Source organism: Narcine bancroftii, chromosome 14, assembly GCF_036971445.1.
Source record: "Narcine bancroftii isolate sNarBan1 chromosome 14, sNarBan1.hap1, whole genome shotgun sequence".
In the NCBI taxonomy this organism is placed as follows: Eukaryota; Metazoa; Chordata; class Chondrichthyes; order Torpediniformes; family Narcinidae; genus Narcine; species Narcine bancroftii.
The window spans coordinates 46,688,729-47,265,444 of record NC_091482.1 but is presented as its reverse complement, the minus strand read 5'-3'; the positions used below and the strand labels follow the sequence as shown (position 1 = coordinate 47,265,444).

General features: G+C 43.4%; 9 protein-coding genes across 32 annotated transcripts in view; 3 read left to right on the top strand and 6 right to left on the bottom strand.

Moving 5' to 3' along the window:
• Positions 1-92,269, top strand: part of LOC138749617 (cell surface hyaluronidase CEMIP2-like) — a 97,424-nt gene extending 5,155 nt beyond the window's left edge. Inside the window, exons 3-19 of one of the 2 annotated variants that reach the window (XR_011348775.1) lie at positions 3,636-3,845; positions 5,804-6,009; positions 13,383-13,452; positions 18,469-18,597; positions 19,463-19,548; positions 25,855-25,986; positions 26,283-26,318; positions 31,136-31,288; positions 31,396-31,573; positions 34,468-34,683; positions 36,566-36,774; positions 58,567-58,749; positions 62,889-63,111; positions 65,459-65,560; positions 79,709-79,857; positions 80,218-80,271; positions 87,905-87,942. Coding sequence is in view for 1 of the 2 variants with exons in the window: in XM_069911253.1 (XP_069767354.1) it covers positions 3,636-3,845; positions 5,804-6,009; positions 13,383-13,452; positions 18,469-18,597; positions 19,463-19,548; positions 25,855-25,986; positions 26,283-26,318; positions 31,136-31,288; positions 31,396-31,573; positions 34,468-34,683; positions 36,566-36,774; positions 58,567-58,749; positions 62,889-63,111; positions 65,459-65,560; positions 79,709-79,857; positions 87,905-88,014; positions 91,908-92,107 (2,592 nt within the window). In the remaining variant the exon portion in view is untranslated. Of the gene's footprint in view, positions 1-3,635; positions 3,846-5,803; positions 6,010-13,382; positions 13,453-18,468; positions 18,598-19,462; positions 19,549-25,854; positions 25,987-26,282; positions 26,319-31,135; positions 31,289-31,395; positions 31,574-34,467; positions 34,684-36,565; positions 36,775-58,566; positions 58,750-62,888; positions 63,112-65,458; positions 65,561-79,708; positions 79,858-80,217; positions 80,272-87,904; positions 88,015-91,907 lie in introns of those variants that run through there. The other variant, XM_069911253.1, reaches the window with a different exon arrangement.
• Positions 92,270-98,158: 5,889 nt separating this feature from the next.
• LOC138749907 (cell migration-inducing and hyaluronan-binding protein-like) lies at positions 98,159-213,365 on the top strand. The gene is made up of 28 exons (XM_069911947.1): positions 98,159-98,298; positions 106,305-106,442; positions 108,113-108,254; positions 110,602-110,838; positions 111,089-111,268; positions 113,637-113,707; positions 116,877-116,972; positions 120,708-120,829; positions 123,138-123,285; positions 127,414-127,605; positions 151,498-151,667; positions 151,943-152,152; positions 168,300-168,505; positions 171,404-171,473; positions 171,598-171,726; positions 172,809-172,894; positions 173,730-173,861; positions 178,278-178,313; positions 179,341-179,496; positions 183,034-183,214; positions 186,827-187,042; positions 193,309-193,520; positions 195,261-195,446; positions 199,575-199,779; positions 201,191-201,277; positions 204,255-204,412; positions 206,162-206,259; positions 212,630-213,365. The coding sequence occupies exons 1-28, from the start codon at positions 98,181-98,183 to the stop codon at positions 212,755-212,757; spliced, it is 4,110 nt and encodes a 1,369-aa protein (XP_069768048.1). The 5' UTR covers positions 98,159-98,180; the 3' UTR covers positions 212,758-213,365.
• Positions 149,308-150,089, bottom strand: LOC138749994 (mediator of RNA polymerase II transcription subunit 30-like). Its single transcript, XM_069912130.1, has one exon. It carries the CDS (start codon positions 150,028-150,030, stop codon positions 149,494-149,496), a length of 537 nt encoding a protein of 178 aa, XP_069768231.1. The 5' UTR covers positions 150,031-150,089; the 3' UTR covers positions 149,308-149,493.
• Positions 213,366-220,823: 7,458 nt separating the features above from the next.
• Positions 220,824-233,214, bottom strand: mesd (mesoderm development LRP chaperone). The gene is made up of 3 exons (XM_069911832.1): positions 233,022-233,214; positions 223,284-223,516; positions 220,824-221,779 (listed from the first exon to the last, which is right to left on the bottom strand). The coding sequence occupies exons 1-3, from the start codon at positions 233,181-233,183 to the stop codon at positions 221,551-221,553; spliced, it is 624 nt and encodes a 207-aa protein (XP_069767933.1). The 5' UTR covers positions 233,184-233,214; the 3' UTR covers positions 220,824-221,550.
• Positions 233,215-240,218: 7,004 nt separating this feature from the next.
• On the bottom strand, positions 240,219-301,987 carry LOC138749865 (protein FAM81A-like). Of its 10 annotated transcripts, XM_069911823.1 has the most exons (11): positions 301,702-301,987; positions 292,660-292,846; positions 286,026-286,130; positions 273,980-274,098; positions 266,770-266,914; positions 254,932-255,038; positions 251,386-251,581; positions 246,482-246,677; positions 242,357-242,419; positions 241,823-241,945; positions 240,219-241,462 (listed from the first exon to the last, which is right to left on the bottom strand). In XM_069911823.1, exons 3-10 carry the CDS (start codon positions 286,128-286,130, stop codon positions 241,839-241,841), a joined length of 1,038 nt encoding a protein of 345 aa, XP_069767924.1. In that variant the 5' UTR covers positions 292,660-292,846; positions 301,702-301,987; the 3' UTR covers positions 240,219-241,462; positions 241,823-241,838. The 10 variants fall into 10 exon arrangements, with proteins under 10 accessions (XP_069767924.1, XP_069767922.1, XP_069767928.1 ...); XM_069911821.1 differs by lacking the exon at positions 240,219-241,462 and having other exon boundaries at positions 241,521-241,945; positions 301,702-301,985; XM_069911827.1 differs by lacking the exon at positions 240,219-241,462 and having other exon boundaries at positions 241,521-241,945; positions 251,446-251,581; positions 301,702-301,983.
• A 14,264-nt stretch (positions 301,988-316,251) lies between these two features.
• On the bottom strand, positions 316,252-327,734 carry LOC138749621 (PE-PGRS family protein PE_PGRS61-like). 2 transcript variants are annotated; one of them, XM_069911262.1, is made up of 4 exons: positions 327,555-327,734; positions 321,982-322,318; positions 319,140-319,287; positions 316,252-316,618 (listed from the first exon to the last, which is right to left on the bottom strand). In XM_069911262.1, exons 2-4 carry the CDS (start codon positions 322,012-322,014, stop codon positions 316,476-316,478), a joined length of 324 nt encoding a protein of 107 aa, XP_069767363.1. In that variant the 5' UTR covers positions 322,015-322,318; positions 327,555-327,734; the 3' UTR covers positions 316,252-316,475. The 2 variants fall into 2 exon arrangements, with proteins under 2 accessions (XP_069767363.1, XP_069767362.1); XM_069911261.1 differs by lacking the exon at positions 316,252-316,618 and having other exon boundaries at positions 317,920-319,287.
• On the top strand, positions 319,044-481,905 carry myo1ea (myosin IEa). Of its 5 annotated transcripts, XR_011348776.1 has the most exons (31): positions 319,044-319,307; positions 374,472-374,648; positions 378,035-378,178; positions 386,035-386,124; positions 390,297-390,391; positions 394,426-394,513; positions 396,820-396,909; positions 405,846-405,977; positions 408,322-408,456; positions 408,929-409,061; positions 414,828-415,024; positions 418,185-418,265; positions 420,569-420,655; positions 421,581-421,667; positions 428,962-429,129; positions 434,526-434,611; positions 434,721-434,802; positions 437,639-437,745; positions 449,906-450,004; positions 455,280-455,424; positions 457,504-457,618; positions 459,118-459,287; positions 465,850-465,995; positions 467,378-467,524; positions 468,117-468,274; positions 469,530-469,619; positions 472,871-473,078; positions 474,084-474,119; positions 476,952-477,121; positions 477,231-477,457; positions 481,040-481,128. XR_011348776.1 is itself a non-coding variant. In XM_069911257.1 (30 exons), the coding sequence occupies exons 2-30, from the start codon at positions 374,580-374,582 to the stop codon at positions 481,114-481,116; spliced, it is 3,432 nt and encodes a 1,143-aa protein (XP_069767358.1). In that variant the 5' UTR covers positions 319,045-319,307; positions 374,472-374,579; the 3' UTR covers positions 481,117-481,905. The 5 variants fall into 5 exon arrangements, 4 of the variants coding, with proteins under 4 accessions (XP_069767358.1, XP_069767360.1, XP_069767359.1 ...); XM_069911257.1 differs by lacking the exon at positions 477,231-477,457 and having other exon boundaries at positions 319,045-319,307; positions 481,040-481,905; XM_069911259.1 differs by lacking the exons at positions 374,472-374,648; positions 477,231-477,457 and having other exon boundaries at positions 319,045-319,307; positions 481,040-481,905.
• A 3,979-nt stretch (positions 481,906-485,884) lies between these two features.
• On the bottom strand, positions 485,885-498,377 carry ccnb2 (cyclin B2). Of its 3 annotated transcripts, none has more exons than XM_069910255.1 (9): positions 498,191-498,377; positions 493,940-494,050; positions 493,706-493,855; positions 493,458-493,628; positions 490,845-491,003; positions 488,684-488,920; positions 488,208-488,348; positions 487,088-487,198; positions 485,885-487,011 (listed from the first exon to the last, which is right to left on the bottom strand). In XM_069910255.1, the coding sequence occupies exons 2-9, from the start codon at positions 494,027-494,029 to the stop codon at positions 486,910-486,912; spliced, it is 1,161 nt and encodes a 386-aa protein (XP_069766356.1). In that variant the 5' UTR covers positions 494,030-494,050; positions 498,191-498,377; the 3' UTR covers positions 485,885-486,909. The 3 variants fall into 3 exon arrangements, with proteins under 3 accessions (XP_069766356.1, XP_069766355.1, XP_069766357.1); XM_069910254.1 differs by lacking the exon at positions 498,191-498,377 and adding an exon at positions 496,451-496,725; XM_069910256.1 differs by lacking the exon at positions 498,191-498,377 and adding an exon at positions 496,451-496,725 and having other exon boundaries at positions 486,943-487,031.
• Positions 498,378-516,390: 18,013 nt separating this feature from the next.
• rnf111 (ring finger protein 111) overlaps positions 516,391-576,716 on the bottom strand; it is a 94,415-nt gene continuing 34,089 nt past the window's right edge. For 3 of the 7 annotated variants that reach the window (XM_069911965.1, XM_069911964.1, XM_069911966.1), the window contains 14 exons: positions 573,835-574,741; positions 552,050-552,176; positions 535,043-535,206; positions 530,504-530,677; positions 527,558-527,862; positions 525,794-526,040; positions 524,237-524,558; positions 521,132-521,257; positions 519,581-519,713; positions 518,667-518,747; positions 518,471-518,566; positions 518,193-518,314; positions 517,411-517,520; positions 516,391-516,996 (listed from right to left, as the gene is read on the bottom strand). In XM_069911965.1, coding sequence (XP_069768066.1) covers positions 516,980-516,996; positions 517,411-517,520; positions 518,193-518,314; positions 518,471-518,566; positions 518,667-518,747; positions 519,581-519,713; positions 521,132-521,257; positions 524,237-524,558; positions 525,794-526,040; positions 527,558-527,862; positions 530,504-530,677; positions 535,043-535,206; positions 552,050-552,176; positions 573,835-574,660 — 2,850 coding nt within the window. In that variant the 5' untranslated portion in view covers positions 574,661-574,741 and the 3' untranslated portion in view covers positions 516,391-516,979. Of the gene's footprint in view, positions 517,521-518,192; positions 518,315-518,470; positions 518,567-518,666; positions 518,748-519,580; positions 519,714-521,131; positions 521,258-524,236; positions 524,559-525,793; positions 526,041-527,557; positions 527,863-530,503; positions 530,678-535,042; positions 535,207-552,049; positions 552,177-573,834; positions 574,742-576,716 lie in introns of all 7 variants that reach the window. The other 4 variants (XM_069911969.1, XM_069911971.1, XM_069911967.1 and 1 more) reach the window with 4 other exon arrangements.

The following is a 576,716-nucleotide window of genomic DNA, read 5'->3' as shown; positions in this document are numbered from 1 at the left end:
TTCAATTTACATGAGACTGTAACATGAGGTCATGGTCAAACCTGTCAGCGTGGCATGGGGTATGGAATTCAAATGGCTGCCTTCTGGGAGTTCCTTGCACTTGTAGCAGACAGAACATATTGTTTTTCAGGCATGTAGAAGGAGGCCAACCTGGGAGCACTGAGTTTAGTAAATGACTCCTGCAGATACACAAGTAAGGTGTGGCTTCATTCAGAAGGACTATTTGAGGCCTCGAATTGTGGTGAAGGAGGATGTGTAGGTGCAAGAAGGGCACCTTGTAATAGGTACAATGGGGGGCAGGGGGGTGTCTGGCAGGAAGGGAGGAGGGAATGGTGGAGGCTGCAATGCCATTGGTGAGCAAAGAGGGGAAGGGAAGCACACACACACACACACACACACACACACACACACACACACACACACACACACACACACACACACACACACACACACACACACACACACACACACACACACACACACACACACACACACACACACACACACACACACACACACACACACACACACACACACACACACACACACACAATGATTCCCCACTGCCCCCTCGACTCTGTTCAGGCACGACTCTATGCTACAAGGGACACTGGAGATGGACAAAGGGTGGAAGTTGGTGATAAAGTTGACAGGCTTATTATGGGTGCAGGAGGCATTTAATTGTCAATGTAATGGAGGAAGTGTTTAGCAGCCTTGCCTGTATAGATTTACAGCATGGATACTCCACATATCCAATGAAAAGATGGCATGGCTGGGAACATCACATGTCCATGGCTACAGCTTTGACTTGGAGAAAGTGGGATGAGCCAAAGGAGAAGATTTTGAGGGCAAGTAAAAGTTCTGTCAGGCAGCAGAGGGTGATGGGGGAGGTGGACTGGTTAGGTCTGCTATCCAGAGAGCCATAAGGTCTTGTGCGAGAGGGAGGGGGCAGGTTGGAGGTGTAAAGAGATTGGGCGTCCATGGTGAAAATCAGATGGTTCAGGGCAGGGAACTGAAAGATGTCAAAGTGATGGAGAGTATGAGGTGCCCCAGAGGATGGTGGGAGGGACATGGATTAAGGGGTGAAGTTCCAGTTGATGAAGTAGACAAAGACAATGTGGTCAAACAATTATCAAGGCTTTTATTAGCAGAATCTCATGGTACCATAATGAAAGACAATAGATGCATATCCAGTTATATCCAAGGGGAGTGTCCTTAACAGTAGAGATAATGCACAGCCAATGTTAGTTCAGCAAGGCTCGCCAGAGGGGAGACAAGCAGCTTGGCAGACATTCACCACAAGGGGGACAAATGGAGACGAGGTATGATGATCCCAGTACCAAGTTTCACCTCTTGTATAGAATCCCTTCTGATCTATGTTTCACCTTCAGTCCTAGTATTTGAAGAGGTTACACTGAAGATGTCACAAGGCAAGGCTTGATGCACTGGGCACCAATTTTTTTTTCCCTATAAGCTTTGCTTCCTGAATGAAAATTAGGGACTATGACAGACAATTTTAAAGTGAACACAAAGATAATTTCAGATTTGCTGTAAATTGTAGGAAGGAACATGCTAAATTCATTAGAAGATCATTTAATAGCATAAAGATCCTGACACAGGCTCTCAGGTTAATTGCACATGTTGCATAACAAATCTGAGGAGCCCAGGGTTTGTCTTGATCACCAATTTTGCAGCCAAAGTAGAGCTTATAGGCATTCTTATTAAGTGCAGTCATGCTGCATCTTTGGGCCTTAAATGTGTACTCACCACAAATGTAACAATGTATCTCAGCTGTTGCAACATTGAGATTTTTCTGCTGTATTGAATCTTCCTGAATACAATAAACACTGTTAAGTACACTCACTGTTATTACCTGAAGAGAGTGCATCGACATGTGTTCAACCTACGTCAATGTAATGCACAGCATCTGTATATGTGCACTGCTTTGATAGCCTGTCTCCATCTATCCTGACTAAGCATGCCCAGGCCTAAGACAACATTTGCATAGCATCTGCACTGAGTGCATGGCCAGACATGGTTGGACTGACTAAAACAACATGCTTTGAAGTCAATATACTAGTAGACTTAAAACATGACAGTAAATCACAAAATAGGTTACATTTATTTTTTAAAAATGGGTAGGAAATTTTTATGGTGATTTTCATGATCAGTATCCCAAAATCCATAAAATACACCCTTAAGTGTTCAGGAAGCAAAATCTTCATTGTCCAGTGTTATCCACGTCAGCGATGACCTTTTCCATCTCTTGGGAATGATTCAGTTTCTGAATTTGTACCGAATGGAAAAACAAAACACAACTAAACACTGGAAAATCTGCAAGGCACAATATATAGTGTGTGTTTTGATTGGGGGGGGGGGGCTCATTTTATAATATAATTATCTTGCTGTGTCACTGATAACCAACAGTGATTAATAACCAGAGATCTGTGCTGTAGACCCAAAGAGTTCAATTTCTAACATGCCATTTGGGTCATTCAAATTTAAATAATTAAATATTGACATTTATTAAGGGGGAAAATCTGGTAAAAGTAACTTTTAAATTATTTAACATAGCTAATTTGTTCATGATGGTCGTGGTGTGAGTCTGATTGGAACCCTTGCTTTGTACTGTCTGGGAGGAGAGGAAAAGAGTGGGAAATGAAGGAAATGCAGATCAAAGGTCCATCAACAACAAGAGAGGGAATGCCATAGTTGAGGAAAGGATCTTCAACTCAGACGAGGAGTATCTTGTTATAAGACTAGATCTGCAGGAGATGGAGAAATTTGGAGGATGGAATAAAGTCTTTGTGGTTAGCTGGGTGGGAGAGGTGTAGTTGCTGGGTATGGTCTGCCAGACCATCCCTGAAATGAGATGGTTGCAAGGAAGTGACGAATCACACAATGGGCTAAAATTGGCAGCAAAGTAATGAAGGGTTTGAGTTGTGGGTGAATGTCATCAGTGCAATAGAGAAAAAAAAAATTTAAATTTAGTCATACAGCTTAGTAACAGACCATTTCGGCCCACGAGTCTGTGCCGCCCAATTACACCCAATTGATGTACATCCGCGGCACTTTTTGAACTGGAGCACCCGGAAGATACCCATGTGGACACGGGGAGAATGTACAAACTTCTCCATACAGCACCCGATTTGAACCCTGGTCGCTGGCTCTGTAATAGTGTTGCCAAACCCCTAGCCTAACTGTGCTGCCCTACATGCCACCCCCGTTTAGTGGCAAGTGTCTCTGGAGGGCATGGAAATTCCTGGGATGCTAGAATGGTTTAACACGTGGACTGTACTTTGCTTGGAGTTGAAGTTGAAATGCAGTAAAACCCCTGATACCTGAAACTCCAACAATCTGCAGCCTTAAGCAAATGGCAAAAAAAAAAGAAATCTGTATATTAGACGTCTGGTAATGAGGCAGCGGATAAGTTTTAGATTGGCATTGTAAAACCAGAAAATATTCTTGTCCAAAATCTACCAATCCCCATAGATGCTGGATACCAGGGGTTTTGCTGTCATTAATTACAATCTGCCTTTGTCACCGCTAAAGTAAAGTATATTTTCAAGTATTTGTTGCTCAGATCTAGCCCTGGTACACGTAGAAATACTAAATTCTTAACCTTGCCTTGGTAGATCCTGAGAAATTTTGCCTCTGTTCACTTGTCCAGCGTAGAGTTGACTAACATGGGTCAGCAGGTCCTTGGGAGTTACCCTATACATTTTCATCTTGCTGGAGATGTGGATCGGAAAGGCGGTTACAATCCACCAACTTATGTGGACAATGTCGCCATTCATCACTGTTTCTCTCGATGTGTTGCCATACACGGGACTAATGGTTTGTTGGTAAGTGGGCTTCATAATTCCACCTGCATCTTTGATTTTCACCAATGTCATTTGCCAGGCACATGGAGCAAGTTTGCTCATACACCCAACTGACAGATTTAGTGGCTCTGACACCCAGTTTCTCTCTCCTTCAACTCTATCCTGCTTAAGGTGCTAGGTAAAGGAAATGTTTTAAATTTTTTTTGTTAAATCTTTGCCTTCCATCCTGCTCCATTGTTCAAAATTACTATGTTTGCAGTAGAGTTCACTTAAAGTGCATTAATTTTCAAACCTAACCAAAACTGTGTTTCAGGGATAATTTTTTGAAAGGTTCTGCATCAGATATTTTAACAGTAGCTCCTCTTCTTTCCTCCCATCGGCTTCTTAACTTAAAAATGACCTTTTACCAAAAAAAATCTCTTTTGCACTTTCGACAAATGATCTCAGTCCGGAAATCTCCGTCTTTTTGCAGATGCTCCCTCGTCTGAGGGCATTTTATCCCCCTCCCCCCAAAAAAAGAAAGAGTAAAGAAAAAGAAAGAAGAAATATATCATTCATTATATTTATATTTTCTAACATATTAATTCTATCTTTAACCTATTGATTAGGAGGAGCGGGTGTAATGGACGATATAGATGGACTTTTATCAATGAAATCCATAAAGGTTTCCAGATCATAGAAAATTTTTCTGGTTGATTCCTTAAATTATAAATAATTTTTTTCCAATGGTATACAGTTTTATATTTCCACATGCCATCTACAATATTGTCGGACTTCCACGTTACTGCCGTACACTTCATTGCCACGCTCAAAAATTTTTGTTGATATTTATCTCACTTCAACCAAGCATAAAACTGTGCCCCCTCGTGTTGGTTAATTCAGCCCTGGGAAAAAGCCTCTGGGCCATCCACATGATTAATGCCTCTTATCATCTTGCACACCTCTATCGTCAACATCCCCAACCACCAACCTCTGTCACTACAAGGAGAAAAGACCAAGTTCACTCTTCTTATCCTGGCTTCTGTCCAAACAGTGCTTTCCTTAGTTCATGGGCCCTGACATGCAACAGGTTTGTTCACAGCTATGAACAGGGCCAGCTTTATGCCAATTGGACCAATTGATCCCCAGGCCTAAAGAGGCCCCTTGGCAGGGTAATATCTACCCTAGTCTTGTCAAATACACACAACATATTGCAGCGTACGCCTAACACACATGGCAGATTTTGTAGAGAACAGCAATGATTTTAATTTTCCTCTGAATTCTTTAAAAGTCAGTGGTGTTTGTTTATCCTATTTATAGTTTGAATATGTTTTAACTGCACGGTAGATGTTCAATATAATGACCTCCAAAATACTGGATCACCTGAGATAACAAACTCTTTAAAACTTGGACAAAATTTAGATTTAGCACCACTGATGGTCAAGTTTTGAACAAGTGTCCGCAAATGAACAATGCTATTCACTTGCTCTTGATCTTTTTTCTATAAACAAAAGTTAAAATTAATATTTTTACTAAATCATTTTACAGTCAATAATACGAATGGTTTTGTAACTATTCACTTTTCAAAGGTAATCTACACATTTTGTTTGTTTACTTGTAGACTTGCATGTATGTAATTTTATATTAAAATATCCTTAGATCTATTTGGTCCATTAACTCCCATGCACTTTTTAATTGCACATTTTGATTCCTTTCCATTTCTACCATAGAGATATAAAGTCTATAATAAACTTTATTTGTATCTCTAAGATTCTACAGATCTTGGCTGTGAATTTGGGGCCCCGCAAAAAAATGTTTCCAAGTGGGCCCCACAGCTCCTAAGGCCGGCCCTGGCTATGAAATGTACAGAAGGTCAGAGGATAAGTCGACCATTTGGGCCCCTCAGCCCTGCTGTGCCATTAAAGGAGTTGCATCTTTCACTTGATTTCTTTTACTTTTTAAAAATCTGTCTAATTCAATCTAATCTTTTAATTCTATAGGTCAAAGATACAATAGGGTACGACACTCTAGGTCATTGTTTCTTCCTGGAGGATGGCGTGGAGCAAAGAAATATACTATATCACAACCTGGGTCTCCTTACTAAGCCAGGCACCATCCTCCCTTCAGACCGCAATGAAATCATGTGCGTTTCAATCCGTGATCAAGTGTGTGGAAATTATATTCCTGTACCAAGTTCTGACTGCATGTAAGTTGAACTGGAATTTTTACCCATTGGTTGCGACTAGAGATCTAATGTCAAATTGTACTCAAATGTTTGCCATACCTGATTATAACAAGATTAAATATAAAATGGGGATTTATCACAGTTTTCTTTACGGAAAGTGGCAAACTTGGTGCATCTTTTTCTTCAAGGAAGATTTTGACCATCATTCACACAGTGATATTGGGACAAGGCCTCACATTAGACACTGAACCCATGTTTGCGTGTAAGCCAATTGCATTAAATACAATCCCAAGGCTGTTGCTTTGTGATTCAGCAACTCCAGGCACATGTAACATACAATAGAACATAGAACAAAGAACAATATGGAATAGAACAGACCCTTCAGCCCACCATGTCTATGCTGACCTCAAGCCCAAACTAAACTAATCCCATCTGACTCCATATTGTTTTTATCCCTTTGTTCTCTGGCTATCGGCGGGTCCTTCTAAATGCCTCTTAAACACTGCCATTATATCTACTTTCATCACCTCCCCTGCAGCTTATTCCAGGAATTAACTATTCTGTGTGATTTCTTTTAACTCCCAAATCTCTCGTGAAATTTCCCTTCATCTTAAATCCAGTATTGATACTTCCAACCTCAGGAAAAGACTTTCAGGAGCTATGAACTTTCACTATAAGACCTCCTGTATAACATAGCTCCTTAGGGTCCTGACGTTAACTGTGTAATTTCTTCATGCATTTGACTTCTCATCATGCAACACAGCACACATGCCTCCATCTGCCATTTTTACACTCCAATTTTCAACTAAATATTTATTGTGCTGTATCCTTTGACCACATTCCTCTCTCCACGGTACTATCAATTTGTGTGTTGTCTACAAACTTAAAATTAGACTGCTTATGTTGTCTTCCAAATCCTTAAATAGTTACAAATTTCAGTACCGATCCTTGCGGAACATCACTGGTTTCAAATCTCAGTCAGGTCCCCAGTTCCACTCGTCTGTCTTCCATGACCAAGCCACTTTACGGTTCAGTTTGCAAACTTGCTATGGATCCCATGTGACTTAATCTTCTAGGCTAGTCTACTATGAGGGACCTTTACAAATGCCTCACCAAAGTTCATGTCGGCAACATCACTGCCGAATTCCTCAAAAAACTTAATTAAATTTGCCACAGGGCCTCTCCTACATCATGGTGAATGTCCAAAACAAGTTTATGCTTTTCCAAATGCACGCAAGTAATTTCCTTAATAATCTTCTCTGTAATTTCCCTACACTGATGTAAAGCTTACTGTTTTATAATTTTATATGTGGTCCCCACTGCCTTTTTTAAATGATGGAACACATTACATATACTCCAGTCTTTTGGATCTTGTACGTGGCTAAAAGGGATACAAGGTTCTTGGACAAGTTCCCTTGCTTTATTCTGTATCCTGGGATATATCCCATCAGTGTCTTGAGACATTTTTTTCAAGACTACACCTCCTTAATATATACTTGAGAATACCAACTCACCCCTCCCTGATTACACCATCATTGATATCCTTGGTGAGACTTGAAGTTTTCATAAAGTATCTCACTCCCTCTCTGGATCTACACAAAAATATCTTCTTTTGTCCTTGAGTGGACCCACCCTTTCCATGGCTATCTCTTAATGTATGGATTATATTAATTGCCAAGAACTTTTTATTTCCCCCCCCCCCACCCTTTTCTTCATTTCTTCTTTCCTTTCTACTCCTCAAGGACCTTGTCTGATTTGAAAACTTACACTGACTTCCTTTCTCTCTTAGACTAAACTTGCAATACTAATAACCTTTCATCTTCACAGGAGAATGAACTCTAATCAACTGGCCTTCCAAAGATTCCCCCATATTTAATGTAGATTTACCCTCAAACAATTGCTCCCAATCCACATAATTCAGTCCCTGCTGAGTATTTTCAGAATTAGACTTCCCTCTTTATGCACTTTCACCTAAGGATTAGTCTAATTCTTGTCTATCTTGAAATAGATAGAATTATGATTATAGTTCCACAAAAAAAACACTCCCCCACTAACGTTTCACCTGGCTCGTTCCCCAATATATATTCTAGTACAACACCATCTCTGGTTGGACTATGTACATGTCGTTTCAAGAAATCCTGGATGCACCTTCCAAATTCTGCCCCATCTCCGCCTCTGGCACGAAGGCTATTTTGGTGAAGTTAAAACTCCCCATAACATCTCCCTGTATGTCTGTTCCACAAGTTCCTGCTGGTTATTGGGTGGCCTATAACTCCATTATAGTTGAGGGGTTCTAGAGTTCTACTGCTGGATGAGCCCTCCAAGATGTCTCTCTCAGTGCAGTAGTAATATTCTCCTTCATCATTCATGTAATTCCCCTCGCCTTTTTTGCATCCCTCTCTATCACATCTCAGACATCCATGTCCCTCCTCAGTGGCAGACATATTGCAGTGGTTAGGAGACAGCTGACCGCTACCTGCTCAGGGGTGATTGTGGAACAACAATGAACAGAATTGCATGTAATATGCAGATCCAAAATCCAAACATTTTTATGAATGTTTCCATTTGATGTGTGGCAGGTCGGCAACTGTTTTGTATGAAAGAGCACTGCTGCAAAATGCATTGCACGAGGCCCAGGTCCTTAGATAATTGATGCATGCCAGGGTATGCTGTTCTGCTCATCTCGTCATTACAGTGGAAGTAAATGATGGAAAATGGGTTTAGGAAAGGTTGGCAGAAAGAATGGGGGCAAGCAGGATGATGATGTCCATTGTCAATGCATTAGGGTGGCGGTGTGTGTATAGAATCATGAGGTTGCAGTTGGATTGGAGGGTCAAGGATGAACTGTTATGATTGGAGGAGGTGATGGCGTCATTGCAGGGTTTGGAGATGAGGGGGTTCAAAGGAACCCTAGAATTAGGGTTAGATTTCTAACTTGAATGCAATCGGCCTGCAGCAGATTCCCTGCACGAGATTTTTTTTTCGGCTGAATCCTTTGAGCACTGTTGAAGCAAGTTTTGTATTTTTAGTGAGAGCTCTTGCACGAATGGCTTTCACGGTCTACAGTACCAGTGATTTGCTTGATTTGGGGTGCAGACAGAGTTCACAAACTAGCCATGTTGTCATGCACAGAAAATATCCTGAAGCAAAATTTTGAAATGAGTGTAGAGAGTTCCAGTTCAAAATTATATTTGGTACAGAATTGTTGGAAGCGTAGCGGCAGCTAACTGAAATAACACGCAACCAGACGGGTTGAGCTCAGTGAGCAGAACTGATTTATTGCAGACTGCCTGGCTGGCCTTATACTCCCAGCCCGCATCTGGGTCCCCAAGCGTGGGCTTCTGAGCCCGGTGCTGAGGTCGAAGGGGGAAACCTCCGACAGTGTCATTTTGGCTGGCTGCCCCACTGTGTGTGTTACAAGCAGGGCCAGTTCACCTGCCTAATGTCGTGCCGCCACACAGCCCCCCCCAGAAACAGCACCGATGTCTTTTTTAGTCGGGCGGCCTCGCTTCTTGGGCTGGGCCACAACTACTGGTTCGGTGGGGTCGAGGCATGCTGGCTTCAGCCTGTCCACTGTAAACAGTTCCCTCCTACCACTGATGTCCAGCGTGAACATGGACCCTGAACACTGGACGACTTTGCACTGCCCTTTGTAAGGCCTCTGCAGAGGTGCCTTGGATGAGCCTCGCCAAATAAAAACGTACGCCGCGGAGTGCAGCTTGCTGGGGACGTAAGAAGCCCATGTGCCATGTCTGGATGGCGGTGGATGTGAGAAGGAGCCCAATTGGACCTGGAGGTGGGGGAGTAGCTAATGTGGTGGCCGCTGCGGATTGTGAGATGCATTGACGAACTCATCGGGTAGCGCTAGCGGTGCGCCGTAGACCAGCTCGGCTGATGACGCCTGTAGATCTTCTTTGAGCGTCGGGCGGATGCCCAGGAGCACCCAAGGCAGTTCGCCCACCCAGTTGGGACTGGTGAGGTGAGCCATAAGTGCTGACTTAAGGTGGCGGTGTAGTTGCTCGACCAGCCCATTGGCCTGTGGATGATAGGCTGTGGTGCAGTGTAGCTCGATCCCCAGCTTGTTGGCGAGCTGTGCCCAGAGCGCAGAGGTGAAATGGGCGCCTCGATCACTGGTGAAGTGATTCAGGACTCCAAACCGGGTGACCCAGCCGTGCAACAGCGCTCAGGAGCAGGAGTCTGTGGAGACGTCTGGTATCGGGGTCGCCTCAAGCCAATGAGTGGTGCGGTCCACCACTGTGAAACAGGTAAGGGGCCAACGATGTACTCGTGAATGTGGATGAACTGTTCCTGGACATGCTCGGACATGGGAACTCCTTGATTGCGGCGACCTTCGTAGCAGCAGGTGTGGCTCCTTTGGCCATGATGGTATAGCCCAGGACTCTTTCCCAAACTGGCACTTGGCTGGGATGATCGTGGGGCTGAAGTCGGCCAGTTGGGAGAAGAGGGTACGCAGGTGGGCGTTGTGTTGCACCCGATCCCTGCTGGCGACAAGGATGTCATTCAAATAAATGAAGATGAAATCCAAATCCCTGCCCACTGAGTCCATAAGGCGCTAGAAGGTCTGGGCGCCGTTCTTGATGGCATGCGAAAGAATTTGAACAAGCCAAAGGGGGTAATGATGGCCGTCTTGGGTATATCCTCGGGTGCACAGGGATTTGACGATACCCGCACACCAAGTCGACCTTGGAGAATGCCCTCGCACCATGCAGGTTGGCCGTAAAGTCCTGGATGTGAGGGATCAGGTAACAGTCAAGAACTGTCACCTCGTTGAGCTGCCGGTAGTCTCCGCAGTGGCGCCAGCTGCTGGAGACTTTCGGGACCAGGTGGAGCGGTGAGGCCCATGGGGTGTTGGAGTGCTGAATGATCCCCAAAAAAGATCCGACAGGAGCCGGCGTGCCTTGGCATGGACCGGTGGGCCATGGGTGGGGATGTGATGGAACACTCCGTGGCGTGGTGAGGCAGTGGAGAACTGAGGCTTGAGGAAGGCCGGAAACTCATCCAGAATACGCTGGAACTTGTCCTTGGGCATGCAGATCATGGCCACCTGCAGATGCTCTGTGCGGGAGGCATTGAGGCAAATGGCCTCGAAGATACAGGCATCTACCAGGCATCTAGCTTGAATGTCAACCAGGCGAGGAGGAAGTCAGCACCCAGGATGGCAGTTGGAAGGGATGAAATGGTGAACCTCCATGAGAACTTTTGCTGGCCAATCTGGAAGTGGACGGTCTTGTCTCCATATGTCAGGATCTCCGTTGCATTGGCTGCACGGAGGGGAGGTCCTCAAGGCCAGTTCCAGGACACGATGGCCATGGCTGGAATGATGCTGATCTGTGCCCCAGTGTCAATGAGGAAACATCGGCTGCTGACTGAGTCCCGCAGGTAGAGAAGGCTGCGGTGGCCTGGAGCAGTTGTCTTGCCTCTGGTTATGCTCTGTGGCCCCTGTAAGGACCAGGTGTTCTATCGCAGTGCTAGAGGAAGGATTAGAGTGGTCATGCCAGTGACTTGCAACCTGCTGGACTGCTGAGCCCTCCGGGAATCGCTTGAGCCATAGCTCGAGCCTTCTGAGCAACCTTCCTCAGGTCAGCAAAGCTCTCTTGGGCCAGTAGTGGCTGGATGTCCTCAGGCAGATGGTCAAGAAAGATGCGCTCAAAAAGTGGGCAGTTGGTGTGATCGCCCATGAGTGCAAGCATCTCGTCCATTAGCTCAATCAGGGACCTGTCCCCCAAGATGTTGAGGTGCAGCATCCAAGCGGCACGCTGGCACCTGGATAGTCCGAGGGAGCCGGTGAGCACCCGCTTGATGGTCCCGCGTGTGGGTGTTGAACGAGGTGCAGCATACGTTTGGCAGTGGCCTGGTCCAGGGTGGCGACCACATGGCAGAACCTGGTCGTGTCTGATGAAATCTGATGGAGGTGAAACTGAGCCTCTGCGTGGCTGAACCAGGTCTCCGTCTCCTGAACCCAGAAGTCAGGGTGCTTGACGGCTATAGCACTGATCGAAGGATCGCTCATGTTGGGTTCAAAGTCATTTAAACTCTCGGGGTCACCAATTGTAGCGGCAGCTACACTGTTAACTGAACTAACACACAACCAGATGGGTTGAGCTCAGTGAGCAGAACTGAACTGATTTATTGCAGACTGCCTGGCTGGCCTTATGCTCCCAGTCCAAACCTGGCTGAGAACCGTGCTGGGGGCACTGATGTCACCAGGGCGTCACGTGTGTCCCCAAGTGTGGGCTTCTGAGCCCGGTGCCGAGGTCAAAGGTGAAACCCCCGATGGCACCATTTTGGCCAGCTGCCCTGCCACGTGTGTAACAAGCGGAGCCGATTCGCCTGCCTAATGACGTGCCACCACAAAAGTGACATTTTAATTTATTCTGCAGAAGGTCTCCAAGGCAACATATTACAGGGACAGAATTCCCTAGTCCAGACAGTGTTCGAAACGGTTCAGAATTTACTCATCTTGGCCACATATTTTCACTTCCCCATGTTTTATGGAGTCACAATAGATTTTTTTGAAGATCCCTGCTAAAATGAATAAAAGAAGCAGCTGTTTGCCTTTTCATTCTACAATGTAAAATAATAAATATTACAAGTACTTTTATTTAAATATGACACATTTTATTTTCATATCTTCTCACAACATAAAAGGAAGTCTGTTCACTTCTCCAAGGAAATTCCAGTTGTCAGAACAGCCCCAGTAATTTCCCCATGTAACCAATTCTCTCTATATCTCGGATGAATATCCCACCTCTTTCCTTTCTTTCTCTCCACTGCACCCCCCCCCCCTCCACCTTCACCCATATGCTTCAAATACCACCTGTACTGTTGGGTTAAAAAGGTAATGATATTCATTTAAATGCATTGTCAACTTTCTGAAATATTTGAGGTAGTTGGCATACATATCTAATGAAATTTAGTATTCTAATATGCATTGGACCAGCCAGAATTTGGGTCTGGCCAAAACCTGTGGGCGTAAGTTTGAGCTCAAATATTAGAGGGTACAACTTTAGGAATGAAGGGCTTCTGCTTAGAACAGAGATGCATAGGAATATCCACAGCCAGAGGGTGGTGAAACTGTGGAATTTGTTGCCACAGGCGGATATGGAGCCTAGGTCAATGGGTGTATTTAAGGCAGAGATTGATAGGTCTTGATTAGCCAGGGCATCAAAGGTTATGGGGAGAAGGTCTAGCAGTAGGGCTGAGTGAATGGTGGGGCAGGCTCGATGGGTTGAAGAGCCTATTTCTGCTCCTATATCTTATGGTCTTGTGGTTTTAAATTTCCTTCAATAAATTTACTGTTGCATTCCTTGTTTTAAGTTGAAATTGACTGTATTGGATGCTGTGTCCCCACTAAAGTGGATGTTAATTTACAGGGCTGTCACAACATTTTGGATCTCCAATCCAAACAACCACCTCATCAACAATGCAGCAGCTGGCGCTCAGGTAATAAGATTCCTAGTTGACTTTTAAAGCTAGTTTTTGGAAGGCCATTTTTAAAAGATGGATGAATTTTATGAAATTTCTCAAGATATTCTTTTTCAACCATTTCCACAGCACTATCCCACAGTCCAATAAATAATTTCTTTACTAAATTAATCAAGGACTTTCATCACCCTGGTCACAACCACCTCTTACTGCCTCTTTCGAGCAGAATGTAGAAAAGCCAAAAGTCCAGCACCTCAATATCAAGAACAGTTGTTATCCCATAATTATTGGGTTCTTGACCCTCCTATAACTACCTTGACCATAAACTACTCCGAGACCACCAAAAGAACCGCTAGTTCTATTGAAATGTCACTTCCTTTTTAATCTTGCACTAACTGCAACTGTGAATACTTGTCTATTGTTCACAGAATCTTGCAGATTCTTGCTGCTAACTTCAGAAGGAAGGTACAGAAGCTTGAAGACCGGCACTTCCAAGTTCAAGAGCAGTTTTTTTTCCCCCAATGGCTCCTGAACCTCCTCTTTCTACCCTAACCATAAACTGATCTGGGATGACCAACTCATTCTATCCTAACCATAAAACTGCTCTGGGACAACCAACACATTCTATCCTAACCATAAAACTGCTTTGGGACAACCAACACGTTCTATCCTAACCATAAAACTGCTTTGGGACAACCAACACATTCTATCCTAACCATAAAACTGCTTTGGGACAACCAACACGTTCTATCCTAACCATAAAACTGCACTGGGACAACCAACTCGTTCTATCCTAACCATAAAACTGTTTTGGGACAACCAACACGTTCTATCCTAACCATAAAACTGCTCTGGGTCAACCAACACGTTCTATCCTAACCATAAAACTGCTCTGGGACAACCAACTCATTCTATCCTAACCATAAAACTGCTTTGGGACAACCAACACGTTCTATCCTAACCATAAAACTGCTTTGGGACAACCAACACGTTCTATCCTAACCATAAAACTGCTTTGGGACAACCCATGTTCTATCCTAACCATAAAACTGCTTTGGGACAACCAACACATTCTATCCTAACCATAAAACTGTTCTGGGACAACCAACACGTTCTATCCTAACCATAAAACTGTTCTGGGACAACCAACTCGTTCTATCCTAACCATAAAACTGCTTTAGGACAACCAACACATTCTATCCTAACCATAAAACTGCTTTGGGACAACCAACACGTTCTATCCTAACCATAAAACTGCTTTGGGACAACCAACACGTTCTATCCTAACCATAAAACTGCTCTGCGACAACCAACACGTTCTATCCTAACCATAAAACTGCTCTGGGACAACCAACTCGTTCTATCCTAACCTTAAAACTACTCTGGGACAACCAACTCGTTCTATCCTAACCATAAAACTGCTTTGGGACAACCAACACATTCTATCCTAACCATAAAACTGCTTTGGGACAACCAACACGTTCTATCCTAACCATAAAACTGCTCTGGGACAACCAACACGTTCTATCCTAACCATAAAGCTACTCTGGGTCAACCAACTACTTGTCTGCTTAATTGAAACACCACTTTTCTTCTTATACGACTGAAACTGTATCTATTAATTATCTATCTTTTATGTTTATTATCTCATTAATGTATACTATTGAAGCATTGATTTTACAAAGCACCTGTTTGGCTGCAGCAAGTGAGAATTTTGGTGCATATGTACATTGTGTAATGTGTGTAATAATAAACTTGTTATCATTATCAAGTTTGAATTTTCCCACAGCAGTTTGGCATCAGACATGGTTTTTAGACCCCTGGCCAAGGAAAATGTCTTCTCTCCATTCAGCCTGTTGAGCCCTGAGATCTTCACTGGGGCTTCTCTCACCCTTTTAAACCCCAGTGCCCGCAGCACGAACCTGTTCTCATACGGAAGTTTTGCTATTGCCAGGAATGTTTATTTTGTTTCTCCCCCCCCCCCCCCCCCCACCCAGGCAAATATTTACTTGGGTAAGATAGCTAAAATGACACTCCCTGCTCCAAGTCTGGTTGCAGCAAGGCCCTGTATTCTTGCTGTTGATGTTTGGATGTGGATTGGCCAATGGATAACTCTTCTGTTCATCCATCTGGCCATACAAGAAGGCTAGTTAGGGCTTCCACTCAATGCCTTGCACCAAAGACAGCTCCCGATCAGTTCTGCAGTTTGGTATCAACTTGAGATTTTCCTGCTCAAAGCCCTGAATTTTCTGGCTCCAAAGTGTAAAAACTATTTCACTAAAACTGCAGCTGATTTAGAATGAGGATTTACTTGACCCATATATTTCATTCATATCTGACTTGCCGGTTTATATATATATATATATATATATATATATATATATATGAGGCTGGCCCGCCCACTAATGGCATCCCTAAATCTCCTCCCCTTTTGCCCTGGCCATAAAGGTCACGTTACCTCCCCCTTTCCGGCAGTCCTGTACCTGGATCTGGGCCAACCAAATTCTTGAGTACATTAAAGACTATTGTTCCTGCAGCCTGATTCTGTGATTATTGATCAACACCATTTGCTGATTATACCACTGTAGTGGGTTGAATAAAATGTGGTGAAGAATCCGCTATAGGAGGGAGATTGAAAACTTGGCCGAATGGGGCACCCACAGCAACCTCTCACTCAATGTCACCAATAGCAAGGAGCTGATTATAACCTTTAGGAAAGGAAAACCAGAGGTGTATGGCCCAATGATCAATGATTGAGAGGATGAGCACTGGGAATCACTATCTTGGCAGACCTTTCCTGGACCCATCGTCATGAGGAAAGTGCGTCATCACCTTTACTTCCTCATCAGAAACCATGGCAAACTCTGACAGGTGTGCAATGGAAATTGTGTTGATCAGCTGCCACAGAGCTTGGTATGGGGGAACGGACAGCTCTGCCAACAGCAATGGGCACAGCCAGGACATAGCAGGGAAACCTATTCCCAGACATACCTAAAATATTTATTTGACTTCGAGACTTGAAGCAGTTTTGTCAAGGCAGGTTTTGAAATGGGATTTGTAGGCTGCCATCTGATAAATTACCCTAAAAGAGTTTAAGTTCATCTTTTTTTTTATGGCAATGTTTTTATAGGAGAGTTTTGAAGGGCAAAAGGAGAATGTCTGCACATTTTTGAAGTAAACACCAAAAATGATGGAACATTCAGTCAGAGAAACAGTTAATGTTTCAGCTTGGAGATCTTTCAACAGAATTGGAAAAGTAAAAAAAGAACAACATAGCCTGCAGAGATGTATGGGAGAGGTGGGACAAAGGAAATGTGTCCGATATGCTGCTTGCAATGCTGGCTGATCGCTTCATGCCGGGGAGAAAGGAGGCAAAGGGACAAGTAAATGCTATAAAACGGAGCTGCGGAAGATAATTGAAACCAGCGTAAAAATGTCGATAATTGGGCGACGACCCTGGAAAGAGACAAATTGAGCTAATATTGCAGATTATATGAAATTGTAAGATTTGATGTGGAGTCCCGAGGCTACAATAACCCTTTAGACTCTGGTCATTTTTAACCTTTCATAATGTATACTGGGTCCATGGGTAAACTACAGAATGAACACCAGTACGAACCAGCTGGTGGTTGGGTTCAAAACCAGTCTCAGAAAACCGGGACATGGAGTATATGCACTTGGTGTTAATTCCTGAAAACAGGAGCATGTAATCCAAAGGGTTAAGGATTACTGTAGGCACTTTTAAGCTGCGGCCCCTGGGTAGCCCTCCTGTGACCCAGGTGCAGTTAGTGGGGCTCCCAGCACCTTTTAAGCTGCAGGGGGATCGACCCATTAAATCGCCAACATGGGGAATTAAGGGGGAACTCGACACGTGATTATGTGGTAGGTGACGCGTCACTCACTCGGGAATTATCGGTCAGTCACCCTCTTATTACCCCTCCAATCAGTCGTGAACCCCACCTTCAATCAACACCCACCCTGTCAATTGCACCCCTCCTCCTAGTAATGTCCCACTGCCACAAACATTGAGCTGTCACAACAGGAGTGGCTTTCGCAGCAGCAATTTGCGGCCCCTCACTCTTCTCCCCCCCCCCCATAGCAACTCCTCTCTCCCGCCAACCCCACACAGCAGCAACCCCTCTCTTTTCCCCCAATTGTGGCCCACCTCTCTCTCCACCCTGGCCCCTCAGCAGCGACCCCTCTCTTTCCAACCCCCCCCCCCCACCTATCGCGGCAGGCACTTCAACCAGGGGTTTCCCTTTGACCTCAGCGTGCAACAGGGTCAAGCTGTTTGCTGAGCTGTTCATTCCCCCATGCCGAGCTCTGTTGCAGCTGTTCAAGCCACCGGTGGATGCGACCTAGGTAAGTTTAACTGGGTTCCCTGATTTCCTCTGAGGTAGGTCAGGGACCCGGTTGGATTAGGACCACACTGACCGGGTCGGACCCTTTCAAGCTGCCGCGTGAATGGGGCGCTAACCGGGCATATTAACCCCATTTTACATGGCAGCTTGAAAGGGCCTGGTGCTTTGGGGGCGACTCAGGCCCACGACCTTCTCAATGACAATTATAGAACAGTGTTAAATGGAGTTGCAAGAAATCCCCAGATCCCATATTATGGTAGGATAGCAGCTGCAAAATATTTGGGACCCAGCTACATGCCTTATATAATGCAAGGGCATTAAAAATACAGCACAGTAATAGGCCCTTCAGCCCACAAGCCCTTGCTGCCCAACAACCCCCGGTTGACCTACAACCCCCGGTTTGATTTTAGTTCTGAATTTCAACGTCTGCTGTTTTTTTTTAATTTCAATTCCAACATGCACAAAGTCAAGCCTACATACATCAATACGTACCCTTAAACCCAGTTTTAAACTCCTGGCTTGTATGAACAGTTCATTTAAATATATAGGCCAGGTTTGTAAACATACTTGTGAAACAAAATGTGCTCAAAGAGTTGGGTTTTTTTTTGCTTAAAAACCATTTTGTACATTGTCTGGCGTTAACATTTCTTGTTTATTTTTCTTTTCCCTTCAGGATGTGGGGATATGGTATATTTTCCATCGTACCCCGACTGGTGAATCTGTGGGTCAATTTCCAGATGGTCAGTCAGAGTTTACTCCCTTGGGAATATTTTATAACAACAGGGTACATTCCAACTTCAAGGTGTGTATACTTCGTTGGAATACGATTATGTAGCACTGATTTATTTTAGATGAACATTTTTTTTATTGGAAACAATGCTACTGATTATTCAGGGCTATTTGAAATATAGATTGTATTCTATGCCTATGTTTAGACTTCAACCCAAAATTTCTTCTAAGGCAATCCCTGTTCTGAGGTAACTGACAAGGTCAATATTGGCCTTGGTGTGACAAGAGGTCTTTGATGAGGTGGATGGGTGGGAGGAGGCAACTTCTACCATTTGGGCTGAATTTCTCTGTGCTCCTACTAAATGCTATTGATGTTGTGCCTCTATTCTGGGTAATCATGGGTCAGAAATTCCTGTGTGTCATTGGGGATGTTATGCATTTCTCAAGGAGGCTTGAGAACATTGTTGAGCCGTTTCCATCATTGATGATCTCTTGCGATGGGAGTCCAATGTGTGATTAAAAATATAAGGAGCAGGAGAGTAGGCCCCTTAACCCTGTCCCATGTTCAATGATTATTGCTGGCTTCAACTCCTGTTTCAATTTCTCCAACCTGATCATAACCATCAGACCCCCATGCTGGACCTATTTAGCTTGGAAGAGGGCCATAGCATTGCTTCACTTATCCTGTAAATGGTCTGAGGATTTTGTGGAGATAGTTTTGCTGATACCTCTCCAATGCTTTGAGATCGTTCCCGTATCAGATGTGTGTGGGAGAGGGGTGATTACTATGAAGTGTAGATGATGAGATTAATGCTGGGTTTAAGGTCTCCAAACGTTCTTCCTGAGGTGGCTTCATTTGCTGGTTGTCATGGTAATTTTCAATCTGTTGGGATTACTATCTCCGGTGATTAATTGATTGGTGCTCTTCTCTTCCCCAGGCTGGACTTTTTATTGACAATGGAGTGAAGACGACCAAATGCAATGACAAAGATCCCAGAGAAGTTCTTGCAATAGACTTTGCAAGGTATAGTAGAATTAAATATTTCAGGAAATTGTGGGGTTTTTTTTCCACTTTTTCCCCCACTTAGGACTGGTATTTTCGGTGAAATTATCCGCGCTAATTCAGTTCATGTTCAAATGTAAACCCGATTTATTTTTATGAGAAGATTTTAAAATTTTCTTGTGTCATAGAAGGAGTCATTTGACCCTTTGGTTACAGAAGAGAATTACTAGGGTTCTGCCTGGAACAGAGGGTATGAGCTACGAGGAGAGGTTGGACACATTAGGGTTGTTTTCTCTGGGGTATCAGAGGCTGAGGGAAGACCCGGAGGCTGTTTATGTTCGACAATGAGAATCCTTTTAACAGGGTTAAAAGTGTAACATGCAGATATTCTCAATCTTTTTCTTTCCACTCACATCCCACTTTAAGTATTCCCTATTGCCTTTGGTACTCTGTGACTAGTAAGGAATTGCTTAAGGTGGGATGTGAGAGGGAAGAAAAAGTTTGAAACCCACTGTTTTAATCATCCCTAATTGACTCATTCTGTGCACGGTTTCATAACTCCAAAGGAAATGGGCCAATGACAATTTTTCTCAAGCAAAATACTTAAGTAATAATTGGGTCTAGAGCAGTCCCACTCACATCCCACCTTAAGCAATCCCTTACTAATCACAGAGCACTAATGGCATAGGGATTACTTAAAGTGGGATGTGAGTGGAAAGGTTGAGAACCACTGCACTAGAGGGTATGTATTTATAGGGAGGGGGGAAAAAGTTTAGAGGAGAAATGTGGGGAAAACTTTGGCACAGAGAGTGGAGGGTGACTGGAATGGGCTGCCATGGACACAGACATGATTGGGATGTTTAAGAGGCTATATGCATTTACAGAGAATAGAGGGATGCAGATTACATGGAAATGAAGTTTTAATTTAATTTGAGCGTCGTGTTTGGTATGCATCGGAGGCTGAAGGGCCTTTTCCTGTGTGATACAGTTCATAAATCTTCGTCCGCGAAGCCAAGCCAAAGAGAGAGAGAGAAGAGACAGTTCTGTGTTCTATCCCATCTGTCCGAGCAATCCTTTAAATTCTATCCTCCCACTTATTTTCTGGGGGTAACCTATGGTCACTTGTGCGCCCATCAACACCTAACCCACAGGTATCTTCTATCAGTGCATCTTTGAGACGCTAGAGAAAGAAAAAGCAAATGGTCAGAGAGTCATGGGGAGAGCGTGCAAACTCCACACCATCAGAACCAGATGTCAAGACTGAGGCGAGGTCTCTGGACCTGTGAGACAGTCTGCTGTGCCACATTCATCTCCTACTTTTCTCCTGTGTTATAGTCCATGTGTATGTGCGAAATAGGTTCTTGAAAGGAATGCAGCTGTTTGTCATCAATCCTGGTGTTGTTTCTTTGTGATTTCTGGGACCCTGTCATAATTACCTACTTGGGGTTGAGTTCATCAATCTTGCTTCGTCTGTCTTGCAACCCCATGCTGGCTATAAGAGCAATCCTGTTGACCCCACTCCCACATTTATTTCCCTGCCACCTATTCTCTATTCTCTCTCACAAGCCCATCCTCCCATCTGATTCTCTTATCGCCCACCTACAAAAATGATGATCTACAGTAGCCCATCACCACATTGATGGAATGTAGACGGAAACCGGCTGCCTGGTGGCACCACACGCAGTGACAGGGAGATGGCACCAGATGTCCTGATTGAACCCAGGTCATTGGTACTGTGAGGCCACAGCGTCAGCTCCAGCACCACTCTGCTGCCTGAATCTTGCCAAAAAAAATCATTCCCCGTTTTTAATCCTTGTTTCATCAAATTCTAAATCTGGTGAATGATGATGGAATTTACAAAGGTGGTTTCATTCTTTTCACAAGAAGCTTGAAGATCATTTGTAGTTCCATCTTGAGTCTTAAGATGCAACTACTTGGGGATCGATAATATTCAGAAATGAAAAGCTCCAGAATTTTCTCTGTCAGAGTTCGGGGTGGCACAGTTCACATCATAGAGGTTCGCACTAGGCCTTTACAGCGATCGGGACCAGGGTTTGAATCCCATGCTGTCCGCAAGGAGTTTGCATGTTCTTCTCGGGCCTGCGTGGGTTTCCTCCAGGTGCTCTGGTATCCTCCTACCATTCAAAATGTACCGGGGGTGTAAATTGGGCAGCATGGACTCGTGGGCCGAAGCGGCCTGTTACCGGGATGTATGTCTAAATTTAAGTTTTAAAAAAAGATCCATTTGTAAGCATAGGATCTGCTGGAGGAACCCAGCAGTGGGAGAGAAAGAATGCTTATGTTTCTGGGCCGGAGCCCTTTATTAATCTTAGTGAAAGGCTCCAGACCAAAATATCGACTTTTCTTTTTCACCCACTGATGCTGCTCAGGTTCCTCAGTGTTTAGTCTCAGGTTCCAGCATCTGTAGTCTCCTGCGTGCCTCACATTTGCAGACATGATTGAATCTGAGGAAATTATGTCCTTGGACAATAACATTTACGGCAAAGAATTTTCAGGTTTTTGCGAGGTTGGTTGCCATTCTGAATAATAAACTTTTCTGTTCTGCCCCATCCTTTTCTAAAATCATTATCAAGACTTTGAACCTCTTGTGAGACACCAAATAGCTACTGTCTACAAGATCATGTCCACTTGCATCTCCTAAAAGATTTGTAAAATTAGACAGATAGTAATTTGTCATTTAGGAAAGAGAATCTTGCCCTAAAACTAAATCTAACTGCTTCCTGTTGGGAGCTGCAGGTAGAGCTCTTGGCTATTGCGTCATGACTGTGTTGACCATCTGGGAAGGGAAGTTGATGCTGAAGGAACCTCTTGAGACGGCCAAGGTAGAGGAGCAGTGAGCAGCTGCCGTGATGGGGTGGAGGGACACTGAGCTCTCGTTTACTTGGCACAATGTGGAATGAACTGAGGCACCAGCTGTAGAAAGAATTAATAATCACAGGATGAAACCCGGGGTTTTTTTCCCCCAGTGAAGGGCTATTGATTACTTCTCCATTCTTGTAGACCAAAGGATACAGAAGCTGGGAAATCCAATGACTAATATTGCCACCTCATTTCTCTGTTCAACTCCTAATTTTGTTTGTGGATGAACAACAAAGGTCATTGACTTCCACGAAAGCTCTACTTTCTGGCAGTAGTGGATGAAAGGCATGTCATGAGGCCCCTGTCATAAATGGCATTCACCTCAACTTCTCCATTTTCCATTAACCCCTTCCCCTGTGCTCTCTTTTTCTCTCACTCCTCTGTCTCCTTTCCTCCAGTTTCCCACCCCTTTCCTACCCTCCATCCCTGTTACTTATCAGCTCTTTCTCTACTACCCTTCCACCTGTATCCACCTGTTGACCTGTGCTCTTCCCCTTCCTCCCTCCTCTCCTCCTTCCTTCACTTTTTTTATTCTCACATCTGCCTGTGTTTCTTCATTATACCTGGTGAAGGGCCCAGGCCTGAAGCGTTGGTTACCTTTTACTTCCTCTGGATGCTGCATGACCTGCTGAGTTTCTCCAGCACGTTTGTGTGTTGCCCTCGGCCCCAGGTTCTGCAGACTTTCTCGTTTGAGCAAATGTCAACTCTTAAGTTCAATCATGGACAGAAATGCTCGGGCTACTTTTTTGTTGGGCATGACTTAATTTAGAAATGATGGTCAGCATGGTCCAATCGGGAGAAAATTATACGTAGAAATGCAATGCAAATCGATTCAATTTATAAACACTGATACTTCCAATGCTTGAAGCAATTTAAATTGAATAATGCAGATTTCAAGTCATCAGCATTTTGTGTGAACTCATGCAGGTTGTGTTCACTGGTGGGTTTTGATGCTAACTCCTGGTCTCTTCCTTCTGGGAAGGAGTGGGGGGGACTCATTGCTACCCCGCAATAAGGTTTGTGGTGGGTTTGGTTCTTCATAATTGCTGGAGAGTGATTTCCCTCGGCTCAATTTTTTGCTTCCTTCACCAATTATACACCTCCCTTGCTTTATCCAAGCGAGGTCAACTGCTGCACCAGGCATAAGATTGGGATGAAAAACGTTGATGTCAGGGATGTCTAGCAGATTGATGCTGAAAATATGAAGTACGAAAGGAGAGGTCGATGGCTGAGATCAAGAGCGAGTTGCCAACTGGGAGTCAGTAATGAAGATGAGCAGCGTTAAGATGTTTTTGGAAATAGCTTCTGGGGAATTTGATGGTTGGGGTGGCGGAGGCATTGCCACTGGTACTCGAGCAGGGATAAATCAGTAGTCAAGGACAGGTGAGGCTCTTGAGTGGCAGCCCGAGGGAGAGCCTTGGCAAGATGATTATTCCCGGGGACCTATTTGGTTCACTTCCAGAGAGTAGCTCGTGCTAATAAAAATCCTGGATGTGACATCCAGACACTTGTGGCACCTTCTCAGATGCTCCAGACATCTCTGTGTATCACTACATCAGATGAATGGAAGATCTAAAAGGGACGCAGTAAATTCCTGCTTTTTTTTTTCTTTTGTTTTTCTTCATATTGAAGTTGAATTGTGCATTCCACAATGTATGTGCTTTGCGTTCCAACTTCAACAAACACACAACCTTCTAATTCTAAACTGTTTCCATAAGAGCAGGGCTGATGCCAATAAGAGGAAATTATTTTGCTTTAAAATTCTTCCTGAATTATAAGGATATGTTGCATGAATATTAGTAAAATTGCATTGTTATAGTTCCATGCAGTTACATGCGCTGAAGTCCAGGCTTGTATATACTGTAGATATAGAGAAAAAATAGTGTAAATTGTGGGTTGTAAAATATTGACCTGTAAAATTTTATTGCAATACTGGAATCTATCTCTAGTAGGCATTTGGATATTATTGTGCAGTAGAGAGAGCCTATCTGTCTCCAATTCAACTGTCATTTTTAATATTTATAATAATCCAATTTCCTTAAATGGATTCCCATTTGTGATAAAGTACACTAAAATTAAATAATTCACAAGATCGCAAGATAAAGGAACAGAAGCAGGCCACTAGGCCCATCAAGTCTGTTCTATGACTACACTAAGCTGAACTATGCTCATACCTAGTTCCAATTTCCAGCCTTTTCCCCCATATCCCTTGATACCCTTACAAATGAGATACTTATCCATTTCCTGCTTAAATACTCCCAGTGATCTGGCCTCCATTGCTTTGTGCGGCAGTGAGTTCCACAGATCCACGACCCTCTGACTAAAGAAGTTCTTCCTCACATCTGTTTGAAACGGATAACTTCTAATTTTAAGACTGGCATGTCATGAGGCCCCTGTCAAAAATGGCATTCACCTCGACTTCTCCATTTTCCATTAACCCCTTCCCCCGTGCTCTCTTTTTCTCTCACTCCTCTGTCTCCTTTCCTCCAGTATTCCACCCCTTTCCTACCCTCCAGCAGGTCATGCAGCATCCAGAGGAAGTAAAAGGTAACCAACGCTTCGGGCCTGGGCTCTTCACCAGGTATAAGGAAGAAACACAGGCAGATGTGAGAATAAAAAAAGGTGAAGGAAGGAGGAGAGGAGGGAGGAAGGGGAAGAGCACAGGTCAACAGGTGGATACAGGTGGAAGGGTAGTAGAGAAAGAGCTGATAAGTAATAGGGAGACCCCTTGTCCTTGATTCACCCACCAAGGAAAACATCTACATCCACTCTGTCAAAACCTTTCAAAGTGCAAAATGTCTCTCGGAGTTCCCCTCTCATTCTTCTATACTCCAGTGAATACAATCCAAGAGCTGCCAAACGTTAGCCCTTGCATTCCAGGAATCATCCTAGTAAATCTCCTCTACACCCTCTCCAACAACATCACATCCTTCCAAAGATAGGGGGCCCAAAACTGCAGTCAGGACTCCAAATGAGGCCTCACCAGTACCCCAGAGAGCCTCATCAACTCTGATACACTATTCCTCTTGAACTGCATGCCAAACACAGCATTTGTTTTCTTCTCTACCAATCCCACCCAGTCATTAACTTTTAGGTTTCCCTACACAAGGACGCCCAGGTCCCTTTGCACTTCCGAGGTTTGAACTTTCTCCCCGTCCAAGTAGTACTTTGGGTTAATTTGGTGAAATCTTGCAACAAGAAAATGTTTGTTCTTAAGTGCTTTATTTGTGACTTAAATATTTTTTCTTTTGTGCTCTACTGAAAATGAAAGATTAATCATTCATTAGCACTGAAAACTGTCATATTTAATCTTCTGTTCCTACCGAGTTTTGACTTCTGATGTCTGTTAAATTCTTGGGCCTAATTGCCTGATGTCTGTTTGCTAGACTTGCTGTCTCATTGGACCGTGACAAAATCAACATTTCTGTTTTCTATCTTTGACTGTAGGTTTCGCCCACATCAAAATGCAGATCCAAGGCAGCCACGTGTTCCAGCTGTTATTGATGGCCTTATCACGTTTAAAAACAATGACCACGGAGCATGGGCTCGAGGGGGAGATATTATATTCCGCAACTCTGGGTAAGTTCTGTCGAACAATGGAAAATCTCTTTGTCAAAGGGAACATTCTTGATGTACAGAAGAGCTGAACGAATTACTAAACTGGATACCAGCCACTGAGGTGAAGGGTCTACTGTTGTTTACTGTGTTGTGGAACTGAAAGCATGATAGACAGCCAGTTAGTGTGGCTAGGCAAAACTATACACTGATCACTACTGGACATGCACTTCACAAAGGATTTGAAATTGTTTTTCTTGCTGTAAAATGTGATCTTTGTGGAATTCTGGAATGTGACCGCATCTTTTTGCTCCCTACAGGTTCTCTGATAACGGGATAGGTCTGACTCTTGCAAGGTAACTTTGCTTTTCTGAATGCCAGTGCCTAGTTCTCCAGATCAAATGATCTTGGGCTAAAATCAAAACCTCCACTTGCAAAAACAATGCTTCCCATACCGATAGCGTTGAAAGTATGGTACTTTCAATTCGGTTCATTAAATTTAAAGCGCGATAACAGGCCCTTCTGGCCCATTAGCCCAAATATCCCATTTAACCTACAACTTCCGAATGCTTTGAAGGGCAGGAGGAAACCCGTGTAGACACATGGAGAGACAGCACAGGATTCTAACCTGGGTCACTGGCGCTATAATAGCATTGGGCTAACCGTGGTGCCCTGAACTGGTTCTTCCTCCCTCCACAGCTGCTGCCCAACCAGCTGGATATTTCCAACATTTTCTGGTTTTTAGGTGGTCTTTGTTTGAAGTTAATTTAGAAGCCAGGGATCAAGATCACTAAGAATCATTCAATCCCATTATAAAACCTTCTGCGTTTTTATGCTTGTACAAATGTGTTCTTGTTCAGGGTGACCCAAAGTGTGACAGCTAATCTGATAAAACATCTGGTACTGTAAATGTTTTAGTAATTTCCGAAAGAAAAAGTTGGCAAGTGCACAGTGTAAAATTTATAATGTTTTGTAAATATGTTTATACAATTGCTGAACCTCATTGAAAACTGTCAAGTCTTGGATTGTTGTAGAAGAAAATTAGGCAGCTGAGGAACTTCGAGACCATAATCCAAGCAGAAATTTTGCAGTTATTTTTGATGGGTATACAAACATAAATATGAATAACTCCCACTGGGTTTGGCTTTGTCGGTTCGATTTTGCCTGCCTGATCAATTGGCAAATACTCATAAAATATCAAATGTGACTTTCATGTCAGAGTTAGCTCAAACTATACACATTCTCCAAATTATTGTTCATCTCCAATTTGATAAACTAAAGAATTAGCATAACAATGACTCCAGCCCAGCCACATAAATTTAGACATACAGCACGGTAACATGTCCTTCCATCCCAATGATACCATGCTCCCCAATTAGGCCTGCCAAGGTCATCGCCTCACTAATTATCATATGTTTGTCACATGTAGCTCACATCTTGCAAGTGCTTTGCTGGGGTCTCTTGCTTTTCTTCCATTTCAGTAATTTTCAAAACATTGCCTCATACATCACAGTGTCCATAAGTACAAAGGATTAATTTACAAGGTCATGTATATCATGTGCTACTGATTGAGAGAGCGCATTGTTGACCAAAACAGCTGTACATGGTGTAATCTAATTCAGCCAACAGACCATGTCTGTTGTATTATCTTGTTGATGGTGCGGCAGTGTGATGTGCATCAGGACCTTATAAACCAGCAGAGTAGGCCATGTTCAACCAAACAATGAACAAATTTATGATTGATTTTTTTTTAACCTCAGTCAGTTCTCTTCACTAACCCCATGTCCCTTAATATTTTAACAAGCTATTGATCTCTGCCATGAATATATCAAGCGACAGAGCCTCCATAATCATCCTCTTGGCTGGAAATTCCAAAGATTCACCATCCTTTGAGTGAAAACCTATCTATTCAATTTCTGCTTAGAATAGCTGACCCCTTATCTGGTAGTAGACATGCAACCAGAGCAAACATTAATTTATCATCTCTCCTGTCAAAACTTTTGTATGTTTTAATGAGACCAGCTCTCTTCCCCTCAACATGAGTATCGTCTGTTTAACCATTCTGCTTAATCCATTCCTCTCTGGTCAACCAGGAATCAATACGATAATCAATGCTGCACCCTTTCCGTTAAATGTATTTCCCTCTGTATGCAATATTTTAGGGTGCAGTCCATGATTTGGTGATCAATCCCTTAGCTTCAGTTGGAAATATCTTTCCAGGAATGGAGTATGCCATGTAACGTCAATATTTGCTAGATGATAGTCGATGAGGCGGCATGGTTAATGTTGAGGCAACACCGTTAGCGTAGCGGTTAGCTCAGCACTGCTACAACAGCAGGGGTTCTAATCCGCCGATGTCTGTAAGGAGTTTGTACGTCCGCCCCATGTCTATGTGGGTTTCCTCTGGGTGCTCCGGTTTCCTCCCACCCTTCAAAACCTACCGGGGGTTGTAGGTCAATTGGGTGTCATTGGGGAGCATGGTATCATTGGGATGGAAGGGCATGCTGTATGTCTAAATTTATGTGGCTGGGCTGGAGTCATTGTTATGTTAATTCTTTAGATTATCAAATTGGAGATGAACAATAATTTGGAGAATGTGTATAGTTTGAGCTAACTGACATGAAAGTCACATTTGATATTTCATGAGTATTTGCCAATTGATCATGTTAGATCTGAAATCTAAGTGATTGTGATGCCACATACTAATCTAATTTTTTTTCAATATTTTATTTGTTTTTCCAAACTCTAACTCGGTTATCAACATTGTCAATGTTGACAGTATTAGCAATGATGACAATTTACAAATGTTCACTTTACACAGTTTTTCTGCAGAGTTTGAGCTCTTTTTATCTCCCTTCCTCCCCAACCCCCATATTTAACACTAACTGCAATTACAAAGGACATTCACAACAAAAGGGTGAAACGTATATTGGGGTTTTGTGGGTTTGTCATGGCATGGCGGTCAGAGCCCAGCCTGCTTTCTTTTCTTGACTTTACCCAGTTGGAATGAGATGGACCCCCCCCCCCCCCTCACCAAGTGGTTGAGGAGTAGACAGGGAAGGCAGGTCAGCGAGACATGGCGGTCCACCTGTAGTCGTGCTCTTATGGAATTAGAATTTGGTTGCCAAATTTTTTTGTAAGTATTGTATATTTTCCTCAAGTTGTTAGTGATCTTCTCCAGGTGAACACAATTTCCTTGTTCGAGCGAGTAATGCTCAGGCAGGAGTTGGAATTCCAGGTAACAGCTATGCACTCCCTGGCCACTGCCAATCCAATTGAATTTGGACAGATTCATTACAAGTCTCATGTCCATTATATTTCCCAACAGGAACAACTCAGGGTCCTGCGGGAATTCTTTGCTTATAATTTTCCCCAGGACTTGATCTCGCTGCACCCAAAAGGGCCTCACCTTAGTACGTGTCCAGGTTGCACACACAAAGGTTCCTGTCTCAACGCTGCATCTGAAACATTGATCTGATCATTCTGGTTTAGATCTGTTCAATTTTTGCAGCGTCGCACTGATCCAAATTAATCCTTAGTTAAATTATTATCATTTTAAAGAGGATCCACTGAGAACATTGGAGTTTATTTTTCAAGATTGATGGGACTTTCTTGAGTGTAAAGCACAAAAAGCAATGGTGGCTTTGGTTTCGCTACTCCGCAACTTAAGATATTAAATTTACCAGGAAGTACAATAATGTTCACAATGCAAAGACCGAAAGACACAGGATATTAGTTGGTACTCAATGTGAAGTGCTGCTTGATTGAATTGAGGTGATGTTAATAGTCCTTTAACTAATTTCCAAATTAAATTTGCAGAAATTGCTTTGTGTGGCAGCGACATGGAAATCTGATTCCCCTCCCCTCACTGATAGATGTTCTTTGGAAATGAACAGCTGTATTCCTCTTGGAAAGATCACATATAATCTTAGAAAAGGATAGAACACCTTCCTGAAAAGTTGGCAGCCTGATCTAGAACATGTAGACAGTTCACTGATGCCACTGTAGGGATGTGATTATTTCTGGTTAGACAGGATACAACACTGTGGTAATACTGTGTCTTTATATGTTTCACTGTATGCACTGACGATGGGGGCATCTCTTTTTTATCTTTGTTTAGTTGGGTTTACATAGAAAGGGTAGGGAAGTGGGATTTTCTCAGTGTTTTGTGTTCTGTATAATTGTTAAATATACTTAAAAATGAAAATAATTTTTAAAAAAATATTGCTGGATTCAAACCTGGGTCACTGGCAGTGCAACAGCATTGTTCTAACCGGTAGACTAACTATGCCATTCTATGGCAGAATGCAAAGTTTTGCTACTAATTGCATGACAGTAGCAATATACTGCAGTTAAACAGGAAGTCTGCAGGCATTATGGTACAATACGCAGAACTGCTGGAGAAACTCAGCAGGTCACGCAGCATGTATCGGAAGGAAAGGGAATGTTTCGGACCTGAGCCCTCAGGGCCCGGAGCGTTGGTTTCCCTTTGCTTCCCGCAGAGGTCGCGTGACCTGCTTCTCCAGCACTTTTGTGTCTTGCAATATAGAAAACCACTTGCAATTTCTGTTTCCATACTGAAATGGAAAGGTTTAATGGAGGAAGCGTACAGCTCTAGAGCCAATGCTCTTTGCACATGGCAGCAGCCCCCTCTTATTAGAATTAAGGGCTGAAAAGAATTGCGGGCTCCTCTGCGTGAATTGCCATTGGCGTGGCTCGGATAGTCAGCCTCGATACCGGGAGGATTCTGTGGGCCTCGCCGTCTTTTACAAAAGGTGCTTGGAATTTCCGTATTCTAACGTTAACAGATCTCTGAGCTGGAGCCCCAGTTCCCACTGCATGAGATTTGGCAACCACATTGCTACGTCAGTATTCTCTAAGCCAAACGAATTTGGTCTACAGGAATGTAAATATTTAAATTTTGTAATGTTCAACATTTTATTCAGTGTATCTAATTTTAGAATATTTAATTTCAGTGCAGAAATGCATTGATAGTTCTTCTTGACTCCTTCAATTCATTAACAAGGAGATTTAAAAAAAACCTCATTTTCAAACATACAAAGAATCCTTGTAAATAATTCTGTACAAAAGAATTTGTGGTTGATGTAATCTTTCAAGGAAAACAAATAGTGGAAAAGATTTTTGATGACCCTTTGCGCTTATGCTTCCATAGTGATGGAACATTTCCAACTGATGAAGGATCAAGCTTGGAGGTATCAAAATCAATCTTTGTTGGTGAAAGCATTAACGTGGGCTGCAATGGAGGACAAAACAGATACTGGGGGAAGGGTGCTCATGGAGAGTATAGAACACTGCCAAGAAACAGGTACAAAATATGCCAGAACATTTTAAAGCACATTATGATTCCACTTTTTAAATCCAGGAGCTGCAGGGTATGTTCGATTGAAATGTTTATTTTTTGTTGCTTTCCAGAACATTTCCCATTCGTGGGTTCCAGATCTATGATGGTCCAGTTCGGCTGACACAATGCACTTTTAAGAAATACTCACCTGCTCATGAAAGGTACTGCAGTGCACTTGGATTCTTTATGAGGAACCCCTGGCAAATCAGCCCCCAAAATAATGTATCTCGAGTCAAGTTGGAGAGGAGTGTAAGTTTTGATAATTTTACTACATATTTTGCTGCTTATCAGGAAACACCATTCTTGGTTTAAAAAAAAATGTAACATTTTAGATCGGGAAAATATTTTGCCACAAGAATAAAGATGTCTTACTGCAATTACAGGTACACAATCCTTTATCCGGAACCCTTGGGGACAGTGTGTTCCAAATTTCGGAAAGCCAGATTTTAAACCCACCTGAATTGTGCTGCCATATCCACCCCCACCCCCTCCAGTCGTGCTGCCATCTCTCCAGTCCTCGCCCGCCCGACTCGCACTGCTGTCTCTCTCCCCACTTGCCGGATTTTAGATGTCCTGATAAAGGATAGTGTACCTGTATCTCGAGCCTTGGTGAGACCAGGACTGGACTCTTGTGTACAATTTAACGTCTAGAAGTGAAGCACAAAAGTCTGAAGAAGCCGTGATTGTAGTCAAAACACAGAAATAATGCTGGAGGAGCTCAGCCAGTCTCGCAGCACCCCACCGATGTTTCAGGCCTGAACCCTTCCTCAAGATACGAGTGAAAGTAGATGAATGTCTGAATTAAAGACTGGGGAAAGAAAGGGCGAGAGTTGGAGGGGGAGGAGTTGAGACCAACAAAAGGTGTTAATTGGATATGATGAGAGGAAAGGTGAGAATTGATTATGGCTTAGTGAAAGGAGACAGGGAAAAGGGAAGAGAGAGAGAGAGAGTCAGAGCAAGAAGAAAGAAGACCGGGTGGAAGAAAACTGGAGAAGTTAATGCTAATGCCACTCATACATATTCTCTCCAGCGATCTAAATGGATGCAATGATATTGAGCATTGATAATTCAGTGCTATTGATCTCAACAGGAGATCTTAAAACAGGCTACTAACCAAAAAGAAATTTCTATCCAGCTGGGTGAAACAAGGGGTCGAGCTGCTAAGTCACAGCTCAAGTGACCTGAATTTGGTCCTGACCTCCAGTGCTGTCTGCGTGGAGTTTGCAGTCTTCTTCTAGTCTTGATGAAGGGTTTATATGCTATCCAAGTAAAAGAAACAAAAGGCCAGAAATTCTAAATTTTAAATGTTAATTTTATATTTAAATTAAAATTAAATTTAGACATAGAGCAGGCCCTTCCAGCCCATGATCCCGTGCCCCCCAAATACCCCAGTCAACCTACAACCGCGGTATGTTTTGAAGGGTGGGAGGAAACTGGGGTATCCAGAGGAAACCCCACGCAGACACAGGGAGAATGTACAAACTCTGTGGCACCTTGGCTTAAGATGACAGGAGTAACCTTCCCATTAGATCATAACTTTGCTTACTGGGGAATTTCACAAGTGTTAGTGAATATTTAAGTAATTTCCAAATTAAATTTACAGAAATTGCTTTATGTGTGGCCAGCAAATGTATAACAGTGACGTGGAAATCTGATTCCCTCTCCTCATTGATAAATGGTCTTTGGAAAGGAACAGCTGTATTCCTCTTGAAAAGATCGCATATAATCTTAGAAAAGGATAGTCTTGAAAAATTGGCAGCCTGATCTAGGACATATAGACAGTTCACTGATGCCACTGTAGGGATATGATTATTTCTGGTTAGCCAGAAGGATACAACACTGTAGTAATACTGTGTCTCACTGTATGCACTGACGATGGGGTTTTTTTTCTTTTTCTTTGTTTAGTTGGGTTTACATAGAAAGGGTAGGGAACTGGAGTTTTCTCAGTGTTTGTGTTCTGTATAATTGTTAAATATACTTAAAAATGAAAATAAAATCTTTTTAAAAAGACAGTGCTGGATTCGAACCTGGATCGCTGGCAATGAAACAGTGTTGCTCTAACCCAGTAGCTTTCAAACTGCCCCCTTAAACTCACATTCCACCTTAAGCAACCCCTAATGCCATAAGTGCTCTGTGATTAGCAAGGGATTATTTAAGGTGGTAAGTGAGTGGAAAGAAAAAATTTGAACACCACTGTCCCTAATTGACTCGTTATGTGCACGGTTTCAAACTCCAAAGGAAATGGGCCAATGACAATTTTTCTCAAGCAAAATATTTCAGTAACAATTGGGTCTCGGGCAGTGGTCTCAACCTTCCCTTCCCACCCACATCCCACCTTAAGCAATCCCTTACTAATCGCAGAGCACCAATGGCAGAGGGATTACTTAAGGTTGAATGTGAGTTTAGGGGAGCAGTTTGAAGACCACTGGTCTAACCACGCTATTCTATGGCAGAATGCCAAGTTTTGCTGCAAATTGTATTTCAGTAGAGATCTACACAATAGTTGAGAAATAACATGAGTCTTGAACATTGGAGCAGTCCTTTCCCAGCTTGATATAAAAAGCCTAGTTTGCAACACCCCCAGTACCAACACCCACAGTTACTTGATTCAGAGGACAACTTGTTTTGTTCTGGAAAGCGTCAACATTATGCATCTTGTTTTCAAAGAAGGTCAATGATATGGAGGCCTGGCCTCGCTGCTGGTTTCTGGTTGCAGAATATTCTGTCTGTTCTCAAAGGTTCCTTGTGCCCACCCCTACTGGTTATTCACCACTTGTGGACAAGTGCATCTTTTACTACTGGAAGACCCCAAGACCTCAAGTTGAACATTTAGCAGGTCTTTGGCGCTACAAAGTTTGTGCAGAGGAGTCAATTCTCAATGTTAGTTTGCATTCCACACAGTGTGTGAGAACATTGGTTCTCCATTATATTAAATGAAACCGGCAGAGGTCTACTGCAAAACTCTGCTTCAATGCACGTTGTTGTGCAGAATAATTTCCCAAGCATTTCTCTCCAATGATTTATCAGCTCCTTAATAATGTTTGATCTCTTTTCGTTTGGCTTTTCTGTGTAAGAAACATGAGGGTGGTTTTCTTTCGTGTACCTCTGCTAATTTCTTTCCTTTTTTTTCTCTTCCCCATCAGGTTAACCTTGAGGTATTTTTTGGCAGGCCAGGGCAATGGTTTGGAAGCAACAGTCTTGATGGTGACTGGACTTCTATTTTCCATGATTTGGATGGTTCAGTGACTGGATTTCCCAATACGTTTGTAGCCAGGGCTGACAACTACCTGGTCCGTCATCCAGGCTGCCTGAGTGTCCCCAGGTGGAATGGTGTCATCTGCACCGGCAAGTATGCTCAGGTGAATTTCAGTTCAGTTAAACTTGTAAATGTGGCATTTATTTTGTCTAGTAGCAATTCAGAAGTTTTGTTTGACGGCCATCTCATTTGTGGAATGATGGGTGATGCGGCCGCTGGAAATGTTCAAACTGATCAACAACATGTTATGAGAACTGAACTAACATTGAACTCAGCAACAAAGAAGCACACAATGAAGAAATTGCAAACCATGGGCTGGATGTTTAATTCTGACAAAGTTTTTAAAAAATATATTTTGTAAGATTCCTAACAGCAAGTTAGATCTTGTGTGATTGAGGTAATGGGTTTGCATGGATTGAAAATTTGATTCCATAATATAGTTATTTAACATTATGTAATTGGAAACGTTTCTTTTCAAGGAAGTGAAACCAGGAGCTCCTGTTTCTAGATTTTTTTAGACATTTGAAAAATTCAACCAGGGAGATGGTCTCAGTCACATTTGGAATCAAAGTTCAGATTTATTGTCAGAGTCCATAACATGACATCACATCAACCCTGAGGTTCTTTATGCTGCAGGCCAGGCAAAATTTCTACTTGGTGTGAAACATAAATCTCTGCAGATGCTGTGAGTGTGGTCAAGATAACAGAAATACTAGAGCAACGTTGGTAATCTATCTTTACCGCCTCTGGATGCTGTGAGATTTGGCTGAGTTTTTCCAGCACAATTTGTACGTCAGTGGAACCATCAAACCTAACATTCCTTCCGGAGTGTTGTTGGGAAGCTTGTACCGTTTTGCCTCAATACCACTTGTTGATGGGCACGACCTGCCTGGACATTAAGGTCTTAAAGCCCACACCACCATATTGGAAGACCTGCAATTATGCATAGATGTCATTGCCTCAATTTCTGATCTTCTGCCCTCACTGAAATAACTAGCAACTCCTGCAAGGCCTATCCCTGCACCTTAAGACACTCCCACAATCCTATCAGTCCCACCCTCCCTCCCCACAACAATCTGACACTCCAGTGCTCCCCGCCACTCATTAACAGCAAACACCAAGGTTCCTTTTCCCCCCTCCCATATCATTCCAGTGACCACTCTCAATCCCAGGTCACATTTTTGTGTGAAGTCATGGTTGTAATGTTATGCTGTGGTTCAATATCAAGGCAGTCATTCATCCAGGCTACCTGCACCATTTTCTACTGTTCCCTATACCTTCTTCTATCCCTGCTCAATGCAGTTAATGAGGCATCTAGGTTCTATAATGGCATTCCTGTCTGTATCAATGAAGTGGGTAAGGTGAGAAACTCAGCAGGTCAGACAGCATCCAGGGTAGAAACGGTCAGTTGCTATTTCGGGTTTGAACCCTTCATTAAAACGAGATAAGTATCTTGAGAAAGTTGAGAATCTTGGGAAAGCCCCTTACCTGGAAAGTTGACCTGCTCATTTCTACCCATGGATGCTCCTGTGACCTGCCGAATTCCTCCAGCAACCCCATGTCTGCTCAAGATTGAGCATCCGGTAGCTTTTGGGTATGCTGCTTGTTCTAAAGGCCATTTGTTGCCCTAATCCCCTCCTGTACCTGCAGGTTGGTCTCTAATTTGTGTGTTCCTTTTGAACCTCAGAATTACCCAGATTCTCACCATTTAACAATTGCTGAGGGGAAAGGGGGCAGGTAAGAGTGACTCTTAAACATTTATAGATTCAATATTTTGTCATGAATAGAAGACCCCAGCTGACAACTTTATTTAAGGGGCTGGGCCATTATTTCTGGGACTCACTCTTGTGGAAACATCATCTCCCCTAAATTCTTGTGCTCCCGGGAGCACAAGAATCAGCACACCCGGGAAAGGACAAATATCACATTTTAATCATAACCTGCTGTCTCCTGAAAGCGTAATGCATAGTCTTTCTTTTCCACAGCTCTACGTTCAAGCCTGGCATCCAGAGAATCCATCTCTCCTGATTGCAAAGGATTTGTACCCAAACCACCCATTGAAGCTGCAGGGTGTAAATCGGAGGGCCCCCTATCAGCAATACCAGCCTGTTGTCATGCTCGAACAAGCCTACACGTTGTCATGGAAAGGCAGAACACCTGAGCAGATTGTCCTCTACCCAATTAATTTTAACAGGTAACTTAAAAATGCATTACTGAGAATGCTCAGCTGGTCAGGCAGTATCTTGAGAGAGAGAAATTGGATTAATATTTCTGGTTGATCACTGTTCATTTATTCCTCTATTCATTATTTTCCTTCTGAGTTCTGTCCAACCTGTTTTTGACGCCATGGAATATGTGGTGTAAGTCTACTCTTTCCTGCACTGAGAACACAAGAAATAGGAGCAGGAGTTGCCCATTTGGGCCGTTGAACCTGCTTCATCATTTAATGAGATCACGGCTGATCTGATGATCGTCCCGTCTCCACCAACCTGCCTTTTCCCCATATCCCTTAATTTCCCTACTAGGTTAAAAATCTATCTAACCTTGTTTTAAATACAACATATTTACTGAGGTTTCAATGGGCAGGGAATTGACCCTATGGTAAATTGGATCAGCAGGTTTACAGATGACACTAAGATAGGCATTGTGGAGAGCAAGGAATGTTTTCAAAGCTTGCAGAGGGATCTGGAAAAATGGGCTGAAAAATGGCAAATTGAATTTTTTGAAAAGACAAACCAAAGAAAGGATATGCATGGTAAATGGTCGGGCACTGAAGAGTGCAGTAGAACAGATGGGTCTGGAAATACAGATACATAATTCCCTGACAGTGGTATCACAGGTAGATGGGGTGGTAAAGAGAGCTTTTGGCATATTGGCCTTCATAAATCAAAGTCCTCAGTTTCGGAGTTGGGATGTTGTGGTAAAGTTTTATAAGACATTGGTGAGGCCATATTTGGAGTATTATGTCAGTTTGTTCACCTAACTGCAGGAAGGAGAAGAAAAACTGGCAAGAAGATTTATTGGGATGTTGCCTGGACTTCAGGAACTGGAGCTTATAAATAAATAAATGAGGGGAAACTTGATAGAGGCATTTAAAATTGAGGGCGTAGTGGCACTATGACAGCATTTCAACTCCCAGGAGGCATCGAACCGGCCATGTGATGTCAGTGCATGATGACGTCAGCACGTATTGAGTGTGTGATTCAGGCTTTTAAGAGATTGCACAGGTGATGAAGAGTAAACCCGGTTGATTCACTCCAGAAATGCCTTGTGTGGTTATTTCGTCGTGTCCACTACGATTCCAGTGGCCACAATTGGTGACTGCCAACGAGTCCAAAAATGTATTTTTGGACAAACGTGGACTCTGCAGCCATTGCCGTGAAGCAAAGAAGAAATGCAGTGCTTTTGATAAGGAGCTTTTGGCCATTTACTTGTCTATTTGACACTTCTATCATTTTTTGGAGGACAGAGATTTTACTTTGTTCACTGACCATAAGACCTTAACATTTGCATTTTCCAAATTTCCAGAGCCCTGGTCAGCTCGACAACAGCAGCAATTATCATTCATTTCAGAATTCTCCACAAAAATACTACATATTTCCGGAAAAGACAATGTTGTAGCTGATGCACTTTCCCACTCTGCTCCACTTGAGGTTTTGTTTGTAGATTAAAGTATTGACTACACAGCTTTGTCCATGCCCCAAGAACATGACCATGACCAATGCTTATTGGACTGCAATCACGAACCTGCTATTGAAGGATATCAGTTTGGTTGTGATATATCAATGGGACACCCATGCCCAGTGGTTCCAGCATCATGGAAATGTCGAGTATTCGACTCTGTGCATGGTCGCTCACATCCATTAATTAGATCGACCACTAGTATGGTTTCGGACAGGTTCATGTGGCATGGTCTTTTAAAAAGTTACACAAATGGCGAGGTCCCGCATTGCTTGCCAAAAAGCAAAAGTTCAGGGACATACTAAGGCACCACTGCAGTCCTTCCCAGAAGTTACTCGGTGTTTTGCTCATGTCCATGTAGACATCGTTGGTCCACTTCCTGTTTCAAGAGGATGCCATTATCTTTTTACAGTAATAGACTGGTTTACATGGTGGCCCAAGGGTGTGCTACAACAGACACTTGTGCTTGGGCATTCCTCATTTTGGTTTACCAGTGCATGTTACTTTGGATAGAGGACCACAATTTGCTTCCTCTTAGTGGACGGCCTTGTCTCGCTTGCTCAGTATAACAATTCATCCCTAGGCCAATGGAATAGTGGAAAGATTTCATCGACATCTCAAGTTGGCCTTGATGGCTCAGTTAGACAGCCCAAACTGGACTGATGAGATGACCTGGGTATTACTGGGCATTAGAACAACTCCAAAGGAGGACCACCAAGCTTCATCTGCTAAACATATGTATGGCGCACCGTTGGTGGTTCCAGAAGAGTTCGTCCCCTACCATTCCAACTCCAGCAATAATCCTAAGGAACTGTTGAGCAGGCTAAGGGAGACTGTAGGAAAATTGTCCCCTGTACGACCTTCATCACATGGAGAACACTCTTCTTTTCTGCCGGAAGACCTCAAAAACTGCAACTTGTCTGAAGGTGCCCTACGAAGGACCTTATAGGATACTCAGGCAAACTAGGTTGACCTGTATGGAGGGGATGCCCAGACTTTCACTATTGACAGGCTTAGACCAGCTCATGTGGATAAGTCTTCCCCACTGCAGCAACCAAAAGTCCATTGCAGAGGTCGACAACCTAAAAGACGGGCAAACCTTTCTGCCAGTTCTGGGGGTGAGAGGGAGAGGGAGGGGGTGGGGGAGACCGTGTTGTGGTGCTATGGCACTACTACATCTTCCAGAAGGCATCGAAGTGGTCATGTGACGTCAATGCGTGATGACATCAGCATGTGTCGAGCGCGTGATTCTGTCTTTTAAAAGGTTGTGCAGGTGATGAAAAGTAAATCTGTTTGATTCACTCTAGAAACACCTTGTGTGATTATTTCGTTGTGTCCACTGCAGTTCCAGTGGCCACAAGGGGTTTAGACGGAATAAATGTCAGTCGGCTTTTTCCACGGAGGATGGATGAACTGCAAACAAGAGGATGGAGGTTAAGGGGGAAATGTTTAGGGGGATCATCTTCACACAGAGAGTGGTGGGAGTGTAGAACGAGCTGACGTGGTTAATTTGGGCTCCATATTAACATTTAAGAAGAAATTAGACAGGTAAATGGAGGCCTATGGACTGGGTGCAGGTCAGAGGGACGAGGCAGAAAAATGGTTCAGCATAGACTAGAAGGGCAGAAGGGGCTTGTTTCTGTGCTGTAAATGTTCTATGGTTCGAAAAGCAGTTCCTCCTCATCTCCATCCTAAGTTTACTACCCTGTATCGTGAGGCTCTGTCCGCTCATTCTAGGAACAACTTTATACATTTCTATAAGATCCTCTCTCATTCTTCTAAATTCCAGCGAGTACAGTCCCAGACAACGTAATCTGTCATGCAGATAGAATTATTTTGCACCATGGCACCCTCTCAAACCAAACAATATTGACTACTGGGCTCTATGTGGAAAATAGCTACATGTTCTAATTGGATAAAAGGTCACCCACTCCCTTCACCATTCCTGTTAGTGTCAGTGCCTTCAGCTTAACAAACCAATTGTTTACCCTAATATTTAAAACAAAAAAAAATTCCATGCTCTCCACAGCAGCAGTTGGGAAATCAAATTTGACGTCAGAATGTTTTTCTCGTATGATTTCACATTTCCAGCTGTTACCGATGTTTATTTTCCACAGATTCACAGAGTGTTTACAGGAGGGAGTATATTCAGTCTGTTGAGCCGGTACTGGATCTATATAAAAATAGGCCAGCTAATCCCATTCTACTACCCGATTTCCCCATAGCTTTGCAAATTCTTTCCTTAAGATACTAGCCCACCTCACTTTTGAACACCATGATAAACTCTGCCTTCACGAATACTTTGCTGAAGCATTCCCAGCCCTAATCATTTACCACATCTTCAAAACAAAACTAAGTTTCCATGTGTAATTTTTGGGGTTGTTTTAATTGCCAAAGCCTTTATTTTACATTTCTGAATCCTTAACTGCACAAGCAATATCTTACTTAAATTTCCTTTCTGATTGGAAGGAGATCAGCCTCCCCATTATTTCCACAAACTAAAATACCCTCCATTCCAGAATAATTTTGATCAAACTCTTTATAGTTGATAAATTATAAATTTAGACATTCAGCACAGCCCATGAGCCTGTGCCACCCAAATGCACCAATTAACCTACAAACCCCGTAAATTTTTGGAACGTGGGAGGAAACCAGAACGTCCGGAGGAAACCCACGCAGACACAAGGAGAGCGTACAAACTCCTTACAGACAGCGCTGGATTTGAACCCTGGTCATAATGCAGCTATGCTAACTGTGCAGTTTTTGCATCTTTCTCAAAGTGTGGTGTTCAGAATGGACAACGATACTTTGGTTATGGAGAGCCCCGGATCCTGTCTGCATTTGGTCCATGCTCTTAATGCAGTCTGTTATTTTCAATGGTGTGCGCTTCTCTCTCCACAGATATTGCCTTCCTTGTGATTGTTTTAGAATTTTGCCCCATAATTCAACTTCCTACCAAACAGCATCATCTTTCAGCACTGAGTTTCATCTGCTGCCCACCTGTCCTTTCCATCAGCCCTTCAAGATCTCTGTGAAGTCTATAGCTATCTTTAGCTGCTTTCAGGTGGCCAGAATACCCAAATGTAAAGCCGCCTAAAATACCAGAATGCAGCTGTCGGGAGGCCACCTGAAAGCAGAGAACCCATCCCCGAGGAGCACTTACTCAACTCACCTCAGGGAGGTATATTCTCTGCTTCCAAGTGCTCCCTCTAGGCACCTGAAAGCAGCATGGCAAAGTGGCTAGCAGCTTTCAGATGCCTAGCAGGAGGCAGGCTGATGGCAATCAGCTGGCGATCCAACTCCCCGTGCCTGACAGCCCCTCCACCCTGTGTCCGACAGCCCCTCCCCGCTGCCTGACACCCACCCGGCATGGGACGTCGGAGCAGGGGCGGCCAGCGCCGGCCATTCCAGCCCTGACGTCCTGCACCAGGGTGGGGGGGGCAGAGGCTGTCAGGCAGCGGGAAGGGGGCTGTCAGCCATCTGCCCCTGCCCCGACTCAGGATCTGGCATTTGCTCCGCGGCACCTCACCCCGCTGCGGATCTTTCAGGTGGCAAAACAGTGCCTTCAGTGCAGCCACCTGAACGTTGCTTCGCAGATACCCACAGCTGGTTCCAGAGCCACATTCACCCAGCGATTCCACCTGAAAGCGGCTTTTTAATCTCTTGTTCTATGCGATGAGTACATTTGGCAATTGTGCTCTGTGTAACCAGTTAAAATGATCAAACATTTACTGAAAGCAGCACCAGAGACGTAAATGTTGGAGGAATTCAGCGAAGTCAGACAGCATCTGTGGAGGGGAGTCGGGCAGCATCTGTGGAGGGGAGTCGGGCAGCATCTGTGGAGGGGAGTCGGGCAGCATCTGTGGAGGGGAGTCGGGCAGCATCTGTGGAGGGGAGTCGGGCAGCATCTGTGGAGGGGAGTCGGGCAGCATCTGTGGAGGGGAGTCGGGCAGCATCTGTGGAGGGGAGTCGGGCAGCATCTGTGGAGGGGAGTCGGGCAGCATCTGTGGAGGGGAGTCGGGCAGCATCTGTGGAGGGGAGTCGGGCAGCATCTGTGGAGGGGAGTCGGGCAGCATCTGTGGAGGGGAGTCGGGCAGCATCTGTGGAGGGGAGTCGGGCAGCATCTGTGGAGGGGAGTCGGGCAGCATCTGTGGAGGGGAGTCGGGCAGCATCTGTGGAGGGGAGTCGGGCAGCATCTGTGGAGGGGAGTCGGGCAGCATCTGTGGAGGGGAGTCGGGCAGCATCTGTGGAGGGGAGTCGGGCAGCATCTGTGGAGGGGAGTCGGGCAGCATCTGTGGAGGGGAGTCGGGCAGCATCTGTGGAGGGGAGTCGGGCAGCATCTGTGGAGGGGAGTCGGGCAGCATCTGTGGAGGGGAGTCGGGCAGCATCTGTGGAGGGGAGTCGGGCAGCATCTGTGGAGGGGAGTCGGGCAGCATCTGTGGAGGGGAGTCGGGCAGCATCTGTGGAGGGGAGTCGGGCAGCATCTGTGGAGGGGAGTCGGGCAGCATCTGTGGAGGGGAGTCGGGCAGCATCTGTGGAGGGGAGTCGGGCAGCATCTGTGGAGGGGAGTCGGGCAGCATCTGTGGAGGGGAGTCGGGCAGCATCTGTGGAGGGGAGTCGGGCAGCATCTGTGGAGGGGAGTCGGGCAGTCGTCATATCAAAACTGCTTTCAGGCTTACAATTAGTGGCTCAGGGTCCTGAGGGTATTGAGTGAGAGGGCAAGCACAAGGAGGTTGGAGAGGGTGCTTTAGAAGGATTGAACCTGTGGATGTGTAATCAATAATCACGAAAGGCTTTAATCTGCACATGGACTAGGCAAATTACATTGACAAAGCAGAAATAAATTTACAAAATGTATCTGGGATGCTTTTTGATATCAATATGTTGAGGAACCAGATGGAATCTTGTTTAGCAAAACAAGAATGGATTGATAAATAATCCTACTGTCAAGGGATCTTTAGAGAATAGTGACCCTTAGGGTGGCATGGTTTGCGAAGCGGTAAAACGCTACTACAGCCCCAGTGACCGTGGGTTAGAATCCGGCCCTGTCTGTAAGGACTTTGTACATTCTCCCTGTGTCCGTGTGGCTCCAGTTTCCTCCCACCCTCCGAAGACATAGGCTCATTGGTCACATGGGTGTATTGGGGCAGCACGGGCTCGTGGGGCAGAGGACCTGTATCTTTAAATTAAATATGATGGAATTTGAAATGTTTTCAAATTCAATGTGAAGCTTGTATCTGAAATTTAAATAATGATTGTATGAGAGATGAATCAGGTAACGGATTGGGAGAACTTATCGAAAAGTATGGTAATAGACAGGCAATGATTAGCACTTAAAGAAAATTTGCAGAAGTAGTGAAAACTCTGTATTCTTTTTATGCCACCAATTCATATTCTCTCCAACTAGATGGCATCAACTTCTCTGGTTTCTGTGAAGCCACTCTCTCTTCCCTATCCCTCTTTTCCCTTCTTTCCTTCAACTCCAACTCATTCCCTCCACTTGACCACCACAGCTTTTTTTCTACCATATCCATCTATGTGGCCAGCCTTTTAATTTTTAATTTAGACATACAGCTCAGGGGCAGACCATTTCGGCCCACGAGCACGTACCGGTTGTGGGGGGGGGTGGAGTGCAGGTTCATTGGGTGGCACGGACTCGTGGGCCAAAATGGCCTGTGTTCGTGCTGTATGTCTAAATTAAAAATTAAAAGGTTGGCCGCCCCTGATCTATGACCTCTTGCCTGTGTGCCTTCCTGCTTTTGGGTCACACCTTGATGACGGGCTCAGGCCAGAAGTGTTGGCTTTGTGTCTTAATCTACATAAAGATTAAGTGGTGTGACTTGCTGAGTTTCTCCAGCATTTTTTTGCACCAGACAAGATCTTGGCTTGTGAAAACCTGTACTCCAGAACTAATTCCTCTTCAAACCAAATTATTCCAGTTTAGCCAAAACAGTAGGATCCATGTGACTGTGTGGTGGATAGTTCGGGTATTTTGTGTTTACCCAAAGCAGGATAAATCTGATCTATCAGTTCTCAATCAATTCCAAAGTGATGACAGATGTTGAAATTGTATCAAGTTGCCCTTACTCACCAATAACCTGTTTACCAATGCCCAATTTCCGTTTTGCCAGGATTTATCACCACTTTGAATCAAACATGGAATAAAAAGGTGATGCCAAGAGGCAAAATTAGAGTATCTTGATAAAATTTAACCTGATGAACATTGATGGTTGGAAGGTCATCCAATTTCGGGCAGGTCAATCATCCAAGCTCTTGTATTTCGCTGCGGGTGTCGAGGAATACTTTTAACGAATATACTTAACAGAGTTAATGAATTAGGTTAGAAGATACAGTAGTTGCCTTGTAACATAGTGGGAATGTAATTGCCTCCTCACATGACCTTCCCTGTGCCATAGTAACTAACATCGCAGAGAATGCAGTAAAAGTAAATGCACCAAGAGGAAAGGCCCCCCTGACATTTCCCAGCCATCTGCAGACACCACAAGGGAGCATCTTGCGTAGAAACAAACATCACCAGCTGCATGAAACTTGTAGGGTCTCGTGCAGACCCCTGCCCAAAGGTGTATAAAGGAGGGATGAACACTGTATGCTTTGAGTGGGGCTCAGCATAGAGAACGAGTTATTGAATTCTTTCTTTGTGCCCCTCACTCCCGCTAGCGTTATCAAGGCTGAATAAAGAAACTGTTGTGCGCTTCATTGGTTCTGCTGTTTGTTTTATTACAGCGTAGGCTGACTTTAACACAGTGCTTCTAACAGCTGTGTCCTCAGTATCACTGTTTTTAAATCTTCATTGATTTTCCTTCCATTGTAAGGTCGGAAATTAGGATTTTTGTTGATGTTTGAATGATAGTTGATTACATTTTTCATGTCCTCCACTGTTGTCATTTTTTCTCCTTTTCACAAGATATAGGAGTAGAAGTTGGCCTATTGAGTGTGCTCTGCCATTTTAAGCATGAACTGATCCAGCCTTACTCCTTGGCTTTGTCCCCATAACCTTTGATGCCCTGACTAATCAAATACATGCCAATATCTGCCTTAAATACATCCACCTGTGGTAGCAAGTTCGTCATACTAAAGAAATTTTTCCATCTCCATTGAAATTGTGCCCTCTTGTCCTAGACTCTCCCCCCCGCCCCCACCATGGGGAAACATCCTTGCCACCTCTACACCATCCAGGCCTTTCAGCCTTCAAAATTCCTCCAACAGGTCCCCTCTCATCCTTCTGTGCTCCAACAAGTGCAGTCCAAGAGCTGACCGTCCTTGTATTTTGCTAACCCTTTCATTCCTGGTATCATTCTAGTAAATTTTCTTAGAACTCTCTCCTAAGCCAACACATCTTTTCCCAAAACTATACACAATACTCCAATAAACTCTTCAAAGGAGATTTTTCCTTGAGTATTCAAATCTGTCTACCCCTGAATGAACGAATGAAGGTTTGGGGGAAATGTCTGTCCCTCAGAATTAATGTGAAACACAATTGCTTGTGACGACTAAGTTTCTTCCCTTCCTTCCTTCCTCCCTGATGTTCTGAACAATAGTGCACATTCACATTCCACCAACTTGGAAATATATATCTTAACAAAAGCACCATCCATGTGCTGGATCTCCCCTCCCAACAGCACAGTGAGAGCAACTTCACCAAAGGGACTTGGGTGGTTCACGAAGAAAGCTCATCGCCACCTTCTCAAGGGCAATTGGGGATGGGAAATAAATGCTGGCCTTTCTGGCAACACTCAGATTCTGAAAAAGTATCAAAAGTTTCAAAGGTAACTTCTCAGGCCCATTTTGATCAACTCCTTAAGCACTGTTGACTTGCTGTTGCACCTTACCTTTCAGGCACTGACTGCCTGGTACTCAGGCTAGATATGGGAGAGGTCAGTTGGGTAAGGGGGTATCCATTCCATGTCTAGTGTCCAAACTGGCGGTGGCATGGGAGATGGCGGTGTTTTTATAATAGGACATACCTCAGGTTTGGAAACCAAACCTAGCTGTTCTGGGAATGATTCCTTGCATTACTTCAAAAAGTGATGTACATGCATTGACAAACCATACTGATTGTATTTTTGGAGTGAATTAATCTATATGCTTTCCATATGCAATTAGTTTAAAGTTTATAAATGGAAAATTTAAATGATTCAAATCAAAGGACAGACAAATATGTTTACACATTATTCCATCAATTATATTGCTTAGATATTTTGCCAAATTTCTGTTGTGCTTTAATCGTGCCTGGAAGGCAGAAAGAGGTTTTGTAGTAAAACATGAAAATCTGCCAACACAATGGTTGAAGTAAAAACACAAAGCTGGAGAAACTCAGCAGGTCAAATTGTGTTCATAATATGGCAAATGTAAAGATGCACAACCAACATTTCAGGCATGAGCCCTTCATCAAGATCTACATAGAGGTTTAGTGAGATTGGCTGAGAAGCCGATGGGCTTTTTTGTTTAAAGAGGCTGGAAACTCTTAAGATAGCTTTTCTTACAATATACTACAGTACTTGAAATGAGTTGAATAGTCTTAACTAGAGTCCTAGAGGATCTGATCGATGAACTGAACTAATATTAGCGTAGCGGTTCATGCAACAATATTGCAGCACCAGTGACCAGGGTTCGAAACCTTCCCTGTCTGTAAGGAGTTTGTACATTCTCCCTGTGTCTATGTGGGTTTCCTCCAGGTGCTCCGGCTTCCTCCCACATACCACATTTTGGTAGGTGATTTGGTCACGAATATATTTCGATGGAAGAGCCTGTGACTAGGTCATTAAACAAATATTCTATTAATATATCCAAAATTTGTAATTTCAGTTAGAACAGCTGTAAGGAAAGCTGCTGTGAGAACTCGAAATGATATAGATGAAGTGTGTTTGTAATTGTGAAATCCCATTTTTGGCAATCCAAGGACATTTTACCCTGGAGCTAAGTTGGGTTACGTTAGTGCCTCACCTGCATCAGGATCTGACCACCAGAAAAATCTCTCAGTCAAAAGTAGTACTGAATCAAGCTGCCAGATGACTTCTATAAATCAAAACCTATTCAATTCTCCTGCTTTCTAACTCTCAAACAATTGCTTATTCTCTCTGGTGAATTGGAGACAATTTTTTTTAAAACCTGGAAATAAAAACAGAAAAATCTGGAACTTTAACAAATCAGCTAATATCTGAAGGAAGAGACAGTCAATTGTTTAGGTCTAGGACCCCCCCCCCCCCGCCCCCACTGTTTTTTCCCTTTCCCAGTTCCATAGTATAAAATGAGGGAGAGGGTAGGATTAACCAAGGGTAAGACATGATGAGCGAGTGTTTCTTTGTGTAATATGTTGCTAATAGTGTGGCTGTCAAATATTACCAGCAACCAGACTAAACCAATAGAAAATGGAACCAAGATAATGATGGGGAGAAAGGGATAGTTCTGGAGCAGACAGAGCAAAGGAGGCAAGTTGCCTACTATTAGAGAATCCATTGCTGAGTCCTAAAGGCTCCATTATGCCCAGATGAAAAATGAGCTACTTTTCATCAAACCAGCAATGGAAAGGTCAAAGTGAATTAAATTAGCAGGTTACTAGAAGCTCTGAGAAGCCCCTGTGTGGCGGCAAAGCGATCATCTAATTTGCATTTGGTTTCTCCAATATAGAGGAGACCACGTTGAGAAAACCGAATGCAGTGCACTAGATTGGAAGAAGTGTGAGTGATTAGTTGCTCCACCAGGAAAGATGGTTGGGTTCCCTGGATGATGGTAAGGGAAGAGGCGAGAAGATGGGCATTGCATTTCACAAAGTTGGGGAACACATCTTCATTGCAAAGGAACTCTGTTCCCTATGGTTACGGGAAAATCTGGAACACTGAAGGTGCTGAGTGAGGAAGAGCCGGTCAGGGAGTCAAAATACTGCAAAGGGAGGGATGGAAATGTGTTTGGCCGTGGAATCTTGGAGATGGCAGAAATTGTTTCTTGTGGCACATTCCCATGCTCCACAAGAAAAAATTCTTGAAAAAATGTAACCTAACTTCATTCTCATAAAGACTGGCTCTAATTTTTAAGATAAAAGTAACTTAGCAGGTCAATCTGTGTATTTTATATAGCAAAGATAAAGCTGCATAACCAATGTGTCTGACTTGAGCCTTTCATCGAGGAAGGAGCAAAATGTAGGCAGTTGCCTGGACAAAACGGTAGGGAGTGGGGGAGAGGGGCAGGGGCAGGGGAAGGAACATGGTCCTAAAGGCAGGAGGTAATGGGTGGATAAGGGAGGAAAGCAAGCAGGGGAAGAGGGAGGAAAGAAGAGAAAAGGGATGGGGAAGTAAGGTTGAATAGGCTAGCGGAAACCAGAGAAGTTGAGGTAAGTGCGGGTGAAGAGGGCCCAGATGGAAAATGAGGTGTGACCCCTCCAAATTATGGGTGGCCTTGGTTTGAAAGTACATGAGGCCATGAACAAACATGTCAGCGTTTAAGATGTTGCCCTCAAATCCAAGATCTCTAATGAGTAGAACAGTTTTATTCATCTATTCCCTTAATAAAAAAAAAACTTCCTAATCTTAATTCCAGAAAATCTAATCCCATTTTCTACAATTCCTCATTGGATTCCAGGCACTATTCTTGCAAATCTTTGTTCTCTTTCAAAGGATCCTTGTCTTCATAGATTCCTATGGCTCTCATTAAATAAGTTTCTCATTAAATTTTAAAATTTGAAAGGTACAGGGCGGTAGAAGACCCTTCTGGCCATGAAACCCTACTTATGCCCAATAAACCTACCCATCCTGTCTGTTTTGGACAGTGGGAGGAAACCCACACAGGTCATGGGAATAATGTTCAAATCCCTAACACCCAGCACTGGATTTGAACCTGGGAAACTGGTGCTAACCACTAGGCTAACTGTGCCACCCCAAGAGTTGCATTCTCCAAGAGAACGCTTTGTTAATTCAAGCATAACCAGTGTCTTTGGAAGGATGTGACAGTCTCTAGTATAGTTTGAAGCTGCCAAAAGACCTGAGTGGCCTTTTAAATGGAGTTATACAGAGTGATTTTTGTGTGTGTGTATGCAACAGCCATTTTCTGGACTTGCAAACATTCTATTATCTTGCGAAGCCATCAAATATTTATCACACAAAGATTGACATGAATAGATAAATGGCAGTGTTGATCACAACTGGAAGTGATGGGTCCATTGTCAGAATTAGTGTGATTTCAGTCAACAATGATCATTTCCATTGTTTACTCTGCATTCTGTGGATTATGTTCACCATAGTGCTGAGAATAATTGTGCTTGCGATCTAATATCTAGCTGCTTTAGACTGTTACCCTGACTACCTTTTCATAACTTGCTAAGTACTCTTTCTTGCCCTCTATACCAAAATAGCCTTGCTGCAGTTTTGCCAATTTGCTAAATCTATTCACGTCTTGTAATTTAATACTGTTGGCATGGAGGATTAATAATGCAAATTAGATTTGTTGAGGGGCAGGACATCACTGGAGTTTGACGAAGTAGACCATGATGGTTTTGTGGGCCTAATGTAGGTATGTCGTAGAGAGTTTTGTGCAGAAGAGTCCTTGGGAACTGGCCGGCAGACAATATTGCAAGAAATCACAAAGGTCCTCCTGGAAACTCGTGTGAAAGATTCTCTGATTGTAATAAAAGCACAGAGATGCTGGAGGAGCTCAGTAGGTCTTGCAGCATCCTCAAGGAAGGGCTCAGGCCTGAAACATTGGTGTTGAGTTCCTCCTGTTGAGTTCCTGAAATTCATGCACGGGTCTTGTCTCCATAATGAAGGAAGGATATCTTTGGGAGCAAAGCAAAGGTCTAGATTGATTCAAAGGACGGATGAAAGAGAGGGGATAGCCCCATGCAAAGTCATTGAGCAGACCCAGCCTATATTCTGAAATACTCAACAGGTCAGGCAGCATCTGTGGTGAGAGAAGGAGCGCTAACATGTCATTGGCCTAAAATGGTTATAACACCACACAAGCGGAATTGTTCCAATATGGTTTTTAGATTAGATTTCCAAATTCTGGAATTTTTCAATTTTCATTTATGTTCTTAATTTAAAAGAATGAGAAATTATATGATCAAAATGTACAAAATTCTTCCAAAGGTTAACTGCTCAGTGATATTTTCCCTGCATGGTCATGTTCTCAGGGTTTGATTTAACAGAACCAAAATGGGTTGAGATTTTTTCATCTGTGGAAACCTAGTGGCTGTGTACATTCAAGACTGAGATCAATGGATGTTTGGCTATCAAGGGAAGGGAGGGATGTGGGATTAATGAAAGAAGATCAGTCTTAACATATTATTGAATGGTAGAGCTAGCATGAGGGGCTGGATGGACTCATCCTTCCATTTCCTATGTTTTTATCGGTGTGGCAGTGTATATAGATACGTTTTTGGGAGATAAATTTGGAAAGGTTTGTTAGAGTAGGTTACATACAAACGCTTTAAAACAAATCTTATTTAAAATATTGGAGCTCTGCCCCATGGTAGATGCATCGGCTCCAGGACTTTTGCAAGAGCTTTTGAAGAGTGCTCAAGAGACTTCACTAATGGATTGTTGTTTGCAAAAGGCAACAGATGAAAGAGCTTGTTGAAGCCGCTGCTGTCTGGAGGAGAGCTTGCTGTTCTAAGAGGGTCATGAGGTTTTGCAAGCAGAGAGAGTCAAACAGACTTTCTCTCATAGAGCAAGAGAGAGACACACACACAGAGATCACTTGCATGGTGTTACAGACAGCAGCTTAGACTAGAACAGGACAAGCTAGTAAGCTTTTGAAAAGCCCAGTTGTAAGATGGCCTGGTAAAAGCCCTTGTGATTCCTACAAGAGGAGAGGACTGGCTTTATAATGTTTCACTTGGAATAAGTGAAACAAAAAGGAACTCTGTGATGACCTGAAAGAAAGAGGTTATCATTTGGAGAACCCTGAAGGGGAAAGTTTCACCAGCAAGATACTGAAGTGGCTGATTAAAAGGGAACAACAAATCTTTCTCTGAAAAACGACAAGAACCTTCCTTAGCGGTAACCATTTACCTATCAAGCACCAAAGCCTGGTGAACATTATAAATGTGAAATTCTGTGCACAGTATAAGGATTGCCTGCAACCAGTGAACTCGGAGGAATGAGAGGTGAGATTGGACTGTGAACTAAAGAACTTTTCTGAATTTAAACACACATGATGTACCTGTATGGTTAGAATTAGAAGGCTGTTAGGTTAGGTGAAATAAGTCAATAGAGGTTAGTTAAAGTGTGATTCTATTTTCATGTTTAAAGATAATTAAAAACAACTTTTGTTTAAGTAACCATTTGTCTTGGTGAATATCTATTGCTGCTGAGTTTTAGGGTCCTCTGGGCTAGTAACATCAGGTTTAGTGAAGGAAATTCCCACCTTCTGAGTGATGCCAGAGAAGATATCCTGAGGACCCGGTCAGAGAAGATGTGGCAGGTGCATTTCAGGGTTCCTTTTATTGTCAAGTAATAATACATTTAAAAATGTAATATACCTGATGTACTTCAACTTTTGTCTGCCATAAGGAAAACAAAGATCCACCATGAGCATTGCCCCTAACAATGAGAGAAAGAGAAGCAAATCAGAGTCGGTCTTTGGAGATGCTGAGCGTCCATGGATTTGCCACCAGCACCCCTGCAGGCTCAGCCGCCTCGCATATTCCTGTTCAATCCATTGGCAACCTGAACTCCAGGTCAAAATCTCCAATATGATCAGGAAGCCTTCAGTGCCTGAGGCCCTTCTTACCCCCAGCACCCTCTCGAATCCCGGCTTCACATGAGCCAGTCGCCAGCAGTCTGCAGCCTCTCTGAGTCTTTGAGCCCCTCGCTGGTCTGCTGCTCTCGTCATCATTCTATAGGGTCATCTCCCAGGCTTCACCTTGACAATAGGAGTATTCTCCATTTTCTGATGCCTTGCACTAATCCAATGCTCCCCCAGAGTTTGCAACCCCTCATGGTTAGCTGCCCAAGACGCACACTGCCATCTTGGGCACGGACCTGCATGGTAGCAGGATTTTTAAAAAAAACACCATCGGCTCCTTTAACAGGCTGATAAACCCTGTATGGAGCTGTCAGCATCAACTCCAGGCAGTAGGACCCCGCATAGCAGGGCGGTGCCTCTGCTCTCCCCTCTCCCTGGTTCACACCAGTGGCAGCGGTGCCATTATGGTACATCTGGCAGCATCGCCATTTTATTTTTTGATGACCTGTGGCTTGTTAAATAAATTGATTTCCAGGATTCTCTTGGAGAGGTTGTTGGGAGTGAATTCTGAAGATAGGGCCTTTGCTAGCGATAATGGTGCACCAGTTAACTTCAGTGAAGATGGAAGATCAGAACTTAAGGTAGATTTCTCAGAAGGTGGCAGAATTGAATGGTAATTTTCTCCAGTTTAATGAACAAACTCCATTCATCAATCTCCGTACCAAGCATCAGATCTGACTGAACAAGGCCTTTGGACCTAAATCCATTCCAGCAAGAAATTGTGTTTACATTGTGGTTTTAACATAGGTACCCGGATTACATGAGCAGTCCTATGGAATAGGGGATAAAATAGTTTTGAAACAGTAATGACTGTCATACATGGAGAGTAAGAATGTAATTCTCTTTTTAAAAATTCTAAATTGTACATTGAGAATTACAAAAGAATTGGAATTGCATCAGTTAATAAGGAGAGGCTAGCAATCCATTTTTTTTAAACCATTTGGCCCATTGTCTCCAATCCGTTCCCTTACTTAACTGCCTCAAATTATTAACTAACTCTGTTTAAATTGTGCTTTGCTCAGCCCCCATCCCAGCCACCTGGTCTGTCAAAAATATTCCTCTGATCACAGTCTTTTTTATTCTAACGCAAATTCTTCCAGCTATTTCTAGAACTGGTGAAATAAGCTTCTTCGTAATTTGGAATCCATTTTGACTCCACTCAAAGTTGCCTCGCGGAAGGTCTCAGGCTCGAAATGTCGGTTATATCTCATTATCTCCTATGGACGCTGCGAGACTGGCCGAGCTCCTCCAGCATTTGCTCGGCTTATCCAACAATTGCAGGCTTTTGCGTTTTTCCCTTTAACTCCACTTAACCATTTCTTCTTAACAGTGCAGCTTGAGTTTTTAATTTGTCTTTTGATAAGAGTAGGAATATAAGGTGGTCCTCCAGGTCAGTTCTGCCATTTCCGTAAAGTTCCTGTTGATCTGATCTTGGCTCAAATCACCCTTTTCTGCTCATAGAAACATAGAAGATAGGAGCAGGAGTAGGTCATTCAGTACTTCGAGCCTGCTCCGCCATTCAACAAGATCATGGCTGATCTTAAAGTTCAGTACCCCGTCCCCGCCTTCTCTCTGTAACCTTTAATACCCTTATACTGAAGAAATAGATCTAATTCCCTCTTCAATAGATTTAATGAACCTGCCTCTACTGCCCTCTGTGGCAATGAATTCCACAGATTCACCACCCTCTGGGTCAAGAAATTCCTCCTCATCTCAGTCCTAAATGGTTTGCCTATTATCCTTAAACCATGGCCCCGGGTTCTGGATTTTCCCATCAATGGAAACACCCCATCTGCATCCATTCTATCCAGTCCTGCCAGAATTTTATATGTCTCTATGAGATCCCCTCTCAATCTTCTAAACTCCAGCGAGTACAATCCCAATTTGCGCAATCTTTCCTCATAAGTCATTCCTGCCATTCCAGGTATCAGCCTGGTGAATCGCCTCTGCACTCCCTCCATTGCAAGAACATCCTTCCTTAGATAAGGTGACCAAAACTGCACACAATACTCCAGGTGGGGTCTCACCAAGGCCCTGTACAGCTGCAGTAAGGTATCCTTGTTCCTATACTCAAACCCTCTTGATATGAAGGCCAACATTCTCCATAATCCTTGACTAACCAGAAATATTTTGTTACATTGCAGGACTAGAAAGCTATAGGCCTAGTTTATTAATTAAAGAGAAACAGGTTTATATTTCAGCGTCGCATATTAAGAATGTTAGAACATTTTATTTTAAAGTTAAGAGATCTTAAGCAGAATAGCACAATGCTGTGAGATAATAATGTTTCACAGTGGAGTCGATAGCTCGCAGTAAGTAGTTCTGTATCCGCCCATCCTGTGCTCTACTTCCACATGTTCAATGTTTATCCCAACGCTAAAATGATATGCAGTCTAAACACCATTGCCTGAGGAATTCAGCAGGTCGACAGCATAGTGGGTGTTTTTTTAAAAAGCCAGTTGAAACCCTATATCAAGTTTAGCTATTGATTTTAGCAACTGCAGTCTCCCTTGTGTCTCCTAATATGCAGGCCTACTCCTCTATCACTTGAAGCCAAATTCAGTGTTTATAATCCAGAATGTTTCTGAAGCCTTCCCACCCTGACGTCAGCATTAATGCACGACCCAGTCTCCAGCACTGGTCCACCTCAGAGACCGTGAAGATGCTGGCTGCCCCAGTGGACTCCCTGTGGAAACCCAACGGGGTAGTGCAACCTCCTGCAGGATTCTTAGCCATCACACTCTGTAAAGTGTGTGTTGCGCTGAGTGATGTTTGCCCACCAATGTGTCAGTATTAACATAGGAGCATCCCCTGGACCTTTTTTGCCACTGGATCAAAGCCACACTCCATAACAATGTGTGAAGCCACCATGTTTAAGAAATTGTGCACAGGAAACATTAATCCTTTAATAAGAATATTGACAGTTGCAACAATAATGAGCTTGATTTATTACTCTGCTATCAGAGCTGAAGAACAAGGATGTTTTGACATTGGTAACTGTGGGAAAGATCTCAGTGGGATTGATATAGCTTTACTGATATTGCCCAGACTTCAGGAACTGAGTTACAAGGAAAAGTTAAACAGGTTAGGACTTTATTCCTCGGAGTGTAGAAGAATGGGAGATAGAAGTATTTCAAATTATGAAGGGGAGAGACAGATTAAATGTAGGTCGGCTTTTTTCCACTGAGGGTAGGTGAGATACAAACCAGAGGACATGGGTTAAGGGTGAAAGGGGAAAAGTTTAAGGGAATATGAGGGGGGAACTTCTTTGCATAGAGAGTGGTGGGAGTGTGGAAGGAGCTGAAGTGGTGAATGTGGGCTCAATTTTAACATTGAAGATGATTTTGGACAAATGTGTGGATAGAAGAGGTATGGAGGGGTATGGACAGGGTGGAGGCCAGTGGGACTAGACAAAAAAAGGTTCAGCACAGACTTGAAGGGCCAGTTTCTTTGCTGAATCTTCTATGATTCTATCACCATTGGAGTGCAGAAAAATGACAAGTAAGAGGTAACCATGTCAATTACTCAGGTGTTGGGTACATTGGCAAACTCCACAGAGAGGTTTTCACCAAGAACAAACTAGTATGGCATCTGTGGAATTAGTAAAGCTTCATGACTTACCAACGTACACTAGCCAGGAACCATCGCACAATTGTTGCTAACATTGAACACTACCGATTAGTCTGATAACTTCTACTTTAAGCTTAAACACCAGTGGCCCCATAACAGTAACAGTCCATGCATTTACCTTTCTCTCAAATTATTCCTCATTAATAACTAATTGACTGTAAAATTCACGATGGGCCTATCAGAGGCTCCCTTCGTCCAATTACTCCTTTCTCCATCCTCTCTGTGATTTGAACCTAAATTGTTTCTTTCTCGCTTCTCGTGAAGATCCTACACCACAAAAAGTTAACTATTTTGCCTGACCCATTTCCAGTAGCTGATTTTTTTTCAGATTTCCAGCATCTGCAGTTGTCTGATCATCATTTACTAGCTTCACACCTGGAATAGGTGGGTTACCTTGCCAGGAAAGGTTGAGCAAACTAGGTTGGCATCAGCTAAAAAAGAGTGGGGATTTGACTAAAACATGTGTAACATTTAGAAGTCTTGATAGGATAGATGTGGAGAGGAAGTTTGTAATGTGAAGAGCATTCTGGCTGGTTGCCTTGTACAGAGGTGCAAAAGCTCAGGGCAAGAAAAACCTCCAGAGGGTTGTTAACTCAGCCTGCGACATCACAGGTACCAGACTTCATCGAGGACATCTACAAGACATGGTGTCTTAAGGTAGCAGCTTCTATCCTCAAGGACCCCTACCTCCCAGCATGAAAATACCTCGCAGTAAGGAACGGTGATGCAAAAACGTGCAATCTTGCTTGATGACAAAAGAGAAAGCGGGCAAGTGCCCACACTGCCACACCTGCATCATTATCCTTTCAGAAAACTGATAAGATCAGCATGTTAGTCTCCTTGATCTGCCCTGTGAGTGTAAATTATTGTAAATTTGATTATGATATGCACTCCCTCTTCTGTGAAACACAATGTTACCTATTTCTGGTGTTAAATTCTTTGCTTAAAGGAGGAACATGTTACTGCAGTACCCTTCATGGTCCCACTCTATGCTTAACTCACTGTAACGCATATCAAAAGTAAAAGGGTGGCGAAGGATAGAATCATCCCATTAAAGATGCATTTGGCCATCTTTGTGTGGAGCTACAGGATATGAGTGAGATTTTAACTGAACATTTCTCATCCGTCTCTACTGCGGAGAAGATCATGGAATCCAAGGAACTGAATCAAATTAGTTCCAATATCTTGGACCATGTACCAAGGAGGAGATGTTGGCAGCCTTGGAGGGCATTAAAGTGAACAAATGCCTCTGGTCTAATCGGGCATTCTCTGCCCTCTGGGGAAGGAATTCAAGAGGCTCTTGCAGAAATATATGCATCATCTTCAGCCTCAGATGAAGTAGTGGACAGCAAGGACAAGCCAGAGAGCTTCAGGCCAGCAAACCTGGCATTAGTAGTAGGAAGGTTGTGGGAGAGCATCCCAAGGGACACGACCAACTGGATATGGATGGGCAGGGACTTATTGGAGGTAGTCAGCATGGCTTTGTGCATGGGTGATCAGGTGACCAAGAGAATTGATAAGGGCAGAGTAGTGGACATTGTATAGATGGACTTTAGCAAGGCCTTTGATAGGGGTCCATGCAGAAGGACAATGTGAAACATTGGCTAGATGGGATGCAAGGTGAGCTAGCCAGTTCGGTTCAAAACTATCTTACTGCAAGGAGGCAAAGAGTAGTAGCAGGGTGTTGCTTTTCTGATTGGAGGCTAGCAACCAGTGGTGACCAGATACTCGCTTTGATGTTGATTAAGGAATAAATGTGAACTAGGATGTGGGAAAAATCCTATTTATATCTACGTGTGACAGTCGATAGTTTCTACTTAATATCTTCCCTGCATTCCTACGTTGATGTTGATCCAAGGCTATGTATCTGTTAGGATTTGAACTCAAGTCTTCCATCTCTGAGACACAAATCTTAACCAGTGACCCAAGGTTGATAACGATCCTGTGATGTTGCACGCAGAGCAGATGGGAAGGCAAATTAGCATGAGCCTTGACCCAGTTTGTGATCTTTTCCAGCTTCAATCTTGTTTCTGGAAGGAGCAATGTTTGGTAAATTTCCCTGCACTATACCTGTTTTATTGTGAATTAGCAGGCTTCATCCACCAAAAAGGAATTGTAAAAATAATATGATTTATTAATTTCTAGACTTGTGTATTTCCAGACAAAGCTATGGGTTGATTCATTCTTTGAACACCAAACAAAAATTAAAGTTATTAATCATCTGATAACCTGGAATCTGACCCTTTGCAGATCCCATTTCCCCAGACTGACCGAGGCCCCAGTTTCCACTCTCCCTTTTGATTTATCAGGGCTTCCAGTTCATCATGTCCCCATTTCTTGGCTTCTTGCAAATTTGCCAGTGCACCACATCCCATACTTTCTTTCAAGTGACGATGATTCCATTTCTCATACTGCATTAAACCTCACCTAGATGATTGGGAAATTTATTATAATGCAGCACACAAAAAGAATTAAATGTGTTAGGGCTTTAATATGAATACATTAAATAATGTATTAGCCCAGTAGTGAGAAAATTTAACGGAGATGTGCGGTAAACAGTGGCAGATATTGTGACACAGTGGGGAGAAGATTTAACAGTGATATACGGTAATCTGTGGCAGATACTGTGACATGGAGTTCACAGTGGGGAGAAGGTGTAACAGTGATGTACGGTAAACTGTGGCAGATACTGTGACACGGAGTTCACAGTGGGGAGAAGGTTTAACAGTGATGTAACTGTGGCAGATACTGTGACACCGAGTTCACAGTGGGGAGAAGGTTTAACAGTGATGTACAGTAAACTATGGATTATTGACGTATTAATTTATCAGGATATAAATCTGTTTTAGAGTTAAACCATAAATCCCGGTTTTGTAATGTGGAGGAAGTAACTATATTTCTGTTACTGATATTACAGAGGGGACTGGATCCAGGTTGGCCTTTGTTATCCCAGAGGAACAGTGTTTAAAGTCATGTCCGATATAAACCAACGACCTCATGGAAGAGTGCACAGTGTGAGACGCTACAAAGCAGCATCCTCTTTACACGTTCTTCGAAAAAACCGAAGCAAGAACCAGTATTTTTTTGACACCAACTCTGGGTAGGTCCTTACTTTGTGGCGCTCCTAATTTTAGCCAAAGTAGGTGCTGCTGGGTCGGCTTCCTCGATGAGCACCCGATGATTGGGGTTTGGAATTTGGCAGATGCTGGTATTGTTTAGAACCAGTTGGTCAAAGGCTCAGAATTCCAATGTCCCCAGAAGTTAGAAATCTCGGCCATGGGAGCGAAGGGAAGCCAGCGATCTAGTAGCTGATGCCTTGGAGGGAGGGAGTGCAGATGGACTGACTCTTTCATTGTGGCATTTGAGAGGAATACGTTGGCTGCAGCTGATGAGTTAGCGGCAATGAGCTAACTGAGCTGGGTTTAGGCGGCACAGGGTGGATGAAGATGGCCAAGTTATCCCCAGAATGCAGGAGTAGGCCACTGGCCTCTCCAATCTGCCCACCTTCTAATATGATTGTGTCTGATCCCCTCTCCTGTGCCATTCCTCCATGCCTGCTGTTCCTAAATCTATCAAATATTTATCCTTTTCTTTAAATACTTCCTAATGATCCAGCTTCCACCTTCCTCCAGGGAAGAGAGTTTCGGAGATTTGCCGCCCTCTGTGAGAAGTAATCTCTATGTACCTCGGGGTTGAATGGTCACCCATTAACTTGTTGTTTGTTCCCTTGTTCAAGGTACTCCCACTCGGAGATACTTCTTGACATCTACCCTGCCAAGCCCCCTTAGGATCTTGTAAATTTAAAACATCCCTTATTATTCTAAGCTCCAAGAATATTTCTCTCTCTTGGTAGGACAACTCATCCCAAGAATTAGCCTGGAGAAGCTCTAATTCATTTTTGTTAGATAAAAGAACAAATTTGTCCACGTCATTTCAGGTGAGGCCTCGCCTACTCCTCTACAATTCCAACGAAACCTCCCTATTTTTAATCTCCACCCCTTTGCAATGAAAGCCAAAATGCTGTTTACCTTCTTAACTACCTATCGGGCTTGCCTGCTAACATTACAATTCATACTGTACAACACCTTCGTCCTTCAGTACTTCACTCACTTGCCGTGTCTTTCCATTCGGGTAATCTACCTTTCACTTTCTCTGACTGAAACACAAGACCACGTTAGACTCCATTTTACCCACCCGATCTGCCTATCTGTCCATTGCAGCCTTATTACAATGTGCTTTGCTTCCCATTCCATATGATGGGGGAAAATTTGGAAATCTAGTACACTGACCATTCTTCCGTCATTAATGTAAATCATGGGCTAATCTCTGTGGTAATCCACTAGTTACCTCCTCGGGGTGGGGGTGGGAGGGGGGAATCATTTATTCCAACACCCTGGTTCCAATGAGACATTCAGTTTTGAATCCATTTCTAACATGTTTCTTCCAATATTAAATTTATGCACAAGCCCCTTATGTGGCATCTTGGAAATCTAAATACACTCCATCCCCTAGGATCTCCTCGATCAACTCTGATACATCCTCAAAGAATTTTGAGTGAATTTGTCAAACATGATTTAATTTTCATTAAACCATGTCTAGGTTTGATTATGTTCAGCTTTCCTAAATGATTAACTGTTGACGTGAGCATCTTGTTAATACGAGCTGTTAACTCATTGGCTTGTATTTTCCTGCCTTCTGAATTTTCCATTTCGATCAATCACATTGGCTGTTTTCCAATCTTCTGGTACCAATGAGTCCACTATCTCCGCAGTCCCTGGGGTCCTGGTCATGTGCACCTTTAGCCTCTTGAGTTTCTCCAATACTTAAAACGTAGCAGGAAGTTCTACCCATTAGAGATTGTTTTTGGTATCTTATGGCCGATATGTGAAGACTGTTGCAAAATTTTCTTCAGTGTGTCTGTTTACTGTTCTGGCACAATAATTTCCTCTCAAAGTTCATGTCCTCTCTTCTGATCAGTCCTCTACTGATCATTGGTCACCCATGTACCCAATTTTCCTATTTCATGTTTTCCCCGCAGAAGGGCCCAGACCCGGACGTTGGGTTTTCTTTAGTCCCTATGAACACTGCGTGACCTGCAGAGTTTTCTCCAGTATTTTCTTTTTGCATTGCACTCGACCCCAGCATCAGCAGACTCACCACTCAACTCAACTCACCACCCCAGCCTTTGGAACAAGAAAGCAGAATATTGAGCACCCACTTCTGCTCACCCCAGCGACCACGTCTCAGTCATACTTATTACATTGTACTCGTACCTGTGGTGTCAAGGAGATGTGCATTTAAATAAGGAACATTAGGCTTTGCCCTGTAGCTCTGAATTTGCTTTGTTTAGCATACTTTCCTTGGCGTCTGCCCTGGCTTGACGCACCATGGCTGTCAGCTTCCCTTCACTATCTGACACAGCTGCTCTTTCATTTCCTTGTGATTTCTTCACCCATCCCTCTTTGATGTCCTCCCCGCTACTTTCAGAAACTATCATATTGATTGTATCACCTACGTGGGGGGGAGGCGCTCAGAGAAAGATCAAAGAAAGGATGATATTTGTTCAAAAATTCAGACCCCTCCCAATGTACTTTCTAACCATCAAGGTACTTCTACAACACAGTTACTGCTGGGTTGTAGGAAGTCTAGCAGGTAAATTTAGATTTCAATTTGGTCACGGTAATAGGCCCTTTCAGCCCACGAGCCCATGCTGCCCAATTAACCTACATATGTTTGAACGGTGGGAGGAAATTAGAGCACCCAGACGAAGCCCACTCAGACACTGGGAGAGTGTACAAACTCCTTACAGAGAGTGCCGCCCCGGTCACTGGCGCCGTAACAGTGCTGCGTTACCCACGTTGCTCGCTGTGCTGCCTGTAATTTGCATGTAGCAAGTTTCCACAACTGTCAGGTGGTAAGTGACCAGACAGGAGCCTCTCATTGTTGCTGATGTATCAAGTGGGTCTTTGTGGTCAAGTCTTGAACCCAAGGATCTTCTGGTCAAGCCAAAAGACCTGCCAATTGAGAGAGAGTTAACAGGGTGCAAGTCGAGTGGAGATGTGAACCTTTAGTAATGTGCTAGCATGTACCGTGAATATTTGAATATAATGCGGAAAATTTTGTCCCAAAATTTGAGCTCAAAGTAGGGGGGGGAGGTCGCATTATACACGAGGTTATAATTTTAAAAAGATTTTCTGCCAGGTTTAATAATGTAGTCAGCTGATGATAGATTCTATACAACTTGAAGATGCAACCATTGCGATGTTCGCTGGTTCATTTTGAAGCACTCATTATCAGCAGTTGACTGCATGGATGGCAGTGCAACGAGGTTGGGGGGGGGGGGGGGAGAGGAGAGACACCAGCACGAATCGGGGGGAGAGACACCAGCGCAACCTGGGTGGGAGAGGGGGGGAGGGACGCCAGCATGACTCAGGCGCGAGAGTGGGGAGAGACGGCAGCGCGACGAGGTTGGGAGGGGAGAGAGATGGCAGTGCAACTCGAGCGGGCGAGGGGGGAGAGATGCCAGCACGAATTGGGTGGGTGACGGGAGGGGGAGGTCGTATTATACACGGGGGGCAAAATTTTTCTCCTCAAAAATGGGGGGGAGGGGAGTTCACATTATATATGAAACGCATTACACGAATATTTACAGTAAGCTGCAGATGTTATTTGGGTAGTTGCCAAGAATGCCTGAAAAAAATGCATCAATCCAAAACTGCAGAAGTAAAAAAAAACGAATGTCTGTAGCCATGTGATTGAAGTTAAAATGCAATCCTGGGAAATTCAGCAGATCAAATAGTGTACTTCAAAAAGCAAAAATAAAGATACACACCAACATTTCAGGCTTGAGCCCTTCATCAAGGTCTGAGCAAACTGTCGGCAGAAGCCTCCCTTGATGAAGGGTTCAAGTCCAAAACGATGGTTATGTATCTTTATCTTTTCTCCTGCCGACATTTTGCTCATAAAGTGCACTGTTTGACCTGCTGAATCTTCGGTGTTGTGGATTTATTTAATCTAAAATGCTGTGTGATCACTTTTTCTTGAAATTCAGCTCCATACACCCACTTTATGTGCAAGAAGTTCATTTCATTACCACCTTCCCACCTATTGTCTCTCCCCACCCCGTGCCCCATCCTGCTTCCCGCACCCATACCTCTCACTACCCATTTATCTGCTTCACATTGTTGAGTCCAGTCCAGTCTGGTGATTATTCATTTCAATTTCTTTGGCTCCTGTTAGGATTCTTTATATTATCCTCCAAGCAAAACATCCCCGGAAAGGTCACAGTTACTGCTCCAAACACGGGTGTGAGCGGGTGAGAATCCTGGCACATATCAACTCTTGGGAGACCAACTCCTGCTTGCAAACAGGTTATTCCAAGAGAGACACAAGTGTTCTGGATCATCTCTCGCCTCTCACTGGGCGCGTAGCTGCTCCCTGCAGTCAGTGTGGTGCACCACAGGTAGGCTCTCTCCATTGAGTGCACTGAACATGAAATGCGGGGGGAGGGGGAGAAGGGGAAGTCCTGGGGCACCAAAGCTCAGGAAGGCATTGAATCTTGGAGAAGCTAAAGCGCTAATGATCGAAATAGCAACAAGGCTTAAACAAACAAATTACAAGTGGCAGATTTATCGAGCTTGCCCTTGGCCCTGGAAGCTTTCACAAATCATCATTAACTTGTGGGGAAAAAAACACAATCACAAAGAAACTTTTTTCTGTGGTTGAGGTCTCAAGCAAGGCAGATAGATCCCACAATTCAAACTGGAGTGTGATGTAGAAGCACCACATCCCGAAAAGGGGTCGTGGAAATTTGGGGCAGTCACCTCCTAAAGGCCCTGAGTCTGTTGCATTGTTGGAAGCTGAGATCAATAGAAAATGAAGCAGCTCAGGGTAAATGGAATTTAGATGCAGGTCTAACTAAATAATGGAGCAGAATGAAGGATCTGGGTGGCCTCCGTCTGTTCACGTTTCTGCAGATGTTGAAAATTGGATGAAGACTAATGCAAACCCGGAGAAGATCTGCCCTGAGAAGAATTTTTCCCTCTTGGGTTTTCTATAATTCGTATTCCAAATGCATCTTAAAAACCAATGAATGTGAGATGTGTTTTGCGTTTCCCATTCTGTCTGTTTTAAGGTCAGAATCAGGTTTACAAACACGTCATGAAGTTTGTTTTCGTGGCAACAGCATTGTGCATTGCAGATGCAAAATTGCTATAAATTACGGTTCTGTTTTTAAAAAAATAATTAAAAATAAATAGGGCAGAAAGAGAAAAAAGTGAGGCATTACTTTCCATTCAGAAATCTGATGGCAGAGGGGAAGAAGCTTTTTTTTTGTGACCTTGGGTGTATATCTTCAGGCTCCTGTACCTCATTTCCAATGGTAGAAGAGGGCATAGAACATTACAGCACAGAAACAGGCCCTTCAGCCCTTCTAGTATATGCCAAACTATTTTTTCACCTAGACCCACTGACCTACACCAAGTCCATACCCCTCTCATCCATGGCCCTGTCCAAATTCTTCTCAAATGTTAAAATTGAGCCCGCATTCACCACTTCAGCTGTCAGCTCGTTCCACACTCCCACCACTCTCTGGGTGAAGAAGTTCCACCTAAACTTTTCCCCTTAACCCATGTCCTTTGGTTTGTATCTCATCTACCCTCAGTGGAAAAAGCCGACCTACATTTACTCTGTATATATCTCTTCTAATTTTAAATTCCTCTCTTATAGCCTGGGTGATGAGGCTCCTTGATGATAGAGGCTGTTTTCTTGAGACATCACCTCTTAAAAATCTCCTTAATGAATTGAAGATTAATGGCCATAATGACGCTGGCCAAAATTCACAACTCTCTGTAGCCTTTCCCTGTCCTGCGCATTGGCATCTCCATACCAGACAATGATGTGACCAGTCAGAATGCTCTCCGTGGTACACCTGTAGAAATATGCGAGAGTCTTGTGTGACATACAAAATCTCAAACTCCTCGTGGAATACAGCCGCTGGAGAACCTTCATGATTGCATCAACATGGAGACCCCAGGATAGATCTTCAGAGATGTTGACACCCAGGAATTTGAAGTTCTTTTCCAGCACGAATCGGGGGGAGAGACACCAGCGCAACCCCCCCCCCCCCGCCCTCCATAAAGACTGGTGTGTGTTCTCCTGGTTTTCCCCTTCCTGAAGCGGTTGTGCTAATGTTGAGTTGTTGTGACTCCACTCTACCAGCTGATCTATCTCACTCCTGCTCGCTTCCTCATTGCTGACGGTGATTCCGCCGATGACCATGGTGTCATCGGCAAATTTGTCGCTGGCATCTCTCTTCTCCGTTGATACCGGAGATCCATTATCTCAGTCTTCTTCATTTCCACCACTTGTTTTTGAGTTTATCAACTGCCACGTGACTTCACTTATCTTGTGTCCATTAGCTTTTAAACAGGATGAAATACCATACTGTCACACGCCGCCCAGAACATAGGCCTTTACTTCTACACCTCAGTTCCAAACTACTGCCAGAGTCTTCACTATTTTAGCAGCTTACACTCAGAAGCCAAATCCCTGCAAACCCAGTCTCCCACCTAAGAACCAAAGCCAAAGGAGATCTGAATCTGCATAATGACTGACTTAACATGAGTCCTGTCAAGAGTCGGAGAGTTCCTCCTCAAAGAATAGAACATTTTGTTAGCGTTGCATATTATATCAATCTGTGAAAATGCCAGTGATCATTTTATCAGGTACTGATAAAATAGCTTTTCACTTTTTCCTCATAACAGGATGTTCTTCGTGACATTAATTAAGTGCATGTCTGTGTCTGCCAGATTGCTATTACCAGTGATCCACACAGAACCTACATCAGACTCCAGGTTCAATCGCAGAGCAGAAGAGACCTACAAGATAGCCACAAATTTGCTTTCATTCAGGTAATGGCAATAAATTAATTACTTTGAATTTGTGTTAAAATATTGGAGTTTTATGCTTGTCAGATAACACAGTTATTTGACTTGTTTTTTTTAAAAGTTATGTTATCCAAAATGTTGTAAACATTGAAAAGTAAAGGTCTACTTACGTGTTGTTTATAATTTTAATTTATTTCACTGTGGAAGCTGGTCTTTAATTTGATATCCAACAGAAAGTGGGTCTGAGCGATAATTAATGTTTTATGCTGGGGGATTCAGAAGAGGGGGAGGTGGTATTGGATCAAAAGTCCACAGCTCCTCAATTGGAATCCTATGATAGGAAGCTGGAGAACCTGGAATAATAAATAAGGTTTCTAAAAGTCAAAAGGGGGTTATCCAAACAATTCTTAATCAATAAACACTGTTGATTTTTTTATCTGTAATACTGGTATGAAAATTATGTAGATATCTCTTGAAAGGGAGGGCAAATGGCTTAGAAGTTCCAGGCATTGTTTCTGCAAACCGAGGAAATGTCATCTAATATGAGCCCAGCTTGATTGATCTTCCAACTGCCCCAGGAAGAATATAATTTTATCAGATGACCATAAGGGTAGGATCACAAGCACAGTCCATGTCAGTGAATGCTTTTCTGTCCATGGTAGTTCAGCATAGATCTTGGTAAATTGTTGTCTGCTCGAAGTCCTACAGAGCTAATTTTTGACTTCAGGAAAGGAAAGCTGGAGGTGTTTGATCCAGTGACCATTGGGGGATCAGAGGTGGAGAGAGTGTGCAAATTTTAGTTCTTGGGATTAATTATATCAGAGGAGTTTTCCTAGATCCAACACACCAATGGCATCATGAAGAAAGCTCCTCAGGAGTTTGCGGAGGTTTGGTACGACATCAGAAACACTGGCAAATTTCTATAGATGTGTGGTGGAAAGTGTTCATTGGCTGCATCATGGTCTGGTATGGAAACACTAATACGCCTGAGCGTAAAGCCCTCCAAAAGGTAGTGGACACAGCCCAGGACATCACAGGCAAAACCCTCCCCACTGTTGGGTACATCTACAGGGAACGCTGCCATCGGAGAGCAGCAGCAATCATCAAGGATCCACACCACCCAGCGCACGCTCTGTTCTCACTGCTGCCATCAGGAAAGAGGTGTAGGTGCCAAAAGACTTGCACCATCAGGTTCAGAAATAGCTGATCCCTCTCCACCAATGATAAATCAATCAGGAACTCCTTTAAGGATTCTTACTTGTGCTCTCTATTGATTTTTGTTTTGTCTTTGCTCTTCCTGTATGGCACAGTCAGTTTGTTTGTATTGCTTATCTGTTTACAGTTCTTTTGATAGTTTACATATTCACGCTGTGTGCAGTTTATTTTTTGCACTACCAATTAGTGGTGATTCTGCCTGGCCCGCAGGAAAATGGAATCTCAGTTGTATGTGATGTCATGTATGTACTCTGACAATAAATCTGAATCTAAATGACCGAGGTGAAGAAACGGAAGGATGGGGTCAGTAAGTTTGCAGATGATATGAAGGTTGGAGGAGTTGTGGATGGGGCTGAAGGTTGGTGTAGATTATAAAAGCTTATAGACAGGATGCAGAGATGGGCGCAAAGGTGGAAGATGGTGTTCAATCCAGAAGGTGTGAGGTGATGCATTTTGGAAGGTCAAACCAGTAGGCTGAGTTAATGGTCAGATACTTAACAGTGTGGAGGAACAGGGGGACCTTGGGCTCAAATCCATGCATCTCTCAAGGTTGCCGCACACGGAAATAGGATAGTTAAGAAGGCCTAAGGGGCGCTGGGCTTCATTAATAGGGGGACTGAGTTCAAGAGTCGAGAGATAATGTTGCAACTCTATAAAGCTCTGGTGAGACCACACTTGGAATATTGTGTTCAGTTCTGGACACCTCGTTATAGGAAGAGGGTGCAGAGGAGATTTACCAAGATGTTACCCGGATTGAAAAGCAAGTCTCATGAAGCAAAGTGAGCAGAGCTGGGACTTCTCTTTGGAGCACAGAAGGATGAGAGGAATCCTAATAGAGGTCTACTGGAGAGTCAGCGCCTTTTTTACCCCAGGGTAGGAGTCGCAAACACCAGGGAACGTCCCTACAAAGAGAGGGGAGAAAAGTTTAGGGGAGACATCAGGGGTAAGTTTTTTTTTACAGAGTTGAGGGTGCCTGGACTGCCTTGACGGGGGTGGTGATGGAGGAAGCTGAAATATTAGGGGCATTTAAAAGACTCTTCAGCACATGGATGAAAGAGGGTTATGAGGTAGGGAGGGTTTGGTATTTTTTTTTGGTAGGAATATTTTGGTTGGCATAACATCAATGGCCGAAGGGTTTGTACTGTGTTGTAATGTTCTATGTTGTTGCTGGATCCATTCCCTTGGCACAAAGTAATGGTTCATAGCCACGGTGCTCCCGTGTTGAACCAATCAAAGGACTCTCCATTCACAGTGGAATCCGATGTAGGAACATTGCAACTCTTCAAAAATGCAGCAAAACAAACCTTTGTGATCAACAGAGTTGAAAAAGCCGACAAGGGCGTTTACCAAAGAGGATGAATTTCTGTGTATTGCGTGGACTCTGATGGTAGCTGGGAACAATTTCAAAGGTGATAGAATTTCAAAGCTGTGCATTGAATAAGTGCACAGAAACACTTAGAAAAATCAGAGCTGCAAAGCAAAGTGCTGGGTTTTCATCATGAAAGGCACACAGCGAGTAATTCAAGGCCATTTTAAAACCTGGGCTTTTAATGCATGCACAGGTAAAGAACATAAAAATCACAAATTCAATGAGATAGCGATCTGGTTGAAGCAAGAACCTTGAAATCTGTAGGAGAAGAGAGAACAAAAAGAAGAAAAAACACTGCTCAATTCCCAGTTCCTTTTATTCTACTGAAGTGGCTGAATGTCCACGCTGGCTGTTTCAAACTAGCACAAGACTTCTGTGGTGAGTGTTCCTGATTTGTCCGCAGACCATTTCTGTCAGAAACCAGAACAAAAGATTGCGTGATTGATAATCGATGGAGGATCTTGTGTGCCAGTGAGAATATGGGTTTCTTAGACTTAAAAAGAGTAAACGGAGAGGTGAAATCCTCAAAGAATCTGTTCAAGAAACCACAAGGAAAGCACTGTGCTGGTAATGAGAGCATTGGGACCGAGGTGGTAAAGGGGAGCTGGATGTCTGTAGCCACCAGAACTGTGGTTGTCCTCCAGACCTCTGGAAGCAGTTATGCTACAGCAGTCAGTTCTGCAACTCAAGTGAACATCATCATCTCTTCACCCAGAGGAGAATGGAAAACATAGCCTCTGAATCACTTTTGCAACCACATTTTCTCCAAGTCTCCAGAGAGCCACCTTGCCAGTGATGACCCCTGGAATTAAAATGGAAAAATGTTGGAAAAGCACAGCGGGTATGAAAGCATCTGTGGAATGAGAAATGGGGATGATATTTCAGCTTGAAGGGTGGCTGAAGGAAAGTGTCTGCTTTAAGTTGCAGGGAAGGCTGGAAATAGATAAATTCAGTAAATTTCTGATTTGAAGAGCTCAAGCTTGTTCCAGTGATTAGTGTTTCAAAAGCCACTGGTTAATAAATTAAGTGTATGCCCCCTTGTATTTGATAACCTACCATGGGGCAAAAAATACTTTAACATTCACCCTTTCTATGCCTCCCGTAATTTTATATACGTCTATCAGGTCACTCCTCAGAGAAAACCAGTCTACCCAATCCATCCCCATTTCCAGTCCGTTCACCATTCTAGTGTTTTTGTTTGTGTACTGACAATAACCACACCAGCAGTGCGAGTATAAGAGAGCTTTAATAAACTAATATGTACACTAAGGGGTCTTGTCTCTCTGCAAGATGAACCTGGAAGGCGAGTCTGTAGCTCTGGACTTTATACACAAGGTCACCGGGATGACCCCTGGTGACCTAGTGGTGTAATTACATATCACCACATTCACCCCCCCTTAAAAAATTGTTATTTCCCCCCCATCCTCCTTCCCTTGTTTGTAAATTCATAAGTCCAATATTTTTCGTGGCTTCCGTTGCCTTCTGGACCTCCTCAATAGTGGTATAGGGGTGGAGAGTGTAGTCTGCCTTTCGGTCTTTCTTGGTGGAGGTGTGGGAATGGGAAGTACTCGATGGCCGTGTGGGCTGGGGATCCTCTTGTATGGGATTAGGTCCTGCCATCAAGTCTAGAGTGGTGATATTTTGTGGGGCGGGTGTACCCAGGGTCCTGATTTCTGGGGTGGATCATATGGTCCTCTGGGGTGACTCGATGTTCCAGTGACTGCTGTTGCGCTCCTTGTTGATCCGTAGACATCTGTGTTTCCTCCGCGTTGTTTGCACATCCGGCCGGCGTGAGATCTCTGGTGGCCACCAAGTCTTCTCTTCCATCTGGGAATGTGACGAAGGCATACTGAGGGTTCACGTGCCTCAACTCCACTTGATCCACCAGCGGGTCCGATTTGTGGGGTCTGCAGTGCTTCCGGAGGAGAACAGGTCCCGGTGTCATCATCCATTTAGTCAGCACTGTGCCCGTCGTGGCTTTCCTTGTGAAAGAAAAGATACGGTCATGTGGGGTCATGTTAGTGGCAGTACACAACAAAGAACGTATAGAGTGTAGGGCTTCTGGCAACACTTCTTGCCATCTAGTAACAGCCAGGTGTTTTGCTGTGCCGTTTTCCAGAGAGTGGCATTTTCCCTTTCGACTTGTCCATTCCCCCTGGGATTGTAACTTGTAGTGTGGCTGGTAGCAATCCCTCTCTCATGCAGATACTGCTGTAACTTCTACGCTCATGAATGCAGCACCCCTGTCTGTATGTATGTAGTTCGGGTACCCAAATATGCTGAAGATGGGTTGGAGGGATTTTATAACAGTGGCTGCTGATCCATCAGAACACGGGATTGCGAAGAGGAAACGGGAATATTCATCTATTATGTTTAGAAAATAGACATTTCTATTATTGGACGGGAGCAGGCCTTTAAAATCGAGGCTGATGCGCTCAAAAGATTTGGTAGCTTTTATCAGGGTGGCTTTGTCTGGCCGGTAAAATTGTGGTTTGCATTCCGCACAGATGGGGCAGCTCTTGTTCACTGACCTCACTTCCTCTACCGAAAATGGGAGGTTTTGGGTTTCAATGAAGTGAAACAGTCTAGCGACCCCCGGGTAGCCAAGCTCATTGTGCAAGCTCTGCAACTGGGACGTGTGGTTAAGGATGGCACAAGTGCCTCTGGACCGCGTCTGGTGGCTGGTTGAGTCTCCTGGGGCGGTATAGAATATCGTAGTTAAATATAGACAATTCTATCTGCCAGTGCAGGATTTTGTCATTCTTAATTCTCCCCCTGTTCTGGTTATCGAACATAAAAGCCACAGACCGTTGGTCTGTGACAAGGGTGAAGTGTTTGCATGCCAGATAATGTCACCAGTGCCTTACTGCTTTCACAATGGCTAGGGCCTCCTTCTCTACTGCTGAATGTCTTACCTCTGACCCTTTTCGGGTTCACGAGAAAAAGGCCACTGGTCGTCCGTCTTGGTTTAGGGTGGCTGCCAGAGCCACATCGGATGCACCCGTTTCTTCTTGAAACAGGATCGACTCATCTATGGACCACATGGTAACTTTAGCGATATGGTCCCTAATGTCCCTGAATGCTCTGGTGGCTGCTGGGCACAGTGGGAAAACTGAGGCTTTTATAAGTGGGCAGGCCCTGTCGGCGTAGTTGGGGACCCATTGGGCATAGTGAGTGAACAGTCCCAAACATCTTTTTAGTGCTTTCAGCGTGTGTGGCACTGGGAGGTCTAGCACATATAGGCTGGGTCTTGGCTGATTTCCCTGTTCTGCACTATGTAGCCCAGGATTGGCAACTTCCTGGTGCTAAAGACGCATTTTTCCCTGTTGTATGTTAGGTTCCTTTCCTCGGCTGCCTGGAAGAAGCGTTTTAAATTCGTGTCATGATCCTCCTGAGTGTCGCCACAGATTGTCACGTTGTCTAAGTAGGGGAACACCGCTTTCAGTTGGAACTCATCTACTATTCAGTCCATTTCTCTCTGGAACAGGGACACTCCATTGGTGACCCCGAAGGGGAGTCGCAGAAATTGATACAGCCTGCCGTCTGCCTCAAATGCTGTGTAAATGCGATCGCTGTTTCTAATGGGCAGTTGGTGGTATGCTGCCTTCAGGTCTATGGTGGAGAACATCTTGTACTGCACAATGTTGTTGACCGTGTCTGCTATGCGTGGCAAGGGGGGTAGACATCTAGTTGTGTAAATTTGATTGTCTGTCTGTAATCCACTACCATGCGCAGTTTTTCTCCTGACCTTACTACAGCCACCCTGGGCTCTCCAGGGGCTGGTGCTCTGCTCTATGATGTCCTTCTGTAGTAGCCTGCGGACCTCTGTCCTAATGAAGGTTCTGTCCCTTGGGCTGTACCTCCTGCTCTTTGTGGCGATTGGTGTGCACTCTGGGGTCAGGTGTGCGAACAGAGGAGGGGGGTTCTATGTTCAGGACAGACAGGCTGCAGTGTTGTTTCTTTGTAAGGCGTAGTGGGGGGTGAGGCCCGTTGTGCACTATTGTAATGCTTTCTAGTGGGCACTGAAAATCTAACCCCAATAGTACTGGGGCACAGAGGTGAGGGAGTACTAGTCATTTGAAGCCTTTGTGTTTTGTACTCTGGATTTCTAGTAACCCTGCAAAACTGTTTTACCTCAGCCGCAAGGCTGTTGGCTGCCAACAGGATCCATTGTTCACTCGGGCGTGTGGGGAGGGCAAGGCAATTGACTAACCCCTGGTCAATAAAACTTTCAATGCTTCCATTATCTATTAACCAATTTACCCTCACATCATTAATTTTGATGCACACAGTGGCATCAGATAAATTGTGTGGACTCACCTGATTCATGCATAGGGAAGTGAGTCTGGCATGTCCTTCCATCCGATAGTACTTGCCGTCATATTCGTCTCCTGAAGAAGGTGTCCTCTGCTCCGTAGCATTTGTCCAAGGTGGCTGGCTGCCCATGGCATTCTTCTTCCATTTGTGGAGAACGAAGAGCTTTCCCGCCTCTCTTTAGCATGAGAATGGGCCTTGGCTGTGGCCTTGGGGCTTCTACAGACTTTTGCATGACTTTCTACATTTTCCACAATTGGAACAGGCATTTTCTTTGGCAGGGCAGAGGGCTCTGGGGTGCTTTCTTTGTCCACAGGAAAAGCACTTGGGACCTTTAAGGTGCTGCTGCTGTGAATTCCTGTGAGCCAGCAAACTTTTCTTCTCATGGGGCTAGAGAGTCCAACAGCGTGACATTTGTCCCAGCCCCAGGGTCCTGTGAATACTCCTCCAATTCTTTCCTGGTGCTTTCTAAACCTTCTGCAACAATCTCTGCCTCATCTAGCCCCACCATTCCTTTCTCCAGCAATCGCTGTCTCTTCTCAGTGGATCATTTGCCCGCTACAATTCTATCCCTAATAAGGTCCTCCGCATACTCCTGAGCTGATACTGCTTTAAAGTTGCAGCCTCTCGCCAGGTCTTTCAGAGAGAGTATAAAGTCTCTGGCAGACTCCCCTACTTGTTGTGACCTGGTCATGAGCCTGTACCGGGAGTGGAGTTCACTTTCCCCCTCACTGTAATGCCTCTGTAAAGTGCTCATTGTCTCTTGGTAGGACCTGGCATCCTGTATGGGAGTAAGGGCGGTCTCCCAGCTGGGGTAACAGCAGCATTAATAGCTCTTTATCCGATATCTCAGCACCCTCCACGTAATTCAGAAAGCATCTCTGCCAGCGGTCAAAGTGCGTGCCGGCTCCGGGATTTCTGTGGTCAAGCTCCAGCCTGTCTGGTCACAGCACATGGCTAAGCCGCAGTCTCTGGTCCCTTAAGTAATGTGGGGGAATCCCAGGAGTCGTTCCCGGTCTCCACGTGTTCTCTGGGTCTAGCAAGGGCAAACCCTGGGGTACTGGGAACTGCTGGTGGAATCTCTGTGAGGTTTGTGTCTGCTGGAGGAGTAACCTGGGTGCTTGGGGCTGTTGGCTGAGTCTCTGGCTTTGGGACGTTTGCAGCGGGCTTAGGGGGGATCTCAGCGGTAGCGTTAGGTCTCTGTGGTACTGGGGAAACTGCTGCTGGGGGAGTGACAGTGGTGTCTGCTTTCCCTGGCTCTGGAGTGGTCGGGAAGTCTGCACATATGTGGCGATCGGGAGCACGACTAGTGGAGATCCTTCCACCCATGCTTGTAGTAGCCCCTTTCTGGTCAGATCAGGGTTTAGGATCGGCGGCGCCTGTACCGGCAAACCCACAGGCAGGCAGGGTTCTTGGCTATTTCTTACCTGCAATATCGTACTTCTGCAGTCTTCCCCGCATTCCACCACGATTCCAGTACAGTGGTCCCTCGCCGTCTCTGTTCTCGGATGCACGTGCATGCTGGTCGTCCCCGGATTCCATTCCTCAGGAAGAGTCGCCAGGTGGTCGGGAACCCGCGTTGGAGCAGAAGCAGCTTCCATCCTAGTAGCTATATTTGTTTATTAAATTGTACTGACAATAACCACACCAGCAGTGTGAGTATAAGACAGCTTTAATAAACTAATATTTACACTTGTTTCTCTTCAAGATGAACCTGGAAGGCTAGACTGTAGCTCTGGACTGCTTTATATACAAGGTCACAACAAGTAGGGGAGTCTGCCAGAGACTTTATACTCTCTCTGAAAGACCTGGCGAGAGGCTGACCCCTGGGCACCTGGTGCATTTTATTCATGAAGACTTCAAGCCCAAAACATTGGCTATGTATCTTTATCTTTGCTATGTAAAGTCCACTATTTGACCTACTGAGTGTCTCCAGCCTTGTGTTTTTAACCATCCTAGTGAATCTCCTCTACACTCTTTCCAGGGCAATCACATTCTTCCTCTTGTGTGGAGACTACAACTGCACCTCATAGTCTAACTGCTGGCAAAAGCAATGTTGTACCATTAAGCCCAAACTCTTATATTCTATTCTCTGACCTGTGAAAGCAAGCATACCATATGCCTTTTCACTACCCTTACCTCCTGCGCTGCAGCGATAGACTTTGACCTTTGGTTTCTCTGTTCATTAACATTTCTCAGTGCTCTTCCTATTGGAGCAGGCACTTTCTGGCAGTTGCATGGGGAAAGTTCCATGTGAAAGGAAGTCAAGGAAATTATCAATTAGAGAGGGGCAATAAATGAATAACTATAAAGTTGGTCAAGAAAAGATGGTATCGATCCTTTCTATTTGATACAAATGAGTGACCCAAGGGCAGTTTAAAACCAAACACCCGTGTAGATGTCTGACTGGACTTGTTTGGAAAACAAACAGTTCAGCAGGTATATTTTATCCAGCTGATTTTACTGTTAACAGCTTTGTGATCACGTGATCAACTTCATAATCCAATCTTGTGTCCATATTTCATTTTGGAGACTGAATTTGCCTTCTCAAACTATCATGGCAGAATTTGAGTTAAACAGGGAGTACTGCAGATGCTGGGATTGCTGTGCAGTGCACAAACATGCTGGAGAAACTCAGCGTGTCACGTAGCGTCCAGAGGAACCAAAGGTATACAGACAACATTTCAGGCCTGAGGCCTTCATCAAGGTACAAGCAAAGAACAGGCAGGCACCTGAGGTTAAAAAGGTGGGGGAGAGGAGGAAGGGAGAGCAGTAGAAGCCAACAGGTAAGAGGTCATGAGTGGGAGGATAGAAGAGAAAAAAGCTGTTGGGGAGGGGGTCGCTCTGAGAGGGAAGGGAAGAGGTGGGGGGCTGGAGGAAAGGAGGCAAAGGGAGAGAGAGAGAGAGAGAGTGAGTCTCGGGGAGGGGTTTGAAACGGAAACTGATGTTAATGCAGTCTGGTTGGAGGGTGCCCAGAGGGAGTATTAGGTGGTGTTCCTCCAATTTGCGGGTAGTTTGGCAGTGCATAAGACTATGGAAAGACATGTTGAAATGGGAATGGCAAGTGGAATTAAAATGATTGGTCACTAGGCGGTCACTGTTACTGCCACAGACAGAGTGAAGGTGTTCAACAAAAGGTCTCCCAGTCTGCGCCTAGAATCCTTGTTGTAGAGGAGGCCACATTGGAATATTGAAATCCGCATTGACAAAATCACTTGTTCTAGTAACATCTAGTGCCATGATAATTATCCCACTGCAAATAATTAATGAAAATTTGATTTTGTTATAGGCCCAGAGGATCCTAAACATGAAAACAGGATCAAACTTTAACTTATTACTATTAACTTAAACTAACTTAACACCCTTCTATTTCTAAGCGCACATGTATGTAATGTGTGGATCAATCTCACTTCTCACTCCTCCAAGTTCACCGATATCAGGCAATTCTTACACTGTGCACAGAATTTAACATTTATGATTCTTCACTAGGATTTGGTTCTTGAAAGGTAAATGGTGACCGCTCAAGAAGGTTTCTTGTCAGTTTTCAGAGAGAGATTTGTTGCTCATTGGACACAAACTGATTCTTTTCGATCAGCCACCTTAGTGTCTTGCCCCATCAGGGTTTTCCAGATGATAACCTCTTTCTTTCAGGTCACCACAGAATTCCTTTTCAGCTTCTCTTATTTCAAGTGAAACATTATACAGCGAGCCATCTCCTTTTGTTTGGGCCACAAGGGCTTTGAACAGGCTGAACTAAGAACTACATGACCCTCTTAGAACAGCAAACTGGACTCTGACAAACTGCGGCACTGGACCCAATATTCAGAGTTCGTTCGTCCATTACTCCATTAATCCATTACTCCACCGCAGGTCCAATTAACACCTACTTGTGAAGTCTCTATAGGCATTCTTCAAAGTTTTTCCAAAGGCCCTCGGAGCCTGGACTGTCTGGCTTGAGCCAAGCTCTGGCATCTTAAATGAAATCTGTTTTGGTGTTTGTATCTGCGCGTGACCTAACTAAAAACCCCACAATTTATCTTCCAAAAGCATATCTATATACAATATATACAATTTTAACTCTTGTGTTAAAATTCAGTATAGCTAAACTGACATTAAAAATCAATCAAGTGATAACACAATATATAATGTGGGAACCCAATGTTGAGAGTATGTTTCTATACATGATCAATTTTAACATCTGCTATCACATTATTTTTACCTCTGATATGATTCATTTGCAGATTATATTGCAATATCAAACTCCAGTTTAACAATCAAGCCAGAAAAATTGTCTCAAAATCTTATTCATGGTTTTCTTTACACCAGGATGACCATCCAAAGGTGTACTGTGGGCTAGATTTAAAATTTCCTTCTGGTAATTTCTAGGAATGACCACCTGATGAATCACCCCCCCCCCCCCCACAATTCTTCATTAGCAGGAATATCAAGAGGTCTCCATTTTCTCATCAACAATTCACCCTCCAAGTAATATCCACAAGCCATTTCTTTACTCTCCTGTTCACTTACTGCTTTGTCCCTTAAGTCAATAAGATCTGTATCTATTTTCTGTTGCTGGATTAACTCCTTGACAAAGAGAAATTCTTACTCTCACAATTAACCTGCTCTTTCAAGACTATTTCAGAAGTACTGGGCAAGACTCTATCAACTGGATCTTCCTCTGCTCTCATCACTTTCTTAGACAAAGACCTTGTTACAGCACATGCAGGATATATCTCACAATCCTCTTCAACCTCATCCTTACTAGACTGATTTGTTGATCTCAAAACTGACCCAATTTTATCCACTGCCAAATCATTCCCTCATAAAAATGAGACTCCTTGCATGGGTCACTTTGAAATTACTCAGACTACAACAGGTCCTTTAACCAATTCTGAATTCAGCTCTATGTTGTGAAGAGATATTGACTCTACCTCATCTCCAACACTTCTTATCAAAGTCATATCCCCTGTGTCAGTCTTTTGATCAAGAGTTAAAACATGCTCCAACAACAGTGACTGGGCAGCTCCAGTATCTCTAAGAATTTTAACTGGAACCCGTGATCCAAGAGCACAGTGCATATAAAATTGGTTCCATGTTTTCACCAGACTCTTAATTTTTTGTCTATATGCTTCTAGAACCAACTCATAAGCTTTCAATACTGCTTGTTTAACAGAATCATAATTTGCCACTTGCTTTGTAGTCAAACTAGAGGATGCAATTTGTGTTTTTCCCTTCAATACACTGTGAAGCGTAAGATGCCATTTTTCTTTTGGCCATCTTGAGCTCTCAGCAACCCTTTCAAAAGGATGAAAATATGTATCTATATCTCCCCCTCATCAAAAGGAGGAACTAGATTTACCTCTCCCCTAGCCAAAAACCTCTCCCCTAGCCAAAAACCTCTCCCCTAGCCAAAAACCTCTCCCCTAGCCAAAAACCTCTCCCCTAGCCAAAAACCTCTCCCCTAGCCAAAAACCTCTCCCCTAGCCAAAAACCTCTCCCCAGGAGTTACTGCCTCAATTCTCTTACTTCTCTCCATCTCCATTTTTAACTTCTCTAATTGAAACTCTCTGTCCCTTTCAGCTCCCTCTAACTCCTATTTCCTCCATTTTTCAGCTTCCTTCTGCCTCATACATCCTCTGTTTCTCAGCCTCTAACACCCTCCATTTCTCTCTTCTTCCATTTCTCTTTCCTCTTCCACCCTCAATTTCTCCAATTCCAATTGCAATTCAAAAGATCTATCCTCTGGAAAATTTTCCAAGTTTTTATTAACAAATTTTCCCTCTCCATTATAATCCTCTGTATTTTCTTCATCCAATGCTTGAGTTCAGTCAGCTTTAATGCCTTAGAAATAACCATCACTTCCTCTTTTGTCTTGCTCTGCAGGTGATGGGTGTGATAAAAATGTACTAACATTCATTGCTACTGTTTTCCACACACACAACCTTTAAATTAGCTTGGAAAAACCAATCAACTAATAAATCACAAAAACTCCAAAGGATTAAGATCCCAAAACTTTAATTTTCAATAAGAAAAGACGTTCCCAAATTCAAACTTTAACTTATTACTATAAACTTAACTTAACCCCCTTCTAATTCTAAGCGCACATGCATTTCATGTATGTATCAGTTCAGAAAAGTTCTTTGATTCACAGTCCAATCTCACTTTTCACTCTTCCAAGTTCATTGGTATCAGGCAATTATTATACTGTGCACAAAATATAACATTTATGAATCTTCACCAGGCTTTGGTGCTTGAAAGGTAAATGGTTACCGCTTAGGAAGGTTCTTGTCAGTTTTCAGAGAGATTTGTTGCTCATTGGACACAAACTGATACTTTCGGATCCCCATCAGGGTTTTCCAGATGATAGCCTCTTTCTTTCAGGTCACCACAGAGTTCTTTTTTGTTTCCCTTATTTCAAGTGAAACATTATACAGCCAGCCATCTCCTTTTGTTTGGGCCACAAGGGCTTTGAACAGGCTGAACTAAGAACTCACAACCTGCCTTCAAAATGGGTTTTCCCCAAGTTTACCAGCTTGTCCTATTCCAGTCCCAGCTGATGCTGCTGAACTGTAGAACTGAATCCTCTCTCTCTCTCTCTCTCTCTCTCTCTCTCCTCTCTCTCCTCTCTCTCCTCTCTCTCCTCTCTCTCCTCTCTCTCCTCTCTCTCCTCTCTCTCCTCTCTCTCCTCTCTCTCCTCTCTCTCCTCTCTCTCCTCTCTCTCCTCTCTCTCCTCTCTCTCCTCTCTCTCCTCTCTCTCTCTCTCTCTCTCTCTCTCTCCTCTGTCAGAGAAAACTACATGACCCTCTCAGACAGACTGTGGAACTGGACCCAATCTTCTGAGTTGGTTCATCTGTTGCTTTCCAAAATGTTAATCCATTACTCTGCAGCAGATCCAATTAACACCTACTTGTGAAGTCTCTATAGGCATTCTTCAACATTTTTGTCAAGGCAGTCGGAACCTGGACTGTCTGTCATGAGCTGAGCTCTGGCATTTTGAATGAGATCTGTTTTAAAATGTGTGCCCTAACTAAAAACCCCACAATTTATCTTTCAAAAGCATATCTCTATACGATATAAAATACAACATAATCTGTCACAATTTAACATCTGATTAACTGGCCTAATTAGTGTTGGTTTCCAAACATGTCAGAGGTAGTAATTATTTTGTATCCAGTGGAGAATTTATATTTGAATTCTATTGAAACTGTTTCAAACTTTAAGCATGAGGTTTTTTTCTGCAGAGAAAATGAAATGTTCCCATTCTGCTCCTGCAGGTGAATGATAGTACATTCCTCCTTGAGAAGCCGGGGTTGTTTTTTGTCACAGTCGATGCGTGTTCTGGAGAAATTTGGGGCAGACAGCATTTTAACACCATCCAAGTTGACTCCATTGCTCATTACATCCAGGAAGCAATTCCAGAAAGGTGAGCATGGACAATTGAAGAGATTTTTTTTTTCATAAAATGCCTGCCTGTGGTTGTGAAAGCAACTCTGAAAATATAGATGGAATAAAAAGCCCCTCAAGAATGAGAACACTACACTGCAAGAAGGTAATTCATTCAGTTCGACATCTGGAAGAGGCTACTTAAAGATAAACTGTTTAAGAATTTGTTCAGAGCAAATAAGGTAAAATTGTGCACGTCTCATCGATGAATCATTTATGTGCAAGGTCACCAATAAATGGTTAGCTTGCAGAACAAGGTAACAATGTAAAAGTATACCTTAATTCAATCCTATGTACTTGCCTATTTTAGTACTAAATAACTAATGGTTACTTAAACTAGATGACAGCCATCACTACTGGAGGAACTCGGCAGATGAGGCACCATCCATGGAAGGTAATGGACAGTCAATCTTTCAGGCCAAAACCCTGGTCATCAAGACTGGGAATAAAAAGGGAGCAGGAGGCAGAGGATTGCACTTGATAAGTGAATACAGGTGGAAGGGTTAGAAGGAAGAGGGGAGAATGGGGAAATGAGCAAGAATCTTGGAGGTTATGAGAGGGAAGGGCAGAGGGTTGAGGAGAGGATAGTAGCTCAAGGATTGAAGGGAAGGAGGCGGGGTTCTGGAGGAAGGAAGGTGTGGGTGGAGGGCAGGTCGAGGAGGCAGGGGGAAGAGAAAGAGGACCGAAGGAGGAAGAGGACCAGAGGGATCAGGGAAAGAAAAAGGGGTTAGAAAACGAGGAGAGAAGTTACCAGAAGTTGGAGGTTGGGACTGACAAGATGAATACGTGGACTGACATGTCAAAATGGAAAGTGGACTTAAAAATGATGGTTCCTGAAGATCCTGATTGCTGCAGGTGGAATGAAGGTGTTTGACGACAGTCAGAAGCTCCCTGAAGCCAGCCAGTTCAAATCCATGCCCCATTCCCACACTGACATGCCTGCCCAGAATCTACTTTACTTCCACGTTGAGGCCATACACAAATTAGAAGAACATTACCTTGTATTCTGTCTTGGTAATATCCATCCAGACAGCATCAACGTCAACCTCCTTGTATTCTGTCTTGGTAATATCCATCCAGACAGCATCAACGTCAACCTCCTTGTATTCTGTCTTGGTAATATCCATCCAGACAGCATCAACGTCAACCTCCTTGTATTCTGTCTTGGTAATATCCATCCAGACAGCATCAACGTCAACTTCCAATTTCCGGTCACCAATCTTGCTTTCCCTGTTCCCTCTGGCCTTCTCTGCTTTCTTTTTTCCCCCTGCCCTCACCACCATCTCCCTTCCTCGAGCTCCCCACTGCCTTCCATGATCTGCTTTTTGCTCCAGTCAGAACATCCCTTAGGAAATGCACAAATGTGCTGGACAAACTCAGCAGGTCCCGCACCGTCCTTAGGAGGCAAAGATGTACCGCCAACGTTTGCGGGCCTGAGCCCTTCGTTGAGGTGTACCTGCTGAGTTTCTCCAGCACTTTAGTGTATTCACTACAAACACCACATCTGCAGACGTTCTAGTGTCATCTCTTTCGTTGCTTTCTTCCTCTCACCCAACTTACTGTTTCCCACCCACCACCTCCCCCCCCATCCCCCCATATTCCCCTATCACCTGCAACCGCCTATCTCCAGTCAGTTCATGCCCCCCACCCAACCTTTTGGTCAAACGTCCACCTTCTTTCTTCCCAGTCCTGATGAAGGGTTTTGGACAAAACATCCATGGACGCTGCCTGACCTGCCGAGTTTCTCCAGCATTGTGTGTGTTGCGCTGGTTTTCCAGTATCTGTGACCCCTCTTGTTTAACAACCATTATTAGGTTGCTTCGTGTCTCTTAAAAATCTAACTGAGCATGTCCTGCCATGAATCGAGCTTGCAAATAGTTTCTCTGTTAGACAATGCAGAAAGTTGCGTCATTTTCCATAAAAGGAACCTTAAAGAATATTGTAGGGAAGTTCAATTCAAGTTCTTCTTAGGGCTATTGGGATTTAGTTGCAGAATGTCTGATTTAGAACTCCACCAAAGTAAATTCCATTGGGAGCTCCCACCCTTGCTATTCCTGGTTTCTTATTTAGCTAGTAAATGCTGGCACCCCCTCCTGAGTAAGTGCAGTGATCACTGAGATGAACAGAATAAGAAAGGAAATATTAAAGGGTTATAACTCTTAATGTACATATTCAACAGGATTGGTTGAAATGCATGCTGAGTTCTTAAAAGGAACAAGGGAAGGAATAGCAGCAGTGAGGCCTCCCAATAGATTAAAAGGTACCACCGAACTTTCTCAGTGAACTCCCTGTCCAACAGTCTACCACAAAACCAATGAGTGCCCAAAATGGCAGCTTTATTTTAATTTTCTCCACAATTATCTTAAATGACCATTATTTGGAAAATGTGGTAACTTGATGCATGTCTGACACAGGATTGTGTTCAAGTTTAACTAGTACAGTACTGGAGGAGTGCAGTCGTATGGTTAGTGGGATCCAGAGGAGCGTGACAAATTAAATCCAAAATTGGTTCAGTGGTGTAGCGCTAACACGAAGCAAGTAGTCAAAGGCTTTATTAATCAGAAAACCTTGGCATGCCTCTACATGCTGCAGGCTCATGTCCAAGGCAGGTATGAGGGGGAGACTTGGGCTCACAGCCTTTGTTAGGGATCTTATGGGGAGGAGCTACAGGTACAGAAAGCGGGCCAGTCTGCCCAGTCCAGTGAGGTCAAGCCCACAATACCACGTTCCACCACAAGTGGCATGAAGCAGAAATAATTAGTTAAAGCGTAGCTGCGCGCTACTCAAAAGAAGACACACACATAGTGTAGTCAGGTTGAGCTCTGAGTTTTATTAGAGCTCAGGCCCGACTTTTATACTTGCACTGTCCCCTCCATGGCCCCCCTTGGCTGATGTCACAACGTGCATAACAAAAGCGGGTTTCCCGCACGCAGGTACTTTCCTGCATATCAATGCCCTTCTTCCCCACGCACTGTCCCGGTCTGTTGGCTGCGCAGCAAGGCCAGCGCCTTTTTGGTGTCATTCACCCGCCACCGCACGGGCTGCTGGCCTTTAGCTGCGCTTGCCACCCAGAGCGCTGGCTCGATCGACGCCGCGGCGGACTGCCACAGAAGGACATTTTAGTGACAGGAAATCCCTAATGGGATTCCACAAGTATCCAGTCCCTTGTTTTTACTGTATATATCAATGATTAAGATTTTATTTTGATTTCTAGAAGGCACTCGATCAAGGGCTTCATAAAAGATGAGGGCAGGAATGTAATTTTTCAACAGGCAGAGACATGGGATGGTTGACAGGACTCTGTTGTATTTTTTTTTAATATTTATGCTCTATTCCATTTTACATGCCCAAAGAATGATTTGAACTGGCATTTTAACAAGTAAAACACAAAAGTCTGCAGATGCTTTGATTGAAGTAAAAACGCAACGCTGGAGAAACTCAGCAGGTCAAACTCTGTTGGACCTGGTGAATTACTCCAGCATTGTGTTTTGGCATAATATCAAAATCTATCCTCTCGTCTGGATGCCAAAATAAATATAATTACGCAGAAATCTCATGATTATAAACACGCATTTTGTGAAGATTGAAAAGACTTTCTTGGCTTCATGTTGTGGTAGGAGAAAATCTAAGGTATACCAAGTTAGGATGTGCGTAGCTAAGGTGGATTGTAACAATCTGTTCCCCTTCACAAGGATGTCTCCAACAAGAGGGCACAAGTTTAAGTGAGAGGTGGGAGACTTGGGGGGGGTGGGGGGGGGCACTTGAGGCCAGAGACATTTTAACAAGAGGGTGGTTAACATCTGAGACCAACTCACTGAAGATTTGCAGGAGACTGGTGCTCTCACAATATTTAAGTGATCGTTTGCAATGTCATGGTATAGAAATAGGATCAATGTTCTTTAGTGTTTGATACCCAGGATGGTTGTAGCGAAAAGGGATTGTTTCTTTACTGGATGAGGAAAGAAAACTTAATAATTTCTCAGTCTCATCTCCAGTACAGTGCAGGACCTTTGAATTGATTGAGTGAGGGTTCTATGTTGTATTAATCTGTTCATGGTTGTCAAATGACTGACTTATGGGGAAAGCTGCAAAATCCACTCCTCTTCAATGTTAACAGATAAATGTAACAAGACACTATGTTCAAGATTCAACGTTGAACAGTAAAGGTTAACTTTGAGCTCTATTTTCAATTAAGTTATGATTGTAGAACAAGTTATTATAAATTTCATCAGTGTTTAATCAAAATCTGGAAGGGGTTTCAAAGGAGCATTAATGAGGCCAAAATACTGAATTAATTTTTACACTGTAGAGGGAAAATTGAAAATGTCAAGTGTCTGCTTTCCAGTGACGGCAGTTTGAGTAACGGGAAGTTGAAATTAAGGAATTCACAAGTCACCACCAAAAAAAAATTGGAGATACAAAATAAAAATTTGATCTCACGGAATTTATTTAAAAAAATAACACAGCTGTATTAAGGTTCCTTCGATAATTAAAATAAACAAATAAAATGTAATTGAAAACATGTTATTATGCCAAAGGCTAATTAAAATGGCAAAGCACGATCTGCTCAACGTACAGATCTGACTGGTGAGGTGTTGGGGACATGAATTCCCAGTGCAATGCTGAGTAATACGGAGAAGGGGCGGCTCGGTTCATGTAGCGGTTAGCACGACGCTATTACAGCGCCAATGGCCCGTGTTTAAATCCCCCACGCTGTCTGTCAGGAGTTTGTACGTTCTCCCCGTGTCTGCAAGGGTTTGTGTCCGTGTCTGCTTTGGTTTCCTCCCACCCTTCGAAATGTACCGGGGCTTGTAGGTCAATCGGGTGTAATTGGGTGGTCCGGGCTCGTGCGCCGAAAGGTCCTGTTACTGTGCTGTATGTCTAATTTAAATCCCAGTCAGTGACCCAGCCGTTGAGCTCTATTTGAAGCCCAGCAATGAAACTAAGGAATAAACACGCTGGGATCCATCACTCAGCTAATCCCAGAGTTAGAGGAGTTTCAGAATTTATTCCCCTTTGAGCTCCTGAATGCCATCTGCTCCTGATGTGGTGACATGGCTGCCTGTTTCCAGAGTGTTTGTCATCTGGCAATGACATAGACTCTGCACTTCAACTCCGAGGGAAGTATTTACGTTAAACTTTTAAGGACTCCAAGCGCAAAACGATTGCCCATGAATAGGCAATAGGGATACTTTGAATGGTTACGTGTTGAAACCATATTCCGATGTTCTTTCTTCTTTGGCTTGGCTTCGCGGACGAAGATTTATGGAGGGGGTAAATGTCCACGTCAGCTGCAGGCTCGTTTGTGGCTGACAAGTCCAATGCGGGACAGGCAGACACGGTTGCAGGGGAAAATTGGTGGGTTGGGGTTGGGTGTTGGGTTTTTCCTCCTTTGCCTTTTGTCAGTGAGGTGGGCTCTGCGGTCTTCTTCAAAGGAGGTTGCTGCCCGCCGAACTGTGAGGCGCCAAGATGCACAGTTTGAGGCGATATCAGCCCACTGGCGGTGGTCAATGTGGCAGCAGTTAAAAGTAATACAACATGGCATACTGAGGGTTCCCAGATCAAAGTGATTGCTATAGCATCTCCACTTGTAACACAGGATTCAACGGGGGGTGGGGGGGAGGGGGGGAAACTGGAAGTCCACGATAAGGATGGTTTTTGAATCCAACCCTTCATTAATGCAGGGGCATTAATGCAGGGGCGTGAAAATCTATTTGTCAACCTCTGGCCCAGAGCTTCTGTAAGCAACGACCTTTCCATAAGATGGTGGGGAAAGTGTTGCAAGTTTCAGAGGTTAATGATAGCGGTGAGAATTTCAGCACGCAATCTACCTTTTGTGCCCAACTCCAGTGTTAATGTGTCCATGGGTCTGTGTGCGCTATTGTGGGAATTGCAAAGTTCCATCTCAGTGACTCACTGCCAACCGTGCACCATCACACGATCCATCATTATCAACAATGTCAAGGGAACTGGGGCTAAATGCCACACTTAGATACAAATCCAATAGACCGTTCTGCATCAGCTCCAAGTGATGTTCATTGATATGAATAATATTGAAAAGGCTGTGAGACCCTTGGATAAGGTATTATTGTCAAATAAATGATCAGTTTTAAAATCTTGGAGATTAATGGAAGCAAGTTAATAGTCTTTAAATTATTTCATCATTGCTTTGATGTTTTATGCCCTTGAATTTAACCATAGAATCTATTTACCTTTTCAATCAGATTTCACTTTTCTTTCTCAACACATCTTCCCCTCTCCTCCTTCCTTAAGGACCACTCCATCTGTGACGCCCTCGTCCGCTCATCCCTTTCCATTACATACTCCCCCAGCACCTTCCACTGTAGCCGCAGGAAGTGCTGCCCTTGACACCCCCACCACCCTTTGGGGCCCCAAACAGTCCTTCCAAATGAAGCAATGCTTCACTTGTGTGTCCGCGGAAGTCACCCACATCCAGTGCTCCCGTCGTGGCCTTCTCTACATCGGAGAGACTGGACGCATGAGACTGGACTGGGAGATCGCTTCGCTGAACACTTTTGCTCTGTCCGCATCAGTGACAGGGACCTCCCAGTGGCTAACCATTTAAATTCCACACCCTCCCCCCCCAATGTTGACACATCTGTCTATGGCCTCATGCATTGTCCAATCAAGACCACCCATACATTGGAGGAGCAACAATATTCTGGATGGTATTAACATCTACTCCAGTTTCTGCAAGCCTACTCCCATTCTCCCTCCTTCCCCATTCCCTTTGTCTTCTTTCCTCCAGCTCTCCACCCCCATCTCTCTCCATTCACAGAGTCACTCCCCCCCACCCTGCTCTCTGCAGCCCCCCCACCCTCTGCACCCCCCCCACCCACAAAGCTTCTGGTGTACCCTCCCTCCCTTATCCAACTATTATTTCTTGCCTGTGAGACCGTGCCCTCCCCTGCCCCTCCCACCCCAATCATACCTTTATGAAGGGATCAAGCCTGAAATATTGGTTATTATATCTTTGCTACTGTTTGACCTGCTGAGTTTCTCCATTTTTGTGTTTTTACTTCAGCCACGTGTTTTACTTCCTTTGCTTTTTCTTTCCCAGTTCTGACTTTTTTTCCAGTATTTGTATTCACGAGTGTTTGTTCATGAGTGTATTTGTGTTCACGAGTGTTTGTTCTTGAAATCCTTCCTCCTTTTCTGCAATGTGTTACATTATCCAGACCTACCTGCCTCTCCTTTTTGTTTATTGATCTTCATGTTTCTCTCATTTTTAATTCTACATTTTGGATACGGGAAGGACACAAGTGCAAACAAGCAGCTCTGCAATGACTCCATTTTATCTGTGGAAGGTCTGTATATCTGCATTTCCATAGTTTCTGCTCTGTTCTCTTCAGAGTCTTGCTGGTCGAGGGACACCGCTCTCCTTCCCAAACTTCTTTGCATGGAACTGCTTCTGTCAGCTTTCTAACCATTCCCTGAACTCTCATCAGTTATAATGTAGCATTTGCACCAAAATATCTCATGCATTTATAAAAATTCAACACAAACATCCATGTTTTGCCGACAGGAGAAATAACATCATCTAGGTTGTGGAATGGATGCGGAAGGGATGTTTCCAATGGTGGGAGAGTCCATGGTTCGAGGATAATAGGCAAACCATTTAGAACCGAGATGAAAAGGAATTTCTTTACCCAGAGGGTGGTGAATCTGGAATTCATTGCCACAGAGAGCAGTAGAGGCAGGTTCATTGAATATATTTAAGAGGGAATTAGATATATTTCTTCAGTATATGGGAATTAGGGGTTACGGAGAGAAGGCGGGGACAGGGTACTGAACTTTAAGATCAGCCATGATCTTGTTGAGTGGCGGAGCAGGCTCGAATGGCTGAATGACCTACTCCTGCTCCTATCTTCTATGTTCTGAGGCAGTTTTTAATCCCTGCTGATTTACCACGTTGGAAAGGATGTCCTATAACCAGTTGAATGATGAACTGTGTCCATCATTTTGGTGTTTATTTATCCATTTATTTCTGTTTCTCTCTTCTGCAGGTCAATTGTTCTTGTTGGTTCAAGAGATGATTTGGGCTGGCCACTTACCTATGTGTCTTCAGCTTTTCTCAGATTTGGTGCACCAAAGCCTATCAAATTTTTCATGGAAGGTGATGTTTCAATGTTCTCCATTGAAAACCAAAATTAAGTATATTGGTTACAATGAAAAGGAAGTGAATGGCGAATTGATTAAGTTAGATTGGCAAATGTTACTTAAAGGATTAACTGTAGAAAGACAATGGCAAGCATTTAAGGATCACCTGGATGAAATACAGCGTTTGTTCATCCCGGTATGGAAAAAGAATAACTCAAGGAGGGTAGTACATCCTTGGATAACAAGGGAAATCAGGGAGAGTGTAAAGAGGAAGCGTATAGACTAGCCAGGAAAGGCAGAATACCAGAGGATTGGGAGAAATTCAGAGTTTTCCAGAGGAAGACAAAGAGATTAATCAGGAAAGGCAAAAGAGATTATGAGAGAAAGTTGGCAGGGAACATAAAAAATGACTGCAAAAGTTTTTATAGATATGTAAAGAGAAAGAGACTAGTAAAGACAAATGTGGGTCCCTTGCAGTCAGAAAAAGGTGAATTGGTCATGGGGAACAAGGACATGGCAGACCAATTAAATAACTACTTTAGTTCGGTCTTCATTAGGGAAAATATGAATAATCTTCAGGAAATAATAGGGGACCATGGGGCTAATGTGACGGAAGGACTTGGGAAAATAAGTGTAAGTTATGAGGTTGTGTTGGATAAATTGAAGGGATTAAAGGCAGACAAGTCCCCAGGACCAGATGGTCTGCATCCCAGAGTGCTAAAGGAAGTGGCCCATGAAATAGTGGATGCATTGTTGATAATTTTTCAAAACTCTAGATTCTGGAGTAGTTCCTGAGGACTGGAGGGTGGCTAATGTAACTCCACTTAGAAATCAGAGAAATCAGGGAATTATAGACCGGTTAGCTTGACATCGGTAGTGGGGAAAATGTTAGAGTCAGTTATTAAAGATGTGATTGCGGCACATCTGGAAAGTGGTGAATTCATTGGTTAGAGCAGCATGGTTTTATGAAGGGAAAATCATATCTAACTAATCTTATTGAATTTTTTGAGGATGTAACTAGTAGAGTGGATAGGGGAGAACCAGTAGTTGTGGTTACCTGGATTTTCAGAAGGCTTTTGATAAGGTCCCACAAACTTAAGGTACACGGTATAGGGGATATGCTATTGAGGTGGATAGAGAATTGGTTGACAGATAGGAAGCAAAGGGTAGGAATAAACGGATACTTTTCGGAATGGCAGTCAGTTACTTGTGGGGTACCACAAGGCTCAGTGCTGGGACTCCAGATATTTACGATATATATTAATAATTTAGATGAGGAAATAGAAAACAGTATTTCCAAGTTTGCAGACGACACGAAGCTGGGTGGGATTGTAAGCTGTGTAGAGGCTGTTAAGAGTGTGCAGGGTGACTTGGACAGGTTGGGTGAGTGGGCAAATGCATGGCAGATGCAATATAATGTGGATAAGTGTGTGGTTATCCATTTTAGAGGAAAGAATGGGAGGGCTGAGTACTATCTTAATCTTATCCAATTAGGAAAAGGGGAGATGCAAAGAGACCTGGGTTCTGCTGTGCATCAGTCATTAAAAGTGGGCAGGCAGGTGCAGCAAGCAGTAAAAAGGAGAATGGTATGTTGGCGTTCATATCAAGAGGATTCGAGTTCAGAAGCAGAGAGGTATTGATGCAGTTGTATAGGACCTTGGTGAGACCTCACCTGGAGTATTATGTTCAGTTTTGGTCTCCTTATCTGAGGAAGGACATCACTGCCATGGAGAGAGTGCAGAAAAGGTTGAGCAGATTGATACCAGGGATGGCGGGACTTGCATATGAAGAAAGGCTAGAACGATTGGGCTTGTACTCGCTGGAGTTTAGATGATTAAGAGGAGATTTAATAGAAACATTCAAAATTCTTAAAGGATTTGACAGGCTAGATGCAGGAAGATTGTTCCCAATGTTGAGTGAGTCTAGAACCAGGGGTCATAGTTTAAGAATAAAGGGGAAGTCCTTTAGGACTGAGATGAGGAAGAATTTTTTTCACTCAGAGTGTGGTGAATTTATGAATTCTCTGCCACAGGAAGTGATTGAGGCCGGTTCCATAGCTATATTTAAGAGAGAGTTTGATTTAGTACTTGTGACTAGGGGAATCAGGGGGTATGGAGAGAGAGCTGGAACAGGGTACTGAGTGGATGATCAGCCATGATCAAAATGAATGGGGGTGCAAGCTTGAAGGGCCAAATGGCCTACTCCTACACCTATTTTCTATGTTTCTATGAATAATTAACAGGAATGATCAATATTGGAAATGTAGTGGGAACGAATCCTTGAGATTCAAGGGCTGATTATGAAAATCGTTCACAATTCCTTTATTGCCCTGAAATAAAGATTGTGCAATATTCCATGGAATTTTTGCTTTCTTCTGCCATAAAGCAGATAGATTGGCCACTGGCAGAAATTGCCTGAGGCGTCCCTTACAGACAGAGAAAGAGAAGCAAAAGAAATGTCCGTGAATTTGCTGTGGTAACATTTATAATAATATTTGCTGATTTGTCACTTATCAGAATGTTGTGATTTCCATGCATTCAATTAACATCAACTCCAGAAACCTCCTCTCAATGCTGAGAGCAGAGAAATTCATAATGTTTTGTTCCTGTTTGAAATGTGTAGCAGAAAGGGAATTACATGACAATACATAAATGCAACGTTAGCCCAAAGATTTTGGCAAATAACAGAATCATTCAAAAAGATGTAATTTCTGTCCATCTATTAACATAAATATTACTTAACATGCATTATTTATCAATGACGAATGTATGCTTTCTGCGGGAAATAAATTAAACAAACTGGCATGAAATCAAAAGTCTGACAATTATAAAAGCCTGCAATTAGTTGCCACTTCTGAATTAATTTTTGCTTGTCAGTATGTTGGCATGGATGCATACGAATAGCTAGTTGCCTGTGCCAATTGCATAGAAGATTAATAAGGAGTTAAGTATTGCACATGGAATTGTGGATGGAAAATCAAGCAGGTACTGTTCCAGGGAAGCAGCCCAGACTGTCGGGCCTATACTCTGAATTGTCCTCACTGTTACCCCCACCCGTTCACCCCGTGTCATTTCCCCCCACCCACGTGCCCCTGTGTGGTTCCCCCACCCGTTTCCCCTGCACCGCTCTTCCCGTGCCATCCTGCTCATCCCCATGCCACTCACTCCCACCGACTCAGCTCTCCCACGCCATTCCCCCAGCAACCACCGCTATGCCCCCCCCACCCTGCCATTCCCTCACCTGTCTCCATGTCTGCACCATTTGATCACCAATGGTATTCTACTGCCTTGCGGAAGGAGCCTGGCTAAAACAATATTTTCATTTTGTTTAAAAAGTAGCATTTAAATTTGAAGTGCTTTGGTGCTATCTTTAATTGATCAGAAGTACCTTTAATTATCCTTCAGGTAATCTTTCCAGAAATGTTTAAATCAATGCGTTGAACCTTGGTGTCTGGAAGCACATCAAAGTGATTCATATAAGCCATTGGCTGTGTGTAGGGAAACAAAAATCTGGAATCATTTAAGAGACCAGTTGGATACTGTGAAAGGGTAAATAAAAAAATATATTATGTATGTAGTTGAATATAATTTGGCTCCATGGTCAGAACGATTTTTGCTTGCGCTTCTGAAAACTCCACGGCTCGACAGACACTTTGCAGTCCAAAAGTACCTGGCAAAGAGATTTCTCACCCTTGCCATGAGCCACTGAATTGTACTCTTTTGCCTTTCTTGCATTTAGGCTGTGTTCATACATTTTTAAGTTAATATATTTTTCAATATTACTGTGAATGTGTTGTTTTTAAACAAGTAATCACTAATACTGAACGCTGCTTACGTCTTATTTACACAGCTTGCATCAAAGCATTTGAAAGACCAAAATTAACAATGAACTGTTCCTTTCTGATTTTAGGTAGTTTTGCTATGTTAGGATTCAAGGGCCACCCGAAGCCAGCATGGATTAAAATTCTAAGCCACAGTGTTGGGCAGCCAGCTGCATCTCTGCAGCAATATGTTCCACTGAAGCTCCACGAATACGGCTGTCCAGGGAAAGTGAAGGAAAATCGGAGAGATTTAAAGTTATTCCAAGAATTATTATTATCTCCAGTCTAGTTCAAAACAGCAAGAAAGAGAGAGAATTTGTTGAAATGCTGAGAATTTCATTTTTTGTATAATTTCCATAAATAAATACTATGCATGTGTGCAATGAGTGAATGGTCTTACTTGAAGGTAAATTAACTTGATGTAATAAAGTGTGTGAAGATGAATATAAAATGCTATTGTTGTTAGTTTCTTCTATCTACAGACAGAAGCTTTTGCTCTAAACAAGGAACAGCTTCCACATAGTGAGCAAATGATGTAATTCTGTCACCAAACGAGAAGTATTCACGCTCTTGTTCTTTAGAGATGCAATTACTTTCTAACTTTCGGATTGCAAAATACTCAGCTGTGCACATTTTCTTCTCTACCTGAGTACGTCGAAATAAATCTTGCATTGTTCGTGAGAATGCCCAGAATTATAAATAAGTAGAACTAACTGTTTATGTATCGTAAGTGGTACTAATAACCTGCCGGCGTTCACAACATCTGGCATAGAATGAGCAAGGAGGGCATGTAAGCTACTTTACCGCATAGACTGTTTTTTATTGGATTTGCAATTACTATAGGTCACGTAGAGGGAACTTCTCACAAATAGAGATGTGGAAATAAAAAAGGAGCTGGGTTTTTTAAAATGTTACTGTAATTGCGGTGGTGAGATGTGAAGTTTGGGTGTCATGTATAGAAGTGGAATATAACACCGTTATGAGCAGTATTGCATGAATGTTACCATTAGTGTAATGTGTCTGGACCTTTTGATGCATTCACAGTTGGCAGATTTGCTTTCTGGGAAGTTTTGTATGTTAAAGATGCATTCAGAGATGTGCATTGAAAGCTGGGGGGAAAAAAAATTTGGATAAATGACACAAATGAAATGAAGTGTTGAATTAAATTTGTAACTTGTCTCAGTATAAACATCGAGTTTAACTGCACCAAAGAAGCTTGGCTAAAATTATTTTGTTCACTCCTCAATGTTGCTCTGGTTACAGATTCATAGAGAGATAAATCACAACATTGGCCCTTCAGTCCATTGATCCTACATTAATTCCATTTATTATTCTCCCCTCCTTCTTGTCAACTCATCCCAGATTCTAGCACTTGCCTATAATACTGGGAGCCATTTGGAGAGGCCAGATAGCCTAACGTGTTTTGGGAATCTGATTCGAAACACAGTTTCATGGTCATTTAGAGCAAGAGGTTAGCAAGCACAATGGTGTTTTGTAAGCAAGTGTTTATTTCCATGGCATCAATGTAAGTAATTTTTCCCAAGCTCTTACAAACAACACTGTCAAAAAAAGTTGTCAGATTTAGCAGTATTTTGTTGAGATTTGAATAACCTTTACCTTGGGTGAGAGTAAGGGCTAAACCTAATTGTTCAACTATGACTGCATGGGAAAACGATCTTTGTACAGTAAAGATGTTGGCCAAAGGTAGAGAGTATAATTGTTGCAAATAGATTTTTAGAAGCTGAAAATTCCAATTCTGCTTTTGGAAGCCACAGGAATATTAAAAACATCACAAGTCCTTAAAGTCTGTAAACATTGTATGCAAACTTTTCATCTGTTTGAGAGTAGGTGAATTAATGAGAGACTAAAGGTTTTCTTTGATCGTTTTGCCCCACTGACAAGGTAGCCTGAGGGGCTCTTTCCCTCAAACATCAAGGGGAAACAGATTACTTTGGCTCTCCCCGTGGATATGCAGTGGGCAGCCCCCGCACCCTGTGTCCGGTTCTAAACTTTGGTTCCACCTCTGTGGAGTTCACACATTCTCCGTGACTGCATGGGTTTCCTCCAGGTTCTCTGGATTCCTCCTGCATCCCAAAGATGTGCTTTTGGCTGCAGCGGTTAGCGCATCGCCTTTACAATGCCAGCGATCGGATCCTGACCGAGGTTCAAATCCCGCGCTGTCTGTAAGGAGTATGTACATTCTGCTTGGGTTTTCCCCGGGGGCTCCGGTTTCCTCCCACCATTCAAAAATGTACCGGGGGTGAGGGTTAATTAGGTGTAAATTGGGTGGAATAGACTCATGGGCCGAAATGGCCTGTTATCGTGCTGCATGTCTAAATTAAAAAAATTAAATGGTCATTGTAAGTGAATGGCAGAATCTGGGGTAAATTAATGAGAGTGTGAATGGCATAAAACTGGGATCAGTGTGGGATTCGCCTAATTAGTGACATGGACTTGGATGGCCAATGAGCAAATTTAAGTACTGTGTTTTGTGACTCCAAGGTTAACATTATAGTCTAGAAATATGATGCTACTTAACCTCGGGCATGAAAAATATGAAATGGTACCTTCTCTGGAAACTAATGGATCTCATCAAATAGTTGGAGATACTGTTGGCCAGATTCATTGCAACGTTGGAAGTATCTGAAGTACTTGGTCTGTTTAAAAACCACATTAAAATCTACTGATGTGAATTCACAGACTTTGTATGGGCCAGGTTTCAAGTTGATTCTTCCCATGCTGTGTTCAGATTCTTCCAATGCCTGTTAAATGATTAGGAGTCAATTATGTTTACTCCGATAGTTTTCCACCATTTCGTACAATTCAAGTGCTTTAAGCACATGTGCTAGAGAAACCCAGCAGGTCGAACAGCATCCATAGGAAGTAAAAGGTCACAAAGGTTTTGTTTTTGTTTAACTGTATAATTCAAGAGTTCTCCTCCTAAAATATATGTCAGTCTGTCTTAGAATTAAAGTTTTGAACAAATCTGAAGTTGACTACACGCTGACTTGTGTTCCTTCAGGTAAAATAAAAACACTTCCTGATCTCATCTGCCTGTCTGCCTTCCCCCATCCAACCAGCAAAATAAAATTAAATGTTTACATCCTTCATGGGTTGCACCGTTGGTTTAGCGGTTAGCGCAACACTGTTACAGTGCCAGCTATAGGTTCGAGTCCTACGCTATCTGTAAGGAGCTTGTACATTCTCCCCGTGTGGGTTTTCTCCGGGGACTCTGGTTTCCTTCCTCCGTTCAAAACATATCAGGAATTGTGGATTAATTGGGCAGCAGGAGCTGGTGGGCCAAATTGCCCCTATTACCAGGCTGTATGTCTAAATTTAAAATTGAAATTGAAATTCATGGCCAATGCTCCCTCTTCAAGAATCTGCTCCAAATTACCCATCCAAAACTTCTTCTTCCCCCGCTCCATAAAGCCAATGCTTCTGCATCTTCCTGTCTGCCAGCTAAAACTTGCCCCTGCTGAACTTGTGATCACAGATGCTGCCTGGACTATGGAGTATTGTCAGCAATTTTTTTAAATATCATATTTCCCATCATCTTAGTTTGATTTTACTTTCTAATTATGAAATTGGTGACAAGTTCACATCAGCAATATTGTGTATAATTCTGGTCTCCTAACGAAAGGTCGAAAGTGCACAAAAAGTCCAATTTGATTCCAGAGATGGTGGGTTTATCGCGGAGGAGAGATTAAGCAAACTGCCGCTAAATACTTTTGAGTTTAGATGATGGACAATAAGGCGTTAGGAATTGTCTTCTTGGTCCAAAATGTACCTACGTCTACTTGGAAATTTCATTCAAACGTGCACATAATTTTATGGGGCTTGACCAGCTAGTCAGTGGTTCTCAACCTTTTTCTTTCCACGCACATCCCACTTTAAGTAATCTCTACGTCACCAGTGCTCTGTGATTAGTAAGGGATTGTTTCAGGTGGGATGTGAGTGGGAAGAAAAACTTTGAAACTACTGTTTTAATTGTACCTAATTGACTCGTTGTGTGCACGGTTTTAGAACTCCAAAGGAAATGGGCCAACGACAATTTTTCTCAAGCAAAATATTTCAGTAACAATTGGGTCTAGAGCAGTGGTTCTCAACCTTCCCTTCCTACTCACATCCCTCTTTAAGTAATCCCTTACTAATCACAGAGCACTGATAGCATATAGGGATTACTTAAGGTGGGATGTGAGTGGAAACCACTGAGTTAGATTGAGGTTCATTATTTTCCTCAAGACATTCAGGACAGAGTTGGGAGTAAATTTAGACAACAAATAAAGTTGCAGATGCTGCATTTGGAAACAAAAATATCTGAGTTCTGCATGTGTTGCTTGTCTAGCTGAGTTGTTCCAGGATTTTCTGGTCTTCTTCACCCAGAGATTCTCTCACCAAGAGGGCCACTGGCTCCCAGTCATTGAGTATATTCGACAGATTTTGAGGGAGGAGGTTAGGGCGAGAATGTGGTGGTGAAGGAAAAGATGGTCCATAGTGGTGGAGAGGGGATTGAGGAATGGAAGAACTTGGCCCTGCTAACTTATTATCTGATGGAATTCACTGGCCAGATTTAGTTGTAGAGGTAGGTTCATTTGGAGAATTCAAACACCTGCTGGGCAAGGGACTGAGAGGAAAGAATTTGAAAGGCTTTGCAGTAAGTTGTGGGGAGAGGGAAGTTGAAAGCAGTTAGATCACAGACTAGAAGGGTAAAAGGGCCATTTTAGATCACAGACTAGAAGGGTAAAAGGGCCATTTTCCATTGCTGTCTCTCATTGAAAGTCTCTGGGGGGAGCCCATCTGTCACCACACTGGATGTCACGTGGAGTCCACAGGTGGACACCCCGCTCACTGAGGTTAACGACCCCATTTCTGTGCCAGACAGAAGTAGTATCTCCAGATTTTTCAATGGAGATCCTAGGCCTTCAGGTTAGAAGGCAAAGAGGAAGTTAACGTTTTTAATCATTTTGCTAGAATTGCATTAAATTGTGATGTGTTTAAATTAATCAAAAGTAATTTTCATCATTTTCAATTATTTTCAAATGTCTCTCTGAAGTTTATAGTCCTAAATCACAGCTTTAAAAAGAGATGATGCTTTTTTTTTGCTGAGGGTGGGGTAGGCCTGTAAGAGAAGCTTTCTGTTTCTGTCTTGGGTAAGTTTACGTGACTCTGGGTGACAGATCTGGCTCTGTCTGCAATTGTTTACACAATGTGCAACACCCAAACATGATGGAAAAACTCAGCAGGTCGTGGAGCATCCCTAGGTAGTCAAGGGGAAGCGATGTTGTTTTGGATGCCTGCTGAGCTTCTCCAGCACAGTTGCGTGTTGCACTCAACCCCAGCAATTTCTTTGGTGGAACTGTTTCCAAAACGTACTGCCTTTTAAAAACTAGTGCCAGAGCATTTAGTACAGCAGTACTAAACCAAATCTGCAATTAGAATTCTGCTTCCCCTTGAACAGGGTTTAGATGATTCGAAGGTAAATTTATGATGAACACTGTCCTACTTTTGAAGGACTTTGGCTCTGTGAATGTACACACTAAGAAATGTTTCTGCTTGGTTGTAGGAGAGAGTGCAGCTTACATTCCATCTATAAAGCAGCGCAGACTTTTGTGTTATTGTTAGTCTGCCTTATACCTGATGTATTTATGGTTTTGAGGAAACTGAATTTTACATTTTACAAACCTCTTGACCTTCAAAATAAGAAATAAATTCACATGGAGCGCAGATGCTTTGTTTGAGATCCAGACCTGCACATATATCATCATCTGGCTGGTATTATCGTGTTGTCCTCTGGACTTTGCTGTGTTCTGCTCCCTTTCATAATGTTCTGTTGAGGTTTTCCCATCTTCCGCGTGAAGGATAACTCAAAATCACCTATTTAGTTGATTCCTTGTTTGGTGATTATACAGGACAAGATGAGGATCCTGTTTGAGTGAATTGCGTGGCATTGACAACCTCTTTCTAAATTTTGATGGATCTGCAAAGAAACCAGTGGATCAAGAAGAAAGATGGTGTTTACTAAGGTGACGAGCTGAGAGCTTACTCTTTAAAACGAGTGAGGTTTCAAGTTTGTTTTATTGGCGAAAGGTGTGAGGTGTATAACCTCTCTGGGTCCTTCATGCAAAGCCTCAATCAGAAGGTGGTTTTGTTTTTGCCTGCGTTTTCTGACAAGACATACTGCAGCTGGACTTTCCATAATATAATTGAGAGTCACTCAGTGAACTTACAGGCACCTTTGAAACTGAGCAGAAAATTATAAATGTTTTGAACATTCAAAGCTGCCTGAAACAGCCATTGAAAAATCGTGTTTCTGTTTTTGATTGTTTTCATGCAGAAGTTTGGACGTGAACAAACTCCTTATGACCCAGCATTCAATGGGTTGTGGAAGCAGGAGAAATGCGAGGATGATAATGAGAATGGATCTGCTCTGGAATATTGGGTGCCTACTCACCCTCAATCTCCCTATGTTGTCTGCAGGTATGTGGCCAATTGAAATATTCAGAGCAAATGTGACTCTAGTGATTGGTGAGGTATGTTGCCAACAGATTGAATTGTTTCGTGCTGTTTTTTAAAAAAATTACAAGGGATGAAAGTTGATGCTTTTGGAAGGAAAGCACCCACACAACTATGATTCATGTTCAAGATGTTGATGGAAAGAGAGCAGAGAAGATTTGCAAGGACATTGCCAGGACTTGAGCAACTGAGTTGCAGGGAAAGGTTAAACAGGTTAGGACTTTATTCCTTGGAGTGTAGAAGAATGAGGGAAGATTTGATCGAGGTCGAAAAAATTCTGAGGGGTATTGCAGTGCGCTGTCGTACAGAAAAGCAAACACAAAACTTAAAGACTGATCGACAGGCTTTATTCCACTTAAAGTCCCTGCTGCAGTTAGCTGTAGCTTCGAGTGACTGACCTCGAGGGGCTTACATCCCAGTGGATGATTGGCAGCTGACCTAGTAGGGCTTGGTCCATTCAGGTCAGCTGATTGACAGCCGGCCAGGTGATGTCTTCTCCTCCAGTGATCTTCCTGTAGATACACAAGTCGCCCCCTGCAGTCGGTTAGCGGTGTAAATGCAATTGGGCTTTTTCCACTGTGGTCATGGGTGAAAGGGGAAATATTTAAAGGGATCATTAGGGGGAACTTCTTCGTGCTGCAGTGGTGAGAGTGTGGAACAAGCTGCCGGCTGAAGTGGTGAACGCAGTCTTCATTTTGACATTTAATAAAAATTAGGTTAGGTGCATGGCAGGAGAGCTATGATCCGGATGCAGGTCAGTGGGACTAGGTCAAATAATAAATCAGTACAAACTAGATGGGCTGAAGGGCCTGCTTCTGCACTGTCATTTTCTATGATATTTCCGGAAATTCTGGAGATGATGCTGGTTTTGCAGTTGGGCATTATGCGACACCATTATCTGAGTATGGCCAGCAGAAACTGGATCACGTTTTTGTGCTTCACTAAAACCTTTGGCCCCTCACAAAGAAACATGTCTGCAGGCTTATACATTGCAACTTGTAATTTTGGAGGGCCACTTGTACAATGGATGCACATTTATGCCGTCAGTTGTAGAACACCATGCCTGCGATTTGAGAAGCTCCTGCTAGTGAATTCCGTGAATACACTAACATGGTAATTTCTAGCAATGTGGGTGCTTCTGTTGGGTGTGGATTGACTTGGATGTTTACACAACTATTGGAAAAAGGTCAGATCACCAAAAGCCTGAGGAAGGAAAAACTTGTGACTGTCATCCAAGTGAGCCCCACCCCTATCTCCAGTTCTCTGAGCAGCAACATATCCAGATGTTATGGCATGAGAGATCTCCGTCCTCTGGGGAGGGCTGCAGCTGTGCTTGGACTGCTAGGCAGATCCATCACTGTCACCTTGAACTTGCTAACCTTTGCATTTGTTGCAGGTATCAGTGGCAATTATGTCACGTCCACTTTTCTCTCAAGGAAAGGGGACCGTCTGTCAACATTTGCTTGAGGATGGAGATTTGTGCTGAGACATGGTTTATAAAGATATATACAAACATTAGAACTAAGTGCACAAGTAACACCCCCCCCCCCACCTTTGAGCTCTTACACCATTTAATAAGATCATGGTTTATAATGATCTCAACTCTACATTCCAACTTGCTCTCACGTCTTAGCAAAAATCTGTTTGTGTGTTCCTTTATATATAAAAAAAACATTCTGCTTCCTCTATCCTTTGTGTAAAAGAGTTCCAAAGGCACGTGATCATTTAAAAGGAGAGAATTTCACCTTCTTTCTGATGCATCTCAGGGCTTCAGGTTTCCATACCTTCGTGAATCAAGTGTGCTATTGCTCTGTGATTGGAAAACCTGACGGAGACCATGAGAAGGAATTGCTTATGGTCAATGGCATTTGTCGAGGTAAGTTGGCATGACCCGGGCGGTCCACCTTGCCAGCTGGGCATCAGTTCCTGTTCAGTCCAGAGGGCATGATTGTGGGGGATGAGGGCAACCCGTACTTCCTTAATATGTGCAATGGAAGTTTCTGTTCCTTCCCAATTTAAAATTTTTAAATGTAGACACACTGCACAGCAGCAGGCCCTTCTGGCCCACGGATCCATGCCACCCAATTAACGTGGCCCCTGTATATTTTTAAGGGTGGGAGCAGCCGGAGGAAACCCACACAGACACAGGGAGAACGTACAAGCTCCTTACAGACAACGTCGGATTTGAATCTGCTTGTAGCATCACGCTAAACGCTAAGTTAGCCGTCCCACCTGAATCTTCCAATGGCAGCACCAACTCTGCTGTGTACGATGCTTTGCTGTTCCTGATCTCGTTTGGGTCAGTGGCATGGGGAGATTTTGTGCCATTGGGATCCACTGAGTTTGCAAAGGCATGTGAAAGAATGTGCTGTCGTGAATGCATGGAGTGGGCAGCTGGAGTTTCCTGCACACACACCTTGAAGGAACATCCACTGCTTTAAGAGGTGCAGGGAATACGGAGGTAAGTCAGGCCCTTTGATCCGCCAGGAGATGAGGCCTCTGTCTTGTCAGTCAGAAGGAGAATCCACTCTTGAGCAGGCTTTAGCCACTTTCAGGTGGCCAGAATACCCCAACGTAAAGCCGCCTAAAATACCCAAATGTGACTGTTGGGAGGTCACCTGAAACTGGAGAACCCTGACCCAAGGAGTACTTACCCAACCTTCCTCGTGTAGGTGTATTCTCCGCTTCCGAGTGCTCCCCCTAGGCACCTGAAAGCAGACGGGACTACGGCCACAGTTGACAGGAGCCAGCTTTTGCTCCACGGTGCCTCTCCCCACTGCGGACCTTTCAGGTGCCAGAACTGCACCTTTAGTGCTGCCACCTGAATGTCGCTTTGCGCACGCCCACAGCCAGCTCCGGAGATGCCACCTGAAAGTGTCTTTTGTGAATAGAAGGTACTCTTCTATTGTGCTTGTTGTAGCCTGCAGAGAAAGATATGGTGCAGTACAATCTTATATAATTATGCAAATAGAAAATGTGGTCAGGAGTTCTTAATTTCATTGTCATGTCAATGCAAGTAGTAAAGAAGAATTCTGTGTTAAAATTAGAATTAATACCCTTAATGAGAATCATACAAATGCACAGCTGTTGTAAGTTGGACTTGGCTGTGCTCCAACAATGCACAAGGTCCGACCTGGCATAACCTGCATCAGCTACCTATATTCACCAGTGACCACTTTCTTGTTGGCCGGTGCTCCTCCCACGCCCCCTACCTCCCTCCACCTTTTTTTATTCAGGCATCTGCCTGACCTTTGACACTCTCAACGAAGGTCTCAGGCCTGAGCCGCCGACTGCCTTTTACTGCGTGACCTTGGCCTTGTTGCAGAGTTTCTCCAGCACGTTTGGTGCACTGTACCGGACCTCAGCACCTGCAGATTTTCTTGCCGACCGATGTTGCAGCTGGCATTGAGGATGAGACAAGTTTCTATTTTTATTTTAATCAGCGTTTTGCCTTTAAGGCCAATGCTGTTACCTAGCCGACTCTGCGGAAACTCCTCACCCTCTCGAATCCCAGTTCCGGTATTTTGGTTTCTATGAGCCAGCCTCCAGTAGGTTTCCCGACGGCAAGTCTCCTCCTCAAAAAACTCAATCAGATTAGGAGATGAGATTTCCCCACATAAAGCAATGTTGACTATCCATAATCAGTCTGTACCCTGACCTGCAAAGGATTTATCCAACACTGTTTGTCCCAAGACATCTAACACCACCACCTTCTTAATGCTAACCTACTTCAAAGTATCAGTGTCACCCTTCCTTAAACTCATTACCATCCTTATTGAATTCAACTGAGCAGTGTTAATTTTGAAACTTGCCCATGTCCCCTAATTTCACTCCATAGATGACCACTTTTGTCCCTACGGGGACCACTCTTTTTCTGGCTGCCCTTTTGTTCTTCATTAGGCTTGTAGATGACTTGGTATTCTCCCTAATCGTGCCTGCCAAAGAGATTTCATGGCCTCTTTTTGCCTTTGACTTTCTTTTTTTTTTAAAAATGCTCTCCAAAATTCTTCGTTCCTCGAGAGACTCCTTCGATTGTAGTTGACTGTCTTTTGCTGATCAATCACCTTTGTCGTCCAAGGTTCCCTGACCTTGCCAGCCTTGCCTTTCACCCCGACTGGAATGTGTTGGCCCTGAACTCTTGCTAACTCTCTAAACCAAGACCGAAGAAACTGCAGGTGCAAGGTTCTCGAGCAAGCAGTGATAGACAGGTCATGCTGCATCTATGGAGAGAAATGGACCGTTTCAATTGTCACCCTTTTAGTGAGATCATGTCCCACCTTTGTCTCACGATAGGATCCTGGCCCAAATGTTGATGGGTCATTTCTCTCCATGGATACTGGCTGTCCTGCTGAGTCAGTTGCTGCTTTAGCGGCACAATACAGGGTGAATAGATTGTTGGAAGCATTGTCCTGTGTGGGCTGTTAAGCTTCAAGTGGTCTCTTGATTGCTTAAACCAGTGGTTCTCAACCTTTTTCTTTTCACTCGCATTCCACTTTAAGTAATCCCTATGCAATCGGTGCTCTGTAATTAGTAAGGGATTGCTTGAGGTGGTGAGTGAATGGGAATAGAGGGTTGAGAACCACTGCTCTAGACCCAATTGTTACTGAACTATTTGGCTTGAGAAAAATTGTTCCCACTTTTGTTTGAGTTTATAGCTTATTTCATCATTTTATTTCTATTGCAGCTTGACGTACATGTTGGTTATAAATCTTTTAATTATCATTGTGTCTGTAATCACATAGTCAAAGCTGCTTCCTTCTGGTAATCTCAGTCTGTTTCCCAATTTATCCTTTAACTAGGCTTTCAATTGATGGTATGCAAACATTGTACCATGAGTTATTCCATATTTGTTCTTCATTTGTTCAAAGGATAATAAATTATTTCACACAACAGAGAGGGCCTACCGTGGACCTCCACCCCCTAAAATGATAGAATGAGAAGAAGACAAAATAAACTGACCCAGTGTGTAAAAGTAGATGACACAATTTTCTTGTTTATTTTCATTGTTTAATGGGTTATTGTAATCTATATTTTGAACGTTTAATGGGTTGGGAAGATGGTGGGAAGGAGGGAGAGGGGGAAAAGGGGAGAAAATGACACTGTGTATATTCAAGAAGGAAATATTTGTGTGTATTTTGGTTAATATGGTTCGTAGTGCGAAAAATAAAAAATTCTTTTAAAAAAAACATATAAACCAGCATTCTTTCATAAACTGGGAACAACTTTATTTGAAGAGGGAAATGTGATAAATACTTGCGGGGGGGAAAAACTGTGCTCAGGCATGGGGAACGATGAAATCACTCATCAGGTTGAATAATAATCTCAATGGATTTGGCATAATCAGAGTTGACTAAATGACTTCCTGTGGATATATTTGGTTGGAGCTCTCTATGGCTATCACTCCTAACCAGGATTATAAACAGGGAAAAAATTATGCTTGTGAATACTTGGAACTTTGCAAGCTTTTCACTAAAAATGTATGCAAGAATCCAGCTTTTATAAATAGGGACACAGTAGGAATGGTTAAAGTCATGCCTACAAACTCTCGCACTAGGAGAATTAGCAATCCAAGTCAAACTTTGATATCATAACACACGGGCAAGTTTAACTCCAGATGTGTTATCTGCTTATTTTGTATGGAGGCAAGCTAGCGAAGGGTGTCCTTGTTAAATGAGGAAAGGTGCTGTTAGAAATATGAAGGAACTTTTCATAATTTGATGATTCTGTTCATTGTTCTTGTGCCCTTTAGAACTTGCTCAGAATGATGTTACATCATTCCCTCACTCTGTTCAACCTGGCTAGTACAAGTTTATTTCTTGACTGCAAACTGAAATGTTGCTTTAAAATAACTCTCTGCACCAAGTGATCAGCGATTTATGCTTGGTTCAAACTTAACAGGTGATCTCGACTCTTTTCTCATGCAGATAATGAATCCATTATTTATTTATGGTTCCAGCAGGAAGAGGGGTGAAAGGGTGGATGGGGAGGGAAGAGCGGATGAGGAAGTGTCAGACAGGCATTCCTGCAGACAAGAACTGAAGAGGGGAAGGGCGGAGTGGGATTGCACTGAAGTTGGCGGAAGTGTCAGAGGATAATGTAATGGATACCGAGCCTGATGGGGTAGGAGGTGAGGATCGGAGGGACTGTCCTTGTTCTGGTGGAGGGGGGGAGGGTTAGGGGCAGAAGTATGAGAAATAGAGATAAGGTCGTAATCAATAACAGTAAGGGTGAAACCACATTTATTAAAGGAGGAGGACATGTAGGGTGTCCTGAAGAAAAGGCCTCATTCTGGGAACAGATGAGTCAGAGGAATTGTGAGAAAGTGGAGGTCAGGTTGGGAAGGGTGTAATCCAGGTAGCTATGAGAGTTGTAGGTTTGTCCCCTGAGATGGAGGTGGAAGTCAAGGGGAGAGAGGTAACAGAAGCAGTCCAGTCCAGGTGCAAGTTGGCAGTAAATTTGATAGAATTGTCAAGTTGTGAACAGATACAGGAGCCATCCTGTATTGATGCAGCCATCGATGTAGCAGAGGGAGAGTTAGGGAGTGATACGGGGACTGTTCCACATACCTGTCAAAAAAGGCCAGAATATCTGGGCCCATACATGTGTCCATGGCTACACCCTGGATCTGGGGGAAAGGGAGAAGTGACGACAAGTTTCACCAAAATAGTGGAGGAACATATTAGCCAATGGGGTCAGAGCAGCTCTGCCTTCAAGGAAGAAGCGGAGGACCCCAAGACTTTCCTGGTGGAGAATGGATATCGAAAAAGATCACACATCCATGGTGAAGATGAGACAGTGTTGCGGGGCAGGGGAGGAATGGAGATTTGGAATTCTTCAAAGGAGTGTGAGTGGTTTCCCGAATGTAGATGGGAGGGAACTGGATGAGGGAGGACAAGGTGGTGTTGACATATGAGGAGATGGGTTTGGTGGGGCTGGATAGGCAGTAACAACAGGTCTGCCAAGGCTGTGAATTTTGGGTGGAAATTTTGGCTGTGCAGAATTGAGGAGCTATAAGGTTGGGGGGGAGGTGCCCTGAAGTGTTGAGGTCCATGATGGTCTGGAAAATGTTATCCTGATGATGGTTGCTGGGGTCTTGGTCGAGAGCAGGGATTCCCCAGACTTTTTAGACTATCGACCCCTTCATAGAATACTTGATCCCTCATTGACTCCCAGGCATGGAATCCCAGTGCTGGACTGGAGAGGAGGTGGCGGTGATGGACGGGGTGGGGGGAGTGGTGGTGCTGGGCAGCAAGGCACCACCAAAGGTACAAAGGATACATACATCTTTCTTCTATGCTCAGTCTGTCCTTCTGTTTGCTCCCAACTTATTCAAAGCCTGAAGCCAAATACAACATGGCAGCCACCAAGGCCCTCTCTCACGAGAGGTTGGCCATAGGTGCTATTTTCTGTTTTCCCTGCTTTCCACCACAAAGGTTCAATCAACCCCCCCCCCCACTATGTATTGACCCCCCTAGCATTTACTGACCCCTTGGATTCTCCCATCAACCCCCAGGGGTTGATATTAACCACTTTGGAGATCTCTGGTCTAGAGATTGATATGAGGTGTCCCAGAGCTGGTATTTGGCCTCAGCAATGTAGAGGTCAGTACACGGGCCCACAACTGCTCCTCCCTTGTCTGCAGAATTTCTCTCTCTTTCCCCCTAACTTTCCTCACCCCTTCCTAATACTTTTTCCTTCTATCCATCCCCGCCCAATGTGTCTCCAGCTCCCATGACTTCTGTCTTGTATTCTATCAACCGAGCTTCTTTTCCCCTTTATATATGTAATTTCACCTATTCTATTTTAGTCCTGATAAAGGGGTCAGACCCAAAATGTTGACTGGCCGTTTCTACGCATGGATGGTGTCTGACCTGCTGAGTTCTTCCAGCAATTCTTTGCCTGCTGAAGAATTCCGCATCTCCAGCATTTGTGTTTCTTCACAATGACAATTATCTGTTTTATGTTGTCAGCTTGCCCTGATCAGGATCCAGATCTCCACATGTGGCATCCCGGACACAATAAGGAACATCGAGTCACCATCGGACGTAATCAGAAGCTACTACTATCGTCTTCGGTGACAGTCCATTCAATTCACATCTTTGACGGAGGTACATCTTGACAATTATTATTTGAGACTTTAATTATTTTTAATTAAATTTAGATGTAACAGGCCCTTTCGGCCCATGAGCCCGTGCTGCCCAATTACGTCCAATTAGTTTTCAACCCTCCCCAACCCGCGGTGTGTTTTGAACGGTGGGAATAAACCAAAGGAAAGCCTTGCAGGTATGGAGAGAACATACAGACAGTGCCGGATTCGAGTCCCAGTCGCTGGTGCTGAAAAACCGCATTGCACTAACCGCAGCGCCAGCCGTGCTGTACTATTAAGTGGACGATTTCTTTTTTCAGTAAGAAAGGAAATTAATTTGGTCAATAGAAATATAATCTATATTGTATTTTTATGTATTATTTGTCACTATATTATCCATATTATTGTGCAAGAGTGGTTTGGATCAGCCATTCCCAACCGTTATTTGGCTGTGCCCCCCCCAACCCCACCCCATGCCCCCCTCCCCCAGGACTCTGCTCAGTTTATGGGCCTCCCTTCCCTGTGAAGCAGTTGACTTTCGGTTTTGTCCGTACTTCTCCCCTACCAACTATGTAAAAAAAAATGTTTAAAAAAAAATTATGTTACGTGAAATGAAAAGAAACAAGCCTTTTACTTTAATGTGCTGTGGCCCCATGGGGCTCCCGTTGAGAATGGATAGTTTAGATGAAGCAATGAAACCATTACTCAATCAGCATAGAGTTAGTTGACTTCCAATGTCATTTAGTAATCAAGTAAAAGCTGGATTATATAAGCCAATTTTATTTGTTGAAAAATTTACAATTAGATTCCCTGAAACTGGAATGTGAAACTAAATTAAAAAAGGAAATCGAAGAAGTTAGGTTGCCTTATTAGAGAGGTTTGCTGAGAAGTGCTATGTGATTCTTAGAAGTCTAGAGGGGTGCATGGTAAAAGATTAGGTACCCAAAAAATGCTGAAAGCACCCTGCAGGTGGAAAGGTTAATGAATCGGGTTGAAAACTCAGTTTTCAGAACTGAGAAAAAGACTGGCTTGGTTACAAGAAGTTTGGGAAAGAGGGAGCAGAGAATATGGGCAAAGGGAACAGTACAACATAGGAACAGGCCTTCGGCTCACAATCTAATAGGATAAGGGTGCCAAGGAAAATGTCATGGTTGAGGGCAGCCGTGAGAGAGGAGTATAAAATGTGGCAAATCTCAGATTAATTAGACACGCTGCAGGTCAGGCCATGTTAATGAGGAGAAAACATTCAGCCAACATCGCTGTCTTGCAGCGGAATCGGCCAGGTCTGACACAAAATTGCCTGAAATTGTACAATTCATGATTGTGACCCCACAGCTGCAACTTGCCCGGGTGGGGGGAGATGAGGTGACACTGCGATTCAGGGTAATTGTGCAGGAGGCCACGTAAAGACATGTCGGAATGAGTGCAGGATTGGGAATGAACACGGCAGGTAACAGGAAACCTGAGGTCACCCCTGCAGACTGAACAGACATCTTTTCCCAAAATGCCAGAACACATATTTTACTTACAGCTGGCATGAAAATAGTGGGAGGAATAGCCTTTTCTCCAGCGTTGTAACCTTTGTCAATTCAGTGAGAACCAGAACGCACGCAGATGGAATAGACTATTTCTTTGCTGTTACAGCCCGTACAATACCCTCCAGATCTGTACCATTGGTTTTACCTTCTTTAGGCAAACTGGTCATTTCGGACGGTGCCAAAGATCCTATCGTTCTTCGAACCCGAAATATCCTGATTGAAGAAGGTGGAGAGCTTCACGTGGGAAGCGAAGATTGCCCCTTTCAGAGAGATTTCACCATCATTTTGTACGGCAGGTAAATACGTTTCAGGGTATTTAATCATCCTTGGGCAGATTTTTGCATGGAGAGCAAGCGAGGGAAATTAGAATGGAGTGAACAATGCCCTCTGCACCAGTTCCTATCTGCTTGATTGTGTGACATATGAATCAAAATCCTAAAAATGCATCCCAGCCACTGCGCGAGTTACACTTTACTTCTTACAGATGCTGTGTGACCTGCTGAGTTTCTCCAGCACATTCGCGTATTGCACTTGACCCGAGCTTCTGCAGACTTTGTGTCTGACTCTGTGGAGTTGACCCTGACCCTAAATTGTTTCAAATGGGCCAGTCTGACTTGTATCATAATCCCTGATTTGTGTGGTCTCCAACGACTTTCACTGTGTGCACATGTGCAGTGGAATCGTTAGCGACACAAGGAAGCATTTGTGCTGCCTGGCAAGGTGTCCCTTGGCAACTGATGGGTGACAGCTGGAAAATTTCTCCAAGGGCAGCTGTGTCTGAGGAGTCTGTACTGCACTGCATCCAGGAAGAATCGATGGCCCTCATCCAATTGCTTGTGTGTGACCTCCAGATGCACTTTGCTGTCTTAATGATCATAAGGAGTGGTCGCACAAAGGCCTGGGGCTTAACTCCCATTCTGATCCACACTGAGGTCTACATCAGAAAATTACCCTTTGAACAATCCATTTGAGAACTCTTCACACCTTTATAGCAACCCATCTTGTCTAAGTTTATTTGTCATCCGAATGTATCAGTACAATCCAATAAAACAGCGTTCTCCGGTGCACGGGACAGAACAGTGCAAAACACGCGTGCAGAGAAAGAATACATACACACAATACATGTGTCCATGTATTAAAATAGATATTAATATATAGTAGTCACAGAGAGTTGCTTTAGCAGTCAGTCAACAGTCTCACTGGCCATGGTGGTTCTGGGTCTGATCGCCCGACGGGAGTAGTTGGAAGATGCTGCCTGTGGCGTGGTAGGGGTCCTCAATGATTTTGCCAGCCCTCTTTCACAATGATCCCAGTAAATCACGTTGGTGGGGGAGGGAGGGAGGGAGTCTGCAGTGATCCTCTCTGCCACTTTTATGCCCTGTGGATTGGCCTCCGATATGATGCTCCACAGGAACTGTATGACACTGTGATGTAGGCAGCCAGGATGCTCCTGACCACCTTGAAGAGGGGCACGGGCCTGAAATGTCAGTTAATGTCTTTACCTCCTATGGACGCTGTGAGACCTGCTGAGCTCCTCCAGCATTTCTGTGTTTTTGCCATCCACTGTGTGTTCACTTCTGAGTAGTACAGCATCTGACTTGGCCTTACTGTATCCAACTCCATTTCCAAGAAGGGTGGGAGGTCCTTCACCCGAAGGACTGCAGCTGAGCAAGAAGGTGCCATAATGAGGCCAGAGGAGAAGGGCGATAAATTGTTGGCTTTGCCATATCGCAAAAAATGCTAATTAGGATGTGACCTGCTGGTGAACACATGTCCAGCCCAGGATAAGAGTTCAATTGTTGATCTCCAAAAGTAAGAGGACTGGCATTAACGTATGTTTGTTGGTTGGTGTCATGCTCTGGATGCTGCTGTCCCTTCCAGCAGTCGACCACAGTGCACACACAAGTGCTTTCACTAAATCTAAAGTGACTTACTCAACAAAGATGTACCATTGACTCCATTCCCTCGGCACACATATCCCTTGCAAAACAAGACAATGCGGAACCTACTTTCCTATTGGTAAATTTTATCCTGTTTAGTCAATAAAAAGTTGAATATTGTTTTATCAGATGCAACTTTAATTCCTGACGTATTTAATTTATATTTAAAAAAACCAGATCTGGAAACGATTAGCAGAATAGGTTGTGGGGTGACTGAGAAGAGAGGAACTGAGATAATGTCTCAGACCAATGACTCTTCATCAGCGAAACAAGAAAGTCTACAGACACTGTGATTGCAGTAAGTACACAAAGTTGGAGGAGAAGCCCAGCAGGTCCTGTTGCTGTGTGACCTGCTGAGTTTTTCTAGCAACTTTGTGGATTTGTTCTTGTGGTGCGCTGAGGTAGCAGTGAGCAAGCACAAAACTCAAAAGACTGTACAACAGGCTTTATTCAGGTAAACGTCTGAAAAGCAGTTCATGCTTCGGTGGCTCCCCATGTGACTGACTCAGGAGGGGTCGGCTCAGGTCTGTATTCAGGTCGACTGATTGACAACCGGCCAAGTGGAGTCAGCCCCTAAGGTGGTCTTCCTGCAGTCGGCTGGTTGGCGTGTCACCACAGTTCTTCATCAGTTTTTCCAGGATTTTATTTTCAGATTTCCAGCATCTGCGGGGTTTCTTATTTCCATTTGCTGCTTCATTTGCAGATCAGATGAAGAAACAGAAAACATCCATAGTTATTTTGGGCTGAAGTACATTGGTGTTAGTCGAGGAGGGACCATGGAAATTCACGGAGCTCCTAAAATGTCCTGGACTTTTTTGAACCACACCTTATATCCTGGTGGGATGGCGGAGGATGGCTACTTCTTTGAAAGAAGCTGGGGACATCGAGGCATCATTGTTCATGTCATCAACCAGTTTGGAGACGTGGTCCATTCAGACAGGTAGGTTTTAAGTTCATCTGTTGGACCTTTTATCCCTGGTTCTCCTCAGCTACATGGTAGGAAACTGTCTGCAAACTACAGTAGTTCTAATTCATGGCCTGGACCTGCATCTGTTAGCATTATTGTTCAGCGCGCTTCTGTTTCCATTCCTTGTTGGAGTAAGGTTCTGTGTGTATGGTTCTTTGCTGTCCTCAGAGTGATTGATGACTTTAATATCCGTGTGTTCAATTAAACTCTTCCAATAAAACAGGTTTGATACGTATAAAAGAAAAGATGAAAGTAAAAGACTTGCTGAGTATTTGGACAGAGTTGAAAAAGGCATGATCATATCGGTGGCTGTGAACGATGAGGGATCAGCGAAGCTGGATGACTTTGCCAGGAATGCGCTGTCAAATTTGGGGAGCAAGTATTTCAGACGCCTGGGGTTCAGGTAAAGTTTTCCAAAATATTGGCTATTTATTTCACTGTTAAAGAAAGGTCTCAACTATAAAACAACATTGATTTCTTAGATTTTTTTTTGTGGCTTCTACTTGACTACTTAGACTAAACATGATCACAAGATAAAGGAATAGAAACAGGCCACTAGGCCCATCGAGTCTGTTCTGTGACTCTACACTAAGCTGAAATATGCTCACACCTAGTTCCAATTTCCAGCCTTTTCCCCCATATCCCTTTATACCCTTACTAATGAGTACTTTATCCATTTCCTGTTTAAATTCTCCCAATGATCTGGCCTCCACCGCTGTATGAGGCAGTGAGTTCCACAGATCCACGATCCTCTGACTAACGAAGTTCTTCCTCCTCTCTGTTTTAAATGGATAACTAATTTTAAGACTGTGACCCCTTGTCCTTGATTCACCCAGCAAGGGAAACATCCACTCTGTCAAAACCCTTCAAAATATCTCTATGAGATCCCCCCTCATTCTCCTGTACTCCAATAAATACAATCCAAGAGCTCCCAAACGTTAGCCCTTGCATTCTGGGAATTATCCTAGTAAATCTCCTCTGCACCCTCTCCAACAACATCACATCCTTTCTAAGATGGGGGGCCTAAAACTCCACACAGTTCTCCAGATGGAGTCTCACCAGTGCACCATAGAGCCTCATCAACACCTCTCTACTCTTATACACTATTCCTCTTGAAATGAACGCCAACATAGCATCCAATCCCACTTGGCCATTCATTAACTTATAAACTTATAGGTTGCTCTGCACGAGGACGCCCAGGTCCCTGTGCACTTCCGAGGTTTGAATTTTATCCCATTCCAAATAGTACTTTGGATTAATTTGGTGAAATCTTGTAACAAGAAAATACCAATCACAGAGCACCAATGGTATAGGGATTATTTCAGGTGGTAATATGAGTGGAAAGAAAAAGTTTGAGAACCACTGCGGTAACCGAGTCTACTACTTTTGGCGCACACAGTTTGGCTACCTCTTCATCAGTGAGATCAAACTTGGGTCACAGCGGGAACTTCCAGCCGCAAATCATTTCCCCAGTCTCACAATGATGTGTCTGCCCTTGACCTCATCCATTGTCGGGGTGAGGCCAAACGCAAACAGATCAGATTCCTCCTGGACAGCCTTAAACTCAATGACATGAACATCAATTTTTCTTTAAACTTTCATTACTCTCTTTTTATATTTCTTGCTAGTTTCTCCTCATTTTCAAAGTTTATTTTGTGTTAGTCCCTTACTGTTTTACAACATCTTCCAAAATCTGTTTCACTGGATGTTTCTTTTAATCGGATATTATTTTTCAGTTACACACATGTGCAACACTCTTTCTCCGGCCCTTTATTTCCCATTGTAACATTGATGAGGACTTTCAGAGGGTGGCAGGTTAGAGCAGCGGTTAACACGATGCTACGACAGTGCCAGCGACCCAGATTAGACCCAACACTGTCCATAAGGAGTTTGTACATTCTACCAAGGACTGCGTGGGTTTCCTCTGGGTGCTCCAGTTTCCTCCTACATTCCTATACAGAGTTTTTTTAAAGACGCACAATAACAGGCCCTTTTGGACCAAGAGCTTGCGCCTCCCAAAAGCACCAATTGATTTACAACCCACATACATTTTTGAAGGGTGGTGTTTGGAAGTTAACGGGTCACATAGCATGCATTTAGGTTGGATGGACTCATGGTCCAGAAGGGCCTGTTATTGTGCTGTGTCTATAAATTAAATTTATTTAAATATGTACCTTTGCCTATAACATTTTAAACTTGTTATTCAGACCACATCAGCCAGTTCACTTTTTATATGCACAGATTTGGTTTTGTTCAGACTCTCAGTTTCTGATTTAAGAACTTCACCACAGAATTTTGTGAACCTATTTCCAACTCTGATTTTATTATCATTCCTACCTTCCCTTTAGTTCTCAGCATCATTTCCCTGTCACCTTGTCTCTGAGATAACTATTAATTCTACTCCATATCAAATTCATTGTCATCTGATTGTACATATGCAGTACAACCTGACAAAACAGCGTTCTCCAGACCCTGATGGGCGTACGAAAGCATACAATACACTGCACATAAAAATCACAAATAATGAAAATAAATAGATTATATAAACATTTGGATGACTTTGGATATACTTATAGACATAAATTTATCTCCTTTGAACCTTAACCGAGTGCCTCTTCCACTTTGTAATTTAAAGCCTTATCTACAGGCCTCGTTTTTAAGTACAGTGGTAAAGGTATTCCATGGCAATACTTGGAAGTTTTATTCAATGTCGTAGTTGTGTCTATTTAAGCACTGGCCTAACAACAAATGGTTTTGATTTCAATTTAAAGGCATCCTTGGAGCTTCATCGCTGTTAAAGGCTCCCCCGAATCTTCTGCCGAGGATCATGTCGTTTATCAAGGTAACCAAGACCTACTCTTACGCAATTACAGCCAGTCACCTCGCACCAGTTGAAGGGGCACTAATAATAAATTCAAAGTCTTGTGTTAGCAAAATGAAACTAAGCAAATTAAATCACGGCGCTTTTAAGAGGGAACTGGATGAGAATTTGAAAGATTAAAAATTGCAGGGCCCTGGAGAAAGCTTACGATCAGCTGGCTCACTCAAAAAATGGAAAGAACTGGATGTTACCCTTCTATGTTCCGATTGAAGCATTATTCTGTTTTTGATGTTGTCTGTGCCTTCATGAGAAACTCCCACAAAAATCTCAGTAACAATATGAATGCTGACACATCTGTAGGGGAGAGGCAGGCTGATCTCCTCCATTACACACGAACTGGATCTTTGAAAACCTGATTAGGGCCAGGGTCCATTCTATAATGTGAAATACTTCCCTGTGTAAGGTGGGGGGGGGGGGGGGGGAATTCAGTAGCAAGGGCTTGAAATGCTGTCAGAATTTGAGGATCATTCCTTTTAAATATTGAAGAGAGATTTCAACCTGTCATAATTTGTGTAAATGCAACATCCAGCAATGTTCAGATTGGAAATTGCAGAGGGCCTTTTAAAAACTGGATTGGACTGCTTGCTACCTGTGATGTGCTCCCTGTTAAATGTCACTCTCTATTTCATTATTTTAATCAACTTTGATATGATAAAGGATGAGATTTTATACATTGCAAGAAAACTATTTGTTTATTTTCCCACAGTGCCTAGGTTAAATATTTTGATTTCGTCTCCAGGGGATGTTGGGGTTGGTTTAAACTTGCAGACATCTGTGGTTGGATGGCACAAAAAATTCTCAGTGGTCCCAGAGTCTGTTGTGGAGACAAAGTGCAGGCATTAAAGAAAGTACGAAGATCTTTTTAGTTAACTGTTGGGAAGCTGAACAAGGTTTCTGGTCATTTCTTTTTTAAATACAATTTCTTTTCTGTCTTTTTAAAATATTTTTATTGTTTATCAAGAATCCATATACGTTCTTAATCTAGTGAAGCGAAATAACATATACATGGCATATCATTAAATTAAAAGCACAGTATGACAAATTTTAAATTTCATCCCTAATTTTTCAATGTGATTGTTAAAATGATTATTGCACAAAGATCAGTTTAAATAATATTGTAACAAACCTCATGATTCCTTAATATAATATCAAAAGAAAAAGAGATATCATCTTGGATAATCATAATTAAACCCCTTAAATCCATTTATCTAAAAGAAAAAAAAATCCCTAAAACTAATACTAATCTACCCCCTCCCTCCAATCAAGGCTAGAAGAAAAATACCAAGATGGATCAAGTCGTGACCTCCAGAAGATGGACAGGTCAGCACTAGAGCACCCAAATTAGCTAAAACTGACAATTATGATAATATTCAATAAATTGGCCCCAAACCATGTCAAATTGAAACTTTTTATCTTTAATATTTTACCTAATTTTCTCTAAACTGTGTTATGACATTACATCCTGTGCCTGAGTCTGTGAGAGTCAGATTCCCATTTCATTAAAACTGCCCGACCGGCTATCAACGTGCTAAAAGCTAAAACTTTCTCTTGAAAAGCTGATAAAAGTTTATCTGGTTCGCTTGAAAAAACCAAACAGGGCAGTTAAAGGCCACGGATCTAGTTTAATCTTGAAAATGGTTGATAAAGAATGAAAGATATTCTCCCAATATCTTCCTAATTTAGGACATTTCCAAAACCTATGCATCAACGAAGCTTCAATATATATTTTTATTGACTTTAACATAAATGCATACATAATAAATGTCGATTACATCACGAACCTGGTAAATACGTACCAAAGGGAAAGAAAAATATAATAACTCAATCTAGTAATGAAGATAATATATTGAACCATGTCAGATCCATCTATTAAACTTGTATTAAAATAATAAAAAGAAAACTGAAAAGCTAAAAGACTAATTTAATCAAGTTGACCTTTTTGGAGAGGAAAAAGAGATCAATAATGACGTGGATTCACTGGTGACCCCCAGAGAACAGACAAAGAATTGCCAGAACGTATAATACTCATTGACTCTTCCAATTACTAAATAAAAATTCTAAGAAAGGGTCCCACAATTTCACAAATTGGTACTTTCTATCTTTAATATTGTATCTGATTTTCTCTCGAATAGGAAATTATATCATATTAGCCACTTCGTCCGAGAAGGGGATGAATCATCTTTCAACAAAACAGCTCGTCAGGCAATCGTTATAGTAAAAGCTGAAACTTTTTCTTGAGATGCCGCCAAAGGTTCATCTGAATCGAACAGAGCAATTAATGGACAGGGTTCTTTGACTGTCGATTCTTTTTTTATTTGAGTATTGAAATAAAGAAAACCAAAATGAAACCTTGAGGATGTGTGCACAGTGTCCTGATAGTGTTCTCCTCGATGAGATTCTATTATTCCTTTGAGTAATGCTCACAGAAGATGCCACAGATAGACCTCTCTGCACAGATGGAGCTTTGTTCTATCCCCAGCTCTATGAGCTGCCTCATTCTGCGCTGGAGATTGCTTTCATCCCCTGAATTCCCAATGGACTCTTCCCGTAACTTCAGCAGAAGAAGAGAGCAACTCTTGGAGAAATGGCCAAGGGAAAGATATTATTCAGGCTCTATTACTCAAAAACGTTTAATAATTTTCTGGAACAATCTATTGGCTTCTGAAATGTCCATCAAAGAAACAAGAAAAATAATAGAGGGTTATGGGCATGAAGCCGAAAAGGTTTAGATTGTTGTGGAGTAGGTTTGCGCACAACTCTGTGGGCCGAAGGGCCTGCACTGTGTTTTCTGTTCTATCTTGTAAATAAATAAATCCTTTGTATACACCAACACCAATAGTATACAATAAATTAACACAATATATCAGAAAGAGATACATTTTACTAAATAAGCAAGTATTCACAGTTGCCATTAGTGGAAGGGTTGCATTCAGATCTGGTCATCTGTGGACAGATTTACCAGGATGTTGCCTGGATCAGAGAACGTAAGGTTGACAGAGTAGGTTTCCATAGGTCAGGACAACGTCATGGGCTGTACCGTGTTGCAATGTTCTCTGTTTTAACTATCATGAGGGAAGGAACCTCATTGTGTGCTGAATCAGTTGTTCTTGTTGGTGACCCCCCTCCACAGGTGCCAGGGGATCTGCTGCGGCAAAAGTGTTTAAACTTTTCCAGTCACCAGTTGGAGATCACTTCACTGTTGGTTCAATAAGTGAGTGGATACAAGGTAAGAACAGCATAATGTCACCGTTAACATCCTTTCAAAACCACCCTCACATTTCAGACTTTGACATTCCAGAATAAAGCATTTCTTTTTTTTTTCATAAAATCTAATCTGGATGTGCTCAATTTGGAAAAATGAGAATCAAATTTGCCAGCACAACCATAGATCCATAGATGATTACAATACAAAGCCAGGTCCTTCAGCCCATCTAGTCCAGGCCAATCTATTATTCTGCCTAGTCCCATTGACCATCACCCACACCTTAGTCCCCCATATCCCTTCCATCTATGTACCCATTCATATTTTTCTTAAATGTCAAAATCAATCGTGTTCACCACTTCGTTCTACACTCTCACCACTCTCTGCATAAAGAAATTCGCCCTAATGTTCCCTTTAACATTTCACCTCTTCCCCCCCCCCCCCCCCAACGCATATCTTCTAGTTCTTGTCTCACCCAACCTCAGTGGAAAAGGCCTATTTGCATTTACTCCATCTGTGCCCCTCAAAGTGGGTTTTAGAGAGAAATAGTCCATAAAATGTTAACTATCAAAATGGTATCTATTTTATCTCCATGGTAGAAATCCTAACTGAAGTCCATCACAAGTTTTGTTTCCAAGTCTGTTTCAGTGTGTTCCACTATCCACTCTGAACCTGATGCCTGCTTGGGACAGGCAAGGCCATGGGGGATTTTAAAATAAGAATGACGTGCTTTTTAGTTATTTAACTGAGAACAAAGTAAGTCAACAGAAAACAGTAAATGCAGTGATACGTTAGCTCAAGGGAAGCTCATTGCTGAGTGTCCAACAAGTGACCGTTTGTACATTTTTACCACATGTGCCACCTCCAACCACAGTTCATTCATCCAGCCTTGAAATCGGCCACTGGAATAGATGAGGGAAAGCAGTTGATGTGGTGCATTTGGATTTCGAGAAGGGTTTTGATAAGATCCCACTCAGAAGGTTCGAGCATTTGGAATTGGGGATAATATGCTCGCAGGGATTGAGTATTGCTGTCAGCCTTATTGACCTCATAGTGTGATAAACCACTGTTGTATGTATTTGACTGGTCGGGCTCACCCATTGGCCAGCTGTACCTGTGGCCCCACCCACAGGCTCCTGTCTAAAGGTGACTGTTCCACAGCCCGCTACTCAGTGCAGGACAGTCAAGCAGTATGGATGTGCCCTTAGTGATAGAAATATTAACTGCTGATGGGTAGCTGGCCCATCCCCCACTGGTGACTCACTCCCTGGTAATTCCTCCCCTTGTGACCCGGGAACAAAAGTCAACCTCCCTCTCCCTGTCCTCAGTTGAGCACTTGGAATCAGGCCATCTATAAGTCTGAAGTATAATAAAGCCTATCGTTCCTCACTCTACTGCTTTGGAGTTATTGATAGAGCCTTTGTTCTTTAGTGAATAAAAGCCTATTGGTTTCTCAACCTCGTCTTTGAGTAATTGATGGTGCTGTAGCGGCCCACGCCCAGAGATGTTGACCGGCCCACAAAATGGCCAACGAACGTGATGACCACTTGCGGTCCTGGGGGTGACACCAGCCATCATCCCAGGTGACCTCCTGCACGGCGGGAAGGTGGGGAAGTATGGCGGGCCAGCGCTCTGATGACGCGGGCCCTGATGCCAGTGCCTGGGGCCCATGTAAGCATGACACTCGGTGCAATAAACCAGATTCAATTCCGAGGCTTAGGTGTGCATGTCGCTCTTCTCCACGCTCACATAGTGCGAACACTACACGACAGCTATGACTACTGGGGAACTGAGGAATCAGTCCTTGGGCTCCAGCCATTTATGGCCTACATCAACTATTTGGCCATGGGGCTGAGTGTGATATTTTGAAACTTAGCATTTGTAGAAAAGGATGTTGGGAAACTTCAGGGGGATTATAGACAAGCTGGGCAAGAGAATAAGGTAATAGAAAGAATATAATTTGGAAAAAACGTGAGATCATCAACTTCGATGCATATAACAGAAAACCAGAGTATTTTTTAGATGCCAAGTGATTCAGTAGTGTTGATGTTTAAAGGGTCTTGGACAATTTGCTGAAGGCCAGCAAGCGGGATGTAGCAAGTAATCTCAAGGTAAAAAGTTTAGTGTTAAGGAGAGTAAGAAATCTTAGTTATATAGGGTCTTCTTGAGGTCATAACCTTGAGTTACTGTCTCCCTACCTAAGAAACCATGTACTTGTCATTACAGGAGAGCAGAGAAGGTTCACTCATTCATTCCAGAGATGATGGGCTCACTGTATTAGGTAGACTGGGGCAGTGATCACGAGTGTTTAGAAGAATGAGTGATCTCATCGAAGTGTACGAAATTGTAAAAAGCTGTTACTGGAGGTACGCTGATTAACCAGTTTACATCTGGGAGCATAGCTTGCGATTAAGGAGTTGGCCATAAGGAATGGGGTGACGAGAAGCTTCTTTACTGATGGATAGTGAACTGATGGAATTTGTAGCCGAGAACATTTCCAGGACCTCAGCTAACTGTGTGCAATCACAGCAGACATTGATAGCTTTTAGAACAGAGAATCGAGGGATGTGATGAAAATAGCATAGAGGTAGAAGATCAGCCATAATCTTGGTGAATGACAGGCTTTCCCAAATGGTTTGTATCCACTCCCATTTCTCATGCCCTTCAATTTGCCGAAGTCACCTCCCAAATCCACATCCTGTAACACCAAGAAAGGAGAGGCATGCACGCTGAAATTCCTTTTCAAGTCTTGCACCCCTGCGGCATTGTCAGTCATTTATCGTCCACGATTCTGTCCTTAAACACCCAGCCGCAGAGCGTGGTGGAGCTGCAGTGGCTCCAGGAGGTCGTGTAGAAACCAGGATAATGGGCAGTAAACACTGTCCAAGTCGGTGATGCCTACATCCAAGAAGTCCATTTAAAATAAAGATAGGCTGAGGTCAGTTGGAGTCAATGATGTTACGGAGGTGGAACTAGACGGCTTTGGTGAGGTCACGATATACCGTAAATATTCTCGTATAATGTGAAAAATTTTGTACTGAAATTCAAGCTCAAAGTAGGGGGGGGGGGGTCCGTATTATACATGAGGTTATTCATTTAACATGCCAGGTTTAACGGTAGGTAAGATCATCAGTAGCTGCCTACATTGATGGCTGCACGACTAGGTTGGGCAGGGAGTGGGGGGAGAGATGGCAGCACGAATCGGGTGGGGGGGAGAGACAGCATTACGACTCGGGTGGGCGAGTGGGGGGGAGAGAGATGCCAGTACGACTCGGGCGAGTGAGCGGGGAAAGAGATGCCAGCACGAATCGGGCAGGCGAGGGGAGGGGAGGGTCATATTATACATGGGGGTAAATGTTTTCTCCCTTTTTCCCCCTCAAAAATGGGGGGTTGCATTATACACAAAGCACATTATACATGAATATTTATGGTAAGTTTGGACAAAAATAGCATCAAAGTTGCAAATATTCTGGTTCAAGTTCAGAGTTTTCAGGTGAGGGTGGAGTGGTGTCTCAGAAATAGATTTGGATGGTAAGGTTAGCGTAGTGGTTAGCTATTTACAGCCAGCAGCCTGGGTTTGTATGAATGTTAGAGCTAACCTGTTGACTGCTCATAGCAGAGCCCTTCTCCCTATACTAGGTATAATGTGACTGACAAACTTTGACTCAACCATTCCTCTTTTTCCATCCATTAGTAGATGCAACATTGCACTAGCAGGTTTGCAGTCATCACTAGAACATTTCTGCTTCTCGCCTGCAGATGTGGAGTGGACTGACTGGTTGAACCGGGATGACGAACGGGGCACAGGAGATTGGGAAAAACTGACCGACATGAGAGCTGCTTTTCCTGAAAAAATCTGTGCGAGTCCCATTGATATGCAGGTAAACCTCGGGTCTACAGAGCATTAAAGTAATTATAGTTCAATGCTTTTAATTTCCCATACTCATTTCCAAATATCGAGAGGTACAGGAAATTGAGGCTAATAATTTTTACTAACTGTTTAAAAACTGGGAATTGTAACTTCTGACAAGTATTGAAAACATTTAATTTATAAACCAATTCCGATCGGTGAAGAGAAAGAAGGAAATTTGCAGGCGCTGTGATTGTGGTGCCGGAGAAACTCAGCCGATCTCGCATACATGGTCATCGTTTCAGGCCTGAGTCCTTTTTCAAGGGACGAGCAAAAAGCAGGCAGGCATCTGAGTGAAAGGGTGGGGGGAGGAGCATAGTCCCACAGCCAAGAGGCCACAGGTAGGAGAGAAAAGCTGAGAATTGATCGGGGGATGTGGTAGCCCTGTGAATACAGAGCTGGGGGAAAGGTGACAGAGGGGTAGGGAAAGGGAGAGATGGATGGGAGGGGAGCTAATGGAAACCGGAGAAGTTTACATTGATGACATCTGGTTGGAGAGTGCATAGACAGGATATGAGGTGTTGCTGCTCCATTTGGGGTGGTCTCAGTCTTGTAGTGTGTGAGACCGTGGGCAGACAATTCATCATGGGAACAGGGCGGAGAGTTGAAATGGGTGTCTGCTGAGAAATCCTGCTATTACACCAGGCAAAGCAAAAGTGCTCAATGAAGCGATCTCCCCGGATGCAGTAGACCCTTGCTGATTCACAAATGAAGTGTTGCTTCACATGGAAGGATTATTTGGGGTCCCGAATTGTGCCAATCACCTGACATCTAGCATGATACGCCACTGGCTAGGATGTGGATACATTAATAGTCTTGGTATAATCAGGTTCAGACTTGTAGGAAAACTCTGCAGTGATGTGTCCATCTGTGAGTTATACCATTCATGGTATCCTGGGTAACATACCAAATTCTACAGGTATTGGAAAGCTTTGAAACTAATCTTAAGCTTTGCTTGTTTGCAGACTGTTATGTCTCTGTGTTACTTGCAAGATTCAAATAACAAAAGAGACTTTACTTACTGATGCCTTCCACCATCTCAGGAAACTTCACGCATACACACATATACATACGCCCCACAGCGAGAAAGACGTATTCTTACATGGTTACAAAATAGTTCACAATATCCTTACTATATAACACAGACCAATTCTGAAAATAAGGTTTTTAAAACAAAGATTTAACCTTTGACTGCAGCTTTTCATTTCACAGCAGGAACTAGGTTTTGATTTGTTTATCGAATTTAACGTTTAATTTGGGGTGAAATTCTGGTGGGTGGGTCAAGGTGCGAGTTAGAAACTCAACTACAGCTCCAAAAATGAAAGGTGAGAATTTTCATCCTTAATTTACACCCCAGCACGTTGGTGGGAAATTGACAAGAGGTGGTAGCACGCAGGGACTATTTTGTGTGGCAGAATCAGCTCCGGACTCCAAAAGGAATAAGCTGAAGGAACTAACCTTGTTAGATCTCCCCCAGGTTAGATAAGGGTAACTTGCTATTACTTCCTGCCCAAATTGTCACATTAAAACTGAACTCTATTCCCAATGACATCAATTAGATCGGCATGTTTTAAATCCACACCAGCTTTGGTCAGAAGGTCAGAGAAGGTCAGAAGGAAAACCAACAGCTCTTGACAGAAGTGGGCCGGCATGGTTAGTGTAGTAGTTAACACAACGCTCTTACAGTGCCAGCAACCTGGGTTCAAATCCAGGAATTTTCCCCCGGGTGGGGTGGGTTCTAGTTCACTCCCATTCTTCAAAATGTTCGGGGGTTGTAAGTTAATTGGGGTATTTGGGCGGCTCAGGCTTGTGGGCATAGGTTACCACATATATAACATATATAAAACAGTGTGTTTGCATTTGTTGTTTTTTTGCAATACTGTTTAAATCTTATTAAAAAATATATAATTTATTTTTAAACACAGTGTATATCCCCCCACCCCCCGCACTCACCTGACCAGTTTGCACTGGGTCAGGACTTCACTCCAAATGAAGCATTTGTAAAGAAATGTTCTTCTTTAACCATTTACACCTTTTTAAGAAAAAAAAACCTTGTGATAGTTTGCAAAACGTTTGTATATTTGATTGGGGGGGGAGGGGGGATGCAGTAATTGTTGCCTTCTTATTCCACACTCTGACTTGATAAAATTGGCAGGAGACAGGTGTAAATGATATCGCCCCCCAATTTCTCTGCATTTTCTGCCAAGGTCGTTTCAATCACCAGGGGGGAGGGGGGTACCTTCAGAACTGTGTTCATTACAGTTTCCATCCTGTTTTAGGTTGCGACCGTTGACGGAATTCCAGCCAGTCTGACAGCACAGGTTTTCCACAAGCACGATCTGGACTATGGGTTTGTTTGTCGGAACAAAGATCAGGTTAATGGGATCTGCCATAACTACAAAGTCCGCTTCCTTTGTGGTAAACCAGGTACGTTTTCAGTCTGATTATGCCTTCTTGCTGTGCTCGAAATAATTGTACATTTGATATGCATTTATGGACACTGGTGGTTACTGTGAAATTATTTTCATGTTAATATTTTAACCACATATTAAACCCACTTTTAAGGTACTTCCAAGCAACCTTCTCTATGCATTTTATTTATTCACTGCAACTTTGAAATAATTTTATCATTGGAAAAAATTGTCAGTATCTTTTATATTACTGTAATTGTCTTGGGTCTTGCCTTGGCGCCTGCTTCATTCATTCACCCAATCTTTTTTTGGCATGGCTTGTCCGAAACTGTCTCATCTTATTTCCCCCAATTAGATTTTGTGCCTCTGGTAACAGCACAATACATCCCGCTCTCACTTCTCTGCTGTAATCGGCCTGTTTTCAAGCTCAGTTATCTAAAGAGCAGTTTGTGATGCTAGATTCTTAAGCAGACAACTCTGAATCTCAGAGACTCCCTTTCCACCACCATCATCCAATGAGCTTTGGTGCTATTCAAAAACCCCCATCAAGTAGGCAACATCACAGAAGATTTACTAAGCTTTCCACAAGCATCACACCGGATGTATTGATGAGGAAAGGGAAGGAAGAATGCAGGAGTATTTGGCAAGGAACATTCAAACAGATTGTCGGGAAAAGTATAGCTCGTTAATTGAAACAAAATGCTATAACCGCTGGAAATCTTAAACAAAAAAACAGCAAATACTTGAGCCCCTCAACAGGCCATATGAAATCTGTGGTGAGATGAGCAGAGTTGGCTTTTCCTTCATCAGGAATTGGAGGCCAAAGGAAAGATCACAGTGGGAATAGGACAGAGAACTAAGGACTCCCACTTCTCAGTTGAACAAAGTTGTTCTACTGTAGAGCTCGTCGAAAGAATCAAAGACTTGTTGATCCAAACCAAGGCTTTTATTAGCAAAGGACAGGAGCTCTTCACAGGTGGCCGATCAGTCCGGAATGATCCGACCTGGCTAGGGACACAACCCTTTAAGGCCCAGACAATAGGCGTGGCTTAGCTCTCAGCCAATTGCTGTAAGCACAGTCTAGATACAGTAACTATATACACTATATACATTGGTGATAGATCTGTACTATCACATCTACGAAGTGATCAGCCAATCTGCATATGGCAAACCAGAGCCTTTGGTGAAGAAGTGGGGAAAATATATCTCGAAGCGTGGAACAGTTTTGTTGTCAGCACTAAGACAAAGGGGGGCCTCCAATGGAATCCTTTCAGAAAGCAAGTTCTTTAATTCCCGATCAAAAGTGCACCAATGGAAAATTGCGCACGCCATGCCACTCTCAGTGGGGGAGAAAAACCTGCCTCTTTCCTTAACTGGTGGCACAGTGGTATAACGGTTAGCATAACATTAGTGCAACACCGGCAACCGGAGTTCAAATCTGATGCTGTCTGTGAGGATTTTAAATGTTCTCACCGTTTCCTCAAGGTTCCTCCCATGTTCCAAAAAAAATGAAACTGACTTCCCTTCCAGCACAGCTGACGTGGCTGTAGACCGTATTGCCTCTACTTCCCCCACCTCTATTCTAATGTCTTCTCTCCCAGATGAAAAAGAATCTGGTTCTCCCTTGTCCTCGCCTTGTTCTACCTGACTGCGATCAGAGAGCAGCAGCAATAAGCAGAATCAGAATTTATTGTCACAAACGAGTCATGAAATTCAGTGTTTTGTGGCAACAGCATATTCTAACCATCTTACAACATTACTATTAAAAATAAAAATGATAAGAGCATGAAATCTAAGGCAGTGCCTTTGATTCATTGATTATTCAGGAATCTGATGGCAGCGGGAAAGAAGCTGTCCTTTGTGCCGCTGAGTGCTCATCTTCAGGCTCCTTTTTCCCGATAGTAGCAGAGTGAAGAGGGCTTGGCCTGGGTGGTGGGGGGGGGGCCTTGAGGATAGAGGCTGATTTTTTTTTTAAGACACCGCCTCATGTAGATGTCCTCAATGGAGTGAAATCTGGTGCCTGCGATGTCGCAGGCTGAGTTAACAACCCTCTGGAGTTTATTCTTGCCCTGAGAGTTGGTGTCTCCATACCAGGCAGTGATGCAACCAGACAGAATGCTCTCCACGGTCCACCTGTAGACGTTTATGAGAGTCTTCAGTGAACCTCCTCAAACACTCACAAAGTATAGCCACTGGCGAGCCTCCTTTGCATCCACACCACCCAGGATGTGCTCTTTTCTTGATATGATGCCATCAGGGAGGAGGTGTAGGTGCCACAAGACTCATGCCACCAGGTTCAGGAACAGTTGTTACCCCCTTAGGTTCCTAAACAACAGACTGTGCCTCATTCCTTACTTGAGCATTATTTATTACTGAATATTTCCTTTTCTTTCTGTGCTTGAACCATTAATTATTTTACAATTCTTTGTTTATATTCTGTATCCATTACTTTTTCCTTGAGTGGAGTTTACACTCCTTAAAAAAATAGAAAATCGGCCTGGCCCACAGGAAGCAGAATCTCAGGGCTGTATGTGATGTCACGTATACCCCCTGGTAATAAATTTAAATTTTTAACGTTGACCAGCCTTCACATTCAACAGATGATTTTCCATAATGTCTACAGTCAAATCTTCTCTCCTTTTCACCTTCTGAAGCAACTGTTCCCTCCATGATGCATTAGTTCGTTGTTCCATCTTCATTCAATTGTTTCTCTTCTTTGTACTTTCCCAACCAACTGTGGGTTATGTCACCGCTGCCCTTTTGCCTCTTCCCTTCCCACCGTCTAGGGGCCTGAATGTCAGGTGAACTATCAGTTCACTTAGCCTTCCAATGTAGTACTTTCTCCAGTCCCGTCCATGTGCTTTGTTCACATTGGAGAGACTAAATACAGTGAGCAGATCACAGGGGTTGGTGCTATTCACGGCCCACATCAGCAATGCGGCTGAGCACACCCATAGCCTAGTTTGTTAATGACATACAATTAGGACAGCCAGTACCCGGTTCCCAGGGCAGGATTAGCCAACACCAGAGGACGTATACAAAGTGAAGGGAGGGAAGTTTCAGGGAGACGTCAGGAGTTGTGGGTGCCTGGAATGCATTGCCATGGATGATGGTGAAGGCTGAAACATTAGGGACATTTAAGAGACTCTCAGACAGGCACGTGGATGGAAGAAAAATAGAGGATTACAGGGTAGGGTGGGTTTGATACTTTTTAAAGAATATATGGGTCAGCACAACTTTGAGGGCTGAAGGGCCTGTACTGTGCCGTGGTGTTCTAGGTTGGAGGGGCTTGTGTAGGTAGAATTTAAGAGGACATGGGCAGGTTGAGTGAGTGAGCAAGAGCTGTGTGCGATGCAATGGAAAAAATATGACATAATCCACATTGATGCACAAACGAGAAAAGCTGAATCATTTTTAAGTAGAGACAAATCCATTAATCTTCGAAGTGACCCAGGTGTCCCTGAAACTTGTAAGATCCTTAAAATCCTTAAAAGGGGGGGAGTCCATAACTGGAGTGGCAGGGAAAGGAGAAGGGGGGGGTGCATTTAGGATGAAAGACAGAGAGAAATATCTTCACCCGAAGAATGGTAAACTTGCCATATTCTCCACCACAGCAGGTGGGGGATGGCAAAGCATTACGCAGCTTCAAGAAAGGGTGAAATATGGGAGTGCACTTAATGTAGATTAAGGAATCAAGGGATGTGGGGCAAAACCAAGAAAGGGATATTGATAGCCATTCATTTTGAAATGGAGAGCAATCTCAGAAGGCCAACTCCTGATTTCTATGTAACATATCCCAAGTACTGCTGGAAATGCAAAATTAAACTGAACAATAAATTTTGGCTGAGAGCAGGATGTACAAGTTAACTGACAATGGAGCCGGTGTTGCTTTTAATATTGATTTACTGTAAAAGACAATAAAAAATGTGTTATTAAGCAAGTATGTTTGACCATAATCAAAACCAAAATTTTATATTCAGTCTATGTGTAGGAAAAAATGCATAAGCTATTTTTCTTTCAGTTTTTATTTTGCAGAAAGAATGTTCTATGTAAGTTTGCTTATGGTTCAGCTTTGCGATTTCAAAATTGGCAGGAGATGTTGTTTAATGCATGCGCACTCAGTCATTCATTTTTCTTGTTTCAGTGCGGCCCAAGGTGACCGTCACCATAGATACACACGTTAATAGCAGTATTCTGGAGCTGGTACACGATGCCAGGACATGGAAAGCTGGTGACGTCATTTTTGTTGCCAGCACTGATTACTCGATGCATCAGACTGAAGAATTCCAGCTCTTACGCTGTCCAGAATGCAAAGCAAACCAAGTCAAAGTGCAAGGTACAAGCTTCTTTTATTTTTATTGAGTTTTATCATGAAACAAATACACCGCACGTCCATATAAATTAAATATCTAATACATTTAGATTGGTATCATATAGAAATAATAATGGATGGACTCATATTCCAATCCCTATATATACTGAGTAGAAGAGGAAAAAGAAAAACTAAAGAAAAACAAAGGTTGGTTCTGATAATCTGACCCCACGGTTGAAATTAGAATTCTAAGCAGACTTGAGATCGATCAACGGCCTTCGGAGGTCCGACCAAACGCGCCCATTTACTGCATCCCCACACTTTGATCATTCCAATTGTGAGAGTAACCCATAAATGGACCCCAAGTCTTATCGAATGAGATCTTAATCTTCCTAACATTATGACTGATTGTTTTCCAAAACTTAGAAAGGACCTAATATCCAGTAACCATTGTCCATGAATGGGTGGAAAGTCTTCTTTCCATTTCAGCAATATTTCTCTTCTAGCCAGTAATGTAGAAAATGACCTATCTGCAGTGAACTGGAATTCACTGTCTGTGTATTGTTCTGATGCCTGGCTCCTCCCTTACCAACCCCAATATAAACCCTGGTTTTCCCGCCTTAACTCAGATTCGCCTGAGGACTATTGTGTTTACTGGCCATTTGACTGTAAGCTATTAAAAGCGTGTTTGCACTCCTCACTTGAGTCTGAGTGCTATCAGGTGTGTTACACTATCTTTGGTCAGACGCTTACATCACTGGAGAAGCCAAACATTGCAATCAGCGGACCTGGTTCTAGATCAATCCCAAAGATAGCTGAAAAGGTTCTGAAAATATCTGTCCAATATTCTTCCAAATTGGGACAAAACCAAAACATATGATTCAAAGAGACTTCAAAACTTGTATGTTGGTCACGCATTGAGTCGATAGCTGGGTAGATTCGAGTGAGCTTAACTTTAGAAAAATGTACACTTTTAATTTAATTGAACTGTGCCTAATGCACAGAGATGAGTCATGGATGAAGGCCAAAACTGAAATCCAAGTTTCTTTTAATTTACACAACTAATAAACTTGGTGGAAGATCTACCAGGTAAAGTGATTGAGGACAAACAGTAGCAAAAGATTACCATTCAAACTGCTAAAATGTGTAGAAATACAGGTGCACCATTCGATGCCAGGACAACCTTTTTTATTTCCTCTGTTACCAGCTCAGTATGGAGCAGACCAAGAGAGAATCCGCATATGGGGGATGAGGAGAATCTAAGATGCTGGAGTCCAGTGTGCAACACACAAACATGCTGGAAAAACTCATCAGGTCACCCAGCATCCAGAGGAAGCAACATTTCGGGCCTGGGCCCCTCGTCAGGTTGTTACCCTTTACTTCCGATGGATGCCGTGTGACCCACTGAGTTTCTCCAGTGCAGTGTGTATTGCAAACAAAGGAAGAAATCGTTGATTGCAATGAAGTTGAGAAAAATGAGGACTAGCGGAGCAGATGTTCTCTCTGCAGGGACCTGTAGTTTTTCCCCCCCCCACAGAAAGTTCCAAGATCCAGCAGTAGCCTGAGTTTCTGCCATCCCATATTTGCAGCTGTCTTCATGCTACACTGGTAGATTCCCCATGGATTGTGGGAGAGACTAAAGACCCCCCCCCCCCCCCCCACCCTTCCCACCACCACCACAGCTCTTATGCCTACACAAAATTAGATGGGGCAGAAGTTACCATTGAAATCAATCGGGGGTTTAAAAAAGCCTGCTGAGAGAATCAGGCAAAAATTCTGTTATTTGCTGAGTTTCTAAAACATTTCCATACAAACCAATCCAATGGAGCAACTCTCTTCCTTTACCTCCTCCCTCACCATCATAGAAGGACCGAAACAGTCTTGCAAGTGAGGCAAAGGTTCATCTGTACCTTCTCCACCTCTGACTATTGCACTCAGAGCTTTCAATGCGGCTCCTCTACATCAGTGAGACCAATTGTGGGTGAGGTGACTGTTTTGTGAAACACCAGCTCTCTCGTCTGCAATGGCCATTCTGACCTCCCAGTTGCACCCATTACAACTCCCCATCCCACATCAACCTGTTTGTCTTCCTCCTTCTGCACACCAGAGTGAGGTCAAACACACACCGATGGAATAACCCCTCGTATTCTATACGGGGAGTCTACAACTGTTGAATTTTGCAACTTGAGGTAACTGCGCTCCCTGTTTCTCTCCCCTTCCCCCTCTCTCCCTCCCTCCCTCCCTTTTCTGGTTCCACATCACCTTCCGTCCTCTTTCTTCCAACCTTTCCTCCCCCACCTGGATCCATCTGCCCTTTGCTCCCCTCTCTCCTTCTCTGACTCCATGTGATGTCCACCAGCCTCTATCTCCTAAGCCCACCCTGTCGTCTCACTCCTCACCTGCCTTCCCCTCCCTTCACCTCTATATTGGCTATCTCTCCTCTACACTCCCAATCCCGATCCAGGGTCTCAACATAAACATCAGACATCCTTTTGCCTCCACAGATCCTGTCTGTTCTGCTAAGTACTTCCAGTGGTTTGTTTTCTGCTTCAGATTTCAGCATCTGCAGGCACTTATCCTGCAATGTCCCTTACTTCTCCTTCACCAGTCAGTCAAATCCGGGACACCTATCCATAGTACTAGCTATTAAGTGAAGCACAAAAGTCTTCAGACACTGTGATTGTAGTAAAAACACACAGAAATGCTGGAGGAACCCAGCCAGTCTCGCAGCGTCCAGAGGAGGTATATTAGCGATGTTTCAGCTTGAAGGTATCAACAGAAAGCAGTAGGCATCTAAATTAAAGATTGTGGAGAGAAAGGGAAAAGAATGAGGGGAAGGGGAGGTAAGGAGTGTAGACCAACAGACAAGGTGTTTAAAAAGTTAGACATACAGGATGGTATAAGTCATTTTGGCCCATGAGCCCATGCTGCCCAATTACACCCAAATGACCTACAACCCCCGGAATGTTTTTTTTCTGAATGGTGGGAGGAAACTGGAGAAGAAACCCACACAGACACGGGGAGAATGTACAAACCCCAGCCCCGATCGCTGGCGCTGTAAAGGCATTTGCACTAACCACTATGCCAACCGTGCTGCCCCAATTGTTAATTGGATCTATCAAGAGGAAAGGTGAGAATTGATTTTGCCTCTGTGAAAGGAGACAGAGAAAAGAGAAGAGAGAGAGAAAACTAGAGGAAAGGAGATGGGGGGGGACAAAGGTGGGGCTGAATCTGGTGCAGCAAGCAAATGCAAAACACAGAAGACAACTCCAGGCTTTAATCCACTTAAACCAGTAGTAGCCTCAATAGCTCCACGCGTGACTGGCCTGGGAGGGGCCAGCTCGAGTCTATATACAGGCCAGTGATTGATAGCCGGCCAGGTGGATTCACCCTCTCAGGTGGTCTTCCTGCAGGTACAAAGGTCGCCTCCCCCCGCCGCAGTAGGCTGGTGGGCATGCAGCCCAGTGCTGTGGTTGTATCACCATACTGAGGTTTTAACAGAAACCGGTCAATGTTAATGGGATCCAATTGAAGGGAGCCCAGTCGGAAGATGAAGTGTTGTTCCTCCAATTTGCACTTAGTCTCAGTCTGGCAGTGGATGGTATGGATGCTGCACATCCTGCTGAGTTTCTCCATCACCTTTGTGTAAATTTCCTTGTGCCCTAAACATCCTGCTAATCTTCTGTACCTGTCCTGTCAATTACCCAAACACATCGCATCCACAGATTCTCCCTTGTCGATACCCTCAGGTCATATCTTCATCTTGGTAGAGAAGCCAAGAATCTCAATCGCCATTGAGCAACCAAATGAAAATTTATCCAAGGTTTTGGCTGCCTGTGGGGGAACAAATATTTCCCTGAGGTTTTCTCCATGATAGCTCTGGACAGGCACTTACAAGGCCTTTCCAAGTTATTGTGAAAGGTGTTGATCAATAAAAATCCCTCTACTTATTATTCAAGGTGCTTAAGTTGTGAAAAATGAAAAATATAAGAAGCCACGAGCTGAAAGGCAGCAAAAGACAGGCCTCTCCGAGAATTCTGTAATCATCTACCTGGGATCATTTTTAGCTCAGGAATTTTGCAAATGTGTGCAAGAGTTTGACAGCTTCAAAGTGTGAGCAAACCTCGGTATTATCACTACTGCACACACTTTTTAAAAAAAGAACTGTTTGATCCCAAGAAAGAAGGCTTTATCCAAGTTTTCAAAAAATGTTTACAGATTATGCTAATACGCTGGTGTGTGACAGATGTTAACAATTCAGAATTACTCCAGATGAAATACAAATGCTGGAAATATTTGGCAACCACATGCTTCTCGTGTAGAAACCTGGCATGTCAGATTATAGTAACAATGAAAGGTATGCAATTATTGAAGATTAAACATGCTACATGCTAGAGATCCCTTTAGAGATAGGAAGTCCAAATGCTCTAGTCACGAAGGAGGGGCATGTTTGATAAGCCAGCATCTCTTGGATTGTATGTGTTCATAAAATAACAGATTTGTGGTTACTTTTTAAGGTGTTCAATTTTACAGTTAGATTTGTTTTAATTTCTTGGTTTATCCTTGCTCTCTATCTGAAAGGAGCTTTAGTGCCTCTCTTCGATTCTTCTATTACCTTCCTTAATAATTTAAAAGATTTTAGACATGCAGCGCTATAACAGGCCCAACCCACAAGCCCATGCCACCCAAATACCTCAATTAAGCAGCAAGTCCTGGTATGTTTTTGAAGGGTGAGAGGAAACCAGAGCACCCAGAGGAAGCCCCACGCAGACATGGGGAGAACATACACACTCCTTATGGACAGCACCAGATTTGAACCCTGGATGCTAGTGCTGCACTAGTGTTGTGTTAACCATGTGTAAATGCAGTCCCATGTAATAGTAGATATTGCAGATTTATAGAACTGAAAGAGGCTCTTTGAAAGGCCATTTCCTACTTGGGCTCAGAAACTCTAGAAGTTCACCCTCCTCAAATTATTGCCCCTGGAGGAGTCACGTGATGGAGTAGTGGCCGGACGGTGAACTCCAGCCCTCTCCAGAAAAGTCGGGAAAAACAAGAGAAAATACAAAGGCACAGAAATACAAGTTAAAGAAAAGTGAGTATAAAGGTGGAAAGAAGATGGAGACAAAAGGAGAAAAATCAAAATCAACGGAAAGAAGAGAGGAAGAGAAGACAACGGAGGAAAAAGGTGAAGGCCTTACCTGTCCGAAGAGGCCCGCTGCGGAGAGAAGACCCCACTACCTCAGGTCGGTAGAAAGAGAACTACAACAATGGCTCACAGAGCCGAGTAAAAGTGCGCAACCGCGCATGCGCGACTCCTCGCGCATGCGCGATGCGCATGCAAAAAAACACACCGACGGGAGGGGGGACCAGCTGGGGAGTCGATCTCCACAGCCGGCAACGACAGCTGCAGAACACCTGCAGCAAGAAGAGACCACAGAAGACAATGGAAACAAGAAAGAAGAGGAGGAAAGGGCAACAAAGAAACAACAGATGGTCAACCTAGAGGAAGAAGAAGAGGAAGAGGAAGAGTACAGGGAAATAGAAGAAGAAAAGAAAGGCAAGGTAAAGGAGGTACTTGCTCTTGTTAGAGGATACATGGAGTCATTTAAAGAATGGCAAACACAGGAATTCAATGATTTAAGAAGAAGAATAAACAACACAGAAAAGAAAATAAATAAAATGGATATGACCTTAACAGAAATGGGGAAAAAAATGGACAAGATGGAAGAACGGGCAATAGCAGCAGAAATGGAGGTAGAAGACTTAAAAAAGAAATTGGAGGAATCTAATAAAAAAACTAAAGAGACACAAGAATTACTAGCCCAAAAAATAGATATAATGGAAAATTATAACAGAAGAAATAACATAAAGATAGTGGGCCTTAAAGAAGATGTAGAAGGCAAGAATATGAGGGAGTTTATAAAAGAATGGATCCCTAAGGCCCTAGGATGTCCAGAACTACAGCAAGAAATGGAAATAGAAAGGGCACATAGAGCATTGGCCCCTAAACCACAACCACAACAAAAACCAAGATCTATTGTAGTAAAATTCCTAAGATATACTACAAGAGAAAAGGTACTGGAGAAGACAATGGAAAAAGTAAGAGAGGGCAACAAACCACTGGAGTATAAAGGGCAAAAAATCTTCATTTATCCAGATATAAGCTTTGAACTCCTAAAGAAGAGAAAAGAGTTCAATGCAGCAAAAGCGATTTTATGGAAGAAAGGATATAAATTTACACTGAAGCATCCTGCGGTATTGAAAATATTTATTCCAGGACAACAAAACAGACTATTCTCGGATCCAGAAGAAGCACGAAAATTTGCAGAACAATTACAAAAATAGACTGAGGGATGAAGACGGGTAATGAGAGCAAAAATTATCACGATTGATATGTATGTGGGTAAAGACAAAAATAGACTGAGGGATGAAGACGGGTAAAGAGGGTAAAAATGACCACGATTGATATGTATGCGGGTAAAGAGGTATAAGAGTGAATAGAGACAATGGGCATATGTGAAAGTATCTGTAATTAGAGGAAAACATAGAGAGTATAGACAAGAATTAATAAGGGAAGGTAATGGAATAGAGAGAATAAGGAGGGAACTAAAAGAGTGACCTTTGTGACATAAAAAACGAAATCTTTTCTGGGGGGGGCTGGGTGGGGGAAAAGAGCGGTCACTGCAAAATCAGTTGACGCTTGCGAGTGGATTCGCAAATCCAAATGGAGAGGGGAGATGTGGTTGTCCGACAAGGGATAAAGGGCAACTCAGGAGGGGAAGGGGAGATTGGGGATAAAGAAGATAGAAATAGGAGAATAAGGAAAATGTTGGATGTTGTAGGAATGTTGTCTGGTAAAGAGTTGAAAATAAGAAAACAGAAATGGAAAAGGAGGAAAGGTAATGATGGAAAAACGGAAAGAGAAGATAAACAAAATATAAAATGGCTACGCTGAACTATATGACTCTAAATATTAATGGAATACATAACCAAATTAAAAGGAAGAAACTACTAAATTTACTGAAAAAGGAAAAAATAGATATAGCATTTGTCCAAGAAACACATTTAACTGAATTGGAGCACAAGAAATTAAAGAGAGATTGGGTAGGACATGTAACAGCAGCATCGTATAATTCAAAAGCAAGAGGAGTGGCTATATTAATTAGCAAAAATGTGCCATTTAAAATAGAAGAGGAAATAATAGATCCAGCAGGGAGATATGTTATGATAAAATGTCAGATATATTCAGAGCTTTGGAATCTACTTAATATATATTCACCTAAAGAAGAAGATCAAAAGTTTATGCAAGATATCTTTTTGAAGGTAGCTAATACGCAAGGGAACATACTAATAGGAGGGGATTTCAATCTGAATTTGGATCCAAATATGGATAAAACGGGGAAAAAAATTAACAGGAAGAACAAAGTAACCAAATTTATAATTAAATCAATGCAAGAAATGAAACTTGTGGACATATGGAGGAAACAAAACCCAAAAGAAAAGGAATACTCATACTACTCGACTAGACATAAAACATACTCAAGGATAGACCTATTCCTGTTATCAGCCCACATACAAGGGAGAGTTAGGAAAACGGAATATAAAGCTAGACTATTATCGGACCACTCACCCCTGTTATTGGCAATAGAGCTAGAAGACATCCCTCCAAGAATGTATAGATGGAGATTAAACCCCATGCTACTTAAAAGACAGGATTTTAGAGAATTTATTGAAAAACAATTAAAAATGTACTTTGAAGTAAATACGGAATCAGTGGAAGATAAGTTTATACTATGGGACGCAATGAAAGCATTCATTAGAGGGCAAATAATAAGTTATGCAACCAAGATGAAGAAGGACTATAATCAGGAAACAGAGCAGTTGGAAAGGGAAATAATAAACATAGAAAAAAAATTAGCAATAAAGGAAGATACAACCAAAAGAAGAGAATTGGAGGATAAAAAAATAAAATATGAAACATTACAAACATATAAGGTGGAGAAGAATATAATGAAGACAAAACAGAAATATTATGAACTAGGGGAAAAAACACACAAAATCCTAGCATGGCAGCTTAAGACAGAGCAAACTAAGAAAATGGTATTGGCAACAAGGAAAAAAGACAAACAAATTACATATAATCCAAAAGAAATTAAGGAAAACTTCAGAGAATTCTATGAACAATTATACCGAACCGAAAACGAAGGGAAAGAAGGGAAAATAGATGAATTTTTGACTAAAATTGAACTACCAAAACTACAAATAGAGGAACAAAATAAATTAACAGAACCATTTGGAACAGTAGAAATACAAGAGATAATAAAAAATTTACCAAATAATAAGACACCAGGAGAGGATGGACTCCCAATAGAATTCTACAAAACATTTAAAGACCTAATAATACCGCCCCTCCTGGATGTAATCAACCAGATTGATGAGACACAAAACTTACCAGATTCATGTAAAACAGCAATAATTACAGTGATACTAAAACAAGGGAAAGATCCACTCTCACCAGTGTCATATAGACCAATATCTCTGCTAAACACAGATTATAAGATAATAGCTAAACTATTAGCGAACAGATTAGCAGAACAGGTACCGAAAATGGTAAATTTAGACCAAACTGGATTTATCAAAAAAAGACGCACAACAGACAATATTTGTAAATTTATTAACTTAATTCATGCAGTAGAAGGAAATAAAGCACCGGCAGTAGCAGTTGCTTTAGACGCAGAGAAGGCCTTCGACAGAGTAGAATGGAATTACTTGTTCAAAGTATTGCAAAAATTCAGTTTACCGGAGAAGTATATTAATTGGATTAAAGCATTATATAAGGGACCGTTAGCGAAAGTGACAGTAAATGGACATGTATCAAAGCAATTTAACTTAAGCAGGTCAACGCGGCAGGGATGCCCACTATCACCATTATTGTTTGCGCTAGCTATAGAACCACTAGCAGAATCGATAAGAAGAGATAATAATATAAAAGGAATAAAAATAAAAGACAGGGAATATAAAATCAGTCTGTTTGCGGATGATGTGATAGTGTACTTAACAGAACCAGAACTATCAATAAAAGAACTATATAAGAAATTGAAGGAATATGGAGAAGTGTCGGGATACAAGATAAACGTAAATAAAAGTGAAGCAATGCCTATGAATAACGCGGATTTCTCAAAATTTAAGGAGGAATCCCCATTCAGATGGCAAACGCAGGCAATAAGATACCTAGGTGTGCAAATAAACAAAAATCTAGGCCAATTATATAAACTCAATTACAATCCACTAATGAAAAAATTACAGGACGATTTAGAGCATTGGAAAGAGCTACCACTAACACTGATAGGAAGGATAAACTGTATTAAAATGAACATTTTTCCAAGGATACTATACTTATTTCAGGCATTGCCAATACAACTGACAGAAAAATTCTTCAAAGAGTTAAAGAAAATAATAAGCAGATTTTTATGGAGAGGGGGGAAACCGAGGATAGCACTAGACAAATTAACAGAATGGTATAAACAAGGAGGCTTACAATTGCCAAACTTCAAAAATTATTATAGAGCCGCACAATTAAGGTACCTATCAGATTTTTATCAAACAAGGGAAAAACCAGACTGGACGAGACTAGAATTAGATAAAATAGGGGAAAAGATACCTGAACACATATTATATAAATGGGACGAAAAATTGGTACAACATAGAACTTCTCCAGTATTACACCATCTCCTCAATATATGGAAGAAGATTCATGTAGAAAGAAATAAAATAAATTACCAAATACCAAAACTAATATTGACGCAAAATAAGCTACTCCCTTTTACAATAGACAACCTTGCCTTTAGAAAATGGGAAAAAAAAGGGATTAAAAGAATAGAAAATTGTTTTTCAGGAGGTAGATTCTTATCCTTTGAACAAATGAGAGATAAGTACAATATAACGGGAGATACAGCGCTGGCATATTACCAACTGAGATCCTACTTGAAAGATAAATTAGGAAGCAACTTGAGTTTACCAGAGGGAAGTAACCTTGAATATGTGATTACAGATACAATGTTAATCAAAAGATTTATAAAAAATATGTATATTAAACTGCAAGAAAAGGAAAATGAGGAAACAAATGGTAAAACTAAACAAAAATGGGAACAAGATTTAAATATAAAGATAAAAAAGGAAACATGGGAGAAGTTATGCTCTGGAACGATGAGAAATACAATAAATACGAGGCTGCGTATGATACAATATAATTGGTTACACAGACTATACATTACACCGCAAAAGTTAAATAAATGGGACCCAACAGTATCTGATAGATGTTTTCGATGTAAAAAAGAAATGGGAACAACAATTCATGCAATCTGGACATGTGAGAGAGTAGAAAAATTTTGGGATGATCTCAATCAGATATTAAATAAAATAACAGAAAACAATATACCAAAGAATCCAGAGATCTTTCTCCTAAGTAACATAAAAAATAAAGAATTTGGAATTGACTTGGAGGATGCACAAAAAAGATTTGTTAAGATAGCCCTAGCTGTAGCAAAAAAATGTATTATGTCAACCTGGAAATTGGAAGATAATTTGAAAATACAACAATGGTATATAGAAATGAATAAATGTATTCCATTAGAAAAAATAACATATAGTTTAAGAAATAATATTGAAATATTCGAACAAGTATGGGAGCCTTACATTAAATACAATAGCGAAAACCTACCGGGAACAAACATTACCTAAGTTGATGGAAGGAGAAGAAAAGAAAAGAATGGACTCAGTAGAATTTCTGGTGTATTTTTGTTGAATGACAACATTGTCTAACTGAATTAATGCAACCTAGATTGTATAACTAAAATGGATGAGAGGGGGGGGGATGGGGGGGTGGCTTGGGAGGAGGGAGGGGGGAGGGAGAAAAAGTCACTGTAAATGTGTGGAAAAGAAAAAGTGTATATCATGGCTATTGTGATTTATGGTGTGAAAAATAAAAAATTTAAAAAAAAAAAAAAAATTATTGCCCCTGCATCTATCCATTTGTAATGCAGTGAATTCAACAATGGCTGGAGGGGAGAAGCCAGAGAGTGGTGCTGAACGATTGCTTCTCAGATTGAAGGCCTGTGCCCCAGTGATTGATGATGGGACCATTGTTGTTTGTCATCTATATCAATGATCTGGATGATAATGCGGTAAATTGGATCAGCAAGTTGACAAATGACACTAAGATTGGGGATGTTGTGGACAGCGAGAAAAGTTTTCAAAGCTTGCAGGGGGATCTGGGCCAGCTGGGAAAATGGCAGAGGGAATTTAATGCAGACAAATATGAGGTGCTGCATTTTGAAAGGACAAACTAAGAAAGGACATACACGGTATATGGTCGGGCACTGAGGAGTGCGGTAGAATGGGGGGATCTGGAAATACAGATACATAATTCCCTCAAAGTGGCATCACAGGTGGATAGGATTGGCATATTGGGCTTCATAAATCAAAGAAGGGAGTATAGGATTTGGGATATCATGGCAAAGTTGTACATCGGTGAGGTCAAATTCAGGGTTTTGTGTGCAGTTTTGGTCACCTAACTACAGGAAAGATATCAATAAGATAGAAAGAGTGCAGAGAAGATTTACTAGGACTTCAGGAACTGAGATAGGGAAAGGTTAAACAGGTTAGGACTCTATTCCCTGGAACATCGAATAATAAGGGGAGATTTGATAAATGTAGTTACAATTAAGAGAGAGTTAAGAGTAAATGTAGGTAGGGTTAAGGGTGAAAGGGGGAAAGTTAAGGGGGAATACTGGGGGGACTTCACACACAGAGAGTGGTGGGAGTGGGAATGAGCTGCCAGCTGAAGTGGTGAGTGCAGGCTCAATTTCAGAAGACTTTGGACAGGTAGGGGAGGGGTCCAATGGAGGGCTATGAAGTAGGTGCAGGTCAATGTGACTAGGCAGAAAAATGGATTGGCACAGTCTGGAAGGGCCAAAGGGCCTGTTTCTGTGCTGTATTGCTCTATGGTTCTCGAGAGTTTCAGATCCCAACATTCCTGCTCATTCTGGCCCCAGATATTCTGTAAATAATTTTAATTCCATGGCTACTGGCCCACTTGCTAAAAATGCATCATCTTCCAAATCGCCCTTGGATCTGCTCTTTGTTTTACAGAGAAAAGACCTAATGTTTTTCACCTGACCTAAACTTATCGCTGAGAACACGCTGCCTTCATGGCCTTTCCAAGACCTTTAGATCCTTCTTGAAATGCAGTTCCCAGAATTATCCATGCATTTCTAGCTGAAAACTATCCAATAATTTGTGAAGTTTCAGTCTGATTATTTCATGTACAAATCCCCTGTTATGTCCAGAGGACCCCAAAACCCAGCAACAATGGAGATGCATCACGACAAAGGGTCACTTAAGCAAAAGCTGCTTTTAATTATCTTTGAGCATGAAAATAGAATCAAACTTTAACATGTCTCACTGACCCACTTAACCTACTTAACCCCCTTCTAATTCTAAGCAAATGTGTGTGTAAGTTCAGCAAAGTTCATTGGTTCACAGTCCAATCTCACTGGTTGCAGGCAATGCTTCTACTGTGCACAGAAGTTAACATTAATAAAGTTCACCAGGCTTTCGTGCTTAACAGGTAAATGGTTACCGCTTAGAAAGGTTCTTGTTGGTTTTCAGAGAGAGTTCCAGGACATCCACAACTGATTCCTTTTTAATTAGCCACTCCAGTCCTGCTGATGAAACTTGTCCCCTCAGAGTTTTCAAATGATAACCTCTTTGTTTCAGGTCACCACAAGGTTCCTTTCTGTTTCTCCTATTCCAAGGGAAACACCGGACAGCCAGTCCTCTCCTTTGACCAGGCCATCTTCCAAAGCTTGCCAGCTTGTCCCTCTCCTCCCTCTCCTCCCTCTCCCCCTCTCCCCCTCTCCCCCTCTCCCCTCTCCCCCTCTCTCCCTCTCTCCCTCTCCCCCTCCCCCCTCTCTCTCCCCCTCCCCCCTCTCTCTCTCTCCTCCCCCTCCCCTCTCTCTCTCCTCCCCCTCTCCCTCCAACTCTGAGAGCAAGGCCTGTTTTTTTGGGCTCTCTGCCTGCAAAGATCACATGACCTTCCAGTCAGTAAATTCTGTTTTCCAGACAAAGCTGCTACTGCCTGTTGTTACATTTGTTGCCTTTTGCAAATAACAGTCCATCAGGAGTCTGAGCTCTCTTGCAAAAGCTCCTGCAAACATTCTGTGTTTCTAAGTGTTTGAGTGTGACCTGCTATAACAAACCTTTCCCAATTTATCTCCCAAACACCTCTATATACTCTGTCACACCCCTGATTCCTAATGTTGGTGGTGGGGAAAATACTCAAATCAAAATGAAATATGTATGAACAGAACATGAAAAGAATAATAGTTTTGCAGTATCAGTGTGAATCTATGAAGAATAAATCATGTATGACTAATCTGGAGTTCTTTGAAGTGACTGGTAGATTGGATAAGGGAGTGTAGTTAGATTTTTGGAAGACTTTCATTAAAGTTCCTGATGAAGTCAACCAATCAGGTTAGAGTATATGAAATCAGGGTAAAATACTAACAAGGATGGGGATTGGTAATTGGGCAAAAGTGGGGATAAATGGATCAGGTTGGAAGGCTGACTAGTGAATACCGCAGAAATTGAAACCTCGCTCCTCATAATCTCAATCAATAATTTGTTTAAGGCATGAACTCATCAGGTTTCTAGGTTTGCTGACACTAATATACCAGATGGGGCTGTCGGTGCTGAGAAGGATGTAATGAGGTTTCCAGGAGAGATGGGAAAGCTGAGAGAATGAATGAAAACAGAGCAGATGGAGCATAATAACATAACATAGAGCATTGCAGCACACGTCCTCTGGCCCTTGGTGTGATCCTTTCTTCCTTTTTAATATTTTTATTGATTTTAAGAAAGAACTTGTACAAACAAAAAGGGTACAATTCAATAAGACAGTATAGGCAGTTACATAAACTAAATAAGACATTCTGTCTAACATTCACATACATAAATTGTAAATCATATCCATAATTCATATTCTAAATAGTAGATTTTTTTTAGAAAAAAGACTTATATTACAAAAAAAAAGAAAATAGTAGAGGAGAAAAGCTCGAACCCCTTCCCTAACCACATTGCCAGGTGCTATATGTATATATATATATATATATATATATCTGTTTGACTCATATTAAAAGAAAACAGTTTTAAAAAAACTCTGCAATCTAAACCTTCCCAACTGCACACCCATCACTCTCTTGCAACCATGTGCCTGTCTAAGAGCCTTTTAAATGTCCCTATTGTGCCAGCCTCCTCCACCACCACCCCTCCCCCCCCCCCAGCAATGCATTGCAGGCACCCACTACCCTCTGTGTACAAAAATAAACTCGTGCCTGGCGTTTTCCCCTAAACTTTCCTCCCCTCATCTTAAACAGATGTGGAAAATTGAGGTCATCCACTTTGAAGAGCATTGAGTGGATTGGCTTGGATTGAATTGATTGTTTACTGAAATACAGTAAAAAGCTTTGTTTTGCATGCCTTCCAAACAATCCAAATGATCCAGTAGGTCAAGCAATAATAACTAATAAATGATAATGTAGGAAGTGGCGTAACACGAGTCAAATAGTGGGTATCGAGCATAGTGCATCGGGGCATCATCTTTTGCCAGTGTGAGATCCATTCAAGAGTTTGACAGTATGAAAGAAACTATCCTTGAATCTGGAGATTCAAGTTCTCAAACGCATGCATCTTCTGTGCCACAGCACTGAAGAGAACAGGTTGTGAGCAGGGTGGGTGAGTAGAGTATTTGTTAAATGTTCAGAGATTTGGCAGTGTTGATGTTGAAAGGTGTGCCGTGTAGAAGTCACTGAGAGCCAACGTGTGAGAGTAGCCAGCCATTAGGAGGGCAAAGGTATGTTCACAAGATCACAAGAAAAAGGAACAGAGGCCCTCGAGCCTGCTCCTTGAAACTTCCCTGAGCTAAACTGTTCTCGCATCTAGTTCTAAGTTCCGGCCTTATCCCTATATCCCATATCACCTGATTAATTAGATACCTATCAATTTCCTCTTTAAATTCCCCCAGTGATTGGGCCTCCACAGCTGCATGTGTCAACAAATTTCACAAATCCACCTCCCTCTGGCTAAAGAAATTTCTCTTTATCTCTGTTGTAAATTGGTACTTTATAATTCTTAGACTCTGCTCTCTTGTCCTAGAATCATCCAACAGGGGAAATATCTGATTTACATCCATTCTGACCAATCCATTCGCTATTTGAAATGTTTCTATGAGATCCCCTCTCATTCTTCTATATTCTAATGAATAGATTTCAAGAGCCACTAAGCATTCCTCATATGTTATCCTTCTCATTCCTGGAATCGTTCTGGTAAACCTCCTCTGTGCCCTCTCCAACTTTGCTATATCCTTTCTAAGATATCGAGCCCAAAACTGCTCACAGTTTTCCAAATGAGGTCTCACCAGTGCCCCATAGAGTCTCATCAACATCTCTTTATTTTTATACACAATCCCCTTTGAAACGAACACCAACATAACATTTGCCTTCTTTACCGCCGATCCAACCTGGCGGTCAACTTTCAGGTTATCTTGCACCCCCCCCAAAGTCACTTTGTACTTCTGAGGTTTGAATTTTCTCCCCATCCAAATAATAATCTGACCGTTTATTTCCTCTACCAAAATGCACAACCATACATTAACCTACAGGAGGAGACATTTAGCTTGATGGAAAACTGAAATATTTTTATTATCAAGGTCATCTGTCATCTTTAAACTGGCGTTCTGAAGGAGACAGTGATAGTTTACATTCTGAGGACTCATAATATGAAATCAGTGCTGGCCATCAATAATGCAACTTGCCTGATAATTGGGAATTTGGGACTGGGCACAGTTCTGGGAGCTGTGAGGCAGCACCTGAGCCACAATCATAAATCCAAAAACTGCAGTTGGCATGATAGTGGTGGAGAAAATTGGGTCAAGTGTTGGAATGGAGGAACTTTGATGTGAAATGTGAATTCTGATTCCCATTCTGCAGATGCTACTATACATTTGAATATTTCTCACACCACCCCCATGAGCTCTTGGATCTCCTTGTCATTCTCATTCAACCAGGCCTGGTTCTCACAGAAGAACATACGAAACAAGGGGGAGGTCATGTTGACCACTTGAGCTTGCTCTGCCTTTCATCAAGATCAAGGCTGTTCTCGTATCTCCACACTATTTCCTGCACTGCCCCCATATATTTCCCTGCAATATGCACATACACCTTGAACCACTGGATGCTCAGAAAGAGATTGATCTCCAGTTTGAATAAAGCTTCCACAGCCATCTGGGTCAGGGAATTCCAGAGGTTTGCCAGGGTGGATAATTAACTGACTAACCAAAATGACTTGATCTGTGAGATGAAGCCAAAGCACTTTTCAAAATTCAAGATTATTTTATTGTCATGTAATAAAACAGAAAATTTGATATTACACAAAATTTCCATCAGCAGAAATGACCCAGTGCCGCTTACAAACAGAGAAAGAGAAGCGAGAGTCCCCTAAGAGTCAGTGAGTGTCCACGGACTCGCCTCCAAGCTCTTCCGCGGCCTCCAGTCCAAACCACCAGGAACCCAGGCTCTAGATCTGGCGTGATCGGAAAGCCTCCGGCAACCTCTCGGGTCCCGGTTCCAATATCTGGTACCCCCTCAGCCAGCCTCGAGCCAATCAAATCTGCACTTGAGCAAGGAACTGGTTCAATATAAGCAGCGGTCAGGGAGATGATGGTCACTCTTATAGATCAAGTACAGAGTGGGAACTCTCAAAAATTTTTAAACCATGCAGGTTCAGCAGGTGTTTAGAGCATGATTGAGTATTTATTCTATTGTCGGTTTTAAACTTTATTTGACAAAGGGAAAGTAAACATTTTACAGTAGAGTATTTGGAGTGCAATAAGGTCCCTAGTGAAGATTTATGAAGATTTATGAAGTGAAAATTTATGAAGTGAAGATTTATAAAGAGGAGTAACTCCGAGCTTAATTTGAAGATAATTCTCTTCGACTTGAATTCAATTTAATGAAGGGGTTCTTTTTAAATTAAAGGAATGACGTGGAGGTTCAATCCCAAGGATCACGCAGCCTCCAACACAGGGGAATTCCACTCACTTCTTGCGGTCCAGATCATCACTTCTGCCTGAACCTTCTGGCAATCATTGGGCAGGTTGTAATTATGGGCGGCCAGTGTAGTTGCATCTTAAGTCCCCAAAATTTAAACCATCCCCGTCTCCTTCAGACGGCCAGGGAAGAGACGACGGATGTCCTTGATGATAAAAAATATTTCTGTTTTCCATCACGGTAAGACCCAGGGTGATAGTTTTCAAAATAAATCATTCTTGGCCTTTTTATTTGAAGCCGGGTGGCTCAGCTGGTATTTAAGCAATAATCACCTAGAAATTCAGTGGCTTTTAGGCTGATTTTCTTCCTTCAGTTTATTGCAATTGAGATTCAATTTTTCCATTACCAAAACAGAATAACAACACTTTCTGGGTGGTTTGGCATCACTCAGAAAAATTAACCTGTTGAGTCAGCCTTGTGGCTCTGACATGATTTCTGGATTAGATACACATGGTGGGAGCGTTGCAAGGGATTGTTGTTCTGGGATTGTTTAACACTGTGGTCTGATTGCTGCTGCCACATCAGGAAGACCTGCAAGGTGGTGAAAGTATTTTATCCACCACTCCTTCGTCCTCCTCCCCAATCCCAAACCAAACCCTTGATCTCCCTCTCATTGTCCCACATTTTCTCTCCAGCTGATCTCCTGCCTCTGATCCTTTGCGATCCTCCTCCATCTCATTGGCCTTTGTTCCCTCTCCTCCTTGTTGCTGTATGGCAACATTCTTTATTCTGTCTCAATCCCCATGAGTTCCCACTCCAATATTTGGGGTGTCTCCATTCCCTTCCCTCCCTCCAGTCTCTCCATCAAACTCTAGACTCCCAAGAAACCCTAACCCTAGTCTATGGCAAGTTCCACAAGTGGCACTTTTTCAACCATAGAACACTACAGCCTAGAAACACAACCTTCAACCAATCTAGTCTGCGCCAACCATGATTCAGCCTAGTCCCATTGACTTGCACCTGGATCATATCCTTCCCAATGACGAACGTAATTCAAATTTTCCTTAAATGTCAAAATTGAGCCTGCATTCATCACTTCAGCTGGCAACTTGTTCCACCCTCTGACCATCCACTAAGTTTCCCCTAATGCTCCCCCAAACATTTCACCTCCCCCCCCCATTAATCCATGATCTCTGCTTTGTCTCTCACCCAACCTCAATGGAAAGGCCTGCTTGAATTTGCTCTATCTGTACCCCTCATGATTTTGTTTACATCTATCAAATATCCCCTCATCCACCAATGAATAAAGTCCTAACCCATGTAACCTTTCTCTACATCCTCCTCATGCCCCGGGAACATCCTAGTAATTCTCTGCACCCTTTCAATCTTGTTGATCATGGACAATGCCGTGGCTTTCAGTTGCAACCGAAGTCTGAAATTGGCCAGAGAACCTCTGTCAGGGACCAAGATGTCAAGTTTTTCTTTTCTCTCATTTCCTTTGTAACAATTTTTTCAGTCATATAAAAGAGCACCACAGAGTGGCAACTCCTCAAAAACTTCAAACTGTTTGCATATGTTTCTGATTTTCTTCCACATAATCTATTAATCTCCACAGAACGTAAATAGCATGTTTTGAAAATTGGCTAAAATTATCAAAACAACACAAAGAAAAATAAAACCTACAAACTGATGAGGTGGCAACACAGGCTGATGTGCCTGGTGAACAGCCAATCAATCTGACAACGATCATCATAAGAGAGCTCTGATGCCCCGCTACGTCCCTACACCCTTACCGACACACAATGATGTCCCGCTACAAGTCCCTACACCCTTACCGACACACAATGATGCCCCACTACATCTCCCTACACCCTGTCGCCACACGATGATGTCCCGCTCCAAGTCCCTACACCCTTACCGACACTGGATGATGCCCCGCTACAAGTCCCTACACCCTTACCGACACACAATGATGCCCCGCTACAAGTCCCTACACCCTTACCGACACACAATGATGCCCCACTACATCTCCCTACACCCTGTCGCCACACGATGATGTCCCGCTCCAAGTCCCTACACCCTTACCGACACTGGATGATGCCCCGCTACAAGTCCCTACACCCTGTGGCCACACAATGATGCCCCACTACAAGTCCCTACACCCTTACCGACACTCGATGATGCTCCGCTACAAGTCCCTACACCCTTACCGACACACGATGATGCCCCGCTACAAGTCCCTACACCCTGTCGCCTCACGATGATGCCCCACTACATCTCCCTACACCCTGTCACCACACGATGATGCCCCACTACATCTCCCTACACCCTGTCTCCACACGATGATGTCCCACTACATCTCCCTACACCCTGTCGCCACACGATGATGTCCCGCTACAAGTCCCTACACCCTTACCGTCACTCATTGATGCCTTGCTACAAGTTCCTACACCCTTACCGACACACAATGATGCCCCGCTACAAGTCCCTACACCCTGTTGCCACACGATGATGCCCCGCTACTTCTCCCTACACCCTTACCGACACACAATGATGCCCCACTACATCTCCCTACACCCTTACTGACACACAATGATGCCCCACTACATTTCCCTACACCCTGTCTACACTCGATGATGCCCCACTACATCTCCTTACTCCCTATGTACACACGATGATGCCCCACTACATCTCCTTTCACAGTGCTCCTTTACTATGGTATCTCCCTGCTTGTGAAGTGGGCAGCATTTTGGACAGACTGAATCAGCATTTAGACCCTCATCCTGGAGTCGTGCTGAGGTGCCACCCTGTTCCTATGGACCTTTTCCGCAGGTAAAGGATGGACTGCAAGGACACTTCACTCCTCTCTCTGAGAGGTGAGGTGGCCTCTAGCATGTGACTGCTGTAGCCCATCCCCACAACACTGCTGCACTTATAAATAATTTATCTTTTTTTGATTATCTGAACTTTGAATTGTTTTGTATTTTGAGAATTAAAAACATCTTCAGGTATGAACAAATATTTAGGAGTGTTAAAATTACATAAAATAACTCAATTTCACAACACTGGAGAAATTCAGCAGGTCAGTGTCCTTTATATATCAAAGATAAAGATAAAGAACCAACGATTTGGGCTTGAGCCCTTCTTCAAGGTGTGAGAAAAGTGTAGGCAGGCACCTGATCAAAATGGTAGGGGGATGGGAAGAAAGCAGCAGGGATTCCAGGAATGGGGATCAGTGAGAGACAATTCGTCGGGGAGAGGAGAACAATCCCTTGAAGAGATTTTACAGATTTTTGCAGTAGAATGGAGTAAAATTTCAGTTTGTGGTCAGCTGACTGTATATATACAACCAGGCAAAGCAACATTTCTCGGAACCTCAGACACACATGATACGTCGTTCAGAATAATCACACAAAGGCATAAAGATACAATTTAAAATAAATGTATATAAATATTTGTGAATGGTTTACTCAGTTACAGGATACTGTCCATCCATCTCACAGCCTGCAGGAACTTCCCAGCCTAGCCATCCTGATTTTGATGCTCTTGTACCTCCTTCTTGATGGTCTTGGGTCAATTCTTTGAGCCCTCTTTAAGCAACGCTCCCAGTGAATATCATCGATAGAGGAAAGAAAGATTCCGATCATCTCCTTTGCGATTTTTTTTTCAATAAGAAAATGGAAGTTTTATCTTGATAAACTCATTAATGGTTTTATCAGATTATATTCCTGACATGGAATGTCAGCATTGGTAAGCATTAAACCTCCTTCCAAAATCTTAGACCCTGGATAAAATTACAACTATATATTATAAAATAACTTCTTTCATGGCTCCATTTTCAAGTCATTGATTCAAGACTTGATCTTGTTCTTGAGGTCCATGATGTAGACGATCCGTTGCCTTGTTCCTAAGGTAACTAAGTTTTGGGAATAGAATCATTTTCTATAAACTCGCAAAGCAGCTGTTTAGAGTTGTTCACTTTTATAAAAACATTTATGATTATTTTATAAAATTGGTCTTAAATTATCTAAAATATTTTTATAGTACCCTGGAACAAATTAACTTTAAAATATTGAATTATCAAAATAAAGCTTTGCAGCTTAGAGGCAATAAGCAACTGATTTTCCAAAAAGCTCCCTAAATGTTAGGATTTCTAAACAACATGCAGAATGAACTGGAACAATATGGTTCAATTGATCAGGATCAAGCAAAGTAAATGGATTAGAATAGTGTCTTGCAGATCATAATATAGAAATCTATATTTGGTTGATTAGGGTTATGTCCAAAATCATTTTGAGTTTGTGGAGCATGTCCAGTTTTAAAGACAGTAGCAGTGGACATTGCAGCTTCAAACATTGAGCTATCAAGAAACAAAAGGCTCAACTGCCAATGTACCACAAATTCTCAAAAGAAAAATAAGCACAACCTGATTGAAGACAGAAAGGAAAGCACACTAATCGTGTAGCAGGCAGGTGTGCTGTACAGAAATGGGGACAGAAATAGAGCTGCTACTTAGCTGAAATTCTTCTTATAAACAGTGGAGCTGCTTCTCTTCAGGATTAGTGTTTAGACCCTCTACCAGGTCAACCTGGTCTTTGCTGCACAAATACATTAAATAGGTTTCTCAAATTAATATAATGTTCACAAAGTGACATTCAGCCCTGGATAATTTTCCCTGTGCACACCTCTTTTGGATTCATTTTTAAAATAGTACTTCAGCCAGCATCCTTAGTTAGCAGGTGCTGGCCCTGATTATCACCATAAGCACATACATTCAATCAAAATACCAACAGAAATCGGCGATTCAGTTTCTCATTGCCATCATTGCATTAATGTCCCAAATCAGATTCCGTAGTTGATCCATTATTTGTTTCAGTTGCTGGTTTTTCTGTTTAAGTTTCTTATTTACCTCTACAATTTCCCGCCTCTCTTCACTTGCTAGGTGGAGTTGATTTCCCAAGCTATGATCTTCATGCTTTGTAATTTCATCTTCTACATAAGGAATAAGTTGCTCCATTGCGATAGGATCTAAACCGGCACAGTTTTCATTGCATTTATCGTAGACTAGTCGTAACTTCCTGAAGAGCACAGACAACTGGCGAAGGTGTTCTTGCAGCTTCCCCTGTCGGTCTTGGTGGGTGGCAGTGTGATATGATACACCATTTGGCAACTGCATGTTTCTTAGAAGCTGGAAGATCTCCATTGTTCTTGAGACAATGTCTTGTACCGTCTCTTGGCCAATTCGACAAAGAGAAGCTGTATTAACTTCCCGTCCTGCCTGCCCCTGGGGTCCAGTAAATGCTCCAGGCATCCCTGGACCAGGTACAGGAGGTGTAGCCATGACACTTTATTCTGACCCGTCAGTATGCCGAAAGTGAGGGTAACCTCATGCCACCCCGCCCGCCGGATCGTGTGAAGCAGCAGCCGCCGCAGCGCACCATTGAAGCGGAGTCCTCTCCTTTGCAATTTTGATGATCCTCTCTATTGGCCTGTGGTCTGATGTAGTTGTGATCCTGTAAAATGTTGTCAAGATGGGGGGCGGTAGCCTTGCCCTCCTCAACCTTCCTGAGTAATGAGGTGGTATTGTGGCTCCAGGTATCAGTCAAACACAAAGCTTTAAGTTTTGTCCAGAGGTGTCAGACCCATTCAGATGAATGGCATAACCATCAGTCCAGGCCAGTGGCAGACATCATGTGCCATCTCGCTGAGCACTGGCACACCTCAAGCCTGTGTGCTCAGCCCGCTCATGTTCACGCTACTAGCCCATGACTGCATTGCCAGATGCAGCTCCAACAGTGTCATCAAGTTTGCAGATGACACAACAGTTGTTGGCCTCGTCAGCAACAACGATGAGCCGCACGACAGAGAAGAGGCAGAAAATCAGGTGACATGGTGCGAGAGGAACAACCCGAGTCTCAGCATGGACGAGGTGAAGGAGATGATCGTAGACTTCAGGAGGACCAGGAATAACCACCCTCCACCACATATCAACTCTGTAGGAGAGAGGGAGTGGAGAGCACCAGGTTCCTTGAAGTTCACTTAACTACTGGCCTATCGTGGACACTCAGCATCTCCTCACTTGTCAGGAAGGTGCAACAGTGACTGAGAAGACTGAAGCGGGCAAGGCTACTGGCCACCATGATGTCAACCTTCTATAGGAGCTCTATCAAGAGAGTCCTGGCTGGCTGTATCGCAGTGTAGTATGGATGCTGCTGAGAAATGGATCAGAGGTCAGTCCACAAGACAATAAGAGTGACAAATAGGATCAGTGGAGTCTCCCACCCCCCCCCCCCAACATTGATGTGATCTACCAGGATTATTGTCTGAAGAAGGCACACAAAATCATTGAGGACCCCTTCAACCCCGCACACAGCATCTTTCAGCTGGTCCCATTGGGAAAGAGATACAGGAGGATCAGAGCCAGCACCACCAGGCTGAGGAACAGCTTCTTCCCACGGGCAGTGAGAATGCCGAACGACCCAAGGAACTGCTCGCCCTGACCCTCCGAGACTCTCATATTCATGAAACTATATTTATTTATTTTTACAGATGAATACTTGTCCTGCACACGTTTTGTTTTTCTGTATGTGTGATGTATGGTTGTTTCTCTGTGTCTTTTACACCAAGGACCCGAGAACGCTCTTTCATCGACTTGTACAAACAGATGACAATAAACTTGACAGTCTGCTGGCCTGAGAGCTGGATGCTAATCTCTCTCTCTCCCCCCTCCACTGATGTTGATTCCTTCTCTGGAGCTGTTTTACAGGTGAATGCCGTTATAACTGACCATGTACTTCAAATCCTTTAGGAAAAGCAAAGTACTTGCACATGGGAAAGGAAGTAGATGGCGTTGACATGCGAGCAGAAGTCGGACTACTCTCCAGAAACATCATTATTATGGGAGAAATGGAAGCAGAGTGCTATGGCAACAACGCCTGCACCTTTTTTGAATTTGACACAGTTGGCGGGCACATTAAAGTAAGTGGTTATTCAATGACATAAAACAAGGTATTCCTGACATTTCTAAATCTAAACATCATTGTGGATCTCCATTAGTAGAGTCAATTTAAATAAATCTGGATCCATTGAGAAAATACTTAACATTTGGCAGAATTAGCTTAAAGTTATTGGACAGGAGTCTCCAGTGAGGAGATGGAACGTGTTCCATTTTTGATGTTGCATGGGGTGGTTCAGAGTCCTACTTAGTATAGCGTATCTGAACCTGAATTTGTCTTTCTCCTTGTGTTCTGTAGATGGGTGTGGGTTTTAAAGCCGTTCACATTGAAGGTGTGGAGCTGAAACACATGGGCCAGCAGTCCATGGGCCACTACCCGATTCATTTCCACATGACTGGGGATGTGGATGAGAAAGGTGGCTATTCCCCTCCGACATACGTGAAGGGAGTTTCCATTCATGACTCTTTCTCGCGATGCGTGACCATTCATGGATCCAATGGATTGTTGGTGAGTGATGGCTGATCAATGGCAAATAGCAAAAGTTTTTATGTAACAGAACAAAACGACCTCATGAATGTTTAAATTTACATGTAAGGCATACAGCACGGTAACAGGCCATTTCAGCCCATGAGCCCGTGCCGCCCAATTACACCCAATTGACATGCAAACCCAGTACATTTAAAAGGTGGGGGTGAACAGGAGCCCCTGGAGGAAATCCATGCAGACATGGAGAGAAGGTACAAACTCCTTACAGTGCCGGATTCGAATTATTCCACGTCCTCTGAATTTATCAACATTAAATTGTACTGAGCAATTTTAAGCACTTTGTTTTAAATTATTATTTTACCCACACACTTGAGCCATAATCCAAGCTGATATTCCATTGTGTTGCTCAGGAGCATTACACATTCAAGCTTATTGCCGTAATATAAAAATATAATATTAAAATATACAGTATTAACCGTCCTATCTTTCAAATATCTAGCTGAGACTATGTCACCATTTGCAAGAGGGTATGGAAGGTACCATGAAGATGTGCAGCATCTCACCATTTTGGTCAGTGTATATTCTTCGGACAATGTTATTCATCCCGATAACTTGCACATTGGTGTTCGGGGAATCTGTACAAATCACTTTCAGGATTCCTGCAAATGTTTTCTCTCCCACAAGTTCTTTGCAGGTCAACATGTACCTCGGGAGGACGATGATTTAAATTGCATCAGAAGCATGAAGCTGTATTCTTTTCTCCATAGATACTGACCGGCTTGCTGATCATTTCCTGCATTTTGTTTGTATTTCAGATTTCCAGACTTTGCAATTTATGCCATGGTGTTTAAAGGAACTTCCCCCACACTAAAACACTATGGGACACCCTGAGTTTGTAAAATCTGCTCTCGAAATCAAACACGTGTATTTCTGTGCAGTTTTTAAGTTCAGAGCCTCAATAGGTTAAGTGCATTCTAACCCTCTTCCATATATCAGATGCTTTTCCAAATTCTAACTAAATATTTAAAAGTAACTTCCATCGTGCATGGCAGTGAGTGCATTACTGTTACAGCGCCAGCAATCGGGACCGGAGTTCAAATCCAGCACTGCTTCTAAGAAATCCTCCACGTGTCTGTGTGGGTTTTCCCCTGGGCGGGGGGGGGAGGGGAGCTCCGGTTTCCTTCCACCCTTCAAAGAGAAAAGTACCGGATGTTGTAGATCAATTGGGTGTGTGGGCCGAAAGGGCCCGTTACTGGGCTGTACGTAAATGCAGCACCTTTGTCAGGATAAATGAACTCTAACACTTTTCCATACATAGGTTTCTTTTCTAATTTCTAACTGGGTGTTCAAAAGTAACTTTAATTTAGTTTTATAGCATTCTAATATTCAGATTTCACGGTTCAGTTATAAACGAACATAGATTCTCGCTGACATGATTCCATCCTTCACGTGGAGTTTAGTTTAATGGGGGAATTGATTATGTCCAGTTTACTGTGTTCCACTTAATTGGTATCAAATCTTGGCATTCAAACATAAGTCTTTGTGCTTATCACACAAACGCAAGGAGTGAAGCCATGGTTCACCCGAGGCGTAAAGGAAATATCGCTTTCTAGTGTTAACTTTACACTGCAACCTTATGGCCTTTTGGAATGTGTAAATTTGTAAAGCAACATTTACCATTGCCTGAAGGAGTTGCCACGCCATCTATTTTGTACATTATAATGCTATATCATTAATTCTGATGTGTTTATAACTTTAAACTAACCTTGAATGTTTACTGACGCTGGTGAGTGTACACCAGACCAGATTTGAGTCTTCCACCAGTCGTCAGAATTAATCTATCTGAAACTTAGCTGGTTAGATAGCAGAATGGTTGGTATAACAATCCCAGTGTGATGTTTTATATCTTTACCATCTATGGAAATGGGCAAATCAGTGTGAACTCCAGTGACACATGCTCTCAGATTTTGGCTCTCCCAAGTATCATGGGATTATAAACTGTGTCCTGTAGCAAACAGATGAATCACCACTGTTCAATGAATCTATTCAGTATAAGGTAAACTTAGAATTACTAAAATATATTTCCCAATGTGTATAAATATGCCCGGTCAAAACATTTTTGTCTAATGATACAAAATATTCCTGGGAGGCACAGTTAGTGTAGCACCCGGGTTCAAATCTGGTGCTGTCTGTAGGGAGTTTGCACGCTCTCCCCACGTCTATGTGGGTTTTCCCCGGGGGCTCTGGTTTCCTTCCACCATTCAAAATGTGAGGGGGGTTAATCAGGTGCAATTGGGTAGCATGGAATCATGGACCTATAACCATGTTGTACATCTTAAAAAGGAGATATTTCAGAGAAGCTATTACCATAGCTTGGTGACAGGATTCTCACCTTGGAATTAGAGGATCTTGGGGAGAATACTGTTCGAGAGACTTCAGCAAAAACTTTGCTCTGCACTTCAGAACCAGTGTCGAGAGATGCTTCTTTGAATCAGAGTTCGTCGGGACCATCAAGTTAGATACGCCTTTAACCTGAGGTGGGAGAGTTGGGAAGAAATCTCCATCAACTCTGGCTCCATCCTGTCCTCTGGTGCAGCCTGGGTGGACTTGCACACAGGAAGCAGGTGCGATTCTGGGTGACGGACCCTGGCTAGGGTGGGATGCCACAAGGATCAGCGCATGGGCACCAGTATTCATAATTTTAACGTTGTTATTTGTGGATCCTGCAGAGTGACCTGCCCCCCTGTGGCCCACAAACTCGCGCTGCCCAAATCCACCCATGCGACCCACCAGAGCCCCTAGGGAAAGCCCACACCACCCTAACAGACAGCGGCAGATTTGAGCCTGGGTTCCTGGCTCTGTCGTTATCATCACGGCCTATCCCTTCGTGAGCGAAGCTGAACACGGTGCCTTGTAGCTCTTCTGCCCTCAGAATTTTTTGTAGTTGTTGGCACATTGTGATGTGCCGCTGCGAATCGCGGAACGCCATGCCGTGCGATTTCTTTTTTTTTTGCAATGCCCTCCAAGTCAGTATGGTTGACATGGAATGACTGGAGATCGCACTTGATTACGTCTTTGTAGTGAAGACGTGGGCGGCCAACAGGGTGGGGAGCATCTGGTAGCCCACCATAGAGGACATCTTTGGGCAATCGGCCTTCCTCCATACAGCCCATCGCAGGCGGCGAGCGCAGATGATTGAGTAGAGGTCCATACTTCTAGTCTTCTCTAAGACCTGAACGTTTATGACTCTGTTGTGCCATGAGTTGGCCTAGGATGGATCTAAGGCAGCAGAAATGGAAATGGCTCTGTCATAGCATTGTGCTAACTGTATTGGATCAAGGAACCCGGCGTAACATCTCCAAGTCTGCAGGCAGAACAAAGGTGGGGGGGGGGGGGGTGGATTTTGAGCTATGAGGAGAATGGAAACTTGGGGATGTGACTCAATCAAGAGGGGTGAGTGGGCCGGATGAAGCCTAAAGGTAGGTGGACAGTAAACAACCATCATTGTTCTAAAAGCAGCTCGATTGGGGAAAATCAAATTGCAACGTGACTTGGCTGTCCTTGTAGATGATCAAACGATTACATTCAGCCACCAAATAGTGAGGCAAATTGGTTGTGAGTACAGGAGCAAGGACACTGTCTGGAATTTTGTGTGCAGTTTAGATCTCCTTACCTGAGGAAGGATGTTTTTAATTTAGAGGGATTGCATTGATGGTTTTTACTAGACACCTCCTGAAACATATTTTAATACAGATTGGGTTGGTTGGGACTATATTCACTGGAGTTCAGGAGAATGAATGCGATCTCATAGAATTCTGAGATACAGGGAGGATGTTCCTGGTGGCTGGAGAGTTCAAAGCCAGGGATGAAAGTGGATATGTGAAGTGCCAGTTGATGAAGTAGACAAAGACGATGTGGTCAAACAACAATCATGGCTTTTATTAGCAGAATCTCATGGTACAATAATGAAAGACAATAGATGCATATCCAGTTATATCCAAGGGGAGTGTCCTTAACAGTAGACATAATGCACAGCCAATGTTAATACAGCAAGGCTTGCCAGAGGGGAGACAAGCAGCTTGGCAGACATTCACCACAGTCTCCCCCCGGCAGAAGAAGGGTTAAAATCAATAGGACATCTGGTAGGAAAGACTGAAGCAAGCGATACATGGATACTATGTTTGGCCTTGAGATACTCTAACAGGCAAAATACGCCAGTATCTAGCAAGCAATCGAAATATAATGAGATGTTTTATGAATCAGGTTGTTTATGAATTCTGGTGGCTCCTTTGCAACCTTGAGAACTGGTACAGGTCCTGGGTCTGTAGTGTGGGAAGGACTGGCTTCTGGACCCGCTCCAGAATCGCCAGCGTGAGGCATTGGAACCTCAGCATGGCCATCTGAAAGCTGACGAGGGGTCACAGGCTGGGGGATGAGTCCAACCTCTCAAGTTCACTCTGAGTAGGGGGGCGAACCAGGCATGGCCAGATCTCTAAGGGGTACAGTGTCAGCACTCTCATCTAGGAATTTAACATGAGCGTAGTTGGGGTTGGTATGCAGTAGATGAACTGGTTGGACTAGGGGGTATGTTTTACGCACCCGAGCTTGGCTCTTCAGGAGCACGGTTCCAGGCTCAGATAAACAGGCTGGCCAGTCCATCACAGTTCCTGATTTCCTAGGAAAAGCAAACATACGTTCATGAGGTGTTTGATTTGTTGCAGTACACAATAATGACTGAATAGAATGTAGTGCCTCAGGCAGCACTCCTGCCACCAGGTAACAGGGTGACCATGTGTTTTTAAAGCAAGATTAACAGTCTTCCAGACTGTAGCATTAGCCCTTTCAACCTGCCCATTGCCCTGTGGGTTGTAGCTCGTGGTTCAGCTGGTGGCAATCCCCTTTCGTAGCAGGGCTCGCTGCAGTTCAGCGCTCATGAATGCTGAGCATCTATCAGTATGAATGTAATTGAGAAAACCAAAAATGCTGAAAATTCTAGTGACTTAATTACAGACGCTGATGAGACAACAGGGCAGGGTATCGCAAAGGGAAACCTGGAATATTCGTCAATTACAGTAAGGAAATATACATTTTTGTTGTTGGAAGGTAACGGCCCATTAAAATCTAAACTAATCCTCTCAAATGTTTGGGTTGCCTTGATGAGAGTGGCCTCTGGAGTTTTGAAGTATTGCGGTTTGCATTCTGCGCAAACAGGACAGCTTTTAGTCAGTTTCCTGATTTCTTCCAGAGAGTAAGGAAGGTTGTTAGCCCTTATGTAATAGAAGAACCTCGTGACTCCTGGGTGGCACAGTCTGCTATGGATCTCTTTTAGCCCCTCCAGCTGAGCACCAGGAGCAGATCGTGACAATGCGTTAGAGGGATCATTTAATCTGCCCAGTCTGTACTGGATCTCATAATTATAAGTTGAGAGTTCTACTCGCCAGCGTGCCATCTTATCATTCTTGATTTTACTTTTGTGTTTAGTACTGAACACGTAGGCTACAGATTTCTGATCAGTGACAAGAGTAAATTTTCTGCCGGCTAGAAAATGTCTCCAGTAGCAAACAGCTTCAATAATAGCCTGGGCTTCTTTTTCAATGGCAGGATGTTTAAGTTCAGGTCCGTGTAACGTGCGGGAGAAGAATACCACAGGTCTGCCCTTTTGATTAAGGGTTCCTTCTAAAGCACAATCTGAAGCATCAGTTTCCACTTGGTACGGGACATCCTCGTCAATGGATGAGAGAGCAGCTTTGGCAATATCAGCTTTAATTCTCTCGAAAGCCTTCAAGGCCATTGGAGAGAGAGTGTCAAACAGAGGGCGTCCCTTCATAGCATATCCTGAACCCATTTGCAATAATAAGAAAATAATCCCATAGACCTTTTGAGGGCTTTTGCTGAGTTTGGAGGTGGTAACTTCTTAAGGGGAGCCATTCTTTCCGGGTCGAGGCGGATTTCGCCCTTGCGGACAATGTAGCCCAGAATGCATTGAACACACATTTGCCCTCATTAAATGTAAGGTTGAGTTCTTTAGCTGTTGCTAAAAATGTCTTTAAGTTGTTGTCGTGCTCAGCCTGTGTTTTCCCACAGATAGTGACATTATCCAGACAGGGAAATGTACCCTGTAACTCAAATGTCCTAACAATCTTATCCATTTCCCTCTGAAACACTGACACACCATTAGTGACTCCAAAAGGTACCCTTTTAAACTGGTATAACCCCCCATCAGCCTCAAAGGCTGTATAGGGTTATTCCTTTTTTTTAATGGGGATTTGGTGGTAAGCTGCTTTGAGGTCGATAGTGGAGTACACTTTGTATTGCGCTATCTGATTAATCATTTCATTGATGCGTGGCAGGGGGTAGATATCCAGGTTAGTGTAACGGTTGATTGTCTGACTATAGTCAATAATCAGTCGTTTCTTTGTGTGAGTTTTCACAACTACCACCTAGGCTCGCCACGGACTCTTTCTGGGTTCAATTACTCCCTCTTTAAGCAATCTCTGGGTCTCAGCTTTGATAAACTCACGATCCTCTTTGCTTTAAGAACGGCTCTTAGTGGCAATCGGCCGACAGTCGGGGGATAAATCACTGAAAAGGGAGGGAACTTTGATCTTTAATGTGGACAGACTGCAGTAACTAGCGCAGGGGATGGTAAGTGTGGGTAGTGGCCCACCGAAATTTAATACTACACTGTTCATTTGAGATTGAATATCTAACCCCAGTACCACAGGGGTGCAAGAGCTCCGGCATAATAAAGAGCCACACATCAGCCAGGCAATGTCACTGCAAATTTAAAGTAACTTTATACTTGTCCCGTACAGTTTTTGTAAGTTCACTACAAGCCATCGATATCTTTCAGTTCACTTGATATCTCTGCAAATTTAAGGCTCTGGCAACTCTCTTGTGGATGTAGCTGTCAGCACTCCCCGAGTCTATTAGACAATCAAGAGTCTCACCATTCACCTCCCTCTTCATAGTCGACCGTTCCAGTCCGTAACATCCCCCAAGCTTTGGAGTCAATTGAGCTATCACAGGGGATCTCACCTCGCCATCACTTGAAGTCGATTCAGCCTGCTCGTCTGAAGATTCCCCCTTTTCACAGTTGTCTTCCATTCCTGCAGCTCCAGGACACATTTTCTTGGTGCTTCTCTTCTTCTTCTTCTTATCAGTGGGAGTACTTTTCGCCCTACATACTTCAGCAAAGTGGCCGAGTTTCCCACAAAAGCTGCAGGTAGCAAATCGAGCCAGGCACTTCTGTCTGGTGTGCCAGCTCTTATCACAGAAGTAGCATTTTTCAGGTGTTCGCCTTTTTCTTTTCTTCGGGGTTCCAGCACTCCTGGATGTTTCCTTTTCGGTTTCTAGCATTTCACTGGACCGTGTGGCACTTCTCAGTGTTTTGACTAGAGTGACTGCCCAGTCGTAGGTTAAGGGCTCCGTCTCCAACAGCCTCTATTGGATGTAACTGGAGTCAATCCTATTGACTAAAGCATCCAGCTTCAAGGCATTGTGGTGTTGTTGCACATTGACTGGCCTGACATCACATTCGTTTGCCAATGAGTCGAGGGCCAGTGCATAGGCAGCATCACTTTCCCTGGGTTTCTGGCGACTAGACAGCAACTGATGTCGAGCAAGTACCACATTCCGTGGCGCCGCATAGTAAGCAGACAGACGTTCCCGGGCTATAGCCACAGTGGTAGCTCCTTACGTTATGGCGAAAGGGACCTCACCCAGCAGAGAATTCAGGTGGCCCCGCTGTATCGCCTCATCGACCACGTTGTTTCGAGTCATGTAGTACTCGAAACAAGCAATCCAGTGGTTGAAAATTTCTCTGGCCCTCGGGGCAGACTGGTCGATTATCAGCCGCTCTGGCTCAAGGGCTGCATCCATTTCTGCTAATAAAATTGAAGTGCCAGTTGATGAAATAGACAAAGACGATGTGGTCAAACAATAATCATGGCTTTTATTAGCAGAAACTCATGGTACAATAATGAAAGACAATGGGTGCATATACAGTTATGTCCAAGGGGAGTGTCCTTAACAGTCGAGATAATGCCAGCCAATGTTAGTACAGCGAGGCTCGCCAGAGGGGAGACAAGCAGCTTGGCAGACATTCACCACAATATGTCACTTAGAACTGTCATCAAGTGAAATCTCTTCGCCCAGAGGCTGGTGAACCTGCACATTCTCTGCCATGGAAGTCATATTTAAGAAGGAATTAGATTTTGTTTTTGACACGCTGATCGCTCATTAGTTACTGGAGAGGGGGAGGCATTTCCTGCACTGCTTGAGAGGCCACAGACCCTTCATTGTTTCAGACAACTGTATCCGCAGGGATGTCTGTGAGGCTGAGAATTTGGTGGGTTGCACATTGAACATGGCGATCATGCTGCAACTCAACAGCAGTGTGGCAAGGATGACCTCCAGGCTTAAGTAGAGGAGAGGTAAGCCATATAACAATTACAGTACGGAAACAGGCTGTCACGGCCCCTTTAGTCCACACCGATTTAAGTGAACTCCACTAATCCCATCTACCTGCTCCCTGCCCATAACCCTCCAATCCCCTCACATCCATGTACTCATCAAACCCTCTCTTAAGTGACAAAATTGTCCCTGCTGCAACCACCTCTTCCGGAACGTCATTCCACTCAGCCACCACCCTCTGAGCGAAGAAGCTTCCTCTTATGTTCGAAATTTCTGCCCCCTCACCCTTAACTTATGACCCCTCATTCCAATCTCCCCTACCCTCAAGGGGAAGAGCCTATTCACATCCTCTCTATCTATCCCCCTCATAATTTTATATACCTCTATCAAATACCCCCGTCAACCTTCTCTGCTCCAATGAATAAAGATCCACTCTGCTCAATCTTTCTCCATATTCTAGATACTGCAATCCAGACAAAATCTTCTCTGCACCCTCTCTACCTTATTGATCCATTGAGGAGTCCCCTGAGTTCATCCCACTCTCCAACAGATTTTTCTCTTTTACATATTTCTGGATACGATGGATTCTCAGAAGAGTGGAGCCATAGTTGAGAGCACAAGTGGGTCGGTCGCAGCAGAGAGCAGGATCAGAGCACGGTGATAGGGGATCTCATAGTTAAAGGAACAGAGAAGTATTTCTGTGGATTGGTGTATTCCCTCCCTGTGTCGAGGTTCAAGGATATCACGAAATAGCTGCAAAGCACCATGAAGAGAGAGAGAGAGTAAACAGCGAGGAGTCATGATCCATTCTGGTACGGTGACAGAAAAAAGAATGAGGAATGCCAGGGGGCTGGGAAAGAGGTTTAAAAGCAAGACCTCAAGTGCTGTAATCTCATGTTTATGCCCAGGGTGGCTTGTTAGTGAATGTAGAAATAGGACGTTAAAACACAGGAGTGGATAGCTGGAGAAATATTTGAAGAGCGAGTGATGTTGCAGAGGTGACTGCTTTAGATGTCTGAGATGATTTCTGGCAGAGATGGGGCACACAAGTTGTACCTCAGCAGGATCTGAACCAATATACTTGCTTCAGAATGTGCTACAGCTGTTGTGGAGAATTTAAGCCAATGATTGTGTCAGAGAGTTCTGCAGCACGGTTACGGCCCCTTCGTCCCAACTTGGCCACACCAACCGAGCTAATCCCATTTGCCTCCGTTCAGCCCATCTCCATGAAACCTTTCCTATCCATTCACCCGTCTAAATGTCCTTTAAACATAACAGTGGTGTCCACTTGCTCCTGCAGCATGTTCCCTATACGTGTGGCGTGGTTTACACCACGCCTTTACAGCGCCGGCAATCGGGAGCAGGGTTCAAATTCTGTCAGGAGTTTGTACATTCTCGTCATGTCTGCTTGCGTTATTCCCGGGGGCTCGGGTTTCCACCAGGTTAATTGGGGGTAAATTGGCGGCACGGGCTCGTGGGCTGAAATGGTCTGCAACTGTGCTGTACGTCCAAAGTTAAAATTTATACTCAACTCCCTCTGTGTGAAGAAGGTGCCCCTCAGGTTCCTTCTAAATCTTTCTCCTTTCACCTTGAATCAATGCTCTCTAGTTTTAGATTCACCGACACTGGGGGAAGAAGGCTGTCACTATTTACCAACCTATCCCCCTCACAATTTTATAAGCCTCAATATGGTCCCCTCCCCTACAGACAGGGAGAAAAGTCCCAGGCTATCCTGCCTCTTCTTATAATTCAAGTTTACCAATCCTGGTGACACTTTTGTCAATCTTTTCTGCACCCTTTGCAGCTTAATGGCACATTGGGCAGCACGGTTGACATAGCGGTTAGCTCAACGCCTTTACGGCGCCTGCGATCGGGACTGGGGTTTGACTCCTGTGCTGTCTGTAAGGAGTTGGTATGTTCTCCCTGTATCTGCATGGGTTTTCCCTGGGCGCTCTGGTTTCCTCCCACCGTTTGAAATGTAGGTTAATTGGGCAGCACAGACCCGCAGGCCGAAATGGTCTGTTCCCGTGCTGTATATCTACATTTTGTTAAAAAATCTATCCTACAGCCAAGAGACAAAAACTGTACATAGAACTCCATTTGTGGTCTTTCTGTACAGTTGCAACATGATATCCCTGGTCCTGTACTTAATGCCCTGATCAATGAAAGTAAGCATGCCAAATGCTGTCTTCGTCGCCGCCTTTTTTGGGAACTATATACCTGTATTCCCAAATCTCTTTGTTCTACAACACAGTCCATGGCTCCACCATTCCCTTGTATGTCTTGCCCTCATTTAAAAGACCAAATTGCAGCAACACCTCACACTTTTCCGAGTTAAATTCCATCATCCATTCCTTTGCCCGTTGTAATCGTAGATGACCTTCTTCATTGTCCAGTGTGGCAGTTGAGGGTGGGAAGCTGGGGGGGGGAGAAAAACAAAGCTGAAAACAAACAGGGTAAGGTTTGGGTGATAATGAAAAGGGAAAAGTCTAATGCAGGGGAAAGACCATATTTAATGGGTATCAGGGAGGGGCAAATGAGCAGCAGGCAGTAAGTGTTCAAATAAAGAATAATGAGAAGATCAAATTAAAGGCAAAGAAGCTCAAATAAATGTGTAAGGCAGTTCAAAATGCGTTCCATCACCAAAACTATGAAGTGACTAAATTTGGTTTACAATGTATGTATGTAAATGTGCCAAGAGTGGTAAGTGAGGTCAGTGAACTACGAGCGCAGATGGATGAGTAAGGTTATGATGTGGCCATTGGCTCAAAGGAAGGAGGGTCTGGAATATTCTTCATACGAAGGGAGTAGAGGATGGGGGCAGGCAGCATTGAGTGCTGGAAAGTCAGGATGTAGAAGGGTCCAAATCTGTTTAATTAGAGTTAAGAAACAGTGGGGTCAACGTTTCACTGCTGGCTGTATTCCGTAGATCGCCACTGAGTGGGAGAAATATGGCTGTGCACAGAGAAGTGTAAACGTCATTGTTCATTCATAATCGAGAACTTTAATCATCGTGGATAAGTAATAGTGAAAAGAGGACAAAGAGTTTCCAAAATAAGCCCAAGAAAATGTTCTGGAACAGTCTGATTCCAGTCCAACAAGGGAGGGGGTATTGCTGGAAATGGTTCTGGTCAAGCCTTGAGAGAAATATATTTAAGTGATCATAAGGTCATAATATTTAGATTGGCAATACAAAAGAAGTGCCAGTTTTAAGTAAGATAAATGCACCATAGTCTGCAGACACTGTGATTGTAGTAAAAACACCTGCGTTGGAGGAACTTGGGTCACATAGGAGGTGAAGGTATATAACCAACACTTTGGGCCTGAGCCCTTCTTCAAGTAAAAATACTGAACTGGAAGAAGGCCAGGTTCAGTGGGATGAGAGTGGATTTTGCCCATGGTAAATTGAAACAAAACTTTTTTTAAAATTTTTGTTTAATTTCACATAAGCATTAAAAAAACCTTATACATTTCGTATTCAAAAATATTAAAAATTAATACATAGTGATTTTTTTAAACACCCCCTTCCCCGCACCCCCCCCCCCCCCCAACAGCCCAATAGAAAAGAAAGAAAAACATCTGGATAATATTTTTTTTAAACTTACTAAAACTATCAAATAAAGTCTAATATATCTTCATTTTTTGAAGGTTGGGTGATTACAATTTAATTCCAACAATTTGAAAATACGATTCCCAAATCTTTTCAAATTTATTATGTAAATTAGATGTAATCATTTCAGTCTGGCCATCTACGCATTCCCAAATGCATATCTGGCTTCCAAGTTACTGCCACACATTTTCTAACTACTGGGACATAACATTGACAGGAGAAATTGTAACTCCATTCCTTCCATCCTGCCCCCACTCCCCCCCCAATTCCTTTGAACATCCACTTCTCTCTGTGCTGCTTCACAGCTATACAGCCCCTCCTCTATACCACTCCCAGCCATTGTTTTCTACCTCTTCTTCATTTGCCGGTGTCTCTTTCTATCACTTCATGATCTTTCCTTGGCATCAGAATAGTAACCGAATGGATAAACCTTGTATTTAAACTTGTTTAATCCTCCCTAAAAAAAACTTCAATGAAGTTCCTTGATTATTCTACGTCCAAATATTACAACCATAATGTTTTCTCTGGATGTGCATTTATATGATGGAAATTGGAGCTTGAATTAATGTTGCTATTCTCCACTTGTTGATATTGATACAGTTATATGGAGGAAACTCTGATCCCTCGACTTTGGCTTCATCTAAATCAGTAGTTGTCCAACCTTCTCTTTCCACCCACATCCCACTTTAAACAATCCCTATGCCATAGATGCTCTGTGATTAGTACAGAGTTACTTAAGGCAGGATGTGAATGGGAAAGGAAGGTTGAGAGCCACTGCTCTGGACCCAATTGTTGCTGAGATATTTTGCTTGAAAAAAATTGTCATTGGCCCATTTCTGTGCACATGAGTTAATTAAGGTATGATTAAAAAAAGTGGGTTTCAAAGCTTTTTCTTTCCACTCACATTCTACCTTAAACAATCCCTTGCTAACCACAGAGCACCGATGGCATACCGCTTACTTAAGATGGAATGTGAATGGGAAGAAAAAGTTTGAAAACCACTGGTCTAAATGGTATCAATGAATAGAAATTTGCAAATGGCATTGATGGATGAATTCATTTTACCTCTAAATGTTATGAAGCTAAATAGCAAATAGAGAGAATTATGCTTCACGTACAAAATAATAAAGTCTGTAATTGGCCTTTACTTCAAAGAATTGAGATATGTAGGGATAATGTTTGTGCTACATTGCCCCTAATTAGAGTGTCTTTTTATTGAAAATAGCAAGGCGGGAAGCATCTGGAGAGGGATAAGTTTTTAAATTAATAGCCATCAGAACTGGTAAAAGCCCAGGATTTAACTATTTTCGAAAAAGATCAAAAGCAGAGACGGGACAGATAGGAGAGGCCAAACCTACCCTGATAAAGTTACCACTGCTATTCAACATAATCGTGTCGATCTCCTCAATGTTTTCATCCTGTGCTCGTGCATTTGATTCGATGGGGCCATCGTTCTGTGCTGAAAGAGGTTGCACAGATCTTGCATTACATTCCCTGTGGAAAGTGGAAGAGTGCTCCAAATGTTTATTGATTAAAGGATTTGATAAGGAAGTTGGAACTATTTCTTCCATAGGAGCTTCCAGGAGGAACTTGGGCGGCTACTTTTTATTTATCTATTCATTTTTAATTTTATTTCTTTGGACATATAGCACGGTTACAGGCCCTTCCGACCCATGCCACCCAATTGACCTTCACGGTTTGGAGGGTGGGAGAAAATCGGAGCCCCTGGAGAAAATCCATGCAGATATGAGGAGAACGTACAAAGTCCTCACAGGTTCAAACCTGTACCACTGATGCCCCTACTTGTAAAATTAGACTATTCCATTTAGGATGAACTAAATTCATTTCTTATTTTTAAAAATCTTTTTGGAAGCAGACATTGATCGCAAGCCCTGCATTGTAACCCATCCCCAAATACCAATAAAGAGATGGCGAGCTGCCTTTCGTGGGAGACGCAGTCTAAGGGGGCGGTACTATATGCATGTAACCGTTAGGTCGACTGATGTCAAGAGAAATGTTTCTCTTTGGCCATTGAAATCTCTCTGCCAAAAAAAATATTTTCAGACTGGGAATGAAGTGAGCAGTGAAAATTGAGGTTTCATTTTGGTTCTAATGCAGGTCTATGCCAGAAAAAAATGGAGCTAGAATGAGGTTCGGTTTCAAAGAATTGAAAACAATACCTGTTTAAGAAACCATATAGGATGGCTGATCTTCTACCTCTCTGCCATTTTTCAGCACATCCCAGATCCTTTCATTTCCTGATTAACCTGAAATGTACCCATCTCTGCTTTGAATAATTCATAAGCTTCACCCTAAATGGCCCCCACCTTGTTCTCAGACAACGTGCCCTGATCCTAGACTACCCAGATGGAGTAAAATCCTTCCTGGATTTGAGAAGCGTTTCAGTCTTTTCTAAATTTTGATTAGAGCTCCTCTCATTCATCTAAACGGTAGAGAACCCAGGCCCTGGGTTCCCCATTCAGTAAACCTGCCATTCCTGGAAGCAGTCAACTTTAGTTTCATCAGAAAACATGGAAGTCCAAGCGCTGGCTCTTGCAGAGCCCCATCATAAATGGCCATTGACAAGGATGCTGCCGGGACTTGAAGAGCTGAGCCTCGTGGAAAGGTTAAACATTCCTCAGAGTGTCGGAGAATGAGGGGAGATTTGACTGAGGTGTGCAAAATTGTGAGGGCTAAATGCAAGCAAGCTTTGCCCACTGAGGTTGGGTGAGATAAGAACTAGAGGATGTGGGTTAAGTGTGAAAGATGAGGGGTTTAGGGGAACTCCTTGATGAAGAGAGTGGTGGGAGTGTGCAGCTGAAGAGGTGATTGCAGGCTTGATTTTGACATGTTATTGTCATGTGATTGTACAAGTACAACCAAACAAAACAGCGTTCTACGGTCCCCAGTGCAAAACACGCAGCCACACAACCAGATATAACACACATACAATCAACGTACTTCATCTATACAAATCAATATTGTTTCATGGATATGAGGGTCTCGGAGGGTCAGTGTGAGCAGTTCCTTTGGTCGTTCAGCATTCTCACTCTGTTCCTCAACCAGGAGGTGCTGGCTCTGATCCTTCTGTATCTCTTTCCTGCCGAGACCAGCTGAAATTTGCTGTGTGTTGGGTGGAAGGGGTCCTCAATGATTTTACGTTTCCTCTTCATACAACGATCCTGGCAGATCACGTCGATGGTGGGGAAGGAAACTCCAGTCATCCTCTCTGCCATTCTTAGGGTCCTATATCTTGACCTCCAATCCATTTCTCTGCAGTAACAGCAGTTACGTGGATGGGAGAGGAATGGTCAGGGTGCAGGAATGTCAGAATAACAGTTTAGCTCAGACTAGATGGGCTGAAAGACCTGTTTCTGTGCTGTAGTTTTCTATGGTTCTAATGCCCCGATTCTCCCACCTACCCACTCACAATAGGGGCAAATGACATTTGTGAATTAACCATGCTGCTTTGGGAGAAGCTGGAAATGTACAAACTCCCCACACATTGCAGGGCTGTGAGGCACCATCAAACAAAATCTTTGATCGATTTGGGTGAAATTTCTCACTGCATCAATAACATGAAACTCCTTAACAAATGCACAACAATAGCGTAAGATAAATTGCTATGAACCTCTTTTTTTAATCTTTTTATTAGTTTTAACATATGCAAAATATATAGTAATAATAAAGTAAATCAATATCAGGCTACAAGTATCAAATAATGAACAAAGTACATATGAACCCATAATTTTTTTAAACATATGGACCCATTAAAATCAAACCTCTAAATCAGTGGTTCTCAACCTTTTTCTTTCCACTCATATACCACCTTCAGTAATCCCTTATTAACCACAGAGCACCTATGTCATCCTATGCTCCATGGTTAGTAAGGGATTACTGAAGGTGGTATGTGAGTGGAAAGGGAAGGTTGAGAACCACTGGTCTAAGTTAATCTAAGCTGTCATTGAGTCAGTCGTGAAGTCATACAATGTGGAAATGGGTCTGTGCCAACTATCCAACACCATGTGCATCAACCACTGCTTCAGGAATAGAAAGGGTCGACATTGGTTAGGTAGACAGGAAGGTGAATAGGATTGTCATCAATGTATGTAAAGTTTGAACAAGTTCACTTCTTTTTTTTAGGTGAAGGATGTCATTGGCTATAAGACCCTGGGGCATTGCTTCTTCACTGAAGATGGACCTGAGGAACGAAACACCTTTGATCACTGCCTCGGCTTGTTGGTCAAAGCGGGGACTCTGCTACCGTCAGACCGTAACAGCAAAATGTGCAGGACAATCAAGGATGGAGTGTACCCAGGCTACATTCCCAGACCCCAACAGGACTGCAAGTGAGCCGTTTGGCAGTCACCTTTTATTCGGGAATGCAATTGGGATGAACCAGCAAAAAAAAAAGAAAAATGGCCCCATTCATGACACGATTCATCCATTCAGCTTTCAAAATCCCAAGTTTACAACTCAAGGCTGTTCAGCCCATCACATAGGTGCTGTTTTGTGATGTCAATGCAAGATCATTACCTCTGCTTGAAATAATTCTCATTTCCTTTAATGCTGTGGTCTTTCCCCCCAATTAGCATTCTGTTCTTCATAAACCTCTTTCCTTAATCTCAGCAATCATTCTAAATGTGTGCCCCTTTATCTTTCACACTGCAGTCACAGAAAAGAATCTTTCATTACTCACGTTGTCACATCCGAAATTCTTTTTTTTAAAATAAACCATCTGCCTACCTCTGCTGCTGTTCCAGTGACGGAGGAAATGAGTCTCGCTTTGGCCAATGGTGGCTCAGGCTATTAATTTAGATCCATCTAAGGAGAAGCAGGAAATAAATCATGGGCAGAGCAGGAAAGAAGAGTTGAAAAGCGTAAATGCCATTGGAACAGGTCTATTACTGTACTGAATATTAAATTTGCACAATGAGTGAGATCATCTAGAAGCCTCGCAACTCTCTTTGTAGATTGTTTCACTTCCAGGGCTTTTTACCTCCTGAATCTGTTGTGGATAAAGTCTGTTTTCCTTTTGGAAATTAATAATGGCACCCACCTTACTCCTACTGGTCAAGGAGCAAACATCCACCCAACTGTGTAAAATCCAACTGTGAATTTTCACTCAATAATCTAATGGTCATTTTGAAGAACCCGGCATCTCTGACTTGGGCCGACCGCTGTACAAATCCTGTTATGCCCAAAGTAGGTGACCATCCAATGGCCTCCTGACAAAGAGAGATGAGAAATCAATGCACTTCCTGTTCACAAGTCCACCACAAGAACAATCTTTATTTTCAAGAAACTAATTCCTGGGAATTGAACTTTAGTTTCTATAAAATACAAATAGAAGCCGTCTTCTCCAATCTTTCTCATGCATGACTACCTGATTGGCGCCATGACCCTGATCCAGAGATTCCTGGAGGTTTGGGTCTCTAGCATCCAATAATCATTTATTGATAGCTGCCCCCAACATAGACTCTTCTAGGCAGCCCGCCAAACTTTGAGCCCTAGGACACCAGAGTGCAGAAGCAGGTCCTTTGGCCCATCAAGTCTATGTTAAACTGTTATTTTGCCCAGTCCCAGTGACCTGTTCCCGGACCATATCCCTTCATACCACTCTCATCCACGTTTTTTCAAATGTCATAGAGGAGCCCGCATTCAGCAGGCAGTTCATTCCACACTCCCACCTCTCTCTGCGTGAAGAAATTTCCCTTACAGTTCCCCCAGGCATCTCGCCTTTCACCCTTAACCCATGTCGTCATCTTCTCTCTCCAAACCTCAGTGGATAAAGCCTGCTTGCATTTACTCTGTCTATACCCCTCTATCAAATCTCCCCTCATTCTCTGACACTCCAGGGAACAAAGTCTGAACCTCTTTAACCTTTCCCTGTAACTCAGTCCTGGCAACATCCTTGTAAATCCTCTCTGTGCTCTTTCCCTTCTTTAGCAGGTCAATTTCTCACCCGTCAGCCACCCAACTACCCCTGCCTCAATTCCAGGTGGCTCATTTTCCATCATGAACTGAATGGGCATTTCTTACAGCTCTGACCTGAATTTCGCAGCTTCCTACGTTAGACAGATCCTGTCTAACCTTCCTGCTCCTCATCTGGTTTTAGACATCTCCGTTACAAGGAGAAGGTTCCTACTATCCACCCTATTGATGCCTCTCATCAGTTTATATACCCCTTTCCAGATCCCCCTCGGCTCCTCCAATCTGAGGAAAATAAGTGCAGCTTGTCCACTCCCTCGTTGTATCTGAAACGTTTGAGTCCAGGCAACATCTTGACAAGTTTATTGTCACAATGCGCCTGACCTCCTTCCTCAAATAATCTAGCGAGCCATCTCTAACATTCAGTCAGTCATACAAAGTGGGAGGACAAGAGCACAGTTGCAGAGTATGGACTTGCCATAAAAATGATCCTCTGTGCCCTCTCCAGAGCCCTCACGCCCTACAATGTAGTCTTCATCACACCACCCTGTATTGCAACAGTGGCCTGACCAACACTTTATAAAGTTGTACCATGACCTCCATACACTGATATTCTATCCCTTGGCCTCTGTAGATGTGCATCCTGTAGACCTATCCACCTTTTGAGATCTGTGAACTTGTGAACCATCTGTTCCACAATTGTCCCTGCCATTCCTGGTGTAAGTTCTGTCATTATTAAACCTCCCAAAGTGCACTTATCAGGATTAAGTTCCGGATGCCATTGGTCTTCTCGATTTACCAGTTGGTCAATATGATTTTTGGAACCCGACTAGCTCCCTCACTATTAATGTTCTATCCATTCACCCCTTTTTCTCTGCATCTTAAAACCAACATCTTTCTCGCTTTCCCAATTTTAATGACCTGGAACTTTAACCCTATGGACTCAGGCCACTTTTAACCTTTCATAATGTATACTCCAGACTGGGTCCATGGTTAAACAACAGGATGAACACCAGTATGAACCAGCTAGTGCTTGGGTACAAAACCAGACCTGGGGGTAGGGGGGGGAGAAAAAACATGAGGACAACTGAGTATTATGCGTTTATTGGTAGTCCCTGAAAACAGAGACAGAGTCCAAAGGGTTAACTCTGATTCTCCTTCCACAGATGCTGCCCAACCTGCTGAGCATTTTCAGGATTTTTTCTGTTTCAGATTTCAAGCACCTGTGGGGGTTTTTTAAAATTTGATGCTCATTAAATTGGACAATGAACTGTAAAGGTTTGTAAGCCAATACCACCTGTGCTGTTTCGTTACAGTGCTGTCTCAACATTTTGGATTGCAAACCCCAACAATAACCTCATCCACTGTGCAGCTGCGGGCTCTGAGGTAAATAGTCTTTTGCTGTACATGCTAACCTTTCCCTGAAGGCCGGATTCCTATTCTGGCTTTGCTGCATGTTTAAATGTCGAGAGGAGACTTTTTTTAAGAGATCAGTATGTTTACGTTGCAGGAAACGGGCTTTTGGTTCATTTTCCACCACGTGCCTACAGGGCCTTCAGAAGGAATGTACTCCCCAGGTTATTCAGAGCACATGCCTTTAGGGAAGTTCATCAACAACAGGGCTCATTCGAACCACCGGGTGAGTCTGCACGCAGAGAGCGTTGCACTGAAAGCGCTGGGTTTGGTTGCAAATTATTATTTTCCATGTACATTTATGAGCACATTCCTTAGCCAGTGCAGATCTGGAAACAGATCAAGGCTAGCTTATTGCTAAGCTCTGCTCCTTGTACCATGGGAGCTCTGTAAATATCACAGACCAAGTGGAGAAGTAGGAAGCCACAGACAATGATGGCCACTTAGAAACCCTCTGATCCACCAAGCCTTGTCAAACAATTGCAGTCCTCCTCTGCACTGTAGTTAATAGGTCTGCTTCTCCTGGAAAGAATAAAAAGAAAGAGCTAAAATAGCAACCTTAAAAACAAAATCTGGGAAGTATTTCTCCAGCACGTCGAGGGGATCAAAACCATAATAGAAAGATCGAGGAAAACTGGATTCAGATTCTCAGCACTGTCTCCTTTATGTACACACCAATGCCCACACCTGCTCACAGCAACCAGCTTTGGTTTGGTTTTAGTTTTGGGGAAAAGTCACCGAATATTGCACCTGCAGATCTGTGATCTCGAAATTTGCCATCCCAGTCGGAATAGGTATAGAATAGGATCTAAAGGAATTGGTTTAGATCCCAGCATGAAGAGTTTTCACAACTAAGATGCCCAGCAGATCTTGTTCATATTTTTACATTTTTTAGACATACAGCTCGGTAACAGGCCCTTCTGGCCCACAAGCCTGTGCCACCCAGTTCCATCCAATTGACCGCCAACCATTTTCCATTCTGAAGGGTGGGAGGAAACCAGAGCATCCAGAGGGGAGCCTGCACAGACACGGGAGAACATACAAATACCTTACAGGCAGCGCCGAGTTCTAACCTGGGTTCCTGGCGCTGTAACAGCATGGCACTAATCCGTGCTGCCCTGGGGAAATTGCTGATGCTTTGTTCTCTCTGCAGTCATTCGACCATTGTAAAGACTGTGCGTGTTATGTTGCATGTTCCGTGGATCAGGTTCAGCCTTGAGAATCATCGCTGAGCCATTTTCATTAAAAATCCACTTTAAACTCAACACCTTAAGTGCATTTTGAATTTTTTTTTCAACTATTTCTTAGGCTGGTATGATCATTGATAATGGGGTGAAGACAACTGAAGCAAATGCGAAGGACAAGAGGCCATTCCTCTCACTGATTGGTGCAAGGTGGGTTTTTGAATATGCATTTTATGAAGAGGATATTCACTTTGTTGAAAACTCTCTAGCCTGTATCTGAACATTGTGTCTGAATGGTAAATGGTGCAGATACCATTCCCAGACATCTGTGGCAGTGAGTCATTGAATATGTTCAAGGTGGAGTACAATAGACATTTGGAGATAGGGGATATAGGAAAAATAAGATCATCTATAATATTAAATGAGAGAGAGGGCTTAGAGAGCTGAATGGCTTCTTTTTTTGTGTGTGCTGATGCAATGGATGAGTGACCATTTTAGTTGTGGGAATGCTGCATTAAAGATCTTTATAGTCAATAACAAAAGCCTCGCTTGTTTACTGGCTTGTGACCTCAGCCATGGGCTTGTTTAGATCTGTAGGCAAGGACAGGATGTCGGAACCCTAGAGCTGGGAGTTAGAGTAAAGTTCCCTGCATAGGCTTGCGTGGCGGAGGGTGGGGACTGAGAACTGGAGGAGAGGAAACGAAGAATCAGCCAAGAGATTGCAGCGTGCATGGGCTGCAGCTGGTGGGAGGGGGAGGGGGAAATATTGGGTGGTGGTATGGCAAGAAATTGGTAAGTGTTTAATCTGGCAACCCCGTCGAGCTGGGGATGCCCAAAATCAGGAGCAGGGCCTGCAGAACAGACTCATCCAATGCACACCTGATATAGAATTGGCAAGAAAGGCCCATGACAGGAAAAATCTAGATGCATTTTACAAATGGCCTGGAAATGATCAATGCCACACTTCATGAAAGACCTACTTTTAACTTCATAGCACTGAAAAAAAGAAAAAAAAAACATCATCATTGCCTGATGTCTTGTGTAGATACAGCCCTCATGATGGAGCAGATCCTTATAAGCCAAGAGAACCTGCATTAATCAAGAATTACATAGCATATAAAAACCAGGACCATGGTGCGTGGCTTCGTGGTGGGGACGTGTGGCTGGAGAACTGTCAGTGAGTTTCACTTGATATACTTGAAAATATTAAATCAATATGTTTTAACTGTTGGCCATGTGTTTTGAATGTAAGTACACAGTGCTCCATACCAAAAGGTTCTCCAGTTACTCTGGTACGATCATGCATTAAATATCATGTGTGCATCTCATTGGCTTGGCATCTCTATGGGTTTCTCAAGGTCGTCGGCCCCTTGATATAATTCCCCTCGTTCGTAAAGCACTCCGTATTTCACAGAAGCTCAATCCAAAGAACGTGGGGGAGTAAAGAACCTGATCAGAGCTGGGTTTGGAAGAGTTTTCTAAATAGAGTGAGTGGAAGGCCGACGTGGAAGGAGGAGGGCGCAAGGCTATATCTGTGTAGAGAGCTGTGCAGGTTACTCATACTGCCCCATTAGTGTCCTGTGAGCCAGCAGGGCCCCGAACGACCATTGTTAAAACACATTTTCCTGGTATAAGTTGGAGAGAGCCTGCAGGCGCTGTGATTGTCGTGAACGGTGGAGGAACCTGAGTGGTCCCGCAGCGTCCATAGGAGGTATTACCAATATTTTAGGGCTGGTCCCCTCTTCAAGGTATGAGCGAAAAGCAGGCAAGTGCCTGAATTCTCAATCTTTGCCTTTTTCTGCATTCTTATCATCCCAGTCCACTATTCTATTGAGTTCAGTCTGCAGTTACTTTGTCCATGATTCCCCCCCCACCCCGCACACATCCACAGTATTGATGTGGCTACTGGGTCTAGCTGCAGGTCATTCAGGGCAGATCGAAGCCCTTTGGCCCACAGTGTCTTTGCTGGCCATGAGTGCCTGTCTCTACTTATCCCATTTCCCAGCCTGTGGCCGTCTGCGCCGTGATGTTTCAAGATTTCAGATTTAGATTTATTGTCAGGGTACATCCATGTTATCATTTCCAACCCTGAAATTCTTTTTCCTGATTCAGTCACTCATCTAGAGGCTTGTTAAATGTTGTGTGAATACCTGCATTCACTGCACCTTTGGGTGACGTGTTCCAGAATCCAAGCACCCTCTGGAATGAAGCCTTTCATCCTAAAATCCCCTATAAACCTCCTCCAACTGTGCTCTGGTAATGGACCTCAGTCAAGAGAAGGCGTTTCTCACTATCTTTCTCCACTCATGATTTTGTTTATTTAAGTAAGGCCTCCTTACCTTTCCACCTGACTGTGAGTTCCATTCCATCCCAGGCAACATCCTCAAATCCCTTGTCCACCCTTTCCATTGTGGAGTTTATTGCCGCAGTCGGCTGTGGAGGCCAAGTCATTGGGTATATTTAAGGCAGGTCTTGTGTAGAAAGGGAGTCAATGGATTCTGGGGAGAAGGCAGGAGAATGGGGTTGAAAAGTACATATAACCATTTACAGCACAGAAACAGGCCAGTTTGTCCCTACTAGTCCGGGCCGAAAATCTTCCACCTAGTTCCACTGAGCCACATTTGGCCCATAACCCTCCAAACCTCTCCCGTCCATATACCTATCCTGGAATATTTAACTGCCAAACATGCCCTTCCTGCAACAAGGTTTCACTGATGGCCATAATATCATACTTCCATGTGGCTATCCATGCCTTAAACTCATCCTTCTTTTTTACAATGCTCCTTGTATTAAAATATATGTACTTGAGAGACAGTCCTCCACAAATACTCCTTTTGTTACCAATGACCTTCACCTTCTTCCCTCCTCCATTTATATTTTTATTCTGTTCCCTCCATCCCTTCCAGTCTAGGTATTCCTCCTCCCTACTCTCTGTACTCTCATTCTGATTCCCACCCACCCCCTGCCACACTAGTTTAAACCCTCCCCAACAGCTCTAGCTAACCTGCCCACCAGGATATTGGGTCCCCCTCCAGGCCAGACCTTCCCCAAGAAGAGCTCCCAATGATCCAGAAATCTAAACCCCTGTCCCCTGCACCAGCTCCTGAGCCACACATTCATCCTCCACAGCTTCCTATTTCTACCCTCACTAGCGCTTGGCAATCCCGAGGTCTTGCTTTTCAACTTCTTCCTTAACTCTATGTAATCCCTTTTCAGAACCTCATTCCCACTTCTCACTATGTCATTGGTCCCCACGTGGACCACAACTTCTGGCTGCTCACCCTCCCCACTCCAGAATGCTGTGAAGGAATGGCAGGGCAGATTCAATGGGCTGAATGGCCTAATTCCGCTCCTGTGATTTTTGGGCTTATAGTCTTATGTTATGTATGTTTCTGTAACAGTGTAACGAACAAAATGTTACATCATACTCAGCTGTGGGCTAACTCATGTTATCTAAGGTTTTACAGTAATTCGTCTGTTCTTCAGTTCAATGCCCAGCAATGGAAGGGAACTATTCCGTGCGTTCTCTTAACTCCTTGTCCTTTATCTACCTGTCCTGCTGGCTTCAGGAGTCTTTTTTTTTTAATTTTATTTATAATTTTACAGACTCGTATTAACCCAGTGATGTAGCGGAACAATCCTCCCCTTTTACAGATGCTATTGTACCTACCTCAACCACATCTTCCGGCAGCTTGTTCCATGCACCCACCACCCTCTGTGTGCATTTAAAAAAAAGTTACCCCTCAGGTTCCTTTAAATCTCGCCTTAGTTTTCTTTCTCTTTTGAGTTTTTTTCTTTCTTTTTTAGTGTTTTCTTTCAATGGTGTCACCGTTGTGATTTCTTTTCATTCCAGGTCTTGGTAGGGGTCACGCACCCCACGATGAGTGGGATCGAGATAAGTTTTTGGAATGTATTTGCTGTGGGGGGGTGGGGACGAATGTGGACTTTGGGTATGAATATGTCCATGAATGGATTTGTTTATTGGATTTTGTGAGTCTGTGAAAACTGAAATAAAATAAATGTTTTTTTTTAATCTGTCCCTCTCACCTAAACGTCTGTCCTCTGGTGACTGATTCCCCTACCTACTTGACTCGTTATGTGTAAAAGACTCTGTGCATTCACCCGATCCATTCCTCTCATAATTTTGTATCATCTGCAACCTTGCTTACCCTGCCTCCTCCATCCATCTTTGGTGCAGGCTGCACCAAAGGAAAACACAGGCACAATACTGTTTGAGGAAATACAGCATTATTCCACTCACATAAATATCTAGTTGGCTGCTAGCTGAGCTTACAGTGTGATTCTGGAGGAGAGAGAGAGAGAGAGAGAGAGAGAGAGCACACGGTTGGGACCTCGGCTTTATACCATGGGCCTCTGGGCCCACCTGGTGGTCAGATGTCATTAGGCCGGGTGCCGTGTCTGTTGGCCGAGTGATGTATTGCAGCGTATCATCACAACAGCTTTTTCTTTCCCCCTACATCCTGTATACCATGACCATGGCCTAATTCCGCTCCTGCGTCTTTGAGTCTTAGGTAATCCATGCTTCTGTAATAGTGTAATGACCAAAATGTTCTTCAGTACTCAGCTGTGAGCTAACCCATTTTATCTAAGGTCTTACAGTAAGAGAACAGGCTCTGTTAGCCAGCAGCTGTGCAGAGAACAGCAGAGTTACCGCTTCAAGGCAAATAAGCTTTCAGATGATCTGTTGTTCTCTCTCTTGTCAGACGTGCCTAATACTGCCAGTATCTTCTGTTTTTTTAAATAAGAATCCCAGCTTCTACTTTTGGGTTTTAGACTCTGTTATCCTAATCGATGATTTTGGTAACAAGTCAAAAACCCTTGCTCCCATCTCCAATACTTTATCGACAATTTGTTTTTAAACAACAAGTGTAGGTTGTATGAATATCAGTGTGCGGTGGTACACCACAGGCCTACTGCAGGGGGCAACCTCTGTACCTGCAGGAGTGTAAGGGGACAGGACAACACCTGGCCGGCTGCCAATCAGTCATCCTGAATTAATCAAGCCCCACTCGGTCGGGTGTCAATCACCCTCCGGGATATAAGCCTGCGCCGGCCTCCCGAGGCCTCACACTGAGTTGCTGCAGCCACAGCCAGCCTGGCTCTGTGGAGGTTTTTGTGGATTAAAGCCTGTTGCTCATTCTTTATCTTGTGTGTGTCTGATTATGTCTAAAAGTGGTTAGCGCAACGTCTTTACAGTTCCAGCGATTGGGACGGGGGTTCGAATTCCACACCGTCTGATAGGAGTTTTCCCCATGGGCTCCGGTTTCCTCCCACGGTTCGAAACGTACTGTGGGTGTAAATTAATAGGGTATAAATTGGGTGGCGCAGACTCGTGGGCCGAAATGGCCTGTTACCGTGCTGTATGTTAAAAAAAAATTAAAATTTAGGGCATGTGCTTTTAAAGCCCAAGGTCTGAAGTGAACTATCATGTAAAATTAGTCCAAAGTGGGTGATTGAAGGACATCAGGGCCTGTTTTTCCACTCACACTCACTGTCACACTCATACTCACTCACTCACACCCCTCTCATACTAAGACTATTATCCTTAACTGTGCTTATACCTTTTCCTTAGGTTTTCTGACAATGGAATTGGATTGACACTTGCAAGGTAGGCACTAGTCCATAATTCAAAAATTGTTTTCTATCTCTAAAAGCCATGCTGAAAGATTGGAATCGAGAGTGCTGCCCAGGGTGCAGTGGACGACTTTGTCAGTGATGCTATCAATCGATTTTAAATCTCTGAAGATTGATGGATGAAAAATAAGTGGAGGAGATGAGGATTTGTACATTGGAAAGGCAAAGATAAAGTTAGTAATGGTGCCATAAGTCTGGGCAAACAGCAAAAAGGCTGAATGTAGCTTCAGAGAAATATTTTAGAGTTCAGACGAGTTCCTATGCAAGCAGTACAAAAGAAATGGAAGAAATATTGTGATAAACCAGAGAGGAGAGAGACAAATGCACACACACCACATTCCCCCCACCCCCCCCCCCAACAACAGTAACTGTCCCATCTAGAGGCATCACAGCTTAGTATGGGAACGGACTTCCCAAAACCTCAAACAACTGCAGAGAGTTGTGAATGCAGCTCAGACCATCTTCCCCTCCATTGTCTCTGGGAAACTGCCAACTTACTGAAGGATCCATCCCACCCCGGTCACACTCTCTACACCCCCTTCCTTTGGGCAGAAGGTACATAAACTTGAAAAATTGCATGTCCAGATTCGACAGTTTCTTTCCTTTTTTAAATGGTCCTCTCCTCGGTAAAAGATTATGCCCTCGCATTGTTTTAGACATTACCTTTCTCGATACCCTGCAACACAACAGCCTGCATTTGACTTGCTGGAACACTGGAGCCTGCACTTTTGTTTTATCGTCGCGCTATCTGCTGTACTTGAGCTGACTTGCCTGGAGAGCACGCAGAATGAAGCTTTTCTCTGTACCTCAACACCCTTCATGACAATTCACTTCAGAAGTGCCATCCAAAAGATGGCAACTCTAAAACAAACTCTTCGCTGTTACCACACACACAGCCAGCCAGCCTGTTCATCTTCTATTGACAATGGTTTGGCTTGCAGACAGGACTCCTGATAATAGAGGCCAGCTGACATTTAAACATTTAATATTCCTGCTTCTAGTGGTGGAACATTTCCAGATGATGATGGTGCCAAACAGGAGGTTAAAAACTCTTTGTTTGTTGGAGAGAGTGAAAACCGTGGAACGGAAATGGCCGACAATCCTTTCTGGGGACCCGGTGGCTTGGATCACAGTGGACGAACTCTTCCCAGGGGAGTGTAAGTAGCTCCAAGCCATCATTTCACATTGCATTGCTTGTCTGGGTTCAATCTTGCGCTTAAGGTCTGATTTAATTCAGCTGGTTTCCTGAAAAAACGGCTACGTCCCAAAATCTAACGCTGTTTCCTCTCTCTCGAATGAGGCTATACGACCTGAAATTTTGTTTCAAGCATTTTCTGCTTTTACTTCGGATTTTTTGCATCTGTGTTTATTTTTATTTTCTAATTTTTTTACTGCTTTCTGTGAATAAATGCTCTCTCAACAGCCACATTCTAATTTTAAGATGATACAGTAAAACCCCCTGTTATCCAAATTCAACCAACCGGCAGCCTCAAACAACCGGCAAAAAAAATCAAGGAAAATGAAATTGAAATAAATGAGAATAAAATATCGGGAAAAAATATGCCAATGTTTTAAAATGTCAAAGTTCATGATCTCTGAAGTAACACATAAACCTTCAGTGAAGATGGGAGCAAATATTCAGCCAGCAGAGGGCTTTGGTCAGGCTTCGCTCATAGCAACTGTTTGAATAAAGTGATGCGAAATGGCAATGGCGTTGCCCAGGATGAAACACATATGGTTTGATGCTGCTTGCCCTTGGGGCAACTCTCTTTAAGTGTCTCCTTATCCCTGGTTAGTAAGAGTCGCCCCGGTCAGAGGCTTTATCTGTAAACTTGAGAGGGGGAGGGGGGTGTAATTATCTATAATGTTATTTTTTTGGTTTTCTGGCAGCTTGGTGGAGGGGAGGAACCTGCAGATGCAGCAAAGGTTAAATGTTTTCACAGAATGTGACTGAAAATAAAGTAATAAATCTTTAAGGTTTATATATTCATGTGAGTGAAGTTTGTTCAATGTAAGTACAGTGTAGGATTTTTGTCTTTTAAACTGTTTATTCTTAATGCAGGTGTATTAGTTTGGCATTGTAAGAGCAAGTCTCAAGCAACCAGAAAATACAGTTATCTGGCTTCTACCAATCCCCATAGGTGCCAGATACCAGGAGCTTTACTGTATTCTTTTATGTCTTGTTCTTTGGTCCCTTGTATTCATATTAAATGTCTCATATTAAATATTTCACCTCTCAAGTTTCTTTGCTCAAGTAAATATATGCCCAAGGTATACACCCTGTCTTCCTTGCTTAACCCTCTACCTGTCTTCCTTGCTTAACCCTCTAGAGCCTGGTAATGATTCCAGTGTAATTGCACTTCATTTGGACAGTAGATTCCATTTTAATACACCAAAGAGGTTTAGACTGTCTAAACAACCGTACAAGTTATTGTCATGGTGTGGGAACAGGCCCTTCACACCATCTTGTTCATGCTGACCCATTTGTCTGCATTGACCCATTTCCCTCTATCCCTGTACCTGTCGTTTGAATTTCACAATTGTCCTTGCTTCTACCACTTCCTCCGGCAGCTCGTTCAATATACCTACACAACCCACTGAGTGAAGAGGGAGCCCCTCTGGCCCCTTTTAAATCTTTCTCCTTTCACTTTAGATCGATGCCTTCCAGTTTTAGATTTGCCCACCCTGGGGGGAAAAGACGATGGTTATTTACCTTGCGTACGCTCTTCATAATTTTATTAACCTCCATCGGCCCCCCCTCACCCAAGCTTTCTATATTCCAGGGAGAAAAGATGCATCCTATCCAGCCTACCCCAGTCCTGGCAACATTCTTGTGAAGTTTTTGGCACTTTTTCCAGCAAAATGGTGTTTTATTTTCCTATCGCATGATGTTCAATGTAGCACTCAATACTCCAAGTGGAGGCTCGCCAACCTTGTGTCCACTTGTAACGTGACCTCCCTGCACCTGTACATGATATCCCGGCCCTTGAAGGCAAGTGTGCAAAATGCCATGTTACAACTCATGCTTGGCCAAACCAAGCCCGCCCATAAACTGGAGGAACAACACCTTAATATTCCATCTGGGCTCTCTCCAAGCAGATGGCACTAACAGCAACTTCTCCGGGTTCTGCTGGACCACTCCCCGTTCTCCCCCTCTTCCCTGTCCCTCTGTCTTCTTTCCTCCAGCTCTCCACCCCCTTCCCTCTCCATTCACAGAGGCATTCCCCCCCTCCCCCACACTTTGCTGCTGTTCCCTCCCTCCCTTATCCATCTATTATTTCCTGCCTGTAGGACCTTGCTCCTCCCCAGCCCCTTTCCCCACCTCCATTTTATTCAGGCACCTGCCTACATTTTGCTCTGACCTTGATGAAGGGCTCAGGCCTGAAATGTTGGTTCTGTATCTTTTGCTAAATAAAGGACCTGCTGAGTTTCTTCAGCTTTGTGTTTTTACTTTGTGCCAAATACCACCTTCATTGCTGCCTTCCTGGACCCGTGATCTGTACTCCCCAGTCTCTTTGTTCTAAGCAGCAACCAGGGCCTTATCATTCAGTGTAAACCATGTTCTGGTTAACTACCTGATGCACCATCAATAACATCAAAGACTAGAGGTTGTCGAGAAACTGATAGGCTATTATAACTACAGAATTAATGGTCAACTGCCCTGAATTGAGGAGAAGGCTGGGGTACGTTGCCTTTATTCGGGGGACAGCGGGAGATGCCTCAGGCACAATCAGCGAGGGGCATGTCCTAGTACATCCAAACATACATACAGTGGTTTACCACACTACCAAAGTGCCACACCTTGCACTTGTCTGAGCTAAATTCCATCTGTCGTTCCTTGACCTGCTTTCATAGTTCATCTAGATAGTCGTTCTCAACCTTTTTCTTTCCACTCACATAACACTGTAAGTAATCCCTAGGCCATCGGTGTTCTGTGATTAGTAAGGGATTCTTTAAGGTGGGATGTCAGTGGGAAGAAAAAATTTGAAACCTACTGTTTTAATCATCCCTAATTGACTCATTATGTGCACGGTTTCATAACTCCAAAGGAAATGGGCCAATGACAATTTTTCTCAAGCAAAATATTTCAGTAACAATGGTTCTAGAGCAGTGATTCTCAACCTTCCCTTCCCACCCACATCCCACCTTAATCAATCCCTTACTAATCACAGAGCTCCGATGGCATAGGGATTACTTACAGTGTGAGTGGAAGGAAAAAGGTTGAGAATGACTGGTTTAGATCCTGTTGTTATCACCGAAAACCTTCTTCACCATCCACTATACCATCAATTTTGGTGTCATCCACAAGTGTATGTAGTAAAAACACAAAAATGCTGGAGGAACTCAGCAGGTCTCGCAGCGTCCATGGAAGGTGAAGATAAACAACCAACATTTTGGGCCTCGAAGAAGGGCTCAGGCCTGAAGCATTGGTTATGTATCTTTACCTCCTATGGACAATGCGAGGCCTGCTGAGTTCCTCCAGTATTTCTCTGTTTTAACTGTCATCCAAGTCATTAATAGGAATGACAAACAGCAGTGGATCTTGTGGCGCACCACTGGTCACAGGCCTCCGAACGGAGTCCCAACTCTCTATGACCAGCAAGCCACAGTTTTTGTGCTCCATTCACCGACCCACACTCCCTCCAGTGTCCAAACCAAAAACTAACATCTGATTTTCTCCCTCCCTTTTTTAGGACGTTTCCTCTCCGGGGGATTCAGATCTACGATGGCCCAGTAAATGTGGAGAACTGTACTTTCAGTAAATTTGCTGCTCTGGATGGTCGCCACACCAGTGCCATTGGGTTCCGATTCAACAACTCCTGGCAAACCTGTCCAAATAACAATATGACGAACATCACTTTTCAGGATGTTCCGGTAGGTCTTCAGACTTTAGTACCTTTATTTATGATTATGTGGTTAGATTTCAGATTTAGAGTCCGAGTACATAAATGGCATCACATAGAATCGAGACCTTCTTATGGGTGAGGCAGAATTACAATTTATTGGTAGTGCAAAAAAATTTACACAATGTACACATGTAAACAAATAAGCAAATTGTGCAATACAGAGAAAACAAAAAAGAAAATAAATGAAGTGCACAAGTGCGAGTCCTTAAATGAGTCCCTGATTGAGTTTGTGGTTGAGGAGTCTGACAGTATTGGGGTAGCAGCTGTTCCTGAACCTGGCGGTGCGGTGCGAGTCTTGTGGCACCGAGTCCTCTTTCCTGATGGCAGCAGCGAGAACACGGCGTGTGCTGGGTGGTGTGGGTCCTTGATGATTGCTGATGCTCTCCGACGGCAGCGTTCCCCGTGGATGTTCTCAATGGTGGGGAGAGTCAACAAATACGTTCATGTACTTAGTATGGGTATCTCCAGAAGGAGTGCTGTACTGGTTGAATGGCAGTGATGTAGCAAAGATTTCACTGCCTATTTATGCTGGACTGTTGTCAAAACATTCTGCAATGCCATAATATCTCTGGTTATAGTGATTACAAATCAACAAAATGGCCATTTCTAGATGACAATTCAACAAAAGTTGATTCCATCCTTTGTTTTGCATAAACAGTTTACGTGATTACTTTTTATTCCAAGCTCCTCAATTGCCCTCAGAAGGCCAATGGAACAGGAGGCCGCAAATTGACTATTCAGCCAAAGTGTAGGGTCTCTCGTCTGAGTGCTTCAGGTACCATGTAACCCAGTACCACCTGTCGCTTGGGCAGTTGGTCAGCAACTAAACCATCTCCCCCCCCCCGCCACCAGATTTGCCTGATGCAGAGGGTGGCTAGACACCTTGCAGGATGTCAAAAGGTGGGCGAACTCTCTTGTAGGGTCAACGGCCATCTAACAAACTCATGCCGTGAAACGTGGAAAGGGCATCCCTTTTATTGAAGTTCTGTAACAGAATCTACCCCCCCCCCCCCCAGCTGCCTTGGACCTTACCATGCTCCTAGGTCTGGGAGGGGATGTCAAGATGGTGGGTCTGGACCTATACACCCCCTACTCACCTAAATCCATTCACGCAAACACTGCTCCTTTCTAAGGAGAGGGGTATCCTCATATAAAAACCCCACAAACTGTCTGAAAGGAGCCATCATCATCCTGTGGGAGGGAAAGCCAGCAAATTCAGCCAAACCCACATGAGGGTGAAGCAACAGATTTCTTTGGAGCAGAAAAGGCTGGGGGTGGGGGGGGGGGGGGGGGTGTTGATCCTGATTGTGAGAGAGAAAATTATGAGGGGCATAATTAAGATGCTTACGCAAGCTTTGTGCTCAGTGAAATGAGTCACGCATTGGAAAAGAGTTAAACTCTTCCCTTCACTTCATCGACCCACACTCCCTCCAGCATCCAAACCAAATATAGATATCTTGCTTTCATTTTTGGGAGATTTTCTATTCAAGGGGTGCAGATCTACGATGTTCTAGTAAATGTAGAGAACAGCACTTTCATTACTTCCCTTCATTAGCTGGGGTTATGGGAGAACTTTAATAAAACACTGGCCACAGCTAGTGTTCTATGTAGCGTTCTGGTCTCCACACCATGGTAAGGACATGATTGCTCTGGAGATTCAGCAAAATGTTGCCTTGGATGGAATGCTCAGTTCCTCAGAGGAGCTGATAGGCTGGGTTGGCTTTCCTTGGAGCAGGGAAGATTGAAGAGCCCTAACGAAATGATGAGATAGGGTAGATGGTGGGAAACAGTTCACCTTGGCAGAAGCATCTTTCATCTGAGGTCATGGGTACAGGGTAAGGAGAGGGGAATCTGAGGAAAATTTTTTTCCCCACACAAAGAGAGGTTGATATTTAGATCATGCTGGCTAAAATTAATATTCCAAATTAATACTTGGGTAGGCTCCGTGGGATTGGTATCGGTATGCACATAAAGGTTAACATGCTGAACCAAACAGCCTGTTTCCAATCTTAATGACAGATCATATAAGATTGGAATGAATTTGGGTCAGCAAAGAAACAGCAAGGGGAAGAGAATATTAATATAGATCCCCGTGTTTGCATGGATTTCCTCTGGGTGCTCCTGTTTGCTATGGAGTTCGAAGGTAAATTGGTCACATGGGTGTATTTGGGCTCATGGGCTGGCAGGACCTGTTAGCATCCTAAGTTTTTAAAAAATAGTTAGTTATTCAAAGGTCGTCATAGTAGTTGTAGTATTGGATATGCCCGTTTATTTTTCTCCCACTCTCCCCTTCTACCTTGCTCTTTGACTGATATTCTCCCTTCTCACCCTCACCATCTCCACCACCCCCCCCCTCACAGTCCCTTCCATTTCTCTTTATCCCCAAAGTGTTTTCCTTTCGCATGAATATGTTAGTATCCGATCATTGTTTTGCAATGCACTTGACCTTCACTGATTTAATTAGTATGATTGATTCTAATTAGTTTTTAATCTCTGAACAGCCCTAACCATCTATTTACCACATTGAAGATGTTGCTCATGTTTCATGATGTTGTAATGGTAATAAATAACTTTGCCACTATTTCAGATTTCAGTCAATACATTGATTGGACATTTTCTTTCACATTTTTATGTATTGATTTTGTGTAACTCTTGTATTTCAAAATGTTCCTTTAGATCTATTGCACTATTTCCAAAAGATAAGTTATTTGAAAGTTTTTATTTTATGCTTTATTAGAGCTAACATTTTGTATTGACTGCAGCCAAATCTGCTTCCTTGGGCATAATAAAATGTCACACTTTGAAGAAACTACGTCTTATAGTTTAGGTGCCTGCCCGAAACAGCAGTTAGCGCAGTAGTTAACACAACGTGCTATGACAGCCCCAGTGACCCGGGCTCAAATCAGGCACTGTCTGTAAGGGGTTTGTATGTTCTCCCCATATCTGCGTGGGTTTTCTGCCACATTCCAAAGATGGTAGGTTAATTGGTCACATGGGTTATTTGGGTGGTGCTGGCCTGTGGGCTGGAAGGGCCTCTTACTGTGTTGTATCTCCAAATTAAGATTTATTACCTTCATGGACAGTGCCTGACCTGCTGAGTTCCTCCAGCATTTGTGTGTTATTTGAAAAAGAACCTTGGTGTGCTAATGAACATTTGGCCTTCCAACCATCCGTACTCAGAACAAATTAAGTTGATTAAAGGACCTTGTTATGTGCAAATTGGTCCAATATTTCCTACATTACAACTGTGGCTACATTCCAAATGTATTTTATTAGCTTTGACGGGGCGGCAAGGTAGACATCTTCACAGCGCCAGCAATCTGGTGCAGGGTTCGAATCCTGCTCTGTCTATAAGGGGTTTGTACATTCTCCCCATGTCTGTGTGGGTTTTCCCCGGGGGCTCCGGTTTTCTGCCACGATACCAAAAGTACCAGGAATGGTAAGTTAATTGGGTGTTTCAGACTCGTGGGTCAATATGTTACCATGCTGTATTGTCTAAATGTTTTTAAATTATATATCCTGAGGTTATGAGCCCAGTATTAACGTTTCTATGTCACAATTGTTTGCCCCAACCTTTAAGATCACATCACGAGTCTTCTTTGGAGAGCCAGGTCCCTGGTTCTATCACATGGATTTAGATGGTGATAAAACGGCAATCCTACATGATGTGGATGGCTCAGTGTCAGAGTATCCTGGAACCTATATAGTCCGACATGATAACTGGCTCCTCAGGCATCCAGATTGCATTGATGTGCCAGACTGGCGTTCTGCTATCTGCAGTGGACACTATGCACAGGTCAGAACTGGGATTGTATCTCTTGTACTTCATCTTCCTGAAGTTTTCTGTAGGGCCAAAGCAAACCAATGAATGCAGTTGCCCATTTCGAACCTCGCACTTCTTAGCAGGAACAGCAATGATGCATGGGTCTGAGAAACTAGTGCTTTATTCCTACTGCCAACCTCCCAGAAGTGAGCCTCGTGATTTTGGTTCATAAAATTTGATCTCTGAAATAATGAATGTGTCTAATAACACCGGACAACAAATATTTTTCAAACGGTTTGCTTCCTGAACAAAACTGGGGGATCACGAAAGACAACTTCGGTCTGAACACAAAGATGGTTTCAAATTCGGTGAAAGTTGGAGAAACATTAAATTACCTTTTTATTGAAATTGGAACGTTTAATCGCATGACGCTGACACATTGCGTTAGTTCAACTGACCTAAAAATGTTTCGCTGCTGATTTTCATTTGTACTCAGCATCTGATGCCTCTCTTGTCAGTGTCCGACAATCGTCGGCCGGCATTGATGGATTCCAGTTGCCCTGATACCGCTTTTCCATGGTCGCAATGTCCCGGTGAAACCTTTCACCGAGCTCGTCACTGACGGCACCCAGATCAGCAGGGAAGACATCCAAGTGCAAATGCAGAAAATGAGTTTTCAACGACATGTTGCACTTTGTGTATTGTTTTGTATGCTTAAAGTAGACTTAAAATATGACAGGAAAACACAAAATAGGTTATATCTAAAACATGGTATGTGATAGGAAATTTTTAAGGTGATTTTCGTGATCATCACCGTAAAGTACACCCAACAGTGTTCAGGAAGAAAATCTTCCATTGTTCAGTGTAATTGAATACAAAGTTTCAGATCATATGATAAATGAGGAAGATGTTGACATAAACTGTCACCTTTGGACAAGGGAGATGTAATTTCTGAAGCAAGGTTCAGTACCATCATTTGGTGTGAACAACAAATGGAAATACGGCAACCCTGATTGGTGTCTGAACCAGTCAGTCTAAACTGGGACCCTGCAGCCTCCCTGGGGGCCAGAACACATTGAAGTTAAAGCCTTGTTTTCTCTTTCCCTCGTGTGATTCAAATATTTTTTTAAATTTAGTCAGTAGGTGAGAAGTCTGAAGGAAACCAAAACTCGACCTGCTTCACATGAAAGGGGGCCTGTAAACTTTGAGCAGAGTCCTAAGGGGGCTACAGTTAAAAAAAGGTTCTGAATAACTTTCCATTCATTTTTTTTTTCACACCATAAATCACATTAGCCATGATATACACTATTTCTTTTTCACACATATACAGTGACTTTTTCTCCCCCCCCCCTCCCTCCTCCCAAGCCACCCCCCCACCCCCCCCCCTCTCATCCATTTTAGGTATACAATCTAGGTTGCATTAAGCCAGTCAGACAATGTTGTCATTCAACAAAAATACACCAGAAATTCTACTGAGTCCATTCTTTTCTTTCCTTCTCCTTCCATCAACTTAGGTAATGTTTGTCCCCGGTAGGTTTTTGCTATTGTATTTAATGTAAGGCTCCCATACTTGTTCGAATATTTCAATATTATTTCTTAACCTACATGTTATTTTTTCTAATGGAATCCATTTATTCATTTAAATTTAGTAGTTTCTTCCTTTTAATTTGGTTATGTATTCCATTAATATTTAAAGTCATATAGTTCAGCGTAGCCCTTTTATATTTTGTTTATCTTCTCTTTCCGTTTTTCCATCATTACCTTTCCTCCTTTTCCATTTCTGTTTTCTTATTTTCAACTCTTTATAAGACAACATTCCTACAACATCCAACATTTTCCTTATTCTCCTATTTCTATCTTATTTATCCCCAATCTCCCCTTCCCCTCCTGAGTTGTCCTTTATCCCTTGTCGGACAACCACATTTCCCCTCTCCATTTGGATTTGCGAATCCACTCGCAAGCGTCAACTGATTTTGCAGTGACCGCTATTTCCCCCACCCCGCCCCCCCCAGAAAAGATTTCACTTTTCATATGTCACAAAGGTCACTCTTTTAATTCCCTCCTTATTCTCTCTATTCCATTGCCTTCCCTTATTAATTCTTGTCTATACTATCTATATTTTCCTCTAAGTACAGATACATTCACGTATGCACATTGTCTCTATTCACTCTTATACCTCTTTACCCGCATACATATCCATCGTGATCATTTTTACTCTCATTACCCGTCTTCATCCCTCAGTCTATTTTTGTCTTTACCCACATACATATCAATCGTGATCATTTTTACTCTCATTACCCGTCTTCCTCCCTCAGTCTATTTTTGTAATTGTTCTGCAAATTTTCGTGCTTCTTCTGGATCCGAGAATAGTCTGTTTTGTTGTCCTGGAATAAATATTTTCAATACCGCTGGATGCTTTAGTATAAATTTATACCCTTTCTTCCATAAAATCGCCTTTGCTGTATTGAACTCTTTTCTCTTCTTTAGGAGTTCAAAACTTATATCTGGATAAATGAAGATTTTTTTCCCTTTATACTCCAGTGGTTTGTTGCCCTCTCTTACTTTTTCCATTGTCTTCTCCAGTACCTTTTCTCTTGTAGTATATCTTAGGAATTTTACTACAATAGATCTTGGTTTTTGTTGTGGTTGTGGTTTAGAGGCCAATACTCTATGTGCCCTTTCTATTTCCATTTCTTGCTGTAGTTCTGGACATCCTAGGGTCTTAGGGATCCAATCTTTTATAAACTCCCTCATATTCTTGCCTTCTTCATCTTCCTTAAGGCCCACTATCTTTATGTTATTTCTTCTGTTATAATTTTCCATTGTATCTATTTTTTGAGCTAGTAGTTCTTGTGTCTCTTTAGTTTTTTTATTAGATTCCTCCACTTTCTTTTTTAAGTCTTCTACCTCCATTTCTGCGACTACTGCCCGCTCTTCCATCTTGTCCATTTTCTTTCCCATTTCTGATAAGGTCATATCTATTTTATTCATTTTCTCTTCTGTATTGTTTATTCTTCTTCTTAAATCATTAAATTCTTGCGCTTGCCATTCTTTAAATGACTCCATGTATTCTTTAATAAGAGAAAGTATATCCTTTATCTTGCCTTTCCCTTCTTCTTCTATTTCACTGTACTCTTCCTCTTCCTCTTCTTCTTCCTCTGGGTTGGCCATCTGTTGTTTCTTTGTTGTCCTTTTCTTCTCTTCTTTCTTGTTTTCGTTGTCTTCTATATTCTCCTCTTGCTGCAGCTGTTCTGCAGCTGTCGTTGCCGGCTGTGGAGATCGACTCCCCAGCTGGTCCCCCCTCCCGTCGGTGTGTTTTTTTTCATGCGCATCGCGCATGCGCGACTCCTCGCGCATGCGCGGTTGCGCACTTTTACTCGGCTCAGCGAGCCATTTTTGTAGTCCATTATTTACCGACCTGAGGGAGTGGGTTTCTCTCTCCGCAGCGGGCCTCTTCGGACAGGTAAGGCCTTCACCTTTTTCCTCCTTTGTCTTCTCTTCCTCTCTTCTTACCGTTGCTTTCGATTTTTCTTTTTTTGTCGCCATCTTCTTTCCACCTTTATACTCACTTTTCTGTAACTTTTATTTCTGTGCCTTTGTGTTTTCCTTTGTTTTTCCCGACTTTTCTGGAGAGGGCTGGAGTTCACCGTCCGGCCACTACTCCATCACGTGACTCCCCCCCAATAACTTTCCATTCATTGACGTAAATAGATCACACTCCCATTCATGTCTATCTCTGCCTTGGCATCTTTAAAGCCACTGTTTGACACATGGACCACTTTCTCCTGCAGTACTAGCTTCTAAATTTAAATTCTGGAGCTAAGGAGAAAGTGAATATTGGATGGAAATCAAAAAGTCCCATGAAGGGGAGTTCCATGTCCCGGTTTCTTCCATAGTCTGATTAATGAGCAGGTGCAAAATGAAGATAACCTCCAATGGTCGGCAGAAGAACCATAAGACCACGTGACATAGGAGTGGAATTAGGCCATTCAGCCCATTGAGTTTTCACCACCATTCCATCATGGCTGATTTACTATCCTTTTCAACCCCAGTCTCCTGCTCTCCAAAACCCTTGATTCCCTTCCAAATCCTGAACTTAACCACCTCTACATACCCCATGACTTGGTCTCCACAGCGATCGGTGGAAAAAAATTCCATAGATTCATCATTCTCTGGGTAAAGAAACTCCTCCTCATCTCTACTCTAAAGGGACATTTTTTTTGCATTCTGGGTCCAACTCCCCCATCAGTCTCCAGCAGACTGCAGCCTGGTGTGAATTGCTCAACCGCAGTCACCAGCAACCCACAGCCCACAACCTGCTTGGGCTCACCGCCTCGAATGACCAGCAGCCCCACCATGTGTTTCTTCAGTGGCAGACCCTTTCACCATCCCGTGGGTCGACTCCTCTGCTTCTCCTTCTCAAATGGGGGTGGTCTCCCCGTTTTCTCGTACCTTGCACCCGGTCCTCTGCTTCGCCCGAGTCTGCAACCCCTCCTAGCTGCTGCCAATCATAGGTGGCGCCATTTTGGACACAGACCCCTCCGGCCGCAGAATTTTTAAATAAAACCACCATTAGCTCCATTGTGTGGAGCCGACAGCAGTCGGACTGGGTGGTTGGATCCCGCGGGAGCACTGTGTCTCCGCTCCCCACTCTCCCCGGGTCCGGACCAGTGGCAGCCCTGTCATTTCACCAGCGCCGCCATTTTAGTCTGGGTGAAGAAATTCCTCCACGTATCTGTTCTAAACAAACACCCTTCAATCCTGAAGTCGTGCCTTCAACAATCCTCACAATTCAACATGGAATTCAACCGTTTCAGAACTGGCTACTTCCAAGGAAAGTCCAATGACCTGTCACATTCATTCGACACACAGGAGTCGGCAGATGCTTGTATCTGGTGCTAAACTCAATCAGCAGGTCGAACAGCATCGGTGGGAGAAAGTGAATGGTTGTTGTTTATCTTAGGTCCATTGTGAGTTACGCTGAAAGATTTAAACTGTGAAATAAGTTCTCTCACAAGCTGTGATGATGTAATGTGGGGGGGGCGCAGGCATATTATACTGATTGCTTGCTGTTAGCTATGGCCGTAGAAATATTTCACCCTACTGGTATAACAGATATGCCATAGGCATGAACCAGACAAGTATTATACTAATACAGTATAATACATTCCACCCCCCCCCCCCCATTACCTCATCACACAAATTTACTGGAGAAACTAATAATCAAGAATCAGGCAGGCACCTGAAGAGCTACCCCCTCCCCAAAATCACTTCTCACCTTTGTTTTCTCTTCTAACCTCTTGCCTGTTAGCCAGTGCTTCTCCCTCTGTTCCTTCCCTCTTCCTCTCCTCCCCTTCCCACGCCTTTTTCACTTGGGCGCCTGCCTGTTTTTGTTTGATGAAGGGCCCAATCCCCAAATTCTGGTCACCATCTTACTTCCTTTGACCTGCTGAGTTTCTCCGGCATGTTTGTGCATTGCACTCGTGGGAGAACTTCTTTAAATCTTTCAGCGTAACTCACAGTGGACCTAAGATAAACAACAACCATTCACTTTCTCCCACTGATGCTGTTCGACCTGCTGATTGAGTAGACCAAAGCTTTAGAACAGTGGTTCTCGACCTTTTTCTTTCCACTCACGTCCCACTTTAAGTAATCCCTATGCCATAAGTGCTCTGATTAGTATGTGAGTGGGAAGGGAAGGATGAGAATCACAGCTCTAGACCCAATTGTTACTGAAATATTTTGCTTGAGAAAAATTGCCATTGGCCCATTTCCTTTGGTTATGAAACTGTGCGCAGAACTAGTCAATTAGGGGTGATTAAAACAGTGGGTTTCAAACTATTTCTTGCCACCCACCTTAAGCAATCCTTTACTAATCACAGAGCACTGATGGCATAGGGATTACTTAAAGTGGGTGGAAAGAAAAAGATTGAGAACCACTGCTTTAGAAGGTTTGTAAGCTGCTTACTTCGACTTCTGAAGCTTGGGTTTGGAAATAGGCTCCAGTTACACAACGTTGACGATCTGAAATTATATTGTGGAATACTTTATTGTGAAATATTGGATCAACTTTTTTGGTTTTAAATATTGATTTTGGAGATATTGTTTTGAAGATCTGCTTAGTTCACACTTCCAGTAATTGGCCACCGTAGCAGAAATGCAATCATATTCCAGCCTGAGCCTCTGATGTGAGCCTTGGTGCTGCCAAATCTTGTTGGCAGCTGCATTGTTTTTCACAATGAGCTAAAGACATTCCTCAGAGACTCAAGTTAACTCTGTTTTTCTTTCCTCTCTGGTAGGTGTATGTGCAGGTCAGGAATCCCTCAACCTTGAAGATGAAGATAATTAAAGACGACTATCCCGACAAACCGTTCTTCCTAAAGGGGGCTCTGGGCCGACATTCCCATTACCAGCAGTACCAGCCTGTGGTTATGCTGGAGAAAGGGTACACGGTGCACTGGGATGGGCCAGCACCTCAGGAACTCACCATCTGGCTCATCAACTTCAACCAGTGAGTGTATTTCATGACCCAGGTTTTACACTTTCAATATGCAAAGTCCAATTAATTCAGGAGACTTGTTCTCTCAAATTGTGGGCTTACTAGATTAAAAACTCTTTGGATTCCTGAAAAACTTTTCTGGAAGCTAAACTGAACGTCGTGAAGCTTTGATAGTTTCCCTTTTTTTGTTATTCTACGAGAAAAATGGTGGGGTAATAAGTTTGATGGGCACTGTCATGGTGCAGCGGTTAGCGCTGCTGCTTCACAGCTGCAGTGACCTGGTTCCATCCTGACTTCTGGGCCTGACTCTGTGAAGCTGCGTTCTCCATAGGTTTCCTTCGGATGATCTGGATTCCGCCGGCACGGTTAGTGTAGTGGTCAGTACAACGCTGTTTCAGGGCCAGTGGTCACAATTGGGGTTTGAATCCCGCAATATCGGGAAAGAGTTTTTTATGTTCTCCCTGTGTCTACGTGGGTTTTCCCTGGAGGCTCCAGTTTCTACCCACCCTTCAAAATGTCCCGGGGGTGTATTTTTAATTGGGTGGCATGGGCCAGAAGGGCCTGTTACTGTGCTGTGGGTCTAAATTTTAAATTTATGAGCAGGTGGATGGGTGAATTGGCTACTGTAAATTTAGCTTGTAGGAGAGTGGCAGGAAAATACGAGCCATTAATGGGCATGTGATAAAAAGCAGCTTACATGAAAATGAGCCTAGACTTCATGGGCTGAATAACCTTCATTGTTTTGATAACAGAGTGTCAGATGTGACGATTATGTGCAATCTGACCCAAAGCTCGTATGCTTCCCAGTGACCTTGAGGCCTTAGTTCTCTTCATCTAAGCTCTGGACTAAAGGCAAAACACAAAGCTGGAGAATCTCAGGATGTCAAATTATGTACTTTATATAGCAAAGAGAAAGACACGTTACCAATTTTATTTTGGGCTTGACCTCTTCTTCAAGGTATGAGCAAAGTGTCGGCAGGTGCCTTAATAAAATGGTGGGGAAGGGGAGGAGCACCAGTCTCATAGGCAAGAGGTCACCGGTGGATAGGGGAAGGGCTGCAACAGGACTTAATGTCCAGAGGGTAATCAATTAGCTCTCTGAATGGGAAGGGGTGGGAAATGGAGGATTGAGGAAGTCAGAGGAGGGAGGTTGAGTGGAGGGAGGGGTCAGAAGAGAGTTTGGAGTGAGATGAAAGGGTCTGAGGGCGGAGGTGGAAGAAAGGGAAGCTCACGGGAATGGGGGGTGGGGGAGGTCTGAGGCTTAGGTCAGGTGGAAAAGGAGAACTTATTCCCCCTCCCACTGATGTACCTGTTATAGATAGGCAAACTGTGTGTAAAGTTGAAGGGCCAGATATGCCCTCTGCCACTTGCCCATGCTTGTCCGTGGAACCACAAGTTGCCTGTTGTTGCAATCTAGCCCAGTGATTGTTCAGCATCAAAATCAATTCAGTAACACATCTGTTAAGTGTCTTAAGACATCCTACTGCATGCATCAAGTTGATAATGGAAACCAGTCTCTGGTGCACCATGGCAGGATGGGTGTCCATGCCCATATTATTGGGCTCAGAGGTTTAAGATTTGTGCCTTACCCAAGATGCCCAGCAATCCCAGTGTAGACAGGAAAATGCACAGTTGGCTTGATTTTACGATGGTTTGGATTCCATGCTCATTGTTGCCTTGAGCAGGGTGAAAAGAACAAAATTAGCTTGTAAACCCACCACTGATATTTATTCCAATTGATATCCATACCAGGAATGACTGGATCCAGGTGGGACTCTGTTACCCCAGAGGAAGCAGTTTTAGCATAATATCGGACATTCACAATCGTTTGTCGAAAAGAACATTCAAGACTGGGACCTTCGTGAGGACGGGCAAGATGAACAACTTGGATCATGGCCACCTGAAAAGGAACTACTATTTCTTTGATGAAGACACTGGGTTTGTCCATTAAAATTGTTATTAGGGCACAAAAGGCCAGGGATACTCAGCATGTCAGGCAGCATATCACCAGCTATCTCACAATGATTAAATTTCTCATTCTGGACCAAAATTCATCCGTTATTTTTTTTTGGTATTGTACAAGACGGAAATAGGCCCTTTGGCCCAGCTGAGTCATCCCACCTGCCTACATTCTGCCCGCACGCCTCTAAATCTTTACCGTTCCCTGTTTAAATGTCTTAAATGTTGTTATTATTCCCACATCTCCTGCTTGCTTTTGGCAGCTTGTTCCACGTATCTGCTACCCTCTGTGAAAAACGTGCCCTGTAGGCCCACTCTCACCTTAAACCTATGCCAAATGGACTTCTGCATCCTGGGAAAAGACTCCGATTATTGCATAGTACTATAAAACTCTATACCCATCGGGCTCCTTCACTCCAAGAAAACAGTCCCATCCTCTCCCTTCTTACTGTATATTTTTTTAAATTTGGAGATCCACCAGGGTACAGGCCCTTCTAGCCAATGAGCCCGTGCCACTCAAATGCACCAACTAACCTACTAACCCTGTACATTTTGAACGGTGGGAGGAAACCAGAGCACCCAGAGAAAACCCTGGCCAATACAGGGAAAACGTACAAACTCCTTACCAACAGTGCTGGATTCAAACCCAGGTCACTGGGGTTGTGCTACCCACTTTCCTAAAGCCCTCCTTGTGAATCAGCTTTGCGTCATCTCAAGCTTAATCGCATCTTTTCCAATAGCACGGTGGCCAGAACTATGTATAATACTCAGAGTGCGCTCTCTCCAACATGTTTTACAGGTGATGCATGACACCCAATGCCCCAACTAATGTAGGCAAGCATGCCCGAAGCCTTATTTATAATCATCCTGTACTTCTACTCCTTGTACCCTCTAAAACACTAACATCCATACATGTATATTATTTATATACATACACGCACACAAAGACAGACACAGAGACACACACACACACACACACACACACACACACACACACACACACACACAAAGTTTGTATTTATCCCCCCACTCCCCACACCACCCATCGCTACAAATACACTTGAAAAGTTTATCTCAATAATAGTCATTATGGGGTCTACAACCCTGACCAAAACCCAAAAAAGAAAAAGAAATAACAATGAATGCGGCTCCAACAGAGAACCAAAAATCTGAAAGGAGAAGAGAACCAAGTCATCGGCTCTCGGCCCCTTTTCTGTATTCACACTCCCCACCTTAATGTGACGGGATGTTACCTTATTCCTTTTTTTAATTTTTTTTTAAAGGCAGGGTTAATTAATCTCTTCCATTACCTCAGGGTTTTCCCAATATCCTCACCACCCCCCACCACTTCCTTCTTGTCCTTTGACATTTATCATTCGTCCCTTTTGTTTTCCGTCGACTCCTGGCGCAGAGTTCGAGCTTGAAACAACACTTCAGCAAAGTTTTAAAAAATCTAAGAACAAATCCAAAAAGTATATTAAATACCCCAAATCCCCACCCCCCCCCAACCTCCTGGAGTCTCACCAGGATTGAACATGGTTTTGATTTGGCCCTTGGCAGGGGTGGGGGGGGGGGGTGGGCAAGAGACTGGTGGGCCCATTCTATTTTTAAATTATTTCCAATTTGTTCCCTCCCCACTATAACTGGGGTCCATTTTTTGAGGAACTCCACCGTGTCTCTCCCCTCCATACCCTCCTTCACCCCCCACAATCTTAACATTATTCCTTCTGTTGAGGTTTCTAAAGTATCTTTCTTCTCCCAAATCCTCACCAGGTTTCTCTCTCCTGCACATCCATTTCATTTTCCCTCTTATCCAAACTTTCTTCCACCCTCTTGTCTCTCCTCTGTTTCCAATACCCTGTCAATTTACCCAGTCTTTATTTAATTGCCCACTGCCCTACCACCAGTGTCCTCAAAGATTTTTTTTTGATTTGACCAATGACCTCCAGTATTTATTTTGCAAAAGGCATCAGGCCCTCTGCCTCCTTTCTCTGCCTTTCACCTCCCTGCATTGTCTTTCTTTTACCTTCTCAATCTTCATCCTCCTCCACCTCGCTTTCCGATTCCAGGCTGCCCAGCCACGCGACTTTCCCACTGTTTCCTCTCTCTCTTCCTGGAGTCTACCAGGCCTGACACTTCGAATGCCCTCGGACCCGACCTCTTCACGCCTGCCAGACGGAGCAGCCCTACTGGGTAAGTCTCTTTTTCTCCGAGCCCGCGAGGTCTTTCACTCAGCCGTCGCTGACGTCGCCAGTATTTCGGTGCCAGTCTGGCTCCCCAACCTCAAGCCTCCACTTGTGTCGCGCCCGGCAGTGGTCCTGCTGTCTCGGTCACAGCCCTTTCCCGATGTTCCCATCTCTCCCGGGCTGTCCTCACTTGCCTCCTCTAATGAGCTTGCTTCCTGACGGGGGGTCCTTCATTCAGGAGCCAGTGTCATTGTTTTCAGCCTCTCAGCAGGCCTGACATCAGTCTCCTTCTCCTTTCTATAAGGTGAGTTTTTCTCTATTTTCCTCATTTTTCCTCATTTTCTCTATATTTTTTTACTTGCCTGTCTATATCCTACCTATTTCTATGGGGTTCTATCTGCTTCTTTATCCTTTATGATCCTCATTATGGGGAGCTTTCTAAATCCACTGCTCTACTGCCGCCATTTTCCTTCTCCTTGGAATGCGTTGCTGTGGCTGGTGGGGGAAGCTTGATAGAAGAGGGACATTCAAAAAACATGGATCCAAAAATATAGAAGGGTTATGGGTGTGAGGTAGGAGAGTAGATTTATTTTGGATGGTACATCATTGTGGGCCAAAGGGCCTGTTCTGTGCTGTAACGTCCTGAGGCCTCTCATCTGTGCCAGTTTCCAAAAACTCCTCAATTCCCTGATCTTTCAGAAATGTATTGTCTTTAACTTTAAATTTCCCCAATGATCTAACTTTACCACCCTTCAGGAGGGAGAAATTCAGGGGTTCATCACCCTCTGCAGGAAGTCCCGCATGTTTCAGTTCTCCGGTGTTTTTTTTTCTTTATGCAGTTGAATTTTAAGCTATTAACTTCGCTGTTAATGCTACTAACCAGTGAGCGTACATTTTTCAAGGTGAGATATTGCTATTGCATATTTTCTTCCATTAGGAAATGTGATTACCATATATTCCAGCATATGAGTTGATCAGTATACAAGTTGACCCCCCTTTTTCAGCCTCATTTTAAGGGTTTTATGGTATATCTGGTGTATAAGTCAACCTCAATCTTCTGGCTGCTTGAGGAGCCCCATATACATCGACCCCCAAAGCTCACAATGCCTGAGATGGGCCGATGACTGGCGTATAGGTCGACCCCATAGAGCATGCCACTTAACTGAGAACACTAGAAGTAGATTAGCACTACATGATACTCACATGGTTGTTTGACATCTATATTGCAACCTCTCGATGTCTGCTTGAACAAGCCATTCAAAGACCATGTGCGTGAGGAATGGAATACATAGGTGTCGAGTGCAGAAAAATCATTTACAAAAGGAGGGGCAACGTGCTGTATCACTCGATGTGCTGTGTAACTTCGTACTCAAGGCATGCGACAAAGTTAGAGACTGTGATGAAATCATTTAAAAAGTAAAAATCATCTCTTGTGCAATTGATGCCACAGAAGATGATTTATTGTGGGACGCTGATGACAAAGCTGAAACTGCCTCATCAGGTACAGACTGGGGCCCATATGATGACTGTTTAAACAGTGAGGGTATGGATGTGCTTGCCGCCATCTTTGCTTCAGATGATGATAGAGAGCGATTTTGAAGGGTTCTAAATGTGTTGTTGTTTTCAGACAATGATACCGATTTAGAAGGGTGATAATTGTGTAATTTTCAATGAAAATCTCATTGAAAATCTGTTGCAGTCTGGTTTTTCAAGAGTCAACTTGTACGCCAGATCAGCGCGGATTGGATTTTGAGCTGAATTTCAAGTCTCAAAAGTATATCTGGCTATAGGTTGACCCCAGAGTTTTTCTGGGTTTCATGGCTTGACTTACACGCCAAAATATACGGCAGTTATTATTCTAACACTGACTGCACTCATGAAACTGGTTGATATACTAACGTCTTTCTCTCTTCACCCTAAGGCTTCTCTTCCTGAAAGTAAAAGCCCACAAAAAACGGGACGGATTTGCTTTCTGTTCATTACAAGGCTGTGAGAGAATAAAGATCAAAGCCTCCATTCCTGACACAAGCAGAGTCAGCGACTGTGTACTGCAAGCATATCCTAAGTATAGTCAGATGCCAATTGTTGACGTCCCCATGCCAAAGAAATTACCAACTGCACAGCTGGTGAGTTGCTCTGTCACTGTCTGTTCCTTAACCCTCCGACTCTCAAGTTACTGCTGTGGGAATGAAGTACCTTTGAACTTCTTGCTCAAGTTCTGTTATCACACCTGGACAAATCAGATAATCATAGAAAGTTGAGCTAGAAGTTTGATACCAACCCACTGCGCATAACCTTTCTGGGGGACTGTTAAATGCGTCCTAGAGATTCTCAATCTATCACAAGAGGATTTGAAGGCAGTCATACAAAAGTCTTACTGTCATGCACTTGGCAAGACTGTCCAAGTGACATGGTATACAGTTTTAATCTTTGTATAGAAGAAAGGATACAGAAGAAGAGGGAATGCAGCAAAGGTTCATTAGATTGGGTCATGGTTTGCCATACAGTGAAACCTCGTTAGAATGCGATTCGTTAATCCGCGGAATCACTTATAGCGCGGGTGTCTGTGGACCCCAAATTTTGCGAATAAGTTGATTAAAAATCAGAATCCCAATATTAAAAGAATGCACTTCCTTTCTTTCATTGAAATTGTTAGTTATAGAGAGTGGATCCTTAGAAAACTAGTAATATTTGGGTTTGATTATCCATGGGCACTCTGACATATATGCATCTGTTCCACAACTCAGCTGTAACGCGGTATGAAATCTTGGACCCCAACTACCGCGTTATAAGGAGATTTTACTGTATTAGGTTGGAGAGACTAGGCCTGCAGAATGGCTATGCTATTGTGTAGAGTTTAAAAGAGGAGGTTGCAATATTGACAGGCAAGATGCAGGGAGCCTATTTTTCCTAGCTATGACATCAAGGACCAGAGGTTACAGTTTCAGAAAGAAGGACAGGCCATTCAGGACGGAGAAGACTTATCTCTTCACAAAGGTGGTGAACCCTTGGAATTCTCTACGCTGGAGAACTCTGCCATTGATTTTACTTAAAACAGAGATTGACAAATTTCTGGATATTAGGGAAATCAATGGATCTGGAGAATTGGTGTTGATCAATCCACAAAATTTGTCAACTTTGGCTTGCTGTAAGGCACACAAAGAGGTGAACTTTTGTGTACTTCAAATCACTTTACTCAAGCAGCCGAGAAACAACGCTGGCTTCAACAACTCCTGTGGTGTCCAACAGCTCGTTCCTCAATCAAGGATAGGCCTCTTTCACTTTGGGTTTACACTCAGTGAGAAACCATAAAATGAAAGCAACATAAAGGAAGGCCTGTGGGTCACTGGTGAATGTGCAAGTCACTTAGAAGTTGACCTCCAGCCTGAGGTGGAACAGCATTTAGCCAGAATGAAGTAGCCATCACAATGAAAGCATCTCACTACTAACATACTACAGAGCTACAAGATGTTGTGCTTTTCATTGTGTGAAATAAATTGAATAACGTTTTTACAGTTTGATTTTCTCTTCATATAGAGCAACAATGATCACTTCATAGAGGTCAAACTTGAATCCTATAAAACAAGGTTTTTTCATATCAAAGAAGACTTGGCCTATTCTGAAGTGAGTATCATAAATTTAACTTTCTTGCTTAATGCCTTGATTTACTCAGTTCATGTGCCATGGGAGCTGAAACTGGGAGGCTATATAGATCTCTTGACTTCTGCTGTACACCGGCAATGATCTTCGACAAAAAAAGCTCAATTGCCTCCAATCTGCTCCAAGGGTTTACCTGGTGTTTATCATATTCAACCTCATTTACATTTGCAGTTGTAATGAGGATGGATTCTGCAACTTGATGAGGAAAGTTTGAGTGAATGGATGAAATCTTGGCAAATGGAGGTTAATATTGGGACAGATAGGCATAACATTGTGGGCTGAAAGGCCTGCAAACTAATGTTCCATAGCTATCAGTGGATTGGTAAATTAAAATCAAAGCTGTGTTTATTCCTATTCCTGTTTTTATTTCAAGTTCATTCTTAGAAATGAGTATCACTAACAAGGCAGGAAGTTTATCACTCATCATGGGTGGCATGGTTAGCTTAACACAGTGTCAGCGACCCAGATTCGAATTCAGCACTGCCTGTAACGAGTTTGTCCATTTTTTTCCCCGGCATTTGCATGGTTGTGTTCTGGGTGCTGTGGTTTTCTCCCACTTTCCAAAAATGTACAGGGTTTGTAGGGTAATTTGGGTAGCACAGGCATATGGGCCTGTTACTGCGCTGTTTTTCTAAATTAAATTTTTTTCAATCAAATGATAGATTGTTGATGAACAAAGTACAGAGGATTCGCAATGTCCTTTGTGCATGGTTAGCAGGCAAGTAGTCAAGAAACCTAATGGCTTATTGGCCTCCATTGACAGGGGCTGGAGTTTAGAAATATGGAGGTATTGTTACAATTGTACAGGGTGGCCACACTAGAAGTACTGAACGCAATTTTTGTGCCTTTGTTTAAGCAATGCGGTAGTAATAGCGTGCATGTGCAGGTGTGTTACGTGTCAGTCTATGGGTGATGGATCTCAGATGCAGGAGGAGAGTGAGAGAGTCAGGATCACCCGTGTGGCAGTAAGACAATGAGAGGGTCAGAGGGGTTTAGTCGGGTGGTGTTTGGGGAGTTGCAATCTTGTGTCTAGTGAATAATAAAGAAAGTCGACTTCATGGGGTGCTGAAATGAGTGATTCTTTATTTGTTTGTAAGGTGTGGTCTTATTGACCTGATGGCGCTTTTGATGCTGAGCATTACATCACTGTGGAGGGATAGTTGCCATAATTGAGTAATTTTGTGTGTTTTCTAACTTACGGGCGTGTGTAAAAAAATGGATCGCCTGTTTACATTAGCAATTTGGATGTCGGAGGTATGACAAGTAAATTCGCAGATGATGTGAAAATCGATGTGTCAAACAAACAGTGCGACATAGTCCAGTTAGCAAACGCTGTGATGGCATCAGTGACCCGGGTTCAAATCCCACGTGGTCTGTAAGGAATTTGTACGTTCTCCTCGTGTCTGCATGGGTCCCCTCTCAGATATTGGTATCAGATCAGAGATCCTATTCAAAGGAGATTCTAGACTTGTGGTTTAGGAAGCAATTGGAAAGGTTGTAAGTCTTTATTAATTGTATAATTTTTATTTTTCAATATTTCTGTTTCTAATACAATGTTCAAAAATATTTTGAATCATTTTATGCATAACAGTTTTTAATGGAGATAAACAAGAAACTCTGGCAATGCTGGGGTCTAATGCCAAGATGCTGGAGAAACTCAGCAGGTCATGTAGCACCCATGGGTAGTAAAATGCAGTTGACATTTCCGTCTTGGCCCTTTGTCGGGGTTTTTTTCTGTCATTTATTTAATTTTGATAGAAATCTCCTAAAAATTTTTCTTTTGAATTTTCATTCCTGTCAAAGATTCTTGTCGGGGGGGGGGGAGGTTGCATGGACAATTCTGTAATGTCTGGTCACCATTACGTGGAGATAGCAAGATTGACAAGATGAGTATGGGCAATTGGTGCGATACAGCAAAAAAATGAGCCTCTTCCTTCACCAGCAAATTATAGAAAGAAAGATCCTTCAGAGAAAAAAAAGCTGAAATTTAATGAGTAGGTTAGACACAATCTGTGGAGAGAGAAAAACTTAGTTAATATTTCAGATCGATGGCCTCTTGTCGGAATTTCCTATATTGAAATGCCTGATTTTGTCCAATGGGAAAGCCAAGACTTACATATTAACATTCCCCAACAAAATAATAAATTGAACCTTATTAGAGGTACACAAGGTCAAGGCCCTGAAGTGGGGTGTGACTGTATCAAACCTGCGCAATTTTCTCCAAAACCGTCAACAGTCTCAAATGCTCCAGAGCTCGGGCCTCGTGGATCAAAGTTCGCATCTGCAGCCCTTCAGGATCCAAGTACGGAAGTATTTTTTCAGTCTTTACAATTGAACAAATCATTGAAAAAATAATCTAGGGCAGGATCACAGAACTTAGCAGCTGCAAGGGATTACTGCAAGGGTTAACGACCTCAGGAAGTTACTGAATTTCCACCTCTCCCTTTGATGAGAACTCGGGAAATTTTAACTCTTGGTGGTGGGGTGCTGACATGCTTGTTTTACACTGAGGGGTTTCTTTTCCATTAATTTGACGGTGTATTGGAGAGGTTCATCCATTTTAAATTTAGAGATAACAGGCCCTTTCAGCCCACACCACCTACATGATCAATTCAAATACTGACTCTGCACGTCTTCTGGATGTGGGAGGAAATTGGAGAAAATCTACACGAACACAGGAGGAGCATCCAAACTCCTTACATTCAGGGATGGACTAGAACTCGGGCCACAAGCCCTGAAATAGTGTTGTGCTAACTGTGACAACCAAAAATAATCCTAGATGGTTCTGTCAAATCTTGATGAAGAACATCTTGAGCACAGATGACTCGGGCATTGATAGTGTAACTTTACATTTTCCCCAGTCATTTCACTTGCCTGCTAGGACCTTCTATCTGTAATGGGGCCTATGCATTCAACAGTATCTTCTATTTCCTCTCGGCAGGTGGACGGGAAGAAGTATTTCCATTCCATTGATGGCATGCAGATCATTGTCATAGATGGGAAGTCTGGAAAGGTGGTGGATAACAGAAGTTTCAGACGTGCTATCTTGCAAGGAATTCCAATCCATGTCGAGAATTATGTGGCAAACATAAAGAACAAGTGAGTCACTGGAATAATTCCAGCTTCCCCCATCGTGGAGCAGTGAGACTAAGGAACTCTGGAGTATTGGACTAGTTCCCAAGGGAAGCTCATGCTGTGAAGAGAACAGCACAGTAAATAGATATCCTTTATTTACCGCCTCTGGGAACTGAGCTCCAGAATGTGGAAGTAAACCCTCCAGAGTGAACTCAATTCACACCACTCTATTGTAGGCTCTGACTTTAACTCAGCAAGTGGGAACAGGGTGCCCCAGAACACAGTCACTTGTCTCTGCACTGCCTCCAGAGATGAAACTGTTTTGAGGTCAACTCGGACTAAAATGAGAAAGAGGATTTCTTACGATCTATTGATATTCTGACAAGGAGTCGTAATAAATTTAGGGTTTAATGTTTCAAGTAACAAAAATGAAGCTTTCTCTTCACCCCATCAGAGATAAAATGCATCTTGGCCCACCTCTTTTCTAAATGTTGTCTCGTTCACTATAAAACCATAGATCACGACAGCACAGAAGCAGACCCTACATCGCATCTAGTCTGTACCAATTACTTAGCCTCCACGCCCCTCCCATCCAGATACCTGTCCAAATTTTTCTGAAATGTCAAAATTGAGCCTGCAATTCAGCTAGCAACTCGTTTCACCCTCCCACCACTCTGAGTGAAGAAATCCCCCAAATATTCGTATATGTCCTCTAGTTCTTGCCTCACCTGGTATTGCAGAAGGATCTTGATAGATTGGGCCGAGGAATGGTTGATGAAATTTAATGCAGAGAAATGTGAGGTGTTGCATTTTGGGTGGTCTAATATGGTTAGGACCCACACAGTGAATGGTAGGGACTGGGAGTGTTGTCGAGCAGAGGAATTGAGGAGTATAGCTACATGGTACCTTGAAAGTGGTGTCACAGACAGGGTGGTCAAAAAAAGCTTTCAGTGCATTGGCATTCCTCAGTCAGAGCTGGGAGATCATATGCAGTTGTGTAAGGTCCCCACTTGTAGTATTGTGCTCCGGTTTGACCAATGTACAGTTGGAAATATGTTGTCAAGCTGGAGAGGGTGCAGAGAAGATTTAAAAGTATGTTGCCAGGACTAGGGGGCCTGAGGTACAGGAAGAGGTTGAGCAGGCTGGGGCTTTATTCCTTGGACCGCAGGAGTGATCTCGCAGAGGTGGAGAAAATTGTGACAGGAATAGATCAGATGAACCTTGGGTAGGGGAATCAGTAACCAGAACTCATCAGTTTATGATATGGGGTGGGGAGGGGGTTGAAGAGATTTAAAAGGAACCTGAAGGATAATTTTTTTTATGCAGAGGGTGGTGGGTGTATGGAATGGACTGCCAGAAGAGGTGGTTGAGGCAAATACTATTGCAATGTTTTAAGAAATATTTAGGCAGATACATGGATAGGATGGATTTAGAGCAGTGGTTCTCAACCTTTTTTTTCCACTCACATCCCACCTTAAGGCATAGGTGCTCTGTGGTTAGTAAGGGATTACAAAAGGTGTGGTGTGGGTGGAAAGAAAAAGGTTCCGAACTTCTGATTTAGAGGGATAAGATCCAAATGCAGGAAGGACTAGTGCAGGTGGGACATTTTGATCAGCGTGGGCAGGTATTTTTCCATTCCAGCCACACTGTGCCGCAAATTGAAATAAATGTTGAGCTTGATGTTGCGGATTGTTTTTGTGTAATTAATTTTATTGGAAAGTATTTTAAGTTCTATTTGTTTGAGGATTATAAGTGAGATATTTCTATTGACAGCTCCGTTGCTCTAGTGACGTGCAAAGGAAGGCCAACTTCGGGAAGACCTTGGATCAAAGTGCTGGCACAGCTTGGAGCCACTGATATAAAACTGAATGGTAATTTTTGGAGGGGCTTTATACTATTATTGTGTGTTTGTTCAGCATTATTTCCCCATCTGTTACCAGGTCTGGAGTGCTTAATAGAACTTTGCAGCACAATATGGGCCTTTCTGCCCACAATGTTGTGCTGACCAATATAAACTAATGAGCAAACTAAACCTTCCCTACCTCTCACCTATAACGCTCTATTTTTCTTACATCCCTATTGTTCCATTCTCCACCACGACCCCTGGTCTGCATTCCAGGCACCTGCCATTCTCTGGGTAAAAAATACTTACCCCTAACATCTCCCCTTTCTTCCCTCGCCTTTACAAATTTCTCCTCTCACCTGGGAAAGAAAACAGCTGGCTGTCCCCTCTAATCTATGCCAATTATATTCTTGGCCTCTGTTAAGTTGCCTCTAATCTTTCTCCACTCCAAAGAGAAAAGCCCTTAGCTCTGTCAATCTTGCCTCATAAGACACATTCTCCAATCCAGGCAACGTCCTGGTAAATCTCCTCTATACCCTCTCCATAGCTTCATCATCCTTCCTGTAATGAGGTGACCAGAACAGAACACAATATTCCAAGTTTGGTCTAACCAGAGTTTTATAGAGCTGCAACATTACATCACAGACCTTGAACTCAATCCCCCGAGTAATGAAGGCCTTCCTAACTACCCATCATCCAGTGCAACAACCTTGAGAGATCTACGAGTTTGGGTCCCTCTGTTCTTCCACATTGTCATTAACCATGCATTCCACACATTCAAGTTCAATCTTACACAATGCATGATCTTGCACTTCTCTGGATTGAACTCCATCTGCTACTTCTCTGGCCAACTCTGCATCCTGTCTATATCCAATTGTAACCTATGATAACCTTCTACACTACTCACAACACCTCCAACCTACGTTTTACCTGAAAACTTACTGACCCATCGCTCTATTTCTTTGATCATGTCATTCATAGATATCACGGGGGGGGTGGGGTGGGGGGGTCCTCCAGAACAGATCCCTCTAGTCACTGACCTCTGGGCAGAATATATTCCATCCACTACTATCCTGTGTTTGCTGCAGGCAAGACAATTCTGCATACTGTAAGGTAAAACATCATGAGATGGGAATGTGTAGGGAGTTACCCTGTACAGGGCAGTAACAAGAAGGGGAGGTGTCCTTGTACTCCTGTTAGGTAAAACATCATGAGATGGGACCGGAGAAGGAGTCACCCAGTACTAAGGAGTAACAGAATGCATCCTTGTACTTACAAGATAAGAGAGACATTGATGGATTGAGAGGCAGGAAGCTAGCAGGGAAAGGATAGCAACAGTTTTAGTCATTGGACAAGTAATGATATGATGATGTTCTAAACATGTATCCAAGGGTATAAAAAATCACCATTTTGCTGATAACGGCAGAATGCATTCTCCGACTAACTTTGTTAGTCGCAAGTGTTACAATCCGGTAATAAAGAACAAAGAACCCTGATTTCGACTCAGCCTGGTGTTTGTCTCACTCATTCATGAACAAAGCAGACCTAACAATACCTCCATACTTATTGGCCTCCTCCATTCCAAGGAAAACATGCATAGCCAATCCATTCTCTCCTCGCTTCTGAAATGTTCCACAGCAGCCTCCACCTCTCAATTAAACCACTGCCATCACCGTTAGCGACCTCAGTACTCCAGCACAGTCACATCAGCATTCTCAAACTCCTTGTTTATGCCCAGCTAATGGACTAGTGACCCAGATCCTACTTTTTATCTGACACCTTCAGGAACCTGTGCATTTGTATACCAATGTCCCTCTGCTCCTCAGTACTCCCAAGGACCCCAGAGGCGGGGCATACACTGAACCGATTTCAGTTTTTTTTCTGATCTAAATCTAAAATCTGTTTGGCGTGTGTCCTGCCTCTATTAGGTCTCCCAATGTAATGTGAGAAGTCTCTTACCTTGTGACTATATCCTCCAGAGTAACATATTCTGCTTAAGCAGTCATAGCTCCTTTCAGTCCACCATGTCACCTCGCTGACACCAAGTGGTAAACAGTGGACTTGACATTCCATCGTTCCATATTCTAAGCTCCAAAAATGAGCTGGGTTTCAGTGTTGTTGGCCCAGTCTGATTTCCATGATCCTATGTATCTGCCTTGAGTGTAATCCTGGGTGTTGACAGACAGAATATGTCACTCTCAACCTTGAAAATTTTCAATTAACCACAGTATCTGCAGTCTTGAGCAGCAGAGAGTTTTGTAATTTTAAACCATGCAGAAAAATCTCCCAGTTTTCACTCCAAAGCCGCCTGGTTCAAATTCAAGGCTCATGCCACCTGTTCCTGGACTCACAGTTCACAGGCAAGAGCGTTATTTTGCAAAGTCCAATCTTCAACTGTTCATTGTAGGTGCCACTTAAAGAGTGTCCTTCAGGAGATTAGGAAGGGGTGCAGATAATGAATTTAGTTTTCTATTCTATGGTAAGGAGGAGGGGTGCCTCCTCCTGGTACTACAAAGCCACTACAACCTGCAACTGACGCACACCCATATCACAGCACACCTCCCAGTTGCCCCTCTCCTTCTGCTGACATTAAAATGATTAGAGTTGGAGTTGGACCTCAACCAGTGGGCCACAGCATGTTTCCATGTGGGTCTTTAAAACTGTCAAATAAAATATTTTAAATTGGACAAAGATTTGTTTCTGACAGAGGTGCCATTGACTTGAAAATATTGCTGCCATTGCCGTTAGTGGGCCATGGAATGTTAGGCCGGAAGCCAGGTGGGCCTTAGACCAAACAAGGTTGAGAACCTCTGGAGAACAACTGATTTGGTTTTAGATAGATATAGAAGTAGGCTAATCAGCCCATCAGCTCTGCCATTCTATGATAAGATGATCCATTCTGCCCCACTTCCCTAACCCTTGATACCCTCATTATTCAGATAGCTAGCAACTCTGCCTTAAATATACCCAACAACCTGGCCTCCAGGGTAGCAAATTCCAAATGTTCACTTTTTGGCTAAGGAAATTCCTTTGCATCTGTTTTAAATGGGCGGCCATTAATTCTGAAGTTGTGCCCTACCATTAGAAGCAACTTTGCCCCTCTCTCCAGGCCTTTCAGCATTCAAAATGTTCCTATGAGGTCTTCCCTCATTCTTCTCCGCTCCAAAGAGTCGTCAAACATTCCTCACATGCTAACTCAGGAATTATTCTTGTAAATCTTCCCTGAAACCTCTCCAATGCCAGCATATCCTTTCTTAACTAAGGAGCCCAAAACTGTACCCCAAGCAAGCCTCACCAATACTTCAACACCCTTCACTTGTATCCTATTCCTCTGGATATGAATGCCAACATTGCATTTGCCTTCTTCACCAATGACTCAACCTGGAGGTTAGCCTTTAGGGTACCCTTCACAAGGACTCCCAAGTCCTTTTGCATTTCTGAATTTTTAATCTTCTCCCCATCCAATTAATAGTCGGCCCTTTTATTCCTTTTACCAAAGTGCATAACTGTACACTTTCCAACATTGTATTTCATTTACCACTTCTCTGCCCATTCTCCTAATCTAAGTCTCTCTGCATCCATTTCCTCCTCACTACCTGCCCCTCCACCCATCTTTGTATCATGTGCAAACTTAACCACAACGCCATTTATTATGTTATCTAAATCATTAAGGTACAATGCAAAAAAAAGTGACCTAACACTAACCCCTGTGGTACACCACTGCTAACCGATAGCCAGCCAGAATAGAATCCCTTTAATCCACCTTCTGTTTCCTGCCAATCACCCAATCCTCTACCCATGCTAATATCTTTCCTATAATTCTATGCACTCTCATTTTGTGAAGCTGCCTCAAAGGCCTTTTGAAAGACCAAATATATATCCACTGAATGTCCTTTGTCCATCCTGCTTGTGGTTTCCTCAAAAAAAAATTGCTGTAGGTTTGTCAGGGAAGATTTTCCCTTGAGGAAACGATCTTGACTTTGGCCTATCTCGTCATGCACCTCCAGGTACTCTGTAACCTCATTCTTGACAATCTTCCCAACCACCAATGTTAGGTTAACATGTCAATAATTTCCTTTCTGCTGCCTCCCTCCCTTTTTAAATAGCAGAGTGACCTTTAAAACTTACCATTCCTCTAGACCATGCCAGAATCTATTGATTCTTGGAAGATCAGTACTAGTGCCTCCACAATCTCTCTAGCTACTTCTTTCAGAACCTGAGGGTATCTACCCTTGGACATTTCAGCTTCCTAGGCACATTTTCTCTGGTGATCGTGACTACATTCACCTCACTTCCTTGACACCCTTAACAGTCCAGTAAACTGCTAATGTCTTCCACAGTGAACACTGATGCAAAATACTTATTCAGTTCCTCTGCCATCTCACCTCTCATTATAATTCCTCCAGCATCATTTCCTATTGGTCCGATATCTACTCTTGCTTTTTTTTAAACTCTTAATATACTTTTTTTAAATTTTGATATTATTTGCTAGTTTCTTTTCAAAATTGATCTTTTTCCTTCTTAATCAGCTATCTTACTAATTTTTCATCCCGATATGCCTATTTTTGCCTTTACAGTTGTATCATTTTTTTTCAAGTATTTATTTTTTGGAATATATCTGTCCTGCACTTTCCTTATTTCTCCCAGAAACTCCAGCCGTTGCTGCTCTGCCATTTAGTGTGTCTTGCCGATTAACTTTTGCCAGTTCCTCTGTAATCTTTATTCCACTGGTATATGGACATCTCTGATTTTACTTTCACCTTCTCAAGCTGCAGGGCAAATTCTTATCCTATCATGGCCACTACCTCCTAAGGGTTCCCTTACCTTCAGCTCCCTTCTATCAACTCTGGTTCATTGCACAACACTCAATCCAGAATTGCCATTGGCCGGTCGGCTCAGCCACAAGTTGTTCCAAGAAGCCATCTTGTCCACACTCTTTGAATTCCCTCGAGTCCCAGTCCCATCCTGGTTTCCCAACCTACTTGCATGGTTAAAGACCCCCGTGACTGCCATAACATTGCCCTTCTGACACACCTTTTTACTTTATGTTCACATTAAAGAAGCAGGCCCATCGAGTCTGTTCTGTGACTCGACATTAAGCTGAATTATGCTCACACCTAGTTCCAATTTCCAGCCTTTTCCCCCTTGATGCCCTCACTAATGAGATATCCATTTCCTGTTTAAATACTCCCAGTGATCTGGCCTCCACTGCTTTGTGTGGCAGTGAGTTCCACAGATCCTCGACCCTCTGACTATTAAGTTCTTCCTCCTCTCTGTTTTAATTGGATAACTTCTAATTTTAAGACTATGACCCCTTGTCCTCGATTCACCCACCAAGGGAAGCATCTTATCTGTATCCACTCTATCAAAACCTTTCAATATTCAAAATGTCTCTATGAGATCCCCATCATTCTCCTATACTCCAACGAATACAACCCAAGAGCTGTCAAACGCTCCCATACGCCAGCGCTTGCATTCCAGGAATCATCCTAGTAAATCTCCTCTGCACCCTCTCCAACAACATCACATCTTTTCTAAGGTAGGGGACCCAAAACTGTACACAGTTCTCCAAATGGGGTACTCTTGCTGTCGTAATTTGTAGTCCGCATCCCAACAACTGTTTGGTAGTCTGTAAGTAACTGCCAACGGTGTCTTTTTATCCTTGCCATTTCTTAACTAAACTCACATTGACTCTATATCTTCTGATCCTAGGTCACCTCTTTCTAATGATTTAATGTAATTCCTTACCCACGGAGCCATTTGCTTTCTGACTATCCTTCCGATACTCTGTGTATCCTTGGACATTCCCCAAAGACATCCATCCTTTAGCCATAACATCATTCCTGCCTTGGCTTGTTCCGTACCAAATTAACTGAACATGTATCCCAAAGCATTCTGTGACTGTCAAATTAAAACCAGTTGATAGTTAAGTTTGTTTTAATCTGAACTGATTTTTCTTGTAACATTTAAAGTCATGCAGTAATACACTGTGGAAACAAGCCATTCAGACCAACTTTCCCATGCCAACCAAAATATCCCACCCACACTAGTCCCACCTATTTACCCCCATATCCCTCTAAACCTATCCTATCATGTATCCCTGCATCTCCATGTTTTTCCCTGGGGCTCTGGTTTCCTCCCACTGTTCGAATCATACAGCGTTGTCGGTCATTTGGGTGTAATTAGGTGGCACGGGCTGAAAGGGCCTGTTACCATCCTGTGTGCCTAAAACCTAAAATATAAAAATGTCCTGCATTCCAAGGTTTAAAGCCCCAGCCTGCTCAACCTCTCCCTATAGATCAGTCCATTCTTTGTATGTATTGTCCGAGACTGGCTGCTGGTAAAAAATTACTGCAACATGCACTTTTACAGCTGTTTCTCTGCTTTTATCATTTCAGATAAACTGGTATTTGTGGGATACAAAGGAAATTTCAAACCTGAGTGGGTCAAACTTGCTGCGGGCAAAGATACGGCAAAGGTTCACGAAGTTCTCCCGATCCCCATCACAAGGAAGTTGAAACTATGAGTGGCCATGTTTTGCAACAAAGGCTGAGTACAGGCCTGGGTATATAGGATTGATCTTGGAACTACTACTGATTTTCAAGCTCTGTGTGTGGGAACATAGTCAAAGCATCTAAGATGTTGCAGTAGTACCATATAATTATCATTATGTTCATTGGTCTGTGTACATGGCTTGTTTCAAAAGCTGGTAATATTTGTAGACAATACTTGAGAAGCCTTTTTAACTCCAATCCTTTCTTGCTCCCGAAATAGCTGGTCATTTTTCGGATTTCCCGTGTCTGTGTGTTGAAGTGTTTTCAACCTGTCTTTACTCTCTGTTGAATGTCAGTTTCTATTTATTTATTAAGCCACTATAGAACACAATGCCAAGGCAACTGTGGAAGTGTATTGTACAATTTTCATATATTTTCTGTTTTGCTGTTGATTTATCTGGAAAGGTGGTTCACTTGAAGCAATGGTATTTTAATGCTGGCAGAGATTGTAATTTATTAGAGTGGAGATGTATTTCAAGAAGACTTTTGGATTAAAGAAATGTAAATTATAACCTATCATTTGAATAAATTACAAAGATTGTCTAAGTGAGGTTTCATAATAAACGTAAAGTTGAAAGGATTTGCTGTGGCTTGTGTTACATGACACTGGTTTCTATCTATGACCAAATAATTAATTGCTGTTTGAAGGTGCAGGTTGAGCACAAATTGGTGATTTTACTGGCACTTCTGATGTCGTTCACTAACTGCCTGTGGCAATCACAACTGGTATAACCCAAAGCTAGCAATAATTTCTGGATGAAATTGTGTCACTTTTGGGACTGAATCAAGCACTTTTCGTCAGTCTTCGTGCTACTGTGTCTGACGGGTACCAAATGCTATTGAGCAATTCATGTTCGAATAAAAAGTTTCTGGTCCAGAAAATGTCAGTCAAGTGAAACAAGGAGCACGCCCTTTTGTATTCTACTTTTGGAGCCCATTTAAGGACCCTCCCACCTCACAACTAAACACTTCAAGTCTCATATTTCTAAAATACTCAGATTATTCAAACTTGTAGAGATCTTTTTGGAGAATATACAGGTAATTATGGAGGAACTCTGTCAAGTAACTTTGCCTGTCAGGAGGGAGATGCTTTTCTTCAGCTTGGTGAAGTAGCCCCCCCCAATCACCAACATCCATAACACCTCAGGGGAAAAAAAAACTTCCCTATTTCCTGCTGCTTTCAGCATTAATGGAGACTTTTACACTCTCATGCCTGTGTGTTGATCTCAGTCATGGAACTGTAAGAAACAAGTACCAGGCCAGATTTGACATTCCTCAGGTCCACTTCCCTGCACTTTCCATCAAATCCTTGATTATCTTCATGTCAACTAACTAGTGATCTGTCTATCTTAGCTTATCTGTGGTTCTCAATCAGTGGGCCACTGTGAGTTTCCATGTGGTTCTTTAAATTGTTAAATAAAATACTTTAAATTAGCAAATTAATAAATTGGTGGAACAATTGATGTGATTACTGCTGCTCAGAGAACTGATGGAATGTGAAGGCACTGTCTGCAAATGGAGGAACTTCAGCTCAGGGGCTGAAGCAGGTATTTGAAACGTGTACAGTACAATGCACCAAGGGAACGAAAGAATAATTTGGACACCAGGCCCTCGCACCCAATGGATTTAGCATGATGGTTGGTCTGGATTGGTTCAGCTAATACAACTTTGCAGAATGGCACCTTTTTTATTGCTTTTGTTTCTTGTACGTTAGGTAATTAAACATTCACTAGTGGGAGATTTGCTTAATTAATGTCTGGATGTTATTTGAATTATCTTGCCAATTTTTTTTACGCAAAGAGAAAATAAGCTTAAGAATATTAGTAGAATTACCCAAAGCTTTACACCTTGGACATCTACTACCTCAGATATGATCTCGCTGTGAAGTCTGGATTTTTAAACAACGTAATTTGACTGCAGGATAAATAATGAGCTTAGATCAAAATAGTGGGATTTACAATTAGGTTTCAAGCCATTAACTGATTCTTATTTTGATAATCGTGGATTTTTTTTCTCTTAACTTTGATTATGAAATCATTGAAAAAGTTATGTCAGTGTCTCTCAAGGGAATTACCCGGTAGTACTTGATAGAGACTTCAAAGCTATTTTCAGTGGAAGCAAAACAGAAGAACTTGGTTCCTACTGTTAGAAATAGAAATACCTTAACAGAAATTGCTCGAGACAAAAATTGAGAACAAAGAACATTTATTATAACAACAATACAAAGTTGGGTGCTTCCCCTTACCCTGGGAATACACACACATACTGGGGCTCACCCAACTTTTATACAGTGAATTTCAGTATCAGAGTGCCCTCCCCCTTACATTCTTCTGCCCCCTGGATGGGTTTGGCATAGGTAATTCTTCCTGCCTACGTGCTGTTTCAGTGGACTTGGAGGACCGGGGGTATCCTGTCGGTGTCTTCTCATGTCATTATCCCCATTGTCCTTATTCACAACCTTGCCCTTGTCCCCATTCACACCTTTCCAACTCTCACAGAGCTACAGTCCCTTCATATGCAGAGTTCGCTAATCCTGTCTAGGGTTTACTAATTAAATATGCATAACTTGATAAATCTGAATGGCTTACTAATTATATATGTAGAACTTGGTACTTCTGTCTAGGGCTAGGAGACCCTTATCTCATCCAGATTATCTCAACTTCCTCCTACATTCTATTATTCCTTACCTCTCCTTATTCATACGGTGGGCTCACTGATCCTGTCGGAAGGACTAGAAGGTTCTTATCTTACATAGGCTGACTCTGCTTCCTGCATCCTAATTTCCATGCTTAGCCTGTTCATACTGGTTTAATCCATCACTCCATGTGTCTGTACTAGTTTCCCCATCTTTCATATTTTTATGTCAAGTTTACTCATCTCTCACACTACTTGCACCAGAAAAACATGGTATTAGACAGCTTTAAATGTTACTGGATCTAAGGCAGAGTTTATGATAAACATGAATCACCTCCATAACTTTACATCTCAGCCCCTAAGTATAATCTCAGGTCCCTTTTTCCCTTGTCTTCTCCTCCATCTTCTCCTTTAAATGCCATCACTGCATTCATCTCAACTCCTCCAGGTTCACATAACCAACCCCTCTCTGCGACAACTGTTCCTATTTGGGATGATTTAATAGCTGTGGCTCCTGTTTTAGATATCCCAAAATGAGACAGGTCCTCTCCACATCCATCATTAAGCCCCCTGATAATTTTACAGACAACTGACTAGTCATCTTTTTTATTTTGCTTTTACAGCAAAATAAAAGTACTCCCAATTTGATCTTTCCTAGAGGTTACATGTCTCATAACAATTGTTAGGCCTTGGTCACAGGACTGAAATGTAACTTTCAAATGCAGAAAACCATGCTAATTTTAGAGGAGCTCCCTACACAAAAAAATAATCTGTAATCCTAGTAGACTTGTGCTGAGAGAGGAAGTCTGACTATTCTCACGTGCTTTGTACATACCTTCCATGAAGAGAACATTGCTCCAGCTGAAGACTTCATTGCCTCAGTTCCCCAGAGCGCAACTTCAAGGTCACCAATTGCAATAGGTCAGTCATCTTTTGGACCTCGATGCAAACAGTGGTAATTAATCCATCAGAGATGTGAAAGAAGCAGAAAAAACTGAGCAGGTAGCCTTGTCAAAGGGTGTTGCCGTGTACATATTGAAGGATGCAGAGAATTGTCTTCCCCCCCCCCCCCAACCATTCAAGGTATGTTGGCTTTGCAGGCTGACCCAGCATTTATTTGCTCATCCCTAATTGCCCCCAAGGCTGTGTTGGCCTTCCAGAACTACTGCAGTCCTTAAGATGTGGGAATACTCACAATGCTGGAGGTCGAGAACCTGGTTGGGTGGTGCCAGAACAACAATCTTGCTCTTAAAGTCACCAAGGCCAAGGAGCTGATTGTTGAATTGAGGACAGAGGTTGAGGGGCACATAGCTGTCTGCATTGATGGGAAGGAGGTAGAGAGTCAGAAATCCTTGGGAATCCATATTTCAGAAGACCTTTCCTGGAGTGTAAGGAATGGGTTAATAAAATTATGATAAAATATATCTTAAAAGGGGTAAGATTATGAGGTTTAGTCATTAGATCACATTTCACAAAGGCTAAAGTGCCATGCAGGGATAGACTTCGTGTCTCCAGTGGCTTTGTTATGACAATGGAAGAGTACTTGTAGGACTTCACAAGTAGGTGTTTTATTGGACTGATGTTGTAGAATTGAAATGGACTATTGTCTTTAAAGAAACAGCATGTTTGAACAGATGTCCAGGCTCAAGAAATTGATTAATCTTTTATTGCTAAATTGGTGCCAGCCATCCAAATTTCTGGTGAAGTCTGCTGTTCTGAGAAGCATTTTGTGGTTTTACAAACAGAGGGAAAAAAAGTCATTCTTTTTGGGGGGGGAAGGGGGAGAGAGAAAGAGTTCGTTTACTACAGCAGTTGGTCTGCAAGTTTGTAGACCTGCTACAAATCCCCATTTCAAGACAGGTTTTGAGTTCCGGGTTCAGCCTATAATAAATCTCAATTGAGAACAAAGAACATTTATTATACAACAATGCAAAGTTGGGTGCTTCCCCTTACCCTTGGAATACACACACACACTGGGGCTCACCCAACTTTTATACAGTTGATTTCAGTATAGGAATACCCCCCCCCCCCCCTTACATTCTTCTGCCTCCTGGATGAGTTTGGCATTAGGCAATTCTGTCTGCCTAAGTGCTGTTTCTGTGAACTTGGAGGACCAGGGGGTATCCTGTCGGTGTCCCATCATGTCATTGTCCTTATTCACACCTTCCTGACTCTCAGGGCTGACTAACACATGCAGAACTTGCTAATTCTGTCTAAGGCTAGAAGACCCTTATCTTATTCAGACTAACTTTACTTCCTACATTCTATTATCTATTATCTATCCTTATCTTATTCATACTGGTGAACTTGCTGATTCTGTCTAAGAGGCTAGAAGATCCTTATCTTATTCAGACTAACTTTACTTCCTACATTCTAATATCTATTCTTATCCTATTCATACTGGCTTTATTCATTACACATATATCTATACTAGTTTCCTCATCTTTATATTTTTATATCAGTTTTACTCATCTCTCACAATCCTCACTTTTCTTTTAGATCAGTGTTACTCATCTCTCACAAGGGGAAAAAGAACTCTGTGGAAACCTGGAAGAAGAGGTTATCTTTTGGAAAAACCCACGAGGGGGGAAAGTTTCGGGGGGAAAGTTTCTTCGGCAAGACATTGAAATGGCTGATTGAAGGAGATCAGTTTGTGTGTCCAACAAACAATGACCATCTCTCGGAAACCAACAAAGACCTTCGTGAGCTGTAACAATTTAAGTTAAAGCACCAGAGCCTGGTGAATATAATAAATGTTAAATTCTGTGCACAGTATGGAAAATCACCTGAAACCAGTAAACTTAGAGAAAAGTGAATGATTGGATACATGTGCGCTTAGAATTAGAAGGGGGTTAAGTTAAATTAAATTAATGGTAATAAGTAAAATATTGATACTATTATGTATTAAGAACATAAAACCATTTTTCTTCGTAGCCATTGAATTGGTGAATTTCTGTCGCTGCTTAGGCAATTCTGTCTGCCTACGTGCTGTTTCTGTGAACTTGGAGGACCAGGGGGTATCCTGTCGGTGTCCCATCATGTCATTGTCCTTATTCACACCTTCCTGACTCTCAGGGCTGACTAACACATGCAGAACTTGCTAATTCTGTCTAAGGCTAGAAGACCCTTATCTTATTCAGACTAACTTTACTTCCTACATTTGGGCTCATAACAGGAGCCAGCACATCGAGACAATTGTGAGGAAGTCACATCAACACCTCTCCTAAGTAGTCTGAGGAAATTCTACATGTCATTGGATACTCCATCAAACTTCTACGGGTACACTGTGGAAAGTATACTGGCTTATTTCATCACAGCCTGGTTAAGCAATTCAAAGGCCAAGGAACACAGAGGCAGTAAACAGAGCCAGGTCCATCACAGGCTCCGACCTCCCATCTACATTCAAAGTTCCTTTTAATAATACATAAAATTGTTCCATACACAACGTACTTCAACCTTTGTCTGCCATAAGGCAAACAGTCAACACGAGCATTGCCCCAAACAAGAGAAAGTAAAAGAAAGTACCCTCAGAGAAACTGAGTGCCCATGGACTCACCTCCAGCGCTCCCGCAGCATCTGAGGCTGCAGACTCATGTTCAACCTGTCAGCAGCCCAAGCTCCAGGTCCCAAACCATTAGGAAGCCTTCAGCACCCGAAGCCCTTCAGGAGCTCTTCGTGCCTTCAGCACCCTCTGGAATTTCCAGTTCAAGGCTTTTTGAATTCCTCAGAAAGGGACCCCCATCACCCTGGTTACAACCTCTTCTCACTGCTACCATCAGGCAGAAGATAGAGGGCTAACCACGAGGTTGAACCTTTGTCTGCCACAAGGCAGACACCATGAGCATTACCTGCTGCCCCAAACAAGAGATACAAAAGTTTCTTTCCAACAGTTATCAGATTCTTGAACCTCCCTTGGTTCGCTAATCATAGACAATTCTACAGCATAAAATGGGCTGTCTACACTATTGCGTCACCTCTGGGATTATTGTGAATATTATCTATTCTTGTATACTTATTGTTTATTAGTTTACAATTATAGTTTTTTTCTTTACAAATACCTGTTCAGATGCAGAAAGTACGAATTTCTGTGCATTATGCAATGCGTATGACAATAAATGTAATCGTCATCAATACTGTTAGGCAGGGGGTTACAGGATGTTGACCCAATGTCAGAGAAAGAATAGCAATACAACGTAAGATGTAGGAGCGGAATTAGACTGCAAGTCTGCTCCGCCATTCAAATCGTGACTGCTGCATTTTCCACTCAATCCCATTCTCCTGCCTTCTCCCTTTGACACCATCGCTAATCAAGAAGCTATCAACCCCCACTTTAAGTATACCCACTGACTGATCCTCCACAGCCAACGATTTCCACAGATTGGCCACCCTCTGGCTGAGGAACTTTCTCCTCATCGCTGTTGTAAACACATCCTTTTATTCTGAAGCTGTGCTAGACCCTCTCACAACTGGAAATGTCTCTTTATCCACTCGATCTAACCCTATAGTTCCACATAAAGGTGGCGTGTTGCTTGGAGAGCAACTTGCAGATGGCATTGTCATCTCTTTCTCTGCCCTCGTCTTTTAAGCTTGTGGTGGCCTGGGTGTGTAAAGGTGCTGCCTACTGAGTTGTTGCAGTGCATCCTGTAGCTGGTGAAAACTGCTACAACTGGTGGTGTAAGTAAATGGTCAAGTCCTGGCCTCAGTTCCAATATCAAAATCTTCCACCATTAGCAACAAATTCAGTGTCATGTATCATATTGCAGCTCCATATGAAGGAATAACCACCCCAAAAGGCGACACTGGATGCAAAAGGAACATCTATGGTCACCACATCCTCTTCATAACTTGTTTTTTGTTGGCGCGATTATCTTTCTGTGAAGCTGCTTTCTCTTATCTGGCTTGACTTTTGTTTTTTTTTCTTTTCTCTGCTCCTTTTCCAGGGTACGTCTGCCCCTCCACTGTGACATCTGCACGACATTCACGATTGTGGTGGTTAGGGTGCCTATCAGGAATTTCACCATTCTCAAGGAGCTACTACAATCTTGGATTTCAAAGTCTATGGGTTAGTGCTAAAGGACAGCTGCTTTTACTGACAGTTGAAGATGTAAATCTTGAAATAATCTCTCTTCCCTATCATACAGAATTACACCATTGACACACGTCCTACCAAACTCCATCTCTATAGAGAATGCTCAATTACTTAAGACACTGTCCTACTTGGAGATTAGGAAATGAAATGTAGGTTAGGATCTATATTGCTTTCAAAACAAAAGTTAGAATATTTCAGAAAATATATTTGAACTGCTGCTTCTATCCATCATGAGTGCTTAAAGGTCAGTGCAACTTTAGCTGCCATCGATTTGGCGTTAAGGGCAACTTTCCACAGAAATTGCAAGACATCATATTTTTCTGACCATGAGCATTGGTTTATTCTGTTTAAAATAAGATTTACCAACCCATAGTTTCACAGTTCAGGAAATTGGAACACAATTTTGAGTAATTTCCTTTGGAAAAAGTTACTGACAACTGTATTCTGCCCTTTGTATAAAAATTACATATTTGACTGACAAGTGCATCACAATGAAGGACAACAAAAATTAGATATAGTTTGAGCTGTCGTTCAATACAAAGGCTGATCAGAAAAAGTACAAAGTTGTACCAACTGTGCTCAAGTAGTGTCCCAGGTAAATATTCACAATACTGGTGAATGAAAAGAATCAACTCTTTCAAATAACATCACTGAAGTTACAGAGTGCCGATTGGTCTAGTTACCATCCATAAAAGTCATCAACAGTAATTAGCCCAAGGGAACCGGTTTTTAAATTTAAATATTACTATTTGAAGAGACAGCCTGTTCAATGTTAAGATGCAACTACAGGCAGATGATGGCATTGACCATACTTCAGTTGCATTCATTTTTCATTTCATTACAGCTCCAAGTCACTAGAAAACATGATACAATTTATTGATAATTAGGACCTGACCTCAGTTCCAACTTCAGAAACTTTCACAATATCCTACAAAATTCAACATCATGGATCCTATTGCAGCCCATATGAAGGAATGTCAACATCAAAAAGGCAACACGTGATGCAAAAGGAACATTTGTGATCACCTCTAACTCATCTACTTCATAACTCGTTTTTGTTAACACGATTATCTTTCTGTGATGCTGCTGTATGCTTTCTCTTTTCCGGCTTAACTTCGTTTTTCTTTTTCTCTGCTCCTTTTCCAGGATATGTCTGCCCCTCCACTGTAACATCAGTACAGCGTTCCTGGTTTATCAGGAAGTCTTTAATCTCCCAAGCATAACTTCCATCACGGAGCATAAAAATAGCTCGATCAGAACCAACAACAAATCTAGAAATAAAGGAAAAAGGAATTATTCTTGAATTTAAGAGTGAAATTCCAAAGAAAACAAAAAAAACCACAGCATGACAGTAACACTGGACAATGAGGATTTTGCTTCCTGAGCATTTTTGGGTGTATTTTATTGATTTTTGACTGATCTTGAAAATCACCGTATAATTTTCCTATCACGTACCATTTTTTTTAGATGCAACCTATTTATTTGTGTCCTATTTTATGTCTACTTCAAGCATACAAAACCATGAAGCGCAACGTTATCGAAAATTCATCTTCTGCATTCGCATTTGGACTTCTTCCTTGGTGCAGAGACGAACATGGTGAAGGGTTCCACCAGGACATTGCGACTGTGGAAAAGCGGTATCAGGGCAACCAAAATCCATCAATGCCAGCCACTTATTGTTTGAAACTGACATGGGAGGCATTAGATGCTGAGTACAAACGAAAAACAGTGGTAAAACATTTTTAAGTCTAACAATACGTCACTAGTGTTATGCGATTAAACATGCCAAATTCAATAAAAATCAACTTAATGATTCTCCAACTTGCTACGTGATACAGCAAGTCTTAAATTATCTTTGTATTCATCTTGAAGTTGTTTATCATAATCCCCCAATTATTTTTCAGGAGCCAAAGCTTTGGAAAAAAATTTCGCTGTCCAGTGTAATTCAACTGAGAAACCTGCACTAGAAGTTGGCAGGGCAAAAGGGGGTGCATTCAAGCTCCAAATTCTTAAGCAGTCCCAAGTACAGAGAAGAACAGCAGGTCCATTAACATGCAAGAGCTTGAATAATCACCAGTTAATTTGCAGCTTTAAGTTAGGATGACCGATTAGGCAATTGGACTGAGCAGATCCTGCATCATGGAAAGGGCTATCATGGATATTATGAGTTCAGCAAATAACAAATGCCCAGCCTAGAAAACATTTGGAATATTGTGCCATTTCTTGTCACCTCACAACAGGAGGATGTGGATGCAGAGGAAATTTACAAGTATACTGTCTGGATTGCAAATAGTTTGCACAATAGCTTGTGTGAATTTGGGTCTTTTCTCCTCAGAATAACAGAGGTTTGGATTGGGGGGAGGGGGGAGCGGCGAGATGTGATAGAGGTATACAAGATTATGAGAGGAATTGTGTGGATGGCCAGAAGCTTTTTCCAGGGTTGAAATGGCTAACATGAGGCTTTAAGGTGCTTGGGAGGAAGTAGAGGGGGAGATGTAAGAGGTATATTTTCACATAAAGGGTAGTGGGTGCATAGAATGAGCCTGCCAGCAATGCTGGTGGAGGCAGGTACATGGAACTGAACAATGGAGGGTTATGCAGTAGGAAAGTTCTAGACAGATGTTAGAGTAGGTTATTAGGTTGGCACAACGAAGGGCCTATGATATGGATTTCTATGCTCTAACACAATAGCTACACTGACAAAACATTCTTTAAAAAATAACGTTTATCTTTGACACTTGACAACTCTTTTCACCATAATATTCAGAAACTTACCTCTGAACATCATAATTTGCATTATATAGACTGCCCTGCCAAAGACTGGTGATCTCTTCAGTTTCCTTCTCAGTGGGATTCCCAGACACCGTTACAAATATCATTAACGTCTTGCCTTTCTTAGTTATCTTTAGAAGGTTTTCAGGATTGCTGGCATCAATTTTGGAAAAATCTATTGGCGGTGAAGTTCTCTTGTGTTCTGGTAGATCCCCTTCCTCTATGTCATCATCTTTCTGTGTAAAAAAATAAAGCATTATGAATTTCTGGCTAAGAATAAAATCCGTGCATTTCAGCTCCCTGGAGAAGACTACATCGAGCTACAAATTCACTTTTCTGTTCTGACTTTCTGCCACTCTGGCAGTGGCCCAGATCATTTGACTACGGCTCAATGGTTATCTGGCTCCCAGATATCCGTGTGGTGAGGAGTTTGAAGAGATTTAGTATTTCACCAAAGACTCCTGCAAATTTCTACAGGTGTACCGTGCAGAGCATCTGTCTGGTTGCATCAATGTCTGGTGCCAATGAACAGGGCAGAGAAAGACTACAGAGTTGTGAACTCGGCCATTAATCTACACTCCATCATGGACACCTACAAGTGTCCAAAGAAAGAAACCTCTATCCTCAAGGACCCTCACCACCAGGACGGCTTCACACTGCTACCATCAGGAAGGAAGTACAGGAGGCTGAAGACAAACACCCAACTTTATAAAAATAGCTTCTTCCCCTCAGCCATCACATTTTTTAAATAAACAATGAAGCACAGACTTTCTTTTCTTTTGCACTAATATATTGATATATTTTTTATTTTCACCTGTGACGCTGCCAAAAAACAGTGAATTTCGCAACCTGTTTATGACAATAAATCCTGATTCTGATAAACATATGCTCCACTATGTGAATTATATAATTTATTAAACATGGAGACTTCACACAAAGACATGAACCTCCTGATTCAGGGGTAGTTTTTTTTTTCCTGCTGTGATCAGACTCTTGAAGGTTTCTTTTAAAAAAGTGATACCCCTTCACTGTTTAACTACTTTTCTCTGTACCACATGTACACAATGCTGGAGAAACTCAGCTGGTCAAACTGTGCCTTAACTGCAAAGATAAAGACATTACATCCTGACCTTTTTTTACTTGCCTTTGTTTCATTATTGCACTACCTACTGCACTTAAGCATGACCTGACTTGCATGCATAGCATACAAAGTTTTTTCCCCCTGTATCTTGGTAGAAGTGACAAAAGCAATTCAATTCCTAGTCTAATGGAAGCAAGGCTTTCAGGATCCCGATGTGAAAATCTAAAACTAATATTCCATCTACCTTTTTAATGGCTTGCTTCAACTCCACTTGTGGTTACAGAGAAGGTCAGGTGAGTATGGAGAAGATGTAGAGAAGTCGAGTGAATTTACCCACTTAGTTCGAGATAAATGGAAAAGCCAGTGAGATGGTGAGAAAATGAAACCAGCTTATGTTACTTTAGAAGTAACATGAGAGGAAGCTTCTTCACTCAGAGAGGGGTGGCTGAGTGGAAAAGGTGGTTGCAGCAGGGTCAATTTTATCATTTAAGAGGAGGTTGGATGAGAACATGGATGTGAGGGGGTTGGAGGGTTATGGGCAGGGAGCAAGTAGGAGGGAGCAGGTAGGTAGGACTAGTAAAGTTTAACTTAAATCAGTGCGGACTAGAAGGGCCAATATGACCTGTTTCCGTACTGTAATTTTTATATGGTTATATGCACTTAAATGTCCCTTATGATGGAGGTAGCACAAAGGTGCACCTTAGACTGATTATTCAGAGACCAACACACTGGCACAGCTTGTACACTCACTGTCCCAGAGTCCAATGTTCCAGGTTCAAACTTGTCCTCCAGGGTTGTTCACAAAGTTTACACATTCATCCTGTGACTACTTGGAACTTGTTGAATGATGGAGGGGAGTTGATGGGAACATAGTATGGGATTAATGTAGCACAAGTGTCTTTGGCTTGGCTTCGCGGACCAAGATTTATGGAGGGGGTAAAAAAAGTCCACGTCAGCTGCAGGCTCGTTTGTGGCTGACAAGTCCGATGCGGGACAGGCAGACACGATTGCGATGGATGCTTAATGGTCAGACTCAAAGGGCCTGTTTCCATGCTGCATGTCAACAGTAGACTGACTGGATCTCCTTCACCTCAACATTAGAATAAAAGTCAATTCCACTAAAACAGAAAATTCTTTATAGAACTTTTCAGAGTAGATGCAGAGATAAATATTACACCTAAAACAGGGGTAAGAATAAGACTCAAAAGCCCCTGTGACACTGCCACTAAACATGGGTTGAACCAGGCAAGTTAGTGGGTATTCAGAGGATTACCTGCCTGTGCGCTTGCTCCCAACCAGGTTGTGGGGGCACAGTAAAAATCAACCAGGTTCTGATACAACCCAGGGGGCTGTATCTGAGCTCAGCTGAGTTGACTCAACTCCAATGTGAACAGCAACTTGTTCAATCAGGTTCCATTAGTGACATCAGTCTAGTAGTTTTAATATCAGTGCAGTTATATTTCGAATGTTTTGAGCATTGGTATTAATTACAAGGAGCAAAGATTTGACACTAAGTCTGCTAGATTGAGAGGGAGCTGGTCTGTAGGTTTGTCCTAAGTTTGAACAGTCTGAAGCCCACTGCAGTAATTTTCCAATGCTCTTTCTAACATTGCACACATCTTATTAAATTGTGTGTGTATGTGCTTTATTCCCCTTACGATTTCACTGCTCTGAAAATACATAAAATATGTCCCTCAGAATGTCACCACTGAAGGCTGCCCCCCCCCCCCCCCTTAGATCTGCGATATCCACAGGAACCAGGGAATTCATGGTCCAGTGTGAGCGGCTCAACCAGTATTGCAACACGGATCGTTTACTCGCCTATTTAGTGGGTTGCCTGTGTGAAAGGGGCTAAAAAAAAGTTGTGCACCAGGAAAGTGCGGATGCTGTGATTGTAGTGCGATACTCAAAAGGGCTGGAGAAACTCAGCAGATACCGCAACATCATTGGGAATTAAAGGCTAACCAATGTTTGCGGTTGAACCCATCAAGGTAAGAGCAAAATATAGGCAGGTACAGGTACCTGAACAACAAGGTGGGGGTAGGACGGGGGGAAAGAGGGGAAGCAGGAGTATAGGCTAACAGTTAAGAGGTCATGGTAGAAGAATAGAGGGAAAATAAAGCTGAGATAGAGGATGGGAAGCTGCAGGAAATGAAACAGAGGGATAGAAGGATCCGTTAAATTCCCCCCCCCCCCCCCCCGAGTGTCTCTCTTTCCAAACGATGGAAATACTTAGCATGTCAGGATCCATGTGTAGAAAGAGAAATTGATTCGATGTTTCTGTTTAAGATTTCTACACGTGCATTTTTTTTTGTTTTAGAAGTCTCTACCCCAAGATTGCAGAGGTTCCATTTCCAGGCATATTCACAATAGAAATCAATAGTTTCTGTCTATTAGGGAAAATGGGCCATACTTCAAAAGAAAAGCATGGTCTCACTAAATGGCAGAAATGGCAAGAGGTGCCAAATGACCTAATAATGTTTGTTTTTCTTATGCCATTTTTTTTAATATAAAGAAAAATCTACTTTTGTCCCTAGAATCTCAATACTTTTCAGTTGTTTTAATAGAGTCACATATGGTGATATAGTCATGCAGTCTGACCATTTGGTCCATAACCTTCAGAACATTTCCTATCAAATATCCTTTGAATGTGAAAATTGTACCCTCTTCTATAGTTTTCTCTGGCAGCTCTTTCCAGATATGAACCACTGAGTGGGAAAAGTTGCCCTTAGAATCCTCTTAAAGCTCTGCCCTTCTTCTCCACCTTAAACATATGCCCCCTAATTCTAGAATTGCCTCCCCTTGGAAAAGGATTGATCATTCACTTTATCCATGCCCTCATAATTTTGTAACTCTCTACAAAGCCACATGTCAGCCTCACACTCTAGGGCAGCCTTTCTCAACCTTATTTGTTGGCTACGCTTCTCCCCCCCCCCCCCCACCTTAGAACTCTGTTCAACATTTATGGACCCCCTTCCTGTGAAGCAGTCAAGTTTCTTCTGTACTGCTCTCTTACCAACTACATAAAAAACAAAAAATATTTTATGATTTCTGTCTGTGCCCCCCTTTAATGTTCCGTGGGCACATTTGAGAATGGCTGCTATAGGAAATAATAACCCAGCCTATTTAACTTCTTCCTATGACTGAGTCCCAACAACATCATGGTGAATCTCCTCTGCACTCCTTCCAACAATTTAATTATCATTATCTGGTGAGCAGTAATAAAAAATTCCATCTATCGACATATCTGTCATTGTATGAAGCAGTACACCAGGCCCTTTGTCCCTCTTGACTGTACCAAACATGATGCCCCAATCAAACTAAACTCTGCCACTTGCAACTGATAGACCTCCCGCCACTCTCTTCATATTCTAAAAGCTTCTTAAAAGTGACTATTGTACCTGCTTCCTCTATATTCTTGGCAGCCCTTTCTGCACATCCACCTTTCTCTGTATAAAAAAAACTGACCCACAATTCTCCCTGAAACTCTTCTTCCCTCCCCCCCTCCCCCCATCTAAAAGCACAAACTAGTATGTGACTCTTTTACCCAGGGATATATATTCTGTCTACTTTATCACTAGCTCTCATGATTTAATGAAAGGTCGTGACTCAAAAAACAACTCATTTGTCCAACCTCTCCCCATAACTTCTGCCCTCGAAACCAGGCAACATCCTGGTAAACCTCTTCTGTTCCCCTTTCAAAGCTTCCACATCCTTCCTGTAATGGGCTGATCAGAAATGCACATGGTATGCCAAATGCAACCTAACTAAAGTTTTCAATAGCTGCTCAAGACTCCCTTAGATTTGTATTCAATGGCCTGCCCAATGAGGCCTTCTCTACCATCCTATCCACTTGTGCGGTCACTGTCAAGGATCTGTGGACCTCAACCCCTGACTTCTCTACACATCCTTGCTTTTAAGAGCCTCACCCTTAACTGTATACGTTACCCTTACATTTGGCCTCCCAAAGTGTAACACCTTACTATCGTCCGCATTAAACTCCATCTGCCATTTCTCTGCCCATACTTGTAAACATCCTGTTGTATTCTTTGATAGGCCTCTACACCACCCAATCATTTTATTATCTCCAAACTTACTAACCCACTCATCTACCAACAAGCCCCCACCACCAATCACTGGCCACACCTTTTAATTCAGCCTGTCTTGACAACCTTATCAAATGCCTTCCTAAAGTCCATGTGGACATCTAGCACCCTATTCTCATCACCATCTTTGTCACCTCTTCAATAAAAACTCAATCACATTATTAAAACATCACCTGCTCCACACAAAGCCACGTTGACAGTCCATAACCTCACCAGGAATTTTCAAACAGGCACATGTCCTATCCCCAAGTAACCTCTCCACTAGTTTCCCATCAATGATATGAAGTTTACCGACCTATTGGATTACCCCAATTTCCCTTCTTGAATGAAGGTACAACATTAGCTACTCTCCAATGAATTCACATGCTGCCAGTGATCTTCATCAAAGCTCAGCAATCTCCTCACTTGCGTCTTTTGTCTGTGCTACATTCTATCAGGCCCTGGGAACTTACCCAATTTAATGTTCCTCAAAAGATCCAGTACTACTCTTTCTTGATCTCAAAATGTCCTAACACATGAGCATTCTCTACATTATACTTCCTATCACTATCCTCCACATCCTTCTCCATATGGATGCAAGTATTCATTTTTGCACCACACCCACATCCTCGAATTCCAAATTCCTTTGTCCTTGAGTGATCCAATCATTTCTCTAGTCATCCTCTTGCTTTGAATGCAAATATGCCTTTTAATTCTGCTCACTTGGACAATTTAACTGTTTATCTGTTGTGCTGGCGTGATCTAACAGCAGGAGTAGTCTATATGGCCTCGTGCAACTGTTTTACAATACAATATCATAAGTGAGAAGGTTATATGGCTTTATGCAACAGTTCTATAACTCAATATCATGGGTGATTCGCTATCCCAGTACAATACATTTGCTCTCTCCCCATACCACCAAAATTTAGGCATACAGCACAGTAATAGGTTCTTCCAGCCCAGGAATCTGTACTGTCCAAAAACTCCAATGTTAAAAAAAAATGGTGGCACTGCCAGAGCTGATGTGACAGCAGCACTGCTGCTGGTAAGGGGTGCGAGATTACACAAATGGTGAATCTTTGACTTACAGCAGGCAGAAGTTAATTTTGTGTAATATTTCATGTTCTGTACTATTAAATGACAATAAAGAAATCTTGAATCTAACCTACAGCCCCCATACTTTTTGAAGGCTGGAAGGAAACCAAAGTTTCCAGAGGAAACCCACGCTGCCGTGGGGAGAACATACAAATAACTTATAAACAGTGCCGTATTCTAACCTGGGTCGCTGGTGTTGCAATAGCATTGCACTAACCATGCTGCCCACCTTCTGTAGTAGAGAACCCCACACGTTCACCACAGAGTTTAATAACAACTTTTCTGGGCACTATATGTTTCACCCCATATCCTGAAGTTGATCCTCCCACACACCATCCTTGTTACATCCACTGACCAGCTGTCAGAATTTTGTATGTTTCAAGTAAAGAAAAATAGTGGGGAGGTCATGAAGCATGTAAGGATAACCGAGGAGGTAGTGATGGCTGTGTTAAAAAAGATAAAGGTGGATAAATCTCCCGGACTGGACAAAATATTCCCGAGGACACTCAGGGAGTCTAGTGGACAGTTAGTGGGGCCATTAACAGAGATATTTAGGATGTCACTGGCCACGGGGGTGGTGCCAAAGGATTGGAGGGTGGCGCATGTGGTTCCTCTGTTTAAGAAAGGGTCCAAATGCAAACCTGGGAATTATAGGCCTGTAAGTCTGACGTCTGTGGTGGGCAAGTTGATGGAAAGTGTTCTGAGGGATGCTATTTACAAATTTTTGGAGGTACAGGGATTGATAGGGAGTAATCAGCATGGTTTTGTCAGGGGTAGATCATGCTTGACAAACCTGATTGAGTTCTTCGAGGGGGTTACAAAAAAGGTTGATGAAGGGAAAGCTGTGGATGTTGTCTATTTGGACTTTAGTACAGCTTTTGACAAAGTTCCCCACAGGAGGTTAGGAAAAAAGGTGGAGGCATTAGGTATAAATAAAGAGGTAGTGAAATGGATTCAGCAGTGGTTGGATGGGAGGTGTCAGAGAGTAGTGGTAGAAAATTGTTTGTCCAATTGGAGGCCGGTGACTAGTGGAATTCCTCAGGGTTTGGTCCTGGGTCCACTATTATTTGTTATATATATTAACGATCTGGATGTAAGGGTGGAGAATTGGATAAGCAAGTTTGCGGATGACACAAAGATTGGTGGTGTTGTGGACAGTGAGGTAGATTACCGTAGATTAAAAGGTGATTTAGGAAGGCTGGAGGTGTGGGCTGAGAAATGGCTGATGGAATTTAATACAGATAAATGTGAGGTGCTACATTTTGGAAAGGCAAATTTAAATAGGTCATATACATTGAATGGTAGACAATTGAGGAGTGCAGAGCAACAAAGGGATTTAGGAGTTATGGTAAATAGTACCCTCAAGGCTGATACTCAGGTAGGTGGTGTGGTGAAGAAGGCATTTGGAATGTTGGCCTTCATAAATCGGAGTATTGAATTCAAGAGTAGGGAGGATATGATGAAGTTGTACAAGGCATTGGTGAGGCCAAATTTGTAGTGTGTACAGTTTTGGTCACCAAATTATAGGAAAGATATAAACAAAATAGAGAGAGTGTAGAGAAGGTTCACGAGAATGTTGACAGGATTTCAGGGTCTGAGTTACAGGGAAAGGTTGTGCAGACTGGGGCTTTTTTCTCTGGAGCATAGAAGATTGAGAGGGGACTTGATAGAGGTGTTTAAGATTTTAAAAGGGACAGACAGAGTAAATGTGGATAGGCTTTTTCAATTAAGAAAGGGGGAGATTCAAACTAGAGGACATGGTTTAAGATTGAAGGGGGAACATGAGGGGAAATTTCTTTACGCAGAGGGTGGTGGGGATGTGGAATAAGCTTCCGGCAGACGTGGTCGAGGCGGGATCATTGGTTACATTTAAGGAAAGACTGGATCGTTACATGGATAGGAGGGGACTAGAGGGGTATGGACCGGGCACTGGTCAGTGGGACTAGGAGGGTGGGGATTTGCTACGGCATGGACTAGTAGGGCCGAACTGGCCTGTTCTGTGCTGTAAGTGGTTATATGGTTATAATGAGATCACTTCTCATTCTTCTAAATTCTAGTGAATTTAAGACTGATCAACACAATCCCATCATTAAACAGTCCTGACATCCCAGAGATCAGTTTGATGACATCCCTTCTCAATTAAGGAGGCAAAAACTACACAGTACTCCGGGTGTGCTCTCATCGATGCTCAATGATGACCATAGAAAGAGATCCATGTTCTGGTTCTCAAAAATCTCCTCCTATGAAGGACAATATATTTTTGCCTTAACTGCTTGCTTCACCTGGATACTAACTTTCCATGAACAATGCAATGCTACCTCAGTGTCTGTACATAACCCAACCTGTCACTATTTAAATACTCTGCTTTACTGCTTATCCAGCCGACATGAACAATTTCACATTTATATATATTGTATCTGCCATCATTTTATAGTATGCACCATAGCCTCCCTGCTCATATATTATACACCACAAATAAAGACCAGTAACCCAAGTCCTTCAGGGTTCCTTGATCTCCAGTACTCCCAAAGCACTACCATTCATTGTGCAAGTCCCCCCCAAAACAATCACCTCGCATTTACCAAACTTGTAATCCATTTTCTAGTTATCTTGTCTGATGTTTCCTATGAATAAATAGCCCAGTTACCAGGATAATACCTTGATAACAACAAATCTTGTGACTTGTTCTGATTCTGAAGCCCAAAACATTGGTTATCTACCTTTGCTATCCAAAGAGGTGACAAGACTCTCCCCACCAGGTTCAGGACCAGATGCTCCCCCCTCCACCTTCAGACTCCTCAACCACAAACGCAATCGTGCTTTTTTTTTCCTCCTCCCTGTCTTTACATTTATCCATTATGTGTGCAGTTGTTCTGCACTCCCAATTAGTGCCTGGCCCACAGGAAAACCCAACTCAAGGTTGTATGCATGCACTCTGGCAATAAATCTGCGCTCTAAAGGACACTTGAGCTTCTCCAGCATGGTGCTTTTCATTCAACAGCGGAAATGTCCAGCCTCGCATCTTTCCTTCCATGCTCAACCCCGCACTTTTTAAACTGCTGGAAGTTTTACAGATCCGTCTCAGGATTAACCCGACGGCTCAACCCCGGGTAATGGTTGGAGCGCGTGCGGGGAGACCGGGACCCGGGGGGGGGGGGAGGGAGAAGGGGGGAGGGGGAAGGGAGAGGGGGAAGGGGAAGGGGGAAGGGGAAGGGGGAAGGGGGAAGGGGAACGGGGAGGGGGGGAGGGGAAAGGGGGAAGGGGGGAGGGGGGAGGGGAAAGGGGGAAGGGGGGAGGGGGGAGGGGGGAGGGGAAAGGGGGAGAGGGGGAAGGGGGAGAGGGGGAAGGGGGGGTCACTGTGCCCGCCAGCAGGTCGCCCAGCCCGGTCCAGACAGCCCAGCCAGCTCCCTCGCACTCCTCCAGCAGGGTGAGCAGGCCGCGGTGGTGCTGCAGCCCGGCCCGGCCCGGCCGGTCGGTTACCTCCCACTCCTCCAGCAGCCTCGCCATATCGGCATCGTTGTAGTCGCGGATGTCCTTTTTCTTCTTCCCGCCCTTCGGTCGGTTCCCTTGGCCGAGGACGCCGCTCATCATCATGGTCAGCGTGAGCAGCAGCAGCAGCAGACGCCGCCTGCTCCCCGCCATTTTGCCTCTGGGCGAAGTGCGCCTGCGCGGAGATCCACCCCGAGGCGACGTCACCGAGGGCGGCCGTTCGGCCCTTGCCACTGGGAGCGGCGGGAAGTCAACGGGAATGGACGGAAGTGACGTAGAGTGGAGCAATGGGGTATGACAGCACCGACCAGAAAAGAAACGGTTGGAGGAGCCCGGCGGGGCGAGCAGCAAACCGTGGAGGAAAGGATTCAGATTCATGGTCAGGGACCCTCAATAACATCACATCCACCCCCTTGAGAGTCTTTTTCCTGCGGGTGAGTCAGAATTTGGCAGTGCAAAGGAAAACGACTCAACGTGCCCATGTGAACAAATAAATGCAAAACAGAGAGAATTCCAATCAATAAAGTGCGAAAAGCAGAAAATGAGTTGGTGCATGAGGAGTCTGATGGTGGAGGGGGAGCAGCTGGTCCTGAACCTGGGGGTGGGAGTCTTGGGGCACCGACACCTCTTTCCTGATGGCAGCAGCGAGAACAGAGCGTGTGCTGGGTGGTGTGGATCCTTGATGATGGCTGCTGCTCTCCGAGGGCAGCGTTCCCTGTAGATGTACCCAACAGTGGGGAGGGTTTTGTCTGTGATGTCCTGGGCTGTGTCCACTACCTTTTGGAGGGCTCAGGGGTATTGGTGTCTCCATACCAGACCGTGATGCAGCCGGTCAGCACATAACCACCACACCTCCGTAGAAATGTTTTGCCAGGGTTTCTGATGTCATGACAAAGCTCCGCAAACTCCTGAGGAAGTAGAGGCGCTGCCGTGCTTTTTTCATGATGCCATTGATGTGTTGGGTCCAGGAAAGATTCTCCAAGAATGTGACTCCCAAGAACCTAAATGTGCTCACCCTCCCCACCTCTGATCCCCTGATGATCACTGGATTGTAAACATCTGGTTTTCCCTTCCTAAACTCCACAATCAGCTCCTTGGTTTTGGGGATATTCAGTGTGAGGTTATTGATAGTACACCATTCAGCCAAGTTTTCAATCTCCCTCCTTGACTTTTTGCCCTAGATGCTCCTTTTTATATAACCCAACATGACCTCAGTGTATTGTTTGCAAATTTGTAGATGGTATTGTTATCGTTCTGAGTCATACACTCATCAGTGTAAAGCGAGTAGATCAGGGGGTTAAGTATGCAGTCAGTGGCTAAGTATCAGTGCTCTCGTACTGATGGTAATTGTAGAGGAGATGATTTTTTTAAATTTAGTTTTAATATATAGCACAGTAGCAAGTCCTTCTGGCCCATGAGCCTGTGTTGCCCAAATACCCTTCAACCTCTGTACGTTTTGAAAAGTGGCAAGAAACCCCCGCAGTCACAGGGCGAAAGTGCAAACTCCTTACAGACAACTCTAGTTACGAACCTTGGTCACGGGCACTGTAATTACATTGTACTGACTGCTATGCAAACCACACCGCACAGGTCCTCCACTCCGAATGTTATTACCAATCTTCACTGATTGGAGTCTGGAGGTGGCTATTATGTCTCTGTGTTGCTTGCGAGGCATCTTAAATAACAAAAGAGACTTGACTCACTGATGCCTTCCACCACCTCAGGAAACTATTCACATACTCACATATACATATGCCCCACAGTGGTAAACTACAGTTACTACAGTGAGAATGCTGTATTCTTACATGGTTACAAAACAGTTCACATTATCCTGACTATATAACATCCCTCCTTCTCAAGGTAAATAAAAATGTAATGTTCTTTATCACTTTCTTTCCAGTGCAACTTAAGTAACTGAACTTGTACACTAATTTATTCACACAACTATTTTTAAATAATTCTTATTGATATTGCACAATCTTGTGGATTTGGCTGCGACCGTTGGACTCTTGTGTTGCGGGTCCACGTGTAGGTGATGTCGCTTGTTGTGCTTCACCTGACAACCGCTGTGTCGATGTTTCTGTATTAGTGGTTGTGGTCTCTTCACTTGATACTTCATTTGATATTGGTGTTGCAGGCTTTGCTGGTATTAAAGCTTTCTGCTTCATCACATCTTGTGATGGCCGGAAGTGAATTCTATTCCTCCTCACCTGATTGCAAGAGCCTGTCTCGACAATGTATGATCTTGGTGTCTCAGCTTCTCTGATGACCTTTGCTGGGGTCCATGTTTCCAACATCGGCTCTTGAATACGCACAAGCTGCCCTCTGAAGAGTTCTGGCGATGTTTGTGCATGTTTGTTAGAATGCTGACGTCCTTCTTGCATGTCAGCCAGTCTTCTTCTGGTTTCCTCCCGGTCTTCTGGAGGGTATATTTTTGGCAGAGTTTTTTTATATCTCCTGCCATTTAGAAGTTCTGCCAGGGATCATGTCAGCCCTTAAAGGTGTTGCTCTTAATGATAGGAGAGCTAGGGATGGGTCTTCTTTTGTTTCACGACACATAACTGTGCGTTTCACAGTTTGCTCTTGTCTTTCAATGAACTCATGACCTTTGGGGTAGTTTGGGGATGAAGTAGTGATAACAAACCCATACTCTGCACCCAGCTTTCTGAATTCTTGTGACGTGAACTGTGTTCCATTGTCACATATTACTTGCTCAGGTATTCCTTGTTCAGCAAGGAGTGCTCTAATTTCTGAGGTGATAGTTGACGCTCTCAGGTCTTTCACCCTTTTGATGAACAGAAACTTAGAGAAGTAACAGGCTACTATTAAATGCCACTCTTGCTTTTTGGTGAACATCTGCTCCCACTATGTGCCATGGCCTGATCGGTACTTCTGTAGAAATCATTTCCTCTTTTTGTTGTGTTTTTTAAAATAGCTCTTGAATGACAAATTGCTCTTCTGCTCAAACTTTTTAAATGATTCAACAATGTCTTCAGCCTCCCCATCCATCACTGGGGGAAACTGCTGTTGCTCCAGCCACTTTTTTCAGTAATGCTTTTTTCTCTTCTTCCCCTTCATATTTCAGTGACTTACAATCAACTGTATGGCTTTATTCTTGTTCTCTTATACCACTGCCACCATGTGTTGCTTCAGAGGTTTCTTAAATAACTTAGAAATGCAAGATTCAAATAACAAAAAAGACTTTACTTACCACACACACACACACACACACACACACACACACACACACACACACACACACACACACACACACACACACACACACAGAGACACACGCGCGCGCCACAGTGGTGCACTACAGTTACCATAGTAAGACAAGTGTATTCTTACGCGGTTACAAAATAGTTCACATTATCCTGACTATATAACAGTGACGAAATCTAGGATCCAATTACACAGTGGGGTATTGAGACCCAGGTCTTGAAACTTGCTGATAGTTTTGAGGGGATAATAGCATTGGATGCTGAACTGTAGTTGATAAAGAGCATCCTGGTGTTTGTGTCTTTGTCTCCCAAGTGTTCCAGGGGTTTATGTAGTGATACACTATCATTAATACCAAAAGGCTGGTGTTGCAGGACGACAAGCTTTAAATATCATAAGACTTGGACCATGCTCCTATTCTGGCCCGATCCCAAGACTCGTACTGAGGGACGGACTTGGCTTAATTGCCTTTATTAGGGGATTTCAGGGGTTGGAGTCACCGAGGGAAGGCGGGCCAACCATACATATACACAGTGCCAGTAACCAAGTAACAGTAGACAGTGGTATATCACCACATTCACCCCTCTTTTCAAAGAAAAGTCTTGGGGTGGAAAAATCCAGTGTCCATACAGATTTAGCCGGTCCAGTGGTCTTCTGTTCCTTGTGGACCGTCATGGTGCCGGCTGTGATGCAGCTGTCTTTTCCCGGTCAGGTGGGAGTATGTCAGGGGTTGGTGTACCCAGGGTGTGTTGGACGGTGCAGGAGTCAGGGCGGGGTGGTGGGGATAGGCCGTGGTGGTCATAGCAGCTGGTGCCTGGGTTGGGATAGGGTTCCCAGTTACAGGGGGTCAGTGAGTGTGGGAGGTAGTGCTGGGTCAGTGGTGGTCTCGGGGTCTCCTGCACAGGCCAGAACCCAGTCAGAAAATGTGTCTCCACATCCATCTGGGTACACCACATAGGCATTCTGGGGATTGGCATGAAAGCGGTGGATATTCTCAACCAGTGGGTCAGTCTTGTGGCCACGTACATGCCTCCTGAGTAAGACTGGGCCCGGGGACATCAGCCAAGATGGTAGTGTTGTTCCCGACGCTGATTTCCTGGGGAACAAAAGCACTCTTTTGTGAGGTGTGGTGTTGGTGGTGGAGCACAGGAGGGATCTGATTGTGTTGAGGGTATTGGGTAAGACTTCCTGCCACTGGGAGATGAGTAGACCCCTGGACTTTAAAGCTACTGTAGCATTCTCCCACTCCACCTCACCATTCTCCTGGGGTTATAGCTCATGGTTCTGCTGGTGACTATGCCCAGCGCCAAAAGGTACTGTCACAGGTCATCACTCAGAGGGGCTCCTGTTCTGGCCCGATCCCAGGACTTGTACTGAAGGCTTATCTCCCTTTATTAGGGGATTCCAGGGGGTGGAGTCACCGAGGGAAGATGGGCCAACCATACACAGTGCCAGTAACCAAGTAACAGTATACAGTGGTGTATCACCACATGTTGAGCCTGTGAGATGGCATATGCCGTAGACCTGTTGCTGCAGTTGGCATAACAGAATGTAAAATATTTAACGTTATGTGCTAGTGCAGTTTAATAAAGGTTTATTTCATTCTATGATTTAATTTTGTTCTGTTACTCACCATTGAAGAACAAAGAACTCTATTTTATTTAAAGACGTAATTGACAGTGTGATATTGTCAACAAAGTTCATTTGCAATTTATATAGTAATTCTTTCAAATTTTTTTTTAATTTAGACATACAGCATGGTAACAGGCTCTTTTGGCCCACGAACCCATGCCGCCCAATCACACCCAATTGGCCTACGACCCCAGTACATTTTGAATGGTGGGAGGAAACCAGAGTCCCCACAGAAAACCCACACAGACATGGGGAGAATGTACAAACTCCTTACAGACAGCGCAGGGTTTGAACCGCGGTCCTGATCGCTGGTGCTGTAACAGCATTGCGCTCATTGCTACACTAACCGTGATATGAACTTGTATGTTATATGACAAACAGTGAAGTATGCCTTAATATGTGAACAGCAATGCTGGAGTACTTCTAGAGATATATCTCACTAAGATTTAACTCATGGATGTATGAAGTACTCTCGCTTCTCCAAAATGCAGCTCACTGAAAGGACAGCACCATCTACAAAGCTCATTCACAATGTATGAAGAAACATTTATTAACAGAAATTATTGGTCAGATGACAGATTGAAAACTAGTTCTTCTCATGAAAGGTTCCATTGGAGTACATGGAGTTGTTGGCCTGTCTGTATATTTAAAGCCATTTTAGAATCTTATTCGAAGGCATTGAACTGAGACCAAAGCACTCTCTGCAATAATGTGTGAAGTAACTTCCTAGAGCTGAGTCTTCCTTATGTGAAGAGCAATTGTTGTTCTGGAATTTGTTGCTCGGAGAAAATTGTGTGAAAAGCGTCAGTGTCTGATAAGTCCTTTTTTTGTTTCTTGATTGGAGGGGTGCTTCACTGAAATATAATAAGCCTCCCTTGTCCCTACTCTCCCCCACCCCCCCGACCAAATGATCCTCCAACGAACTCTTCCAACCGTTTACCCTGCTGCCGGTAAGCAATTGGTGTTTGGGCTCCAGCAGCTCATCAGGTCTCTGGATGGAAGGGTTGATGGTGACATTATTTCCATCCATTTAATTCCACTTTGTTAAAATTGCAATTTATATATGTTACTCCAGCAAAGCTAATCGTAATTCTCTGCTAAAGAATGACCGATTAGGTCGGATATCATTGTTCTAATCAGCTTCTTTCTGTTTCTGCAGAACTAGACTCAAAATAGTTGCGCATAAATGCAAATTGCATTTCACTGGTGAAAAATCAAACAGTCCAAGACTCGTTCTTGGAAGTCATCTCCACAATCCAAGCAATTAGTGCAGGCGTCCGCCCACTCACCAGGTATGAGAGGGAGCAAGAGGACATCTAGGATCCACCTGAATGCGACTCCCTGCCCAAGGAGTAAAAGCTCTCAGAACCAAGGATGCTTCAGTCTGAAGCCGTTATTGTTCCTTGCCCCCAGTGAAAGCATAGCGGTGACAAGGAGTCAGGATTTAATAAGGCATTCCTATTGGAAGCACCAGCAGCAGAATCTGGGAAGCTCAAGGAGGTGCAGGTGGTGGGTGCATCATTGAACTGTTGCCTCACAGTGCTGACCTAGTGACTGGGCTTTGCGGAGTTTGCACTGTGACTTTCTCCCACTTCCCGAAGAAATGCAGGTTGGTGGGTCTGTGGGTGAGTGGTGGAATGGGGGGTTGAGTTATTTTTGTGAAGGCGCTTGCTGAATGAAGAAATAACATAAAATATGTATCCGCAGCTTTTATTATGCCTGCATAATAAAAAGTAACCTACTTTCTTCAGAATCCACCACAACAAAATAGTTCAAAAAACTATAATCAATCATATAAATTGAGAACCTTTGAGAATTTGAACAGAATGATTTCATACTGCATGAGCAAGATTAGGGTTTCACAGATGGAGGGTTGCAGGAATTGTAGCGATCTACGCTGCATCAATAAACAAGGTGGAAGTTCCCATGCTGCCAGCCCTGGAATTTAAATTATTTTCATGAAGGTTGATGCAAGCACAGATCCTATTTGGTGGCTGGGATGCCGCTATTGCATGTTGCCTCCGTGTGACCATGGTATTGCTGGAGTGAAACACTACTCAAAAAGAGACTGGCACCACCAGGTTCAGGAACGGTTGCCAACCCTCTACCATCAGACTCCTTGCAGTGAACTGGGATTCACTGGTAGTGTGTTGTGCTGACGGCTGGCTCCGCCCCCAACTGCTCACATTATAACCCTGGTTTCCTGCCTAAACCCAGAACCCTTCCGAAGACCACTGGGAAACCCTACCCATAGTTATAAGCTAATAAAAGTGTGTGTTCTCCCTCCAGTTGTGAGAGCTTTTATTCGTGCTTAACGACAAACTCATTCAGGGGTTCATTTAAAGACTCATGCACTTTATTGATTTTTTTTAATATTGCACAGTCAGTTTGTTTACATTCATTATCTGTGAACAGTTCTTTATCTGTTTACCTGTGTACGTGGTGCACTTTATTTTGCACTACTAATAAGTGGTAATTCTGCCTCGCCTGCAAGAAAAAGAATCTCAGGGTTGTATGGGACGTCATGTCTGAACTCTGCCAATAAATCTGAAATCTACTTCAGTAAAGATACAGAACAGATAGAGAAACTACACAGAACTAGTCTAGTAAAATGGACGTTGCCCCGATGAAGTAACACACATGAAATTCCTGTAATACATTGTATAATATTGTTTTAAACCATCCAAACATGCTCATGGTAATAGTAGAAAGGTCAGAATTTGTCCTATCTGTCATTAATAATGATATTCTCTTGAAATTAAAGCATCTTGATAAATCTTGCTAACTTTGATTAGATTTACTTACCATGCCGCTTTCACTGAATTAATCTTTTGTTTTACATTTGGTGATCCAGTTTTTGAACCATGTAGCATAAACATTGCAGTGTACAGTGAAAACGAGATCGTGTTTCTCCAGTCCATAGAGCTAGTTATTTGCATGGATAAATTACCTCAGAAACTTTTTATAAATAACATATCACTTATTACATATCATGGTACACATGCTAGCCCTGTGTAAACCCAGATTTCAGAAGCCTCACGGTTTAGGGGGAAAAAACTGTTTCGCAATCTGGTCGTGAGGGCCCGAAAACTTCGGTATCTCTTCCCGGATGGCAGGAAAGAGAACAGATTGCAGGAGGGGTGTGTGGAGTCCTTCACGATGTTTATGGCTTTCTGCAAACAACGGCACTTACAAATGTCAGGGAGAGAGACCCCAATAATCCCCTCAACAGTCTTTACTGTCCACTGCAGGGACTTGCATTCTGGGATGGTGCAGTTCCCAAACCGGGCAGTGACGCAGTTACATAGGATGCTCTCAATGCATCCCCTGTAGAATGGAGGGTGGATGCTGAACTTGCTTCAACCTCCATCAGAAAGTAATGCTGTTGCTGGGCCTTCTTGGCAATGGATCTAGTGTTGGGGGACCAGGAGAGATTCTCCACCAGGTCCACACCCAAGGTATTTGGTGCTCTCAACCACCTTGACGGTGGAGCCGTCGATGGTGAGTGAAGATTGGTCCTCCTGGGCTCTCCTTTTTCTTGTTGACGGTCAGGTGTGTGTTGTTGTCTTTGCACCAATCTGTTAGTGATTTAAATGTAAATCATGCACATTTTCAAGAAAGAAAGAAATAGCCCTATTCATAGTGAAATTATGTTTAAATAGTTAAATTTTTATAATCAAATACACATTCAATCAAAGCATAGTATGTACCAGAATATACACTCCCACTGCTTTATTGGGATAAGGAGATGCAAAACATTACAATTTTCTTTGGTTCTTGAAGACTCACAGATATTTAATTGGTTTCACTGAGGCCTCTTTGTAAAAATTATCTAAGCATATAATGTTATAAAGGCAAACGTTAACAATGATTGGCCTGGTTCCCAAAGAATATAATCCACTGCACACAGTGATTGAAATATTAATTAAAGTCCTTACGAATTGGATCGATCATTTACTTCAGCTGAAGAATCTGATTCTGCAACTGCTCTTTATCCAACTTCATCTTTGCTTCAAGTATTTGTCGTAAGAATCCAATGCTTTCATAAATAGCTGTGAAGCCTTAGTAACCAAGCATAAAATGACCATAAGTTTAAAACACTGCATCAAATATTGTGAGTAAAACAAAATAAAAGCAAATACCCGATTCTAAAAGCAACATGGTCGCGTCAGAGGTTTGGATCTGGAGCACGATCAGCCGATGGATCGAACAGGAGTCTATGCGGCTGCGGGAACGCTGGAGGCAAATTCACGGACACTCAGTGGACTCTGAAGGGACTTTCTTTTGCTTCTCTTTCTCTCTCATTGTAAGGGATGTTGGGCCACACCAGTGTGACAGAGTATTTAGAGGTGGTTTGGGAGGAATTGTTAGAGCAGGTTGCACACAAGCATTTTTAAAAACAGAAATTTTGCAGGACTTTTGCAGAGTGCTTTTTGCAAAAAGCAATAAAGTAGCAACATTCAACAGCTTACCTGGGAGAGCATATGATCTTTGCAGGCAGGGGAGAACAGCTTTGCCTTCAGAGAGGGAGGGAGCTGAGAGAGAGAGAGAGAGACAGAAGGCACTTTCAGGTGGCCAATTGCCCCGCTTGTAAAGCCGCATATTTTGGCAATATGTGGCTGTTGGGAGGCAACATGAAGGAGGCCATGCAAAAGGCACCTGCAAGGCGAAATTTGTAACCCTCTTCCGAGAGGGATAATCGCCGCAGCACAGTGGCCTCCCAAGCCATCTGAATGCAGCCACCTAAAAGCGGCTGCATTCGGGATGACAGTCAGCTGGCGAGCACCTGACAGCTCCTCTCCCAGTTGCTCCTTCCCCTGGCGCAGGACATCGGGGCAGGGACAGATGGCTGGGCTGTCAGCGCATGGGCTGCAGGGCTAGAGCAGTAGGAGGGGGAGAAGGGGGCTGGAGTGACCGGCAGGTGAGTACAGGGGCTGGAGCGGCCAGCGGGTGAGTACGGGGGCTGGAGCGGCCGGCGGGTGAGTACAGGGGCTGGAGCGGCCGGCAGGGGAGAAGGAGATTGGAATGGCCGGCGGGTGAGAAGGGCGCTGGAGCAGCCGGCAGGGGAGAAGGGGGCTGGAGCAGCCGCCGGGGGAGAAGGGGGCTGGCCAAAACAATGCCGGTACCTGACTCGAGCGCCATACTCACCTGCCAGCAGCTCCAACCCCTTCTACCCCGCTGGCCACTCCATCCCCGCTGACCGCTCCAGCCCCCTTCTCCCCCGCTGGGGGGCAGAGCGATCAGTGTGGGGACATTCCACGTGGGACGTCCCCTGCACTGGCTGACCCAGCTGACAGCCAGCCATCTTAACTTGGCAGCCCAAGGGGAGGGAGCCGGAGTGCGCTCAGATGCGCATCCCGGTGCAGCTGTCCCTTCAGGTGGTCAGTGCTGCACTTTTAGTGCTGCCACCTGTACGGCAAGTCAAAGGGCCGCTTCCTCTTCTTCAGGCGCATTCTAAATGGAGAATCCACCTGAAAAAGCCGGTTCCAGAAATCGGTTCCAGAGGGACAAGCTGGCAAACTTTGGTCATATGAGAAGACTAGCTGTCTGAAAGGTGACCTGAAAGAAAGAGGATCATCTGGAGAACCCTGAAGGGGGAAAGTTTCGTCAGCAAGACTGATTGGAAAGGAGTCAGGTGAGGATGTCCTGGAATAAAAGGAATCTCTCTCAGAAAACCAACCAGAACCCTCCAGAGTGGTAACCATTTTCCTGTTAGGCACCAAAGCCTGGTGAACTTTATTAATGCTAACTTCTGTGCACAGTACAAGAATGGCCTGCAACCCGTGAGATTGGACTGTGATCCACAGAACTTTTCTAAGCTTATGTACATATTACACACACCTGCACTTAGTATTAGAGGGGGGGGGGGGGAATTAAGTAGATTAAGTAAGTTGATAATAATAAGTTAAAGTTTAATTCTGTTTTCTTGTTCAAATATAATGAAAAACTACTTTTGTTTAAGTAACCCTTTGTATCATGGTGCATATCTATTGCTGCTGGGTTTTGGGGTCCCCCGGACTCCGTAACACCAGTGACGACTCTTTGTCTCCCTTAAGGCAGGCAGAGGGCAATTTCATGTAATATTTACTATTAGATGACAATAAAGGAGTCATGAATAATCTGATCCTCCAACTACGATGGAAATTACTGTTTGCACTCCTTTCCATCTGACCAACTCCATCCAATTCCCAGAATAAAATGCACATCCTAAGTTATTGAAGCGCTAGATCTAGATTCTACATCTGATGCCTTTGTCAGAAATAGAAAATAATATGCATTTCTTCTGAAGGATGTTCAGAGGCTTCCCTCTGTAGGGATATTAAACCGGGACTGTTGGATTTGGTTTTGAATGCCATTGGTGATTGAGTAGCTCTCCAAAACTGTTTTGTCAAATTCCCTTTGTCAAATTCAGCATGCAATGAACACTCAGTAAACTGCTGGACTTGGTGGGTCACACAAAATATATTGGAGCAGAGGGGTAGTTAACATTCCAGATTAAGACCCTGCATCAGGATTGGGGGGGAGGCAGGAGCTGTTGGTATTTCGAGACGAGGCAGTGGATGATGGAGAGATGGAGCCAGGTCGGGTGGAGGAGCAAAAGCGTGGGCTGAAAAGTAATGATGAAAACAGGCTACAGATTCTGGAATCTAATGGGTCGGAATGGTTACATATGGAACAAGATAAGAATGAGACGACACCAGATGATATACAGATAGAAAGAGCTGGGGAGGTGATAGGAGACTCAGCAGGTCATGTGTATGGGTGATAGGCTGATGGAATCAGGTGGGAGAGGGGAAAGAGACTGGGTAAAGACTGGAGCATTGAATGCGGAATGAAGGAGAGGAGAGAGAACTTGAATGCATCAAGAAGAAAAAGAAAGGAGCACTGTCAACTTAAAAGTTGAAAATGCAATGTTCATGCCATTGGGTTATAAACTGCTCAGGGAATATAAGGTGCTATTCTGCTAGTTTGCACTAACCTCACCCTGGCAGTTGAAAGAGGCTGAAAGCAGACAGTCAATGTGGGAATGGGATAGGAATTTGAAATGGTGTTTACCTGGGAGCTCAAGATGGCTGTTACTGAAAGAATGCAGGTTTTCGGCAAAATGGTAGTTTAGTCCACACTTGATCTTGCTGATGTTGGGGGCACCACATTGGGTATTGAACCTCCTACTAGTCAAGAGGAGGCTGGAGAGGGATGAATGGGGAAGGAAGCACGAACCTCAGAGTCAAGGAGAGAATGGTCTCTGCGGGAAAGCAGAAAGGGGCGGGGAAGGGGAGATGCCACTGGTGATGGGATCCCATTTCAGATTACAAAGAATGGTGCGCTGGGTGTGCAAGCTGGTAGTGTGAAAGGACCGAGCGAACTCCATCTCTGTTACAGCTGGGAGCAGAAGTATGGGAAATGGAAGAGACACACTTGGGGCCTCTGTCAACCACAGCAAAGGGGAAGCCACATTTCCTCATAAAAAGAGAGGACATTTGAGATGTCTCAATAACAGATGCAGCAATGATGGAAAAAAACAGAAGGCAGGAGCGTTCGCAAAAGAAACATGTTAGGAAGAGATGTCATGGTCAGGGTGGGGATCGGTGAATTTGAGCAAATTGGCAGATGGCGCTTTAGGATATAATCTCACAATTTAATAATAGCGGAAAAAGGTTGACAGTTTTGAAATATATTCTTGCTATCGGTGTGGGTTTAGGAAATAACTGGGTCAGATCATGTTAATCCATGTTCTTCCTTTCACCCCTATGCTAATCCTGTGATACGCAGTGGGCCACCAGAATATTTTTTACAGTTCTCCAATGTTGACGATTCTTTGATATTATTCAAAGACAATTGAAAGCACTTTAAGGAATAAAAACAGCTTATAAAATAATTTAAACTAAAAACAAATTTAGCTAAAAATGCAATGACCATAAATTGGTTAAAAAAAATACAAGGTAAAATAATGTTACATTTTTTTAAAATGTAACAGACATTTTTTGAAAGGGTTGGCAAATGAATGGGGTTGTTTCTTGAACACCATCCAAGGCTTGCATCAAGCTGCGGGGCTGGTTATAAAGTACATCCAGAACTGCGGCACAATGGTGTCCACAACCACCACTGGAATCAATTATGCTTATTAGACGGCAATGTCGGGAAAATCGCAGAAAAAATTAACATAATTACTGCCCGTGCGATCGTAAACACTGGGCACTTTTTTAGACTGCAAGTGCCTGAGCGCAACAGTCCTAGTAGTTGGATGTGCAGTAAAGTGGATGACCGTCAATGAATTTTTCCGGTACAATTTACACTGCCAGCTTCCTCCAAAAAAGGTTGTAGGGGTTCGACAGGATAAATCACGGGGCAGGAATGGACTCCAGATTCCTAAAACATTTCCTTTGTAGCAGCAAAATTCCTTAATGGTGCTTTTACATGCCTGCAGTCTAAAAACCATCAATGCTGAGTTTACAGGGGGTTCACTGTGCAGATGGAGAAGCCAGAGGTCACTGAATATCAGACAGTAGTTTCTTGCTGAACCAACCACCCCACTGGAAAACAATATCTAACCCACTGCCTTGAGGCACAAATCTTGAAACTATAAACTTTCTCACCAACGTTAGTTCGAGCTTTGATGGACTCCACTTCTTTCCATATTTTCTTTTCTAACACGATGCTGATTGCATTTAGTTTCTTCTCGAGATGTTTTATACCCTGGGGCTCCGAGTTCATTTTCTGTATTTCTTCTACTTTGCCAAATTTCACAGACAAGTGATTTAATCCTTCTTGTAATCTTTTTTCACTGCTTTCCTAACAGAAGCAAAAACAAAAGGCACAACTATTGCAACAAACAAAGTAATAGTCAAGCCAAAGACTTCCTATTTGAAGTGCTGTGGGACATGGACAACCAACAGCAGGTCCCTAAAAGCATTGGGGAAGTAGCACTAATACTGCTTCCAAAAATGCTTTGGGAGGAAGGATGTAGTCACAGAGCAGCACAACATATAAAAAATCTTTGGCCCGTCATATCCATACGACCCATAAAATACCTATCGACCCTATTCCCACTTCTATCAGTGATTTGGTAATTGAAGTGTTCACCTGCATATTTCTTAACAGTTTCTGCTGCCACTCAGACAGTGGGTTCAGATTCCAGGCACCCTCTTGACAGTAGCGTGGCATGGTTAGCGTAGCAGTTAGTGCAACGCTGTTACAGCATCAGTGATTGGGACCAGGGTTTGAACCCTTCACTGTCTGTAAGGAGTTTGCATGTTCTCCCTGGGTCTACATGGGTTTTCCCCAGGAGCTCCGGATTCCTCCCACCATTTGAAACATACTGGGGGCTGTAGGTTAATTAGATGTAATTGGGCGGTAGGGGCTCATGGGCCGGAAGGGCCTGTCATTGTGCTGTATGTCTAAATTTAAATTTAAAAGTTTTTTCTCAGATCCCCTCCAAATCTACTACACTTTACTCGAAGCCTATGCTCTCTACTTTTAGAAAACTGTGCTACAACTTCACTAGTAAAACACAAAAGTCTACAGACACCATGGTTGAAGTAAAAACACAACGCTGGAGAAACTCAGCAGGTCAAACAGTGTCCTTTATATAGCAAAGATAAAGATACAGAACCAATGTTTTAGGTTTGAGGCCTTTGTTACAAGTCCAGAGGACCACAAAACCCAGTAGCAATAGATATGCACCATGACAAAGGGTTACTTAAACAAAAGTTACATTTAATTATCTTTGAATATGAAAATAGAATCAAACTTTAACTTCTCTCTATTGACCCACTTAACCTACTTAACCCCCTTCTAATGCTAAGAGCACGTGTGTATAATGTGTGTGTAAGTTCAGCAAAGTTCTTTGGTTCACAGTTCAATCTCACTGGTTGCAGGCCAGTCTTGTACTGTGCACAGAAGTCAGCATTAATAAAGTTCCCTAGGCTTTGGTGCTTAACAGGTAAATGGTTACCACTCAGAAGGGTTCTTGTTGGTTTTCAGAGAGAGAGTTTTTATTGTTCTAGGACATCCACAACTTGTCCCCTTCAGGGTTCTCCAGATGATCACCTCTTTCTTTCAGGTCATCACAGAGTTCCTTTCTGTTTCTCCTATTCCAAGGGAAACACTAGACAGCCAGTCCTCTCCTTTGATCAGGCCATCTTCCAGAGCTTGCCAGCTTGTCCCTCTGGAACCAATGTCTGTGTTTCTCTCTCTCTCTCTCTCTCTCTCTCTCTCTCTCTCTCTCTCTCTCAAATAAGTTCTCTCTCTCTCTCTCTCTCTTACATTTTTTTCCTTTTGCAAAAGCTCCTGCTAAAATTCTGTTTCTGTTTGAGTTTGACCTGCTCTAACAAACCTTTCCCAATTTATCTCCCAAACACTTCTATATACTCTGCCACACCTTTATCAAGGGCTTGAAGGGCTCAAACCCGAAAGGTTGGCTCTGTTTCTTCATCTCTGGTATAAAAAGTTACTGTTTGACCTGCTGAGTTTCTCCAGTGTTATATTTTTATTATAACTTCACTACTCTGACTATGCCCTTCATAATATATGTCTGCCTCTGAACAGGTCTCCTTTGAGCCTCTTTCGCTCCAAGGAAAGCAAACTCATCCTATCCAGTCTCTCCTCAGAGCTGAAACCTACAATCCCATCAGTATGCCGGTGAATCTCCTTTCCATCCTAATCACATCCTTCCTATAGTGTGCTGACCAGAACTACATACAGAAATACACTGAGGCGAAACAACGCTCATTAAAGCTGTGTTCTGTGCTCCAATTAATGAAAACAAGTGTCCATCTGCTTTCTTCATCACCTCATTTGTCTATGTTGCCACCTTCAAGGATCATTGGGCCTGTACACAGAGGGTCTTTTGTTCCTCATTGTAGCAAAGCTCTGAAAAGCTGTCAACCTCAGGACTTCAGTGATGCTAGACAGGCAGATTTTCTGGATTAATAGCTTTTACTCACGTTCATTTAAATTAGACTTAAACATACAGCACAGTAACAGGCCCTCCTGGCCCACGAGCCTGTGCCGCCCAAATACCCAAATTAACCCACGACCCTGTTAATTTTGAAGGGCGGGCAGGAACCAGAGAACCCGGAGGAACCCACACGGATATGGGGAGAATGTACAAACTCCTTAGAGACAGTGCCGGATTCGGACCCAGGTCACTGGCACTGTAACTGCATTGCGCTAACTGCTACACAAACCATGCTGACCAACACGGTTAGTACACCTACAACCGATGATAAGATTTTAAGACAGAATAAATAGTTCACTGAATAAGATGAGTTTAATTGAAAACAATATTCCATGATTTTCAAGTTTGAAATCCACACTGAGTTTCAAAGTTGTGTGGGAACAGGGCTCCAGTGATCTTCCAGGAAACACAAAAACGGGCCTTGGTGAGCTTAAAAGGAATGTGGGGAATGAGCATCTCCTGTGTAAAAAAGGACACATCGAGATGAGTTTAAATGGATTGTTGAAATGAAGCCGGATTTTGATGGGGCTGTCGGAACAGGCCCTACTGAGTCAGATATAGAACGATGGAGATTTCTAAACTGCATGTAACTGATCATGCATCAAGTGGTATTTTACTGCACCCCCTCAGACCATGACAGTAGCGTGGACCATTTAATTGTCCTCCCAAAGGGTATCGTCTTGCTGTTATTGAGATTAAGTTCCATATGCTGTTGCTTTGTCCATTTTTCCAACTCATCAACACCATCCCATAGCCTCCTCAACAACAGCAATTATTTCTGTCATCTGCAAACTTTTTAAACGAATCGCCTATATTCATACATGAATGTATATAACAAACATTTAAGCTCCCAGCACTGATCCTTGTGGTACACTGCTGGTCACAGACTACCATTCGTAAGACCACCTTCCATCATCACCTCCAGCCCCCGATACCAAGCCGATTTTGGATCCAATTTGCCAACTGGCCACAGTAGGCATGGCAAACACATTCACCAAAATTTCCTTTTTCAGAAAAAGGCTGCTTGACCCAGTCCAATACAAATCACGGGTGCCATAACTCAGATCTAAAACCAGTGTATTATGCCTAAACCGGGGAAACGATACCAGGAGGAGGGAGGAAATGGTTGGTGTAGACTGAGAAACCAGGCTATATAATGGGACAGTTGAGGACCACTGAAAGTCTTTCAAAGAGGTTTACCACAGTGCTCGACAGAAGTATATTCCAGTTAAAAACAAGGACAGTGAGGGTAGGGAGAGCCAGCCTTGGATAACAAGGGAAATAAAGGAAGGCATGAAATTAAAAGTTCAAAAGTACAGTTGCCAGGAAGATTGGGAAAGCAAAAGCAATAAGGAACCATACAGCATGCAATAAAGAAATTAAAGATTATGAAACAAACTACCACAAAATATAAAAACACAGTTAAAGTTTTTGTAATTATATAGTATAGAAAAGGGCGGCTAAAGTGAATGTAGGTCCCTTAGAGGATGAGAAGTGGCAGATTAACATTGAGAAATGCCTAAATGACCAAGGCCTTGAAAGAGGATTCAGTGTTAAGGATGCGATGGGTGGTGAGGACGTTGATACAATCACTGTCACTCAAGAGGTAGAGCTGAGCAAACCGGTGAGCTTAGAGATAGCTAAGTCCCCTGAGCCCGATGTAACGCACCCCACCCCAGGAATCTGAAATAAATGGCGGAAGGTGTCATAGCAGGCCTTTGTTGGGATTTACCAAAATACTTCAGACTCTGGCCAGGTCCCAGTGACAGCAAGTTTCACCTCACTCTTTTAGAAAAGGATGTAGGCAAAAAGTAAGTAACTATAAGCCAGTTAGCTTAATCTCTGAAGTCGGGGAAATGCTTGAAGCCAAGTTCAAAACACAATGGACTGAATGGCCTTTCTGCTCCTCCATCTTATAGCGTGAAATTGTGCACAACTTGATAATTATTCATTGTAACTGTATTAATGTTCACTCAAAGTAGTTGAACGTTTCTACTGTTGTAATGAATAAGCCACTAAATGATCACATATGGTAATTAATCACTGCAGACCTTCTCCAATAGTGGTGTTACTCACTCATAGACAAACAACACCAGGTGAAAAGCTGCATTCTTTAAATTCAATTTTAAATTTACAGTTTTCAATTTTAAAAAATTTAAATGTAGACGCCCTATTGGCCCACGAGCCTGTGCCGCCCAATTTACATCCAATTAACCTACAACCCTTGATACATTTCGAATGGTGGGAGGAAACCGGAGCCCCTAGGTAAAACCCACGCAGACACGGGGAAAGCGTGCGAACTCCTTGCAGACAGCGCGGGATTCGAAGTCCTGTTCCAATTGCTGGCGCTGTAAAGGCGTTGCGCGAACCGCTGCACCAACCTATTTTCTATTTCCTATTTTTGCTCCATGAATTCCTTGCCAAAATGCTCTTGGTTGGAATGTTCAAACTTCTTTGTTTTTGCTTTCAATAACACACCTAACAGGGAATATCTAATATAACCCAAGCACCTTTGAGAAATTTGCATGAAACAATTGATACCTTTGTAAGAATTTGATGCTCAATGCCTATTTCAATTTTGTTCTGTAAAGTGATACTTGCAGTTTTGTCTTTAATTACTAAGGAAAGCCATTCGATTTGATGCAACAATTCTTTCTCCTTTCTGGCTAATTCTTCTTCCAACTGAGAGCTACTGGACAAAACCTGGCTCTTGATGTCTTCACTAATGTTCTTCATCCTTTTTAAAAAGATAATTGCCATCATTTTGGAAAGAAGTGAAATAACAGAATATTGACAGGCTGCATTGGGTTAATTGGCTGCAACGCTATTACAACGATCGGGTCCAGGGTTCGAACCCGCAGTGTCTGTAAGGAGTTTATTCATTTTTCCCCCCCTATCTGCGTGGGTTTCCCTCAGGGCTTCAGTTTTCTCCAGAACATTCCAGAGCGTAGTTTGATTGGGTGTAACTGGGCGGCATGGGCTTGTGGGGTGAAAGGGCCTGTTATCAGACTGTATGTCTAAATTTAAAATTTAATTATGTAGGGTCAACATTGTGACATTGACATGATATGTTGGAATCTGGGGCAAAAAATTAGCTGCCAAAGGGGATGCATTGGGTTGAACAGCACCTGTGGAGGCAAAGGATGGCTGATGTTTTCACACCGGGATTGAGAGTGTAAAGGGGTTACAGATGTGAGGGCGAGACTAATGAACAAGCTGCCCAGGCAATTGGTGGAATCAGGTGAGGAGGGTTTCATGGGCAGTTGGAACCAAGTAGGGTGGATAAGGCAACAAGGCTGGGAGGTGATAGACAGCAAAGGGGTGCAGATTATGGTATCTGACAAGGAAGGAAGGTGAAGTGGAACCAGATAATGAAGGGATGTGAGGGGATGGGGAAAAGGGGTGGGGATCCAGAGGAATGAGTGTGGGTGATAGGCAAATGGAGGGGAAAGAAACTGGGTGACAGGGTTCAAGGGTTCGAAAGAAGCGGGTGTATGAGCGGACTTGGGTGGATTAGATGGAGAAGAAAAGAACCAAACAGGTGCAGGATACACGAGATTGGAGAATTCAGTGGCTGAGGGGTTCTATTCTAAACAGGCAGAATATGAGTGATTTTTGGTCTCACCCTGGCAATGAAGGAGGCTGGGGACAGACAGATTGGTGCGCGAATGGGGAGGGGAGTGAAAATGCTGGCAAGTAGGACCCTAAAACAGCCACTGTGGTCAGAGCACTGGTGCTTGGCAAAATGGTTACCTTGTTGCTACTTGGTCTCTCCAACATAGAGGAAGCCTCTTTGAGAGCTCCGTGCCATAGGTGAGTTTGAATGTGACTCTCTGCCTCATCTGGAAGGATCCTTCAGGTCCCTAATTGAAGTTGAGGCAGTTCAACACCTGTCCCCACACCTTCTCCCTCACCTCCATCAGTCCACCAGCCTTCCTTCATCTGGCTGCAATCTTCATGCTTTCTTATCAGACTCCATCATCTGTAGTCCTTTGCTTTTCAATTCCCTTCTGCACCACCTGGCTCCATCTGCCCATCAACCCTCCTCACGTAGATCCATCTACCACTTTCCATCTCCCGCCTCATGATCCCCCCTTTGCATTCTCAATCCTGGCTCAAGGTTTCAACACAAAATATCAACTGTTCCTCGGCCTCCCCAAAACGTGCCTCCGACCTGCTCACAAAAAAAATAGCTTGCTTTTGGTCTCGAGCGGTAATCACCCAGAATTAATGATCAAGAAATGACCAATTGTTGAAGAATTTGAGTGGTTTATGAATGATGGAAGTAATGATTTGTTACAAATAAAAGTGATTACTAACTAAACTTCTGTAAAAATTCAATGGTTTAATCTATGCTGCCTCATGCAATGATAAACGTTGTGGTCACATTGTTCGAAACTCTGAATGTTTTCTTCTGGGTCTCCTGAAAAGGCCTGAAATTAAATTGATTTTCTTTTTAAATTTAGATATGCAGCATGGTAGCAGACCATTCGGCCCACAAGCCGTGCCACCCAATTAACTGACAAACACCACACGTTTTTGAATGGTTGGAGGAAACCGGAGCCCCCGGGGAAAACCCACGCAGACACGGGTAGAATGTACAGACTTTTTACAGACAGCACGGGATTCGAACCCGGGTCACTGGCGCTGTGGTAGCATTGCAAAACCGCTCTGCTAACTGCGCCACCCTTAATGATTGGTGGTGTTACTTTGTCAGGAGCGGTGCCGGCCGCCACTAATGACCTAAACGATGCGACACGCGGGGCCAGGGGTAATCGCGTGCATGCATGAACGGGTTAAACGTCAGTATGTGATGTGTCTCAGATGCAGGAGGAGGAGGGTGAGAGTGTTAGGGTCACTCGTGTGGCGATGAGACAATGAAAAGGTCAGAGGGGTTTAGCGGGAAGAATGCTAAGTTGTGACTAGTGAATAATAAAGAAAGTCAACTTCATGGGGTGCAGAAAGAAATGAACGAGTATATTTGTGGGAAATCAGCGCGGTTACAGTGGGAACTGCTGACAAGGATGGCATAAAATATTTCATAGGGACAGTTTAAAAGCTTCAAGTTTACACCATCAAAAAAGTTGTCCCTGAGTTTTTTTTTGGAATATTTTATTTTTACATTTTTAAACCACAAAAATAGTTACATTACATTCAGTTCTAAATTATTTCAAGAAATTATACATTTTGTATATATCATCCCCCACCCACCCTCCCACCTCCTGTAAAAGAGAAAAAAAAGAAGGAAAATCTGGAGAATGCCAAAAATATGAAACATTTACACAATAACATCTATTTGGAGATGTGGTGATATACCACCAGCCTACTGCAGTGGGGCAACCTCTGTACTTGCAGAAGTGTAAGGGGACAGGACAACACCTGGCCGGTTGCCATTCAGACGGCCTGAATGGATCAAGCCCCACCTTGTCGTGTCAATCACCCTCCAGGCCTCTCAAGGCCTCACACTGAGTTGCTGCAGCCACAGCCAGCCTGGCTCTGTGGAGGCTTTTGTGGATTAAAACCTGTTGTTCAGTCTTTACCTTGTGTGTGTCTGATTCTGTCTAACAGCGCACCACAGGAGGTTACCAAGAAGTGAGGCCTTCCAAGAGCCAATCATACATGCCAACCAAAAATTAGTAAATATGGGCTCCATATTTTCCGAAAATCATGAGATTTATCTCACAGTCATTTTCTCTAATGGTCTACAACTACAAAGTTCAGGGTGCCATCTTCCCATCCCTAAATCTATCTCTAACTTCCATGATATTGCAATACATTTCCTAGATACTGCTAAAACAATGAACTCAAATTCAATATGATAAATTTTTAAAATTTAATTTGCCCTTGAAGCCTTAATATTACTCAGTAAAAATAACATTGGGCCCTCTGGGAACTTGACCCCCGTAATTCGTTGCGAAAAATTACCTACCCCTAACCAAAATTGTCTATCTTTAGGACATGGCCAAGTTGAATGAAATAAAAGTTCCAATCTCAGATCTACATCTAAAACATAATCTGATATGGCAGGATATAAATTGCCCCTGAGTTTTGATGCAGGATGGCATTTGGTGTTTATTGTATACTCACATAACATCCAGCAGGCGACGCTGTTCACTGTTCTGTTTCATGGCAAGTTTGATCTTCCCTTCTTGCTCTCTTATAGATACCTCAATTCTGTTTAAATGTTGTGAAATCTGTTGGAAATTGCAAAATAAATATAATCAGATCAGAAATAGTCTTCATCTGTTATCCAGCATTCAAGCCCTTAACCAGAGCATGAAGACTGGTACCAGTATGACTTGAGCTGACAGCAATATCATCTTTAATTTGTAGCACACTGAATTGGGGCACTCATTGGGATGTCTGTAATGCTCTGACCAGAAGGAATGGACTGTAGGTGTCAGGCAGTGTTAATTTAGATCAGTGGCTTTCAAATTTTTCTTTCCACTCGCATACCACCTAAGTAATCCCTTACTAATCAGAAAGTGCCTGTGGCAGAGGGATTTACTTAGATAAGCACACAAAAATGCGCCAGGAACTCAGCAGGCCACACAGCCTCCATAGGAGGCAAAGGTATAGAGCCAATATTTTGGGCCTGAGCCCTTTTCAATGTGTTTTACTCCAGCCTGAAATATGTTATGAGGTGCTTAAAAGCTACACCAGAACCTCAGTCCAACAGCAAGGTGATGTACTATTCTCTCCGAGAAAGGTTGGCTACCAATCTCCATTACATGCCCACAGACTCCCACAGTAACTGTGATTGAACTTCCTTCTATCCCAGAGACACAATAGGCTGCAGGTGTTGGAGAAAAGAAATTGTCGACGTTTCGGATTAGAACACTTCATCAAGACCCTGATGTTGCTCGTCCGCTAGGTTCCTCGAGAGGATTTCTTTTGGGTTCCTCTATGAATCTATCCCTCCTGACTTTTTTCTGTCTTTATTGTCATCGGCCACCTGCTGTTTCTGTTGCATCTTCTTCCTCGCTCATGGTTTCCTCGGGCCGTAGTTGGCGGCGACTGTTCAATTTCCTGAGCTTATGGTCTCATTTGCTAAGCTCCTACCCAGTTACCGTTATTGGTTCCAACCTCATCTTCCAACCCACATTCAAATTATCGTCATCTTTCATCATTTTGGAAACTTCATGAGAGCACCAGAGGCATCTTCCCCTCCCATTGCTTTCCAGCATTTAATTGTTTTAAATAAATTTAGACATACAGCACTGTAGCTGACCTATTCGATCCTACAAGACCACGCCACCCAATTTCCACCCCATTAACCTTCACCCCCGGTACGTTTTGAAGAGTGGGAGGAAACCATAGCCCCCAGAGAAATCCCACGCAGACACGGGGAGAACATACAGACAGCGCGGGATTCAAACCCAGATCCAGTCCCGATGGCTGGCGCTGTAAAAATCATAGCACTAACCACTACACCAATCATTCTGCATCGTAAAGCAACCATTTCTCCAGGACTAAAAACAGCGGGGGGGAAACAAAATATACTGGTTGGAGGAGTCTTCAATTTCTGTCTAGATCTAATACTGGATAAATCAGTGAGAACAGTAACAAGGGGAAAAGCTGCAAAAACGACACTATCATACAGACCAGGTGGGATTTGTCCAAGGACGGCATGCTTCAAATAGTCTAAATAGACTATTTAATATAATTCAAATGGCAAAATCAGAGTTGAATCCAAGTATAACTATCTCCCTAGATGCTGAAAAACCTTTTGATCGATTAGAATGGTCTTTCTTATTTAAAACGTTGGTAAAATTTGGTATAGGCAAAACATTTATAAACTGGATAAGAACATTTTATCATAAACCACAAGGCAAAATTATACCCAACAATCAGATGGCACCGTTTTTTTTTTTCCCTTGAGTAGATCGAGTAGACAAGGGTGTCCTCTGTCTCTGGCACTTTTTATCCTAGTTATTGAACCACTGGCGGAGATTATAAGGAGAGATCCGGATATTAAGGGCTTCAAAGTTGGACAGGAAGAACATAAAATCAGTTTATTTGCTGATAATGCAATATTATATGTCTGACCCAGCTGAATCTTTGACATATTTCAGGTTATAAAATGAATTTGGACAAGAGTGAGGTAATGCCATTGAAAACTTTTCATTATGAAAGATATCCAAAAGGCAGTAGATTTAAATGGAAGATAGATGGAATCAAATATTTAGGAATAATGACAGATAATAATTTATAGAACTTATATAAATTTAATTACACTCCTCTTATAGAAAAAAATAGAGAAAGATTTACAGAAATGGATAGATCTACCGATGACTCAAGTGGGAAGAGTAAATTGTATTAAAATGGTGATGCCAAGCTTACAGTATCTTTTTCAATCATTACCTATTACACTACCCAAAAATAATTCTTTAAATGATTGAATAATTACATAAGGCAATTCCTATGGAATTACAAAATGCCGAGAATTTCATTGGAAAAGCTAGTATAGGATTGATCATAAATTGGGAGGACTTAGACTTCCGGACTTTACGAAACACTATTTACCACCACAAGCAAGATTTTTATTATTCTTCTTTGAAGAAGGCAGTTCCCCCTTCTTTGTTCCGAATGGGACTGAATTCAATAGAAGAAGAAATCTGGAATGTTAAGTTAATAACAAAAAAGATGGACAACCCTATATTAATACATATGATTAGAATAGGGCAAGAAATAAATGGATGTATTGGGGAAAAAAAGCAAGTATATCATTCAGAACCCATTGTGTAAAAATGTGCTACTGCCGATGAATCTGGGGAACAAAATTCATGAATTCATGGTAATGCAAAGGAATAAGATATGTTGATTATTGTTATATGGAAGGCTCCCTTGTGTGTTTTGAACAATTAAGAAATAAATTTAGAGTAGCTAATGGGGCTTTCTTTCATTAGCTTCAGCTAAGATCATTCCTAAGAGAAAGCTGGGGGCCAGGTCTGGCCCCACCTGAAATTAGTAAAATGGAATGAATGATTTGACTGGGGAACACACCTAAATTTATAACTAAGATGTACTATGCTCTCCAGAATGAAAGTGTGAATGCAGGTTTACAGAGATGGAAGTTGGATCTAGGTGGTGCAATAATGGAAAGATACTGGTCTGATTGGTGTTTGGATAGCATGATGTCAATTATAAATGCAAGATACGGATTAGTGCAATCTAATTTTCTACACCAATTATATCTCATACCACAGAAATTACATAAATCAAATTTGGAAATATTGGAGATGTGCTTTAGGTGTGGGATCAAAATCGGAGCGTTCTTACATGCTACAAGGTTGTGTGTGAAGGTGAGACCTTTCTGGCAGGATATTACTGAAATATTAACAGAGATGGCCTTCACGGGCGACCTGGAGCTTTACCCTTTGGGCAACAACATTGAAATAAGCAATAAACTAACTAAATTCCAAATTACATTTGTTAAAATAGCCTTAGCTGTGGCTGAGAAATGTATTGCGACTACTTGGTAAACCGACTCCCCTCTACATACAGCGCGATGGACCGTAAAGAACAAATATGATGTATTTATTAAGATGTGGCAGCCATATTTGGATCATATAGGGGGACTTGTTTGTTGGGGGACTCTTTTTTTGCTTCTCTCTCTTTGACTTTAATTCTGACTGGAAGACTAAGTCGCTTAGGCAATTCCTGCCGATAGTGAATCTGTCTGCCTTGCAGCAGGCTAAAAGAAATTTCACTGTTTTATTACTATGAAAATAAGTTGAGTCTTGAATCATGTAGGGTCCCAGTTGTAATTATAAATACAATATTGAAAAGGACAATAATAGATGCTGCTACAGTATAAATGCAAGTGACTTGCCCATATAGAATTTTTGATGATCAACATTAATGGTGTGTGGATCTATACTGTGAAAGGGAGTGGGGGAGAGGGGTTGTTTTGTTTGTTTTTTGTAAAGAAAAGGTTTTATATATATATATATATATATATATATATATATATATACACATATATTTAATATTGGAGAGTTTTTCTATGTATATTTATGGAAAAAAAATATTTAAAAAAGAAAGCACATCAGCGCCTCTTCTTCCTCAGGAGTTTGTGGAGGTTTGGTACGACACAAGAAACCCTGGCAAATTTCTACCCAAGGTCGGGTGGAAAGTGCACTGACCGGCTGCATCATGGTCTGGTATGAGGACACCAATACCCCTGAGTGTAAAGCCCTCCAAAAGGTAATGGACACAGCCCAGGACATCACAGGCAAAATCCTCCCCCCATCGAGAACATCGACAGAGAACGTTGCCATCGGAGAACAGCAGCTGTCATCAAGGATGCACACCACCCAGCACGCGCTCAAATAAGGAACTGTAAACAGATAATGAATGTAAACAAACTGACTGTGCAATACAGAGGGAATACAAAAAAATCAATAAAGTGCACAACTAAGAGACGTTAAATGAGTCCCTTATTTGGATCATGATGATCTTCCTGTTGAAAGGTGTTAGGAGTACAATGGTGTGTTCAGGGTGATGTTGCTGAACCTGGTGGTGTGAGTCTTGTGGCACCGATACCTTTTTCCTTGTGTCATTGGACAGGGAGTTGGAAAGAAAGGAATGCAAAAGGACCTGGGTAGATCAGGAGAGAAAGAGGAACGAAGTGGGGGCAGATTTTCTGAAATTCTTCATGCACTTCCCAAGCAGAGGATGTGCTCTTCCTCCAGTTTGCATTTGGCCTCACCCTGATAGGTTCGTATGGAGAGGGGTAGGGGTTAAAATGACTTACAACCAGAAGCTGCGGGTGACCATTGCGGACTAGTGATTGGCAATTGTTTTTGGGTGGATATGGGCATTGGTATACTGTGCAGTTCTGGTACTTATCATTTCTATATTACCTGGTTGCTATTTAGATCACTAGTTGAAGCATTTCTGCACATCACTGAGTCAATAAACATATTGCACATATTCTCTTTGTATTCATTAACCATCAAAAACAAAACCTGACTGCAGTGCAGTAAACCGGGTGTGTGAAAGACACAGCCGACAGGGTAATTGGTGCAGGCAGGAGAAATATTCAAGCCATGCAACGCTTTATTAAAATTTTTAAAAAACATGAAAGATGCTTTAACCACATAAAAATGAGGGGAATTAACCCAAGGGCAGAAATACTGGTTTAACCTGCTTCACACAAAAGTAATGGCGCATTACTGTGATTGTGGTTCTGATACAGGTAAAACTCTGTGATCGGACAACTTAGTCTGTTGACTATTGAAGACTATTGGACTCGGAATCCAAAAAAAAACGAAAAAAAGTTGGGAAAAGTCAAGCATCATCGCTGGAAACAGAAACCAGTAGTTTTCGTGGCCTTCTTTGTTAACATCTCCTCCAGACAGACTTGTCGCCAATGGCAAGTCTCGGTTGATGCCCAGGTATGTTACCTCTTGTTCTCCACTTTATTCTCGGAATTCCTTTGTCCTCTCCCTCCCATCCCTCTTGTCTGTTTATCTAATTTTTGACAGCTCTGAAGAAAGGTTGTCGACCTGCGGCATCAACATTATTTTCCTCTTGCCACCATTTTCTGTCTTTGTTTCAGATTTCTGGCATCTTCCCTTTTGTTTTTGGCTTCAAGGATAATTGATCTGTTCACCTTGTCAATTTTGCCTGATTGACTGAATATATCCAGGAATTTCAGCTTTAGTTTTGATTTTCCTCTTGTTCAAAGAAATGAAAGACTCTCCCGCCTATGGGAAGCCCGAGAAGGAGACATGACATGGAATTGGATCAAACCTAATTTAAAATCTAAAGTAGGCCCAATAATGTTCCCACTACATTGGTATATTAACTAACATTAATAAAGTTACATTATATTATCTGGATAATATCACACTGTCTTCTGAGGGAGCTTTCCATTCAAATCTTATTTTTAATATGCAACCATTTTTTAATATGTTATTGAATGTTCCTAACATCAGCTGATCTGCTTTCATGCTCAGCTTTGAATGCCAACCATGTTTGATGAATTCTTCAAGAAAGGGAGTGTATAAACAGGTTTTAATTGGTATAAGTGACAGATATTGGGTGTGATTTTGGGATGTTGGTTCTGTGGTTTAGTCGCCTCCCTTCTTGGATACGTTGCCAAAATGTTCAAGTATTTGGAGTCCAATTTCCACAATGATGGCATTGAATGCAATCTGTTTAAACACTGGAGGAAATAGGTTTTACATTACAGCTTCGATATTGATAGAAAGCAATTCTTGGACAATTATAGTTAAAGCACGAAGACAGGAATCCTTCAATCGGGAATTGAATCTACTGAGTCCCAAACTCCAGATTTAGTGCTTGAACTGTCTGTATCAAACTTTAGGCTCTGAATTCATTAACATATATTAGAGGTGGGTGCCATAAAAATATCACACCTCAACAGGTAAATGAAGAGATTAGCACGGCACAACGCTGTTACAGGTCAGCGATCTGGACCGGGGTTCAAATCCCGCGCTGTCTGTAAGAAGTTTGACCATTAATGTCCACTCATCTTCAAACTGGAACTTCGAAGTCTTTTACGACATTGCATAAAAGCAGATGGGATCTTTACGAAATACCTCATCCTATAGTTAAGGCCTCAAAGAGTGCACCACTCTCTCCTACACCCTCAGATTTCCACTCTCAACTTTTGATAATATAATGAGTTTATTGTTGTGGTGAAACCACTATTGTACATATTCATTATATGTAAATTGTATGACCTTTCCTGGTTGACCCTGCTCTCATTGGCTGGCTTGTGACTCCTCCCTTTTCTTCCCCATAAAGGCTGTCTTGCCACAAGTCTGCCTCCAGTTCGAGTCCGGGTCAGTGTGAGCGACCAACACAGGGATGCCGTCCATCTCTTGCAAATAAAAGCCTTCAGTTTTGGCAACATTCAGTCTTTGTGAAATTCATCTTGCATCAGTTGTCATATACAAGGCAGGTCAAACTTTATATAGCTAAGATAAAGATATATAACCAACATTCCGGGCTGGAGCCCTTCATCAAGGTGCCTTGTTGAATGACTCATGCCCAAAATGTTGGTTGAGTATCTTTGCTACATAAAGTCCACTATTTGACCTGCTGAGTTTCTCCAGCATCGTGTTTTTCACTGCAACCAGACTTTGGTGTTTTGCTTATTGTCGTATACATTGTGCAATGTACATATGCACCAAATTTCTTACTTGTTGCAGCTGAACAAGTACTTTGTAAAATAAAGAACTGCAATGGTGTAGCGAGAGCCCCACATGTACAACAGAATCGCGCACAGCCACAACAGTTAAGCAAGCGCATTACCAAAGCGCATAGCCTCCCAATCCTCCAGGTGCAGGTCAGGCACCAGCAATTAGGAAAAGTGTGCGAATAAGAGCCTGCGCTTTTTACGGCACCCAACACCCGAGGCTGGAAAGTGACATCCCAGAAGGCTCAGCGTGAAATGTGCAGAGGGAACTATAAAAGCTGTGGTTAAGCACATTAAAGGGACTGATTCCTGACTCTACTGACTCCAATGTCATTTATTGCCATTTACTAAGGTAGTGTCGTCAGATAGGCAACTACATATTTTGGTAACCCCGACGGGCTTCAGCTACACTGAGTCCCACCTCACTGACATGGATGAGCAACTGACGACTTCAAAGGTGGAGGTCGACGCAGCCTCGCTGGCAGCAGCACCGGTGATGGTTAATCCAGTAGCAGTTCGGATCAGCCACGTAACTGGCTGCAGTTGGCCAAAGTGCAAGTTGTGCTTTGGAACATTACATCTGAGGACACAAGATATTGGCACGACCACAGCAAGGGTGAGTTCATTCATCAATATCCTGCCGGTGGACCAGCAGTACACTAAATTCCGGGACTTTCTGTTGAAAACATTTGAGCTTTCTCGCCAAGAACGGGCTATAAGAATTTTGAATACGCAAGAACTGGGGGACCGTAGCCCATCCCAGTTAATGCAAGAGCTGGTGTATCACTAGCCACAGGCCATACAGATTGCTTTCTTTTCGAGGCACTGTTTTTATCGAAATTACCAGTGCATGTGGCGGCGGGAGAGGCGCACATGAGTTTTGCAGAACCGCATTTGGTAGCAAGAGAAGTCAACCGACTTTATGGCCTTCCACAGGCTAACAGATTGCAGGTGCAGCCCATCTGTGCGGCTGAGTTGTCCGAGCCGCCCAAAACACCAAGGCCACCGGCATGTGCGGCGATCACGTCCTGATCAAGGAAACAAAAGTTCCAGATACCGTTTTTATCATCGCCGATGGGGTCGCTCTGCCTATAGATGTAAGAGTCCTTGCACTTACCCAGGTCCACCACCACGTCTGGAAAACGGACCTGCCAACCGCCGTTAGTGGCGGTTGGCACAGATCAAGGTCTACTTTATTTACATGACATAATTTTGGGGGTGGATTACTTGATAGATACGGGAGCTGAGTTCACAGTTTGAGTTGGCACAAGGTGCACATACTCTACTGCTTTCGGCAGTTAATGATACCACGATTCCTACTTTCGGAATGAGGAAGGTCACGATACATACGGGTTCAGCGATATTCTACTGGAAATGCATGGTGGCCTCAGTAGGTTTTCCCCTGATGGGGGAGGATTTTTTGAGAGAGCATGGTCTGCTGGTGGATATACATAAATACCGTCTGATAAGCACAGCTAATTTCCAATGTTTGCCCCTTAAGAGAATGCGTCGTTCTTTCCAACTGGTAAGAGTTCATGTGATTCAGCAGAATGCATACACCTCGATACTTAAAGAGTTCCCGGGACTGTTGACGACTAATTTTCAGGACAATAAGCCGCGGCCTGGAGTATTGATATACATTACATTGTGTCATTGCAGTGATACAACTGGTCCACCTGCTTATGCTAGAGCTCGTAGGCTTCCAAAAGACAAGCTTTCAATTGCAAGAGCAGAGTTTGCAGTAATACAGGAATTAGGGGTGGTATGCAGGTCCAAAGGTCCATGGGCTTCACCCCTTCACATGGTGCCTAAAAACTGCGGTGGTTGGCGGCCATGTGGGGACTACAGGCGGTTGAACGATATAACCATCCCCGACCACTATCCAATCCCTCATATTCAAGATTTCTCAACATGGTTGGCTAATGCTACTATATTTTCCAAAGTAGATTTAGTGAGGGGATACTATCAGATTCCAGTTCATCCTGTGGATGTTCCAAAGATGGCTATTATAAGCCCCTTTGGTCTCTTTGAATTTATCAGAATGCTGTTTGGTCTGAAGAACGCGGCCCAGATGTTTCAAAGATTGAAGGACGTTGTCACTAGGGACTTAGAAGGAACCTTCGTATATTTGGATGACATCCTCATAGCGAGCACCAATGAGGAATCACATAAACAACACCTCCATCTCCTGTTCGCTAGATTACAGGATTTTGGCCTTTCAGTCAACCCCGCAAAATGCCAATTCGGTACAGCTGCAATTGATTATCTTGGCCACACGATTTCTCGTACTGGAACTATACAGTTGCCGGACAAAGTGAATGCCATACGCAAGTTTCCCTGGCCTCTTACTCAGAAGGATTTGCAATGATTTATAGGAATGGTTACCTTTTACCATCATTTTATTAGAGGAGCGGCAGCCATGATGCGCCCACTGTTTGACCTATTAAATAGAAAAAGATCAAATATATTGCATTGGGATGAGGAGGCAGACATGGCTTTAGAAAAAAACCAAGGATTCTTTGGCATCTGCGGCAAGTCTTGCCCACCCAGATCACGAAGCGCCCCTCTTGCTCACTACGGACGCATCCAACCACGTAATTGGTGCAGTGTTGCAACAACACGTAAAAGGTCAATGGGGGCCACTTATGTTTTATAGCAGACATCTTCGACCTACAGAGATGAGATATAGCACATTTGACTGAGAATTACTGTCGTTGTATTTGGTGGTGCGCCATTTCAGATACATGCTGGAGGGTCGAGTAATTATGGCCTTTTCTGATCATAAACCTCTTCTCATGCAGACCAGGAGTATAATATCTGACCCATGATCTGTGAGGCAGCAACACCAATTGTCATTCATCTCTGAGTTCACGACTGACATTCGGTACGTGGCTGGTTTTTCCAATCCAGGATGCCAAATCGAGACCAACTGTCTCTGCAATCCAGGGTGTAATCGACACGGCACAGTTGGCGGAAGACCAGCAGTGGGACGAGGAGGTACAAGCCTACAAAAACGCCATTACGAGTCTCCAGGTTGAGGAAATCTCTACTGAGGCAAGTGGTCCCACACTCCTTTACGACATTTCCACAGGACACCCTAGACCCATTCTACCGGTTAGCTGGCGCAGGAAGATCTTCGATGATATACATAATCTTTCGCATCCTTCCATTAGATCTTCCGTTAAACTAGTGTCAAATCGTTATGTGTGGCACGGTCTAAGGAGAGATGTCACCCTGTGGGCCAAGATTTGCCTTCAGTGCCATAAGGCTAAAATTCACAGACACATGCATGTAGTGCCTGAAAGATTCTTCACGGTGGATGCAAAATTTCAGCACGTCCACATGGATGTAATTGGACCTTTGCTGGTCTGTCAAGGGATGAGATATTTATTTACTGTTATTGACCGATTTAGTTGTTGGCTGGAGGCAATCCCTATGCAGGCAGCAGACATGGAGACGTGTGCACGGACCTTTATTTTTAATTGGGTTGTACGATTTGGTGTACCTAGTCACATCACTTCAGATAGAGGTACACAGTTTACTTCCCTCCTGTGGACACAGATTTCAAACTTCTGTAGAAGTAAATTACACCACACAACCGCCTATCATCCTCAATCACATGGACTTGTGGAACGGTTCCGTAGGCATTTAAAATCGGCACTTAAGGCAAGGCTGCAGGGGCCGAACTGGATGGACGAATTATTGGGAATACGTACGACACCAAAGGAAGGATTGCCAGTTTCGTCTACTGAGATGATCTATGGAACTCCACAATTCCAGGTGACATACATTTCGATAGTGAGATCAATCGGACAGCTGACTTGGATATTTTACGTCTTGTGAGAGATAGGAATAGGGCAAAACCACCCTATCCCATGGTTTTTCACGGGAGTTCCAAACATCAGGTGCCGCATGACCTACTGACTGCGTGCGGAATTCGTGATGGTTAGGAAAGGTCAGAAATGCTCAATATTTCAATGCCCATATGAGGGCCCCTTTAGGGTGATCAGGCAAGAAGGTGTAGTATTTACATTGGATGTAGTGGGCCAAGAGTGTATGTTCACAATTGAACAACTGAAACTGGCACCTTTCAAGACCAATCACGTCTCCTCTGAAATGTCCCAGAGGATGCCCCAGGCTGAATTACCAGCACAGACCTGCGTCTGGCAGCCACGATTCTTGGGGGGTTGGTGTACAGCCACAACAGTTAAGCAAGCGCATTACCAGAGTGCATAGCCTCCAACAACGTTCCAGTCCTCCAGCTGCAGGTCAGGCATCAGCAATTACGAAAAGCATGCAAATAAGAGCCCACGCTTTTTATGGCGCCCGACACCTGAGGCTGGAAAGCGACGTCACTACCGCATCCCAGAAGGCTCAGCGTGAAACATGCAGAGGGAACTATAAAAGCTGTGGTTAAGCACAATAAAGGGACTGATTCCTGACTCTACTGACTCCAATGTCATTTATTGCCACTTGCGTAAGGTAGCATCGTCAGATAGGCCACTACAATAGTCTACTTAATTCAGTTAAGAGACAGTAAATACAAAAACATGTTCTCAAGCTTCTGAAAGAGGAACCAAACCTTCACCTCTGACACACAATCACAAAACCCAAACACCTGCAGAAGAAATGCAAGAAAAAAGCAGAAAAGATCAGAATTTTTGTAAGAAGTGTAAGGATAAGATCCTGCATATGCGATGCAGTGGAGAAAACTTACATCTAATCATTTACTTTCATTGAATAGTATGTACAATATCTTGTTTAACCTGCCCTTCAACATCCTTTATCTTTCCTTCCAAGGTCAGCTTCGCTCTTTGACGTTCATTGCTGAGGGATTGAATCGCTTCATCGATTCTCACCAAGTGAGCCGACAGTTTGGCAATGCTTGAGTCACACCTAAGGGAAGAATCAGTGACTGAATCACAAATCACCATTGTCACCTGGTTGATAATAAAATCAGATATTTACAGATGAAATCATGTCACGTTAACTTTCTGACAGCAGAATATAAGCGATAGGGAAGCCTCAGCAGTTCCCGTTGTTTCATATAACCATATAACAATTACAGTACAGAAACAGGCCATATCAGCCTCTCTGGTCCACATTGATTTAAGTGAAACTCCACTAGTTCCACCTACCTGCTCCCTGCCCATAACCCTCCAACCACCTTACATCCATGTACTCATCCAACCTCCTCTTCAATGACAAAATTGACCCAGCTGCAACCATCTCTTCCAAAAGGTCATTCCACTCAGCCACTGCTCTCTGAGTGAAGAATTCTTCTTACATTACTTCTAAAGTTTTGCCCCCTAACCCTTAACTCATGAGCCCTCGTTCCAATCTCACCTACCCTCAAGGGGAAGAGCCTATTCACATCTACTCTATCTATTCCCCTCATAATTTTATATACCTCTATCAGATTTCCCCCCCCACCCTCAACCTTCTACACTCCAATGAATAAAGACCCAGTCTACTCAATCTTTTTCCTTATTCTAGATACTCCAATCTAGGCAACATTTTAGTAAATCTTCTCTGCACCCTCTCTACCTTACTGATATCCTTCCTATAATTTGGAGACCAGAACTGCACACAATATTCCAAACTTGGTCTCACCAATGCCATGACCAGTTTCAACATCACCTCCCAGCTCCTATATTCTATGCTATGATTTATAAAGGCCAGCATACCAAAAGCCTTCTTCACCACCCTATCTACATGAGAATCCACTTTCAAAGAACAATGAACCGTAATCCCAAGATCTCTCTGTTCCTCAGCATTCCTCAATGCCGAGGAGTCACGTGATGGAGTAGTGGCCAGTAGAAGAATACCAGCCCTCTCCAGAAAAGAAGAAATAAAGTGAAGAAAACACAGAGTTCAAGAAACACAAAACACAACAAATAAAAGATAAAGTTGTAGAGAAAAGAAAGAAAATGGCACCCAAGAAGGAAAAAGTAAAAACAACAGGAAAAAAAGGAGAAAAGACACTGGAAGAGAAAGGAGAAGGCTTTACCTGCATGAAGAACAGGGAGCCGTCGTGGAGAAAAGAGCCTGTTCTCCGAGGTTGGTGACGACCCTGCAGAGTCGCGACCCCCCGACCGCTGAACTGCAAAAATGGCTCTCTGAGCCAAACAGAAATGTGCAATGCGCACACTAAGGAAAAAGAAAACACCGACGGGAGGGGGGCTTAGCTGTGGAGTGAACTTACACAGCGCGACCAACTGAGAGATGCCCGACAGCAGGACTCTCAGCTGGAAGAAGAGGAAAATGACAGGAAAAGGAGTGATAGGAAAGAAGAAGAACAACAGGAGGCCCAACAAATAACTAGCCCAGAAGATGAGGACCAACAGCAAGAAGCCATGCAAAAAAAAACCCCAGCAAAGTGAGGCAAGCAGCTCAACAAGAAAGTCAGAAGAGACACAGATCACAGATACAAGGAAGAGAAGTAGAAGACACAAACACAGGTGCAGACACAGAAGAAGAGGAAGAAGAAGACCTAGCTCTGCACAGAGGAATAGAAGGTAAAATAGATGGACAGTGTATAGATTTCAAAAAATTTCAAGAACAAATGAGAGCATTAAAAGAATGGTTGACATTAGAATTTAGTGAAATGAAAAGAAAAATGAAAAGTACAGAAGAAAGAGTGAGTAGAATAGAGCTGGTCATGACAGAAATAGGGAAAAGATTAGAAAATGTGGAAGAACGAGAAATGGCTGTAGAAATGGAAGTGAATGATGACCTAAGAAGAAATTTGGAAGAAAGTGACAAAAAAGTTAAAGAGTCACAAGGGTTGTTAGCTCAGAAGATGGATATAATGAAAAACTATAGTAGGCGAAACAACATAAAGATAGTGGGCCTAAAGGAAGATGAAGAAGGCACAAATATGAAAGGATTTATAAAAAAATGGATCCCAAAGGTCCTGGGAATGCCAGAAATACAAGAAGGAATGGAAATAGAAATGGCACACAGAACACTAGCCCCGAAACCACGGACACAACAAAAACCAAGATCTGTTTTAATAAAATTTCTGAGATACACGACAAGAGAAAATATACTGTAGAGGGCAAGGAATAAAATTAGAGAAGACAAAAAAACCATTGGAATACAAGGGTCAAAAAATATTATTTTACCCAGACTTAAGTTTTGAACTCCTAAAGAAGAGGAAGGAGTTTAACACAGCAAAATCAATCCTATGGAAAAAAGGCTATAAATTTATGCTAAGATATCCAGCTGTGCTTAAAATATTTATCCCAGGGGAGAAAAACAGACTGTTCTCGGATCTGGAGAAAGCACGAGAATTTGCAGAACGCCTGCAGGACAAAAGGAGAGATGAAGAGATGTAACAAGAATGAAGAACGACGACAAACTACATATAAAGATGCAAAAATAACGTATAAGTAATAACTAAAGAAGGGAAAGAAAAGGGAAGAAATGAAGTAAGGGGGAAAAAAAAGAGGGTGAGCTTTGTTATATGTGAAGATAAAAGTCTTTTCTAGATGGGGTTGGGCAGGAGAGAATAACAGTCACTGTGAAATCAGTTGATGCTTGCAAGTGGGTTTGTAATCCAAATGGAGAGGGGAGTTGTGGTTGCCCGGCAAGGGACAAGGGGCAACTCAGAGAGGGGGGACATTTGGGGTTAAGGGAATTTCAGATGTGAGAGTTGTTGGAGTATTTTATGTTTTAGAAGTGTTGTCACACATTGAGTTCAAAAAGGGAAAATTGAGAGATGAAAATGGGGAAAAGGGGGAAGGTGGTGGTGATTAAATGGAAATGAGGTGTAAACAGAATATGAGATGGCCATGTTGAACTATATGACTATAAATATTAATGTAATACGTAATCAAATTAAACGAAAAAGGCTATTAAATTTCCTGAAAAAGAAAAAATATACATAGCATTTGTGCAGGAAATGCATCTAACTGAAGTGGAACATAATAAATTAAGGAGAGACTGGGTAGCGGCAGCATCATATAATTCAAATGCCAGAGGTGTAGCTATATTAATCAATAAAAATGTACCAATCAAAATAGAGGAGGAAATAATAGATCCAGCAGGGAGGTATGTAATGATAAAGTGACAGATATATTCAGAATTCTGGAATTTGATCAATATATATGCACCTAATGAAGAGGATCAAAAGTTTATGCAAGATATTTTTTTGACGATTGTAGATACGCAGGGGAATATATTGAGGGGATTTTAACCTTAATTTGGACCCAAAGTTGGATAAAACTGGACAAAATACTAGCAAAAAGAATAAAGTGGCCAAATTTATGGTTAAATCAATGCAGGAAATGAAACTTATGTATATATGGAGGAGGCAGCACCCAAGGGAGAAGGAATACTCATATTATTCAAATAGGCATAAAACATACTCAAGGATTGATATGTTTTTGTTGTCAGCCCATATTCAAGGGAGAGTTAGTTAGGAAGACTGAATATAAAGCTAGATTGCTATCTGATCACTCACCCCTGTTATTAGCAATAGAACTGGAGGACATCCCACCAAGAACATATAGATGGGGATTAAACTCCATGCTACTTAAAAGACAGGAATGTCGAGAATTTATTGAACGCCAAATTAAAATCTTCTTTGAAATAAATACAGAACCAGTGAAAGACAAATTTATATTATGGGATGCAATGAAAGCCTTCATTAGAGGGCAGATAATAAGTTATGTAACTAAGATGAAAAAGGACTACAATCGGGAAATAGAACAGTTGAAAAGGGAGATAGTAAGTACAGAAAAGGAACTAGCAACAAGGGAAGATACAACAAAAAGAAGAGAATTGGTGGACAAAAAAAATAAAATACGAAACATTATAAACGTATAAGGTGGAAAAGAACATAATGAAAATAAAGCAAAAGTATTATGAGCTAGGAGAAAAAACATAAAATATTAGCCTGGCAACTTAAAACAGAACAAGCTAAAAAGAACTGTATTGGCATCAAGGAAAAAGGACAAACAAATTACATATAATCCAATGGAGATTAATGAGAACTTTAAGGAATTTTATGAACAATTATACCAAACTGAGAACGAGGGGAAAGAAGACAAAATAGAAGAGATTTTAGCTAAAATGGAACTGCCGAAATTGCAAGAAGAGGAGCAAAACAAACTGATAAAACCATTTGAAATAGAGGAAGTACAGGATATATTAAAAAAGCTGCCGAACATTAAAACGCCTGGAGAGGATGGATTTCTAATAGAATTTATAAAACATTTAAAGAGTTATTAATTCCTCCTCTCCTGGAAGTAATGAACTAGATAGAAGAAACACAAAACATGCCAGATTCATGTAAGACAGCAATAATTACAGTAATACCAAAGACAGGGAAGGATCGACCAACACCAGCGTCATATAGACCAATATCTCAACTTAATTCAGATTATAAGATAATAGTGAAATTATTAGCAAACAGATTGGCTGATTGTGTACCAAAAATAGTAAAACACGATCAAACTGGATTTATTAAGAAAAGACGAACAGCGGATTATGTCTGTAAATTTATTAATTTAATTCATGCAGTTCAAGGAAATAAAATGCCAAAATTCCTCAATGTCCTCCCCTTCACTACATAGGTCCTATTTTGATTATTCTTCCCAGCAACAGATTCAATTCCTTGCTTCCAGATGCAGCTCAGGAGATTTCAACTAAATCACACATGTCAAACTCAGGCCCGCGGCCCAAATTTGGCCCATGATATAATTATATTTGGCCCACAGGATCATATCAAATATGTATTAGAGCTGGCCTGCTGGCCGCCGCGCCAGTATAGCGCATGCACAACTAATACTACAAATCCCAGAATGCTTTGCAAATGCGTTGGCGCCAGCCTGTCAGCCCGCTAATCGCCCCCACCTCCTCTCTTTACTTTCATTAGCACCTGCGACCTGTCGCCCAACTCACATGTAATAAACCCCTTACGAAAAATGGCCAAACAAAAGACAGAAAACAGGACCTTTCAAGACAGGTGGGAGGCAGACTATATGTTCATCATTTTAAAAGACAAACCTGTTTGTCTTGTGTGTGGAGCCAGCGTGTCTGTAGTTAAAGAATATAACATACGACGACACTATGAAATGAAACACCAGGACAGCTGTAAGGATCTGAACGAGAAGCAAAAGCTCCAGAAGGTGGAGATGAAAAGAAGTCTGGTTTTACAGCAAATTTTATTTCTCATTTGTTAATGCTTCTTCTGGAAAGAGTTTAACCAAAACTATTATTAAACATTTATTTTAATAAGAAAAAGTTTAACATCACATATGTTGAAAGAAGAGAAAACATGCAGATGTTGTTCAAAATTTTCAATAAATATTTAGTTTGGCCCACGACTTCGTCCAAGTTTTTAATTTTGGCCCTCTGTGAATTTGAGTTTGACACCCCTGAACTATATCTTCAAGTTCTAAGCTAAAAGAGCAGGATCAAATTTCTCTTATAAGTGGGGGATGCTGGAAAATTGGAGCAGCTCACAAAATGCTGGAGGAACTCAGCAGGTCAGGCAGCGTCCATGGAAGGTAACAGTCAATGTTTTGGGTCGAAACTCTTTATTAGGAATAGCCAAAGGGCAAAAGCTCAAAGAAAAGGGTGGGTGAGGGGCACAGGCTGGCAGGTGTAGACAGGTGGGAGGGGACAATGAGTAAGGTAGGAGGAAAAGGCAGAGGGCTGAGGAAGATGCACTCTGATAGGAAAGGGGGTGGGTAGCCAGGGAAGGGAAGGTGTGGATGACGGCCAAGTAGAGAGCAGGTAGGGTAACAGGGAGGAGAATGGGGCCGGACTGATAAGGGAAAGAAAGGGAGTCATTTATTGAGAAAACAAGGGGAGAAGTGGAGGTTGAGGTTGATGCCATCTTGTTGGACACTGCCAAGAGAAAAAAATGGAGTGCTGTTCCTCCAATTTGCGAGTGGTCCCAACCTGACCGTGGATAGACTTACCTATATCGGATGTGAAATTAAGGTGGCTAGCCACTGGAAGATCCTTGATGTTGTAGCGGATGGAGTGAAAGTGCTCAGCAAGTGTTTTCCCCCCATTCTGCATCTGGTCTCCCCAATGTATAAACCACACCAAATGTTCCGGATACAGTACTTGACCCTCACTTGGAAGGACAGTTTGGGTTGCTGAATGGTGGAGATGGAGGAGGCTTAGCACTTAGTGTGATCACAGGGTTAAGAGCGATTAGATGCTAAAGCAAATCTGTGAACAAGGTCTGTCTTTACACAGAAAAAGAATGGGTTTCTTTAACCATTACTGTGGTGACAAAACTGAAACAATGAACCATTCTCCTCAATTGATTGGTTCTTTTATATGTTAATCTTTCGAAAGTATTAGAGCATGTTAAGTCAGTAAGAAAACATGAAGATCTTACTGAATTAGTGCACATGGAATGTGCATTAACACCGGGAGTTCCTGATTTTGGCTGTACCAATCACATATTTCTATGAAACAAAATCAAAAACCATAGGAGCCTTAAGCTATTAGCAACTGACTTCAGCTACAAGAGGATACAAATCACCACATTTTAAAAGGAGTCATTCTTACCCACTGTATGGGTCAGATCAGTCAGGAAGTGGATTACTGGCTCAGGGAAGGGATTAGGAATTAGCTTTCCATTTGTCCTCTAATTCAAGCAGCAGGTTTGGTGTGGCCATGATGGGTTGGAACATTTAAGAGACAATGATCAAACGATATTGACACTCAATATATTTCTCTATGTCTTCTGAACAGTTTGCAAAATCAGAGCTCAAAAGTGAAAAATAAGTTTTCATCGCAAAAAATTGTCTTCTGAGCATTATTTGTAACAAGTTTGTTGTACTTAAAAGATTTCTATTTCAATAAAGAATGCAACGCACTACACAGATACACCCATTCTTATTTACAGAAGCAAGCACCATGAGCTACTTCAATGTAACGTGTCAGACTGGTTAAAATTTTTCGTCTAACAACCTGCCTTTCCTGTCCCACCTTGCCACCCTTCCCCGAAGGTCTCCAATTGCATTCTGATGGCGCATCTCAAGGGCTTTCACCATGTTATTGGTTCCTTGACTCCCATTATCTAGTGTCCAAATTTGATCTCGGAGTACCTAACAGAAAAGCAAAAATATTCTGATGAAAAATTAAAGTATATAAATAAATGTATATTATCAAAAAAATTGCCTAAATGTGCTTGTTTTGTAAGAATAAATGAAATACTAATTCAGTTTCCGTGTATCTTAAACAACTAGACAGCACTTTCAACTCAGTCAAGAAGTTCAGGGTTTACACTCAATTCCTTGACAAGAATGTCGTTTGGACAATCGACATTCTCTCGTGCAACAACGATGAGTCGCTCTACAGAGAAGAGGTGGAAAATCTCATGAAACGGAGCAAAGTAACAACCTGAGTCTCAACGTGGACCAAAGAGATGATCGTGGACTTCAGAAGGACCAGGAATGATCACCCTCCACTACACATCAATAACTCTGTAGTAGAGAGAGTGGAGAGCACCAAGTTCCTTGGATTTCACTTAACTAGTGAACGCTCAACATCGGGTTTCATTGGGTTGTACTTGTGAAATCAGATGCCAATGAATTTGAATTTTGACCAATCACTTGCCCGTTTTATAGTATTGTAGTGAATTGCTAATTGCTGCCTTTCAAATGAGACAAGAAGCAAATTCTCATCAATGATTGTAAAAGCTGAGGTTACGGATGATAGAATATAACTGGATACACAGGCTATACATTACACCTCAAAAGTTAAATAAATGGGACCCAACAGTATCTGACAGATGTTTTCGCTGTAAAAAGGAAATGGGAACAACAATTCATGCAATCTGGACGTGTGAGAAAGTGAAAAAATTTTGGGAAGATCTAAACTAGATACTAAATAAAATCACAAAAAGCAATATATCAAAAAACCCAGAGATCTTCCTCCTAAGTAACATAAAAAACAAAGAATTTGGACTTGATTTGGATGGTGCACAAAAAAGATTTGTTATGATAGCCCTAGCTGTAGCAAAAAAATGTATTATGTCAACCTGGAAATTAGAAGATAACTTGAGAATACAACAATGGTATATAGAAATGAATAAATGTATTCCATTAGAAAAAATAGCCTATAACTTAAGAAATAACATTACAATATTTGAACAAATATGGGAGCCATACATGAAACATAATAGAGAAAACCTACCGTGGACATCTACCACCTAAAATGACAGAAGGAGAAGAGAATGAAAAGAACTGACTCAGTGGAATTTCTTGTTTATTTTTATTGAGTGACAACATTGTTTGATGGGTTTAATGTATCTTATATTCTGAACTTTAAATAAATGGGAGGGGAGGTAGAGAGGAAGGGAGGGGAGGAGGGAAGGGGGGAGAAAACGACACTGTATATATTTAAGAAGGAAAATGTATGTATCTTGATCAATATGGTTTATAGTGTGAAAAATAAAAAATTTTAATAAAAAATCTTTTCAAAAAAAAATGATTGTAAAAGCTTCCAAGATGTGTCTTTAGCACCCCCCCCCCCTACTTTAGATTAAACCCAAATGACAACACCTGTTTTGCACTATTACCAAAGCCAATTTCACCCCATTTCCAAAAAAGGAGAACTGAAGTTGCTCAGTCAGCCTAGTTACAATGCACATCAGCAATATACAAGTGAACCAATCGGTAATTCATCGCCACTCACATCTGGTACAACTTGTATTGCCAGATTCACCCCTGAGGAGTGACATACCTTAATTAATTATCTGCAAAGCACATTGGAAGATTTAATAGGATTTGAAAAGCATTACACAAAGGTTTGCACTTTATTTACTTGTCTAATACAATATGGGTGACGGAGAAGGTCATTCAGCCCTTCAAGCCTGCACCACCAATCAAGATCATCATAGCAGATCATGTGACTTCAGTACTTTATTCCTGATTTCTCCATAAACCCCTTGATCTCCTTAGTCAGGAGCACCCCACTGAGTATATTTAATGAACTAACCTCAAAACATTTCTGTGGTGGGCGGGTTGCACAAGTTCACAACTCTCATTGAAGAAGTTCCTCCTCATCTCAGTCCTCAATACCAGCCCCCTTATCCATAGGCTGTGTTCAGATTTAGTGTCAGAGAACATATAAATGCCATCACATACAACCCTGAGATTCTTTTTCTGCAGGCAAGGTAGAATGACCACTCATGGGTCGTGCAAAACAAAACTGTACACAATGTACACATGTAAACAAGTAAAGAACTGTAAATAAACTAACTGTACAATACAGAGAGAGAAAAGAACAGTAAAATGCAAACGTAAGAGTCCTTAAATGAGTCCTTGATTGAGTTTGTGGTTGAGGAGTCTGATGGTGGAGGGGTAGCAGCTGTTCCTGAACATGATGGTGCGAGCCTTGTGGCACCTAGCCCTCTTTCCTGTTGGCAGCCCTTCTTCTGGACTTCACCACCATGGGGAACATTCCTTCTGCAGCTAACCTATCTTGAATTTTATATGTTCCTTTGAGATTCCCTCTCATTCTTCTAGATCCTTCACACGTCAGTCCTACCATCACAGGTCAGAATCGTGAAACTTTACTGCACTGTTTGAAGTGCAAGGTGCCTATACCAGACAAAGACCATTTGCAGACCCATACCCATGTATTGAACGGAGTGCACTTTACTAGTTCTGTCTTATCTACAAGCGCTTGATATAGTTAATTGAAAGTAAAAGGCAAAACTCATGGTCTCAGAGATGGTAATCAGTATGAACGCATGGATATAAAACCAGTGTCAGAAAATGCTGGTTCCCATTTTGTTCAGAAGGCCACAATGAGAATAGTTTTATGTTCTGTACCCTGCATTTCAAATTAATCATCCTTTGATCTCCCAGCACATTTGTTTATCTGCCAAGTATTTTGGCGATTTAATTGCCTCAACTGTCATTTTTTATATTGCAGCAATCCCTATGGGAATCTGTTTGTTCTGGGGGGGGGTGGGGGGGGGGGAGGGGGAGGAAGAAATGAAGGAGCTAGAAAACCATTCACTGGGCTTGACCCTCCCCCTCCCCCATCGACACCACCAATTCCAGAGCAACAAAAGATCCAAACTTAAGAAAAGTGGTGTTAAGGCCAGAATTCACAAGGAAGCCAATGTCAATGCCACTCACACTGACAGAAAATACCAAGGGCACTTTGAGCCCAGCTTCATTCCAGGCTGTGGCTGCCTCTGTAATGATCAGTGTATAATTCAACTGTGGCTCTTTGGCTTGGCTTCGCGGACGAAGATTTATGGAGGGGTAATGTCCATGTCAGCTGCAGGCTTGTTTGTGGCTGACAAATTCGATGCAGGACAGGCAGACACGGTTGCAGCGGTTGCAGGGGAAAATTGGTTTGTTGGGGTTGGGTGTTGGGTTTTTCCTCCTTTGGCTTTTGTCAGTGAGGTGGGCTCTGCAGTCTTCTTCAAAGGAGGTTGCTGCCCGCCGAACTGTGAGGCGCCAAGATGCACGGTTTGAGGCGAGATCAGCCCACTGGCGGTGGTCAATGTGGCAGGCACCAAGAGATTTCTTTAGGCAGTCCTTGTACCTCTTCTTTGGTGCACCTCTGTCTCTGTGGCCAGTGGAGAGCTCGCCATAGAACATGATCTTGGGAAGGCGATGATCCTCCATTCTGGAGACGTGACCTACCCAGCGCAGTTTGATCTTCAGCAGCGTGGATTCGATGCTGTCGGCCTCTGCCATCTCGAGTACTTCGATGTTGGAGATGAAGTCGCTCCAATGAATGTTGAGGATGGAGCGGAGACAACGCTGGTGGAAGCGTTCTAGGAGCCGAAGGTGATGCCAGTAGAGGACCCATGATTCGGAGCCGAACAGGAGTGTGGGTATGACAACGGCTCTGTATATGCTAATCTTTGTGAGGTTTTTCAGTTGGTTGTTTTTCCAGACTCTTTTGTGTAGTCTTCCAAAGGCGCTATTTGCCTTGGCGAGTCTGTTGTCTATCTCTTTGTCGATCCTTGCATTGGATGAAATGGTGCAGCTGAGATAGGTAAACTGGTTGACCGTACAGGTAAATGCTCACTTCCTGGCCAGCAGTTGTCATGCCCTGCAGGGAAAGTAATCTATCGTAATCTTGCTATCTATCCTACAAAGGAGAGAGAGACTCAGAGGAGGGGTTCCCTGAGTATTACCCACCCCAACCAGATGGCATTAATAGTAACTTCTCCAGATTATGTTAATACACTCCACCTTGTTTCTTTCCCTACCCCTCTGACTCCAGTTCCCTACCCCTTCCCTCTCCATTTAGAGAGTTAACCCCTTTCCTGATCATTTCTCAGCTTTTTTTCTCTTCCCACCATGTCCACCTGTTAGTCTGTACTCTTCCCCCCTGCCCTTTCCTCCCTCCCCACCCCCCACCTTTTTTATACCTGTCTGCATTTGTTGTTTATTTTTATTGAGTGACAACATTGTTTGATGGGTTTAATGTATCTTATATTCTGCATTTATACCTGTCATACCTTGGTGAAGGGCTCAGGCCCAAAATGTTAATAGAACTGTGGAGATACAACCTCAGCACTGGGCCGCGTCCCCACCAGCCAACTGCAGGAGGCGACCTATGTACCTGCAGGAAGACCACCTGGGAGTCTGACTCCACTTGGCCGGCTGTCAATCACCGACCTGCATTTCTTCTTGAGCTGGCCCCTCCCGGGCCAGTCACATGTGGAGCCATCAAGGCTACTACAGGTGCACAGCAGCGTTCAAGTGGATTAAAGCCTGTAGTACAGTCTTTTCTATGTTTTGTGTCTACTCGCTACACCACAGCACACCATATCTTCAGTAGAGTATAGGCCCTTCGGCCCACAGTGTTGTGTTGACCTTCTCTAACAATGGCCTAGAATTTCCCTACTGTATATCCCTCCATTTTTCTCTGTTCCATGTACCTATCTAATAGTTTTTTAAAAGATCCTAATGTACCTGCCTCCTCCACCATTGCCAACAGCTCATTCCATGTACCCACCACTCTCTGTGTGAAAAACATACATCCCCCTGTACTTACTCCCAAGCATCTTATATCTATGCCTCCTCATGTTAGCTATTTCACCCTCTGGCCATCTGAACAACCTGTGCTTCTCATCATTTTATACAGTGAACTCTTACTGGGCCACCCCTAATTCTCCATCACTCCATTCCTCCTTGCAAATCTCCTCTGCACCCTCTCCATAACATCCACATCCTTCTTGTCCTGAGGGGACCAGAAATGAACAAGATATTCCAAGTGGGGTTCTCACTAAAGTCTTGAAAACTCACACTAAATGCTGGAGGAACTCAGCCAGTCTCGCAGCATTGATAGGAGGTAATGATATATTACCGACATTTTGGGCTTGAGACCTTCCTCAAGGTGTGAGCAAAAGCCAGGCAGGGGGCTTAGGTAGGTGCTCCCATACATATGATGGTCCGACTTCCGGTTTCATGAAGCTACGATGGGTTCAAATCCGTACTTTCAATTTTGAATCCAATCTGTTCCCGAGGTTACAGTATGCGGTACTTTCCCGCGATGCTGGGTAGTCAAACAAGAGTATCAAACACCATACTTCAAACATTCCTCAGGCCCAGTGTGCTTTCAGCTGTGTATGTTTATGGATTTTTTTTCAGTGTGGCATTCAAAATTTAATTATAAAAAGTGGTAGATGAAGTATTCTTTTTCGACTGACGATCATAAGTCGAGAAGAACCTGTATTAAAAAACTGGTGAAAAGGGAAGAATGAGAGGGGGAGGAATACAAACCAACAGACAAAAGGTATTCATTGGATATGATACCATCAGGAAAGAGGTATTGGCGCCACAAGACTCGCACCACCAGGTTCAGGAACAGCTGCTCCCCATCCACCATCAGACTCCTCAACGACAAACTCAATCATGGTCTCAGTTAAGGATTCTACTTTTGCTCTTTATTGTTTGATTTTTTTCTGCTCTGTATTGCAGAGTCAGTTTGTTTTCTTGATTTATTTGCATGTGTATGATATGTACAGTTCTTTTTTGCACTAATTCTGCACTAACCTTGATGATTCTACCTCGCCCTGCAGGAAAAAGAATCTCAGGGTTATATGTGATGTCATGAATGTGGCAACGAATCTAAAATCCAATTATTATGCTCTATTGGAAGTCGACTTGATTTCTCCCTAGATTTTTCTCAACCATATCTACGCCATTTTGGTCTTTGCACAAATTATTCTCTGGAAACAGTAGCATTTAGTTCAATCCGTGAATGAAAGTTAATGTTATGCCTACAGAGCACAGCGTTTCTTTCCTTCAAAGAGAAAAAGAACATTAGCATTCGTGTGGAACCCTCTCAGAATATACCAAAAGGCTTTACTGCAATCTAAGTACTTGTTAAAGTGTTGCCAATGTGCAATGCAAGAAATATACCAATGAAACAACACAAAACCCGATCTCAAAACCTATTTTAGCAAGGGCTAAATTTAGACCAGACACTAGGGATAAATCCCATTCCATCCTTCAGATGGGATCTTTTAGCTCCACCTGAGAGAACAGACAGGGACGACCTCATTTGAATGTCCCATCTAATATACAAACATCTCGTGAAATGATAACACCCATAGAGTACTGGTTTAAGTCTCTGTCATGGGATTTGAACTCACAACTTTTTGGTTCAGATGTCAGAGCATTAAAGGCTCAAAGAAGCCCAAAGGCTTCTTCTCAACCAGCTGTTGGCCTTTATTAAATGAAGGATATTAAACTGCATATCTGTAAATGTGTGCATTTTATATGAAGTGAATTCCATTTCTTGCATGTGAAAATAATTCATCTTCATTTTGCCCCGATAAATAAAAAGAATGAAATAAAGATAAATACTTTCAAAGCTTTCAAATATTTATTAATTGCCTTCTACCACAGCTACTTTAAGTGTTGTTTACAGAAATGACCAAGGACATTGACCAACTCCAGTAAAACCCCTGGAATCCAGTATCTATGAGGTTTGGTAGATGCCCGGATAAGTGGATATTCGGCTGCTTGAGATTGCATGTTGTGTGATTGGTGAACTGACAGAGAAGTGTGCCAATTTTAAACTTACATATTTTTAACCTATTTATTTTTGATGATTTTTTTTTTGCCAGTTGCTTGAATTCCAGATAACAGGGATTGTACCCATAGTGGTTTATAAGCTGAGCAGAGGCTAGGTATTCTGAACTCAATGGCTCTCCTACTGAGCCCGGAAAGCCTCTCCGTATCCACATGGCTCAAACCAGGAGTAAGATTTGTCTGGTCGTGCTCGATCACATCAATTTTCCAATTGAGCTCAGGCATCACCTAGGGCAGAACACTTTACTGATACTCCCTTATTATCTAGAGCCAATATTCATTCTCTCCACCACTGCTGGACCATGGCTGCAGTGTGTAAAATCTAAAGGATGCTCAAAACTTTCTCCTTGGTAATATTTTAAGAATACTTCTGTCCATGACATTTACTGTCAAGGTGAACAGGAGCAACCATTTCATGAAAGTGCCACAACCAATGACAAGATGAAAGGTCTCAAAATGCAGACAGCATCCATGGAGAGAAATGGACAGGCCATGTTTTGGATTTGGACCATTTATCAAGACTCCAAAATCTCAAGAAAGGGACATACTGACTAAGACTTACCTCTGCTGGGGCAATACTCTGGATTCACCTCCACCGTAAGGCCTGTAATGGTCAAGGCAAGTATAAACTTGAAAAGATATGGAACATATTTTCAATCTCTTGTGAAATATAATTTCATTTAGGCATGCAGCACAGTAACGGGCCCTTTTGACCCATAAGCCGATGCTGTCCAATTACACCTGTTATGAGCCCAGAGGACCCATAAACCCAGCAGCAGTAGATATTCACCAAGACAAATGGTACTTAACCAAAAGTTCCTTTTAATTATCTTTAAACATCAAAACAGAATCACACTTTAACTTACCACTACTAACTTAACCCCCTTATAATTCTAAGCACACGTGTGTGTAATGTGGGTGTAAATTCAGAAAATTTCTTTGGTTCACAGTCCAATCTCACTTCTCATTCCTCCAAGTTCACAGGTTGCAGGCAATTCTTCTACTGTGCACAGAATTTAACATTGATAAAGTTCACCAGGCTTTGGTGCTTGAAAGGTAAATGGTTACCACTCAGGAAGGATCTTGTCGGTTTAGAGAGAGATTTGTTATTCCAAGACATCCACAACTGATTCCTTTTTAATCAGCCACTCCAGTGTCTTGTGACGAAACATGCCCCCTCAGGGTTCTCCAGATGATAACCTCTTTCTTTCAGGTCACCACAGAGTTCCTTTTTGTTTCGCTTATTTCAAGTGAAACATTAGGCAGCCAGTCCTCTCCTCTTCCAAGAACCACAAGGGCTTTGACCAGGCTGAATGAAGCACTCTCAACCCATCTTCCAAATGGGGTTTTCCACAAGCTTGCCAGCTTGTCCTGTTCCAGTCCCAGCTGCTGTTGCTGGCTGTAACACTGTAGAACTGATCTCTGTGATCTCTCTCTCTCTCTCTCTCTCTCTCTCTCTCTCTCTCTCTCTCTCTCTCTCTCTCTCTGCTTGCAAAACCACATGACCCTCTTACAACAGCAAGTTCTCTTCCAGACAGAAAGCGGCTCTGACAAGCCCTTTCACCTGTTGCCTTTTTGTAAACAACAATCCATTAGTGAAGTCTCTTGGACACTCTCCAAAGCTCTTGCAAACGCTGTGGGGCCAACATGTCTAGCAATAGCAGAGCTCTAGCATTTCAAATATGATCTGTTTTAAAGTGTTAATATGTGACCTACTCTAACAAACCTTTCCCTATTTGTCTCCCAAAAACATATCTATATACTCTGTCACACATCCAATTGACCCACAACCCCCAGTACGTATCGAATGGTGAGAGGAAACGGGAGACCCCTGGGAAACTTGTAACCTCATTGAGACAATCGCCGGGCCTTTGAGTCCATCCTTACAGACAATGCAGGATTCGAATCCCGGTCCTGGTCGCTGGTGCCGTAACAGCATTGCGCTAACCGCCACACTAACAGTTCCGCCCTAAATATTCATTTACAAGAGTGACAAAGTTTGTTCCTGAAAGCTTTTGTTTAAAAAAAATGGCATTCCTTAAACCAGGAAATGGTTTGATTTTTATGGCAGAAATTTTGCTCAGAAATTATTAACAGAATTTCATTTGCGATATAACAGAGTCATTCAACACAGGAAGGGGTTTTTGCCGAAAGGAAAGCAGAGCTCAGAGAATATTGAGGAGAAGTGGAAATTGAAACTCAGCGTGATAAATAAAGCAAGTAAAATTCAGTTTGTCATTGCACAGATCGGAAAACATTAAACTTCAGTTTCACCACTATTCTTTGCAGTTTCCACTGGTTAATTTTTTTCCTAAATCAACTCACCAATTAACTACAGCTAATTACTTTTAACTTTGAATCATAACATTAAATAGTTCTATTACAATATGAATCAAGGAAATCACTCTGTAATCCAAATCAATTTGTAGTCTGCTACCAAATGAAAGATATCAAACTTTGTGTTTATAAATTACACGAATGCTGTGTAAACATTTGGCGGCAGTTAATTATTCATTCTGTCCTTACAGACTGTACAAAACCAATGAAGTAGTATTATAATGAAGGTTATTTTGATTTTTCCAGCAAAGCATTAAACATGCTCAAAATAATCAATTAGTACGAGCTCAATTTCAGAATCGTGCAAAAATAGGATCACAAATAGGCCATTCAGCCCTTTGAGGCACTGCCATTCAATACTATCATGCCAAATCATGTGACTTCAGTGTCCTACTCCTGCTTTCTCTCCATATCCATTAATCCTATACCATGAGGGCCAAATTAAACTCCCTTCTGAACATATCCATGCTGTGGTAGGGAGAGGGAGTTCCACGTGCATGAAGAAGTTTCTCCTCATCTCAGTCCTGAATTGTTTGCCCCCTCATCTTCAGACCGCGACCTGTCCATTCAAGGATTATTATCATAATCTGTGGGGTTAAGTGGTGTGGATGCTCCGGGCATTCCCTGCCAGATGTCCGAGGGGCCGTTACTCGATTCATATTTACAATATAGACAGATAACCTTGTTTAGAAGGAGGGGGTAGATTAGTAGGGATTTTTTAAATTTCCTTTTTATTATTAAGACAAAAAAAGTAAAGGGATGTTTAACTACAGATCACGGACCATATCACAGGACAAACATGATCACATCTGGGAAGTATGAAATATCTTATGTTATGGAATTTTACATGTATTCGTTGTATAATTTTGGATATAGTACGATTTATAATTTAATGATTTAATTAAATTTAATGATTTAATGATTTAATGATTTAATTTATGATTTAATTGTCTAATGATAGAATTTGAGGTTCCTGAATGAAATAAGTTATGTAATAATTATGATTAATGTTTCTAATTTACAATTGATATGTATATGATATGATTTGATTTATGTTATTGTTAGTTTTCCTTCTGTAAAGGGTTTTTATTAAACTCAATAAAACTATTTTAAAAAGAAAAAGACCATGATCCTTTGTTCTGGATTTCCCCACCATTGGGAACATTCGTCCTGCATCTAACCCGATTAGTCCTGTCAGAATTTTATATTATATATGACTATATACATATCTAGAAAGGGTTAGTGAGCTTTTAAAACCTACAAGAGGAAAGAGATTTCATTTTGAATTGCTTACAACATGGTTGCATTTACATCACTTGCTGAGAAGACCAAGGCAAAGGATGAAAAAACATCAATACCAAGAAATTCTGCAGTTTCCATTAGGTGAAAATGAAAAGTATGGTTGTTTTTGCCATGGCTGGGCTTTTGAGATTGGCAGCCACAGAGGCGATCAGACCATAATACACGGGCAATGAGAGGTGAACTTGCAAAACTGGGAGAAGAAAAAATTGGTGGGGACAGGAGAGATGGTGGTGAAACGCTGGCTTGGAGATTGTAGTTTGTGGAAATGGAGTGTGTGGGAGAAATAACAATAAAGGAGTGGAGTTTGCCTACTCTAGAGAAGGAAAATGGAGTGGACGTGGTGGGGTCGTGAAACAAAGGAAGGGTTAGGTGAAGGGACCCCAGCACCAGCAGCAAAAGAGAGGCTAAGGGATTTCGAAGTGACAGATTGGAGGTGGAGGGGGGTGGGAGAGAGGGTTGTCAAGTCACAATTTGGACATTGGGGGTTACGAAGAGGTTCAGTTGTGTGGACAGAGTGGCTCAAAAGTGAAAGCAAGTAGGTTTAAACCTACTGTTCATTACAGAGGAGCTCTGACAGCTCACCCAATTACCTGGAAATGCTGATGGTTTAGCATTCACTCACCACATTTTCTATACACTCACTGGGGCCCCAGGTCTTGCAATCTCTTCCACTCAGCAGGACCTTAGTTCCCAACTTCCCCTTCCATTCACTGGGATCCCAGTTCCCACGCTCCTTTGAAACTCACTTGGCTCTGTTTCCCTCACTCCCCGTCCACTCACCACGGCCCTGGTCCTTGCGCTCCCTTGAAACGTACCCATTCCACTGAAAAATATTTATTTCTACATCTTCAAAAGAAAACTTAATTGAAAGTATTAATAGAATAACATTCAATAGTCTGACACCACCAAATTCCCACGCGCCAGAGTAACTGCTTTTTACTGCTTTATAGCTCCAAATAAAATGTTAGAAGAAAGTGTAACATACGTGAATTTCCCAGCACACTATTGCTGAGCTAGACTAAAAGGTGTAGGACTTCAAGCAGTAGGCAGCAGGAATTAACGAAGACGAATGAGAATATTTGTGGCTTTCAAGATGAAGAACACAGTAGCAGATTTTCCAGGTTCACTACATTTCAAACATTGAAAATCCTAAAACTTTAGACATTGGAATCTGAAGCATCGACAGAAAACAGAGGAAAAAATCAGGCAGCATCTGTTGGAAATGAGAGGAGTTCCTCGATGGTATTGGACAGATCTGTAATTTGTAAAGTTTATATTTCTATTTGAAACCTGTGATGACCTGAATTAGATCTTACCTCTATGTCCTTGTTTAGTTGCTCCACAATGACTGTGATGTGTCGTGTGTGCTCCTCCAAGAGGTGTCGAACAACATACTCGCCTTTGCCTCGGTTTTTTGACATCTGTGAATGTGAATTAACATCATCCTTAATATACCCACTCTGATTTGAGATCGTCTCATTGGTTTTGCCAAGATGGCTATAATACTTGTAACCTCATTGAGAGAATCGCTGGGCCTTTGAGTCCATCAGGGCAAGGAATAAAATGAAAATCAGAAACTTGAATATGAACCAAAGTGTAGACAATATAGTAGCAAGCCCGAACATTGAATTTAATTTATATTTTCAGTAGTTGAGTATAATAAGACTAGCATATCTTCTGAAGAAACATTAAAGAAAGTGTAGACATGTTGGAATGTTTCAATTTTTTTTGTAATTTAAAGCAAGATAACAGCCCTTCTGGCCCATGAGCCCATACTGCCCAAATCCACCCATGTGATCAATTAAGCTTCTACCCCACCCCCACCCCCTACGTGGGATGAAACCTGAGCACCCATAGGAAACCCACACGGATATGGCGAGAAATTACAAACTCCCTAAAGGTAAGGCTGGATTGGAACCCAGGTCACTGTTGCACTGGCCACGCCACACTAATTTATAAGGAGATTCTCGTTTATCCAAGTTGGTATCTCCTGGCTGGACAGTGAATTGCTTGACTGAGGTGGAGACAAGAAGGATGAGAAAGATTTTTTTGAAAATAAGGAGGAAGGAAGATACCAGGAATGGTAAATGTAACCAGTTTTCTCCCCCCCCCACCAAAAAAAATTTAAAAGTCAAATGAAATAAATATCAGGTCCAAGTCATAAGACAATCACAATGGGAGGGTGAGGACCAAGAATTTTTCTCATGCAAGAGTTATTACGTTTGCAGCATTGGGACAAAAATAGACTAGATTTTCTAAAGGGTGCTTGAGGGAGGACACTTTGCCGAACTCCAAGGAAGACCAGGGGAATCAGACTGCCATGCTTACTCGCTCAGGTGCAGATCGAGACACGATGTGCTGAGAGACTCCCCGAAGCTGTAATGGTTTTAAGATTCCATGATCTGGTTCTCATCTGGAGACAAGTGTACGGGAGAAAATAAAGCAAACGAAGCTGTGCAGGAAATGGTTTCACACATGAGCGACAGGCACAGTTGTATCTGATTCAACGGGGAACTAACAACCAGGGAAGGCTGAATAAACATCAAACAGCTTTGTGGCATCAGATTAAGCCAGAACTTTGAAAGGATTCTTCTAATTTTACTTAAGACAGTGACACTGATACATAGATCACTAGCTGGTGTTTTGGATGTTGGTAAGATTGAGGGTCAGGAGGGTTATTACAACTCGTCCACCTGGACATCAAAAGCCTTCCTGACCATCTCTGCCTACTCTGCCATTCTGTGCGACCAAAGTGCATTATCTCAGTCAAGGCCTGCCAAACATTGACCAAAACTAAACACTGTATTTTCAACACATCAAAAAATAAAATGTCATGAATTTTAAGATTGAAAATTTCACAGATTCATCCAACATTAATCCAACCCTTCAGTCCAACTCCTCCACGCCAATCAAAATGATATTCTGGGCTAGTCCCATTTCTCTCCATATGGTCCATAGACATCTAAGCATTTCCTGGATAGAGTTGAAACATGAAAGTCTGTGGGCAGGGGAATGGAAGATTAAGTTCAGTGTGAGCAAATGTAAGGTTATCCATTTTGGAGGCAGTAATAAGAGAGCAGAGTATTATTTAAATGGAGTCAAGCAAGGGAGTGGGATAGTGGAAAAGGGATCTGGATGGATCCCTAAAAGCTAGCCTGCAGGTTAGCTGTGAAGAGGGCAAATGACATGTTGGCTTTCATAAAGAGGGGATTGGAGTAAAAGAGCAGAGATGCCTCCTGCAGTTGTACAGGGCCTTGGTGAGACCTCCTCTGGAATATTGCATCCCCAAATTTGAGGAAGGACATACTCGCTATAGAGGAAGCGCAGCACAGATTTACAAGGTTAGTTTCTGGGGATGGTAGGATTGATATATGCTGAAAGGCTCGAAAGACCGGGCTTATATGCGAGGGAGTTGGGAAGGATGAGGGGAGACATGATTGAGGTAGATTATCAAGGGGCTAGACAGGGTGAAATTGGATTACATGTTCCCAATGTTGAGAGAGACTAAAACTAGAGGGCATAGTTTAAGAATACAGGAAGGCTCTTTAGGACGGAGATGAGGAGAATTTTTTTTTACCCAGAGAAGTGTGGATTATGGAACGCTTTGCTGCGGAGGGTGGTAGGGGCATATTCACTGGATATGTTCAAAGGCTATTGTGGGCAGGGGAGTTGAGGGTTATGGGGAATGGATACTGACAGAGAATGATCAGCCACAATCTGAAAAATGGCGGTGCTAGCTTGACGGGCCAAATGGCCGACTCCAGCACCTACTGTCTATTGTCTAAAACCGCAGAAATGCTGGAGGAACTCTGCAGTTCTCATAGTGTCCATAGGAGGTAAAGATATATTACTGGCATTTTGGGCCTGAGCCCTTCTTCGTGGCATGAGTAAAAAGCAGGCAGGTGCCTGGATTAAAAGGCTGGGGAAAAGGAAAGAATGGGCAAAGGGGAAGAGTACAGACCTACAGAATAATGGTGTTAATTGGGTAATTGTAGGAGGACAGGAGAGAAGGAAGGTGAGAAGTGATTGAGGGAGGAGGGGTGGTTCTGTGAAAATGGAGCTGGGAGAAAGGAGGCAAGAAAAGAAAGACAGTGCTAGAGGAATGGGGACATAGGGAAGGATAGATGGGGAGGGTCTGACGGAAACAGAAACTGGAGAGGTCGATGTTAATGCCATCAGGTTGGAGGGTTCCCAGACTGAATATGAGGTGTTGTTCCTCCAATTTGCAGGTGATCTCAGTCTGGCAGTGCAGCAGTCCATGGACCAAAGGAATGGGGTGGGGAATCAGAATGGGGTGGGGAATCAGAATGGGGTGGGGAATCGGAATAGGGCGGGGAATCGGAATGGGGCGGGGAATCGGAATGGGTGGCCACTAGGAGATCCCTGCTATTGCTGCAGACAGAGCTGAGGTGGTCAGCGACACAATCTCCCAGTCTGCATCCAGACTCTAAAGGAGACCACAACGGGAGCACTGGAAGCGGTGGAGGACCACCCCCCCCCCCCTTCAGAATCACAAGTGAAGTGTTTGCTTCACTTTGAAGGACTGTTTGGGGCCCAAATGGTGGTGAGGGAGGAGATGTGGCTGCATGTGGAGCACCACCTGTGGTCACAGGGATGGGCCCAAGGGGACAACTGGTGGAAAGGGAGGAGTGGATGAGGGAGTCACAGCGGGAGATGGAGAGGGGAGGAGAAGGGAAGGTATGTTTGCTGCAGGGATTACGCAGTAGGCAGCAGAAATGGTGGAGGATGATATGTTGGATGCAGAGGCTGGTGGAGGACAAAGAAATCCTGTCCATATCGCGCATGGGGTCAGAGGGGGCTAGGGTAGACATGCGGGTAATGGAGGATATGCGGGTGAGGGCCGAGTTGATTGCAGTAGAAGGGAAGCCACAGTTTTTGAAGAAGGAGGACATCTCAGAGATTAGCTTTTTAAGGAATTGTTCTATCCACACTCATGAAGGCAAATGGAAAATATTCCATCGGGCTCAAAGGATAGACACAATTTCAAAAAAACAACTCGCTTGCAGAATGTGTGAGTCTCACACTGACTTCATCAGTCGTCTAAGGACCCATAGAACTGTAGATGTAAGTCAACCTCAATCCTGAGGGACCGCCTAAAGAGAGAAGAGCTGCAAAACCTGGTTCACATTCAAGGCAAGGGCTGATAACTTTTAAGTTTATTTGTTGCAAAATACCTAGCACAGTGAGAAGGGATCTATGGTAAACAGAGAAACCTCCAACATTCATCTTGAAGCTTACAGAGTCAGCTTACAGAGAGGAGGTGCAAACACTGATGGACTGGTGCACCTACACCTGAATGTTAACAAAACAAAGGAGATGGTAGTCGACTTCAGGAGAGCCCTGGGAGGAATCACTCTCCATTGACCATCGACGGCTGCACCGTCAAGGTAGTCAAGAGCACCAAATTCCTTGGCGTGCTCCTGGTCCCTCAACACCATTGCCAAGAAGGCCCAGCAATGCCTTTACTTCCTGCGGAGGTTGAGGGAAGTTCAGCTTCCACCCTCCATTCCACAGGGGATGCATTGAGAGTATCCTATGGAACTGCATCACCCCCGGTTAGGGAACTGCACCATCCCAGAACGCATCCCTGCAGCGGATAGTAAAGACTGCTGAGGGGATTATTGGGGTCTCTCTCCCTGCCACGATGGACATTTGTAAGTGCCATTGTTTGCGGAAAGCCATAAACATCATAAAGGTCTCCACACACCCCTCCCACAATCTGTTCTCCTTCCTGCTGTCCGGGGAAGAGGTACCGAAGCAATCGGGCCCTCATGACCAGATTACGAAACAGGTTTTCCCCCCAAACCGTGAGGCTTCTTAACTCCAGGGTTACACAGGGCTAGCATATGAACCATGATATTTATGTGATATGTTATTTATAAGAAGTTTCTGTTGTAATTTAGCCATGTAAATAACTAGCTCCACAGTCTGGAAAAACACTATCTTGTTTTCAATGTATGCTGCAAGGTTTATGTGTGAATGACAAAATAAATGCGACTTGACTTGATTCATACAGACAGGTAAAGAGCATAATTCACAGAGTATGGGAATACCACAAATATGAAAATCAATTAGCATTAAGGAAAGCATGAGGATACTGTTATGGGGTCTGTTCAGTACTAAAATGTCAGACAATGACCATCTCTGCAAAGGGGGAGCCTAGCTATATACTCTTGACAGTTAATGCATTACCATTGTCTAATCTCCTCAGGTTACCACTGTCCAGAAATACCAGTGATACAGCCTTGTAAAAACATATCAGCAGCTGGGTATTCCGCAGGAAGTAACTCACCTCCTGACTCCCCCAAACATTTCCATTATAAATTGCAGCTCAATTATCACTGTTGGGGGTTACCTTGCTTTCTGGAGTAGGACATGGAGAGGACGCTTCTTAAGGAAGGGAAGTCCGACCTCAGAGAGCACAGCCTCAGAATACAGAAGCATCCCTTTAGAACAGAGATGAAGAGGAATTTATTTTCCCCCCAGAGGGAGTCCAGTCTATGGAATTTATGATGAAAACAGCTGCGGAGGCCAAGTCTTTCATTATATTTTAGATTGGTACTTGATTAGGAAGGGAATAAAAGACTTTTGGGGAGAATGGGGGGGTGGGGGTGGGCAGGGGTTAAAAAGGACAGTAAATTAGCCATGATGAAATAGCAGGGTAGACTTATGGGCTGAATAACCTAATTCACTCCAGTGTCTTATGGTCTAGATGAATGGAGGTTGAACTGTTTTCCATTAGTCATGTCGGTTGGTTCACTCCACCAGGAAGCCTGTTGTAGATGAGGAACAGCAACGCTGAAGAAAGCATTGGGTCAATGATGCAGCCTTTCTTGACACCAATCTGAACTGTGGTGCTGTCCTTATACTGTATTTACTCTCTACTACTTAAGTTACATTGCAAAATCTGAAGAATGGGGTCAACTTCAATAATAGTTCATGGCAGATATTTTACTTAACCTTCAACAAGTACAACCACATTCATTTGGAACTTCAATCTTAGGATTCTTACAACTGCAATATTACTGGGGATAACTGGTAAAGTACTCTTTCAAATGCTGCTTTAATGTCATTCTTAGCTCATCTCCAGAGTATATTGACTGGTTTTACTTCATATAGACCCAGTGGTTCTCAACCTTTTTCTTTCCACTCACATCCCACTATGCCATGTGTTCTGTGATTAGTCAGGGATTGCTTAAGATGGCATGTGAGTGGGAAGGGAAGGTTGAGAACCACTGCTCGAGACCCAATTGTTATAGAAATATTTTACTTGGGAAAAATTGTCATTGGCCCATTTCCTTTGGCGTTCTGAGACCGTGCACATAAAAGGCTCAATTAGGTACGATTAAAACTTTTTCTTTCCTCCCACATACCACTTTAAGTGGTCCCTTACTCGTCACAGAGCACCTGTGACATAGGGATTACTTAAAGTGGTATGTGAGTGGAGAGAAAAAGGTTGAGAACCACTGGTCTAGATGATGCTGAGTTTCTCCAGTAGGTTTATTATTAGATCCCAGCATCTGCAGATTTTCTTGTTTAACTCTAGAATACATAGATTTTGTCCAGGTCAACCAGGACTGTAATTACACCCAATGCTGAATTATCCTAGAAAAACCGAAGTGAGTGCCAATATGTCACATTATTGATGTAAAAACACAACACTGGAGAAACTCAGCAGGTCAATCAATCTCCTTTATATAGCAAAGATAAAAATACATAACCGACACTTCATGCTTGAGCCCTTCATCAAGGTATTAAAGGGCTCTATTTGACCAGCTGAATTTCTCCAGCATTGCGTGTGTTTACTTCAACCACAGTGTCTGCAGAATTTCGTGTTTCACCACTTACCCCTTCTATCATTTGCAAATTATTGCAAGCAGGCTAATTATCAGATTGGGTTTAATTTGCTTTTTGTCAATCAATACATACTTTAACCTTGCTTAGGTGGATTCCTTTTGTTGCAGTCGCCTTGAGATGCAGCCTGCACTCGAACAATTCATCAGCCAGGCAGTTGCCAGAATAGACAGCTTTGTTGTATCTGGTACCTTCCGCAGTACTCAGTACATCCTGGGGAGTAACTCAAAGTTGTTGAAGGTTGAGATAGTAGGGGTGATTTCTGAAAAAAGAACACAATGGATCATCGAATCAGCACTTTGCCAGAAAATGTGGGCAAACGTTTCAACCCTGACGTTTCCACTCACATAATCCTTTTTGAATATTTTATTTATGATTTTTCAAACTTAAACTTAGTTATCAACATTTGTCAGTGTCAATGTTATCAGAAGCAGAATTGATGACAATTTACAATTATCAATTCTATACAAAGTTTCTGCAGAGTTCAAGCTCTTTCCATCCTCTCTCCCCCACACCCCCCCCCCCACCACCACCCACACCCTCAATATTTAACATTTAATGCTTAACTAACCACAGTTACCCACGACATTGAAGACACTCACCACAAAGGTGTGAAACAAATGTCAGGGGTTTGTGGGTTTGTCACAACACGGCGGCCTAGGACTTGGCCTCATTCCACCCAGAAGGGCCATGTCCAGGTTGCATGCACACAGGTTCCTGCCACAATCCCACATCTGAAGCATTGATCTGATAGTTCTGGTTTAGATCTGTTCCATTTTGGCGGCGTCAGGTACAGCTGGTGTAGAAAGTTGTATTGTACCAGCCTGTACCACACATTAATGACTGCAGTCATGCCGGTCCGACTCCCACCTCTGCCTTGATTTGTGAAGGCCTGATTTAGATTTTTCTGCTGGTGTTCCCCCTTCTAATCATGGCCTCTATGTCACTGCACTCTGGTAGGGCCATAGTGGACTAATTTGTCCTGCAGAAAATATCTTCCCACTGACATAATTAACAATTCCATTGTTTTTGCCATTTACTTTTTAAAGCAATGGTTCTCAACCTTTTTCTTTCCAATCACATCCCACATGGAGACCATGTGGTGATTTGATTTGAGATGATCTGATCCCATCACATCTTTTCCCTGCCTCAATCACTAATTGTAATTGGACATTAAGGCAAAATGATTCCAAATTGTTGTTAGAAGAAATTCTTTAAACCAGTGGTTCTCAACCTTTTTCTTTCCACTCATGTCCCACTTTAAGCAATCCCTATGCCATCGGTGCTCTGTGATTAGTAAGGGATTGTTTAAGGTGGTAAGTGGGTGGAAATAAAAAGGTTGAAAACCACTGTTTTAATCATACTTAATTGACTCGTTTTGTGCACGGTTTCAGAACTCCAAAGGAAATGGGCCAATGACAATTTTTCTCAAGCCAAATATTTCAGTAACAATTGGGTCTAGAGCAGTGATTCTCAACTTTCCCTTCCCACTCACATACCACCTTAAGCAATCTCTTATTAATCACAGACCGCTGATGGCATAGGGATTACTTAAAGTGGGACGTGAGTGGAAAGAAAAAAGTTGAGAACCACTGGTTTAAAGAATTTCTTCGAACAACAATTTGGAATCATTTTGCCTTACTGTCCAATTACAATTAGTGATTGAGGCAGGGAAAAGATGTGATGGGATCAGAACATCTCAAATCAAATCACCGCATGGTCATAAATACCATCAGATTTCAGATTTATTGTCAGAGAACATACATGACATCACACAACCTTGAAATTCTTCTTCCTGCAGGCAAGCCAGAATTACCACTTATTGGTAGTAGAAAAAAATGCTGCACACAACATACACATGTAAAAAAAATGTAAACAAACTGACAGTGCAAATCAGAGAGGACATTCTTGCCCAAAAATTGTTTTTAAACCTTAATGTGTGTCATACTCCCCTGCCAAAAAATATCTTTGAAATTCCAATGGGGCGATCTAATTCCTAACATGAGCTAAAATGGGATCTGAGCAGGCGCGCTCATCTCTAATGCCTCTCCCCTCCGCACTGCTGTAAGACAAGGTTGGTTGTGCTTGGCTGGAACTCCTCCCAATAACTTTCCTCATCCGCCTGCTCCTGTTGGTTTTTTCTCTCCCCCTCCAGGTCTCCGAGCTGCTCTTTTTCTGCAGAATTTTGCATCGTACTGCACAGATCAATGAATCTCTTCAGATTCAAATTTATTGTCAGGGTACATACATGATATCACATACAACCCTGAGATTCTTTTATCACTTGTTGGTACAGGTACTCAATCTTTTATCCGGACAGCTAAAATCTGGAAAGCTCCAAAAACCAGCATTTTTTTCCTGGTGCTGGTAGAGCAGAGGGAGAGAGAGAGAGAGAGAGAGAGAGAGAGAGAGAGAGAGAGAGAGAGAGAGAGAGAGAGCAGCGTAACTAGGCTGGGCGGGGGGAGGGGAAACGGCATTGCACTCGGGAGGGGCGAGAGGGGAGAGAGACGGCGGTGCGACTCGGGTGGGTGAGTGGGGAGAGAGAGAGACGGCAGCATGACTCGAGTGGGCTTAAATCTGGGGCAGCTGGCTTTTGTTTTGAAATCCGGAAAAATCCGAAATCCAGAACACACTGTCCCCCAAAGTTTCCGGATAAAGGATGTGTACCTGTAGTGCCAAAAAAAACTGTACACAACATACACAAACAAATGAAGAACTGTAAACAGATAATAAAGTAAACAAACTGACTGTGCAATACAGAAAGAATTTTTAAAAATCCTATGTCATAATCATAAATGAAACAGAGTAAATTATTCCAGAATATTTATGCTTATCTTATATTTTTATTTATACAAGTGATTACCATGGGCTGTGTGAGAAACGGATCATGTGTGTATATGTGTCCACCGTGATCTGGAGAAACTGTTTCATCGACTTGTATATGAACAGCCGGATAATAATTAACTTGAATTTGAAATCTTCACAATTACTGGGAGAGTTCTGGAATGAATCAGGGACAAGAATTTTTTTTTAGATGGCCAGTGCTTTCCATAATAACTCTAGTACTGTGTAGTTGTTGTTTTAGCAGTGGTCCATGGACTTGCGTTCAACTCGACACAACCGGAAGGGTTTGGCGTTGGCATCAAGATCGTAAGCAATGACGGGGGAAGCATGGAGGCCTGCATGCCATGTTACGACTAAAACACTTAGACCAGCATTACTGAGTGTTTTCCTTGTCAAGACTCGGTCTCTGGTAAACAAGCTGAATGAATTGAAGGCCTGGGTACTCACACAGACTGTAATGTAATGTTTTTCACCGAGACAAGGCTTAACAGCGTGTTACCAAACAATGTGGTGGAATTGGAAGGTCAAGCGGTTTTCAGGCCTGACAGAATGGCAGCAGAAACGGGAAGAAGCAAAGGAGGTGGGTTGGGCATCTATGTGAATCGATTATAGTGTACTAACTGACAATTATTGCTCTGTTGATCTGGAACACCTGATTATTAAGTCCAGGCCTTTTTAATCTACCAAGAGAGTTTACATGTACCAGTTTCTATACCTCCGGATGTGAATGCTAAAGCAGCCATGGAAAACCTCAGTGCAGCCATCAGCAAGTTGCAGACGTTACATCCAGATGGAGCCTTTATTGTGGCTGGAGACTTTAATTGCTGTAACTTGTGCACTATGCTTCCAAGATTCCATCAAAATGTAACGTGTAATATGACGAGTGATAAAACCTTAGATCAGGTTCATTCAAACGTGACTGACGCTTACAAAACCACCACCCTTCTTCACTTGGGTCAGTCAGACCACCTTTCATGGTTTATGTTTCCCAAGTACAGCCCAGTCTTTAAATGGGCAAAACTCCATAAAGAAATCAATTAAGATCTGGCTGGAGGGGGCTGACTTTGTACTTTGGAAATATTTTCAACATACAGACTGGGGTGTGTTTTCCGCTCACGCTACAGTAGATTCTCAGGCTGATATTGATTCATGTAACAACCCTGTTCTTGAGTATGTCAACAGGTGTGTGGATGGAGCGACGTCACAGAAGGAAATAAAAAATATTTGTTCACCAAAATCCTTGGATGAACAGTGAGGTTCGCCAATTGCTCAAGGACAGAGATTTAGCCTTCAGATCTGGAGACTGGGAGACTTATGGATTAGCCAGGGTCAATTTAAGGAGGGAAATCTCTCAGGTTTAACACACGCACACACAACACACACACACACACACACACACACACACACACACACACACACTCACACACATACACACACACACACACACACACACACACACACACACACACACACAACACACAACACACACACACTCACACACATAAAAATAAACAAAAGATCGAAGAGCATTTCATATCATCGGACCCTGGGCGCATGTGGTAGGGCATACAGATGATCACAGACTATAAATCATCTGGATTTCACCTTCTTCTAGTTGTCACTCCTTCTCTGAGAAGCTTAACTATTTTTACGCTCACTTTGGCCGAAAGAATAAGGAGGTCACTTTCAAGGTGGTCAAATCCCTCTCTCAATCTCTATCATTGATGTGTGGGTCAACCTGAGTAGGGTGAATGTACAGGAGGGAGCTGTTCCTGATGGCACACCTGACCGTGTGCTCAGAGCCTGTGCTCATACCTGACCGTGTGCTCAGAGCCTGTGCTCATACCTGACCGTGTGCTCAGAGCCTGTGCTCATACCTGACCGTGTGCTCAGAGCCTGTGCTCATACCTGACCGTGTGCTCAGAGCCTGAGCTCATACCTGACTGTGTGCTCAGAGCCTGTGCTCATACCTGACCGTGTGCTCAGAGCCTGTGCAGAACAGTTGGCTGAGGTTTTTAACGGATATTTTCAATCTGTCCCTAGCCCAGCCAGTTGTTCCAACGAGCTTTAAGACTGCTATCATTGTGCCTGCTCTACCGCTACGAGTTTAAGTGACTACCATCTAGTTGCACTCACCCCCACCATCTGATGGTCTATCTCATCTGAAATCCTTTTTGCCTGTCAATATGGATTCTCATCAATTCACCTACCATACTAACAGGTCAGCCGAGAATGTCGTTTCAACAGTGCTTCACTCTACTTCAACTCATTTGGACAGTTCCAACTCCTTCCTATTCATCATCTATAGCTCAGCTTTCAACACCGTTGTCCCCTCTAAGATGGTTGTGTGTTGAACCCCCTTTTTACAGCTGACTGAGTTCCTATGCACAATACAAATTTAATAATCAAGTTCACAGATGACACCATAGTTGTAGGCCTGGTTAAAGGGTCCTATAGGGATGAGGTTCAGCTCCTGGCCTAGTGGTGGGCCAATAACAACCTGACACTCAACACTCAGAAGGCCAAGGAGATCATCAAGGACTTCAGGCATGCCAGAAGTCACACTCGTGTCCCAATTTACATCCAAGGAGTGGTGTTGGAATATTTACCGAGCTTTAAATTCCTTGGCGTCCATCTCTCAGAAGATCTCACTTGGTCCCTGAACACTTCAATTCTGATTTAAATGGCAAAACGAGGTCTTTATTTTTTGAGGCACATGCAGAAGGTCCACCCTCTGTGCCAGGATACAGCTGGATTTCTAGAGATGCCCGATTGAGAGCGTATGGTACAGGAAACCTTACCACAGTGTGGTACAGGAATGGTCTTGCACAAGATCGCAAGGCACCTCAGCAGCTAGTAAAAACTGCCCAGCAGATTATTGGAATCCAATTACCTACCATCGAAGAAATCTTTAGGGAAAGATGTCTGAGCAGGGAGAAACATTATCAAAGATGCATCTCACCCAAATCACAGACTTTTCACTTCTCTCCCCTCAGGAAGACACTACAGGAGCCTTTGTTCGTGCACCAGTGGGCTCAAGGAGAGCTTTTTTTTTGTGAAGCTGTTACTATGTTGAACACTGAATTATGGCGCTGAGTGGGACTGGACTCACATTGTAAAATCAGGACCTTTTTAACAGTTCGTTGTAGAATAATGTCCTTGTTGGTTTAAATTGCACATATTTTATTGTAATTATATAGCACTAGATGCTGCTTGCATTTCATTTGCTGGGTTTACCGGTACAATGATAATAAAGTGAGTCATCTTCGTCATGACTGTCCATTTGCGTCAGCAGGCCAGGATAATGAAAGGTAGTTAAACAAGAACAACTACAGATCCTGGGGTCAATACACGAACACGCTGGAGAAACTCACCAGGTCACACAGCAACCATCCGGCCCATCAAGCCTGCTCCGCCATTCAATGACTGTTCTGATGATCGGCTCATCTCCACCTACGGCTTTTCCCCATATCCCTTAACTCCCCTACTTTGTAAAAAAAAATCTCTCCAACCTTGTCTTAAATGTATTTACTGAGGACGCCTCCACTGCTTCCATGAGCAGCGAATTCCACAGATTCGCCACCCTCTGGGAAAATCAGTTTCTGTCCTAAATCTACTACTCTGTTTCTTGAGGCTGTGTCCCCTAGTTCTAGTCTCCCCCACCAATGGGAACAACTTACCTACCTCTATCTTATTTATACTTTTAATAATTTTATACATTTCTATGAGATCCCCCCTCATTCTTCTAAATTCCAGTGAGTACAGCCCAAGACGACTCAATCTCTCCTCATAGGCCAACCCCCTCATCTCTGGAATCAAACTGGTAAACCAATGTCTAGTATATGAAAGAGGATTAATTAAATCTGTTTCTAGATTTCTATAGATAAAGTCAATGGCGAAGAATGGGGATCTTACTAAAATGTTCAACATAAATGAGATTACAGCCATATCATGTATAATGGGGATGGCAGCGCTGTCACTACTGCAGATTCACAGGGAGCAGGGCCACAGCCTCTTAACACGCCTTTGTGGGGCCCCACTGGCCCTCTGCAGGTTTTAACTGCTCGTAGAACAGGGCCGCCAATGGTTTTTACATCAACGTCTTTAGAGGTCCAGATCCAAGATGGCGGCCGCCCAGGCTGACCAGCCCGGCCTCGAATGTTGCGAGCTCTGCCATGAAGAGAAGCCTCAGAGAGGGTAGGAAACCGGAGCATCAGGCAGGCTCCAAGGTGGGGCTCAGTGGCCGAAGGCCTTAAATCAGGGTGTGGGCTGCTGGCTGGGAACGAGGTATCCGGTCCATGGTTCGTGAGGGTCCAGGGGACGAGCAGGGCTCCCAAAGGGCTTCATGTGCCATCCGGGTTTCCAAATATTGGGATAATGAATTATCAGTGGTTTACAATGTATGGAGTATAACAACAGTTAAATATAAACGGCAGCCCAAAGTGCGCACAAACAAGTCATAAATTATAACTGAGATTATTTGTCTTCATCTAACGACATCACAGTAAATCATTCCAGAATTACTCATTGGGAACATTAACTTAAGGATAAATACGATTTATTTCTCCTTTGAGAACTATAGAACAGTACAGCACAGAAAAGACCCCTTCAGCCCTTCTAGTCTGTGTCCAACCATTTTTCTTCTGACCTGCACCCAGCCCTCCATACCTCTCCCATTCATGTCCCTGTCTAAATTCTTCTTAAACATTAAAATTGAGTCCGCATTCACCACCTCGGCTGGCAGCTCGTTCTACACTCTCTACATGAAGAAGTCCCCCTGAATATTCCCCCCTACACCTTTACAGCGCCAGCAATCAGAACCAGGATTCGAATCCCGTGCTGTGTGAGAGGAGTTTGTACACTCTCCCCATGTCTGTGTGGGTTTTCCCCGGGGGCTCTGGTTCCCTCCCACCGTTCAAAATGTCCCAGGGGCGTAAGTTAATTGGGCAGCATGGACTCGAGGACCAAAAAGGTCTGTTCCCATGCTGTATGTCTAATTTTTTAAAAAATTAAAATTAAACTTTTCCCCTTTCTCTCTTCTTAACCCATGTCCTCTGATTTGGTTCTCACCTACCCTCAGTGGAAAAAGTGTACCTACATTTACTCTGTCTATACCCTCATAATTTTAAATACCTCTATCAAATCTCCCCTCATATTCTTCTATGCTCCAGGGAATAAAGTCCTAACCTGTTTAACTTTTCCCTGTAACTCAGTTCCTGAAGTCCAGGCAACATCTAGGTAAATCTTCTCTGCATTCTTTCTCTCTCATCCAGCAGTTAGGTGACCAAAACTGCACACAATGCTCCAAATTTGGTCTCACCCATGTCTTATAAAACTTTACCATAACATCCACACTCCTTTAAAAGCCCTACTTTATGTAGAAAAGAAATCAAGACTCCATATGTGCATAACTAAAGTGGGACTTGAAATAAATATCCTTTTAATACTTGATCATTTAAATTTCATGTGAAAAAAACATTTAAAAAAGCTTGTTTCCTTTCTACTATTTGTTCACTGACATTCTATTTCCCCCTCCCCCTCCCCACCTACACACAAAGGTATCTAGTTTCACATTCAGATTTTCCTTCCACATTTTTGTTCAACCAACCAATATCTGCCCCTCGTGGGAAATTGCATTCCTTCTAATGATCAAGATGATTTGTATATTTTTAATTGCTATCCCACTTGGTTTAAATAAAACTGTGTGCTAATTAGCCATGAGCTCACCATCAACAGGAAACTCTTTTTAATAATTATTACTTCACAATATACCATTTCTAATAATTTATCTAAATCCCCATTTTCACAGTTAAGGAAAGGTTCATATATCAATCAACAAAAAAAATCTACTAAGAAAAAGTGTATATCATGGCTAATGTGATTTATGGTGTGAAAAATAAAAAATTTAAAAAAAAATCTACTTGTGAATGACAAGTGAAAATCATGTATTAATGGGTGCGATACAGTGAAAAATGTAAAGCTGGTTATTTTTCCTATGTAATACTTTACGTGTGCCTTTTTTCAAGGTACTAATTAATCTATCACTGCTTAAAGCCATTTCAAAAGATTCAAGAAATGTGGCTGTCAAAGTAAATGCTTTGAAAATCTTCCGGGCACTTTGTAACAATCAGAAGTACAAAGATGTCCTTGCAAGGCCATTTTTAAATGTCTGCAGAGAATATTTTAGTTTCATTTCAAACACAGCTCCAGTGGAAGTTTAGTTCACAGGAAAGGACTAAGCAAGACATTTTTCTTTAAAAGTAAACACACTACCATAAATGTTCCTCTGTTATACTCCAGGTCTCACCAGCCTCCAGTTCAATAACCGTGCAAATAAAATGACATCATAATTAAGGTCAAATGCCTTAATTGGCAGTTGCACTCTTGTATGTTAAACAGCAAAATTAACATACAATAAAGAGAAAAGTGAAACCACAATGCTGGAGAAACTCAGCAGGTCAAATAGTGAACTTCATACAGCAAAGATAAAGATACATAATGAACTTATCAGGCTTGAGCCCTTCATCAAGGTATGGAAAAATGTTGACAGGTGCCCAAACTGCGAACAGATCAGAGCAAAATTTCTGCGATACTGCAAGACCTACAGGATGCGGGGGGGGGGGGGGGTGGGGGGGGTGGGGGGGTGGGGGGGGTGGGGGGGGGTGGGGGGGGGGGAATAATCGAACAGTTAACAGAAGGAGGCTCCAAATATATCCCTGTTCTCAATGATCTCCAGCATGTCAGTTCTAATGATCAGACTGAAACATTTTTAACCTTGAAGTGATAAATGGGTGAAAGGATTCGAGGTATATGGATCAACAGCAACAAATGTGGCGAACTTTGCTGGGTAACTTGGTCAGCGTGGGTGAGTTGTGCTGAAGGGCCGGTGTCTGTGCTGTGTGGGCTCCAATAATCTATATTGGCTTCTTCCTGTGATCCCCACTTTCACAAATGCCACATTTCAGCCAATTCGATTCATTCCGTGTGACATTATAAAACAGCTGAGAGCGCTGAATACCATGAAGATTATGGGACTAGACATGCTGACTGAGGTACTGAAAGTCCAAAGTTCAGATTCTTTGTCAAAGTACATACATGACATCACATACAACCCTGAGATTCCTTTTCCTGTGGGCCAGGCAGAATTTCTACTTATCAGTAGTATAAACTGTATTCAAGAAAAAAGATATGTATACAAAATAAAGAAATGAAAACAAAGAATGTGCATAGAGAAAAAAATAAATATTTATTAATAAATAACGTGCAAAGTAAAAGCTCTGATTGAGTTTGTTGTTGAAGAGTCTGCTGGTGGAGGGGTAGCAGCTGTCCCTGAACCTGGTGGGATGAGTCTGGTGGCCCCTGGACCTCTTTTTTGATAGCAGCAGCAAGAACAGAGCTGGGAGGTGTGGATCCTTGATGATTCTGTTGCCCTCCGACAGCAGCATTCCATGTAGATTTTCTCGATGGTGGGGAGAATTTTGCCTGTGATGTACTGGCCTGGGTCCAATACCATTTGCAGGGCTTTCCTCTCAGAGGTATTGGTGTTCTAGGGCTTGATGCATCGAGTCAGCACACTTTCCATTACACATCTGTCGAAGTTTGCCAAGGATTCCGATGTCATACCAAATCTCCGAAAACTCCTGAAGAGACAAAGACAATGACATCGTTTCTCCACAATGACATGCACCAACCAGGCACATGCTGGCCAAGCGCAGACAGTGACTGGGTGAATTGGGCGATGAGTTCCTTTGGGCCCTGCAGGGATTCACACAGGCGTGCAACTGCCAGGCAGCGTCAGCCACCCAAAACACAGAACACATGATCCAGGATGCCTATGCTGCATCAGGTCCAACTACGTGTGCCAGAGGTTACTCGAGCAGAGTAAGTTAGACTTAAAAGGGGTAATCGATCGTGCGAAGTCACTGGAGCTCGCCCTCCATAACACGGAAGAGTACTCTGTGAATGGGCCCACACGGGGGTTGCCATGCTGGGACATGGGTCTACAGGCCACCAGTCCGCTACCGCACCCGATTAATGAGCCCACCACAGCCGCTGTCTCCCAGGAGCACCCGAAGTGGTATTTCTGCAGCCAGGCAAAACACTGCCCGGCGAGAGACGCGACATACTGCAAGTGCAGGAAGAAGGGCCACTATGCAGGCGTATGCCAATCACAGTCCTCCAGCGACGCTGTGTGCGCGACATGCCGGCATCTTCTGGGGACGACCATGCCGTGACATGGAGGCCACCATTATGCCCGCAGACTGCAAGTCAACACAGGTTGGACCACAGACCGACCCTGACCAGAACAGCCCTCACCAACTCACCTTTTCCATGATGGATGTCTCCATCAATGACCAGGTAACGAAATGCCTTTTTGATAGTGGGAGCACCGAAAGCTTTATTCATCCGGACATGGCCCAATGTTACTCCCTTGAGGGCTACAAAGTCACCCTAGCATCAAAGGCTCGCTCCACAGAAATCCACAGCTATACTACAGTGACGCTGACCATGCGGGGCACGACATATAGAGACTTTAAGCTTCTCATTATGCCGTAGCTCTGTGCTCTGGTACTGTTGAGGCTAGACTTCCAGTGCCACTTAAAGAGTGTCACTATGCAATATGACGGCCCTCTCCCAACCCTAAAGGTCGGCAACTTGCAGTTCCTTAACCGACCGTTCTGTCCCACCTTGTCCCTTCCCTCCCCCGCTGGCCTAACCAATGCGCAATCTCTCTATCCTCTGCATTAACCCCCCGCCTCTGTTCACCAACCTCACCCCCAACTGTAACCCAGTCGCCACAAAAATCAGACGATACAGTGAGGGGGACAGGGTGTTTACAAAGGCAGAGGTATGACAAGGGGATTATTGAAGCCAGCACCAGCCCCTGAAGGGTTCAGGTAGTGGTAGTGAAGGGTGGGGGCAAAAGTAGAATGGTAATTGACTACAGTAAAGCCATCAGTCACTACACACAGCTGGATCCGGGCACCACCCTCGCATTGTGGATATGTTCAACCAAATCGCCCAGTATCATGTGTGTTCTCCACAATGGACCTGAAATCCGCCTATCACCAATTCTCCATCTGCACTGAGGATTGCCAATACACAGGTTTTGAGGCAGACGGTCATCTCTACCACTTCCTCAGGGTCCCCTTCGGAGTCACCAATGGCGTTTTCGTCTTCCAATGGGAGATGATAGACCTACATGATCTGCATGCCACCTTCCCATATCTGGATAACATCACAAACTGCAGCCACAACCTGCAAGACTATGATGCACCGCCAACACCTGAACCTGACCTACAATGAAGATGATTGTGCCTTCTGCACTCCCTGAATAGCGATCCTTGGCTGCGTCGTGGAGAATGGGGTCATTGGCCCCAACCCTGACTGCATACGGCCTCTGCTAGACCTCCCCCTTCCCCACAGCCTCAAGGCCCTGAAAAGGTGCCTGGGGTTCTTTTCTTATTATGCCCAGTGGGTTCCAAATTATGCAGATAAAGCCCGCCTCCTTATCAGGTCCACTTCTTTCCCCCTTTACAAAAGAAACACGGGCAGCTATCTGCCGTGAAAGCCGCAATGTATGCAGTGGATGAATCTGCCCCCTTCCAGGTGGAGAGCGATGTATCTGATTTTGCCGAGAATATTCTCCCAGAATCACAGTGCGGCTTTCGCGCAAACAGAGGAACTACTGACATAGTCTTTGCCCTCAGACAGCTCCAAGAAAAGTGCAGAGAACAAAACAAAGGACTCTACATCACCTTTGTTGACCTCACCAAAGCCTTCGACACCGTGAGCAGGAAAGGGCTTTGGCAAATACTAGAGCGCATCGGATGTCCCCCAAAGTTCCTCAACATGATTATCCAACTGCACGAAAACCAACAAGGTCGGGTCAGATACAGCAATGAGCTCTCTGAACCCTTCTCCATTAACAATGGCGTGAAGCAAGGCTGTGTTCTCGCACCAACCCTCTTTTCAATCTTCTTCAGCATGATGCTGAACCAAGCCATGAAAGACCCCAACAATGAAGACGCTGTTTACATCCGGTACCGCACGGATGGCAGTCTCTTCAATCTGAGGCGCCTGCAAGCTCACACCAAGACACAAGAGAAACTTGTCCGTGAACTACTCTTTGCAGACGATGCCGCTTTAGTTGCCCATTCAGAGCCAGCTCTTCAGCGCTTGACGTCCTGCTTTGCAGAAACTGCCAAAATGTTTGGCCTGGAAGTCAGCCTGAAGAAAACTGAGGTCCTCCATCAGCCAGCTCCCCACCATGACTACCAGCCCCCCCACATCTCCATCGGGCACACAAAACTCAAAACGGTCAACCAGTTTACCTATCTCGGCTGCACCATTTCATCAGATGCAAGGATCGACAATGAGATAGACAACAGACTCGCCAAGGCAAATAGCGCCTTTGGAAGACTACACAAAAGAGTCTGGAAAAACAACCAACTGAAAAACCTCACAAAGATAAGCGTATACAGAGCCGTTGTCATACCCACACTCCTGTTCGGCTCCGAATCATGGGTCCTCTACCGGCATCACCTACGGCTCCTAGAACGCTTCCACCAGCGTTGTCTCCGCTCCATCCTCAACATCCATTGGAGCGCTTTCATCCCTAACGTCGAAGTACTCGAGATGGCAGAGGTCGACAGCATCGAGTCCACGCTGCTGAAGATCCAGCTGCGCTGGGCGGGTCACGTCTCCAGAATGGAGGACCATCGCCTTCCCAAGATCGTGTTATATGGCGAGCTCTCCACTGGCCACCGTGACAGAGGTGCACCAAAGAAAAGGTACAAGGACTGCCTAAAGAAATCTCTTGGTGCCTGCCACATTGACCACCGCCAGTGGGCTGATATCGCCTCAAACCGTGCATCTTGGCGCCTCACAGTTTGGCGGGCAGCAACCTCCTTTGAAGAAGACCGCAGAGCCCACCTCACTAACAAAAGGCAAAGGAGGAAAAACCCAACACCCAACCCCAACCAACCAATTTTCCCCTGCAGCCGCTGCAACCATGTCTGCCTGTCCCGCATCGGACTTGTCAGCCACAAACGAGCCTGCAGCTGACGTGGACTTTTACCCCCTCCATAAATCTTCGTCCGTGAAGCAAAGCCAAAGAAGATGCAGTGGATGAATCTGCCCCCTTCCAGGTGGAGAGCGATGTATCTGATTTCGCCCTGGCCACACCATTGTCTTTTTCTCCCGAACCCTCCAGGGCCCTGAAGTCCGACACTCCTCTACTGATAAGGAGGCTCAGGCGATAGTTGAGGCAGTACGGCACCGGAGGCACTACCTGGCTGGCAGATATTTTACCATGGTCACGGACCGTGGCATTCATGTCAAAGGTAAAGAACGATAAAATTTTGAGGTGGAGGATCGAGCTTTCCACCTACAATTATGATTGGCCAGGGAAACTCAATGAGCCCTCAGATGCTCTGTCTCGAGGGACATGTGCTGGCGCACAGGTGGATCACCTTAAAGCCCTCCACAATGACCTCTGCCCCCACCCCCCCCGCAAGTGTCACGATATTTTTTCACTTTATCAAATCTCAGAACCTGCCATTCTCCATTGGGGATGTCAGAGACATGACCAGGGACTGCAGAGTGTGCGGAGTGCAAGTCGCATTTCTACCAACCAGATAGGGTGCCCCTGACAAAAGCCACGCGCCCCTTCGAGCACCTGAGCATGGACTTCAAGGGCCCCCTTTCCCTCCACCAACTGCAACATATACTTCCTCATGATTATTGACGAGTATTCGCGGTTCCCCTTTGTCATCCCCTGCCTTGACATGACCATTGTCACAGTCATTGGGGCCCTGCACAACCTGTTCACCCTGTTTGGGTACCCATCGTACATCCACAGCGACCGAGGGGTCTTTGTTTATGAGTGACGAGCTGCACCAATTCCTGCTGACCAGGGGTATCGCCACCAGCAGGACCACAAGTTATAACCCCCAGGGGAACGGTCAGGTAGAGAGAGAGAGAGAGAGAGAGGGAGAGAGAGAGAGAAAATGGCACTGTGTGGAAGGCCATCCTCCTTGCCCTAAAGTCCAGGGGACTGCCTGTCTCTCCTTCCAGAGGCACTCCACACCACTCAATCCCTGCTATGTTCGGCCACTAATCTACCCCTCATAAAAGAATTTTCTTCTTCCCCAGGAAGTCCGCGTCGGGGACCACTCCATGCTCCTGCTGACATCTCCAGGGCCAGAACTGCTACAAAAACACATGAAGGGCCATAAAACTGACCCCCTGGTTGAAAGGGTTCAGCTCCCCCACGCGAACCCCCAATACACGTACATGGTCTACCCGGATGGGCATGAGGTAACGAACTCCATCCAGGACCTCAGTCAAGTGGGGGCCCCGAGGAACATACCCACCAGGCAGCATTCCCCCCCCCATCCACAGTCATGCATTATGTACCGCTGCACCCTCCCTCCACCCCAGTCACTCCAGCTGAGTCGTCACTCCCCAGCAGGTCTACACAGTACTGGAGGTCCGGGATGAGACAGCGGCCCTGGCCACAACCCCACAACTGGCGCTCCGTGGAAGATCAAGCCTCCAGACCAGCTTAACCTGTAAGACTTTGTGCCCCACGTCACCCCGCCGGACAATTAAAACAAACAAAGGGTGAATGTGGTGAACTGTTGTATCCCTGATTACCTGGTTCCGCCCCATCCTTTGACTGTACCTGTGGCCCCTCCCTCTTTTACCTTGTATAAAGCTTCTAACACCTTGATCCTTCCCCAGAAAGCTTGGAACATGGCACAGGTCAAGGTCCCTGTCCATTGTGAATAAAAGCCTGTAGATCAGTGACTCCGTCTCAGCCTTTCGAGTTATTTACTGCACGTCAGTAGGTTGGCTCAACATCATGGGCTGAAGTCTCTGAACTGTGCTGTAATATTCTATGAAACATTGACTGAGCATGTCTACTCATGGATGCTGTCTGACCTGCTGAGTTCACTTGTGTATCCACAGGTGTGATCTACTGCACCCAGTGCCCCCTTTATGGCCTTCTCTACATCAGAGAGACTGGACACAGACTGGGAGATCACTTCACTGAGCACCTTTGCTCTGCCCACATCAGTGACAAAGGATTTCCCAATGGCCAACCACTTCAATTCTATGCTCCACTCCCACACTGATAGGTGTATTCATGGCCTCCATCAAGACCACCGGTAAAATGGAGGAATAACACTTGATTTTCCGTCTGGGCCCGCTCCAACCAGATGCCATTAATTTTGACTTCTCCAGTTTATGCAAACCTACTCTCCATTCTCTCTCCCCTTTCCCCTTGTCTTCACCCCCTTCCTCTCCATTCACAGAGCCATTTCCCCCCTCCCCATGTTTGCTGCTGTGCCCTCCCTCCCTTCTACACATTACCTCCTGTCCTGTGGGACTGTGCTCCTCCCCTGCCCCTCCCCCACCACCATTTTGTTGAGGCACCTGCCTATATTTCGCTCATACCTTGATGAAGGGCTCAAGCCTGAAATGCTGGTTCTATATCTTTGCTATATAAAGTACACTGTTCGACCTGCTGAGTTTCTCCAGCATTGTTTTTACTTCAACTACAGTGTATGTAGACTTTCATGTTTTACTACTGAGCTACTCCTGTAGTACTTTGTCTTTAAAGCCTGATTTGGTTTAATATTTCCTTGTTAATTAAGGCTGAATTTCCTGAGGTAGTCCAGGTTAACCAAACTGACTAGTTAGCAACACGCTGCTTGGTTTGTTGGAGCTGGGAACATGGCGAGAGCCAGGGAGTCCCTGTGTTATCTGGGAGATGCCATTAAAGGAATGCGCTGTGCTTAAAGCCTAAGCCTCACCGTGATTTCGGCCACAGTATTGGTAATTCTGGCCACATTTGGCCAGAGGTCCTCGCTGCCAGCCCCGGCCTCCTGATCTTCCCCTCGAATTCACTCGATGTGTGGGTATCAGAGATGTTGGCGAGGGAATGGGGAGTTGGAATGGCAGCAGCCGGGAGTTTGGGATGGCCATTGGGTGCGGAGAGTGGATGTTTGTGTTTGGTCTCGCCGATGTAGCAGAGGCCACATCAGGATCTCCAAGTGCAGTCGGTGAGGTTGGAGGGGGTGCACGTGAATCTTTGCCTCATGCAGAAGGGCTATTAGGGACTGTATTGGAAGATTTAAACTGTTTTTTTACTTCTGCAGCTGCAAGGCTGAGAACCTGTTGGTTTTTTAGAATCAGCAGATCAAAAGACATTATCTAATTTACACCATGAGGCCCAGGATGCAGTTGATCAAAAGACATTATCTAATTTACACCATGAGGCCCAGGATGCAGTTGATCAAAAGACATTATCTAATTTACACCATGAGGCCCAGGATGCAGTTGATCAAAAGACATTATCTAATTTACACCATGAGGCCCAGGATGCAGTTGATCAAAAGACATTATCTAATTTACACCATGAGGCCCAGGATGCAGTTGATCAAAAGACATTATCTAATTTACACCATGAGGCCCAGGATGCAGTTGATCAAAAGACATTATCTAATTTACACCATGAGGCCCAGGATGCAGTTGATCAAAAGACATTATCTAATTTACACCTATGGGCCCAGGATGCAGTTGATCAAAAGACATTATCTAATTTACACCATGAGGCCCAGGATGCAGTTGATCAAAAGACATTATCTAATTTACACCATGAGGCCCAGGATGCAGTTGATCAAAAGACATTATCTAATTTACACCATGAGGCCCAGGATGCAGTTGATCAAAAGACATTATCTAATTTACACCTATGGGCCCAGGATGCAGTTGATCAAAAGACATTATCTAATTAACACCATGAGGCCCAGGATGCAGTTGATCAAAAGACATTATCTAATTTACACCATGAGGCCCAGGATGCAGTTGATCAAAAGACATTATCTAATTTACACCATGAGGCCCAGGATGCAGTTGATCAAAAGACATTATCTAATTTACACCATGAGGCCCAGGATGCAGTTGATCAAAAGACATTATCTAATTTACACCATGAGGCCCAGGATGCAGTTGATCAAAAGACATTATCTAATTTACACCATGAGGCCCAGGATGCAGTTGATCAAAAGACATTATCTAATTTACACCATGAGGCCCAGGATGCAGTTGATCAAAAGACATTATCTAATTTACACCATGAGGCCCAGGATGCAGTTGATCAAAAGACATTATCTAATTTACACCATGAGGCCCAGGATGCAGTTGATCAAAAGACATTATCTAATTTACACCATGAGGCCCAGGATGCAGTTGATCAAAAGACATTATCTAATTTACACCTATGGGCCCAGGATGCAGTTGATCAAAAGACATTATCTAATTTACACCATGAGGCCCAGGATGCAGTTGATCAAAAGACATTATCTAATTTACACCATGAGGCCCAGGATGCAGTTGATCAAAAGACATTATCTAATTTACACCATGAGGCCCAGGATGCAGTTGATCAAAAGACATTATCTAATTTACACCTATGGGCCCAGGATGCAGTTGATCAAAAGACATTATCTAATTTACACCATGAGGCCCAGGATGCAGTTGATCAAAAGACATTATCTCATTTACACCATGAGGCCCAGGATGCAGTTGATCAAAAGACATTATCTAATTTACACCATGAGGCCCAGGATGCAGTTGATCAAAAGACATTATCTAATTTACACCTATGGGCCCAGGATGCAGTTGATCAAAAGACATTATCTAATTTACACCATGAGGCCCAGGATGCAGTTGATCAAAAGACATTATCTAATTTACACCATGAGGCCCAGGATGCAGTTGATCAAAAGACATTATCTAATTTACACCATGAGGCCCAGGATGCAGTTGATCAAAAGACATTATCTAATTTACACCTATGGGCCCAGGATGCAGTTGATCAAAAGACATTATCTAATTTACACCATGAGGCCCAGGATGCAGTTGATCAAAAGACATTATCTAATTTACACCATGAGGCCCAGGATGCAGTTGATCAAAAGACATTATCTAATTTACACCATGAGGCCCAGGATGCAGTTGATCAAAAGACATTATCTAATTTACACCTATGGGCCCAGGATGCAGTTGATCAAAAGACATTATCTAATTTACACCATGAGGCCCAGGATGCAGTTGATCAAAAGACATTATCTAATTTACACCATGAGGCCCAGGATGCAGTTGATCAAAAGACATTATCAAATTTACACCATGAGGCCCAGGATGCAGTTGATCAAAAGACATTATCTAATTTACACCATGAGGCCCAGGATGCAGTTGATCAAAAGACATTATCTAATTTACACCTATGGGCCCAGGATGCAGTTGATCAAAAGACATTATCTAATTTACACCATGAGGCCCAGGATGCAGTTGATCAAAAGACATTATCTAATTTACACCATGAGGCCCAGGATGCAGTTGATCAAAAGACATTATCTAATTTACACCATGAGGCCCAGGATGCAGTTGATCAAAAGACATTATCTAATTTACACCATGAGGCCCAGGATGCAGTTGATCAAAAGACATTATCTAATTTACACCTATGGGCCCAGGATGCAGTTGATCAAAAGACATTATCTAATTTACACCTATGGGCCCAGGATGCAGTTGATCAAAAGACATTATCTAATTTACACCATGAGGCCCAGGATGCAGTTGATCAAAAGACATTATCTAATTTACACCATGAGGCCCAGGATGCAGTTGATCAAAAGACATTATCTAATTTACACCATGAGGCCCAGGATGCAGTTGATCAAAAGACATTATCTAATTTACACCATGAGGCCCAGGATGCAGTTGATCAAAAGACATTATCTAATTTACACCTATGGGCCCAGGATGCAGTTGATCAAAAGACATTATCTAATTTACACCATGAGGCCCAGGATGCAGTTGATCAAAAGACATTATCTAATTTACACCATGAGGCCCAGGATGCAGTTGATCAAAAGACATTATCTAATTTACACCATGAGGCCCAGGATGCAGTTGATCAAAAGACATTATCTAATTTACACCATGAGGCCCAGGATGCAGTTGATCAAAAGACATTATCTAATTTACACTTATGGGCCCAGGATGCAGTTGATCAAAAGACATTATCTAATTTACACCTATGGGCCCAGGATGCAGTTGATCAAAAGACATTATCTAATTTACACCATGAGGCCCAGGATGCAGTTGATCAAAAGACATTATCTAATTAACACCATGAGGCCCAGGATGCAGTTGATCAAAAGACATTATCTAATTTACACCTATGGGCCCAGGATGCAGTTGATCAAAAGACATTATCTAATTTACACCATGAGGCCCAGGATGCAGTTGATCAAAAGACATTATCTAATTTACACCATGAGGCCCAGGATGCAGTTGATCAAAAGACATTATCTAATTTACACCATGAGGCCCAGGATGCAGTTGATCAAAAGACATTATCTAATTTACACCATGAGGCCCAGGATGCAGTTGATCAAAAGACATTATCTAATTTACACCATGAGGCCCAGGATGCAGTTGATCAAAAGACATTATCTAATTTACACCATGAGGCCCAGGATGCAGTTGATCAAAAGACATTATCTAATTTACACCATGAGGCCCAGGATGCAGTTGATCAAAAGACATTATCTAATTTACACCTATGGGCCCAGGATGCAGTTGATCAAAAGACATTATCTAATTTACACCATGAGGCCCAGGATGCAGTTGATCAAAAGACATTATCTAATTTACACCTATGGGCCCAGGGATGCATATATATATATGAATCAGTAGACATTGTCCAACTTCCACCATTGAGGCCCAGAGATGCTGCAGTTTTCTTTTGTTGGTCGCAGACTGTCAGGAAACCTTGAAGATAATTAAATCATTTGTAAAGAGATAAGATCTGAAGTAAACAACTTTTGGGTAATATAAGCCGTGGTCCCACTGCTGAAGTTTGAGACCAAGAGATGGCAACATCTCTCAGCAAGAAGAAGAACTTTAAGATTACAAACCAACGTCCCGATCCGGGGAGGTGGAGAAGCTGCTACCGGCACCCAGACAACCTACTACAAGTGTGCAGTCGTCACCTCGCTTTGGCAGTTGGGACCAGTCCAGACATTGTTAAGTATAATTGGGAAAGGCTTGCATGTTGTAGTGTGAATTCAGCTTTAGATTTAGTAATAAAGACTTGTATAAACTGAACTACTCTCGGTGTGTGCGTCTATTTTCTTTCAGTAGCTCAAACACTGTGACCAATCTAAAACGAACAAAATGAGAGGTATAAGTTTACCCAAGACAGGGACCCTGGAAGGTGATGAGGGAGGAGGTGTAGGAGCAAGTGTCACACCTCTCGTGGTTGCAGGGCAGCGTCAGTGCCAAGGGGGAAGGGCATCTGGAGGTATGTGATCCCCCATATGATCACGGTCATCGCTCGGTCAGACCCGCTCACATCACTAGCGGCTAATGACACAACGCCATTAAAGCAGCACTCTGGGCAGTTATTGGAGAGGGGAATATGATGATAACAGCATTTCCCCCCCCACCCACTGCTTTTCCCCTATCTCACCCCACCCCACACCCCACCCTTCCTTGCTGAGCCTGTTTATGAGCTTCGCACAGTGTCCCCCTCTAACACGCTAATGCCCCCCTCGAATATTCATTCTGGCGCCAACACTGTTGCAAGGGAAAATATGTGGAGAGATTGTGAAGAGGTTTAGTCTCTTCAGGAGGGAGGTGTTGTGGTGTTTAACTCGCAAGGTAGCCTCATGATCCGTTAGGGTCATCATTTTGCATTTTTCTTGGTGTCTAAGTTATTAAACAGGAACATAGGAAGTAGGAATAGGAGTAGGCCAAAAATGGCCCATCGAGCCTGCTCCGCCATTCAATACGATCATGGCTGATCTAATTTATGACCTAACTCCACCTACCTGCCTTCTCCCCATATCCCCTAATTCCTCTATCATGTAAAAAATTTATCTAACCAAATTTTAAATATGTTTAATGAGGCAGCCTCAACCACTTCCCTGGTTAGAGAATTCCAAACATTCACTACTCTCTGGGAAAAACTAGTTTTCCTCATCTCTGACCTAAATCTACTCCCCCGAATCTTGAGACTGTGTCCTCTCGTTTTAGTTTCCCCGGCCAGCTCAAAAAACCTTCCTACATCTATCCTATCCATAATCCTACATGTTTCTATAAGATCTCCTCTCATTCTTCTGAACTCGAGCGAATACAATCCTAGATGATTTAATCTTTCATCATAAATCAACCCCTTCATCCCAGGGATCAACCTAGTAAACCTCCTCTGGACCGTCTCCAAAGCCAGTATATCCTTCCTCAAATATGGAGACCAGAACTGGACACAGTACTCCAGGTGCGGTCTCACCAGTACCTTATACAGTTGCAACATTACCTCCCTACTCCTGAATTCAATTCCTCTAGCGATGAAGGCCAACATTCCATTTGTCTTCTTAATAACCTGCTGCACCTGCAACCTAACTTTTTGCGATTCATGCACAAGCCCTCCCAAGTCCCTCTGCTCAACAGCATGCTGTAGTTTTTCACTCTTTATTCTCTTGCAATAAACACCACACACAAAAAAAAGTTTGAAAGTTGCTAATGAAGAATCAGTCAGGAAAAGCTTTGCGAGAGTTAAAAGTTCTACAAATTATTTACCATCTTTATGAAGGGGGTTGTACTTTTGGTCGGCATGGGCAAGGGCCTGTTTCCAAGCTCTATAGTTCTATGAATGTCAAATACATTTTTGAATTTTTTTTTTCTGAATTACATGTCCCCATTAAAAAAAAATTAAACCTATGATTCCTACAGTAACTAGTTCACGGGTTTCCTGTAGGGATAAGAGGCTACTTACTGAATCAAGACGTAGTTTTTCCTGAAAATAACTCGTCAAAGCTAATCTGATAGACTCATTGTGTAATCTCAACATTTTAAAAGTTATAGCAATTATGTGAGATTTAATCAGACTCTAATCAGAGCCAATTCATCCTGAAATACAGCACGTGTCCATGGTGATACCATGCATTTACCAGTACTTGGTGTGCGTCCCATGGTAATTCAAGTGCCTATCCAGATGCTTCTCCCCACTGTCCCTTACTGACCTTTATAGAGGAACATAGAAAGTATCCTATCTGGATACATCACAGCTTGTTACAAGAACTGCTCTGCCCAAATCCACATGTAACTGCAGAGTTGTGAATGGAGTTCAGGCCATCACATGAACCAACCTGACTTTATTTTCACCTCACGCTGCCTCAGGAGAGCAAGCAGCACCAGGTTCGGCGTCAGAATGAATGTTAGAGGTGGGGCATTAGGGTGTTAGAAGGGGCCTCGTTCAGGTGGGGGGTGAGCGTGATGGCCGCATCCTACCTGTCAACAGGAGGGGGAACATAAGAGACGAGTACGCTCTTTATTGCATCAAGCATCATTAGATACAAGCTAGTGATGCGGCTGGGGGGGGGGGGGGGTGCGGCGGAGAGTCACTAGAGTGCATAAAGATAGATGCTAGTGACACAGGAGGGAGTGGGGGGGGGGGGGGCAGGTCTGACAGCCAGCGATGGCTGTGATTGTTAGGATGGAGGGTTCTCCCATGGGCAAAAGATACTTGAATTTATAAACATGCACTCCAGATTCAAGGACAATTTTTATCTGCTGTTATCAGGCTCTTGAACAGACCTGCCCTTGAATGGTTCAACCATACCTTTTCTCATACACACTCTAACCTGCACTTTCTGTTTTTTGTGACATTATGCATGCACTTTGTTTTTTTCATTCTTGTGTAGTCAGCTGCTACAAAGAAACACACACACTGACAGTGTGGGAGGTTAAGCTCTGAGATTTATTGAGGCTGAAAAGGCTCCTTTTATACAGTTAGAGTTCCTGCCATTTGTTTGATTGGCTGACATCAACTGCATGCTTAACAATAGTGGGCGGGAACATTCTTGCATGTGAATACCCTTCTTCCCCAGCCTGTTATTGATCTGTTAGCTGGGCAGCTAGGCCAGCGCCATTTTAGGGCTGCTGGTCTTGTACTGCTCCAACTTTCAACCATGCCGATTCGTTGTCTTGGGAGTCACTTTAGCGATCTCTGTCCATGTCTGCTGCCGCGAAATGTGCCGTCCCGATCTCTGCAATTGCGGGCTGCCACACGTGCACCACCTGCTGTACTGTGTATAGTTTGACTTGCCTGGATAGCACACAATACACATGAAAATAAATCATCCAATCAATTCGGATCCATTCTTAAATATTGTGGGAGTTTAGATCTTTTTGTGGCACCGACTACCAGTGTAGCTAAAATGTGACCATGCCACACCTGCCCCCTGAACAGGGCAAGGCCCCGTCCCTTCTAACCTGCCCATGTACCATTTAATATTAGCATCCACTCATTTGGACTAAAATATACATATTTTTATACTAAATGCTGTTACTGACGAGAATAGACTGCTGTGTGCCTCAAATGGCAGTCGGTTAGTACCATGCAAATTGCGCTTCATTTGATTTTAAAAACACAACGCTGGAGAAACTCAGCAGGTCAAACAGTGTCCTTTATATAGCAAAGGTAAGGCAAGATAAGAGCAAAATGTCAGTAGGCACCCGAACTATAGCAAAGTTAAAGATCTATAACCAACATTTCTGGGCTTGTGTCTTTCATTAAAATATGAGCAAAATGTAAACAAGCCCAGTTCAACATTGTGTATCAATATCTAAATTAAAATAACCAACCAATTAACCCAAAGACTGAAGTACAGGAACAGAAGGCTTTTATTGCGTTGCTGGCTCACACTGTCCCGAACTCAAACGGGTGCAGGGTTGTGGCATGACAGCCTTTATGGGGAATAAAGGGGGTAAAGGGGGGGGTCACAAGCTGGACAGTGAGACCAGGGTTGAACATATAAAGTCAAGGCATTTCCATGCACAAGTGGTTTCACCACAGATTGAAGAAAATTCATTTTCTGCATTCGCACTTGGACGTCTACAGTAACCTACAGTAACAGGCCATTTCTGCCCAGGCCTAATTAACGTACGTGATAGTACAGATTCTATCACCAATGTGTATATGTACAGATGGTAGTGTAGGATGACTGTGATTGGCTGAGAGTGTAGCCACACCTACTGGCAGGTTTTTTTTTAATTTAGCAGGTTTAATCGCATAATGATGCTGACAAATAAAAATGTTTTGTTGCTGATTTTCATTTGTACTCAGCATCTGATGCCTCTTGTGTCAGTGTCCAACAATAGTCGGCCAGTATTGATACCGGTTGCAATATCCTGGTGAAACCTTCCATAATGTTCGTCTCTGACTGCTCCAAGATCAGCAGGGAAGACGTCCAAGTGCGAATGCAGAAAATGAATTTTCTTCAATTTTTTATTTTTCACACCATAAATCACATTAACCATGGTACACACTTTTTCCTTTTCACACATATACAGTGCCATTTTCTCCCCCCACTCCCTCCTCCAATCCCACCCCCCGTACCTCCCCCCTCCCGTCCATTTAAGGTATACAATCTAGGATACATTAAACCAGTCAGACAATATTGTCATTCAATAAAAATACACCAGAAATTCCACTGAGTCCATTCTTTTCATTTCCTTTTCCTTCTGTTAACTTAGGTAGTGATTGTCCCCGGTAGGTTTTTGCTATTGTGTTTCATGTAAGGCTCCCATATTTGTTCGAATATTTCAATATTATTTCTTAAACTATATGTTATTTTTTCTAATGGAATACATTTATTCATTTCTATATACCATTGTTGTATTTTCAAATTATCTTCCAATTTCCAGGTTGACATAATACATTTTTTTGCTACAGCTAGAACTATCTTAATAAATCTTTTTTGTGCATCCTCCAAATCAATTCCAAATTCTTTGTTTTTTATGTTACTTAGGAGGAAGATCTCTGGATTCTTTGGTATATTGTTTTCTGATATTTACTTACTGGCAGGTCTTAAAGGATTGCTCCTAGCCAGACCAGGTCATTCTGGACTGGTCGACCTACATGTGATACACTCCAGTCTTTCGGTTAATAAAAGCCTTGGTTTGGATCAATAAGTCTTTGGTTCTTTCGACGCGCTCTACAATGTACAACCCAGGTACATTCTGAACGGTGAGACAAAACTGGAGCCCCCCCCTGTTGGAACCCCAAATATAAATTTCTTATAAACAGGGTGGGATTGGAACCTAAGCCCTGATCGCGGGCGCTGTAAAGGCATGGCACTAACCACTACACCGACTGTGCTGCCCCTTTGCTATAGTTCGGGCGCCTGTCTACATTTTGCTCACGCTTTGAGGAAGGGGCTCGAGCCCGAAACATTGGTTCTGTATCTTTATCTCTGCTACATTGAGGACACGCGGAGTTTCTCCACGGGGTCCGCAGATTGTCGCGTTTGATTTGGGAGGAAGGGGAAGGTTTGGACTGAATGTACGTCTGGCTAAGAGGAGAGGCATTGCGCGCCGGACTGCCCGGGTTTCAGCTCCGCCCAGTCCGGCCCCTGCTCCGCCCAGTCCGGCCCCTGCTCCGCCCAGTCCGGCCCCTGCTCCGCCCAGTCCGGCCCCTGCTCCGCCCAGTCCGGCCCCTGCTCCGCCCAGTCCGGCCCCTGCTCCGCCCAGCCCCCTCGCCGCACGCCCACTGGCGTGACGAGATCCCGGCCAACCGCGCACGAACCGGCTCGGGCAACCACCCCCTCCTCCAGCGAGACCGAGACCTTGGCTCCTCGCGGCCGGGAAGATGGGCCGAATGCGCTGATGCTCCGTCCTCGTCCCGGATGGAGGAGTTCCGCACTCTGTCCCAGACACGGGATCGCCGGTGAAGGAGGAGAGTGGCTGCAGGCGCCCGGAACAGGACGACTCTCCCTGAACGTACAAGCAACATGGTGAGTTTTAAAAGTCGGCTGTGCTCTCGAAAAGAGTTGCGCTAACTTTCCCAGTGGTTCCCAGCCCCTCAGATTCCCAGACTTTCTCTCTCCCCCCTTCCTATGGGATAGGATGGCGAGGAAAGGGTGACTTCAGGTGGTGTGTGTGAGTTAAGGACAGAGCCACTGCTTTGGAACAAAGGTTGCCGTGAACCTGCCGGCAATTCAGCGCCGCGCTAACTGGCAGCCTCCAGTGCGCCCTCTGGACCGCCTGCTGGGGGAAAGCAAGAGGTCGAGCAACGGGGATGGGGGGAATAATGGCCGAGCAGCGCCTGCAACCGTGCCCCCCTGCACCCCGGCCGAGCAGCGCCTGCAGCCGTGCCCCCCACCCCGGCCGAGCAGCGCCTGCAGCCGTGCCCCCCACCCCGGCCGAGCAGCGCCTGCAGCCGTGCCCCCCACCCCGGCCGAGCAGCGCCTGCAGCCGTGCCCCCCACCCCGGCCGAGCAGCGCCTGCAGCCGTGACCCCCCCCACCCCGGCCGAGCAGCGCCTGCAGCCGTGCCCCCCACCCCGGCCGAGCAGCGCCTGCAGCCGTGACCCCCCCCACCCCGGCCGAGCAGCGCCTGCAGCCGTGCCCCCCACCCCGGCCGAGCAGCGCCTGCAGCCGTGCCCCCCACCCCGGCCGAGCAGCGCCTGCAACCGTGCCCCCCCCCACCCCGGCCGAGCAGCGCCTGCAGCCGTGCCCCCCACCCCGGCCGCGCCTGCAACCGTGCCCCCCACCCCGGTCGAGCAGCGCCTGCAGCCGTGCCCCGCACCCCGGCCGAGCAGCGCCTGCAGCCGTGCCCCCCACCCCGGCCGAGCAGCGCCTGCAGCCGTGCCCCGCACCCCGGCCGAGCAGCGCCTGCAGCCGTGCCCCCCACCCCGGCCGAGCAGCGCCTGCAGCCGTGCCCCCCTGCACCCTGGCCGAGCAGCGCCTGCAGCCGTGCCCCCCACCCCGGCCGCGCCTGCAACCGTGCCCCCCACCCCGGTCGAGCAGCGCCTGCAGCCGTGCCCCGCACCCCAGCCGAGCAGCGCCTGCAGCCGTGCCCCCCACCCCGGCCGAGCAGCGCCTGCAGCCGTGCCCCCCACCCCGGCCGAGCAGCGCCTGCAGCCGTGCCCCCCACCCCGGCCGAGCAGCGCCTGCAGCCGTGCCCCCCACCCCGGCCGAGCAGCGCCTGCAGCCGTGACCCCCCCCCACCCCGGCCGAGCAGCGCCTGCAGCCGTGCCCCCCACCCCGGCCGAGCAGCGCCTGCAGCCGTGACCCCCCCCCACCCCGGCCGAGCAGCGCCTGCAGCCGTGCCCCCCACCCCGGCCGAGCAGCGCCTGCAGCCGTGCCCCCCACCCCGGCCGAGCAGCGCCTGCAACCGTGCCCCCCCCACCCCGGCCGAGCAGCGCCTGCAGCCGTGCCCCCCACCCCGGCCGCGCCTGCAACCGTGCCCCCCACCCCGGTCGAGCAGCGCCTGCAGCCGTGCCCCGCACCCCGGCCGAGCAGCGCCTGCAGCCGTGCCCCCCACCCCGGCCGAGCAGCGCCTGCAGCCGTGCCCCGCACCCCGGCCGAGCAGCGCCTGCAGCCGTGCCCCCCACCCCGGCCGAGCAGCGCCTGCAGCCGTGCCCCCCTGCACCCTGGCCGAGCAGCGCCTGCAGCCGTGCCCCCCACCCCGGCCGCGCCTGCAACCGTGCCCCCCACCCCGGTCGAGCAGCGCCTGCAGCCGTGCCCCGCACCCCGGCCGAGCAGCGCCTGCAGCCGTGCCCCCCACCCCGGCCGAGCAGCGCCTGCAGCCGTGCCCCCCACCCCGGCCGAGCAGCGCCTGCAGCCGTGCCCCCCCCCCACCCCGGCCGAGCAGCAGCTGTAGCCCCGCCCCCCCCCCCCTTTTGCCCAGCTGGGACCCTGCGTGGTCCCGAGTGTGACCAGTGTCCAAGCAGCCTGACCAAAGTTCTCTCTTCTCTGAGTCTGGGGCACCTTGGCAACCCCAATGCAAATGATGTCATGTAAAATAAATAATTTGAGCTGGCTAGGTTTTGTTAAATATCAACGTGTTGCCTGGAATTAGCCGGTGAGACTGCAGACTCCATTACTGTGTGCGGTGGAACCACTGCATTACTCTTTGTGCAGGTATGGTTGACCCGTTGATTGTACCTGTGGCTCCTTCCCCTTTCATTCCCCCAATAAAGGCCACAACCTCCTGCCCCAGAACAAGCTCCGGCCAACAACATGAGATGTGCCATCAGTTTATGGTCATTAAAGCCTATCTGTCAGCAAGCGTCCAGTGCTTGGAGCTATTGATAGCACAGCACTGTGTCACTCATCCAGTGTTTTTTTTCAACTTAATACACGTGTGTTGGCGTCAATATCAGCTTTTCAGTAAACCAAATGGTTGTGTGGAAGGATTTGTCGAATTATTTATAATGTAGCACATTTCTGGGGGAAACACGAAGACCCCCAAACAGTTGGAAATACTCAATAGTTCCCCAAGATATGGGTTAGAGGACAGAACAGGCCCTTCAGTCCACAAAGTTGTGCTGCTTCACAACAATCTAACCCTTCCCTACCACACCCTCACAACTCTCCATTTTTCTTGTATCCACGTGCCTGTTAGTTTGAATCGACCCACCACTCCCTGTGTAAAATGGCGTCTCCCTAAACTTTCCTCCACTCACCTTAAACAAATGTGCCCTTGTGTTTGCTATCATCGCTGGTTTTCATTGGCCTCTGCACACCACCCCTCTTATGTGGGGAGTGGGAGAATCTAGGGGAAGATGTTAGCATGTAGGGGAACCGAGATTTGTGGGCAGTTGACGGTCGGTACAGAGATGGTGGGCCGGCCGGTGAGAGGAGCAATCACGATGAAAGGTCATCGACTTGAAATATCACATTGTTTCTGTGCGTGGCCTTCTGCTTGACACGCTGACCATGTTTAGACTTCTTGTCCGACTTCAGTCATCTGAAGGGTTGTATGAGATTTAATCTTTGAAGGTTTGTTTTCAAACATGAGATCTATAAACGGAATGATCACAATGCACATTGGTTAACATTTCAATAATGGTTGTGCTAGTTAGACCGTGCGTGCACAGCCTGTCTGTCCTAAAATTCCATGTGTGTGATTGTTCCCATGAGTAGTGTTGGGTTGCAAGCAACAATTGGGTTATTACTGAATTAAAAACGTTAATTTACCTTTTTTAAGTTGGTCTAATAATTTGTTTGCTGATCTATATCTGCTAAGCTTTTATTGATTTTAGTTTGACCATATGTGTGACGGTATGTTAGAGATACAGGATAAAAGCAACCCTGTGGACGCTTGTTACTGATGTTCCATCAATGTTGACTTGTGATTGTGGCATGAGGGAGCACTTGTCTATGGCCACACCTGAAGGAGGGCTCAGGCCCGTAATGTGGACTGTCTTGCTTTCTATGGGTGCTGTGGGACCTGCTGAGTTTCTCCAGCACTTTAGTGTTCTGCACTAGAACTCTGTCACCCACAGATGAACTTGTCTATGTGTCTGGGCTGCTCACTAGTTGTGATCAGTACACATGGATGTGGATAAACAGGCATCATTATTGCCTATGTATGTGCAAAGGACAAATTCAGTCTTTGTTTCTATGTGAAGTTTACATGTTTTCTAAACTTTACAAGGCGTGAATTATTTTTGTATCCCATCGCTAAATGTACACACAAGTCAAAGTTCAAATTGTGTGTGTGTCCTTTGTCAGTCAGAGTCAATTATTGGTACTGCATCTCTGGTTGGAGTGGCCTCTCCAGGGCACAAAGTTGATATGGAGATCTGTCTGTAACTCGTGCAGTGGGACCCCCTCTTCTCCCCCCCCCCCCCCCACCCACCACCCCTCCAGGTCCAGCTGGTGCTGGGTACAGCAGTCAGCTGCCTTCAGGACTCTGGATTTTTCCTCAGAGTTCACTCCCACAGCCTTTCCCATGAGCGGGTGTAGCCACGGGAACCCTTCTTCAAGGAATGAGCAGAAAGGAGGATAGAGAGCGGAGGTTTGAAATCAAACTTTTCCCTCTACTAGATGAGTTACCATCCGTGGGTAACGAGCACCATCTGCCCAGTGCGTCTGGTTTCAAAGTGCCAGTGGCCCGCCTTTGCCCCTTCTCCTATCAGTGAGAACAGCTCTGCCAGGAGAAGAACTATGCCACACATGAAGGCCAGGAGTTGGTCTTGGTTGTCAGAGGCTGTGTGAGTCGCACGCCATGAAGAATATTTGTGTAGCAATGGGAGCTTGTTCCCATGACCACCCTTCAGCTATGACAACCTTTAGAGCCTTGTCAGAGTATATACATAATATCACATATTCATTTTCCTATGAGCCAGGCAAAATTTCTAATCACCAATAACTATAAACTGTACTCAAGAAGTAAAGAATATATACAAAAGAAATAAATGTAAATAGAAGAAAGATGTAAATAAGCTAACTACAATTACAGAAGTAAATACTCAGTAATAAATAATGAGCAAAGTGCGAGTCTTTAAATGAGTCCCTGATTGAGTTGGCTGTTGAGGAGTCTGACGGTGGAGGGGGAGCAGCTGTTTCTGAACCTAGCGGTGCGAGTCTTGTGACACCGATACCTCTTTCCTGATGGCAGCAGCGAGAACAGACGGTATGCTGGGGGTGGGGGGGGGGGGGGGGTGGATCTATGCTGATTGCTGCTGCTCTCCAATGGCCGTATTCTCCGTGGATGTTCTCGACAGTGGGGAGATTTTTCCCTGCACCAGCCAGTATTAACTAAAAAGCACACAACTTTTTTTTGCCAGAATCTGAGTCCCGATTCATTCTAACTTTTGAGTATGTCATCTGAACCTCAAATGGCAGCTGCACTTGCTGCTTCTGTGAGCGTTTCAGAATATGTGGAATCATGGTTTGCAACAGTAGCTAATCTTCCTACACTGTTTAGGTGGGCATCAAAGTAAAATGAGGTTGGAGCCGTCAAGTGTTCCATCCTGCTATGCCCTTGAATGCAGGTGTGCAGCTGTGGATATTAATAACGCATTCAAACAGACAGTATTTGTGAAACACCACAGGGAGGAAGAGGAGAAAGATTGCCTACAGGAGTCCAGCCAAACGTTTTAAGTCCTCTAGATAGGCAACCGCGCCTTTCAAGAATTAGAAATGGTCATCTGGCGTCAGCAGAGGACTTGTAGGGAAAACTTTTGAGTTTACTTGCATTATAAGGGACAACCTATCCTGGGCTCACAACTCCTCAATTGTCAGGAAGGTGTAGCAGCATCAACATTTCTTGAGGGCGAGGAGGGCAAGGCTACTGGCCCCCATCTTCACAACATTTTATAGGGGCACAGTTGATTGTCTGGCTCCATTATGGTAGCTACAAAGCATCAGACTGGAAATCTATACAGAGGATCGTTAAAACAGCCGAGGGTCTTGTTTACTCAATAAACGACATTTACTGGGAGTGTTGTTGAAATAGGGCTCAAGGGATTCTAGAAGGCCCTTTCCATCCAGCGCATTGTGTCTTCAACCCACTTCCATCAAGGAGAAACATGAGTATCAAAATCGGGGCTGCCCTGTTGGGGAACAGTTTCTTCCCATAGACTGTGAGACTGATGAACGTTACCCAGTAACCATGGAAATGTTTATATATATAATATATATATGTGTATGTATATATATATATATATATATATATATATATATATATTTATTTTGATTATTTATGTGACCTTTATGTGCTGCGTATTGCGTGATTTTTGTGGTCTGGAGAGACACTGTTTTGTTGGGTTGTATATACACAATCAGATAATTAAACAAGTTACGCCTATAGCTTAAAAATAGAGACAAAGGTCCTTCCTCATATGCTCGACTAAATTTATTCAGCAAATGACTAAGACGTGCGGGTCAGCCTGATGTTCGCTGCGGCACCGAGTCAGTGCGATGGTTGATCTTGGGTGATGATGTGCTGGATACAGTGCAGTTGGGTTCTTGCCTTTTGATCGGCATGGATTGACTAGGCTGGAAGTCCAACTGCCATAGATATTCAGTGAGGATATTGAAGAATGTTTTGATGAGGTCCTGTTGAGCAGCCGTTCCCAACCTTCTTGTTTGGCTATCGCTCCCTTGCTCAAAGTTTATGGCCCCCCCCCCCCCCCCCCTGTGAAGCAGTCATTAGCTGGTTTCTTCTGTACTTCTCTCCTACAGACTACATATGACCGGTCCATTTCCCCCCCCCCCCCCCACCCCTTAAATATGCTGTGGCTTCTGTTGAGAATGGCTGCTCTGGGGAAATCAGCGTGGAGGCTGTGGGAGCACTGGAGGTGAACCACAGATACTCAGCGTTTCCGAAGGGGTTCTCTTTTGCTTCTCTTTCTCCTGTTTGGGACACTGGTCAATGTTCATGGCAACTCTGTGTTTGCCTTAAGGTTCAATGTTCCTTTTATTGTCATGTAATGATACAATAAATGCAATATATACGATGTATGCCTGTAATGAGGCAAACAAAAAGTTGGCATGAACTTTCCCCGGCTCCCTTCACAGTACAAAAGAGACCTGTAAGAGACACTGAGGGTCCATGGATTTGCCTCTGAAGCCACACAGACTTCAGTTCAAACCATCGGTGACTCCAGATCCAAACGTCCGATACCATCAGGAACCCCTCAGGCCCTTCTCGCCCTCGTCACCCTCTGGAATCCTGGATCCAATACCTGGTTCCCATGAGCCAGTCTCCGGCAGCCCGCAGCCTGTGTGGATCCCCAAACTGCAGGTTGGTAACCAACGCAGCCTGTGTGGATCCCCAAACTGCAGGTTGGTAACCGGTCGCAGCCTCCCCACTGGTCCTCCCGCATCACCCGTGGCTCTCAATGTGGGCTCCGGGATCGTCTCGAGGGAGAAAAAGAGTGAACTCGCCCACGCACTGGGTCTTTTCCTGCAGCCAGCTAAGAGGTCAGCCCAGGCAGACAGAAGCTGATCCACATCATGTATATTACATTGTCATGTAATATTATGAGACATTAAAGGGACATTGAACCTTGATTATACCCTGCAAAGGATGGATGTCTTCACTGAAGATGGCAGCAATAGTACAATGAACATTCAAATTCTTTGATATTTACTTTTTAAAATCTATATTCTTGGAGACAACGAAAAAATTTATTTTAAATTAACAGTATGAAAATTAAATCTTTATTAACTCCAATCTGTTCAAGTTTCAAATCATTTTTGTGTAGATTAAATTTGATGGCTCTAATCCCTTTAGCCAAGACTGTTACAGGAATAGCATTTGATTCTCAGGGGCTTTTTGTTTGCCCTCTAAAACTTAATGAATCTCTGGAAGTTTTATTAACCTGGAACTATTTTATCCTCCCAGACTGTCCCAAGATATAACAAGGACATTATCTCCATCTTAAAATCACTTTAAATGGCTTAGATTAAAAAAAATGCCCGCTGCACTTAGCTTGGAAAAAGATTTTCACATGAGTTGGCTTTAATTTCAAAGATGGGTTCACATAAAGGTTTCTCCATTTCCCCACCTAATCAAAGAACTTGTATAGAGTCTTAGTCACAAGACCCTCCTGAAATGGAGAGACTGTACAATAGTGTCCCATTTTCAAAAACCTCCATAACTTTTCCTTTGACTCACCCCATTTTCAAACACGACCTCATGCACTGACTGCCAAACCAAGAGCAGCAAGACTTCAAACTGGATGGCATTAACATCGCCATCTCTGGATTCTGTTTGACTGTTCCCCCTCTCTTCCCCCTCAGCTCTCCACCCCCTTTCCCTCTCCATTCACAGAGCCATCCCACCTCCCACTGTTTGCTGTTGGGCCCCACTTGTTGCCTCCTGCCTGTGGGCCTGTGCTCCTCCCTTGCCCATCTCCTTCCCCCACAACCCCTCACCATTTTATTCAGACGCCTGCCTTCATTTAGCTCGTAGCTTGATGAAGGGCTCAAGCCCGAAATGTTGGTTCTGTATCTTTTGCTACATAAAGCACAGTAAAAGTCCAGAAATCCAAATCACCCAAGAATCTGGACTTCCGAAAAATTTTAAAATCGAGCGATCTTTTGTGTGCACGCATAAGTGCCACAGACACACAGAAATGAACGAATAAATATGTTTTTTTGTACTTTGTATTCGTATAAAAATATTTTGTTAATAAGCTATCAAAATTTATTTATTTATCTATTTTAAAAAATTCCTTAAAGCTGCTCGTTTTGATAAGTGAAGCATGCTGACTTTGCTAAATGAATAATTATCAAAGTTTACCTGTTCATTTCTTTATTCCTCCTTAGATTTGAATTTTTAAAAGTACTGCCTGAGAATCCAGATCATCAGAAAACCCGGACCAATCCAATCCCCGAGCAGTCCAGATTTTAGGACTCTCGCTGTGCGCTGTTTGACCTGCTGAGTTTCCTCAGTGCTGTGTTTTATTTCAATAGTGTCAATGGTTGTCCTCTAAACTAAATGACGATTGTAGTTGGAGCAATGTAGAGCATTCCTGAGGGATTCTAAAGGAAGCTCACTCCTTTAATTCTTTCCTGTCTGTATTTTATTTGCTTTCATCAGTATTTGTTATTTAAAAAAAATAATATTTGCACTGGACTGCTTGATGTTTTAGAAGTTTCAATTGAAGCCATAGGAGTGCCATTAAAAACACCTATTCTTCACCAGCAGTGCCTGGCAAATGGTTCTGAAGTCAATAACCTATCTATTTTGTTTGTATACTCTTATTAGAAGATAAAATTATAACCACAAAATTAAAACATTAACAACTATCCAAAAATACTACATAGATACATAGAAAAACACCCCACAAAGACTACAGAAAACCCTACAAGTCATCCTAATCCCCCATCACCCCCCCCCAATCCTAGAATCCACTCCCCCTAAAAAAAGGAAAGAAAGTAAGGAGAATAACTTAAAAGGACGTGATGTTGTTGGAGAGGGTGCAGAGGAGATTTACGACGATGAATCCCGGAATTCGGGGGCTAATGCATGAGGAGTGTTTGGCAGCTCTTGGGTTGTATTCATTGGAGTAGAGGAGAAGGCGAGGAGATCTCAGAGGCATTTTGAAAGGTTTAGATAGGGTGGATGCGGGTGAGATGTTTCCCTTGGTGGGTGAATCGAGGACAAGGGGGTCATAGTCTGAAAATTAGAGGTTATCCATATAAAACACAGATTAGGAAGAACTTCTTTAGCCAGAGAGTCGTGGATCTGTGGAACTTGCTGCTGCGTACAGCTGAGGAGGCCAGATCACTGGGAGTATTTAAACAAGAAATAGACCAGTATCTCATTAATGAGGGCATCAAGGGATATAGGGGAAAAGGCCGGAAATTGGAACTTGTGTTGAGTAGCTTAGTGAAGTTTTACAGAACAAACACGATGGGCCAAGTGGCCTCCTTCTGTTCCTTTGTCTTGTAATTACTGATGCTCTTTTGATTAAATCGTTCCATCACTTACACTGTGGAGGTGAAGCTCCACCTATTGCCTTTCTCAAATTTTCAATTTAAAACAATCCAAATTTGGGCTACAAATCTTCCTAAATAGATAATATTTATCCCGTATAACCATATAACCATTTACGGAGCGGAAACAGGCCAGGTATATTATGTTATTTTCTCCAAGACCTCATTTCTGAATGCCATCTTTGTACCTATCGATATTTTTAATTCCTGTTTGGATAAAGGGGTTAACTTAGCACAAACACAAGGGGGAAAAAAAATCTATTTCTTCATCTAGTGTCTTGGGATTTTATAAGTCTACTTACAATAGCTGAAAGCACTTAGTTTCTAATCTGATGAACCCAGTGTTTAGCAATGGAGCACTTCCCCAGTACTACACCCAAGTGTTATCCTGTTATTTTAGCTGAAAGACTTGGAGCCTTTTGACTGATTGAGAAATGAACTCTCTGCAAAGCTAAGGTGATGGAGATTAATGTCAATTAGTCATAGTTATGGAGTTTGATGGCAAGAAACGGGACATTTTACCCAATTTGCCGACCAAGATTTATACCCAAGTAAAACACGAAAAGCTGCAGACACCAAGGTCAAAGTAAAAAAACACAATGCAGGTCAAGGAGTGTCCTTTATATAGTGAGGATAAAAATACATCAACGACGTTTCGGGCTAGAGCCGTTCATCCAGGTCTAGAAAAATGTCTGCAGGTGTCTGAGCAAAAGAGTGGGCAGGGGGTGGAAGCGGTAGTCACAAAGGCAGGAGGTGATAGGTGGAGAAAGGAGGGAGGGGAAGAGGAGAACAGGTTAGCAGAAACTGGGAAAGTCAATGTTAATGCCATCTGGCGGGAGAGCGCCCAGACGGGAAATGAAATGTTGTTCCTCTAATTCGCAGGTGGTCTTGACAGGATAGTACATAAGGCCATGGACAGGTATGGGAGTATGACGCAGAACTGAAATGGTTGGCTAATTGCCATGTTTGATGAATATCCCTTTAAGCCTAACCTATCCATGTATTTGTCTAATATTTTTGAAGCATTATAATTTCCCCCAACTCGACCACTTTCTCTGGCAGCTCATTCGATATATCCACCAACCTCTGTGTTTTTATTTAAAAAAAAAATCTATCACCTTAAATCTACGTCCTCTAGTTTGAGATTCCCCTACCCCTGTAAAGGAAATATGACCATTTACCTTATCTATGTGGTTCATGGGTTTTTTTTAATGAACCTGAAAATTTCCCCCACATCCATCAATGTCCCAGGGAGAAAAGTCCGAACCTCACCTTCCAGACCCACATTCTTGTGACTCTTTCCTGCACCATTTATCGCTCAATGACCTCTATCTTGTAGCTAGGTGACTAGAACTGTGCGCTATACTTCACACGTGCTCCCACCAATATCTGGTACAGTTGTAACATTGCATTCCTGTGCCTGGACTCAATGTCCTGACTGATGAAGCCAAGCAATGCCAAATGCCTCTTCATCACCTTGTCTATCTGCGTCACCCCTTTCATGGAGTTCTGCACCTGTACCTGCAAGTCTCTTTATTCTACAAAATCCTCCAGGGCCCAACTGTTCACTACAAGTCTTGCCCTGGTTTAACCTGCTGATGTGCACCACCTTGCACTTGTCTGAGTAAAATTCCATATCTTGTCTTAAATTACAGATGAAGAATGGTGATTCCTTTTTCCATATTGGTTCCCAAAACTATTAATTTGTTTTTGTTGTCGAAAATAAAAACAGACAGTAGTAAGTCATTGACTTGTATCACCAGATTAAAGCAGTAGTTTAGTTCAGTAAAACTCCTGTTATTCAGCCCCTTACGGAGATTAGTAGATGCCGGATAAGTGAGTTTTCTGGTTACTTGAGACTGCGTGGTGTGCGAATGGAGAATTAACAGTGTGAGGCATGCCAATTTTAAACTTCCATTTATTTTTAAACCCTTTTATTTTCTGTGATTTTTTTTTGCCAGTTTCTTGAGGTTGCCAGCTGCTTGAATTCTGGGTAACAGGGATTTTACTGCATATTAGCAACCATTGTCAACTTTTATTTGGTTATGTTCCCCTTAGATCTCTGCTCGAAGTTTATGGGCCCCCTTCCCTGTGAAGCAGTCAGGTTTAGTTCGCTTCTTGTGTACTTCTCTCCTACCAACTACATTTAAAAAAATGGTTTCCGTTCATGGCCCTTCTTAAATATGTTGTGGCCCCCGGGAATAGGGCGGAGGGGGGGGGGGGATTGTGCGAACAGCCCCTGTTGAGAGCAGCTGATGATATGTTTGACATTGAGAATGGGGCTTCCCAAGGTGCACAGTAGACTCACAGTGGAAGGCTCGGGTTATCTTCTGCAGCCTGTGATTTAGGCCGGGGCCAGGTAATGTTGCAAGATGTGTTTCATCATTGAGAACAGAAGTGTACTTAGCTTCTTACGAATTATCCCTACTCTGCTTACTCCAATTCCATATGGGTTTTGACTGTGTACAGGAATGTGGTCTGCACACACAGTGTGAACAGAACTAATGTTAGCTCATTACCAGCTCACTTCATTGGCTCTGTGACGGTTGAATATATTCTTTGTGAGGATGGTAGATTTTTATCTTTTGAGGGGATCAGCAAATAAAAGTTGGTGCAGGAAGGTGGCAAAACGCTGGGTGTTCACCGTGATCATGTTGAATGGCAGGCCAGATCTAGTTGTTCCATGTTTAACTGTCTACTTCCAAGTAGAAACCAGCAGAACATATGGACTGCTCAGGGACTGGGTCTGTCCAGATTTTCATTTTTCCCAGATTCTTGGGCAGTACTTTAAAATACAAATTTAAGGATGAATAAAGAGATGAACTGGTAAATTTTGATAGTTTATTCATTACCAAATACGGCATGGTTATCAAACGAGCAGTTTTAAAGAAAAAGTAAAGTCAACACTGGACAAAAAAATCTCAACATAAATTTTTTTCACTACAAAGTGTGTAATGCTTGAAATTATATTTAAAAATGAACATTGTAAAAGAAAAATTCAATATATAAAGGAAAGCAGGTTATTTAATACAAATTATTTATTTATCATTTTATTAACAGAACATTTTCATATAAAGTGCAAATACAAAAAGCAAATAAATATTTATTTGTTCATTTCCGTGACTTCTGTTCTCTGCTGCATCTCTCTCACACACACACACACACACACACACACACACACACACACACACACACACACACACACACACACACACACACCACACACACACACACACACACACACACACACACACACACACACACACACCCCCCCCTTTACTCTATCTAGGCCTTTCAAACTGCCATGTAAAATGGGGTTAACTGGGCAATTTGCAGAAGATAGAAAGGGTCCAACTTCGAGGTCGTCACAGGGAACCCAGTTAAACTTACCTAGGTCCCGTCCACGGCCGACCCGCTTATTCCACTGATGTCAGCACTTGCGTGCGTGCGTCACTGGGCAGCCAGCATTTGAACATCCAGCAGTACTTCCGGTGAGTGGGTGACACATCATTGTGGGGGCAAGATCCCCCTTAAATCACAGAGTTGGCAATTTAACGGGTTGATTATTCTTTTCCCCCCCTGCAATTTGAAAAGTGCTTTCAGCACCTTTGCCCCAGTAATTGTACCCGTGTCCCAGGTGGGCTACCCAGGGGCTGGAGTTTGAAAGGGGCTAATGATTGCCACGACTTGATGCAGTTATTTGGACCATCGCCTTCCCAAGATCGTGTTATATGGCGAGCTCTTCACTGGCCACCGTGACAGAGGTGCACCAAAGAAGAGGTACAAGGTAAAGAAATCTCTTGGTGCCTGCCACATTGACCACCGCCAGTGGGCTGATATTGCCTCAAACCGTGCATCTTGGCGCCTCACAGTTCGGCGGGCAGCAACTTCCTTTGAAGAAGACCGCAGAGCCCACCTCACTGACAAAAGACAAAGGAGGAAAAACCCAACACCCAACCCCAACCAACCAATTTTCCCTTGCAACCGCTGCAACCGCGCCTGCCTGTCCCGCATTGGACTTGTCAGCCACAAACGAGCCTGCAGCTGACGTGGACATTACCCCTCCATAAATCTTCGTCTGCGAAGCCAAGCCAAAGAGAAAAAAAGAGCAGAGCACGGATCTACAGATCTACAGAAGTTTACTTGATTGCAATTACTGGCATAGTACATCCAGAGGTTAGAACAGCCATGCCCTGCCTCGCTTGGCTCCTGCCCCAGACTAAACGGAGTTCTATAATACTATGATAATTACTCTGGTATTTTTATTGAACTGTGAAGACTGTATTTCACAGAAGATTCTTTCACCGTGTGCATTTTTAACGTGTTTATAAGCACTAATAGAGATTATTTGTAAAGTATTCAATCAACACGTTGCATCATTTTGTCTGATGACTCGCTCTTCAGTTATAACTGAAACTATAAATTGATTTTATAATAAGAAAGGCAAAAAATGTTGTAGAAATCACTTTCAATAGAGTGTTGGCCTATTCAGTCATGGAAATGTTTGGTGAAATTGATGAAAGAGGAGAAATTTACATTTTTTTAAATTGCTTTCAGGACATCCTGTAACTTTGTGGCCAATGAAGTAAGTTTTGTAGAACAATCAGTGGCGTAAGGAAAAAAAAATCACTGCAGCCTGATTACATTCTAAAAGTATCCAGAAACAGCAATGAAACAATGACTAGCTAAACTGAAATGTTGTTTCAGGGCTATGTACTGACCAGAGAGGAGATGACGACCATTGCTCATCTACCAGATAGGACTGTGGGTTCCTTCACACCCACACGGCAGAGCAGGCATTTCTTACATTTAATGACTCATCCTAAACACAGGATCATGCAGTGCCACCTCAAAGTTGTCCTGGAAAGCCAGCTAAGACTTTTGTAGGCAGGAATCTCTAGTGAGGCTTGAACCAGTGACTATTTGACTCCAAGGGAAGAATGATACCAAGTGACACAGATGGATGGAGTGGCACTCCGCACTGTTGTTAAGACTAATTCTTAGGAGCAAAAGTGGGCTGTTCAGCCCATCAAGTCTGCCCCATCATTTAATCATGAGCGAATCCATTTCTCCACTCGTCCCCATTGTCCCCATGACCTTGATCCCCTGGCTAATCAAGAACCTAACAATCTGTCTTAAATACATCAAATGATCTGGCCTCCACAAATGCCTGTGGCAACAAATTCCACAATTTTACCTCCCTCTGGCTGAAGAAATTCCTCCACATCTCTGTTCTAAGCGAACACTCTTCAATCCTGAACTCATGTACAAGGGGTATCGCATGTTAAAAAAATTCATGCTCAGGCATCTTTACCCCTTGGAAGTGAGGTGGAGAGCCTTTTTTTTCTTGACCGTAAGTAACTACCTACGGTGAGGAATGGGACGTGGTGAGTTCCTGGTCAGATTCAGGACCATAGACATTTTGAATTTGTTCCATAACTGGCTGCATGATGCAGGATATTTTGCACGAGTGCTACTTGTTTGTGGAGTTGACGTGGGAGACTGTGTCAACCGTGCAAGAGAGAGAGGGTCAGGCTCAACACTGGTTCCTCACTGAAGCAGGCTGTTCAGATGAAATGACAAATTTATGGTCTGTTAATGTTGGGATCAACAACACATTGACTCTTGGTCAGGGGGAGAAAACATTTATTCAAAATACACTAAGATTAATATAAGAATTGAACAGAAAAGTCTGCAGATGCTGTGATTGAGTGCAATACACAAAGGTGCTGGAGGTAACCTCAGCAGGTTACGCAGTGTCCACAGGAAGCAGGGATATAACCAATGTTTTGGGCCTGAGCCCTTGGTCAAAGTCTGAGCAGAAGACAGGCGAGAGAGCTTTGTGTACCAAGTAGAATATTGGCTAGTGTGTAGTAGTGTCAGTACATCACTATTTAATATCCCGATCGCCCTCTGAAGGGGAAAATGATGCCTGCTTGTATCGGAGGCATGGACCTGGGAGCTCTGGTTCACCGTTGACTCAAAAGGGAGTCTGTGCGGCTGCAGACGCTGTGGAAGTGCAGGCGGCGAATCCTGGGCACGCGACGTCTCTGATGGGACTCTCTTTTGCTCCTCTTTCTCTTATTGATGGGGCTTCAGGCCATTGCCAGTGGCATCTCTTTGTGTCCCTTTATGGTAGGCAAACATTGATGAATTTTGTGTATTAGCACATGACCATAAAACAATCTGAAGGAATGGAGCAGATTATTTTGTTCCTGAAGAGAATCTGCTTTAGTATTTTATAGAAAACTCGCCAATATATTTAAAAAAGTCATTGGTGTTTTTAAAAAAAAGTTAATCAAACATATATAACAATAACAGTACAGAATCAGGCCATCTTGGCCCTTCTAGTCTGATTTAAGTGTTCTGCTACCTACCTGCTCCCTGACAATAACCCTCCAATCCCCTCCCATCCATGCACTCATCCAACCTTCTCTTAAATGATAAAATTGACCCTGGTGCAACTACCTCTTCTGGAAGTTCATTCCACTCAGCCACCCCTCTCTGAGTGAAGAAGCCCTATTTCATGTTACTTCTAAACTTTTGCCCCCAACCATTAACTTTTATGACCCCTCGTTCCAATCTCGCCTACCCTCAAGGGGAAGAGCCTATTCACATCTACTCTATCTATTCCCCTCATAATTTTAAATACCTCTATCAAATCCCCCCCCCCCCCCCCAACCTTCTACGCTCCAATGAATAAAGACCCAGTCTACTCCATCTTGTATTCTAAAAATACATATCCTTCAAAGTCTTGGGACACCTACTTATTTACCAGCAATTTTCATTTTTGGTCATATAGCCACTGGTGAACCTTCTTCATGATTGCATTGACATGGAAAATAGTTGCTTTCAAACAGCTATTGGGTAGCTGTGTCAAAATCATAATGTTTATTGTTATATATGTTATACAATATACATACGCACTCTGCCAGTGCCATTGGCACCAGTCTTCACTCCTGTCTTGGGTAAGCTTATACCTCTCATTTTGTTCGTTTTAGATTGGTCCCAGTGTTTGAGCTACCGAAAGAAAATAGACTCACACACACCGAGAGCAGTTCAGATTATACAAATGTTTATTACAAATTCAAAAGCTGATTTCACACTACAATATGCAAGCCCTTCCCAACTATACTTATCAACGCTTGGACTGGTCCCAATTGCCGAAGCGAGGCAACGTCTGCACATTTGTAGTAGGTTGTCAGGGCGCCGGTAGCAGCTTCTCCACCTCCCCTGACCGGGACGTTGGCTGGACTCTAGAAGTTCTTCTTCTTGCTGAGAGATGTTGCCACCTCTCGGAGAGTCTCAAACTTCAGCAGTGGGACCATGGCTTATATTACCCAAAAACTGCTTACCCAAGCACCTATTCCCAGCACAGCAAGAAAGATAAGTGAAGAAAGCCTCTACTTCCTCAGGAGTTTGCGGAGGAGCTAGTGGAGTTGTTCAAGTGAACCGGTACGGACTTGAAGGGCCGACATGGCCTGTTTCCGTGCTGTAAACGGTACATGGTTATATATGGTTATATGGGTGTATTTGGGCGGTGTGGGGCTAGAAGGGCCTCGTAACTTTGCCGTAAATAAAAGTACACTCAATTTTCTGATGTCGTGGTCCGATCCAAAACGCAACACTGATTCTCCTCCCCTCAGACCTCTGATTTTAGAGACCAGAGTCTCGCTAGAGTGGGGTGGCACGGTTTCCGTAGCCATTTGCGTGACGTTATTACAGTGCCAACAACCCGAGGTTAAATCCGGTGCTGTCTGCAAGGAGATTCTAGGGTCTCCGTGTCATGCGTGGGTTTTCCTCCGGGTGCTCCAGTTTCTTTCCACCCTTCAAAACGTATAGGGGGGGGTTGTAGGTTAAGTGGGTGACATAGCTCAAGGGCCAGAAGGGCCTGTTACTGTGCTGTATGTCCCTTCTCCATCAAGGTGAGGTTAACCACTCATCCATAATTAAGAAACTGAGCAGAAACCTAGCTCAAGGCAATATTATTCAGCCCTTGGGACCTGCTTTCCATACGATACCAGCTTTGCTGTTCATCTAAATGGAGTTCTCTATTTGAGGATTCTCCCTATGTTCCTTGCACCCTCAGACAATATGAACAATATCATTTCTGTGGCAGAGAATTCAATAGGTTCGCCACTCTGAAGCCCCTTTCATGCTTGCATCCCAATAAATTGGCTGTTCAGTGTCCTGGGATAGGATTGGGGGGGTGGGGGGTTTGGATTTTCACACTTGACTAACTGGAGCACTGAACGGTTTCCGCATTTGCAAGGAGCCATCCCCAGGGTTAGGACTGTTCTACCTTCTACCAGTGAAGTCATGACGCAGCGAGTGATGGTGGACCTGCCCTAAGTCCTGATCCATGTATTGTGATCTTCTATTTGAACAAAGTTAATCATGCCTAATTATGACATAATTAAGCTTTATGTCCAGCACAGTACGAGCCCTTCAGCCCCTGTTGTTGTGCCAACCTATATAAACCTTGATGAGGAAGCATGGATAAGTGCTAGCAATAAATAGCAATAGCAGACAATTTTTAAACAGGATGGGCAAGTTGGTCACACTACCGAGTTCAATTTATGCAGCATGGGAAAGCTTGTAGTGCTCTCGAGTACAATTTATATAGTGTGGGAAAGTTGGTAATGCTATCGCATACAATTTATAAATACAGCGGGGGTAAAAGTGATGGTGGACCTGCCCTCCCAGAATTCTGTGCGGCAGAGAAAGGGCTGTATGCCAGGCTGCATGCATGGAGCATTCATCGAGGGGTTTCTCTGCTGCACGGCCTTCTGGTAAGTCAGGTCTACCATTGCTTTTTTCCCCACAATCTTTATAAATTGTCCGCTATAGCATTACTAACTTTCCCATGGCAAAATTTTATTCTTTTTCTTCCTTCACGCTCCTGAACTCGTGCAAAAACTTGGGTCATTTCAATCCCACAATGCAATTACCCGTTTCACACTTGCCTGATTTCAATGCCGGAATCTGCTGACACTGGGGATTGTAGCAAGGGTTGAGGCCATCAATCCCCAGTGTGAGATGATGTCATATGCCAGCGTTGATTTGATTTTGATTTCATACTAAAGGACAATTGGTGGTTAATTCCTGGAATCACTTGCATGTGTGAAAGAGGCTTGAGAGAAGAAATTTCTTTATATTGTGGCCCCTGAACCTGGACTCTCTGGCCATTGGGAACATTCATCCTGCTTCCAGTGACTTTAAACAAGTGGCTAGGTTTGGGGTACATTAGCATCTCATCAGCTGTTAACTTGTGGGGAATAAATTGGGGATCAAGTCCTAAACTAACTCTGAAGTAGCCTTTAGCTGGAGACCAGAGTTCCTGTTGTGTAAATATTAAATGGCACGTGTTTTACTGACATTACATGTTACCCTGCATTATGTCTAAATTAAATTGCTTTTTAAGAACTAAATTAAAATTGTGTGGGGTCAGAAGAATTGGGAAGAGGAGATTTCCACAGTGCTAAGTTTTGCCGAGTTGAAAATCTGCTGTCTCGTATCCCACCCCACAATACTTTACTGTCTCTGTTCACAGGCATGACCCAAGGAAGTGTGAAGGTATCTCCAAAAGGAGGTTCCTCTTGGCTGTTGAAGTATTTGTTATTTAACCACAGCACTGATACTTACTTGGTAGGTTGTGAAATGCTGATGTCGTGAAAGGTGTCCTAAAATGATTCCATTTAGTTTCCCCTAAGCACGTACTCACTGTATAATTCTGACATTGTATGATTGTCGAGTATAATCTTGCAGTAATTTTATTTATAATTCATGAATTTTGAAATGCAAAAAAATTCACTGATTCTGGGTTAATGTTGCAGCGTGTATGGGAGAGAGAAATACCATCTCATGATGATGTTGTAGAAGTATGAGACTGCATATTTTCAGGCATATAAAAGTACGATTGATGTAGGATAGGAAATATGGTTTATGCATCGACTGAGTCATTATAATGATGCTGAACAAACACTAATAACAGATGTTGATGCCTTGGCTCGATGTTGGGTTCCCAATGACAGGTTGCCTTAGTTGGGAGTTGTATTGATCCATGACTCCACAGTGTGTGGGTCTGAGCCCTACTCCAGAAACTTGAGAGCTGGGGTCTCAGCTGACACTCTAAGTAAGTTCATACTTATTATTCCAATTGTACAAGTCACAGTAAAAACCACTGTTGTCCAGAATTCAAGCCACTGGCAAACAAAAAATGGAGGAAAATAAATACAGAAGTTTAACGTTGGAGCGCCTCATCCTGAGTTCACCAATTTTAAAATAAATACAGAATTTAACGTTGGAGCGCCTCGTCCTGAGTTCACCAATTTTAAAATAAATACAGAATTTAACGTTGGAGCGCCTCGTCCTTAATTCACCAATTTTAAAATAAATATAAAAGTTTAACGTTAGAGCGCCTCGTCCTCAGTTCACCAATTTTAAAATAAATACAGAAGTTTAACGTTGGAGCGCCTCGTCCTTAGTTCACCAATTTTAAAATAAATACAGAGTTTAACGTTGGAGCGCCTCGTCCTTAGTTCACCAATTTTAAAATAAATACAGAATTTAACGTTGGAGCGCCTCGTCCTGAGTTCACCAATTTTAAAATAAATACAGAATTTAATGTTGGAGCACCTCGTCCTTAATTCACCAATTTTAAAATAAATACAGAGTTTAACGTTGGAGAGCCTCGTCCTTAGTTCACCAATTTTAAAATAAATACAGAATTTAACGTTGGAGCGCCTCGTCCTGAGTTCACCAATTTTAAAATAAATACAGAATTTAACGTTGGAGCGCCTCGTCCTTAATTCACCAATTTTAAAATAAATACAGAATTTAACGTTGGAGCGCCTCGTCCTTAGTTCACCAATTTTAAAATAAATACAGAGTTTAACGTTGGAGAGCCTCGTCCTTAGTTCACCAATTTTAAAATAAATACAGAATTTAACGTTGGAGCGCCTCGTCCTGAGTTCACCAATTTTAAAATAAATACAGAATTTAACGTTGGAGCGCCTCGTCCTTAGTTCACCAATTTTAAAATAAATACAGAAGTTTAACTTTGGAGCGCCTCGTCCTTAGTTCACCAATTTTAAAATAAATACAGAATTTAACGTGGGAGCGCCTCGTCCTGAGTTCACCAATTTTAAAATAAATACAGAATTTAACGTTGGAGCGCCTCGTCCTTAATTCACCAATTTTAAAATAAATACACAATTTAATGTTGGAGCGCCTCGTCCTGAGTTCACCAATTTTAAAATATATGCAGAAGTTTAACGTTGGAGCACCTCGCCTTTAGTTCACCAATTTAAAAATAAATACAGAAGTTTAACGTTGGAGTGCCTCGTCCTTAGTTCACCAATTTTAAAATAAATACAGAAGTTTAACGTTGGAGCGCCTCGCCCTTAGTTCACCAATTTTAAAATAAATACGGAAGTTTAACGTTGGAGCGCCTCATCCAATCATGCTGGACCCAATCTCAAGCCACCGGAAAATACATTTATCCTGTATCTACCAATCCCCATAGGTACCGGATACCAGAGATTTGAATATACATGGCACAGTTGGTGCAGCGGTTAGGAGAATGCCATGACAGGACCAGCAATTGGAACTTGGGTCTGAATCCCATGCAGTCTATAAGGAATTTCTAAGAAAGAGCTGGGAAATATTCCTGGCCAATGTTTATCTTTACATGAAAATCATATACAATGGGTCAGTTGGTTTCAAACTGCCCCCCTCCACCCCCCAGAATCACATTCCAACTTAGGCAATCCCTTACTAATCACAGAGCACCTATGGCATAGGGAATACTTAAGGTGGTATGTAAGTGGAAAGAGAAGGGTTGAGAATCACTGCTCTAGACTCGATTGTTACTGAAATATGTTGCTTGAGAAAAACTGTCATTGGCCTATTCCCTTTCGAGTTATGAAACCATGCACATAATGAGTCAATTAGGGACGATTAAAACAGTGGTTTTTCAAACTTTTTCTTTCCACGCACATACCACCTTAAGCAATCCCTTACTAATCACGGAGCACCGATGGCATAGGGATTACTTAAAGTCAAGTCAAGTCGCGTTTATTTGTCATTCATACCATAAACCTTGCAGTGTACAGTGGAATCGAGATAGTGTTTCTCCGGACTGTAGAGCTGGTTATTTGCATGAATAAATTACCTCAGAAACATTTTTTTATAAATAACACATCATAAATAACATATCACTTATAAGTATCATTTTACATATGCTAGCTGTTTCCCCAGAGTTCAGAACCCTCACGGCTTTGGGGGGAAAAGCTTTCTTGTAATCTGATGAGGGCCCGAACGCTTCGATACCTCTTCCCGGAAGGTGGTTAGGAGAACACCGTGTGTGGAGGCTTTCATGATGGTGGAATTATATGTGAGTTTAGGGGAGCAGTTTGAAAACCACTGCAATAGATTCTTTGGTCATCAGTAAGTTGCCACTTGTGGGATTTCTACCCTGAGGTTTGTATTCAAACCCATGTCTGAAAGATGAGATGAAAACAGACTGAATCTGTGGAAAAAGGAATAGAATTAATGTTTTGGGTGCAAGACCTTCATTTCATTTAGTCATGACTTTTTCATTTAGTCTGAAAGTTGAAGGTTTAGTATTTTTAGTTTATTTTATTTATATAGCACATTTAAAACAACTGTTACGAGCCCAAAGGACCCCAAAACCCAGTTGCAATAGACATTCCTCAAGACGAGTGGCTTTCAAAACAAAAGTTATTTTTAATCAACTTCAAACACAAAAATAGAATCAAACTTTAACTTAACTCTATTCTTATACTATACTCTATACTAACCCAAATTACCCCCTTCTACTTCTAAGCGCATGTGTATGTAATGTGTGTGTAAATTCAAGAAAAGTTATTTGGTTCACAATTCAATCTCACTTCTCCTTCTTCCAAGTTCTCTGGTTGCAGGCAACCACCATACTGTGTACAGAATTTAACGTGTATAAAGTTCACCAGGCTTGGTACTTGAAAGGTAAATGTTTACAGCTCAGGAAGGTTCTTGTAGGGTTTGCAGAGAGAAATATTTGTTGCTCCAGGATTTCCACAACTGAGGTACCACCACTAGACACCTCAGGCTCTTGCTGATGAAACTTGCCCCATCAGGGTCTTCTAGATCTTCTTGTTTGGCTTGGCTTCGCGGACGAAGATTTATGGAGGGGTAAAGTCCACGTCAGCTGCAGGCTCGTTTGTGGCTGACAAGTCCGATGCAGGACAGACAGACACGGTTGCAGGGAAAAATTGGTTGGTTGGGGTTGGGTGTTGGGTTTTTCCTCCTTTGTCTTTTGTCAGTGAGGTGGGCTCTGCGGTCTTCTTCAAAGGAGGTTGCTGCCCACCGAACTGTGAGGCGCCAAGATGCACGGTTTGAGGCGATATCAGCCCACTGGCAGTGGTCAATGTGGCAGGCACCAAGAGCTTTCTTTACCTTGTACCTCTTTGGTGCACCTCTGTCTCGGTGGCCAGTGGAAAGCTCGCCATAGAACACGATCTTGGGAAGGCGATGGTCCTCCATTCTGGAGACGTGACCTACCCAGCGCAGTTTGATCTTCAGCAGCGTGGATTCGATGCTGTCAGCCTCTACCATCTCGAGTACTTCGATGTTGGAGATGAAGTCGCTCCAATGAATGTTGAGGATGGAGCGGAGACAACGCTGGTGGAAGCGTTCTAGGAGCCGTAGGTGATGCCGGTAAAGGACCCATGATTCGGAGCCGAACAGGAATGTGGGTATGACAACGGCTCTGTATATGCTAATCTTTGTGAGGTTTTTCAGTTGGTTGTTTTTCCAGACTCTTTTGTGTAGTCTTCCAAAGACGCTATTTGCCTTGGAGAGTCTGTTGTCTATCTCGTTGTCGATCCTTGCATCCGATGAAATGGTGTAGCTCAGATAGGTAAACTGGTTGACCGTTTTGAGTTTTGTGTGCCCGATGGAGATGTGGGGGGGCTGGTAGTCATGGTGGGGAGCTGGATGAAACTTGCCCCATCAGGGTCTTCTAGATGGTAACCTCTTAAAGCTACCACAGAGTTTTTTCTATTCCTTCCTCTATTTCAAGAGAAACATCAGACAGTTAACACTTCCAGCCATCTACTGCTCTGGAACTTGCTTTCATCAGTTGCAAACAATTTTCCCTGGATTGCACTTTTCAGTTACTTATCAGTGTCCCACACACTGACTGACTGACTGGAGCTGTTAACTCAACTCTCTCTCTTTTCCAACTGAAACTCCAAAGAGAGCATTGACTTGTGTCTTGCAAAACCCCCACCTTCTCCAGCAAATAACAGGAGTTCTTTCTTCTTCTCAAGTTGTCATCTTAGGTAAACAATCCAGAATTGACTTTTCTGTGAGCACTTTGCAGAAAGGGTACTGATAGACAGCATGACTCCAGCAAGACAATGGTTAAGCATTTTAAGACAATCAGTTCAATTAACACCTACTTGTGAAAGGTGCTTCCATTCTCCAGAGATCTTCAGTATTTCAAAGAAGATATGTTATAAAATCTGTGAATGTGACCTACTCTAAATCTTAAATTCTCCCCAAATATTAATATTGTTACACAACTCACTTTGACTAAAATGCTGTACAGATCAAAAATTACATCTTAAGCAGCTATTTAAAGTGCAGTGTAAAACGGGTACCCGAGGTTCAGAATTGTATATACAACATGGTAACAATCAACAATCACTTCCAAACACTTGCGGGTAAAAATTCAACTTAAGCTTGGATTTAGGAGTTAAAGGAAGGGGCTGATTTGATGGAGTGGGGAATATTGTTTCACAGTTTGGGGGCCGCTATCGCGAAGGCACGATCTCTCCTGAGTTTGCGATTTGTTCTCGGAACAACCAAACACCCTAAATTGGCCGATCTGAGGGGTCTTGAAGTGGCGTAGGGCATTAGGAGATCAGTGGTTTAGGAGGGGGCTAGTCCATTGATGGGTTTGTAAACAAACTGGAGAACTTTAAAATCTATCCTGGGTTGTACTGGCAGCCAGTGAAGGGAGGCGAGAATGTTGTTATGTTCCACAGCATGAAAATTAAATCTTAATCTGTTCTATTGGAACAGGTTACTGAATTTCATGACATATTACAAAGTGCTCATTTATGTCTGATTGCATCTTGGAGGGGGGTTAAGGTGGTTGTGTATGTGGCAGTAATCATTCCATGTAAATCATAATTAAGGTGCTCCTTCCTAGATATTATCTCCTTGATTTAGTGACAACCTTACCGATATAATTGCAAATATGTGTTTTTGTGGCTGTGTAAATCAGACATTCTCTATTTTTTTTTGGATATGCCCCCCCATGGGACTCAGCTCAGTGTATGGGTCGCCTTCCTCGTGAAGCCGTCAAGTTTAGTTAGTTTCTTCCGCAGTTCTCTCCTACCGACCATGTTTTTTAAAAAAAATTTACGTCTTGAGTCCGTGCCCCCCGCCCTGGAAATGTTCTGTGATCCCCAGGGGGACCGTATGACCATCATTGATAAAAGCTGGATGATGCTGTAATTGTCCTCGAAATGCTGGAGAGATAACAAGAATTTATTACTGGTTACTTTGAGTGGCAGATGTCTTTACTCCCTAAATGATTTGCATTCAATTAATTGAAATGTAATCATTTGCCACTTGCTGTTTTTTGTATAACAATCCATGTATAGCCAAGCACTCCAATAGGTAATAGGATATATGAGTGTCTAGTTGGTTGGAAACTGTGGTCTGGGGCTCCTTGACTTCTGTTATGGGATCATTTGCTTGCCCGATCAGATAGTGCAAGCAACTTTTTGTTTTAATACAATGGAAACTGTACAGAGGAAACACACCCTTGTTTAATTCTTGATCGGCACTGAGCTATTCAGCACAGTGCTTGCTGAATTTGTCTAATCAGACTGGGTTATTGAAATTTCAGCCAACATTGCCACTTTGTGGAGTTGGCCAGTGATTACTGTAAAACCTATAGCGGGGTATTGGCTGAAGCCAAGGACAACACTATATACACCGGGCATCACATTTTTTCGAAAGGATTTGCTTCCTGAAATCATAATTTCAGATTTCCGGTATCACGTAGGAAGTCAGAGAAACATTAAATTAACTTTTATTGAATTTAGCATGTTTAATCGCATAATGATGCTGACACATTACATTCGTTCAATTGACCTAAAAATGTTTCGTTGCTGATTTTCATTTGTACTCAGCATCTGATGCCTCTTGTGTCAGTGTCCAACAGTAGTCGGCCAGCATTGATGGATTCCATTCGCCCTTGATATCACTTTTCCATGGTTGTAATGTCCTTTTCACTGTGTTTGTCACGGTCTCCACCAAGATCAGTAGGAAAGGAGTCCAAGTGCAAATGTAGAGAATGAATTTTCAATGACATTTTGCTCTTCATGGTTTTGCCTGCTTGAAGCATAGGTTTTATCTCCAAGATGGTACGTGATGGCAACATTTTAAGGTGATTTTTTGTGATCAGCAGCCAAAATCCATAAAATACACCCAAAAGTGTTCAGGGAGCATAATCTTCGTTATCTAGTCCATAACTCGGTATGAAATCAAAATAACAGAATCAGAATTTATTGTCACGAAATTTGTTCTTTTAGGACAAATATTGATATAAATTACATTTTAAAAAAAAGTAAATAAATAGATTGGTTCAAAAGAAGAGAAAATGAGGTAGGATTTGTCTATTCAGACATCTGATGGTGGAGGGGAAGAAGCTGTTCTTGCGCCGCTGGGTGCTCATCTTCAGGCTCCTGTACCTCCTTGATGGCAGCAGTATGAAGAGGGCACAGCCTGGGTGGTGAGGATCCTTGAGGATAGAGTCGTCTTTCTTGACCCTTCGTCTATTGCAGATGTCCTTAATGGAGTGAAAACTGATGCCCATGATGGCGCTGGCTGAGTTCACAACCTCTGTAGTCTTTCCTGTCCTATGCATTGGAGCTTCCATACCACACAGTCAAGAATCCTCTCCACGGTACACCTTGTAGAAATTTGCAAGTCATTGGTCAAACTCTTCATGAAGTACAGCCTTCTTCATGATTGCCTCGACATGGAGGTCCCAGGACAGATCCTCAAAAGGTTATTCTTCAGGAATTTGAAGTTTTTAGCTCTTTCCACTGCTGACCCCTCAATGAGGACTGGTCTGTGTTCTGATTTTCTCCCAAAGTCCACAATCAGCTCCTTCGTTTGCTAATATTGAATGCCCTCAATCAACCTTCACTGAAGAATAATTTCCCATGAAGTAAGGCATGAGTGCTGGTAGTAATTATTAACATCTTTGTACAAGTGCCTGAATTCAGGAGATGACAAAAGAATTTTAAAAAAGCTGAGGAAAACTCAAAACTTGGGAGTGGAATGACAAGCTGAGTCCCCACTGAAGCTTTAAAAGATATTTAATTGAGAATTGCTTCTGTTTTCATTCATTGAATTTCACTTAATTTTGCACTAAATAACTTGTGCCTTGTTATGAGGTCACTGGGTTCTGGAATATGCTGACCGCAGTGTTTACGGTAAATGTTGTAATTTCTGTCTTTTGCTGTTTGGGGAAAGGATTTGTGACAAATTTGTGCCAAATGGCTATTTTTTTTCCTTGGTGCACTTTATACTTCTTAACCGTGTGGCAGTCCACATTGGTTACTGGGGCATTTTCTTTCATAAGTCCATTACGAGGGTTTATGCGTGCTGCTCTTGTATTTTGGGCAAAGCTGGGGTTAGTGCAGTGCTGTTACAGCGCCAGCAATTGAGACGGGGGTTCGAATCCCATGCGGTCTGTACGTTCTCCTCGTGGCTATGTTGGTTTATCGTGGGAGCTCCGGTTTCCTCCCACCCTTCGAAACTTGCTGGGGGTTGTAGTTTAATTGGGAAGCACTGGTTCATAGGCTGAAAGGGCCTGTTACTATGCTGTCTATCTAAATTTAATTAAATTTTTTTTTAAAACATTGCAGATTTTGCACTGTAACATTTTCCTGTGATCCACTGTATATCTATCAAGGTCGGGACTTTTTGACCGATTATTCTTCAACAGGGCTTGTGACACGGGGTTAATTTCGGCACATACTCACACTTCGTGTGGACTTGGAATCGAAGAAGGCCTCACCTTCTCTGTACTTAAGCATGAAATCATTGGGGGAACCAGCTTTGTTACGAGCCCCGAGGACCCCCCCCCCCAAACCCAGCAGCAATAGAAATTCACCAAGGCAAATGGTTACTTCAACAAAAGTTGCTTTTAATTTTCTTTAAACATAAAAACAGGATCAAACTTTAACTTATTACTATTAACTTAACCCCCCCCCTTCTGATTCTAAATGCACGTGATTGTAATCTGTATATGTTCAGGAAAATTCTTTGTTTCACAGTCCAATCATTCACTTCTCCAAGTTCGCCGATATCAGCCATTTCTTCCACTGTGCACAGAATTTAACATGTATGATTCTTCACCAGGAGCTGGTGCTTTAACTTAAATGGTTACCGCTCAGGAAGGTTCTTGTTGGTTTCAGAGAGAGATTCGTTGCTTGTTGGACACACACAAACTGATCACAAATCAGCCACTTCAGTGTCTTGCCGAAGAAACTTGCCCCAACCTGGGTTTTCTAAATGATAACCTCTTCTTCCAGGTCACCACAGAGTTCCTCTTGTTTCCCTTATTTTAGGAGAAACGCTCTAGCCAGCCATTTCCTCTTGCAAGGACTACAAGGGTTTTCAACAGGCTGAACTCAGAACTCATAACCTGTCTTCAAAATGGGGTTTTCAACAAGCTGCCAGGTTGCCGCCTCAAAAGCTACTGCAGATCCCTCTCCCTCTCCCTCTCCCTCTCCCTCTCCCTCTCCCTCTCCCTCTCCCTCTCCCTCCTTGTAAAAACCAGAACCCCTCCCAAGGCTCCAAACCCAATCCTTGAAAGATCTTTATCAGTACTTGAGCCCAGACTTCTCCATTTGCACCTGCAAATTCTTTCCAAAACAGTTTTATTTTCTTTGTAAGAATCACTGGTGCCGGAATGTCCAGCTTCAGCAAAGCTCCTGCATTTTAGATGAGATGTGAAGAGTTAAGTATCTGTTTATGGTTTGACCTACATTAAATCCCCACAATCAATCTCTTTTAAAAACATTTATTTATATATAATATAACCCATAACAGTATCTTTAAGGAGTGATGTTTTATAAAGAGTGCAAGATCCAAGTTCCTTTCCCTTCAAATGGAGTTTTCAACCTTTGAAGATAATTTTCCTAACACTTCTTGCCATTATTAACTTCTTATAACACCGAAGGTGGCCATTTGGCCCATCTTGGTCATGCTTTCTCCCAGTTGAATGATCCTATTTTCCTTCATACAATTTGTTTTCTCTTCACGTGTCCATCGAATCTTCTTGGATTTCTTTACACCACTTTACTGGAGTAAGAGCTCATTTACAATCGGTGACGAACCTATCGATCTCTGTTTGGTATTAAATATATTTACATCTTTGTGATGCAGAAGCTGTAACATGGTTACAAAGTAATGTCATGAAAATGGTTGACCTGGGCATGAGATCAGACCTTTTCATTCGTAAAATATTCAACCAAGGAAAATCATCATTCAGATACCAGAAGTGGTGAATGCAAGCCTGATACCGCTATTAACAAAAATGTGGATAGATACATGGATGGGTGGGGTATAGAGGGTCCAGTTGCAGGTCAGTAGGGTGAGGCAGAATAGTTTCGCATGGACAAGATGGGCCTATTTCTGTGCTGTAGTGTTTTATGGTTCTAATACTTTCACAAAATGTTTCCCATTAGATCAGTGGTTCTCGACCTTTTTCTTCCACTCACGTACCACTTTTAAGTATTCCCTGTGCCATAGGTGCACTGTCATTAGTAAGGGATTGTTTAAGGTGGTATATGGGTGGAAAGAAAAGGTTTGAAAACTATTGTTTTATTCGTCTCTAATTGGCACGTTATGTGCACTCCAATTGATGACAATTTTTCTCAAGCAAAACAGTTCACTAATAAATGGGTCTAGAGCTGTGATTCTCAACCTTCCCTTCCCACTCACATCCCACCTTAAGCAATCCCTTACTGATCACAGAGCACCGATGGCATAGGGAATATTTAAAATGGGATGTGAGTGGAAAGAAAAAGGTTGAGAACCACTCGATTAGATTGTGTTTGGCAGCAAACCATCTGCTGGAAAAAATCTGCAGATGAGCAACATTGGAGAAAGAAAAAGAATGGTCTGGGACCCTTCATCAAGATGAGTTTCTACAGTAAATTGTTTGTTGTCCCAGATTCCAGCATCTACAGTCTCCCGTATTTAGCTTTTGACTTGGTACACTGAGTGTGTAAACGCACAGCCAAGCGGAACATTGAATGCAAAATGCCGGCAGAGAGATCTGCTCGTTAAATTACATATCATTTATCAGCACTGCATTGTTTGCAAGCAAAGAACAAGATGGGCATTTTGTGAAAGTATTAGAACCATAAAACACTACAGCACAGAAATAGGCCCATCTTGTAAGGAACTCTCAACAGTCTGGAGATTTGACTGCCTCTCAGGGTTCCAGATTCAGGCACCTCAGATATTTGGGAACTTAGATATTTTGTGACAGCGTCGTCTTCCAGACAAGATAATAAACTATAGCCTCCTCCAGAGAATGTAAAATATCGCATGGTGCCATTTGCTGGAGAATTGATCCTTTCACCTCGGCTAATGGTTATTGCTAAATCATTGTTACAGATCGTTGCATTAGATCTTGCTGTGAACCATTTTGGCTTGTTTTTTTTAATCTGCATCATTATAATCGTTTAAGTAGTTGTTTTTCTTTCTTTGGCTTGGCTTCGCGGACGAAGATTTATGCAGGGGGTAAAAAGTCCACGTCAGCTGCAGGCTCGTTTGTGGCTGACAAGTCCGATGCGGGACAGGCAGACACGATTGCAGCGGTTGCAGGGGAAAATTGGTGGGTTGGGGTTGGGTGTTGGGTTTTTCCTCCTTTGCCTTTTGTCAGTGAGGTCGGCTCTGCGGTCTTCTTCAAAGGAGGTTGCTGCCCGCCAAACTGTGAGGCGCCAAGATGCACGGTTTGAGGCGAGATCAGCCCACTGGCGGTGGTCAATGTGGCAGGCACCAAGAGATTTCTTTAGGCAGTCCTTGTACCTTTTCTTTGGTGCACCTCTGTCACGGTGGCCAGTGGAGAGCTCGCCATATAACACGATCTTGGGAAGGCGATGGTCCTCCATTCTGGAGACGTGACCCATCCAGCGCAGCTGGATCTTCAGCAGCGTGGACTCGATGCTGTCGACCTCTGCCATCTCGAGTACTTCGACGTTAGGGATGTAAGCGCTCCAATGGATGTTGAGGATGGAGCGGAGACAACGCTGGTGGAAGCGTTCTAGGAGCCGTAGGTGGTGCCGGTAGAGGACCCATGATTCGGAGCCGAACAGGAGTGTGGGTATGACAACGGCTCTGTATACGCTTATCTTTGTGAGGTTTTTCAGTTGGTTGTTTTTCCAGACTCTTTTGTGTAGTCTTCCAAAGGCGCTATTTGCCTTGGCGAGTCTGTTGTCTATCTCATTGTCGATCCTTGCATCTGATGAAATGGTGCAGCCGAGATAGGTAAACTGGTTGACCGTTTTGAGTTTTGTGTGCCCGATGGAGATGTGGGGGGGCTGGTAATCATGGTGGGGAGCTTGTACTTACTTGGCATAGTACCATTTTCTCCCCCTTCTGCCCTCTCTTCCAATGCTGAGAAAGGATCAGGTCATCAGGTGTGAGCTACTCTCAGTGTTGCTGTACGGGGCACAGATTTGGCCCAAACCCTGCTCCTACACCCTGCCAAACTTTTGAACCATCTTCCATCTCCTCTGGAGGCCTGGAATGGATTGTGTCCATCAGGTGATGATGTGCAAATACTCCAAGACCTTGTGGGGGAGGGGAACCCCACCCAACATTGCCCTCATCCTGACGACTTGTCTGTTGTTGTGATGTCCTTGCCACTGAAGTCTGCAAACAGTAGGCTCAGATACTGCCTAATCCTAGTGTGGTAATGGATGAGCCTGGCCTCATTGTTGCACAGTAGGGTGGGCCTTGCTGTACTCCCTGTCCTTCTGCAGCTTAGCACCTTTCACCACTAACCCACAGGCAGTGGTCAGCTTGGGACATGACTGGCCCTGGGCAGTGGTTCCCACCCAGCCCCTTAAAACAATATGGCAGGTGCCTCATTGCCATCTTCATATCCTTCCTGGACAACTAGAATCTCATTCCTGCTATCATGGTGGCTGTGTTGAGGATCAAGGAGTGGGGGGCAGGAGTTGGACAACTGCCCCACCATTAGTATGATCATGGCCGATCCACACTGGCAATCTCCTCAGTGACAGATCTCGTGCTCTCCATTCTCCTGTGCAAGAATTAAAAACTCGCTCCACTTTAAATTCTTCTAACGATCCAGCCATCCACAAATCTCCTCCGCAGAGAACGTCAGAGATTCACTACCCATATGAGAAATGTCTTCATGCCCCTTATCTTCAAACTGTGTACCTCTATTCAAGCCATTCATTCATTGGAACATCTTCCCTTGTCATGCCTCATTAGAGTCTTACATATTGAAATGAAATCGCCCCTAAACCACTTTAGCTTTTACTGATAGAGCATACCTCTCACCTCAGGAATTAACCAATGCTACAATATCCTTTTAGAGGTAAGACGACAAGATGATCATCCACTCCCTCACCCTCTTTCAGCGTCAGCCAAGAAGGTCTGGATAGAATGCAAAGTTCTCGTCAACGTTCACCCCAAGCAGCTGTAGAAGAGGGGACTTTGTGACCTGGGATATGCCCTAGGACAAACATCAACCAGTGCTAGAGGAACACCAAATCTGTGGAAGATGCAGTTTGATCTACTGAAAATCTGTTGGCCTTTGATGTCAGGAGATGTTTTTCACCAAAAGCTCCTGACTCTCCCATTCCAGAGAGCAGGGCTATGTGCTGAAGTGCACGGTGATGCTCTCAGTTCCTGCTGTTTCCACACACTGAAGGGCCGAGGTTGAACAAGAAAATCTGCAGATGCAGGAGATCAAGTGCAATACACAAAAGTGCCGGGGAGCCCCGTCGCGTTCTCCACTGCAACAGCAAGGACCTCGCAGCGGCCAACCACTTTAATTCCACACACCAGGACCATACTGGTTTCATATACTGTCAAACCAAGGTCACCCACAAATAGGAGGAACAACACTTGTATTCCGTCTAGACTGTCTCCAACCCGACAGCATCAATATCCAATCCTCCCATTTCTCTCCACCATTCTCTCTCTTTCCCTATCCCTTAGTGTCCTTTCATCCCTCCTTCCTTCTCCAACCAGAGAGCTTCCCTCTACCCCATTACTTCTCAGCTTTTTTTTCTCTCTTCTACCTGTATCTACCTCTTACTGGTTTGCCTGTGCTCCTCCCCTCCCCCCCACTTTTTATTTTACTCGGGCATCTACGTTTATTCCTGACTAAGGGCCCAGGCCCGAAATGTTGGTTACTTTTTACTTCCTCTGGATGCTACACATCCTGCTGAGTTTCACCAGGCATAGAAGGGCTGGGTCCTTTCTGTATTAGCATCTTGGATCTGTTGTTTCAGGGATAAAAATGAGCGGCCTTGACAAGTGTAAGAAAGCAAAGTGACAAAAATGGAGCAAGTTGTGTACATGCTGATGCATAATGACTAAAGTTTATTTTTGAAATTAAAAAAAATGGCAATAATGTACCTTGCGATCGCCTGAGGCCACTGTACAACTCAATTAAGACTTTCTTTATGAAAATATCGATGACTTTGTGAAAGGGAAGGGTGTTGGTGGAATTTCAAATGATCCGCCTGTTTTTATGCACATGGAAGAGTAGTATTTAGATTTCAATGTTCATTTAGACCTGTAATGTGGGCTTTGGTTAATTGGCACCACGATCAAATAGACTGAGATGATTACCTGACTTCGTGTAATGCCCAGTATAGATGTGGAAATAAGCATGTCTGTTGTACAGAGCAAGGCTGAATTAGCACAACCTTGTATGACATCTGGTCGCCTCATTACAGGAAGGATGTGGAAGCATTGGAGAAAGTGCAGAGGACATTTACCAGGCTATTGCCTGGATTGGAGAACATGTCATATGTTGTGAACTAACAACCATTTCAATTATTTTTGGGACAATGGTAAATTCAAAATACTGGTTTTTTAAAAAAAAATTAAACTTTTAATAACATAACATTTCTTACTTCTTTCTAAACTTAATTCTAAATTTAACCCCGCTATGTAAAATGTAAATGTGTGTGTAATTAAAGTCCCACTCTGAAAAGTCAATTTCTAAAACTTCAGCATCATTTTAGTCTTGCTTGAAGGTCTTAAATTCTTAGTTCAGAAATGATTACAAAGCGCTTCTAAACATTGTATCTCCAGGCCGCTTTACTCACAATTCTGCCCTCTTTCCAAAAGGACAGGGAATGTGGCTATTTTTTTCCACGATGAATTCACAAACCCAGACAAGGGTTAAATGAAGTGTCCATACAAAAATAGACCCAGTAGAATTCTGTCCTCTTTTCCAAAGGGACAGCAAAGTGATCTTACTTATTTCAAAAGCCACTGATTCTGTGTTCACTGTTTCCCAGGAGTAACACAACAAACAGCACCAATTCTGGTTACTGTAACTCAATCCTGTCTTTCACAAGGTTTCAACCCCTGTGTGTCACAGGGTTTTGACTTCTGTAAACTCCAAACTGAATTTGTCTCTTTGTAGCTCATTTAGATAAAATATTTCTCCAAATCATTTGACAGTTATTGGAATTTTAAACCACTCCCAACCCCAGTTTCTTGTAAACCATGTGATCTTCATACTTCTGTCTTGTCGATGATGACTTCAAAAGATTACCTCACTTCCATTTCTAAGGCTTAAGTATATCACTCACATGGCTCTGAGTTTCATTTCCCTTTTTTTGAGGTTTAAAAACAGGTGGCTTCCTTAAGCAATTCTCATTGACTACTCAGATACTTCAGTTTTTAATAAAGCAAACACCCTTGATTAATTAAGGAATCACTTCAGTTTCATTAACTCTGTCTTTCCAAGATGCTGCGACTCCAAAGGTTCTATTTAAAGGTGTGTTGACCCTATACCGGCTCACAGCTGACTTACTAAGAATACAGATACAGTATTTTAACTCTTATAATTTACTTTACTAAAACATAGTTTTAGAAATATAGTTTAACATTAAATTACATTAACATTAAATTAAATTAAATTAAAGGTTAACACAAATCCGTTCCGCTTTTCTCTTTGGAGTGATGAAGGGTGAGAGGTGACGTAATAGAGATATGTAAAATTATGACTTGACCAGCCCCTGGGCCACAATAATAAATACCAGAGGACATCTGTCTAAGGTGAGTGGACAAAAATTTAGGGGAGATGTCAGAGGGTGATGGGTGCCTAGAATGTATTGCCAGGGGTAGTGGTGGAGGCTGGTATAATAGAGACATTCAAAAGACTCTTGTATAGGCACATGATGTTTGAAAAGTAGAGGATTATGGGTGTTGGGGAAGGATTAGATTGAAGAACATTTTCCATAGGTCAGCACAATGCCAGAGGTTGAATAGCCTGTACTGTAATGTTCTATGTTCTGTCAGGTGGCAGGACAAAGCCCCCGACGTAGAAATCCTGGAACGAACTGGGCTCTGCAGTGTCTACACCCTCCTGCTGAAAGCCCAAGCCAGGTGGGCTGGACGAGTGGTCAGAATGCCAGACAGCCGATTGCCTAAGCAGCTGCTGTACGGAGAACTGTGTCAGGGCAAGCGCTCAGTCGGGAGTGGGGTGGGGGGGTGGGGGGCAGAAGAAACATTGCAAAGACTGTCTAAAAGGCCTGGGTGTCGATATCAATACGTGGGAGATCCTCGACCGTCCAGCTTGGGGCAGCAGGAGCACCACAGGAGCCTGTGCAGCTGAAGTCAGATGCATCATCGAGGCGCAACGAAAGCGTGCTGTGCGTAAGGCCCGAGCAGCATCCACTGCCATGACAGCACCCACCCACTTGTTTCCCACATGTGGGCAAGCCTTCAGATCCTAGAGTGGCCTCACCAGTCACCTCCGGACCCACAGCCACCAATCTCCCATTTGATTTTGATGTCATGGTCATCTTCGACTATGAAGGATGAACAACAACAACCTTTAAATATTTTGTACGTGTATCCGCATCAAAAAAAAAGTTCTCCATTTCTTGCTTGCTATTATCCAGAGGCTCATTTTACAAATCGTGTTTATAGTAAACAGTCATTCAGACTAGTGAAACAACTTCTACAGGTGCACAGTTGAAAGCCATGCTTTATACATCACTGAGGTACAGGAATTGCCCTACCCGCAAACAGAAGAACCAGCAGAATGTAGTGAAAATAACTAAGAGAGGCAGCAGTTGCTGGAAAATGGAACAACACAAAGAGCTGGAGGAACTCAACAGGTCAGGCAGTATCCATAGATGGACAATGTCTCTGGCCAAAACCAGTCCTGACAAAAGGTTTCGGCCTAAAACACTGATTATCCATTGATGCTACCTGGCCCACTGAATCCCTCCAGAAGATGGTGATTCAGTCAAGACACAAAAATGCTGGAGGAATGCAGCGTCCACAGGAGGAAGAGATATACTACCGGTGTTTCACCCCTGAACCTTTCCTTGAGGTGTGAGTGAAAAGGCAGGCATCTGAATTGAAGGCTGGAGAGAGAAAGGGGGAGGAATGGGAGGGGGGAGGGGTCCAGACCAACAAAGGGGTGAATTGGATATGATGAGAGGAAAGGTGAGAATTGATTTTGGCTCTGTGAAAGGAGAGAGAGGGAGAGGGAACTGGAGGAAAGGAGATGGGGGGGTGGGGGGAGGGTTCATAATGCAGACTTTCCAAACCTCCACCTATTCCATTCAAGGAGCGGCCTGCTGCAGCAAGCAACCAAATAAGTTGCTGATTAAACTGGCGTAAGTGGAAAAGGTCCTCTCTGTAAGGTTAAAAACAAACCTGCCTTTCATTGCAGGACTGCTTGTCCGCAATTGCAAACACACTCATGGCTGTACATCTGCTTTGCTGGACCTTCTGTGGAACCACATTGGGAAGGTAGCCAACATAATGAAAGTCTATCCCACCCTGGATACACTCCCTTCTCATTCCTCCAATTGGGGACCAAGCCCAAGAGTATGAAAGTTCACACCAACAGGTTGAAATGACAGTTTCTGCTCTATAGCCGTCAGGCTCCTGAATGAAACCCATAACCATGCTGCCCTTGCTTGGTCCTAATTTATCTTTACATTACAACCTTCTACTCCATAATTGTGCTTTTTCCACTGCTTTTATGAATGTTAATGGTGACCTGTTAGTCTGCTTGCAGAATAATGGTTACAATATTCAATTACAATTTCTCCTGGTCCCCAAATGATTCATCTCCAGAATATAATCAATTATACAGTTAACTTAAAGTGACCATAACATTCAATTTGCTGTCAGAGTACATACATAACATACAACCCTGAACTTCTTTTTCCTGTGGGTGTGGCAGAATTACCACTTATTGGCAATGCAAATAAAAAACTGTAGATAGACAATGTACATGTGTAAACAAATAAAGAACTGTAAACCAATAACAAAATTTAAACAAATTGACTGCCGTACAGTGAGAATTAAAAAAAAATTTAAAAGTGCAAAAGTCAGAGCCTTATATGAGTCCCTGACTGAGTTTGTCATTGAGGAGTCTGATGGTGGAGGGGGAGCAGCTGTTCCTGGTCCTGGTGGTGCGAGTCGTGGTACCTGTACCTCTTTCCTGATGGTAGCAGCGAGATCAGAGCATGTGGATCCTTGACGATTGCTGCTGCTCTCTGACGGCAGCGTTCCCTGTAGATGTTCTCGATGGTGGGGAGAGTTTGGCCTGTGAAGTACTGGGCCATGTCCACTACCTTTTGCAGGGCTTTCTGCTCAGAGATATTGGTTCCCATCAAACCTCCTCAAACTCCTGAGGAAGTAGAGGCGCGGACGTGCTTTCTTCACGATGACATTCGTGTGCTGGGCCCAGGAAAGGTCATCTTGACTCCCAGGAATTTAAATTTGCCCCCGATTTGCTCCACCCCTGATTCCCCCAATGTTCACTGGACTGTACATCTCTGGTGTTCCCTTCCTAAAGTCCACGATTTGGTGGCATTGAGTTTGAAGTTGTTGTTGGTGCACCATCCAGTCAAATTTTCAATCTCCCTCCTGTACGCTGACTCATCCCCTTCCTTTATACAACCCACAACCATATCACTGGCAAATTTGTAGATGGTGTTATTGTTGTACCAAGCCACACAGTTTTAGGTGCAGAGTGAGTGGAGCAGGGGGTCAAGAGCACAGTCCTGTGGTGCTCCAGGACTGATGGAGATTGTGGAGGAGATGTTCTTCCCAATCCTCACTGATTGCAGTCTGGAGGTGAGGAAATCCAGGATCCAATTGCACTGTGGGGGTGTTGAGTCCCAGGTCTTGGAGTTGGCTGATCAGTTTTGAGGGGGTGATGGTGTTAAATGCCAAACTGTACTTGATAAAAAGCATGTGTTCCTTATAACAAAAGGAACAATATTATCTTTCAGTAGATATTTCTGTTCATATTAGTGAAAACGACTCTTAAATGCCAATAACTGCAGTATCTTATAAATGTAATAGTTTTTAACATCAGCAATAATACAAACTAGAACTAAATTTTAATAATAGAAATGTAAAGTTTTGAGCTCCAATTCATTTTTGGTCCCGAAACTTATTGTGCAATTTTCTCTATTTTATGTTCGGGTCACTGACTGTTACATTCCTTGAAACCACAGAGACTTGGTACTTTTTTCTAACCATATAGTTACAGTATTTTTTTTCCTTTCACCAGTTTTTGTTTGTCTAAAACTAAAACAAAGATCATTGTATTGGATGGTGCCATTTGCCTTGATTTTTGTTCTAGTTAGTCTATTCTGGCAAATTTTGTGGAAGAGCCATCGCGAAGCAGTGGGGAATAACAAAGATTTTACAGGCACTGTTTGGCTTGTTTGTATTCTCATATGATCATGTGATTCTTATTCATTTGGGTCACAATGCCTAATGACAGAATTTCCTGACAATGGAATTTTTACATTTTGCTGAACACAGCCACTGATGTTCCTTAAGGTGATGTCATCTTAAATAACACAACGCTCGAGTTCGTACCACGGAGCTCAAGTGCTTGCTGTTAGCATAAATTGTTTATTTCATGAAATGTTGGATCGGGTGTACAATTGCTGTATGCTCCGACTGGAGCGCCCTCCGCTCCGACTGGAGCGCACAGTGAATCCACAAAATATTATTACTGACACCGTTAGCACATTAATTTTTTTTAAAAATATGGCTGCATTCAAATCAGTGATTTCCCCCCCCCCCCCCCACCCCATGTGTTTTCTATATGACACACCTCTCGGTCCTCTTCATATGTATCCGATGTTACATCGTGCTTTTGCTTGTGTGTTCCCCTTCCTCTAGTGACAATGCGGCTTTAGGCTGCTAGAGTTGTACAGCTTGGAGACAGCCCTTTCAGCCTAACGTCCTTGGCTACCAAGCTGTCGGCCTCTGCTGGTTCCCTTTCACCTGCATTTGGCTCCAAGATCTCCAAACGTTTGCAATCCGTGCACATCGTAACAAAACTGGCAACTGATCAATTAGATAAGCATTAGAAGTAGAGAAAAGTGGCAGGACACCAGCAGACAAATAATATTATTGTTCACAATCAACAAGGGTTTCTGAAAAGAAACACGGAGATCCACTTTGGTAGAAAAAAAATGAAGGAAAAGTGTTTGCAATAATGGAAGGTGTTGTTCACGTTCAGAAGGACCAGACGTCCTTGCAGTAGAATTGCTGACAAACAACTTGCAATGCAGCAGGCTAATTAACAGAGCCAAGCAAGCCTATGTTCATGCATGGAGTTTGAAATACAGATGACATGTGTACATTTTTTTCCCAACAAAGCAGCAGAGAAAGACTGATAACTGAGAGTGCAATGCCAGTGTTGTGATGTTAATGGAAAATGTCCTGAGGGACAGGATTAATCTATCTCCTCTCAAGGCTCATTTTATTGTCCTGTAACAATACAAAAAAAATATACACTATATACTTAAACTTTTGCCCCGCCCCGCTCCCTCCCACCAAAAAAGGCAAACAAAGCCTCTCGTCAGACAGTATTGAAGGTACAATTGAGAATATGTCATTGATGCCGCAGAAGCAAAATGGTAGGTATTTGTAGGTCAGCACAACATTGTGGGCCGAAGGGCCTGCATTGTGCTGTAATGTTCCATCATCTCAACTGATGATGAAGGACTGGCAGTAGGTTTTCACGTTAGAGGTGGTGGGGTTGCCACTTGGAAGGGAACCTGCGCCTGCTGCCCTGGTCTTGGTGCTGTTGATGTAACATACAACATGAAACACCGAAATGGGCCCTTCAGCCTGTGATCTCTGTACCGACCACAATGCCAATTTAAACTAATCCCACGCGGTTGCACAACATCCAACCGTAAGGCAAGTAACTGGAAAACATTAGATAGCGGGTCTACCAGGGGTGGAAGGAATAAATGTTTAGAACAGAGACGAGCTTCACTAGACAGCATCAAGCTTCAGAATTGTTACATTAATCAAAGCAAGTACAGAGTATCAACATCACACTCAATCAATGCCTTGAAAATGACAAAAAGGTTTATCGGTTCCTCCCTTCTTAGGGGGAACAGCTCGAACTTGCCCTTGTTGCCACAGAATTCTTGTTGCTGGCTCGGATTGTATTGATCCGAAGTTCAGCAATAGTTCGCCTTTGGTGGTTAAGTGAAAGACCCACACAAATGCTGGAGAAACTCAGCAGGTCAAACAGTGTCTTTATGTAGCAACGGTGAAGAAACATCACCAACATTTCGGGCCTGAGCCCTTCATCAAGGTTGGTTCTGCATCTTTACCTTTGCTACATAAAGGCACTGTTTGACCTGCTGAGTTTCTCCAGCATTTGTCTGTTCTTTTCAGATACTTAATATCTAATCACCAAATTATAAAGGCAAATAATTAAATTGTGATCACTGCAAACACAATATGAACCATGAACAAGCTTTTATAGAACACTACAGCACAGTACAGACCCTTCGGCCCTCGATATTGTACCAACCTGTACATCCTTACCAAAAAAAACCTAAGCCCTTCCTACCTCTATTTTTCTTTCGTCCATATGCCTGTCTGAGACTTTCTTAAATGCCCCTTAATGTTACTTTTCTATAGCATTTTATCAACTTCATTTTACTGACTAAGTCATTCTCTGTTCAGCCTGTATTCTCTGGGATCACCTAGTTCCCATCTTCAAGTTTGTAATATCCAAGGAATTTCCAGACAAATAGATCCACAGCCACTCAGCTGCTTTTGAAAATTCCTTTCCCATATAAGGAGAACAGAGGGCTAAGGCTGTGGCAAAGGAAATAAGTCATGTTTTTGATTTAATCACAGAGTCTGCATATTCCAGTTTAACCAATGCAAAGGGTAGGTAGGCTGTTTGGGAACAAAATTTCCCCCATCAAGTCTTGTGAAAACACTCAGCAGAATATGCTCCTACACAGCACTAATGAAATTACCGCCTCATTAAATCACTGGCCTTTTACCCCCTTCATAAACCGGAGAGGAAACCAGTTTAAAAAAAACTCCCGAGAATGACATTTAATCAAAATCGGGTGCCTTTGTTCACTGATCGCACTGGAGTTCATGAGATAGTATCCTTAGATACCTATATACGAGACTGTATTGCCACAAGTTAAAGTAAATCTCTTCATGTAGGGCAGGAAAACTACTGTGTATGCTGGCGTACAGGGCGATCCTAAAACTTTAAAATGTCGCCTCAAAATCTGGGTCGTCTTATATGCTAGGTCTTATATGCTTAACAGCAAAGTCCCAACACTGCTGCCGTCTTCCCCCTCCCCCTCTATATCCTATCCCCATCCTGCTGGCTCTGACTCGAGGGTTCCAGTCAAGCCCTCAGTGCACCTTCCTTGCACTGACAACCCGACTCCCCTCCATGCAAATGGTGACAGCAAAAAGAAAGGAAGTTTACAATTTTCTCCTAAATGTCAAGTTTATTGTCATCTGATTGTACAAGTACAACCCGACGAAACAGTGTTCTCCGGTTCTCGGTGCAACACGCAGACACACACCCAGATATAACGCACATCCAGTCAAATGATACATATGCAGGACAAGTATTTCATCTTTAAAAAGGAATAAATAAATAAAATATTGCTTCATTTTGCAGAAGAGGTGAAAATACTCCAAAAATTTTGAATGGCACCATATTTAAAGTCAGCCCTGCACACACATTGAAGGGCATTGCCTATCTAGTGCTTTAAACAGCCTGTTACAGGAGCCAACAGTGATTTATTTTAAAATTACAGGGTAATTTGGTATTAAAATATTGTGACAGCATCACTCCACTAGTCAGTGGAAAGTGACAGATGTCATCTTATGCAAAGGGGTATGGCTCAAAACCAACATTTTAGGTGAAAAATCTAGGGGTTGTCCTATAAGGTAATAAAAAAAATCATGTATCCAAACCCCATTTCAGATGGGGCATCTGGAAATCGCACACAATTTCGATAATATTGTTCAGACACTGATTTAAAAAAAAAATTCAACTGTCCTCTCACCTGCCTCTTTCCCAATCACGCCCCTGCCCTCCCACCCCCTTCCCCCACCCACCTCAGCCGCCCTATCTGACAGGTGTAGACGATTCACATAAACGAGAGTGCCCCTTGTATCGGTTACAACTGCATCAGGAGAAGCGGAATTCAACGTGACAAAGCAGCAGCAACAGGAGGGAGGGAGCAGGAAGGGAAGATGGGGGAACTGATGGGGGTTGGGGGGGTGGAAGAGATTACAGAATGAAAGACAGGGGGAGATGGAGGGTAGTAACTCAGATCGGAGGGATGTGGCCAGTGGTGTGTCGCAGGGATCTTTGTTGCATTCTTCTGTTGTTTGTCATCTAACAACATGGATGACAACCTGGTTAGTAAGCTCACAGAGGACACTGAAATTGTTAGCATAGTTAAGACTGTACATTACAACGGGATCTAAATCAGCCATTCTCAACCCCCGGCTCACACAGGATTCTGCACAAAGTTTATGGGACCCTTCCCTGTGAAGCAGTTTCTTCCGCTCTTCTCTCCCACCGACTAAGCAATAAAATATTTATGCTACGAAGGTGAAAGTCTGCAGACTTTAGTGCCTTTCTCCGGTGTCTGCAGACATTTGTGTTTAACTCCAAAAGAAAACAAGGCTTTTACTTAAATTCACTGTGGGCCCCAATGGTAGCAGCCGAGACCCTGTTCTAGTACAGAGAGACCACAGGGTCAAAGACTTACAGGGCTGGTTGATTAATAGGTCAGATGGGAGCATTTGGGCAGCACGAGCTCATGCTCCATCTCCAAATTTAAAAAAAAATTAAATTAAAATAGTGTGGGGGAGCTAATGGGAGTATGCGGAGAATATTAAAGTTACTAAGGTCCGAGTGGTTGTTTCCGAGTTGTACACCTCCATGGCAAATTGCAGCAAAAGTCCAAAAATCTGGACCATCCAAGAACTAGGACTTATCGAAAATTCTCAAACTTTGAAAATTTAGCGGGCTTTTGTGTGCGTAAGCACTCCAGATGCACAGCGGCAACAAGCGACCATTTTATTTTGCTGCTCATCTTGATAAATGAAGCCTGCTGGATTTGCTAATGAAGAAACTATCAAAATTTACCTGTTCATCTCTTCTAAAATTCTAATTTAAGGAGGAATAAAGAAGTACTGCCCGAAAATCTGGTAAATCCCGAATTCCTGACTGACCCAATCCCCGGGCAGTTCGGATTATCTACTTTGTACTTCTTTTGAATCTCACCTCCTTTCCAATTTACTTCTCCCTTCCCGAGAAGGCCGAGAAATGTTTGCATTCTATTCCAAGGGTACGGCCTTCGATTGCCATGTGGAAGAGACGATTATTTGTTCATTAGCCCAGCCAGTGAACTTTGGAAGGTTGTATGTTCTGCAAAGTCATGAGGAATTCCCAGCTGAGCAAGTCCTCTCCTCAGACCTTGATGAAGGCCTCAAGCCCAAAACGTCGGTTATGTTTTTTTTTAAAGCTTTGCTTACATAAAAGGACCTGCTGGGTTTCTTCCAGCTTTGTGCTTTTACTCTAGCCTCGATGTCTACAGATTTTCGTTTTACTCCTCACCTCACACTTGACCCATCTAAAACTCAACACATGGCCAGATAAATATTAAAGAGTAAGATTAGCATTTTAAAAAAAGTCGGATACAATGAATTTAAATACTCTCTTGCAAAGTTTTCAACTGAGCATAATATGGTTGGTTCCATTTGAATAAAATGGCACTCTTTCTCCAACATTAACTCAAATAAAATAAGCTGTCATCATTTTCTGGGAATACAGGCTGGATGTAGTGAAGACAATCCTCTGCCCAAGCTGTCTAGTTTCAGAGCAAGGATAGACCATTTAGGAATGAGACAAGATTGTCCCCCCTCCCTCCAGTCAGAGCGTGGATTGGAATTCTCTACCCTGGAGAGCTGTGCAGACAACAGTCATTGCGATCGTTCAGATTTCTTGACATTAAGGAAATCAAGGATTATGAAGGCAGAATGGAAAAATAATGCCAGGACAAGGATCTGCAAGACTCGAACGTGTAGAAGGCAGGATCAGATGTCCAGTCCTAATCCTACTCCTTTCAACAAAAAAGAGGGATTTGGAGGGCTATGGCCTGGGTACAGATCAATGGGACTAGGCAGAACAGCTCAGTACAGACTAGATGGGCCACATGGCCTGCATTTCTGCTGTCATGTTCTATGGTCCATTTTTAAACATGCATCACTGCAATGCACTTCAATGAGACATGACATCTGCTCTCCAAAATGCCATTAGTTGTCCTTTTCGTGATAAGCTATAATCAAGATCAATGGTCAAAGATTCACTGTGTGGAGAACAATGAAATCATAGAACATAAAACAGTGTATGGCAGGAGCAGGCCCTTTGGTCAACAATATCTGCGCTGGGAATGATGGCAAATCAAAGCAAATCTTGGCTGCTAGCACAGGATACAGATCCCTCTATTCCCTGGGTCTATGTTGAAGCCTCTTCTTTTGGATCTGCTGGTCCCTCTATCCCTGCCGGCTGATTCCAGGTATCTCCCCCTCATACAAAGCCTCACCTGCAACTCCTCTTAATTTGCACCCTCTCATCTTCTCTTTGTTTTGAAAAACAAGGAGAGAAATCAGGAGGTCAGCATCCATAGGAAGTGAAAGGCAGTTGATGTCTAGGGCCTGAGCCCGTTGTCAAGAATCTGGAAGAACATCTGTATCGACAAAGTGAACAGGAAAGTTTAAGGGATACATCAAAAGGTAAAGTTTTTTTTAAAAAACACGGAGACTGCCTGGAATGCATTGCCAGGGGTGGTGATGAAGGTTGGAACAATAGGGGCATTTAAGAGATTTTTAGTCAGGCATGTAGGTGAAAGAAAAATAGGGGGTTATGAGGTAGGGAGCATTTAGTTTTTTTTGAAGGAGGGAGTAGCTATTTATAGGTTGGGGAGAGGAGCACAGGCTAACAGGCAAGGGGAAGAGACTTGTGCAAAAGTGGACTCTGAGAAATGGGGAGAGGAAAGAGGGCTGCTCGTTGATCAAAGGAAGGGTAGGGGATGGGGAGCTGGAGTGGTAGGGATGGAGAGCAACCGGGGGGGGGGTTAACAAAAATTGGAGGATGATATTGATACTGTTTGTCTGACCCTTTTGTTTAGCTGAATTTGAATTTATTTACACCATATGGGCAAAGTCATACAATTATTGCTCTTAACTACCATTGTTCATTTGCTATTGAACCAAGTGCTGGACACAATCGACTGGTTATTTGATGTCGGATTTGATCAATAGCCCCCAGCCTTTTGTCAGGAAGCCCCTTGTTAAAGATGGGCAGTGCAAGGATGACATCAAGGCAGCAAGCACAGAATAATGAGGCCATTTATCCAGAGTCGCAAAACTATCCAGACAGTTTAAGGGAGGAACACAAAAGACGGCAGGTGCTGAGCAAACGATGAGCTGCTGGAGAAACTTAGTGGGTCAGGCAGCGTCCGTGGGGACAAAATGGTCAGCCAACATGTCTTGTCAGGTTCCTCCATTTCCTGCTCAAGTTTTATTTAACTCGCTTCTGAAAACTCCTACTGAATGGACCACATCAAATTGGTTCTGAAAGCAAGACACAGGGTGGTCATAATTATCAGTCAGATGTACGCTGTACTTATTTACATTTTTACATTTAGACCTGCAGTACAGTAACAGGCCCTTCTGGCCCTTGAAGACGTGCTGCCCAATTACATCCAATTGACCTACAACCTGGTAATGTTTGAAGGGTGGGAGAAAACTGGAGCACATGGAGGAAACCCACACAGACACAGGGAGAGCATACAAACTCCTTACACACAGTGCTGGATTCGAACCTGGGTCACTGGCATTGAAACAGCATAGGTTTTCAACTGCGGAGTGATCCCAGTGTCCTTGGAATGCTTCCCATTTTGTAAACACCCACGTTTGTGTGACTACACCAATATACTACTGACACCATTTTTTGGCCATACTCCAATCCACAGGAGCTACTAGCTTAATCACCTAGTAGCTTTCATACTGTAGAATAACCAGTGAACATCACAAACTCAAAAAGCCTGACAATTTCTTGCAAGAAAATGCAGCCATGCTTAATAACTTGATAAGGGTAGCAGTTTGCGCCAACAATCCGGTTTAAAATCTGGTGCTGTCTGTAAGATCTCCCCAACCATATGGGTTTCTTCCAGGTGCTTTGGTTTCTTCCCAGGTTCCAAAGACACGAGTAGGTTAATTGGTCAAATGGGTGTATTGGGGCAGATCGGGCTTGTGGGCCGAAAGGGCCTTTCAAGTTTATAAAATTTAAACATACAGCATTGTAAAAGGCCCTTTCGGTCCACAAGCCTGTGCCACCCAATTACCATAAATATGCGTGTACAATGCAAAAAAATTTTGTACCAAAATTCGAACTCAAAGTAGGGGGTTGCATTATACATGCATATTTATGGCAGCGCGAATCAGGTGGGCGGGGGGGGGGGGGGGGAAGAGACACAGTAGCGCGAATCAGGCAGGCGAGGGGGAAGAGAGACGGCAGTGCGAATCGGGTGGGTGAGGGGAGAGGGGTCATATTATACACAGGGGTAAACTTTTTCTCTATTTTTCCCCTCAAAAAATAGAGTGGAGGTCGCATTATACTTGAAACACATTATACATGCATATTTACGGTAGCCTACACCCCCGGGGGAAACCCACGCAGACATGGGAAGAACATACAAACTCCTTGCAGACAGCACGGGATTCGACCACAGTCTCGATCACTGGCGCTGTAACATAGTAACATAGCACCTTACTGTGCTACGTCTCCAAACTAAAGTAGAAATTAAATTTAAAAACGTGTGACACACAAAGGAGGCAAGTGGGAGGAGGGTGGAAAGGGGAAAAGAGTAGGGCAGAATGATGGGGGAATGTGTTAGTAAAAGTTAGAATAGAGGCTTGCCCCTTAAACACGGCATATTTTCCCCAACAGTCAAGGATATTTCTGAGGATACACCCCAATACTTTGCTCTGTGCAAAATCTGAGGTTCGAACTTCATTGGTATGTGGCTTCAAATTAACATGTGATCTAATATAAATGAACCCAAGTTTGATCCCAGCAAGCAGAGACTCATGCTCAGTAAGGCATTAAATTCTCCATCAGGTGCAGAGCTGTTAAAAGATGGCATTGAGCTATTTCTTGATAACATAATAACACCATTGTACTATTGTGAGGTTCATTCACGACTCTGATGACAGCAGGAAACAAACTATCCTTGCATTTGGTGGTCTATTATCTAATAATGATCAATATTCTTCCCATTGTGGTTGAGGGGGTGGGTGGGGTGAGTCTTTTAACATGTTGGCTATCTTAAAAGGCAGAAGTGTAGATGGAAGAGGGATTTGGGCCAACCAAAGGCAAATGGGACTAGCTCTGGAAGTTACATTAGTCAGCATGAAGATGGGCTGAAAGGCCTGCTGTATAACTGACTCTAAAGACCAAGTTTTCTGTGGTGCCAAGGCTGTTAGTCTCCCATTTCCGCTGCCTGATGTATACAAGGCCCTCAAAAGTGCCGGCCCACATCTAATGTGGAGTAATAATATGGCCACTGCCAGCTGAGCTACAGTACAAGACACCACAGCATCACAACATCAAAACTTGCCTGCAGAGGAAGTGCGTTTAATAACACACAAACTTATTTTGCCAACATTATTCAACAATGGAGTGCGTAGTTTATATTAAAAAAAGACTTTTGATGGAAGTTAAATCAAATTGCCTGCGCAATTTCAGGCTTCCACAAAAATTCTGCTCATTTTCTCTCCCCCAATGGTACGAGCACATCAATGTTGTCATAATCATTTGCCCTGACCAGTCCTTAGTACAAAACAGCATCAAAAATAGACATAAAATACAGAATAGAGAACAAATCTTAAATTCAAATAAATATTAGACAGGTTTAATTACACATGACCTATCAGGGTGCTGCTGGCATCCAAGAAGAGAGATAGGGGTGGGGGGTATTCGAAGTTATCGCAGCCTGGATAAATGAACATTCCACTGCGTTATGGGCACTTGTTGAACGATTTGACTGTACATGAAAACAGGAAGCAGAGGAAGGGGGTTCAATGGGAAAATGCTTTATTGCATCATTTTTATTTGCCAGTCCAAGTGTCTAGTTTACAACAGCCTCTATTCAAATAGGCTCAAACCAAAGATAATGAGTGTTTTGTCACACGCATTGTACAATGTTAATATGCACGCTACAGGTGTAAAGATACTAGGTTTAAAAATACCCAACTCGATATTAATTGTTTAATTGAATTAAAAAGAAAAGAAATGTGGAAAAAAAAGACATAATAAATGTTCACAGTTCTGTGCAATAGATGGGGTGGGGTGGAGCCCAGGCTACGTCATTTTCTATTTTAAACTCAGCAGTAACAGGGCACAGGATGGTACCCCATCTACTCTGGGGACCCATCAATCTCGGCCACTCCAGTGTACACAGAACCAAAGCACAACTTTCTGAAACACTGCAGCGGCCCCAGCGCCTCAAACGGAGCCAAGCATATGGTGAACAGAGATGATGGCGCAGCCTAGTGCTGCAGTTGGTGGAGCTGTTGCCTGGTAGCTCTAGTAACTTGGGCTCAAAGGTTCTGGGCTTCCTCTTATTGTCATGTATTAATACATTAAAAAAGGTAATAGACATGATATACTTCACTTTTTGCCTGTCGCGAGGCAAACAAAGTGTCGCCGTGAGCATCGCCCGGCGCCCCAAACGATAGAAGGAGAAGCAACAGAGAGTCCCTTCAGAGTCACCGAGTGTCCATGGATTTGCCTCCAGCAGCTTCTGCGGCTACACAGGCTCTCCGGCTGAATGGCATGAACATCATCTTCTCTGGTTTTTGCTACTCTCTCATCTGCCTTCTCTCCTCCAGCTCTCCATCCCCTTCCCTCTCTCGTCATGAGAACCATTACCCCCCACACCCCCCCCCCCCCCCGCTTGATGCTCTGCCCTCCCTCCCTTCTCCACCTATAACCTCCTGCCTGTGGGACTGCACTCCTCCCCCTGTCCCCCTGCCCCTTCACCCTTCCCCCCCCCCCACCCCCCACTATTTGTTCAGGCACCTGTCTACATTTTGCTCATACCTTGATGAAGGGCTCAACGCCAAAACATTGATTATGTATCTTTATCTTTGCTCATAAAGGACACTGTTTGACCGGCAGAGTTTCTCCCTAGGGTTGAGTTTTTACTTCAATCACAGTGTCTGCAGATCTTTGTGCTTTACTACCAAGGAACAGAGACCGCATGCGTCAAATTAGAAATGAGAAAAGTGGAATGGACGATGTTATGCTGGTACCACAGTTAAGAACTTCACAGGACAATATCCCATGCCCAACTCTGCCATCAACAAGATCAGGTTGCTCATCCGTCATTGCAGGATGCTCAATTCGATTTGCCACTCCTCTGCTGAAGTACCCATGCACGCAGCAGGATCTGCACAATATTCAGGACAAACCACAACATCTGCAAAACAAAAGTGGCGGGCAACCAGGTGGTTTAAGTTTTCTATCGTCTCTGCTTGAAGTACGTAATGTAACATAACTGATGATAATGTATCAAAAAAACAACCCACAGAAAAAATTCAAGCAACGAGATCGAATTATTCCTTCCAAAAAAAAATCTATGATACGATGAAGCATTTCAGGTCGGGGAAGGCATCTTCAAATCTGGAAATGCTCCAAAAATCACGTTAGTCATTAAAATGACACAATTTTTTAAAAAAACCCATAAAAGTCAAAAAGGAGAAATATTAGTCACAAAGAAAACAATATTAACTAACCCAAAACAGACGGCAGCTCAATCAGTGGGGAACTTAGTTTTCTTTGTTGTTTGAAAGCGTTTCGATATTGGGTGATGGTGTCGTTGATGCCAATAGCAAGACATCATCTCAATGAGTTGTGCCATCAATCTTACCACCGGTAGAACAAACTAATTAGCAGGAATGATAAAATAACTCCTTGCTGGATATAAATATTTTAGACAGGTATTACTGTCAATTAAACTTGGTTGCTTTTAAATAACTCTTCAAATCGTCCAGGACAATTATTTTTGTTGCAAAACTGCACATAAATAAATTTGTCAAATACAGCATCTTGAATCTTTCTCAGCAGAAGCTATTGTGCATTTCTCTCACCTTCTGCCTTTGATCCAGGTGTTCTGCTTTTATTTAATTTCTCTGCCTTCCTAAGGTGTGATTTGAACTGCATGTATGTAAAGTAAATCCCATTTCAGAGTGAAGGAAATTGGCTTTGTGGTAAACGAGTTTTGCTTGCAGCCAGAGTCGGATGAAGGAACATTGCAGCATCCCACACGTGGACATCCGGCTTTGCGCCTTTTTGAATGGCTTGGGGGAGGTGAGCAGCTTGGGGAGTGGCTCAGGGGAGGGACAGCTGGCCACTGAAGCTTGTCTCAGGCCCATCTTGATTGCGAAGTGTGTCCCTGGGGTCGCCAGGATAAGTTATTTTTCCAGGGGCAGAAAGTGGTGCAGTTGATGATTGATTCCTGCTTAGAATGACATGGAGAGACTTCAGTGAATGTTCCGCACGAACGCAGTCATTTCGTTGCCCAGGGATGTTTAATCCAAGCACACGGTCCCCGGGGCCACCAATGACAAGGCTGACCGGTTAGTGCGGCGAACGGTGTATGTTGGAGTGGCCGACCTCTTGGGCTAGATCGTCCACCTTGTGGCCAGTTTCTGTCGGGCTGCTGTTCTTGTCGAAGCCTGGAGCTGAGGTGAGGGCCACCATTTGAAGTTCCTGGCCTGCAGAGAATGTTCTCCGTCTAGTACTTGAAAAAAAGTAAACCACAGGGTGCTGTGTGGAACAGAGGGAATTTTCCACATTTGACTAGACGGTGGGGGCATTTCAGGCACTAGCAATTAATTACAGAGAAACCAAAATGTTGCAGATGGTGGGATCTGGAGCAAACAAAGAATTGTTGATGGAACTCATTGGGTCCAGGAATACTCATGATGCTGTCTGACCTGCTGAGTTCCTCCAGCGAATCCCATTGCCCATTGGTTCTTGGACCTGCATCACTGAGTAGATGTTTAGAAATAATATATGCATTTGAAGCATTTTAAAGCTTATTACAGATGGTAACATTTCCAATGTGCAAAGCAGGTGTCTCTCCTGTCCCAAGGTAAGAAAATTCCGGGCGTGCAGAGCGTGGTGACCCTTGAGTTCTCTACCCAAGAGAGCTGTAGAGTTTGGAGCATGGATGTTTTTGAAAGGTCAGGGAATTGATGGTTACAGGGAAATGATAGAGAAAACAAGGCCTGTGGAGGGGTGGGGGAGGGGTCGAGAGAGGGAGGCATTGTATTTGAGTTACCTAAATAAACTGAAGATGAAGGGCTGTCACACTCATTGGCGAATTTGCGCAAGCTACTTTCAAACGAGCTACTGTGGAAACGAGCTACTGTGGATTCCACTGTTAAATAAGGAAGCAAGAGAATGAAGGAGCCTTTTGGAGGTTGAAGAATGAAAGGTTGAGAGGGAGGATGTCGGTACAAAGCCTCTCGTGTCCTTCTCAGGCCTCTTCCTCCCTCCTTAATGCCCCCTAATGATCTAGCCTTTGGAGTTGACAACTTTAGAGATTCACTGCCCACTGTAAGAAGTGGACAATTAATCTCTGAATTCCTCCAGCCTTGGTGGTTGGATTATACAACGTGTATGTAAAATACTAAGATTTGCGATTGTACTCTTCGAATTACTCATTGCTGAATTTAGAAAAATTATGAAAGAAATTTTTTTTAAAAAAGCAGAAGAATTAATCTGTATCAAATTATTTCAAAGCCAGTGTCTCGTCAAGAACTCTAATTACTAGACAAACAATACAGCAGAAAAATGTAAGATTCTATGAAAACTGAATGCAATTAGATCATTTGTAGGAATGATGTTGGTCAGGGTTTAAATATTGAGCAAGATGCCTGGCCGATTCTTTCATCCTCCTCCAACATTGCGGTATAGATCTTTTGCATTAACCTGAAAAAGTTACGGGTGTATGAATGTAATGTTGCATTTTGAGGAACACGTGTCTGACAGTCTAACACTCACCATAGCTTTGGAGTATTGGTCACTGCAGATGACCTTGATCTGCAGACCACTGTCAGAGCAGCCAGGTTATCACTGAGCTACCGCTGACACCAGCCCTGTGAAGAGGCAAATTCTATTCTTGCTTCCAAAACATCACAGCACTTAGACACATCATCACTGAGAGTTTCCATGTCGATGATCCCTTTAGCAAAGTAAATTGTGTCAGGAAGTTGATGAATAAGGTCTGATACTGAACCACTAATGGTTATACTCGGGTTTTCAAAGCAAGATTTCCAAAGGTGGGATTCAGGAGCGTCTTAAAGGTTAAAGATTCAAGCGCCCACACACACTCTCTCAAGCGCCGACACGCACAAGCTCAAGCAGGCGCAGTCACTCACTCTGGAGTGTCCACACGCACAAGGAGGAGCGTAGTCTTAGTGGAATAGCTGTAAATGGTAGAGAACAAAAACATCGCATAGTACAGTGAAGCTAGTGTAGGAAAAAATCCATGAGGGGATTTGAAAAGGAAGAGAACACTATATATAGATAGAGAGAGAGAGATATAGAGGTATATTTTCTAATTGTCATCTTTCTTTTAATGGGATAATTTCATGAAATGGCGAATAATCTTTTAAAAACTAATAAATAAATATCAAGGCAAATGAATATTTTGGCGGCTAGTAACGGGAAGTAGGATTTTTACTGGTATCATAAAATCTGGTCATTCAGAAATTAATCTACATTTTTATGTGGTTTTGTCTTTTTTATATTTGCAAATGGGTAAACATTTTCTTCATGATAACAAACTTGAGCTATAATTGTGTTTTGTCAGACTAATTCTATGAAACAGCAATGTATTTAAGATCCTTTAGTGATGGATAGACAGCCGCTCCACTCATTTTGCATTCATGATCACTCTATAATACTTCCATGATGTGGCAGAGCAGGCGAGGAGCCGAAGAAATGGGAGAAGCTCAGGGAGGAATTTGATGTCCAGCAGGACCATAGTGGAACGAAGAGACTGTTTCTGTGCTCTGCCGCCCTCAGTATTTCAGTGGAGACAAAAATTATGCTGAGCAGGTTCTATTAAGTGGAGAGATGTAGTCAGGAACAGTATTACTGAAAAATGGCTAACAAGGGATCATTGATGTGATGCTGGTTGACCAAGGTTAGAACCCACAGGATCCAGGATGAGAAACTAGCTTGCAGGTTGGTGGCAATGGCCGGTACTGGATGGTTGATTTCCTTTGGGAGGAGTGAAACCAGGGGTCTGCTGCAGAGATTGGTGCAGGGTCCATTATTGTTCATCGTGTATATTAAGGATTTGAAAGAGAAGGTGGGTGGCATAATTAGTAAGTTTGCCGATGACTCCAAAATTGTTGCTGTAAGAGGACAGTGAAGGTTATCTATGTTTACAGCAAGTGGGAAAGGGGATAATGGAATTTAACGTTGTCAAGTGTGAAGTGATAGACTTTGAGAAGTTAAATCAAGACAGTGATGCACAGTGAATGGCATGGCCCTGGGGAGTTTTGTAGAACAGCAAAGGCCCTGGGGTAAAAGTACATAGTTCCCTGAAAGTTCAAAACTCCTTTATTGTCATGCAATAAACTAGGTTTAATAGTAGACGAGATTGACTTTAGTTTGCCATAAAGCGGAAAAAGATTTGCCATCAGCAGAAGTTGCCTGGTGCCTCTTACAGTCAGAGAAGGAGAAGCAAAAGAGAGTCCCTTCAGAGTTGCTTCTATGGATTTGCCTCCAGCGCACCCGCAGGCTCCGCAGCCACACAGACTCCAGTCCAAACCATTGGCGACCCGAGCTCCGGATCCCCACCTCCCGATGCGATCAGGAAGCCTTCAACGCCCTTCACCACACGGTGACACAGAGAGGGTGGGGAAGGAGGAGTACAATGTGTTCGTCAGCCGAGGATCTGAGTACAGAAGCTGGGCCGTCATGTCATAGATGTTAGTCAGCGTGAAGTTCCGTACTTTGTGCAATTCTGGTCACCAGTTACAGGATGGATGGGACGGAGGTAGAAGATTCACAGGAATGTGTCCTGAACTGGAAGTCTTGATTCATGAGAAGAGGGTGAATAGGATGGGACTGTTTCCCCTGGGACGCAGTAAGGGAATTAAAGGATATGGGGGAAAGACTGGTAGGAAATGCATCATCTACCCTCCTCAAGCAGTGTGGTTGGGGGTCTGGAACTCGCTTCCTGAAAGCGTGGTGAGGCTCAGATCCCCGATCATATTTCCACAGTACATGAATGACCTTGAACTGGAGCTAGAAAGTAGAAATGCTTTTTTTCTTTGGCAATGCTAGCATGGATTTGTAGGGCCAAGTGACCTTTTCTGTAATGTAAGTTTCAATAATTCTGCTGCTTCAGATTCCCTCTGCCCATGGCAACTCCATTTTCTACCCTTGCTCTCATGAGGCTTTTGATACTTTGACAGTGAGAAAATATTATTTTAGGTAAATAACTTTGAATAAAGTTCGCACCGTTGTCCTATTTTGGCATAGCTTGTTTAATGTATGAACTACTTCCTTTGTCTATCAGATTAAAAACTTTTAATACGGCATTCAGCATATGGGAGTCACTGGGGTTGTTGTACGAGAGGCATATTTCACATTTTTAATCTACTTGTTTATTTTTGTAGAGCTGGCATGTGCCTGATGGTGTAACAGTGAAGTCTAGAGCAAACCAAACCAAATAGGAAGTTCAGAATTCTTTACCCAGACAGCAGTAAACATGTGGAATAGGTACAGAGAGAAAACCAGATGAATACCACAGATGTTCTTGTAAAAGGCCGTTTCAATACAAGAGGGCAGGAATCTATATCAATGCTGATGGAAAAGGCCCAGGCCCGAAACGTTGGTTACCCTTTGCTTCCTATGGACACTGCATAAGTTTCTTCAGCATATTTGAGTATTGGACTTGACCCCAGCGTCTGTTTTCCCCTTCTAAACATTTCTCCCTTAACCCAGTGAGGTGATACACCGCTAGCCGAACGCAGGGGGCGACCTGTGTGTCTGCAGGAAAAGCACTGGAGGACAAGGCTTAACACCTGGCCGGCTGTCAATCAGCTGACCCGAATGGACCAAACCCCACCCGGTCGGCTGCCAATCACCCGCCAGGATACAAACTACATCCGGCCCCTCGAGGTCAGTCACTCGGAGCTGCAGCTAACTGCAGCAGAGACTTTAAGTAGAATAAAGCCAGTTAGTTGTTCAGTCTTTTCGAATCTTGTCTGCTTACGGTCTCCGCAGTGCATCACACCCATGTCCTCTCGTTCCTGTCTAATCTCAGTACCAAACAACCTGGTTGCATTTCTTCTATCTATACCTCCTAATTTTGTACTCGTGTTTTGAATCTCTGATGTTCCAGCGAATATTTCCCTGTAACCTGGCTCCTCAAATCTCAGCCACCTTGAATTTGGGAACCTTGAGTGATAGTGTATTGAAGGGAGGAAAAGAAGCCCCTGGCAGATGTATGCAACTGGAATTAAGGGTGCCCCTTGAGGATCATAACAGATGTAGGAGAAAACGAGAAAGAAATTAAGAGGGCAAAGACGGTAATGAAATATCTTTGGCAAGTAAGATTAAAGAGAACCTGCACAAAGACCGCACCTGGAGCCCTACGTACAGTTCTGGTCTCCTTTACTTGAGGAAGGATGTACTGGCTTTGGAGCTGGTGTAGAGGATTGATTCCAGGGATGAAGTGGTTGGCCTATGAGGAGAGATTAAATCACCTGAGACTGTAATCGCTAGCATTTAGAAGAATGAGAGGGGAAGAGGTAGGTAAGTTGTTCCCATTGGTGGGGGAGACCAGAAGATGTGATTCAGGTAGAGGCACGTTGATACTCTAGAGAGGTTGGATTTAGAAGCGGGAAGTGTTAGCTGCCATGGAATGCATGAGGATTGATAAATCTGCAGGGCCAGTTGTGATCTCTCCCAGGTTACTATGGGAAGCAAATGGAAAACAGCAGAGGCCCTGATGGAGATTTTTGAGGTATCTATCAGAAGACTGGAGTAGAGCTAATGTGGTTCCTTTATTTAAGAAGACAACAGGGATAAGCCTAGTATCTATTACTTGGTAAGCCCTCTGTTAGTAACAGGGAAAAAGTAGGAGAAAATCGGAATGAATAAGATTTATGAGTATATAGTAAAACCCCTGGTATCTGAAATTCAAGCAACCGGAAACTCATGCAACTGGCAAAAAAAAATTGATATAAATAAGAATAAAGTACACAAGTTTAAAATTGTAAAAGTAAATATCCTTGATGGAGTGAAGTCTGGTGCCCGTGATGTTGCGGGCCAAGATAACAGCTATCTGGAGTTTTTTTCTTGTCCTGAGCGTTGGCACCTTCATACCAGGCACTGATGCCACCAGCCAGAATACTGTCCACGGTCCACCAGTAGAAGTTTTAGATTCAGTGACGTACTGAATCTCCTCACAAAGTATAGCCGCTGGTGAGCCTTCTTCGTGATTGCATCAACATGGAGGCTCCAGGACAGATCCTTGGAAATGTTGGCACCCAGGAATTTGAAGTTCTTGACCCTCTCCACTACTGAGCCCGCGCGATGAGAGCTGGGTTGCATTCTCCTGAAGTCCACAATTGTCTCCTCCATTGCTAACATTGAGTGCAAGGTTGTTGGTGTGACATCATTCAATGAGCTGATGTATCTCCCTCCTCTACGTTTCCTCATTGCTGACAACCGTGCTATCTTTGGCAAATTTGTAGGTAACACTGGAATGGTGCCTGTGTGAAATAATCAGTTTAACAAATATGCTTAACAAAGGGTTAATGCATTAGGTGAGAAAATACAGTAGCTGCTTGGAAGATGCTGGGAATATAATTGCCTTCTTAATGTGACCTTCTCTGTGCTGCAGTGAGATACTAACTAACTCCAAAAGAATGTCAATACACCTTGAGTAAAGGACACCCTGATATTTCCCAGACATTTGCAGACACCACAGGGGAACATGTTATTGTAAACACAAAATTGCCAGATTTGTTAAACTTGTAAGGGTTTCATGCAGACCCCTTCCCAAAGGTGCACTCCGATGCTTTGAGTGGGGAGTCAGTGGAGGGAGCGAGTTGCTAAGCTCTTTCTTTAATCAGCCCTCACTCCCGCTAGCATTACCACGGTTAAATAAGGAAGCTATTGTGTGCTTAATTGATTCTGCCGTTTGTTTTATTACTTCGCGGGCTGACATTAACACCAGGCCACTCAGCCATGGGGGTATAGTGAGTAGAGCAGTAAGCTACACGTGCATCCCTGAGTTGCTCCTGCAGGCAGCTTTCAGTAGTGCAGCTGAACAAAAGGGTCATCGTGGATGTAGTGGGCTGAAGGTCCTGTTTCTGCGCTATGTGTCTCTGACTCGTCATTCTCCCCCAACAAGGAGGGCAGGAGCAGTAGATGCATGAGAACACCACCCTGACCTGGAAATATACCACTGGCAGGTCTAAATCCAGGGACTCCCTCCCAACAGAACCCTGGGAGTGCCTCCACCAGATGGACTGCAGTGGATCGAGAAGGCAGCTCACCACTCAAGGTCAACTAAGGATGCACAACCAATGCTGGCCTTGCCAATGCCAATAAGCATATTTCATTAGTGGGTATGAAAAGTGTTTTCATAATATACCCATTGTCATGTGTATGCTTTTGGCTTTTTGAATTAAAAGTTTTCATATAATTTGTTTATAGGATTAGAGTAGTTGTTCTCAACCTTTTTCGGTCTAAGGCCCACCTGGCTTCCGGCCTAACATGCCTTGGTTCACTATGGCAATGACTGAGCAATATTTTCGAATCAAAGGTAGCTCAGCAAGAAACACATCTTTATCTAATTTAAAGTACTTTATTTAACATTTTTAAAGACCCACGTGGAAAAGTGCTCACTGAGGCCCACCAATCGGCCAAGGCCCTCTAGTTGAGATGCACTGGACAGGAGGGTATACTTGATGAGAAAGAGCTTTCAGCTGGATATTAGGAAAAGCATGACTTACTTGGGTTAATATTCAGAAGAAAGAAAAGCCACGAGAAACTTTTGTTCTTAAAAATGAGGTTTTGCAAATGGAGATTGAGTGCAATGAAAATGCTGCCATAAGCTGAAAGGAGATGAAAACCAGATGAATGGAAAGAAATGCTGATAGAGATAGATTAAAGCAATGGGAGAAGAGATCAAAGCAAATGAGATGTGAACAGGGCCGGATTAAGGCCAACTGAAGCTCTAAGTACAGCCCAACAGTGGTTCCCCCCAACCCTTCCATTGTCTGACTGACAAGACATTAGGGCTTGATAAGTGCTGAATGTGAAGTAATAGATTAAAAATTCAATATCAACGATATTAAATATAACGTGTTTTTTTTTTGTTTATTGTGGGGGCCCTAGTTCAGCTGCACCATGGTAAATCTGGCACTATGGTGCCCCCTTCCCTTGGTGCCCTAAGCACATGCTTATTTTGCTTAATGGTGAATCCAGGCCTGCGTGTGAAGCCAAATCCCAGCTGCCTATAAATCGTGTGCCAACCTTTTGTTTTCTTGCAGGGGAGTAAAGGCCACTTCAGGTACCACTGGCAAAGCCACAATGTCAAGCAGAGTGGAGTGGATGATATGGTGCTTCTCTCGAAAATCACCGAGGATGGCATTGTCGACAATCTCAAGAAGCGCTACATGGATGATTACATTTTTGTATCCTTTTAAACCCCCACTGGGGATGCAGGCGGGAAATGTGTTCAGGTAAGGTAACAAGCCTACTGCTGACCTCCTTGTGTTCTGTGTCCCTGATTTAACTAAGAAGTACTCTGTGTGTCTCTGTCTTATTATGAGCACTGATAACTCTGGGCATCAATTCGCCTGTGACAGGGCTCAAAAGGAAAACAGTAAGTGAAGAAATTCGACTGCCTCCAGTGAGAACAATTCATCTGCAGGGGCCGTCTACTGTATCCGGTGCTCCCGTTGTTGTCTCTGCTATGTCGGAGAGGCAGGACGCAAACTGGGTCCTCGGTTCTGTCCTCAGCAATAGCGTGGATCTCCCAGTGGCCGCCCACTTCAATTCCCCATCCCCATTCCCTTGCTGATGTACGTCTATCCATAGTCTCATGCACTGACAGACGGAGACCACCCGCAAATGAGAGGAAAGACACCTCTCCTTCCGTCTGGGCACCCTCCAACTGGATGGCACTAATAGTACTTTCTGTGGCTATTGTCAACCTGCCTCCATTCCCCCCACCCCCACCCACCAAAACCCTTCTTCCACCAGCTCTGTCTAAATTCTGTCTGAGATTTCCTGCTCTTGGCTCATTCTGGCTTATTCCTTGAAGGGCTCAGGCCCGAACCATCGGCGATATATCCTTGCTTTTTATGGACACTGAAAGATCAGCTGAGATCCTCCAGAATTTTCGTGTGTTTCTATCTCAATCACAGCGTCTGAAGACTTTCGAGTTTCACCAAGAAACCACAATGTTTGGGTCACCCAAACTAAACATGTTTAGTTTCCAGTATGTAAACTAAAGAATGCATGAGCTGATGTTTCAATTCTTGTTTAAATCTATCTCCTTAAATAGAACTGTGCAGCACAGAACCAGGCCCTTTGGCCCATCTAGTCTGTCAATTCTAGTCTCATTAACCTGCATCCAGTCCATACCCCTCAAATTCATGGACCTGTCCAAACTTGGGCATCAAAAGAGAGTCCGCTTTCACCACGTCAGCTGGCAGCTTGTTCCACTCACTCTGCGTGAAGAGGTTCTTCCGTTAAACATCTCCCTTTTCACCCTTAGCCCATGTCCTCTAACACGTGTCTCACCTCAGTGGTAAAAGGCTCTCCTTTCCTGTGGTGAATGCATCTCTAAATTTGCTCCAGACACCCACTGCATGTGAACAGGGTAACCAGCGTGGAAAATATGGGTACCCTGCTGAGGCAAGGTGCAACTTCATAATAGTCTCTTTTCCTTAGCAGTTTTATTTATAAATGCAAGCTGGATATTGAATGTAACTCAATAGGGTTTGATCTAGCAGGGGCTAGGATTGAAGAATCCTGGCCTTTGCCACAATATCCAGTGCACTGGGTGCCTGCGCTGGTAGGTTGGGGCTAGGCGGCAGCTTCCCAGGTCTGTGTCCTCCTGCGCAGAGCGCACACTTTGCTCCACCAGTCAGTGTGGGCACCTTCTACTTGCCTTTCAGTCAGCACAGCCCTTGGGCGTCTTCTTTGAGATTTGCAGGTGTCTCGCACTCATCTGGAAGCAATACAGTCACCGTACCAAATGAAGGGAGTGTGGCTGCTGCTTTCCAACATTGGTCTCGGGCCACAGAGGGGAGTGCTGCCAGTCACAGACTTCTGCTCACTATCTGGTTATCATTTTCCATCTATTCATTCACACCATTAAGGTCTGACTCTCCTCGGAGATTTGGGGCTCCTTCAGGAATAGGATCTGGGTCTCCCTTCGGGGGAGAAGGGTCCAGGGTCTCCCTTTGGGGAGAAGACCTAACTTGCAGGTTTTTTTTTCCTGAGTATGAACATCTCCATTGTCTCTTTTCTTTGGGTAAAATCCCATCGAGGGGAGGTGATCTGCACCATCTTCCCCCTCTTCCCTTCCCCTTTCCAGTTCTCCTCCCTCCCTTCCCCCAGCTGTCCCTCCTCCCCTCTCAATCTATCACCTCCCGCCTTTGCAACACCTCCCCCTGCCTTTATCCTTTTGTTTGGATGTCTGCCGACATTTTACCCAGACTTTGATGAAGGGCTCAAGCCTGAAACGTCGGTTCTTTATCTTTGCTACGTAAAGGACACCATTTGACCTGCTGAGTTTCTCCAGTGTCTGCAGCCAACCGCGGTGTCTGCAGATTTTCATGCTTTAGATCTGCACCATACACTGGGTTAAACAGGAAAGTCTGCGATTGCCATGTATGGCACTGTACTCTGTGTTATGGGCTGTCATTATCTGCATCATGTGCCTGGCTGCTGAGCGAGAATCTGGTCTAACTGTTTGAACCAGTGAAGAGCTGAGCTCTGCAAACAGCATTTCCAGGACGTGGACCTTATTCCATTCACCATTCTCAGCCCATGACCTCTACCAGCTGGGACGAGGGCAGGGAAAGCAAAGAAACCTCACCATCAGGAAGTTGCCCTCCAAGGCGCGCATCATCCTCGTTCCTTTACCGTCGCTGGGTCAAACCCCTGGAGCTCCCTCCCTTGCCCCCACACATCAGCAGGTGAAGAAGGCAGCTCCCCACCACCTTCTCAAGGGTGATTAAGGGCAACCAATTAAATGCTGGCCCAGCCTGTGAAGCCCACAGCCCATGAAGCCCACAGCCCATGAATAAAAATAAATTCCGATTCAACAAAATATTCCTAATCAGCCTCAAAATACAATTCTTTCAAAGAGCCATTCACCTTCTGCTGAGCTGACATCACTGAATGTGTTCATGGCCTGTGACTTGCCTAATAGTTGACTGGTTTATTTATTTTTGAAAAGACTACCAAGCAGCTGGCAGACAGGAAATAAAGTCAGGGGTGTGGAAACATCGTCAGGGTGTATCACAACGACAGGAGGTTCAGCAGCGTCAGTGAATGGCATGTTATTTGTAGGCCAACTGAAGTTTCACTGCCAAACCCAACAAGGTCGGCCCTAAATTCATCTTTAATATTTGCATCGAAACAAATAAACTTGTGTTAAGTTGAGATGTTCCGACCACATGATATTTTAGAGTGGATTGCATCATTTCGTACCCTTTGAAGCCATTTCACTCTATAGGTCCTTTGACAAAGCTTGAGGTTGGAGCTGCGTTCAGGGGCTTGCCATGTTCCTCCTCTGTGAGGGCCGATCTCCGTTTGGTCCGGGACTATTTATGTAGGTGTGTTTGCTCCTGCCCCCTGCCTGGCCTGTGAATTTTAAAGGAAGACTGAGCAGAAGCCTCTTCCCTTTAACCTCATCCAGCCCAAAGTCAGCTTCCACTGGTGAGTGTGGAATGAAACCTGGTAATGTATTGTCTGCCTGCCCCCAGGATTCAACAGCACAGAAACGGGCCCTTTGGTCCAACATCCACGCTAGTCTCTTTTGCCTGCATTAGGCCCATATCCCCCTGAGCCTTTCCTATCCTATAGAACATCACACTTCTACCACTTCCTCTGGGAGATCGTTCCATGCACCCACCACCCTCTGTGTGAAGAGGGTGCCCCTCGGTCTCTTTTGAATCTTTCCCCTCTAACCTTAGAACTATGCCTTCATCTGTTAGACCATGGAGAAACGTCAATGACTGTTCATCTTACCCGATTTTATAAACTTAATCGCATACCATGTCACGCAAGACTCTTTTTGTTGAATTTGTGCCTTTTGCGAGTAAAGAATTAGGAGCAGAAGTGGGACAATTCACCCCTCAAACCTACCCCACCATTCAATTGGCTGACGAATGATGTGGTCGTAACTTTAAAGCAGCATCGCTCCCCTAAACCCCCCACAACACCTCACCCTTCTGCTTAACAAGGATCGATCTGCTTCCATCTTAAAGTATTCTAGTTCTCCACTTCCGCCACTGCACTTTGTGGGGAAGAGCGTTCTAAAGTCTCACTGCGCCCCTCCCCCCCCCCCACCCCCTCCACCCCTGGGCCTGTTGAAGGTCAGTACATAATACACTGAGGAACCATCATGTGGTTTCCCTGCTAATTGGTCACCCGATAGCAATTGAAAGAGAACCTCTGCTGAGTTTAAGCAATGTGTGTTAGATAAGGATCCTCAATTATTTTTTTAGCTCTATTTAAACAACACTGACGTAAATCGAGGAAAGGGAGACTGACCCCAGTGACCTTCTCGGGCATTTTGACGGTCCTCTGCATTGACTTCTGGTCCGAAGCTCTGCAGCTCCCATCCCCACACAACGAAGCAGTCAGGCAGGACACTCACAATTGGGCACCTGTAAAATATTGTCAAGATGGGGACCTTGCCCTCCTCATCCTCCTGAAGAAGTATAGATGGCGTTGTGGTGTCCAGGAGTTTATTGCAATATTTGCACTGTAATGTTGCCACAAAACAACAAATTTTGTGATCATGTTCGTGACAATAAATTCCGATCAGGGATCGGCGTACCCTTCTCGACGGAACCATTGCCTTGTAATGGAGAGTGGGCAACCTCAGTCTTCCTGAAGCCCAGTCATCTCCTTTGTCATGTAAATGTTGAACCTCGGGCTGTTCTCGCACCATTTTACGAGCCTCTCAACCTTTGCATCCTTTGCAACAATCTGGCAGTCCAATGGTGAGTCGGCAGCGTGACTGGAAGTACAGGGAAGCAGTCTGACTCTGCCTCCTGCCCAGATGCTGAGAGTCAGTTTGCAACGCCAGGCCTTTGGGCATAAATGGACATTGGAATAAGACCTAGAGTTGCAAAGGCTGGCTCCCGATAATCCATGCAGTCCAGAGTAATACTAGATGATCCATAAATTCCAGTCTCCCCTTGATTTACAGGTTTAACCAGGGTCTTATTTTTTCTCCTAATCCGAGCAAAATGTTATTTCATTCAAAGGAACATGACTGCATTGATTTTAAGAGATGTTTTGGACTTTGGAAACACAGGAGTGTTTTTGATGAAATTGATCCTGCATTGAATTATTTTGCAGACCAGTTTTGTTACAATCTCCAAAGAAAAAGAGTGACTGTTTGCTCTAAATTGGCAGTGTTGTAATTTTAGAGGTAAAGCTCTTGGCTCAAAGAGTGGTTATATTGGAACAGGACCCATCTCCAGTGCTGTTATTTTAGTATTTTAGAAATAAGGACACACTTCAATACATTTTTTTTCAGAGCAGGTAAAACGAGGATGACTTTGAAAGTCTTTGTCAAGTGACACTGGAATTGTTTTGTGTTTGCATTCCCAAATAGCCTGCTTATTTATTATTATTTGTTCATGTGATTAACTCTTTGTAGTGCTCTGTTTAAAAATTCCAGCCTGATCTTGGACTCTCGGCCACAAACCAGGATTCGGAGCTCTGCTTTTCGTTCCCAAACAGATTGTGATTCTGGCTCCCAGTTGGCAAATTCAACTGGGCCCAAAACCTGTTGTGTAACCTCATTCCCTGAGGTGTTCATTGACTTGGATTGGTTGGTCCGGGGCGCTCTTGAGTCAATGGGTGGAGAGTTGGTCAGGGACACCTGCATGTTAAAGTCTTGCCTCATCGAGGGTCGATCCCCTGCATTGCAATGACAGCTTTACAACCCTAGCCCCCAACCACGCTATGTGCAGCCACTCATAAACTCCCTCCCAAGATGTGGCTTCTCCCACCCCAACTCTGTAATTCCTCCCCAACAATCACTTTCCTGATATCCCAGCTCCCGTTCCAGTTTGCTGCCACCCGCCCAGTCCCCAACTATTGGCCGTCAACATTTCCAAACCTGGCACACACACCCTTCCCCCCCCATCAGCTTGGGAGGTGGGGGTGTGTAAGGGCTGCCAAGCCTGACCCTGAACTCCCCCCCACCCCACCACAGAAAGGAAGGACTAGGGCAACAGCCACAGAAATGTGCATCTGCCCAGCCTCTGAGTTGAGCAGTAACTGAATTAAGGGGTTGTCACAGATTCAGAAGATAGCTGCCTCAATTGGAGGCAGTGGACCGACTACTCTCCATCGCTTCTCAGATTTATGTGGCTTCCGTGTTCAGTGGTACAAAAAAAACACTGGAAACATTTGAAGAGTCAGGTAGCATCTGTGGAGAAAGAAACAGGGTCAAGGTTTCAGGTTCAAGACCCTTGGTCAGAATTTTAATGGAACTTTGGCCCTGTTAAATACTATTGGATCTCTCTGATTCTTTCTGGGGTTTTTTCAGATATTGAGTATAGTACACTACAAATAGGAACAGCCCCTTCAGCCCACAATGTCTGCACTGACACCTATCCCTCCATATCGTGTATCTATCTACAAGCATTTTAAATTCTGCTTTTATATCTGCTTTCCTCTCTGCCCCTGGCTGCCCATTTCAGGCACCTACCACCCTCAATGTACAAAATAAATGCCACAAAAGTTCCCCTACCTCCACTCCAACTTTAAAGGCCTGTCCCTAGTATGTTACACTTTAACCCTGGGGAAAGATTTCTGACTGTTTACCCTATCAATGCCTCTCATTTGGGGCAGCACATTTAGCATAGTGGTTAGTACAGCGCCAGCAATCGGGATCAAGGTTCGAATCCGACCCTGTCTGTAAGGAGTTTGTTCATTGTCCCTGTGTCTGTGTGGGATTTCCCCAGGGGCTCAGGTTTCCTCCTACCCTTCAATACATACCGGGGGGGTTGTAGGTCAATTGGGTGTAATTGTGTGGCACAGGCACGTGGGCTGAAAGGGCCTGTTACCACGCTATATGTCTAAAATGTAAATAACTTTATAGACTTCTATTAAGTCTCCCCTCAGCCTCCAACACTCCAGAGGAAACAACACAAGTTTCTCCCACCACTCCCCGTGACTCATACCCTCTGAACCAGGCAACAGGCTGGTGAATCCTTTCTGTCCCTTCTCACAATCTCCACATGCTTCCCGTATCAGGCCACCAGAATTGCGCACATTATTCTGTGTGGCCTGACCAAAGTTTTTATATTGCTGCAACGTGACTTTGTACGTTTGTATTCAATCCCCTGTCCAGGCAAAGGCAAGCATTTTCTTAACCACCCTATGGACTTCGAAGGAGCTATGGGCCTGCAGCCCCAGATTCCTCTGTAGATCAGGGTTGGCACAGCAATGTTCTGAGTTAAAAATGAGGAGGAGTTGAATGAAGTTGCTGTTCAAACCCTCTGTTTCTGTCAAATCCTCATCTCTCAGAATTAGATAGCTCATTTTTTGCACCATTGTGGCTCCCAAATCAATATTTGATGCCTCGTCCGATCACACATTTGCTTCCCATAAAGCATTTTTACTTTATTTTGAGTCACATTCTTTGAAAACATTTAACCGTCACTGCATCTGCAGGTTCCTCCCCCTCTGCGGATCTGCCCGAAAGACAAACACTAACATTATAGATGATGAACTCCCCTCCCTCAAGTTTACAGATAAAGTGTCTGACCGGAGCACCCCTTACTAGGCAGGGATGAGGAGATTGATGAGAGTCACCCCAACGGCGAGCTCTTCATCCCGGGTGATGCCATGTTATTCAAACTTTATTCACTCGGCTGGCTAAATATGGGCTCCCATCTTCACCAAAGGTTTATGTGATACTTCAGAGAATATTGACTTTTACAATTTTAAACTTGTGTATTTTACCTATTTAATTCTTAATTTTAAGAAACATCAACTTGGGAACTGGTTCAGACTGCAAAGAAGCGCATTGTTTCCTGAATTTACGCACCCCTCCAGTTTTGCACCAGAACCGTACAGATGGGCATATTGTTGCCTCAATGTTGATCCGCCCACCTGTTATGAAACTGCTGCTTATCCGCAGTCACTCGTGCGCTGGCCTTTTGTCTCTAACCAGCCCCTGATTTGTGACTGATGTTTGGGATTGTACATGGGTCCTGTTCTCACATTGATTTTAAAACCTTGTTCAAAATTAGGAAGTGGAACCTTAACTAAGTTTGTCCAGACATATATTGGGCCTGTGCTTATCTCTATAAACCCGTTCAAACAAATGCCATACTTTGGAGAAAAAGAAATTGAAATGTACCAGGGAGCAGTGAGTATACTATTTTTGCTGATACTCCGTATGTACTGAGGTTTCAGAAGTAGATCTCATCCGAATGCTTATGGGATAAATGTACATTGTGATAGTGATCCATTCATAATAACAGGATCTTAAGACTCGAATTGCATTTGATTGAATTTTTTTGTCATATGTAGCTCGATACAGTAGAAAAACCTTGTTTTGCATGCTATCAAGGATCCACACCACCCAGCACACGCTCTGTTCTTGCTGCTGCCATCAGGAGCAAGGTCTAGGTGCCACAAGACTCATTCCACTAGGTTCAGGACCAGCTGCTCCCCCTCCACCATCAGACACCTCAACAACAAACTCAATCAGGGATTCATTTAAAGACTCGCACTTTTGCATTTTATTATATTGCGCAGTTGTTTACTTTCTATATTTGTTTATATCTGTATGTTTGCACTACCAATAAGTGGTAATTCTGCCTGGCCCACAGGAAAAAGAATCTCAGGGTTGTATTTGATGCCACGTATGCACTCTGACAATAAATCTGAAATCCATCCATGAAAGTCGACCATATTTTCCATCCAGCTAAGGCAGCTTTGAAAAAAAGCACTTTGAAGAGATTTGACAGTTGTCAAATACTCTAGCGAACATCTACAGATGCACTGTGGAAGGTACACTGACTGGTTGTATCATGGCCAGGTTTGGAGACTCAAGTGCCCAGGGATGCAGAAGGTGGCAGAAAGTAACAAACCTACCCTAGTCTGTCATGGGAACTGACGTCCTGCCCATTGAAGACATCAACGTGAGGTGCTGCTTCAAGAAGGCAGCAACATCATCACCCTGGCCATGCTCTCTTCCCACTGCTACCTTCAGGCAGAAGATACAGAAGCCTGAAGTCGGACACTCTAGGTCCAAGAACAGTTTTATTTTCCATTAGATATCAGGCACTTGAATCTTGTCAAGACCAAAGTTCCTTCTGCACCACTGACTCAGACAATTATTTGCACATCACGTCCTACTGTGAATTCTCTTCCCAAGTGCTTTATGCACCAGAGAAGCTGCAGCAAGTACAGTATACACTCGTATAATATCGATCCCATATATCAGTTGACCCTTATTTTGGCCCAAACATTGTGTGTTTTCTGAATGACCCATCTAAACGGTCATATCCCCCCCCCCCCCCCACCCCCACTATTTTTGGCACCAGCCGGCCCCTCGTCTGAGCTCCCGAAGCTTGACTGTGGATCCTCGCCTCGGTCACCCAAGCTCCCAAAGCCCAACCGCGGACCCTCGCATTGGCCGCCTGTCCATCCGAGCTCCCAAAGCTTGACCGTGGACCCTCGCCTTGGCCACCCGACGCCCGACTGCGGACCCTCACCTTGGCCACCCATCAATCTGAGGCTCCTAAAGCCCCGACCATGAATCTTCACCTTGGCTGCCCACCAACCTGAGTTCCCAAACCCTCAACCACAGACCCTTGCCTTGGATGCCCATACATCTGTGCTCCCAACACCCAGACCATGGACTTACCACCTGGTCCCAGCCATTCAAGATCCCAGTGCCTTGAAGGATGCAGGTACTTATTATGGTCAAAAGTATGACCTATGTTTAAAAAAAAAATCAACCCCCCCCCCCCCACCCCAAATATGATCCAAAAAACGATCCAAAAACTCTATAATTACATGAGTAGAAATGGTAAGGCTTTAATTGTACAAAGTTCAAAATTCAAAGATCTATTGTTAGAGTACATGACATCACATACAACCCTGTGGGTCTGGTGGAAGTTCTACTTATCAGTAATGCAAAAAACAAACTGTACACAAGAAAAGATATAAATATAAAAGAGTGAAATGTAAATTCTGTGAGTGAAGTACAAATAAACTGCAATTCAGAAAATAAATATTCAGTAATAAATAATGTGGAAAGTAAGAGTCCTTAAGGGAGTCCCTGATTGAGTTTGTCGTTGTGGAGACTGATGGTGGAGGGGGAGCAGCTGTTCCTGAACTGGTGGTGTGAGTCTTGTGGCACCGATTCCTCTTTCCTGATGGCAGCAGCCTGAACAGAGTGCGTGGATCCTTGACGATTGCTGCTGCTCTCTGATGGCAGCGTTTCCTGTAGATGTTCTCAATGGTGGAGAGAGTTTGGCCTGTGAAGTACTGGGCCAAGTCCACTACTTTTTGCAGGGCTTTCTGCTCAGAGATATTGGTTCCCCCATACCAGACCATGATGCAGCTGGTCCGTACACTCTCTAGCATAGGTCTATAGAAGTTTGCCAAGGTTTCCAATGTTCTATTGAACCAACTCAAACTCCTGAGGAAGTAGAGATGCGGACATGCTTTCTTCATGATGACATTCGTGTGATGGGCCCAGGAAAGGTCATCTTGAAATAGTGACTCCCAGGAATTTAAATTTTCCCAGCCTCTCCACCCCTGATCCCCCAATGATCACTGGACTGTACTTCTCTTGGTTTCCCTTCCTAAAGTCCACGATTTGGTGACATTGAGTGTGAAGTTGTTGTCGGTGCACCATCCAGTCAAATTTTCAATCTCCCTTCTGTATGCTGACTCATTGCCCCATAGAATCACAGAACCATAGAACGCGACAGTTCAGAAAGCAGGCTATTTGACCTTTTAGTCTGTGCTCTCCAGTCCCACTGACCTGCTCCCATTCCATAACCCTCCAGGCCTCTCCTATCCAATTTATTCTTAAAGCCTGCATTCACCACTTCAAATGACAGCTCACTCCCACCACCCCCTGAGTGAAGAACTTCCCCCTAATATTCCCTGTAAACTTTTCTCCCTTCAGCTTAAAAGTATGACCTCTTGTATTTATCTCCCCCAATCTAAGTTGAAAAGGCTTATTCACATCCATTGTGTCTATACATCTCAAAATCTTGTAAACCTCTATCAAATGTCCCTTTATTCTTCTTCACTTCAAGGAATAAAGTCCTAACCTGTTTAATCTTTCCCTATAACTCAACTCCTGAAGTCTCAGCAACACCCTAGCAGATCTTCTCTGCACTCTCTCAATCTTATTGATATCCTACCTGTAGTTTGGCATCCAGAGTGGCACAAAATATTCCATATTTGGCCTCACCAATGTCTTAAGCATCTTCAACATAATAACCCAAATCCTATACTCAATACTTTGATTTACAGTGTCCCCTTTTATATAACCTACTACCGTGGGATTGTTGACAAATTTGTAGATGTCATTATTGCCATACTGAGCCACACAATCATGGGCCAAAGTAAGTAGATCAGGGGACTAAGAATGTAGCCTGTGGTGTCCCAGTAACAATGAAGAATGAGGAGGAGATGCTCTTACCAATCCCCATTGATTGTCCACCTGGAGCTGAGGAAATCCAGGATCCATTTACACAGTGGGGTATGTGTACTGTTTCTGTGCATGTAGGACTTGAAACTTGTACAGAAGTATAATAATACTTTGGAGTATTGGAATAGAGAAATCAGAGAAGAACACTTAGCATAAATGTCAGATTTTCTGGGAGCAAACTCTCAAGAAGTCTTCACACCCCAGTGCCAATTTTCTTGTCAACCTGAAAGTAATCATTGTGTATCAGGAGATGAAGGTGGATGAAGAAATGGGCCTCAGTGCCTGTCCTGAACACTCTCCTTTGACCTGTGAGAGAAAGTGGATGCCTACATTGGGGAGATTTCTGTGGTCTGCAACAAAATCCTTTTACATGGTCGATGAGTTGTTTGTAAATGCCTTTCAGCTGTGAGGGCGGAATCAGGTTCAGATTTCTAATTTATGGTCAGAGTACTGTGACAGAATTTATAGATATGTTTTGGGGGGATAAATCGGGAAAGGTTTGTTAGGGTAGGTCATATGCAAACACTTTAAAACATAATAATCTGACCTTGATTAGCAGATACCAATGGAATTGCCTTTTGCAACATTTCAAGGGGGGCTATGAAATGGATTGCTTCGGACTTTTGCTCAATAACAAAAGTGGTGGGCCTTTCTGTCTGTAATAGTGCCAAGGAACTAGAGTTTCTGTGCTATTTGATGTTCAGAGTAAAAACTTTTACTCTCTCTCTTTCCCAGAACCCTGATAGCACTTAACGCACCATCTCCCAAAGTCACTTGGTGGACGTCAGAATCCCCGTCAATTATTTGGATTTGCGACTCGTTTTTCGCTACTCATGCTGCCTTGTTCCTTCTCAATGCAGGCCCCATATGAGAATCCACCCCATATTTACGCCCTGGCAGACACAATGTTTCGCAACATGATTATTGATGGGGAAAACCAATGTGTCATTATCAGGTAATTAAAACGTACTTTTGCAAAAACGGATTAAAAAATACAGGAGGAAATTCCTCCTAATTCCTCTACCCTGTCATGACACAATTTATCCTTGGGAGGGTTTTAAAAGTATTTGTGGCTTATGCCTTTAAATGACTCGCTGTTGGTGAAATCCAGTGTCTGGTAGCTGTAGTGTTACCTTATAGTTTGCTCGATCAGGGATATTACATAGAACGTTACAGCACATAGAACATTCAGCCCTCGATAATGTGCCGAACTATATACAGGGTATTTCTACCAAAATCCTAATCCCTTCCTACCTCGTAACCCTCTATTTGCCTTTCACCATGTGCCCATCTAAGGGTCTCAAATGTTTCAGCCTCCACCAGCATCCCTGGCTATGGAGAGGGTACATACTGTAGGGGATTGACCAGGATGTTGCCTAGATTGGAAAATAAGTCTTATGAGGCAAGGTTAGCAATGCTGGGACTTTTTGGAGCGAAGAGAGACTTAATAGAGGTCTACAAGATTCTGAAAGGCATAGATAAGGTGGACCAGCTAGTGCTCGTTTCCAAGGATGGGAGAGGCAAACACCAGGGGACAGCTCTAGAAAGTTAGGGAGGAAAGTTTGGGGGAAACATTAGGGGTAAGTTTTATTTTTACACCTGGAGAGCATTGTAGTAACATCATGGCTAAAATTTGGACTTGGGTGCGTGAGTTTGTACTTTACACGAGAAATCAATTGTAATAAAGAATCAATTAAAATGCCACAGACTTTATTGCCATCTTCCTTCGATTTTTCTTTCATGAGGTTTTGATTCAATGTTGGTAGGCTTTTGTGTTCAGCAGTTTGCATTTCCTTGTGGTGATGCAGTCTTGAAGAAGGTAGCCAATCAGAGCAGGAGAAGTTGTGTGGTGTCTTGAGCTGGCCCTCACATTGAGTGAGATCCCGCCTTCCTGCCACCTCCCCGTACCCCTTGATTGCTCTGAAGTTAATGGCTCTCCCTCAACTGCTCTCCGGTGCGGCTTATCCTGCCTCGATGACCCCTGCTTTTCGATTCTCCTATCCAGGGAAACACCCCACCATTATCTGCCCTGTCAAGATCTTGGAGGTTTCATTTAAAAAAAAACCCCATGTAACAAATTCTGGTTAATTCAAATTATTTTCCCACCCAAACTCACTAATTCCTGGAGATCAGATCTTGGTGTTTACATTATTATGCAGTGTCCCCTCTTTATTCCTGTCGGAACCTTGGAGCCTACCAGGGAATGTACCAAAGGTTTGCCAGCTTGATTGCTGAGATGGCAAGTGCAAGAAGAGATTAGGCAGAGAGGTGATCTCATTGAAGTGTTCACAATTCTTAAGGGGCATCACAAGGTGGAAGTGCAATTTGTTTTGCTAGCCAGGCTGCATTGAATCAGGCATTACAGCTTCCAGGAAAGGGTTGGCCACTGAAGACTGAAAGAGAAGAAATTTGGCACAGTTCTGTGTGGTATTATGTTCTAAATATCTCATCCCACAGGATGGTGAATGATTGGAATCGTCTCTCCAAGGCAACAGGAGAGGCTCAGTGGTTGAGGGACTTCAGAGAGTGATAGATTTTTAGATGTCTGGGTTAGTACAGGAAAGTGGAATTGAATTAGAAGGCACAGCCTGGTGGACTGGCTGAGCATTCCTTTCCCTCTCTTCCCCCCCCCCCCCCTTCTCTCTTGCGTTTCTGTCTCCATGTCCTCAAAACACCCCTAGGGTCAGACACATTGGTTCTACTTCAGGATTGTTGTGCCCCAGGCGGCAATCGGTGTTGGTCGATACTAAATGGCAGATTGCAACTGATTCTGCGCCCCAGCGCAGAGAGGTGCAGTGGAAGGGCAGAGGAAAGGAATGGGGTGCAGGTTATAATAATAATCTGGGGGTGGGGGGCATGAAAGCTCTCCACTACGGAGTCATTTGAAGTTAAAGCCATGTTGTTTTAAATGATTTGCTGATGCAGTACGGCCTTTTAAATCACGTGCAAGGAGTTTGTGATGCGATTTGTTCATGATTGTTTTGTACTCGCTGCTTGCTTGATCCATATGTGACAAACACTAGATAACTGAACGAGCCCCACTGCCGATTAGAAAGGAAAAGGAAAGTCAAGCGAACCCACACTGTCATCTTTCACCTGTGTGGATGACAGCTGCCTGCTCTTTGGAAATCAGCTTTATTTTTGCACGTCCTCTTTCACTACAAAAGATTTTGTTTCCCATTGATTCATTTACGGGATGGGGCATAAAAACACTACAGCAGTGTACAGGCCCTTTAGCCCACAATGCATTGCCAGCCTATAGAAACCTAATTTTTCCCTACCTCTAAATCAGTGGTTCTCAACCTTTTTTTTTTGGTCCCCACTCACATAAGTAATCCCTTACTTACAGCATAGGTGCTCTGTGGTTAGTAAGGGACTACGAAAGGTGGGATGCGGGTGGAAAGGAAAAGGTTGAGAACCACTGCTCTAAATACATCTGGGTATATTTCCCTGCACCCATAGCTCTCTTTTTCTTGTATCTATGTCTATTTAGGAGTCTTTAATGACCTTATTGAACAAGGCTCCACTATCACCCCTGTAGTGCATTCCAGGTACCTACCTTCCTTAAACTTCCCTCCACTCACCTTAAACTGGTGGCCTCTGCATGCAACACTTCAAAATGCGGTCAAACCAGTTTTATAGAGCTACACCATTCTCTCTTGAACTTAATCCCCTGATTAATGAAGGCCAGCACACCAAATGTCTTCTTAGCCCCCCCTGTGCGCAGCAACCTTGAGGGATCTATAGGCCTGGACCTCAAGGTCTCTCTGACTCTGCACTGTTAAAAATCCTGCCATTCTCCACCTTCAAGTGTGACCTTCCAAAATGCATCATTTCACACGTATCCAGCTTGAACTCAATCTGCCACTCCAAGATGTAGAAAATGCTGTGATTTGTTGTCCCTCTTTATTGCTTCTGAATTTAGAAGCCAGGTGGATTTCAACCATTTTGATGCCTCTCGACGTACACAAGATCTAAATGACCCTTCTTGAATGATATGAAGAAACTAGGTGTTTCCCTCTGCGGCAAAATCCAATCGTTTGTGGTTATTGTTTCTTAGACAAGTTACTTTAAGAATTCAAATACTTTATATTTAATTGCTGATATTTAAATTGTCCAGCGGGCACGGTGAAATTTAAATGAGAACATCTCTGGTGAGTGAAGCAATGGCACTAGAAGGGCGTTTCCTATTTCTTTATTGCTGTAATTCTTTCCTGTGAGGAGCAGATCTGTTTCCAGCCCTGAGGCACAACTCCCTCCCCAGTCTGTTCACTCTGATTTTGGTTGTGACTTGCAGTTGAATCCATTGTTGTTTTGTACTTCTGCTCTGGATCAATGGGTTCTCAGGAGGGGGATAAGAGCAGTAGGAACCACCCGCTCTTCCACTGGCAGGGCAGGAGATGACCAGGGGGATGGTTGGGTGGAGGGACTGTGAGGTGGTCTGTTCCTAGGGTCCTCCACTCCATCCTGAATGCTCCTCCTCCACGTCAGCCAGTTGGGCTAGATTCCCGGTTCAGGAGTCCATGGGTGCACTGCGTTTCTTCAAAGGAGCTTTGAACACATCCATGAATTATTATTTTTTCCCCCCTTCTGTCCTCCTAGTAATCTCCTTGCCATAAAGGAGGTTGGAACAGAGTGTATGTTTCAGGAAGTGATGTTGGGCCAGCATAAGTTGTGCCTTAAAACAATAGGTGTTGGGCAGGGAGAATACTTCCTGGAGACTTACCAGCCAATACCCTGAGGTCACTTTGAATTCTATCTTATTAACTTTGAATGATATTTTGTGAACTTGTTTGGTAATCTTTCATTTTCTGTGATGTGCATGATGGGTGGGTGCATTGAGCTCTGGAGAATGGTGGTTTTGGTTGTATACATGTCCAGACAGATGACAATCACTTGAGCTTGTAGCTCAGTACAAATATACAACAGTGGAGCAATGTGGAGCGTGGATGCAGAAATATTTGCTGTTGTTGATGTTTTCTCTTTCAGTGGTGAAAGTGGGGCTGGGAAGACGGTGGCTGCAAAATATATCATGGGTTACATCTCCAGGGTGTCTGGTGGTGGGCCCAAAGTCCAGGTAAGGCCGATGGTTCTTGCAGCAGGACCTCTCTACATTGCTTGTGCAGATGGCTAGTGTGTGAAGGTGCCACATCTGCAGTTCAGCTGGACCTCTAACCCCCAACCCATCAACATGGCCATTCGGGGCGATCAATTAACAGTATTTTGCTGAATTTTTCTTTTAAGATTGCTTAATTGGCCAAGAACTCCTAGTAGCAATTGAGATTTCTGCATGCTGGTGGCCCATAAAGGAGTGGTACATGTTTTAATCCTGTTTTGTATCTAATGGTAGGCTCATTCAGAAAGCTGAGAACCTTGGGATCCAAGGAATCTTGGCTGCTTGGATTCAGAATTGGCTTGCATACAGAAAGCAAAGGGTAGTAGTAGATGGAATATGGTCTGCCTGGAGGTCAGTGGCATTGATATCCCCAGAGATCAGATCTGCCAAACCTGCACTTTGTGATCTTTATAAATTACCCGGATGAAGAGGTGGAAGGGTAGATCGGTAAGCTGGTAGATGATACAAATGTTGGAGGCGTGTGGAGCGTGTAGAAGGTAATCATGGGTAACTAATTGTAACTAACATGGCTCACAATAAAGTATTAAATAAAAAATTATATATATAAAAAAAAAAGAACAGGGTACAGACAGGATTCAGAGTTGGCTGGAAAAGTGCCACATTCACTGAAGTCTGGATAAGTGTGAAGTGATACACTTTGGAAGGTGGAAGTTGAAGATGGAGCACATGATTTGACTGTAGGATTCTTTTAAGTGTGGAGGAACAGAGGGATCTTGGGGTCCATCTCAAGGTTGCCACGCAAGTTGATAAGAGTGGATAAGAAAGCATTTGGTGGCTTTCATTAGACGGGATTGAGCTTAAAGGTCATGAGGTAATGTTGCAGCTCTACAAAACTCTGGTTAGACAATGCTTGGAGTATTACATTCAGTTCTAGTCACTTCATTACAGGAAGGATGTAGGTGTTTTGGAGAGGGTGAAATTAAGATTTGCCAAGATGTTGCTTTGTTTGGAGAACTTGTCATACATCTTTGGAGCAATGAAGGGAAAGGTCTCTTAATAGATGTATGTAAGATTATAAAAGGCCTCACTGACAAAAGGCAAAGGAGGAAAAACCCAACACCCAACCCCAACCAACCAATTTTCCCCTGCAACCGCTGCAACAGTGTCTGCCTGTCCCGCATCGGACTTGTCAGCCACAAACGAGCCTGCAGCTGACGTGGACATTTACCCCCTTCATAAATCTTCGTCCGCGAAGCCAAGCCAAAGAAGAGATAGGCTGGACAGCCAGCACATTTTTTCCTGGAGCAATAATAGCCAATATCAGAGGACATCTGCTTAAGGTGAGTGGAAGAAGGCAGGGGAGATGTCAGATGTACGGTTTGTCCTCAGTGAGTGGTGGGTGCCTGGAATGCATTGCTAGGGTTGGTGGTGGAAATCGGTACAATTCAAAAGACTCCCAGACAGGCACATGGATGCAAGAAAAATAGACAGTTATGGGTGTGAGGGAGTGAAAAATTAGATTGTTGTGGAATATGTTTATGTAGGTCAGTACAGCATCATGGTCCAAAGGGCCTGTAATGTTCTATAACACTGGACAACAATTTTTTTCCCAAAAGGTTTGCTTCCTGAGAAAAAAAAATTGGGGATTATGATGGACAACTTCACAAAGATAATTTTGGATTTTCTGAATCATGTAGAAGTTGGAAAAATATTAGATGAACTTTTATTGAATTTAGCAAGTTTAATTGCATAACGACGCTGACACGTTGCGTTCGTTCAACTGACCCAAAAATATTTCGCTGCTGATTTTCATTTGGACTCAGCATCTGATGCCTCTCAGGTCGGTGTCCGACAATCGTCGGCCGGCATTGATAGATTCAACTTGTCTGATTCTGCTTTTCCATGGGGCGCCATGTCCTGGTGAAACCTTTTACCGGGTTCGTCACTAACTGCACCAAGATCAGCAGGGAAGGAGTCCAAGTGCAAATGCAGAAAATGAATTTTCATTGTCACGTTCCACTTCATGGTTTTGTCTGCTTGAAGTAGACTTAAAATATGGCAGGAAATCACAAAAATAGGTTGTATCTTAAAAAATGGTATGTGACAGGAAAATCTTTTGGTGATTTTTGTGATCAGAGCCCAAAATACATAAAATCCGCTCAAAAGTGTTCAGGAAGCAAAATCTTTGTGGTCCAGTGTAATTATTACCCTGGTCCAATATCATTTATTTTATGAAAAATGGCCTTTAGCAAGCATAACAGATATTGTTTGATTCAGCATAATTTCTTATTCCTTCCCAACTGCAGCATATTAAAGATATAATTCTTCAATCAAACCCTCTCCTGGAAGCATTTGGAAATGCCAAGACAGTGAGAAACAATAACTCCAGCCGATTTGTGAGTTCAAAAGGCTTCATTCTATCTTTAAATAAAAAAACACCCTCAGTTTCCTTCCTTAGATAGAAGCAGGTGAGTTGTAGCAAGGTCACTTTCCAATGGCTGTAAACTTGGCCAAACCATGTGCATTCTGCATTGTATCTTGTTACGCACAACCAAATTATTTTTATCCCAAGTTCTGGTAGAAGTCTTTCATCTGTTGCATGCTCTAACATACAATATGTTAATATATGCAGATTGGCCTTCACTTCCAAAATTTGATTTCATTGCATAGAACATATGACAGCCCTACGACCCATGATGTCTCCAGAACATGACACCCAAATTACACCAAAACTCCGTTTCTTGCACACATTTCATATCCCTCTGTCCCCTGCATGTTCATGTGTCTATTTGGAAGACTCATAAATACTACCATCATTCTTGCCTCCATTGCCACCCCTGGAAGCTTATTCCTGTCTATGTATAAAGAAACTTGCCCAGCGTATCTCCTTCAAACTTAACCCCCCCCCCCCCCCCCCAACTTGATATGCATATCCTTTAGTAGGTGATGCAATGCGTTTAAGTGCTGGCGATCAGGACCAGGATTCGAATCCTGCACTGTCTGTAAGGAGTTTGTACGTTCTCCCCGTGTCCTCATGGGTTTTCTCCGTGGGCTCCGGTTTCCTCTCACCCTTCAAAACATACTGGGGGTTGTAGGTTAAAGGGATGTAAATTGGGCAGGACAGACTTGGTTATGTAGCTTTATCTTTGCTATATAAAGTACACGGTTTGACCTGCTGAGATTCATTTTTACTTCAATCACGGTGTCTGCGTACTTTCATATTTTACGCCTACACTTTTGTGACCATTATCCGAGACCGAGAATGTGGTTGATCACTTCCTGAATCAGTGTGGTAGGCTTCCCCGTGCTGACTGCTTCACCCACCTGGAACTGCCCATCGATGCCATTTTGCTCCCCACCCCCTCCATCATCCGAATGGGCTCCTCCTGTCAGCTCCCTTTCCACCTCCTCAAAGCAACCCAGTCAGATGCGAAACAGGAGGAATGGAACAGTTCTCCACAGCTGGTGTCTACTCTGTTGTTGTTGTTCATACTTCGTAGTCGAAGATGACCATGACTTCAAAATCAAATGGGAGATTGGTGGCTGTGGGTCCAGGTGACTGGTGAGGCCAATCCAGGCCCTGAAGGCTCGCCAACATGTGGGACACAAGTGGATGGGTGCTGTCGTGGCAGTGGATGCTGCTCGGGCCTTGCACACAGCACGCTTTTGTTGTGTCTCGGTGATGCGCCTGACTTCAGCTGCACAGGCTCCTGTCATGATCTTGCTGCGCCAAGCTGGATGGTCGAGGGCAAGGGTCTCCCACATGTTGATGTCAATACTCAGGCCTTTGAAGGAGTCTTTGAGGCAGTTTTTGTAACGTTTCTTCTGCCCTTTGACCGAGCGCTTGCCCTGACACAGTTGCTTAGGCAATCGGCTGTCTGGCATTCCGACCACATGTCCAGCCCACCTGGCATGGGCTCTCAGCCAGAGGGTGTAGGTGCTGCAGAGCCCAGATCGTTCCAGGATTTCCATGTCAGGGTGTCTCCTCTAACCCATTTCTCAATGCAGATTCCAGGGAGTGGGTTGTAATGTGGGTAAACTTTTCACGACGTTAAATTCATCCATGGGACACAGGTGCCATTAGTTACAGCCAACAATTGTCCAGACTAAGGTTCTCCAAGCACTGAATCGCTTGATTGGCCACTTCAGAGGGAAATCAAATACTAATGATACTGCTTTACTGTGTGTCTAGAGCATGAAGTCGAGACCAGGCGAGGAAATTCGATCTTCCTTGCAGAGTAATTAGTCCAATTTGATGGATTTTGACAATTCAGTCAATTTCTTATTGAAACTCACTTTTTAAACTCCAGATTTATTGGTTTAACTGAATTTACACTCCCCAGCTGCTATTGTGGGATTTGAAGACACCTCCCTGGCTCATTGTCTAGACTTTCTAGATTTCCAATTGAGTAACTTAACCGCTGTGTTACTACATTTCAAATAAAAACATTATGGCCCCGCCCTGGGTTGGCGATTAGGAAGTGGGGGGGGGTACCTTTATGGTCCAATCTCAACATCAAGTAATACAGTAAAAACACTGAGAAGTTGAAGCAAGCAGCAGGTCTGGCCACGTCCATAGCTGGTAAGGATATATTACCGACATTTTGGGCCTGAGCCTTGCTTCAGGTTAAGAGTAAAAAGCTGCCAGGCATTGTCACCTCCTGTGGACGCTGCGAGACCAGCTGAGATCCTCCAGCATTTCTCCATTTTTGCAGACTTTTTGAGTTTCACATCAAGTAATATTGGTTGGGTACATCCGTAGTTTCTGTTTTAGAGAGAATTACTGAGCTTTTTGTTTAAAATAATAGATTTTGAGTTGGCCACTTGTCCTTAATTTTGGAATCTCTCCAAATTTACTGACATTTCTGCTCAACTTAAATCTTTTAGTCACGTTTTTATTCCTCCCCCTCTTTATTGCCCCATACTTTTGAAAAGTCCCTATTTTTACTCAGGCATTTATTAATTAATGGTATAGGATTGTGTCAGAAAATTGTATAATACTCAATCATGCAATCTTCAGTCAGACACCAATTATTATTTAGCAATCAGGCAAGAAGTCCAATAATTACCAGCCAGACTCACTCACTTCCCCAGTTCGTTGCATTTGGATTGACGAGCACAAGACATGCTTTTAGCAAGCTGACAGCTGAAGTGGTGAAGGTGGGCTCAAGTTGGACATTTAAGTTTGGATAGTTGCACAGATTGGAGGGGAGGGGATATGGAAGGCTATGGACCAGGTAACGCAGGCTCGATTTCTGACTTTTAAGGAAAGATTGGATAGTTATATGGTTGAGAGAGGTATAGTCCAGGTGCAGGAATAAGAATAGATGGGCCAAAAGGCTTGTCTCTGTGCTGTAGTGTTTCATGCTTGGAAAATGGTCAACATTTGACTGTTTGCTCAACTGTCTGTGGGAATGCAGAGAGCAGCAGATACCAAGAGCGGACTGCCAAAAACGATATTTGCATTTGATCTTTATTCTCCCTTCTCATTGTTCCTACACTTCCTTCATCGATTCTAAAATAAACACTGTAACACGAAAATGTTGGAGAGCCAGCTGAAGCTGGCACCCAATAAGAAATAGGTGACAATCTGGAGACTGTTGAGCCGATTCACTTCATTACGCATGTCAGTGCTCACTTTGTGGCAGAGAGAGAAATATGAGCCGGGTGCCTGTGACGAAGGGCTCAAGCCTGAAATATTGGCTATGTAGTTTTACCTTTTCTATATAAAGTTCACTGTTTGACCTGCTGAGTTTCTCCAACATTGTGTGTTTTACTTTATTAAAAATGTTGGTGGTTATGATATAACCATATAATCAGCCAGCTCCCCACCATGACTACCAGCCCCCCCACATCTCCATCGGGCACACAAAACTCAAAACGGTCAACCAGTTTACCTATCTCGGCTGCACCATTTCATCAGATGCAAGGATCGACAACGAGATAGACAACAGACTCGCCAAGGCAAATAGCGCCTTTGGAAGACTACACAAAAGAGTCTGGAAAAACAACCAACTGAAAAACCTCACAAAGATAACCGTATACAGAGCCATTGTCATACCCACACTCCTGTTCGGCTCCGAATCATGGGTCCTCTACCAGCATCACCTACGGCTCCTAGAACACTTCCACCAGCGTTGTCTCCGCTCCATCCTCAACATTCATTGGAGCGACTTCATCCCTAACATCGAAGTACTCGAGATGGCAGAGGCCGACAGCATCGAGTCCACGCTGCTGAAGATCCAGCTGCACTGGGTGGGTCATGTCTCCAGAATGGAGGACCATCGCCTTCTCAAGATTGTGTTATATGGCGAGCTCTCCACTGGCCACTGTGACAGAGGTGCACCAAAGAAGAGGTACAAGGACTGCCTAAAGAAATCTCTTGGTGCCTGCCACATTGACCACCGCCAGTGGGCTTATATCGCCTCAAATCGTGCATCTTGGCGCCTCACAGTTTGGCGGGCAGCAACCTCCTTTGAAGAAGACCGCAGAGCCCACCTCACTGACAAAAGAAAAAGGAGGAAAAACCCAACACCCAACCCCAACCAACCAATTTTCCGCTGCAACCGTGTCTGCCTGTCCTGTATCGGACTTGTCAGCCACAATCGAGCCTGCAGCTGACGTGGACATTTACCCCCTCCATAAATCTTTGTCCGCGAAGCCAAGCCAAAGAAAGAAAAATAACCATATAACCACTTACAGCACAGAACAGGCCAGTTCAGCCCTACTAGTCCATGCCGTAGCAAATCCCCACCCTCCTAGTCCCACTGACCAGCACCCGGTCCATACCCCTCTAGTCCCCTCCTATCCATGTAATGATCCAGTCTTTCCTTAAATGTAACCAATGATCCCGCCTCGACCACGTCTGCCGGAAGCTCATTCCACATCCCCACCACCCTCTGCGTAAAGAAATTTCCCCTCATGTTCCCCTTATAATTTTCCCCCTTCAATCTTAAACCATGTCCTCTAGTTTGAATCTCCCCCTTTCTTAATTGAAAAAGCCTATCCACATTTACGCTGTCTGTCCCTTTTAAAATCTTAAACACCTCTATCAAGTCCCCTCTCAATCTTGTACGCTCTGAACCCTCTCTCTGGGGGATACCTTCTGTTCAAGGACAAGAGTTTGTGCCTTAACTGATGAGAATTTAGGTCCTGACTGCTTAATCGGGAATATCCCCTTGGCCACCTTCCGAGGACGTTAAATTTACTCCCAACACCCAGGCCATGCCCTCTTCACACTGCTGCCATCGGGAAGGAGGTACAGGAGTCTGAAGACGCAGAGGTACAAGGGCAACTTCTTCCCCAGATTTCTAAATGGACAACGAACCACAGACACCGCCTCATTTTCTCACTAATGTACGGTATTTATTTTTAAATGGAATTTTATCGCGGTATTTGCACTGATGCGGCTGCAGAACAACAAATTTCGTGACATGTTCGTGGCAATGGATTCCTCACGTGAAATTCCTCACTCACCCCCCCCCCCCCCAACCATATGAATCAAGCCAATCTATGACACTTCTCTTGAAATAGCATTCAAAATATCGATTTTGATGCATCAATTGAAGTGTTCCATATCAGAAATTTTCAAACCCCTTCCATCTCAAGTCTGGATTGGTCTGAAGACCAAATCTCTCATCATTTGGAACATTCAGAGAACCAGAATTTATCGTCATGAAAAAGTCATGAAATTTGTTGTCTTGTGGCAGCATCACAGAGCAAATATTTATTTACAAAAATAAATAAAAATAGTGCACGAAATGTCAAAGTAAGGCAGTGTCAGTCTACAGATGATTAAGAGTTCAGAGTCACAAATACACACCACCAAAATGGATCCTGTAGCCCGTCGGGTTTGCACTTGCTCCAATCTTAGTTTATTCTCCCGACATTCCCATCAACTAACCCAGCTGTTCCCCTCTCCTATTGTCTACCATTCACCCACTAAGGTTCTGGTCATAAACTTCCAGGGGAGATGGGGTGGAGCTCCCTCTCCTGTCCACTTCAACAGCATTTGAGGGGTGATAGTGGACAGCCATGGGTGGTTTTTTTTTTGACTAAGCATCTCCAGTTCTGGTCTGCCCATGTCGATGGGATGGTCAAAAGCCAGATGGACCATGGGAAGTATCTTGTCGGAGGACATCACTGTGTGGGATGAGAACTGATCAAGACCACAAGAAAATACAGAGTTTTGAACACAGCTCAGACCACCACACAAATCAGCCTCCTGTTGCCGGATGCCTCCTATACTTCCTGCTGCCTTGAAAAAGCAGCTGGCTTGTTAAAAGACACATCCCAACATGGCCACATTTTCTTCTTCCTTCTCTGATCAAGATAAAAATTCATAAGTGTGAGGTCTCGCACCACTATATTCAAGGATATTTTGTTTTCTGCTGTTTTCAGACTCATGAATGAACCTCACAGCGGCAAATTTATGTGGCTTTTATTCTTTACTAGCTGTTCTCTGTCTGTAACTCTGTACTCGTGCACGTGTTTTTAATTGCTGTGCTGTGTATGGGATGTCGAGTTAAACTGCTCACATAATAAACTTTCTCATTGCACTGAGGTACATGTGACAATAAACTTGAACTTGAATTTCTAGCAGCCAAATAACCAACCTACATGTGGCAGGGGTGTGGGGTGGAACTGGAGCACTTGGTGGGGGTGGGGGAGTAAAACGAACATGGTCACAGGAAGAACGTGCAAATTCTACACAGGCCGCATCAGAAGTTAGGCATAACCTTGGGATGCTGGACAGCAAGGCCACAGTTCTATGGGCTCGCCACTCCACTGCCCCCAAGGCCTCTTTGACCTTGGAAAGTAAGCACATGTTAGTCACAGTGAAAACACAACACTGGAAAAGCCCCGCAGGTCGAACAGTGAACTTTATGTCGCAAAGATAAAGATACATAACCAAAGGTTGGACTTGAGGCCTTCATCAAGGTATGGGCAAAATGGAGCCATGGTAATAGGCCCTTCCAGCCCACAAGCCCATTCCCTCAATTTCACCCAATTAACCCACAACCCTGTATGTTTTGAAGGGTGGAAGGAAACCAGAGTACCTGGAGGAAACCCATGCAGGCATGGTGAGAACATAAAAAAACTCCTCACAAACAGCAGTTGAACCCCTGTCACGGATGCAGTAAGGGTGCTGTGCTAACCGTGACGCATATGTGCCCAACACAAATGACCCTTTGTGCGTGGTCCAACTGGGAGAGAAGATAGGTGCCAGGATAACAGAAAAGGGCAGCATCCACAGGAAGTTGAGGGTAACCAATGTTTTGGGCTTCAGCCCTTCGTCAAGTACAAGCAAAAACAGGCAGGCATAAAGAGGTGGGGGGGAGCGCACAGGCTAACAAGTGAGGGGCCATGGGTGGGAGAGGAGAAGAGATGGGGGAGAGGAGGAGGTGGAAGGGAAACAGAGGGATAGAGAGACTTGTTGGGGGAGGGGGGGGAGGAAATGATGGCCAAGTGACTCTGATATGACGCTAATATGTCATAAGGAAAATGAGCAGGAAAACCTTTGCCACTGCCAAATCACTGACTTGTTAGCAGCAAGGAGGTTGCATATGACAACACTACTCTGTGAGAGAGTAGATTGTGCTTTGAGAGCTTGTTTCTGCATCTGTTAATTATAGGGTAATACTACATTTAGAATGTAAAAAACTCAAAATTCTTTGAGTTTTCTCTACCGTAAGACAGTCGCCACTTTGTCCAGCGCCCCTCACAGAGACCTAGAGCACCTGGTGTTCTGAGGCGGTATCCCCTCCAAGTCCTGACCAGACCTGAGCCTGCTTAACTTCCGAGATCAGACAATCCCAGGCGTATTCAGGCTACTGTGGTCCAAAAACCTACTGAGTGCACAAATGGAATGGTCTGCGTATATGGTCACCAGAGTCAAAAAATTGACCAAACTCCCATCAACGCAAAAACAAGGGAGACGTCTTCGAGATAAATTCTCTTTCTGGAAAAACCATAAAGTGGCTCACGGACCTCAAATTCAGTTTCTACCTTGCAAGGAGGGGAGCCAAGATTGGGTTAATGTTATTTGCTTTTGGGACAGTGCCGAACCTTTTCAATCATTTACTGCTTCCCGGCATTGATGAGTTCAATCCTGACCTTCACTTACACCCTGGTGTGGCCCTATCAATCGTAATGATTCAGTTTGGGCCATAAATCTAGCTTTAGGCATTGGTTTTGCATTGCTTTTGGAAAGTTACTTTAATTTTTTTTAATTTAGATATGCAGCACTGTAACAGGGCCTTTCAGCCCACGAGCCAATTGCACCCAATTGACCTACAACCACCGGTATGTTTGTGAACAGTGGGAGGAACCCACGCAGACATGGGGAGAGCGTACAAACTCCTTACAGACAACACCAAATTCTTCCCCCGTCCACCTTTCTTTGATAGATCCATATTGTTTAGGCTGAACATGCCCTCTTGCTTTAGTCCCACTTCCCCTCATTAGGTCCAGCCCCCTCCAATCTTTTGCCATCCCAGGAAGTTAACCTGGCTCCACTACTTCTGTTGACTACTCGTTCCATATAGCCCCCTACCCTCCTGTGCACTAAGGAAAACAGGGCCAGTTTTCCACAATGCCCCATTTCCTGGCAACAACCTACTAAAACTTGTATTCTTTCCAACATTATGATATCCTCACGATGGCTAGAATTTATATATTTTTTAAAAAAACTGTTGCAAGTTGAATGTGGAAGGGGCAACATTCGGAGGAAAAATGGATACATTTTTGGAGTGTCTTTCATTGCTTTAATGTGAATATTTACTTTGCCGCTGTGTTAACTAAAAACATACAAAATCAAGTAATGGAATCCCGCGCTGTCTATAAGAAGATTGTATGTTCCCCCCATGTTTGCGTGGGTTTTCCCTGAGGGCTCCAATTTCCTCCCACCATTCAAAACATACCGGGGATGTAGGTTAATTTGGGCAGCACGGGCTCGTGGGCCGAAATGGCCTGTTACCATGCTGTTTGTCTAAATCTTTTTTTAAATTACATTTAAATTGAAAGTCTGAGGATATTTATTAATCTACTCTTGACTCTGACAGTATTATTTTAGAACCTATAACTAAGAAGTCTCAAGTGAACTATGTATACTTGGCTTTCTATATTAAGCACTGAGAGTAACGGATTCCAAAATCATGTGGTGATTGTCGTTCAAACACAAGTCACATAACCATATAATTATATAAATATAGAGCAAAAGGTTCTGTAGCCCCTGAAACCACCATTGATTTTTGTTTTTGCTCTATCATCCATGGTCTTCTGATGTCTTTGTAGTTTTCCATGTTATTAAAATTTTGGCCAATCTTTGCAGGGGAAATACTTTGAAATCCAGTTCAGTCCAGGTGGGGAACCAGATGGTGGAAAAATCTCCAATTTCCTTCTGGAGAAATCCAGGGTTGTAGCACGAAATCTCGGAGAACGAAGCTTCCACATCTTTTACCAGGTTAGTAACGAGGCTTTGGACTCCTCGGCGTGAAAGTGAACCGGCTGAAACTGGGTGGGGGGGGTCCACCAGCTTCATCCTGTCTGAATGCTTTCGTTGACTTTATACCTGCTCTCCATTTTGTTGCAACTGAGCCAAAAAGGATCTGATGTTCATTGTTGTTACCTTCGACAAGAAATCCTAATGTGTTTGAATCAATCATTCTCAATGGGGACCACACAGCCCCCTGGGGGAGGGGGCACAGTACATTTCAAACTGAAATCACAAAACGATTTGAATTCAATTTTTAAATAAACGTAGCATGGTAACAGACCCTTTCGGCCCACAAGCTCGTGCTGCCCAATTACACCCGATTTACCTCGACCCCCCCCCGTACAATTTGAAGGGTGGGAGGAACTCGGAGCCCCCTCCCCCCCCCAAGGAAATCCAAGTAGACACGGGGAGAACGAGTAAACTCCTCACAGTCACCGTGAGATTTTTTAAATGTTTTTTGTCGGTAGGAGAGAAACCAACTAAATGACTGCATCATCTGAGACTGGTCGGCCCTTTCACGCTACAATGTTTAATAAAATACAGTGTCACCGAGGGCAGTTAGGAGTGTCATCTGAAAGATTCCAGTGCACTAGCAGAGAAGGCCACAGGGGTAAGATATCAGTGACCTTCATGGTTGTGGAGGTTCCTTCTCTCCCATTCCCAGTGAAAGCTTCATTTTCAAATCAAACTTTATTGTACAACTCAACAAAACAGTGTTCTCCGGTCCTCGGTGCAAAACACACAGACCCAGAACCAGACACAACACACATACTGACAAACAATACCTATGCAGGACAAGTATTTCATCTGTGCAAATGAACAAATAAATATTGTTTCATGGATTTGAGAGTCTCGGAGGGTCAGTGTGAGCAGTTCCTTTGGTTGTTCAGCATTCTCACTGGCCCGTGGGAAGAGGCTGTTCCTCAGCCTGGTGGTGCTGGCGCCGATACTCCTGGATCTCTTCCCCAACGGGAGCAGCTGAAAGATGCTGTGTGCAGGGTGGAAGGGGTCCTCCATGATTTCACCCAAGTCCTGTGAGCTGCACCCCTCCGAGACCGGGTCTGGGGGGCTTGAAACAACTCAAATGAGAAAGTGTCAGGTTCGGGAATGATGGTGTTGGATGGAGGGATGCTGAATTCTATCTGCCGATGGGAGCAGGGGATTCCGGCACTGTTGAAATGGGGAGGGAAGGAGATGGTGGGGAGGGAAGGAGATGGTGGGGAGTCTCAGTTGATGTTTGGAAGTGTTGGAGGGGAGGTCTGGGTTAAGGGAGGAGATCGACATGAGGGGCAGGGCTCTCTGAATTGTTGTCAGCAGATCAACGCGTTGGGTATAGGTGGCAACGCTGAAGGGGATGGTGGGTTCTTGGTGTAAATGGGGGCCGGGGTCAGTGTAGGATGGGGTGGTGAGTGTGGTCCTGTCGGGGTTGAGTCCAGCATGGGGCAGGACAGTGAGTGCAGCAAAGGGTGAGATTAGTGAGGTGAAGAGTACAGACAGGTGACTAATGTGTGTGAGATTTTAAAGCTTAGTATTGGTATCTAACAGGCCCGTTAGGCATTGTGCTGGGCAATCAGGGGTCTTGGAGTACCCAATAATGGTTATACCCAGGACAAGATGGTCCTCGTTTCCCTGCAACATTCCGGAAAGAAGTGGCCACATGCATCAGGCACAAGTATGAGATCATCTCCATTGCCTTTGCTTGGAGAGAGAATCAGTTCATGGCAGTTAAAGTTGATCAGAATGGGTTAACTGCGTGTTACATCTCACTTTTTGTATCCATTCCCCTTTCCTCTCTGTTTCCCCCTTCCTCCTCTGTTCCCCCCTCCCCCTCCTGATTTACTAATGAATTAACTGAATCTTTAACTCTGAGCTTTATCCCTGAAACCCAATCTGGGAACGGTTCCCAGGACCTTCAGTGCTTTGTAACTTTGCTGCTCTGAGACACCTCCTGAATTCACTCCTGACCTCGGGGGCTGTCTCTATTTGCACGTTCTTCTTTCACCTCTGTCATTGCTCTGTCAGTTACCCCTTGAGCGGGGGACACAGTTGCAGATTCGGATGAAGCCAGTGGTTTCAGGGAAATAATTGAGAGGAATGGGATCGATTGGATCATTTTGAGAGCTGGCATGGGCTCCGTGGCCTAAACGGTCCACTATGTCACAAGGAAGTATTAAATTCCTGTCTCTTTCTAATGAAGCTTGTTTCATGACCAGTGTTCCAGCTTCAGCCGAGAAGTGTAACCATAGCAACAGTGGAAGAGGCCCCTTCTGTACATTTGTTCACCTGAAGCCTTTTGTTATCTCTCTTCAAGCTTATTGAGGGCGCATCTGCAGACCAGAAGGCCAATTTGGGAATCACTAATCTCGAATACTACTTTTACCTCAACCAATCGGACTCCTACAAAGTAGAAGATATCAACGATCAGAAGGATTTTCAAGAAACTCTGGTGAGAGGTTATTGTTATTTCTGTCACTCTCATGAGCTGTGTTTTTGCTTCACATGGAGAGTGCTCCCCCTGGATATATTTCTGCGCCCCCAGGTTGAGCCTTGCAGTGTTTAGCAGACTGGACAGTTACCATCTTCCCATCGAGCGGCCTTTATCATATGGCCACAATCATTCCCAAAAGCTTTTTATCTGACGGATCAGCTGAGCAGGAAGTGCAGTGACGCAGGCAACCGGCAAGAACCCAAGATCCTCCATGCACCAATTCGTCGATATTCAAGTCATATTTCTCAAAATCAATCGATTTAATTTGAGGATATTCCTCTGAATGCTGTTTTTTTTTAAAAAAAGACAAAATCGTCAGAGATTATAAATCAACAAGTGAGCATTAACTGCCTTGAGAGGCGATAGTAAATTAGAAGTGTGCACTTTTGTTTAGCGAGTATGAACATTAATTAATTCTGATTAATTACAGCATGCCATGAATGTGATTGGTATCTTCACTGAGGAGCAAACCATGGTTCTACAGATAGTAGCTGGTGTCCTACACTTGGGAAATATCAGTTTTAAAGAGCTTGGAAATTACGCAGCTGTAGACAGCGAAGAATGTAAGTATTTCATTGTTTGTATCGTGTATACAACCAGACGAACACACACACACACCATAAAATAAATATCTGTAAATAAAAATATGTAACCCTGGTTAGTTAAAAGAGAGTGCAGGATTCAGGGCCCTGGTGAGTTTAAAGAGCGTTCAGGAAAGGGGAGGGGGCCCTGTGAATTTCTAACAACTCTCCTGACCAGAAGCATCGTTTACAAGAACTATTCTGCCCAAGATGACAAAAGACTGCAGCAAGCTCAGGCCATTGCCCAACATCCCCTCCATTGAGTCATCTGCACACCCAAAATAGAGGTCACAGCATACTCCCCTCTCCTGTCAGATTGATGATACATGAGTTTGAAAACTCATGCCATCAGGACATCTTCTTTTCCAGTTGTTATCAGACTCTTGAACAAATGATGCAAAGATAATCACTTGACCTACAAAACAACCTCAGTGCAGACTAGGCATTACACAATACTCTGTAGCACTTTTGTTTTAGATTGCACCACCTCATATTGCACTTAAGGTTGCCTGGGTAGCATGCAAGACACAGTTTCTCACTGTTTCTCAGTACAGGTGACAATAATAAAGAATTCAACACAATTCATTTTAAAGGGAACTCCACAAACATGGATTTAAAAGGAGTTCGTTGGTTTTATCTGCTGCCGTGTCAGTTTGTTTTCCCTTTCCAAACAGATGTTTTATTTGCAAGGTGAGATAAGCATTCCAGTCACGGTCCAAAGGGATGATCCACTTCATCTGTTACTTTCCAAGTGCTGTAGAGGAACATTTCTCTCATTTTGAAGTGGATCCTCTCTGGCAGATGTGGAGAGACTGTTTTCCATTTAAAAGTAAACACATTTTTCATTTGCTACATCCGGTGCTCTCTCGGTGGAGCTTCCTCTACATCATTGAGACTGGATATAGACTGGAAAATCATTTCGTTGAGCATCTTTGCTCAATAGCAAAGATCTCCCCGTGGTCAACCGTTTTAATTCCACGTACCATTCCCACACCGACGTGTCCTCATGCACTGAGCAACCGAGTCTAACTGCAAATTGAAGGAACAACACCTAATCTTCCATTTAGGCACTCTCCAACAAGACAGCAATAACATCGACTTGTCCAATTTCTTTTAAACTCCTCTCCTAAGTGTTTTTCCCTGTCCCTCTCTCCTCTAGCTCTCCGCTCCCTTCCCTTCTCTCCCAGAGAACTACCCTCTCCCCTGTCACTTCAGCATTTTTTCTCTTCGATATCCACCTCCATCCTCTTACCTGCCCGCCTCTGCTCCTCCCCCTGCCCCTTCCATCCTCCTCTCCTCCCCTTCCAAATCCCTCCCTCATCTTTTTACTCCTATCTCGACGAAGAGCCCAGGCCCGAAACTTTCCTGTGGACGCAGCACGAGCTGCTGAATTTGTGTTCTGCACTCGACCCCAGAATCTGCAGACTTAATTCTAATATTCCAGGACAATGGGCATTGACCTTTGCATGTCATTTTGCAATCGTCCGATCCTTTCTCCAGGTGCACTGATTTTCCTGTTGAATATCCCCAACATTGCCTGATTTAAATTCAGAATTCAAGCATCTGCGCATCTCACTTTTCACATCCTGTTTCATTGTGAAGTACCCACAGCAATAAACAGCATTCCAGGCAGCCACTGTTCGATTTCTGGAATGAGTATTCCTCTTTCCCGAGGAAATATTTTGTTTCATTCTTCCGTTCTCTTGTGTGCCATTTCATCGTGTTCCTGTGCAAGGCTGTGCTCTGCACCATCTGGACAGATTTACAGCTTTCCCTGTAATAGGTTTACTCCCTCGGATTTAACAGCTTTCCGCAGCAGTCTGGCTTGTGTTCTGCAACATTTGTACCTGCCACAACTGGCAAAATCCGCCAACTTCATTTTAATTTAAACCAGGGTTGTTCACTCCATCCGTGTCGAGAATGTTTTGGTCCCAAAAGGTGAAAATCTGAAAAGATTTTCCATTTGAATTTCCAAGCACGGGTCCCGACTGATTCCCAGAAGCTCTCGTTCGGGTCTGTAATTGTAATTCTTGCTACTCTCTGAATGGTTGCCAGGGATTAAAAGGAATAGAATTCGGATGTGGTTATGTTTTGGGAGCCTGGAGAGAAGCAAGTGTTCATATTCCTGTTGGGAAACATAAATTTAATTAATTGAATCGCATGGAAAAACAAGCAAAGTTGTGGATAACCAGGGAGCTCATGGAATTTAGTTCACTAATATTCTTCAGCAACCTGGCCTAAATGTAACTCGAGATATGAAGCAAGGTTAACTGAGCTCGGAAAGACAAAAAGAAGACTGAGGGGCTTAGACAGGATGGACAGCCGGCGCCTTCTTCCTGCAGCACCAATAGAAATACCAGACGACGGGGCTGACCCCAATTAGTGTAATGGCCAGCATGATGGTATTCCAGCACCAACCACCTGGGTTCGAATCTGGTCCTGTCTGCAGGAGTTTGTACATTCTCCCCATGGTGACATTGGTCCCCTCCGCTTTGGTTTCCTCCTACTCACCGAAACATTCAGGGGTTTGTAGTTGTGTGTATTTGAGCAGCATGGGCCTGCATCTCCAAAATTATTTTTTTTAAATTAAATCTGTCTTAAGCTGAGTGGAGGAAAGATGTCAGAGGTAGGCCTTTTGACTTAGAGGTGGTGGGTGCCTGGAGTGCCTTGCCGGGGGATGCTGGTACAATAGGGGACACTCTGAAGACTTGGACTGGCATGTGGATGTAAGAAAAATAGAGGGTTATGGGTGTGATGGAGGGAAAAGATAGATTGTTGTGGAGTGGGATGGCACAGCATTGTGGGCTGAAGGGCCTGTATTGCACTGTAATATTCTATGCTCTAGATCGAGAGGAAGATGATTGAAATGGAACTGCCCTCTGCATTGGCCCATTTACAAATGTGCTTTACCAGCGATAGCCATATCTTTTTTATTTTAATCAGAGAGCATAGTAACAGGCCCTTCTGGCCCACGACCCGTGCCACCTCATTAACCTACAACCCCTGCTCATTTTGAAGGGTGGGAGGAAGCTCAGGAGCACCCGGAGGAAGCTTGCGCATACGTGGGGAGTGCGTACAAACTCCTTACAGGTGGTGCCAGATTTGAACCCCGGTCCCGATCGCTGGCACTGAAATAGCCTCACGCTGACTGCTACACTATCCATGCCTCCCCCTACGCTAACCGAGCCACCTCATTTTGTGAATGAATATTGGGCATAGCAGACCTAATATCTTTGGATGGTCCTACGTGAAGTTTGGTGCCCTCAGTGAGAACGGGTGTCCATTGTGTTTTGTTACTTCAAGACATCCTGAGGCCCATAGATGCTCAGTGCCCTTCGTGCATGATGCTCCTGCTTCCTTCCTGTACAACTGGTGGGCTAAGGCAAATCCTGGCTCAGGATCGCTAAGAGAAGCCCCCTCCCCTCCCCCCGAACTGATGGCAACTCACTCAGGCTGACTGCACATCCATTGCAGAACCTGCTAAATCTCCATTTCATTAATTGCAGGAGGTGGGGTTTAAGATCAAGCAGATTTGGCCATGAATCTGCCGCATTAAATCAGCAGACGGTGAAAGTAATAATGACTCCATTGACATATCATCACCTTTGTTTGTGAGCTGCGGTGAAGCGGCTTGTCGTCACATTGAAGAACGAGCACAGAATAGAGTCTCACACTGCTACACAAAGGATAGTGTTCAGAACATTCTTTAACCCGGAACTGCTCTCACTATCACTGATTGCCTAACCGTTCGGACACCTACTAGAATTTTTCCAAACCTTGATGAAGGGCTCAAGCCCGAAACATTGGTTATTTATCGTTATCTACCATCAGACTCCTCAATCAGAGTCTCATTTAAGGACTCATACTTGTGCACTTTATCGATTTTCTTTTTAATTTCTGTATTGCACAGTCAGTTTGTGTACATTCATTATCTCCTTACAGTTGTTTATTTGTTTACATGCATACGCTGCGTATAGTTTATTTTTGCCCTACCAATTATGGATAATTCTGCCCCACATGCAGGAAAAGGGATCGCAGGATTTTATGTGATGTCATATATGTACTCTGACAATAAATTTGAAATCTTTGCTATTTGAAGTACACTGTTTGACCATCCCATTCCCTTGCTGACATGTCTGTCCATAGGCTCATGCGCCACCAGACTGAGACCACCCACAAATTGGATGAGCAACACCTCACCTTCCATCTGGGCAGCCTTTAACTTAATATCAACTTCTCTGGCTTTCGTTAAATCACCCCCCCCCCCCCCCCCCCCCCCCGCCAACCACTTCTCTATCTTGTCTCTCCCATCTCCTTTTGCATGGACATAATAAAAGACTTACCTCCTCCCTTATCATATCTGATTAACATCTTTTGTTGGTCTGGACTCCTTCCCCCCCCACCCCCTCCAGCCTGCACTGGATTCTGAGTCTTTCTGAAAATTCCTGCTTCTGGCTTATTCCTTGAAGAAGGGCTCAGGCCTGAAACGTCGGCAATATGGGCGCTGAAAAGACCGGCTGAGTTCCTCCAGCATTTTGGTGTGTTTTTTTACTGTAATCACTGCGCCTGCAGACTTTTGTGCTTCACTCACGCTGTTTGACCTGCTGAATTTCTCCAGCATGGTTTTTTTTACGTAGTTTGTAGGAGCTTGGCCACGTGGTTCTTGCATTACAGAAGTAACAATTTCAAAAACAATTCAGTCTGTTTCATAGAGTGATGATAAATGCCCCTTAAATCAAAATTCGTTCTCTTCCTATCCATAAAAAAAATGCTTTCTTTAAAGCAGAACTCCAGGATGTTTTTAATTTTTAATTGGTGCCAATCCAAATTCAACTCCTGTAATCCATTTAATGAGCATATTGTAAATTGCTCCCTTTATCGTAATGGAGTTACGTGGTTTGGACAGCGAACATGATGTAACGGCAGAGGAATTCCTAATGCTTACATCAAGTTGCATGCGAGAGTTAGGAATCCTGAAGGATTGTCATTTATATTTTAAATCCCTGAGGACAGAAATTGGCAGAACCTTCCCAAAAAAAAAGCCTTGAGAGAAGTAGGGCAAACAACGTCATTTTTAAATCAAGCCTCCATTTCGGTGTAAAGTTGTCAGTCTCGTAACATTCTCCACAATTGTGGCCGTGGAACAAATCAGCATGAAACTTCTGCACAAACTTGTAAAAATGCATTTTTATCTCGCGCATGCTGAACTTTCGTGCACTACACAGTCCAGGACATCACAAGAAAAACCCTCCCCCTCCCACAAGAACATGTCCGGAGAGCAGCAGCAAACATCCAACCCCGGTCAGCACACACTCTGCTCTCGCTGCTGCCATCAAGAAAGAGGCGTTGGTGCCACAAGGCCTGCACCACCAGGTTCAGGAACAGTTGCTGCCCCTCCACCATCAGACTCCTTAATAACAATCAAGGACTCAGTTAAGGAATCTTACTTTTGCACTTTATTTTTTCCTCTCTCTATGGCACAGTCGGTTTGTTTACATTTCTTTATTTGTTTTATGTGTGCTCATTTTGTGCAGTTTATTTTCGCACTACCAATAAGTGGTAATTCTGCCACGCCTGCAAGAAAAAGATTGTCAGGATTGTACATGATGTCATATATGTACTCTGAAATAAAATCTGAAATCTAATGTGCCAAAGAGTGAATTCTCCTCAAATCAAGCCTCGCTTGAGCATTAGCTGAGTAAAGCTCCCTTGCTGGGAGAGTGAATAACTCTTTGTTTCATTTGACAGTCTTGGCTTTCCCTGCATTCTTACTTGGCATCAACCAGGAGAGGCTGAAGGAAAAACTGACCAGCAGGAAAATGGACGGCAAGTGGGGAGGAAAGTCTGAAACCATCAACGTGACGTTAAATGTGGAGCAAGCCTGCTACACCAGGGACGCACTTTCCAAAGCCCTTCATTCCCGTATCTTTGACTACTTGGTCGACGTAAGTGTTGTCGGCGAGATCTGATGCATTGACCTAGGAGAACCAAGCAAATGAATGGAATTGTTCAACAGTAAGAGAGACTGGAGTTAGAGGTTGGGGGGGCAGTGGTCAATCAAAGCGGTGATTCACCATTAACCAGCAAACGTAATAGCAAATTACCTTGATGAAGGCCTGAGGCCTGAAACATTGGTTATTTATCTTGGCCTTAAAGAAATAGGAGCAGGAATCCGGCCCATCAAGCCTACTCCATCGTTCAATAAGATCATGGCTGACCTGATGATAGGATATGAACTTTGGTGCATTAGACAGTCCAGGACATCACAGGCAAAAACTTCCCCCCGCCATTGAGAACAACTGTAGGGAACGCTGCCGTCGGAGATCAGCAGCCATCATCAAAGACCCTCACCACCCAGTGCACGCTCCGTTCTCACTGCCTTTTCCCCATAGCCCTTAATTCCCCTACAATGTAAAAATTTATCCAACCTTGTCTTTTTAGTGTGGTCACTTCCACTGCTTCAATGGGCAGCGAATTCCACAGATTCCATAAAGGACAGTGCATAGTTTCTCCAGAGTCAACGGCCTCTGCCAACTTTTCTTTTTTGACAACATGACACAGTGTCTTTTCAAAAGGGCTCTAACAGAAGTGAGTGTAGTTGGTTTGTAATCACCGCCCCCCCCCCCCCCCCCCCCCCAGAGAAGAACTTCAGACAAGCGTCAAGCCAAGTTTATTGCAATCGGATCGTACAAGTACTGTAAACCCAATGAAACGGCGTTCTCTGGTCCTCGGTGCAAACGCACACCCAGATGTAACACACATACAGACAGACAATGCATATGCAGGACAAGTGTTTTAATCTATATAAATAAATAAATATTGTTTTGTGCTTATGTGACTCTCTGATAGTTAGTGTGAGCAGTTCCTTTGGTGGGTTCCCCTGGTGAAAACAAAGTGTCCTCCCCCAACCACCAACTCGACCCCCGACCCCCCCCCCCCACCTCAGCTGCTCTTGATTTCCATGAACCAATTATACTTTTGTTCCCACCTGCCAGTAATTGCAGATGTTCTTTATCCACATGCAGCTCCATTGTTGCTGTCACAAAACAGAGTGGATGATTGGAAACCGTACTCCTTTCATTCAGTCGCTCCACGCAGCAGGTTCTTCGTTGACACGGAGTCGAATAAAGCCTGCAACACAACAAATGGCCCCACAGGGTACCTGCAATATGCTTTGTAGTCGACCAATTGTCCAGTAGTTTGGGAGCATTACTGTTGGTCAAAACATACATAAAATATTGCTTTAAAATGAGCAGAACTTGTCTGCTCAAGAATAAACTTAAGCATTTTAATTCTGGTTTGTGTGAGACTTCCTGACCCTCGAGGTGAGGGGGGGGGGGGATCTCTTACAAATGGAGGACCTTTGCATTTTAATCACTTACCAGTGGAACCATTCAACATGGACCTGTTGCTCGCTGCTCATTAATTTCATCTCCTCACGGTGAAGCTGCCAACCATGTGTGTCCGTGCCAGTTTCAATGCCTGTGCATTTTCTTCTTTTGAAAGCCTGCCACGAATCTCAGTGTGGAACTCTGCAACAGGAGAAACTCAGCAATGTGTATAGGAAGTAAAGAGGTGACCAATGTTTTTAGGGCCCGAAGCGTTGGTTACCCTTTACTTCCTCGAGGCGCTGGGTGACCTGCCGAGTTTCTCCTGCCTCTATGTGATTTCCACTCCAATAAGACTTTCCCGTTTACCAATAAATATCAGGATGCTACTTTGGGTCTGACACGCTGACGAATCAAGAACCTATCAACCTTAACAGGTTTCCAACCCCAGTTTTGTTCTGGAATGTTCCTCCTCCAACTCAGACCCCATGTACTATAGGTTTGTTCTCTCTGTGACCGGGGTGAGGGGGTGTTATGGTTTTTTCTCACATCCCAAATAGACGGATCAATTGGTTACACTAACTGATCCCAAGTGTGGGTACCTGACAACACATTTAAAAGGGGGAATTGGGTCTGTGGGAGAGAATGTCACAAAGCAAGAGAATGGGACTAAGGGAGTTTCTCTACTGGAAATTGACATAGCCCAGGTGGCTGAATAGTCTCCTTTCACACTGTAATAAGTGAGGGAGTAACTAGAGATTCCTATTAATTGACCGGTGGGTTGGAACTCCGCACATAAGCTGCAATGCATGCAGTGATAGAACGGAGATGAGATTCATTGCCACAGACAGCTGTGGAGGCCATGACATTGGGTAGATTTAAAGCGGAAGTTGATAGGTTCTTGATTAGTCAGGGTGGGGAGAAGGCAGGAGAATGAGGTTGAGAGGAAAAATGCATCAAGATTCAAATTATTGTCACGTTATAAAGACAGTGCAATATTACACGGAATCTGCTTTCATAAACAGATTTGCCCTCGGCAGAAATTGCCTGAAGCACCTCTTACAGTGAGATGCAAAAGAGAGGACCCCTCACCCCCAGAATGGACACCGAGTTTCCATGGATTTGCCTTCAGTACACTGCAGCCACAGAGTCCACCCCAAACCTTTGGCAACCCGAGCTCCAGATCCAAACCTCCGACACGGTCAGGAAGCTCTCAGCGCCCTCCGCACCCTCTTGCACCCTGGTTCCAATACCTGCTACCCCTTCAGCCAGTCCTGAGCCAGTCTCCAGCAGTCCATAACTTGAAGTGTAGGAACAGATGTGATGGGCTGAATGGCCTGATTCTGCAGTGAAGTCCAGTGTGGTTTGGGCACATTTCATTTCTGTTTCTTGTTGAACTCGGCCACAATGAGCAGAGTAAATGAGGGAGGAAGGAAACGATGTTATTGACGTCGATTGTACATGTTTGACTCTAACTACAATTCATCCGCTGATGTATTCTGCAACCTCTTTTCTAAACAAGATTTAATTATGATGAATCTACATTCATCATTCATAAAAAAAATTTCATCTTTGAGAAGAATGGCTGAAGGATAATACTTAATAATTCACATTTTAATTACGTCTTTAAAAGCTCTTATAATCTGTATTTTCTATTGGCCATTTTGATATTCTTTTGCCTTCTAAGTGTTGAGATATTACATAGCAGCTGTGTAGATGGGGCAGTAGAGCTTTCCATTGGCCATTTACAGAGGTGTTGCTTCATTCCCCTGTCTAGTCCATTAACAAGGCAATGGAGAAGGACCATGAGGAGTATAATATCGGTGTTCTCGACATCTATGGCTTTGAGATCTTCCAGGTATGACTTTACTTTGCAAACTCCAAGTTGCTTCTTTGTTGCATTTTCATGTTCTGTTCAAAACCATTTAAATGTCAAACACAATCCTTAAAAAAAAAAAGGGCCCACACCAAATAATTTTAGACCAGAGGTTCTCTACCTTTTTCTTTCCACTCACATCCCACTTTAAGTATTCCCTATACCATAGTTGCTCTGTGATTAGTAAGGAATTGCTTAATGTGGTATGTGGCTGGAAATAAAAAGTTTGAAACCCACTGTTTTAATTGTCCCTAATTGAACTCCAAAGGAAAAGGCCCAATGACAATTTTTCTCAAGCAAAATATTTCAGAAACAATTGGGTCTAGAGGAGTGATTCTCAACCTTCCATTCCCATTCACATCCCACCTTAAGGAATCCCTGCGCACCGATGGCACAGGGATTACTAAGTAGTACGTGAGTGGAAAGAAAAAGGTTGTAAACCACTGTTTTAGACCCAACTAAGAGTGATTTAATGCAGTTTTAGGTTTGGTTGTGTGAAGTAATTACATCATTTGGTTTTTGTAAATTTAAAAAAAAATTAGATATACAGAACATTAACAGGCCCTCTGGCCTGCAAGCCCATGCCACCCAATAGCACCGTTATGTTTTGAAGGGTGGGAGGAAACCGGAGACCCCAGATATGGGGAGAACATACAATCTCCTTACAGCACAAGATTCAAACGCGAGTCGCTGGCACTGTAACAGTGCTGTGCTAATCGTGGTCGTTCTTGAAGACTATTAGATTTATTAATAGTAACAAATGTTGAAAGGCAGTAACTGGCTCCAACAAAGTCCACTAAAGTCAATGTACCTAGGATTAGTCAAGAAATAACCGGTCCGGCGACACTAGTGCTGTGGCTAAAAACGTAGGTCAGAGCTTGGCCTCAAGTTATTTCAGTGAGACACAACTCAGGAGTGCAGTTGGCTGGGTAAGCGCAGGTCCAGTAACCCTCAAATAGATCCAGGGCAAAGCAACCTGAGTGACGTCCAGCCGCCTCCTTAAACATTTCCTTCCCTCCTCCAAGGGTAGGTAACCTGCGGCTGCAATGTGCGACTGAACCGTAGGTTTGCAACACCCCCCCCCCCCCCCAACCAAAAATCAGACAGGAATTCAAGAAGGGTAGCTCATTACCGTCTGGCCCACTCCCCGATCTCCCTCTCTTCCCCGTCCCTCTGTCTCCTTTCCTCCAGCTCTCCACCCCCCCCCCACTCTTCCTCTCCATTCACGGAGCCATCTCCCCACCATTTTATGGTGGAGGTGCTCTTACCCCCATCCCTTCTCCATCTATTACCTCCTGCCCCTCCCCACCATTTTATTTAGGCTCCTGTTTACATTATCATCAGACCTTGATGAAAGGCTCAATCCTGAAACATTAGTTCTGTATATTTACTATATAAAGGAGACTCTTTGACCTGCTGAGTTTCTCCAGCATTTCTGTGTTTTTACTTCAATCACCGTGTCTGCAGACATTCACGTTTTACTCCTAAACATACAAGGCGCCCTACACAAACCTGCTGGAGAAACTCAGCAAGTCATGCACCATCCGTAGGAAGTAAAGGGTAACCAAGGCTTTGTGTACATAACCAACCGTTTCGGCCTTGAGCCCTTCATTGAACTGGGCGCCTCCCCACACACAATATGTCTGTACCTTGATGAAGGGCTCAAGCCAGAAACATCGGTTATGAATCTTTATCTTTGGTACATAAAGGACACTGTTTGACCTGCTGAGTTTCTCCAGTATTGTGTTTTTACTTCAACTATGGTGTCTGCAGACTTTTGGGTCTTACTACTAGCTCATTCCCACGGCCAGTTAAAAGTTGGCAACATGTGCTGGCCTTGGCAACAAGTGCTGGCCTTGCCAGCGACATCCACGTCCTGTAAACAAATTAATGACTGCAAAATGAAAATTATTTTTCTGATATTCCATTATCCTTGCTTTTTTTTTAAAAACTCTGATCTTAAATTGTTCAAAGTTTCAGAGCTACGATATTTAAAAGGCATTTTGGAAGAGTATATGGATAGAAAATGATAGGATACCATGGGTACTCTGTGGTTAGTAAGAGATTACTTAAGGTGGCATGTGAGTGGAAAGAAAAAGTTTAAAAACCACTGGTTTCGACCTGATTTGGGACCAGTTTAGATGGTCGGTGGAGACTAGTTGGGCCAAAGAGCCTGTTTCCAAGATAGCAAGTGGGCTGTTTTTCCCATCAATATCAAATTCAAAGCTCTTGTTCTGTGTAGCCGCTGTCTCTGCTTTCACCACGTTTTATCTCTGTAACTATAGAAAAACGGCTTTGAGCAGTTTTGCATCAACTTTGTGAATGAAAAGCTCCAGCAGATATTTATTGAGCTCACGTTGAAAGCAGAGCAGGTACGTCCAACATACCTACCCAGCCCATTCCCTTGGATTAGCCTTTAATTTTGAATTAAATAATTACAGCATCTGCTTCTATGTAATAAGGATGAACAATAACATTTCATTTTTATAATTGCAAAAATAAGTTTGAAGATGCTTAATTGGCAAGCTGTATTGTTACACAAAAGAAACACCTAATCCTATTAATGTTTATTTTAATATGCATTTTTGTATTGCTTGCCATATTGTTGAAATTTGATTGAAATCTGAGGCTAGAAGTGTGAAGTTTGATTTATTTATGAGCATCAGCTGAACCAGGGGTTTGTGTTACAGCCCTTAACTCGCTGGCAGGAGCCTCTTGCTCTTCAGAAAACTTAATTAGCTCCACATCAATTATTTGCAGCTTGAAAGACTCTCGATAATTTTCCATTGCTTTTAAATTAATTCCTCTCCCTGTCCCAAGATGGCTGGTGCCGGGTTTCTACGCAAGAAAAATCAGCATGAACTTGCATCTGCAACTCGACCCCTTGACCATCCCTGCCTCATCCCCAATCTAAATGGAACTGACTTTGGGGCACAGGGCAGATAAGGACAGGCAAGATCAAACCTTGATTCCGAAGGTGGTGGAAAAGTCTCCTATTAACGTTCCTGGCTCCATGGCATGGAACTTCATTCCCATCTCCCACTCCCCTCACCAATGCAGATTACCACCTTTCTCCTTCACATCTCTTGAGAGCTGACATCTCTCCTCACTCCTTTCCAATCTTTGAAGCACCCCACCTCACCATCCCATTTCTCTCTCCTCATAAATCCACCCCTTCCATCCTCACCCTCTCCCAGATCCTCTTGCACCTGGGTTTACCTGCCTTCTTGTCAGGAAATCTTCCTTATTAAGCCGTGTTCAGTAGCTAATTTGTTATCGTGCATTTTCATCCTTTAGGAAGAATATGTTCAAGAGGGAATTAAGTGGACACCAATTGACTATTTCAACAATAAAATAGTCTGTGATCTGATAGAGAACAAAGTTGTAAGTATCAGAACTGATTGATTGCATATATAAAATGATGTACAACGATTTCCTATATTTCATTGCAAATTTCACAGCGTCATTTGTGGGAATAGATAGCAATATCTCAAAATTTGCAGACGACATGAAGTTGGGTAGCGGGATTGGCTGTGTTGAGGACACTAGGAGTCTGCAGAGTGATTTGGACAAGTTAGGCGAGTGGGCCAAGACGTGACAGATGCAATATAATGTGGATAAATGCGAGGTTATCCACTTTGGAGGTAAGAACTGGAAAGGGGATTATTATCTAAATGGTATCTGTTTAGGAAAAGGGGAGATGCAGCGAGACTTGGGTGTTGCTGTGCATCAGTCGTTGAAAGTGGGCCTGCAGGTGCAGCAGGCGGTGAGGAGGGCGAATGGTACGTTGGCTTTCATAGTGAGAGGATTTGAGTCCAGGAGTAGGGAGATCCTGCTGCAGCTGTACAGGGCCTTGGTGAGACCACACCTGGAGTACTGCGTGCAGTTTTGGTCTCCTTATCTGAGGAAGGACATCCTCACCATGGAGGGGGTGCAGAGAAGATTCACTAGAATGATACCAGGGATGGAAGGATTTCCATATGAAGAAAGGTTGGATAGACTAGGCTTGTATTCTTTGGAATTTAGAAGATTGAGGGGGGGAATCTTATAGAAACATAAAATTCTTAAGGGATCAGACAGACTAGACGCAGGTAGGTTGTTTCCCAATGCTGGGGAAAACTAGAACCAGGGATCACAGTTTAAGGATAAGGGGGAAGTTTTTTAGGACTCAGATGAGGAAATATTTCTCCTCTCAGAGGGTGGTGGATCTGTGGAATTCTTTGCCACAGGAAGTAGTTGAGGCTGTTGTGATAGTACAGACCTATCACCAATGTATACAGTTACAGTATCTAGAGTATGTAATGACTGTGCTTACAGCGATTGGCTGAGAGCTTAGCCACGCCTACTGTCTGGGCCTTAAAGGGTTGTGTCCCTAGCCAGGTCGGATCATTCCGGACTGGTCGGCCACCTGTGAAGAGCTCCTGTCTTTTGCTAATAAAATTGTAGAGCTCGTCGAAAGAACCAAAGACTTGTTGGTCCTGTCAGACCCCCTGACCGCTACAGTCCTTGACCTACCCCTTCCTTTCATTCTCTCCCTCGTTTTTGTTTTTTTTGTCCCAGGGTCAGTTCTCCAAGAAGGGGTGAATGTGATAGTACAGATCTATCACCAATGTATATAGTGTATATAGTTACAGTATCTAGACTGTGCTTACAGCGATTGGCTGAGAGCTAAGCCACGCCTACTGTCTGGGCCTTAAAGGGTCGTGTCCCTAGCCAGGTCGGATCATTCCGGACTGGTCGGCCACCTGTGAAGAGCTCCTGTCTTTTGCTAATAAAATTGTAGAGCTCGTCGAAAGAACCAAAGACTTGTTGATCCTGTCAGACCCCCTGACCGCTACAGTCCTTGACCTACCCCTTCCTTTCATTCTCTCCCTCGTTTTTGTTTTTTTTGTCCCAGGGTCAGTTCTCCAAGAAGGGGTGAATGTGATAGTACAGATCTATCACCAATGTATATAGTGTATATAGTTACAGTATCTAGACTGTGCTTACAGCGATTGGCTGAGAGCTAAGCCACGCCTACTGTCTGGGCCTTAAAGGGTCGTGTCCCTAGCCAGGTCGGATCATTCCGGACTGGTCGGCCACCTGTGAAGAGCTCCTGTCTTTTGCTAATAAAATTGTAGAGCTCGTCGAAAGAACCAAAGACTTGTTGATCCTGTCAGACCCCCTGACCGCTACAGTCCTTGACCTACCCCTTCCTTTCATTCTCTCCCTCGTTTTTGTTTTTTTTGTCCCAGGGTCAGTTCTCCAAGAAGGGGTGAATGTGATAGTACAGATCTATCACCAATGTATATAGTGTATATAGTTACAGTATCTAGACTGTGCTTACAGCGATTGGCTGAGAGCTAAGCCACGCCTACTGTCTGGGCCTTAAAGGGTCGTGTCCCTAGCCAGGTCGGATCATTCCGGACTGGTCGGCCACCTGTGAAGAGCTCCTGTCTTTTGCTAATAAAATTGTAGAGCTCGTCGAAAGAACCAAAGACTTGTTGATCCTGTCAGACCCCCTGACTGCTACAGTCCTTGACCTACCCCTTCCTTTCATTCTCTCCCTCGTTTTTGTTTTTTTTGTCCCAGGGTCAGTTCTCCAAGAAGGGGTGAATGTGATAGTACAGATCTATCACCAATGTACATAGTGTATATAGTTACTGTATCTAGACTGTGCTTACAGCGATTGGCTGAGAGCTAAGCCATGCCTACTGTTTGGGCCTTAAAGGGTTGTGTCCCTAGCCAGGTCGGATCATTCCGGACTGGTCGGCCACCTGTGAAGAGCTCCTGTCTTTTGCTAATAAAAGCCTTGGTTTGAATCAACAAGTCTTTGGTTCTTTCGACGAGCTCTACAGCCGGTTCCTTGTCAATATTTAAGAGTAGGCTTGAAGGGCCAAATGGCCTATCCTATTTTTCTATGTTTCTATGTATGATGCAAATATAACAGACTATCAGCAACTCAGTCTCTTGTACCATAATTTGTATATGTCTGTAATATATCCAATGTAGGTTATATCCAATATAGCGGACAGTTTAGGATTCCTCTCAGATTTTATTGAAATGGATAAGATTTGTAGGAGTCTGATCCTGTATAAGCTCAAAGTATGTTTCCTTTTATGGGACTCTAAACTAGATTCAAGAATCTTTATGTTCTCATGGAAATTTGGACTTGGCACCACAATTGATGATTAGGTGTTGCACTTTAGTAAGTCAGGCAAGGATAGGACTTCCACGAGAGAGACTCAGGGGCAGGGGTTCATAGTGCCGTGAGCGTGACCCCTCAGGTAAGACAGTGGTGAACGGAGTGTTTGGCGCACATCGGGTGGGGCACCATGTTCAAAACTGAGGCTGCAGCAAATGACAGCAATGTACAAGAACTACAGCTCGGAGGGACCGAGTCATGATTGCCCACGCCAAATGTACACGATAATAAACTCGTTTATCATTAGAAAAATTTGGGATCTCAACTGTACGAGGGCATGGGTGAGACCACACTTGGAACACAAGGTGGATTTGTAAGTAATATCAATAAGTTGGAAGGGGTGCAGAAGAGATTTACCAGGAGGTTGCAGGGACTGGAGGGCTCGAGGGAGACTCTAAGATATTTGAGCGTTCTCCCCGTAGCCTGCGTGAGTTTCCTCCAGGTGCTCCGGTTTCCTCCCACCCTCCAAAACATACACGGTGGGTGGGTTAAGTGGGCAGCATGGGTTTCATGGTCTGGAAAGGCCTTGTACCCTGCTATTTTGTTAAAAATTAATATTTATTCCCAAGTTCAGAGGAAGCATTAAGAAATTTATGAAGTCATGAGAAGCATAGATGAGGTGAATGCTGGCAATCTGCTTCCCAGTTTTTTAATCCTCAAACTTGAGGGGATGGGTTTAAAGTTAGAGAGGAGAAATTTGAGAGGGATTTGAGGGGTAACATTTCAACTGTTTCAGGAACAGCTATTTGGAGGGGTGGGGGAGGGGGCTGTAGAAGTTGGTAAAAGTCACGACGTTCAAGGATTTGACTAGATGTGTGGTAGGAAGGGTTTTGAAGGATATAAACTAATGCAGCCAAATGGGTCAAGCCCAGAATGCCCACTGGAAGCAGGGATGAGCTAGGCCGAAAGGCCTGTTCCACGTTGTGTGTCACAATGACTCCCAGTTGCATCCTGGATTCATGTATCCACGCTGAGTTGCTGCGGTTGAATAATGAAGATGGTAGATTGTGCCTGACAGCATCAATATTTGTTGATCACGTGGAGATGAATATTAGTGACCTCATCACGTGCACAGATAATGCCCTGGCACCAAACCACTGTCTCTATGGACTTCTTCCCCAATGTCAGCGAGAGCAAGTAATGGACTTCTGGAGAAGTGACGGAACTCACAGCCCAGTCCAATTAACAGTGATAGTGGTTCTTCGGGGTGACCCATCCTGTTCCATGCACATCGATGCAGTGGCCGTGAAAGTACATTCTTCCTCAGAAACCTGAGAAAATTTGTCACGTCACCTGCATCCCATAACAACTCCTGCAAGCACACCATTGGAAGCATCCTAAAGGCCGCACAAAATCGTAGAGGCTCAGTCCATCACGCACGCACCACCCCCCCACCACCTCTCCATCAACAGCACCTGCTGTCTTGGGAAAGCAGCCAACAAATAAACAAACTCATCCCCAGCCCCCTGCCACACTCTCTTCATTCCCCTCTCGTGAGGAAGAAGATTCACGAGTGTGAGATCACAGGCCTCCAGATTCAAGCATGAACCCCAAAATAGTAAAACGATGTATTTAAACAAGAAAATCTGCAGTTGCTGGGGAGCTGGAGAAACTCAGCCGGTCACGCAGCAGGCCCAAAGCCTTCTTATGGACGTTGTGTGACCTGCTGAGTTCTGCCAGCACATTGGTGTGTTGTAAAACTATGTTGTCTTTTCTCCAAATCAACTGATCTCGCTTTATATCTCTATACAGGTATACAATCCTTTATCCGGGCATCTAAAATCTGGAAAGCTCCAGAATCCAGCATTTTTTTCCTTGTGCTCGTACAGCAGAGGGAGAAAGAGAATCAGCAGCGCGACTCGGGTGGGCGAGGGGGGAGAAGGAAGGCAGTGCGACTTGGGTGAGCGAGGGGACAGAGGGATGGCAGTGCGACTTGGGTGGGCGAAGGGGGCGAGAGACGGTAGCATGACTCAGGTGGGCGGGGGGGAGAGACGGCAGTGCGACTTGGGTGGGCAAGCGGGGAGAGAGACAGCAGCGCGACTAGGTTGGGGGGGAGAGAGACGACAGCGCAACTTGGGTGGGCGAGGGGGAGAGAGACGACAGCGCGATTTGGGCAGGTGATGGGGGAGAGACACGGCAGCGTGACTCAGGTGGGCAGGGGAGGAAAGAGATGGCAGCTCGACTCGGGCGGGCGAGAGGGAGAAAGATGGCAGTGCAACTCGGGCAGGGGCAGGGGGGAGAGACAGCAGCGCAACTCAGGCGGCAGTGGGAGAGACGCCAGCGCTACTGGAAGGGGGTGGATATGGCAGCACAATTCGGGTGGGTTTAAATCTGGGCAGCTGGGCTTTTGTTCTGAAATCCAGAAAAATCTGAAAATGGGTTCCAAATTAAGGATTGTGTACCTGTATTGTGTATAACTTCTACCATGTGTATCTGCTGGTCTGTTCATGGAACAACCTCCACCACTGTATTTTTGATATACAAACTTGAACTGAACTTAATTTAATGTCAATTAAATTACTGCTGCAAACTTGTAGTCTTATTTCATCATAATGGGCTGGAGTTGGACACTAACAGTGGTTTGTATTGTGTTAAAGTTTGTATCAAATTATTTCTATTCATGGCATACACAGAAAAGCGGTTGCATATGGATCCAGTTACTCAGCTGTGAAATTGTGTTCATTCACCGATTTCCTTTGTGGAGGAGACCAAAAATGACACACCCTGGTGAATGGTCAATTAGTCACATGGGGAGGTTAGGGAATTCTATTCATGTGGAGTTTACAGCAAAACGAGGCAGTGCTGTCGGTTTGGTGGTGTGACAGCAAGCATTTTTTGTGATTACACAGCAGGATCTGCCCCCATCAGTTTTAAGCTGTGTCTACTGTGAAACGCGCTCTAATAGAGTTTAAAATACCTTTAACCTCCTCCATATTTGTGAAGATTTCAGATTCTGCCTCCCCTTCCCCCCCCCCTCCCCGCCCAATCAGATACTAATCTGATTCCTGATCATTTGATGCCCATATTAACAGCCAGTTTTATTATGGAGGATTTTTTTTTAAGTTCAGATTTGAAATCAATCTTCTGTATTTATTTCAGGATTTCCTCTCTAATAAAATGTCAAAATTGTGCATTTTCCTTCCTTGTTTGTTGTCCATGAGAATTCTTCAATGTGATTGGCAGGCAGCTTGATGACATCACGAGGCTAGATGTCAGGGATTCATGAACCCTTTTGGCAGCCAGCGTTTGAATGGAGAAATCCGTGCCAACGAGATCACAGGTTGTTAGTGAGCAACTTTGCTCACTGTTGACAGCAATGTGGCGAAAGAAAATTAAAAATTTGGACTTTTTTTTGGTAAAAGAGTTGTCAGTCATGTTGCTTAAAAAAGCAACATTCTGGTGGATTCCAGAATGCCTGGATGAACCCCTATTAACATTTCCAGATAAGGTTCTGCCCAGTTTAGCACTGTGCATGCTAGCAACGGTATTCAAGGAAGTAAAATGGGGTCCAGGTACATAGGATTAAGAGGGGCTTAGATTGGGTGGACATCCAGCACCTTTTTCCAGCAGGGGTGGGGTGAGGCGACAATAGCAAATACCAGAGGAACTCTGTTTAAGGTGAGAGGAGGACAGTTTAGAGGCAATGTCAGTTTTTTATGCAGAGAATGGTGGGTGCCTAAATGCATTGCTGGGGATGGTGGTGGAGGCTAGAACAATAGGGACATCTAAAAGACCCTTAGACAGGCGTAAAATACGAGAGTCTGTAGACTCCATGGTTGAAATAAAAACACGAGGCTGGAGAAACTCAGCTGGTTAAACAGTGGACTTGAAATAGCAAAGAGAAAGATACAGAACCAACCTTTTGGGCTTGAGCCCTTCATCAAGTGTGGAAAAATGTCGGTGGGCACCCAAACAAAATGGTGGGGGGGCGGGGGAGGAGCATGGTCCCAAAGGCAGGAGGTAATAGGTAGATAAGGGAGATTGGACACACCAGCAAATGTGGGGAGGGGGAATGGAGAGGGAAGGGGTTGGAGAGCTGGAGGAATGAAGCAAAAGGAAAAGGGGAGGGAGGCTGGCAGGAGCCAGAGAAGTCGGTTAATGCCATCTGGTTGGAGAGCACCCGGGCAGTAAATCTGGTGGTGTTCCTCCAATTTACGGGTGGTCTTGCCAGGATAGTGCACGAGGCCATGGCCAGACGTGTGGGAATGGGAGTGGGGCGTAGGATTGAAGTGGTTGGCCGCTGGAAGATCCCTGTCACCTATCCGGGCAGAACGGAGGTGCTCAGCAAATCTAGATAGGCACATGGATGTAAGAAAAATAGAAGATTGTGGATGTGAGGTTGGGAAAAATTTGATGTCGTTAGTAGGGGAAAAAATTGGATGTCAGTCAGGCCAGTCGGTACTGTGCTGTAATACTGCAAGGAATCTACTTAGCACTAAAGCTTATCATTATCTTTGTGCGCTTTTTTCTGTAACAATCTGCTTTGATTGACAGAACCCACCGGGAATTTTGAGTATTCTGGATGACGTATGTGCGACAATGCATGCAACAGGGGAAGGAGCAGATCAGACATTACTGCAGAAATTACAGATGCAGATTGGAACCCATGAGCACTTTAACAGCTGGAACCAGGGTTTCATCATCCATCACTACGCAGGCAAGGTAACGAAACGCAGCAGTATGTCACCGTTGATGTTGAACCTTCCGAAAGGTGCCCTCTGAGAGTTGGGAAGGCTGCCCTGTGATTGGACTCGTGTGTTGAGAAGGTCTCGGCTAGTCGGCGCACCATCGGGGCTGCTCGAAAAGGATCCAATGCCGGGTGTCGTTAGGTTGAGGCCAGCAAGAGAAATGTCGCTGAGTTGCAAGCGCAGTACACAGAAGGGCTGGAGAAACTCGACAGGTCACGTGACATCCACAGAAAGCAAAAGGAAGGCGACGTTTTGTGCCTGAGCTCTTGTGCAGACAGACATCAGAATAAAAAGGGTGGGGGAGAGGAAGGGGGAGGAGCACAGGCTAACAAGTAATAGGTGGGAGAGTAGAAGAGAAAGAAGTTGAGAAGTGATGGGGGAAGAGGGCTATCAAGAGAAGAAAGGGAAAGGGTGGGGAGCTGGAGACGGGGATGGGTAAAAATTGAGCGTTTCTCCAGCATAATTGCGCATTTTGCAGAATCTCTTGTTTGATTAGTTGCAAGTGATCTTTTCTGTGAGTTGGACTAGATCTAGACTTTCTATAAACTCTTCCAAAAGCACCTGTTGTAGTGACACAGTGAACTTCCTCTCTGGGCCCACTGTTCATTACTTTGGGCAGCTGTGAGACTCCAACTTAGGGATGTGGGGTGTCAGGAGGAGATGACGGAGAGCCCTCAGAGTCACACAGTGCTGATTGAGTTTTATTATGGAGGTGGTTTCACTATCAAGATAGCGTCGTCTGATGCTGAACTTGGCAGTGGCAAAGAAAACTAGCAAGACCTTAGGCGAACCTCCACGGCGCACGTAAAAACTTGGCATTGGGCTATAGTCCAAGTTTTGTTTTCCCAACGAAACTTCTAGGCTGTAGCCCCCAGAGGAGCAGAGCTCAGTCCTGTTTGGTTACGTACACATGAGCTCTCTAAACTGATGAATAATCTCACGTCCTTAATTTTCCCAGAACCCCAAATCAGTGGAATTCCTTACTTGTCCACTTCACACCAGGCTTTCAAGGTCCAAGCTGCCATCATCTAATTAAACCCTTGTTTCCAAAGTTTACAGCCTCACTATCAACTGCAGAGTCTTTACTCTCCTTCCTGCTTCTGTAAACTAGAAAACAAAATACAACAGAAATGGTGCTTACTGACAAGTCCCACCACTTTTATTAACACTGGGTAGTTTCCCTGTAGTCAGTTGTACTAAGTAGCTGTTGATTTTGTAGGATGAGTCCATGCTTGACTTCTTAATTTATTGGCAATGTGTACTACAGGCAAGATATGGTTAAGAGCTTTTGAGGAAAGGTTGTACGATTGCCAAAGTGCTAAAACTTAACGACAGAAACATTTTGAATGATGAAAAGCATGGACAGAGTAGAAAGGTTGTTTCCCACGGTGGGAGACTCTAGGACAAGAGGGCATAACTTCAGGATTGAAGGGCGTCCACTTAGAACAGCGATGTGGAAAAATTTCTTCAGCCAGAGGGCAGTGAATCTGTGGAATTTGTTGCCACAGATGGTTGTGGAGGCCAGGTCATTGGCTGTATTTAAGGCAGAGGTGGATAGATTCTTGATTAGCCAGGGCATCAAGGGTTACGGGGAGAAGGCCAGGCAGTGGGGCTGAGTGGGGAAAATGGACCAGCTCATGATTGAATGGCGGAGACGGCTTGATGGGCTGAATGGCTTATTTCTGCTCCCATCTTGTGGTCTGGCTGCAGTTCAATTATTATTACAATTAGCAGCCCCACTTTTTGGGAAAAGTTCTCAACTTGGATCAGGAGGGCTGCAGACTACAACTGTAAGAAGTAGATCTGTAACTATCTCATTCATTCTGCAATCTAAGGAAGGCCCAGACATCACATGTTAGGCCTTCTATTCAAATCTGTCGTTCATTTCTCTCTCGAGTGATGAAGGCCAGTCTCCCCAGTGTTACCCTACATCATCTCTATATCTGATAAGACCCCATTCACTTCAATGAAATGTCTATTACATGTATGGCAACAGTTTTCTAATTCCGTTAGCTCACTTTGTTTAATTGTATTTCAGTTTATTTCATTGCTTTCAATTTTTTTCATGAAATTTTTTTCATGAAATTAAATGATCACCTCATAGTTTATAAACATTTCTGGATAGCAGAAGCAGAGAAATTGTAATGTAGGAACAGCTCCCCTCCTATTTCGCCCCCCCCCCCCTCAGTGTGCCTCCTCCTATTACCCTCCTCTCCCACCCCCCCAACTCGGTGTGCCTCCCCTCCCATCTCCCCCTTAATGTGCCCTCCCCCCACTCGATGTACCTCTCCTCCTATTCCCCCCCCCTCAGTGTGCCTCCACTCCCATCAACACCTTGGTGTACCTCCCCTCCTATAACCCCCCCCCCCCAGTGTACCTCCCTTCCCATCCTCCCGACTCAGTGAGCCTCCCCTGACTCTGTGCGACCATCTTCGTTGCCCAGGTGTGTGCACGTGGACAGGCATCATGGGCAGATTTGGTCAGATCTAATCCATAGGGCAAAGCCTGGCAATTGAGTGTTTATGTGGGACAATCTTAACAAGCTTTCAGTGCCAATGAAAGAATTTGGGCCCTTTGCCACAATCCGGAAAAGCCTTACTTTGTTCGTTCATCCCTTTCCCTAACGACAATCTGCAGATAGTCTGGCTAATATGATCAACATGATTTGTGCACCTGTAGGGGAAGCTGGTTAGAACAGCCAGCTCCAGGCGTAAGTAGATCTTTCCTCGTAGCTGCAAGGAAGTGGGGGGGGGTGGGGGGGGGGGGGGCAAGGACGCAGTCAGGCTGTGGCTGCTAGTGCAAATGTGTTTGTCACCAGTCACATGGGTCTCCCTGCATTCGGTCCCTCGTTCATCAGTGGAGATGTCAGGCGGAGGGTCCAGGCTCCCTGAATGTTAGTGCTGTTAATCAAGTGCCAGATACCCCCACCCCCCCTCCAAAGCAACTGTTGAATGGGGCCCTGTACTCTCTCTGGAAGTAACGTGGAGAGGGCAAGAGGTAGTTTGGTCCATTTGAATTCTGTCGAATAGCAGTGACACCAAAAAACCAGAGACTGGGCCAGCTGACCTCTCCCCATTTACTCTGATTCCACATGAATCCTAGTTTATTTCATTCTCCCCTTGTTCTCATTACTCCCCACATGCTCCACCCCTCACCTGCACGCCACCGAGCCCCAGATCTTTAGAACCTGGGGGGAAGTCGGAGAGCCCAGAAGAAGCCCAGGTGGTCCCAGGGACAGAGGGCAAACTGCATGCGGTGGGCACCTGAGGCAGTGATGGAAGCTGGACCTCTGGCTCTGTGATCCCTCTGTGTCACCAGTTCGGCATCAAATTCTGTTGGATGCTGTGCCTTCTGTCATTGGGAAGGACTATAAGTTGATCTACTTGTGTTTACAGTAGTAAATAATGGGAAACGTTTGTTTATAAATTCCATTTTATTTCCAAAAATAAACTTTATTCACAAGAAAATATTTACAAAGAAAAACCGTTCAAAGTCTTTTTTTCCCCTCTTTAATGTCAGATCCATGCATTCCAGTTACATTCATTTCTATTTATACCATTGCCTCCACTGTGGCACATTGTTGTTACCCTTTCCCCTCCCCTCTTTCAGTTGTTAGAAGGACCTTCCCCTCAGTCTCAGCCCCTCAATAGCAGAAGGACTCTAGACCAAATGTTCTCAACCTTTCTCTTTCCAGTCACATCCCTCTTTAAGTAATCCCTATGCCATTGGTGCTCTGTGATCAGTTAAGGGATTGCTTAAGGTGGCATGTGAGTGGGAAGGGAAGGTTGAGAATCACTGCTCAAGACCCAACTGTTACTGAAATATTTTGCTTGAGAAAAATTACCATTGGCCCATTCCCTTTGGAGTTAGGAAACTGCACATAACGAGTCCATTAGGGACGATTAAAACAGGGGTTTTCAAACTTTTTCTTTCCTCCCACCTTAAGCAATCACAGAGCACCGATGGCAGCAGGATTACTTAAAGTGGGATGTGAGTGGAAAGAAAACATTTGAAAGCCTTTGCTCTAGACCAGGGGTGTCAAACTCAAATTCACAAAGGGCCAAAATTAAAAACTTGGACTAAGTCGAGGGCTGAACTAAATATTTATTGAAAATTTTCAACAACATCTGCATGTTTTCTCTTCTTTCAACATATGTAATGTTAAACTTTTTCTTATTAAAATAAATGTTTAATAATAGTTTTGGATAAACTCTTTCCAGAAGCATTAACAAATGAGAAATAAAATATTCAATAAATAATATTTCTCTATAGAGGATTTGTCAAATGTTGCTAGTGTGCTGTCGAATAGTAAAATCTGAGGGCTATTGAGAATGTGGGAGAATAACATGATTCCTGAAACAATCAAATGGGTGTCTGATTGTGGGCATGAACTCTAGCAGGGTTATTTGCCATGCCCTTTTTCCATTGGTACAGATATCCTTTGATTAACACACTTTTCAAGTTTTATGCCTAATGAGCTTGTATCCAGGTGCAGGACCATTTTTAACCAGGAATATATTTATCACTGTGACATGAAACTATTGGAAGATCGTTTTATCCTGAAATTAAAGTTCATAATACTTACTCAGGCCTGTGTGCAGGAGGGTAGGGTTTGCGGGCGATCGGGTTGGACAACGACAGTGCGGGGGCATCGGCTCTCGCTTCAGGGCGGCATCTCGGCAGATCAGCAGCCCCGTCACCGTGAGTCGCGGATCGGCCTGCGGCAGGGAGGGGAAGTGGGCAACGGTCCTGGCGAGGTCAGGCCCGAGGCCTCCGGTTCCGGGCACTGGGAAGTGGCCTTGGCTTCCCCTGACACCGGCCAGGCCCCAAAACCAGAGTCCACGGTGAGACCCTGCAACGTAAACAGAGGAGGTGGGGGCGATTTAGCAGGCTGACGCCAATGCATTCTGGGATTTGTTGTATTACTGTGCATGCGCTATACTGGCGCGGCGGCAAGCGGGCCACCTCTAATACATTTTTGAAATGATCTTGCGGGCCAAATATAATTATATCGCGGGCCAAATTTGGTCGGCGGGCCAGAGTTTGACATGTGTGCTCTAGACTGTGGACCTTCCCCACAGCACCCTCACGCTGGCTGCGCCAATGGTCAGGGTGTCCCTCATTGCAGTTTGGAATGTGCCAGTCAACAGCGTTCCCTCATCAATATCTTGGTGTGCTGGAAGCCTAACAGGTTTACAAGTTCCATTATATTGAGGAAAGAGATGCCTGATTTACTTAAGGCTTGATAAGCTGACCAGGATAGGTTCCTCTGCCATTAATCTGCATGGGACCCATTAATGGAGATGTTTTTCAGATGAAAATTCTTGCATGGCATGAGAATGTGAACATGCTGAAACTCCTCTTCCCCAGGTTTCCTATAACGTGGAGGGATTCTGTGAGCGGAATCGGGACGTTCTTTTCACCGACCTCATTGAACTTGTGCAGAGCAGTGAGCTGTAAGTGTGAGAGCGGGTCCTTTTCAGATGTGCGTGGCTGGTTTTGACCTGAGTGTGTGGGGACTTCTCTTTTGCTTGCTTGCTAATCCGATTTGTTGCTGCTCAACAGCCCTTTCGTCCGTGCACTCTTCCCCGAAAACCTGCAAGCCGAGAAGAAAGGTCGTCCCACAACAGCTGGCAGCAAGATTAAGGTACTTTCTGGCTTCTCTTGTAGGTGGTCCCTGGGTCCAGGATGGCTCGCTCTGGGGTTGCTGAACTGGATGGGGCAGGTGGGGCCTTGTTTGGGAGGTTGTGCACTGCCATTTATGCTAGACTTTAAATTTAAATTTTATTTACAACATGATAGAAGCTGATTCCATTCATTTAAACCTGTTCCACCTTATTGCACCCAATTAACCTACAACCACGTATGACTTTGGAACATGGGAGCAAAGCCACGCAGACATGGGAAGAACGTACAAACTCCTTACAGACAGTGCCGGATTGTGTTGTGAGTGAGGAAGCAGGTTTGGTAAGTCTTGTAGAGCGCGTTGAAAGAATCAAAGGCTTGTTGATCCAAACCAAGGCTTTTGTTAACTAGAAGACTGGAGTGTATCACATGTAGGTTGACCAGTCCAGAATGGCCTCGTCTGGCTAGGAGCAATCCTTTAAGACCTGCCAGTAGGCGTGGCTACACTCTCAGCCAATCACAGTCATCCTACACTACAATCTGTCCATATAAACATTGGTGATAGAATCTGTACTATCATGTCTCAAAGGTAAGGACTCTGAACACAGTTTTGATGTAGGGAAGGATTCTATTAACAGAAAACAAGTGTGGGAAAATGGTCATTGATGCAGTGCACACACAGTTTACAGCACTGTGGGAAAGAAATGGCGGACTGTAGCTGGCTGTTGCAAACTATGGCTCTGTGGAGCCTATAAACGCAGGAGGGGTTATAGCTACATGCAGGTTAGCTCAGAAAGAACACGCTGTTCCCAGAAAGAGCGACACGAACCCCGGTTGAGTGGAGTTAACTCTGAGCTTTATTGGGCTTGCAGCCCTGCTTTTATTTTCAAGCTGAGGGGCGCGATCAAAACCCGTTCAGCGCTGATTTGCAATCCGCTTTCCTGAATAGGCCAGTTAGGGTTCTTTAGTTGTGGCCAATTGGAGGCAGCACTGTGGGCTTCGTGCTGCCTGCTGGACCATCGCGTTTGTTCTTCATTTTGTGAGGCCCCCCGAGGGGGCTGCGGGGGTCCGCCACAGGACAATTAATAGCAAAAGTTGGAAAAATAGTATGGCAACAAAATATACACACACACTCACAATGAACTGGTCCATACAACAATCAAGGAAAAATCACTATGATGCCCGACCCCTCGACTCAGTACAGGCCCGGCTCTATGCTACAAGGGACACTAATTAAACCCTTTTAACAGTGCACATCTTACCAACAGTTTCTTCAGCACCCTTCCACATTTCTAGGTCTGGAATGAAGCAGGGTGGTCCCAAGCTGACAAGGAGAGAGAACAAAGAGCACATGGTACCTTTATAGGGCTGGAGGGACAAGCCCACATTGGGGACCAATAGCTCAGTGGCAGGAGGGTTAATCTAATTACAACAGCCAATGGCCCAAGGCCAAGTACAGGCAGGTTGGAGAGTGGAGTCCAGGTAATTTACATGTGGCCAACAGCAAGGTGTGCACTAATGGGTGGGGCGGAACCAAACCTTGATTGGCAGTTGGTGTGTCCTCCAACTAAATAGGGGATAGTGCTGTCACATGACAGCCACAACCCTTCCCAATACACCCTGATCACTGGTGCTGTAACAGTGTCGCGCTAACCGCAATGACATCCAAATGCTTCGTCTCTGCACTAGGTGCCCAGGGACTCCCAGCAGCTGCGGGGATACTACATTTTTACATTTGGAAACATCCTTCAACTGTTTCCTCTCTCCACGTGGTCACATCAGTGATGTTCAGCACACAGGGGTCTATTTCCTGAGTCTAGTATCAGGCACACAAGCAATGTGGCCTACTTGTCAGAGCCAACATCATGATTGGGGTCTTGTTGCCACTGATGTTGGTGTGGGAGAGGGGCTACGGTTGTACTTCTTTTGCCAATGGATTTGGAGACTTGGAAACATCACTGCTGTGATAGTTTGATGGGGTGATTGTCTATACTTCAGTACAGTGATCACTGCTGTTCATGAGCTCCATGTTAGCTTGAGATTTCGATGCTCAGGTAGACAAAGCCTGCCTTAAATAGAACCATACAGCACTGAAACAGGCCCTTCAGCCCATCTAGTTGAGGATGTCTGGGTTTTGAGGTGATTGAAAGCTCAAGGTGCGACTTGTAAAATTTTACCACAGATAAGTCAGGTGGGTGCATGGTGTTGCACCCCTACTGCCGAACGATTGGATTATAAGCACTAGGTCAGAAGAAGCTGAGAACAAATGGTCCTTGTGCTGGATTATGTCAGTAGTTTGGGTGGAATGTGGGTGGGGTTCCTACCTCACTTCTCCCACCTTGTCCGCTTCACGATGCTCCTGCCCACTTTCCTCAGTCCTGGGGGAAAGTTTTGGCTCAAAGTCAGTCGTTCTTTTTCTGCGCTGATGTGCGGGTGTGTTTACAGTGTATCATCAAAATATTCACCATTGCGAATGTTGTTGAAACAATAGCCGGCCTTCCCAAGCGTTGTTTGCGGGTGGTCTGCACACAGCTCGGAGACCCAGTTCATGCTGATGTGCCCCATTTCTGGGTCAGAATGTTTTTTTAAAAAACCAAAAATATTCTAATTAGGCAAGTCATGAGGTCAATTGGACTGACTGACTGGGGGGGAGGTTATCAGAAATTAACAGTTTCCTTTGTAACACACTTCCGAAATGTAAACTCCAAATAAGGCCATTAACACATCATTGGATTATTCAGTGAGATTGTTGACTGTGTTGGCCGCCTCACTCACAGTGGCAGAGACGTTGCTTCCCTCTGATCCGGTGGAGGTATTGTGAACGCTGTTTGACTGTGATTCTGATTTGCTTTTTGCAGAAACAAGCCAATGGCCTGGTGGGCACCCTGATGAAATGTACCCCACACTACATTCGCTGCATCAAACCCAATGAAACCAAGAAGCCCAGAGACTGGGAAGAGAGCAGGTGAGAGCAAGCAAAGAGAAGCCAAGGAGCTGACCTGACCATCCTTCATTTAGCCTTCTGCATCTTCTCTTCACCTTTCCCATTTTGGTGACTATGCGTTGTATAGGATGCATGTTGGGGTTGGGCAATGAGAAGTTGGGTGGGGGTAGGAATGAGGGGGTGAGGAATTGGGCAATGAATGAGTGGAAATTGGTGAAGGTTGGGTGGGGGGGAGTGGGCAGAGGAGATGGAGATTTTGGGGTGGATCTGTAAGAAGGGTTAAACTTAAACAGCTGGCTATTTGTGGCAATGATGTTCACACATAGAAAAAACTATTGTTCACCTGAGATGATCAAATGGAGTCTTGTATAAAGCAGAGATCATCCTAAACATGTTGACAATCACAATTTGTTTATCCACATTGAGCTGGAACATGGTTGTCATCAGAAATGAGACCGTAGCACTCATTCGGACCTTACCCAAACCAGAAAGGACACCACAAATGTCCAACCCAGATTATTCAGTGACTTACTGGGCCATTTTGTGGCTGGTAGAAGTCGATCATGTTGCTGCTGGCTTTGAAGGTGCACACAAGGCCTTTTCCCAAAATGTCTTTGAGATTTTTAAAGACACTCTGGTAACTTTACCGTCACAGAAATAAATCTATGATAATCCAATATCCGATTGTTTGGTAACCCTCTTCCCCCATTCTTTGGCTTTCCTGCGTTCCTCTGTCTTCCTTCTTCCAGCCCCCCAACCCCTTTCCTTCCTTCCACCTATTAGAGAGCATCTTTCTCAGACCGCTGTCCCCTCCCCCATCCCCTCTTGGCTGCTTTCTCCACTCCCCTCTCCCACCTATATTTACCTGGCTGCCCTATGCTCCTCCCATCTCCCTTTCCTTTCCACCCTCCATACCTTCTGACTCAGGAGTCCACCTGATTTTTGGCGCACTTGAAGAAGGGCTCAGGGCCGAAACATCTCCACGGATGCTGCCTGAGTTCCTCCAGCCCTTCTGTGCCCTCCTCTAGTTCCCCACAGCATCTGCAGACTCTTTCTTTACCTCCGATTATTTGGGAAATGCTTACCCCTCAGTAATCTAGGATGTGAGTGGTCCAGACTGTGGTCTAGACATGTGGCCAGAACTAGGATTGGTAGCTGAAGTCCTGGAGGTGAGGAACTTTGATGGATGGAGCTGGGTCCAGCGGGACGGATTCGAGCTGCAGCCACGTTTCCCTCCGCCTTTTAACTCACTGTTGTGTAACATGGAAATAAAGGGGAAAGGAAAGTGTGGCTGGGTACTAAGTGGAACAATGTCCAATTCAGAAAGTCCAACAACACCAAAATCCCAAAGGTGCTGGATTAGATAGACAGGGTGCAGAGTTGGGTGCATTTGGAAGGTCAAACTTGAAGGCAGAAAACAGGGTTAATGATTAGGGATACTTAATAGTGTGAAAGAGCAGAGGCCTCTTTTGGTCCAAATGCATAGATCTCACAAGGTTTCTACACAGATTGATAGGTTAGTTAAGAAGGACTATGGGATGCTGGGCTTCATTAGTTGGGGTATTAGTTCAGGATTTGTGAGCTCTACAAATCTCTGGTGTAACCACACATAGAGTGTTGTGTTCAGTTCTGGTCACCTCATTGTAGGAAGGATGTGGAAGCCATGGAGAGGATGCAGAGGAAATTTACCAGGATGTTGCCTGGATTGGAAAATAAGTTCTGTGAGGCAAAGTTAGCAGAGCTCTCTTTGGAGAGAAGGATGAGAGGAAACTTAATAGAGGTCTACAAGATTATGAGAGGCTTAGATAGGGTGGACAGCCAGCTCCTTTTTCCCCAGGGCAGGAATAGCAAACACCAGGGGACATCTGTACAAAGTGAAGGGAAGGAAGTTTAGGGGAGGCATCAAGGGTAAGTTTTTTTTTCACACTGGAATGCCTTGCCAGGGATGGTGGTGGAGGTTGAAACATTAGGGGGCATTTAAGAGACTCTTAGACAGGCACATGGATGAAAGCAAAATAGAGGGTTATGATTTATGGAAGAATTTTTTTTAAAGTATACAGGTACTCCTCTACTTGCGATGCATTCCAACAACCCCATTGAAAGTCAAAAAACTTGTAGTTAAAAAAAAATAGGTACTATGTGGTACCTGGATTTGATGGTGCTGGTGGATAGGTAACAAGTGTTAAGATGTTGGGTACTTCCCATTAACGTACACAGCTGAAAGCACACTGGGCCGGAAGAATGTTTGAAGCACTGAACTAAAATTAATTACTGGATGGTGGAGACGCTAAAGCAACAAGGTCATCAATTTCTCTGTCTTCTGACGATGCTCGTAGAACACATGGCGTCATTGACACTTGTCGAAGGCCCTGGGGCATCGACACTTGCTGGTAGTTTAAGTGATATGTCATCTTCAGGAAGATATCAATTTTTGTCTGAACAGTTTGTTTCTCCTTTTCATTGTAAATTTCTCTGTAGCAAGCAAGAGCATCCTGTCAGGTCTTGAAATCTCTTCTAATTGTCGTCCATTTCTTCCAACATTCGTACTTGGTCTCTTTGCTGTGAACTTTATTGGTGACTCATTGTCTAACTTCAGCTTCTTTTGCCTCAGTTTCTTTCTTTCTTGCTTCGATCACCTCCTCATTGGAAAGTTCTTCAGTCTCGATGGCAACAAGCTCATGAATGTCCTCTTCAACCATTTTCAATTCTAGCTGTTTCCCAAGGACTAATATCTTGCGTATTTCATCAACAGTAGAATCTTTGTTAAGGCCTTTGAAAGTTTCACAAATGTCCTCAAAACTTTCTTCCAAATGTCATTCATGCATTGCCTTGTGATTCTTCCCATACTGCAGCCATGTTCCAGATAGCATTTAGAATGTTAAAACCATTCCCAGACTGCTCTGCCTCATTCCATCGATTCAACAGCCTGGGCAAACGTTTGGCATAAATAGTTCGCTTTGAATGTGGCTATTATGCCTTGGACCATTGGTTGAATGAGTGTGGTTGTGTTCGGTGGCAAAAGCATACCTTTACATCAAGGCGTCTGTCACCAGGTGCTGTAAACGCCCTGGAGCATTGTCTAAAATCAGAAGAATTTTGAATGGTATGTTGTCTCAACGAGAATTTTTTTTTGCCTGGGGAGTAAAACCGTTCAAAAACCAGCCTCCAAATAAAGCTAATGTCATCCAGACTTTCTGGTTATGGCGATAATAACCAGGAAGTGTATGCCTGCTCACATTCTTGAATGCTTTCAGGTTCTCAGAGCGGTAGGTCAGGAAAGGTTTCAATTTGAACCCTACATTTCCACCTAAAAGCAGCATTATACAGTCTCTGAATGCCTTGAATCCTAGCATTGTCTTGACCTCTTGATGAGGTCCAGCATATGTTTTCAGACCAAGCCCATTTCATCAACATTAAATAGATGTTTTGGCAAATATTTTTCATCAACATAACATATAGGGGGTGTGATAGAGTATATAGATATGTTTTTGGGAGATAAATTGGGAAAGGTTTGTTACATACAAACACTAAAAAAGATCTTGTTTGAAATACTGGAGCTCTGCCCCATGCTAGACATGTCAGGGCCAACAGCTTTTGCAAGAGCTTTGAAGAGTGCTCAAGAGACTTCACTCATGGGATGTTGTTTACAAAAGGCATCAGATGAAAGATCACGTCAGAGCTGCTTCTGTCTGGAAGAGAGCTTGCTGTTCTAAGAGGGTCATGTGATTTTGCAAGCAGAGAGAGTCAAACAGGCTTTCTTTCAGAGATGACAGTGTTACAGCCAGCAGAGGTAGCTGGGACTGGAACAGGACAAGCTGGCAAGCTTGTGGAAAGCCCCAGTTTGGAAGACGGCATGGTCAAAACCCTTGTTATTTATGCAAGAAGAGAGGACTGGCTGTCTAATGTTTCACTTGGAATAAGAGAAACAAAAAGGAACTCTGGTGACCTGAAAGAAAGAGGTTATCATCTGGAGAACCTTGAAGGGGCAAGTTTCTTTGGCAAGACACTGAAGTGGCTGATGGAAGTAAATGTACAACAAGTCTCTCTCTGAAAACCAACAAGAACCTTCCTGAGTGGTAACCATTTACCTTTCAAGCACCAAAGCCCGGTGAACTTTATAAATGTTAAATTCTGTGCACAGTATAAGAATTGCCTGCAACCAGTGAACTTGGAGGAATGAGAAGTGAGATTGGACTGTGAACCAAAGAACTTTTCTGAACTTACACGCACATTACAGACACATGTGCTTAGAATTAGAAGGGGGTTAAGTTAGGTGAAGTAAGTCAGTAGTGATAAGTTAAAGTTTGATTCTATTTTCATGTTTAAAGATAATTAAAAGCAAGCATTTGTCTTACTATTGCTGCTTGGTTTTTTGGGTCCTCTGGGCTAGTAACAGGGGTTATAGGTTAATTGGTATATTTGGGCGTCATGAGCTCGTGGGTCCAAAGGGCCTGTTACCATGCTGCATGTCTAAATTTAAATTTAAAAATTTAAGACCAGATACTTAAGGTATTACCTTGAAGAAGATCTCTGGCTCGAAACATTGCTTATTTACCCTTACCTCCTATGGACACCCTGCGAGACCTGATGAGTTCAGTAATATATTATTACTTAATATATATTACTTAATATATGTGAAGCTTGAAATAAACATAAAGTTTAGATAAACAGGACCCTGTCCTGTTCCTGCCAGGTGACATTACAGATTTGTGTCTAAAATTGCCTAAACAAATGCAATTTGTGAAAGTCGCCCTGGAGGTACATAATGGTTACCTGGAAATCTGACTCTCAGCTAAGCACAGCAAGGTGGAGCATGGAGATGCAGAGCTGCGTGCCCCTGGAGAAAATTACTTTTAACTTAAGGGGGAGATACGACACACTTGATTGAGGTGTGGCAGCCATACCTGTGGCACGTGGAAACAGGAATAACGACTTCCCAAGCCCTGAAATCAGAACGAGGTGACAACGTGGAAATCCTCCCGGCTCCCCTTTCCTTTGCTTTCCCTCTTCCCTTGTATACTTGCATTATTATTTATAATAAGTGATATTTATGTTTTTGCCTGGGTTGAATAGGAGGGAGGGTGAATGCTGGTGGGGGGATGGGGGGGGGGAGGAAAAAGTAAAGACTTGGTAAACAATGATCTGAAAAAGGGGAGGATTGTTTCCCTACACCACTTGGTTAATAAGAGTCTGTAAAATTATAAATAATTTTTTTTTAAAGCTTTAGATAAACTTGATAAATATTTGGAAAAAAAAGCTTGTGATATTAAAGAACTGTTCATGTACTTGAACTTCCATGCTATTAAATAACTTTAAAATGTAGTTACCATTGGAATGTCATTGGGGGCGTTAACTTTTGCATTTACAAATGCGAAGTCAGATAACCAGTTGTTCCATGTCGTTGGGTAACTGTGTGATTCAGAGGTTAAGTGCTGATCAGGGTGATTCATTTGCTCTGACAAACATTATTCAGATAGAACTCTGCTGGGTCCAATCATACAATACAGCAGCCCTACAATAAGGCAGTGGGGCATAGCCTGAGCTGATTTTAAACTGAGCCATGCAGAGACCAGAGATGAGGATGTTAAAAACACAAAGCTGGTCAAACAGTGTACTTTATAGAGCAAAGATACATAACCAACGTGTCAGCCCTGAGCCCTTGATCAAGGCTTGAAAAACTGTCAGCAGGCGCCTGAGTTAAATAGTTGGGAGGGGGAGGGGCAGGGGGAGGAGCACAGGCCCAAAGGCAAGAGGTAATAGGTGGAGAAGGGAGGGAGGGAACAGCAACAAACTGGGAAGAGGGATGGGTCTGTGAATGGAGAGGGAAGGTGGTGGAGAGCTGGAGACAAAGATCTTTATTCACCATAAAGCAGTAATTAAATACAAATTTAATAGTTGCAATGTGTAATTCTCTTCAACTTTTGACGTAGGGTTCCATAGAATTATATTTTCACAATGGGGGCCCATCTTAACTGAGAAGATGAAATATTCACCACATTTTGGAGGATGAGATGATTACAGCCAAAACCTCCTTCTTTACCAGAGTATTCTTTTTGGACACACAATCATATCTACTACGATTGTCAGAAGCCCAAATAGTCAATGTGAAACCTGCCTTGGTACCTCTGAGAGCTTCAGTGAGGTCCTAATTATGATCTGAAATTTGATACCCCTGTTGCCTGTATATTTGGGCAAAGCATTTGAGAAATGTCGTGGGCTCATCAGTTTCCAAACCTTGTCTAAACACAGAGACGCTGGAGGAACCCAACCGGTCTCGCAGTGTCCTTACGAGGTAAAGATATATTACTGATGTTTTGGTCCTGAGCCCTTCCTCAAGGTACTGGGGGGGTGGCACGGTTAGTGACACGGTGCTATTACAGCGCCAGTGACCTTGGTTCAAATCCCATGCCGTCTGTAAGGAGTTTGTACGTTCTCCCTCATCTGCGTGGCTTTTCTCCGGGGGCTCTGGATTCCACCCACCAGTCAATACATACTGGAGGTTGCAGGTCAATTGGGTGTGACCCTGTGTCTATGATCGACAACAACTTCAGGGGTTGCAGTATCCAGGTAAACAGAGGACTGGCACAGGGCATCAGAAAATGGGTGACCACTGCCCCCCATAAGTTTGAGAAGGAGAAGCAGAGGAGATGACCCACGAGACAGTGGCCACGGCAGCGGATCAGTGAGGTACTCTGCGGCTGAAGAACACACAGGCGGTGGGCTGTTGGCGACTTGAGGTGAGGAACCCGTACAGGCTGCGGACTGCTGGTGACTGGCTCAGGACTGGCTGAAGGGGTGCCAGGTATTGGCACTGGGATGCAAAAGGGTCCTGAGGACGTTGAAGCATTCCTGATCATTCGGAGATTCGGATCTGAAGCTCGGGGTGCCAATGGTTTGGACTGGACTCTGGGTGGCTGCGGGGACTGTGGAAACGCTGGAGGCGAGTCAACGGTGTTACGAGTCCAGAGGACCCCAAAACCCAGCAGCAGTAGATATGCACCATGACAAAGGGTCACTTAAACAAAAGTTGCTTTTAATTATCTTTGAACATGAAAATAGAATCAAACTTTAACTTATCTCTATTGACTCAATTAACCCCCTTCTAGTGTTAAGAGCATGTGTGTGTAAGTTCAGCAAAGTTCTTTGGTTCACTGTCCATTCTCACTGGGTGCAGGCGATTCTTGTACTGTGCACAGAAGTTAAGATTAATAAAGTTCACCGGGCTTTGGTGCTTAACAGGTAAATGGTTACCACTCAGAAGGGTTCTTGTTGGTTTTCAGAGAGAGTTTTTCTTGTTTCAGGTCACCACAGAGTTCGTTTCTGTTTCTCCTATTCCAAGGAAAACACTGGACAGCTAGTCCTTTCCTTTGAGGCCGACTTCCAAAGCTTGCCTGCTTATCCCCTGGAACCGATGTCTGTGTCTCCTCTCCCTCTCTCTCCCTCCAACTCTGAGAGCAAAACCTGCTTTTTTTCTGCTCTCTGCCTGCAGAGATCACATGACCTTCCAGACAGTAAGTTGTTTTCCAGACAAAAATGCTACTGCCTGTTGTTACATTTGTTTCCTTTTGCAAATAACACTCATGATGAGTCTGAGCTCTCTTGCAAAAGATCCTGCAAAAATGTTAGTGTTTGTGTGTGACCTGCTCTAACAAACCTTTCCCAATTTATCTCCCAAACACCTCTATATATTCTGTCACAACGGACACTCAGTGACTCTGAGGGGTGTAAAAGCTCTCACAACTGGAGGGTGAACAAATGCTTTTATTAGCTTATAAAAATGGGTCGGGTTTCTCAGTAGTCTTCAGAAAGGTTCTGGTTTAGGCGGGAAACCAGGGTTATATGTGAGAAGATGGGGGCGGCATCTGCACAACACCCATTTCACTGCAAGGGGACTCCCTTTTGCTTCTCTTTCTCTGCATTTGAGGCAATTTCTGCCAATGGCAAATCTGACCGCCTTACAGCAGATGAAAGCAAATTGTGTGTAATATTGCACTGTCATGATGATGATTAGAATCTTGAATCTTGTCTCTTAAGTAGCCTCCTGCTGTGACTGAATACCCTCATCTCTTCACAGACTGTGCTCTTGGTTTAAGCAGCTGATGTTCATTTCAAAATCTGTAACCCCTTGTAGGTTACATTTGAAATCTGTTTAAAGGCTGATTGTATTAATGGATATTATTCAATATAATTGTATACTTTCTTTCTATGGCTGCTATTCCCCAACAGTGTTAACCCCCAACAGTACTATCGCTGAGTCTGCCTCTTGTTATTTTGTTCCTTTATTTTTAATCCTCTATACCAGGGGTGTCAAACTCAAATTCACGGAGGGCCAAAATTAAAAACTTGGACTAAGTCGAGGACCGAACTAAATATTTATTGAAAATTTTCAACAACATCTGCATGTTTTCTCTTCTTTCAACATATATAATGTTAAACTTTTTCTTATTAAAATAAATGTTTAATAATAGTTTTGGATAAACTCTTTCCAGAAGCATTAACAAATGAGAAATAAAATATTCAATAAATAATATTTCTCTATAGAGGATTTGTCAAATGTTGCTAGTGTGCTGTCGAATAGTAAAATCTGAGGGCTATTGAGAATGTGGGAGAAACAATCAAATGGGTGACTGATTGTGGGCATGAACTCTAGCAGGGTTATTTGCCATGCCCTTTTTCCATTGGTACAGATATCCTTTGATTTACACACTTTTCAAGTTTTATGCCTAATGAGCTTTTATCCAGGTGCAGGACCATTTTTAACCAGGAATATATTTATCACTGTGACATGAAACTATTGGAAGATCGTTTTATCCTGAGATTAAAGTTCATAATACTTACTCAGGCCTGTGTGCGGGAGGGCGGGGTTTGCGGGCGATCGGGTTGGACAACGACAGTGCGGGGGCATCAGCTCTCGCTTCAGGGCGGCATCTCGGCGGATCAGCGGCCCCGTCACTGTGAGTTGCGGGTCGGCCTGCGGCAGGGAGGTGGAGTGGGCAAAGGTCCTGGCGAGGTCAGGCCCCCCCTGAGTTTCTGCTGGACCCCCCTTGACCTGCTGAGTTTCTCCCGGACCCACCTTGACCTGCTGAGTTTCTGCCGGACCCCCCTTGACCTGCTGAGTTTCTCCCAGACCCACCTTGACCTGCTGAGTTTCTGCCGGACCCCCCTTGACCTGCTGAGTTTCTCCCGGACCCCCTCCCCTTGACCTTCTGAGTTTCTCCAGGACCCCTCCCCCTTGACCTGCTGAGTTTCTCTCGGACCCCTCTTGACCTGCTGAGTTTCTCCCGGACCCCTCTTGACCTGCTGAGTTTCTCCCGGACCCCCCTTGACCTGCTGAGTTTCTCCCGGACCCCCTCATCTTTGACCTGCTGAGTTTCTCCCTTCTGGTGTTTTTACGAGAACCACAGACTTTCGCTCATACATTGATGAGGGGGATCAAGGACCAAACATTGTCAGGTACCTCTCTGCTGGATAAAGGACACGGTTTAACCCGCTGAGTTTCTCCAGTGTTGGGTTTTCACGAGGTAGAGTCAAAGGGCCGAAGGGCCTGTTTCTGATCTGTAATGTTCTACAGACCTTGCTCTTCTTTCCGTGCCAGTGTCCCAGGACCTTTCCAGGGCAGTCTCCGCGCTCAGGACCGCGCTGGGATCCTGGTCAGCGGTGGAGGAGCAGGTGAGCGCGGCTAATCCCGATCCAGCCCACGCCACTCCCGAGATTGGCGGGGGGTTCCACCCTACCTGCCCGACCAGCCTCGCTCCACGTCTACTCCAGGCACCCACCGCTGGTCCGGTGGGAAGGCGCAGGGCGGCCGGCGCCCCCATCGCCCGGCGGGGAGCCCCAATCTTCCCTCTGGCGTCCTGACTCCATCTGCAGCTCCAGGAAACGCTGTGCCACTGGGGTTCCGGGCACTGGGAAGCGGCCTTGGCTTCCCCTGACACCGGCCAGGCCACGCTGCGGTAGGGGGGTGGGCGGGGGACACGACAGCGTATTTATAAAACCACCCACCACTACTTTTCAAGGACCAGGATTTTTCTCTCTCTCTCTCTCTCACCCTGGGACACAGCGGTTACTATGCATGCGCTATACTGGCGCGGCGGCCAGTGGGCCACCTCTAATACATTTTTGATATGATTTTGCGGGCCAAATATAATTATATCGCGGTCCAAATTTGGCCCACGGGCCAGAGTTTGACATGTGTGCTCTATACCTTTACTATATAAATGATCAAAGAATTATTCAAAGTGAAATAAATAATTTGATTTTGTTTTAACAACATTTTAGGTAATTGCTAATTTTTAATCCCTCTCTATATGAATCCCATTCCATATTTTCAATATATGTTTAAAAATTGGTACTTCCATTTTTCCTTTAAACAATTCACTATTCTATTTATACAAAATTTGTTCTGGGATAGCTTCTCCAATTTTATTTCTTTCAATCTGAACGCAAACTGTTTTCTCCTGTTATTTGATAACAGGAAGACAAAAATCTTAATTGAGCTGCTTAATAATAGTTTTTAAAATTCGGTAATCTTAGTCCTCCCTGATCAAATTTCCATGTTAATTTTTCAAGACCAATTCTTGACACTTTACCTTTCCAAATATATTCTCGTATAGTTTTATTCAAACTCCAAAAGAACATTTCTAGCACTTGAATGGGTAATGATTTAAATAAATATTTGTATTCTTGGAAAAGTATTCATCTTAATACAATTGACCTGTGTAACTAACGTTATTAGTAAATCTTTCCATCTTCTCAGATCATCTTTTATCTTTTTTTAATAGCAGTGAGTAATTTAACTTAAATTATTTATATTTCTGTCAATTTTTATTCCTAAATATTTAATTGCTTCTTTTTGCCACCTGAATTTTGTTAGTCTCTTACATTGTGAATAATCCATATCAACCATAAGCATCACCTCACTTTTATCAGCAATAACTTTATATCCCAATTCTAATCCATATTCTATTAATATCATATTTAACTTATTCAACAATATTTCTGGGCTTTTGTCAAATATACTATAACATCATCCATAAACAAACTAATTTTATGCTCTTTATTACCTATCTCAAATCCCTTAATTTCTTTATCACTTCTAATTATTTCTGCCAATGTCTCTATTGCTAATGCAAATAAAAAAAGTGACAATGGACAACCTTCCTAACAAAAAAAGGTTTTGATATTTGTCTGTTTGTAACCACTTTTGCTTTTGGATGATCGTATAACGCTTTTATCCAATTTTCAAAAGTATTTGGAATCCCAAATATATTGAGTAGTTTGAACAAAAAAATCCCACTCCAGTCTATCAAATACTTTCTCTGCATCTGACTCAATGGCTACTGTGGGTATCTTTCTATTTTGTGCTACATTTATCAAACTTAAGAATTGAACTATATTATCTGGCACTCTTGTATTTTTAATAAAACCAACTTGATCCATATTTATTCAATTTTATAATCCACATTCGGTAGTGATATAGGTTTATGTGAAGAAGGTTGTAGACAATCCTTTCTTTGGAATAACACTGTTTTGAACAATTCTGGTAGGTCATGTACCTCTTCAGTCTAATACACCCATTAATACAGGTACTAATAATTCCTTAAATTCTTTATAAAATTCTGATGGAAAATCATCTTCATCTGGTGCTTTATTATCTGTAATGACATTAAGGTCTCATAAACGTCTATTTCAGAAAAAAATATTCGATAATTCAAATTTTTCATCATCATCTAACATAGGCAATTTAACTTGTTGCAAATACTCTTTTTTATTATCATTTTTCAAAGTTTGGCATAAAATTCCTTTAAATTATCATTTATTTCCTGTGTTTTATAAGTAACTTGACCAGTACTTTTCTTAATAGCAATTACTGTTCTAGAAACTTGCTCTGCTTTTAATTGCCAGGCTAATACTTCATGAACACTTTCACCACTTTCATAATATTTTTGTCGTGACTTCATTATATCTCTCTCCACTCCGTCCTCTTGGTGTACCAGAACACAATTTTGGATTTCGTTTGGGAGGCTTAGTATTGAACTTTGATTTCTACCTGTGAAAGGAGTACAATTGAAACCAGACGATAGAAGACTTGGTTTCCATTTGAACGCTGTATATTTTTATGCTAAAATAAATATTTCTAGATTCAGTTGTCCAATTAATTTCTGTTTCTTTTTCTTTTTAGAGTTAAACACCAGGTGGAGTACCTGGGTTTAAAAGAAAACATCCGAGTGCGAAGAGCAGGCTACGCCTACCGACGGGTTTTTAAGAAGTTCTTACAAAGGTGAGAATTCCTGTGAGAGAATTCATTTCACTTTCTCGGCACCCAGCATTGTTTTTAGAATCCACCAGCTCCTCGGGGCAGGTCCTGTTGCTGATGGTCTCTCCCCTGGTGTCCACTCTCTGCTACAGCTGAGACCACGTCACCTCCAATTGTTTAATTCAATTTCATTCCATTTATTGTCATGTAATAAAAAGTGTCATAATTACACAACATTGTTTTTGTCTGCTATAAGACAGACAGATTTGTCATCGGTAGAAATTACCTGAAGCAAATCTTGCAGTCAGAGAAAGGGAAGCAAAAGAGAGTCTCCCCGCTCCCCCCACCCCGAATCACCAAGTATCTGTGGATTCACCTCTACAGCCACACATAGTCCAGTCCAAACCATTAGCAGCCTAAGCTCCAGATCTGAACCTCTGGCACAAGAGTCCAGTGCTCTCTCACATCCAAGTTCCAATACCTGGTACCCCCTTCAGCCAGTCTCCAGCAGTCCGCAGCCTGGTGCGAATTGCTTGACCGCCATCTCTAGCATCCCACAGCCTCCGTAGGTTCCTTGGCTTGGTTCCTTCAGCTGCGCCTTTTGTCAGCACCTTTCTCCTCCTTGGCCATGAGCCAAGGTAACTTGAGAACCACGGGCCACTGCTGTAACTGTTGGACAGAGGGTGGTCCAAGTCAGCAAGCCAATGGATTGGTAATCTATCTTTGGTGGTGTTTGTGGGAGGAGAGTCATTCTTTTTATAAACTTCATACCTATCTTCAAATAGGTAGATCAAAGATGGCACTCACTACAATGTTTTGGAATCACACCCACATGCTGACTGACTTAATTTAGTAAGAAGCAGGAACTCCGAGGTTTTACCTTTGACACCTTATCCCTCCACTGTGCCCCTGGCGGCACAAACTAACTAAAGCTAAGACATTGAATCTGCAAATTGTTTGGCCTGTTTCAGCCCATTGACTTGGTTCCATGGTTACAGAGTCCAGAGGACCCAAAGACCAACAGCAATAGATATGCACCACAACACAGGGTTATTTAAACAAAAGTAGTTTTTAATTATATTTGAACAAGAAAACAGAATTAAACTTTAACTTATTACTTAATCTACCTAACCTACTTAATCCCCCCTCTATTACTATGCGCAGGTGTGTGTAATGTATATTTAAGATTAGAAATGTTCTTTGGATCATTGTCCAATCTCACTGGTTGCAGGCCATTCTTGTACTGTGCACAGAAGTTAGCATTAACAAAGTTCACCAGGCTTTGGTGTTTAACAGGCAAATAGTTACCACTCAGGAGGGTTCTTGCTGGTTTTCAGAGAGATTCCTTTTCCAAGACATCCACAACTGATTCCTTCTCAATCAGTCTTGCTGACGAAATTTGACCCCTTCAGGGTTCTCCAGGTGATCCTCTTTCTTTCAGGACACCTTTCACACCACCAGTCTTCTCCTTCGACCAGGCAGCCTTCCAAAGTTTGCCAGTTTGTCCCTCTGGAACTGATTTCTGTGACTCCTCTCTCGGTTTCACACCCTCCCTCTCTGAGAGCAAAACCGTTCTCCCCCTCTACCTGCAAAAATCACATGCTCTCCCAGGCAAATTGCATTCTGCAACTTTGTTACTTTCTGCAAAAAGCATTCTGCAAAATGTCCTGAAAATATTCTGTTATTTAAAATGTGTGTGTGCAACCTACTCTAGCCATTCCTCCCAAACCACCTCTAGATACTCTGTCACACCATTGCCTAAAGAACAGGTCGATATCTACCTATGTTAAAATTCAAACCCCGATCCACAAACAAAATCTAGTTAAAATAAATTTTAGACTTTTATTTACAACATGATAGAAGCCGATTCCACCCATTTAAGCCCGTGCTGCCCAATTACACCCAAATTAACCTACAACCCCCTGTATGTTCTGAAGGGTGGGATGAAACAGGAGGCCCTGGAGGAAACCCACGCAGGACACGGGGAGAATGTACAAACTCCTTACGCACAGCGCGGGATTTGATCCCAGGTCCCTGGCATTGTAATAGTGCTGGGCTAACTGCTAAGCTAATTGTGCCGCCCATTTTTGTTGAGATTTTTTAATTTTTGATGGTGACAGCAAATAAAACAAAGTTTTTGTGACATCCTCGCTCAAGTTGTCCACACATCTCATCTTGCGTCCACTGTGTTTGATGCGCATTTAATCTTCCTGGGGAGAAATCCTCTCATCTCAGATGGGCCTGAAGTGTCCAGTATTTGCATGTTCTTCTTGTATTCATTATGCTTCATATAAACTACTTTAAATGAACATATGGATTTGGATCTCATTGTTTTCATCTGAGAGCAATGGTGAGACTCCTGCATGGTGATGAAAAATGTCTTTTGGTGAAAGTTCCTCAATACGACCCAGTCCTCATCGAGGGCTCAGTCGTGGAGAGGGTCAAGAACCTCAGATCCCGGGAGGAGTCACATGATGGAGTAGTGGCCGGTAGGAGAATACCAGCCCTCTCCAGAAAAGAAGAAATAAAGTGAAGAAAATACAAAGTTCAAGAAACACAAAACAAAACATATAAAAGATAAAGTTGTAGAGAAAAGAAAGAAAATGGCACCCAAGAAGGAAAAAGTAAAAACAACGGGGAAAAAAAAGAAAAGATGCTGGAAGAGAAGGAGAAGGCCTTACCTGCATGAAGAAACAGGGAGCTGTCGTGGAGAAAAGAGCCCTTTCTTCAAGGTTGATAACGACCCCGTAGTCGCGACCTCCCAACTACTGGACAGTAAAAATGGCTTTCTGAGCCAAATAAAAACGCACAACTGCACATGCGCGAGGAGTCACATTTCGCACACTAAGGAAAAAAGAGAACACCGATGGGAGGGGGGCCCAGCTGAAGAGCGAGAAAACAGCGCGACCTGCTGAGGGATGCCCGACAGCAGGGCTCTCAGCTGGAAGAAGAGGAAAGCGACAGGAAAGAGAATGATAGGAAAGAAGAACAGCAACAGGAGGTCCAACAGATGAGTAGCCCAGAAGAAGAGGACCAACAGCAAGAAGCCAAGCAAGAAGAAGCCCAGCAAAGTGAGGCAAGCAACTCAGCAAGAAAGTCAGAAGAGACACAGATACAAGGAAGAGAAGAAGAAGACACAAACATAGGTACAGACACAGAAGAAGAGGAAGAAGTCCAAGCTCTGCACAGAGGAATAGAAGGTAAAATAGATGGACAGTATATAGATTTTTTTTAATTTCAAGAACAAATGAGAGCATTAAAAGAATGGTTGACATTAGAATTTAGTGAAATGAAAAGAAAAATGAACAGAAGAAAAAGTGAGTAGAATAGAGCTGGTCATGACAGAAATAGGGAAAAGATTAGAAATGTTTTCACTTTAAATCTATTCTGTTTTCATCTTTAAAGTTGGCTACATTCAGACTTAAGCAAAGACTGCTAAATACTTGATAATAAAGGCTGTGTATCCAAAAGAAAAATTAGTAACAGCATGAAAGAAAAGGGTGTTGCGTGTGTTTGTGGAGACGTGTGCATGAAAACCTTTTGACAAATTCAGATAATTTGCTATTGGAATCACGAGAACCTCCTGTAACTGGGATGTCAATCAAGTGAGGATGTTTTTGGCACTGGGGTTCCCACTCGAGTTGCTAAATTGCAAAGTTAATTCCTGTCATTTTATTTAGAACATGAATATTTGGTGCTGAAGTGACCTGGCCACAGAGAAAATTAATCAACTGAAGTTCATGTTCACATTGCCACTTGTGTGGGTCTCAGAGTGTCAAACTGCTGTTCGTCAGCTCTACAAGGGTTAATTGAGTTCTTTCTCAATAAAAAAAATTCCCATGTTGACCACATGTGGAAAGTTTATAGACTTGAGTTTTTGTACTTTTACTCATATATTGTTTGTGTTGAAAGATACGTTAACAGTTTCGTTTAGCTTGAATACAACACGTCAGGGGACATGATCCAATCATAGAAACCTAGAAGATAGGAGCAGGAGTAGGTCATTCGACCCTTCGAACCATTCAACGAGACCATGGCTGATCTTAAAGTTCAGTACCCCGTCCCCGCCTTCTCTCCGTAACCTTTAATACCCTTATACTGAAGAAATAGATCTAATTCCCTCTTAAATAGATTTAATGAACCTGCCTCTACTGCCCTCTGTGGCAATGAATTCCACAGATTCACCACCCTCTGGGTCAAGAAATTCCTCCTCATCTCGGTCCTAAATGGTTTGCCTATTATCCTCAAACCATGGCCCCGGGTTCTGGATTTTCCCATCTTTGGAAACATCCCATCTGCATCCATTCTGTCCAGTCCTGCCAGAATTTTATGTCTCTATGAGATCCCCTCTCAATCTTCTAAACTCCAGCGAGTACAATCCCAATTTGCGCAATCTTTCCTCATAAGTCACTCCTGCCATTCCAGGTATCAGCCTGGTGAATCGCCTCTGCACTCCCTCCATTGCAAGAACATCCTTCCTTAGATAAGGTGACCAAAACTGCACACAATACTCCAGGTGGGGTCTCACCAAGGCCCTGTACAGCTGCAGTAAGGTATCCTTGTTCCTATACTCAAACCCTCTTGATATGAAGGCCAACATACCATTTGCCTTTTTAACCGCCTTCAGAGACTGGTGTACAAGTACCCCTAGGTCTCTCTGCACTTCCCCATCTCTTAATCTATTGCCGTTCAAATAGTAATCTGAATGGCAAGGGCTCAGTAGTGGAGAGGGTCAAGAACTTCAAATCCCCGGGTGCCAACATTTCCGAGGATCTGCCCTGGAGCCTCTGTGTCGATGCAGTCACAAAGAGGGGACGCTAGCGCCTATACTCTGAGAGGAGTTTGAGGAGATTCGGCATGTCACCAAAAATCCTCAAAAACTTCTACAGGTGTACCGCAGAGGGCATTCTGGTTGGACGCATCACAGGTACGGAGGACAAGAAAAAAAACTACAGAGAGTTGTCAATTCGGCCTGCGATATTACGGGCACCAGTCTTCACTACATCAAAGGACATCTACAAGAGGTGGTGTCTGAAGAAAGCAGCACTCAGCAGCATAAGGACGGCTTCTTTCCCTGTGACCATCAGATTCCTAAATGATCAAGGAACCAGAGCCTTAACTTTGACTTTTCATGCACTATTTTTATTTATTTCGTAAGGTGGTTTATATGATGCTGTACAACAACAAATTTCATGACTAGCACATGACAGTACATTCTGAATCTGAAATATGAAATTTAAGGGGAATTATGTAAACTATTCTCTGAGAACAGTGTTTCTAATAGACCTCATTGTTGCAGGTATGCCATCTTAACCAAAGAGACATGGCCTTCCTGGAGAGGAGATGAGAAGCAAGGAGTGGTCTACCTCCTTCGATCTGTCAACATGGACTCCGATCAATACCAGCTGGGGAAAAGCAAAATCTTTATTAAAGCTCCTGAATCTGTACGTGAAGTAGTAATCCTGCTCCTTTGGGTCTGCTCATTGATACCATAACTATGCAGAAGGAATTTGCTTGTGGTCTGCTCCACCCAGAGTTCTAGTTGTGGGTCAGAAGTCAATTCACCTTTCAACAGGCCAGCGTAGCATAAACGGGACAAGTAGGTCACGTTGATAATGTTGATGCTACTGAACTGTCAAGAAATTTAAATTACTTTCACTCCTGAAAGTTTTTTCTAGGCAAGAGGTTCTCCACCTTTTTCTTTCCACCTGAACTAATCCTTTACTGACCACAGGGCACCTATGACATTGGCTCCCCACCTGAATTAATCCCTTAATGACCACAGGGCACCTATGGCTGTGGTTCCCCACCTGAAGTCATCCCTTACTGACCACAAGGGGCACCTATGGTAGTGATTCCCCACCTGAATTAATCCTTTACTGACCACAGAATCTATGGCATAGGTGCTCTGTGGTTAGTAAGGGATTGCTTCAGGTTGTATATGAGTAGGGGAAAAAAAGTTTCAAGACCACTGTTCTAGGAAGAAAGACTTCTCTGGTGAACTGTTGCTTGAGACTTGTGAACTTTCAACCTGTCGATCTGTTTCCAGGGTGGCTTATTTATAGTTCCTTCATCATAAAGCATTTCCCTCTCCAATTAATCACAGGGGATGTCTTACAATTTCCTTTTTATTTCAACAAAATGCTTAAAAATCAGACAGTGTGTTTTAGTCTCTTTGAAACAAGACTGAAACTGGTTGCAGGTTGACAGAGGAAATCACGAGGTGCTGAGAAAAATCGGCAGGCTCTGTTTATACATCAGCATTGAAAGCTCAAGGCTAACTCTGGCAGAACAGGTCTGGGCACTGAATCAAGCCTGACTGATTACTGTAAAGCTGTATTCTTGGCCTGTGACCCCACACTAAAATCCACATTGCCAACTCTCAGGAGACTCCCCTTTTACATCCTGCTGCTTTTCCAAACTTTTCCAAAACCTAGACTTCTTGTTTGAAGCGCCTCAAAGAGCAATTCGGAGCGTTTTCTTATTTGCCTGGAGTATACAAAATTGCTGCAGATCACACATCATCCATAGGAAGGGAAAGGCGGGTGACATTTTGGGCCAGTGTCCTCCTTCATGAATGCCGTGAGGATTCACACATTCCTGACGAAATGTCGACTGACCTTTGCTTCCTGCGGATGCTGCATGACCTGCTGAGGTTCTCCAGCACTTTTGTGTGCTGCACTTGACCCCAGCGTCTCTTATCTCTTTAGTTTGCCTGCTTTTGTTTTGAGCTTCAGGTCTTGCCAGTATTCCCCTCACCTTCAAAGGGCCAGTGTGTTACTGCCCATCCAGGAGAGGGACAGAGTCGGTCAGGTTTGGAAGATCTACCATTGAATTTATCTGATGCGACCCAGGGTGATAGAATGAGGCAGGTTCGTGAAGGGGAAAGGCATCTTTGTTGACCTGGATGAGGAAGCCATGGGGTCAGCTTCTTTGCAGCAGGAACCAGAGGGGGCTGAGGAGAGATGAAATTTACACACAGAAAATGATTACCCAAACAAGATGACTGAGGATATTAGGGCGCCACGCTACTACAGCGCCAGTGACCGGGGTTCAAATCCCCTGTTGTCTGTGAGAAGTTTGTACATTTGCATGGGTTTCCTCCCACCCTTCAAAACGTACAGGGGTTTAGGTCAATTGGGGAGCACAGGCTTGTGGGCCGAAAGTGACTGTTACCATGCTTATGTCTAAATTAAAAATTTAAATTTTATAAATTAATCTGCAACATCCTATTCAGTGCCTCTAGTCTAGAGGGAGAGGTTTATGAAGCTGTGCACTGAAGTGATGCCTGAAATGGTTGGACAATATCAGTGTCTTTAGATACCAGTGAACGGGATGAACAGTCCACCCCTTTAATCAGTAGAAGCTGATGGTCAGCATGCATTGGGCAGAGCACTTCGTGGGGTCTGAGACTGAGAAAGCCCTGGGATACCGTCAACCCTCCCATTGACCCCAGGGTCCGTCGCTCCTCATTTAATCGCGGGCTGGGTGGAAGCACTAATGATCCTCTTCCATTTCCACAGCTGTTTTTGCTCGAGGAGATGCGGGAACGAAAATATGATACGTACGCCCGGGCGATTCAGAAGGCGTGGAGGAAGTATGCAGCAAGGAAGAGATATGTGCAAATGAGAGAGCAAGGTAGAGTGAACTCTGTGCCGACAGCTCCTACTCCGTTGGGGTAGAGGCCTATGGACTAGGATGGTCCTGGGCTCTTTTCTTGTTGTCTTGGAATGTTCACATCACACAAATGTTCCTTCTGACTGACCTCCCTTTATTATCGACCCCTGCTGGTAGATTTTCCCTGCTCTCCCCCTTTGTTCATCCAGCTTCCCACTGAAATGCATTTCTCCCCAACTGAATGCAGCACAACTCTTCTGGCCCATAAGTCCCTGCTGCCAAACTACACCCAACTGACCTACAATCACCCCCCCCCCCATTCGACACTCGTACCCCATACACTCTCAGCACTCTTTAACCAAAAGGAGTTTCGTGTAAATTCCCTGTTGGGTGCAATTGCTGACCAAAAAGGAGGTATGCATTGACATTGCACGTTCATGTCCCAAAGCAATTAGGAGACAATCAAGCACTCTTTAAGTGTAGAATCAGTTTTAATGGAGGATAGACAGCTGTCCATTTGCCCACTCCATTTTGTACCAACATCAATGTATCGAGCACAGATCATATCTGCGTAGTGGGGTTGTTGGGTATAAATGTTAACCATGAGAAAGGGCTCAGGCCCGAAAGATGAGTCATATCGCTTTACCTCCTGTGAGCCCTGCTGTGTTCTTCCAGAATTTCTGTGTGTATTCACTACAATCACAGCATCAGCAAACTTTCATGTTTCACATAAATGTCAACTCCCTGTCTGGTCTATAAAATAGTGTCATGGGATCTATTAACGCAGATGTTTTGCTCCTTCAACATGACATGGACCAATCGGCCTATATTTGTGTTCCAACCTCTGGAGGGCAAATTGAGCCTTGCTCTGACTATGGGTCTTCAACAAACGAAAGCATCTTCTGAGCCACGAGTCAATTAAACGCTTGAATACCTCAGATGTGATTTGAGCTGTCCTGAACCAAGGTTTCAACTCGAAAGGCTGACCGGCCACTTCCCTGCCTGGCCTGCTGAGCTCCTCCAGCAGTTTGTTCCTCGCAAGGTAGCAGTAGAATCTTTCCACCAAAGTTCCAGGGTGCGGATGAAGAAAATTAGCCAGGCCCCCAGTTCTCAAACGGTTCGTGAACACTATTATTGCACCAGTGATCCAGGTTCGATTCCACTGCTGTCTGTGAGGAGTTTGTACATTCTCCTGTGACCTGCATGGGTTTTTCCCCGGGTGCTCCACGTTCCAAAGACGTGCAGGGTGGTGGATTAATTGGGCGTAACCAGTTTTCATGGCCGGAATCGGCTTCTACTATGTTTTAAATTGTACTAATTATTGCTTCCTGAAGCTTATTTGTGGCTGTCAAGGCTGACGCAAGAAGGCCATTTAAGAACAGATGTCTCTGGGAGATGAACGCAGGAAATGCTGCACCATTTTTTCCCCTCTCATTCACTACTCCCAGTGGCAGTTTGAAGATGTTTCAGAACATTGGAAGGGTTAATCTGACCTTCAGTCTGACTTATTTTCTTTTCAGCATCCGATTTGCTCTTGAACAAGAAGGAGCGACGGAGGAACAGTATCAACAGGAACTTTGTTGGTGATTATATCGGAATGGAAGATCACCCGGAGCTACGGCAGTTTATAGGAAAAAGAGAGAAGGTTGAATTTGCACACACTGTTACCAAATACGACCGACGGTTTAAGGTAGGTCTAATGTTAACTGGCCCTGTCCACGCTGCAGGCAGGAGGAGCCTGATGAATCCATATGAATTTTGTGGATTCGATTCCTTGTCCCTACTGGGATCCACCTGAAGAGGTGGAGATTTTGGTGACACACTTAATCCACCAATTTTTATTTTTACCACTTAAGACTTGTTCTTCTTTACAAGGATAAGAGTTTATGTTCAGACACACAAATACAAGGTACAAATGGAGTGATAGTGTTTTTGCTTGCTGCGACTATATGAAATGGATTAATAAACGATGTCTAAATTAAATTAGCACCTGAGAGGAAAATAATTAGTATCAAAGGATAGACACTGATCATGTTCACAGTTGAAGTCAGTACAAAGAAAAAATGACTTTACAATGGTGAAGACAAGTCCTTAGTCCTGGTGTAGAGTTACCATTAAGGTAGTGTGGGAAGGTTCAAGGGGCTATTGGAAAAAAAACTTTTTTTTTGAAAAAAAATACTAGTCTTGAAGCCCGATCAAGGCTTCTGTGCCTTCTGCCTAAAGGTGGCAGTGAGAATGACTTAAGAGATGGGGATCCCTTATGGTGCTGGGGCAGTGCCTAATGTAGATCAATTCAATGGATGAGAGGTGAGTGACGGACTTGGCTGGGTTTCCGGAGCCTTCTGCGATCCAGGGCACTCGCATTTCCAAACTTGGCCAGGATGCAACCAGTCAGTGCCCCCTCCACAGTGCACCTGTAAGATGCTCGATCGAGCATTCAGCGACACGTTAAATCTTCTCAAACCACCTTAGAAAGTAGAATTTATAGGAATGAACAAATTGGAATATAATAAAGTCGCCCATCACTGGGACAGTGAGGGCGAATTCTTCGGAGATGTAATCAGGGAAGAAATGAAGAAAGGCTTTCATTTCAGGGTCATACATCATTCTAAAATGTTTCATAATGAAGCAGTTTTGAAGTGGAATCAGTGTTCTAATTGGGAGGTACTGCAACAATGTAATAAGGATGGATAATGTTTTCACGATATTGACCAACAGTCTAAATGTTGTCCAGTCTCTTGGCATTCAGTGTAATGATCACTGATTGCAACTGTTTGAACAATAGCCCTCCCTGCTGGCACTCCCAGTTCCTGCTGCGATGAAGATTAGATTAGAAGGGGTCTAAACCTTGGTGTATTTGAACGCCCTTTGGCCATGATGTCTGTGCCAAAAGTCATGCTAAGTTCAACTAAAACCCTACGGCCCTGCAAAGGATTCATATCCCTTAACCTGTGTGTCCGGAAGCTTCTGAAATGTAGAGTATCCACTTTCACCCCTGTCCGTGGCAGGCGTTCCAAGCACCCATTACTCTCTGTAAAAGAAAACTCACCCTGCGAGTCCAAAATGGACATCTCCTTTAAACTTTTCCCTCTCACTTCTGCGATGAAACATTTTTTTTTAATTCTGTGAGAAAGATTCAATTCCTCTGAGAATTTGTAAACTTCTATCAGATCTCCCACCCCCCCTCCCCCCGCCATGGTGTCTGAGGCTCCAGAGAATGGTTGGACAATATCCAGAGAGGCCCCATCTCTACCCACCACACGTACTTTTATGTGGCTCGTAAAATATTTCATTGAAAATAACAAAAACTAATAATTTTTGGATGTTTAAAGGTACTGATAGACACTTCAAAGAATGCACATAAATTTTTGATCCTGGAATATAAATAGTTGAATTTGCTTTCTGATCTCCACCCACCGTTCCACGTTATCCCTGCTGCCACGAGCATCTTGCCTCAGTACAGCTGCTGGTGTCTTTCCCCAATGACTTTCTCATGAAAGCCATGAAATGAGTTCCATCCATCTCTGTCACCAAAGCAAGTTCAAAGTCATTAGAGCATCCAAATATACAGATAACACCTGATGAAACAACTTTTCTCTTGTCCACAGGACACATTTCTCATACAACATATAATCACATACATAAAAGCACAATGTTCAATGTTTCAGAACAATTTATAAGAGACCCAAAATACTGCTCATCCATCTCACAGCCTGCGGGAAAAGGCTATTCCCCAGCCTGGTATTCCTGATTTTGATGCTCCTGTACCTCCTTCAAGATGGTGGTGGGTCAGAATTCCTGGTGTGATGGATGGTCGGGGCCCTCGATAATCTTTAAGCATCAGATTGAATATGGATCCGTACCTTGCCTGTCAGTAAGTGGGATCCTAACAGGCGTCGCTGCGCTATCAGGAGAGGGTAATATTCCTCAATCGAGGGGACCAAGGCCAATTAAAGCATGGACGGAGTACGGAACAATCTGGGCAAGCCTGTATCTCCTTTTAAAAGTATTAAGCTCAAGGACCTTTAATCTGAACAGGTCATTTAGTATTGGTTGTCCTTCGGTTCGAAGAAGACACGTTGTTGTGCACAAAAGTGACTTTCTTGTTCCAGTCTGGAAACGCAGAGTCTAGCCCAATGAGGGCACTGGAAGTCCGTTTCTGTAGTAACGGCGGCTGCTGCTTTGTGACGCCGTTCATGGTTTTCCATCAGCCTTTGGGAACTCCCGTCTTCAAAACTGGTGTAGGCTTCATAGCACAGGGCTCGTCATCGGGTTCTGTCATCAGCCACAGCTTCCAGTTCTCTTGGCTGGGCGCCACTGCTCTGTAGACTTTCAGCTTTGTGGAGATGCGGACGTTGTGTTGATTGAGCACTCTGGTGCGCAGCCTCCCCAGAGCCTGGCTGGCCTTGCTGATCCTAGAGTCAATTTCTTTATGCAGAGACCCATCAGTCGAGATGATGCTCCCCAAGTATTTGAAGCTGTTTCCATTTGTCAGCTGGGTGTCAACAACAGTGATTTTTTTTGGTTCTATGATGTTAGTGTTTGGCACGGACTGATGGGGTATTTCAGTCTTGTTCAAGTTGATGGTCAGGCCAAAGAGCATAGCAGCGTCTGAGAATTTGTTCAGCACCAAGAGCGCACTGTTATCAGCAAAAAGGTTTGTTGAGGCACTTTGTACATTCGAGCAACAAAGGTCCAGTCGGTGCCTGATGTACACCCCCTCCTCCAGACCTTGGACAGCAAGTGACAACATGCAAGTGAAGAATGGATTGAATAAGACTGGGGCTCGTGCATAGCCCTGCTTCACCCCGTTAGAAATGGCAGATGCAGCCGATGTGTCACCACTGCAGACCTATCATTTCATCATGGAGCAGCGGAATCATTTTTACATATATCCTTGGGCATCCATAACATCTCAGGACGATCCAGAGAGCCTCCCTGTTTACAGTGTCTAATGTACAGAACCAAGACCAGTGATCTGTCCATCTGGGCAAGCCCTTGTCTCCTTTTAAGGCATTATCCACGAGGACCTTTAATCAGAATAAGTAATTTAGTGGAACATTGTAAAAACCCAATGCTGGACAAACTCAGCCTGTCCTTTATAGAATAAAGATAAACCAACCTTTCAAGGGCCCGGTCTGGGAAATGTTGGTTCAGTTTCTTTACTCTATAAAGGACACTGTTTAACCTACTGAGTGATAGGCTCTGCCAATAACCACGAAGTTGAGAGCTGGGCTTTAATAAACTTTGGCTGGCCTGGATCCAGGTACAGGAATGCCGGAAGGGGGGGGAGGAAAGTCGACCTTTATGGCCAGGTCATAAGGGGCAGAGACTTAGGAGATGAGTCACTAGTAGACGGGCCAGCCTTGTACATACAACAGCACACAGGGAGGGAATAATGTACAAGGAGAAAACATATCACTACACTTGAGTTGTGTTTTTACTTCAACTGCAGTGCCTGCAGACTTTCATGTTTTACCAGTGAGAACATGGAGCTAGATTATGCTGCACTGGTCCATGAACCTAACAGAGAAACATAGACGGTCTCCCTAGGCCGCAGTTGACATGCCCGTCATTCATAGTTTCTTTAACTCTGTTTTATTCCTGGGAAAATACTGAGCAGGATTTAATTGAATTGGTCTGTTTATTGCCATGAGTGTGGGAGATACAGTGAAACACTTTGTTTTATGTGCTATCCAAGCAAGTCAATCCATACTTAAGTACAGCAGGTAGTCTAACAATAGGGTGGCCCATCAGTGTCCCAGGTTCAAATCTGGCTCTGTCTGTAATGAGTTTCTGCGTTCTCTCCATGACCGCGTGATTTCCTCTGGGTGCTCCGTTCTAAAGATGTACGGGGTTTGTACGTTAATTGATTACATGGATGTATTTACCAGTGTTGATGCTCTGCAATTGCTCCGCAAAATGAGATGTAAGGCGCTCCTTCCATCCGATAGCTTTCAGGTCACCCTTGCGCAAGGTGTTTAACCTCCCAATTAGGGTCACGGATGTTTCTACAAGCAGATTCTACAAATTGGAATTTATGGTTGTAAAACTAACAACACGAGGCAGATGAATCTGCTGATCAATGCCAGGGTGACCCATCCATTATGGGCACTAACTGTGGAAGGCAGTGGGAAACAACTTCAGTATTTTTTCCCCCTTGTATAATCGTGAACTCAACATCGACTACGGTCTCAGCTCAAAGATGGAGCCTTCACCAAAGGAGAACAGGGGAGGCGGCAACTACAATTCAGAGGGTCAGAGATCGTGACAGATGGAGAGACATGATCGCCCATCCCGAATGGCAAGGCACCTGAATGAATGGGTCTATTTGGGCAGTGTGGGCTAGAAGGGCCTTACCATGCTGTATCTCTAAATTGTTTTTTAAAAATAAATAATTAAAACAAAAGTGCAGAATTTCGTGTAAAGGTGAAGGGTAAAGAGATAAATAGATTTAAAACCGTGTAAGAATCATTTTACCAATGAGACTCCATTTAATAGTCTGATTATAGCAGGAAAGAAATGGAGATTGGTGTTTTTGAGTTTGTGTATCTTCTGTCTGACAGAGGGATGGAGATCAACGCTGTCTTTTCCTTCTTGTATTTAATAATAAAAGGTTTTTTTTCTGGGGACAGATCTTTCCCAATCCAGCAAGGATAAGAGTTGCGAATGGCGATCCCTTTGCCCATTGTGACCAGACCCAATCCAAACCCACCTCAATGTTTTCCCACGTCTCACCCAGTCCAGAGGCTTTGTGCAGGAACCCGCTCAATCTGAACCCAACACCAATAGTTAGGTCCCACGAGACTTGGGGAGGATGGGAGGTATGAGAGAGAAGTGGCATCCCAGGTAGGTAGGGTGATCAAGAAGGCTTTCTGTACTTTGGCCTTCATCAGTCAGATGATCCTTTACTTATGATGGAGCAACACGATTTTTCAAAATTATGATGGTGGTTAAAATTTGTTTTTTTTTCAAGTGTGGAATAAAAGGGATTCAACATTTAATTATAAAATAGGCTTTGTTTTGGATACATGTTCCCAGCTGTAGGCTACAGGAAATGTTCTGAGCATGTTTAAGGTTGGCTATGTTTGGCTATGATGTTCGGTGGGTGCGGTATTGTATCTTTCGCGACTTACAATTTTTCAACTTACGATGGATCTATCCGATTGTAACCCCAACGTAAGTCAAGGAGCACCTGTACAGAAGTGGGGAGGTCATGTTGCCATTGTATAAGATGTTGGTAAATTCCTATTTGGAGTAGGGTGTTCAGTTTTGGTTACCGTGATGCAGGAAAAATGTTGTCAAGCCGGAATGGTCTGCCAGAGGAAGTGGTTGAGGAAGGTACTATTGCGATATATTTTAAAAAATCAGACAAGACAGGTTTAGAAGGATTATAGGCCAAACGCAGGCAGGTGGGACATTCTGGTCGACATGGGCATGTTGGGCTGAAGGGTCTGTTTTCACATGGTTTGACTTTGACTAAGTAAAGTTGTATTGAGGAAGGCGAGGCAGAAACATGCTGACTGCTTCCGAGCGCTGTGGCCCCATTTACAAGTAAATTGGAGGAACAGCACCTTGATGGCAGTCTTCAATCAAATGGCATCAATATTGATCCCCAATTTCCAGTAATCCTCCCCCCACCTCACTTTCCCTCCTCTCTCTGACTCCTTTCCATATCGATCCCCTGCCCATCACCGCACCTTCCACCTCCCCCACGTTTCTCTTCCTTTCTCCTATCAGACAGCATCTCTCGAAGCCCCCTTCCCCCTCTCACCTTCTCTTCCCCCTCCCACCCATTACCTGCTAGCCTGTGCTCCTCCACCATCCCCTTCCACCCCCACACCCATTCTAATTCGGCCATCTGCTCCAGTATTTGGCATCCCCGATGAAGGGCTCAGGCCCAAAACGTCGACTGCCCTCTCCTCGTTTTCCATGGGCGTTGTGTGACCTGTCGAGTTCCTCCAGCATTTCTGTGCATTGCTCTATCTATCGATGTCAAAGCATAAGCTTCCCCTACCCAGACTCAAGCAATGTATCATCTGTTAACACCAGTTCAACTACAGCCCAGAGAAAAGAATCTGCCCATCAGTTCTTTTCCTGAATAGGACCCTTCGATACACAAATGCTTCTTGCCTGAACTGCTAAGTTGAGAAATGTCTCATTGAGGCAAGAATAGCCTGAGAGCTGCTCTCCCTCAGAATGATGCCTCATTTTCCTGATCCCAGGACTAACGCAAGTTGGTCTCTTTTCAGAGCATAAAGCGAGACTTGGTCCTCACTCCCAAGTTCCTGTACCTTATTGGACGAGAGAAAGTAAAGGAGGGTTCTGCGAAGGGCCAGGTGAAGGAAGTGCTGAAGCGGAAGATGGAGTTGGAGCGGATCCTCACTGTCTCTCTGAGGTGAGGCAGAATCACAGCAACCTCCAGCCAACACTAGTGGCCTTGCATTTCAGATCCCGTGTTCTACAACACACTGTAGAACAGTGCAGCGCAAGAACAGGCCCTCCGGCCCAAGTGTCTATGTTGTCCAAGTCAAACTAAACCTCTCTCACCATATTCAGGAGCCAATCTAGAAGCCTCACATACTCCTTGGGTTCTGGGAAACCCATCGTAAGTGGGAAAAAAAATCATAGGTATGCCTTATGCGCTGTATCAGTCCCCACAATGATCCCACTGCCCCACTCTCCCCCGACAGCGCTGTATCAGTCCCCACACTGATCCCACTGCCCTGCTCTCCCCCAACAGCGCTGTATCAGTCCCCACATTGGTCCCAATACCCAGCTCTTCCCTGATAGTGCTGTATCAGTCCCCACACTGGTCCCAATGCCCAGTTCTCCTCCGACAGCACTGTATCAATCCCCACACTGGTCCCAATGCCCAGTTCTCCGACAGCGCTGTATCAGTCCCCACACTGGTCCCAATGCCCAGGTCTCCCCCGACAGCGCTGCATCAATCCCCACACTGGTCCCAATGCCCAGTTCTCCTCCGACAGCGCTGTATCAGCCCTCACACTGGTCCCAATGCACAGGTCTCTCCCAACAGCACTGAATCAGTCCCCACACTGGTCCCAATTCCCAGTTCTCCTCTGACAGGACTGTATCAGTCCCCACACTAGTCCCAATGCCCAGGTCTCTCCCAACAGCATTGCATCAGCCCCTGCAAGCTTTCTGATTGAAGTAAAATAAGACATTCCCGAAGGAGGCTACAAAGAATTCGCCTTAGAAATTATCAATGATTTTTGGAAAAATCAACAGTGCCTGTGATTACTTTAATGTATTACATGAAAGTAAATAACAACAGTCACACTATTGAAAAATCGTATGTCGGACCTCTGTATGTAGGGGAGCACCTGTACTAACCACCACCCTTGGCAGCCCATTCCAGGAACCCACCACACTGTGCGTCCACATCTCATTTAAATTCCTCCTTCTCACCTGGTGTTCTCTACTGTGACATTTTTATGCTGGGGAAAAGATTATGATTATCCACCCTTTCAATGCCTCTCATCATTTTTTTACACCCTCTACCAGGTCTCCCCTCAGTCTCTTTAGAGGCCAGAGAGCCTGTTGTAATTAAATGGGATGTGCATTAGATCACATGAATTTCTAGTGGTCCCTGTGACACTGTCAGCTGCACCATGCATCTTGGGAGGGAGAGTTGGGGGAAGTTCTCCTTGCATTGTTCACCCCCGCCCCCCCCCCCCCCACCCCCGCAGCTGCACAACACACTGATGATGGTTAGCTCAAGGTTTGGCAATAACAGTGCATCTTGTTAATGTGCAGCACCATGCAGGATGACTTCTTCATCCTACATGAACAGGAGTATGACAGTCTGCTGGAGTCTGTCTTCAAAACTGAATTCCTCAGCCTTTTGTCAAAGCGCTATGAAGAGAGAATGCAAAGGAAGCTGCCTCTGCGGTTCAGTAACACGTGAGTATGCTGCCGACCTGGCTGCCAAACACACCTGGACAGCATGTCTAACAGATACTGCACTGACACTCTGCTGGAGAGACTCAGCGGGTCAAGCCGCCGCCGTGGGGAGACCAGGAATGGTCGACGCTTTGAGCCGAAACCCTTTATCGTCACTGGAGAAATGCAGATGAGAGGACTGGGTGGGAGGGGTGACACAGGGCCCCGTGTGGGAGTAGTGAGCCAGGTAGAGGAGAAACATGATGTACAGATGCCAGACGCAGAGAGAGAGGCAAGACAGATCGGGGGAGGCAGATGAGTCGTGCAGGTAGAAGGGTGATTAGAGACTAAGACTGCCAGTGGTGCAATCTGATTAGAAGGTGGGTTAACGTAGTTGTTGTCGTTCGTCCTTCATAGTCAAATATGATCATGTCAATTTGCAGCTCCTTTTGTTGCTGGCACTGGGATTCTGGCTGTGTGCCGTGTTCCTGTTGAAGGCCACAATTGCCACAAAATTGCCCAGTCGGATAGATCTCAATACTGAGAGATCCCCGTGATTAGGTGCCCGTTTTGTTCTATCCGTTTCATTTTGGCTGTTGTTGTTGTTACTCAGGCTGGAAATGAAGGTGAGAAAAGATAACTGGGGTCCCTGGAGTGCTGGAAGTTCTCGACAAGTGCAGTTTATCCAAGGCAATGGACAGGTGGCTGTTCTGAAACCCAGCAGCAAAACCCTTCAGGTCAGCATTGGACCGGGACTTCCGAAGAACTCGCGTAAGTTATACATAACCGCATTGTGCCATTATTCTACTCATGAGTTCTTGACTGTTGTATATATTAAAGCAAGAACAGTAAAAACCCCATGTATCCACTTCTTATGGGGATTGCTAGATGCCGGATAAGGGTATTTTCTGGTTGCTTGAGATCTACTCTTACAATGCCTAAAATCCGTGATTTTCAAACTGCCCCCCTAAACTCTCATTCCACTTTAAGTAATCCCTATGCCTTTGGTGCTCTGATTAGTAAAGGTTTGCTTAAGGTGATATGTGGGTGGAAAGAAAATGTTTGAAAACCACTGTTTTAATCGTCCCTAATTGACTCGTTATGTGCTCGGTTTCATCGCTCCAAGGGAATGGGCCAATGACAATTTTGCTCAAGCAAAATATTTCAGTAACAATTGGGTCTAGAGCAGTGATTCTCATCCTTCCCTTCCCACTCACAGACCACCTTAAGCAATCCCTTACTAATCACAGAGCACCGATAGCATAGGGATAACTTAAGGTGGGATGTGAGTTTAGGGGGCAGTTTGAAAACCAATACAGGTTAAAAGTCAAAGGACAAAAAATATTGTACAAACTTCATGTGGATGAATATTGCAGTCGTTCATGTGATTTCGCCAGCCAGAAATGTGTGAACAAATGGGATCCTGATAACGTCTTGCTGAAGGATGATTGGTCTGAAATCACTCTCGCCTGTTCCCAGAGTCTCCACACCAAGAAGGTTCTGCCATATGACACTGAAGTGTACGCGTAAAATGACTGAACCACGTCCAGGAGCTAGACAGAGAGGGAAGCTGTTCCTCTTTATTTTCCAGAACAACAGGAATATAAGGACAGAATCACCCTTTGTCCAAAATTTCTGATGAACAGAGCTGGCTCCATCTGACTAATGCTAAAGTGCTTCAACGTGAAATGCACTGCTTGACCATGCCAATTAAAGAGGGTAAAAGATGTATGTGTGTGCGTGTGCGCGTGTGTGAATACATATGCATGTTTCTATCAGCATTGATAAGCAAGAACCAACTGAACTACTCTTGGTTACTGTGCCACATTTGATGACTTGTTTTCAATAAGATACTCGTGAAAAGAAAATCTCTTTGGTTGTGGCACTCACTCTGCCTCTAACGTGTCTTTACATAACACTCCAGTCCGAAGGACTGACCTTCATTCAGTGCCTTTCTCCATGAGTTGACTGCCTGTGATGGCACTGAGGTTCACTTATGGAGTATCTATTTCCCCTTTCATTCTAGGGCCCACAAAGAGGGACTTGACGCGGGTGAAACAAACTACAAGACCGCAAATGACAGCTTACCCAATGAGAGCTGCTCCCCCTCCCCCAGGTAACTATGGAACCGCTTAGATTTCAGTCCAGACTTTGGAAACTGAGGGCATCAAATGGAAGGAGGAAAGGCCAGGCCTGGTGTCTCCAGGTCTCGAGGGGAACGCAGCTATGCACTTCTGACTTTCATCACTCCATACCCAGATCAGAGTCTGATTTCCACGTTACTGCTATTCATTTTCTTGCTACTACTAAAGCAATCTTGACAAATTATTTTTAATATATAGTCAATTTCAATTTTGATATTCTCTCTGCAATATTACCTTGTAAAAATAACATTGGATTTTGTGGAAGTTTAATTCCTGTAACCTGTTCTTTAAAAAAAAAAAGCTCTCAAATATTTCCAAAAAGGTCTCTCTTTAGGCCAGGACCAGGTAGAATGTAAAAAAAAAAGTACCCATCTCCTGGCCACATTTAAAACATTGATCTGATTTCAATCTATTTAATTTCTGTGGCCCAAGATATAGTCTACGTAGAAAATGATATTGAACTATTCTGTATCTAACATTTATTGTATTTGTCCGACTATCTCGGCAGGCTTCCAAGCAATTTTGTTCGTCAATATTAATATTTAAATCCATCTCCCATCTCTGACTGGACTGATGGATCCCTGCTTAGGAGCTCCCTTGTGCAATTAAAATGTACACCATATAACAATTACAGTACGGAAACAGGCCATATTGGTCCTTCTAGTCTGCACCGATTTAAGTGAACTCCACTAGTTCCATCTACCTGCTCCCTGCCCATAACCTTCCAATCCCCTCACATCCATGTACTCATCCAACCTCCTCTTAAATGACAAAATTGACCCTGCTGCAACCACCTCTTCCGGAAGGTCATTCCACTCAGCCACCACTCTCTGAGTGAAGAAGCTACCTCTTATGTTACTTCTAAAGTTTTGCTCCCTAACCCTTAACTTATGACCCCTCGTTCCAATCTCTCCTACGCTCAAGGGGAAGAGCCTATTCACATCTACTCTATCTATTCCCCTCATAATTTTATATACCTCTATCAAATCCCCCCCTCACTTTCTTCGCTCCAATGAATAAAGACCTAGTCGACTCGATCTTTCTTTGTATTCTAGATACTGCAATCCATGCAACATTTTAGTAAATCTTCTCTGCACCCTCTCTACCTTATTGATATCCTTCCTATAATTTGGAGACCAGAACTGCACACAATATTCCAAATTTGGCCTCACCAAAGCCTTGAACAGTCTCGACATCACCTCCCAGCTCCTATATTCCATGCAATGATTTATAAAGGCCAGCATACCAAAAGCCTTCTTCACCACCCTACCTACATGAAAATCCACTTTCAAAGAATGATGAACCGCTCTCTCTGTTCCTCTCCATTCTTTAATACCTTCCCCTTCATTGCATATGTCCTATTTTGGTTATTCTTCCAAAAATGAAGCACCTCACACATTATCACCACATTAAACTCCATCAGCTACCTTTCAGCCCACTCTCCTAAGCAGTCCACATCCTTCTGCACAGCTGAAGTAAATTTCTTTTTATGTCTGTTATGAATCAATATCTCCACATCGCTATATTTTGGTAATGAAATTGTTGGACCCAATTAGTTGATAATAACAAGAGTGTATTGTTTTGTTCAAGTTATATCCAATTGATATAACTTACAATAAAATTCCTTAAAATCTTCATTAATTTCTTGAGGTTTGTAAGTAGTCACATTCAGATCCATCTTGAGAGGACGTGTGGGCCCTCATAATATCTGTTTTGTTCTCATTATTCCTTTCTCTGTTTTATATGCTTGTAATCTATTGAAGTTTCTTAATATTGGATTCAGTTGTGATGCAACTGGTGCTGTGAGGTGTCTGCTATCATAACTGTCTCAGAAGGATAAGATCACTGCTGTCCATAGAACATTACAGTACAGGCCCTTCAGCCCAAAATGTTGTGCCAACCTATGCAAACCTATTTTGCAGCAATCTAATCCTTCCCTCCCTCACATCCATAACCCTCTATTTTTACTTGCATTCATACGGGTGGAATGGTTAGTGTCTCAATAATGTTACAGCACAGTGACCAGGGATCAAATCCAGCCCTCTCTGTAAGGAGTTTGTATGTTCTCCCATGTCTGCATGGGTTTCCTCCCACCCTTCGGAAACATACCAGGTCAATTGGGTGGCATGGGATCGTGGGCCGAAAGGGCCTGTTACCATCCTGTATTTACATTTAAAATTTAACTTTTAACCATTTAAAAAAAAAATGCCCCTCATCCCATTGCATTCCAAGGAATAAAACCCCACTCTTCTCAACCTTCCCCTACAACCCTGCCCCACCAAGTCCTGGCATTATCTTCTGTATTCTCACCAACATCTTGTACACTGTGACATGATCTCCCAACTTAATTCTCTCACTGAAGAAGGCCAATCTACTGAAAGCCTTTTTGACCACCCTATCTACATTATGCCACTTTCAAGGTAGGATGTACCTATAACTCCTGGATCCCTCTGCTCTGTTCTCCCCAGATCCCTACCATTCACTGTGTAGGCCCTACCCACATTAGACCTCCCAAAATGCAACACCTCACATTTCTCTGCATTACATTCCATCAACCCACCTGCCCAACCGATTAAGATCCTGCTGCAATCTTCGGCGACCATCTTCATTCTCTACAATACCAGACACTTTAGTGTCATTTGCAAACTTGCTGATCATTCCCATGTACATTTTCATGTAATTCCTTGACGTCGATGACAAGCAACAAGGGGCCCAGCACCGAACCCTGTGGCCTCCAGTCCAAAAACAGCCTTCCTCCATCACCCTCTGTTTTCTACCATGAAGCCAATTTTCTATCCAATCTGCTCTCTTATCTCGGACCCCATGTGATCTAACCTTCCAGGGCAGCCTATGAAAATCGTTGCTGAAGTCCACATATACAACATCTACAAGGGTGGAGGGAAACCCACGCAGACACAGGGACAATCTCTTTACAGACAGCGTCGGATTCGAACCTGGGTCGCTGGCTCTTTAATAGCGTTGTGCTAACCTCTACACTAATGTCTGATGAGAACAGTTGCTCAGCAACTGCAGAGCCAGGGGGACACAGAGACAGAAGGGGGCTGACGTGACGTTACTGTTGCTGAACTCCTGGCTGGTTCCACTCTTTAACACTAACCTGACTCAAGAAAGACAATGAAGTTATGCCAGTGATAATCACATTGAACACTCAAAATTTTTTAAAAAATGAATAACTGAATCCTTTCATTTTCTTTTGTTCAAGGTTTACACCAGAATGGAGTCTTGAATGTTCTGCAGAACAATCCGCGATACCCCCCTGTGAACAGCCGTCCCAGCCAGCGACCGGTCCAGCAGAGCACTTCCACAGGACGACCTGCTTTACCAAGACCAGGAAGCCACCTCTCAGACAAGGTCGCCCAGATCCAAAGCAATCTGGATTTCTTAAAAGTGCCCGAACAAGGTGCTGCAGGGTAAGAGCAGCTCCAGGGGTTACTGATTCCTGCTCGCCACCTCTTCCTGTGTGGGAGGAAGATCCGGAAACCCTCGCGCCACCAAGTGCTGAATATTCCTGAAGGTTCCTTGCTAACGACGGCAGGCTGAGTTGATCCTGCCCTTTGCCAGCAGTTCAGGGTGGTCCTGTCCTTCTCAATTAAATGTACCCTGCCCTGCCTGCTGGTGCAGGAGACCTTGTGCTCTCAAAACTGCGACGCGTGCAGATGAGAGCTGAGATCGTTGGAACGTGACATATAATAAAAAGTGATCAGACCACTGGCCCCGCCTGACAGCCTTCTTTTGAAGGAATTGAGCATCAGTGTACAATTTCACTGTGGCCGTTCAGATAACCAGGCCTGATCGGCCAGCATGGCTGGTGTAGCAGTTAACTCTTCAATTCCATATGAATGCCGGCAAGTTCTGAAGGGCCGGTGCAGACCAGTGATCTAAATAACCAACACTTAGCCAAACACCTTCCTCAAGGTTTTCCATAAATGTAGAGTGCAATGGCCATGAATGGGAGAAATGTGCCCCCTGCTGCCATGGCTGAGAGCTCCACTCGGACAGATGTTTGAAAGTGGCTTGACGTCAACCATTCTCAATGGGAGCCATATGCGGGGCCACTGTGGATTTAACTGTGGGAGAGGTCCACAGGGGCTGGGACTGAAATCTTAAAATATTGTTTATGCAGTTAGTAGAAGTACAGAAGAAACCAAAACTGCACGGCTTCACCGGAAAGGGAGGCCCATAAACTTTGAGCAGTCCTCAGGGGGCCTTGGCTAAAAAAGGGTGGGGGAATGGCTACTCTGGATATTGTAGTTACCTTCATTAATTAAATTTAATTGTGTTAAATTAATCCAATTAGTAGAAGCAATGAGTGATTCGTTAACAGAAGGAATTCTTGTTTCATCTGATTTGCTGTATTAACCTACAGCAATTACAGGTGTGTGCATGTGTATATTAAAATCTCTTCCTTTTTATAGTAATCGTACGGGAATGACACGTCCAAGTGAAGGAAAGTGAGTCGAGAACGATACTGTTGGTGGTGGTTTGGGTGTTGTGCTCTAGGATTAAATTCCACTGATTTGTTTTAAATTAATATTTAGAATTAGGTTTGAACATAGAATGTTACAGTACAGGCCCTTTGGCCCACACTGTTGTACTTACCCATATAAACCTACTCGACAATCTAACCCAGCAGTTTTCAATCTTTTTCTTTCCACTCACATACCACCTTTTACTAATCACAGAGCAACCCTGGCAGTAGTTTTCAAACTGTCCCCCTAAACTCTCATACCTCTAAGTGATTCCCTATGCTCTGTGATTAGTAAGGGATTGCTTAAGATGAGAAGTGGGTGCAAAGAAAAAGTTTGAAAACCACTGATTACCTAATTGACTCATTATGTGCACAGTTTCAACCAAAGGAAATGGGGCAATGACAATTTTTCCTCAGGCAAAATATTTCAATGACAATTGGGTCGAGAGCAGTGATTTTCAACCTTCCCTTCCCACTCACATCCCACCGTAAGCTATCCCTTACTAATCACAGAGTACCGATGTAGGGATTACTTAAAGTGGTATTTGAGTGGAAAGAAAAAATTGAAAACCATTGATCTAACCCATCCCTACCTCACACCCATAACCTTCTATTTTTGTTACATCCATGAGCCTGTCTAAGAGTATGTTAAATGTCCCTGTTGTACCAGCCTCCACCACCATCCTTGGCAATGCATTTCAGACACTTACCTCTGATATCTCCCCTAAACTTTCCTCCCTTCATCTCAAACAGATGTCCTCTGGTATTCACTTCTGTCTACCTTATTTAAGCTTCTCAGTCTTGTAGGACCCTTCTCATCCTTCTTCACTCCAGTTAACCTTTGCCTCAAGACACTTTCCTCCAATCTGGGTAACATCCTAGTAAATCTCCTCTGCCCCCTCTCCAAAGTTCCCACATCCTTCCTGTAATGAGGTGATCAGAATAAGCACCAATATTCCAAGTGTGGTCTAACCAGAAATGTATAGAGCTTTTCATTAGCTCACGGCTCTTGACTCAATCCGCTGACTAGTGGCCAGCATAGCATAAGCCTTTTTAACTACCCTATCAACCTGTGCGTCATCCTTAAGAATGGATTTGGATCCAAGGTCCCTCTGTTCTTCTACACTATAAAGAATCCTACCATTAACCCAGCATTCCACCTTCAAGTTTGACCTTCCAAAATGCATCACTTTACTTATCCAGATTGAACTCCATCGTCACTTCTCCGCCCAACTCTGCACATCCTGCCTATATAGAGGTATGCGCTGCTTACATCCACGATGCATTCTGTGAAATTGGGAACTATGTGATATGGACGTGGTGCAAACACCATATTATATACTTGGCAAAGTTATATGGAATGCTGTAGTGTACCTGTAAACTTTTTATTTGTATGTTTGGATCAGTGTGGGGACCAACACAGAGCTGTGGGGAGAGAGCAGGGCAGTGGAATCAGTGTGGAGGCTGATTCGGGGCCGTGGGGAGGGAGCAGGACAGTGGAATCAGTGTGAGGACTGATACGGGGCTGTGGGGAGGGAGCAGGACAGTGGAATCAATGTGGGCACTGATATGGGGCTGTTGGAGAGAGAGCAGGACAGTGGAATCAGTGTGGAGACTGATATGGGGCTGTAGGGAGGGAGCAGGACAGTGGAATCAGTGCGGGCACTGATACGGGGCTGTGGGGAGGGAGCAGGACAGTGGAATCAATGTGGGCACTGATATGGGGCTGTTGGAGAGAGAGCAGGACAGTGGAATCAGTGTGGAGACTGATATGGGGCTGTAGGGAGGGAGCAGGACAGTGGAATCAGTGCGGGCACTGATATGGGGCTGTGGGGAGGGAGCAGGACGGTGGAATCGGTGAGAGGACTGATACGGGGCTGTGGGGAGGGAGCAGGACAGTGGAATCAGTGTGGGTATTGATAAAGGGCTGTTGGGAGGGAGCTAGCAATGCTTTTTCTAAATTGCTACAGTCTTGCTCACGGTAACTTATGGGTTGGTTGTTTGAACGAACGTTAAGCAGCGCTTAAATTAGGCTCATAAATTATGACCTGGCCCTCACAAAGCCATGCTGACTATCCCGGAGAAGATTGTGCTTCTCTAAATGCCCATAATGCATGTCACAAGGAATCCTCTCTAATAGTTTGCCCACCACTGTTCTTTCCAGGATCCCCCATCACCTTTTTTAAACAATGGGACTGGATTTGCCATTCTCCAATCCTCTTGACAGGAAGGACACCCAGCCATCATCTCCCCCCCTTCTTGATGTAAACTGGGGTATATCTTGCCCATTCCCAGGGACTTGTCAATCCAAATGTTTATAAGATTCACCGGCCTCCTCTTTCTCGACCTCAGCACACAAGCAGATTGACCAAGGGCCCTCTCTCTGGTGAGCACTGATGCACAACGTTCATTTGGACTTCCTCTGTCTTCTTTATCCTTAAACAGCCCTACCCTCTCTCGTCATCTTTCTGTGCTTCATGTAAGGATAGTACACCTTGGGGTCTTCCTTAATCCTACTTGCGCACGTGACCCTCGTGAATAACACTGCCAAAATCAAACCATTCATTGCCGTTTATTTTAGGTCATGCCTCACTCTAAATTCAGGGCATTTCTACCATGGTTGTCTCTTCCTGTGCCAAACTGATGGATCATTTCAGTTTGATATAACATTGGACCTTTGAGGCATGGAGGGACAGAGCGTTGACACTCTTGATCTGTAGATTTTCCCCTTTTCTGGTCTTCCACTTGTTAGAAGAAACTCAGGCTCAACATGGAGAGCAACTGTTCCACTATTTCTGCCCTTTGTTTTCTTTAGGGCGCACAGGCAGATGACAAGTCGGCCGCCCCCCGCAGGTGGTCGACCAAAGCCGCAACCCAAGCCCAAACCTCAGGTTCCGCAGTGTAAAGCACTCTATGCATACGACGCTCAGGATACAGATGAACTAAGTTTTAATGCCGACAATGTGATAGATATCATAAAAGAAGGTAAGTCTTGAAACCTTCCACCCTCCTCACACGCTCTGTGAGGTTCAGCTACTGTTGCTGGCCCTATAACATGCTCCATCTCCTCTTTTCATATTACTGTTATCTGCAGACTTCACCACTTCAGCCAGCTCTAAAAATGAACATTATTTAAAGTTCCAGTAAAGCTACACAGCAAGTCCTCACCTTTGTACTTTGCACTGTTTAGCAGAGTTCGGGCTCTGCATTTGATCGAATGAAGTGCTTCCTTTCATCTTAACCTTTAGCACCTGCTGTGGAAATATCTTCCTGTATTTAGCACTGATTCTCCTCCAAGACTGCGAAAGAACTTTGTTCGAGGTATTTAAAAATTGAGGTTGTGATGGAATTGTATTCCTCTTTAGTTATAAAATATATATATATTTAGTAAATATTTTTGGGTGGACAGGGCACATTTACAGACACCACAGATCTTTATGCAAAGAAACCATTTTGAAAGTCGAAATATCTGTTCAGCTACTGTTCTGCTGGAAACCTGTTTGCAGTTTTGAATTAGTAGTCTTTTTAAGCTAACAGTTGACTGTTCTCCATTGACAACATAAAGCAATAGATGTTTGCTGGCGAAACAGCCATGTATGCAAGAAAGCCATTTGCAGACAGATCTGAATCTCATCCACTCAAACTTCTGGAAGAGGTGCTTTTAGTAACTTCAAAAGGGACATCTGCCATGATTCATGCTTTTGGAGAAATGAAACAGAATCAGTGGTGAGGTCATATCACATGATTAAAGATTTTTTGAGAGAAGATATTACTGAAAATAGGGACATTTTGAAACCAGAAGATGCCTGGCCATCCTGTGTGTGACACAGGATTGACATACATTAGCCATAAAAGGTACTATTATGTGTTATTCCTGGTCAAAAGAGAACACAGAATAAGTGGCTTTTGAAGGAGGAAGACCCTTTTTCTATGTCGGCACTTCATTTAACCCTTCTTTGGGTTTGTGAAATCATAACTGAAGAAAATAGCCACTTCACTGTCTCTGTGTGGAACAAATAAAAGAGCTGAATATTATTTAAATGGTGAAAAACTACAACATGCAGAGGAGAGGGACTTGGGAGTGCTTGTGCATGAATCGCAAAAAGTTAGGTTGCAGGTGCAGCAGGTTATTAAGAAGGCAAATGGAATGTTGGCCTTTATCGCTAGAGGAATTGAATTCAGGAGTAGGGAGGTAATGTTGCAACTGTATAAGGTACTGGTGAGACCACACCTGGAGTACTGTGTCCAGTTCTGGTCTCCATATTTGAGGAAGGATATACTGGCTTTGGGGACGGTCCAGAGGAGGTTTACTAGGTTGATCCCTGGGATGAAGGGGTTGACTTATGATGAAAGATTAAATCATCCAGGATTGTATTTGCTCGAGTTCAGAAGAATGAGAGGAGATCTTATAGAAACATATAGGATTATGAAGTGTATAGATAGGATAGATGTAGGAAGGTTTTTTGAGCTGGCTGGGGAAACTAAAACGAGAGGACACAGTCTCAAGATTCGAGGGAGTAGATTTAGGACAGAGATGAGGAAAAATAGTTTTTCCCAGAGAGTAATGAATGTTTGGAATTATCTATCCAGGGAAGTGGTTGAGGCTGCTTTATTAAACATATTTAAAATTCGGTTAGATACATTTTTACATGATAGAGGAATTAGGGGATATGGGGAGAAGGCAGGTAGATGAAGTTAGGTCATAAATTAGATCAGCCATGATCGTATTGAAAGGCGGAGCAGGCTCGATGGGCCATTTTTGGCCTACTCCTGTTCCTACTTCCTATGTTCCAAAATCTCCATGCAAGAGGGAGAAATATACGTATGAAGAAACATTGCTCTGAACACAACTCTATAAGAAATTTGAGTTTTAAAGACGTCTGACGACTTGATGTTTCAAAATACTTTACAATTGCTTTTGAGCAACAATTTAAAGAAATCTGATGCCACACACTTACTCTGTAATTACTTTTCAACACAAAAGCTTTGAGACTGAACTTTAAAATCATCTCTTCAGAATCAAGCTTTGGTTTATACATACATACACACACACACACACACACACACTCTGCAAGTGTGTAAGTTAAGAGTTAAGTTTAGAGTGTTGTGTTATTAATAATTTTTTTTAAAATACCATTTGTCTATGATGTATTACCATTGCTGCTAATTTAGTACGTAACAAGGGGGATAGACAGAGTAAATGTAGGTAGGTTTTTTCCATGGAAGATAGATGAGATACAAACCAGAGGACATGGGTTAAGGATAAAAGGGGAAAAGTTTAAGGGGAGCTTCTTCACGCAGTGACTGGTGGGAATTTGGAACAAGTTGCTGGCTGAAGTGAATGTGGGCACAATTTTATTTAAGTTTTTGGACAGGTACATGGAGTGAGTTCAGGTCAATGGGATTAGGTGGAAAAAGTTCATCACAGACTAGAAGGGCCTGTTTTTGTGCTATAAAGCTTCTATCATAGGCACGAGGCCTGTTTAAACCATGGGCTGTTCTCTAAGGGGACTAGAGCCAAACTATCCTTCAACAGTGTGGGCGAATTAAAATCTTGCATTCAAGTAACAGCTTCCAAAGTGATCAGCAACTTTACAGTTGTAATACAAGGAACAGCAGGTACTAGCACGAAGATAGCAGGACCTCACAAATAGCAGAGCAATGTGCATCATGAACATTTTAATACCATTAACTGAAAGGCACGTCCTGGCCAGGACCCCAGGAAAGTCTGCAAGAGGCATGCTTCTCACAACTCACCTTGCTTGCTTTAGGGGATGTGACAGGTAACAGTGGAAATTGGGCCTTGCTTTTTATCTTTTCAACCTTGATCCCACAACCTCTGATGCCCTACTTGGGAGGACTGAATAGTCTTTGATGCTACATTAAACAGTGGCCAATCTCCTGCGTAACACTAGAGCTTTCCACGGCGTACAAGAGCAGGGTAGTCCCTCTGTTATTACTTCCCTAATGACATAAATTGTAACTGGTTATTTAATTAGTAGAAAGTTTGTGGGATCATACGGTATACACCTGTTGGCCACAGAAGTCTTTGCTTCACTGCAGACAATTTTACAGCTCAGAATGAAATAGGCCCTTGTCTAACAAGTTATGTACCAAGCTCAATCCATTTGCTCGTGTTTGCCCCGTATTTCCTCCAACATTTCCTATCCACAGAATTGAAAAATAGCTTTCAAACACAATTCTACCTACCTCCGCACTTCCTCCGACAGCTCGATTCATGTCCCTACCACCCTTTCCCCTCCCCTCAGGAAAAGGACTACAGCTAGTGTCCCTCTATGACACCACCACGAAACTTCCTTCACTGCCCTGTCTACCCGTGTGGCCAATTTAACCATATAACAATTACAGTACCGAAATAGGCCATCTCGGTCCCTCTAGTCCGCACCGATTTAAGTGAAACTCCACTAGTCACACTTGCCCATAACCCTCCAATCCCCTCACATCTATGTACTCATCCAACCTCCTCTTAAATTACAAAATTGATCCTTCTGCAATTTAAGGGAACAATGTACATGTACCCCAAGATCTTTGTTCTACCACACTCCAGAGAGATCTACCATTTACACCTCACACCTTGCCCAGGTTAAATTTCATCTGTCCTTCCGTGGCCTACTGCCAGTTCATCTCCATCATTCAGATACCTTCACCGTATGGTCAATTTTTACATCATCCTATACACAATAGTACTAGGAAAGCAGTTCTGCAGAGTCAACTGCACGCAACAAATAACAAGTCAATGGACATCCCACACTGGAGTCAGATTGATCCCCAGTGAAGCCTGAGAGAATTGGTGAACTCATTAATGCAAGCCTGCCTCATTGCAAGGTGCTGTCAAACATGTCCAAATGGTCTGCCTCACTGCTTGTTCTCTGTTGCTTGCAGATCCCTCAGGTTGGTGGATCGGCAGGCTGCGAGGGAAACAAGGATTGTTCCCCAACAACTACGTGGCCAAGATATAAAGCCAGCCTCGTCGACAAGAGTACATGGACAAACCAAATGGAGGAACAGCCAACAACGGCCCTGCAGTAACAAGGACATTCTGTATATGTTTGTAAATGTACAAATCTGCACGTAGCTGTAGTCTGGAGGACACAGTAGAACTGAAGGAGCTGTAATTTATTGTATTTATACTCTTCCCCCTCCCCCCCACAGAGGTGTAGAGCTGGTAGTTTAGAGGGATGCTGGACCATAAAAATACCCATGTAAGGGATTCTCATTTTTGCTTTGTTTCTCATCAATTAAAGCTTGACTTTTTTAGTTATCTGCTAGATCTTCAGGAACGTTAGCGACGAAGTACAAGACTTCCGCCTGAATTGGGACAAACACTGAACTTTGCTGCTGACTGATGTATGAAGAATGTTCGCTGCTCTTACTACCCAAAGGAATGAAAGTTATTTAAAACTATCAAACTTTCGGCCAGGGTACTGTAGAGGTGACCAGTCTGCTCAGGACTGTATAGATTAAATAATTACCTTTTAGTGCCTTATTGCACAGATATGGCTGGTCCATATTAAAGGCTGCATTTGATGTAAAGTCGAGGTCAGAGAAAGGCTTCTCATTCTATTACAGTATTAAATACTGGATTCCACAACTTGTCCTCTACTAAAGCATTAATTAGAACCATTGTCAGATCTTTACTCCGCATTTTCTCTTTGGGCAATGTGCTGAATTTTATAAATTTATATGAACAAATTCTTAATGTAGGATTCCTGGATTGACCAATAAACAATTCAATATAACCAAAACAAGTTGTCTTTAAACCGGCGAATTGACCAATGCTAATCAGAAACCGAGTTACAAATTCAGCTTCGACAGGAGTGAGGGAAGGTAATACTCTCCAAATGGAAATCTGGGAAAACCTAAAAAAAAGCACAATACCAGTTCCCAGCCACTCATTCTGCATTGCTGGGCAAAGCTCGTTTTAACCTCATGTTATACCACAAGCATATTTAATCAAAGAAATTGTCCGAGTACTTTTATCCATGTTTACATTCGTGTTAATGAGTTGGATGACAATGGAATTAGCAGGTTAATAGCCAACACTAATAGTTAGGAGGCAATGAAAATGATCAGGTATCAAATAGGATCTAGATCGACTGGAAAAATGGGCAAAGGAACAACAGAATTGTACTTCATGCAGAGAACGGGGAGAGGAATAAAGGGATTATAGGAAAAAGGCAGGATGGTGGAGTTGAGACAATGATCAGATCAGCCACATTCGATGGCCTACTCCTATTTCTTATGTTCTTGTGAGCTGCCGAGGTGAATGTGGGCTCGGTTTCAGCATGAGAAGCATTTGGGAAGGCACATGGATTGGAGGGGTGTGGTCCAGGTCAATGGGGCGAGGCAGAATAATAGGTGTGCAAAATTCAGGACAGAGTTTCAGAGGGTGGGGGGATTATATGAAGCAGGTTGCAATATTTCAACAGATGCATGGATTGGAACAGCTGAAAAGGATACGAGGCCAAATACAGCAAATTAGGACTACCTGAGGGAGAAAACATGGCCACTGAAATTTTGGGGCCTGTTTGAGTGCTGTAGTATTCAACGTGCGAGGTGTTGCACTTCAGGTTAAACCAAGACAGGACATAGTGTATGTTAAGGCTTTGGAGATTGTCTCGACAGGAATTTGGGTATAGGTACATCACACGTGGGAGACTGTGGCAAAAGGAGCACCAATACCACTGCCTTAAGTCAAGGCATTGAATCCATGAATCATCTTACAACAAGGCGTTGACAAAACCACATGATTATTCTTGTGTACCTAGCAATAAAGAAAGCTGGAAAGGTTCACAAGAAATATTACGAGGACTGGTTGGCTCATGTCAAAGGAAGACAGACTTTTCACTGTGGAGGAAGGATGTTGAGGTGTGCAAAATTCAGGACAAAGAGTTTCAGAGGGTGGGGGGATTATATGAAGCAGGCTGCAATATTTCGACAGATGCATGGATTGGAACAGCTGAAAAGGATATGAGGCCAAATACAGCAAATTAGGACTACCTGAGGGAGACAACATGGCCACTGAAATTTTGGGCCAAAGAGCCCATTTCTGTGCTGGCAAACAATGAAGTAAAAGAAAAATGTGCCACCTGCAAGTTAGATGGGCCAAATCGTCACCCCAGTCGTCCGAGACAAGATGGCGCGAGGCCCCGCTTCCCTTCTGAGGAGAAGCACGCAGATGGTGACATACGCTGCTCAAAGGGAAGTGATGTCAGTGCGTTGCAGTGTCACTATCTATCCAGCGGCGCACAACCAGGAAGCGAGGCCGTCCCCCAGGAAGCGCTTGTCGCCAATCGCAGTATTCTCGGAAGGGAAGGGGGACGGCGCCGTTTCTTGGGGCACGCCGCTGGACAGCTGGTGACATTGCGACGCACTAACGTCACTCCCCAAGGCCAGCGTGCCCCTCAGGATGTGGGCGGTCCCCTCGAGCAGCACGTTACTGCCAACCGCGGGTTTCTCCTCGGAAGGGAAGCCCCCGTACCATCTTGTGTCGGACGACTGGGTCAGCGATTCGGCCCGTCTAACTCACCTCGACCATTGGCAAGGCAAACAGCCAGCCAAGCTTTTGACCCAGGATAGATATTGAGTTCATCATTAAAACCAGCCATTCTCAACCTTATTTTTTTGGTTCTGGCCCACTTCGGACTCTGCTCAATATTCATGGACCTCCTTCCTCGTGAAGCAGACAAGTCTTGGTTAATTCCACATTTCTCTCCAACAGACTTTGTCTTAAAAAAAACTGTTACACGAGGTGAAAACAAGTTTTTTTACTTAGCTGAGAATGGCCAATTAGAGTCTTTAAACCAAACAAATTCCTGCTTTTTTAATGAAGTCCATGAGATTTCCATGGCCTTCTGTTGAACAGCGAGCTTTGTGCAAGGCCCAATGTACAAGAAGGGGTTGGAGTCCATATTGAGGTCCACAAGTACAAGGCTCGGGATGAAGATGGGAGCAAAACTTCAGATTATTACAGAAATAAGAGGACCAACAATAAAATCCAGGAGAAAAAGGAACTGTGAAGATTCGGCAAATGAATGTTAGAGGAAGTTGGGGCAGGTACTAGCGCCAAGCTCAAGAAATTACAGTGAAACTTCGTCGGAACGCGATTCGTTAATCCGCAGAAATCGCTTATAGCGCGGGTGTCTGTGGACCCCAAACTTTGCAAAAAAGTTGATTAAAATTCAGAATCCCAATATTAAAAGAATGCACTTGCTTTTCTTTCATTGAAATTGTTAGTTCTAGAGAGCGGATCCTTCAAAAACTGGTAATATTTGGGTTTATTATCCGTGGGCACCCTGACATATATGCATCTGTTCCGCGACTCGGCCATAACGCTGTATGAAATCTTGGACCCCCAACTACTGCTTTCTAATGAGGCTTTACTGTATATAGGATGGGTTTGGAGGGATATATGGGCCAAATGCAGGCTGTGGGTGGGACAGTTTGGTCAGCGCAGGCAAGATGAGCTGAAGGGCCTGTTGCCCTGCTATACGACTTTTGCCCCAGGTGAAAATACTGAATATTTTGCACTTCTGTACCAAGGCAGGAATTTTAAATAGAGGAAATATTTAGTTCAACTTCTTCAGAAGAATCAGGGCCTTGATCGGGTGTACTCAGGTAGTGGTGGGGAAGAAAAGGGAAATCATGTCTGAAGACCGTTTTCCAGTAACAGTTGGCTGGAAGTGGGGTGCTGGCAATTTTACATCTTCAATGGGAGAAGAGGAAGGATTGCAAATGATCTGGCTAAATATAGTCAATTGGAAAACAATGTGCTTTTTAAAATACACAGATTAAAGCCTTCAAGCACAATCTCAAATCCATGATGATCAAACTGAACAGCTAAGGGTGGCGTTTACTTCCAAATCAAGATTTTTTTATGATCCCATCACAAAATATGTTGTTTTACAATGCAAATATTGCTATAAATTATATTTCAAAATAAACAAATAGTGCAAGAAAATAGGAGAAAGTGAGGTTCTGTCATTTAAAACATGACTGCCTGGGCCATGGAGGGAACCACCAGTCAGTCTGGATTCATCGGTTGGATTAATGGGCAGAGTAGGAAGGAGAAAGATTTCATGTCAAAGGAACAGGAAACATGCCCCGAGAGAGAGAAGTGTTGCACAAGATTGGACACCGGGCGAGGCTGCAAGCCAGAGTAGGATGAATGTGTCAAGTTTCAGCATGTTTTTCTTAACAAGTCTTGCCGTTCGGCAGGGCAACTTGCATCAAAAAAAACTGCTGCAATTTACACCAAGATTCTGGAGGAACTCAGCAAGTCACGCAGTGCTCTTTACGTGGCATAAAGATACTCTGCCGTTCGGAGCTGCTCATCTAGGTGTTACTCAAACTGCTTCAAAGCCATTTGCTCAGAGTCCATTCATTTAGTTAAACAATGTGCTTGAGAAAGCCAGTGAGGTAGGATTTGCTGCCTCGAATAACACGTTTCAGATAATTGTTGGAATGAAGCTGCGGAATTATGCCAAGCCGCCAGATCCAGTCGCTGCCTTGCCGGAGGGACCAGTGAGGAGGGCATCGGCTTTCATTTTCAAATCTAGAGCATGCGAAAGAAAATCTAGCAATCTTGGGTCAAGGCACCTCAATCAACATTGCTGCAGTTGTCTTAGTGCAGTACAAGGGCACACTCCTGTTCCATCCCACAATTACAACTTTAAGGCGGAGTTGGAGGACTTCAATATCAGAATTACACAACTCCTGTGCACGTAATTAATAAATACTTACATTTTATTAAACCAGTTGTACTAAGTTTGGCACAATTACACTTGCAACAAGGAGTCTGATAAGCAAATCATTTACAAATGCCACAACACAAAAATGTTCAGACTACTGGTAAACAACGAGCAGCTCCACAGGATTCACCGAATTTGATTTTGGAAGAGAATTAGCAAAATTGCAAGTTTGCAATACCAGCAGTGATTAAGATCTTGGGTAGGGGGGGTGGTCCTACTCTTAATTGAGCTAAAAGTTTGATTTCACTAGTTTTCAACTCATTCCCCAATCCCAGCACCTGGAGATCATTTGGAAGGCCCCTCATCTGCCCTGCCCATTTAATTCAGATGGCCCATTAATGAGAACCACAACAGAGAAACGCAAAGGGAATTCTAACACTGGTCCATTAAGCACCTCCAACAAGCTTCCGTAACTGCATGAAATCCATTCAGCTTGGCCACTTTCCTTGGAAACAGGGACGAATACCACATGATGCACTAGGCTACAAGAGTGGTGGTTTGATACCAATTCAATCCTTAAAGTCCATTTTTTTTTTAAAAAAAAGCATTTTAAGAAAGTTTGTTACCACCCAGTCCTACAGAAAAACTTAGCTTGAAAGCAGTCAAATGGACAGAGAAAGTTCACAGCACAAGCAAGTGCTCTGACCAACGTTAAAAATCATTCCCACATCTTAAAATTAAAACATTTTAATTTTTGAACTAAAATCATTTTAAGCTTCACAAAAATACCCCACAATTTTAGAACATTAAAACACTTACACAAGTTTAAAGCCTGGGAAGAAAAAGTTGCTTTTCTGGCCTCAAGTGCTCATGGTCTATTCCTGATAAGGCCAAGCTCTCTGAGCAGAGAAGCTGGAGCCAAAGTTAAAGCCAGAAAATGGAGTGACTGCACAGCAATAGGAGTGAAGCTGATGCAACTGATGTACAGACCAAACTCGCGAACAGTAATATTAGCAGCAATCTGTTGAAATCTCCAAAAGTGCAAAAGTGTTCAGGTTTCTGCTATAACAGGGAAGCAGCCAGTTCCGTGATGACTGGTGACTTAAGTTGAGGAATAGTACTTGTCTTCAGCAGTTTTGCACTTGCATATTTGGTCTTCACAGCCTTAAAAAGAAAAGGAAATACTGATGCAGATGCACAAGCTACATTTAAAAACAAGTCCAATTAAGTTCATACTTACAACGTGCTTTGTGAGCCCTTCGTTCATTTTCACCACATTCTTTGCCATGTGTTTCATAGTTGAATGTAAGGATTCCTCAGAGTAGCCAGTATAGTATTGTTGGACTGGGGTCTAAAAATGACATTTAAACCGTACTGTAATTACACATCCAAAGACCTCTGCAGATATTGCAGCAGCGGCAACTTAGTGACCAATATCAAGGGACAACTCCCATCCGTACCATGGCCACAACTGAAATGCAAGCGGAGGTTAAAAAGCCATCAGAGGTGCACCAAAGAAAAGGTACAAGGACTGCCTAAAGAAATCTCTTGGTGCCTGCCACATTGACCACCGCCAGTGGGCTGATATCGCCTCAAACCGTGCATCTTGGCGCCTCACAGTTCAGCGGGCAGCAATCTCCTTTGGAGAAGACCACAGAGCCTACCTCACTGACAAAAGGCAAAGGAGGAAAAACCCAACACCCATCCCCAACCAACCAATTTTCCCTTGCAACCGCTGCAATCGTGTCTGCCTGTCCCGCATCGGACTTGTCAGCCACAAACGAGCCTGCAGCTGACGTGGACTTTTTACCCCCTCCATAAATCTTCATCCGCGAAGCCAAGCCAAAGAAAGAATCAAACAACAGTAGGCTGCCAGGGGATTGAGTCAGTCTGGATTCTCTGTGGCACTTACACAGTCCGGATTCTCAGGTGGTCCGGAGTTCAGCCGAGAATTTGAGGTCCAGATTCTCAGGTGATCTGGATGTCTGCATCTGGATTTTCAGTGAATCATATTTTGTTTTAAAGTACCATATCTGGTTTAAAGTGCTCACTGCCTGACCCTTACAACTTAATGGGATCATCAAGCAAGTAGTTTTTGAGCAAAACAAGGACTGACCCAGTAATGCCAACATCCCAAGGATGTAAAATTGCACCCCCAATGGCAAACCTCTCGGTTAGAAGAATATTTATTCAAATCAGGTGATTGACAACCTACACGGGAGGGAGTGGTCTGGCAAATGAACCAACAATTCTATAGAAATCAGACATTGAAAAGGCAATAGCATTTGTTCTAATGAAACATAATTCTGCCCAGAATAATAAATACCAAGCCATTCAAAATACCACAATCAACCTCTTACCCATTTGCTTTGATCGAGGACTTTGAGAGCCAGACAAAGTGCAGCAGCTGCAATTTCGGAAGGGTAGATGTGCACCATGTTGTAGTCTATAACTGCCAGCTCCATCAGATACTTGGCAAGAGTATGTTCCTCCGCGTTAACCTGCTTGGTAAAATAACAAGGCTTAAAAAGACCACTGCACCCATTGGTTAAATATTACAGGACCCCAGTTAAATTTACACACAAGTCCCAAGCTTCCTGAAGTTCTGGGAGAGTAAACCCCCCCCCCCCCCTCCCAGTATCCACAGGATTGGTCAATGCCGGATAAGTGAATTTTGTGGTTGCTTGAGATTGCGCAATTGGCCACTAGGGGGCACCAATTTAAAGATTACATCTTTTTACCTATTTATTTTCTGCAATTACTTTTGCTGGTTCCTTGAATTCCAGGTAACAGGATTTTTTACTGCACTGAAATGGCGTTTGCAGCCCATACTCACATTACCAGCCTTCGAAGCACGTCGCAGGAAGTGTAGGGGAAGGGGACGGCCCAAGTTAAAATCAAGCTCTTTGAGAATGATTATTTCCATCTGCCGGATTTGGGTCTTGGTGTACGCGTTGTCCGTGATGTAAACCAAGTCTCCAACGACAGGTGGATAAATCTCTTCGTACTTGGCTGCGAGCAGCATGGCAGTCACAGCAACTAATTGGAGCTTCTTCCGTGAGACTGGCTGGCTCTGAAAAGCAAAATTCCAAATATTAAATTCACTGCAGGAGGAGCAAACAAGACCATGAGATTTAAGCCACTTTCAGACAATGCGCTGGCAGGCGCGACTTGGGGGAGTGCAGCTGGGGATGTTCAGGAGGCCGCGGGGAAGACACCTTTCTGTCACCTGAAGGAGAGCCATCTCTGAGTGAATGCCGGCTCCTGTGGACTGTGGCCGTAAGTCCCACTGCTGCTTTCAGGTGCAACGGTGGGATTCTCCGAGCCAGAGATTATACCTACAGGAGGGGGTTAGGTAAGTGCTCCTCCTGGCCGGGTTCTCCACTTTCAGGTGGCCACCCAACAGCCACATTGGGGTAGAATAGGCGGCTTCACAGTCAGGTATTCTGGCCACCTGAAAGCGGGTTTTGTGATTACAGGCAGGGGTGCAATGCCCAGCTGGTTGGTTTAACATTCAGATTTATTGTCATGCAGGACATCATATGCCACCCTGAGATTCTTTCTCCTGCGGACACAGCAGAATTATCACTTATTGACAGTGCAAAATAACTGTACACAGCATAAACATGTAAACCAATAAAGAATTGTAAGCAGACAACAAATGTAAACAAACTGTGCAATACCAGAGAGAATTTTTTTTAAAATCTTTAAGTCCTTAACTGAGTCCCTGATTGAGTTCGTCATTGAGGAGTCTGATGGTGGAGGGGGAGCAGCTGGTCCTGAACCTGGTGGAGCGAGTCTTGTGGCACCTAAATCTCTTCCCTGATGGCAGCAGCGAGAACAGTGTGTGTGCTGGATGGTGAGGGTCTTTAATGATTGCTGCTGCTCTCCAACAGCAGCGTTCCCTGTAGATGTTCTCAATGGTGGGGATGGTTTTGCCTGTCCACTATCTTTTGGAGGGCTTTATGCTGATACCATACCATACTCCGTACCAGACCGTAATGCAGCTGGTCAGCACACAACTGTAGAAATATACCAGTGTTCCTTTTGTCATACCAAACCTCTGCAAGCATCCAATCTTCCTTACAGAATTTCACGTCAAGCCCATCAGGAATCAGGACATGGGCAAACACCAACTTTGCCTGCAGGGTTACCAGGAGATTCAGCACCACTCATTCATTCAAACATAAGGCTAGCCTTCAAACTTCACACAGCAACAACTGGAGTTCAGATCCGGCACTGTCGGTAAGGAGTTTGTTCGTTCTCCCCAGAGGCTCCAGTTCCCTCCCACCATTCAAAAATGTACTGGGGGCCGTATGTCAATTGGCACAGGCTTGCAGGCCTGCCACCCTGCTGTATGTCTAAATTTAAAATTTAACTAATTGCAGACCTCAAGGGAGATATGAGAAATACTGCTTAGCTTTGCTGCCTCAGCAGATCCTCCCAACAGCATATCACTGTGACCAATGAAGCCTCGACTGAACATGGCCAGGGGTTCCCAGGCTTGACATCAAGTTCCAAACCAAGAGCAAACCACAAGCCTCAAGATCACGTGTATAGTTTCAAAATGATTTAGGACAGTAACATTAAAAATGTCAATGTTCAACCCTACAAGAGCAGATATTTTTTAAAACCAAATCTGCAAACAAGACTGTTCTGCCCAAGACTGGTACTGAGTCAGACAACCAGTCAGGGTGTATAACATAATGAGCTATTTAAACAATGGCAATCCATTGATTTGAAGATGTTGCAAGCTAATCACCACCTTATACGTCACTTTATAGGTTCATGGTATAGAAAGCCATTTAGATTTTGTTAGAGTAGACCCGTATAATTCAGAGCAGGATGTTCAGCAACAATGTTCAAAGTTGCCCCACACATGCTCGTGTACAAAGAAAAGCATCCCAAAATAAAGAAAGCAACAAATCCAGTGAAACCCAGATCATGGCAACACACCATCAACGTCAAAGGCACTAGTGAAGTAATGAGATAGTTACTTGCAGGAAACGATCCACTAAGGCCAAGGTCATGTAGAGAGTTTCTTGGAGTAGATGGAACCTTGAATGAACTTGAATTAGCCAGTCAACTAGGATCGCACGCATGCGTTCATTTATTTCCTGCCCCTCAAGGAAACGAGGTCTGATCGCTTGCTGAATCTAGAGATAAAAGACAAGCATTAAACAACCGACACCAACCTGCCCATTGCCCACCTTCTCCGCTGCCCAGGCTGGACGAGCACCACCTTGGGTGGCATGAACATAAAATAATCCTGTTTGTTCCTCCAAACCGCCTAGTCGAGGGGTGATCAAACTTGCTCCAGCAACAAATGCAAGACACAAAAATATTACACACTTTTATTCTTACATATTTTCTTACAAAAATGTTATAAAAAATTAAGAAATATATAATATTTTTTTTAAATGCACAAATACTGGAGAAACTCAGCAGGTCTAACAGTGCCTTTATGTAGCAACGGTGAAGGTTCATCAACAACGCTTTGCCCTTCACCAAGGTGTGGGGGAAACACAAAAGATTGCCTCATGTACATAATAATATTTATTTTTAAACTGCTAATTTTTATATTTCAATAACCACACACATTTTCAAATTCCTGACTGATTTTCTGTGGAATTCTCTGCCCAAAGAAGCAGTAGAGACTGCCTCATTCAATATATTTAAGATACAGCAAGACAGGTTTTTGGATCAGAGTTTTGGGATCAGAGTTTTGGGGGGAAGGTGCTGCTGGGTCCACAGCCAGATCAGCTGTGATCTCGCTGAATGTGGGAACTGGGCTTGACTGGCCAGATGAACAACACCTGCTCCCATTTCTTCCGGAATGCTCCTGCCACTGGTCTCTGCAGATACCTGCAGCATTGCAGTGCCCACAGCTGAACAATTGATGCGGGAAGTGATCTGATGGAAAGCTGCCTCTTGCGGCAGGGCAACCAATGCCAGGCCCCCCCCCCCTCCAAAAGTACTGCTTCCCCTCTTCCTATTCACTGTCAGGCCAGGGTGCAATGTAGTCTAACCTCTGTGCTGCCTCTCCACCTCATGGGGCCAGAGCTTGCCACAGGACCTTTACTGTGGCTGCCAGCTTCAGCTCTGTCAGGTGCTCATTGGGGACCCCCTCCAGCCTCTCTATCATCTTGTTTCCCTCACAACTCCCCCCCCACCCGCCACCTCCACCCAGAGTGCCTAGACAGACACCACACCACCTCTGGGGCAGACCATGCCTCACCAGAACTCTCCTGGCCCTGCTTCCCAACCTCTGCAGCCCCTCCCGGCAGAGAATCCTTAGCTTCAGCTGACCCCATGATGGCAGTACTCTGCTATGGTACAACCCAACCCGAGCAAAGACAACCTGACTCCAGCGTGCACTGCTCGCTCTGTTCCTCTGCAGGGCCCAGTCCTCCACTGCCCACTCCTTGTCACACAGTCCTGGGCTGTGGCCGTCCCAGGACCCCCTGGTCTGGCTGCAGGGATTCAGTGTCCTGGGGCAGCTTTGGGAGTTCTGTACCCCCTTCAGCCAACATATTACCGTGAGCCGCACGTTATATGCATGTCACTCACGGGTCGCGGTTTGGCCAATTCCGTCTGCCCTCAACTTGGCACTCTCACGGACCACCATACTCCCTCCTTATCACCTACCATGCTCATCCTTGCCCACCCTCCAGCCAAATACATTCTACCCTTCACCTCCCAGCCTCTCACTTTACCTGCTGCACAGTCCCAAGTGCCACATCCCTTTGCCTCTAGATATTGCAAACCCTTTTTGGCTCCAGATACCTGCATCTGAGGTCACACGTGTCTAGTTAATATTGGCTTTGGAAAGTGTTCCACACCAGGGGCAACAACCAAGGTTAATTTCAAAACACAGGAACTCAGCAGTATCCACAGGAGGGAAAGTTATATTACCGACGCTTCGGGCTGGAGTCATTCATTGAGGTCTGATAAAATGTGGGCAGGCATCCAAACAAAATGGTGGGGGGGGTGGTTGAGGAGCATGGTTCCAAAGGCAGGTGGATAAGGGAGGGAGGGGAGGGCACAGCAGCAAACAGGAGGAGGAGGAGGGATGGCTCTGTAAATGGAGAGGGAAAGGGGGCGGTGAGCTGGAGCAAAGATAGAGAGGAGGGAGAACAGAGAGTAGGTGAGCAGAATCCGGAGCATGCCATCTAGCTGGTGGGCACCCTGTTGTTCCTCCAATTTATGGGTGGTCTTGGTGGGATAGTGCACAAGGCCATGGACAGACATTAGCATGTGGGAGCGGGCAGACAGAGCGAAGGTGCTCATTGAAGCAATGTCCCAGTCTGTGCCCAGTCTCTCCAACATAGAGAAGGCCACATTGAAGCAGCAAATTTCTAGCATTTTAACACAAATTTGATTTGCCAGATATGCTGAATTGTCCTTAGGACTAGGCAGGTTGAAATTTAACCCAAAAACATACATTAAAAAATTCCTGACCCCCCCCTCCCCTGATAAAAAGGTTTAGTCTTTGCCAGGCGACACACTTATGCTGCTCTTGACAACTAACTACACGGTTGAATCAGGGCCACATTCCCATTGATGACCTTCAGGAGGAGCAGAACTTGGCAATGTCGGCATCGACTTACCTCAAGCTGCCGTAAGTACTTGTAAATGTCCTTGACGTATTGACTGCACAATTGAGGGTTATCACCATCGTCGATGTCAATATCTTCCACCTCCAGCAAGGTGCCGGAGAAAGCCTGGCAGAGATCATCCTCTTTCATTGACACGTCCATCGGAGTTGGAGACAGGGGGACCTTTGAAAAGAAGCATTGAGAGTGAAAGGAAGGGCAAGCTTCGCTTTTCATCCATGTTCTGTGGATTTTACACATACCATGGGGACAGGCTCCTGAACAACTGGGGGTTTTACTTCCTGAACTACTGGCCTCTGCCCTTTAACAGTTGGTTTCAGGACATTCTTTTGCAAAGCTTTGCCTTTTGGTTTCGATGCCACTGGTTTGGAGACTTTCATGCTGTTAAGTTTCTGGAAAAGAAAGAAAGATACCAAGTTAATAAATTTCTGGGGAAGGTATGACCAGTGCCTCGTTCAGCTGAATGGACATTTTACCTGTTCAGCTCCACGAGTGGGCAGGCGATTGGCCACATCACCCAAAGCAGGCCTGTATGTGGCCCTTGTGATCTTCGGGACTGCTTCCATATTCTCCAAGTTTTGAAGAGCCTAACAATGAAAGATTGAGGGCGTCACAAGAGCATGGCAGCTTCTCCCACCCTTCCACAGTTCAAATCAACAAAGTTTATTACCGGAACAAAAAGTCAGGTCAGGTTGCGTTCAATAAAAGAAACACCTTATCAAAGACTTTTCTGCTGGGATCAAATGAGGCACTTTAACATGGGGGAAATTCTCGAGCTAAACTCGCTCAGCCAGGGGCCGGTGCTGTTACCATCATCAATGTAGGTGCCAAGAGCGCTTCTTTTATGGCATCAAGCGTCATTAGCCACTAGTGTGACATGGTTTGGATCAGTAGAGTCACTAGTGTGTGTTAAGCAAGACACTAATGATGATCGACGCACACTAGCGACACCGGAGGGCATGGATGGGTCAGATGGTGACCAATTGCGTGACCTTATGGGGGAACAGTACTTGCTCATTGGGGGGGGGTTAGAGCAACACGCCCCCTACCCCAGTACCGACACAAAAAGGCTTTGAAAATTTGGCATCACAAATGCTAACTCACGTCAGGCTGCAGACTGCTGGAGACTGGCTGAAGGGGATACCAGGTATTGGAACCAGAATGTGAGCGGGCGCTGGAGGCTTCCTGATCGGGTCACAGGTGTGCCCCTGGAGCTCGGGTTTGGACTGAAGGCTATGTGGCCACAGGAGCACTTGAGGAGAAGCCACAGCCACTCAGAGACCCGGCGGTTGGGGGAGGGGATGGGGAACTCTCTTTTGCTTCACACTCTGGCTCAAAGGGGTGCCAGACAATTTTTGCTGATAGCAAATCTTTGCCTGCCTGGTAGACTAAAGGGAATTTTGTTTAATATCACATGTTCTGTTTCGTTACAACAAAAAATAATCTTGCAACTTTAAATGAAAGTCTCCTGCACCCAACCCTCACTTTGGGCCACAGGGTTGGTAAAGAATAGAGGCCCAGGGTCACAATTTTTGTTTTTTTATTTCACGTTGATCAATCCCAATTGGTAAATGCCAAGGACCAGAACCCGAATGAGGAGGAGTTTCTTCAGGCAGACGGTGGTGAATCTGTGGGATATCCTTCCACAGACAGCAGAGGAGATCAGGACATTGGATGCATTGAAAGTGGAGGTTGATGGGCACTGATAATTAAAGTCATGGAGAAAAGGCTGAAATAATAAAAAATATCAGCCTGGACTTGAATGGCTGAATTCTGCTCCTTCATCCTGTGGTCCAAATTCACTACCACACTTGGATGTGAAATGGAAACATTGCAAGTTGTTAACTGAATGGCAAAGGAATAAGTTGGTGGTCAAGTAGATGGTAAAGAGGAAAGTGGCAGTTGGATAAAAAGTAATCAGGCCATCAGGCCAGGTAAAGATCTACAGTGAGAATGCTGAACGTCCAAAAGGAACTGCTCACACTAACCAGCCAATATGCTCATATTTACAAAACAGTATTTACTTATGCATCCAGTGTACAAATTGTTTGTGTAAATGTGAGTTATGTCTGTTTTGCACCAAGGACCGGTGAACACTGTACAGTCAGATGTCAATAAACTTGACACTGGTCGCACATAAACAGCAGCATGTCCTCCCAAGGACTGCTCACCATTTCACTTGGCGTATTCAGGTACCCGTTTGGCCGCAGCTGGTAAGAAGTTTGGTGCATCTGCATATGGCACCCAGGTAGTGACCATTAAATTAATGCCAGGGAACCCCACACCCAGTTCCAATAAACTTAACCTTGTTTTGTGATCCAGATGTTGCTCGGACCAATCCAGTGGCACGCCCCAAGCCCCAAAGTGTTCTGGAAAGATTAAAAACTCAGAGCCAAAGGTACTTCAGCTGCTCCCCAGCCCCCTCCCCTCCAAAGTGAGAAATACTTAAGGAGTGGAGGAACCTCACTTTTCAGCTACAACAGGGGAAGGCAGCACTGATTCATGGAACAAATGGCAAAACTGTAAAGGGAGAGTTTCCTAGAGTCATTCAGCAGCCGAGAGTGGGAGTCAGCTATCTAAGCCTGACCTTAGGTTGAGAAATTGCTGCAGATGGATTCTGGCAAAGGACTTCAATCCCTCAATATAAAAATACTGATTTTGTTTTTAAACAAGTCACATTTTAAATTCAAATCATCTTCTACTGAAGAAAGACCATGAGGATTGTGAGAAGGACAGGAATCCTGGGCAACATGTGGACTTCATTAAAAGCGGATCCGTTATTTAAACACTTCATGCCCAGTTTTCCATTAAAACATTTAGGACAAAGATGGAAACCAAATTCGGAGGATTAACAGGCTGGACGAGGACCTTGCTGGGACAAGGCAAAGACTCGGGGAGCGAGGCAGAGCCCCGACCCACACTCCCCACGCGAAGACCAGACAAGGTGTGGGGGGGGGGGGGGGGAGGGTTCCCGGAACGGCACTTACAGCAGCCCGGCGGGTGAAAGCCATGGTCGGATCCACGGGTCGCTCTTCTCCGGCTCAGCGCTTCCCTTCCTCGCCCTCCTGTTCCCCCCGAAGCAGCGGGGGAGCCGGTTTGGTGGGAGTTCGGCCGCTCTCTCCCCCCCGGGCTCTGGTCCACGGCCACGAGTGCTGTCTCCCCCCCGGGCTCTGGTCCACGGCCACGAGTGCTGTCTCCCCCCGGGCTCTGGTCCACGGCCACGAGTGTTCTCTCCCTCTCTCTCTCTCTCTCTCTTTCCCCCTCCCCCCGGCCGCTGCTCCACTTCCTTCCCTGCAAATGTTTCAAATATCGATTCTCTGTTTCTCATTGGCCGAATCAAAAAAAGAATGAACTTCCTCATTGGCTGAGCGGGCGTTCTGGAATGCGTTGCCAAGGCGACGCCTCGATCTCAGCTTGGACCTTTAATAAAATTTCCATAAAAGTATCAATGTGCAGAACGTGGCGGCAGAATCAGCCTGGACTCCGCTTATCCGGCAGCTCGCCCACAACAGCACTTGGACACCTGGACGAAGGGCTTCAAGCCAAATTGCTGGTTATACATCTTTTTCTTTACTACATTAAGGCACTGCTGAATTTCTCCAGGATTTGCGTGTTTTTTTCTCTCACAACAGCACTTCAATTCATTTCTAAAGGTCTCACAAAATACACTATTTTTCCAGTGAATCAGGTGAATATGAGCTCCTGTTAGAGGGTGAACCCACCAAAGCATGGCCAAGTTCAGCCTCAACACAATCTCCACCACCACTGTTGGCTGAATCACAATGAGCCAGCATAGAAAGGAGATGCAGTGAAATTTTCTTCAGCCAGAGGGTGGTAAATCTGTGGAATTTGTTGCCTCAGATGGTCGTGGAGGCAAAAATTGAAAGGTTCCTGATTAGCCAGGGCATCAAGATTATGGGGAGAAGGCTGGGCAATGGGGCAGTGTGGGAAAATGGACCAGCTCAGGATTAAATGGTGGGGTAGACTGAATAACCTATTTCTGCTCCCATGTCTTTTGGCCTTATGGAATGGAGGCCAAGGAGCTGGTTGTGTGGTGCCAGAACAACAGTCTTGGTCTTGCCGTCAGCAAGACCAAGGAGTTTATTGTGGACTTTTAAGAAGGGGAACCCAAGGGGGCCACACACCTGTCTGCGTTGGAGAGGGTGTCATGTTCCTGGGAGTCCCCACATTGGAAGACCTCTCCTGGAGCCAGCACATCAAGGCAAATATGAAGAAGGAACACCAGCACTTCTACTTTGAGGAGATTTGGGGAATGTAAATTTTTAAATGCAGAGCATGGTAACAGGCCCCTCTGGCATACAGGTCAGTGCTGCCCAAATACCCCAATTAACCTACAACCCCTGCGCATTTTGAAAGCTAGGAGGAAACCATATCACCCAGCAGAAACCCACACAGAAATGGGGAGAACGTACAAATTCTTTAGACAGCACTGGAATTGAACCTGGGTCCCCGACCCTGTAATAGCATTGCACTGACCTCGACGCTAATCGTGCCATAACTGAATATTCCATCAAACTTTTACATAGAAAGTATTTTGAATGGTTGCATCACGTCCAGGATCAGAAAGTTGAGTGCCCGGGAACGCAGAAAGTTACAGAAAATGGCAAAACTGAATTCATCGTGATATTGGTAAAGACACAGTGGAGAATTTTCACCATTTCATCAATGTGGTTGGATGTATGTCGGTCCTGCCTGGTTTGACTTACCAAAATTCATCACCTTGCACTGTGATTCCTTGGCCTACTTCTGCGGTTGATCCAGATCCTTCTATGTAACCTCCTTCACTGTCTACCACCAATTTTGGTGTCATCCATGGATTTACTAACCATCCAGATTGTTATTAATAAATAACAAACAAGGATGGACCCAGCAACAGCACCTGTGGTCATAAGGCTCCACTCTCACCCTCTGACCCCTTCCACCATCAATTCCACATCCAATTGGCCAGCTCACCCTGGATATCATATATGGTAACTTTCTGGACCAGCCTACAAAGCAGGACCTTATAACACCCTGGAAAGTCTCCATAGACAATGTCCATTGTGACCATTACCCTGCCCTCATCAGTTCTCTCCATCACCTGGTCAGGAAAAACCCAGTCAGATCTGTAAGTCTTGATTTCCAAATACATTTACCATTTCAGTCCATGCTTTCCAAATGCTGGTACATCCCTCAGTGGTTAGTGCAACGCCGTTACAGTGCCAGCGATCCAGATTCGAATCCCTCTCTGTCTGTTAGGTGTGTTTGCACGTTCTCCCCATATCTGTATAGTTTTCCTCCTGGTACTCCAGTTTCCTCCCACCCTTCAAAATGTACCAGGTTTGTCAGTTAATTGGGCAGCACAGTGTTGTGGGCTACAAAGGCCTGTGCTACATGTCTAAATTTAACTTCCCCATCACTGGTTGGTCTGTCGTTCCCTGGTTTAATGTTGCAACCCTTTTTAAATAGAGGTGTATCAGTCACCCTTCAGCTTTCCAGTACCTCATCCTGGCGAGAGCTGATAGACAGATCTCTGCCAGGGCCTCTTCAATTTCTTTTCACAATGCCCAAGGATGTGCTTAGTCCAGACCCAGGGATTTATCACCTGCCCCAAGCACCTCTTTTTTTTGTAACATGGATAGCTTTCAAGTATTTCTCTTAATTTCTTAGCTTCAGTGACATTTTCCGTAGTAAATGGATGATAAACATCAATTCATAGCCGGCCATCTCCAGTAGCTGCTCACAAAGACAATCAAATTGTTCTGCGGGATCCCATTTTCTTCAATTAATTTCATTATTTGCCCTTAATCTAAAGGAATCTTTTGGGATCCTCCTTTACTTCACCTGGCAAAGCCCTGGCAGCCAGCAGTGGCATGAGTGACCGCTGTCAAACCTATCAGAAATGGACAACTTGCATATCTCCCTAACCTATTAGAAATCAGTGAAATTAATGAAGGAAATCAGCTGGTATTGACCCGTGTTCTTCACCCTGATGTTCTTGGCTGAGGTCTCCTCTGCCTCAGTTTCAACAGGCAGATCTTCCCCCGCAGCAGATACTGGCTTTGCAGTCTGCATGGACCAAGTTCCATCACAAGAAGGCACCAAGCACGTGGTTCATACAAACAGTGCCCAACGGCCAGTGTCTGCTTGATGGATGAATGAATGAATTAGCTAATTTTGACCAGAGAAATAGAAATTGCATTTAGATAGCACCTTTCAAGTTCAAGTTTATTAATCTTGAATCAGAATTTATTATCATGAACAAATCACAAAATTCATTGTTTTTGCGATAGCAAAACATTCATAAAAACCGCCTTACAAACATAAATAAATAAATAGTTACAGTGCACTGAAAGTCAAAGTAGGGTAGTGTCCTTGGGATGAGTGGCTGGTCAGGTAAAACCAGCCCCCCATAGAAAAAGTTTTAAAAAAAGACAGGACAAGAAAATAAGACATTAAAAAAAGTCACAAAATAAACAGTGCAAGAAAGAAAAGCCTACAAAAGAGACTTCTCCTGAAGTAGGCGGCCCGAGCTGCAAAGCCAGTAAGCGGGCAGCTCGGGGGCGACGTCCCGTGGGGCAGCCTCAGACACTGGCTCATGGAACCAGAAAAAGAAATGCCAGCACGCATTCTGAGGAAGACGCCAAGGAAAGCAGACGCCAGCATTCAGCCAGGATGTGAACAAATCGTTCTCTGGCCTGCCAAAGGTGTCTGCTAGCAACTTAAAGTATTTCTTCACCAGAGTCCACTCAGTGCTATCATTGAATTCCCTGGACATCAAGTCCGCCTGGATGTTTATCCGACCCGGCAGGTAAGCGGCTGTAACCCAAATATTTCTTTGAATGCACCAGAGCCAAGTCTCAATGGCTAGGTTACAGGAGGCAGATTTGAGACCTCCCATATTATTGAGGCAGGCCACAGCTGAAGTGCTATCCAATCTCAGCAGTACGTGAATGTCAGCTTCCCTCGCTCAGAAAGACTTCAGTGCTAAAAAAACTCGCCAGCATTTCCAAATAATTGATACTGGATTTTGAGGCTTCCCTGAGCTCTATGTCCACCCATCGGCCCCCAGTAGAGACCTTTAGATTCATGGCTCCCCAACCTTAGCCACTGGCATCTGATCTGATCTCCAGATCCACCTTTCTGAGCTTGATCCTCGCGTAAGCCAATGAGATATGGTCGATCCACCATGTAAGATTGGATCTGGCCTCTCTGGTTAATCTCATGGGCCTGTCAAAGTATCCCTTGGTTGCCTTAAGAGCAGATATTTTGTCCCTTTCCAGGAACCTATAATATAGCAGGCCATGTTGTATCGCCAGGAAAGCCACCACCTGTTTCTCAATCAACCTGGCCACCTTTCTTATGGAGGGACGACACTCTGTCATGAGCCCTCTGCAGGCTGTCCTAATCTCTGCCACTTTATCCTCATGCAAAGTAACTTCCATGGCTTCTGTATCAATAATGAAGCCGAGGAATTTTAGCCTCTTATTAAGCACCAACACTTGATTTCTCGGGATCTAGAAGAAACCCCAGAGGGCTTAATAATCTCGAGGTGGCGCTTGTGATAGTACAGATCTATCACCAACGTACATAGTGTATATAGTTACAGTATCTAGACTGTGCTTACAGCGATTGGCTGAGAGCTAAGCCACACCTATTGTCTGGGCCTTAAAGGGTTGTGTCCCTAGCCAGGTCGGATCATTCCAGACTGGTCGACCACCTGTGAAGAGCTCCTGTCTTTTGCTAATAAAAGCCTTGGTATGGATCAACAAGTCTTTGGTTCTTTCGACGAGCTCTACAGTGCCACTGCCCTTTTTGTTTCCTCGAGCAATCTGCTAATAATAAGGGTATTGTCTAAGTGACCCATTACCATGCACCCCTTTCCTGAGCCTTGGAAACACCAGCTTCATAATTTGGTAAATGCCCTTGGCACTGAGCTCAACCCATTCAGCAAAGCTGCCATAGCTCTCCCTTCCAGGTAAATTTCAAGAATTTCATGCGCTGTGGGCAGATCACAACCGAATAGTACGAGTCTTGCAAATCTATTGAGGGCATGAAATAGCCCATACGTAACATAGGCAACACAGAATATATGTTACCATTTTAAAATGCCTGTTCAAGACCTATTCGTTAAGATCCGATAGATCCAGTATCATTCTACTGCCACCACTTCTTTTGGGTCGCATGAAGATGTTCGATACAAACTCATGTTTTTCATGGCCACAATGTTCAATAACATTTTTCCTTTTTAAAGCCATGACCTTGGCAATGTACAGCCTCCGTCAGTTGCGGTCTGCGCATATATGTATACAGACCCTTCCTCCTTACCAGAGGGGATTTCTGTGGGTCAAATTCGATTTTATACCCCTTCACTGTCTGACAAATAGAAGCATCAGTGTTAATATGACACCATCTATCAAAGAATACCATTAATTGATCGCCAACCATTAAAGCCCTGTAATTATCAAGAGTCCTCAACTGTAAACGCGTAGCGTTCACTTCCTCGACCCGCCTCATCTGCGGACTGGTGCACTTTGAACGGGAAAATTCTGCTGCCGCTGTTTCCACGGAGGGCATTGCCCTAAAAAAGACCTGCTGGCTGTTGCCGTTTGGAGTGGGAAACCGCCTCGGATAACTCACTTACCTGCGATGAGAGTGAAACATCACAGGTCCTCTTGCCTGTGGTCTCGAACCTCTGACCATGCCAGCTGCCTCTGCCATCTGCTCACTCAAATCCTTCACCTGTTTGCTGAGATCGTCACCAAATAGAAATTTCGTTACAGGATGGTCTGAACAAATGAGCACATCTTACATTCAGGTCGGGCTTGATCAGCTCCTTCCTGAAGGCATTCAGTTCATAGTTTGCATGGGGTAACAGCCCCGGAGCATCTTGTTGGGTCTCCGACAAATCGTGTGAGAGCGTTTGTGCGAATGCAGTGATACCTTTAACCAGTGACCCCTGTAGTCTTTGCAATTTCATGTCTTTTGCCCTTGAGGGGACCTTCAAATTGTCCCATATCGCGGGGTTTACCTTAGGCACCTCCAACAGAGGCCAGTTAACAGGGCAGGGGTACTTCTTGGCGGATTCTTCGAGTACCCTCTCTGAAAAGCATTCATCACCATACATGTTAATAGACCCTGCAATATCATCCTCCAGTAGCTGGCCGATACCCTTCGGGACTGCAAACTTTGCAGTAATCACCGGTATATTCTCCTCCTGGCTGTCCTGAGCAGTGTGTGGGGATTTGGGTGACTCGGCCTCTATTACCAGCCCTTCATCGTCGTCCCATTTATAATCATTAACGTCCTCCACCTGCTCTGATTGGTGCTGGAAATTTATTCACCATGGCCGTCACCAGTTCCTCCAATTTGTCCAGTTGACTTACAATTTTGTCGCTGGTCGAGGCCTCTGCTGTCTGGCAGGCCTTGCTCTCAGACCCCAATTGAGAAGGTGCCCGTCGTGCAGAGACCACACCCTTCCTCGGTTTTTTTCTGGTTATTCTCGCCCATTGAGTGGGCGGCTTCGCTACACGATGTGTTAAGTTTGGCTCAGGACCTACCTGCTCTTGTGCAGGGTACTCCCCCTTCCTGCCACTCGATATACTGAGGTTCCATCGCCTAAGGCAGCGGCAATAATCGTATCACTACTTGCTTTTTTGTAGTTTCCTACGATAATGTTAGACCACCACTCTATTCTCCTCTCCCTTTTCTTAGAGTCCGAGTACCAGGATAATGCGCTTGGCCCACATTATACGTGCTGAAAATGATCCACACTCATCCCACTTCGTGACACTTCGTCCCGAGCCTTCTCTGCATTCGTAATTCAGTTCTCTCATCACTTCAATTATTCACCAGACTTCATCATACTTTTTGTCTTGCTTTATCCACGTGTTGGTGGAAGCCAGATTGATGCAGCCAGACTTGGACCCCGTCTTCAGCGAAGGTAGAGCTCTGTCGCCTGATCTCAGCCCCAGCAGAGGTCGGTCAGCATCGCTGCTATCATTTGCAAACCCCAGCTTCAAACAAAACTAGATCAGTGCAGCCAACCTCGGGCTCCACCTTCAAAGAAGGTAGGCTACTGCTGCCTGATCCCACCCCCAACGGAGGTAGATCGGCCTTGCTGCTTCTCAGCTGGGACACTGCACCCGGCAGGCCCGCTGGACATTTGGTGCTAACGAAGCGCTAAGGGGGCTTTTCTTGGAGGCCTTCCTCCTCAGGATCGTGCTGCCCAGCCTCAACCTTAGCCCCTCATTGGGACCCGGCAACCTCCCATCGGTTGTCCTGGACCTTTTCCTATACACCTCCACCTCCGAAGTGCTACATTGGGGCCTCCTCTCATCAGGACCTGGGAACCTCCCACTGGTCATCCAGAAATTTTTTCCACTCACCTCCTTCTCCAGAGGGCTTGTTCAGGAGCTTGATTCCATTTGTGGATCACTCTCCTGCAATCTTACACTGTTTTAGCGCCTTTTTCGTTCCTGCGAGAAAAACACGTGCTGCTCTTTGCAAGTCAATAGATGTAATGGCTGCACATGCACAGATGTTTGGTTCTTCTTCTCAAAGTTGGCATAGGAGATGTTCAGCTCATCAGGTAATGAAGCATCACAGCCATCTATAGTGTTCCCCTTTGCTTTGAAGGCTTTAATGGCCTGCACTCCCTGCCACAGCTGGCATGTCTCTGCCTCTAGCTTCCTCCAGAATTGCCACTTTGCTTCAGAGATGGCCTTCTGCAGGTCATACCTGGACTTATTGCAAAGATCCCGATCCCTGGCCTTAATCACCTTTGTTCTCGCCCTCAGCAGGTTGCAGATTCTCTGATTCATCCAGGGCTTCTGGTTGGGGAAACACCCAGTATTTGCACATGGGCACACATTCATGCATGCAGGTCTTGATGAAGTCAGTGACACCTGTTGCATATTCATTCAAGTCTATGGATAAGTTCTTGAATATGTTCTAGTCCACTGATTCAAAGCAGCCTGCAGACGCTTCTCCACCTCCCTCGACCACACCTTCACTGTCTTCACCACTAGTTCTGTAGTCTCTACTGTACGCCAGTCAGGTGATCAGACTTGCTGAGGTGTGGCTCAGCAGGCATTCTTCATGGTAGGTGTATCGGTGGTCGAGTTTGTCGGTTCCCCCGGTCTCGCATGTGACGTGTTGGTGGTAGTTTGCCAGACTTCTTCAGGTTGGCCTGATTGAAGTTTCCTACAATAATGTTAGACCACCACTCTATTCTCCTCTCCCTTTTCTTAGAGTCCTAGTACCAGGATAATGTGCTTGGCCCACATTATACGTGCTGAAAATGATCCACACTCATCCCACTTCGTGACACTTCGTCCCGAGCCTTCTCTGCATTCATAATTCAGTTCTCTCATCACTTCAATTATTCACCAGACTTCATCATACTTTTTGTCTTGCTTTATCCTCTGTGGTTCAGGAAACATTGCCTTTCCTTCTTCTTTGGCTTGGCTTCGCGGACGAAGATTTATGGAGGGGGTAAAAGTCCACGTCAGCTGCAGGCTCGATTGTGGCTGACAAGTCCGATGCGGGACAGGCAGACACGGTTGCAGGGGAAAATTGGTTGGTTGGGGTTGGGTGTTGGGTTTTTCCTCCTTTGCCTTTTGTCAGTGAGGTGGGCTCTGCGGTCTTTTTCAAAGGAGGTTGCTGCCCGCCAAACTGTGAGGTGCCAAGATGCACGGTTTGAGGCGATATCAGCCCACTGGCGGTGGTCTATGTGGCAGGCACCAAGAGATTTCTTTAGGCAGTCCTTGTACTTCTTCTTCGGTGCACCTCTGTCACGGTGGCCAGTGGAGAGCTCGCCATATAACACGATCTTGGGAAGGCGATGGTCCTCCATTCTGGAGACGTGACCCACCCAGCGCAGCTGGATCTTCAGCAGCGTGGACTCGATGCTGTCGGCCTCTGCCATCTCGAGTACTTCGATGTTTCTACACTTAACTTTGTTCCCCATGGAATATACTCCACTAGTACTTCAAACATCTATTTAAAAGTCTTCCATTGTTTTACACCAAACTGAGGTGCCACTTCAATCTGGTCAGATTATCACCACAATTTGATGTTACCCCTCCCCCAGTTGAGTTGTTCTAAGTTGGACTGCTCTAGCTCTTCCCTGTTTCCAGTCTAGGCCCCTTGTGTGTGATCACTGATCTACCAGTGACACACCAACTACCTGGCAGATAGTGATTGCCTCCTTCCTCCCTGGGCCAAACACATACCCATAAAAATATCCTCCTGACTACTTGTCAGAAATCCCTGCCCTTTCAATGTTATCCAAGTAAATCCAAATAATAAAATTGTGGCCTTCTCTTCATTACAGGGACTGGACACAAACTGGGAGATCGCTTCACTGAACACCTTTACTCAGTCTGCATCAACGACAGGGATCTCCCAGTGGCCAACCATTTCAATTCTGTGCCCCACTCCCACGCCAATGTGTCTGTCCATGGCATCATGCAAGGCCAAACCAAGGCCACCGTTAAATGGAGGAGCAACACCTAATATTCCACCTGGATACTCTCCACCTGGATGGCATTAACCCCCCCAGTTTCTGCTAGACTGCTCCTCGTTCTCCCCCACTTTCCCATCTTTCCTCCAGCTCTCCACCCCCTCCCCTTTCCATTCACGGAGCCGCCCCTCTTCCCCCGATCACTGTTGTGCCTTCCCTCCCTCATTCACCTATTACCTCCTGCCTTTGGGACTGTGCTCCTTCCCTGCCTACCTTTTGTTCCATACCTTGATGAAAGGCATGAAACATTGGTTCTGTATCTTCGCTATATAAAAGACACTGTTTGACCTGCTGAAGCCTCGTGTTTTTACTTCATTCATGGCATCTACAAACTTTCATGTTTTACTCTTATCCAAATTAATATTGAAGTTCCCCAATTCATCGCTTCATACATTTCTTGCTGTTTAGTGGAGAAAGGAAATAACACCTCCAAACCAATAATCTCTTCCTTGGTTCACCACCAACTAAATTTGGATGTGACCCCTGTGGCTAAAGGAATCAAGGGGTTTGGAGAGAAAACAGGAACAGGGTACCGAGGTTGCAGGATCAGCCAGAATCGCATTGAATGGCGTCGCTGGATCAAAGAGCTGAATGGCCTTCTCCTGCCCTCCTTCTGTGATGCTCTGATCAATGGATAATGACAAAAGGGGTTAGTTTTGGAAGTTATCTTTTGGTCAAACTTCTCCTGGCTCTCTGCCTCTCATCCCACACTTCACTTCAGGGCCCACACAGATGTCAGACAAAATATATTCTTAACCATCAACAATATATTTTTAAAAATTTGGCCGTTATAGCATTTGAAAGCCCTTTCTAGCACATCGAGTACACCTCAAGTTGGAAATGGCTTTAAGCCGCCCTGAAGTTGCAAGGACACTGCAAAAGGAAAATATTCTTATTACTGTACAAGATGGATTCATTAAAAAAATTGTATCTGGTTTATAAGTTTATTGATTAGTACCTAGCAGCTTCTTCCCCTCCGCCATCAGATCTTTGATTGGACAATGAAACACAGGCACAGCCTCACTTTCTCCTTTTTTTTTTTTGCACTAATTATTTTGATGTAATGTATTTGCACCGTAATACCACAAAACAAATCTTCATGACAATAAATTCTGATTCTAGATCAGTGGTTCGCAACCTTTCTCTTTCCACTCACATCCTACTTTAAGTAATCCCTAGGCGATCGGTGCTCTGTGATTAGTCAGGGATTAAGGTGGGATGTGGGTGGGAAGGAAAAGTTTGAAAACCCACTGTTTTAATCGTTCCTGATTGACTCGTTATGTGCACGGATTCAGAGCTCCAAAGGATATGGGCCAATGACAATTTTTCTCAAGCAAAATATTTCAGTAACCATTGGGTCTAGAGCAGTGGTTCTCAACCTTCCCTTCCCACCTTAAGTAATCCTTGACTAATCACAGAGCACCCATGGCGTAGGGATAACTTGAAATGGTATGGAAAAAAGGTTGAGAACCACTGTTAAAGCTTACCATATAGTAACTAATTCTTCTACATAACTTAATTGAATTATTTCTTTTCATTAATGGCGCAACTGGAGTGTAATATTTGTCCAAATGTAAATACAACTTTACTGATTTTGAATCTATATGATACAGATAGCTTCATGACCCAAGTTTTGTAAATAAAGAAAGCAAATGTTAAGGAATAGCACAGGTGGGATCACCTTATTTACCCAAATCCAAAGTTCTCATAACGGCATGTGTGACAATTGATCATTTTGGAAACAAAAAAAAGATATCCACTGTATCAGAAGGCAAAACTAGAAAGTTTCCCATTGCCTGTTTAGATAACACTCCACTTACTTACTTTCCAAGAGTGAATGTGATCTGGTCATCAAGAGACTTTAAGAAGGCAATTATGATAAGTTTAAATTGACAGAAATTTTATTGCATGAAATGTAACAAGCCATAAATTAGAGAAAATTATGTGCAACATTTCGACTGTCCACTCTCGAGGCGACACTGTTAGTGCGACAATCTTACAGTGCCAACAATCTGAATTCGAATCCTGTGAGGAGTTTGTACGTTCTCCCCATGTCTGCGTGGGTTTTCCCTGGGGCTCCCGTTTCCACCCACCGTTCAAAAATGCAGTGGGGGTGTAGGTCAATTGGGTGTATTGGGGCAGCACGGATTCGTGGGCCAGAAGGGCCTGTAACTGTGCTGTAGGTCTACAATTTTTAAAATAAATGAATTTTTTTTTCATTACTAATCTAAGTATAACCAGTTTTTTTTCATTAAAAATTCATACATGCAAGACAAAAGTGACACAACCCAACTTTTCATGTGAAAATGACAATACCTTGGATGAAATATCCAGCATTATTGATAAAGCTAGCCCATCTCCAAAATGCCACACAATTTACCAGCCGACAATCCAATGAACAGCAAAACGAAACTTAAGTCTAATGAAAAATAAAACACAAAAGTCGTCAGACACGGCGGTTGAAGTTAAAACACAATGCTAGAGAAACTCAGCAGGTCAAACCATGTCCTTTATATACATAACAAATGTTTCAGGCTTGAGTCCTTCATTAAGTCTATGATACTCTTTGTGGGGAAAACATTACTAAAGTTTTTGGCAAGAAAGTTCGATCCAGTTTTGGTGTTTCAAAGATATCAACCTGATCAGAGAAAGTGTAATTAGAACAGAAACAATGGACGAATGAGGCTTTCATTGAGAAATTAGCAAAACACAGACCAGCATCTGGATAAAAAGCAGGGGGAGGAATGAAGAAGGGATGGAGAGGAGGAGCATGCAATGCTCCCTCATGTCCCTTATTTACTGCCATCACAGCACCTGCAGACTTTTGTGTTTCACCTGAGACTGTATAATTTTGAGGCTTGATGGGAAAATGAACTATCGATCAGAAGTGCTGTTGGGTAAAAGCCCACCCTCTGCTGGACGCCCACATCATGATGTCACCCTTCCACACATATAAACCCTGTGTGCCAGTAGCCATGTTAGTCTAATAGAAGGATGAGAAAGCATCACATCTCCGAGTCTTAATTGTGTGAGTACAGACACAACAGTGGCGATGAGGAACAAAACGAACCCTACACATATGCCATGCACCAACCGTAAGAAAACAACAGAAGAAAGGTAGAAAACAATTACCTAACAACCTCAACAAATTTCTGCCGAAAGATCAAGGTGAAAGTGCGACAAGATGGTGAAGGGAAAGTTCAGGGAATTCAATGAAATAGAAGAAAGTTGAGATAAGGGATAACTACATAGAACTGTTTACCACTACTGCGTAGTCCACAATATTGTGAAAGGTCCAGTAAACCGCAAACATGCCCTCTCGCTCAGTATAATGGGCAGCAAAACATTCAACCTCCTTAAGACCTTGCTGTCCCCGGAGGATCCAGGGACGAAGACATTCAACGAATTATGCACAGCTCCAAGGAACCATCTAAGCCCCAAACCACCAGTTATGACAGAAAGGCAACGATTCTATGAAAGGAGACAAGGACCAGGGGAAAAAGTGAGTAGCTGGTATCGTTGTGCAAACTGGCGGAGCAGTGTCATTTCGAGCAGTTTCTAAATCAGGCACTGCGAGACAGATTAGTGATGGGACTGGCAAATATTATTAGCAATGGAGGAAGACATTACATTACAAATTGTATACAGGGCTGCCTGCAGGTCTGAAATGGCAGAGAAAAACTTGGATGTGGGTCAACCAGACCTACTGGATGGGAGGTCTTCCCACCAACAATGCTTCCGTTGTGGGAAATACACTACCGACCAGAAAACTGTTTCTTCAAAAATTCTAAATGCAACCATTGCAAAAAAGGTCATATCAAAGCCAAATGTCCGCTTCTAAAGCGCATGTAGTCTGAAAATAAGCAGGCAGCTAAAGTCAAAACAATTGCAGAGAGACAGAGAGAGGAACCTAGCAACAAAGATGATAACAGCCCAACGGCTGACCTTCAAGCTCCTGAAATATACATCCAAGGAATAAATGGAGGAAACGCAGCAAAAATAAATGGACACCCCCTGAAAATGGAGTTAGACACAGGGGCAGAGAGGTCTCTATTGCCATTACACGCAAAGGAACGCTTGCTACCACACCTCCCGGTAAAAACTGAAATAACTCTAAGATCTGTTACAGCAGACAGAATCAAAGTGTTTGGAAAAAGTACAGTCCAAGTACAACACAAACAACAGCAAGCAAAAACACTCTCTCTCCCTCTCTCTCTATGTTGTAGATACCCAGGAACCACCGCTCTTCAGAAGAAAATGGCTAAAACACATCCCCCTAGATTGGCTGGATATCGGTTCAATACTAAATGTAAAGCAGACAGACACCTCCCAGCCAGAACTCAACCAAATCCTGGTGTTCCAACAAGAATTGGGGAAAATCAAAGGCGTTCAAGCCAAACTGCAATTAAAAGACAATGCAGAACCAAAATTCTTCAAAGCCAGAACAGTCCCATTTGCCATGAAAGGAAAACTTGAGGCTGAATTGAACAGATTAAAACATGAAGGCATATTAGAACCAGCGAATGGGCAGTACTCATCATACCTGTACGAAAAACAATTTGGTTGAATAATTTGAGTTAAAAATTCTAAGCAGCAATGAGGTGGCTTGTGAATTTGCAAAAGAGAAATCAAAATATCAGAACTTTTGATCTTAATTTGCAGCAAATTCATCACTCAAAACACCCTGGATACTCCATGCCCAAGGGAGAAGAATTCTTCCAAGCACTAATTTTGGAGGGCCAAAATTCACAAAACTAGATTTATCACAAGCACATCAACAAATAGAATTGTAAAAAAAAATCAAGGGAATATGTGACAATCAATACCCTTCTGGAACTATTCACCTGTACACGCAAGCGTTACGGAATTTCAGAAGCACCTGTGATTTTTCAAGCAACAACGGACAAATTACTACCTGGACTTTGCTGGGTGTTAGCTCGATGATGTCATCATCACGGGCCAAAACGACAGTGAACACTTACAAAACCGTGAGAAGGTTTTAACCAGACTACAACAGGCTACAAATACAATTACGAAAGGACAAATGTGTCTTCATGTGCTCCTCAGTGACATACCTTGGGTTTACCAATTGACAACGAGGGGGTGCGAATGAATCCAGCAGGAACAGAAGCCATTTGCAATGCCCCGTACCCAACCAACTACAGTCCTTCCTAGGACCTGCTAATCATTACTGAAAACATGTCCCTAATATGTTTACACTATGCAGCCCGCTGAACCAATTACTCAAGAAAGATCAAACATGGTATTGGAACACAGAAACTAAAAACACAGTCGATCAACTAAAGGAAATACTAACATCAACAAATAAGGTGCTGATCTACTAAGACCCTAGTAAAGAGGTTCCACTAGCCATGGATGCTTCACCAGTGGGACTAGGAGCGGTACTATCCCACATCATAGAAAAAGGGTGAGCAACCAGTAGTGTTTGCTTCGTGAACATTAACCACAAGCAAACGTAATTAGGCCCAACTAGAAAAAGGATTGGCAATAATTTTTGGTGTAAAAAAAAATTCCATCAATATCTTTACGGAAGAAAATTCACCCTGATCACAGACAACAACCTTCTTAGTTTAATCCTGGGGCTACAAATACTGGAGCCACACAAAGGTATTAGCTGCGGCTAGAATTCAAAGATGGACCATGCTACTAGCAGCATATAACTATGATATAAAACATAAACCAGGAACACTCAACAGCCATGCAGATGCCTTATCACCCACGCCACTACCCGAGACAGAACAACGAGAAGAAATGATTAAATGGACGGCAGAGGCAGCGGGGCATCAACCAAGAACAACTTCGACAACTGCCCATTACAGCCCAGGTGATCGCAAAGGAAACCTGAAAGGAGGTAACATTAAGCAAAATCCTATACTTCACCCTTAAAGGGTGGGCCGAACCTGAAGCCATCCCAGAAGATCTAAAACCTTACCACACATGCCACTGTGAACTATCAGTCAAAGAAGGATGTTTACTATGGGGTACCCGTTCAATTAATCCAGCCAAATGGCAAACTACCATGTTATCAGAACTACACCGCAACCATCCGGGAATGGTACGAATGAAGGCACAGGCCCGGATGCATGTCTGGTGGCCCTCTATACCCAGAGACATTGAAACAACAGTAAGACAATGCAAAGTACATCAGTCTATTCAGCCAAAAATGCCGCAAGCCAAAACTTACTCTTAGAGATGGCCATCCAAACCCTGGCATTGGATTCATGTAGACTTCACTGGTTCATTCATGCGTGAGTCTTTCCTAATAGCTAAGGACACACACTCCAAGTGGCCAGTAGTTTCACAGCTGAAAAGTACCAAAGCAGATCCCATGATTGACTGTCTATGAGCTATCTTTGCCACTGATGCATTCATTGCCTCATGAATTAGTTACAGACAATGGGCCTCAATTTACATCAGAACATTTTAAAAAATGTACGCACAACAATATCAGAGATATTTTGTCCGCACTCTATCATCCAAGTACTAATGGGGAGGCAGAACTTTTTGTACAAACATTCAAAAAAGCAATGAAAACCATGAAACTTCTAAATGCCTCCCGGACACACAAAATCACAGATTATAGAAACATGCCACATTCTACCACAAAATGCACCCCAGCAGAACTAATGTTTGGCCACAACCTGCGGACCAAGCTGTCCACAGTTCATCCAGATCTGGGTCTCCGATTGCAAAAAATAGCATCACCAGTCCTCACCTAGAATGTTGGAAGTGGGCGAGAGATTTCTGTTCAAGATTATAGACATTATAAAGACTTACAAAAACTGAGCCCCTGCTCATACTCTGTTCTAGTGGGGGAACAGGTTGTGGAAGTGACACATTGACCAATTACGAGCATTGACTGACACTAAGGCCTGTGAACTGCCTCATAACAGTGGAATCAGACCTGCCATGGCCTTCCCAGACTACCCGACCCCTCAGACCGAGCGGTCCAATAACTGAGACACGCAGACACCAGGGCAGCGAAGACAGGCAGTTGCCCCCGACTCAACCGCCGACCTGACAATCTACAGGTCCCGAGCAAAGACCAGCACAGCAAACCATGCCGAGGCGGTCCAAAAGAGAGAGACAACCACCTGAACGCTTTAAGGATATGTGCCCTGATTATTATTAAATACTTTTCCTTTTATAATTATTACTCATGAGATGCATTCTAATTCTCACTTATAGTCCTGGGCCCGATGTAATCTTATTAGTTGGAAGGGGCCCAGTTAGTATTAACTGCACTGGGGGTAAGTGTTGGGTATAGGCCCGCCCTCTGCCGGACATCATGATGTCACCCTTCCATATATATAACCCTGTTAGTCTAATAGAAGTATGAGAAAGAATCACATCTCCGAGTTTTAATTGTGTGAGTGCATACACAAGTGCCAATGTGCTTTCCAATTATTGGCTATGGAGGAAAGTTGGTGTGATGTTCTGAGCTGCATTCAGCACCTTCCTACCTTGAGCAGAGCAGCTCCTGTCCCACACAGTGATGCATCTAGCAGGTATGCTTTTGATAGTTCACCATGTAGAAGTTGTTGAAGGTCAGAGGTCAAGCCAAACATCCTTAGTTTTGTGAGAGAGGTATTGGAAGTTACACAAAGTTAGAGATTGGTACATTATTGTGCTTTTCCCAGATATTTGTTCCTTAGTGCCATTGATATGGACAGAGGTGTGAGCTCTGCCCCTTCTCTTGAAACCTACAATCATCTCTTTAATTTTATTGACGTTAAGAGAGGTTGTTATCTTGGCACCATATCATTAATTTACCAATCTCTTTCCTATATTTGGTCTCATCGTTATTTGATACTTGAGTAACCACTGACATGACAGTGAATTTGAAGATGGAATTACAATGTATTGTTTTCTGGGCAAGTAGAGATACAGTGTGGAAACAGGCCGATGGGTCAACTTACCCACACAGACCAAACTGTCCCACCCATCAGCGATTGGTCAAGATTCCCCTAAATCCATCTTTTCCTTGCGACCTTTCAAATTTTTCTTCAATATTAATTTTGTTCTCCATCTAATGGGTAAAGGAACAAAACACCAATTGTTCTTCAGTAGAAGGTCAGGTCTTCCTTGTTTGTAAGCTCTGGTACATCAGTGGGCTTTTGAGGGAACTTCAGAAAAAAAGTTTTCCTTTTATATCTTACCTCAAGTACAGCACACATTATCAGACACTGAATTACGTTTCAACGAGGGGTGAACAGTTTTCACGGAAGGACAAAAAACCCACTAACATGGGTAACGAAAGGATGAGTCTTCAGCAAGTGTGTCGTCAAGGCTGCCATGTTAACCCTTGCCTTTAGAAAATGGGAAAAAAAAGGGATTAAAAGAATAGAAAATTGTTTTTCAGGAAGTAGATTCTTATCCTTTGAACAAATGAGAGATAAGTACAATATAACTGGAGATACAGCGCTGGCATATTACCAACTGAGATCCTACTTGAAAGATAAATTAGGAAGCAACTTGAGTTTACCAGAGGGAAGTAACCTTGAATATGTGATTACAGATACAATGTTAATCAAAAGATTTATAAAAAATATGTATATTAAACTGCAAGAAAAGGAGAATGAGGAAACAAATGGTAAAACTAAACAAAAATGGGAACAAGATTTAAATATAAAGATAAAAAAGGAAACATGGGAGAAGTTATGCTCTGGAACGATGAGAAATACAATAAATACGAGGCTGCGTATGATACAATATAATTGGTTACACAGACTATACATTACACCGCAAAAGTTAAATAAATGGGACCCAACAGTATCTGATAGATGTTTTCGATGTAAAAAAGAAAGGGGAACAACAATTCATGCAATCTGGACATGTGAGAGAGTAGAAAAATTTTGGGATGATCTCAATCAGATATTAAATAAAATAACAGAAAACAATATACCAAAGAATCCAGAGATCTTTCTCCTAAGTAACATAAAAAATAAAGAATTTGGAATTGACTTGGAAGATGCACAAAAAAGATTTGTCAAGATAGCCCTAGCCGTAGCAAAAAAATGTATTATGTCAACCTGGAAATTGGAAGATAATTTGAAAATACAACAATGGTATATAGAAATGAATAAATGTATTCCATTAGAAAAAATAACATATAGTTTAAGAAATAATATTGAAATATTCGAACAAGTATGGGAGCCTTACATTAAATACAATAGTGAAAACCTACCGGGAACAAACATTACAAACATTACCTAAGTTGATGGAAGGAGAAGAAAAGAAAAGAATGGACTCAGTAGAATTTCTGGTGTATTTTTGTTGAATGACAACATTGTCTAACTGAATTAATGCAACCTAGATTGTATACCTAAAATGGATGAGAGGGGGGGGTGGGGGGGTGGCTTGGGAGGAGGGAGGGGGGAGGGAGAAAAAGTCACTGTAAATGTGTGGAAAAGAAAAAGTGTATATCATGGCTATTGTGATTTATGGTGTGAAAAATAAAAAAGTTTAAAAAAAAAAGGCTGCCATGTTAACCAAAATATTTGAAGCCATTGATCCATTTTAAGGGCATGGTGCCTTCAAATGCAGAAGCCCGATGTGGATCTCTTCACTGAATGAGGCTGCTGCTAAGAATTCGGTAGCAAAAACATGCCTCTGCCCTTATTCAGTGGATGGAAGTGAAAGAACATGAACAGTGATTCTTTAAGGATGCTTCTTGGTAGAAGGCTGACTGGTACCATTGAAAGCACCCACAAAACAATGGCAACTGCTCACACAAATGCAAAAGCCACATCCTGGTTGGGTGAAATTGATACTAAAGCATTCTAAAGACTGATTAATTTCCATGCTATCAATAAGAACAAAGATTTCATTATCATCTTGATACATTTGTCAGATGGTTGAATCATTAATTAAAAAAATGCACACACAAAGCACATCTTTGTGCTCTTTTATCTCATGTAATTTTATTTTGGTTTACACTGGCTGTTATATTTGCCACACCATCATGGCCTTGATGTTATGTTACAGGAATACAATGGCTTAACCCATGACTCGGAAATCCCTTAGCTCATCATCTTCGTAAGGTCGTTTATCTAGTTTTGAGCAATTAATAACCTTCATTAAAACCGAGAACATAATCTTGGTGTGCGTTTTAATATTCATCCAGTTGAATTTCAAAGCCTGTGGTGTTTGTGATGTATCGGTTTCCACATCAGATAACGCAGCCACAATTTGGTGCTTTAAAATGGTAGATGCCTGATCACACGACCTGAAGGTCTGATGCATACAAATTCTGTCACTGTACAAAATTACATTCACAGTAAATGTTCTCTTTGTAGCCATGAAAAGTGATGCATTTGGTCCAAACAGAATAAATATCTATTGTGTAGAGTACTGATGCAGAAGAAACACAAACACACGTGGAGTTAACTATCTTTATTAACTTTAAAACTAAGTCATCCTGAAAAATGCATCCAGGGACCTTTACAAATCTGTGAATGCATGGATACCTGCCATTAGTACTGCATTCCAACTATTCACCTGAATCTTTAACAGCCATAATTCTGCAATCTGCTTTTCAAATTCATTACCTAGATGTGCTCATTGATGACTTCTTCTGGATCCTTGTTCTACCATCCGACTAGCTCACCATTACAAATCATCAGATGTGCAAGTATACGCAATACAGCTAATTTACTTTAGTGTTCATTAGAGCTGTTTAATGGCAGCCAAACAGCTAAAATTGTAAAGAAAAAGGAAACCAAACAAATCAGAGTGAATGAAAACAATGAAATCACATTTGTGAGCCTGTTAGTCTCATAGAATATTGACATTCTTAAAAATACATTTATCACTGTGCCAAACAAGAATGATTTTTTTTATTAAAAACCTAAAGAGTTTATATGGTTGGATACATATTTCTTGCAATGGCAATTGGTTGGGATCAGATCCCACCAATTGATTGTTTGCTGTCTGATGAATTTCTACCGAACAGCAGTCGTTTTCCTAATCACGGAATGTCTTGATCTATATACACAATCGAGTATAAATGTTTAAATTAATGTCCAGGGTTAATGACTGATGACGCATTCTATTCCAGTAAAGCAAGGCATCCTGAAAATGACTTTGTTTCTATCTAGAGCAGCTAATCTTGCCTGCAAGTCTGAGGACACAAAGCCCATTATGTGCAAAGAAATGCAATCCAAGGAACCCTGCAAATTAAAATGACTCGGAAAAACATAAAAAGCCACATTTAAAAAAAAAGCTTCATAAATACATTAAAATTTAAACTCTATACTGAAATATCATTGTGGGTCTAGCATAAATTGTACTATGTGGCTTAGCCGCACTCTAGGTTCCATGCTTTTGAATGTGCACAGGTTATTCATGCCATCTTTGGTCGACTGCAGTACTGGGGAGAGTTCACGAGATGTCAACTACCTGCAGACAGCTGAGCCTCAATGTCCACTCGGCAGATGGGACATTTCTTGTTGGTGGCCAGCCACTGGTCTACGCACACTTGATGAAAGAGGTGCATGCAAGGTAGACGTCTACAGAAAGCAAGGAGGGGGGGGGGAAAGAAAAAAAAATTAGATAAATTGTATCATCATTAGAAATACCCTGAATCAAATCTACATTCCAAGTTTATTAGTTTGCTCATTTAAGATGCATCTAAATAAGCAACTTTTAATATGGGATTCATGTCGAAGAGTTTTCAGTGAACCTGCCGCAGATTGAAGAATTGTCTGAATCATTTCCAAAAACGAGGATTGCCATTAGGATATTTTTGGGAATGAATATGGATCTTAAGAAGTCGTGAGATGGAGTAAATAATGTGCAAGTGATAATAAAATAAAGGTGCATTATTCAAATTGGTTTCTAATAATTTTCCCAGGAGTGAGAATGAAACAAGATAAATTTAAGCAAAAAGAAAAAAAAATCTTGATCCCCCCTCCCCCATCATAGTTCTGATTCAGCACCTACCAGCACCAAACTCCCTTAAAAACAAGGTTCTGAGATGTCCTAGTTTATCAGATTTATCATAAATATATTTTTCATTTCAAACATCTAAAATAGTTGCATATCAAGAAATTTGATCATTAGTGCAGTACTACTAAAAGTCCAATTTGGACAATTGCTCATCAACTGGAAAAATTCTCTACAAATTCTCTCCTTGCATTTATCCAAACAAGTGAGAATTTTTAATGACAAAGCCACCTTACCTCACATCTTCTCCTTCCTCTAGAATAGACAGACAGATTGTACATTTCTCCTCTGTGTCGTCCTCTATTCCATCCTCCTCTTCCTGTTTGTACTGCAGTTTCCTCTGTAAGTCAGTTATCGCCTTGTTACCACAAATTCAAATTCGTCAGATGGTTTAGTCAAAAACAATTGCACAAATCAAATACAGAATTTCAATTTGTTTGCTCATTATTATAATTTTTATGTATATAAATAAAATTTCTATAACAAATTGAAAATATTAAACTAGTGTTTTCACCTTTTTATATTTATGTGGGTATGTGCATCTCTCAATTGTACCCTGTGAGGCACCTCGATTAACGTTACCCAGTCGTTCTTCTAAATGTAGTAAATCCTATAAAAGAAAGAATATGTTCACATGTATATTAACGCTTCAGATGCTCACATTTTAATGTATTCAAGCTACTGTATTTCCTTGTCATGGCTGTACCAACCTCGTAGGTGGCTCTGAAGCCTGGAATCCTCGAGGAAATGTAGCGAATATGAGGGTAGCCTGCCATATCTGGAGGTACGGCCTATGCCAGACAAAAAAAAATTGGTGAGATAAAACATCACAATATTTTTGAATCACCCATTTAAGGTCATATTTGCAGTATCTAAGTGTCAGCATGAAAATCTGGAGCCTATTCTGAGGTTTCACTCATGTCAGCAGTTTATATTCAAAGTGTTTATTTCAAATAGAAATTCTTGGATGTAAACAGCTGCGTGGAATGAAACAATTGTAGACTGGTGGTGGGGAGCAAACATCTGTAACCTCCAGGCCTGGATTGTCTTGGATCTAACTGCTCACTGGATGCAGGAGTTGACTGTCTTCATCTAAATGACATTAGGCCAGACCGAGTGAGGGTAGTCTTCACTGAGACCCTTCTTCAGAATGCTCTGACAGCTTGATTTTTGTAAAGGCATGCAAAACCCCCCCAAAAGTCATGATATTAATCCATCCATGAGGAATAGAGCAACAGGATAAAAAAAAACCTTTCATGGGGCTGACACCATCTGACATAAAATAGTAAATGTTTTGAAAAATTTCTGAACATGACACCGGACTGAATTTGATAGGTTCCAGTGAAACAACTAGCTCCCTTAAACCTCATGACACAAATTAGAAAGCAGAGTGATTTTCGCTATGGCACCATACAAGCCCAACACTTTTTAGAAATGTTTACCAAAATTTTACAACACAAAACCTAGAATCAACAATCTATCATTGCAAATTCTATGAAGGTGAATTTAACAAAGATGTTTTTAAAATTTTTGCACTGAAGTGACTTGAAAAGACATTTGTCATGACTTAGGATTACATGTCCAATTGTTTTAAAATGGAATCATCATCCATTAATTTGCTCACCATAAACGGTAAAGCTCCAATTGGGAAATGATGTAGTCGAGGTGGTGGAGGTGGGTGGTAATGAGCCAAGTGAGGATGCAGGTGACTTGGTGGATATGGTGCTGCTGTCACCCCTGGTTCAATACCTAGATCCCTGTAACAGTTCCAACAAAAGTTTATTAGTTCTTTACTCATTGCTGGAGCTACATTATTTTGAAGATTCTACAATTATTCATAAGTTTTAAAAAAAATCTACACAATAGTTAGCAAGAATGTGAGGTGTTGCATTTTTGAAGGACAAACCAAGAAAAGACATTCATGGTAAATGGTAGGGCACCGAGGAGTGTGTAGAACAGAGGGATCTGGGAATATAGATTCACATTTCCCTGAAAGTGGTGTGACAGGTTGATAGGGTTGGAAAGAGAGCTTTTAGCATTTTTGGCCTTAATAAATCAAAGTTGTGGGTATAGGAGCTGGGATGTTATGGTAAAGTTGTATTAGACACTGGTGAGGTCAAATTTCGAGCCTTGTGTGCCGTTTTGGTCACCTAAGTACAGGAAAGATATCAATACCTTTGAAAGAGCGCAGAGAAGATTTACTAGAATGTGCCGAGACTTCAGGAACTGAATTACAGGGAAAGGTTAAACAGATTATTCCCTGGAGTGTAGAAGAATGAAGGGAGATTTTATAGAGGGTTTTAAAATTATGAGGAGGGGGGGGGGGGTAGAAAATAGACAAAGTAAATGTAGCTGTACTTTTCCTCTGAAGGTAGATGAGATACAAACTAGAGGACATGGGTTAAGGTGAAAGGGGCAAAGTTTAAGTAGAACATTCGGGGGAACTTCTTCACACAGAGACTGATGGGAGCATGGAAAAGCTGCCATCTGAAGTGGTGAACGCAGGCTCAATTTTAACATTTAAGAATTTAGACAGGTATATGGACAGGAGGGCTATGGAGGGCTATGGACTTGGTGCAGGTCAGTGGGGGTAGGCATAAAAAAATAGTTCAGCACAGACTAGATAAGGGCCTGTTTTTGTTCTGTAATGTTCTATGGTTCTAAATCAGAAACTAATGGAGGAAGCCAATAGTTCTCATGACTAGAATCACCTGACTGTGACCAGAAACCTGCAAGAATGATTCAAATTCTGTGGTTACCACTTGGAATAAGCTGCAATTTGATCTCATTTTTGAGTAGATTTCAATCCATCAATGTGCATAAGGTTATCAAATTAAAGTCACATGCAGAACAAATAATTTTCTGCTACAATGACAAATAATTTATTGTATTTCTCCGCATATAACATTCAGCAGTTGTTTTTATGAGCAGCTATTTATAATGCAAACAGAAAAGTCTGGCAAAACACATCCAGGTTAATATCTTGGGATAAGAATCTTTATCTCTGAGGGCAAATGATTATTTTTGCTTCTAAATTTACTCATGGTAAAAGTTAATAATCTTCAATAAATTTACAAATTACCCCAAACTTGATGTTTTGTGAGCCCCAGCCATTTAGAAACAATAGCATTAAATGGTTGCAGAAATAAATTGAAGAGAAGAATTCTCCACTGACCATGTTGGCCTCTCTGGTGGCTGTCGAGGATGCGAGGACATTGTCTGAGGAACATGAATGTGATGCCCGTGGCCATAATTAGGATGCATACGATGCGGATGTGGAGGCGGCCGCTCATGTGCTCGACTGGGGAGCAAACAACACAATAGCTTATTAAAAACCTTGTTAATAACTAATCAACATCAACTCTGGTCAATGAGGATACAAAGCCTGCAGCTTCAGGACTATGTAATATTTCCTTAATACATAATTACACAGGATAACAAAACATTATTAAAAATATCTTAGGAGGGTTGTCTTTATATGGATTTAAAAGTAACATTTTTCTGTTAATTTTGCAGTTCTTTACAACTTTCAATCACAAAGGGTTTGAGTGAAATTAGCAAAGAACATCATTTAGAAATATTTCAAGTTCCCTTCATGCATTTACACAATAAAATCAAAATGCCATCTGATTTGACCACATCAAGAGTGTCTGCAACTTAAAAGCTTGCCAGTTTCTGCACACCTATTGACACCTGAGTTTACTAAAAACAATTGAAACAAGTTCTAGATACTGGTGCAACTAATATAGCTAAAATAATTAATGAAGAGGTCAAGCCTTAAACATCTGTTATGTATTTTTATCTCTGCTACCTAAAGGACACTGACCTGCTGAGTTTCTCCCGCATTGTGTTTTTACTTCAACCACGGTGTCTGCAGACTTTCGTGTTTTTCTTCCAACTAATACAGGTAATGTCTCAAAATTATCCCAAGTCAATCCTGACCTCTGCTGCTGTGTAAATGGAGTTCTCATTTACTTTGCCACAAGGTTGCTCTTGTTTCCTACCACTGCCCCAAGTGTTTATGTGAGTGGTAGTATCTGAATGTGAAGAGAATATATTGGGAATAATGTAGGATTAGTGTAAATGGACATCTGATGGTCAGTGTGAACTCTGTGAGCCAAAGGGCCTGTTTCGGTGCTTAATGTGTTCATGTCAACCATAAAAATGTAAAGCTGAGATTTACTTCAGCCAGTAAAGATTGGTGGGATAGGCTTAAATGCCAACATTTTGAATCATTCATTGAAATTGTTTTCTGCAAAAAGATGAATTGGTTCAAAATTTAATAATCTGTTGTGGATATTGCTGGCCATTTGTAAAGCTTGCCATTAGATGGAGGTGGCCAGGAATTAATTACTGCTGCAAATGGCAGATAGCAGCAGCAAAAGGGAAGTGTCACAGAATGCTGAAATCTTTAGCATGGCTAGATTTAATCAATCATCCTTCCAGCAGCTTAAATTACTGTTGGAGTCATTTATTTTTTTGATCTCCAGTGTACCATACAGTTATTACAAATGCAGATATTCTCAATAGCTGCTCAGAGAACAACATCAACGGTGGGTATATATTCAGTCCTATTAAAATTTGCAATTCTAGAAAATGTTGTTAGCTTTTCTGATGTTGGAATAAAGACAGAGACGGTGCTAAATTTAATCATATTTCGTGCTGAGTGTCTACATTTTTAATCTTGGATGGTGACTGTTTGAATTTAAAATGGTGAAAATAAATGTAAAAGCACAAGTAAATAAAGTTGAGTAGCATGAACTTACTTAGAAAGGTGACAAAAATACAAATGAGATAAACTATCTTTACCCTTTGAAGAGATGTACGAGAATTTGCTAGCATTTGGGATTGACAGAGTATATAGAGATGTTATTGGGAGATAAATTGGGAAAGGTTTGTTAGAGTAGGTCAGATACAAACACTTTAAAACAGATCTTATTTGAAATACTGGAGACACAAGGCACTTTCAGGTGGCCAATTGCCCCGCATGTAAAGCTACATGTTTAGGCAATGTGCGGCTGTTTTGAGGCTACCTGAATGTGCAGGAGGCGCTCTTGAGGCGAGCTACGTTACCCTCCTCCGAGAGGGATAATCAGCTCAGCGGCTCCCCCAGCCACCTGAATGCAGCTGGCTGAAAGCGGATGTTAAAGGGTCAGGCTGTTGATCACATCTGACACTGGGCAGGAGCCAGAGTATGCTCAGAGCCACGTCCTGTGCAGCTGTGTCCTTCAAGTGGCCAGCGTTACGCATTAAACGCTGCCAACTGAACGGCAATTTAAAGGGCCGCTTCTGCTTCTTCAGGCGCATTCTTAGCATGGAATGCACCTGAAAAAGCCTGTTGTGGCTTCTCACACCTTTTTGCAAGAGCTTTGAAGAGGGCTCAAGAGCCGTCACTAATGGATTATTGTTTATCAAGGCAACAGATGAAAGAGCAGGCTGGAGCAGCTGCTGTCTGAAAGGAGAATTTGCTGTCGTAAGAGGGTCATGTGGTTTTGTCAACGGGCTTTCTCTCAGTGTGTGTGTAAGAGAGAGAGAGAGAGAGAGAGAGAGAGAGAGAAAAAAGAAGAGATCACTTGACACTTGAAGTTGCTGGGACTGAAACAGGACAAGCTGGCAAGCTTTTGGAAGACAGCCTGGTCAAGGCCCTTGTGGTTCATGCAAGGAGAGGACTGGCTGTCTAATGCTTCACTTGGAATAATAGAAACAAAAAGGAACTCTGTGGTGAACTCTGTGGTGACCTGAAAAAAAGAGGTCATCATCTGCAGAACCCTGAGGGGGAAAGTTTTGTCACGAAGACACTGGAGTGGCTGATGGAAGTACATCAGTTGTGGATGTCCTGGAACAACTCAGCTCTCTCTGAAAACCAACAAGAACCTTCCTGAGAGGTAACCATTTACCTTTGAACCACCAAAGCTTGGTGAACTTTATAAATGTTAAATTCTGTGCACAGTATAAGAATTGTCTGCAACCAGTGAACTTGGAGGAATGAGAAGTGAGATTGGACCATGAACCAAAGAACCTTTCTGAACTTACACACACATGCGCTTAGAATTAGAAGGGGGTTAAGTTAAGTTAATAATAGATAAGTTAAAGTGTGATTCTGTTTTCATGTTTAAGGATAATTAAAAGCAACTATTGTTTAAGTAACCATTTGTCTTGATGAATATCTATTGCTACTGGGTTTATGGGTCATTTGGGCTCGTAACAGGGACCTTAAATGCCTAATTTTATGATGAAAAATATTGGTGTCACAGCGAACTATGAGAAACATTCAACTTACGTTGGGTGCTGCATCATTCTTCTTCGTTGTGCCTCCATTCTCTGAAGCATTTCATGATGGTGTAGTCGCTGAGAAGAAGGAGGAGCAGCGGGGATATGGTGGGGCATTGTTGCTGCCGTCGCAGGAAGGTGCGGAGGTGGTGGAGGTGCCGACGGTACAGGATGAGTTGAGGGATGAGAGGGAAGCTGTGGGTGGAAAGGGTGCACTGGGTGTGGAATGGCGTACTCTGGTTGGGGAGGAGGCGGTGGTGGAACGGGAGGATTTCCATGTGCATGCGGGCACGTGGGAGCTTGATGGTGCAATGCTCTTGGCAATGGGGCATCTGGAAAGAAGCAATAAATATTAGAATTGGCAGCTAATATACAGCATCTAAATTGGGAAAAAAAAGCAGAATTTCCAAAACTTCACTGGATAGAATGGTCATGCAAAGAGATTTCATAAAACTTGTTTCAGGATTGGTGACTGTCCTAATTCTCTCATCCTTTTAAAAGAACAGGTTCTATCGATGCTGAAAATTATCATCTTGCATTCATTTGGTCATTTATCATGCATTAGCCCAGAGAATATTTTTTCATGGATCATCTAACTATAAAATGCATTCGTGTTAAATTACCTTTGCCTGCTCCAGGAGAGTGATATTGATTCTGGAGCACGGAGCTATTTCAGGCACACAATGTCAGCGCATAAAAACAGACAGGCAGGTAAAAATTACCACCGTTTAATACAGACTGCCACCCTCTTGACAAGAGTTCATTTCCTTACAGAAACCATTTTGTGTCTCTTCCAACAAAATTGAAAACTAATGGTGCAAAAAGCATAAAAAAAAGGAATTCTAATGTGGAATCATACTTTCTTTTTTGAAAAAAAAAGGAACCTTCCAGAGATGCAAAACTAGTTGTTAACTCATTGCAGCAGTCAATCCTTCTTGTCTCCTCGAAGTCGGCCAAGGAGAGGCTTCGTTTTTTTTGTGGTAGGAAGCAAGCTGAAGGGCCTGAATTGTGCTGTCATGTTCTATATGGGTACAGATTTACATACATTCTGAATGACTAATTTTTGCCATACGTGTGTAAGAAGTGGTTTTTATTATTAAGGTAAACAGACCAAAAAAAATCAATCTATTCTTCAGATATGAAAGATCCTGGAAACATCAGATGCAACTTTAAAGAAACCAGCCACATTCTTATGATGGGATGTCAGCCAGAAATGTGAACATTGTTTTTCTTTCTCTGCAGAAGCTGCTTGACCTGAAGTGTATTTCCAGCATTTCCTATTTTAATCTCAAAACCATTTTCTAACTTTGAAGACAATAGATACTACTGCTGTTGGTCATCTTACAAATACTGTTGCAGGGTAAATTTAACCCATTATAATTATTGCAAAGAGAAATGCCAAATCATTTAAATAAAAACAAAAATTTCAAACTGTGCATACAACGAATTTTTATCATGACTGGATTTATGGATAAAGGGTAATTTTCCCCTCCTTTGACGGCTTAAAGTAACAACCACAAACAGCAAGATGATACTGAAAAAAGAACCCATAAAAACTAAGGCTTACAGGTAGGATGCATATAATGTCGACAAGAAGTAAGCGGAGGCTGCGGTTGACCTTGAGCCTGTCCTACCATCCCGGAACTATAACCTTCAACAGCCACAGGCTGGCTTGTTCCAGCTGCTGCTTGTGCTCCATAGACTGCAGTTCTCGAGGAATTTCCAGGACAGCAAGGATCAAATGCAGAAGTACTATGAAAGCTCCCACTTCCATGGCTTCTAACAGCACTGCTACTTAAATCAACAGGCACAGTCTGTTTTTGAGAAAAAACATACAATTAGAGCTAATTACAGAAGCATCAAATCATGTAACATATATTCGATCATTTCTTTAGTTAAGCGTGTTCATTTTCCAGTGCTTCCAGCTCTCTAGTAAGTATAGCCCCAGGCACTGGGAAACCAACAATTGACAAAAGTGAAAACATTAGCTTTCTGCCCTCTTCTCCTTCAAATAAAACTTTAAATGTGCAAATCAGACTGGCTATCCTGATACAAACCACATCAATCTGAATATTTCCTTAACAATATGCCCTGATGACATTTATTCATCTCATGTTTCCTCAATTAATCTCTTCTTGGAGAGTTATACCAGAACGACTAGACTTCTGGCAGAATTTCTAAAATGCAAGCGTCTTTGACAATAATTCAGGCAGAACTCAATGTCCTGGAAAGTATACGAGGAGAGATTTCTCCAGAGAACAATGCCAACTGTTCCAGCTTTTTCAGTTTGATTTTTCATCTCCCCCGCTCCCCACCTCCACCACAATTGGTGTTCATATTTATTGGACTCCTTCTCTTTCCCTTCCCCCCCCCCAACACCACCATTTTATTCAGATGCCTGCCTACATTTTGCTCAAACCTTATCTTCATCGTTGCCACATAAAGTGCGCTGTTTGACCTGCTGAATTTCTCCAGCATTATGTTCTACTTCAATCACGGCAGCTACAGACATTCTGTTGACGTCATGGTTGAAGTAAAAACACAAAATTCTGGAGAAGCTCAGCAGGTCAAACAGTGTCCCTTTCTCTAGCAACAATGAAGATACAGAACTGACATTTCAGGCTTGAGCCCTTCATCAAGATATTATCAAAGATGCAGACTTTCATCTTTTACTCCTCATTACAACACATCTATTTTATTTATAACTATTTCACCTTGTAACATATCAATTTAACTTCTTATCCCCTCTACTTCTTCTCCAAATGTTCCATTCATTTGATTTTCTTTTGTACTGTTCTCCCACGAGTCTCATTTTAATGCTATTAATTCTTCCACGAGACTGTTCCCTTTGCTTTATCCTTGTTACTTTATGAGGGCATTTCATACTGAAAATATTTCAGTCACCTTTTATTCTGCTCAATGGATACATAATAACATTTATATTGTTTCATGCAGCTTCTAAGCAGGTGTAAGAGCTCAAATAGAGTAGCTATTTTTAAAAGAAAACAAATTATTGGAATTATAATTGCAGAAGAATTAAGCCTATGCTTCTCTCTAACATATTTTAATTACATATGGGTATGATAGTTTTAAAACAGAATATTATTGCATAACTATATTTTCAAATTATAATTACAAATAAACTTTCCACATTTTTTAACTTACTTTATTTTTTAGGCTGTTCTCTTCAATATAAATCAGTTGCATGATAAATTGCATATTTTTATGTCTTCAAAACAATATTCCAATTAGCAGCATCTCAGATAAATCAACTATTCTCATGTTCGATTTTCTTTTTGTTTTAAGAAAAAAATGATAACAGGATACAAACCTGATACAGGCCACCTGCATTTCCATTAGCTCCACAAGGAGCGGGCACTACAGCAGGTCTCTCCAGAGGGCAGTTTGATTCAGGAAACGAAGGCATTGCTGGTGGCACTGTAGAGTGGGCACCAGGGTGGTGCTGAAATTGGTGGCTATGTTGATGAAGACAACTTGGATGAGGGTGGCCTAATGAGTTGTGTCCTTGCAAAGATCCGCCACATGGAGAATGCTGAGGGCAGCAGGATGGAAGCCTTGGCATTGCCCCAGGACCAGCTTCTGGCACTGTACTTAACCCAACTCTCCGGACATCGTCTTTGAGGAAAAGCAACAAAGATCAAACTCTAGACTCTGTTTTGCACTTTATGTTATAAAAGTCATTCTAGCAGCACGAGTGGCAGAGCTCCATCACTTTCCATTATAGACTTATTTCTGCCACAGATCAAAATTACAATTGAAAACTAAAATTTACCACTAATAAAGGGGGTTATCTTAAAAACAAAAAACGTGGTCGAGTTATTCGCATGTACAGAGTGAGAGCAAAGACAATATTTACACAATTTTCTAAAATCTGTATTCCTTCATATCACAATAAGAGATGCGCTTGGCACTAGGAGAAAATAACATTTATCATATATTTTGGTGTACAAGTCAACCCCCATTTTTCATCCTAATTTTATGGGTTTTATGGTATGTCCAGTTGACCCCCATTCTTTGGGCCGTCCGGGCCTCCCAGGAACACCCCAAAAATTTTAAAACACCCCAATCACCAGTAACAAAGCTGTAAATTAAGTTTAAAAAAAAACCCTTGGTCCACTGGGCAGGAGCAGCGAAGGCCCAAGGAGCTGAAAGAGCAACATCGTGCTCCCGGCGGGAGCAGAAAACTAGGCCTACCAGACAGCAATGGTGATAGCCCACAGAGCTGAAGCGGCAACATCGTACTCCAAGCAGGAGCAGCCACCTGGGCCTACCAGGCAGCAGCGGCAACGACCCATGGAGCTGGAGCACTGATATCAGCTCTGCCTATCAGGCAGGAATGGCTAGTGAGCTCAGGGTCCCAGGTAGGGACGGTTATGGTGGAGCCCAGTGGAGTGGATATGTTGGGGAGCAGCGGCGCCAGCAGTGGAGAGGTGCTTCCAGCATCAACTGAATTGACATCGATCTGGATTGTTTTCGGTGAATTTAAGGTCTCAAAAGTATATCTGGTGTACAAGTCGACCCCCTCCCCCCCCCACTTTGAGAAATTTTTTAGGGTTTCACGACTCAACTTGTACGCCAAAATATACAGTATTTACCCAAGTACTTGCCCTTTTCAAAAAAAGGGCCTGCAGACTTCAAGTCTCATCAACCAGCTGCAGGGTGTGGAAACAAATCACTGATACACAATTTGGCTTTTTCCACCCACCTGATCTCATCCCATTATTTGAGTATCTTTCACTTCAAACTCCCCTTGCACAGCCCATATTCCCCAAGGGAAATGGTTTACACTGCAAGCAATTTTCTGAAATCACATTCAAACCTCGTTTTGGAACATTCATCTCCAGTATGCACACTTGCTCTCATTGCACTCCACGTAGAAAATCAATCAGAATCACTCCACTCTTGCTCACAAATTATGCTTGGATAAGTTATACCAGTCATTTCATAAAAGTTCAATTTATTCCTTCTGTCATTTACTGTTACATCACTGTTGTTCAAGATTCTACCAACTTCACTTACAGAAAGTTGTACCCCTCCCTCAAAAAAGCAAACTATGTGGGACCTGCTTAATTGCTCAAATAATTTATCCCGTTTCATGTAAAATGACACATTCATCAAATTTTCAATGCGAGGTCAAGAAAATACTCTTATTGCTGATACAATGTCCGCATTCAGCACTCCCAAGTCAGAAGCAAACAAGTTTTCTAATTCAAGACAATAAGTTGCCCTTGCTTCTCTAACCTCAACAGTCATCATTAATGTTGACATTTTAGGAAGACTCATCAATCATATCTGGTATTTTTGATGCCTACATAATCTACACAAATGGTATTTCCCCACGAACATGGAATGTTCCAACAACCACCCAGCACGCCAATCCCTTTTTCAGCATCTTGAAGACAACTGGTTGACAGGGTTCCCACTAGAACCAAAGGACAAACAAATCCTTTCAACAAATATTCAGGATGGTTGGGAATCTGAGGAAGATCCAGGATTTACACCCATCGTCAGATATTACTGGTTCCACTTTGTGCAGTTCAGGAGAGACTAGAGACTCCGTTAACTGTATAACATTCAATACTCATTTTCCTTTCTCCCTATTTGGAGGACAATTCCCTCTCCATTCTACAGGGAAGGAATCTGACTGGAGGGAAACCAAAGCATTCATCAATGAAAACTGATTAAAGAGGCTGAACAATTAATTAAAAAGCTCAAGAAGGTACAGTAAGAGCCCTAAAATCCAGACTGGATTCTCAGGCAGTACTTTTAAAATTCAAATTTAAGTAGTGGTAAAGAGATGAACAGGTAAACTTTGATAGTTTACTCATTAGCAAATACAACTTGCTTCATTTCCCAAAATGAGCAGCTGTGAAGAAAAATAAAGTCAACACTTGTAAACGATCTTTTATCACTGCAAAAGCGCATAATGCTTGAAATTATGTTAAAAATAAAAAATTTAAAAGAAAAATACAGCATACAAATTAATTTCTTTGTGATAAGAATACCTGTAGGAAGCGTGGTCACTGCTGTGCATCTGTAGCACTAACACATGCACACACGCACACAAAAGCCCGCTAAATATAAAAAGTCTGACAGAACAGATTCTCAGGTGCTCCGGATTCTTGGCATCTGAATTTTTTGGACTTTTACTATAGTGCACTTCAAATATGAACATAGCACTTGTCTGTGAAGTACAATTGGTATAACTTTCTTGGAATATGTCATTTTAGCACATGGCTCTGGTTTATGGACGTACCTACTGTGGAAGGACCAGCTGCACCCACTGCCGTCGAAGCTCCTGAAGACTGCATCACAGAGGCAGGCTGAGTGGTGGAAGGAGATGGTGTTGTACTTAAGATCTGGCCTGAGGTAGGTACATTGGTGACAGGCTGTGATCGAGCAGCAGAGGTAGTTGGCACCACTGTGGGTTCTGCGATCAAAGTACAGGCAGAAATCAAAATTCTACTGTTCTTAAATGTGAAGAATGGACCCAAAATTGGGAAAATCTCAATCTTAATTCATAAATAAACACATTCTTACAACAGGAGTATTTACTACCAGTGAAGATTGGAGTTAGGGCACAACATATGGCTCTCAGCAGTCAACTTAGCAATTAATGTATTTAAAAAGGAGAGGAACGATTTTCAATAACATTTCCTCAAAATACAGGCATTTTCTCCACAAAAAATGCTGTGCTACATGGAGTCACAAAGAAATAGTGTGTTGAAAACTAATCTAGCCATTTACTGTGGTGATCAATGTTTGATGGACAGGCAAATGGCCCAATTATCTCCACCATATGCTTCCTTTTAAAAAAAATGAGATTATTAGATATAACACCCTGAGGCACCGCTGCATTTCAATCATCTAATAATTGTGGATAGGTCACAATTTCTGAAAGGTGAGAAATAACTGAAATGGGAGCTTAGAATCTGCAAACAAAATTTTGTTTTATAATTTTAAATGACAATTTGAATCTCCATACCATAATCAAATATAAAACATCTGTTCATATATGAAGATGCACACAAAAGCTATGTTGTTCTCCATCTGCCTTAAACATTTGATCAGAATATCTAGAGTTACATTTTTGTTACATTTACATGTGTAGTTGCAGAGCTTAAATCGGTAATGGTCATCCACCATTCTCTAGGATGGACAGTAGGGTTGCAGAAATATAGAAAAACAAAAAAAAATTAAGGTTATATTGTTGTTCCTCAATCATACTGCAAAACTTGTGCTGCAATGTGGTTCAAGAACTATACTGCAGTCAGTTTGACACCAATGGCCAAATCATGAGAAAAGCTATCTACGAGTATACCACACAACAAATTCAAAACTGGGTTATATGCCAGGGATGATGCAACAATAATGTCTTCAATTAGTGAGTTATGTACAAAAAAAAATTAATCAACACTGCATTTGACACATTCTGATATGTCTCAAAAAAGGAATCCCCCCCCCCCCCAACCACTTAAAGTGGATTCATTTCTGTTTTAACCTTGAACATTACAGGCAGAAACGTCAATCTTTTGCATGCTAATTACAAGGGAAAATAAATTCCCAAAGTTTATCTATATTAGAAAAATAGATTTTATCTATATTTCACTGGAAATATAGTGAATTCAAAGTGAATTAAGTGGAAAGGGAGGGGAGGAACTATAACCAAATGATGATAAAGAACTGTTTATATTTTTTACAAATTTGCAACAGAAACGACACAATTGTCTCTCACCCTTGCGGCCATAATTGTCTGGCAATGGTGGACAAGTGTACTTCTCCAAAAAAACGAACTCAGTGGCTGATGGTGGGTGGGCAGTACTTCCATAGTGTGATTATCAACTACTTAGTGTTGAACAAACGAAGAGCCTCACAGAATATCACCACCATGGCCAGGAAAACAGCTCAGAGAATGCACAAATTTTCACCATTTCATGTCCTTTTCAAAGATGATTCCATGTGTCCCCAAAGACAAGAGAACCGAGTAACTAACAAAGCACCGAGGAAATGTTGAAGCTATTCAGATAGTTAGCACACAAAGGAGGCATTAATGCAGCAAAATATAAATCTGTCCTGCTGTTTGGGATGGTGAAAACTTTCAAGAGAAATGGTACCCAAATGGTTTGTTTCTTGCTTCTCAGACAGTGGGTCATCATCAGGCTTTAAAAAAATCTCACCAACAGCAGTGAAGATATAAGGCTCACAGAATGTAAATAATTCACCATTCTCCGTTGTCACAAAGCCAATAATAAAATCCCTTATTCCATAAAAACAATCCGACATTGCTCAAACTCAATTCAATCTATGTTAGACTGATCCTGAAGAATTACAATTTCAATACTGTAGAAAACTGTTTCATACAACAGTCAAATATAAAAATACACTCTCAAACTTTCATAGTCTTTGCCACATCAAACTTAAAATCAATGTTTTGTTGAACAACATTCTGGGTTAGTATTCTGACTGAAATAAATTTAGCAATGCATTATGGAAAAAAAAGTCCTTTTTAAATTCATGCTTTTTTTAATTAGGGTCCTTGATGAGATTTTTATTCCACCGAAAGCTACACTTTAATTTTTTCTTTCAAAGTTCCATCACTTTCTTTTACGCATGGGTGCGCAAAGGCAATAACCCTAATAACCATTTTAAATTGAGTTGATAACAAATGACTATGTTAATACAAAGCAATCTTTCCAGATTTGTAGCAGCAGTTGTATTAATTTAACCTCGAGTGAATGTCAAAAGCACGGATTTAAAAACAAAATTTAACAAAAGGCTTCGCTCCCAAACTATGGAAGGTCATCAAATTGTCATTCAGGAATGATATCTCATTTAGTTAAATACTAAATTTGGGATTTTCTCTATTTCAAAACAGAGATTCACCACATAGAATTTGCAAGGTATTTACATAATTTGCAATTTGGTTGTTCCTTCTCACATACTCGGAGAACATAGTACATTACCAATTCAAAATGCAATCGCTTTGTTACAATAAAAAGTACCTACTGTGTTTATCCATAAGAAACTCTAAAGAATAAATTCGATGGGTTTTTGTACGGCTAGTCATGTGAGGAGTACTGGCTAAAAGGTGGGATTATTCAATCCCTTTTATATTGATTTTACATTAAACTGCAATAGTTGGGGTTAGAATTTAACATCCAAAAAAGCAATATCCTTTTACTCGAAAATGTTCTGGTTAAAGTGATTAGAGCATCACCTATCAAAATTCAGGTGTGAAATACAAACTTACGAATCTCCAACTCAGTCAAACGGAAGATTTCCTTTATGTCTAGTTTAATAATATAGCTAAATGAAAGGAGAAAAAAAATTGTGTTTCTGGTTCATGTTTCATCAAAAGTCGACTCACATGAGCAAATTGAAGCTGGAATTAACAAGTTGGAAGCAACTTCTATGCTGTGCATTATTGAGACAAACAAGTCAGTAATGTTCAAGGTTACATTTTAGGTCTGCATTGAGTTTACCAGTCGTAGACAGGACTGCTACATTTGGTTACAGTGATCTTGGATTGAGGAAATTAAGACAGAATAAATGCAACAGAGAGAAAGGAATTTAAGAAGTAGAGGTTTGGATCTGGAGCTCAGGCTGCCTGATGGTTCAGAATGAAGGCTGTGTGACTGTGGTAGCTGCAGAAGTGGACATTCAGTGATTGACTCTTGTTGTGGGGGGGGGGGGGTGGGAGGGGGGAGACTCTCTTTTACTTCTTTCTTGGACTGTAAGGGATACTGGTCAATTTATACTGATGGCTATCTGTGGGGCTTTGAGTGGATTTCAGTGGCAAGCCTATCCCCCCAAGATGGAGATTCAGGAAGAGAAGGGAAGAGCCAGAGGTGGACCACATGAAGATAAAAGTAGGATGGAAATTGGCTGCAAAAATTATGAAATTTAGTTCTGCATGAATGCAGGAACTGCACCAAAAGAGTCAGAGGTACAGAATAGAAATGGACATTTGGTCTCCCAAGTCCACTCAGCCAATTAATCACCATTTACACTAATTCTGTATAATTCTCCCCATTTTGTACTCATTAAAAAATTAAGTATGATGCTTTCCCGTCAGATTCTACAACTCAGCTACATGCAAGGAGCAATTGACTGTGGATAATGAATCCACCAACCCACACATCTTTGGGGTGTGGGAGGAAACCAGAGTATCTTGGAGAAATCCATGTGGTCACAGGGAGAACAAGCAAACTCTGCTCAGCTGTGTTATTGTGTACCAGGGAAAGGAGTTGGGGGAGTAGGCTAGAGTAGAACTAATACAAAAACTGTTCCAAAATTCCCACAAAAAGTTAGGCATATGTGGGGCCCACTTGGTGTCCATATTTCTATCTTTTCATCTGGAGTAAGTGAGCCGAGTCAAAGCAGAAATTGTTTAATGACTGAGAAAATTACGAAGGTCTCTTCAAGCTACACAATGACTATTGATGGAATCACAGTTGAACATCATTTTCATTTTTAAAATAACTCCTTCCCAAGGGTAAATTGTTTTTTTCACGTCAAGTTTTGAGTAACCAATGGAAATTGGATTAAAAAAAAAATCACAAAACCAAGGACTCGTTATTTGGCCCAGATTATAATCTTCAGAAACAGTAGAACTTTACAGTCATACTTAATTTTTATGAGTGTACAAGGTAAAACTCACTACTAAAAGATCTGTGAAATGAATCCAATGTTACGAACACCAATGCAAGAATTGATTTAAAAATCGACATGCCCTTTTATCCATTTCCAATGAAATTCATGAAATCAATTAACTTCATAACCATAACACGCTTACCATCTTCATCCACAGTGAGATCGACCACCTCGGCAGTGCTTTGTCTCAATGGCTGGATAACTGTAGATATTCTGTTTCGGCTCCATTGCTCCTGAGGTCTATTCTGCGAGCTTGAACTTTGGCCCCAGTGTACCCTTGAGTGACCAACGTGTGCGGTGTAAGACCTGGAAGCGAAACAAATGTAAAATGTTAATTCGTATTTAATAATATGCATGTGATCTCCTTATTTCAGGGTAGGGGTTAGGATTCCAAGGAAAATTATGTTGTGATTTCCTGTAGCCATGTCATCTGCACATTCATCAAGAAACGAGAGGTTTAAAATAAATAAATTAAACCCCAACCTTCGCTCACGTATTCTGTACGGCAAAATTGTATTCTGCATCTGCAAATCTGGACTTGCTGAGGAAACTTAACGATAATGTTTAATGATAAGACTAGGTATAAATCACATCCAATTTTTAAAAAAGGTTTTGCAGACTGTCGACAATAATTGCAGAATTATTTTGTTTAACCAATCTTCAAATTTGGTGGAGAGCGTGGAATAGGTTAGAAAACAACCAATGCAAGAAGTGAGTAGTTACCACAGGTTCTTTTCCAAAAAATGAACGTACCAATAGTGGTCTCCATTCAAACAAGGTTGCACCTAGGATGACAACAGGATTAATCTTCACAAGTCCAAACTGTCAAGATTCGCTATACCTGTTCAGTTTAGCTTTTAAATTCAAGAAAGGTTGCAAGTCATCTACTTTTAAGGAAGAATATTTATGTCACAATTCAAGACTTTCTCCAAAAAAAAACACACACCAGATCTAAATTATATGCTTACTACCAAAATCAAATACTCAAACAACAGTCAATTGCTCTACCAATCGCCTTTTATTTTGTTCTGCTACATTGATGTAACCTCCTCAATCCCACATGATTGAACATTCCCACTGTTACTCACTCATTCCTTTTAAGCTGCACCTCAGTCAGTGCTATAACATGGGAAATGCAGCAATTTTTGAATTTTAATCGAACAAGGTATGCAGAACTGACCTCAAAATCCCACAGTTCTCCATTAGCAATACATCTAAAATCTTTCAACCAGAAACAGGAGTATCTTAAAAATCATTTTTTGTTCCTCGTTCCAGACAAGCAATTTTCTACCATTGACATTTTAACCTATTATTATTCTAATGAAACAAAGTATTCTCAATTATATAAAACATCAAAGGAACAGTCATGTTTCAACTGTACAAAAAATTGGTGAGAGCATGCATAGAACACTGTGCAATTCTGGTCACTCAGATCTTTGAAAAATATAATTAAGGTGGAAAAGGTTCAGAAAAGATCCACAAGAACATTACTTATAAGGAGAGGGTGGATAGGCTGGGACTTTTCTCCCTCGAGCATAGGAAACTGAGGTTTGTAAAATCATGAAAGGTGTGGACAAAGTCATAGTCTTTAACCCAGCTTTGGGAAATCCAAAACTCCAGGACATAGATGAAAGGCGAGAGGGGAGAAAATTCAAAAGGGATTAAAGGTGCTGCTTTTTCCACAGAGGGTGGCATGCATGGGGAATGAACTTCTAGAGAAAGTGATAAAGACAGATAGAGGAAAATATTTAAGAAGGATATGGGCCAAAACTTGGGCAGACTTGCTCAGAATGGCCAAATTAGGTGGAAAGGCCTGTTTCTGTGCTGTGAAACTCTTTAAAAACAACTATTTGATCCAAGAACTATGGAATTTTGAATTCAATTCTGCCAAGTCTAATGGACACCTTGAACTACAAAGCTCAAGTATACCGAACACTAATCTGTTATCAATGTGAATGCTTTGCGAACATTGCTGTTCACTTTCCGTAAATATTCATTATGAATTTCCTTTCACTGGATATGTTTATCTAATACCCTCTTGAATACTGTATATGTGGGCAGTCCACGTCAAACAGCTTGAAGTTCCAGATCTTCACCATTCTATCTGTAACGAAGTTCTTTAGAAGCCCTTATTGATCACCAACATATAATGATGATTATTTTAATTGCACGTTTTCTATTAAATAGGAACAGTCTCTCTCTGCACAAAAACTTGTGTTAGGTCATCTTTTAGACCTTTCACTTAAGGAGTTATTTTTTTAAATTGAGCTTTGTAACTTGAAAAAAAATCATAAGTAATATTTTAATATTCAAATGGTGCTCCCAAAAGAGGCACCATATCAGTTTGGGGTAAATTAATTAATTTAAAAATTTTATCTTGCAGGTATAACCAACACACCCCTGCCCACCCCAGTCTAAATTTTGACTTCTATCAGGGGTGGCCAATCTTTTAATTTAGACATACAACATGGTAACAGACCATTTTGGCCCACAAGTACATACTGGGGGTATAGGTTGATTGGGCGGTATGGACTCATGGGCCAAAATAGCCTGTTACCATGTTGTATGTCTAAATTAAAAGATTGGCCACCCCTGCATAAACCCAGCTTTATCATTTGGTGATATAAATTGGCACATTCTAAACTGATTTCAATGCTATTCTTGATAGGGATTTTGATTTTCTCACCATGACCCTCTCATTTTCACACCTAAATTCATTTGCTAATTATGTCTTCACTTTCCACCACATTATAATTTACTTTTCACCGCAATACTGACACCCATGTTATCCATCCTCAACTCGGTGGTGCTCGAAAAATTTGGTGCAATTTAACAAGCAAACACTGATTCTCACAATTATGAACAATATTGGTTCTGGCACCAAGCTTTATGGGATTAACTTTTCACTACCTCTCTGAAAGGCACTTGTTAATTCCTCCCCTCAGCTTTCCATTTTTAAATATCAGGGTAAGAATGATGAGAGAATGACGATGAGAGAAATACTTCCCCCCCCCCCAAAGTTATTATACCAAACTGTAATTGCCAATTTACCAATTAAAGAATTTTTTTCCCCTTCCTCATGGACCTGCCATTTTAGTCATGAACTATTTCCTTTCCTGTTTCTGGAAAATAATATTTACACAACATTTTCAACAATTTTAGCTCCCAGGGCCTCACACAGTGCTTTTAATGTGCAAGATACAAAAATTGACTGTCCCAAGTTGGAGAAAGTGACAATATTCATCATCTCTGGAAATAATCAGTCTTTCATTCTTGCATTTACCATTCAACCCAAACCTAATGATACATTCTAAAGCCTGAGCTAGGAAACGGAACTGAGAAAGGAGATAATAGAAAGGTTTATTGGACAACAGGCCATTCAATATTTCTTTCCAGTACAAACAGGCCTCCTTAACAGCAATCCCACCAATCACAGCTCATCGGTCTTTCCTTATCACCCTGCAAGTTATTCTACAAGATGACCATGCAGAAGGGTAAATTACAAAGGCAGACTCAAAAACCTGGAATCATCTCACAATAAATGTTTCTGCAGAGAAACTATTTCTACTAGTAGGGAAATTACATCCAGATGATTTGAGTTCCGAAAGATTTTTTTCTTTAAAAAAAAACACATCTAGAACTAGATTGTACATGATGTTCAAATTAATATTTCCAGATACAGGTGCTCCCCTATTACGATTGCCCGACTTACAATTTTTTCCAGTTACGATGGTTTGATCCGTACTTTCAATTTCAAATTCCGATCTATTCCTGCACTTGCAATATATGCTTTAGCATCCTCACCATCCAGCAATTAATATTAGTTCAATGCTTCAAACTTTTTTCATGCCCAGTGTTCTTTCAGCTGTGGACATTAACTGGTTTTTTTTTTAAACTAGTGTGGAATAAAGGTATTCAAAATTTAATTCTAAAAAAATGGGAGGTGCAGTGTTTTTTTTGACATGATTTTTTTTTTCTTTCTATGGGTTTGCTGGAATGAAACCCCATCGTACGTTGAGAAGCACCAGTGTACAGATATTGTCAATATCATTGGAGATGGAACAAAAATATGGAAATAGAGCCAAACTGTGACTCTAAATGAATAACAGAATAGGCTTCAAATGTTCATGAGCTACTGTGCTTTTCAGGTTTCAATAGAAAAAAGATAGAATCTTTGACCACATTAAGTGCTAATAGTTGGTGCTGGGCAGGAGAAAGGCTCCCTTCCTTACACAAATTAGACAGGCACCTGATAAATGGCAAAGGATAAAACTATTTATAAATTTCAGAACTTTAATTTCTTGCAAACTTTTAAACATGTATCCAAATGGAACAAAAAGATGGGCTGATTTCTACAGTGACTCAAGCAAAGAAATAGTTTCGGGGTGACGACAAAAATGTGGCTTTGGTATATTGGTAAACATAGGGCGACACGGTTAGCATAGTGGTTGGTGCAATGCCTTTACGGTGCCAGCGATCAGTACCATACAATTCTGCACTGTCAGAAAGGAGTTTGTACATTCTCCTTGTGTCTGCGTGGGTTTTCCCTGGGGGCTCTGGTTTCCTCCCACCATTCAAAACGTACTGAGAATGTAGGTTAGTGGGGTGTAAATTTGGCGGCACAGACTCGTAGGCTGAAATGGCCTGTTACTGTGCTATAGGTCTAAATTTTTTAAATAAAATAAAATTTTCAACTGTATAGAAATTGTACCATTAATCTTAACTTGATTTACATTAACATGACATTTCTGAAAACTGGGACATGGATGCAATTTCTGTTTTCACTTAAAGTAGCTAACTTACTTGGAAACTTCAACAAAACTTACAATGCAACATATTTATTGAATATCATTGTGGGTGAACAACCAATGCATAAAATTCATTAAACCTTCAGTTTCTGTGCAATATATAAAAGTTGATCTCACCTTGCATTACAGATTAATCAAGAATTCTGAAAAATGCTGAGCTGATTTTGAAGTTCTTCAAACTTGTGTATTTTATCATCAGATATTATTTACCTCTACAGATGGCATTTCAATTTGTCATTGCCGAGAAGATCAGACTTGCATTATTTAATTAGAAGACAAATTTAATTATTTTGAGACTGAATGCAACTCAACAACCGATATATGGGATGTTTTGAAAGCATATTTAAGAGGACAAATTATAATTTATACTTTTAAGATTAAAAAATATAGAAGAGACGTGGAAACATTGGAAAATGAAATAACCAATTTGGAAAAAGAGCTCCAAATGAGGGGTTCTGATGTTAATAAAAATAACTTGAATACACTACAAACATATAAAATGGAAAAAGTGATAACAAGAACTAAACAGAAGTATTATGAATGGGGGGGGGGGGGGAAGAGCTCAAAGTACTTGCTTGGCAATTGAAAGCAGAACAGGTCTCAAGAATGATTAACACATAAAAACAGATACGAATGTGACTAGTTATAAACCTCAAGAAATTAATGAGGCTTTAAGATAATTTTATTCTAAATTAAACCAATCAGAATCTAAAGGAGACGTTAATAAAATAAAAGAATTCTTATCGCAAATAGGACTTCAAAGGTTAGAACAAGTAGAATTAAATGCTCCTTTTACCCAGGAAAAAGATCAGGGAAGCATCAAGTTCATTGCAAAGTAATAAATCTCCTGAAGCAGATGGCTTCCCATCTGAATTTTATAAAGAATTCAAAGATTTGTTGATTTCTTTATTTATGGAGGTATTAGATCAGGTGTCTGAAACATGTACTCTCCCGGAAACATTTTCAATGTCAATTATTACTGCGATACCAAAAAAAGATAGGGATTCATTGAAACCATCATCTTATAGACCTATTTCATTATTAAATTCAGATTACAAGATTATTGCAAAAGCCTTGGCAAATAGATTGGCAAAATTTCTGCTGAAACTGATGAATATAGATCATACAGGCTTTGTGAAAAAGGCAATCTGTGGATAATGTAAGCAGACTAATTAGCATAATACATCTGGCACAAAAGAGAGGTGTTCTGAGTGTTGCTATGGCATTATATGCAAGAAAAGCATTTGATAGACTAGATTGGGACTTTTTATTTAAAGTGTTGGAAAGGTTTGGATTAGGTCAAATTTTTATAAATTGGATCAAGGTATTATATAATGAACCAAAAGCTAAAGTGGTTCCTAATGCTCAAATATCTGCAATAATGGAAAGATGTTGGTCTGATTGGTGTATGGATAGTATGACATCAATTATAAATGCAAGATATGGATAAGTTCAATATAATTTCCTACACCAATTATACATCACACCACAGAAGTTTCATAGATCAAAATTTGAAATATCAGAGACGTGTTTTAGATGTGGGACAGAAATAGGAATGTTTTTACATGCTATGTGGTCGTGTGTGAAGGTAAGACCTTTTTAGCTGGATATTACCGAAATATTAACAAGGATAACAGGGGTGGCCTTCATGGGCAACCCAGAGCTTTATCCTTTTGGTAATTTTATTGAGAAAAAAAAAAGCAATAAATTAACTAAACTCCAAATTTCAAATTTGTTAAAATAGCCTTAGCAGTGGCTAAGAAATGTAGTGTGATTATTTGGAAATTCAACTATCTTCTATATACAGCACAATAGACTGCTGAGATGAATAGCTGCATAACTATGGAAAAAAAATTACATACAATGTAAAGTACAAATATGACATATTTATTAAGATATGGCAGCTATATTTGGATCATATAGGGACCCAAATATAACTACAACAATAAAAAGGAGAATAATACTTGCTGCTATAGTATGAATACATGTGACTTCCCATATAGAATTTTTTACAGTCAACATAAATGTGAGCCCTGATAGTGTGCGGATTTATATTACAAAAAGGGGGGAGGCAATGTTTTGTTTTGGTGGTTTTTTTGTAAGAAAAAGTTTTATATATATTTTGATATTGGAGAGTTTACTATATATATTTATGGAAAAAAACGAATGCTCAAATTTCTACATTCTTTCAGCTGTCAAGATCCAGCAGGTAAGGATGTCCATTATCTCCAGCTCTATTTATTTTAGCTACAGAACCTGTTGCAGAAGTAATTCATCAAGATCCAAACATCAAGGGATTTAGTAAAATTAATTTAATTGTTGATGTTTTTATATATTTGACAGAGCCAGTATCTTCATTACAGAAACTGTACCCAAGATTGAAAGATTATGGGAAAGTTTTGGGTTATAAAAAAATTGGGATAAGAGTGAAATTATGCCTCTTCCAAGAGGAGATTATACTCAATGTCAAAGAGACACCCCATTTAAATGGCCAGAAAAAAGGGATAAAATACTTAGGGATACGTACTTATAATGAATTTAAAAAATTATACAAAATGAATTATTTACCTTTACTTAAATAGATTGAATAAGATTTAAGTAGATGGACAGCCTTATCTATAACTCTAGTGGGAAGAGTCAATTGTATTAAAATGAATATATTTCCAAGCATACAATATTTCTGTCAATCACTGCCCATACCACTATTTCAGAGGTTCTTTCAAGTGTTAAATAAATACCAGAAGATTTCTTTGGAAGGGTAAGATGTTGAGGGTCTCTATAGGAAAACTAACCTGGAAATATGATTCGGATGTTTATGACTCCCTAATTTTAAAATTATAATTTTAAAATCCTAAATAGAATAATACCTAGTGTCGCCGAGAATATTCTCCCAGAATCACAGTGCGGCTTTCGTGCAAACAGAGGAACTACTGACATGGTCTTTGCCCTCAGACAGCTCCAAGAAAAGTGCAGAGAACAAAACAAAGGACTCTACATTACCTTTGTTGACCTCACCAAAGCCTTTGACACCGTGAGCAGGAAAGGGCTTTGGCAAATACTAGAGCGCATCGGATGCCCCCCCAAAGTTCCTCAACATGATTATCCAACTGCACGAAAACCAACAAGGTCGGGTCAGATACAGCAATGAGCTCTCTGAACCCTTCTCCATTAACAATGGCGTGAAGCAAGGCTGTGTTCTCTTCAGCATGATGCTGAACCAAGCCATGAAAGACCTCAACAATGAAGACGCTGATTACATCCGGTACCGCACGGATGGCAGTCTCTTCAATCTGAGGCGCCTGCAAGCTCACACCAAGACACAAGAGAAACTTGTCCGTGAACTACTCTTTGCAGACGATGCCGCTTTAGTTGCCCATTCAGAGCCAGCTCTTCAGCGCTTGACATCCTGTTTTGCGGAAACTGCCAAAATGTTTGGCCTGGAAGTCAGCCTGAAGAAAACTGAAGTCCTCCATCAGCCAGCTCCCCACCATGACTACCAGCCCCCCCCACATCTCCATCGGGCACACAAAACTCAAAACGGTCAACCAGTTTACCTATCTTGGCTGCACCATTTCATCAGATGCAAGGATCGACAACGAGATAGATAACAGACTCGCCAAGGCAAATAGCGCCTTTGGAAGACTACACAAAAGAGTATGGAAAAACAACCAACTGAAAAACCTCACAAAGATAAGCGTATACAGAGCCGTTGTCATACCCACACTCCTGTTCGGCTCCGAATCATGGGTCCTCTACCGGCATCACCTACGGCTCCTAGAACGCTTCCACCAGCGTTGTCTCCGCTCCATCCTCAACATTCATTGGAGCGCTTTCATCACTAACGTCGAAGTACTCGAGATGGCAGAGGTCGACAGCATCGAGTCCACGCTGCTGAAGATCCAGCTGCGCTGGGTGGGTCACGTCTCCAAAATGGAGGACCATCGCCTTCCCAAGATCGTGTTATATGGCGAGCTCTCCACTGGCCACCGTGACAGAGGTGCACCAAAGAAAAGGTACAAGGACTGCCTAAAGAAATCTCTTGGTGCCTGCCACATTGACCACCGCCAGTGGGCTGATATCGCCTCAAACCGTGCATCTTTGCGCCTCACAGTTTGGCGGGCAGCAACCTCCTTTGAAGAAGACCGCAGAGCCCACCTCACTGACAAAAGGCAAAGGAGGAAAAACCCAACACCCAACCCCAACCAACCAATTTTCCCCTGCAACCGCTGCAACCGTGTCTGCCTGTCCCGCATCGGACTTGTCAGCCACCAACGAGCCTGCAGCTGACGTGGACATTTTACCCCCTCCATAAATCTTCGTCCGCGAAGCCAAGCCAAAAAGAAATTTTAAAAATTACTATCGAGGAGCACAGATGATGTTCCTTACCTTCTTTTTTGAGGAAGGAGATAAAACTGTATGGGTGAAAATAGAATTGGATAAAATAGGGGAGAATGGCAGAGGATTTTATATATAAATAGGATTTGAATTTAATAACTGGTGAGAGAGAAACCCCTTTGTTAAAACATTTATTAAATATTTGGTATAAAATAAATAGAGATATTGGAATAAGGTGGGGGGGGGGGTTATCTTGTAAAACTTCCGACTCATAACAGGCTTATACCACATAAAATGGGCAATCAAATTTTCAAAATCTGGTCCTGTAAGGGGATTGTAGTAGCATACACATGGAGACATGGATCGGCCCGCAAAATGGCCGACAAACTCCGTAACCGCGCAGGGGTGACACCAGACGTCGTCCCAAGTGACCTCCGCATGGCGGGAACATGGGGAACTCTGGCAGGAACACTGGCCAATCCCAGGCTGGCACTCTGATGACACGGGGCCGTGAAGTCAGCATCTGGGGCCCATACAAGCTCGGCGGCCAGAGCAATAAACCAGTCTCATTTTCCAAGGCTTTGGTGTGCATGTTCTTTTTTTTGAATATTTTATTTATAGTTTTTCAGGTTTCGACACGGTAACATACAGCTTGGCAGCAATAATCATTACAAGTCGACATCAATTACCACTTATCCCTGTCATGTTGATACAAATTTACAAACAGGTCCAAACCTAATACCCCATGCATGTTGTTCTTCTCCACGCTCACGTAGCGTGAATGCTACGGGATCAGGTATACTGAAGATTGATATGAGCAAGGACAATTGATGTCATTTGAGCAATTAAAAAATAAATATGGAATTCATAATAACACAATCTTCTGTTATTTTCCAATAAGAGCATATCTAAGGGATAAACTGGCCCCAACCTGTTTTTAATCAAACCCTTGGAAAAGATTATCTATAATTCAAGACACAAGTATAGCATTCTTTTACAATTTTGGCAACTATATTTAAAAAATTCAGGCATAGATCTTTAGCTGTGTTCTTCCCAACCCTCAAGACCAGCATTGATCTTCTCCAAAGAAAATTAAATAGAATATGAATTTGTGATCCGTGGAGCAATCCAACCCATTTTCTCTTTTTCTTTCTTTGCTACCTTCTTATCTTTTTCTATACATTCACTTTTTTTTCCCTTTTGGGGTCATTTTGAGTGGTCGGGGGAATTAAGTTAATACCATCATGAAGTAAATAATGAATATACTTTTATTCTTGTATTTTTAACTTTGTCATCGACTCCATGTTTGGTTAAACGTTTTTAAATAAAATATTTTTAAAAAGATAGTATATTACCATAGCATTCTCTTTCCAAACAGCAAGCTTCAGAAAGATACTTTTCTATTTCAGCTGTTCCAATAACTACACACACAAAAATATAATGAGCTCCACATTCTTTTGTCACAAGATGTTTCTGATAAACATCTTTCAATACTTTCAATCAGTAGTTATTTCCAAAACCAGTAATCCCAAAAAAATCTCAGAGAGTACAACTGAAAGATAGATGCTTCCATGTTTCTTAATCTTTGAATGAAATCAGAATCTGTTGTTTTTATTTTTCAAATAATGTATTTTTTTCTCATGTTTTGCAAATCACGTGCATCAAAATGTACCCATCAAATGCACAGATCCCCTAATGATTATTTGTCCAATAATTTCAGTTAGGCTACTTTTATGTAATGCTTTCGGTATTAATGGTGGGCCTTTCCCAGCAAAATGCCAAGGAAAAATGCAACAGCTGAGCAAATGTGCATTTTCGCTTTGTAACTGAAGGTATTTTGAAGAGCTTGGAGTTGGAAATGTAGCAGAAAGGCAGCTGCTGTTAACCTCTGCCAAAAATGGTAAACTTTCTGCCTGCTCCTGTCATTCACATATTTAATGAATAAAAACAGCTGCCTATTTCACAATTTTTTTTTAAGATAAATCTACAAAGAATAGTCTCTTCACGTGCAGAAAAAACTAGCATGCAATCAGGTTAACAGGTAGGAGGGCTGTAAAGTACAAACATAACAAATATTTTTACCAAAAAACACTTAAATTTAGGAGAAATGAAATGTAAGAGGATATTGAGAGTCTCAAATATCTTGATGAGAATGGCCAGAATTTTCTACTTTTGCTTTGCATTTCTAGCACCTTCAGCATTTATTCCACTCCAATGACTATTCATCATTAGTTCTCTTCCAGCTGTGCCCATCTTAGAGTTCATGATATCCACTTTTATTTTGTTTATTCTTGATCACTTTTATTCCTCCTCTCTTGATAAGCTGTCGACAGAAATTCACTTCCACTGTCAAATATCTTTTTCCTGAACAAATGGCTCTGTCTCCAAATTATTCCATGTGGATTTCAACTGGAATTCTACTTTGATGGTTAGGACCCACACATTATCTTTCAAACAAGTGAGCATTTCATCACCTCCTGGAGATCCAAGCTCCCAAATTATATTATCCTTCCAGAGCTTCCTCCAACCCCATTTCTTCCTTCAGTCCAACCCCTTGTCAGATTTACTGTCTTTTCTGATATTCCCTTCTCCATTTCTGCCCCTCAAATTATTAATTTCTCTCCTTGACTGCATTTTTCTCCCCTTCTACAGTCCCTTCCCACACATTTGTGACATGTCCGATGGCTTCCACCACTTGAACACTTTATCTGCACACTTCCATCCCAAACCAGGAAATCCTGGGGGCTTTTAACTGTTTCCATGAATGGAAGGCAAGAAAGTCCCCTTCTATCACTTTTTCTTGCCAGGAAGAAAGCACTTTTCCTTTGAATGAATTCTCCTTCAATCCACCCACTTTTCACACAAGCCCAAGTTATGAAGTCTCCTTGCTGTATAAGTGGATAGACTTTACACTTCAATTAGTTTTTGTTTAGGTTGATCCATCATGCATTTGTACAGAATTTAAAAATTCTGCACCTTTTTGGCAATTGCCGCCCGACCCACACTTTCAGCTCATCCATATTTTTTTTTAATTAAAATTTAATTTAGATGTGCAGCACAGTAATTGGCCGTGGCACCCAAATATACCCATGTGACCATTAAACCTGTACCCTATTAAACCTGTACATCTTTGGAATGTGGGAGGGAACTGGAGAAACGCACACAGAACCAGGAGAACGTACCAACTCCTTACCAACAGCACCAGATTCAAACCTGGGTCGCTGGCACTCTAACAGCGTTGAGCCAACTGCAACACCAACCGTGCTACTCATGAACCTTTCTTTTGGTTATATCTGGCTCAGGATAGGTTTGCAACCAATCACCGCAAGGCCATAGATTCCCACAGCTATCTAGACTGCTGCTCCTTCCACATGCACAAGGACAGTATTCCATACTCTCAATTTCTTCCAACATATCTGCTCCCATTATATCATTTTCCACATCTGCACCTTTAAGATGCTCCAATGAGACCCAATGTAATCTCATGTAATCCCAAGCAACTGCATCTCATCTTCTGCCTTGGTACTTTGCAGCTCTCAGGACCTCACACAAACATGACATGTCCAGTTTACCTCTGCATCGCAGCGGTTTGGGCAATGGAAATTCACCCTTCTGGGAATCATAAATCACTACCAGTATATTTGAATTATGGAACAAAAAATGTACTCATGGAATTTAAGTGGAAAAAAAACAAAGACAAAATGCAAAGCTTAAAAAAAAATAGTAAAATTTGTCCAGAGTTTGCATACGGAAAATCCTGATACAGTCAGATTCTAGGAAAGCGATCAAACATGGTACTGGACTGTAATTATCCACTTCTCCACAGATGCTGCTATGCCTTTGATTCAGCTTTGTTTCACTCATTTTTAAAGTAATTATTACCATGACAACCTTGGCTACACCATACTGCAGACATTTCCTCTGGTCTCTCTACCCCACCAACTCTGCAACTTTAAATTTTTTTTTCAATTTTCTAATTCCGATCGAGGATTCTTGTCATGAAATATTTTTTTTAAAATTTATTTTAGATGTCACAATATAACATATCTCTAACAATATCTACACAAACTCAGTACGTATATATACATAGTGACATTTTCTCCCCAACCCCCCCTTCCACCCCCAAATAACTATAGAAAGAAAACAGAATGAAGAGAAAAAATAAAGACAAGGAGTGTGTCATCTAAATATTGTGATTCACGTTTTCTTTACGTATAACATGTCTTGTTAAGAGTTGGAGGCCTGAAGTCGGCGGTTACTAATAAACTTTACATATGGGTCCCAGATTTGTTCATATTGAGCATAATTATCCCTAAAATTATAAGTAATTTTCTCTGATGGAATACATTTATTCATTTCTATATGCCACCACTGTATTCTCAGAGGTGTTTCCATTTTCCAAGTTATCATTATGAATTTTTTTGCTGCCGCTAATGTAATCTTGATAAATCGCTTTTGAAATCTATTTAAATTTAGCTTTAAATTTTATCTTTATTGCCTAACAGAAAAATTTTGGGGTCTTGTGGTATCATTTTTTTGTTATTTAATTTAATATTGAATTTAAGTCCTTCAAAAGGGTTTCACTTTTCCACAGGTCCAAATTGAATGTACCATCTCACCAATTTCTTGTTTACAGCAGAAGTATTTGTCAGATAATGTCAGGCTCCATTCTTTTAATTTATGAGGTGATAATCTATGAAGCCAATTATATTGTATCATTCGATACCAAACATTTATTGTATTTGTCATGGTATCCATACATAATTCCTTCCAAGTTTCATTACTTATTTGTATGTTTAAATCATTTTCCCAATAGTGTTGGGTCCATATATTGCCTCATCTTTTCCTTTATTTTGTAATTTGATATACATATTTGTAATAAACTTTTTAATGATCATAGTGTCCATGATATATTCAAAACAACTACCTTCTGGCAACCTTAGATCATTTCCCAGCTTTCCTTTCGAAAATGAGTTTAATTGCTACATGAAAATATTGAACCATACGATATTGCATATTTATCTTTTAGCTGTTCGAATGTCAGTAGGTATTGCCCAGAAATCAGTTTTTTATTCCTGTAATTCCTTTTCTTGACCATTCCTTAAAATATATATTATTCATTTGTTTTAGCAACATATTTGGTATTTGATAGTTTATCATCTTTCGCTGCATATTTTTAATATATGGTGTAGTATTGATAGACTATTATTGTTGCACTAATTGCTCATTCCACTTATAGAGTATATGTTCACTTCCAATTTCATGTATTGCATCAGTTTATATAGTTCCATCCTAAGCCAAGCCAGCTTTTTTCCTACCTGATAAAAATCCGACAAGGATCTTAATTGGACTGCCCTATAGTAATTTTTAAGATTTGGCAACTGCAACCCCCTTGATTATATGTCCATGTTAGCTTTTCCAAGGCTATTCTTGGTTTCTTACCTTTCCATAAGAATTTTCTTATTAATTTATTCAAATTGTTAAAAAATTCTCCGGTATAGGTAACATTTGAAGTATTATAACCGTGGAAATATATTCATTTTGATGTAGTTTACTCTGTCTATTATCGGCAAATCTGTCCATTTCTAAAAGCCCTCTTGTATTTTTTTCATCAATGGCTGATAATAATTTAAATCATTTCTTTAAGTTAAATTATCTATTCTGATGCCTAAATAACGTATTACCTGTATCTGCTATTTAAACGGAGATTTATTTATTTAAACACATTGTGTATAGTCTGTTGTTTCATTGGCATCACTTCACTTTTATCAGTGTTAGTTTTATACCCTAAAATCACCCCATATTCTTTCAATTTGGTATGTAACCTCGTTATTGATTCTTTGGGATGTGTTAAGTATATTGTCTACAAATAAGCTAATTTTAAATTCTTCCTCTTTAATTTTTATTCCTTTTATCATTCTGTCTGTTCTTATCAATTCTACCAATGGTTCTATTGCCACACCAAAAAGGGAAGGTGATAGTGCTGACCTACTCCATTTGAAATAATCTGAAATATATCCATTAATTAACAATCTTGCTTTAGGGTTATTATATAGTGCTTTAATCCAATTAATACATTTTTCTGGTAATTTAAATTTTTGTAGTACTTTGAACAGGAAGTTCCATTCCAGCCTATCAAAGCCCTCCTCTGCATCTAGACCTACTGACACTGTTGGTTCTTTATTTACTTATGCCATATGTATCAGATTAATATATTTACATACAATATCTGCTGCCTTTCTATTCTTAACAAATCCCGTCTGATGTGATTTCACCATCTGTGGTAAAAAATTTGCTAATCTATTTGCTAGTAATTTTGCGATTAATTTATAGTCAGTATTTAATAAGGAAATAGGTCTGTATGAAGATGGTGACAAAGGGTCTTCTGTTTTTGGAATTACTAATATTATTGCCATTTTACAAGATTCATCTAGATTCTGAGTTTCTTCTACCCATTTTATTACGTTTAGAAAGGGCGGAATTAGTAAGTTATTAAAAGTTTTGAAAAAATTCTGTTGAGAATCAATCTTCACCTGGTGCTTTATTATTTGGTAAAGTCATTAATGTATCATAACCTTCTATAACAGTCAGGGGATTTGTTAATTTACATTGTTCTGATATAACTTAATATTCAACAAAAATTTATCTATTTCCGTATTCTTATCTTAATCATTAATTTCTTGTGGTTTATATGAAATCTAATTATTTCCCTTCCTTGTTGCTACAATAGTTCTTGTTGCTTGCTCCGTTTTCAACTGCCAAGCCAAAATTGAGTTTTCTCTCCTAATTCATAATATCTTCATTTGGTTTTCATTGTTTTTTTCCACTTGATATATTTGTAGCACTTCATATTTCAATTGTTTTCTCCCTCAATTGTCTTTTTTGCCGTATCTTCTCCTTTCATTAAATCTTTCTTTAGACTTACTATATCTTTTTCCAATTGTTCTATTTCTTGGCAATGCTACTTTTTAATTTTGGTTGTATGACTTATTATTTGCCCTCCAATAAAGGCATCACATTCCATAATATAAATTTATTTATCTGATAGAGAGTTAGCATACATATCAAAATATATTTTAATTTGCTGTATTATGAATTCCTGAAAATCTTGCCTTTTTAGCAGCATGGGATGAAATCTCCATCTATATCCTTTAGTTGGAGTATCCTCCGGTGAAATTGTTAGCCATAAGGGAGAATAATCTGATAACAGTCTTGCTTTATATTCAACATTTTGAACTTTGGCAGACAGTAAAAACATATCAATCCTGGAGTAAGTCTAATGTCTGTTAGAGTAGTATGAATAATTTCTGTCTTTTGGGTGTTGATTCCTCCATATGTCCATTATTTTCATATCTTGCATTGAAATTAATGTAAATTTAGCTGGTTTTTTTTGTTAATTTCCACAGATTTATCTAATAGCGGGTCAAAGCTGAAATTAAAATCTTCACCCAGTAAGATATGCCCTTGTATATACGATAATTGTAAAAAAAAAATCTTGCATACACTCCTGATTGTCTTCGCTAGGCATATAGATTGAACAAGTTCCAGGATTCAGAGTAAATCTGGCATTCTGTCATAACGTATCTCCCAGCTGGGTCTGTAACTACTTTTTCTAATTTAATAGGCAAATTTTCATTAATTAAAATAGCTACATCCCTAGCCTTCAAGTTGTAAGATGACACTAACACATGACCTACCCAATCTCTCTTCAATTTAAGATGTTCTACTTCTGTTAAATGTATTTCCTGTATAAATGCGACATTTTTTTTCCTTTTTTTAGCGATGTCAATAACCTTTTTCTTTTAATTTGTATTCCATTAATATTAATAGTCATAAATTTAAGCATATTCATTCTGTTAGCCCAGCTTCCTCTACATACCACCCTCTCAGATCTTCCAACCACACTCTTGAAAGTTACTATATGTGATGACACAAACACCATGGAAAAAAATTAAAAACCACAAGAAGAATCGTCCCACAAATCAGCATTCACCAGTTCAGCTCACCTGCAATTGTCCCCAACAGTGACGATCTCCACTTCACTGTCTGTTGAGGTAACATTGATTTCTTCATTGGCGGTAACCTGGGGAGCTGAGGTGGCCTCGATCACCACAACATCCTCATCAATATTTCCTGGAAACAGCATATAATTTAATTAGTAATAAATCCAGCATGCATACTAAGTCTTTAAAATTTCAGTTACACCCAATGTGACCTACATTCACAGAGGTATCACAGGTAAGATTGTCTCATTTTTAATCATCTACTTTTAATATAGTTTTTAAATGCTCAACTCAAAACAAAAATGTTCACCAACTCTTTTGTCGAATGAATTAAATATTTTCCACAATCAAATTCAAAATGTTATACATGAAACTGAGCTCTTGTAATTGACAGACATAACCATTTTGCCTGCATCCATACATTTAACAAACCAAGTGGTGAATGAAAATTCATACTGGTAGTTCCACAATGTGCTATTTATTGAGCTCCTTCCCTCTGTCTGCTCCAACAGCGAGGATCTCCCAGTGGCCAGCCACTTTTAATTCCACATCTCATTCCTACACTGATGTTTGTCTATGGCCTCATGTGCTGCCAGGATGAGGCCACATGCATGTTGAAGGAGTAACACCTTATATTCTGTGTGGCACTCTTCAACCAGATGGCATCAATATCAACTCCAATTTTCAGTAATCCCTTCCTCTTTCTCTTTATTCTCCCCTCCTCACTGCTCATTTTTCCTCATCCCTGACTCCTTTCCTTCTCTTACCTCTGCCTCCTATTAGAGACCATTTTTCTAAGAACCTCTACCTCCTCCATCACCCCTAAACTATCCTTTGGCATTCACCCACCATCTGTAAGCCTGTGTCCCACTTTCTTGGCATCCCTGATGAAGGGCTCAGGCCCAAAATATCAACTTCTAATGCTGACCATGAATGAGTTCCTCCAGCATTTTTGTGTCGTGTTATAGTTCAACAATGAACACCGCAAAAATCTCAACCGAGTTTCACCTCTGGCTAATGGAAACACGTGATTTCAGTGATCAGGAAAATAAAAATAAAAACATTTGAAACACATTGAAAAGGTTCTTCAGAACATAAATGGCCAAGATTTCATGTTCACAGCTCAAAATATTAATATGTTTTTTATTTAATATCTATGATGTAAATCTATATCTGTATGTTAAAGAGAAACCTTATTTGTGGACTTTGTTTACAGATAGTAAAGTCAGTTTCAAATATATTCTACTAAAACTTCTATCAACAATGTGCACATTCTAGTTATAGATTTGAAAGGTATTAGAGTTCAGAATATAGTACTAATAATATATTTTATGAAACCTGCACAAAATGATAATCTGATGGCTCTACTGAGATGAAATGAAATGAAAACTTAATTGCAGAAATTGGAATAGCATTTTCCAAGAAACACGTGGGTGCATTTGAGAGGGGATATGGAAAGCATTAGGCAGCATACCCAATAACTGAACAATAAAATGCTTCATTCTTAACTATTAACGCACATCTGACATTTGTGACAATATCCACAATATATTGGCACAGCTCTAAAATTTGCTCCTGTTAGACATCTGAAGCATAGGAATCTTCAGATGAAGTGGAAGCATGCCAAACTATATAAAAAAGAAGCAAGGTCTAGCAATTTGTAATGCATTACTTGAGCCATTTCAGTCGCCGCAAAGGGTTGCAGACTGTGGGGAGCAGCAGAAGAGAGCAAGGCTCCAAAAAAAAAACAAAACAGGGAGAATACCTTCCATTCAGAAGGATGAAGTAGAGGTGACAATCCGACAGGACGGTAACCATGTCAGCAGACTAGCAGGTGGCTCATCGGCTGAAGGACCTATGCAGGCTGTGGGCATTGTGGTCAAGGGACCCTCGCAGAATGCAGGCTGCTACGCGCTAGCTCATGGGGACCAGGCATCGGAGCCAAAATTCAAGAGGGCAAGAAGGGGTCCTGAAGGTCCATGGGTGCTGAATGTGTCAGAGGTTTGAACTTGGAGCTTGGGTTCTGATGAATCGAACAGGAGTCTGTGCGTTGAAGAGGCTGCAGGAGAGCTGGAGGCAAATCCTCGGACACTCAGTAGGCCCTTTCATGCAAAGTAAAAGCTCAATTGTAAAGGCAGAGGTTCTCCGCCTTACGTCAGGAGACTTACTTTCTTGATGTGCCTGATCCAAAGTGCCAACTGCGATCCCTCTCGGGGAAGAATAATCGGCGGAGCACTGCGCGCTGCCACCCAACATAAATGTACAGCCACTGCAAGCGGCTGGTTAGGGGCGGGCTGATGATGCCGTCAGCCCATGACCCATTACTCCTCTCCCTCCTTGACCCCAACAAGGCAGAGAGGTCAACAGGACCTGCCAGGGAATGGAGGGCTGGCAGGAGCTGTCAGGCAGCAGGGACCAACAGGGGGTGGTCAGTGCTGGCTGTGACAACCTCACCGGGCTGCTTCAGCCTTCAGGGCCGGTCTCTGCAGCTCAAAACTGTTCTGGGGTTCCTGCTGCGTTGGGTATTATGGGTAGGGAAGACGGCCATTGCTCTGCCACATATTTATGACGGTGGAGCTATGGCACCAGTCCCCCCCCCCCACCCCAAAATCGGGCTCTGGAGGGCGCTATGAGGTGCTGCTCCACATGAATGAGGCTCAGGGCTGCTCCATGAAAATTTTATGTTTTCCCTCCGCGCTTGTAGCTGGCCTTCAGGTGGAGGCCTGGCATGAAAGGGCCTATTGACTCTGAAGGGACCCTTGATTCTCCTCCTCTCATACTATGGAGGGCCAAATGACCCACTTGTAAAGCCGCATATTTTGGCAAAATGCAGCTGTGGGAAGGCCACGTGAATATGCAGGAGGCACCTGCAAGGCGAGTTTGGTAACCCTCCTCCGAGAGGGATAATCCCCGCAGCACAGTGGCCTCCCCAGCCATCTGAATGCCGCCCGCCCCAGTCCCCACACTGTCGGGCGGCCGGCGCGGGCTGTCCCCACATTTCAGGAGTGGGGAGAAGGGGGCTGGAGCGGCCAGTGGGGGAGAAGGGGCTGGAGCGGCCAGTGGGGGAGAAGGGGCTGGAGCGGCCAGTGGGGGAGAAGGGGCTGGAGCGGCGTGGGGGAGAAGGGGCTGGAGCGGCCAGTGGGGGAGAAGGGGCTGGAGCGGCCAGTGGGGGAGAAGGGGCTGGAGCGGCCAGTGGGGGAGAAGGGGCTGGAGCGGCCAGTGGGGGAGAAGGGGCTGGAGCGGCCAGTGGGGGAGAAGGGGCTGGAGCGGCCAGTGGGGGAGAAGGGGCTGGAGCGGCCAGTGGGGGAGAAGGGGCTGGAGCGGCCAGTGGGGGAGAAGGGGCTGGAGCGGCCAGTGGGGGAGAAGGGGCTGGAGCGGCCAGTGGGGGAGAAGGGGCTGGAGCGGCCAGTGGGGGAGAAGGGGCTGGAGCGGCCAGTGGGGGAGAAGGGGCTGGAGCGGCCAGTGGGGGAGAAGGGGCTGGAGCGGCCAGTGGGGGAGAAGGGGCTGGAGCGGCCAGTGGGGGAGAAGGGGCTGGAGCGGCCAGTGGGGGAGAAGGGGCTGGAGCGGCCAGTGGGGGAGAAGGGGCTGGAGCGGCCAGTGGGGGAGAAGGGGCTGGAGCGGCCAGTGGGGGAGAAGGGGCTGGAGCGGCCAGTGGGGGAGAAGGGGCTGGAGCGGCCAGTGGGGGAGAAGGGGCTGGAGCGGCCAGTGGGGGAGAAGGGGCTGGAGCGGCCAGTGGGGGAGAAGGGGCTGGAGCGGCCAGTGGGGGAGAAGGGGCTGGAGCGGCCAGTGGGGGAGAAGGGGCTGGAGCGGCCAGTGGGGGAGAAGGGGCTGGAGCGGCCAGTGGAGGAGAAGGGGCTGGAGCGGCCAGTGGGGGAGAAGGGGCTGGAGCGGCCAGTGGGGGAGAAGGGGCTGGAGTGGCCAGTGGGGGAGAAGGGGCTAGAGCGGCCAGTGGGGGAGAAGGGGCTAGAGCGGCCAGTGGGGGAGAAGGAGCTGGAGCGGCCAGTGGGGGAGAAGGGCCTGGAGCGGCCAGTGGGGGAGAAGGGGGCTGGCTGAAACAATGCCAGTACCCAACTCGAGCGCCTCCCGCCGGCCGCTCCAGCCTCCTCCCCAACAGAGAGAGAGCGGGGCAGCGGGATCAGTGTGGAGACATCTTGCATGGGATGTCCCTGTGCTGATAGCCTGAGCTGGCTGTCCCAGCTGACAGCCAGCCATCCTGAATTGACAGGAGCCAGAATGCTGATGCGCATCCCGGCGCAGCTATCCCTTCAAGTGGCCAGCACTGCACTTTCAACTCTGCCACCTGAACTGCAATTTAAAGGGACGCTTCTGCTTCTTCAGGCACATTCTTAGCGGAGAATGCACCTGAAAAAGCCTTATGAGAGGCACAAAGTGACACAATGGCAACTCTTTGTTTACCTTCTGGCAGGCAAAATTTGAAGCATATCGTCCATGTTACATTCTTAATGTATTATTTAGATTTTAAATTTACGTTTGGAATAAGTTAATACAATTATGGAATAAAATACATCTTAAGGGGGTTTAAGTACACTTCACAGACATCTCAGTAACATTTCACAAAAGACATATCATTTGAAACCATGAAGAGTGCCTATGAAGGCTCCACAAGTAGGTGTTAATGGAACTGTTGTTGTAGAATTGAAATGGACTATAGTCTTTAAAGGAACAGATATCCAGGCTCAGAAACTGATAAATGTTTTGCTATTAAAACTGGTGCCAGGTTGAAATCTGCAGTTCTAAGAGGGGTCATGTGGTTTTGCAGAGAGACAGTTTACAGCAGGAGATGGTGTTGGAAACTAAGTTTTGCAGACCTGTTGCAAGGCCCCATTTTAAGATGGGTTTTGAGTTCTGAGTTCAGCCTATTCTAAACACTTGTAGTCAATTACAAGAGGATGTGGCTGGTTAATGTGTTTCTCCTGAAATAGGGGAAAACAAACTCTTTGTGGTAACCTGGAAGAAAAGGTTACCTTTTGGATAAACCCACAAGGGGCAAGTTTCCTCGGCAAGGCACTGAAGTGGCTGATTAAAGGAGATCAATTTGTTTGTCCAACGAACAACAAATATCTCTCTCTGAAACCAACAGGAACCTTCCTGAGCAGTAACAATTTAAGTTAAAGCACCAGAGCCTGGTGAAGATCATAAACGTTAAATTCTGTGCACAGTATAGAAAATTGCCTGATACCAGTGAACCTGGAGAAATGAAAAGTGAATGACTGGGCAGTGAAACAAAGAACTTCCTTGAGCTTATACACATTACATACATGTGTGCTTAGAATTAGAAAGGGGGTTAAGTTAGGTTAATAGTAATAGGTTAAATATTGATATTATGTATGAAGGAAATTAAAAACATTTTTGCTTAAGTAACCATTGACTTGGTGACTTTCTGTTGCTACTGGTTTTTGAAGTCCTTGAGGCCTATAACAGTACAAGTCCTTACAGACCCCAGGCCCAATCGCTGGCACTGTAACAGTGTTGCGCTAACTGTGCCACCCTTATTATTAAGTGACAATAAAAGGAATCTTAAACCTTGAAGTAATTCACAACTGTAATTCTATTATAAAACAACTTTTGGTCTGTCTCAAAATGACTTGCACAATACAGGTATCTGCAATAATTGCAACTAAAAGAGTCTATTTACTGGATTGAAATCATTTGCTTTGACTATATTTGACTTATTTAGTCTGACGCCTTTCAGCAATTTTTAAAGGGATCTGAGGTAATCATGTGAGTGAAATGGTTGATCCTCATTCATGCTATGGTCCATTTGTTGAAATGAGAAGAGCCCTCAGGTATATATTGCACCAATTTCCTTTCCTGGTCATTATGTTTAGCGGATCTTGCTGGAGGTTTCCAGCTACATGGGTTAACCTTCATAATCAACTTTTAGCCAAATGTGTGCTTTCTTTCCTTTTTCCTGGGAACACAGCCATGGGTGATGGGTATTTAGTCTTTCAAATCTCAAAGTGCAGCTTAAATTCCTTCTATTTAAAATGTTCCAACTGACTTTCAACAGCGAGCCAGGAAAGGGTTAAATAAGAGCTTCAGGATCTATCAAACTCTGAATAAATGCTTTTTTACATCACTCATGATCTGCGATATTTTCACAAAAATAAGATAATTTCTATATTTTTTTTGCTTGCCACTGAGAGGGAGGTCAACATTATTTGTTTCAAATAGATCTGGACCCATTCACTAACAAATGGTGTACCTTGTGGTGGGGTCCTGCTGAGGGCCAGGTTTGTGGCAGGTGCGGGGGTACACATTTCTTGTACAGTTCCCACTCCACTGAAACTCCATTTGGGAAAATCTGCTAGTCCAACATTACCAAAATCTTGAGGGTGCCAGGTCCTGATATATCTCACATTAAACTCTACTGCTTGTTCTGCACTTTTCCCACTGTTCAATCACACACTCAAAGTTACAGCCCAGATACATAATCTGTAGTTTCAATAGCCCCTTTTACACAACCACCTCAAGGCGAGAATATTGTGCCACGCCGTTCTGTGTAAAAGGTACAATCATTGTAATGGGGGGGGGGGGGGGGGTCATTGTAGTCCCGCCATTAAGTTGGCAGAGGAAGTAGTCAGCAGCGAATCGGTGTCTGTGTAAAAAGGGTGAGCCAGCAGGCCAGGACCAGGATGGGAAAGGATGTGTATGTTACACATCACACTAGATGCCAACGCTGTTGTGTTACAGGTCACGGCTCTCTTGCTTTCGGAATGCTGGCATGCTTTGTAAAATGAGACACTGGGGCAGCATTGTGCCAGCGTTGTTTGGTTCAGTGTAAAATAGCAAAGCTGGCTTAATGATGAGTCTTCTTTATGGCAGTGTTGTGGGATCTTGGGAATTTGAATGTCTGCATGGATCAATTATTGGGACATAGGCTAAATGGCCCCAAGACCTCATGAACAAAGCCCAGGCAAATGCACCAACTGTTGGAAATGTTCAGTCACTTCAGCAATGTTAATGAATAGCTAATTGGTTTTTAACAGCTGTACTTACAAGAGTTTATACTGGGTTAGGGATGCAAAGTCTAAAACAAGCCTGATCATACTTATTATTTAATAATAATTTAACAAGCAACCAAGAGAGCGTTATGGTTAATTGCTATTAAATAATCCCAACTCAGATGCAATTAAATTCACCCAATCTTTGATCATTAACTAAATTCTAAGCTTTCTAAAGCACGATGAAATATCATGTATTCACCAGTAATTCGATAAGCCCTCCAGCTGTCACTTGAACTATGCTTTACTCGGTAATGAGTCAGACCATAGTAACAGATCTCCTTCTCCTTTTTCAAACTTTGTAACAGTTGAGATTCTAGTCCTCTAGTTTTTAAATCAACGCTAATGGAAATGACAACTTCAATAAAGCTTTAAAAAAGTATACATTGGGAAGGAGGGAGGGAAGGGAGGGGGGAAAGGGGAGAAAATGACACTGTGTATATTCAAGAGGGAAATGTTTGTGTATTTTGGTTAATATGGTTCATAGTGTGAAAACTTTAAAAAAAATTTTTTAAAGTATACATTAAGAATCTTTGCTCGGCCTTGTAATAACATGCTTTACAGAAAATTATTCCAAAATATTAACTCAACAGTTTCACAAAATACAAACCCTGTTTGATTATTGTGATCAAACACATTTGTAGACAAACAAAATGAGCTGAAATTACTCAATTTTAAGTTAACCAATTATTACAACATTGCTCTCTACTGTAACAATAGTATTTTTTTTCGAAATTGTCAACTTGGCAGTCATCTTGGAGTTGGGGGTGGGGGTGGGTGAGCAAGGGCATGTGGAATCTTCTTAGCACTGGTCTTTTGGTGTGGCAATTCCACCAATTCAGCAAGTGGTTGGTAACTCGCTGCTTTTTAAAAAAAAAATAGTTCATATAAAGTGTGGGAGCAAAATGATTACATTTTGAAGATTTTCTTTCTAAATTAAAAGTCTAGCAAGAATGTCTTCTGGTTTGTAGCACAATGGAATTCCAAGATGTTATTTGTGGTTTGGGCAACATATCTGAAGGAGATCGTTCCACTATGGCCAGGCTGAGCACCAAAATTAAGTACTAGAGGGGCAATGGAATTGGTATAGCTGGGTGTTTGGGAAAGCACAAACATGCTGGGCTGAAGGGCCACTTTGCCACCATGCATGTTGCTGAGATTCATGAAAGAACCATGAAGCATGCAACCAAGAAAGATAGATTATGAAAAAAGATGAGCACAAAATATAAAAGGGACAGTAAAGGTTTTTCTAATTATATAAAGTGGAAAAAGGTGACTAAAGTAAACCTAGGTCCGTTGGAAGTTGAGAAGAAGGAACTGATATTGGGTCATGAGGATACAAATGACTATTATGTGTTAGATGACGGTGGAGGACACAGCCACCATGTCAAAGATAGATGTCATGGATGCAATGAGAGATGAGGACCTGGAAACAATAGCTAACACTAAAGAGGTGGTGCTGAGCATCCATGTGGGCCTTAAGATATATAAATCACTTAGCTCGGATGGAATGCATCCTAGGGTTCTGAAAGAAATAGCAGAAATTTTAGTTGAGGCTTTGGTGATAATTTACAAAATTTCTCATGCCACTGTTCAAATAAAAAGGATATAAGTAAAAGGCAGGGAAACTATCAGCCTGTTACTTTCACATCTGAAGTAGGGAAAATGCTTGAAGTTGTCATTGAAGAAGCAATAGGCAGGCACATGGAAATGAAATAGATCCATTAGCATGGATTCAGCCAAGGCAAGTCCTGTTTGATAAACTTATTGGAGTTCTTTGAGGCTATAACAAGCACAGTAGATCAAGAGGAATAGGTGGACATGGTTTACTTGGATTTTCAGAAGCCGTGAATTAAGGTGTCACATAAAAGACATCCACAAGGTAAGCATGCAGGGTTGGGGGTGATGCATTGGCATGGATAAAGGATTGGTTAACTAACAGAAAGCAGAGAGTTAGGACACATGGGGGCTTTTTGGGTTGGCAATCAATACGAGCAGTGTGCCACAGATGTTGGTGCTGAGCCCGCAAGTGTTCACAATGTACATTAATGATCTGACACTAAATTAGTGGAAAAGCAAATTGTGCAGAGGATATGGAGAATCTGCAGAGAGATATAAATAGGTTAAGCGAGTGGGCAAGGGACTGGCAAGTGGAGTACAATGTTGGTAAATGTGAGGTTCTCCACTTTGGAAGGAAACATGAAAGATATGATTATGATTTAAATAGCAAATGAATTCAGTACGCTGCTGTGCAGAAGAACTCGAGTGCTTGTGCATGAATCGGAAAAGATTGGTTTGCAGGTGCAGCAGGCTATCCAGAAGACAAATGGAATGTTGACCTTCATTGCTAGAGGGATTGAATTGAGAAGGAAGGTTATGCTGCAACTGTTTAAGGTACTGATGAAGCCACATCTGAAGTGCTGTGCAGAGTTCTGGTCTCCTTTCTTGAGGAAGGAGATGCAGGTATGAGCCGCTTAAGGTCCACGATATGTTCTGTGAAATTGGGCGTTATATGATGCGGACATTGTGCAAACACCATATTATATACTTAGCAAAGCCAAGTGGGATACTGTAGAGTATCTGTAATTTTTTTTTGCTAGTAGGAATCAGTGTGAGGACTGATACAGGGTTGTGGGGAGAGAGCAGGGCAGTGAGATCAGTGTGGGGACTGATACTGAGCTGTGCGGAGAGGGCCGAGCAGTTGGATCAGTTTGGGTACTCAGTATACAATTTCCAATAGCTAGCGATCGCTTTTTCTAATGGTAACTGAATAATTATGGGACCACAGACGTATATGTGGACGGACATTGCCTGACAGACAATAAGCAGCATAGTGGGTTTGGAGGCTGTGCAGAGGAGTTACACCAGGTTGATTCCAGAGATGAGGAGGTTTGACTGTGGTGAGATTGAGTCATCTGGGACTGTACTTGCTGGAATTTAGAAGAATGAGGAGATCGTATATAAAAGTATAAAATTACGAAAGGCACAGCTAAGACAGAGGCAGGCAAGTTATTTCCATGGGTGGTGGAGACTAGAACTAGGGGACATAGCCTCAAGATTTAGGGTAGTAGATTTAGAACAGAGATGAGGAGGAACTGCATTTCCCAGAGGGTGGTGAATCTATGGAATTTGCTGCCCATTGAAACAGTGGAGGCAATCTCAGTAAATATATTTAAGACAAGGATGGATAGATTTTTACACAGTAGAATTAAGAGATATGGTGGGGGCAGGTAGGTGGAGATGAGCCTATCATTAGATCAGCCATGATCTCATTGAATGGCTGAGCAGGTTTGACAGCCCAAACGGCCGACTCCTGCTCCTATTTCTTACGTTCTTAAGAAACTTCTGTAGATAGCAGGTCTTTAATAGTGTTCACCCCGTTGCCTCTGGAAAGGAATGAATGCTTACCAGGCAAAGGAAGGCACTCAGGCAGCCAGGGAAGCCTCAGAGAAAGTGTTTTGCAACAAGATCCATTAGGAAACAGGGGAAGCTGAATGACGTGCAGACAAATCCAAGACCAAGACACTTTGAGCAACTTGTCTGCACAAGGGGGGATGGAACAAGAGTCCAAAAGCAATAGTGGTCAGAGTTTCAGTAGAGAAGGCCATGTCCAGCACTTGTGGTCACAGATTCTGTATTGCTTCCCTTGTCAGAATCAAGGGCAGTACAGAACAGCTGCTGGGTACAAGGCAAGTGTAAAAAGCATTTGTAATATCCACATAGAGGATGAGGTCTCACCCATAACATGAATTTAGAGAGCCAGATCACAGTTTAAATACCTCTGAGGTTCCAGTCTCAAGATTAGTTTCAAAGCTATGTGCAAGTAAACATAGATTATGGTAAAAGGGATGATGAGCAGGGAAAGCTTCAAAGTTCTGGATCACTACTAATAATTTCTGAAAAAGTTGGAACCAAAGCAGATCATACATTCTTGTAAGGACATTTGTCAAAATGGTTGGGAAGAGTTGAAACTAAATTGGCAGGGGAAATGGGACAGAGTACACGTACAGTTTGGTGACAATGTGCAGTCAAATATAAAAGGGAAATAAAGTCAGTCCAGGAGGCAGAGCAGACAACAATCCAGAATGCAAAGTCTAATTGTATTTAATGTAAGGAGTCTGACCAGCAAGGCAGGCAAACTTGGAATACTAATCAGCATGTGAGAATGTGACATTGATGGTACCAGAGAAATTGATGAAAGGGCAGGACCAGTAACCTAACATTCTCAGGTATAAAGTCTTCAAGTGTGTGGAGTGATGAGATCTAAAGAGGTGGTAGCATTGCAATATTGATAAGTGAAGCATATAGGATATTTGTTTTATAACCATATAACCACTTACAGCATAGAACAGGCCAGTTCAGCCCAACTAGTCCATGCCATAACAAATCCCCACCCTCCTAGTTCCACTGACCAGCGCCCAGTCCATACCCCTCCAGTCCGCTCCTATCCATGTAACTATCTAATCTTTCCTTAAATGTAACCAATGATCCCGCCTCGACCACGTCTGTCGGAAGCTCATTCCACATCCCCACCACCCTTTGCGTAAAGAAATTTCCCCTCATGTTCCCCTTATAATTTTCCCCCTTCAATCTTAAACCATGCCCTCTAGTTTGAATCTCCCCCACTCTTAATTGAAAAAGCCTATCCACGTTTATTCTGACTGTCCCTTTTAAAATCTTAAACACCTCTATCAAGTCCCCTCTCAATCTTCTACGCTCCAGAGAAAAAAGCCCCAGTCTGCACAACCTTTCCCTGTAACTCAAACCTTGAAATCCTGTCAACATTCTCGTGAACCTTCTCTGCACTCTCTCTATTTTGTTTATATCTTTCCTATAATTTGGTGACCAAAACTGTACACAGTACTCCAAATTTGGCCTCACCAATGCCTTGTACAATTTCATCATAACCTCCCTACTCTTGAATTCAATACTCCGATTTATGAAGGCCAACATTCCAAATGCCTTCTTCACTACACCAACTACCTGAGTATCAACCCTGAGGATACTATTTACCACAACTCCTAAATCCCTTTGTTGCTCTGCACATCTCAGTAGCCTACCACTTAATGCATATGACCTATTTAGATTTGCCTTTCCAAAATGTAACACCTCACACTTATCTGTATTAAATTCCATCAGCCATTTCTCAGCCCACACCTCCAGCCTTCCTAAATCACCTTTTAATCTACGGTAATCTTTCTCACTGTCCACAACACCACCAATCTTTGTATCATTCGCAAACTTGCTTATCCAATTCTCCACCCCTACTTCCAGATCGTTAATATATATAATAAACAACAGTGGACCCAGGACCGATCCCTGAGGAACTCCACTAGTCACTGGCCTCCAATTGGACAAACAATTTTCTACCACTACTCTCTGACACCTCCCATCCATCCATTGCTGAATCCATTTCACTACCTCCTCATTTATACCTAATGCCTCCACCTTTTTTCCTAACCTCTTGTGGGGAACTTTGTCAAAAGCTGTACTAAAGTCTAAATAGACAACATCCACAGCTTTCCCTTCATCAACCTTTTTTGTAACCCCTTCGAAAAACTCAATCAGGTTTATCAAGCATGATCTACCCCTGACAAAACCATGCTGATTATTCCCTAGCAATCCCTGTACCTCCAAATAATTGTAAATACCATCCCTCAGAACACTTTCCATCAACTTGCCCACCACAGATGTCAGACTCACAGGCCTGTAATTCCCAGGTTTACATTTAGACCCTTTCTTAAACAGCGGAACCACATGCGCCACCCTCCAATCCTTTGGCACTACCCCCGTGGCCAGTGACATCCTAAATATCTCTGTTAATGGCCCCACTATCTGTCCACTAGCCTCCCTGAGTGTCCTTGGGAATATTTTGTCCGGACCCGGAGATTTATCCACCTTTATCTTTTTCAACACAGCCATCACTACCTCCTCGGTTATCCTTATATGCTTCATTACCTCCCCACTATTTTTCTTTACCTCAACTGGTTCAATATTTTTTTCCCCCGAGTGAATACCGAGGCAAAGAAATCATTCAAAATTTCCCCCACTTCCTCTGACTTCTCACTCAGCCTACCCTCACTATCTACAAGGGGCCCAATTTTATCCCTCACTAATCTTTTACTTTTAATGTACTTATAGAAACCCTTTGGATTTATTTTTACTCTGTCTGCCAAAGCCTCTTCGTGCCTTTTTTTGGCCTTTCTAATTTCTTTCTTAAGATTCCTTCTACATTCCTTGTAGTCCTCCTTCAAATTGTCAGCTCTCTGTTCTTTATACCTTTTGTACACCTCCCTTTTTCTCCTAACCAAATTTTCAATATTCCTCGAAAACCAAGCCTCCCTATGACTTCCAGCCTTTCCTTTGATCCTCAATGGGACATAACTACTCTGTACCCTCAAAATTTCTTTTTTGAATATCCTCCATTTCTCATTTACACCCTCACCTGAAAATATCCTGTCCCACTCAATACTTCCCAAATCCCTTCTTACTCCTTCAAAATTTGCTCTTCTCCAATCCAGAACCTCAACTTTAGGCCCCTCCTTGCTCCTCCCTAAAACTACCTTAAAATTAACAGAATTATGATCACTAGACCCAATTGGATCTCCAACATTAATGTCTGATACATGACCTAGCTCATTCCCTAACAGGAAATCCAGTATTACACTGTCCCGAGTCGGTTCTTCTACTAATTGATTCAGAAAACAATCTTGAACACATTTAACGAACTCTAGCCCATCCAGCCCTCTAACTGTATGGGTATCCCAATCAATGTGAGGGAAGTTAGAATCTCCCATGATCACTACCTTATGATTCTCACACATATGTTATCTCTCTACACATTTGTTCCTTTAGTTTTCTTGACCTATTTGGTGGTCTGTAATACACCCCTATTAGCACCCTCATGTCTCCTTCATCCCTCAATTCCACCCAAACAGCCTCACTGGATGATCCCTCCAGATCATCTTGCCACCTCACGGCAGTAATGTCCTCCTTAACAAGCAGAGCAACTCCTCCCCCTTTTTTACCCCCTGATCTATCACATCTAAAACAAATGTATCCTGGAACGTTAAGTTGTCAGTCCTGCCCCTCTTGTAGCCAGGTCTCACTAATTGCCACAATATTGTGACCCCAAGTAGCTGTCCACGCTCTAAGCTCGTCTACCTTGTTCACTATGCTTCTTGCATTAAAATATATGCAATTCAGAGAGTGACCCTCACATACATTCTTTTTTCTACCTTCTACCCTAATCTCCATCCTACCTTTGTTAATGTTTTTATTCTTATCTAGGTGGCCATGCTCCCTTGACTCTGCTCTCACACTCTGTTCCCCACCCCCCTGCCAAACTAGTTTAAACCTTCCCCCACAGCTCTAGCAAATCTGCTTGCCAGCACATTGGTCCCCCTCCAGTTCAAGTGGAGTCCGTCCCTCTTGTACAGGTCCGACCTTCCCCAGAAGAGACCCCAATGATCCAGAAATCTTATCCCTTGCCCCCTGCACCATCTCTTTAGCCACGCATTCATCCTCCACATCCTCCTATTTCTACCCTCACTAACTCGTGGCACGGGCAGCAATCCAGAGATTACTACCTTGGAGGTCCTGTTTTTTAACTTTCTACCCAATTCTGCACAATCCTATTCCAGGACCTCATCCCCACTTCTAGCTAAGTCATTGGTCCCCACATGGACCACGACTTCTGGCTGTTCTCCTTCCCCTTGCAGAAAGTTATGTACTCGATCAGAGATATCCCTGACCCTGGCACCAGGGAGGCAACATACCAACCTGGATCCCCGATCTCGTCCCACAAACCTTCTATCTGTCCCTCTGACTAACGAGTCCCCAACTACAAGTATCCTGTTCTTATCCCTCCTTCCCTTCTGAACCTCAGGGGCAGCCCCCGTGCCAGAGACCTGACCCCCACTACTCGTCCCTGATAGGCTGTTCCCCCCCAGCAGTATCCAATGCAGAATACATATTGCTGAGTGGCACTTCCACAGGGGTACTCTGCACTGGCACTCTCCCTCCTTTCCTCACAGTCACCCAATTCCCTGACTCCTGCCTTCTAGGGGTGACTGTCTCCCTGTAACTCCTCTCTATCACTGCCTCTGCTTCCCTTATGATCCTCAGTTCATCCAACTGCAGCTCAAGTTCCTTAACACGGTCACTCATTACATGCAATTGGATGCACCTTTTGCAGGTGTAGTCATCAGAAACAGCTGTGCAGTCTCTGACTTCCCACATCCCACAATTGGAGCACTTGACTACCCCAGCTGACTCCATTACCTCCTTTCTTAATATAAATCCCCTTCCCACACAAGCAGCTCCTTCTCGCCGAAGTCCCTCGAGCCAAAGTCCTAAGACCCCACTCCTTCACTCCTTTTCATTAACTAGCATATAGAAAATAAGAGTAGAAAGGTTATAATATAACTTTATAAAACAATACTTAGGCCATGTCTGCGTACAGTTCTGGTCACTATGGGAAGAAGAGGATCTAGAGGACGTTCATTAGGATGTTAGCTGGGATGGAGGACTTTCCTTAGAGCAGAAGAGGCTGAAGGGTTACTTGATGGTAGCAAGTTGTGAGAGATAAAAGTTGGTTGGAAATTTTTCTCCATAGCAGATGCTATGGCACAAGCCATAGAGGAAAGAGATTTGGAAGGAATCTGAGGAAGAACATTTTAATTCACAGCCTGCATGGGTGGTGGGATGTTCTCTGTCATTTGAAAAGCATCGGGACAAGCACTTCAATAAAACCATAAAAGGCTATGAACCAATTCCTGGTAACTAGGTTTTGTAAGGGAAAGTACTGGTAGTGAGTGGGTTTAGAAAGGATGAATGGTAAATGGGTTAAGGATAGATACTCTGTAGTCCCTTTTCCACTGGCTTCCCAGTTAATTGACCGTGCAATGTCCCGGGATAGGAAACCCTTTGTGCCATTTCCACTGGGCCACCCTTAAATGGGACACTGAATACACATCCCCGGGGATCAGCGTGTTCTACCTTCAACTGGAAACGGGTGACTTTCTGCTATCCATTTTCCACTGGTTTTATCAGCACGCCGGCATCAGCAAATGCCAGGGATATGAGTAAGGGTAGAGGTGGTTCATCCCAGACTTGAAATTATGTCATTTGACGCCGGCACTCGGACAATGTTCCTTTTCTTCGGGACCCTGCCCCAGTAAATCCCCAGTTAGTTCCTGGGAAAGGGTGCCAGTGGAAAAGGGGCTTATGGTTGGCATGGACAGTGAGCCAAAGGACATGATTCTTGACTGTGTTGAAAGGTAAATATACCTGCCAATCTACTTCAGTGGCAGGTTGATTACTGATACCATTAGAAATATTTGCTTTCCACAAGTAACAAAAAAAAAATTGATTGAGCTTTGGAGTCTTGTTCTTTTAAAAACAAAAATGGAAAATATTTTTAACTATGACAAAACACTAATCAAGACTCAAGGAGATAAATATACAGTGAGCTCAATTAACAACTCCACCATTTGGTACAGCATAAGGAAACAAAAAAAGTCAAATCGGATCCCGATCAACATGCTGTTACTTACTATTAGGCATAATAATACTTGTCTCAACAATCAAGGATTAGTTAACCCATGTGGAAAATATCTACAAGTTCCTTTAAATTATAATTACACTTCATTTCTACCAAAGGTAACTTGTATGGCTAAATTACAAAATTGCAATTTGAATTTTTTAAAATTTAGATACAGCATGCTAATAGGTCCTTCTGACCCATGAGTCCATGCTGCCCAAATACCCCAATTAACCTACAACCCCCCCCCCCCCCCCCACATTTTGGAGAGTAGGAAGAAACCAGAGCAAACCCACGCAGATACAGACAGCTCCAGATTTGAACTCTGGTCACTGTGGTGTAATAGCGTTGTGCTAACCGCTAACCTAACTGAGGCACGCCTGACAAGATACACTTCTTGTGAGACCCAGAGAAGCAATAGAGCATTTGTAAAAATATTTAGAAAATGCTTATCAATAGTGAGCTTTGACAACCGGTTCTTGTTACGTTTATTTAAAAGTAAATACAGTACAAGTGTGATTATCCGAAATCAAATTCTTCCAAATCCTCGTTTATCCAAAATTTTTTTTTCGGAGTCGAACGACGATTGTCCTCGTTTCAGGTAACTCCATCACCTCTCTCTTTTAATTTCTTCTTTACCTTGCCCTAATGACTTTTCTCTCCAGATTTCCCTCTCAAACTGTGTGCCACTGTCTCCCAGCCACAAGTGGTCAGAAGAATCCTTTGTCCCGGCAATATCAAGGAGAGCAGCCTCCAGGGCAGGAGCTGAGTTCGGCCTCAGTGGCATTCTCTCCCTTCCCAGCAGAGTGGAGCCCCTGACGCCGGACTCTCCCCTCACCCTACTACCGTACACGCACACTGGACTCCCTAGTGTGTGTGTGCATGGTTGGGCTAGGGGAGGATCGTAGGGCAAGGAGTTGGGTGTCAGGAGCTCTGGTGACAGGTGAACACCGACTTGCCAGTGAGTGTTCCACTGGCCTGAGAAGCCTCCCTGGAGATCAGCAGCAGTGGCAGAGATATGTCAGGATTGGCAGCAGTGGCTGGGAGGTCTCGGTAATCAGCAGTAGCATCGGGGACATGTTGGGGATCAGCCGCAGCCAGCGTATTTTTTTTTTTTAAAGTGAGAATTAAACATTATTTCAATACTTAAAAAGCTTTCCCTTATTGTTCGCTATTGTTTGAACATTGAAACAAGTGATTTGCTGTTGCTACCTGGCTGTTTTTAAAAAAATGACCAGTTATCCAAAAATAAAAGTTTATCCAACTTAGGCCCAGGCCCAACCATTTCAGATTATTGGATTACAATGAAAATAAGCACAAGAAGTTTACATAATTCCCATTATACTTTGCAAATGGGAGTAGGGACCGGCATTATTGACAAATGTGCCACACACAAGTGGCAGTTCAAGATGAACTTAGTCAGATGAGGAACTCAGATTGAGTAGATTTATGTTAAGGCCTGGAAACGGTCCACATATTTAAGTCGTTATTTTGCATTGGCTTTTCTTCAAAATGTATCTGCTCTTTTTGAATTTCTATTAAAAAACAGCCAATGAAGCACAAATTGTACTACAGGTACTCAATCCTTTATCCGGACATCGAAAATCAGGAAAGCTCCAAAATCTGGCATTTTGTTCCCGGTGCTGGTACAGCGGAGGATGGGGAGGGAGAGAGAGAGAGGGACAGCAGTGCGATTAGGTTGTGTGGGGTGGGGGGGGGGGGGGGGAAGAGGGACGGCGGCGCGACTCGGGCGGGGAGGAGGGACGGCGGCGCGACTCGGGCGGGGAGGAGGGACGGCGGCGCGACTCGGGCGGGGAGGAGGGACGGCGGCGCGACTCGGGCGGGGAGGAGGGACGGCGGCGCGACTCGGGCGGGGAGGAGGGACGGCGGCGCGACTCGGGCGGGGAGGAGGGACGGCGGCGCGACTCGGGCGGGGAGGAGGGACGGCGGCGCGACTCGGGCGGGGAGGAGGGACGGCGGCGCGACTCGGGCGGGGAGGAGGGACGGCGGCGCGACTCGGGCGGGGAGGAGGGACGGCGGCGCGACTCGGGCGGGGAGGAGGGACGGCGGCGCGACTCGGGCGGGGAGGAGGGACGGCGGCGCGACTCGGGCGGGGAGGAGGGACATGGAAGAGGTTCCAGATAAAGATTGTGTACCTGTAGTAACATTTCCAGATGAAAGTAAATTTTAACAATGTCAATTTGTTTTGATGTGCGTATGTAGCTGTATATAACAACATATTGTAAAGAATTGCTGCCATCAACAAGAAATGAAACATGCAGGATATTACAAAATAAACAGTAGTGGAACCCCATTATAAACACGACAGTTTGTTTTTTAAAAAATTGCGTCGCAAAAAAAAATGGGGTTGCCCTAAAAATCAGGATTTCAATAAATTGTTATAGTTACAGTTGAAATTAAAACACAAGTTGATTTTTAGTAAACCAACCATCCCTGCTCTCAGCTGCAGCTCGAGGTACCCACTCCTGGCGGCAGTCTGAGGCCCAAGTCACTCAACACGTCATATCCGGATTCATGTTAAATCAGGGTTCCACTGTACAATTTAAAAGACTACCACACATCATTATTTACTTGCATTCATAAGTTAGGCATCCTTCTGGTAAGGCTAACACTTGTTGTCCCACATTAATAGTCTAAGTCAGGGGTCTCAAACTCAATTTACCCGGGGGCCGCTGGAGGTAGAGTCTGGGTGAGGCTGGGCCATCAGGTTTTCCACAAGAAAAGCTCTTAGAAAAACATTCCAATGTTATCAAATGTCTTTATTTTTATTTTTTAAAAACACAAAATAAGATGAAAAAATAAATTAAAAATTCATAATAAAAATAAAATCAATCAGTAATAAATAAATAAAATAAAAATAATAATACTGAAAATAATAATAATACAGCAGATATAGAAGACTGAAGAAACCACATAAAGTTGCTGACTGGAGAAATGTAATTATTATTATTCAGATTCAAATGTCTGTATTAACAGTTCTTTAACCTTTAACTTTCTGAACATGAATGGAACATTGAACATAAACTGTTATGAACATGTCTTCTTCTGCCTACTTCTTACTGCTAGAGATCTGGCAGCACTTCCTCTCGCATAGCCGAGCCACATTTGGCTTAAGGGAGGAGGCAGTTGAGACCCTCAGTAGGGCTTGAAGATGCTCGTCAGCAAGTCTGGACCTGTACTTGGACTTATTGAAGTTCAAGGTAGAGAAGAGCTTTTCGCACAAGTATGTGCTCCCAAAAAGACACATGGTCCACTTGAACATTCAGGAAAGCTCAGGGAAGCTGGGGGGCAATTCTCTCAAAAATTGCCCAAGCTTGCCTGCTTTTCCACTCACCTCCCTGAACTTGGTTTTGAGTTCAGAGTTGCACTGCAGGTCAATGAACTCCATTTGAAGCACAGGAGGGGCATCTTGCACATCAAAGGAGAAGGGGTCCGCAAAAATTTGAAATGTGGCTCTGTGCATCTTGAAGTCTGCAAATCTGTGATCAAATTCCTCCTAGAGCTTCAAAATGACATCCACATACTTCTCACCACTGAATGGTGTGCCTGAATCCATGAGTGCCTTGCATGCTGGGAAATACCAAAGGTTTGTCTGAGAAAGCTGTGCTTTCCATAACATAAGTTTCCCAGAGAATGCTCTCACGTTGTCATAGGCAGCACTGACAAGTTGCCCCTTGCCTTGTAACTTCTTGTTCAGTACATTAAGCTCATGTGTAATATCAACAAGAAAAGCTAAGTCCATGAGCCATTTGGGATCACTTAGCACGGGAACAGCAACCCCGTCTTTCTCCATGAAGGCTTTCACTTCCGCTCTCAACTCAAAAAACCTCTTCAATATGTTTCCCCTGCTGAGCCAACGTACCTCGGTGAAGTAGAACACATCCCCATAATCTGACTCCATTTCCTCTAAAAAAGCACCTCTGTGCTTTAAGCTCCTGGATCTGATTTGGTTGATGCATTGTCAAACTTCAGGCATTTGCTGCAAAAAGCCTGCTGATGGATAATGCAGTGCAGAGCAATGGCCTCCTCCACACTCTCCTCTTCCAGTTTTTTTTTTAACAAGTGCCACCAGTCCATTTTTCCTCCCTGTCATTGATGGCGCTCCATCGGTTGTTATTCCAACAAACCTCTTCCATGGCAAACCGGCATTCTCAATGGCATCACACAGCTGGTAAAATATCTCCTGAGCGGTGGTCTGGCCATGAATTGGAATTATTGTGAGCAACTCCTCTGTGACTTCAAAATTGTCATCAACACCACGAACATAGATTGCGAGCTGTGCAGTGTCGGTGATGTCTGTGGTCTCATCAAGAGCGACTGAGTATACACTGAAACATTTTGCGTTGAAGTTTCAATGTTTAGCCGATGCGTCTTTTCCGCTTCTTTTTCTGTCCCGCTGAGCAACAACTTCCGGGTTCAGACTGGACGCCGAAGCACGTGAAGCGGAAGCGGCCGCGGAAATTGCGCATGTGCCGCGTGCATATAATGACAAATAGAAAATGCACACAAATATCTTATATTCGCAATAAGCCCAGCCTATGTCCCGCCCCCGAGAGCAATATTCCCCACCGTGATTGGTAGGTTCGTTCAGCTCCGCACACCACTGAAAAGTGCCAATCATATCAAACTCGCGGGCCGCACTAACATTAAACCCTCATATTAAGGCAGGGCCACAAACTATTGACCCGAGGGCCGCAGTTGGCCCGCGGGCCGCAAGCTTGAGACCCCTGGTCTAAGTGGTCTGTATAAGGCCGACAAATTACTGTGCCCCCATTGACAAAAGCATTTTTACAATTTTCAAAGCCAGGAGACCATGCAAATTTAAGGGAAATTTGAAGTGGTGGGGGGTGGTACACCATATGCCCATCTCTTCTTAATGGCTGATGCAACTACAATTCAATATTTCAGTCAGGTCAGTGCCAGGTAGAGAATTTTCCATTTTAAGAATGATCCACACGAGAATTACCATGAAGGTACAAATGCACCAGATTTTCAACGGGGTTGCAATATTTGACAACAATGAAGGAGAAAATATTGGGGAAGATTTAAATGAACATAACTGCAAAAATTCCAATAATAAATACAATTGCAATTAGTGGGAATGAAAAGCAACAATACATCTCATGAAATATTTCTAATTTTCTTCAGCACAACTTCACACCCGTTATTTTTCAAATTCTGATGGCCAAAAGTTTTACCTGAGGCAACTGTTGTATTATTTTGGTGGCTTTCATTCCTCGACATGTATAAATCCTCTTCCTCTTCAGTGGAAGAACTGGAGGACGATTCACTGCTCAGCTCATTATCGCCCGAACTGCTAGAACTTGACAGTAAGGCATACTTCCTGCGAGCAAAGACTTCCCTTTTCTTCCTCTGCAATAAAATCCGCTCTTTTTGTTTTTGCGTCCTTTGAGAAACATTGGGTCTATTAAATTTCTTTCTCGGTGGTGGCCTTGGTAGACTGCTATTCGGGAGACAAGGTCGCTTGATTAAAATCCCTGATATTGATTCCTGTTCAGTCCTAGGCCACTTGTGCATTTTTGAATCAATTGTTCGACTTGTGCCACTCAATACTGCTTGGGAATGTCTGTCTGGAATTTCCTCCTCTTCTTCTGAAGTCACAGTATCAGAGCCTCCAAAATGTAGACTTGAAGAAGGTGATGAAATACACTCACTAAAAGAAGAATCATCTGCATGGTCTTGCAACTGTACATGAGGCCTTAGACCAATATTACCTGGGTGATCTTTAAAATTAGAATTTGGAGTTTCTGATGGACCAGCCTGCTGGCTCTTGGATTTTTTTCTGACGACAATCATTTTCTCCTGTCCTAATCTTTTCTCACTCATGTCCTTGATTGCCTTTCCAGAGTCACAAATATGAGAGAAGTCATTTCCAACCTTACTTGCAATCATTTCAACGTCTGTACTGAAACGTTTTGATGCCAAGATTGGCTCAGGGTTCATTAATGACTCTTTGGAACTCTCCTGTCTTCTGGGCGCATCAGATGTTATCTCAGTCTTCATATCCAGGTTGAATGTCAGGTTTATACGAGTTACATCTGGAAGTCCGTGAAGGGACAGGGTGATCTTATTCTTGCACTAAGCCTGCAGAAATAAAAGTACAAAAATATTAGTATGACCGTACAAGACATTAAAAAAAAATGGACACCTATCTTATCTGAGGACAATCACCAATGTATAAATGGAATAACAAAGTAATGCAGGAAGTGTCATGAAAAACATTTACAAAGATTGTATTAGTGTATGATGACAATCACAAGTTCGCCAGCCTAATATACTATTGCGCTAATTATATCGCGTGTAACAAAAGTGACAACAGTATGTTGGGGTACGAAGAAGAGAAATATTCAATATTCCCAAAAGTCTGTTTGCACACCCAATGCACTGTTGTCAGTCATTGCCGATGTGTCTAAAGATTATAATCAAATGTGGATGAACAAGAACAATTTTTTTAAAAATTAAAAACTGCAACAAGTACAAATGACAAAATGTTGGTTACCCTGCCATTAAATGGTGTTGCATCAGAATTGGTCGGTTCTTAAACATGAAATACTGGCTTTCAGCAATTGTGAACTTCGAGATCCAAGGGCGACAGATGGAAGATGGTTCTCAATAGTTACATTGGACTTCACTGGAACATTCATTAGTGGGCCACTAGGCCCATCGAGTCTGTTCCATAAATCTACACTATTCAGAGAACATAGATAGAGGTCAGAAATGACAGATGGCTTGTGTTTGGAATCTCATTTTTCTCCTTATTGTTCTCATTTGCCTATTTACAGACCACCAGACAAATCAGCAATGCATTACCTGCCCTCTCTACAAAGTCATCCCCTTCATTCTCTCCACCACTCCTCCTCTCAGGAACTTCACACAATTGTTTTTATTACTTTTGTATTTCTGATGGAAGAGTCATTGTCTTGAAATATTAACTGTACTTATGCTGCCTGCCTGTTGAGTATTTCCGGCACTTTCTGTTTATAGATGTGGTGAAAGGCATCATTTAAATGAAGAGAGAAATTAGCTAACTACACAAGGAGAAAGGAGCAGAAGGACATGCTGAAAAAATAAAATGAACAAAATTGAAAGACTCAGCAAATCACAAAGCATTGGTGAAAAGAGACACACTTTCATACTTGAGGACAAAGGCCCTTTGATGTAACACATGGGGAACATACAAGTTGCCACTTGGGCCACCTACAGGAATCAAGTTCTGTTCTGATTTTACTTTCTTCAGTTATCCAATAATCAACTGACTTCAACTGTCCAACTGCAAGTCACCAAATACCAATCTGCATTCACTTCAATTAAAAAGATGATTATGGAGACTTTCTTATATTCCTAGTTGCACACATAAACCAAAAGTGAGTAAATGAGTCCATGTAGGCCAAGTGGGCTAAAGCACGATTATGATGTACAGCTCTCCTACTAGATCAATGGTTCTCAACTCTTCCCCCCCCCCCCCCACCCCACCCCAGAGGTGCTCTGTGTTTAGTTAGGGATTATTTAGGTTGGTATGTGAACAGAAAAAAGGTTTAGAACCACTGGACAAGATCTTTAAAATCAAACAAGTGGACAAAATGCTAAGGTGACAATGCAAGTAAGAAATCATATTATAACACTTGATGTATATATTTAACTCTAAAGATGGCACAGCTGCCCCCCAGCAAGCAATCCCAGTATTCTCGTTCCCTGTCCGTACTTCTGTAAAGCCTAACAACCCCTCTGTCATGGACAACAACTTTATTCTTTTTTGCCATTTGCTCAAATTTTTTTCACTCGTATAACATAGCGCGCAGAAAACCTTAAACTATGTAAAAGTATTTTCGTATAGCACATGCATATACCGCATAGGTGTAGTATCCTATATTCCAATTCACAAGAGCAATTCGCATTTACTTGGGACAGGAGTCAAAACGCATTCCATAGTCCCACTAGCTGCCACAGTTAATCTCCTGCAATTTACAACACATTCAACTTCCCCCAGAGGTGTCAATCGCCCATTATACAGATGATATCCTCCTGCAACACATTAACAAGCTTTAGAGAGGTTTGGGAT

What these genes read in the sequence shown, in the direction of transcription:
- LOC138749994 (XM_069912130.1), bottom strand. Translation starts at nt 150,030, where the DNA reads ATGGCTACACCTCCTGTACCTGGTCCAGGGATGCCTGGAGCATTTACT.
- mesd (XM_069911832.1), bottom strand. Translation starts at nt 233,183, where the DNA reads ATGGCGGGGAGCAGGCGGCGTCTGCTGCTGCTGCTGCTCACGCTGACC. An exon ending in GGCTGCTGGAGGAGTGGGAG is followed by an intron (nt 223,517 to 233,021) that starts GTAACCGACCGG and finishes TTTTTTACACAG; the next exon opens with AAAGATGATGACATAGAGGA. An exon ending in GCAAATTATGATGTTCAGAG is followed by an intron (nt 221,780 to 223,283) that starts GTAAGTTTCTGA and finishes CTTTATTTCTAG; the next exon opens with ATTTGTTGTTGGTTCTGATC.
- LOC138749621 (XM_069911261.1), bottom strand. Translation starts at nt 322,014, where the DNA reads ATGATAGCAAACACAAGGGCACATTTGTTTAAG. An exon ending in CAAGGGCACATTTGTTTAAG is followed by an intron (nt 319,288 to 321,981) that starts GTGAGTGGAGGA and finishes TTGTACGTTCAG; the next exon opens with GGAGAGTCGTCCTGTTCCGG.
- LOC138749865 (XM_069911823.1), bottom strand. Translation starts at nt 286,130, where the DNA reads ATGTCAAAAAACCGAGGCAAAGGCGAGTATGTTGTTCGACACCTCTTG. An exon ending in CAAAGCTCGAACTAACGTTG is followed by an intron (nt 242,420 to 246,481) that starts GTGAGAAAGTTT and finishes TCTCTCTCTCAG; the next exon opens with CTCCCTCCCTCTCTGAAGGC. An exon ending in AAGATCATATGCTCTCCCAG is followed by an intron (nt 241,946 to 242,356) that starts GTAAGCTGTTGA and finishes TTGGTTACTAAG; the next exon opens with GCTTCACAGCTATTTATGAA.
- myo1ea (XM_069911257.1), top strand. Translation starts at nt 374,580, where the DNA reads ATGGACCAAACCCCACCCGGTCGGCTGCCAATCACCCGCCAGGATACA. An exon ending in AGCTGTAGACAGCGAAGAAT is followed by an intron (nt 409,062 to 414,827) that starts GTAAGTATTTCA and finishes TTCATTTGACAG; the next exon opens with TCTTGGCTTTCCCTGCATTC. An exon ending in GATAGATATCATAAAAGAAG is followed by an intron (nt 477,122 to 481,039) that starts GTAAGTCTTGAA and finishes TGTTGCTTGCAG; the next exon opens with ATCCCTCAGGTTGGTGGATC.
- LOC138749907 (XM_069911947.1), top strand. Translation starts at nt 98,181, where the DNA reads ATGACCCAGCATTCAATGGGTTGTGGAAGCAGGAGAAATGCGAGGATG. An exon ending in GACGTGGTCCATTCAGACAG is followed by an intron (nt 110,839 to 111,088) that starts GTAGGTTTTAAG and finishes CCAATAAAACAG; the next exon opens with GTTTGATACGTATAAAAGAA. An exon ending in ATGGATCCAATGGATTGTTG is followed by an intron (nt 152,153 to 168,299) that starts GTGAGTGATGGC and finishes TCTTTTTTTTAG; the next exon opens with GTGAAGGATGTCATTGGCTA.
- ccnb2 (XM_069910254.1), bottom strand. Translation starts at nt 496,474, where the DNA reads ATGGCTTTCACCCGCCGGGCTGCT. An exon ending in TTCAGGAGCCTGTCCCCATG is followed by an intron (nt 493,629 to 493,705) that starts GTATGTGTAAAA and finishes TTCTTTTCAAAG; the next exon opens with GTCCCCCTGTCTCCAACTCC. An exon ending in AGTACTTACGGCAGCTTGAG is followed by an intron (nt 491,004 to 493,457) that starts GTAAGTCGATGC and finishes TTTTATCTCTAG; the next exon opens with ATTCAGCAAGCGATCAGACC.